This window comes from Leuciscus leuciscus (genome assembly GCF_965113295.1).
Source record: "Leuciscus leuciscus genome assembly, chromosome: 7".
Classification (NCBI taxonomy): domain Eukaryota; kingdom Metazoa; phylum Chordata; class Actinopteri; order Cypriniformes; family Leuciscidae; genus Leuciscus; species Leuciscus leuciscus.
Genome location: NC_138731.1, coordinates 40,276,045 through 40,771,044, shown reverse-complemented (window position 1 = coordinate 40,771,044; position 495,000 = coordinate 40,276,045). Strand labels below are relative to the sequence as shown.

At 38.5% G+C, this 495,000-nt stretch overlaps 4 protein-coding genes and 3 long non-coding RNA genes across 13 annotated transcripts in view; 2 read left to right on the top strand and 5 right to left on the bottom strand.

The window, feature by feature from the left end:
* LOC309502394 (legumain-like) overlaps positions 1–2,440 on the bottom strand; it is a 165,187-nt gene extending 162,747 nt beyond the window's left edge. Inside the window, exons 1-5 of one of the 3 annotated variants that reach the window (XM_082174802.1) lie at positions 2,332–2,440; positions 1,885–1,975; positions 1,664–1,761; positions 1,076–1,157; positions 881–951 (exon numbers count right to left, since the gene is read on the bottom strand). In XM_082174802.1, coding sequence (XP_082030928.1) covers positions 881–951; positions 1,076–1,157; positions 1,664–1,761; positions 1,885–1,975; positions 2,332–2,432 — 443 coding nt within the window. In that variant the 5' untranslated portion in view covers positions 2,433–2,440. Of the gene's footprint in view, positions 1–880; positions 952–1,075; positions 1,158–1,663; positions 1,762–1,884; positions 1,986–2,331 lie in introns of all 3 variants that reach the window. The other 2 variants (XM_082174803.1, XM_082174804.1) reach the window with 2 other exon arrangements.
* Positions 2,441–18,250: 15,810 nt separating this feature from the next.
* Positions 18,251–19,651, top strand: LOC309503094 (zinc finger BED domain-containing protein 5-like; the record flags this gene model as incomplete). The annotated part of the gene is made up of 1 exon (XM_082175782.1): positions 18,251–19,651. One exon carries the CDS (start codon positions 18,251–18,253, stop codon positions 19,649–19,651), a length of 1,401 nt encoding a protein of 466 aa, XP_082031908.1.
* A 17,791-nt stretch (positions 19,652–37,442) lies between these two features.
* LOC309502400 (legumain-like) lies at positions 37,443–42,368 on the bottom strand. The gene is made up of 11 exons (XM_082174813.1): positions 42,278–42,368; positions 41,815–41,905; positions 41,588–41,694; positions 41,025–41,109; positions 40,830–40,900; positions 39,870–39,963; positions 39,092–39,154; positions 38,356–38,422; positions 38,092–38,210; positions 37,887–37,991; positions 37,443–37,726 (listed from the first exon to the last, which is right to left on the bottom strand). The coding sequence occupies exons 2-11, from the start codon at positions 41,878–41,880 to the stop codon at positions 37,685–37,687; spliced, it is 819 nt and encodes a 272-aa protein (XP_082030939.1). The 5' UTR covers positions 41,881–41,905; positions 42,278–42,368; the 3' UTR covers positions 37,443–37,684.
* Positions 42,369–77,846: 35,478 nt separating this feature from the next.
* tns1b (tensin 1b) lies at positions 77,847–316,059 on the top strand. 5 transcript variants are annotated; one of them, XM_082174592.1, is made up of 33 exons: positions 77,847–78,252; positions 160,182–160,296; positions 176,045–176,082; positions 218,184–218,222; positions 231,842–231,883; positions 240,185–240,234; positions 245,098–245,269; positions 245,358–245,408; positions 245,500–245,622; positions 247,710–247,774; positions 248,152–248,235; positions 253,204–253,316; positions 254,523–254,583; positions 254,947–255,022; positions 257,388–257,517; positions 257,692–257,757; positions 257,872–257,988; positions 279,424–280,851; positions 286,267–286,451; positions 286,561–286,699; positions 291,752–291,847; positions 294,283–294,457; positions 295,272–296,323; positions 297,482–297,568; positions 298,417–298,545; positions 299,574–299,669; positions 303,850–303,927; positions 305,955–306,026; positions 307,018–307,044; positions 308,747–308,912; positions 309,195–309,263; positions 309,903–309,932; positions 312,230–316,059. In XM_082174592.1, the coding sequence occupies exons 1-33, from the start codon at positions 78,148–78,150 to the stop codon at positions 312,369–312,371; spliced, it is 5,418 nt and encodes a 1,805-aa protein (XP_082030718.1). In that variant the 5' UTR covers positions 77,847–78,147; the 3' UTR covers positions 312,372–316,059. The 5 variants fall into 5 exon arrangements, with proteins under 5 accessions (XP_082030718.1, XP_082030722.1, XP_082030719.1 ...); XM_082174593.1 differs by lacking the exon at positions 77,847–78,252 and adding an exon at positions 135,656–138,060; XM_082174596.1 differs by lacking the exon at positions 307,018–307,044.
* Positions 117,667–124,323, bottom strand: LOC309502432. The gene is made up of 2 exons (XR_014207273.1): positions 118,922–124,323; positions 117,667–118,873 (listed from the first exon to the last, which is right to left on the bottom strand). It is a non-coding gene; the product is annotated as an uncharacterized lncRNA (long non-coding RNA).
* Positions 187,796–189,889, bottom strand: LOC309502444. Its single transcript, XR_014207286.1, has 2 exons — positions 189,750–189,889; positions 187,796–189,641 (listed from the first exon to the last, which is right to left on the bottom strand). It is a non-coding gene; the product is annotated as an uncharacterized lncRNA (long non-coding RNA).
* Positions 316,060–357,690: 41,631 nt separating the features above from the next.
* Positions 357,691–358,402, bottom strand: LOC309502178. The gene is made up of 2 exons (XR_014207180.1): positions 358,042–358,402; positions 357,691–357,864 (listed from the first exon to the last, which is right to left on the bottom strand). It is a non-coding gene; the product is annotated as an uncharacterized lncRNA (long non-coding RNA).
* Positions 358,403–495,000: the final 136,598 nt, after the last annotated feature.

Below are 495,000 nucleotides of genomic sequence, written 5' to 3'. Positions count from 1 at the left end.
ATAACGTGAAACAATTGCTTTTTGACCAGTAGGTGGTGCGGTCACCTAATTCATAGAAATTGTGTATTTCGACAAACACATTGGCTGCGTCCGAAATCGCATACTCTCCTGAGTAGGTACTCTTGAATAAATTAATACTTCTTGACCGCTAAAAAAGTATGTTCTTTATAGTATGAGTGTGTGTAGTATGAATGTAATAATCCGTACATACCACATTTGCATTGTTGTCCTTATCACATGACAAGCTAGCGTCAGTTGTGTCACGTCACTGCCATTCATAAATCCCTCGGGTTAAGCGAGCAGCAAATGCTGGTTGGTCACATGATAATGACAACATGGCGAATGTAGTACATAAAGATTACATTCATACTATACACACTAATACTATATAAAACATAATTTTTTAGCAGTCATGAAATAATTACTTATTTAAAAAAAACGACTAAAAAGAGTATGTGATTTTGGACACAACCAGAATCTCGGCGGAAGAAGTAGGTCATCTGGGGACTTTTTGCCAACTCTTTTATGAGTTCTGTGAATTCAGACATGCTTCTTTTGTCACATACTGCTTTTTGCCTCTTTAGTACTGGCCATCTGTCCAGGGTGCTTTCCCCTGACTCTGGCCTAGGAAACTGGGAAAGGCTCCAGCCCTATGACTTAAGGTTGTATAAGGAATAGAGAGAGAGAGAGAGAGAGAGAGAGAGATCAGGAAGTATGTGATTTCAGATTCAAAGCTACATCTCTAAGCACCTGTGCTGCTTCCTCACATTCAGTGGTTGGCCCGTAATTAACTGCACAAAAGTGAAGGTATTAATAATATTAATGATTAATAACATGACATTGATATCACTGAAAGTTTCTTCTTTACAGACAAACAAACCTCTTTATGACTTTTTGTTTTGTGCTCGTATCCCCTCTAAGAGCAGCCAGGAAGTTCTCTGGGGTCACATCCTATAAGATCATAATTGTCATAATTAATCATTATTGTTGAAAGTTATAATTGTGCACAGATATGGGATAAAAACATCAAAACAAAACTAAACTTGTTACCATGTCAAAACAAAACAAATATTACCTCTCTAGTGTAGTCTTTCGGAACTCCTGAGTACACGTTTGAACCATCAACTACACTGACAATTTCTCCATCACTTGGGTTTCTGCAGGCAGTGAAGAAGGAAAGTGTTAAATGCGGTCAGCTCCAACAATCTTATCCACACTTTTCTGTGATGACGTGTTTCTAGAATTAGCAAAGATTTCTAGCAGATGCTGTTATGAGGGTGTTTGTAATGCATGTCTGAGGAAATGACGGTCGATTTGACATATTTCTCTCTTCTGTCTTCCGTAATCAATCTCTCTATTTTCTTCCTCTTTTGGAAAGTAATGCAAATGCTATGTTATCATGCATTAGTGATCATTTTCCCCTTTTGCTACTATTTTGCTTTTAACAAACCCCAGAAAAGTGCTCCTTTACGTTGTTCCCACTCTACTAATTAGCAGTATGTTTAGCACAGATGATTTAGCCTGGAAATCCAGACCTAAATCTAAAAGATTAACTCGCTGAGCAAATTCAACTTGTGCTCTCGCGAGAACTCTGGTTTACCAGGGTATGATTGAGATCCACTATGAAACACATGATACTCAAAAGCTTCGGCAAATTACTCACTCTGGATTGCGAGCGATGTCATCATACATCATCACCACAATCTGCTCATCAGGAATTCCATGTTTCTTAATTAACTGATAATGAAGGCACACATTGGCCTGAAACACAAATGACAAAGATGATTTCAGTTACTGTCATCATTTATAAACTGAGGCACATCACACCTTGGGGAATTTATGAGCAATATGTCTCAAAAATAATTAAAAAACTCAAACACAAACCTGGTGTTTGTAATTTTCCCAGTCCTTTGAGCCGGCGACAAGGAGAATCCAGTTTTTTCCAGACATTTCAAAAGCCTTTTCCAAGCAAAGTCTATTGAAATCTAAAATAATAATAATAAAACTAACAATTAAAAAACTAAATGAACATTTTTCTAATGCTTTTAATTGGCTAACATGCATTTTTTAATGGCTCATACATTTATGATGCGTTTTAAAAAACACAGAAAAGAACACAAGTAGGAGATATGTTATAAAGTTTAGGACGATATAACAAGAGTTCAGGTTTTAAACTGAAGTGCTGAATGTCAATCACTCGTCATGATGTTAAAAATACTGGTCAAAATTTTTCCTATTTTACCGAATTATCTACATAATTAATTACAGTTGCTAAAAGTGTTTATTGATTTAGATTATGTATGTAGATGATTGGATCATATGCCATCATACCTGTGTTGAGTATCAGGTGTTCCTGTGTGCCTGTCCTGTTGATCTCTGGTGGTTTTAGTCAGACAGCCTCTGTCTTTATATAGGCAGTTTATCCCTTTCATTTGAGACTCATGGGCGGAGAGTTTGTGCCGGTGGGAGTGTGTATTTCATATTTTGAAATAATTTTCATATTCACTTTAATTGATGGCAGTTGGTGACTTTGTGAAATATCTGAAACCGAGTTTTGAATTGGAATTAAGTTGATTTGTTTTTAAAATTTTGAGGTGGGACACTTGTTACAGTAACAGTTACATACAAGTAATCAAATTGGAATTTTTTTTATTTATTATTGAATTATTATTATTTATTGAATGTCATTTGCGCGAGTTGCTTCAGTAAAGATTTGTCAGAAATGAGAAATACACACAGCCACAATTTGAATTTGATTCCACAAAATCACAAGTTATATAGTTATTTTACACTTTTGGATTTTTTTTATAACTCAGTTACTTTAAAGAAAAAATCCTGTCCAGATGAAATATTTTCAAAATGTGCAAAAATTTGGTAATGTCTTAAATAAGCCTTTATGATTTTTTTTTTTTTTTACTTGCAAAATTGAAAGTATCAGAATTGTCAAAGTTTTAAGAATTGTCAAAGTTTGTTAAATCATCAAAATACACAACATGTTTGTTAGAGCCTATACCGACTAAGCTACCGAAGGAGATTCTTCCAGAAGTCATAAATTCACTCCTTAATATGATTAATTCATCATTGTCATTAGGATATGTCCCAAAAACTTTCAAGCTAACTGTTAAGCCTCTCATTAAAAACAACACAACTTTACCCTAGAAAATTTGTAAATTACAGACCGACCTCAAATCTCCCTTTTCAGTCAAAAATACTAGAAAATAAATTGTGTTTGTGAGATTTACAGATTTCAGAATTTAGACTGTATCATCGACTTCAGTTCAATGACATTAAAGGTACGTTTTGACAGACTTTCTCATGAAACGGAAAAGATTGTGAGATGAAAGTGTCAGATGAAACTAAGATAAACTCTTGTCCCACACAAATTCATGACGAATGAATCGCTTGTTTCAATCAGTTTTTTCGTCAAAATCCTATCTTGTTTCTTTGGTGATTTATTATGCAATTGACAGATTATGTCAAAATAGAATGCATTCAACGATTGTAAATGTGTGTGTGTGTGTGTGTACCTGGTAATCCCTACATTGTGAGGACCAAATGTCCCTACTGGGATAATAATACAAGGCATTTTTAACCTTGTGGGGACTTTTCTTTTGGTCCCCATTAGGAAAACAGCTTATAAATCATACTAAGTGAATTATTTTATTTATTTATTTATTTATTTATTTTGAAAATGCAGAAGGTTTCATGTGATTGGGTGAACATAAGTTTAGGGGTAGGGCATAAAAATACAGTTTGTACAGTATAACAGTCATTTTGTCTATGGAATAGAGGATAACACATTATATACAGTAAGTACTTACAAATTATCATATTCTTCAATCATTGTAACTGTAATTAACAAAATAATTCTTGTTTAATAATTATTTTGTTAATTATTAAACAATAATTATTTTGTTAATTACAGTTACAGTGATTGAAGAATTATTGTTTAAGAAGCTCTTATGTAAAGTTAGATAATGTTTTTTTATGCTTTAATTAACCATATAACTTAATAGAATCTAATGTTTACAGCTGAACTTATTTCCCCCATAATTTCCTTTTTTTGTATCCTACATTTAGGTAATAAAAGTAGAAGATTAATTAAATAATATTCCTTATAAGAAATGTCATGGGGAAAGAACAAATAAAGCATTTCCATTTTTCAACAGTTGAAAGCTGGGCATGATGTAATCCTTAATCAGACCAAAAACAAAATAAGTTTCAACATGTAAACCACAAAATGTACAAAATATATCAATTTCACAATAAAATCTGTTTAGAAGAAAATAATTGCAATAGTAATATTTAAAAGAGTTAAAATAAATGACTTTTTTAATTAAAGATTTATGAATTAAATATTTATAAATATTTAATTAAATATTTATTTCCACATTTAATTCCACATCAGACAATCACAGTCTTTCTAAAAACCAATAATGGAATAATCCAATATACTGTATTAGTGCTGGAGACTATGGGCCCTATTACACATCCGGCGCATTGCGGCATGTGGTTTTTGCTGTTTCAGCCCGATGTAGTTATCATTTTCACGTCCTGCGCCACGTTGTTTAAATAGCAAATGCATTTGCACCCTTTTGTGCGCCCATGGTCTGGTCTGAAAACGAGGTGTGTTCAGGCGCATTGGTGGCCCGTTGCTATTTTGAGGAACTGAAAAAGACTGCGCCATTGACCAACAAAAACCTGGTCCAAAGTCACAGTATTATTATTTTTTGTTATTTAAAGGGTGCATTAGTAATATACAGTGAATGTAGAGAAATCTAAGGACATTTAGATATTTTTATGAAGCATTTTAACCCAGATGGGACAGCATTTAGATTCAATTCCAAAAAGAGCAAGAAGGAGGCTGGCAGCACACTGAATTCAGCACAGACTACAGAAGTCTATCAAAACATTTTTTAATTTTTTTCTGGATTGCATAGTGCAAAAAGTGCAAAGTGAATTAAAACCAAATGAACAGGAGCAAACGTTTCAGCACATTGCTATCTTCAGTGCTCACTCTGCAACAAACATTCACCCTTTTGTAGGAAAATTAGCAATTAGGGGTCATCAGCCGAAATTAATTATCACAAGTACAGCTCTATCACAGGTGGAGCTCCAAGAGAGTCTGATAATTGGCATGCATGACAAAATATTACAGGTATTCAATTATAGCAACAACAAAAAAGGATTATAAAAACAATGCATATAAGACAAAAAATAAATAAAAATTAATAGATTACATTCCAAGAATGAAGCGTCTGTTTATATAAAATACATTTCATTTGCTTCTTTTAAAAAAAAAATTATTTTAATAAATTTGACCTTTATTCAGCTGCTCTTTATAATATGAAAATCAAACAATTAATTTAAAGGAAGTCCAGATATAATATTTTCAAAATAACCAAATTAACACTTGATTTTGTCTATAGTACTCGGTCAAATGATAATATCTTTAAACATAAACTAGTGTTTTTGATATTTTCTGTAGAGTTTTTTATTTTTTTTATGTAGCTTAACAAAAACATTACTACCAAGGTGAAAAAAAAAAAAAATGCAAAAAAACCCCCAATTCTTACAAAATGCATCACCATAAGGAGAGAACTTAATGGCTATGATTCAGTGACATTAAATATTCTTTCTTTTTTATTTTTGTGCTGTACTCCAGTCCAGTTTCTTTTGAAACATCTGTTCATACTTATTTTTAAAAGACAAGACAATTCCTGTTTTTTAATCTTTAAAAAAAATCAGTAACAGCAACATACATGTTTCAAAAGAAAATACCAGTGTGACATGCAGCAGTGATGAATGAATCACTCATTTGAAAACCTCTACATTTTCTTCAGAAACATAATTCCATGTTAGTGTTTTTTTTCTTTCTTTTTTTTTTCTCAAATTCTTGCCTTTCTTTGTTGATTTCTCAACAGATTATGTGGAAATGGAATGCAAATGTGGGAGTCAGAGGTGTGTGAACATGCAGGCAAGACAAAGATCATTTGAGCAACACATGTAACTGTATGTTATGTATGCCACACATATAGAAAGTGGTTATGTTTAACTTTGGGGATAGGCTTAATGTATTCGTAAACATTTTGATGAACTCTTAATACTAATGCAATTATTGTCCAATAATTATTAGGTTTAAAGCACTTAATTAATGTCATTTCCCAATTTTCATTGAGAACTTTTTACAGTCAATAAGTTGTTAACAAAGCATTTCCTAACTCTTTACATATGAGATAATTAAATGATAACACTTTAATTACATTGACAATGAATTTAAGAATTCACTATAGTCTATTAATGTATTAACTACAGTTTATAAACTATTAGTTAACTTTAAACTATTAGTTTGCAAATGATTTGTAAATACTTATAAAGTGTTTATACTATATATATATATATATATATATATATATATATATATATCCCTTAACCCTATCCCCAAAGCTAAACATAACCACTTAAATAAATAAATAAATAAATAAATAAATAAATAAATAAATAAATAAATAAATAAATAAATAAATAAATAAATAAATAAATAAATAAATAAATACTGTATGTTTTAGCGACTATGCAATTCTAAGTAAATGTACGTGTGTTTGAAAAAATACATACAAATACTCTTGAGATCACATTGTTAGAGTTAAGGTTAGGATACAAAGCATACAAAATATTATTTTATAAACACATGAGCATATTAAACAATCATTTGTTAATCATTTGAGAGGAAACAGTCAATGACTTTGTAAAGCATGAGATAATCAGAAATTAAAAGTGAATTTAATTTCAAAATGAACCCAGAATGTCCAAATCTGAAACCTTTCATCTTGTTACAGTTTCCCCCACTCGTAATGTAAATGAAGTTGCTTCTGCTGTAACAGCTGTGGTCTGTATGTTAATGAAGTTGAGGCACCCCCATTGTCTGAGAAGTTTCTCTGTGTCCCACACCCAATTAATCCTACAATTCAATCCTACAATTAATGACCATTTGCTCAGGATGTGATCAACCCTAATGGTACATAAAAAATATTTTATGACTTTCTTCTTCTCTAGGATAATTACGCCATTTTGGGAATGAGCTTATTATAAAATATACTTTGGAGTGGAATCTGAGTCGAGGCAGACTGCAATTTCTTACAGTCCCCCCTTTGATGCTCTTGGCCCAAAAGAAGCATCACATTCACTCCCTTTTCACGATTACACCTCCCTTCCCTATAGGGCAGGTGACCAGTGGCGGTGAAGCCTTAGGCTGTCCTCTTCTGGCCACTCAGATCTTACCCGTCATTGGGTCGACACCTCCTGCACACTGGTTACAGCTCCATCCAATTAGGCAGAATTATCATAGAGTCTCTCTTAAAATTTGAAACTATATGAAATATTTCTTGAGTTTGGAAGAAAGACATTCAAGAACCATCACAGTCAGCGCGAAACAACCTAAAGAGATCATGGAGGTATCTGCAATTTGACATTTAAACATAGAACACATAACAATGCATTTTGCAAATAATTAGGAAGATACAGAATACACATACTGTACAGCTGTTTAAAGGAGAACTCCGGGCAATTTTAACATTGAGCTAATTTTTGGGTAAATTTGGAGTGCTGTCAGTACAGAGAACAACGACAAAAATCGGTGTTGCCTACACCGTGTTAACCTCTTTTTAAAATTTGCACCCTGTTGACTTCAATGGGGCACGTTTTAAATCTGCTTTTAGCCTCTTAACATCCTTGATGTGTCATTACAAGTGCCCAGCCATGTGAGTGATTCCTTCAGAGTGAACACGGGTGAATCTGACTGCAGTAGATGTGAAAGATATGAATAAAAGTGATGTTAATTCAGCCAGCGCACATACCTGTATTTACTTCCTGTTTTCAGTCGAAGTCCACAGTAGTCGATTGTCGAGTCCACCACTGTTGCTTAGTTACCTATGATCACGCGCGTGAACTCGACAATCGACAGCTTTCTAAGGTATGGTTCGGGGAACACGCCTAGTAATGGTATACCTTTAGTTAAGTTAAGTAGCGCGCTAAGAAGAGACAACGTTATTGGGAAACCCAGCCCTGGCCTGTGGATGAAAAAGATACTTTGTAATTGTGTGTAGCCTACTGGACTAACATAATTGAAAATATGCTAGACTGTCTGTAAACCGTGCATTTTTGATGACCTGAAACTAGTACTAACAGTTTAGAAAAGCTTGAATATTACTGTAAAGCAAAGTTATGTGCAGATGGAATACTGAAAATATATACAAAATATACATTTGGTAAATTAATTTGTAATGTACAAATTAATTATTATTAATAATATTATTAATAATAAAATATATAAAATATATGTTTTTAAATATATATATTAAAAAAATTATTTTGTGGTTAGGACTAAGCATTTTGACAGTTTATCATTAGTAATACCAAAATAAATAAATCTGAAAAAGTTAAAAGATAGATAATATATAGATACATAATAGTTAAAGATAGATGATAAGTCACGAAGTTCATCCACAGGTTTTCTTGTTTTTCCAGATTTTTTCACAGAATACACCTCCCTTCCCTATATGGCAGGTGACCAGTGGCGGTGAAGCCTTAGGTTGTCCTCTTCTGGCCACTCGGGAATCTTACCCGTCATTGGGTCGACACCTCCTGCACACTGGTTACAGCTCCATCCAATCTGGCAGAATTATCATAGAGTCTCTCTTAAAATTTGAAACTATATGAAATGTTTCTTGAGTTTGGAAGAGAGACATTCAAGAACCATCACAGTCAGCGCAAAACAACCTAAAGAGATCATGGAGGTATCTGCAATTTGACATTTAAACATAGATAATGCATTTTGCAAATGATTAGGAAGATACAGAATACACATACAGCTGTTTTAAAGTGTATATCCCAACTTAAACCAGAATAGGCAATATCTAAGTCTCCATCATGCATTTGTTTTGCCAAAATCTTGTCTTTTTCTTCAAGGCCTTGTTCGGCTTTCACAATGTGGCTATCTTTCCTTTGCATCAATGATATTAGCATATTGTTTAGTTTTGATAACTCAAAAAAAATCTACAATCAATATAATACAATATAATGTGTGTGTGTGATGTGCATGTGTTTTTCATTGTGTCCATTTTCTCAGTGTGGGCATCTTTTATCCACATATGTGCAATCAGTACATATTTTCTGCATTCAAGTGTGTATATATTTGTCTCTGTCTAGTGTCATGTGCAGTGAGTCTGTGTGCATTTCTTGGTGTGTGAGTGTCCTTTGCCCACTTGTTTTCCATCTAGGTGGAAAGTCTGCTGTCTGTAGTCTCCGAAATGGTTTGATCTCCCCTTGTCTCTTTTTGCCATTGTCCGTTCTTTTTTCATTTGAACCATTAGTCCTTCTAGAAGAAGCAGTCACTGGTGGTGTTCGAGTCTGTGCCGTTCCATAAATCCCATGGTGGGTCTCAGGGTTTCGTGTAGTAACTGTTACAGTACCTCGCACTAAACCACACACTGTTTTTTTGTTGTTGTTTTGTTACAAAAAAAAGCTTACTCAACCACAGTTCTTCGGGCTGAAACAATATTTATTCAATTTAAACTCTGCTTCGGGTTATTGTTTTAAACTTCACAGTGCGTCAGACTCACTACACTATACCACAACAGTTGTATAGTGACCATGATTCTGTGACCACGACGCGTTAGGTCTATCCATTTACTTATTGCATTTAGATGGATTTGACTAAATTCCATTTAGAATGTCCTCAGAATTATAATTACAGTTTCAATTACATTGGAAACGCACAACTGCACAACTTGTTTGCTGGATTAAAAATTGACAAATGCATTAAACTGAACCACAAGTGATGCAAATGAAAAGTTTGATAGTAATAAGCATTATTGTATATAGTTAAAGTCGACATGAAATCAAAATTAACCCTATTTACTTTGTTAGCGCATATTACTAGTATTGTGGTGAACAATTAATCTGTGCAAGTTAATACAGAGAAATGTTTTTTTTTTGCCGTGGTAATCTTTAATCAAAATCTGAAAAGTTACTTCCGGTCTGGAATGGCATTCCTTCTCTGATGACGTCAGTTTGACGGCTTGGGTTGAAAACGCTTAACCACTCCCCTCAAACCGTTACTCTGCTATGAGCAGAGATGGAGAGGAGGAGCACTAAAGTAAAACCTCGCCCTCTATTCAATATTCCGTTTCACTTGGAAATACGTCTCAACACTGGAGAAAAGTCGTTTACAACTTCCGGTTCACGGGGACTTTAAACATTTATATCGATGAAACACTCATTTTGTGTAGATTTTGTTGTTGTTGTTTTAACCTTTATTTATTCAGGTAAACTGTTTGAGAACCACTTCTCGTTTACAAACATGACCTGGCCGGTGGATGAAAAAGATACTTTGTAATTGTGTGTAGCAGGGGTTCCCAAACTTTTCCATGACAAGGCCCCCCAAATACCACTAGGTTTTGGCAAAGGCCCCCCTTTTGCAGGATGTGTTATTGAACCCATCGACGATACTACAGCAAATGTAGAAATAAATAAATAAAACATCTAGGTGAACATCAGATTATGTGATGGTGTTTGATACCAGCCAATCAGACAGATTATAGAGATGCACCGATTACAGTTTTCTGCCGATTCCGATTTGTCATTAAGTTTGACCTGCCGATACAGATTTTAGCCATTCCGATTTCATTTTTTTCTAACCACTTTACAGCACACACAAATATTTATTTTCTATAGTATATATATATATATATATATATATATTATATAAAACACCACTTCTACCCAAACTGATTAATAAAAACAAGTTTAAATGGGTACATTTTCTATAAATAATTTTGAGTCTTCATTTTCTTTTCTGACATAGCTTACACCAGTTCTTGTTAAAATACATTAAACATGCAAATTATGTGCATTTTAGGTACTTTTTTTGTGAAATCATATTTATTTTGTCCATCAAAAGTGTGCTTTCACTTTAATTGAGCGTGAGCAGCGCTGCAAAAATAGACTCGGCACCGAAACCCTCAGCTTCACTACTGCTCACGCGACGCTCCTGCTTGACTCGCGGTGTGAATGCACTCATTGGGTCTCATTCATGAAACATTCGTAAATATACGAGTAAATATGTGAGTGATTTGCGCGTAAAGAGACTTTCCCGAAAACTCTTCTCCTGATTCACAAATACTTCGTAAACCTCAGATCTGATAGTGAAACGTGTGTGTTAATGAATTCCAATCAGTCGTAAATGGGACACGCGTGCACGCTCATTCTCAATTACCATAAATCCCGCCCATTAAATCCGACTGACAACTATATATGGGCATCATATTATGACACCAAACGAAGGATTTCAACATGTCTTCTCAAAAGCGGATAAAAAAGAACAATTTCTCAGATTCAGAAATTGAAGTTAATATCTGAAGTTCATTCAAAACGCAACATTTTATTTTCAAGCATACATAGTGGCGTATCAGGTCCTAAAAAAAAAGGAAGCTTGGCAGCATATTACAGATGCAGTTAATGGAGTTTCATCTGTTAATCGAACAGTCCCAGAAGTGAAAAGAAAATGGTTCGACATTAAGCTTGACTGCAAAAAACGAATTAGTTCACTTCGAAAAATCGTATTCACGATTACGGCCCCTGAACCGGTATATCCAGCAGCATCCCGCAGTGTTGCCTCTGCACAGAAGACGGCTTTAAGTCAGGAAGTGCTGGATAAGCAAGACAAAATTTATCAAGCTGTGCTGGCAATAAATGACACATTAAAATAAATAAATGTAAGAATACGAGAAATATGTGATGCTATTAAACATAAGAAATAAAGTTTACTGAAACTATTTTGTGCGCTTGCTTTTTAATGCATACATACATACTCTTAGAAACGTAGAATTAGTTCCTGTTGCTTTGCAATTGCAGCAAGAGGTATGTCTAAGTGTCGGATAGGCAACCTTGGAGGCACCATACCATGATCAGGTCTAATTATATCCTCTGGGTCTGGCAGACCATGTTCCATGGCAATGTTGTGTAGAACAGAGCAGGCCAATATTATTTTGCAAACCTTTTCTGGTCTGTATAACAGTGTACCACCTGATGTGTCCAAACACCGCCAGCGCCCCTTTAAGATACTGTTTGTGCCCAATAACTGACCGAGATTTTGCGTGTGCTTCATTGTATGCCATCTCCTACCGGCTTTGGGGATTTATCAATGGGGTCATAAGCCATGGTGTCAGGGGATAACCATTGTCACCTGAGTGTAGGGGAGGGGAGGGAAAGTGTCAAATATTGTGAATAAATAAAATTGTACATTCCAATTAGCCATCCGTCTGTAACTGCACCCCTGTCCAAACGTCTAGCAACTGAGCTGCTCCGAAGAATGAAACTATCACGAGAACCCCCTGGCCAGCGGGCCACTACATTAAGTAGTGCACATTTAGCGTCACAAATTAGTTGTGCATTGATGGAATGATAGTTTTTCCTATTCAGAAATGGAAATGCATCATGTGATGGCGCCTTGATGCGAATGTGTGTGCAATCAATTGCTCCCATTACGTTTGGCAGGTTTGCAATAGCAAAGAATCTTTGCTTCACCTCAAACTGATGAACAAGATTATAGGGGAATTTTATATATTGGGGCATTAGCCCTATTATGCAATCAAGAACATCTGGGATGATGCGACTCATGGATGACTGAGATATCCCTGACCTGTCTGCAATCTCCCGCTGGAATGTTTCTGTTGCCAAAAAACCAAGCATGGACAACACCTGCAAGTGTGCTGGAATGCTATGGGATCTTCTAGTTTGCCTTCTAAGATTGGCCTCCAACATATTGCATAAATGCAAAAGAACTGGTCTGGGTAGCCTGAAACGACTAATTAACCAGTCATCATTCTCGGCAAGTAAGTCTGCGCGGTCTCTGAAAATACGCCTTTTGCGCAGCGCTCTATCTGCCAAATCTAGTAAAAGCGCTATATCAGCCATCGTAAATGTTTCTTGTTATGCCTGATTTTGGCATTTTATAGGAAACAATTTCCGTAACAATTAAGGGGCTATTAGTTTGCCCAGCCCTATTGAAAGCAATTAATTATTTGATTAAAGTGTTACGTTTGCAGATGCTATTACTGGCTCTCATAGTAAAAGTAAAAAGAAAAAACGTATGTATTTACTATATAATATGTTTTCAAAATGCAGTGTAAATATGTACCCGATTAAGGTGAATTAAAATGCAGCCTTATTAATGAGCAAAACGTTCGGATGTTAAACGCACTATTTACACGTGGCTGGGAGCAGGTGTAGATTTCTTTCGTACCAACTAACATTTGGAAAATACGAACATTTTAATGAATCCGAAAATTTACGCCAGAACCCCTTTAAGGCCCGTACACACCGGGACGAATATCGGCGTGCGTTATTCGCCAGCGTTTTTCAACGCGTTTTTTGTGTTCACACCCAAGCGTTTTTCGCTGACGATGAGCCGAGTGAACATGCAAAATCATTCCCTGGCATTAGATGGCGCTTAATGTAAAACAGAAATACAATACCACTCCATAACAGTCTATACTCTGCAATACCACTCCATAACAGTTCTCTTTTAACAAGATTTTTGTAGTCGCTGTCGCGTTTGTCATATAGTTCTTTATGTTCCGACACCAACGAGACCAGCAGCTCTACATTCATCTTGCCTTGCATCTTCCTCGTCATTTCTTCCCGGCAGTGTCTGTCTATGGGCAGTGTAGACGCTACTTGGCGTATATCTTTTTCGCTGTTACGTATGTGTGCTGCTCGGCAAGACCGTTTTGTGTTTGAGCGCCCCCAAGTTGTGTTTTACTGTAACTTCAGAAGCTCCAGACACGTGAGCAAAAGCGGCAATCTCATTGGTCGGATAGTTTTTGACGCGGCGCGTCAAACCAAAAAAACGAACCCGAGGCGTTTAAAAAAAAATTACGCTTTTACGCGTGGCGTTTTTCGCGTCGGTGTGCACACTCACATTGGCGCCCTTTGTTTAGTCACGAGGCGTTAAACGTTGGCGAATATCGCGCGCGAAATTCATCCCGGTGTGTACGGGCCTTTACACACGATTTACACAAAAATTCGCGCTGCTCACGCGCCGCTCGCGCTTGCGGTCTGAAACGGCCATAATTCACAAGGTTTCCTACATGTGCGTTCCGTGTGCATGTGATGCTGAGGTTGCGCAATGTTAATCATGCGGCGCCCGAGTGCATTTGAACAGCATAAAATCGGCATATGTCAGACTGAAAATCACGTGAAAATCGGCCAATTTAAAGATTAGCATTAAAAGTATAATGTTCAGATAGGCTATGCAGCAAATTATTATAATGCTATTTCATAAAAAAGACTCATATTAACAACTATTTTTACGTTTTTTTTTTTACTTTTTCCTTTTCTTTTTTTCACCGCTATTATTTTTTACAACTTGCTGCGGCCCCCCTGGCGCCCCCTGGCGGCTTTGAAAACCCCGGGCCTACTGGACTAACATAATTGAAAATATGCTAGAATGTCTGTAAACCTCGCATTTTTGATGACCTGAAACTAGTACTAACAGTTTAGAAAAGCTTGAATATTACTGTAAAGCAAAGTTATGTGCAGATAGAATACTGAAAATATATACAAAATATACATTTGGTAAATTAATATGTAATGTACAAATTAATTATTATTAATAATATTATTAATAATAATATAAAATATATGTTTTTAAATATTTGAAGGAAAAAAAACAGCTTTTTTGAGATTTTAGATGATTCTTTTGTGGTTAGGAAACTAAGCATTTTGACCGTTTGTCATTAGTAATACCAAAACAAATAAATCTGAAAAAGTTAAAAGATAGATAATATATAGATAAATAATATATAAAGTTAAAGATAGATGATAAGTCATGAAGTTCATCCATAGGTTTTCTTGTATTTCCAGATTTTTGTCTTTGACATGTTAGTTTTCTCACTTCAAAATGAAAGGTATTTATGTGGGCTGCTTCAGTAAGTTTCATTGGAAATGAGTAGAAATCTGCAAAATTTGCCACAGTGCAGTGTCAACCAACACATGCACCTCCCAAGAAAAAAATGAAACTGCAGATAGATACTGAGATACTGAAAACAGCCGTTTTGATTGCACAAACTCACTAGTTTCAGTTACACAATTTGGAACTTTTTGTTCTGGGAACGTTTTGTCCCCATATCCGGTATATAAATATATTAAACATAACAATCAAACATAGCCCAAACACACAGTAAAGGGGGAAAATTAATAATAACAGCATCAAGTATGACAACACAAAATAAATACATATATCAACAATAAGAAATGGGGTCCGTATGTGATTTAAAATAAATAAAATCTGTTGAGGAGTGAATCAGGAGCTCCAAAGGAATAATCTTAAAAGTTTATGCCAGCCTTTTAGAGAGGGTGATTTATCCCTAATACAAGACATCAAAATATTTTTCCTAACAAGTAAAAAAAAATCATCTAGCATGTTTATTGGAGATTAATTTACACGGAAGACCTAGAAGTAACGATAACAGGTCCAAATCCAAGACAGAACCAACTATATGACTAACAACTATGTTAGTTTTCTACATCAGACCATCACAGTCATTCTAAAACAATAGTAATAGGAGACGATATCCCTTTAAAACAAAGCCCAAACACATTGATATTGTTATTAATTGGGTAAAGAGAAACAGATATGACTACAGAATAAACAAGATCCAGTGAATGTAGAGAGAGCTGAAGACGTTAATATTTTTATGAAGTATTTTAACCAAGATGAGACAGCATTCAAATACAGCGTAATCTTTAGGAGGGACTGGAATATTATATTACGAGAGAAATACAGTGCAGGTCAACAGAAGTCCATCATGGTTAAAACGTTCGCTCACCAAAATATATAATTAAAAATATATAGGAGACTCGGTTGTGATTCTCAAATATCTCTTAGTATCAACAGTGTCTCAGATGTTTCTCCTAAAATTCCTAAGGAGAAATAAAAGAAGGCACAACTGAGACATGAGAAAGCTCTGAGAAACCTAAATGCACTGAAGTGTGCTGCTGTCTTCAGTCACCTGTGAGTCTCTATGGGAGAACGTGTTAATATTAGCTGTGGAATTTATATTGTCCAGTCTGTCTGACAATAATAACCAACTAGAAAGTAAATTGTTTCTGTAACTTTCTTACAACACCTTGTAGCCACGACTGTGGCATGTTGTCACAAATGCTTGTTTTATTTATTTCTGGTTCAAACTCTTTCGTCATCCTATAATAACAAAATGATAAAATAATTAGAGAATTGATGTACACAAAAAAAATAAAAAAAAATAAAAAAAAATAATCTAAAATCTAAATAAAAGAAATATTGTTGGAGTACATTTTACTAGAAAATGCTTATTTCAGTCTTTCTACTTCAAAATGTAATGTGTAATTCAATGTGTTACTTGCTGTTTCTTTGTATTTAATTGTGAAATTTCCACACACACCAGATGTGGGCCGGATCTGGGCCGACACTATTGCTGTCTGGGAAGCGTTAAACTAAACACATTACACATTAAAAACAGAATGTGTACAGATGATACCACTACACAGTGAGACGAAGTGAGACGAAGTGAGAGAAACAAAGACAAAACTAAACATAAGTAGAAACTCTATTTTTGTAGAAACTCTGAAATTCGTTCTCATAATGATTCTCAATAATGGATTGAAAAATGAGTCACAGTTCTTTTCTGAATCTTGACTTTTCTAATAAAGGTTGAGAATTTACTGAAATACTGACTATAAAGTGGCAGCTAATGTTAGGAGACTGTCCTAAATACAGCAAATATCCCAAACTACATAGTATTCCACACAAATCAATTTTGTAAAAAATAAAAAATAAAAAAAAAGTCACAGCACACTCTAGTGTCAAACTTAGAACAACACACCGCTGTGACTATAGATGGTTTGCTTTGCCGCTGTCAATCAGAGAATTGTGGGTAAGATGAAGCAACTCACAGTGACAATTGGTTTATTCTTGCCTATTTATTGGGAAGATCTCATTAAAGCCAAAATGATATTTAGCGGCCCGACAACCATAAACACTGACCAGCTTGCTGATGGATTTTCGGTCAAATACAGGATATTTTCACTGTGTATAAAACACACAATGCCTACTTCAAATGATTATTCATATATGTAAATAATATGCACTACTTTAACAACAAAACAGCGATGTAGCTGTTGTGGAGAAAACTAATACAGAATAGCAGTCACAGTGACAGCAGCGATCAGTTACTGATCGCTGGTTGAAGTTTATGATCCATCCATCTCGGGAATCAAAATTATCTCTGTTTCCCAGTGGTCAATACAACTTGAGGGGGCATTCATGTCCAATTTTTAACTAGCACACTTGTATTTATGATCATTCTGATTGCACATTCACAAAAGAATCTTTGATAACCATCCTTTCTACAGAACACAGCATGTTTACTGTATGCAGTGTACAAATGCTCTGTATATGCACTGGTTGACCTACGACACAAGTGTAAAACTAGAACCAATGTGAATATTGCACAGAGGTGGAAAGAGTCCCTGAAAACCATGCTTGAGTAAATAGTACAGATACCTTACAGCAAAAACGACTCCTTTACAAGTTACAAGTCACCAATTCCAATACCACTTGAGTAAAAGTCTTAGAGTATCTGATTTTAACATTACTTAAGTCAGTGGTTCCCAAACTGGGGGGCGCGCCCCCTAGGGGGGGCGCGGAGGTATTGCAGGGGGGGCGCGGCACGGCTACGGCTTCCCGGGTTAGTTACAATGCTAGCATAACAGCATGGACAAGTTTGTGACAGCGCTCCCAGCTAAACGCAAACCAGATGATGAATCTTCACCAAATGTAGCAACTTCAAAAGCAAAGACAAGAAAATATGACGAGGCATATCTCGCACTCGGCTTCACCAGCACAACAGTGGGTAAGGAGGAAAGACCACAGTGTGTTGTGTGTCTAAAAATACTAGCTTGCGACAGTCTGAAGCCGAACAAATTAAAACGCCACTTGGAGACAACACATCCCGAGCACAAAGACAAGCCGGTGGAGTTCTTCAGAAAAAAACTCACACAGTGTCATGCACAGCAGAGTCGCTTTACTAAAGCAGCATCCCTGCCTGCAAATGCTCAACTCGCATCCTACAAAGTTGCCTACAGAGTTGCTCAGTGTAAAAAGCCACACACTATAGCCGAGGAATTAATACTTCCCTCTGCGATCGACATGGTCTCAACTATGATCGACGAAGCCACTGCCAGCAAGCTAAAGGCCATTCCTCTCTCAAACAATACTATCTCAAGGCGTATTTATGATATGTCAAAAGACATAGAAGAGCAGCTAAATGACAAGATACGGGACCGACGCTTTGCTCTGCAGATGGATGAGGCGACTGACAGTAATAAAGACTGCTTATTGATAACATACGTCAGATTCATTGATGCCGATGATTTGAGGGAGGATTTGCTTTTCTGCAAACAAGTGACGCGCAGAGCCACTGCAGACGAACTGTTTAAAATAATTGACACTTACTTGAGAGAGGCCGATCTGAAATGGGAGGACTGTGTGGGGATCTGCACAGACGGGGCTCAGGCCATGGCTGGGAGAAGAGGGGGGCTGCAAGCGCTCATCAAGCGCATCTCCCCTAACGTGCAGTGGACACACTGTATGATACACCGAGAGGCGCTGGCGTCTAAACAGCTGAGTCCCGACCTGCACGATGTTATGACGGATGTCATCACTACAGTGAACCACATTAAAACACGACCTGTCAAAGCACGTATTTTCTCTGCACTGTGTGAGGAAATGGGCTCCGACCACACAGCTGTTCTGTTTCACAGCGAGTCCCGATGGCTGTCACGTGGGAAGGTTTTATCCAGGGTCTTTGAACTGCGGGATGAGATCCGCATCTTTTTGGAGGAGGAGGAAAATGAACTTGCCCACAAGTTTAACAACAACAAGTTCCTCAAGAAACTTGCGTACCTCAGTGACATGTTTCAAAAACTCAATGAGCTAAATCTGCAGATGCAGGGCAGCAACACACACCTTCCACATCTGGCAGATAAAATCACATCATTCACAAGAAAGCTTGAGATGTGGGAGCAGCGAGTTACAGAGGGAAATATAGACTCGTTTGAGAACCTGAAGTCATTCATTGAGGTCAACAAGCTGCAGAACACAGTGATCCCATGCATGAAAGCTCACATCTCTGCCCTCCAAAAGCATTTCCAGAGGTACTTCCCAGTGCAGGATCCTACACAATATGACTGGATCCGAGACCCCTTCAGTGCAACACCACCTGCCGAATTCAGCACTACAGAGAATGAACAGTTCATTGATGTCACCTCTGATTCAACAATGAGGCTTGAGTTTAAGTCTAAGACACTAGCTGCATTTTGGATTGGAGTGGAGAAAGATTTCCCACTGCTAGGTAAAAGAGCTCTGGCCACACTCCTTCCATTTGCCACGTCTTACCTATGTGAGATAGGTTTTTCTGCTGTGGCCTCCATCAAGACTAAATACAGATCAAAGCTGGATATTGAAAATGAACTAAGAGTAGCAGTCTCACAGCTGCAACCCCGATTTGAGAAGATCTGCAGCATGAAGCAAGCCCACACCAGTCACTGAAAAGATGTGGACATTAAAGGTGCAGTTTTTGCAGAGTTAAATGTTCAGGATTTTGTTATTTTCTTCAGAGAGCTGGTAAAGTGTAAAAGGCCACTTTCATGCAGGAATGGAGTTTATAAGAAGATGTGTTGAAAGCCATGAACACCATTACATGGTAAAATTTTATGATACATGATGCAGTGTCACTTTTAACTAGATGTACCGCATCGCGGTACAAAATATGACCGCCGCTCAGGCCTGCACTGGCTTTCCACAAAAATAAATGACGTGGAGTAATTTGGCTGTATTGCGTGTTTATGTGTAACCCTTTTCTCAACTAATTTAAGTTAAAATTTCCCTAATCAAGAAAACCCTGGATTCCCGGCAGTTGAATGGTGAATTTGGCCGGTATTTTTCCTTTCAATGCAAATTAACGTAAAGTATTTTTCCCTATACCAATTACACAATACTTTTACTAAAATGATAAATTAAATAATTCTTATTTATAGTTTCCTAGAAATCAGTACCTTGTTAAATGAATAAACTTATCAAACTCCAAAGAAATACCAGAATACAAATGTTAAGGGAAAAAAAACTAACAAATATTTATTTTACATTAATGTAATAACCCCCTTTAAAAGAAAACAAAACAAGGAAACACCTTTTTTATATATGAAGACAGATAAACACTTATACCCAATGGTATGTAAATTACTTATTCTTTTTTTTGTAAATAAAATATGCAAAATCACCTGTTCAGTCTCAGAACTGTTCCTTGTCTCTTTTATGTTTGTTTTTACACTTGCATTTTTACCTTTTTCCTTTTCTACTTTAAAACACTGTCCTCAATCAGCAACATACAAGTGGACAAATTCAGAACCCTGTTAGATATAGGCTAAACACTTTTCTACTGAGACATGTAGAGCAATAAGGAAAATAAAAACAATATTTTGTTCAAAAACAATTAAACACTTGAAAAAAAAACCCCCCCACGATTCACAACATAAGTGTTTTTCCCTTTCAGTGTGAAAATCAGTTATGAGTCAGTGACGCAGTCAAATATACACGAGTCAGTGACGCAGTCAAATATACGGTCGTTCGTTATCGTTGGGGCCCAGTTCGTTGGTGCACATTTACGGCTCGGCTGACGAATTCAATGTACTCCCGCACATTTAACAGATCCGAAAAATGAGTTCACTTACGTCCATCCGACGAAAGAAGCAATGGGAAGTCACTTACGATACGAACAGTTTCACACAAGCAGTCCCGATAGCGATGAATGCAGTTGATCCACGTCCCACGACGACTAACCACACAATCTTTCCAGTCCTGGAAGAATTCCGAAGTCCACCACGAACGTCCAATAACTTCGACACAGTTATTGACCATGAATTTGAATGTCACTAGCTGTTAAGCCCTCATCACGCACATCTTGACTCAGCGCCATGACTCAAAGATCACGAAGAAGATGACAGAAATACAAAAATAAAACACTTCAAATATCAAAAACAAAAACCACACGTCGTTTCTCTACACTTTGGGCCTTATATTACACAGAATATATTAAGTCTCCAAAATGACGCACTTCTCACACAAGCAGCCAAATTGCGTCTTCTCATGCCATGTGCAATGCTCCTCCCCCTTCACGTAACTTAACGCAACGTGCGTCCGTAAACTTTCAACAATCTCAATGCTGATTGGTCAACATTAAAACACTTCAGTTCAACAGAACACCTCATTTGAGTAAAGGCAAACAGTACAAATGATAAAGAAACAAAGAATGTTGGTACATTTTGTTACATCACATTATCAAATAAACAAAAAACAAAATATCAAAAGTATATATTTTAATACTCTGCAATTTTCAAAATAAGGCGTATTTGTAAGGCATATTTTAAGGGGTCCCTACACACTCCCCCCACCAAAAGTCCAGTATGCCCCCATGCTGGTCATAGAAAACACCCACACCATCTAAGGAGTGACCATGTTTTTAGACAGGGCTAAGACTAATTGGTACAAGTGTGGGAATATTGTCACACACATTGCATAATGCATTCGCATTGCACCACCAAGCATGTGAACTTTTGTAGCCACTAGAAAAATACAAAGCATTGGTAGCTGCTACATTAACACTACATCGCTTTGATGCAACAATCTCAGTATGTGGCTCTCCTAATGTATCATATGTAAATCGGGTATTAAGCTTTCTCTCCCTACAGGATCTTCGTACTACAGGAGGTACCACATCTGACTGAACTTCAGTACCTTCACCACTAGTAGCTGGAGTCTGCATAGCATTATCATGACCTACAGCCATTACATCGTCAGTCACATCAACCCTTTCAACATCAGGCTCATGCTGAACAGCAGAAGTTTCACTTTGACATGGAGCTATAAGTGCTTCGGAACTACTATGAGAATCACAAGACTCTGAGCATTCTACATCTCGTACAGGGGTTTCAATCTGGATCTCTGCCATTGGAGGAATATCTGTCACATCCTCAACATAAAACCCAAACTCAGACTCTGAATCAGAAGAACGGCGTTCTCTTGGAACGGAATCAACTACAAGAGGAGAGTTTGCTAACTCAGCAGTTTTCCGCTTCTCCTTTGCTCTCCTACGCCTCAAAGCTCTAGGTGATGGAGTAGGCATGATGTCTGCCTGTGTATGTAGCCTGACTGCCTGTCCCAAAGGCAGGATATGATTTCGATGCAGGACTTTGACTGGCCCCTTACCATCAACAGGCTTCAAACGATACACAGGAATGCCAGAGAATTGACCCTCCACTACATAAGGATTAGCACTCCACCTGTCTGCAAGCTTTTGCTTTCCCTTTAGGCCAAGGTTTCGAATCAGAACTCTGTCTCCAGCATTCAGACTATGGTAACGGACTTTCTGATCATACCGCTCTTTGTTACTCTGATTCATCTTTTGAGCAGTAGCTTGAGCCAACTGATGAGCTGCCTGTAATTCCTGCTTCATTTTGGCCACATACTTCAAATATGACACAGGCGAGGTGTTGTCAGGGGAAACTCCAAAGCATACATCAACGGGTAATCGGGCCTCCCTGCCGAACATAAGAAAATATGGTGAGAAACCAGTGGCCTCGTTGACAGTACAATTGTATGCATGGACAAGATGAGCTATATGCTGACTCCATTGGCACTTCTGACTAGGCTCAAGGGTACCCAGCATGTCCAACAAGGTCCGGTTGAACCTCTCCGGCTGAGGATCACCTTGTGGGTGATAAGGTGAGGTTCTTGACTTCTTCACATTCAGCATTGTCAACATGTCAGACACCAACCGGCTCTCAAAATCCCTGCCCTGGTCTGAGTGTATTCGAGTTGGAAGGCCATAATGGATGAAATACTTTTCCCAAAGAGTCTTTGCCACAGTAGAAGCTTTTTGGTCCCTGGTGGGAAAGGCTTGCGCATAACGGGTGCAATGGTCCGTGACCACCAAAACATTACACACATTGCGAGAATCTGCTTCGATGGTAAGAAAATCAATGCATACAAGATCCATAGGCCCTGAACTCTGCATGTGGGACAAAGGAGCAGCTCTCTGAGGCAGCGTTTTCCTCTTTATGCAGCGGTCACATGTTTTACAGTAGGCCTCTACATCACGCTTCATGTGTGGCCAATAAAATCGGTCACGGACCAGACTGTAAGACTTATCAAAGCCTAGATGTCCTATTTCGTCATGCAAAGATTTCAACACCATGCTGTGGTACTGCTTGGGAAGAACAAGCTGTCGCTTTACTCTTTGGTCACTCAGCCTAATGGTTCTGTACAAGCAGCCATTATCTATTGACAACTTCTCCCATTCTCGTTTCAGCAACTTCATCTCAGGTTGATTTTGATGGACACTACTTGCAGGTTTCTTATGACAGACAGCTTCCCACACCTCTCCCAGGCATGCATCATTTCTTTGGGCAGCTTGGAGCTCACTTGGACTAAGCTCAGGTAAGTGATCAGCAACCAATGTAGTAGTTTGACAATAAGCCTTAGGAACAGCAGACATATGGGCCCCTATCTGTTGCACAACACATGGATAAGATACACAACCTGCTCTTCTCTCCACAGACATTTCCTGACAAAGAGCTCGGACACCCGCCGCTGGAATTTCCTGCCACTCATCATCAACATTTGGGTGAATATGTGGACGTCTGGACAAGGCATCAGCGTCGACGTTCTTTCGGCCTGGCCTGTATTTCAGACTGAAATTGTAGGTGGTGAGGGCTGACAGCCAACGATGACCAGTTGCATCAAGTTTTGCTGACTTCAGTATATAGGTTAGAGGGTTGTTGTCAGTTCTAACCTCAAACTGGACACCATAAAGATAGTCATGCAGTCGGTCCACAATTGCCCACTTCAGAGCTAGAAATTCCAGTTTGTGCGCAGGATAATTTCTCTCTGAAGGAGAAAGACTTCGACTGATGAAAGCAACCGGGCGGAGACCTTTGTCATGCTCCTGATACAACACTCCTCCAAGTCCATCCAGACTTGCGTCCACATGCAAGACGTAAGGCTTTTGTACATCAGCAAAGGCTAGCACTGGAGCTTGGGTCAGACAATTTTTGAGTATTTGGAAGGCAGTGTCACACTGAGCAGTCCATCGGGAGCCAAAAGGTTCAGAGAATTTGTAGCACGGCTTGGCATTACAAACAGGTGAGTTGTTATGTTTCTTTTTAGAGGATGGGTACCCCTGCAGCAGTTCATTTAGGGGCCGACACAACTTTGAGAAATCCTTCACGAAACGGCGGTAATATCCACAGAATCCCAAAAACGCTCGAAGCTCTGTCACTGTTTGTGGTTTGGGCCAGGATACCACAGCCTCGATCTTTGAAGGGTCAGTAGATATTCCATCCTGTGAAACGATATGTCCCACGTAGTTCACAGATGTCCTGCCGAATTGACACTTATCAAGGGAGATCTTCAACCCTTCATCCCTCAACCTATCCAAAACCTTCAACAGCCGCTGTTGGTGCTCTTCAAGAGTCCGCCCAAAAACAATTAGGTCATCTAAGTACACAAGCACCTCCAAGAAGTTCATGTCTCCTACTGTTCTCTCCATGACCCTCTGGAAACTGGCAGGTGCTCCACAGATACCCTGGGGCATACGCTCAAATTCATAAAAACCCAAAGGGCAGATGAATGCGGTCTTTTCCTTGTCGGGGTCACTCATTGGTATTTGATAATATCCACTTCTCAGATCTAAAACAGTAAACCACTTACTCCCAGCAAGACTGTGAAGAGCATCTTCAATTCGGGGTACGGTATATTGATCTGGTATGGTCCGTTGGTTGAGCGTCCGATAGTCCACACACATTCTGACCTTCCCTGACTTTTTACGCACCACTACAATGGGCGAAGCGTAGGGGCTTCGGGACTCTGAAATTATGCCAGCATTCTTAAGTTCTTGTAGATGCTGCCTCACATCCTCCCAATCAGCTGGGGCGAGACGTCTAGATCTTTCTCTGAAAGGACGCGAATCATTCAGCCTAATCTCATGCATGGTACTTTTTGCACAGCCCACGTCCCACTCATGAAGGGAAAACACTTCTTTTCTCTTCATCATCTCCTCACACAAACTCTGTTTTGCTTCTTCCGGCATCGGAGAATCTCCAAAATCAAAACATGTAGGTGACAAGTTACTTTGTTGTGACTGTCGGTTGGAGGAAAGTTGCGGCACCATGGTCACAGGAAATACATGAGCAAGAGGAGTTCCTCGCTTTATCCATACTTCTCTTGTAGACGTGTTCCTGACAGTCACCATGACCCGTCGGCTGGACACAATGGATGCAGAATGAACTTCAGGTCTCACTTGCAAGTCAACAGTAAAGGTATCATCAACTTCCGCTTTATCTACTAACAACAAAGGTTCTGTCATCCGACTGGGTAATTTAGGTAGACCTGGGAGTTGCATAACCTGACCTGGCTTCAAGACAACAGGGGAATTCTTCACAAACCAAACTGTTCCGTGTTTGTTTGGATCACCCTGACACACGTCTGTCTGCTGAATAGACTCAAATGCTTCTCGTATTACAGGATGCATAGTCAACACGTTCAGGAACTTCTCTCCAGCCTGTTCACGACAAGACTCAAGCAGCTTCCTCACTAAGCTAGTGTTGGTCCCAACCAAAATGGCTATCCCCTCTCTTTTCAAAGGGTCTGGACACACGATTGCGAGAGTGTCAACCACCTGGTGCACCCCAGCCACATTTTCAGTAAATTCAAGTCTGAGGGGTAAGTATCCATCATACGGATATTTATGCGAGCTAAGACCCCAGATCTCAAGATTTTCCACAGGTTGAAGAGGCAAGTGCTTCAGGTACGTGTCATAGAAACTCCGATACAATAGAGTGACCTGAGAGCCACTATCAAGAAGAGCTTTTGCGTAAATCCCTTCAATTTGAACAGGCACCTCAGAGACAGGCCCTACTAAACCTACAGGCAATTGTGGCTGGCCAACATCAAGCAGAAATGAAACATGAGTGGAACGTAGGTTATCTGGAACTCCGTGCCGTTCCGTCACTGAGCTCCACTGAAGTTTCCCTGTAAGCGGTGCATTTTCATCAGCTTCTGATTTACCTTCCTGAGATCCTCAGGTCCTTTGCACTCCCACTTCTTATGACCATCTTCACCACAGTTATAACAGAAGATAGCAGGCAGAGTTAACTTGGAAGTTTTGGGCTTGTAGGCACTGTCTTGGTTCATAGCTTCCTTTGTCTGACTGGGCATTTTCTGTGGGGCACGGTCAGAGGCAGGGGTCACAGTGGCCACGCTCAACAGTTGACTCACCTGAGTAGACAATTCTTTAACCTCCTTCTTCAGGCTTTGTAATTCAGGCGGCACAGGCACGTGGGGAGAGGCAACATTAGCAACAGAAGCTTTAACATTCTCTCGTGCAGCTACCCAGTGTTCTTCCTCTCGAACTTCCTTCATCAACTGTGAGAAAGAAGGGGGATCATGCAGAGTGTGAGTCATTCTCATTCGCAAAGCAACCATATCATTGGTCAGAGCCCCCTTAATCAGCTGCTCCATTCTGGCTCTATTTATACCGGCTGCCTCAATCCCACCCTTCAACAAGGCTCTGTGGAGAAGTTTATCTAGGCGGTACAAGAAAGCTGAAAGTTTCTCTCCACTTTCCTGGTAGGTATGGCGAAATCTGGCCATAAGGTCAGGCCCACTCTCAGTAGTTCCATATACAGTCTCAAGGGCAGCTAAGTACTCGTTTGCAGTCGCTGATGGGCTACTCACTTTAAGAAACCTGACAATATCAGCCGCGGGACCTCGCAAACTCTCAACGATGCGTTGCTTCTTTGCAGATTCGGTGCATTGCCATTCACTTATCATTTGAGCGGCCTGCTCCATCCAGACTTCATACTCTTCCTCACCTGGAGGGACAGGTTTCAACCCTGAGAACAATCTCAGTTTTCTGTAACTAGGACCATCACTAGACACCTGATTACACCGATCTACTAATTTGCCTATGGCATCAACTAGATCCACACTGATGTCAGATTTAGGAGGCTGGTTTTCCACAATCATGGCCTTCACTTCATCCATAGACTTGCCCTTCTGCTGTAACAAGGCTTGCAGCTTGAACTGGAAAGTATCACCTTCGGAGGCAGGACCATGGGCTACTAGACTACCCACTAAGTTCACACTCCAGGGTCCAGCTTCATTTTCTATACCTATCTCAGGAGGGATAACATCAGGATCTAGGTCAGCACTGGTCTCCACTAAAATAAACAACCATCTGCCAGTTACATCACCACGGCGACCACGTATTCTAGTGCGACCAAAAACTTTTACTGTGTTTAACACTTTCCCAATAGTGTCGTTACTGGCATCCAAAGGAACATTGCTCAAAACAATAGCACGCGAGACATCAACACTCTCTTCTCTGCTCCACTCGACAGTCTGCGACAGATCCATAATTTTGAAAGTAAATGCAAGTCACTAGTATTATGGCAAAAATTTAAAAAAATAGTTTTTCAGATCAGCTGTTACCGCTACACTAAATTCTAGAAGAAAATATAGACGCTGGTAAACAGGGAAAAAGAAAGAAAAAAAAATTATCCCAGCGGTGCCTCCAAAAATGTAACCCTTTTCTCAACTAATTTAAGTTAAAATTTCCCTAATCAAGAAAACCCTGGATTCCCGGCAGTTGAATGGTGAATTTGGCCGGTATTTTTCCTTTCAATGCAAATTAACGTAAAGTATTTTTCCCTATACCAATTACACAATACTTTTACTAAAATGATAAATTAAATAATTCTTATTTATAGTTTCCTAGAAATCAGTACCTTGTTAAATGAATAAACTTATCAAACTCCAAAGAAATACCAGAATACAAATGTTAAGGGAAAAAAAACTAACAAATATTTATTTTACATTAATGTAATAACCCCCTTTAAAAGAAAACAAAACAAGGAAACACCTTTTTTATATATGAAGACAGATAAACACTTATACCCAATGGTATGTAAATTACTTATTCTTTTTTTTGTAAATAAAATATGCAAAATCACCTGTTCAGTCTCAGAACTGTTCCTTGTCTCTTTTATGTTTGTTTTTACACTTGCATTTTTACCTTTTTCCTTTTCTACTTTAAAACACTGTCCTCAATCAGCAACATACAAGTGGACAAATTCAGAACCCTGTTAGATATAGGCTAAACACTTTTCTACTGAGACATGTAGAGCAATAAGGAAAATAAAAACAATATTTTGTTCAAAAACAATTAAACACTTGAAAAAAAAACCCCCCCACGATTCACAACATAAGTGTTTTTCCCTTTCAGTGTGAAAATCAGTTATGAGTCAGTGACGCAGTCAAATATACACGAGTCAGTGACGCAGTCAAACATACGGTCGTTCGTTATCGTTGGGGCCCAGTTCGTTGGTGCACATTTACGGCTCGGCTGACGAATTCAATGTACTCCCGCACATTTAACAGATCCGAAAAATGAGTTCACTTACGTCCATCCGACGAAAGAAGCAATGGGAAGTCACTTACGATACGAACAGTTTCACACAAGCAGTCCCGATAGCGATGAATGCAGTTGATCCACGTCCCACGACGACTAACCACACAATCTTTCCAGTCCTGGAAGAATTCCGAAGTCCACCACGAACGTCCAATAACTTCGACACAGTTATTGACCATGAATTTGAATGTCACTAGCTGTTAAGCCCTCATCACGCACATCTTGACTCAGCGCCATGACTCAAAGATCACGAAGAAGATGACAGAAATACAAAAATAAAACACTTCAAATATCAAAAACAAAATAAACCACACGTCGTTTCTCTACACTTTGGGCCTTATATTACACAGAATATATTAAGTCTCCAAAATGACGCACTTCTCACACAAGCAGCCAAATTGCGTCTTCTCATGCCATGTGCAATGCTCCTCCCCCTTCACGTAACTTAACGCAACGTGCGTCCGTAAACTTTCAACAATCTCAATGCTGATTGGTCAACATTAAAACACTTCAGTTCAACAGAACACCTCATTTGAGTAAAGGCAAACAGTACAAATGATAAAGAAACAAAGAATGTTGGTACATTTTGTTACATCACATTATCAAATAAACAAAATATCAAAAGTATATATTTTAATACTCTGCAATTTTCAAAATAAGGCGTATTTGTAAGGCATATTTTAAGGGGTCCCTACAATGTATATACCTAAAAAAAGTAATAGTATGTGCATGTCTGTCTGTGTGTGTGTGTGTGTGTGTGTGTGTGTGTGTGTGTGTGTGTGTGTGTGTGTGTGTGTGTGTGTGTGTATGTGTGTGTGTTTGTGTATGTGTGTGTCTGTGTGTGTGTGTGTGTGTGTCTGTGCGTGTATGTATGTGTGCGTACATGTGTGCGCGTGTGTGTTTGTGTGTGTGTGTCTGTGCATGTGGATTTGTATGTGTGTGTATGGGTGTGTGTCTGTGCGTGTGGATGTCAGTGTGTGTGCATGCTTGCGTTTGTTTGTATTCCTGCATGTGTGTGTGTGACAGTATCATCCTAAACCAGCAACCCTTCGCTCAACAGCACCATCTACAGGCCGATGAGTGTACAGTCACTAAATGTGCACATAAATGAATTTATTTTATACCCCCCCATGGATGAAATTCTACAAAACTTAGCAGAGGATACCCCCAGAGGTTGTCAAGTTAATCATACACATGAAATATGGTGCAGTTCTGAACATCTCCACTGAAGATAGGGGCGATTAAAGCAGAATAATATTGCATTTTCATTTTTTATGGGAGGGGCGCAAATCACAAATGAGTGATTATGGGCTAGGTTGATGTGGGCCCTTAAGAGCAACATACCATAAAAATTTCTTCATCCTCTGTGCCACGGTTCAGGTAGTTATTTAGGAAAAACAGATTTTTTTGGGTTTTGGGGGGGCCCAGCGCGGGGGGGGAGTGGCCCCCGGGGACCAAACGAAATTTTTCCGTAGAAGTCTAGTGGGGCTACATGCCCACCAAATTTCATGTTCCCCGGTGCTTCGGTGTCCCTGGTATCGTTGACGAAAAATGTACGGGGGCCCCAGCGCGGGGGGGGAAGTGGCCCCCGGGGACCAAACGAAATTTTTCCTTAGAAGTCTAGTGGGGCTACATGCCCACCAAATTTCATGTTCCCCCGTGTTTCGGTGTCCCTGGTATGGTTGACGAAAAATTTACGGGGGCCCCAGCGCGGGGGGGGGAAGTGGCCCCCGGGGACCAAATTAAATTTTTCCGTAAAAGTCTAGTAGACCAACATACCACAAAAATTTCTTCATCCTCGGTGCCACGGTTCAGGTAGTTATTTAGGAAAAACTGCATTTTTTTGGGTTTGGGGGGGCCCAGCGCGGGGGGGGAGTGGCCCCCGGGGACCAAACGAAATTTTTCCTTAGAAGTCTAGTGGGGCTACATGCCCACCAAATTTCATGTTCCCCGGTGTTTCGGTGTCCCTGGTATGGTTGACGAAAAATTTACGGGGGCCCCAGCGCGGGGGGGGGAAGTGGCCCCCGGGGACCAAATGAAATTTTCCGTAAAAGTCTAGTAGACCAACATACCACAAAAATTTCTTCATCCTCGGTGCCACGGTTCAGGTAGTTATTTAGGAAAAACTGCATTTTTTTGGGTTTGGGGGGGCCCAGCGCGGGGGGGGAGTGGCCCCCGGGGACCAAACGAAATTTTTCCTTAGAAGTCTAGTGGGGCTACATGCCCACCAAATTTCATGTTCCCCGGTGTTTCGGTGTCCCTGGTATGGTTGACGAAAAATTTACGGGGGCCCCAGCGCGGGGGGGGGAAGTGGCCCCCGGGGACCAAATGAAATTTTTCCGTAAAAGTCTAGTAGACCAACATACCACAAAAATTTCTTCATCCTCGGTGCCACGGTTCAGGTAGTTATTTAGGAAAAACTGCATTTTTTTGGGTTTGGGGGGGGCCCAGCGCGGGGGGGGGAGTGGCCCCCGGGGACCATACGAAATTTTTCCTTAGAAGTCTAGTGGGGCTACATGCCCACCAAATTTCATGTTCCCCGGTGTTTCGGTGTCCCTGGTATCGTTGACGAAAAATTTACAGGGGCCCCAGCGCGGGGGGGGAAGTGGCCCCCGCGGACCAAACGAAATTTTTCCGTAAAAGTCTAGTAGACCAACATACCATAAAAATTTCTTCATCCTCGGTGCTACGGTTCAGGTAGTTATTTAGGAAAAACTGCATTTTTTTGGGTTTGGGGGGGCCCAGCGCGGGGGGGGAGTGGCCCCCGGGGACCAAACGAAATTTTTCCTTAGAAGTCTAGTGGGGCTACATGCCCACCAAATTTCATGTTCCCCGGTGTTTCGGTGTCCCTGGTATCGTTGACGAAAAATTTAAGGGGGCCCCAGCGCGGGGGGGGGGAAGTGGCCCCCGGGGACCAAACGAAATTTTTCCGTAAAAGTCTAGTAGACCAACATACCATAAAAATTTCTTCATCCTCGGTGCCACGGTTCAGGTAGTTATTTAGGAAAAACTGCATTTTTTGGGGTTTGGGGGGGCCCAGCGCGGGGGGGGAGTGGCCCCCGGGGACCAAACGAAATTTTTCCTTAGAAGAAGTTGCCATTTTGTATGACTTACAATGTTAAGTAAAGTCCAGTGGAGTTTAGAAACAAAGGATTTGTATGTTTGTGTCAGTGTGGGGGGGCTCGAAAATATTCTTATCTTCAGAAAGGGGGGCCCTGCAGAAAAAGTTTGGGAACCACTGACTTAAGTAATTGATTTGTGAGGACAGCAATCAATCACATGTTTATTTCCTGTATCCATTGTGGTACTTTCTGGAGTTGTTGTACCTGTGGTCGTGCTTTCTGTTGTTGTGGTACTTTTCTACCAAGGCTGCTTAAATTCTCCGGCAGTCCCGGGTTCTCACTCACTTAAATTCTCACTCTTCCCGAAATTACGTTTAGGAACTTCACTTATAACAATAAACAATAGTATATTGGTACCATATTTTACTCTTTGACCAACAGAGGGCAGCCTCTTTCAGAAAGAATGACTCTTACAAGTGACTCGACATTTTAACACAATATAATAAAAATGTTGTCAATATAAAGAGCTTCCCAAATAAGCTAGCAAGGTTCACATCATTCAGAGATTTAGAGGCGGTCTAATTTAATATTTTTAATTACATGGACAAAATTACATGGACAGACGAATTATTTACATTTATGAAGTGATCTGAATCTGCATCGCTGAACTAATGGATGTTAATTGACTACAAAGCACTACACAAAACCAGCACCAAAAGTAGCATTAATGGTAAGTATAGTATTCAAGTCATTTGTATTTAGTCTATATTGATACACCGTTTACCATTTGAAACTATCATAGTTTGCCTACAGGCCTAGTATGTGAAGTGTAGGCTGACAAACAACACGCAAAATGGTGACTTTATTAATTCAACATTTTTGATAATTTTGCAGCAATAGTATAATAGTAGCCTACAGTACTACTGGTCCAAAAATTTGCAAACACATTACTATTTTTTTTTTTGTTGTTGTTGTTGAAAGAAGTCCCTTATGCTGATCCTGAAAATTCAGCTTTGCATCACAGAAATAAATGATAATTTAAAGTATAATAAATTGAAAACCAATTATTTTAAATTGTAATATTACAATATTACATTTTTTTTCTGCATTTTTGATCTTGAAACTTCTTTCAAAAACATTAAAAATAGTAATGTTTCCAAACTTTTGGCCTGTAGGCTACTGTATATATATATATATATTTCTGTATAATTAGTTTTGTGTGCAATGGTGCGCCAGAGGAACATCTCATTGGCTTGTTAGAACTCCAGCAGCTTGATGCAGATTACATCAATACTGTGCATACAGTGCTGATAATATAATGAGCCAGTGTTATGATGGAGCATCAGTGATGAGTCGGGTGCGAGGTGGTGTTCTGGCTTTATTACAACAAAGGTTGGGCAGGAATATCCCCTACATCCTCTGCTATAACCACCAGCTTCACCTCACTGTCATATATGCAATTAAAAGTGAACCTTGTGCCAAAAGATTCTTTTTCAGACATAATTTTGTCTCTCAGAGATACAGTTGCCTGTATGTTGGAAATCCGCTGGACAACTCATTATGAAGTCACGAAATATGCTGTGGATAATGAGGAAGTCATTCTTAACGTTCTTTTTAAGGTTTCCAATGATGACAATGCATTAGTTGACCTTGCAAAAGAAGCCGCCGGGCTTCTCTCTCAGCTGAAGCGACGCCATTTTTTTGTGAATTGGCAAATTTCAGGTATATCTTCTCGCCATTTTAAAACCAGCAAATGCCATCCTACAGTCTCAGCATGTTGATTTGTGCAGTGCAGCTGAAGTTGTGCAGGGATGTCTTGGAGCACTGAAAAATCTCAGAGAAAATGACAGTGAATCTCAGCAGTACTGTGCTGACATGTCTACTGTTGAGCCCTCACCTAAACGTCCAAGGACTGTGAATTCCTCCTATGGTGACTGTCATTTTTTCACCTTTAGGGCAAGAAGGGCAGTCAGGTTCTGAATGTGCCACTGAAGCTCTAAGACGACAGATCTGCAGACAAGTAAGGAGAGCTTCCTCCTTTTGATTCTAAACTGAAGTCAAATGGCACTGAGAATTGGGTAAGAGAGATGAAACCATGCTGATGACGTGGGTCTGGTTTGGAGTAGTGAGTTTGACGAGTAATTACACTCAAGGTTCTGTGGGGTGCGGACTGGATCGATCCCATTCCTAGAGCTTCCGAACAAATCTTTGTGGTGCGGACAGTGAACCTGAGGTTACCCCGTGAGTCAGTCCTACAGCTCCTCCTGTCCGATTTTAGGGGAAAATCGGGTTCATCGGAGACCTCCAATAGATTTCTTAGGCGTGCCAAAAGAACACCACAGACACAGTGAAATCTCAGAGTAAAACTGGGAGTTGTAAAGATTTGATACACTGGTGTTTTGCCAGATGAGAAGTTTATTTATGTATCATCTTTTTTACTCTTTCGTTTCATTTTATAATTGTATAATTTATCTCTTTTAATTCCTTTTATAACTGTTTTAATTTTTCTTGCTTTTTAATTCCTTTCTGTGTAAAGCACTTTGAATTGCCACAGTGTGTGAAATGTGCTATATAAATAAACTTGTCTTGCCTTACCTTGAACTTAAGGAGGTGAACGTGAATCAGGCAATGTTGTATTGTGTTGGCTGTACATCATACCATTTGGAAATGAAATGTTCGCTGAGTGGCGCTAAAAGGTTATGCTCTATCACGTTTGCAATACCTATACCGTAAATGTAATTGATAGTGTTACCAAAAGCAAATATGAGATAATTTTATTATGACTCATGTTTCACGCGTCTCTTACGCGAGTGCTCTGTATCACGAATGCAATTATGGTGCTTTCACGCCATGTCATAATTAAAGTAGTTACAAGATTTTATGTCCTCATAGTGCTCGAAATTACATTTAGTAAGCTGAACATTTTCCAAAAGCTCTTGTAGCCTACCACATGACCGCTGTAACACCTGCAGATTAATTTAAGTCGCTTTTCCACTGTATGGTACGGCTCTGCTTGCTTTATTTTAGCTCAGTTTGCTCATAGCCGTTGAAAAACATATCCATATTTAATGGCTCTGGGTTTTCTTTTCCACTGCAGTTTAGTAGTACCGCTTCAAAGTGGGTGGGATTATAGACTGATCGTTGTAGTTGCGCCAAATCCAATGACGCTGGTAGTGACACTTCTCTCTGCGGTGAACTGCAGTAGGAGTGGGCGGATCGATCCTGAAGTATCGATACTTTTGATACTGACGTGGTATCGAAAAGGATCGATCCTCACATAAAAATATCGATCCAAATGTGTGTGTGTTTTTTACCAGTATTTTTTATTAATTTAGCACGCAATTCAGTGCGTAAAATAAGCTTCTAAGTGGAAAAATAAGCGAATGTTAGCGAATAATTGTGTAGGATATAACTATTTCTCCTATTCATCTGGACACAAGTCGAAACCAATCAATCACAGAGAGCGTTCGATGCTGGTGCTTCGCTGAGCTCACAGACCCACAGTGCGTTTGGGAAACGAAGCCTTGCTTAGATGACAGAGAAACAATCAGGAGTTATTTTGCAATAAAAAAACTAAAAGTGTACATAACGGTTCAAAATGTTGATGTCAGTAAGATTTTTTAAATGAAATTAATATTTTTAGTCAACAAGGATCGATGCATTAAATTGATCAAAAGTGACAGGGCTTTACACTGTTAAAAAAAAATCTATTTCATATAAATGCTGTTCTTTCAACTTTGTTTATCAAATAATTCTGCGTAAAATGTATCATGGTTTCTACAAAAAAAGAATATAACTGTTTTCAACATTGATAATAATAAGAAATGTTTCTTGAGCACCAAATCAGCATATTAAAATGAATTCTCATCAGGAAGGATCATGAAGACTGGAGTAATGATGCTGAAAATTCAGCTTTGATCACAGGAATAAATTACAGTTTACTATGACATAGAAAACAGATAGCCTATCTTAAATTGTAATCATATTATTATTAATTAGAGAATTAAAAATCTTACAGACCCCAAACTTTTGAACAGTAAAGGCTTGTGTACAATAGTGCATTTACTATAATTAAGGTAGTTTGGTAAAAGTTACTAACTAATAATTGCCGGCGAGTTGAGAGCACAAATCACAAAATATTTAGTGGTCATGAAAGATATTCAGATTTAGCATATTAATGATGCGTTCACCTCATAAATCATGACACACTGCTCTAGCACAGGAAACTGCATGCAAGTTCAAGTGCATGCTTTTAAAATGAAAAAGTATTGGTATCAGTATCGGCGATACTGGACCTGTATTTGCTGAATATTTACTGAATTTTGCAGTATCGCCCAACCCTAATCTGCAGTGTTTATACGTCACACCTGAATGTCAGTACGGCTCGCTTGAACCTCAGCCGGGTGGTATCAGGTACTAGGTACTGTACACAATGGAAACTCCCCCAAAAGTGAGCTATACCGAGCTGTACCATGCAGTGGAAAAGCAGCATTAGGCATTAATAGTGTTGCCACATAAATGCATAATTCCCAATTCGAGGACTTGAAGATTTTAGAGTAGAATGTTACATGTCGTCATCTCGAAATTACGGCAATTACATGGTGTGAATGCAGCACAATGTATGAGCTACCAAGCAGGTTTACTATGTCAGAAAAAGCCATACATATGGAGCTGGTTATGTGATGCAAATATCAAAATCAACAGAGACTCAAAGTCACTTTGCAGTGTGAAGGTTTGAATAAGAGTCTGTGGTTTGGGTTGAATTGATTGCAGAAGTTTAATGCCTAATGCACAAACCTGAAGGTTTGAGAAGTATCAAATGTTTGGGCAATATCACTCATTTTTATATTATTGCTATTTCCACTACATTTAAGAAAAGAAAAATCAAAGCTTACTTATCCTATATTTAAACTTCTAATTTGCCTGTCTCGATATGATTGCATCTACCTCTGCTCTTAAATTACATTTGTCTAACTAATTTCAAGGATTTAAGCATAAGCCTTAAGGCTAAAAGGTCTTGAGGATTATGAGAAACAAATTCAATCAAACTTTTGACTAGTACTGTATCTCTTCTAAAGGATCATATTTGAGATAATTAATGTATGTCATACAGGTTATATCTGTTATGATATATTTATGACAAAATCAGTGTTGCTTTGTGGTTTATAACAGGTGTAAAAGACACAAATGTTGCCATGTTGTTGTTTAGAGCTCGTTTTTTGCAGGAATTCTGCTGTAATCAGGTTTTATAGATGTTCTAGTGGTGAACAGGTAATTTCAGCAACACAATCACTGTCAGTAAGACATTATGTATCAATAAACAGCATATTTAAAGTCACTTGTGCAAAAGTGAGCGTTTAAACACCACACATTTCAAATCCATGCATATAAATAACCATCCCAAATGTGTTCAGTGAAGTTCAGGTCAGTCCAATAAATCACTTCTATCTACATGTGCACTTTGTGTGATTTTCATGCATTATTTTTTTCTGCATCTGTGTGTAGTGAGTGAAACTTAAGCAAATTAGAAGGTGAAGTCTTCATCCTTTTGACGAACCATTTTTTCAGCCGTTTGCACCGTAAGGCAATGTAGAATTAAAGAAGCTGTCAAAACCATTCACATACATAAAATAACACACACAATCACTGGATTTTTAACCTTATTCCCAGTTTTATTGGGGTTTTTTTTGGTACAATATTTCACAATATTACTTTTTAGGCGCTATTTTTGATCAAACAAATGCAGCCTTGGTGAACATAAGAATATAAGAAAGAAGAACATAAGATGAAGAAAAAAAATAAACCCCAAACCAGAAACCTTTAAATGATAGTGTATGCTATTTTGCAATCAATTTAATTTTAATCTTAAAGCTATAAGTCTGAAACAAGAAACTAGTACAAAAGGTCATCGGGATACTCTTAATTACTCTGGTCATTTGCATGAGCCTCAGCTGGATGTTTTCTTGAACAAGGGTTGAACAGCTTGTAGGGAGTTCATTGTTGCAGAAATTCACTGAGGAGACAGTCAGCGTAATCCTACAGAAAGAAAGAAAAATGAACAGAAACCAATTTAGAAAAAAATACAACATTCATGGATCTTGTGAATATATACAGACATGTTCATATCCTGTTATATTCAAATAATGAAAATAATAACTTAAGTTATTATTGTATTACGTTTTGGAATTGATAATACCTTGTTCCCAAACTGGCAGGGGCAGGGGCCATCAGGATGTTGTTTAAGAAATTTTGGTTGTCTAGGCTTTATTTTGCCATTGAATGTTTCTGTTGTAAAGTCAGCCTGAGAATATAAAGACAAAATACACACATTTGTCATGTTTACTTTGTGGCTGTAATGAGATCAGAATGCAGTTTAAAGTTCACTGGCAGAAAACACATACCGTGTTAAGGTCCTTCAACCAAGCACTTGAGAATTGATCAGAGAGGTAGACGTCCCTCTCTTTATTGTAATCAGAGGGACAGAGTGGGACCTCTATTTGACATGAAGCCAACGCATAGACTGGGTGACAGATTCAGAACAGATCAGTTCAGATTTTTTTGGGGGAAAATAGATTATGGACACACAACTTTCAAATAAAAACTAGTGTGACTCTGGTTACAAATAAGGCAGGACCATTAGTTGTGGTTTTCATATAGCATCTTACCGTTTATATCATTGGGAAGATTTTTGAACATCCTTTCAGAGTAACTACTCTCCATGAATATCACCATCTGCAGCACATACACATGATGAGGAAATAGTGAGATATTTAAAAATACAGCCGACTCATTCCCTTTACTTAAGCAGTTTTATATCACTACAGGTTGTTGTTGCCCCTTTCAAAAGCTTGCAGTATCAGTTGTGAAAGTAGTAGGCCTCTAATGTGACTGTATAAGATGGACCTGCTAGAAATAGAATGATGCTAAAAAAACATTCATTTTTCATCATTATCAATGTTGAAAACCGTTGTGTAAATTTTTTTTTATTTAAAAAAAATTCTTTAATGAATAGAAAGTTCAAAATAATAGCATTTATTTTAAATAGAATCTTTTGTAACATTATAAATGTCTTTACTGTAACTTTTGATCAATTTAATTCATCCTTGAAAGTATTGCTTTCTTTTATTTCTTCCCCCCCCCCCCAAAATAAAATAAAATTATTACTGACCCCAAACTTTTGAACAGTAGTGTTTATGAACGCTTTTGAACGGTTTAATGTTACAAAAGCTTTCTATTTCACAGAAATGCTGTTCTTTTGAATTTTCTATTCATCAAAGAATCCTGAAATAAAAATGTAAAAAACTATTTTCAACATTGATGATGCAAAATGTTTCTTGAGCATTAAATCATATTAGAATGATTTAATATTAGAGAAATCATGTGAACATACTGAATACATACCTTTGAAAATTTTCTTTCAGCATGCATGATCTTGAGCGTTTCATTGAGAGCATCAGGAGAAAGCTGTCATAAAACACACTGAATTAATGGTCTAGAATAATGGTCAGCAGGTTTTCAGATTAAACACAACAGTTCCTATGTCCTTATCCGTGTATTTACATGCAAAATCTTGAAATGATCGTTTTTTTCACTGTAATTACATCACTGTAAAAAAATTCTAGCCTCTCCAAGTCAAAATTTTCTAGTGACTGATAACATCTAAAATTTTAAATTGGCCCAAGTGCAATTCTTGTTGCAATAGTCTGTTAACATTGGCTCAATGAGAAATGAGAAATAATACGTCAGACTAATTGAAAAATTTAGATGTAACCAGTCACTAGAAAATTTTGACTTGGGGATGTATTTTTTTTTTTTACAGTGTAGTTACACTTTTACAAATTTTTGGTTTCTGCTATAGATTAGTGTTATTATTATATTTTTTCCTGCCCATTTATTGTTTTACTGCAAAATTTTGGGTTCGCAGAATTTCTTTCCCATATGAATCCGTGCGATTGGGAGTTTTGCATGAGGGTTAAAATGCTCCCCATAGATTTTGCTCATATTCAAGTTGGTCGACAGAAAACTTGGTTTAAAAGTGAATTATTTGAGATCTGTGAGCTTCATACACTCTTGAGAGTAGAGAATTGGCATTTTTATATCATAATATTTTGGCTCATCATTATAAATGTACCGTATATCATGTCTATTCTGATAATATCTTGAATGTTTTTATACTTACTGCCTTCTCAGGAAACTGAAACGTGCCTTCTTGAAATTCTTCGTCTTCTTTTCCCAGACTGGACATGAAGACGTATATGTGGTCATCGGGTCCACTGCATTAAAGGAAAATAATAATGGTACTTCATTTTAGCTGCAAATTCACATTAGCTGCAAGCACAATTACAGGGCCAATCACTGAAGCGGCAGATCTGTTACAGTTCTTTCATTGTACAGAGCATCCCTGGTGATAATTGCAGAGTTGTTTCCAAAATCCACATGTAGAAATATTTATAACGTGAAACAATTGCTTTTTGACCAGTAGGTGGTGCGGTCACCTAATTCATTGAAAATTGTGTATTTTGACAAACACATTGGCTGCGTCCGAAATCGCATACTCTCCTGAGTAGGTACTTTTGAATAAATTAATACTTCTTGACCGCTAAAAAAGTATGTTCTTTATAGTATGAGTGTGTGTAGTATGAATGACTTTTTTTAGTGGTCGTGAAGTTATTACTTATTCAAAATAAGTACCCATTCAAGAGAGTATGCGATTTCGGGCGAAGCTAGTATCATGCCGGAAGAAGTAGGTAATCTGAGTACTTTTTGAGTTCTGTGAATTCAAACATACTTCTTTTGTCACATACTGCTTTTTGCCTCTTTAGTACTGGCCATCTGTCCAGGGTGCTTTCCCCTGACTCTGGCCTAGGAAACTGGGAAAGGCTCCAGCCCTATGACTTAAGGTCGTATAAGGAATATATATATATATATATATATATATATATATATATATATATTGGGAAGTATGTGATTTCAGATTCAAAGCTACATCTCGAAGCACCTGTGCTGCTTCCTCACATTCAGTGGTTGGCCCTTAATTAACTGCACAAAAGTGATGATATATTAATAATAATAATAAAACATTACATGACATTGATATCATTGAAAGGTTGACAGATTTCTTCTTTACAGACAAACAAACCTTTCTATGACTTTTTTGTTTGTGCTCTTATCCCCTCGAAGAGCAGCCAGGAAGTTCTCTGGGGTCACATCCTATAAGATCATAATTGTCATAATTAATCATTATTGTTGAAAGTTATAATTGTGCACAGATATAGAATAAAAACATCAAAATGAAACTAAAATTGTTACCATGTCAAAACAAAACAAATATTACCTCTTTAGTGTAGTCCTTTGGAACTCCTGAGTACACGTTTGACTCATCAACTACACTGAGAATGCTTCCTTCAAATTTTGAGTTGCTGCAGGCAGTGAAGAAAAGGAAAGTGTTAAATGTGGTCAGCTCCAACAATCTTATCCACACTTTTCTGTGATGACGTGTTTCTAGAATTATTCAATCTTGCAGAGTTTACTAGCAAATGCTGTTATGAGGGTGTTTGTAATGCATGTCTGAGGAAATTTGACATCTTTCTTTCTTGTCTTCCGTAATCAATCTATCTATTTTCTTACTCTTTTGGAAAGTCATGCAAATGCTATGGTATCATGCATTTTTAAAAATCTTTTCCCCCTTTTGTTATTGTGGCGAATGCAGAAAATCATTTACTGTATTGTCTTCCAGTCGTCCCTCTGTGAAAACCCTGTTTTGCTTTTAACAAACCCCAGAAATGCGGCTCGGTTACACTGTTGTTCCCGCACTACTGATTAGCAGTATGTTGAGCACAGATGTTTGAGATCAACTATGAAACACATGATACTCAAAAGCTTTGGCAAATTACTCACTTTGGATTGTGAGCGATGTCATCATACATCATCACCACAATCTGCTCATCAGGAATCGGCTCATCAGGATGATTCTTAAGTATCTGATATAAACCGCACACATTGGCCTGAAACACAAATGATAAAGATGATTTCAGTTACTGTCATCATTAATAAACTGAGGCACATCACACCTTGGGGAATTTAGCAATATGTCTTAAAAATAATGAAAAAACACAAACACAAACCTGGTGTCTGTAATTTGCCCAGCCCTTTGAGCCGGCAACAAGGAGAATCCAGTTTTTTCCAGGCATTTCTTGAGTCTTTTCAAAGCAAAGTCTATTGGAATCAAAAATAATAATAATACTAACAATTTAAAACTAAATGAACATTGTTCTAATACTTTTAATTGGGTAACATTCATTTTTTAACGGCTCATACATTTATGATGCGCTTTAAGAAACACAGAAAAGAACACAAGTAATGATATGTTATAAAGTTTAGGACGATATAACAAGAGTTCAGGTTTTAAACTTAAGTGTTGCTTTCTATTCATGAAGTGCTGAATGTCAATCACTCGTCATGATGTTAAAAATACTGCTGAAAAAATGTTTCTATATTACCCAATTATCTACATAATTAAATACAGTTGCTAAAAGTGTTTATTGATTTAGATTATGTATGTAGATGATTAATCATATGCCATCATACCTGTGTTGAGTGTCAGGTGTTCCTGTGTGCCTGTCCTGTTGATTTCTGGTGGTTTTAGTCAGACAGCCTCTGTCTTATATAGGCAGTTTATCTCTTTCATTTGAGACTCATGGGCGGAAAGTTTGTGCCGGTGGGAGTGTGTATTTCATATTTTGCAATAATTTTCATATTCTGCAATAATTTTCATATTCACTTTAATTGATGGCAGTTGGGGACTTTGTGAATCATCTGAAAAGAAATTGTTATTTAGAATTAAGTTGATTTGGTTTAAAGGTGGGAGGGAGGTGGGACACGTGTTACAGTAACAGTTACATACAAGTAATCAAATTGGAAATATGAAGCTCATCCACAGGTTTTCTCTTTTTTTTAATTATTGGATTATTATGTATTGAAAGTCATTTGCGCGAGTTGCTTCAGTAAACATTTGTCAGAAATGAGAAATACAAACAGCCACAATTTGATTCCTGAGAAACACAAGTTTTACAGTTATTTTACACTTTGGGATTTTTTTTATAACTCAGTTACTTTAAAGAAAAAAATCCTGTCCAGATGAAATATTTTCAAAATATGCAAAAATTTGGTAATGTCTTAAATAAGCTTATGATTTTTTTTTTTTTTACTTGCAAAATTGATAATATCAGAGAAAATGATAACCATGCAACCATCTACAGTATTGCTTCAGATATTGTGTCTGAGACCCCCTGAGGATCATCCTTCATTCTTTTCATTCTTTTCTATGGAGAGAAAGAATTGTCAAAGTTTGTTAAATTATCAAAATCAACATGTTTGTTAGAGCCTATACCGACTAAGCTTTAAAAGAGATGCTTCCAGAAGTCATAAATTCACTCCTTAATATTATTAATTCATATGTCCCAAAAACTTTCAAGCTAACTGTTAAGCCTCTCATTAAAAACAACACAACTTTACCCTAGAAAATTAGTTAATTATACAGGCCGACCTCAAATCTCCCTTTTCAGTCAAAAATACTAGAAAATAAATTGTTTGTGAGATTTCCAGTCAGAATTTAGACTGTATCATCGACTTCAGTTAAATGACATTAAAGGTACGTTTTGACAGACTTTCTCATGAAACGGAAAAGATTAAGACATGAATGGTGTCACATGAAACTGTCAGATGAAACTAAGATAAACTCTTGTCCCACACAAATTCATGACGAATTAATCACTTGTTTCAATCAGTTTTTTAGTCAAAATCTTATCTTTTTTCTTTGGTGATTTATTATGCACTTGACAGATTATGTCAAAATGAATGTATGAATGCATTCAACGATTGTAAATGTGTGTGTGTGTGTGTGCCTGGTAATCCATACATTGTGAGGACCAAATGTCCCCACTGGGATAATAATATAAAGCATTTTTAACCTTGTGGGGACTTTTCTTTTGGTCCCCATGAGGAAAACAACTTTATTTTTTTTATTTTTTTTATTTTTTTTTTAATGCAGAAGGTTTCATGTGATGGGTAAGTTTAGGGGTAGGGGATAAAAATACAGTTTGTACAGTATAACAGTCATTTTGTCTGAGGGTAACACTTTATATAAGTACTTACAGATAATCATATTAGTGAGTTCTTCAATCATTGTAACTGTAATTAACAAAATAATTATTGTTTAATAATTATTTTGTTAATTATTGAACAATAATTATTTTGTTAATTACAGTTACAATGATTGAATAATTATTGTTTGATAAGCTCTTATGTAAATTTAGATGTTTTTTATGCTTTAACTAATTAACCATATAACTCAATATAATCTAATGTTTACAGCTGAAATTATTTCCCCCATACTTTCCTTTTTTGTATCCTACATTTAGGTAATAAAAGTAGCAGATTAATTAAATAATATTTCTTATAACACATGTCATGGGGAAAGAACAAATAAAGCATTTCCATTTCTCAACAGTTGAAAGCTGGGCATGATGTAATCCTTAATCAGACCAAAAACAAAATAGGTTTCAACATGTAAACCACAAAATGTACAAAATATATCAATTTCACAATAAAATCTGTTTACAAGAAGGTGTTTGGTGTTTTAAGCCCCAAAGCCCATTGGGGGCTTAAAACACCGTTGAGCTTAGAAGAAAGTATCCTCCCTTCCTCCCTTCTCCGTAAGCTGGATGAGGAAGGACCGGGAGCTATCTGCGTGCCGGACTTAAGAAGCGCCTCGGACCTCGCTCTTCGTGCCACTAAGTCCGCTGCACAGGCTGCATCTGCGCTGCACACAATGGCCATACTGCAGATATTCCAGGCCGATCTTCTCCGTAAGCTGGATGAGGAAGGACCGGGAGCTATCTGCGTGCCGGACTTAAGAAGCGCCACGGACCTCGCTCTTCGTGCCACTAAGTCCGCTGCACAGGCCATAGGGCGGAGCATGGCCTCTCTCGCCGTAGCGGAGAGACATTTATGGCTGACGCTCTCTGAGATGTCGGAGTCTGAGCGCACCGCGTTCCTCGTCGCCCCCATTTCCTCTGCCGGCCTCTTTGGATCATCCGTCAAGGATTTCGCGGATAGATTCGCTGAGGTGCACCAAAACTTCTCGCTCGTTCAGTTCCAGAAAATGCGACTGTTCCAGTGTATTTTGCAGAAAACAAGCCGGTTCCACAGCCCGTTTGCCTGCACACAAACGCCGTTTTTACGGCGACCCAGATGAATCTCGTAAAGAGTGTAATTTCTGGTATTCCGGCCACGGCTGATGGTGTTATGAGTGTAGTAAAAATGCCCACAGCCCAGTGCTCATTCCTACACACAAGCACAGCCCGCCACACAGGGCTTGCACGCATAAAATCGACTCAGGTCGATCGTGCATTAAATGTAGTGAATGTGCCCACGACCCCAGTGCCCACAAACACTACACACGGCATGTCTCACGGTTTCTGTAAAAATGAAACCAAAACACATACAGTCAGCTCGAGCCGACGGTGTTTTCAGTGTAAATGTGCCTGCTGTCCTGTGCCCACATTCACTCACAGACATGACAAGCCCCACGGGGCTCACCCCGCTCGCTCTCTCTCAGCAAACTGCCATAAGAGAACCGAGCGCGGGCAGGCTGCCCGTTGTGATCAACGTGCCCCCCGCCTCGAACGCTGCAAGCACGGCGTCTATGTTACAGCACACCGATGCTCTCCGGTCGCCACCATCTCGCGGCCAGAGCCCAGATCTCATTCAACCCCTAGCTATTCATGCAAGTGCATGGGCAAAGCTTCCCGGGGTATCAGAATGGGTGCTGAACATTATAAAGCGAGGCTATTCGCTACAGTTCGCTCGTCGTCCCCGCCGTTACGCGGCACGAGTCGAAACCATGGTAAAAAAGGAAGTAGCACATCTACTTTGAGCCGAGATAGCGAAACTTTTGAGCAAAGGGGCCATAGAGCCTTTATCTCAAGCTCAGAGCGAAGGGGGTCTATACAGCAGATACTTTCTGGTACCGAAAAAAGACGGGGGTCTCAGACCCATTCTAGATCTAAGACAACTGAACAAAGCGCTTTTGAAACGCAGGTTCAGGATGCTCACAACCAGGAAAATCCTTGCGCAAATTCGCCAAGGGGACTGGTTTATGTCAATAGATCTGAAGGACGCGTATTTCCAAATACAAATAGCGTCACGTCACAGGCGATTTTTGAGATTTGCCTTCGAGGGCCAGGCGTATCAATACACAGTCCTGCCGTTTGGCCTGTCCCTAGCACCCCGTACATTTACAATGTGCATGGACGTGGCGCTGGCACCCCTGAAGTTTCGGGGGATGCGAGTTTTGAACTACTTGGACGATTGGCTGATTCTAGCTCGATCACACTCAGAGCTCATAGAACACAGGACCATATTACTCGAGCATTTCGAGAATCTAGGTCTCAAAGTCAATTGGGAAAACCTTCCGCTGCGGCACTATGGTCCCGCTCAGAAAATTTCTGAAAATGCTTGGTCTCATGGCCTCAGCATCATCAGTACTCCAGTTGGGTCTGCTTCGTATGCGCCCACTGCAGTTCTGGCTAAAAGCGCGAGTACCATGTCGAGCGTGGACCTCCGGTCTTTTTCGCCTCAAGGTCGATCAGAAATGCATTTCAGCTCTGAAACCTTGGAGAGCGACCGACTGGTACCGATCAGGTGTAAGCCTAGGGACTTCCTCGAGTGTGAAGGTGGTGTCCACGGACGCCTCCACCTCGGGATGGGGAGCGCTGCTCGAGGGCAGACCGTTCTTCGGCCAGTGGTCAGAACGGGAAAATCTCCTACACATAAACTGCCTGGAGATGTTGGCAGTCGACAACGCGCTGAGGCGTTTTTGTCCCCAGTTAAAAGGACACCACGTCTTGGTCCGTTCGGACAACATGTCAGTGGTGGCCTATATAAATCGCCAGGGAGGAATCAGATCCCGAAACCTTTACAGGCTGTCGGAGCGCCTCCTGGTCTGGGCTCAGCACAATCTGCGCTCGCTGAGAGCAGCGCACGTGCCGGGCCACCTGAATGTGGGACCAGACAGACTGTCCAGGAACAATGTTCCGACAGGAGAATGGTCTCTGCACCCGCAGACAGTCCAACTGCTGTGGAAGACATTCAGCAGAGCGAAAGTAGACCTGTTTGCGTCTCAAGAAAACGCTCACTGTCCGGAGTTTTTCTCCAAGAGCAGGGATGCGCTGGCCCACGTTTGGCCCCGCTGCCCGCTCTATGCTTTTCCCCCTGTCACGCTCCTGCCCCAGGTATTAGAGCGAATCAGGAAAAGCGGATGCTCAGTGCTACTTGTGGCTCCGTTCTGGAGAAACCAGGCTTGGTTCCCAGTTCTGATGCAGCTGTCAAGCACTGCCCCATGGCCGAAACCAGTGAGGAGGGACCTCCTCTCTCAGGCCGAGGGCTCGATCTGGCATCCTCGCCCAGAGCTTTGGTCCCTACATGTGTGGGCCATCAACGGGTACCCGCTAACCTCCCAGTGAGAGTGTTAAACACGATCACGCAGGCTAGGGCCCCGTCTACTAGACGGCTCTATTCCTCGAAGTGGTCTGTGTTCTCCAGCTGGTTCACAGCCCATGACATATCACCTCCCGACTGTGGGGTGATGGAGGTTCTCTCCTTCCTGCAAGAGCTACTGGATAAGGGCAGAACCCCATCCACGCTCAAGGTTTACGTGGCGGCCATAGCAGCGTTTACTGAACCGACACTTGGCCAGTCGCTTGGAAGGAACGATCTGGTCATCCGCTTCCTTAAGGGAGCTAAGAGACTGAATCCTCCCAGACCTCCCTCAGTTCCCATGTGGGACCTTTCTACGGTCTTGGAAGCCATGGAAGGTGCCCCATTCGAGCCAATCCATTTAATAGATATCAAACATTTGTCTTTCAAGACAGTGTTTCTTCTGGCTCTCGCTTCGGTAAAGCGCATAGGGGACTTGCAAGCGCTCTCTGTGAGCGCGACGTGTATGGAATTTGGGCCGAATGACTCGAAAGTCATACTCAAACCAAGGCACGGGTACGTTCCTAAATCCCTCAACACACCGTTTAGGGCACAGGTGATTTCCCTGTCGGCCCTGCCGGTCGCTAATGAGGAAAGAGACGCGAGCTTCCTTTGCCCGGTCAGGGCATTAAGGGCTTATGTGTCTCGCTCGACTGTCTTCAGACAGACAGAGCAGCTCTTTGTTTCGTTCAGCGGACGCTCTAAGGGACTGGCTGCGTCGAAACAGAGTCTATCCAGGTAGATAGTTGATGCTATAGCGCTGGCTTACACTTCCAAGGGCCTGCAGTGCCCGTTAGGTATCAGAGCGCACTCCACAAGAGGCATGGCCTCGTCGTGGGTTGGTCTAGTGGGATTGCCTTGCAAGATATATGTATGGCGGCAGGCTGGGCCTCCCCGTCTACATTCATAAGGTTTTATAACCTAGAGGTTCCCGCTTTAAAATAAATCAGTATTATCTGCCCCGAATAATACTGCGTATCTTGCCGTGCCTGCAACACGCTCTGGTTCGCTTCGGCGATGAAAAAGCAGATTCTATCAGCCTATCAAGCTGTATTTATAGGCCCAAGCCACGCCCGTTTCGGCAGGACGTGACGCAGTCGGCGCGAAGCGCCCCCATTGGATCTGACATCACGAAGGGCCTCTCTCGATAGGCTGCTGCAGTTGCCGCAGGGCAGCCAATAGGCTCGCGAGCTGTCTTGCCTATGTCTGCATGCTGCCGCAACGCGTTTTACATTAATTCAAAATTAAGGATAATTTTTGGCTTCAATATCTTGCGGAAAATAGATTTTCCCCTAGCGTAAGATATTACGCAGTACTCATTCCCTCTTCTACGTTTATCATGGTTAAAAAGTTCACTCATCAAAATATATCAAAAGCAATTCTCAAAAAATTACATTTTATATAAAATATACTTATTAATCCAGATAAAACACCTGTTTTGTGTAGTTTGTGTTTATAGATTACGTTCCAAAAAGAGCAAGAAGGAGGCTGGCAGCACACTGAATTCAGCACAGACAACAGAATCTATCAAAACAATTTTTTTTCTTTTCTGGATTGCATAGTGCAAAAAGTGCAAAGTGAATTAAAAACAAATGAACAGGAGCAAACGCTTCAGCACATTGTTATCTTCAGTGCTCACTCTGCAACAAACTTTGCAACACTCTGCAAAAATACTTTTGTAGGTAAATTCGCAATTAGGGGTCATCAGCCGAAATTAATTATCACAAGTACAGCTCTATCACAGGTGGAGCTCTAAGAGAGTCTGATAATTGGCATGCATGACAAAATATTACAGGTATTCAATTATAGCAACAACAAAAAAGGAGTATAAAAACAATGCATATAAGACAAAAAAAATAAAAAAATAATAGATTACATTCCAAGAAAGAATTACATTCCAGAGGTGTGCGAACTGTTTTTCAGGGAGAGGATAAAATACATTTCATTTGCTTCTTTAAAAAAAAATAATTTTAATAAATTTGACCTTTATTCAGCTGCTATTTATAATATGAAAATCAAACAATTAATTTAAAGGAAGTCCAGAATATAATATTTTCAAAATAACCAAATTAACACTTGATTTTGTCTAAAGTATTCAGTCAAATGATAATATCTTTAAACATTTGAAACTAGTGTTTTTGATATTTTCTGTAGAGTTTTTTTTTTTTTTTTATGTAACAAAAGAATTACCACCAAGGTAAAAAAAAAAAAAAAAAAAAAAAACTGCAAAAGAAAAACAAATCTTACAAAATGCATCAACATAAATAAGGAGAGAACTAAATGGCTTTGATTCAGTGACATTAAATGTACTTATTTTTTATTTAATTTTTTTGCTGTACTCCAGTACAGTTTCTTTTTTTTTTTTTATAGATTAAAAGACAAGACAATTCCTGTCTTTTAATCTTTAAAAAAATCAGTAACAGCAACATACATGTTCCAAAAGAAAATACCAGTGTGACATGCAGCAGTGATGAATGAATCACTCATTTGAAAACCTCTACATTTTCTTCAGAAACATAATTCCATGTTAGTGTTTTTTGTTTTGTTCTTTTTCTCAAATTCTTGCCTTTCTTTGTTGATTTCTCAACAGATTATGTGGAAATGGAATGCAAATGTGGGAGTCAGAGGTGTGCGAACATGCAGGCAAGACAAAGATCACTTGAGCAACACACGTAACTGTATGCTATATGTATACCACACATATAGAAATAATGTTTTCTTATACTGTGCAAACTGTATATTCTAATCCTAACTGATGTGTTTTATCAATGCAATCTACTAAGTATTTGTTTGTAATTCATATTGACAGCATAATGATTTTATGATTTTAATGAACTCTTAATACTAATGCAATTATTGTCCAATAATTGTTAGGTTTAAAGCACTTAATTACTGACATTTCCCAATTTTCATTGAGAACTTTTTACAGTCAATAAGTTGTTGACAAAGCATTTCCTAACTCTTTACATATGAGATAATTAAATGATAACACTTTAATTACAGTGACAATGAATGGAAAAACTCACTATAGTCTATTAATGTATTAACTACAGTTTATAAACTATTAATTAATTTTAAACTAATAGTTTGCAAATGATTTGTAAATACTTATAAAGTGTTGCCTTTTTTCATCCTTGGCACTATTTGCTCAAGCAAGTCTAAAAAGGAACTATTTCAGCATATTTTCAATTATGTTACTGTGTGTGTGTGTGTGTGTGTGTGTGTGTGTGTGTGTGTGTGTGTGTGTGTGTGTGTGTGTGTGTGTGTGTGTGTGTGTGTGTGTGTGTGTGTGTACCTACTTAACCATATTGGGGACAAATTTGTACCCAGAATTGAGCAAAACCTGACAAAATCTCCAAAAACTTCCTTTTGGGGACGTCCTTGTTTGTAAAACCAGTAAAAGAAGAAGAAGAAAGTAATTAAAGTTTTTTAGAATTGTAAAAATGCAGAAAGTTTTCTGTAATGGTTTAGGATGTGGGTTAAGAGTAAGTTATAAAATATATAACTATCTGTATATAAAGACAACAGAATTCTATGCAATGTACCCATTTAGATAGCTAAGCAAACGTGTATTTTTTGTTTGTTTGTATTTTTAGTCCCGATGAGGAAAAACATCTTATAAATCATACTAAGTGAGGTTTTCTGTGATTTTGCAGTTTTCTATGCAGAAGGTTTCCTGTGATGGCTAGGTTTAGGGGTAGGGGATAGAATATACAGTTTGTACAGTATAACAATCATTATGTTTATGGAATAGAGGGTAGCACTTTAATAATAATAAGTATACAATAATAAAGTACTTTCAAATCATGTACAAACTGTTTATTGTTAATTCATAATTCATATACTGTAGTCTCTACCTTGTCATATATATATCCCTTAACCCTATCCCCAAAGCTAAACATAACCACTTAAATAAATTAATAAATTAATAAATGAATGTAAAATACTGTATGTTTTGGCGACTATGCAATTCTAAGTAAATGTAGGTGTTTGAAAAAATATATACAAATACTCTTGAGATCACATTGTTAGAGTTAGGGTTAGGATACAAAGCATACAAAATATTATTTTATATACAAATGAGCATATTAAACAATAATCATTTGTAAATCATTTGAGAGGAAACAGTCAATGACTTTGTAAGCATGAGATAATCAGAAATTAAAAGTTAATTTAATTTCAAAATGAACCCAGAACATCCAAATCTCAAACCTTTCATCCTGTTACAGTTTACCACTCGTAATGTAAATGAAGTTGCTTCTGTTGTAACAGCTGTGGTCTGTATGTTAATGAGGTTGAGACACCCCATTGTCTGAGAAGGTTCTCGGTGTCCCACACCCATTCCATCCTACAATTAATGACCATTTGCTCAGGATGTGATCAACCCTAATGGTACATAAAAAATATTTTATGACTTTCTTCTTCTCTATGATAATTATGCCATTTTGGGAATGAGCTTATTATAAAATATACTTTGGAGTGGAATCTGAGTCGAGGCAGACTGCAATTTCTTACAGTCCCCCCTTTGATGCTCTTGGCCCAAAAGAAGCATCACATTCACTCCCTTTTCACAGATTACACCTCCCTTCCCTATAAGGCAGGTGACCAGTGGCGGTGAAGCCTTAGGCTGTCCTCTTCTGGCCACTCAGATCTTACCCGTCATTGGGTCGACACCTCCTGCACACTGGTTACAGCTCCATCCAATCAGGCAGAATTATCATAGAGTCTCTCTTAAAATGTGAAACTATATGAAATATTTCTTGAGTTTGGAATAGAGACATTCAAGAACCATCACAGTCAGCGCGAAACAACCTAAAGAGGTCATGGAGGTATCTGCAATTTGACATTTAAACATAGAACACATAACAATGCATTTGGCAAATAATTAGGAAGATACAGAATACACATACAGCTGTTTTAAAGTGTATATCCAAACTTAAACCAGAATAGGAAATATCTACTGTAAGTCTCCATCATGCATTTGTTTTGCCAAAATCTTGTCTTTTTCTTCAAGGCCTTGTTGGGCTTTCACAATGTGGCTATCTTTCCTTTGCATCAATTGATATTAGCATATTGTTTAGTTTTGATAACTCAAAAAAATCAGCAATCAATAGGCAATATAATGTGTGTGTGATGTGCATGTGCATGTGTTTTTTATTGTGTCCATTTTCTCAGTGTGGGCATATTTTATCCACATATGTACAATCAGTACATATTTTCTGCATTTTTGTCTCTGTCTCGTGTCATGTGCATTTCTTGGTGTGTGAGTGTCCTTTGCCCACTTGTTTTCTGTCTAGGTGGAAAGACTGCTGTCTGTAGTCTCTGAAATGGTTTGATCTCCCCTTGTTTCTTTTTGCCATTGTCCATTCTTTTTTGATTGGAACCATAAGTCCTTCTAGAAGAAGCAGTCACTGGTGTTGTTTGAGTCTGTGCCGCTCCATCAGTTCCATCAATCCCATGGTGGGTCTCAGGGCTTTGAATAGTATCTGTCACAGTACCTCGCACTAAACCACACAGCGTTGTTTTTTTTGTTACAAAAAAAAGCTTACTTAACGTCTCGGTTACGTATGTAACCCTCGTTCCCTGAGCATGGAACGGAGACGTTACGTCAGTGACGACGAATGGAGTTTCGCTTAGAAAGCCTATCACCTTCGAGTATATAAAAAAAGGCCAATGGCAAGAAAATGCCATGGGTCTGCGGAATTTGCATAGCGTAACTCCGCCCCACCTCGTGGGTATATAAGGAAGTACGCCGGCAACATGCAGATATGTCTTCGCTGAGGAGCTGAGACTGAACTCGGGCATTCCAGCGGTACAGCGGAAGTGGCAGGGAGACGTAACGTCTCCATTCCCTACTCAGGGAACGAGGGTTACATACGTAATCGAGATGTTCAATTTCATGGTCACTACGAGTTACATCAGTGACGACGAATGGGGTTCCCAGTCTAATCATGCCACCTCGGCTGTCTTCCAGTGCCCTGCGTAAGTCTGAGATCCCTGTTGTGAGACTAGCACGGACGAAGGACTCCTACTTAACACAGGAATACCAAGGTACACTGGGAAGCATATCTCAGCAGAAATATGCAATCAGTGCCAGCCCGGGGGGGGGGTTGGGGTGGGACTTAAGAATACACATATGACCCGGAGGGGTTGCATATGGAGTATCACTGGGGTGTCAAGCCGCAGATGGAATATTTCAACCTCAGGGGTGGCAAGGTGGCTTGCTGAGGGAAAGACACATGCTCAGAGAGGCTTACAGTGGAAATACACATGTGGGGGTCGCCCAGAGGGGGAACCATGCACATGGAGGCACCTAGCCAAGCGAGAAAGCTGCCGGTGGCATAACTGTGGTGTTGGCGTCAACAGCGCTGGAGGAACTCAGGGCCTGCGGGGAGGCTCACCTGAGGAAATATCGCACGTATCCCGTCCGTGGAGAGGAATGGCGAGCAAGCAGAATCTAGTACCGGCTCACACCTGAGCAGAATCTAGTACCGGCTGGATGAAGCGAGTACATGAGAAGAAACTGGCTCCACTCGGAGATTGTAGAATCTCGCGAATGTGTTAGGTGTCGCCCAGCCTGCAGCTCTGCAGATGTCTGTTAGCGAGGCACCATGCGCTAGAGCCCAAGAGGAGGCCAGACTCCGGGTGGAGTGGGCCTTCACACCAAGGGGGCACGGTCGACCTTGCTGCTGGTATGCCAAAGCAATGGCGTCCACTAACCAGTGTGACGACCTTTGCTTGGAGAGCGCCTTTCCCTTCAGCTTCCCACCATAACAGACAAAGAGCTGGTCTGAGGTCCTGAAACACTGCGTACTGTCTACGTAAGCACGGAGGGCGCGTACTGGACAGAGCAGTGCCAAGGCTGGGTCTACCTCCTCCAAGGGCAGCGCTTGCAGGTTCACCACCTGATCTCGAAAGGGAATGGTGGGAACCTTGGGCACATATCCAGGCTGGGGTCTCAGGATCACGTGAGAGTTAGCCGGCCCGAATTCCAGGCACGCTTTGTCAACCGAAAATGCCTGCAGGTCCCCTACCCTCTTGATGGAGGCCAATGCAACCAGGAGCGCTGTCTTAAATGACAGGAACTTAAGCTCCACTGATTGCAGAGGATTCAGTCTCCTCGCCCCTCTCAGGAACCTGATGATCAGGTCGTGCTTTCCCAGAAACTTACCTTCAACTGCATCGTGATGTGCGGCAATGGCGGCAACATACACTTTCAGGGTGGAGGGAGACAGCTTTCGCTCCAACCCTTCTTGCAGGAAGGAAATCACAACATTTTGTGGGGTCTTCACGACGGGAAGAACACCAGTTGACGAAGAGGTTCCACTTCAACACATAGGCATGTCTCGTGGACGATGCTCTAGCAGAAGTGATGGTAGCCACCACCGCTGGTGGTAGGGTACTCAAACCTGCCTCGTCCCGTCCAGGAGCCACACGTGGAGGTTCCAAAGATTGGGGCGAGGGTGCCACAGGGTGCCCCGTCCCTGAGAAAGGAGGTCCTTCCACAGAGGGATTGGCCAGGGAGGTGCTGTCGCGAGGATTACTAGTTCGGGGAACCAAGGTCCGGTTGTGCCAATACGGGGCAACCAAAATGACCTGCTTCTCATCCTCCCTGATCTTGCACAGGGTCTGTGCAAGAAGGCTCACTGGGGGAAACGCATACTTGCGGAGGCCCCGCGGCCAGCTGTGCACCAGTGCATCTGTGCCGAGCGTGCCCTCGGTCAGGGAATAAAACAGGTCGCAATGGGACGAGTCGTGGGAGGCAAACAGGTCTACCTGTGCGTCCCCGAACTGATCCCAAATCAGCTGAACCATCTGGGGATGGAGTCTTCATTCTCCAGGGAGAGGCCAAAACTGAGACAGCTCGTTGGCCGCATGGTTCAGGTCTCCCGAGATATAGATGGCTCGAAGCGACCTCAGATGCTTCTGACTCCATATGAGGAGGTGGCGGGCGAGTTGCGACATACGGCGGGAGCGTAGAACACATTGTCGGTTGATGTACGCTACTGTCGCGGTAATGTCTGATCGGACTAGTATTTGCTGACCCCTGAGCAACGCACGGAAGCGGTGCAGGGCGAGACGTACAGCCAGCAACTCGAGGCAATTGACATGCCAAAGAAGCTGGGGTTCTGTCCAGGAGCCAGCGGCAGCATGTCCATTGCACATGGCGCCCCAGCCCGTGGTGGAGGCATCTGTTGATACGACAACATGCCGAGAAACTTGTTCTAAGGGCACTCCGGCCCGTAGAAAACTGAGGTTCGTCCACGGGGTGAAGATCTGACGGCAGGTCGGAGTATTGGGCCTCGGAGCGAGCCATGTTGCCATGCCCACCTCGGGACTCGATCGCGAATCCAAAGCTAAAGCGGTCTCATATGAATCAATCGAAGCGGCGTTACTGCAGCTGCGAATGCCATATACCCCAGGAGCCTCTGAAATAGTTTCAGTGGAACCGCACTCTTGCCCTCGAATTGACGGAGGCAAGTCAGCAGTGACTGCGCACGCTCGCTTGTAAGCTGCGCGCACATGGCGACCAAGTCAATTTCCATACCACAACAACACCTGGAGAAAAGCTTGTCTCGAAGATCTCAGATTTGGCTTGTGGAGTGAAGTGAATACTTGGCTCCGAAGCGAAGACATATCTGCATGCTGCCTTCCTCATATACCCACGAGGTGGGGCGGAGTTACACTATGCAAATTCCGCAGACCCATGGCATTTTCTTGCCATTGGCTCGTTTTATATACTCGAAAGTGATAGGCTTTCTAAGCGAAACCCCATTCGTCGTCACTGACGTAACTCGTAGTGACCACGAAAGGGAACCACAGTTCTTCAGGCTGAAACAATATTTATTCTATTAAAAACTCTGCTTCGGGTTATTGTTTTAAACTTCACAGTGAGTCAGACTCACTACACTATACCACAACAGTTGTATAGTGACCACGATTCTGTGACCACGATGCGTTGGGTCTATCCATTTACTTAATGCATTTAGATGGATTTGACTAAATTCCATTTAGAATTTCCTCAGAATTATAATTACAGTTTCAATTACATTAGAAACGCACAACTGCACAACTTGTTTGCTGGATTAAAAATTGACAAATGTATTAAACTGAACCACAAGTGATGCAAATAAAAAGTTTGATAGTAATAAGCATTATTGTATATAATTAAAGTCGACATGAAATCAAAATTTACCCTATTTACTGTTAGCGCATATTACTAATATTGTGGTGAACAATTAATCCGTGCAAGTTAATACACAGAAAAAAAAAATATATTCTGTGGTAATCTTTAAACAAAATCTGAAAAGTTACTTCCGGTCTAGAATGGCGTTCCTTCTCTGATGACGTCAGTTTGACGGCTTGGGTTGAAAACGCTTAACCACTCCCCTCAAACCGTTACTCTGCTATGAGCAGAGATGGAGAGGAGGAGCACTAAAGTAAAACCTCGCCCTCTATTCAATATTCCGTTTCACTTGGAAATACGTCTCAACACTGGAGAAAAGTTGTTTACAACTTCCGGTTCACGGGGACTTTAAACATTTATATCGATGAAACACTAATTTTGTGTAGTTTTTGTTGTTGTTGTTTTAACCTTTATTTATCCAGGTAAACTGTTTGAGAACCACTTCTCGTTTACAAACATGACCTGGCCTGTGGATGAAAAAGATACTTTGTAATTGTGTGTAGCCCACTGGACTAACACATAATTAAAAATATGCTAGAATGTCTGTAAACCGTGCATTTTTGATGACCTGAAACTAGTACTAACAGTTTAGAAAAGCTTGAATATTACTGTAAAGCAAATGTGCAGATGGAATACTGAGAAATATATACAAAATATACGTTTGGTAAATTAATATGTAATGTACAAATTAATTATTATTAATAATATTATTAACAATAATATATATAACATATATGTTTTTAAATATTTGAAGAAAAAAAAAGAAGCTTTTTTGAGATTTTGGATGATTCTTTTTTGGTTAGGACTAAGCATTTTAACAGTTTGTCATTAGTAATACCAAAATAAATAAATCTGAAAAAGTTAAAAGATAGATAATATATAGATAAATAATATATCAAGTTAAAGATAGATGATAAGTCATGAAGTTCATCCATAGGTTTTCTTGTTTTTCCAGATTTTTTTCTTTGACATGTTATTTTTCTCACTTCAAAATGAAAGGTATTTATCTGGGCTGCTTCAGTGAAGTTTCATTGGAAATGAGTAGAAATCTGCAAAATTTGCCACAGTGCAGTGTCAACCAACACATGCACCTCCCAAGAAAAAAATGAAACTGCAGATAGATACTGAGATACTGAAAACAGCCGTTTTGATTGCACAAACTCACTATAGTTTCAGTTACACAATTTGGAACTTTTTGTTCTGGGAACGTTTTGTCCCCATATCCGGTATATAAATATATTAACATAACAATCAAACATAGCCCAACACACAGTAAAGGGGGGAAATTAATAATAACAGCATCAAGTATGACAACACAAAATAAATACATATATCAACAATAAGAAATGGGGTCCAAATGTGATGAGGAGTGAATCAGGAGCTCCAAATGAATAATCTTAAAAGTTTATGCCAGCCTTTTAGAGAGGGTGATTTATCCCTAATACAAGACATCAAAATATTTTTCCTAACAAGTAAAAAAAAATCATCTAGCATGTTTATTGGAGATTAATTTACACGGAATACCTAGAAGTAACGATAACAGGTCCAAATCCAAGACAGAACCAACTATGTGACTAACAACTATGTTAGTTTTTACATTTAATTCCACATCAGACCATCAATGTCATTCTAAAACAATAGTAATAATAATATAATACAATATATTAGTAGTGCTGGAGACGATATCCCTTTAAAACAAAGCCTAAACACATTGATTATTGTTCTAAATGGGGTAAAGAGAAACAGATCTTACTATAGAATAAACAAGATCCAGTGAATGTAGAGAGAGCTGAGGACATGTAAATATTTTTATGATGCATTTTTTCTAAGATGGGACAGCATTCAAATACAGCGTAATCTTTAGGAGTGACTGGAATGTTATATTACGAGAGAAATATGGAGCAGGTCGCAGAAGTCCATCATGGTTAAAACGTTTGCTCACCAAAATATAAAATTACTAAAGCAATTAAGCTCATGAGACTTAGTTGTGATTCTCAAATATCTCTCATCTTAGTATCAACAGTGTCTCAGATGTTTCTCCTAAAATTCCTAAGGAGAAATAAAAGAAGGCACAACTGAGACATGAGAAAACTCTGAGAAAAAGGAGTCCAAAATGAGAATGGACTTTGAGAACCATAGGATATTTCTTTATTGTCTTGCAGAGGTTGCTGTTCTTTTATTATTGTTGTTGTTTGCCATTGGGGTTTTCACCTTTAATGGACAGTATATTAGGAGGAGAGACAGAAAGCAATGGGAGAGGCGAGAAGGGAAGAGATCTCAACAACATCACACACACTGCTCAGATGTTTCTCCTTAGATAGAGAATCTGGTAGTCTCACATTTTTCTCTAAATATTCAGGAGATCTCAACAACCCTTAGTGAAAAATAAATATACTAAAATGTATTTGAAATACTTTTATGCTTAATATACTACAAATACATTTTCATATTTATGTAGTTAATATAAATACCCTGCAATTGTACTTTTGGTATACTGGGTTAAAGTCTGCTAATTTGGACCAACTAAATTTGTATGTACTTTAGTTATCCAGAAATAGTGCTGATGTCCAACTAAAGATATACTTAAGTATATTTCATTGTGCTAAAGTGTAACTAATGCAAGTATGCTGTAGGTACACTTTAAATATCTTGTTTTTGTATTACTTTAGTGAATTCCTAATACACTCCAATGCACCTTCGGTACACTTTTCCCATTAATGGTACTTTAATGGCCCGTTGCACTTTGAAATGTGGACTGCATCCCTTCAGGCTGTCAAAATATCATGAATTATTAAACACATTTAAACAATTATCCTGACCATAAAAAATTACACAGTTAAAATGTCAAATAAGTTCAGAAATGTTAACCGCATGAAAAATAACAATGTAAACTGTATTAAAATAATTGAAATTCATGCGTCACATTTAAATCCGCAGCGTCATTTAATTGTGTTTTACATCAGGAGTAGTTCTGCAGAACATGGAGAGTTGAAGCGCGCAGAGACAATCGGCAGAGAAATGTTACAGATGGTTTTATTCCATCCACACACACTGAAACTCAAGCAGTTCTGTTCAGTTCACAGTTCAGTTCACACTCTTCCACCAAACAACGGAACTGTCTGTGTTTTAGTGCACAAGAATAAAACTAATGTTATGCTGGTTAATGCAATTCCTTCCTGCAGCATTAATGAAAGATCATGATAGGTAAAAGGGAAAAACATTCTGCAGATTATATTTAATGTTGTGTCTACTGGCATTATTTCTTCAACAGCTTGTTTAACGCACTTTCATGTTCTATACAGTTTCGCGTTTATTTTCACGCACCGCTTACTAAGCCTGTATTGAGACATTTCTCTGCGTCTTTAAATCCATATAATTTGTGCTGTCATTGATGGAAAAATCTGTGATGCATGTCTGCATGGTGGCACAACTGGTAAGACGAGTGTGTTTGGCAGAGACCCAGGTTCTAATACAGTCCATTGGGTTTCCTACATTTCAGTGTACATATATCTGTTTCCATTGTTTCACTGATGTTGTCTAGATAAGTGAGTTACTGGTATACTGGGGGCGTCAGTAATGGCAAATTCTTAAGCTGTGCCATTATTTTTTAAAGATTACTTTATTGTATTTGAAGCACACAATAATGATGCCAAACACTCCAAGTTTACTTGGAATTCCATTTGAATGCGTTTTAAATTCACTAAAAGTAAAGGATAGTATAACCTCCGTTGTTATCAGTATAATATTAATGTATGTTCAACACTCTTACAGTGTAATTGAATTGCAATTGTAATGTCACCAAAATACATTTGAAGTTTATGCTGAGTAAATTTCGACATTTCAAAACTTAAATACAAGAGTAGCTATTTAAACTGCAAAGTATACTTGGAATAGTTCCACTTTAGCACAAACAAGTATGGGGACCAAATGCCCTTGATGGCAATACCGGGGAGACCGGGGACAGTTGCAACACTTTTTGCATTTCTCTCAGTTACTCAGAGACTATTTGGACTAGACCAACCAAATTTGTATATATTAAATTTGCATCTGTCTGCTAATTACCCATACCATTTAAAGATGATTATATATGACATATCGTTCACAGTATTTATTTGAATGGAAGAAGTCAGATGTTGCAACTAACCCCGACCCAGGGGACAGTTGCAACACAACCCAGGGACGGTTGCAACACGTTAAAAATATCTTAAATTTCATTAATTAACTTAAGCTTTTTGTCTCAATGAGCATAGAATTCTGAAAATATTAACTGTTTTAGGCCTACTATAATATTATAGTATTATTTATTTCAATAATATTATTGTAGCCTATAATTTATTTATTTTGTCATATTTATCAAATAACAGTTATTGAGTTTTGTTTGTTCATGTGTAACATAGGCCTACATAGATTCAGTGTGCAGGTGTTACAGATGCTATTCAATCTCTCCATATTTCAGTGTCAGACAGGAAGAATTGAGCAATTTGCAATGCAACAAACCTTTATTAAACATGCAATTTATAACATGTTGTCACATTCACCGTCTGTCATCGTCCTGTCTGCACTACAGTTCCCAGAATCCCCCTTGTTTCCACACCTGAACTCACTCCCTTCATTACCCGCCTGTTCGTCATCATCATCTGCATCACCTGTCTTGTGTTCATCTGTCTGTGTATTTAAGTTCCTTCTGTTCACTCATCACTTGTCGGTCAATGTTTATGTTAGGTTATCTATGTTCTGAGCACACGCTCCCTTTTTGTTTGTATTTGTTTATATTGAGAATTAAAATCTTGGAATTCATCATCTTCGTGTTCGTCTCCTACTTCATCTACCCTGCAGCCTGACAGATTGACCGACCACAATATGAGCTGGGAGCTCGCTGGACAGATCGCGGCTTTGGCTCGGGATAGCCGCGATCTGTTCCAATTCACCTGGGGGTTTGTCCCTCTTGCTGCCTCCTGCGCGCTGGATGACGAAATAATCAAGGCGTGTTACCGACTTGGGGCGAAGGAAGTCGACCCGAGGGAGCTTCCAGATCTCTCTGGTCAGGACTGGAGAGAGGCACTCTCCTGTTGTCTGGAGAGCTTCCTCTCGTGGCACGCCATGTCGCCGTCTGCACTTCACGCCAGTCCAGCCGAGCCTGCACTTCACGCCAGATCTGCCGAGACCAAGGCAGTAAGCGTCGTGCCCGCCGCGCCTGTGACTGACAGCGATCTTCCTCCTCTCATTGGCCCTGAGGAGCCAAAGCCTTCACCGCTGGTTCCGAGTCCAGTTCCGAGTCCAGCCGAGCCCGCACTTCACGTCAGATCTGCCGAAGACAAGGCAGTTCGCGTCATGCCCGCCGAGCCTGAGACAGTTGTTGGCCCAGAGAGGCCAGATCCAGTCCTGAGTCCTGTCCTGAGTCCTGTCCTGAGTCCAATTCCAAGTCTAGAAGAGCCAGAGCCAGTCGCCTGCCCGCCAGAGCCAGAGCCAGTCGCCTGCCCGCCAGAGCCAGAGCCAGTCGCCTGCCCGCCAGAGCCAGAGCCAGTCGCCTGCCCGCCAGAGCCAGAGCCAGTCGCCTGCCCGCCAGAGCCAGAGCCAGTCGCCTGCCCGCCAGAGCCAGAGCCAGTCGCCTGCCCGCCAGAGCCAGAGCCAGTCGCCTGCCCGCCAGAGCCAGAGCCAGTCGCCTGCCCGCCAGAGCCAGTCGCCTGCCCGCCAGAGCCAGTCGCCTGCCCGCCAGAGCCAGTCGCCTGCCCGCCAGAGCCAGTCGCCTGCCCGCCAGAGCCAGAGCCAGTCGCCTGCCCGCCAGAGCCAGAGCCAGAGCCAGTCGCCTGCCCGACAGAGACTTCTTCTCCGCTGGTCCCGTCCAGCACAGAGCCCTCCTCGCCGCTGGTTCCGTCCAGCTCAGAGCCCTCCTCGCCGCTGGTTCCGTCCAGCTCAGAGCCCTCTTCGCCGCTGGTTCCGCCCAGCTCAGAGCCCTCTTCGCCGCTGGTTCCGCCCAGCTCAGAGCCCTCTTCGCCGCTGGTTCCGCCCAGCTCAGAGCCCTCTTCGCCGCTGGTCCTGTCCAGCTCAGAACCTTCTTCGCCGCTGGTCCTGTCCAGCTCAGAGCCTTCTTCGCCGCTGGTCCTGTCCAGCTCAGAGCCCTCATCGCTGGATCTGCCCAGCACAAAGCCCTCATCGCTGGATCTGCCCAGCACAAAGCCCTCGCCGCTGGATCTGCCCAGCACAAAGCCCTCGCCGCTGGATCTGCCCAGCACTGAGCCCTCGTCGCTGGATCTGCCCAGCACTGAGCCCTCTTCGCTGGATCTGCCCAGCACCGAGCCCTCATCGCTGCCCTGCACCGAGCCCTCTCTGGTACCCGGGACTTTTCCCAAGTATTTTTTTGGGGGGGGCCATAGGGCTCCGTCCTGGCCACTCGAGGGGCCATGGCCACCTGAGGGGTCCTCACCACCATGGCCACCTGAAGGGTCTTCACCGCCGTGGCCACCTGAAGGGTCTTCTCCGCCGTGGCCACCTGAAGGGTCTTCTCCGCCATGGCCACCTGAAGGGTCTTCACCGCCGTGGCCACCTGAAGGGTCTTTTCCGCCTTGGCCACCCGAAGGGTCCGGACCGCCATGGCCACCCGAAGGGTCCTCACTGCCGTGGTCGCCTAAGGGGACATCACCGCCCTGGCCACCCGAAGGGTCCTCTCCGCCGTGGCCACCCGAAGGGTCCTCACCGCCGTGGCCGCCCGAGGGGTCGTCTCCGTCCTGGCCACGCCCACAGCCTGCTCCACCGTGACCACACCCACAGTCTGCTCCGCCCTGGAGGCTTCCTGCCTTGTCTCCCTTGCCTTGTCTTCCCCGTCAGCCTCCAGGGCGCCCACCCTCCCACCCCTTTGGTCTTTCTACGGCGCGAGGACGCGCCTACCGGGAGGGGGGAGTAATGTCACATTCACCGTCTGTCATCGTCCTGTCTGCACTACAGTTCCCAGAATCCCCCTTGTTTCCACACCTGAACTCACTCCCTTCATTACCCGCCTGTTCGTCATCATCATCTGCATCACCTGTCTTGTGTTCATCTGTCTGTGTATTTAAGTTCCTTCTGTTCACTCATCACTTGTCGGTCAATGTTTATGTTAGGTTATCTATGTTCTGAGCACACGCTCCCTTTTTGTTTGTATTTGTTTATATTGAGAATTAAAATCTTGGAATTCATCATCTTCGTGTTCGTCTCCTACTTCATCTACCCTGCAGCCTGACACATGTTGCAACCATCCCCGACCCTATCAGCCACGACTGAACATCATACGCCTGCTAGACACACTGACTTTGACACATGCTAACCATGTCACTTAGAAGTCACCAAAACAATAATTCAAACTAAGTAAGTTTTGATTAATTCATACAAAATGTCAGGACAGAATGACAAAAAATATATCTCATGAAAATGTTTACTTTCATACCTCCAAAACAAGTTTTGTTCAATAAATGCAGCAGCAGAGGTTGAATATGTCTACTGTCTTCTTGGTGGGGGGAGGGTCTAACTGTGCATGTGCAGTATGAGTGTCATCACTCTAGCTTGTTTCTGATTGGAGAAAAATGACATGTTGCAACCATCCCCATGTTGCAACTGTCCCCGGTCTCCCTAATTTTTTTTATCTTGTGGGGACATTTGTTTGGTCCCTATGAGAAAACAGCTTAAATCACACAAGGATCTTTTTATGAAACTGTAAAAATGCAGAAAGTTTCTGTGGTGGTTAGGGGATAGATTCAGTTTGTACAGTATAAAAATCATAATGTCTATGGAATGTCCCCACAAAACATGAAAGCCCAACATGTGTGTGTGTGGTCACGTGTGTGTGTGCGCGCGCGTGTGTGTGTGTACGTACTTAACCATGTTTTGGGGACAAATTTGTACCCAGAAGTAAGCAAACCCTGAAAAAATCTTCAAAAACCTCCCTTGGGGGACGTCCTTATTTGTAAAACTGGTATAAAAACAAAGCAATTGAAGTTTTATTAAAATTGTAAAAATGTAGAAAGATTTCTGTGATGGGTAGGTTTAGGGGTAAGTTTAGGGGTAGGGGACAGAATACAGTTTTTACAGTATAACAATCATTACATCTATGGAATGTCACATAATGATAGGAATACCACTGTGTTTGTTACTTATAAGGTCCAATATGTCCTCGCTATTCAATAATGTCCTCACTAATATGGGAAACCCATATAAATCTGTCGAATCACAAATCTAGTGTTTTGCACAGGTTTCTGTGAGGGTTATGTTTAGGTCGGATCGGATCGATTTTTGCACATGGGCTTCATGATCCTTGTGCCCTGTAGTTCACAGCAGTGATTTTACACATCACAAACATGGTTTTACTGATACCTGCAGAAACTGCTTAGGGAGTTTAGCTCTCCTCAGTTTCCTCAGGTAAAAGAGGTTTCCTCAGGTAAAAGAGGCGTTGCTGTGCCTAGATTTATGCCTAAAAAATAGGCATAAATCCAACTTACACATTTACCCAAATTTGTATACACCTGTTTAATCGAAGCTAATTTGGGTGGGTTTTGTCACAGTGTCTGGTTTGTGTTCCCTGGGTCACCACTAGATGTCCTCCTTCCCCACGGTGTCTGTCACATTCTCGAACTGCATTCCCCACAGTCCTTGTCTGTACCCATCACTGTCTCATTGCACTCAGCTGTTCCCCATCATCATTGCACTCAGCTGTTCCCCATTATCATTGTTAGTTCTGTTATATATACCCTGCCTGTTTAGTGTTTGTTACGGAGTCCTTGTTGTATTTTCACGCCACTTCCGAGTTCTGTTCTTGCCCGTTTGTCTTGTGCCTGTTTATGTTGGATTGATACTTTGGTTTTGACCCCTGCCTGGACTGGATTTGAGTAATGGATTTCTCTTAATAAATATACATACTGCACTTGGATCTTCTCTCTATTTCCTACGTGTGGATCGTGACAGGTTTCTCCCATCCCCATACAATGTCACTTCTCTGTCTTTTACGGCCCTGACGAGAACGTCGGTCTCCTCGGCTGTGAACCGCTCAGGGAATGGAATGTGAGATGTCGCTCTGATTGGTTTATATCATGTTACGCCCAAACCACACCTATGAATAATGTAGCTACTTCAGACCAACCCATTTTAGATTTGCGTCGGGCGCAAGAGTCATTTATCCCGCCGGTATAATAGCAACAGCGCCCAAGACCCGCCCACAAAGTTACTTGTGTTTCGCGCTTGATACTTGCGTTTCAGATCGTTAAAATAGGACCCTCAGGCTTATAAATCTAAATGCACTGAAATGTGCTGCTGTCTTCAGTCACCTGCGACTCTCTATGGGAGAACGTGTGTATATTAGCTGTGGAATTTCCTACATCAATATTGTCCAGTCTGTCTGACAATAATAACCAACTAAAAAAGTAAATTCTTGTTTCTGTAACTTTCTTACAACACATTGTAGCCACGACTCTGGCATGTTGTCACAAATGCTTGTTTTATTTATTTCTGGTTCAAACTCTTCCGTCATCCTATAAAAACAAAATGATAAAATAATTAGAGAATTGATGTACACTGACAAAAACAAAACATTTTTAGTACATTTTACTAGAAAATGCTATTTCACTGTAGATGGTTTGCTTTGCCGCCGTCAATCAGAGAATTGTGCGTAACATGAATTGACTCACAGTGACTTGATTTATTCTTGCCTATTTATTGTGAAGATCTTATTAAAGCCAAAATTATACTTAGCGCCCCATTCATTGACAACCATATAAACATTGACCAGCTTGCTGATGGATTTTTGGTCAAATACAGGCTATTTTCACTGTGTATAAAACACACAATACTTCAAATGATTATTCATATATGTAAATAATATGCACTACTTTAACAACAAGACATGGCGATGTAGCTGTTGTGGAGAAAACTAATATAGAATAGCAGTGACAGTGACAGCAGCGATCAGTTCAAGTTTAACTGATCGCTGGTTGAAGTTTATGACCCATCCATCTCGGGAATCAAAACGATGTTTCCCAGTGGTCAATACGACTTGAGAGGGCGTTGTCCAATAGGATACTTGTATTTATGATAATTCTGATTGCACGTGAAGGCAGCATATATTCACAAAAGTATATTTAATAACCATCCTTTCTACAGAACGCAGCATGTTTACTGTATGCAGTGTACAAATGCTCTGTATATGCACTGGTTGACCTACGACACAAGTGTAAAACTAGAACCAATGTGAATATTGTACAGAGGTGAAAAGAGTCCCTGAAAACCATACTTGAGTAAATAGTACAGATACCTTACAGCGAAAACGACTCCTTTATAAGTTACAAGTCACCAATTCCAATACCACTTGAGTAAAAGTCTTAGAGTATCTGATTTCTAACATTGCTTAAGTAATTGATTTGTGAGAACAGCAATCAATCAATTATTTGTTGTGGTACTTTCTGAAGTTGTTGTACCTGTGGTCGTACTTTGTTGTTGTGGTACTTTTGCACCAAGGCTGCTTAAATTCTCCGGCAGTTAATTGAAAGATCAGATGGGTTCACTCCTCCCGAAATTACATTTAGGATCTTCAGTTATATAACAATAAACAATTGGTAGCATATTTTACTCTTTGACCAACAGAGGGCAGCCTTTGATCATATTTAAATTTAAAGTGACTTTCAGAAAGAATCACTGACTCTTACAAGTGACTCGACATTTTAACACAATATAATACAAATGGTATCAATATAAATAATGAGAGCTTCCCATATAATCTAGCAAGGTTCACGTCATTCAGAGATTTAGAGGCGGTTTTTATGGAGGTACTTTGTGGTATTGATGGATGTACAGTCTTTAGAATTGGTATTGCACTCTTATAGTCATGACTCTCCTTATAAATCTAACTTAGAGCTGACATTTGTTTTGTGAAGGGAAAGCGATCCACAATATCCTGAAAACTGGATTTGTCCATTGTAACGCAGAATCCTGAATGACAGTTTACACTAAAAACACCTTTGACTTAACCCAATTATTATCCAGTGTTAATTAAAAGAAGAGACCACAGAAACCACATTTTCTCCATCTGAATAGCATTTGCTTTGTGGCTTAAGCACATTCCCGATGTCTTCTTGAAAGGACAGTTGTATATCCATAGAGCATGAGGCCCTCGCTATAACCGACTCCTTTGAACGGGCTGCCAAATGTCGGCTTTAAGTCAAATTCCTCACATCATTGCCGCCCCTGGCTTTTGCATTGGGATTAAAGGGATGATGGTTATTGCTGCAAAGCCCCTGGACTTTAAATGTCAGCTTTCTTAACACCAAACACAATTGTGTTTTAATGTCCACTCGTAACTTGAGCTTGACCTTTGACTGGCCAATGCCTGAATCTGTTTTTCTCTGATACTGCCTAAAAGCATTTTTCTTCCGTCTCCTCCGGGAAAAAAGTGAAGACCTAAGGGGGCGGTCCTGCAGACAATATTGCACATATGCATATACTGTATGTATGTGTGTATGTACTGTATATGAAATTTACTTTTTTGTCCCGGATAGGGAAATTTGTACTTGACTCCATAGCCGGCATTTCGCCAAAACCTCATACATTAAAAAATTACACAAAATATCCATACACATAGAAATAAATAGACTTCACTAATTCATGTTCAACAGTCTAATTAATACCAGTACAAAAGAGTTTTTAAACCTGTTCCGTTTATAACAGAGAGTTCTGTACCTTCTTCCAGATGATAGATGTAGAGTACATGAGATAGGTCACTTAAAATCCTTTTATCCTCATTTAATGTGCATTGCTCATTCAGAGTCTGAATACTAGGATAGTCGTTCAGTCCAATAATTTTTATCGAAGAAAATTATATATATATATATATATATATATATATATATATATATATATATATATATATATATATATATATATATGTTTCTGTTTCATATGTTTCTTATAAAATAACATTAACTGATGAGGAAACATGCTGGGATTTTCCCCAAGATGTGAAGTATTTCCTCCCCCAGATATCTATCTTAGAGACAAATTAAACTGAGATTGTGTTGAGTGTGTTTGCCCATAAACTATAAAACTGTTCACACAGCTTTTGATAATTTTGTAACATTTTGTAAATGTTATATTTTAGTATGTCTTGGTTTGACTTGGCTTCTCTCAGTCTGTTTTCCTTGTGCCTCACTGCATTTGGTGATCCGTCAAACAAGTTTCACATCCTTCCATCCATCCTTCCTTCCATCCATCCATCCATCCATCCATCCATCCATCCATCCATCCATCCATCCATCCATCCATCCATCCATCCATCCATCCATCCATCCATCCATCCATCCATCCATCCATCCATCCATCCATCCATCCATCCATCCATCCATCCATCCATCCATCCATCCATCCATCCAAAATGGTACAGTTTGAATCAAATTATGTGGCCAAACTGTTGTTTGTTTTTTATATGTCAGGCTTTTATGGCTCATATAGTATGATATAGTGTAAATCAATGCGAACTTTATAACAGACTACATACTTAAAATGCATATAAGTATTAGCTTTGACTCTATATCTCTTAGCCTTATGGTTAAAGCTCTGTAGTTTTAATTGTGGGGGGCATACAGTATAATGCAATGCAATACAATACAATGATGATTGAGAGCTCATTAAATAAACAAATAAAAGTTCCTCAAAAGCCTGATGGATCATATTTGTTACTCACATTTCAACATGGTTTTCTAATAATTATATATGGATACTCTAGTAAACCTAAATTGCTTCAATTCAGTAAGTGTTCATCTTGAAATATTACTAACAATATAAAAGTTAGTCTTACTCTTATTTTATAAGAATCGTCAAGGAGACATGTACCACAACCAGAAGGTGGACATTTTTAAAATTATACATTATAAAATTATAATTATAAAGGCTTTTTTAACTTAAAAAGTATGAACCTTCAGTCAGATGACATGTAGCAGACTGCATACAACCAGTTTTGATCATGTTGATAATTTAAAGACCTTAATTCACATATCAAATACGACACAGAAGGGTTTATAGGGTGTAGTATGTTTGCACAATGGGAAACTTATTTATTTTATTGTTTATTTTCATAGTCAGAACAGTGGTCACTGATATTACATGAATCCAATGGGGATATAAAATATATGTGACTGCTAAGCTGTGAAATGAGTTCAGTGTAATTCAGTCATCAGTTACAGGATGTTTTAATTCACATCTGTATCAAATGGCACCCTGGGAATGTTGGGCAGTCAGAGCGGTCGCCCCCCTCTCAGCACCTGCAGATTTAAGTGACCTAGGAAACCCAGACATGAAAGCAGCAGTGGCCCGACCCCGGATCTCTCTTCCACAGAGGCCTTTTTGTGGTCCTTTGGCCCCCAGGAGTTCTGGCGATGGGCATCGGCCGGGTATCTCCGAACCATTTCCCGCTTTCCTTGTTCCTTCTTAGATTACAGCTAAGAAGAAAGCTGAAGTGTGTTGGATTTGTGTAAGTCTTACAAGGATTATGCTTAAAGTATATATATATATATATATATATATATATATATAGTTGTAATCAAAATTATTCAACCCCCATTGCTAATCAGGTTTATTGGTAAAATTTACAGACTTACAGCTGTTTGCAATGAACAATATATATATATATATATATATATATATATATATATATATATATATATATATATATATATATATATATATATATATTTTTTTTTTTTTTTTAAATAGCTCGACACAAGAAATGTTTCAAGTGGTTTCCTCAAATTCAACTGAAAATGCTACTTTTAATGACTTCTGCAGTGTCAAAATTGTTCAACCCCTTCATGGCAAGCATCTTTAGTACTAGTACAACACCCTTTTGCTGTTATGACCTGTTGCAAACGAGATGTATAACCAGACACCAGCTTCTGGCAGTGTTTATGAGGAATCTAAGCCCATTCCTCATGAGCAATGGCCTCCACTTCAGTAATATTCTTTGGTTTGCGTGCTGAAACTGCCTTCTTCAAATCCCACCTGAGATTTTCAATGGTGACTGATGGCCACTGTGTAATCTTCCAGGACTTCTTCTGCAACCAAGCCTTGGTGGAATTTGAGGTATGCTTGGGATCATGGTCCTGTTGGAAGGTCCAATGACTCCCAAACTTCAGCTTCCTCTCTGACGGCATGATGTTTTCTCATACGATTCTCTAAGTATCTCTAGGAACATTTTGTGCCTTCGCTATCTTTTCTTCTATCTCTTCGCTATCTTATCTTCGCTGTTCCTTGTTTGTGAAGGGCAATGATATCTTCTCTTAACTTTTTGGACCATTCTTTTGACTTGGCACATCTGGTACAACTAATGAAGCCCTTGATTAGTTACATGAGGTGTGTGTGTGTGTGTGTGTGTGATATATTCTTTATTTATTTTATGATTTAAAGATTTTATGATTTAAAGAATCCTCTAAGAAAAAACAGTAAAAATAGTGCACAATATGCTGTGTTAACATGAAGGATTTTTCCATATTGATTTTTACCCATATTTTGAATTATGCATTGTATTGCTTTGTTTTAGGGTTAAAATAAATGTTCGTAAACTTGAAGGATAAGGTAAAGCAGGACTGCCATTGACGACTGGGAATATTTTAGGATTAGGAAATATATTAATGCTGGATGGCTCAGTTGACCAGTTTAATTTTATATTTTGTTTTATATATATATATATATATATATATTTATTTATTTTAAAGCAAACTATAATTTAGTTCAATATCTTGTCCTTATACACAATTTCATAACAATTATACATAATTATTAGATTGTTGTGCAATATTGTTCTAAAAGCACATTAAAAGCATGGTGGAAATAATTTGAATTGGTTTTATTGTTTTATTGCTTTTATTGTTCAAGAAAACATCTCAGATAGTAAGTCATGAGAGCGACGTAAAACGTTACTCAAACATCAGCTTAGCGCTACCTAAGTTTGGCATTGAAGCACAATGCCTCTCTTGTAGCCAGTCTACCCAAGGGATAGACTGCTTTTAAGCCCTATTGTTCTCTCAGGGCACATTATCGGATTATCCCGATTCCAAATTAAGGGGAAGAGTGAAGAGTATTGGAGCAATGCATTATGGGACATCATGTCAGTGTGCTGGAACACTTAGAGAGGAAAGAAGCCCAAGTCTATCAAGGCAGATGCCCAAATACATAACAGCCCCATTCCAAGGTGATGTAGGATTCCAGTGAACGGGATGGAAAAATGCAAGCTCTGTCTGCTCAAGACCCTAACACAAAACAAAACATGACGAGGCCTGTCATTCTCCACTGTTGTAGAATTACCATCTCTTGGAAAAGTCTGGCAAAAGAATGTACACAAAGATCAATGACAACAACTTCAATCCTGCCAGCCTAGCCTTCCCAAAACATGTCACAAGTAGAAATGAAAGGATTTTCCAAGCTTCATTTTCTCTCGTGGTGCAAAGAAATTGCCTGCAGGACCAACATACTGACTCCAAAGAGCCAACAATAACCACCTGACGTTTGACGGTGAAGGGCAAAGCTCATATTAGGTATTGTGGTCAGATAATGATTCCAGGGCCCTCTGAAATATGAGCAAGTTACATAACCTGTTCTTTTAGAATATAATAGAATAATTACAGCAAATTAATATCTCGTATGACTATCTTCAGTAATACAATATATATCACCTTTCTATATTCTTACATCTAATCATTGTGTTGTAACTTCAGATTTATGTTACAATTGCAGGTTGGTTCTTAGCAATATATATACTGCAGACTACACAGAACAATAACACTGAAAGAGCAGCATATCTCCACTGCAATCTTTTTAGGGAGCAGACCAAAAGATTCCTTTCAAGTTGTGGAATGTGAAGTTTCATCTACAGCACACCTTTATTGCTTTGAAAACAGCATAAACAGGTATGTTTTCTCTCTCTCTCTCTCTCTCTCTCTCTCTCTCTCTCTCTCTCTCTCTCTCTCTCTCTCTCTCTCTCACAATATTGGCCTATAAACACAGTATAGATACAGTCGGGAACATATCATAAAATGGGTGCGTGGTTTAGTGGGGAAAAACAAATACTGTAGTCCATAGTTACCCATTCTATGAAAAAAAAGACAAAAAAACATTGCAAAGTAACTGCTTTTTAAAATGATAATAATATAAAATTGTAAAAATAAAATCCACAACAGAGATCAAATAGTCAATAAAAGAAGATCATTGTGGATGCAAGAAATTCAGTGACAGTGCGGAAACATCTGTAACAGATGACTTTGCAGATTTTAAATAAAAAAAAAATTAAAAAAATAATATAAAATTAAGTACATTTCTTAATGACTCTTTTTTTTAATACCAGTTTTTGTGTATTATCGTCTAGTGTTATTTTATCCACAAAATCAATGAATTTTAAGTTTGAAATACTTTGCTAATGATGACCACCATACATATTAATAGACTGCACATCTCGTTCAAAAGTGTGTGGTCAGGAGGATTTTAATGATCTTGAAGGAAGTCTCTTTATAGGCTCACAAAGGCTGCATTTAAATCAATATGGTAAAACTGTAATATTGTGCAATATTGCAATTTAAAATAACAGTTTTTTTGTTTTGATATTTTTTTAAATGTAATTTATTCCTGTGATGCAAAGCTGAATTTTCAGCATCATTCTCCAGTCTTCAGTGTCACATGATCCTTCAGAAATCATTCTAATATGCTTATTTGGTGCTAAAAAAAAATTTGTAATAATATATATTTTTTTTAAACCATGACACCTTTTTACGGTTTCTTTGATTAATAGAAAGTACAAAAGAACAACATTTATTTGAAATAGATTTTTTTTTGTAACATAAATGTCTTACTGTCAATTTTGATCAATTTAATGTGTTCTTGCTAAATACATGTAAGAATAAAATAGAAGTGAGGTTCTACAGTTGTCTCTTATCATCAAGCTGCTGAATTGCTTATAGGTGTAAAAGAAAACAGCCACAATAACTATGGAAACAGGGTTTCCATGACTGCACACATTGGAAAGTGGGTTATGATGGGTTAAATGAATATGGATTGCTTATGGCTTATCTTTAAGGTCACATGCGGAAGTCCTGTGTTCGAAATGCTTGGTCATGTGTGTTTCAATCCTCAAAAACACAGTTATCTTAGGGTGTGCACTTCCTGTGAAATTGGAGCAAAATATCTTTAATACAAATGGAAGTTTTTCCTACATCATTAATGACTTGCTTCTCAGAGCATGCAGACGAAATGCAATAAACTCTGTCATGTTCTCTTGCGTTCGGATGCTGGTGTTTGGGAATGCAATCATGTGAGACACTTATGGAAGAGAATTAAACCAAATAATTTTTATTTCAGGCATTTCAGAATGATCAAACCAACATTTGAGATGCTGTGCAATGAAATTGGTCTGCTGGTTAGTCCAATCACTTCCTCTGTTGAGGCAGTGTCACATGTTTTTTTTTTGTTGCGCATTGATGGATTTATTGAGCAAATGTGTTTCCATCGTCGTTTATGCGCATCTTGGCGTTTCCATCCAGGTTTTTTTTTTATGCGATATACCAAAATGTGCATAAAAATAGGTGGATGGAAACATAGCTAATTACAATGCTAAAAACTGGAATAACACCCTAAAACAGAAGATAGGTATTTTCTGTCTTAGATAATCACATGAACAAATATGGGCCGTTGTGATTTCTCTCAATTATCCCAATGTCATTCCTCTCAGTTAAGAAGACTCATCTGACCGCCTGAGCTCAGCACTAATGATATCAGTGGTCAATGGAAAAAGGACAGAGACAAATTGGACTCAGTAATGGGTTGAAAGAGGTGCTTGACCTTGATCTCGACCTTGGCTATCGTGGCACTAATGTAGTTATCCTTCATTATGGTATGTTTTATCCCACCTCAACACTAATATGGTACATTTCCTTAAAAGTGCCAACAGTAGTAGAAAAACAAAACCCTTGTGAGCGGACTCAAAGCTAAAAGACATGAACTAAAAGACACAAAATCAAATTTTTTCCTTCTTTTTAACAGGTGTAAATTGATCTAAAAGCAGGACATATTACATGGTCTATGACTTGTTTGTGATGTATTTTATGAGGCTGGTTTGCTTCAGATGGATGGGTAAGCTTAGACATAACCAGGAAATTTGGTCTTGACATAGAGGTTGTAAACAGATTCATAAAATTTGGGCTTTGCTCCAAAGAAATCACCCTCTCCAAACCGTTATCTGCTGGCACTTCTATTTCAATCCACACAAACACTGAAACCCATCACATGCTCGTTTTGTAGATACATTGCATGCTTGCCTATTACTAAAAGGCTTTCAAATTCAGTCATGACCACACATTTTATTCACAAATTTAAACCCTCAAAAAATTAAGGCAGTATGTAGAGATATAGGAATCAAGATTTAAAAGAAGAAAAAATTAAGCAGAATTATTTGTGTTCATTACTATTAACATACAGAGCAAATAATGTAGTCCAATTCAAACAAACAGCTTGTGAACAGATTCTTTTTGACGAAACACAGGAATCACTCTCAAAGTGTAAATCAGTCTGATGACTCACTCATTAATCTTTAATGTTTACCTAAAAAAAAAAAAAAATCCAGTTTAGTGTTATTTCATGCCTTCAGAATTAAGTAAAAGACAAATCTGACTAACTTTAACAGTTTGGGGTTATTTTGATGGTCCACTTTAGATATTCTACTAACTCTAAGATACTTTGCAACTACATGTAAACTTATTCTACAAATCCAAACCCTAAAACCTAACCATTCTAACAGTCTATACAGTATACTTATACTCTTAGTTGATTTGTACAAAGTTCCTTATAGTTAGTAGAATGTCTAAAGTGGACCATTGAAATAAAGTGTAACCCTGTTTTGTTCCCACAGTCAAAACGAAAGCTCTTGCTGCAGAACCAAACAAACCAACTGAGCCGCTGGACAGAATACAAGCAAACTCTTGAGGAAGGAAGTCATTATTTAAGCTATGCCTTATCAGTCCATGCAATTCAGCCAGTCGACCTGAGCAAGCAAAGTCTAATATGACTGCACAAAATCAAGCACTAAAGCTGCTAGGAATAAATCGAGTATGTTTCCACTCACATGCACTTTATGGCCAAAAGCTTTTATCTGGTCCACTTTGCTTGCCGAATCAGTGATGTATTGATTCAGGGATTTAAATCGTCCATTAAGTGCGATTAAAAAAAGTGCTCTTTCTGCTGGTAAAGGCAGACCAGGAACGCATGTTTTTAATCATGACACTGTTTATCTCTTTTTGACCACTTGAGAAGCGACCAAGCTTTCTGCTATCCTATAAACAACAGAAAAGTCTTTAATTAACTCAGACAAGGCTGCGCTCTCCCTGCAAAATCCACTGTGTGCTTTGAACGTACTAGCCAAATATTGGTTATGATGTAATATGCACATATACTTAATATATTCATTTCCTAAATACAAAACAGACTCTTTAGATTTAATTAAATTCAGACACTGCGGGGAATCCAAAAATTACCCTATTTACTTTCTAAATGCACAATGCTGTCTTATTGTGAGTGATTCATCTGTGCTCGTCATTCCAAAAAGAAAGCAATTGAATAATGTCCTCCGCCTCTGAAATGACTGATTTTTGACTGATGTCACAATCTCTCTTCTCAAACCACCTGACTCAAACCACCTGACCTGACTTTTTTAGAGTACAATCAATCAGGTTTCAAAGTGCAAGTTTTTGAAAACAATACCATTATTGTCTCAGTGTAAACTACAAAAACATAAATTTGTGAAAACGGTGACGGTATGCGCATGCATATTACATGTTCAGTCTACAGGCACGTGTTTCTTTACAAAGTGACATTGCCAACTACTGGCTTGGAATGCATGATATACATTTTTTATTTTTTTTATTTTCCTGGGTCCGTATGAAAAGGGCGATCATTTTAACAATGTTGTCGCCTGTACTGAACTTTTCAAAAACACAAAGGAAAAATTGCGTCATAGTTTGAGTTGCGAGGTTTCTTTTGAATAACACAGATATGTGTATGTATACAGCTGGCTAATGAAAGGTCTGTAATTTTGGTATGTATAAAAGCATTTATTGTGTTTGAACTGGTTTTGAGGATGGCACTATTGGCATTGCTTTCACATTTCTGAGAGCGAAGAAAGGCTGTAAAAGAAAATGTGCGGAAAGCCCTTATATGGAGAAGGGTTGGGCATGTTTTATGCAAATTATCCTGGGTTCAGACTACATATCAACCCGATTTTGGCCCGATTTGTTTGACTTAAGGTGTTGTGGTTAGCATTAAGTTAACATGCCGCATCGGTAGTTTGTTTACGCTCTTGTTTCCGGAAGTCAGTCACTAGATCCGCCTTCTCTATGACATCACACGCATGGCAATTGGTCAGGAAGCAACGTGTAGTCTGGCATGGTTCTTGTCGACGTCACGACAAGAATTTAGAAGTCAAAAACGCATAATCTGAGTATCGTAACATACAAAAATATGTAGTCATTACTAACCTCAGGCATGCACTCGCTCATTTAGAACACTTCATATGCATTAACATTAGGGTTAATGCATTAAGGTTAAGAACAAATCCTTATGCTTACACGTGCTGTCAATTAGGTTACTTTTTTTTTTTTTTTTGTCAGAAGTTCTCCTGTGCGTAAAATAAGAAATATTCAATGCAAAGAGTAAAAAAAGACCCATTGTTTTTTTTGTTTTTTTTTTGCATAAAAACATGCAAAAACAAATGACTGAAAGCCTGAATTTTTGGGCCAAATCTAATTCGACAGCTCAAACTATAAATCATTATTGTACACTTACTGTAGTGACATTTTTATGTACTAGCTTAATAATTAATTTCTAACACAAGTAAAAACAAGAAATTTGATGCAGTGTATTTTTATAAATAGCTGTCCATGCAGCATTTGTTCGAGATATTCTGGCTGACAAACACAGGGTGTGAATGACACACATAACCCCATCACAAATGGCACATTAAGTAGGAATGCAAGCAGAAAATTCCCAGCCAAGATATTCTAGCCTCTGAACCTTTATTGTCGGGGTGGCAAATGAGAAGTATGACGGGATCAGTGACGGATCAGTAACTGCATGATCAGTAACTGCATGTACGGATTAAACACGTGTTGATTATATTGCTTTGATCTCGCCGCTTACAACTCTATTGACAACTAGAAAAGGAAAGTCCATAAAAGCAAGCTGCCATGTGGCCTTGACAAAGCATTGGCTGAAAGTTATAAATAGTTTGAAAAGCGTGAAATTTGAAAGGTATAACTTGAAGGTTTGAGAGACCGTACTAGTCACGATAGATAGATAGGTAGTGTACCTGCGCAGTTGTCTGCGCTATGCGACACATCACAAGAGCATTAGCCTGTGTTTGCATTGAACGCCAGTTGCGTTTCCTGCAGCTCTGGAGGCGTGTGCGCGTGGCGCGGAGTTACACATCACAGTTTTCAAACTTTTTTTCCCCTCAGACTCCAATCCTTCCTCTTTCTACTGCCTCACTGCGTCATTCTGAATGGGAGTTCTGTGGGCAAAAGGAACATCGTACGCGGAGGCACTAAAGACGCTAAAGGAATAACGCCTGCTGGATCTCTTTGGCTGAAATGCGCGCGAGTGTTTGTACCTGCCGTACTGACCTTCAGGAGGAATAGTCACGAGAACGCTCGCGTTGAATGGGTCGTAAGGACGCTCACCTGAACCTGTCTGGATGGGATGCACCGTGAGCTTCATCTGCTGTGAAGACGATTTTCTGCAGATGCCTTTGGATCAGCATGTGGAGAAAAAGAAAGAGGAAAAGAGGCTGTTATCTAAGGTAAGGCGCACATGGGTTAATGCAGGAACATTCTAGTCCATCGAAAGTTCTTGACGTTGTGCTGTGAACTTGACAGTGAAGCTATAAATGTATTGGTTGAGAATATATATATATTTTTAATTAACTTTTTTTCTCAGAAAGATAAATCTTGGTCTTACAGGTGTCGTATATTTTTAAATGTGTATTTATTTATTTAGCCTTTAACTAATAGAACATGCACAACAGTCAAGAGTTTGGATACACCTTATGTAGTCGCCGAACGAATCAAAACTATCTAATATTTTAGAAATACACATCTCTGGGCATTGTCTCAGCCATATTCCTGAGGTGCTAATTGTGCCGGGATGATTTTAATAATGATTGATGTAGATTCAAGGTATGCTTAGATTATAATTTTTTTTAAATGCATGTTTAACGTATTTATATTATATTATTCTGTCTTGTACATTAGCCTACTTAAAGCTACTTTTAGATTTAATGCTGATTTGATTTTCATAAGTATTGTTTAAAAATGTATTTAATTACCGTATTTATATACATTTATGACATTTTACATTTATTTATAAAGAATATTATATAATAAAATGCTCCATATTCAAGTCTAGCAAGCAAATACTGTCCCTTAATAAATAAATAAATAAATAAATAAATAAATAAATAAATAAATAAATAAATAAATAAATAAATCTTTGGTAAGGTCCAACCATTGTACAATTTGGAAATGCAGAATTTAGGCTATAAAACTCATTTAAAGCATTTATGCATACACCTTTAAAGATCAAAAGGTTTTTAAGATCATGAGAAACATACATTGTCAAGTTTGTCTAAATGTTTGAATGTTAAAGTGCTTAATGTGTTGACAGATTTTAGATTTGTATCAAAAACCCCACCTATACAGTTATGTATGAAAAACAAACCCAGGATCTCCTGTTCAGACCTCACAGGGTAAACACATCTCCTACATGACCAGACAGTGAGAAATCAGGGCAAATCCAAGACTAAGCTTAGACAATAGTGTTCTGTTCACATTTGGATCAATGAATGAGTTGCATCATTGCACAGTTTAATTACGGATGGAATCCAGATTGGAAATTTGTGCGTTCCTGCCACATGGGATCTATTTATAGAACTTTTGGTTTTATGTTGTCATTTCACATACTGACCACATTTACATGCACATCATCTTCATTGTTCAGATTGTTCTGAAATGCTTACAAGCTATTGGTTCATGTGTTTACATGACGCTTACTTACATAATCAAAACAGACTGAATTCTGATTAGTAATGGAATATTCGTGTGCATGTAAACACAGTCAGCTCTATTGAATTGCATGCTATATTTCAGGGAAAAGTTCACTATATGTACTGTATGTGCAACGATCAAAGACGTCTTACATGGGACTGTTCTGATGGGGTGGTCTGCTCTGGGTGGTGGGGTCAGATTTAGAAGGTCAGTCAGGGCGTTACTTGGGGCAGAAGGGTTGGAACAACAAGCCCCACATTGTTGCTTTGCTCTCAAAAAGGGACCAGAACTCTGGAAGGAATGTTGCTCCTATATCCCGATAGTCATCTTTCATTTTTGGTAACACTGTGACATGGGGTTCCACAAAGCTGGGCCACCCTGATATTTTGCATGTCTTTGTAAAGCTGACTTATTGCTTTTAATGAAGTAGTGGCAACAGGAATATGATTAGACACAAAGGTTCAAAGAGGACCTATTATGCTTGTTTACAATTTCAACTTTCTTTAGTGTGCTGTTGCTGTTTGCGCATGAAAAATGTCTGCTCCAAAGGGAGTTATTCCCTATATTAGTAAGCAACTCCTTGAAACGCCTTGATTGTAGACTTGATTGTCGAACGAACACGTCACAATATTCCTCATTTAAATAATTCCGCCCAAGGCATAAGCAAAAAAAATGCACAAGGCCAGGTTGAGTTGCGCTAGTAGTGTGTTAAAACTTGCAACTATGGTAAGGGGCGTGATATTTCTCAAACACACTCGAAGCGGTTGACCAATCACATCGCACTGGTCCAGCTGACCAATCAGAGCACATTGCGCTTTTCGGAAGGAGGGGCTTCATAGAGACAGGAACTAAACAGAGCGTTACTGACAGACTCGGAAAATAGGTGCTGCAATAATGTAAAATATGTTGAAAATAATGTGTTTTTTGAACATTCAAACATGAAAACCTATTCTACCAGACCCCAAAAACAAAATCAAGACTTTGTAAAAGGGTATAATAATGATCTAATAATCAGAATAAACTATTTTCTACCTAGTAGATAGTTATAATATAGTTGATTACCTTTCATCAGAGCAGTGGTTACTGGGTCTATTAGGGCTTCTGAATTATGCTTCTGTCATGTGAACTTTGCTGGGGTACAGCCAAAAACTCTGTTAGCAATTGCAGCCATCAGCAAATAAAGGCCAAATGTTCACTCAAAAATGAAATTCTGTCATTATTTGCTCATGTCATTCCAAAACTGTATGCTGTTGTTTTTTAGTTTTTTCTGTGGCAACACAGACATGTCTTTACATGGCTTTTTTCTACTACTTTTATGGTGTTTACTTGCTCGCAGACACAAGGGTGAATATGTAATGACAGAATTTTCATGTTTAGGTGAACTATTCCATTAATGTTGCATTACTTTGATGACGATGAACCTGTGGCATTCATTTCATGAGAGGAATGTGCATTTATTTTTAGAAGATTAATTTACTTTTTTAGTGAGACTAGAGATCTCTGCTACTGCAGGTTCAAATGCCTGTAAGAATGCAATAACATTCCATTATTTTAATAGCATGTCTTAATCAGTTTTTTTCCCATTAACATTTGGTTAAGATAGAACTTGATTCCCTGGGGGAAATCAATGTTGTTATTTTTAATATGATTTTAATAATATAAATGCTGAGCAGTGTGCAATAAGTACACATGAAAAGTACAAAAATATAGGCCTTGCATGCTTAATGCATTGGACTGCAGAAGGATGTGCAAATTAATAAATATGTGCATATGCTTTGAATGAGAAGATTATAGCTCAGAGGTGTAGATTTGAAATATAAGTAATAGTAAATATTTGAATACTGCACATACTTTCAACCATAAACATATTTAGATCATTCTGCCTTTGCCATGTCAGAAAGATCTTATCTAAGTGCACATTAAAACCGTTTTATTTTTTAGGGTGAAAAACAGGATTTTCTTTAAGCTTAACTTTTCATAATGGTCATACTCAAGTTTTAATTGTGAATGTTGGTTGCTCAACTTTTTTTGTATGCTTTTTTCAACCTGATCTTAGGGGAAAACTTATTTTTTGCTTTTATGAGGTAGCAATTTCATATGAATTTGAATTGTATGAAAATGTATGATTTACCTGAAAGTCCACCTCTACTCATAACCGCGTCACTGGGGCGTAAGCAGATTGAGAACATACTAAGTCACACGATTTAGCCAGCAATTTTCCAAAACGTAAAATAGTTATGAATTGACATGAGATTTTGTTGCCATTTTTTTTGTTCTGTCGATAAAGAATAGTGATAATGCTCGCTAGAATATGCAGGTTTATTGGGCGACAGGCTTAAACAATTTCCCATCATGCTGTGGGGCAGGACATGACTGATAAAATAGACACATGATTCATCATTTACACACCTAATGTACATAATTTGCTTGTTTTGTCAATTAGTGAAAAAGCAAAAAAGAAACACGAAATTGCCCAATGCATCCATTTCGTTTAAACCAAAATCACTTGAACGCATGCACGTCATGCCATGATTACAAATTCCAAGGAAGACTTCAAATAACATCACAATGTTTGTAATATTTTATAAGCCGCATTACTGCTGATATGATTGAAAATTCACACTGCAAGAAATTGAGAATGAGATTTGATTGACTGGTTGTTGTAGATCACAGCTCTGTTCCTAACTAACCAGCGGTGCCCAAATCTCTTAGGCTTCCTTTCATCCCTCCAGTGGGAATAAATCACACAGACAGATCTGTGGCGGGATTAGAGAGGGGTGGGGAAGGCCGTCAGGAGAAGGGAGGTGGAAATTCCAGGGATTTGGATGGGAGGGAGTGACAGTTACCTGCACCAGGTAGATCCATAGGGAAAAACTATGGGTTCATGTACTTGCTTATCAGACCACTTGTAAGAGCACAGCATGAGCACTGAACCTACTTTAGACGCCGTAATAGAGCACCGCTCCCTTAATGGGATTCACACCCCAAACTTCCTCTTTCAAACTTGTCAGAACAAAAATGTGGGATTTTATTAATTGTGGCCGTGATTTTACTGAGTTTATAAATCCTAGGGCTGATTTGGGGTTATGGAAAGATGCTTACCCTTAAATCATAAAATATACTTGTATTAGGAGGAAAGAAATTCCCAAGCACACATTGTGCATCTAAACATCTTTCCTATCTGCAGGAATGTATGCCTTGCAGTTGTGTGTTCTTTTCTGTGTTAAAGTGGCACTATGACTATGCAGAATTGCAAAAACAGTGACTGTTTTCAGACAAGTTTTTCAACACTGTAATGCAGTGATGTATTTTTGTAGGCCAACTTGGAATTTCCTCACTCTGGTTCCCTCTACAAAACCCCTGGATTTTTCCATAAGCTTTTGGATTATTGCAGAAAATAAGCTCTGTGACCAACAGAAGTTAATGGTTCTTACACGTTTTTTTCAGTAAGGTAATCTTTACAAATTAACACAACTTTTTTGAATTTTAAAGGCATTTAGCCAAAACCTCATTAAACACATAATCTGGGATGATGAAACTAAAAAAAAAAAATTAAAAAAAAAGCTAACTTATAACTTTTCACATTAGGACTCGTTCCTGCAACACTCTATATAGCATATACCCGGCCTAGTCAGGATTACAAATCTATTGCCACTAGTGGTGCTTTAAAAGAATGAGATTTCTAGCATTTTTCACTCACCCTCATGTCATTCCAAACCTGCATGATTGAATTTTTACTTGTGGCAACACAAGATAAAATGCACAATTACTGTAAGTCATCAATTACGTAAACACCTAATGTCATTTGCTCTTTATTTTGTTGCAGTAGCATGATAAAACATACTTTTTTGGCAGTAAGTGAAAAAGCAAAAAAACTAAACATATCCATCTTGTTTCAACTTAGACCAAAATAACCAATTTCAAGGAAGACGTGAGCTCTCAACCTTTTGTCCAAAAAGGACAAAGAAATATGGAAAATGTACCATTAAAAAGAAGTCTATGGCCTGTTTACACCTGGTATTAAGATGCGGGGTCTAAAACCTTTTGCGCTCGTTTACTTTCGACCATTTCCAGAGGTAGTCGAAAACTTGAATGTGTTCGAACAGCCACAAAAGACCGTCTACTCTCCGCCTACTGACCTAACGCGTAAACATTATGGGAAGCGCGCTGACGGGATTAAACTTTGTTGAATGAAGACCCAAGTTTGGACAAAAGAGACAGATTAAAACACCAGGCGTAAAACGTGAATGTGATCTTGTGTAAACTTGTGATCCGATTGACCAAAACACATCTTAATACCAGGTGTTAACAGGGCCTATTAGATTTTATTCTAAAGGCCCGTACACACCGGGACGAATTTCGCGCGCGATATTCGCCGACGTTTAACGCCTCGTGACTAAACAAAGGGCGCCAATGTGAGTGTGCACACCGACGCGAAAAACGCCACGCGTAAAAGCGTAATTTTTTTTTAAACGCCTCGGGTTCGTTTTTTTGGTTTGACGCGCCGCGTCAAAAACTATCCGACCAATGAGATTGGCGCTTTTGCTCACGTGTCTGGAGCTTCTGAAGTTACAGTAAAACACAACTTGGGGGCGCTCAAACACAAAACGGTCTTGCCGAGCACACATACATAACAGCGAAGAAGATATCCGCCAAGTAGCGTCTACACTGCCCATAGACAGACACTGCCGGGAAGAAGTAAAGACGAGGAAGATGCAAGGCAAGATGAATGTAGAGCTGCTGGTCTCGTTGGTGTCGGAACATAAAGAACTATATGACAAACGCGACAGCGACTACAAAAATCTTGATAAAAGAGAACTGTTATGGAGTGGTATTGCAGAGTATATACTGTATTGTATTTATGTTTTACATTAAGCGCCATCTAATGCCAGGGAATGAATTTGCATGTTCACTCGGCTCATCGTCAGCGAAAATCGCTTGGGTGTGAACACAAAAAACGCGTTGAAAAACGCTGGCGAATAACGTGCGCCGATATTCGTCGCGGTGTGTACGGGCCTTTAGTCTTCTGAAGTCATACAATGGCTTTGTGTGAGAATTTTTGGTCTATCACTGTCTGCAAAAGACCTGCATGAAGATTCTTTAGGATGACATGAGAGTAAACAAATATTCCATCATTCCAGTGTTAATGCAAATCTGTCATTTATTTCGCCACTATGGCCTATTTATTGTCCCACTGTATCTTCCTTACTGCATTTTGCATTACTTTTGCACTCTGTATATAGATTTTCTATTGTGTTATTCACTGTACGTTCTACGTTTGTTTATTTCCCGCATGTGTAACTCTGTGTTGTTGTTTTTGTCGCACTGCTTTGCTTTGTCTTGGCCAGGTCGCAGTTGTAAATGAGAACAACTGACCTACCTGGTTAAATAAAGGTAAAATAAAAAAATTATACATTTTTCATTTTTATTCCTTTTAATTATGCCTCTTTTTGAAACGGGGACTTGTTTTCAGAGTTCAGATGACACTTGGCAAGTGTTGTTGTTTTTATGCCCCATTCCCATCCCACTGGGATATTCTGGATGATCTGTCAGCGCCCAGCTGAAACACATTCCCTCCTGTCAGGGATTCAGCTCAATGTTTTGGTCTTATCTCAGCGCTCGCTCGCAGTATTCCTGTCCGACTGCCGCAGAGAACATCTAAAGGGCCGAGCTTCTCTCCCCAATAACGCCATTCAGCCATTCCACACACGGCTGCCTGGGCTTTTGTGCTATCGCAGAGCGATTGTGCAGGACACAAAAGGTTCCTGAGTGAAAAACATGGCCAGTCAGGTGTAGGAACATGTGCCAGTTAAAAAGTCATCTTCAGTTGTGCCTCACCCCTTTTTTTTTTTTTTTTTAATGGCACTCATCTCTAACTTTGTGGTCAATGTCATGTTTGTTTCTCCATGAATGCCTTCTTTTATTTTTAGACCCTTAGCCTCTAGCTACACATAGATTGAACAGGTCAAACTCTACCTGTCAGAGCGATCTCTCTGGGTGCGCACTGTACGGTTTTTGGCAGCTGAGGCAAATCTATAGGGATTGTAATAGATTTGTTGTCTTTGGGGAAAGTGTGCAGTCTTGGATCTCTCAGTGTACTGACTGATTAATTGGCTTTGCGATGGATCTTAGCAAGCGATGGAGTTTTTTAGGTCGCAGTCCCGCTCCTACACAGGCTGTCTAATCAAAAAACAATTAAAGAGGTTGGGGTGTTCGTGAGAAAGATAAGAGATTTGTTCAGTTCAAATTATTAGCTTGATCCTAGATTTTCTATATCACATGCAATTTAAACATTACATTATTATATATTACATTTCAGTATGAAAATTGCTCTGAGAATAAGCACAAATGACATACCTGAGATTTGTTTTGCCCATTTTTTTATTTACATTTTTGAAAATTCAATTGTTGTGTTCAGTCTTTCAACAACAACAACCAAAACAATCACATTTTCGATTTTTGATTAATTGATGCACATTTCCCTTACATATGAATATTTGCATATTTTGTAAGGTAAACTTTTTTTTCAAATATCATGTACTTTTTAAAGATTTTTTATATTTTTTTACATTGAACACACACACAATTTGATTTTATAATGTCTTAAATATATATAATATTATTTAATACATATTAAAATCAAAGACTAAATGTAATACTTTATGCCCAACAAAACATTGTATTATTCTTTTATTTATTTTTTGAAAACTCTACTCTTATTTTCTCTGTGTAAACGTCAAAAACACGAATTTTTGAAAACAGTGACGTCATGCGCATGCATGTTACGTGTTCAATCTACAGGCGTGTGTTTTTTTTACAAAGTGACATTGCCAACTACTGGCCTGGCAGCAGAATACAGCGTTTTTGTCGTTTTTGTGGATCTGTGCGAGTTGTCGGCTGTACACAATAAATGCAGAGGGGGGAGGCAAATCTTTTCATTTTTTAGTACATCGTTGTCGTGTAAACGTACCCTTAGATTACCTCATCTAACTCTCATTTAAAGTTGATCTTTAAAACATTAATTTAATAATGTTGTTAAATGTGAGCTTTAGCAAATTTACATTTGAAAATCCATTATCAATCTGTGCATCATAATGTTGTGATGCCAACATTCACTTGTAGCATTTAAACCAATTGATTTTTTGTATCATGGTTGAAGCTTTTGTATTGCTCTTTGTGTTGGATTGGCTTGTTCTTGCAGATTCATTGGTGGTAGATTTTCTAAAGGAAGTAAAAGAGATAGAAAGAAAGTCCTCCCGTTCTCAGCCCTCCCCCTCAGCGTTTGTGAAGCGTTGTTCTGAAGAACGAATGTTGTGTAACACCTGGGTTTGAGTCTTTTTGTGGACTAGCATGTCACGCTTGTTAAAGTTGAGAGGAAATAGAAGTGTAGCACAATGCCAGGCTTAGCATGAGGGGAAGAAGGATTTTTATTGCTTGCAGAGTATTGACATGGACAATCATTTTAACAAAGAGTCACTCGTCCAATACATGACAGGGTTTACAAAGTAAATATAACCCTCAAGGTAATGCACCAAACTTCAGAAATAGAAGTTATTTAAAATAATTAAAATCAGATTTATGAGAAAACATATTTAATTGTCTTTTAAACTCATAATCAACCAAGTTATTTTTATTTCAATGTATTTAGTGTCAGTTACTAATGAGAAGCACATATTGTAACATGCCTTGCATTTCTGAAAGCCAAATTTGATACTGGTCCTGTATCCGTTTGAAGTCCATGTAAAATATGATTTGCTTGTCGGATCACAAACTTTCCATTGTGACGGTGTTTTTTTTTGCCTGTTAGGGAGCAGAGAGCAGATAGGACGCAAGCCAACAAACTGTGAAATTTGTTCCATCATTTGAACAATTGCAGCCTAGTGGGTTTCATTCAGTTAGTTTATGTTCTAGATAGAATTAGATAAATTAGGCATGGTGCTATTGTGTTCCTCTCCAAACTTTACTATGCAAAATGGCTACATGAACTGTCTCAAGGTTAAGAATACGAAAAGTGATTTGGTGTTTTGCTAGCCATAGGTTATGCTCAGTATGCATTAATAAGATCTTAGTGAATGAATGTGCTGTGTATCTTACACACTTTATACTTCCAACTTTTCTTTAAAAATAATAATAAGTGAAAAAATGGGGTTTGGTTTTGACCATTCAAAAACATTAAATCAGGGGGTTTCAAACAGTTGACACACACACACACACACACACACACACACACACACACACACACACACACACACACACACACACACACACACACACACACACACACACACACACACACACACACACACACACACACACACACACACACACACACACACACACACACACACACACACACACACACACACACACACACACACACACACACACACACACACACACACACACACACACACAAACACAAATACAAATCATGGACATTCAGATATCATACAGATTTATGGTTTCGAATTTCTCACAGTTTTAGAGTAGAAAGTGTTTTGGAAAATATGTATTTCATATACAAATTTAAAATTTTATTTTTCATAACAATGAGTGTAAATTTTTTCAAGTGCACTTTTTTTCACTTCATAAATACTCTGCCAAGTGTCTTCTTTAAAAAGAGACCAAAATAAGTCTATGCTCCAAAGCATTACATATTTATGACTGTTTAAAATGGTCATTTCATTTTCAGGTCCATGCTCAAAAAGTGAATAAATGGATTATAATTACTGCATAAACATATTTCAGTACCATAAAATCCCCTAAAAATATAAAATAAAAAACATTAACAAACTAAAATATAGGACAATCATGTCATTAAAAAAAAAAAAAAAAATTAGGTCATTTTTGAACACAAGACATTTGACATTTGAAAACACTTCATTTCAAGATAGACATCATGGGAAGCGACGATAGAGTAGCTTTCTGTTCAGTGTGTCAGAAGTTGATTCAGTGACCGTTCCAACTGATTCAGTGAATCATTCCTCAGACTGATTAAGCTTTTAGTGTGATTCCTGTTCAGGTTTTTTTTGCGTGCAGCTTGTGACATTATTTTAGTGTCATTAAGATATTACGGTTTTATTACTATTTTGAATTGTTTTTTATAATTTTTTTTTTAATTCAAGTTTAAAAATTAAGTTTAAGTTTTAATTTTAAAATGTATAGTTTTAGTAATTATTTACATTTACATTTACATTTATTCATTTAGCTGACGCTTTTATCCAAAGCGACTTACAATTGCTATATATGTCAGAGGTCGCACGCCTCTGGAGCAACTAGGGGTTAAGTGTCTTGCTCAGGGACACATTGGTGTCTCACAGTGGATTCGAACCCGGGTCTCTCACACCAAAGGCATGTGTCTTATCCATTGCACCACCACCACCCCTATATATGCTAATAAAATATATATTAATTATATTTTAATAGTATATAATAGTAATTAAGTTTTAGTTTTTTTTTTTTTTTTCAAGTAATTTTTTCTTGCCATTTTTGTTTGCTGTACAAATAGAAATAGTCATATGTTAGTATGCTATTTTGAAGCGAGCCCATATTCTCTGAATCACTCCATTGAATGAAGTGTCACTTCCTATGCATTAGTGTTGGGACAACAGCACAGATCTGTTCGACACAGTACCGCCTGGTTTGCGTTGTGACAGACCGCCAGCAGGGTTTCCCCTCCCGCCTCCGCTCTGTAATTATCTGATAAGGTATGCGGTGCAGTGAAAGTTACCCACAATCCCTCCCCACATTCCAGTGTCCTGCTGGCCAGCAGAAAACAGTGTGTTCTCTGTGTAGAGTACCACTGACCTCTGCGCCACTCCCTCCATACTTTAATGAAAGTATCAATGCTTCAGGAACTATACCTGACCCCTAGCAGACCTCTCTGAACACATACGTATGTGGACTGACACTTTTTGTGTTTGGGCATACTTGCTTACCTGAGGTTATCTGTCCTACCGCATTAATATTTATTTAAAGTTAATATTACGTTTGAAAGGTCAAACTGTCTCTCTCTTTTCATTAGAAAACATTTCTGTGATCCAGGCAGTGTAAACATGAAACCCAGTGAGCTTCCTATAGATAGCATTTTTAGTCAATTCACCTTTATTTATATAGCGCTTTATACAATACTATTTGTCTTAAAGCAGCTTCACAGTAATAAACAGCAAAATATCAATCAATAATGCAAACTTCATCATGCAAAGTTCATCAAATACCCTTAGGTTGCCTTTAGTGGACACCTATTATGTTTCCAAGGCATATGTATATATATAGTTTTTTGGTTTGTTCTCTAAGTGTCATAAGTTGGACTTTTATTTTGACAACATTAGAAATTGAGAAATTTAGAATCGCTTATTCTCTGTTTTCATTACTTTACTGTCTTTGTTAAACAGTTCTGTCTAATAATAAAAATGCAAACGCTATAATAATCTTTCCATATGTCGTCATTTAGTGAATTTGCATTTATATAATTTAAACAAGTCTTTGAGGATCTAACAACTGTTTTGTCTTCTGGAGTATGTAGTAGCCTATTTCTGTCAGGACCACTATCGTCAAATACAATTGACAATTAGCATACAGTTTGGATTGGCGGTATGGTTCTGTTCTGGGCGAGAACTCCCTGCGCATCCATGCAGTCTAGCATGAATAAGAGCAGCAATAACCCCCCTTTGGGTAAACAGAACAGAACCAACATGAATGTTTGCAAATATATTTAATTCAAGATTTAAAAATACAACATATTTCGAGAATTTATTCTGATTCAAGGGGAATCAGAATGCCAAATCCTGACTGATGAGAGGAGGAGGGTAATCGCTCCTGAGAAACACGATAGCTGCTGATAATACTGAGGAGCTTATATATGTATACGGTGATAGGCGTCGTATTCCTATAGGTAGATGTGGATCAGCTGATGCGAGCTTGACTAACGTGACCTGCCAGAACTAACGCTACGCTTGATATAAAAATGTGTGTACCCTGTGTGATGGTCCATCAGTGCAAAGAATCCAAGATCGAGTGAGCAACTTTTAATCCTTGATTTCAAGGATGTTCAGTGTTGTTTCAGTTCAATAACTGTGTGAATTTCATAAATTATGGAATGGCTTGCTTAGTTGGGGACACTTGATGTTCAGCAGTATTGACTCGACTAGTAAGACTGAGTAAGAACTGAACTGAGCTTGATGATGACATCACTGTTTTCTGCAGCTGCTTTATAGCCTATTAAGCTGAATTGAACTCCATATTGAATTCCATATTTTGATGAACTTTTCACAGTTATTGAACCAAACTGAATCAACACTGAACTGATTTCAGCTGAATAATGACTGTTTTCTGTCCTTTTAGAGCTGTTTTACAGCAGATTTGAATTCTGTTTAACACTGTAAAGCTGCTATAGAAATAAAGGTGACTTGATTCGACTTGAATGAGTTCATTTCGGCTATAAAGCAGCTCTGCAGAGAACCGTGATGTTATCATCCAGCTCAGTTCCCCAACTAAGCAAGTAAGGTGACAGTGGCAAGGAACCCAAACTCCATCTTTGACAGAAATGTGAAAACATTGGTGAACGGGGCTGTTTATAATTTTTGTTTAGTATCTTGTTAGGACAAGGATCTTTAAGTGGAATTGGAAAAAATCCCTTACAACTCCCAGCCTTATATAGTTGTGAGAATCCCAAAGAAATATCGTGGTTACTATGGTGAGAAAAGACAACTTTTTATACTTTTATATGATAGAAAAAAAAAAAAGTTTACTTTCAGAATGACTGCTGAAGGTTGAATAGATTCCAGCCGAACCAATGCATTTCTTAAAGGGAAATTCTGATCCTCAATTTGTTAACATGTTTAACATGTTTCATTCTAGTTGCAAGTTCAAAAGTAGATAATAATAGGCATCTGATAGTGTTTGATTAAATAAGATCCTCTAAGGTTTAGCTGACTTTTAGATTACAGGATGACAAATATGTGCTAGAGTTACATGAGTTAGTGATGTTTAAGCTGCCAGTGGAGTGTAAGTGAAGGGAATGCCAACACAAAGGACTGTACGCTTCAGATTACTTCATTCCTTCGCTGAAGGCCTGTGTGAATGAGACCGATTTGAGGATATCGTTTTTCCAATTTCCCAATGTTCACGCTTGGCTTGAGCAGAATGAAATTATAGGTTGCTTGACGTCAAAATCTTGACAATCTGCTGAAAGCTGAGAAAGGGATTTGCACATTACCGATTTCATTCACTTGAGAAAAAAATCTAGGGTTGGTTGTCAATTGATTAAAACTTTTAATCAAATATTACGTTATTCTGGTCAATTACCCGATATTTGGTGAGAAAAGCCACCCAAATTAAGATCATTCAAAAGCATTAAACTGAGGGATTTCAAACTGAGGTTCGAGGACTCAATAAATAAGAATATTTTACAAATACTTTTTGATCACGTACTATTTTATTTAATTTATTTGTTTAATTATTAGCCATGAAAGCACCTAAAGTCTTTATTGACTTTAGAGTATTGTTTGAATATTGTCAATATATTTGCTTTATTTCTATATCATTGAACATCAATCTAGCACTTTTTTTTCTCTTTTTTTTCTTTTTTTTTTCTTTCTTTCTTTATTTTCTTTCTTTCTTTATTTTAGTCAATATGCTAAATTGAAAGCCCTAAAAACTTCATGTCGCAGTTCAGGTTGGGGTTTGCAAGACGATGCGGTGTGAGTGAGCCACTTCGAGCAGCAGAACTCTGGGATGGTCAGATATTTCTTTCAGAGTCTGGCTTTCAGGACATTACAGACCCACTGATGCAGAAACCCCTTCACAAAGACTCTGTCAACAGAAGATAATGGAGTACAAAAGACTTTAATACAGTCACTTAAAGCTACTTTAATGCAGCTCGGGCATCGCTTTGAGGATGAAATGACAGTCCACATGATCGATTAAGGGTTAAGGGCAACTGTATTTTTTTTCCCAGAGTTACGCTTGCATGCTCTCTTTGTGGGGGTATAACAAGGCTTGTCTGACTTAAACACCTCTTTTGGCTCAAGCCTGTTGCATGGAATGGACAGAATGTAGATTCTACGCAGTCGCTTCCGTCCAGCTCTGTCTTTTTGTCTGTTGATGAATGTGGCTTTTATTCTTGATGTTTGTTGACACTTTCCTAGTGGAGGGATTTTCTTGTAGGCTTTCTAATACTTGGCAAAGAGCTGAGTCAATCGCACTTGGCAACCAGGAACTCCTAGGATGTCCTGCTCGTCTGCTTTTGTGGATTCTCAAAGGCCTGTGGGGTGATGGACAGGGTGCAATGCTCTCATAAAGCTCATCACATTTAGACCGATATGCCACATTGCTGATGTTAGGGATCACCCAGTTCTAGAGCCTTCTTGTTCTTGAAGAGGAGACGACTGTTGAGTCATGAGGTAATTAGAGGGGTATGGCCATCCAGGTTGGTCTCGTGTGTTTTTTTTTTGTTTTTTTACTCTGGGAGAGGGTTGTTTTTCTCAGGGATCATACTATATCCCTTGGTCTGACATGCTGCATTTACTTTGAATACGCACAGGAAGAAAGTCCCACTTTTTTCTTTCCATTTCACGTTGTGTGAAATGTTGTAACAAGCCAAGGCAGATAATTTTATTTGACTTGCACGGACTGTTTTTAAAGGATAGGCTTGCAGACTTCCACATTCCGTAAAAGAGGAAAGTATGTATAGTGGAATTCTGAGTCCTAGTGGAGAAATACCAAGGAAGTGTGATAGAATCTTATTCAAAAGTTCTTAATTTTGACATTTCACATAACTGCGTTAAAATGCATATCGGAAGTGCAGAACAAGGCAAATTTTTTAGTTACTGTGTACCAAATTATTTATTTTTTATTTGTACATTTTTTATAATTTTTTACACAAATGAAGATATTTTTTATCAAATCTGAGAGCTTTCTGTCCCTCCATTGACAGTCTATACAACTGCTACTTTTAAGCCCCAGAAAGGTAATAAAGACATCATGAAAGTAATCCATGTGACTCCAGTGGTTTGTAAATAAAGTGGTCAATTATGTGTGTTTTTTTGCGCAAACAAAGTACTCATGTTGCTTTATAAAATTGAGGTTAAACCACTGGAGTCACATGGATTACTTTTATGATGTATTTACTACCTTTCTGAGGCTTGAAAGTGGTAGTTGCGTAGTTGTCAATGGAGGGGCAGAAAACGCTCAGACAGTCAACTATAGCCATTGACTTTCATAATAGGAAAAAAATACTATGGAAGTTAATGGCTACTGTAAACTGTCTGGTTACCAACATTCTTTAAAATATCTTCCTTTGTGTTCAATGAGGGAAGGAAACTCATACAGGTTTTGAACAAGTTGAGGTTAAATAAATAAATTTTTGGGTGAACTATCCCTTCCTTTAATGTTAGAGATTGTTTTTGTTTGCTAGCCACCATTTCTATCCCGCATGTAAATACTGGACTGATGATGTAAAACTCCTGACGAGTCTTCTTGCTTGTGTCCGTTTTTTAAATGCGTCTTGACTGCCGTACATTTTGACATTAATGACAACTGAGATCCTAGTGTGACATGGCTTGCAGCTGGCATCATATTCATACAGTCTGACAAGCAACAGTTGTAAATATGAATCTTACGGTGTGCTCACGGCTTTACACACTGCAGTTCATGAAGTGAGTCAGATGTTGATTCATTTGCTGCTCTGTCTGATTTAGTGAGTCAATTCAGTGAAGGATTCATCAGACTGATTCAAACCTGTCAAAGTGTTGTCCTTTTGAATGATTCATTAAAAGAACAGTCTCATTAAAGTAATTTGTTAAAGGTCCCATGACATGAAAATTTCACTTTATGAGGTTTTTTAACATTAATATGAGTTTCCCCAGCCTGCCTATGGTTCCCCAGTGGCTAGACATTTTGATAGGTGTAAACCAAGCCCTGGGTGTTTTTGAGAAAATGAAAGCTCAGACGGGCGAATCTAGAATCTTCCCTTTATGTCGTCATAAGGGGAAAGGTCACCTCCCCTTTCTCTTCTTTGCCCGCAAAGAGAATGTGGCCCGCCCATGAGAAAATGAGCTGCGCGAGCGCGATATTGTTTTTTCCTCGAGAGACATCATGGCTTGCAAACGAGTGAAGCTTGGCAGTTGCTCACTGTTTGGATGTACAAATGAACAGAAAAGTATTTTTTTAGTTCCTTCATCCGAGCCTCTGAAGAACCAGTGGGTTATGTGAATATTTGATGTGTAATTGTTCAAGTTCAGACAGATAATCTTTCTCTCAAAATCGTTCTGTTTATGCATCAGTAAATCAAGCCAGTGACTAAAATATCAACTTCACATCGTTTCTCTTGGTAGGATGAAAATAATCTTATTTAAACTGTGATTAAAATATATACAGAAAGCGATCAAAGAACAATCCCTTTCCAATCGCCCAAGCTGTCAATCACATGGGGCGAGTTTATCTGGACACTTGCCAAAACTCGTTATGAAATCAATGACGCTGTTACGCTGCACAACGAAGCTCTTACTGTACTTACCTCATGTTTGCATTGGGGAAATCATTATTGAGAGTGCAGAAACTGCGTTGCAAGGATAAGATCTTCATTCACGCGATCCAACAGGCTGTCATCTGCTCAATGCTCATCACTGCAACCTTTTATGTGATGGGAATAGATCTAAATACTTAAAAAACTTCTCACGATTAGTTAATCTCGGTAGCTGTAATAGTAAAAACGTATATTAGCTGTAAAAGTATTCGAGAGAGTTCCACATGTAATGCTAGCTATTTCATATGCAAGCATGTCAGCCAATCACAGCAGTGGGCGTTTACACTGAAGTCTCACAGGAGACACGCCCCTTCAAACAGAGTGTTCAAATCAGAGGCTAAAATCAGGCTAGGAAAAATGCCTTTTATTTCTAAATTATTAAAATTTTTGATCTTAAAAACATACTAACATTATAAGGGCACCCCAGGAAACATTATAAAATAATAAAATAATCCATGTCATGGGACCTTTAATGAATAGGACTACATTGGATGCACTGCATGTTTAGAAACTTGCACTAAACTTTGGGATTACCCAAACTGAATCAGGTTGCAGCACATGCAATGCAAAGGAAAAGCACAAGTGTGCCACACCTCTGTAATTAACACACATGTGTCATGTTGTCATCCTGATCTCTCTTTATAGAACGAACATGTTGCTCTGATTGTAACATGAGCTGGAGCGTCTATTTTCTCTGATAGCTGTGGGGAAATGTGTGAGGATATCTCAGATTCACATAGCAGCAATTGTTTAGTGAACAAAGCAATGCATTGTTCATTGGTCAGTTGTGAATCTCTAAGGTCATTGTAGTCTGTGTAATTATGTGCCTTGAGGAATTCAAAGTAGCCTGATGAGGCACGGAATAAGATCATGCTCTTTGTGTTTGTGCTGTACTTGCTGCAGGCTTTACTCTTCACAGAAGAACTTGTGTGAGTGTGGCCCTACTAGAAATGGGCATTCTGGTCATTTTGTCTACTTGAGTACTACAGATAAATCAACCATCCTTTTGTACTCTTTTTGTAATTGTACAAAAGCTTGGACTTTTGGGTTTGGAATGTATTTTTGTATAACTTGCTGCTTTCTTTTTCAGGGTCTCATGCTATGACTGTCTTGTTTCTAAGAGGGTGTATATTAAGGGTGTGTTCACACCTGGCATGTTTGGTTGGATTAAAATGAACCCTAGTGCGATTGCTCTGTTAGTGCGGTTTATTTGAATACGTGGGAATGCTGCCATCTGAACCCTGGTGTGCACCAAACAAGTGGACCGAGACTAGGGGTGTAACGATACATCGATATGGATCGATGCATCGATATAACGTCTAACGATACGATGCATCGATTCCACTCTTAAAATATCGATATACACCTTTATTTTGACACTCCACATTCTCACGTAACATCCTTCCGCCAAAGCGCACATTTTCGTTTACTCACCAACCGCCTGCCGGTGTGTCTTTATAACGTTAATCTCCTCATCTGAAATAGACGCCTGACAAGACTGACTAAACCCTAAGTTTTCTCACAAAAGCCGGTTGTCCGCTGTCAAGGCATCGCGAGTTCATGTTTTACAGAGCTGCAGAGACAAGCACTCGCACCCTTGTTGGTGAACGCGAGTCCGTTTTAGCTACTCAGCGCGCAGTATTCAGGTCAGATGTCACTTTGAAAAGACGCGCTGGCTAAGAGGAGTTTCGTCAAAGCTGACTAAGTGATCGAGGGTGGATAATTTCAATGAACTCGTGATATCTTCTTCAGGGCGTAAAAGGAAAATAAAACCGGAAACATTTTCACAGAACCTTACTAAAGCAGTTAGTTTAGTGGTGAGAGAAAAGCTCTCTGTACTGCGTGTACGTTATCACAACAACAAAGTCTGTCAGGCGTCTATGTCAGCTGAGGAGATTAACGTTACGAAGATTAACCGAGTGTTGTATTATTTATCATAGCAATTACTTGATTTTGTTTGACTCAGAGAAATGTAAATCTGCTCTGCAAAAAAACCCAAAAAACTTTTAACATATTAAAGCATACTTTCAATTAACTTTGATTTTGTAATTTACCTGTATTTTTTTAAGTTATTATTATTATTATTAATCAAAACAACCCAGCTGCAGTTTGATTGATATTACTTGGAATGCACAATAATAATAATAAAAAACATGATTTATGAAAATGAACAAGAACGGAGTACTTGCAAATGACCTCTTCTGTTGTAAATGTCCCAATTGGGAGAGGGTGTGCAATTTTCAAAGAGTTGAATTAAACATTCATGTTATATATTTTGGTTGCATTTGTGAGTTAATAAAAACGTAACTGGTTGTGTGAACATAATATCTAAATATCGATTAATCGATCGATATAGCCCTGAATCGAATCGAATCGAATCGTATCGTAGAATTTTTTGAAGTATCGGCAAATATCGTATCGCTGGCTGAGAGAATCGATATCGTATCGTATCGTGATGAACTGTCCGATTTACACCCCTAACCGAGACCCCTGAAAAGATGGGTCTTGATCCGCTTCCAAACGAACTCTGGTGCAGTTCGACTGAAATATGAATTCTGAAGCAAACCTGTTTTTTTTCTCTTCATAGTTGTGATGTTGCCCATCACATACATCAGAACCGCGTCTCCTCACAGCAGATCTTTGTTTGTGTGTGTGATGGAGAGATTCCTGCTGCTGTTTTGACTCCTTTACGCATTTTTTAAGCTCTTCACGAGTTCTCAATGGGTCAAAATACCATCATACAGTATTTCGGCTACCCACACACAGCGTTGTTTTGGATGTTCGGTAAGTTCCATACCAAAATATATGTAATCAAAGCCGACCAATCAGGTTGTGAACACATCCCTATGCCTTTAGGTCCGGTATCTTTAGGTTCGATGTTAAAATGCCAATGTGAACGCTAAGCAGACCAGGACTAAATGAAACCAAGTGAACCGAACTACAAGTGTGAACACACTAAAAGAACTATAGTATAGAAATGTTTGTCAGTAGTTAAGAGTTAAAAAAGAAAGTCAAGAAATTCAGTTTTTATAATCTATAATTAGTGTCACGTCAGAGTAGTATGTGCTCAACGTTCATATGAGTTCATACTTGAATTTTTGTAACACAGACCATCTGGAGATGATGTAGATATGATCTGTGAAGAAATCAATTGTTTTGATGCAGACATGTGCGTGGCTGTTGATGCCAGACAGACAAAGATTATTTGTGCTGTTTTATAGCACCTATTCAGGTGTGTTTTACACCTGTGTGCCTTTGATCTAACACTTCTATGATAAAAAGGGCTTATCAGACTATACGAGTATTCTGCTCACCCACCTCGCTGCTGAGATGACAAACTCAAGTCAGCAGCCAAAAGGTGGTGTGGCAGTGCCTTCTCATTCAGCAATTAATGTAGATCTCAATAAACATAAGCGTAATACAGATAATGCACACTGTGTGCGCTGTCAAGACAACAATCTGATTGGAAATGACCTTTCACTCAACTCTGGTCCTTTAGCTATGAAAGCCTGTTTCTGCCTAAGAGCAACAAATAAAATAGACGAAACCCAATTAAATGTAAGAAATTACATTTAATTTAATTTTGTTTTGTTTTATTTATCTGAAACAGACTTCCATATTTAATTATTTTCTTGTTGGCATCGTTGGATTTTATTTAATATTTTTTTTTTTTTTTTTTTTTATTCTGAAAAACACTTTCAGAGTATTTTTTCTTGTTGGCTCTGTTGGGTTGTTTAAAAAAAAAGAAAATGTCTCTATTCGAAAATTTCTCTATTTCTCTAGTTACTCTATTTGTCTATGTTTTTGAGGCTTACACCTATTTTGGAGCTTAAACAGCTGTTTTCCGTCTCATTAAGCAGACCTGAACATGTTAAGTAGGAATGTACTGATATGAACATTTTGGCAGATACCGATAACCGATAATTCTTTATATTTGGAAGAACCAAGCACTTCTACATAGATCAAACATATATAATACAGTAGCCTAGTGTGAACCAGTGTAAGATTCCTTAACATTTAAAATAAATGTTACACTCCTATGGCCAACTTTCTTTGTAAAAAAAAAAAAAGGAAAAGAAAATTCTATTGCCTTACAAAGAAACAAAACAATTCCTAAAAAATGCAAACAAGTAATTGGAAAACACATAAAGATTCAAAATGCATGTGCCATGGATCAATAAAATGGATAAATGAAATAGCCTATGCATAGACTGTAATTTTATTTTAATTCAGCCATATACTGTTGATGATAATAATATGAGAAAAATAAAAGTATTGAACTAAGTTACATGATAGTAATGTATAACTTGTTGATGCGCTCTTCCCGTAACTGCGTTGTACGTCAACTAAACCCAAAGAATTCACAACGTTTTATTACAATAGTGTTTTCATTATAATGTTATGTATATGACTGTCACAATCACAGTTATTAATATCGAGCATTGCTGTTTGAGCTGCATGTTTCGAAGCCAAAGATGGTCACAGGTAAATGCCACCATTTATGCTGTAACAGCGCGCTAAAACACGGGCGAACAAAGAATTCACAAACTTCCTTTACAATAGTGTTTTCAAAATTTTATTTAGCTAATATGACAGACTTGCAATGCACGTTGCACTTAACTGTATTTCCTTTTCGGAGTGATTCCAATCATATTTCAAGTAATTCAAAAGTGCACATCTGATGTGTCTCAGCTAAAGGAAATAATCCATTATTTATCAGCTTTAATATATCTGCTACATTTTCTTATCGGTCTGATAAACATTAAACATTAAAAATTAACATGTATTGGCTGAAATCGATATGGTGGCCGATATATCATGCATTCCTAATGTTAAGATTCATATCTGCATTTGTCTTTTCAATGTAATGTAATTGATATGTGAAAGGTAATTACATTTCCCTACCTATAGGCTAAAACTGTACTTTATAATTTCATGTAAGATTTGTAGGATTTGCTGTGTGATGAAGGTCAGATCGGTTGACAAACATATGAACAGAGCTATCATCGCTTGCTGTTATCTGTTCACTATCACTGAAGGTCACCGCCAGCCAGACGCTCATGTCTTTGACCCAAACGCGTGTGACTTCAGAGAGGGACTTCAGGTTTACAGCCGATGAGGCTTTTGCTTTTGTATGGCAACTGCAAATAAGACTGTCGGCTGTTTTAATAGAATCTGTCAAGCAGAAGAGGCCTGTGTATCCATCACCAGGACAGAGACTGCGAATGCTCAATATTGGAGGATTAAAACGCTGTATGAAGTGTCTGAGTAGCAGTACTGCAATTATAATCTTGAATGCTGGAGATCTACTTTGCTAATTTCAGTAAACCGTGTGCGGTGTAAAGTGCTTTCTTTGGTCTGAGAGGCCCATGGCATGTTTTCCATAGTGTGTTTAGTCATCTCCAGATGTACGGTTGTATAGTGTTTATCTGATGTCTAGAGACTTCAAAGTTCTTCTGCAATGAAGAAAAATAAACTGAGCTTCATTCCAGCCTTTTTGTGGTGCCACAGAAAGTCAAAACACCTCTTTCTCTCTTTCATCTTTTATTTATTTATTTTTATTCACGGGTGACGCTGTAACATTAGGGTCATTCCTACTATGCAATATATTTTATGTGCTCATCATATGTGATTTAATAAATTGGATAACATGTTCTTTGCACAATTTACAGATTTTAGTTCAATGTTTAACTTTTAAAAGATAATTACAGAAATCAGTAATTTCAGAATTTGATTTAGAAAATTAACTTAAGATCCTCATGTAAGTTACATGCTAGTCTTGCGTAGCCAGACCTTCAAACTAGCGGCAGATAGCAGCTTTCACTGGCCAAGGACCGCCCTTTATGACATCTGACTGACATGTAAAACAACCAATCACAGATTGTTTTGTTCAGAATCAAAAGTCGATATCCCTATAATACCAGTCCAGCTTGTAAAATTCTTGGACATATTTTAAAGAGTATATGCCGTGAAGTTCACACAGTCCATCCAGCGTTTAGTAGATCATAAGCGTTCGTCACAGCTGTTAACACGACGACTTTCTTTTTCCATGAGGGGGTTTGGCGTCACGACATTTTGTGTGCCTTGTGCATCGCCAACGGTCCGTGTCTGAGACTAGCTACATGCTAATGACTAACTTTATGTCCATTTTTTTAGGCTATTGTGTAAACAATCAAGTTTCAGAGTTCAACCGGTACTGCATAACAGGAATGACCCATACAAATTTTATTATATCTGTCAACCAAAAGCATTAACAATCAGGCATTAACAGGCTGTGGCGTTCCTCACTGTTGTTTCATTTTTGCAGGAACAAGGCTAAGAACTGCATCTTGTGTGTTTTAACACGCACGACTAGTTTGTGTGTGCTTGCCAGGCAGTAGCTGATGACACTGAGGTGAGGAGTGACTGAGAAGCAGGTGGTGAAAACTGATGATTATGGTTTTGTGTTCTGTGATCAGTGAATGACATCTGGCAGAAGTCACTCACTACACCTGACCACACAGTCAACATCACAGACCTGCAAGAGATATATATTTGATGTTTGTGTTTACATATGTATTGGAATCACTTCCACCTTATAGTGTCAGTAAAGCCTTTTTTAATGGTTGTTCTTAAGACAATAAGACATTAGTCACTGGCCACAAGGTGGAGGTATTGTTAAAACAAAGCACAATCACCATTGTTGTGGTCAAGCTGTTGATCAAGATTCCAGAGCCAGTGTGAGGGATTCCATTGAATGTCCCCGGATTGTATGGAATGACAGATCTTATTTCACAATATACATACTAATATATAGTAAATATACTAATATATATATATATATATATATATATATATATATATATATATATATATATATATATATATATATATTTAGTATATACTGATATACTAAAATACACTAATATATAGGCTACACATTTTATATAATTGTATTAATGAATCAAATAATTAATTAATAAAAATAATACATTCAAATAGACTAAATTGTACTAATATATATATACTGTATAATTCTTTATATATTTATACAATTTAATTATTTAATAAATAATTATTTATAATCATTTATTTATTATTTATATAATACTACTTCTACTTTTTATTATTATAACAATGTTTTTTATTACAATTTAAACGATAAATAAATGCTAATTAAATAATAATACTACTACTAAAAATAATTCCATCCATCCATCCATCCATCCATCCATCCATCCATCCATCCATCCATCCATCCATCCATCCATCCATCCATCCATCCATCCATCCATCCATCCATCCATCCATCCATCCATCCATCCATCCATCCATCCATCCATCCATCCATCCATCCATCCATCCTTCCTTCCTTCCTTCCTTCCTTCCTTCCTTCCTTCCTTCCTTCCTTCCTTCCTTCCTTCCTTCCTTCCTTCCTTCCTTCCTTCCTTCCTTCCTTCCTTCCTTCCTTCCTTCCTTCCATCCTTCCTTCCTTCCTTCCTTCCTTCCTTCCTTCCTTCCTTCCTTCCTTCCTTCCTTCCTTCCTTCCTTCCTTCCTTCCTTCCTTCCTTCCTTCCTTCCTTCCTTCCTTCCTTCCTTCCTTCCTTCCTTCCTTCCTTCCTTCCTTCCTTCCTTCCTTCCTTCCTTCCTTCCTTCCTTCCTTCCTTCCTTCCTTCCTTCCTTCCTTCCTTCCTTCCTTCCTTCCTTCCTTCCTTCCTTCCTTCCTTCCTTCCTTCCTTCCTTCCTTCCTTCCTTCCTTCCTTCCTTCCTTCCTTCCTTCCTTCCTTCCTTCTCCTCTGTGTGATGGTAATTGCTCACACAGATTTTCACAGGAGGGGCCGAAATATCTAATCCCCTAAAGAGTTAACACGCTCCACGGCCTCCCCTCCGTACCCATCTCATAGCTAACAAGACACGGCATCTTCACAGCCTCAAATGCCCCTCACCAAACAAACCTTTTTTATGTTTTGCTTTGGAAATGTTACTCTGCTTAAAGGTGAAGTCTGTGATTTCTGCTCTACTAGTTTCCCAAATACTTGTCTGCCATTGGTCAGACTATTGGAACAGCAAATTTGTGCAGGACATATTGGGGCTTCAATTATTTCTTTATTTTTGTAGCCAACAGGCTAAAGTTATGTCACATCTGAAAGATATGTAGTAAAAGCCACAAAACGTGATTACTTGATTGACATTTGGCTTGAAAACGTCATGTTGTATTTCTTTATTTGTACACATTTATTTTTCTTATAGGAGGCTGGCTGAAAAAATATACAGACAATTAGACTATTTATTCATTGTAAAGCTCCAATTTGTTTTATTTCATAAGGACTTTATTATAGGAGGTTCACTGAAAAAACATTCAACTTGAATCATTCGTTTGTTCATTCGTTCATTTATTAATCTAAAGCCACAAATCAATCTGTCTATCTGTCTGGTAACTGATGTATATAGTCATTATATTGGGGAGACTCCTCTTGAAATCTGAATAGAAGTGGACACAATACAGCAGATGCATAGTGCCTCAGCTGACCACTAGTGATTGCTTCACTGTTGTTTGGCTTGTTTGTTATGCGGTGTGATGGCGTCCCTCAGGAGCCAGTGTAGTGGCGTGTGGTCCTGCCCACATCACTTCCTGTCCAGTTACGAGGAGGAGGAGGACTGGGCCAGAGGTTACTATAGTTAGCTGCAGCAGGTTGTTTTGTTGTCTAGCTGGAACGTTTCCTGTGGTTGAGGACAGTGTGTTTCCTGTGCTGTGTGTGTGTGTGGATTTTCTCAAGGTGCTCACAGTCAGGACTCAGGTTCACATCTGACACATTCACAGCTGACCGGCACCGGGGAACAGTCTGTTCTGAGAGAGTGCTTCTATTTATACCCTCCTTCACAGGACTTTGTTGAATTCAAGGCTTGTCAGGCATGCGCACACCATCATACACACAAACATATTCCGTAGTTAAAGATGACGTGTGTGATTTCTGCACCACTAGTGCCACCAAACGAAATTGCAGTCAATTTTTTTCAGCAAATCTATCTGTCTGTCTGTCTTTCTGTCTGTCTTTCTGTCTATACGCTGATTTCACGCAGCCGTTATTTTGAAATCGAAAGCGAGGCTCCGGTGGGAAGAAAACCGGAAGTGTCGCCTTTAATCACAGGAGAGTCGTGAATGCGATGGCGTATTGTTGTGTTTAATGATGTTGTGTCAATTCTAAAAATGTACATACATTTCTTTCATACTTTAGAATATACAGTGAAATTCATTTATAAATATTTTTTTTTTATATATATAATTCAGAATGTAAAAAAAGAAGCAGGAATGAACTATATACATATCCTATATTGAATATTAACATCCAATAGTGTAAATCGCGGCAGCAGCTTCAGGTTGGTAATCCAAGGCATTGTTGTTTATCTTTACTTCCGGGGTTCTTCCCACCGGAGCCTCACTTTCGATTTCAAAATGGCGGCTGCGTGAAATCAGCGTATTGTAGTGGCAAACAATTAGGGCTGTACTGTCCCAGTCGATTAGTCGATTAATTGGTCGATACGTTCTGGTTCGACCAAAATTCTGATTGGTCGATTTTTTGCCGCGTTCATTTCATCAGTTTTGCCGCGTTTATTTCATCAGTTTTGCCGCGCTGAGGCGCGCTCATTTCATCAGGTGGAAAGCACTAACTGCTAATGGGGGTGTTTTCAGAGTTCCCTTGTTTCCATGTAACAGTCTTCAGAACACCCCCCTTGTTTTCACCTTTTTTGGATTAGCCCAACCCAAGAGAGAGCGATAACTATAGAACGTTTGATGCTGAATATTATTTATTTAATTGTGAGAGCGTTTAATAGTCAGTCCTCTTCTAACATGTCAACAACAAAGAAATCAACAGTGTGGCAGCATTTTGTTAAAATTGATAACAGGAAAAAGGTCGAATGCAAAGTTTGCAAGCAACAGTTTTCCACAGCTCGACGACAAACATGACATATCATCTAAAAGTGGTAAGCTCACTTGTCTGCGTTAGCTTGCCCTGTCTGTTTTGAGTATGCTATATGAACATATCAGAATTAGCATATTTCAATGTTTTAGTGTGATAACCTAACTTTTTTATTTTTTATTTGGAGCCTAATGCGCAATTACGCTGTGCTGTTGGTTGTGTTAGTTTTGAGCCTAGGATGCTTTATTTTTCAGTTATGCACTTTATTTCGTTTCTGCTCTTGATCTGGTTTGTTTAATAAATATTCTTTTTTTTATTAAAGTGGACGTGCCTTTTGTGTTTATTAAGAGTAAAAGCTTTAAGTTAAAGGGATAGTTCACTTTGAAATTTAATTTTGGTATGTCTTAGCTTACCTCAAGGGCATCCAAGATGTAGGTGTCTTTTTTTTCCGCAGTAGTTTCAATTTTTATATTTTTAGGTCAAACCGTTCTTGTCTGTCAGTCATATAATGCAGGTCGATGGTCACTGTCTCAAAGAGCATGCACAGAGTCCAAATTAAAACAATTCCCCATCGTCCAAATTAAACAATTCCCCAAAAAATAAAAAATACACTAGATGTCGCATTGGCTACGGTTTCGCAGTAGCCAATGCGACATCTAGTGTATATATCTATACCCGCCCGCGCTCTCAGATCATTTGGACACAGCTGTGTTCAAGAGGTAAAAACGATATAAATACTGTTCGTTTTCTCACACAAACCGCTCGTTTCGTGTCTTGGGCCATCAATGTGTACTTACGATGGGGAATTGTTTAATTTGGACGACGGGGAATTGTTTTAATTTGGACTCTGTGCATGCTCTTTGAGACAGTGACCATCGACCTGCATTATATGACTGACAGACAAGAACGGTTTGACCTAAAAATATCAAAATTGAAACTACTGCGGAAAAAAAGACACCTACATCTTGGATGCCCTTGAGGTAAGCTAAAACATACCAAAATTTAATTTCAAAGTGAACTATCCCTTTAATAGTCTATTCGTGTCTCAGCTGCGAAGCTGAGCTCATGTTCAGCCTCGCTCGGTGCGAGGACATGCACGGTGAAATGATAGTGTCTGACAGTTATAACTTATTTTTATAACATATGACAAAAATAATTGTCTAAATTATGTTGCATATTCCTCAACAGTTCTTGTGATGATATCACTAGTTGACAACATAGTACTATTTTCGGAAATCATAAGCTATGATATTGCGCAGGTGCACGTGATGCAACGCTGCCAGAGCCGACAGACTCGAGTGTCAGACTCATTTCAGTGCAAAATAATTAGGTCAAAAACTATGTAATATACTGCAAATAGCATACTCGTTTTTTATGTTTATTTATAATTCATTTAGGCGGACAACAAGGCTACCAAGTACTGCGCACAGTGCGCATCTAATTAATTTAACGTTTTTTTTTTTTTTTTTTTTTTTTTTGTCGATTTTTAGTCGAAAATTTCAGGACTTCAGTCGACCAAGATTTTCTTTGGTTGAGTACAGCCCTACAAACAATTTTCTAATACTGAATAAGAGACAAACATGTATCAATGTCTATCTATCTATCTATCTATCTATCTATCTATCTATCTATCTATCTATCTATCTATCTATCTATCTATCTATCTATCTATCTATCTATCTATCTATCTATCTATCTATCTATCTATCTTCAAAAAATTGTAAAACAATCATTGAGATTTTGGAAAAGTTAATAGAAATCCTACTGTATGGCTTTGTGTGAGGAAGAGACAGAAAGTCCCCCCCCCCCCCGGCAAAGCTTAGATTAAAAAATGGTGCATTGATGATGGTCACACCAGGATTGATGTCATTGACAGCTGCCAACTCAAATATGTGGAATGGAGAATGAAATTAGAGAGTTGCAGCGATGGGGAAGATTTGCGATAAATAATTACATTTATTTTGTTCCTCGCCCAAAGTTATCATACGACTTTTCACTGAGCATTCAGTCATCATGATTGGGAATCTGGGGGACTTTTCATCATTCTCTGGCAAACCATGAATCTAATAAGCTACAAAAAAAGTTTGTGGATGTAGCTTGAAAGCTTTAGCAATTAAAAACCATAAATCAATTTGTACAATAACAGTATGTTGGCTCATATAATGGCACATACTGTGTGTGTGTGTGTGTGTGTGTGTGTGTGCTGGCGCAGATGAATTTGACTCGTCGAGGCAGGAGCTTGATGTTCTCTCCTCAGGGCACCATGTCACACAGCTTTCGCCAAATGAAAACATGGTCAACGCTCAAGGGGACAGTAAATCTACCTCCTTTAATGGAGGACGTGTTCACAGAATGTCCTGTGACAAGTCTGCCCACAGACGTGTTATTTAATACCTGTCGGTGCATAGAAAAGAGCAGCCTCTCCCTTATATCTCACCTCTATCTGTCTTTCACACTTTAATTTAAACCTGAAAACAACAGGAGATGATGTTGAGGTGTTCAGGGCATTCATTAAAGTGCTCCCCCGCTGCTGGTTATGGGGTTGTGACCCGTCTGGCCTTTAAATTTCAAGTGACTCTCACCCCTGACACATTCACCCCGTGCTAATTCTGCTCATGGCAGTGAGGTTTGTAGAGCTAATGCATGCAGGCCCGGGCTCTGTGCTTAACCCCCTCCCACAGGCCAGCCTTTTGCCATTTTGATGCATGGGTACAGATTTATAGATGTACCACCTTGGTAACCATGGGAAACCGTGTTAAGTGGCTTGGCTTGAAAGGCATTGGCTTATCTACTTTACAGCAGTACTGACATACTGGAAAATGACCACTAGGGGTGCAAAAATAGAATTTTTTAATATATATATATATAAAAAGAAAAAAAAAAAAAAAATATATATATATATATATATATATATATATATATATACATGCATTTATTTGATCTAATAAATATATATATATATATATATATATATATATATATATATATATATATATATATATATATATATATATTTATATTTATTAGATCAAATAAATGCATGTGTACACACACACACACACACACACACACACACATATACACACACACACACACACACACACACACACACACACACACACACACACACACACACACTAGGGGTTGAACGACTTCAGATTTTTTTAAGTCGACTGTTATGACATCAAAGTCGAGTCGACGTTGACTAGTCACTCACGTCATTCATAAAAACACAAGAGATGGGACTGCTTTGCAACATGCCCCAATTTGCAATTTATTTGCAGAAAATGATACAGATGCTGACAGACAGTTCATAATATGTTGCAACTTAACGGTAACAATGCAACAATAACTCCCGTTTTAGTGCAAACATTTTTTTAGTGATGCATTATGTTGGCATAACAATGCCATTTATGCAAGATGGGCTGTAAGCCTACTCACTGTCACAGTCCTGCTCATTCACAGTTTTTACTTTTCGATCATGGTTTGCATGTTTAGTGAAGTTTCTAATTGACCGTTCGCAAAGACCCTCACCCTTTAGTTACTGTTGCTATGTCCGACACAGTGAAATATGCATCGCGGAGCAGAGAGGACACTGACAACGTGCTGACAGACAGGACAGAGCAGGGGCCTGTACCATGAAGCCGGTTTAGGTGGCTAGCCAGCTATGTTTCAGTTTAGTTTCCGCCAACCCTGGGTTTTAGGTACTATGAAAGTAGCTTGGCTTGAATCGGTGTTCGTTGCCATGGTATCTTACGCCGCACGGCTAACCTGCTCCGGGGCAGGTTATGTTCTGGATTCAAGATCTCAGACTGAAGTTTGACCAATCAGCTGAGAGCAAAGAAACATATAGGTGACATAACTTATTCCAATGTTGCAATGACTTCACCTTTTCTTCCAAATCCTGTGGACATCTCAGCGCAAATTGTTTGACGAGCACTTCGTAGAGAAAGAGTTTTTAGCCAGACAAAATCCCCTTGCCTTTCCTGATAGTACTTGTATGAAAGATACAGATTTTCCGCGGAAGGAATGTCTTATCTTTGCGAACTTCTTGAGCCGCACATAAAGAATTTAACACGTCGAATTCATGCACTTACTGTACCGCAAATATTGCGTTGCGTTTTTTTTTGTTGCAAGTGGTACATTCCTGCACGGTGGGTGACGCACAGAAGCTCGGGGAAAACACGGTTTGTCGAACCATTCGTAAGGTGGTCCTCGCTCTGCAGGAGTACATGAATAGTTTCATTAATAGTGTTCCCCGGACATTTATCGGCCATGTCCATAAAAGAGGGCTTTTATAAAATTGCCTTTAAGATATATTGATAGGGTGACATCACATGAACACATTTTATTTATTTATTTTTCAAAAAGCAAATTGCACAAATGTACTATACAATATAATACATGTTAAGAATTTTTTTAAATCTTTATTATTATTCTGTTAATCTTATGATAGGATTCCCTAGTTTCTTAGTAGTACAAATACGTTCTATATTTATGCAAAATGATGTATATATGTATGTGTAGCCTATGTGTAATATAGCCTATAGCCTATTTTTATAATATATAAAAAATGTGCATGTATCATTTTTTATATATTATAAAAATAGGCTATAGGCTATATTACACATATAGGCTACACATACATACATACATAATTTTACATAAATATAGAACGTATTTGTTTAACTTACACATTAACAATCAGCAATCTTTCTCCAACAGTCTTCTCTTGCTTTGGCAGCAGAGACCGTATTGTTTCGAGCTTGAAATACATATTTAAATTCATCGTAATTCTGAATGATTATCTCTTGCTCCTCCGCGGGAAAATATATCGCTCACGCTCTACCCGCGATTGGTTGTTCAGTGTCGACGTCACTCTTTTATGTGCACGCGCGCGTGGAGTAATCATAGCTTAAGGATCAAAGCCTGAGTTGACAGAGAAAGTTGATGAGCTGCATCATGGTACCAATAAAGCCTGATTGCATCGGTTTGGTTTTGTCAACTCAAAACTAATCCTGTAACCCCGAGTTTGTTCAGCTACCTTCATGGTACAGGCCCCTGGTTACTTTTAATATGTAAACAAAGTCTCAACTTTCATATTTGGTCATTTTATAAAGAAATGTAAACAATAAATACCGTTTTGTGGCTCTTTAATGTGTCGTGGCAGATCGCTGTAGAGCCTCTTAAAGCTGCTCGTGAACCGATCATCTCTTCCTTCTAGTTAATTTATAGCATCAAATAAACATGAATATACTTAAGAAGGAATGTTGTTTTAACTGCAGAAAGACGTCAGTACACACCGTTATTCAAGTTAAAATCCTCCAACGTTAATCTACTAACTCTCCTGACTGCTTTGTCGGACAGAAATGGCGGATTCGGCGGATTATGATTGGTCAGATCGCCTGTCAATCAAACTCCCTGCGAAGGGTAAATTTACTGCTGTCGAGAATGATTTGCATTCCTCACTTAACATTAGCGGATGCCTTTTCAGATGAGTGTGCATTGCACTAGTACTTTTGTTGTACTTCAGGACAGACTTACTTTCCAAGTCACATTTTTACAAGCTTCATCTTTAGTGAAGTATTTCCACACACTTGATGGTGACAATCATAGTGTCACATGATCAACGCGACTAGTCGACGTTAAGCTTAAAGCGTCACGGCATTGCATTAGGGTCGACTAGTCGACTAATCGACTAGTCGGTTCAACCCCTAACACACACACACACACACACACACACACACACACACACACACACACACACACACACACACACACACACACACACACACACACACACACACACACACACACACACACACACACACACACACACACACACACACACACATATATATGTGTGTATACACACACATACATACATACATACATACATACATACATGCATTTATTTGATCTAAATCTGCAAACTTTTTTTAATTTTTTATTTATTTAAAATAACTGTTTGATGCTCAAGAAACATTTATTATTTATATTACATTTATTATTATCAACGTTGATAACAATACCCCCCCCCCCCCCCCCCCTTAATAATAATACTTTTATACAGCAAGGATGCATTAAATTGATTAAAAAAAAAATAAGTAAAGACGTTTATAATGCTACAAAAGCTTTCTATTTCAGATAAATGCTGTTCTTTTGAACTCTCTATTCATCAAAGAATCCCAAAAAAAGTATGTTCACTAATTTTGGGGGAAAATATGCCGAATGAATTTAGACGTTAAAATGGATTAACTAGAGCAGAGAGTATCTCAGTTTTATTGAGTTGTGTTGTGACAGCAGCTAATTATATTTTACACACCTTGGCTTTTGACCTCGTAGAGTCAAACACACTGTGTTGATAAACTTGTAAATAAGGCCTCCTATTCTAATAATGTCGTGTCAGAGCCATGTGTGGGTGGCGGGGATGATCGTCTGGTCAGGCAAGCTTGGAAACTTCTGTAAATGATCAACATGGATGTTAAGAGTCTTCTCTTTAACTGTAGCCCTGTGCGAGGCACCGGTTAAACTTTGACCTCGGAAAAAGCGTGAAGGAAAGAAAAACAATGTCGGGCTCCTAGCACACTGCATGTTGTCCGACGATCGTATCCCCCCAGGAGAATCTCGCAGAAAAGTGTGTGCGAGAATGCATGTGTTTCCTTTCCATGGCTAACAATGCAGCTCAGGAAATATGTCAGAACAAAGGCCAGACATCCAGGCTCTTGTTCTCAGTGTGCACTGCTGAGGAGGGCTGGGATACACTCATAGGCAGAACCGTGAATCCAGTTCAGCTGTATGATAAAAGTGAGACTAGACTGGTTGACACCTGGAGGTTCTTCTTAGACTGACGGGACAGAAGGCTGTGCGATGTCCCTTACGGTGAGTTGCTTGTTGAACTCTCTATCTCTCCATATGGGCGACATGGAGCATTACAGACTTAAGACTAGTGAGAATTGATGACAGAATGTGTAAAAAAAGACGTTTACTTTATACATAATATACAGTGCTGTCCAAAAGTCTGAGACTTTATAAAAAATCTTGTTTTTTGTAATCCTGGAAATAAGCAAGAAAAGACATATTTAATAATCTGCACTATTTCTAAGTCGCTTATCTAAAACTGATCATGTTAAACTTTTTATACATATTATGAGATGTTCTTGCAGACTGGAGTAATAATGCTGAAAATTCACAGAAAGAAATTACACTTTAAAACAGAAAACATAAAATATTACTTGTTTCACTGTATTTTCTGGTCAAATTAATGCAGCTTTAGTGAGTGAAATGAAAATTGCTTTACAGGGTTCTTACGATCATGGAAAACATGGAAATGTCAGATTTGTATTTACTGCTTTTGCCATGGAAACAAATACAATCTTACATCATGGAAATGTTTAGAAAGTTCTAGAGTGATAATACATTTTCCTGGTTCTGCTCAGCTGTAAAATACTCCATTAGCTAGATATTGTTATTGTGTTGAAAAAAATGGACATATTTGATTTGTGAGTGAACAGTGTCATTTTTTTTTAATGAATTGGTCAAAACGATACACAGAATGGTCAAATTAATCTGAATCAAAGGTATTTCAAAAATCCATATGGAGAGTGTAGTAGAGAATGTATTTTTATTAGTGGCTTTAGACATTTGGACCCCTCTATATTTTCAGAGAATATAGATTTATTAAGGCTGATATAAGGACCGGAAATACATTTTGTTGTATTCTGATGTATATTATTAAGTGAAGTAGTGTATTAAAACTGAGTTTGAAATATGTTTTTTGACTAGGGTTGAAAAGTGGTAATGGTTCATGATGTGTTATTTCAGTATGACCCGTAACATTACAAAACGAAGGCAACGACTGTGATAATACTGATATTTAAATCACAGGCCCTCAAGCTGTGTTTTTCAGCTCTTGTCTTGTCTGATCTGAATCTGGGTTAGGAAAAACAAGATACAAAGTGTAACCAACACGGCTCCAAGTCCTGACATGTCAGTGAGGTTTGCTACAGGACAGGTAGAACAACAAACCAGTGACGATGTTCCTGTTTACTACTACAACCAATGCAGCACCTCTTACTGATTGCCACAGTCTGAGATCATTGTTTGTCTTTTTTTGCTGGAGGGCATGAGCGTTTCACAGTTTTCCTGTGCTGTCTAAATGCGTTTGTTTGTGAATGGGGTGACTCTGGTGTCAGCTTAAGATTGCCAAGTTACTCAAAATTGATTTCTGGCTGCTGCTAAGTGGGACAGGATTTTTCAAAACCATTCATGTTGAATTAATGGTGCCTCTAGGATAAAATAATGGGGTTTCCATTCCTTGTAAACTGATTTTGGTTTTGTTGTTGTTTTCTAGCACCTAGGCTTGAGCAAATCTACCCGCAGAAATGACATCATAATAATCGTGTTATTTAAAATGTAATTTTTTTTCAGTGCACTGCAAAATATTCTTCTAACAAATGTAAAGTAGAAGTAGTAAATGTAGAAGTAGCTTGGACAAAAAAGTTTTTAGTAGGAGTAGTCAAGATTACACTAAATGTTGCTAACAAAAGTTGCTTTATTGACCTTATTTACTCAAATCCCAACTTTCCAAATTGAGCCATCTAAACAATGTTTTGCAAGGTCCCAGTATGCATAGCACCTTGAAATAATAATGTGGTAACTATTATTAAGAAATGATCATTGCTTTACATTTTACTGGCTTAATTTATGCTGCTGTAGTTAGCTGTCATATAGTTTAGAGTTCCTATTTCTACTTAATTAAAATTGTTTGATCTCATTGTGTTTGACATTTTTATTGAGGTATCTGTGCATCGTAGTGCAAATCTGGAGTTTAATATATTTACCTATCGATGTAATATGTTTGCCAGTTTTAAGAGGCAAATAATGCCCATGTCATGTAGTGAGCATTGAAAATCAAACATAATAATAAAAGAACAAGGTTTGTAGCTCCTTGCATTGCTAAATGCTAAATAACCTTTAGTTACTTAAAGGAATTTCATGAGATTTTTCATGAGACTATTTTTTTTTAGTTTTCAAAAGTTGTTAGTTGACTTAACTTAAATTAACTGCATATAGGCTGACTAAGTCATTTTTATTTTACAGTGTAGGTTATACCAGAGCCCGTCTACGGAGAGCCTTGGCACTTCCTATTAGCCCCATTGTATCGATCTTGGTTGCAGTTCCATTAAAATTCCACTGGAGGTGATCGCGGGCGAGTGCAGATTGAATGGGAGTCTATGGGGCTAGACGGCTAAATTTGTCTCTTTCACCCGATTGCCGTTGAGAAATCTCCGATTTTATTGTAGGTTTTGCAAGTTCAACATGGGTTATAGGTCGAAAATTGAATGAACGAGTACTTATGTCCTTTCGATTTCTTACAGGTTGAGTTGTTGTTGCCCATAACACACTAGCATTCTGCTAATGAACGCTGATTGGTCAGTGAAGGACTGATTACGACCAGAGATACCGCTTGATGGCATCATGGAATCCGAAGCGGGACCAGAAACAAACAAAACAAAAACTCATCTAGCACGTGTATTTACCTGTGACAGCTGTGTTGTCGATGCCTCGAGAGAAAAGAAAGTGCAGAGCGCGAAAGCACCAAAGTGACTGAAGGATTGCCGTGAAGCAGTATCTCTGGTCGTGCGATGTGTATGACGTCATTGACATTTTAAAAGACTTTTTAAAGCAAATAAGTGACTCTTAAAAAAAAACACCCAGCAATGTGTAATTTCTTTGCATCTCCTTTCGAATACAACATTCAAATTACTAGACAAAAAATTATATCCTGAGAAAAGTGGAATTTGATGGGTATAGCGCCATAGACCTCTATTCATTCTGCACTCGCCTGCGAGCGCCCCCGCATGGACAGAGACGTGTTACTGCAGCCAGTCCAGAAACCGGAAGGAACCAGAGAGTGCCAATTCTCTTCCTATTAGACATTCTCTGGTTATACAGTAATATTTGATTATTACTGTAGTTTGGTGGATAAATGCACAGTTCTGTCATGGAACTCTTGATGGCGCTGGATGATAGGTCCTTAACTCAATCTGTTGCAATCACATCATTCTCTATTGGGCACAGCTGATTGGTTCCTGCTGTATCAGTAGCCAATGAGCTCGCTGTCAATTGCTGTAGCAGTCAGCGCACTTTCAGAAACCCTCCACCTTCCCCAGCTCCACCTGTATAGATCTGCTACGGGTAATTTGCTTATGCTATTTTGTACAGCAGCAACATGTCTTACTTGCTCACAGCAGCGTGTTGTATGTATTGGCAGTAGCAGCTGCAATAACCAACAGCATCAGCAGTATAGCAGATCTATTATGACAAGACCAGACATATAAACACTGTCATAACCATTACTATGTCAAACACTCAGAGTTGTCATGACAGAAATTAGTCATAATAATTGGTGTTTCACCAATTCTATACATTGTAATTGCTGTGCAGTTTGAAGGACAAGCAAACACCTTTTACATTGGGTGGAAGGAACTTTTTAACAACATTCCTGTCATTAGGACTCTTCCCCACATTGTCTGCTTAGTCCATTAACATCAGTTGCCACCACTCATGTTGGTTGGTCTGAGGAAATAAGCTGCCGATGTACAAGAGTTCACCAGCAAAGGTTAGAAGCACAGACCATAACAAAGAGTCAGATGACAGATCCATGAAAAGCTTGAGGGCTTTGACAGTGCTGGCATGGCTTTGGCACAACTGTTTTGATGTATCTTTATGGCTTTGTGTTGTGAATATCTCAAATTCCTGGTCACAGTTCCTGCAGGTCATTGAACCTGGGTCTATTTAACCCTCAGGATGGTCTTTATGAGCACTTCACACTATAGGAGCCCACAAGTGAAGCGTGTCTGCACAAGTGAGGCATGTCTCCTCGGTCGGGTCCTGCTGGAGGTTCTTCCTCTTAGTGACAGGCTTTATGGACTCAGACTGTGGATCAAAACAACAGCTTCTTCTACACAGTCACTGGATGGTGTTGCTGAGCTACTGGCCAAAACAGTGACCTTTGAAATTGCTCTTGGGAAAGAGGTGGTACGGCTTCTGTTTCCATATTGTGAGTCTTTAATGAGAAATGACGCAGAAATATTTTGGACCAACAATGATCCAATGCTCTTTTTTGTGTGGCTGGATCTCTCAAAAAGTTACTCAAAAATAAATTAAAAAGGCTGAATGATGAATTGGTTAAAGTCAAAATAAATATCCTATTACCAACACGAATACAGATTACAAAGATTTCCCCTATCCTTATCTGTCACTGAGCCTTATATTTGTTTCAGAACAGATATCTATTTGATTCATTCATAGAGTGGAGTATTACGAGTAATATATATATATATATATATATATATATATATATATATATATATATATATATATATATATATATATATATATATATATATATATATATATATATATATATTATTAGACAGTAGGTGTTTATTTTCTTCACTGTCTTGCTCTTTCTCTTGGACGCCTACACAGACACAGTATTCTATCTCATAATAGCTTTGATATGATATTTGTGTGTGTGATTCAAAGTCATCCATGGAGCAGGTTATAGTGGGACGGGCTCTTCCCTCCCTTTCTCGGCTTAATGCTTCAGTCACGGGCCAAAACTCTCAGCCTCTGGCAGTGCGGCACACTGCAATGTTCCAGCTAGGAGAGTAATGGGATTAGCTATCTCTTACATAAAATGCTCCCCTGGCAGCCCTGCATGCCCCTCGGCCATTCATCAATGTGGAAAGACACAGCAGTTATGAATACAGTGGAACCAGAATGCTCTAGAGAACAAACGCAGATCTCATTGCAGTGCAGTAAATGAGTTTAGAGCGCAAAAGATCGTTGTGTTTTCACAGGCATTACTGTATCGATGATCTTCAAACATTCTGATGGGAGTTCATTCTAATTTCAATAGGTATCTATTTTTGCCAAACATGATACTTTTTAAGAAATGTAAAGTTTGAAAATGTTTTAACACTCAGCAGCATTGGAAGTTAAATCGAGCTGTGGTGTCATCGTAATATTTTCATACTGAATTGATTGGCTCTTTTTTTTGTACACATATTTACATACTGAATTGGGATTTGGTCTTTTTTTCTCATATCACATCAACAGAACACAAAATGCATGCTGTGGAGATATTAAAATAGGCAGAAATGAGTGTGCGCCATTAAATATTCATTATTGACCTGAATGATTAAAGACGAATATTAATATCAGCTGATAATCACTATAGCCAATATATTTTGCTTCCCTGGTAAGGTGAATGTTATAACAATAAAGCAGTGTGTGTTTGAATTTATACCCCAAGTATGTTGTGCAAGGAATGGTCATCATCTTCTAACACCTCACAGATTCCCATGAGGAACAGCCAGACCTCACATAACAATGGATGGTGTTTGAATGAGGGATGAGAGAGTCCCTCAATGGCTTTTTACTGCTTCATTCCCTTTTTTCTTAATGGAGAGGATGTGCAAGCACAACCTTCATTAAATGCATAGATGATTACATAGCAGTCTGGGGGTCGAGCCTGCATGACCCCGGTATGCCCCTCTCTTTCAAGCATTGTCCCTGTGGGGGAATCCTCGGGAGCTGATTAGAAACATCCTCCATTAGAAGTAAGGACCACAACATGTCACAGCAGTGACCAAATCTGCTTTCAAAATGCTACATATACTGTATGTGGAATCAGATTAGCCTAATTAATTTTTTTTTATTAAAAAACAAAACAATTATACTACACATCACATACTTTGTGGAATCAGTGTAGCTTAATGTTTTGTTTTATTTTATATATATTCTATAATATATATGTGTATGTATATGTATAATATGGACGGGAAATGGTGCCTGGCATAGCTGAAGGTTCCTTCGTAAGGATGAATCTCCGTTAGGCTGTATGCTTGAGTTCCCACACTCCCTCTGATTAGCTTCTATTCAATAGCGGGCTTAAACAAGCACTTGTTCAGGTGGAGGAAGAGACCCCATGAGCCATCCTAGAGCTTTGATAAGACACTGGCACCAAATATCCTGAGTGAAGAGAGTTGAAGAGGATATTCTTCCCCGTTTTCCTCCTCTTTTGCCTTTTCTTTCCCTCCCTTTCCCCTCCTTTGTGCCGGTTCTTAAAGGCCCACACAGAAATGTTCAATTTCGAGACAAAGGGAGTCCAATTAAAGCTTCATTGTGGGGCTGGTGCGGCCCAGGATACTTTGGCTAATCCTGCTACCCCTCCTCCTATTTTCTTTTCTCCCTCTCTCTCAGTTTGAGAGTGTTCAGTTGTGATAAAATTATGTTTTGCCTCATGCCAGGCCTTTTTGGGATAATCGGCATTGGCTGATGATAACACGTCCAGGCCGAGTAACAGAAGTAGTAGTTCCCCCGTCCATGCGTTTCAAAAGCAATGAATAATGCACATGTTTCTAATGGGTTTTTTTTGTTGTTGTTTTTTTGGGTGAATTTTAAGTCAATATTGTGTAAAATAAGTGATATAATTGCTGTATCTCAATTTGTATTATGCAACAACAACAAAAAGTACATGCCAGTATTTTCAGTCTATTGACAGTATTAAATATATTTCTTAGTATTCATGTATTTGCTTTGAAACTTTTATTTTAGAATTATGTGCTATGGTATTTGTTAAGATTTAGAATTGGCTTTTATATTTTGTTAATTTTAATAATGCTTTTGTGAATTTGATTAGTTTCTGTTTTTCTTTAAATATTTTTATTTAGCTTTAATTTATTTTTATTTCAGTGTTAGTGATTTCAGTACTTCAACTTTATTTATTTTCAGTTTGTTGCCAAGGTAATAATTTTCATTTTTTAATTTGAAGTTTTTACAGTTTTTCTCAATTGCTAAAACACAATTTCTGAAACCTTGCTCCTTTTTCTGAAAACATTAAACACAAAACCTCATCTTCAAGCACTATTTACAAAACCTCTGAGTCCTCTTGCAAAATGAAACTTTCGCCTCAAAACAGCTTTTTACCTGTGTTCAAAATCAAACACTGCTCTCAAATCATAGACAAAGTGATCAAAATGATATACAATATCAAGCAGTCAGTAAACAATACACCAAAAAATAGAAAACACATTGTTCAAAACATATAGTTCTCGAAAGATATCTATGGATTGCTATTCTGTTTGTAGACTTACCCTTGACACCTTACTGTACCATCAAAAAGTTCAGGGAGAAGTACAAACAAAACAAATTTCATAGTTTTCCGTCATTGTCTTTTGATGAACGAAAACATGTTCTATCATAGTAGCTCAAAATTGATCAGAAATGACTACTCTGCTTTGCTCTTTTTCCTAGTACCCCTATTTTTACAGTCCTGTACCCTGCATCTCACAAACTTGTCCTTTGTCTCTGTGATTATTGTGACTCAGTTATTCTTGTTCTTTGTTGATATGAACCTGCAACCAGTCAAAATCTATTGAGCAGTCAGCACTGTTAACAAATGGAAAGCACAATGTTCAGGGCCATACAATTTGTTCATTGTACAGTATACAGCCTACAATGCACTGTACTACAGTATACAACACTAAAATCAAAGGAGTAAACATGTGATCAATGTGCTTCTTGTCTTTGGGCATCATTTGAAACAGGTTAAATCAATTTTGAGTGGCTGTGTTCAATCAATGGCATGCGTTTTCTATTTGTATTTGATTGTTGCCACTTGTGTTTACCAGTATGGATGACATGTGCAATAGAGTGCAGAATGTGTTTTGAGAATGTGTTTAGCGTTTTTCTGAGTGAGATCTGCAAATTGTGTTTTACCATGTGAAATGGTTTAAGGTATTCACAACAGACTGCACAATTAGCTTAATGAGTTCAGGCAACTGAGAACTTTATTCAGCCAATGGGTTTTAGTGTTTTAGCAATTGCGAAAAACTGTAATTTATTGTTATATTGTATTTCATTTTATCTCAGCCTAAATTGAATGGAATTCATATATTTAATATTTAATAAATGCAAAAATAAACCTCCTTTAGCATATGCTAAATTAATAAATGCGTTATAGTTCAAATAATTGTGATATTCATCAAGATTAATTTTATGTATAGTCTGCGACATTATTGGGAAATTATTGTTAATATTTATTTGATATATTATCTAGCCCTGTTATCCTTTCTACTCTCTTTTAAATAGTATCAGCCATTGAAAAGTCCTTATCAGTCTAATGCTAGCATTTAAGGACCATCAAGTATCCCGTTCCTACTTTTTTGTCTCACAAACGAGTGCGAATGTCAGCATTTTTTGCGTTCTGCTCATGCATATGTTCCTCTGAGCACATGCTCTGGGTTGCTAATGTCCTGTATTTTATGCATGGATGCAGGTTTTCAAGGGCAGCTCTTCTTTGGTAGAATCTGGATCCTTTGAATGAGAAATGTCTATTCATTAGTCAGACGCTTGTCATGTGTCTCCATTTGTAGACTGTTCAATCCTCTGAATGGCTTTAGGATCAATAGGAGGAGGTGAAAAGGGTAATTGATTTCATCGGTCACTGATGTAATGTTGAGGTTTGCAACTATTTGTATATGTAAAAACTGGTACAGAGGTGTATTAATGTGCAGAAAGTGATATTGCTTTGGTTTAATATTATTCTCACTGTAAATATACACTAAACTGTCAAGTTAAAGGAAACCTATAGATATGTCTATATAGAGAGTTTCAAATCAGTCACTCAACATATCATATGATGTCATGGTGGTTTGCCAGACCTCAACATTCTTTTACTGACATATAGTAGCTATGAGATACGAGAGAGAGTTAAAATTGAAAATGAACCTCCTTTTTGCTGTGCGCACAGAAAACGGGTCTGCGGAAGTTATTCTAGAGGGAGTTATTCATTTTCCACAGTGAATAGCATGTATGGGACTGAGTGTAGCACTGGCTCATGGTGCAGTATCTATAAAAAACATCAGCCGTAGGGCACACACACACACACACACACACACACACACACACACACACACACACACACACACACACACACACACACACACACACACACACACACACACACACACACACACACACACACACACACACACACACACACACACACACACACACACACACAATCTAATTTGATTAAGCACAGCCACTCTCACTGTTTTTCCCACAGCATGCTGAGCAAGCTTAACGGATGGATATTAAAGACCGTTCACATCCTTTACCTCTTGTCTTTGTTGTTCGATTTTAATTAAGCAACAAAAAATTGGGCTAGATTGCTATGAAAATGATATCTTTGGTTATGCATGAGGATGCAAATATCTTCCTTCAACCTGCAGTGCAGCATGGGACTGTGTAATAGTTCATCTGCTATTGCAGTTTTTTGGTCGCTGGGGTATTTTTGTTTTCATGTTTTCTGAGTAGTTTAAATGCAGGGTATGTGATTGATGGTTGTGAATTGATCATTCGTTCCACCACTTCCCAAAGGTGCTCAATTGGATTGAAATCTGGTAACTGTGGAGGCCATTCGAGTATAGTGAACTCATGGTCATGTTCAAGAAACTAGTTTGAGATGATTTGAGCTTTGTGGTATGACGTATTATCCTGCTGGAAGTTGACATCAGAAGATCATAAAGGGATGGACATGGTCAGCAACAATACTCAGGTAGGCTGTGGGGTTTAAAGTTTAAACAATGCTCAATTGGTACTAAGGTGCCCAAAGTGTGCCAAGAAAAAAATTCCCCCACACCATTACACAACCAGCAGCCTGAACCGTTAATACAAGGCAGGATTGATCCATGCATTCATGTCGTTTATACCAAATTCTGACCCTACCATCTGAATGTCGCTGCAAAAATTAAGACTCATCAGACCATGCAACATTTTTTTCAATCTTCAATTGTCCAATTTTGGTGAGCCTGTGTGAATTGTAGCCTCGGTTTTCTGTTCTTAGCTGACAAGAGTGTCACCGGTGTGATCTTCTTCAAGGTTCGACGTGTTGTTGGTTCAGAGATGCTCTTCTGCAGACCTCGGTTGTAACAAGTGGTAATTTGAGTTACTGTTGCCTTTCCATCAGCTTGAACCAGTCTGGCCATTCTCCTCTGACCTCTGACCTCCGACATCAACAAGGCATTTTCACCCTCAGAACTGCCGCTCACTGGATATTTTCTCTTTTTCAGACCATTCTCTGTAAATCCTAGAGATGATTATGCATGAAAATTTCTGACTAACAACCATGCCACGTTCAAAGTCACTTAAATCACCTTTCTTCTTCATTTCTGATGCTCAGTTTGAACTTCAGTAGATCATCTTGACCATGGCTGTGTGCGAAGTCACCGCATTCATCTAATTAATTTAAAACATCAAATATGTATTAATTATTGTAGAGTTTGTTGTACTGCCTTTAACTCATGATAATTTGAACATCATGCACAGTGCAGATGTGGGTTTGTTTATTAGCTCAGGAACAGCGTCAGGTAGATAAACCGCTCTCTTCAGGGGCCTGCCCTTTCCTTTTCACTATCCTAAACAATGACCTTAAAACAATGAAAACTAAGCACTGTGCCTCTCCTGACTTCCCAGAAAAACCCTGGTTTCGAGGAACAAACACGCTTCTAAGTTTTTTTTCCCCAGCTCAAACAGGAAGCTTCTCCGTTCCCCACCCAGCTGTCTCCTGCCTTTTCATGTCCGACACTATCAGAGCGCTTCTGTAGAAAACACGGGTCTTGTGTGTGTCATGCGATCGTGTGTTTGATGTCCTGAAGGCATTCAACACTTATCAGAGGAGATGGCAGCGTATCATTTCTCTTTCTGTAATGGAAGATAACGCAGCTGTCAAAACTGTATTTGTTCCAGTTTTTGGATGAAAGTGTGAAGTGTTCTCTGGAAAACAGGACACAGCAGAGACCCACCCAGGCCGAGGTTATGTATCCACACGTTTGCAGATTTCCCAGATTTTTTCTCTCCATCTCATTTCCCCCTCATAAAGCGAGCAGAGCCACATCCTCTATGATTTTATGAGTAATACACACAGACACTGAGCGAATGGTTGCATCTGATGGATATCTGTCCATTATTTTTGTGAGGAACTAATTTAATATGGACATCTGCAGGGAGTGCCATGGTTTGTGTTGAGATGGTGCACATTTTTAGGGGGTTAGGGATCGGTCTTAGCCATGTAAAACTGCTGAAAAATCCAGCCTTTTTTTTTTTTTTACCAGCCTAGGTCTGATAAACTAGTCTCTCCGCCTGCTCAAGCTGGTTAGGCTCATCTGTTTTACTAGTTTTGGGTTTTTGTGTACTTGTCACTGTTTGACTTGGCTGGGAAACCAGCTATGACTTGCAAACTACCTTAGGATGTTTTATTTAGTTTTTCTCTCCAGCAAGAAGTCTCTTTTTGTTCACCAAGACTGGATTTATTTGCTTGTATATAGAGCATTACAGTAAATATTATTACAATTTAAAAGTACTGTTTTCTATTTAAATGTATATTAAATGTAATTTATTCCTGTGATGCAAAGCTGACTTTTCAGCATCATTACTTCAATCTTCAGTGTCACATGATCCTTCAGAAATCATTCTAAAATGCTGATTTGCTGCTGAAGTAACATTTCTTGTTATTATCAAAATTGAAAACAGTTGTGCTGCTTCATATTTTTGTGGAAACCGTGATACATTTTTTTTTCTGGATTTTTTGATAAAAAAAAAAAAAAATGAAAAAAAAAAATATTTATTTGAAATAGAAATCCATTATAGCATTGAATGTCTGCAAAATTCACTGCAACATTGTGTCACTTTTGATCACTTTATTTAGTTTATGGCATGCATGTGAGGAAAAGTTGTTCCTAATCTACAACCATTTTCATGCATATCTGCAGCTTTTATTTGTGGCTTTTGTGCACTTTTTTTTTTATTTGATTTGTATGATTTGAGTATTTCCAGAAAAAGGGCTGCTGTGTGACATCCTAAATCAACAGTATCATCCCATTTTGTACAGTGTGCATATTGTGAAATGATACTGGCTGTGCTAGTCTGGCACAGAACCAGACTCGTCCTATCTCCCACAGCCAGTCCGGTCTGAAACCACCACTGAATTAGTCACAGTCCGCTCAGCATCCTACCCAAAAACTGTACCCCCTCCATTTTTCCCAGTGTTCTCAAAAAGAGACTATAAACTGAATCTGTTCTGTCTCAATAAAACAGGCATTCATGCAGAAGATTAAAGGTGTTTGATCGTAGGCACACGCCGTATCCACTTCCAGCTTTGTAATGGATGCATGCTGCATTTACCTGAGAGGAAATTGATACAGTGAACTATAGCAACATAAAAACCTCATACATGACTGATTTGTATGGGATTCTGTTGATTTCTTTAGTTTAAGCTAAAGACGGGCTACTAGTATAATAATAGTACTATTTAATTTCAAACATTTGTAAGTATATCTCAAATATGTTTTTGTCACAATACATTATTGGATTGCTGTTATCCAAAAGGTATTTTAGATCAGTGGACATTTATGATGCCTTAAATTCATACTTTAGCTTTGAATACTGATGTGATTGCTGTATTATGGGATGGTACATGTCCTCCGAGTTCTTCATTGGCCATATTTGTCATGTTGTAAAACTGAGGCATCAGCTGTTTCTCCTCAATTCTTCATCTGCTATAAAAACCCTGTGCTTGTTTTGACATTTCGATTTAAGATTCTATATATACTTTCTGCATTCATTCATTCATGGCTAATATTTCATCTACTGCTCTTTTAGTTCATATCGCTCTCTCCATGAGCATAATGTACCCGTCAGATGTTACTGCGGGTCTGTTGTGATTGTGAAATCTGTTATTCTTAATATTCCTAATGAGAGCGTTTACTCAGACAGGCAGAAACGTCCCACAGGGTCAAGAGCAAGCCCATTTTGCAATTTGTTAGAGCTAGTCAATCTTAATTATGCTTCTCCTTCCTGTCCTAACAGGATCTCCCTGGGGTGCTGTACTCCATTTCATCTGCTCATTTCTACATGCCATTTTCCATTGTACCCGTGGATGTGATGTTATGGCATCTTGAATCAAAGTGATGTGTCCGCTATAGGGCTGGGTGATATATGTATTCACAATACATTTAAATTTTGCTTAAAGAAAATTAAGCCCATTTTTCAAACCTTTAAGATTTTGCATTTTTGCACATTTTCCCCTGCAATTTTCATTACGGTAATGCAAAATCTCATCTTTCATTGCTGTACTGCAATACATATACTGTGTATGTATATTAAACACATAGTGTACATATATTATACATTTAAATTTTTACTAATATATTGACAAACGTTTTAATAGTGTCCCTGATGTAACTTCAGTACTAAAAAAACAAAAGTTCGTAAGTTCAATTCATTCTCATGAATCAGTTCAAACTTCAGATTCTAAACTCGTTTGAATCATCACCCCAAAATGTAGTAAATACAAGTAAAAATATATGTAGGTAAATATCGCTCTTTATTCTATTCTATTCTATTCTATTCTATTCTATTCTATTCTATTCTATTCTATTCTATTCTATTCTATTCTATTCTATTCTATTCTACTCTATTCTATTCTATTCTATTCTATTCTATTCTATTCTATTCTATTCTATTCTATTCTGTTCTATTTTGTTCTGTTCTGTTCTATTCTATTCTTTTATATTTATCCATTGGATTTACTGTGTTCTTTAGTTAATTCAATGGAATAGTTGTTAAAAGATGCATACAGTATGCTTTATTAGGCAGTGTTAGTGTTTGATTTGAATTATGCACATCACTTAAATCAGAAAGGGTCGGTTTGTCATTTGAGATTACCAGAAAGTTACCAGTCAGTTTTTATTTGTATTCAAGACTAGTGTTGTGGTAATTTTGGTCTTGGTGTTTCTCTGTCGGTGATGAACGCTGTGAACCCCTTCCCCCCCCCCCCCCCCCGGCTCCATTCCCCCTCCTCTCCGCTGCTTCTCATGGCTGGATGTGCACTGCAGCATCCAGAGAGTGAGAGGCAGCTCACGCTCCATCAGGGGTACACCGAATCTGAGTCTCAGAGAGAACTGAGCGAGTGAATGAAGAGGTACTGGTAGTTTCAATTTGGATTCGCAGGCTGGCTTCCTTTTATCCTCGCGACAGGAACATAATTGAATCGAGTGTGCTGGGATATTGTAGAAGGACGTTCAGGGTACGAGGTACGAACCAGCATGGCCCGTCTAAACTGGTGCTTCGCGGCTCTTCTCAACTGGGGGAAGTTCCTCTTCTTTTGCCTCTTTCCGCTTAAACTGTCCAGGACGGGGAAGGTAAACCCTTCTCATCAAGTACAGTTGCACGACCTCTTTTTAAACCATTGCTTTTCATGTTTACTGTTTTAGACTAGTTGGTGCATTTACGTGTTTGTTCTTGACCTGATGACACGGGGTAATCCACAGTGTCAATCACTAAGAGGATGCGTAGGCTTTTACAGCCACAACACTCTGCTTAAGTGAATGTCCTTTAATATCTGGAGGTTGTGGTACGTTTGAAATATTGCAGGTTGTAAAATGTCATCTCGAGCTCACCGTGTGCTTTTACGGCCACTCAATTGATTATCATAACAATGCACTGCTCGTGTGCATGACTAAATTGTTCCTATTTCGACAGTTAGCTTGTAGAGCTCCATAAAAGTAAATCCTATGCCACAAAGGCCTAATGCACTGATCCAAGTTTACATCTGTTTACATTCACTTTAGGTATAAATTAAACGTTTTATATAGGCTAATCGTCCCACATGCTCTTACTAAATTGATTTGTGTTGTACTATAAGTTGACTGCTAAAGTACTGCTAAGTAAATGGGTTCACTCTGCGCTGTCTGGTTGATTCAGGTAGAAATTGGTGTGCGGGTCAGTATGGTATACTGAAATATTTCACAGACAATTACAAAGAAATGGCAAGTAACATTCAATTAAATGAAATTTTTATAGTAGAAAGACTTGAAAATGTTTGTTTTTTTTAAAACACTCCAATAATATTTGTTTTATTTTTAAACTCTGAAAAATCTTTTTTACAGTGTATTTTCATCTCTCTTTTGGAGCATTTGGCTTCTCACATCTCAAAACAGGCTGAGTGACTATTTGGTTTATAATGCTTAATATTTGGTTAATAATGTTTAATATTTCATAGAAATAAATACATAGAATAGTATTTATACTTATTGCCTCAATATCAGTGGTTATATTAAGGAACTACTTTTTGTTTTGAGGGACTGTTTTGTCCCATGCTCCTGTATATGTGTCCTCTAATGAACTGTGAGAGGTGCTGCAACTTGTGTTTAGGCAATCGCTTCATTTCTGTCTGGGTCATCATAAAATGCAAACTCTATCGGGACTCTTCGATTCGCTACTTCGATTGTCTCAGAATAACCTCAGATTGTCTTTGATTGTTCGCACTCGATTGTCTCAGATTTGCATGCCGCTTTGCTCCTGTTAATGGTATAAAACCAACAAAGTGTCCAAAGATAGATCCGTTTTAAAGAAATGAATACTTATTTAAAAAAGGACACATTAAATTGATCAAATGTGACTGGACATACATGTGTAATATTACAAAAGATTTCTTCAAATAAATGCTGTTCTTTTGAACCTTCTGTTCATCAAAGACTCAAAGAAAATTTCCACTAAAATATGAAGCAGCACAACTGTTTTCAACATTGATGATAAGAAATGTTTCTTAAGCAGCAAATCAGCATATTAGAATGATTTCTGAAGGATCATGTGACACTGAAGACTGGAGTAATGATGCTGAAAATTCAGCTTTGATCACAGGAATAAATTATATTTTAAATATATTCAAAAACTGCTATTTTAAACTGTAATAATATTTCACAACGTTACTATTATTGAATTTTTATTTTATTTTTAATCAGATAAACACAGCCTTGGTGAGCATAAGAGACTTTTGAACGGCAGTGTTGTATTTTGCATGCAGTTCGATTTTCCTGCATTTTTTTTAAGTCGCTTTGAATAAATGAGTGTACCGAATGCATAAATGCAATGACATTTGCATTGCGTTATGAATGTGATATGAGACATTCAGAACTAGAAGTGTATTTTTTAGGCATTATTAATCTTCCTTTTCCTCTACAATCTTATCGTTGCGCCATGCGCCTTCATCTTCCCCATCCGTGTTGGCACGTTCGGACTCTGTCAAAAATGATGTTTTCTGGATGATAATCCATGCATGTCAAATGAGCATTTAGCATGGATAAAGAGCACTCGATATCTGCGGTGTACAGACCATTGTACCAATTCCACATTGGCTCAAGGCCTCCATACAACCACATGCTTATCATGGCTCACTGCAGAATGCTTCACAATGAAGGATTTTGGGACAGTGGTGAATTTTGGTGATATGGTCTGTTCTGCACTCTGAATATGAGACCAGGCTGCTTGGAGAAAGGCCAGAAACGTCTTTGTGCTTGTATCTGCTGGTCTGGCCACAAATCAAGCATCCACAGAGACACCAGACATGTGTAGAGAATGAGGGAGGCAAAAGAGACACGGACAAAAGGCTCAGATGTATTTACGATTGTTCATATAACAGCAGCGGATATTACCAGCCATTGTGACAATGAGGGGCTCTGAGGACGTGGTGAACACTGTTATTACACTTTTGACATAAAATCTGGTCTAGTTTGCAGCATATTCTAGCCAGAAATCCCTCTGTTAGGACTTTATTGACAGTTTTTTGCACTTCTCTGTGGTGCCAGTAGTGGCAGAAACATCATTTCAGATTTCTGCTTTAATTGTGCATAGATAGCTTGTAGTATTGTGCTGTCTCTATATATACACACACGCTGCCATGTGTCAATTAAGAAACAAAGTCAGTATGTCCTGCCCAGCCGTTGGTACATGGAGAGGGTTGGCGGACATAATGTGATCTTAGCAAGCATTTCTCTTTCACCCTAAAATCAATTTCAGGATATTGACATTTTGATTGCGGTCGTTGCTGTTTTCATCTGGCCTTTATCATTGGGCAAGATGAAGCACTTTTCCTGTCATTTGCCTAATGTCCTTTCTGCTCGTAAATTAAACGGCACTCACACACTTGGCAGAGGGAGACGAGTAGGTCATCTGAGATGGACGTAACGTCCTTAACACCATCTCTGATAGCAACCTTTATGCTAAATGCACACTGACCACATATCACACATATGACATAATCAGATAGATAGATAGATAGATATGTTTGTTTCACAATATTAGTGAGGACATTGCATAGAAAATATCATTAACCTGATATAAAATCAATGCAAGTCTATCACCTAAACCAACCTCTATACCTAAACCTACCATCACAGAAACATGTGCAAAACACTAGATTTAAATTAAAACTTTTAAAACCGATTTATAAAACAAATGCAAATGTCAGCAAAATGTCCTCAATAGTCGATTGTCATATCTCACTATATAAGAGAGGACATTTGGGGCTCACAAGTATAGCCAATCCTACACACACACTATTATAAGTGCGTAGAGATCTCACAAGTTTTTTTTTTGAATAGGGCACATGTTACAGCTTAATATGAACATGTATGGTCTTGTTTTCTCATTCTTTAAATCATTGTTCAGAGTGTATTGAGTTAAACATTTACTTACAATGTCAAAGAAAGGAGATCATCACTGTGGTATGAGTAATGTTATTAAGTCATGCGGCACTTTTCATTAGTACTAGCAGTGTATTAGATATCAGGTAATTATGTGAGCATGGAGTTCTCACAGTTACTGAGGATGAGATAACACACCCGTGAGCTTCTGATCAGGATCTGGCCCGGCGCTGGTTCCTTTCAAACTGTGCAAACATACAAGTTACATTAAAAGTTTGACAAGCAGAGAACCACAATGATGTGGGGGAAAAAAGACAGATTAAACTGCCTGGATTTCCTTGCCTGAGTTTTCAAGCAAGATAAGTTTGATAAGCGTAGGGTTTGTTCGTTTGCTTTGGCTCTCACAGCGGTGATATGTAATAGGTTAGAATGACATCAAACCACTGGAGGATTCAGACCCTCGTGTTTTTGCCGATAGTCATTGTGAGAGCAGAGATGTTTACACTTTTTGTGTTCTGCTGGGAGGGTGTGTGTGTGTGTGTGTGTGTGTATGTGCTAGTCCTTTCAGAAAGACCACTCAGGAAAACGTGCTGTTACACGTGAAGTCAGAGTGGGTGTATCTTCATTGTTTTCCACGAATGGAAGAGAGGAACAGATGCTGTGTTTGTGTGTGTGTGTGTGTGTGTGTGTGTGTGTTTGGGGAGCAAGTGTCCGTAAGAGAATATTCAACAATTGATGTCACTTAATTGCAAAACACAGTAATTGAAAACAAGTAATGTTTTCATTTAGCTCTCGATGATCATATCTTTCTTAAGCCTTTCTTAGTGTGATTTATTATAGTTTTTATATTATATCCTTTAAAATTGTTGCTTGTCAGACTGTACAAACATGATCCTCGCTGTAAGCCATGTCACACTGTAAGATGTCAGTTGTCTTAAATGTCAGACTGTACGGCAGTCAAGACGCGTTAAAAACGGACGCACGCAAGAAAACTTGTCCGGGGTTTTACATCATCAATCAATGACACGTTCGGTGATGTGAGCTGTGTTACACGCGGGATTGAAATCTCTACTGGATGTGGCATTTCTACTACCAGCCCTGCTCTCCTCCTTTCCTGTCCTCCCATACTTCCTTCCTTCCTCTGCTCCTTTAATCCTCATCCCTGTCCTCTAGCTAAAAAGCAATCGCTCCATCTCAGTCAGTACTGTCCCCAGTCTGTACTCGACCCCGTTTGACACAGACTATCCGGTCGGAGAGAACGAAAGAAAGAGAAAGCTTTATTTCCATAATGGAGGCAATACGAATAATGCTTGTGTTTTATCTGCAAGGGAAGACTTTGCTGAAGGTCGAAGCAATGTTGATGCTGTGTGTTCTTCAGGCTCCTCCTCCAGCGTCTGTCACTCAGTTCATCTTCAGCTCTGATGCTGTCTCTCAGACATGATTCAGTTTGTCTTTTGGTGTGACATTTGACACTTTTATCTTAGTTTAAGGGTATTTTCACACTAGAGCTTTTGGTTCTTTGGACGTCAGGGTTCAGTGCTTTGAGTTAAACTGGTTTTGCACTCATAAAGTGGTTAAAAAGATGTTTTGGATATTATTCTTACGTGGGCTGAAAGGAAGTGTGACGATGCTGATAATTTTTAGCAGTAACACTTTATTTTACAGTGTCACCGTTACATATGCAGCTACTATCGTAATAACTATAAATTATTCATAATTACATGCAACTAACCCCAAACCAAAGCCTAATCCTAACCCTATAGTAGTTGCTTAACTCAGTACTTACAGTAAATTAGAGTGTTACAAAGACACCTTAAAATAAAGTGTAAACTTTGCAGTAATTTAATTTAAAACTGCAGAAACTTTGAATTAGATTCTAATCAAATGCTGCTTACAGTCACTGCAAAGAGAACAAAAACATGACTTCATCAATACATACTCTACCGTTCATAAGTTTGCGGTCTGTATGGTTTTTGATGTTTGTGAAAGAAGTCTTTTCTGCTCACCACGGCTGCATTTATTTGATTAAAATACAGTAAAAACAGTAATATTTTGAAATATTATTACAGTTTAAAATGGCTGTTTTCTGTTTGAATATATTTTAAAAATGTAATTTATTCCTGTGATAGCTGAATTTTCAGCATCATTACTCCAGTCTTCAGTGTCACATGATCCTTCAGAAATCATTCTAATGTGATGATTTGCTGCTCAAGAAACATTATTATTATCAATGTTTAAAACAGTTAAAATTTTTGTCAAAACCATGATACATTTTTGATTCTCTGATGAATAGAATGTTCAGAAGAACAGCATTAATTTGAAATAGAAATCTTTTTTTTTAACATTATAAATGTTTTTACTGTCACTTTTGATGAGTTTAATCATGCATTCTCATACTGAAAAAAGCATTTAAAGTGTTAATAAAAATACAAATTAATTTATACTAATTTACAACGGAGAAAATGCATGTGATGATGCTATACATGTTAACTATTAAAAATATAGTTATTTTAATATAGCTATTACAATATGAGTGCCTCATTTTAAACCCTTTTTTAGAAAATGTTGTACCATTGAAGTTTTATTAAATTCTGTTTAAAACTAAAAACTTCCATTTGACTGTAAAGAGCAAAAGCTTGTTTTATAGTACAACTGACAGTAAACAGTTGCTAAGGTAGATGTGATGTCAGTAATGTGTTTGAGGTTTAGAGAATCGTCATCTGAGCTTGTTGTTCTCAGTTCTCATCATGGACACTAGGGGTCACTCTGGCAGCTCATTGGTCCATGACACAGAAATGTACAGAAGGCCTTCTTTTGCACTCGATACATAGGTTCCTATAATCACTTCTCCAGACTCATATACTGTGACGGAGTGTTTCCTCCCACCGCTCTTATCTGACTGTGTAAAGCTGTAAAGTGGCATGTTGACTGTGCTAATCTGTGTCTTTGTGTTGACCTCTTCTTCCCCTCAGTGACTTACAATCCAATGCAAACACACAACCTGAAGATATAGTGTGACGGATTTTTTTCTGATGTTTGTCGGAAATAATGATTGCAATAACAGTAGTAAAGAGATTTATTTGAAAGAAAATACCTGTTTGGTTGGTGCTTATTATATTAGCATATTACTTTAAGTCTATAGTGTATTTGGACCTTCTTTCTGTGCATTGTATTCAGTTTACACAGATTTAGAAAAGAATCAAATGCAAGTCACATAAAATAGACAACAACAAATGTGTCATTTTTGTTGATTTGGGCGTTTACATTTGCTGTGTGTGTGTGTGTGTGTGTGTGTTAGTTGTCCAAATGTGAGCAAAAATGAACATTTACAGTGACGGCAGAACACCTCACTGGCGTTTTCATGTGTTGTGTGAAGAAATGCTTTGACTTCTTGCAGCACGTTGTTGAAAAAGCATTTTTGGGTCACCATGTCTGCACCTTTAGGTAGTTTGAAGGTAGTTTGACTTTGAAGGTAGTTTATTTTTGGTCAGTGAGCTAACCCAGGAGGACATATTTGCATGTTTTACTTTGTGAAACTGCAAAAATGCCATGTAAACTATATTGCTCCTGGTCATACTCCCTACATATATTTGTGCTGGCACCTGTGGACTGTTGTGGGCAGCTTGAGTTACTCAGTTAGTTCTCATGTTTCTATTACGTTTGCCATTACAGTAAAGACTGCTATTTTCATTGTTTTGGCCTCAGATAGAGATGTTGTTTGCTTGTAAGAGCACTAGTGATGGCTTTGGGGTCTTGGAGGGCTGTGCTTTTATTCTGTACACTCTATGACTGTGTTCAAGTATTAGACTGCATGTTATGACTTGGCTTGGAAAATAAACAAGATCATTTTACCCAGGCACTAAGAAGGCCTTGACATCCCATATGCAGCCATATAAATATACTGTATGCATGTGTATATATAAACACAATTTATAATAACGTTGTAACAAGTTTTCATATTAAATATATTTTAAAATGTAATTTCTTTCTGTGATTGCAAAGATGTCTTCAGTGTCACATGATCCTTCAGAAATCATTCTAATATGCTGATTTGCTGCTCAAGAAACATGTATTATTATTATTATCAATGTTGAAAACAGTGTTGTTGCATGCAGTTAGTTTTACTGCAGTTAGCAGTAAGTTATTTTGTTTTAATTTCTGCTGAAATGTGTCACTTTGGCTTTCAGTGTCATAGGTTGTAATTGTAATAAAAACGATGTTTGTTTCATTTTTCATAAAAATCAACTGTTTTAACAGGGTGACACTGTAAAAGTGCCTTTTTTCAGAGGAATCCCCAAATATGTAATGGATGAAGTAAAAAAAAATAAAAAAAATAAAAATAAAAATTAAACCACTTTTCACGTAATTTGTTGAATCAGAATTTTTGCATTGATTCATACTGATTCCTGCAAATTAATTAAACTTAGCAATTGCAATTTTGAAATTTTCACTACTTAAGTTTGAAACGGAAACAATATTTAAGGTTTAATATCTGAAACTGAAAAGTCTTTATAAAAATGTATGGCTAAATAAAAACGCAAATAAAATCATAATTTTATTTACAATATTGCTGAATTTATATCATTAGCAGATCATTTGAAATGCATTGTGAATTTAATACCATCCAGCAGTAAGTTTCATTAGCTTCAGCTGTGTTCTTCAAGTTCCTTGCTTCTGTAAAGAAAGGCTCAGCTCTTCAAATCATCCCTTTTCTCCCCGTTTTGACCCCAATCTCCTTTAATGCGCTGCATCTGAGGCCGGATATTATTTCCTATATTGTATTGCTTCTCATCTGATTCATGTTCTCGAAATAGAGCAGAGTGAAAGCGCATCACGACCGTTCTGTGTGTGTATATTTAGCCGGTCTATTGACCAGAGCGGAACTCATAAAGGGATTGATCTGCTTGAAGAATAAAAGTGGATGCTTTCACAGCCTCAAGCTTTGAGGTGCTGTGGGGAACTGATGTTGTCTTGTGACAAAGCTAATCAAACTGCATGGGACTAATCCTGCACTTATTTCTGTCTTATCTTTTCTCTAGCCTGACTAAATCTCAGAGTCATTTGCTGGTGTAGAGACTTCTGTCAGACGCAGTGAACTGTAAGAATGAGACCTCAACGTTAAAGGCAATTAATGAATCGCATCTCGCTGCTGGCTGTGCATGATTCTTATACGGTCCATAAAAGTGGACATTTGTCTCATCAGCCTTTGCAAACCTTTCTTACATAGCTACGTTTTTGATTATCAGCAAAAACTCCGGTCCATTTCACAGTTTATTCTGTTTAAGGAGCACACTTAGACAAGAAAAGAAAAATGTAACCATGGTTCAGTGTAAGACTGGGAAGATACTTTGATTTATTGCTTGTGTAGATATATAATAATAAGTGTAGTGTCAGTTCTGGCAGGTCACGTTAGTCAAGCTCGCATCAGCTGATCCACATCTACCTATAGGAATACGACACCTATCACTGTATACATGTATAAGCTCCTTCAGTGTTATCAGCAGCGATCACGTTTCTCAGGAGCAAATTACCCTCCTCCCTCCCCAGTTCCTCTCGTCTTTTCAGGATTTGGCATTCTGGCATGGGATTTTGGCATTATTGCTGCTCTCCCTGCTCTTATTCATGCTAGGCTGCATGGATGCGCAGGGAGTTCTTGCCCAAAACAGAACCATACCGCCAATCCAAACTGTATGCTAATTGTCAATCATATTTGACGATAGTGGTCCTGACAGAACCACTGTAATTAGTTGTTTGACAACAATTAGTCGACCATTGTGACTAACTGATCAATCATACAACAAACTCCCAAGTCTACTCGTTATGTCTGTAATTCTAGATTTTGTAATAATAATAATAAAAATAATAATAATGTTGTTGTTATTATTATTATTATTAATAATAATAATAGTAATTATAATTATTGTTATATTTAATTATGTAATTTTATTTTATTTTGTCCATTATGTCGTACCTTGCACTATTTTATATACTTTTTTTTTTTTACCTTAATCTGTAATTTATTTTACAACTTTTTAAAATGCACCTTTAAATCCCTGCCTTTTTTTTTTTTTTTTTTTTTTTTACTCCATCTAGCTGTTTTTGAATTCAAGAATGTATCTAAATACTTAATCCCTTAATATTGATTAATCAACCAGTCACTCCAACCAACTAGTTGATTTTGAAAATGTTATTTGTTTTGTTTATCTATATGATTTTAGACCTAGAATATAAATAGTTCTGCTTGTGGATATCTAGTCTGCTTGCCACTGAGTGCCAAAACAATTTTCTGATTATCTTTCAAATATACCACTAACCTGGTACATTTTGGCAAATCCAGTGATTTTTGATCTTTCTCAAAAGCCATTTTCACTAAAAACATTGTTTTCAGGTTGTGTGTAGATAATAACCCTCATGCTGTGATTCACCTCTACCTTTTTTTAGCAAGAAATACTTTCTCATGAGAGTTTCTGAAGCTCAAAGATTCACCAGGCTATAAATCGACCATGTTTACAGGCATATTTGTGCACCCTGACTGCCTGAATTAGCTTGTCTGTGGCTAATGCAACCCCTAATTACAAATGTGTCCACCGTGTGCCATGATGGACAGGGTGAATGTCCGTGAAAGCAAACAAGACTGACCCCAGGAGAGGTTTCATCTCATCAGTGTGATGGAGGAAATGCCAAGGGATTACAGACATCATCCAGAGACACAGAGACACCCGCAGTGAGACCACCTTCCCCTCCAGTGGCCCACTGAAGGTCTGATGGGACAGTAATGAAGCTCTGAGCTCTGCTCTGCTCTGTTTGCTGTTTGGGTTGCTGTGTGTTTGATGGCCCAGAAAAGCAACACGCTCACTGATATCTGGGGCAGAGACATGTAGCCGTGACATTAAAGGAGATTTACAGACCCAGAGGAAAAATTCATTGCTCAGAGGCTTGTGGAGTTCTCAATCATGTGTTCATTCTCTTAAAATTCCTTAGGAGATATATAAAAAGACACATATGAGACTATAGTTGATGTGTAGTAAGAGTGCAGAGCTTTAAACATAAGGTATAGTATAGCTCAGATCATAGCTTGAAGAATTTGTTTAGAAGTAATTGAGTTTTGATTGTAGACTGTCTAATGCCTATCTTGTCTATTCTGAGCACAGTTTGAGACGTTGTTCAAACAATAGTGGAGATGCATGTGAAATTACTGCAAATCTGAGAAGATTAAGTCTCAATTTGCTCTCCATTTAATCTTATTATTTTCTAGGATAAACAATTGAGATATTATTTCATTTGTGACTTCTTAGGAACAGTGCTTTTTTTAAACTCGAGTCTTGCAATGATGTTTCATTTAAGTATTAACTTTGTCTCAGATGTACCGAACACAAACGAGACAATTGCTGGTATGCATTAAGAGTTTTGTGCTATTATATTAATATGGGTAGTCTTGGAAGAATCAGATGAGAAATGTTTGAGTTCATATTGAGATCTGCGACTCTTTCTTCTCAATTCTGAGAAAAGTTTGAGATGTCGAGTTTTCTTGTGAAGCTCTTAAGGAGACGCATTGCACAGTGAAATTGCTGCAAATCTTCAAGACAAACGTTTACTTTTAATCTCCATTAAGGAGAAACAATTGAGATATTTAATTTGTGATGTTTCATTCGTAGTTGCCCATAGATCCATTTTAATGCTCAGAAATGTCTCTTTCATAGCTCAGACAATTTGGCTTTGGAAGAGTTTATTGAGAGACTTTGCAAAGAGAAAATCAGTCCATTTACTTAGCCTACCTTTCATCTCCCTTTATAGGAGAAATAAAGAGTTCTCATTTGTGACATTTGGTTCATCGTGGCCCATTTTAATGCTCAAAGATTCCTCAGCTCAGCTTTATGTAGAACTAAGTCCATATTCAAATCTCAGTCTTTTGACTCTTGGCAATGTTGACGAGATCTCTTCTCTTATCTGAAACTCTGGAAACGTCACATTACGGAGACATATCTTGAGATACAGGTGACACAATTCAGGAGAAACAAATGAGACTTTCAGAGACCCTTCTTTCCTGTGGGTATATTTGCCTCCAGGATGAGATGAGAACGAGCGAGCACGCTTTGAGAAAATCTGCTCATGGGGGAGGTTAGAGAGGAAAGCAGGGGGTGGAAGATATGAATGAAAGTAAGACTGAAGAGTGAGACACGGAGAGAGGAGGGGCTAAAGCCGACAAGGAGAGCAGTGGGGAGAAATAAAGAGGCTCTCAGTCACCTCCCCCTCTCTCCTGTGAAGCCGAGCTATACATGACCCCAAAAAGAGAGAGAGAGAGAGAGAGAGAGAGAGATAGAGAGAGAGACGGAGGGAGGGCTCCTGGAATAAGAGAGTGGCGAGGAGGACAGCAGCTCAGTTGATGCAGCTCTACTCAGCGTGTCATGGATCTGTGGAGTGCTGTGGGACCAGCGTGTGGAATAGTTATGTGTCCTGTGCGAGATCCAGAGGAGAGGAAGCCTTCAGCGTGATTTCGTGATGCCCTCCGTGTCTCTCAGCTTGCCAGCCGCTCTGGCCGGCCGCGCACGCACCTGGGTCTGCCTGTCCTGCATGTTCTGGGTGAGCCGTGGGTCAGTCCACTTCACTGCATGGGGCAGGTGGGATTGGGGTAGAGAGGATTTTCCTGAATAATTCGATGAATTAGATCTGTGCTGGGGCAAAGGGCTGCTTGTTTCATTTTGTATGTCACATTTTAAGTGTTTTGGATGTGTTTTCTGGACGTTCACTATAGCCTGTTGCTCTAGGTTGTGTTTTTAAGGAAGTCAGAATGAACATTTTGTCATCATTTGTTCACCTCCTTGAAACTCTAAAAGAAAAAACCTGCCAGAATGGTTGTGGAAGAATGTCCAAGCTGCTCTTTTCAATGCGATGTCAGTGGATTCACACCACTCAGCTCCAAAAGTGACCGTACATGTCATTATTTTAAAGATGATCAGTGATTATCTCAGTCTGAGACATGGATGAGATCTCTCTTTTAGAGATTAAATGGAGTAAAGTGTCTTGTGTCCAGAGGAATAAGATACCAAAGAGACCATTACCAAGATACCAAAATCTGACATTTGAATATGAACCTAAATATTTCTCATCCAATTCTCATATTGATGTGATAAGCAGGTGACTTCATCAAAACTCTGTATTTGCTCTTCTTCATTTAACCTAGTTGTATTGGAGAAACAATTGAGAAATTACGGTAAGGAGATTTCACTTGTGACGTTTCTTTCTTTGGGATCCAGAGGAACATTTCAGAGATTAGAGATTGTTTATAGATCAGGTAATTTGGCTTTGGAAAAGTTTGTTGAGAAAAAGTTCATATTCAAATCTCAAGGCAAATCAGAGCACAGGTTAAGAAACAAAAGTTCAAGGCCATATTTTTTAACTCAAATATTTCTCATCCAATTCTCATTAATTTTATTTCTCTGTACTTCAATATATTTCAACAATTGTCTTATGTCTCCTAAAACTTTCATGATTTTTGTCCTTTTTGGAGCTTGATAAATTACCATTCACTTTCGTTGGATGGAAAAGAACAGCTCGGACTTTCCGATGATGACAACTTTTTTTTTGTTTTTTTTTTGGGTGAACTATTCCTTTAACTGTCACTTTTGCGATGGTTGTGTCCCCTCCTTTTTCTCTTTGGACATTCACACATTCTGACCTCTCTGGTCTCTTAATTAGCATTCCACTTTAGTGAATGGAGTGGAAAAGGATCCCAAATCCTCCTTAAAGCTCAGGCACTTTTTGAATATAGTGGGAGCCTTTCAGCCTTCCTTTCAGACTGTGGTTGTGCAGTCCTGCTGCACTGGCTCTGGTGGAATGGGCTTTACAGGGACGAGGACTCTGTCTACAGCTGTAGATGTCATCATACACGGCGAGAAGATGCGGGAAACAGGCGTTCGGAATGAAGCAGATGTGATTTATTTGATAGCAGCGTCCAAAACGAAATCCCTGGGCCCAAACTCTATACTTGGCATGGTTTGATTACCTGCTGTGGACAGATGACATTGTGAATGGAAAGAGACATGTACTTCTCTGAAAAGAAACCTGTCCTGATGTCAGCAGAGAGAGAAAAAAGTAAAAGAGCGGGCAACATCCAATACCTAAAAGCTCAGAATGCACTTCCTCCAAACTCTGAATTATAAATGACCTGTCTGAGACTTTTAGGACCAGCCGGGCTGGACAGTCTGTTGTTCGTAAATTTCTCTGAAAGTAGTTGAAAAAGGGCATTGAAGGTTTGATCGCGAAAAAAAAAAAAATTTGGTTACACTTTACTACAATAAGATTAAATATGTTAACATTAGTTAATGCATTAGGTATCATGACCTAACAATGAACAATTTTTTTTTTTTTTTTACAGCATTTAATAAAGTTAATTTAAAGTTAATTCATTAATTTACTTTTTCTATTAACCTAAATAAATGAATACACAATGTTTTATTTAAAGTGTATTTGATTTGAAAACATACTTTTGTTCATAATACGTTAATGTTATTTTATATAAATTGTATGTAAAATTTATCATGCAATAACTAATGAAACAAATTTAATCTTACTGTAAAGTGTTACCAAGATATTACAGTCAATGCTAAGAGCCATTCACACGTCGCAGCCCATTTTACTTCCGTAATATAATGTATTTCCAACTGAAACTGGATATTTAGTTAGAAAAGATGTAGGGCGTGACTTTTATCCATTGGTAATTGATTGGATAGTGAAAAGTGGCCGTTGCTAGTGTGGTATCACGTTGTCAGATGGAAGGCTGAAAAGACTGTTAGTGAAAGACTAAGGTTGGATGAACATGGGCTATTAAACCCTTAATGTTTTGCACTCAGGAAATATGCGTAAAGACCACTGAGACGAGGTGTTGCTTACACACAATCTCTGCCACTCAGCCAATGCAAATATTGACGCATCTTGAGCTGTCTGAGAGGTCAAAGAGCTTAGCGCAGTGATCAATGTCCATTAACACTCTAGATCAATCAACAGCAAACAAGTTGCCCTGTACAGTGTGGAAGTGGCTGTGGTGCGGTGCCCAATCTGGAACAATTCTGCTTTTTTTTTTTATTATTATTATTATTTTTATTTTTTTATAATTTTTTTTAATTAAAAACAATCTACTGGTTTGCAGAACCTTCAAGATAAATATTCAAAAATATTGGTCTATAAAATAAAGGTTCAGGTAAATATTCATTCTTGCCTGTGCATTACGCTCGTCTCTTGTAGGTCACCTTTGATTTTCTCTGACTAATGAGTCTGTGGTCTTTGAAGTCACTCGGCGTATGATTTACTCTTGCACCTCTCATCATTGTTGGCTTTTGAATTCCACTTTAATGACCTCATGCTCTACAAGCTCTTCATCCTTCTATCAAAGCTGCCTGTGAGGGGCCCCTATAATTTTGGCAAATTCAAAATTAGAACATCTGGTTTGCCTTCATAATGGATCAGCCACAGTTCTTCATGTACTTCTAGGCACGTGTCTTGTGCATGTTTTCTGGGTTTTTGTGTGCATTAGAATTGAGCAATAGAGTGCATACTGTGTGTGTATTAGTGATGATTTTGCAGGTAAATAATAATTATGCAACACTGACTGTCATTAGACAATTTTCCTGATCATTCCTTGTTTTGTGCGTTTCCTCAGTTTGCAAAAAAAGTTGGCACATGGATATTTCTTGACATGAGTCCGAAGATGATGGATACTAGAGTTTACATCTCATAATTATGGTAATTTTGATGAGATCTCAGTGCAGCATAAACTTCAGTATTAAAAACTGCTGTTGGATCGGTTCAGTTGAATCAATTGAATCAGTTCATAGAATCAATTCAAAACTCTTATTCAACAATTTGTTTAATTTATCACACTAAAATGCAGGTCTCTCTGTGTCATTTTTCATATATTTAAATGTTTTAGTAAAACTATATTTAGATGATATAGATGTTAATTTCTATGCATGTTTTATTGGTGCATACAATTTATTTATTTATCATTCTTGTGTTTATTAAGTGACAAACTATCTGAAATGCATTCTTTATTTTTAACTTTATTTTTGTTGTTTTTGCTCTAAACATTATGAATTCACTTAGGAATGAGTGGTTCTTCCTAAATCACCATTTTAAGACATTTCAGAGCAAATTCATAAATATTAAAATGTTGTTTATTTAAATTGTTTCACAAACACATTGAGAGGCATATAAAATGTTGTTATAAGGGCTGAAAAATGTCACTATATCTTTGTAGCAATATTGTGCAGTCCTTGTGTGTCATTGTACCGGAGCACCGTGTGGAAACTGAAACTGTAAGTGACAGTCCGGAGGGAGTTGTCCCCCTTTCCTCTGAGTACGTTAAAAGCCGTTTAACCTTCTCTGATGATTTATGATGCGAGTCCGACCCGTGTTCACTTCACCGGGCAGAGCTGCTCACTAATCCACTGCTGTCAATAGAGCTGGATTCTGGAATGTCTCCTGATCACCTCCCCTAGTTTTCTTATTAATATCTCACTGTGCCTCATTATTCTGTCATCCTCTCTGATTTTTCCCATGTCTCTCTTTCTCCCTTTCCCTTAATCCTCAGTCTTGCTGAGTTGCCAGTTTTGATTCTTCTCCATCTTTCAGCATCTGTCAGAGATAAAAGTCTTACTGCATGTTTTAAAGTCTTACGGATTTGATGGCTTGACGGCCTGCTCCCTCCTGGTTCAAAGCTTGATCGGTAAATGAACGGTCCACTCCATAGGTGGACCGTAGGTTTGTCATCTGAGAGGTAAATATTTGCTAGCTAAGGAGCTGTAGTAAGTCACCAAATGCCTCTTAGGCAGTTTTTGTAATTCATCAGAAACTCATTAATGTCTTGGCGGCATTTCTAGAGGGAGGCCTATCTGGGGAGTCATGTGGTTTTCATCATGTCAAACTTTACTTGATTATTCTTCATTGGCGTTCTTGTTTTGTCTCAGTAGGGGGCATTATTTGATGTGAGTTCACTTTGCAGTTCATAAGCAATGCGCAACCAGCATCTCAAATAAACAGGGCTGTTTCTTAGTCTTTGTGAGTGGAACCAAATGTTTGGTGGTTTTGATGGAAATTATCTCATTTTTCACTTCTCTGCCCATCAGACTATCATAAGGAAGAAACGCTGTATGCTTTCAAATATGAGAGGGATTCCCTTCATTCAATGATCACTTTAAGGAAGTAATTTTGATGTTTGGGTGGCAAGTTTTGGCAATTTGTTCTGAAATCACTTTGAAATGTATTTAAGATCTTAGCAGGAATTTTAAAAAGCAGAAATATCACTCATTTGGCACCAAAAACAGTTGCTGTTTGGATTTAAATAGGCAAATGCGTTTATGGATTGGATCATTATTACATTGATTGTTATGTTTCTATCATGTTATATGTTTGGCAACAGTTCTTATAACTCTAACTGATGGAGTGTGTAGCTTTTCATTTCTTTAACATCCATGTAGCAAGACAGATCATGGCCATATTCCAGGATTACACTGTCAAGATTCATCAGGCTCAAATTGTGAAAGAATGGTTGGTAGGAGCATGGAGAATCATTTTCACACATGAATTGGCACCTCTGAGTCCAGTCCTTAAATCCATTGAAAGTCTTTGGGATGTGCTGAAGGAGACTTTACAGAAAGCTGGACTATTGCATTGTCAATACAAGATCTTGACTTAAAATTGATGCACCTCTTGATGGAAATAACATTACAACATTTATTTCAGTCGGGCAGTGGGTCACATTCTGATTCAAAATAAAGTGGCAGTATGGATGGCTTGAAATAGGATGTATCAAATGCTCCCTTGAGAGTGTTCACTTCAAGTACTCTGTCTTTTGGAGTGAGTAGGGCCAATGGTTTTCATGTTCAAAATGCAATTTGCCCTGTCTCTGCACACTGTTGTATCTGAGCTTGTTTCTTTACTCTGTACACATGAGTTTGGTTATGTGAAAATGCAGACCCTAGTTCTCAATCTGTCCTTCACCACCATACATGACTGAAGCAGTGTGGTGTTTTTCTTGTCATTGAATGATATGCAGGACTAAGTGCTGTGGTTAGTCACACATCAGCATCACACCAGAGGCCTCTAGACGGAAGAGGTGGTTGAGCAGATGATGAGGTATTTAGCGGTGAGCTGCTCACAGAGACGAGAGAGAGAATGATACCTATACTTTGAGATTATTAAACCTGTTTGCAATCATGTAAACAGTGATAGGGTACCCAGACCACCTGACTGGACCTCCTACATGGACCTGTTAGGGGTCTTACAGATAACCGATCATGTTTTGCTCTTTTCTTTAGTTCAGACTGGTGAAGTCCGTGACCTGATTTTGAATCAAAGTGCCCCTATTTTGCTACTTTTGTTTTGGAGGTCTCCTACAATAGGATTACATGCAACCAAAAACACTTTAATTTTCTCATAATATACATTACAACACCACAACCTTTCTCACAGTTTATGAACCCGTTTGATAAAGGATTGTGGTCTCTCTAAAAGCACAGAATACAATGTCTTCTCGAAATGCAGAAAGCAAAAACCAAACTCTTCCAAGCCCTCAGCAACAACTACAGTGTTTGAGGCTGGGTCAAATAGATATTGTTTGCGGGCAGCCAATGAAAACCATCAGTTGACTGCAGTCTGCTTATGCAGTTTGCACCCTTGCACAATCCCATTGTCAACATCTTGATCACAATTGTTTCTTAATCAATTCAACTGTCTGAATTTTTTGTTCAGAATAACATACTAATGCACTTATCTTAATATTTCTGCAGTATGCAAATGTTCTGTATGCATAGTCCTGGTTGACCTAAAACATTTAACAACATTTTAATTCCATCAATCGTGACGTCAGGTGACAACAGTGTAGCATACTACTGTTTACAATGTGTATTAACGTAGTCCAAGTAGTTTTTCTAAAAATACTTTTGATTCTGTACACTTCATGCTGAACATATCCATATGCCAAAGTCTTGTGGCAGACTGTTTATATTTAACTTTATATAACCAACTCTATTTCAATTCTGGATTAGGAATATGTCTCTTATTTCAGGTTATGTCCCAGGAACCTTATTTTAGCTGCTGAAGAATGACCAAGTGTTGTCTCTTGTCGGCCTGTCCTATATTGGTTAATGTGATTCAGATTTTGTGACCTCGTTTCTATCTCGGGACATCTGTCTCTGTCCCACCAGGTGCTAGATTGCACTTAAAGGGACATTCACCCATAAATGGCACTTCTGATATCATCATTGATATTGATGTTGATCCAAACCTGTTTGCTGTTATTGTTTTTGATGGAAAATTTTTTTTTTTGAATATTTGTTTTGACACAACTATTGCTCCAAAAAAAAAAAAAAAAAAAAAAAGCCAAAAAGCACAATAAATGTAATCCACATAACTTGTGCATCGTATTCCAAGTCTTATTAAGTCATATGCTCTGTGTGACGAACAAACTGAAATTTAATCTGTTATTCACTGATAATTTGTATGGTTTGATTATTTCTTATGTGGTGCTTTCTTGTCCTTTTTGGAGTTTGACGTCCATACTCCTTTTGAGTTGAACAGGTAAAACAAACCACAATCACACAAAAAAACGAATAGCCAAAGTGGTTTGGAACGACATGAGGGAAAAGTTGAACTATTTATTGAAAGTTTGGCGGTCACATGAGTCTCTTATGAGGCTTTTGAACACTATGTGAAACCATGGACTAGAAGTCTCTGATTTATGGGCGATCGTCTACAACCCCATTGCTGGCAGAGATCTGGTGTTAGTTTCCTTATCATGCCTCTGAGGCCAGTGTGAATCATGGTAATTGGCACAATTTAATGTGGCATGCTGTACTTTCTACAGAGAGATGTAAATTACTGGCAGTGAACTCTGTTTCACTCTGTACAGACGTAGAAGAATGCTTCTCTTCTAATAGCCCTCATTTATTTTTCTGAATTGCACAATATGCGATATTTATTTTCATGAGGATACATGTCACCGAGGCCTGTGAAACAGAACTTTATTTGGTTTTGATAAATACAGGCTCTGATTGATGCACTGGTGGTCTTACGTGGTGATTTATATGCATCTCAAGTTTATTTTGCTGCCTTACATGGCTGTGATAAAGATATGATTCTTCAGCATGCTTTTGCCATAAAATACCATTTTTATTGGGTAATACAATTGGATGCAAGTTTCTGTTCTAATAATGTCTGTTTAGTCTTGAGACATTTTGCTCAAGTTTCTTTTTTTTTTACTTCTTCACAACTGTTTTTTACAATGTCTAAAATTAGAGCACGAAAAAAAAATACAATATAGTAATATTATTTACATATGTGTTTAATATTATTTACATTAACATTTTTAATTGAACATTTTACAGCATGTAAAGCATTTTTGAGTAATGCCGCATTACTTGATTTGAGGTATAAATTTGAGGCCATTTACAGTATGCATTCTTGAATTCAGTTTGCACCTTTTTTTATTTATTTTTGTGCCACATTTTTGGCTGTTGCTTTTTGTTTTAGCGTCTCGTGCCATGAGCATTATTTTAATACATGTTATTCACCATTAAATATTCACAATATATTTGGGATCTTCCTGCAAGTCTGCTCACGCTCACACATACAGTGTAAGCTGAGTTATTGTACAGTATGATGAATGGATATGATTTGTGACAGGTGTGAATGTCCATGACGAGGAATGACCAAGTGTTTTAGCAACAGCGTGTCATGCCATCACTCACTCCACGGCCTCTGCAAACACCAGCTTCAGGTTGAGGCATTTATAAAGGTACTTCACTCTAAATGTCAGATTAAGTGAGTAATTTCCTCTTCCGGATCCGCCTCTTTGAAATGCGTTTAGGTTAGATGGGGGATGAGAGAACAAAAGAGAGAAATTGGAATGCCTGAGGAGAAATTTCCCCTAAATGAAAAGCAGGTGACCATCACACAGCCAAGTAAGAGGTCACATTCTGACCCTTCCCCCCTCAGAGAAAGAAAGAGAGCGAGAAGAAATAGAGTGATGATGGAGTTGTTTTATTCATGACCCATCTAAACCATCTTGTGGTGGTTTGTGGCGAGATCACTCTTTTTTTGGCTTACCAAAATATCCCACCACTTATATTCTTACCAAGGCTGCATTTATTTGATGAAAAGTACACTCAAAGTGTGTCATATTATTTCATTTTAAAATAGCTCCTCTATTTGAATGTATTTTGAATAGTCATTCATTCCTGTGATGCAAAGCTGAATTACTCTAGTCTGAAGAGTCACATGATCATTTAGAAATCATTCTAATATGCTGCTTTGCTCCTCAAGAAACATTTCTTATCATCATCATATCATTATGTTGAAAATAGTTGTTTAAGATTTCTGTAAAAAAAAATCAGGTATCTTTGCTTAATAGAATGCTGAAAAGTACAGCATTTATTTGAAATAGAAATCTTTTGTAACATTATAAATGTATTTACTGTCATTTATGGTCAGTTTAATGCGTCCCTGCTGAATAAAAGTATTAAAAATTATACACTGTGGTCCAAAAGTTTTTAGACTTCTAGAGAACATTTCTTAATATTTGTTTTCCGTTTTAACACAATTTTGAACTTTCAGTTTCCAGATGATGCCTCCATGTAGAGTTCCATAAATGTGTCTGTAGGGCATCAAGTGAAACTGCAGCTCTTGTACTATGATTAAGTGTCTATTCTCAGAGTTCAGGAGGCAGTCGTTTGTCTGTGACTGTGAGATATTGTAAGAAGTGACAAATAAGTAGCTAGTATTCAGGGCTTGGCAGCCATGCGCAGCTGGTGAATGATGGGATATCAGCCCACTTTTAGGAGCTTTAGGTGATGCAGACTACCAGTGACGGCTGGGATTGTGATGCTCAAGATGGTTTGCAGTTATATATAGATTTTATATATACACGTGTGTGTGTATTTATACAGTGTGTTATACAGTGTGTGTGTATTATGTTTATATAAATATATAAATACATACAGTATATGTCATGAATGCATGAAATAATCTTAACTCATGTCATTATCAACGTTGACCTCGTTGACCATCGTTGTACAACTTTATGATTGACAGAAATTCCAATTTTGTTGGAAATTTTCTGTTGAATTCTGTGGCTGCAGATTCTGAGTGAGCCTATCAGGCCTAATGTATATAAAGCTCTCTATGGCATCATGGGATATCAGCATGCCGCTAGGGCTTTAGATGATGTAGACCTCCAGTGACTCTCAAGAAAGTTTGTATAATTTTTTTTCAAAACGTCATGAAATGAAGAACTTGAATTTGTGGTGTTTTCTGTGGCGATATCCCGTGTGGACATGCATATGTGTTTTGTTTTAAAAAGGCCTCATAGGGCCAGTTTTCTAAGTGGTTTGACAGGAAAATCTAAGAAATTCTTGGACTTTAAGACTGATGAGCAAGTAATAGTCATCCACTCTGTCATGTGTGTTTTTAGATGAGGAGCAGTGGGTGGTCATGGATATGTTAGTCGTATGTGAATGCAACATCAGGAAGAAAGAGTATAAAATGTTAATGAATACCCAGGACTGAAGGACAAGTTAGAAAGAATGTGACAAGTCGAGTGTAGCCGGTGTAGTTCCGGCAGTGATGGGGGCTCTGGGCTGTGACATCCCAACCGGAATAATAGCTTCAGCAGATCCCAGGAAAAATGACTTAATCTGGGTCCTGAACAGAGCGATCATAAGAACAGTTCCCAGGACTAGAGATTGACAGAGGAAGACCACCTGCAAACATGTGTAAAGAGGCTGAAATATATCATTTTTTCTCTCTATAGTGATTGACTGATATCAACCTGGCTGATGGATTTAACATTGAAATATGCTGGATTGTCTTATTTCAGAAGTGTCTGGCTTATGTCACTTCCAACATTGTTGTCAATGGATATAGTACACTTTTGAAAATTGTCTGTAATTTTTTGTATTTAAGTTATATTTTATATTACGTTCTATATATTGGTCACCCAGCTCTATACAGTAGATATTGGTATCGGCATCTACCATAAAAAAAAATTATAATAATAAAAAAAAAAATATATATATATATAAATATAATAATTTTGGCACTACTGGATCTCATGGAAGCTTGTTTCTGCCACAGAATAATAAAAAAAAAAAGGTAACTGTGACTTTTCATCTCGCAAATCTGAATTTATTTGTTTATATATATTGCATGCAAGATAAAAGTCGCAATTATCTTTTAAATTGTTTTATTCCATGGTGGAAACAAGCTTCCATATGATCTGGCACTGTAATAATTTATACTTATGAATTCTATAAAATATTTATTTTATTTTGTACTGTATATTAATATATGCAATATTTAAACAAATTGTGCTTTGAGGTTTGAGGTCAGCTGTGAGGTTTCTCTGAATAACGCAGATATACTCGTATGTACAGCTGGCTCAAGAGAGGTCTGTAATCTGGGTCTGTATAGAATGTTTATTGTGAGAACTGGTGAGAATGGCACACTTGTCATTGCTCGAGGATCGGGCGAGAGCGCGTCTGCAAACAGCGGCAAGTTTGACGAGAGTGACGAAAGGCTGTAAGAAAAGCATGTGCGGAAAGCCCTTATATGGTTTGGGCGTGTTTTATGCAAATGATGCCGCTCATTTCGAATACTCCAAATTCACTAACATCAGAACGATGTTAAGAACAAATTCATGTGCCGACGAACGTGTTGTGAATTAGGCGGAGATTTTTCGTGAGAAGTTCTCCTGTGCGCACAAATACGAAATAATCTACGCAATTATCAGTGAATGAGACCCATTCTTCTGACTATTAATAACTTTGCAACTACGTCAACTTATTCTACTAACCCAAATCTTAACACCCAACCATACTAACAGTTTAGTCTACTAATACTCTAATGAGAGTTAGTTGACATGTAGTAGCAAATTTACTTACTTAGTAGAATGTCTAAAGTGGACTATCAAAATAAAGTGTGGCCTAACATTTAAGCAACAATAGTAGAAACATCATAATTATAGCATTAGCAAAGTGAAACATATTTATCTGTGAAAGTTATTTTAAATGATTTGGCAGGTTACACGTGCTGTCTTGAAAGGTTTATACATTATCTCTAAGAATATATTATTCTATGGAGAAAATGAATGAGATTCTTCCTTCAGGAACCCTGTAGTGTAATGTAAAGGTTAGTCTGGGTCTCAGTCGGTGGAACTGTGCCAGCTGTCTGATGAGCTTTGACTAGATCGGTCTGTACTGAGATGGGAACTGGTTTCCGTCTGTCATCCTCACTACATCTCCTCTTCCTGAGGAGCCCCGGTGGGATAGACTGATCCCGGTCCACAACACTGGCCGGGGTAGACCAAGGGATTGGGGAGCAAATCCCTACACTATACAAACACACTCATCATAATAAATAAGTAAATGAGTGTCTGGCCTTGAGTACAGCTATTATAAACATTTAGGCATTGCTGATTTAGATTGCTTGGACTAGGGCAGATAGTGGTTAATTCGATCCAGATGGAAGGGGTTTTGTGCTACAGCGCCTTTGTGTGAGGTTTGTTTGAAATGCTTAAACAATTGCAACCATTTGACCCAGGATGTTTGGAAGAAAGTGAATTGTCCCTCAATCATCAGTCATTCATGTGTCTGCAGTTGGAGCGTAGGGTTTTGGAGAGAGATGGCAGCCAAAAACAGTCAGAAAATCCAACGTACAAGCACAGAGCAACTCAGAGTCTTCTGATTGGTCGAAAAATAGCATCCCACTGTCAGAAATACAGATGTTATACCTCGTGACACCAACAGTATTTCAGTGATGTAGGGATATTTTCCATGCGCTCTTCCATAAAAATCACTTAGGCGACATATTGATAATATATTGGTACCAAATCAGCTAACTGCCAATTCCTTCCTTACTTACTTACTTACTTACTTATTTACTTATTTATTTGTTTATTTATTTATTTAAAATAATATTTTATTTTAATTCATTGTTCTACTATATTATAATATATTATAAATATATTATAATATAATGTATAATATAATATATATCTAACAAACTTCCCAGATGCCTCATCCTCTATTTTAATAAGGACTTTTTTGTAAAATTTTGTAAAATTCAAAGAGCATAGTTTTTATTATAGCAGGTTTCAAAAGGAAAATGTATCCATATTTCATATATAAATATTATGATTTTGTCAAAATTCTTTTATAGCATACAAACTATTTATGTCATTTATTTAATTTATTTAATTAAAGAGTATATATTTATAATATTGTGATGAATAAAATCAATCATATAGTTATTTTAATTGTCATTATTTATGTATTAATGCAAAATAGTATTGTTTATAATATCAGTCATTCATTGGTAATCGGCCATAACATGAAAGTAATTTCAGTATCGTGCATTCCTGTCATTTAAATGATTTTGTTTGACAGTCTTTCCTCATTTTTATGGAGGAAGTTTACCTCAGTAATATGTTTGAGCTTTTTTCACTTAACAGACTTCACTCAAAAATGCTTTGTTTGACAAATATAACCTGTCTCCTGCGGCTGTTATGGCAGAACTTGATCGGACCCTTGGGCTCTCTCTTGTGCTTTGAATTCAACGAGTCATTGGTCTTCCTCTCAAATCAATGCCGCATCAGTTCTTGGTGTTCTTTTAATGCTTCTCTTGTCCTCAGATGCTCTGGGGGCTCCTCCTATGGTGCGCAAACCCCCTATGGTGCTCAGAATTTGGTTTCGAACCCTTTTTAAAGTGCAAGGAGAGGGAGACGTCCTCTGTGTGTTTGTGTGGATGTGGGGTCAAAAAGAGTGGAAGGAAAGGGAGGGGGCGAGGTCAAAGGTCAGACCCCCCTTGCTGAGAAATGTTTTTGTGAGCAGAAGAATTGCAGCGTTGTGAAAGAAAACATTGTGGTGGGATGGGTGGGGGTGGGTGTCCCAGAGAGGCCAGACCCTCTCAAACCCCAGTCAGGTACAGAAAGTAGGATGTTTCAAGGCGAGGGGAAGGCAGCAAGCAGGTTGGGTACTTCCAGGCAGTCTCGTGCCATGCCGTTGAGTTGAATGGGAAGGCCAACGGACTGATTTTCTCCAGGTATTATAGATCTTGAACAGACAGCAAGCTTGGTTGAGGTTGTGCCAGGGATGGCAGGTAGTTAGAAGGCGTCAAACACTGGTCACCGGGATTTTGCCAAGTAAGAAATGTTCCTGGATAAACAGATTTTGTTGATCCTGGAACAACATTCCTGTCTGAAAATGTGGTGCTAACCATATCCCTAGCCCTAAACCATCCCACAACTTACCCCTAAAATCAGAGGGAAATGATAGGTGAATAAGAATGGTGTAGAAGCTCCTAACGCTTGTTTTAAGCCTAAACTTGACATGCACTGTAAACATGTCTCTCATTTCTGATTGGTTGATTTAGAATGTTGTTCCAGGATCAACAAAGACGTTGATCCAGGAACACGTTGTACTTGGTGAAATCACGTTCACCGTCAAACACCAATGGAGAAGACAAATCTCCCCTCCCAATTCCAAATACTCCCAGCTCTCTACAAAAACTCCATGTTCCAAGATGTAATGTGAACAAGAAATATAATCACTGGAGAAAATCTAGAGAGTCAAATCACTGTTTTGGTTACATGTTCCAGAAATCAAAGGCTTTGTGTATGGTTCCTGACAGGACATGTCAAGAAACATCTCACTGTCATTGTATACTATTGTTGACATCCTAGTAATCAAACTCAGCGCTGCCTTTTCCAAATGACCTAATGATGTGAAAATAAGTTTGGCCAACAGTGTCCAAGCCATAAATCAGAGTTCAGGAGACCTGCTGGTAATGGACTGTACAAATGAGCCTGTTTGCCATGTTATTAGCAGTTCTTCATAAGATGCTTACCTTGTGCTGCACTGTTTGTGCTATATGGACATGAATGATATTGCTTTCTAAGCTATGGGCTTTGTTTTTTTTTACCAGCAAATAAAACATGGACAAACAAATCCCATAGATTTGCACTGAAGGATGAACCCAAGCCAAATGTAGGCTTTTTTTGAGAGACTTAGACCAGAAAGCAACCACCTAGAAAAGACCATAGCAACAACAACCCAAAACACCCCAGCCATGTTTTGGCATTAGGATATCATAGAAACATGGGTGTGGACTTTTTAGGCCAGTGGATGGCCGGATCCAACCATTTTATCCTGGCACTAATGGATTTATTGGGATGGGCTCTTCCGATATGTAGACAAACTCCAGCATTGTGTTGGCATGCTTTGCATGGATTTCTCATTTGTTCTTGCATTTTTTCCAGCTTCTTAGGTTCATTCACAGGTGAAGATGTTTTGTGTTTTTGCGTTTGTATGGTTCGAGGGAGTGATTGATGTATCAGGTAAACACAAGAGGGTGGATTTTAAGTGTTTGTGTGTGTGTTTAAAGGATTTATGAGGAGACTTTTGGGTGAGTGTATTTGTATAAGGTGATTTTTAAGGGTTACTGTGAGTGTATGTGTGGGTTTTGGTAGATTTATGCTAAGCCCCAGTGTTGAGCATAGTACGTTGAGGCAGATATATGGGAATGAGTAATGTTTAACGGGGCTAAATGATTGGAGAGGGAAAATGAAATAAGGCCACTTGGAGGTTTAGCCTTGGAGAGCTTTACTGAGCAAACAAAACACTGACTGTATCTGATATTACATACTTGTTCACTCATTCACTGTTCCCTACATAGGGGATGCCACAGAGTTTGATGTATCAGGACGGTGTGAAAGAAAAGGAGTGAGCAAATTCAGACAGTGTGAATACTGTACAAACATTCAATTTAAAGGCACAATATGTAATTTTTTGCCACTAGAGGTCGTTTATTCAAAACAGAGGTGTAGCTTGATGACGCCTTGATTTCGTGGAATCATGGGAGTTGTTGCCTTCACCTCTACAGCCGGTGGAGAATACGACGAGACTTGGGCAGAAATCATATTCATGGATGAACGGTAATGTATTAATGATTTATTAACGTTACGAAAGCCGTCGGAGCGGAACGAGGTCGCTGGAGCAATTGCTAATGAGAGACAAGCACGAGACACAGCTCGAGAGCAGTGGAGCTTTTATTATGCCACAGACAGCTTCCGCTTCTTCCGGTCATGCGTATGAGGGGGTTACGAGTGCGTTCGCTCGGCGGCTACTATATGAGACACTTGTTGCACTGCAGTGAGCTAGATCAATATTAGGCATGGCAAAAATGGTACTCGTGGTAAATCAAGAAAACGAGATTTAAACTAAAAGGCTAATTGTGTTGTGCTAATTTGGTGTGAAGAGATGACTCCAACTCCTGCGAGGTCTTCATATGACGCAAACTCTGAATCAACGTGCAACAATGTGAAATTTTCCATATATTGTAATCACAATGTTCACAACTCGTAATAATTACTTAAATCAATACATTGTTAGCTAACTGTGTGATTTGTATATACATTGTTGAAATACATAACTTGGACACAGTCACCTCTGATAACAGATCCCTGTAAATTGTAATATAGAAACATGTACTGTATTTTCTGTAAAGCTGCAAGGTGGCCAGTGCCACATACATTACGAATGTGTGTGTGCATTACAGACTGGCTTGCTGGGGCTCTGTGCTCCTGTTGTAGCATGCTGCTTTTAAGAGGACGTGTTTAAGTAACCACTGCTGTAATTTAACATCACTTAAGGGCAGATCTGAATACCCTGGAATGACTTCATTCAGAGAGTTAATTTACAGATTAAACACTAAGAGGATTGAAGGTGAATGGCTGTATTCACCACGCCTCACAGGACGCCTACAGACACTTTCCCATGCTGTTTGGCGGGGCTTCACGTGGAGAGACCAATGCTTTCCAACTGTACTAGGACATAAAACCTGACGCCTTAACGAATGACCCTACATCTGTTTAGTATCAGCCTTGATTTAGTCACACTTCAATACCATTCTTAAAACTATAGGAATCTCATTGCATTATATAACGTTGAATTGATTATACCAAAAGACTGTGTTTAAAATGTAATTTTACTACTACTCTTTTAAATCTGCAGTCTACTCGTTTTCTTACTTACTATTTGTGTAGTATTTAGTATAGATGACCACTGTATCCTACAATGCAAAGCACTCAACTTGTTTAACCTTCCATTTCTAGTTTGTTAAATGAACCTGAAAATTACATCAATTGTGCTTAACATAGTCAACTTCTAGCTACCATAATTTGTCTCTAGATGTCACTTGTTTTGACCATGCATCTAATTCAATGTCCAGGATTTATCTTTTTAAGTGTGACTTAAGTGTCCAAATACTTTTTCTCTCTCCTGATCAAAAAGAGTTTCTGATGGTAACACACCTCCTTCCCTGCCTCAGCGCTGATGGCCGTGTGCCCAGTCTGTGTCGTCGAGCTGAAAGGATGGAGAGAAAGTGAATGTGTGTCAGAGGGAGTGAGAAACAAACAGAAAGAAGCTTCTGGGCCTGGCATATGAAGCTTTCAGGAGCTAAATGAGGATGTATTAGCAGGCACATTGATACATATGGCTCAGTTAAAGATCTTGTATTACTTAATTTATTCTATGGACCACCTCTTCCTGTTTGTGTCCGGCCCCACTGCAGCACTGTGAGAATAGTGTTATCTTTCTCCTCCAGCTTTTCTAGGAAACGTCTTACCTTACGTCAAGTTCAAGGAAAGCTATCAAAGAGAATCACAGGTGGCTTTACAGCAGCGTCTCTCTCTCTCTCTCTCTCTCTCTCTCTCTCTCTCTCTCTCTCTCTCTCTCTCTCTCTTTCACACACACACACACACACACACACACACACGCACGCACGCGCACACCCCCATCTGGAATCATTGTTGTCCTGTAGGAACTGCATCTGAGACCAGGTGCTGCTGGTGCTTGTGGTGGTACAGTTTTGGGAAAAGTTTTCTGCATGAGAGTAGGACACACAATAAGTGACCGTGTCAACTAGGAACTATTTTACAGCTCTGATTTTACAGAGCTAGGTGTGTTCCTGGGTCAACATATATTTTGTTGGTTCTCGGACAACATTCCTGTGTGATTTTTTTTGTCCTAACCCTAACCCTATCCCTACCCCCAAACCTAACCCTACCCATAAGTTAGAATATATATGGGGATGATAAGGAGGGCATGATGGACATAGGCCAATGGGCAAATTGGGATTTTTAATGACCACAGAGAGTCAGGACCTCGGTTTAACATCTCATTCGAAGGACGGTACTCTTTGACAGTATAGTGTCCCCATCACTATACTGGGGCGTTAGAACCCACACAGACCACAGGGTGAGCGCCCCCTGCTGGCCTCACTAACACCTCTTCCAGCAGCAACCTAGTTTTCCCAGGAGTCTCCCATCCAGGTACTGACTAGGCTCAGCCCTGCTTAGCTTCAGTGGGAAACCAGTCTTGGGCTTACAGGGTGATATGGCTGCTGGGTACGTGGATGTGTGTGTTTACGCTGCTGTCTGGTGTCTACTCCACCCGCCCCACCTCTTCCTCTCATTTGGGGAGAGGCTGTATTGTCTGCTGTGTGGATTGGTTGTCTGAATGGGCCTGAGTGCCTTTCCCAGGGGCTTAGTGTCTCTGCGAGGGGGTTGTGTATACAGTTACGCAGGCCATGGGAGATGATGTGTGCCCTGCTCCGGGGGCTCGGCCTTTGTGCCAGTCTGAGAGAGTGAGATGGGCCATTTGAAAGGCTGGCAGTGATGGGATTGGGTAATTCGTAACCCCATCTGCTTCAAAAGACTGTGGAAGGTTAGCCAGCCCTCCCCATAATTCCTGCATCCCCAGCCACAACGTCCCTCAACAATAACCCATATCCCAGAAAGCCCACATTGTCCTGAAACAATTGCACAACAGCGGAGCCTGGTCATATTGTTTTGGGAGGGTATGTATACGTATGTATTTCGGAGTAAACAAGGGAGTATCAGGAGAGGAGTGTGTTATGTTTGTGTGCCAAGATTCTTTCTGTCAGTGTTTCTCAGTCTTATTCAGTTTAGCCTCCTGTAGCCGTGTGAATAAAAGCTCACGGGGTCCCGTCTCACTGTCAGGAACGCAGACGAGTCTCATTCTCCTCTCACACGAGCTCTGATTGAGACATTTTCCTGTCTGGTCTTTAGCGCTCTCTCTTGCTCTTTTTTTTATTTGTCCTGAGGCTCCCTCAGTATTCATTCTTGTGTGTGGTATGCTGAAAGAAAAAGAAGTGCAGGTATGCAATATTTGGAAATGTGAGAAAGTGTTTTGATTTCAAATGAATGGTTCACCCAAAGTGAATATTTTGGCAGTATTTAACCAGCCTTAAGTTGTTCCAAAATATTTTAATAAATGCATTCAAATGTTGGATCATATTTTACCATCATTGGCCATTGATCAGGGGAAGATTTTTAGTGAAGTGACAGATTTTGTGTGTGTAAATATTTACAGAATTTTGGTTGTGAGACCTGCTCAAACCAAGCATTATAAAGTTTAATGCTGTTAATATTGATACCAGTATAGATACTTCTATTAAATGGAAAGTTGCATTTCTGGGGAGCTGTTTAACATAAAAAATAAATAAATTATTAACATAACAGACTATCCAACTTGTATAATCAAATTAATCAAATTAAAAAAAATATAGAACATGATTATTTAGTATTATTATTATTATTATTATTATTACAACAAAAACATATGAATAATAATAATTTGTTTATTTATTTATTTAGTCATAATGAAGATGCATATTTCAATACTGCACTGCTCTGTCTGTTTGAATCTAGTGTTCAGATGAGTGGATGGAGAAATAGTTCCTGTCCTACACAAATATTTGCGAACGCAATTCATTTTTTTCTTTTTCATTTTTCATTTTGATCCTCTTCCAACATCAGTATCAGTCGTAAGTATTGATATTTCAAAATTGTATGGCTACAGAAGATTTGGCATATAGCAAACAATTCATACGGACTACTTTTATGGTGCTGAAGTTCTCCTTTTGTTTTCCACATAATTAATGGGAACATAATACAGGCTTAGAACAAACATGAGGGTGAGTAAATGATGACATAAATGTCATTTCTTTATTAGTTTCTTTAATTTCTGGCATTTCAAACTGAGCTGTACACATACGCAGGTGCCGGACTGCATGTACTGTATATGTCTGTATGTGAAGATTGTGATGGTATCATCCAGGATCTGTTAAAGACACACAGATCTCAGACTGGGGCTCCTATCCCCAGCATTGATTGTTTATGGCTAATTAGATTAGGCTAATCACATTAAGTTGGTGCCGAGGCTCGTCCTGATGGAGGAATAGAAATGAGACTGTGTCATTGTTGGCACGTAGCCGTCAATGTCACACTGTCCCGTGGAGTTTCATTCTGGTGAGGTCTGCACATAAAGCATCTTTGTCCAAATGAAATAAAACCTCAAGCACGATTCTAGCTTTGCTTTGCATTGTGGATCATAAAGACATGGTCATAATTTTACAGAATTAAGGTTAAATAATAGAGCCAGTTCAGATGCAGTATAGGCACAGACTCATGTTTACTGTGGTGTTTTTTTCCTGAACTAGTTTCAGGCTATAGATGCAGATGTTGACTTTGAGGGGGGTCTGTCGTATACAGTCATTTCTTCTATACAGTAGTTCCTCTGATACATTACATGCATTTTCACAGCATCTGGCGTTTGCTAAGCTCCTCCCTTTTAGTCACTGTTGCTCACTCTGACAAACTGTACAGAATGAAGACACTTGGGAGCTTGTTGTCTAAATGTCAGAAAACACTGCAGCACGAGTGCCAGCTGAAGTTCACTGTCTTCTCTGTGCTGCCCTGTCAGCATCACAATACATGAGACACGTGGCATATCAGATCCCTGCCAAGATAGACTGGCAGTCGAAGGGGAGCGCTGCCTACATGATCGTTCGTTCGTTCGTTCGTTCGTTCGTTCGTTCGTTCGTTCGTTCGTTCGTTCGTTCATTCATTCATTCATTCATTCATTCAAAGCATCACACCCATTTTTTTTCTGAAATTATTCATCCTATTCAACCCTATTTGATCTAAAACATGTTATGCATTTTATTTGATCTGATCCTTGGACTGTACCAGTGTTATATATCATTGATATACACTGTACGATTATATCTATCTATCTATCGATCTATCGATATATAGATATTTTATATATATATTTTCTGCTTTCATTTTAATTTAAAGTTTTAGTAATTTTGTTGTCTTTTTTTATATATTTTTTTATATCTATATTGTTTATATTTCAGTTTTAGTTATTTAGTACATCAAGTTAAACTAAATGAAAAAAAAAAAACTAGCTGAAATAAAATAAGTTTTTTTTTATTTTATTTTATTTTTTTTTATTTTTTTTTATTTTTTTTTATTTTATTTTATGTTTTATAATTTATTTTTATTTTTAATTAAATTAATTTAAATTTTTTAGAAAGTTAACTAATAAATCTGAAATGTACTGCTATTTTTCAATTTTGTTTTATAATTTATTGTAATTTAATTTAATTTAATTTTTTAGAAAGTTAACTATAATAAACCTGAAATGTATTGCTATTTTACAATTTTTTCTTGGTAACTTTTTCTTGGTAACATTTTAGATTGGTTTCTCTATGAATCCAGATACACAGCGTAACATTGATTATTTAACTTGTGCCATCAGTTTAAGGGTATTTACTCATCTTAGACATCACCATCATGCACATTATCAACAAATTCATTTGTTTCACTTTTTTACCACCCTCTTGTTTCATATCTCCTGCTTAACACTTAACACTTTCACTACATGAAATGCAGGCAGGAAAAAGAAACGTCAGACGTTGTTATGGATAATGACACCATGAAGGCCTAAAACGGGGCCGTTCAGGGGAGCACAGCTCAGATCCAAATGTGCAGTTCCAGCTTACATAACACACCTGCAGCGGCCCAAATCCTGTCCATGGCTCTCTTGTTTTTGGATGGCCCCTCTCTCCCCTCTCGCTCCTACTGAGGGTGAAGCACGGGGGCCTCAGTCATACCTAAACGCAGCTGCAACATTCCCAAATAAGGTTCTCTGTTTCATCGAGACGGTCTGGGTTAAATTTTCACTTTAGAGAAATAAGAACAAGGCGATCTCGACATTTTGTTTTTTCCTAGATAAGCTGATACTCTCATGCATGCGCACACTAAGAAAATAAATATACATGTAATTGACTGGATAAGATGAAGCACTAGGCGAAATAATGGTTATTGCTAGAAATATGTCAACTGTTAATGTTTTTGATATTTGGTATTCTGTTTTTAGCCTGGTATATTTTTTGATGATATGTACGGATATATATATGACATGATTTATTACATTACATTTGCGCTACTTTTTCTCATCTATATTCAGCATTTTGTTTTGTGTCATGACAGAACATATTTTTTATACATTGCAATGTTGTATGAAAACATAATCAGTTAAATGATGCTGTTTATTACTATGTATTGTTATATTGCTGCTTATCATTAAATATTATTCTTCCTTGTTTTAATGTAGTGAAAAACAGTGTGGAAACATGCCTTGATGATTTTTACAGTACTTCAATTCTTTCATTAGACCTAATTTTATTTGAAATGATGCTTCCTTTGATTGAAACATCACCCTTTATGCCTATTTTTTATTTTTTTCATCTCATTAATTGTCCTTGTTTCTCTCCCTCTGCAGCCTGAAGAGTTTGAAGCCGTCCACTCCCACACCTTCCGGCTGAAGACGTTCAAGAAGGGGAAGCACTGTGGCGTGTGCAAGCAGACTGTGAACAATGAGGGTCTCATCTGCAGAGGTCAGTCCAGGGGAGGGTGGACCGCCTGTGGGGTGTCTTGCACTAGGGACATCTGTCCGTCCCAGCATCTGATGAGAGTTAATGGAAAAAGGTCAAGATGTGTGTGAGGGTGTCAGCTGCTCCCAGTGACCAGTCAGTCACTTCCTCTAATGAAACGTAATCATTAACCCCATTAGGCCACTGAGGGAGAGTGTGTGGCGTTACAGGCAGCGATCTGCCACACAACGCCTGTTGGCCACTGGAGATGACATCATCGCCTGTGTGACTTTAGGCGCTGAACAGAGTGAAAGAGCCACACAAGTTTCCCATTAAGACTGGATGCTTGGGGCGGATATTCCGCGATTCACCTGTTTTGAGTCCCGTTGTGGTGAGGATTCGGCCAGAAAGGAATGTCAGACTCTATCAGGGGAAGTCTAGAAGTCAAAGCCTGGTTTATGTTTGAGGTTTATGCACTAACGTCTGGGTCTTCGCCATCATCAGGGCTGTTTCTAATCTAGAGCGGGCCTCTGTTAGCAAGTTAACATAATGACACTGCATTTTTGCAATTCATTTGCCTTAATTGTATTTATATGGCTGAATATTAGAATAAGGAAGATGGAATTTTTCAAATGTTATCAGAAAGTCATGATCAGAAATACAAATATCTAGTGCATATTGAAAATGTAAAATAACTAGTGATTTAGTAAAATAGTGACACTTTCCACATCAAAAAATAAATAAAAAAAATGCTAAAGTGTCTTATTGTCAGTATAGTAGTTCTCGGGCTCCTATGAAATATTTTTCAGAATCATTTCATTATTTTAATCATATGTTTCAATCGTTATCTCATTTGTCTTATATCTTATATGAATTACAATTTAACTGTAGATAGTTTAAAATATACTGCCAATGTCATTAAACCCTTTATTTTGATCACATAATTACAGGGCAAGATCTGGCAAATGCATATTTACATTTACATTTAGTCATTTAGCAGACGCTTTTGTCCAAAGCGACTTTCAAATTGGGACTAAATTAAGCAAGTCATCGTGAAGAGGCAAAAAACAACGCAAGAAGTGCTCAAAATACAAAGTTCAGGCATTATTCAGAGTGGCATAAGCCCGATAAGCGAGAATTTACAGGAAAATACTTTTTTTTTTACTTTATTTTTTTTATGAGGTTAAGTGCTCACGGAAGAGAAGAGTTTTCAGCTCTTTTTTGAATGTTGTCATGGATTCTGCATTCCGGATGAGGGTGGGGAGATCATTCCACCAGCATGGAACTGTGAATGAGAATGTTCTGGAAAGTGATTTTTTGGCTCTCTGTGATGGAACCACGAGACGTCGCTCGTTGACCGATCGAAGGCTTCTGGTAGGAATGTAGACTCGTAGGAGTGAGTAAAAGTAGGAGGGAGCTGAGCCTGTGACAGATCTGTAAGCAAGCGTCAATGCCTTGAACTTGATGCGAGCAGTGAGTGGTAGCCAGTGCAGAGAGATGAACAGAGGAGTGACGTGGGCCCTCTTGGGCTCGTTGAAGACAAGACGAGCTGCAGCATTCTGGATCATCTGTAGGGGTTTGGTCGCACATGATGGAAGTCCAGCCAGAAGAGCATTGCAGTAGTCAAGCCTAGTAATGACCAGGGCCTGGACGAGAAGTTGTGTTGCATGCTCAGTTAGGAAAGGCCTGATCTTCCTGATGTTGTGCAGTGCAAACCTGCATGATCGAGCTGTCTTTGAAATGTGATCTGTGAAGGTCAGCTGGTCATCAACTGTTACTCCAAGATTTCTGACCGACCTTGATGGGGTGATTGATGATGAGTCTAGCTGGATAGTTTATGTAACGGACAGGCAATGATAAATAAAATTTTATTTAATACATGAAATGTTGCAAAAGTAATCTAAATAACTTAATATAGACTCTGTCTAATATGTTAATTGTACATTTATTGTTCATATAATAATACCTCTTGAGATTCATATTATTTACAAATACCAACAGGGACCAATATGGATCTCATATAGATCCACCAAAATGGCCAAAAATGACCCTGGTTATCACATTGCGTTCAGCAGTGTCTTAATTTCTGTCAGTGTGAGCAAAAGTATTTATTTTTCCACAGACAGACGGGCATTTGTACTCCCTGTTTCGTAACATAGCCATTGATGAACCACGCAGTGCAGACTTTCTTCTGATGAATAGTTTGAGTTAGGTTCATATAGGGTCAACGCTCAACGGTAATGTGTTCAGGCTTGTATACTATAAAGGCAGTATTCGTCTGGTTTGCTGGGCTCTGGCAAACCAGGTCTCCATTTCTCCACTTCACCGCTTTATTATCATCTGTTACATAAAACCGAGCAGTGCCAGCAGAAACTCAAGTATCAAGAAAGAGATTTGCTGTTAAACTTTTGTCAGAGACGTCTGATGCTCTCCATCTGTAGAAATCTTCAGATTCACCTCCATAATAAGTCCTGCACAAGACATGGCATGTTTCAGGTTCAATAGACAATAAAGTTTAAATGATTTTAAAATAAAAAGAGACTTTAAGCAAGAGCAGCATTCTGGCAAAAGTTAAACTACTTACTGGTGCTGTACTGTAATAATAGTTGTATCTTAAGTAGTCCTTTAATGGGTAACTTTGTTTTTTATTATATTATATTTAATTTCATTTATTTATTCCTAATTAAAATATGTATAATAAAATGTAATTATTATGAAATAAATATAATTTCCTTACTCTTTTGCATTTTCCGTAGTTGAATGGTTGAAGACTGTAGTACTGTCCACTATATTGTTGTTTACAGATGTTTGTGTTTCTTGACTGTGACAGGTGATTTATTTACTTCCAGTCAATGTCACCAGTCAAAGTGAGCTTGTCCACTTTCGACCACTTCCAGAGGTAGTCAAAAACGGATTCGACTGGATTGCTTTCATAGTGTAAACGCACATGTGGTGGAATGAGTCAGAACAGACACAAAAGACAGTCTACACTCCGCCTACTGGCCTAATGCGGGAACATTATGGGAAGCGCTAGCCAGACGGGATTTAAACTTTGCCAGCTGGAGAGCCAAGTTTGGTTTGAAGACGAAAAACGTACCAAGCACAATGTTCTCTCATCATTCCTGATTTGTAACGAACACTCACAGCGTTCGGCTGGTCTTGCGGCTGTCAGAGCAGAAACGAAACTGATGCTCTCTGTGTGTTTTCCCGTCGCCTTTGGTGTGTTCATATGTAAATTGTTGGAGCTTATTTTGTCCATTAGATGGAAAGATCTGAAAAAAGCCCACACATTTACCCGCCTATAGGCCCTCCCCTCGAAGAAATCAGGACAGAAGGGGTTGAAAGTGGACAAAAGAGACAGATTAAGACAGCAGGTGTAAATGGGAATGTGTCTCTCTCATTTACTTTATTTTTTTAATTTTTTATTTATTCATTTATTTGACATGGACATTGCAATTAAACATAGTACAAAACAAGTTTGTAACTAATGCTATGCAAAAAGAGTTTATAGCTATTGCTAATTTTCAACTCCAGTCCATGGTTGGGCCTTTACACTACAACATTTTCTATTTCATCTTAAAAACATATCTACAGACACACCATATAAATCACTTACATACACAAACCAGCTATCTACAAATGGGTACATTCCTGTTTCGTTTTCATCCAAGACTTAACTCGAGAAGTGAACATTTTAAACTCAGTCATGGTTTTAAATTCAGTGGGTAATGAATTCCACAACTTTGCACTTTTATATGAAAAGTGCAAAGTGCACAAGTCAATCGGACTTGTGATCCGATTGACCAAAACTCATCTTATTACCAGGTGTAAACAGGGCCTTAGATTCTTGTGCAGATGATCTTGGTCAATGTTTTCCATTCAGTATGATAGATCTGTCATTGTCACGTGTCTCTGGGGAGTTTGTCCCATCTGAGTGGTATTGAGTCATTGAGTTAGAGACGGTTAAGACTATTAGCTGATTGTGTGAGCTGTTAAACAGCCACTTTCTCCAGTGCATGTCCATCACAACACAAAGGGGTGAGACCTCCTTAGTGAACTCTAATGGCTGTGGGCTTTGAGACGGAAAGGACAGGACAGAGGTTTATGGTCCTCTTTGTGGCTGGATTGGCACATGGTTGATGCTTTGCATAGCCGTCAAATGACTTGATGGCACAAATATGAAGTGATGCAATGCAACATCTTTACATTCATTAGTGATCTATTAGTGATGCATCGAAATCTCGTCAACCAAAAACATTGATTTCTCGTTTTTAATTAACAAGCTGTATTCAGTTGATGCATGAACAAAAATTGTATCGCAAAAAGTTTTATGCCTTGTTAAAGGAATAGTTCACCCAAAAAAGGAAATGATCCCATAATTTATTTTACTTTTATATTCACATATTTTCACTTTACCTTTTGTCTTCATTATTTAATGTGTTTGAATGAATATGTCATGATAAGTTTATATTTCAACAAAAAATTGGAATATAAACATAATAATCATATTATTATAAAGTTATATATAATACAATGTGCAACTTAAATGTTTCTTTACAACTCAGTTTTGATTTGAGTGTTTATTATTAAATAAAAGTGATTATTACCGGTAATTTATTATATATAAACTATATATATTTTAGTTTGGGTTTTCTTCTAAATGAAAGCTTTAATGTCAGTGCATCACTAACGCATACAGAATGTGTATATATTTTAACTGTCAGTGTGAATATCCCTTTAAAAGGCAGAAGATACTTCACTAATCCTTCAAGTCCATGTGCTCGTCTATGTGAGTATTATAAACTGATCACTTGACATGATCTTTTAGTAGATAATTTGTAATTGCCTTCATCTGAGCTGATATATATGAATTGTCCCTGTTTGAGTAAACTTTGTTTGAAAGGAACCATACCTGCACTTAAAAGCTTTAGGAAGATAAGCATCCTGCTATGATCCTAAATGAATGTAGTTTTAGCGCAGGCAGCTGTGTCCCATCTAATCGTAAATAAAGCGTTTACTCCGCAGCCCTGATCACAGTTGAGCACTTAACATTAGAAAAGCAGGTCAGAGTCAGACTGAATTCAGCTGCAAAATGAATATGGGTTGTCATTTTTAGTGCTTGAATTGATTGCATACATGTAGATTAGGCTTTTAAAGGCTTTGGATGTTTGATCTGTGATCTGTCAATCAATTTTTTACCAAAGGACATCCATCCATCCATCCATCCAATCGATCCCATCCATCCATCCATCCATCCATCCATCCACCCACCCACCCATCCACCCATCCACCCATCCACCCATCCACCCATCCATCCATCCATCCATCCATCCATCCATCCATCCATCCATCCATCCATCCATCCATCCATCCATCCATCCATCCATCCATCCATCCATCCATCCATCCATCCATCCATCCATCCATCCATCCATCCATCCATCCATCCATCCATCCATCCATCCATCCATCCATCCATCCATCCATCCATCCATCCATCCATCCATCCATCCATCCATCCATCCATCCATCCATCCATCCATCCATCCAGTTTTTTTGCTGTGACATTTCATACATGAACAATACCTTTTTGAATGAATCGTTGAATCAGTTATGAATTGATTCATTGCATTGAACTCACTCAAATGACTCTAACCAACTCTAACACCAGTCTCTCTTATGAGTCGTTTGACAAAAAAGTAAGTGAAATTGACTCTAACTAGTTTTGCCCTTTAGTTTTTAGTCTAAATGGACAAATCAAAAGCAGATAAAATTGATCATGATATTCACAATAATGTTAGCTGTGTGTTCATACAATAGCTGTATCTCCAGCATCATAGTTTGGCAAAGTAGAGCAGCAACTGGCTGGACAGAGTAGAGGACAGAACGCACCGTGCGTCCCCCTTTTCCAGCCCCTGCCCTGTAACGTGATCTCATCTGATTATTTTCATTCCAGCCGATCAGAGTGTTGGACGCGTTTCCCTGCGAGAGTGAAACCAGCCCGGCTGACTCTCTCATGACTCACTGTTGTTGCTCGTTTGCTTTTCAATGTCATCAATTGATATGGCGTGTCTTCGCGCCAGCATAAACACCTCCGGCGCAGAGCTGAGGTGACCCAGAGATATGAAACGGTGTCGAGGGGAAACATGCGCATAAAAATAGCCCTTTCTGCGGTTTCATTGGCATTCCATCTCTGCCTCTGGACATTGAGACTGTTTTCCTTTTTCAGAGAGAAATGCAAAATCTCTCCTGATCGCCCTCAAGGGTGCGGGCTGCTTTTGAAGAGACTGATGATGCGAGGATTTGTGTGTGAGTGTGTGTTTGCACTTGCATGTGTTTGCCATGTGTGCATACACAATCCAGCAGTCCAAGACCGTTTACACAAAGGACTCCATCCACCAAATAAGTGAACATATGTCTTTTAAAGGCGAAGTGTATGATTTCTGTGCCTCCTGTTGCATCGGTTATATTGGAATAGCATACTAACATAGTACTCTTACTGTTTCTTCCAGTATGAAATATGTGTTCGGGAACACTTTATTTTGATGGTCCCTTTTGAACATTCTGTTGACTATAAAGTATACTTTGCAACTACAACTACTCTGTCAACTAACAGCCATTAGAGTATTAGTAGACTGTCTGCTTAAAGGGATACTTCACCGATTAGCATTAAGCTTTGTATCAGTAGAAACCCGGTGGTATTTTCGAATGACCGTGCTTCCCTCCCTCATGTCCCCCTGAGACGAGAGATTTCTGTATTGTGTGTCTGGAAAAAAAAACTCAGATGACGCATAAATCGTCATTTAGCATCATCAGAGGCTTTTTTGCCCTGAGGCGAGAGACTCCAGCCAGTAGGAGGAGCTCGTTCCGCATGTGTTCAACCCGCCCATAGGGGGATCTCACGATAAAACGCCGTCTTTTGAGTTTCGAGTCAACTAGTAGCCTAGTTGTATCATTTGTTCCGATACTGCCCTCTGTAACCAGTAGGCGTGGCTTGGGAGTGTCCTCGTAGGGCAGCGAAGCAAGTGCATTCTGGGAGTTGTTGTCTTTCATCCACATGAGCCAAAAATACATTTTCTGGCTTTTCTCAGTCTAGAAGGCACCAACTTCTAAAATAATTTCATATTTCTACTACATAAATGACCCAATTGAAATACACATTCATATTTCCGGTGGTGAAATATCCCTTTAATATCTGCTATCTCTTTATTGTGATAGTCCTTCAACAGACATTTTACTGACTATAAGTATGTCAACTTATTCTACAACCCTAAACCTACCAATCAACTAAAACTCTACTAACACTCTAATGAGTTAGCATGTATTAAATAAAGTGAAACCATGTATTCCTTGCACATTACTAGAATTTTCTGTATGCAGAAAAGCCAGCCATGACGGTGCAGGATGATAGCGCCTTAACTCAATCTGCTTGCAGTCACATCATTCTCTATAGGGCACAGCTGATTGGTTCCTGCTGTATCAGCAGCCAATGAGCTTGCTGCTCAACCTTCAAATACATGGTTAGCATTTGCTGTAGCTGTAGTAGTAATTTGCAGTATCGCCACCTACTGGAATAACAATGTAACCTGCAAAAAGAGTGACAGAAAGAAAGATGCATGGACAAACACAGGCAAGTGAAGTGATGCAAACAGTGAAAGCCCCAGTGCTATTTGAATGTTTATCAGCACTTGACCAAGCAGATTTAAGAACCAGAGCTCACATCATTGTTTGAGTCAGTGTTGTTATGGCTGGGCCAGTCTTAAATAAATTGCAATTCGTTTTGACGATGCTGAAATGACACACTTTACCTTAAAAAAATAAAAAATAAATCCCACAGCATGTTTATCACGCACTGTTTACTTTTTCCCAGCCATCCGTCATTGCCATTGTGATTCATGTACACACACACATTACATAAGCACTCACTACAGCTCATTAGGGTTTCCTGAAGTTGCCACTCCTCTCTTGGAGCTGCATTAGTGAAATGAGATAAGCAGATTGATGAAGACGGCCGTTCATTTCTCCCTGCTGATAGACGAGCTCAGTGCTGAGTCTAACATCATTACTTTAATCAGCTAAAACTCCCAGTCTCAGCATGACCTTCTGTTTAGCATGCCAGTAAACACACTCAGGACTTCCTCCTTTTTGTGCTTATTTCAATCTTTTAGATTACTTCTGAGAATGTATTCATGAGAAACCTGCGCGTTTTCTTTGAAGCTTTTAGAAGCATGTCGAGACATTTGGTGTGAAATTGAAGGCAGCTCCCTCTAACATTAGCATTTCAGTATGAAGCCGCCTTTAATGGGATAATTAGATAATTGCATCATAACATCTGATGATCTACAAAGAAGGCAGACAGAAAGACACATCTTAATATAATTAACTAATTAGTCATTATTGACTTACTGTCTCTGTATATGGCTTGAGTAGGCAGATTTTCTTGGTTTCTGCCATTAATTTGAATTGGAGGGTCCATCACCCCAAAATCTTTTGAGGTTAAATGCACCAGTGCAATGCTGCCACCTTCTGGTGAGTTAAAGATTACTTTTTTAAATATATCCCTTATTATCCTTATTGGCTTTGATGAAAGATGTGATTATGATATGATGTGCATTAGAGTGATTTTGGTCAAAATAATAATAATAATTATTATTATTATTATTATTTTGGTTAGCTTAATTTGTGTTAATAGTGCATGCAGTCAAATTGCACATAATATGCACAATTAAAACTTAATTTACAAAGATTTATGGTTTGCTAAAATAGCGTTAACCATTCTCCCAATTTTTTTTTTTTTTGCTGTATGTGAAAAATACGTTTTTAGAGGATTAAAATCTTCATGGGTCATTACGGTTCAAAATTCAAATAAGGTCAGGAAATCACTTGAGTAGATCCAAGGATACTAATAAATGTGTTTTTATTTGCCTTGATTGGCTTTCAGTCAAAAGTCAGTATCTTAATCAAAAGATTTTTACATTTTAGTTGGGTATGATGCATTATTTTGCTCATTTTAAGGGATTAATTTGATGGACAGCATTATTTGTTTTGAAACAGACTGACCCTTATACTAAATTATGCAACAAATATATGAGAAAAGACTGTTTACAGTTACAGTATTTTGCTTCAGGATCTATTGTCCACAAGCTGTTTCTTTAGGCTATGTCTGTTTGCAGTATTTGTTTTTGCCACTAGGAGACAGTGCAAGAATATACTGTACATTATGAGCCTTTAAATTGAGCAGAGATCCTCTTTGTGTCATGTTTATGACGTTTGAAAATGAATGAAACTTCACACACTCTGAAGCGTGACCACTGTATGCTGTTCATTTCTTATATTCTTACATAAGCGCTGTGATCCACCAGAATGTGTGTTGAATTCAACAGCTGTTTCAACAAACGTGGCTGTGATTTATCCTGCGTTCCCAGGCCTGAGCGTGGCTTTCGGAAAGCCTGTTGATTCAGGACTGCAGTTCAGTTAAACTTGGAGAAAAGCTCGGAATCCACACCAGATGAGCATCAGAGGGAATTGTGGGAAGTAGTCCATACAGGATATTAAAGCTTAACAGCTCACAGGGGGTTTGTTTCTTAGTTAACACCTGAAATCACACTTTGAAGAGTGTTCGAAATGGACACAACAGGGTCACACTGATTGCAAAATAATATGTAGAGGTTAAATGGATGGATTCCATGATTTACAATTATTACTCACATTCTCACACAGACACATAGCATATCAATCTGTCTATCTGCCAATATTTTAACATTGTATAAAACGATTCCAAAATTAATAAAAAAATGTATCATTAATATATCAATTATATAATAAAATAAATAAATGAATTAATAATTTAATCAAAGAAATTATCATGAATTATATATATATATATATATTTTTTTTTTTACAAATTCATACAAAGTTGCCACCTCATAAGTTAGCAATGTTTTCTCACGAGGCCCGATTAGACATTTCCCGTATGTCTGTTGTCTGTGAAATGGATTGTGCTCCTCACATGACTGTCTGATACGTCACAGACACTGAGGCATGCGTTAAACACTCTTATCAATCATAATGCCAAAGTTTATTCAACTGGTCCCAGAATAGTGTGTCCAGTGCAGAAAACAGCTCACAGTTAATATTTACCCTGGTGATATATCCAGATGTCAGAATACTGTGGGATGTTCCATTCCACTTCTTATTATTTTATTTATTCATATTATTTCCATCTTAAGGGATAGTTCACACAAAATTAAAATCCGTCTTCATTTACTCACTCTCATGTCGTTCCAAATCTGTATGCCTTCTGAAAAAAAACAAAATGTTTTTTTTTTCTTTTTTTCTCCTTCTTTCAAATAATTTGGACCTAAAACAACATCGGATCCCTTTGACTTTCATTGTATGCAAAAAAAATGTTTTCTCTTGTTTCTTTGTCTCTCTAAAGTGTGCATAACACAAAAGAGTTATCTACAGAAGTATAGTAAAATCTCCAGGGTTTGGCATTCGTTCCGTTATACCACCGAGCCTAAGTGCTGATTGTGCCAAAACACTAAAGCCTCATTTGCCACTGCGGCACTCAGGGGAGCCATTGGGTTTGAGAGAATGACCGAAGCATGTTGAAGTGGACTGAATGTATGTGTGTGTACTTGTGTTTGAGGAAACTCGTGGTCCGGCTCTGTGATTGTGCTCTCTGTGTAACCCGGCACGGCCCAGCCCTTTGGGACCACTGCTCTTTACAAAAGGCCAGCATGGGAAATGCCAACCCCGCTCCTCCTCCTCTCTCTCTTTCTGAACATTCTTAAGTCCTTGTGTCAGATATTAAGCAGCCCCCTCCTAATCCTCTTTCTCTCCCTACATCTCTTTCACACACCCTCCACCTCTCTCTCCTTCTCTCTCTCTCTCTCTCTCTCTCTCTCTCTCTCTCTCTCTCTCTCTCTCTCTCTCTCTCTCTCTCTCTCTCTCTCTCTCTCTCTCCTGCCTCTCTACAGTGCCCTAGTGTTTATACTCTGAACATCTGAGTTCCTAACAAGGCAAACCCATGTACAGTACAGACCCCACCATGCACTTTCACACCCAATATGGTAGTCCTGATCTTTTATTCTGTGCACAGGGCTCATATGCACAGAAACGTGCTGGGCAGCCCGCATGGGGCACGATTGTGTGTCTGTTGTGAGAAAAAACAGGACTGACAGTAACAGATGAGGAAAAACAGTCGCACAGCGGTGAGGAAACTAGCGGAAATGCACAATAATTACAAAGAAACTGCATGTAGAAAACTGCTTGTATAATAATAACTCCAATAATCTTCGGTTTAATTCCAACTTTAAAAAACACATTAGTAGTGTGTATGACTGTTTAAAAGTAATAAGTATAGTATTTTATAGACACAGCTTAGAAAGTAGTGTATAGTACTGTTTGTGTACACTGTAACAAAAATACTGTTTCAGTATTCCAAAATTCAAGATTCAATCAACCTGGTATCTTGAAAGCATGACTTTGTTCTCTAGGTGGGCTGGTAGACTTTCTGACTCCCATATGATGTGTATCAGCCTGCCAATCAGATTGGAGCTAGTGATTTCAGGTAGATTTAGGCTATGTTTACACGTGGCCGGTTATTTTCATAAACGGACATTTCACCCTCTCCGTTTTCAGAAAAGTGTTCGTTTACACAAACCCGTGTATATGCCGTCAAGAGCATGCCAAACCTGTAGGTGGCAGTGTAACGAGAAGCTCAAGCCCATGTTAGCCAATCAGAATCCCGTAAATATAGGTCGCTTCTTTGACGCAGTGCAAGTTCTGTCGCATACTGTGACGTCGACTGCCTAAAACTCAGTTTTTCTCAGTTTACATGCAAACAGAGTTTTTCAAAATCTCCACTCTGGCCAGAGTTTTTAGAAAGAATCGTTTTCAGAGGCGAATTCTCCGTTTGCGTGTAAACGAGGGGCACAACCGAAGGGAAATGTCTCAGTTTTTCAAAATAACCATGTACGTGTAAACGGGGCCTTAGTCAGTTTTGTGTGCAGTATGCATCAGGTAGTCAGTGAATGGACTGTTCTGGCTGAAGGTGAGAGTGAGTCTTCAAAATATGATTCAGCTAAAGATATCCGAATGCTTTAGAACATCTGTGAAAAGTTAAGACACACACACACACTCTGTTACGAACTGCTCTGAGACAAGTAGGTTGAGGATCCAAATGCAGTTTATTAGAGTAATCCAAAATCAAGGCAAGGGTCATACACAGTCAGGCAGTCCATACAAACAAACAAATCCAGAGGGTAAGACAGGAACATGAAAACCAGGACACCGGCAGATATCAAGAACCAGGAACAAAGACAACAGTGGAAATGTTCAGAAATGCAGTGTAACAACATACAAAAGTTTGCAGTGAGTGATGGGGTGAACCAGGCTTTTATGGGGTGAGCTAAACAAGATAATGAGACACAGGTGAATGTGATAATGGGTGCAGATGAGTCCAGGCAGAGAATTATGGGAGATGTAGTTTGTGAGTGAAACATGATAGTCTGATCAGTGCCCTCAGGTGGCTCTCAAGGGCACTCCAGCTGATGACCGTTACACACACATATATAATTCTCTATATGCCATTTATTATATATTTATTTCATATGAATTATAAGATCTTGTACCCATGTGGAATCACTGTAAAGCACAGGCTCGTTTCACTTTATTTTACAGGCACAATTCTCTGGAGCAATCTGGGGTTAAGTGCTTTGCTCTCGATGATGGCAGCTCATGAATCACCTTTTTCTGGGGTATATGTTCCTGTAGCTCAACTATTAGAACATGGCGCTAGCAATGCCAAGGTTGTGGGTTTGATTTCCAGGGAACACATAACCTGACAAAGTGATGAATGCTCAACCTGTGAACCACTTTGAATAAAAAACCTTTTGGGACCTTTTGCATAACCAGCTCATATCTTCAACCATTAAGCCACACCAGAACGAAACTCTCATCAGTTCTTCAAACTGTCTCACATCCGACACACTCCCAAACAGGAGGATCACACGCGAATGAAAATATCCTGAAATGAAAAAAAAGTCAATAACTATGCGGACATGAAGCCAAAATACTATTTTTCTTACCACTCCTGAAAGGCTCCCATGCATAATTTTCCCCTATTGAGACATTCACTACTTTTCTCAAAGACTAAACCAATGAGTTAAGAAAATAAACACTGCAAATATAACGTATGCACAGAAATATGTGAAGCGAGACTGAAAGAAGGCCACATTACATAAGGTACAGTCCACTCCAGAATAAACACATATTTTTAAACTCTGCTTTGAAATTCTGGATTTTCCCAATGCCCTTTAGTTCACACTCTTAAAGGAATCATCTGAAACAGAGTGGATTTGTGAGTAGTATGAGCCTCCAGTCCAGTGTTTTTATACTATGACCTGGATTTCAGGACGAGGAGGAAGACTGAAACAGGCTACGTTCCATAGTTAGCTGCCTACGTAGGGAGTATTTTAAGCCATCATATGCACATTCCCACCACCAAGGCTGTTTCAAAAGGCAGACAGCATGATCGTACTGCTCAATATCTCATACAGTTTTGCTTATCAAATATGAATAATATAAATCAACACAAAAATACTGAGTAAGGTTTTTTTTGCTTTTGCTTATAGAATGACCTAAATATGTCGCTTAAAGAGGCTATATGCAACTTTTTCCCCAAAATAAACGTAACAATAGCCTTTTTATTTTACCATTTATGACTCAAACATCTCCTGATGAGCATACTGACACCTTGTCCGCTCACAGTGGGTGCACCTATAAGCCTGTATCCTATTTTTTCTATTTTCTGTCGGGTCGGATTTTCCCGCGCTGTCTGCGGATGTGACGTCAAGCGTGTTCATGTTAAACGTTTCAGATCACTCTGCCACCACCGCTAGTCAGCAAACAAACTTAGTTTCTCAAACAATATATGTATTTGACTGTTCTTACCTCTGTAAACATAATGTTGACTTCTTTGCAGCGGATGACTTGTGAAGTGTGCACGTACGAGAGCGAGCAGAAAGGAAGAGCAGTTCCGTTTTTTGGCCACAGGTGTCAGTCGCGAGTTTAAATTTCAGAAAATCGCATGTAGCCTCTTTAAGAACTCCAAGAAAATCTGCATTTTGTCTTGTTTTGCAGGATAAAATTAGTTTGAGAAGCAAAATTTTACTGAATTATATATGGATATGCATCAATAATGTTTGCTGGATTTAAATTTTAATTTAATCCTCACAAAATTTTGTTGATTTAAAAAAATTAATAAAATTGTTGTGCCTTGCAAGGAAAAATCAGATAACTGAAATATAGGGCAGTATAAAGCAAGGCAGCTCACTAGGTTTTGAAATAGTTTTAGCCACAAATATATAACAAGTTGCAGTTGTCTCTCTCTCTTTCTGCCGTTAGAGGAGTTTGGGAGATATTAGGTGTGGCTTTGGAAACATTTCATCACCTTAGTCACCAAAAAACGCTCGTTGTGTGAAGGCCCTCTGTTGCTGAGCTCCGCCCCTGTCCGAGGAATGGCAGGTCAGACGTGAGGAACAGAGTGGGCTCTGTGTAAGAAGAGCAGGGACGCTCGGCCCCTGTTTGCTGAAGTGTGCTGTATTTGTATGAGCAGGGAGATGGATTGGAATGGGCTCGAATAGGAGGTTCTTTATGTTCTCTGGGCCCCACAGACACTGATAATCTATAACACTATTTCGACTATTTTGATGATTTTGAAATTTGGAAGCTCTATTTTTTTTTTTTTTTTTATGTTTTTTTTTTTTCAGGTAGTTCTTGATAATTTGTGATTTATCAATTTTGGGCAATACAAACTAAATTCTTATAAGCTCCTGAGAAATAAAATGAAAAAACAAACCCCATCTAAAAAGAGCTTGCCAGTATTTTGTCTGATAAATTATCAAAGAGTGCAAATTTAGCAAGCTAAAGTCTAAATAACAGTAAATTATCATAAAATCTTACAATGCAATGCATTAACAGTTGTGAATGTACTACAATGTTTATAACAAAGATTTGCAGAAGAATAACTATTCTCATCCAGTGTTCTACACTGGTGGTCTATGACTCTGTCCAGAAATGATAATATAAACACTGAGGAAAAACTGGTCTTGGCAAACAGCTTTTGTTGTGTCGAGCAGCTTTACTTCAGTCATAGTCGTCTGAGGAATTTTCCTCCATTTTACATGAATTACAGATGATGTTAATGGAAAACCCATAATGATCAGTAATCTGAATGATCTCTGTATGATCTTGGGGGGAACATGTCCTCCTCAATGTCTACGGTGGTTACGGCCCTGCCTTTATTCAGTCTGATATGAAGGGTGCTGTGTAACATCAAGTGTCTAATAGTAAATGTTCAGAGTAAACAAGTTTTTGCAGTGCAAAAAGACGATTAAAAAGTTTAAAAGAAAATGTTTAAAAAAAGAAAACCGTAGGCTACTGGAAAAGTTGTATTTTATTTTATTTTATTATTATTTATTTTTTTTATGACAAAAAATGCCCCCACTGTGCATACATCCTAGTTTAGGCCCCTGAGTTATAGTAATCAAAACATATATAATAAAATATATTTATATATATTTTAAAATGTACTTATTTGTAAATGTACTTGTAAATTTTATTTATTTTATTTTATTTTATTTGACCTGAAAAAAGCCCCCAATGTGCTTACATTTAGAGTATTATTGTAAACAAAAAGTTTCTGAAATGTATAGTTGAATTTCTAAAATATAAACATGTTTTTTTTTTGTTTTTTTTTCTGCAGTTTGCCGGTTAGCCTGCCACAGGAAGTGTGAGGTCAAGGTAAGAAACAAGTCATATTAGACACCATACCAGTGTACAGTTTGTTTCTTTATTAACAGGTTATGCATAGACAATTAATGTCTATAACATTGGAATTGTGTTGTGAGAGACTTTTGCTATTCTGTCAGCCTTCAGAATTTCCCTAAATGGTCGTGTCTGCTTGTACAGGTTTGGCTCCTTTTATCAAATCCACCATCACATTTCTGTCTGGACGCCAAACAAATCTTATCACAGAGGACATTTTTTTCCTTGATAGTGGACAAGCCCCTCTGGTTGAGGAAGGGTATTGACATACTTGGGAATCTAAAAAAAAACATCTGCATGCTGTCCTAGGACATGTTTGACTTGGCCAACTCGTTCCTTGTTCAAGAATACCCTCCCCAAAATGTATCCCCTGACTTTTTCACTGATAATGCCGTTTTGAAGGGCGTTTTGAGAGTGAGAGTGTTTGAGATTAGAAAATAGGTGGGGATATTTTGTTCGGCTCTATTCCAAAACCTTTATTTTAATACTACGGGGAAGATGCCATCTAAGGCAGCATCCCAAACGTAAATGGAACCTCAACTGATTTTGAACACTCTACATTGGCAGAAACTCAGGTGACATGACTTAACTCTTTCTCTGCCAGTGTTTTTGAAAAAACCTACCAGTCAGTGCCAGCATTTTTGATAATCTTCTCAAAAGTTTCATGGCCCCCAGATTATTTTGTTGTATGAATATCTGAATATGCAATATATCAAAAGAAAGAACAGACCCTCAGCTTTTAAATAAAACAAAACAAAAAAGTTGTATTCTAGCTACATGGATTTCTTTTTTATCAACACTTGAATGTGGGTAAGTTAATAAAAAAACAAAACAATTTGAGCAAAAAGCTTAGAATTTTTTTACATTTTTTTTTAAGACTACATCTGGATTGGATTCAGAACGATGATCAAAATATAGATGGAGTAAATCGAGTCCATCAACAGTAGCTTGCACAGTCCTATACGCTGATTTCACGCAGACGTTATTTTGAAATCGAAACCGAGGCTCCAGTGGGAAGAAAACCGGAAGTGTCGCCTTTAATCACAGGAGAGTCGTGAATGCCATGGTGTATTGTTGTGTTTAATGTATAAAATGAGTTATTCTAAAACTGTACATGCGTTTCTTTCATACTTTAGACTATATATAGTGAAATTCATTTATAAATAAAATATTTTTTTTATATATAATTCAGAAAGTAAAAAAAGAAGCAGGAATGAACTATATACATATCCTATATTTGGTATTAACATCCAATAGTGTAAATCGCGGCAGCAGCTTCAGGTTGGTAGTCCAAGGCATTGTTGTTTATCTTTACTTCCGGGGTTCTTCCCACCGGAGCCTCACTTTCGATTTCAAAATGGCGGCTGCGTGAAATCAGCGTATAGCTTGTCCTGGGTCGACATCTCATTCAGTAAAGTTTGGCAGTTTTGATTTATATGCCGTTTAATATTGATGATCGTGTTATTTTACAAATGCATGCTTACATGCTTTCTCTTGTTTCTGCTTCTTTGTCTGTTTTTGATTCAGAGATTCAGTTCTCTTTAGAAGATGCCTAATAGCGCCCCCTACCCTATAACAGTGAAAACACGGAAAGCCGGAAATCTCTGTCAATGGCGGGGAAAGAGTTCAAATTGATTTCAAGAGAGTTTGGTGTTGTCATGTTGCTAAACTAACAATGTGACACTTTAATAATCTAGAAATACTAAAATATTGGGTAAAATTGGCACGGTTCATAAATTAATGTTTAGCTATGTTGTCTAGCTTTTGGAACAGCCTTGGTGTTTATGGCGCCTTAAAATGCTGACTACGTTGGCAGTTCACTAGATTTTGGAACAGAGCCGCCGATTAGTCCCCTCCATCATCTCTGAGCTCCATGTGGCAGCTATTATTGTGCATATTGGTGTGTGTGTCGGGCAACTAGCCCTACTAATGCTGTGCCACTTCTTGCACCAACAGGAAATTCCAGAGGTGTGAAGGGGTGCATGTTTTTAGAGGCCTGTTGAGTTTACTTAGCAGATCAGTGCACACTGGCATTCAGAAACACTTGAGATTTTTGCCGTGTGGTTTGTAGTAACTACAGGATGTCTGGGGATGTTGTTCTCTTGGAGACCATCAAGGAAAGAAAAAAAACAACAACAATCCAACGGGACGAGTCATTTTGTTTGATAGATTGCGTCTGATTGGGAGGACAGCTATGTCACCCAGAAGCTCCCTTGATTAAACTGCGATTGCGACTCCAGATCTGTTTAAAGACCTGTAACAACTTCCCTCGCCAGAATCACTGAGGAATTTCCGACCCCATGATCCAAGAATGGATGCAATTCGTTTCCTGCCATTAGATAAAAGATGAAAATAACGATGAATGATGCAGAGCTAGCCTTTGGATTCCTCCCGTTTTTTAAGTATTTATTACGGAAATGACTTTGAAGTCAGCGTGAAAGGCCGTTTGCATTGCAAAAAGAGAAAAAAATTATCAACTTGGATGTTTGTCATTTCAACTTAAATGACATTAAACTGACTTAAAAAAATGAGCTGAATCTTGAATAACTTGTAAAAAGTTGAAAACTACTTAACTTATTTTGAGTTAAAGAAATGTAAAAGCATATGTTGTCATAACTTATTGATCATATATTTTTTTTACAGTGTACATTTACTTACTATTGTACATTATGCATAATTGCAAGTAACTAATCCTAACCGTAAATAAATATATAGTAACTACATGCAGTTAATACTCATTACTTAGAGTAAGCACAATGTAACTACATCACCTTAAAATAAAGTGAACCACAATGTAAGCTAAAAAGGAATGTTGTAGAAGCAAAGCATGCTATTTTTTGATTAAACATTGTAAGTCATTGACAAATCGTTCCAGTAAGAACAGAATTGTGCATTATACAATTAATAGGCTCAATTTACAGTAGATTTCGTGTTGACTTTCCAATTCACTGAAATCCTGAAATCCAAGCAATTTATATAATTCAAGCCTTTGTCAGATGGACAGTTTCCACACCAACATAATTCCATAAATCTCCACATCCATATTTAGATAAGACGTGGCCGCTGCGTAACCTCTGCCACTAAAAACAAATGCTCAGACCATTTGCACTGGCCAGACTGGCTGACAACTGATTCTGGTCTGATGGAATAATGGAAGAAACGAGACAAATGACACATGAACACAAATATGACATTGCTAACGGACACAGGATAAAGAATCCTCCGACTGAAATACACACAGTTATCGGAATTTAGTCCAGAAAAGTTAATGTTTGGTTGCACTGCTAAAAAGTTATATCGGGAAGAGTTTTTTATTTATCTTTTTTGACTGGTTTTCCAGTAAAACATATCCAAAAACCCATCAAACAAGATACATTTACTTGAGAAAGAACAATGCTTGAAATATCAAGACTTATGCCTTTTGCCTTTTTTCCACTTATAAACTTTAAAATATCTGATAGTTGCGATAAGACATAATACATTCATATTGAAGATAATTCTCTGAAAACAAGTCTTACTATCTTATGCAGTGTTGCTTCTCAGGTTATTTTTAGATACTTTTATTGGTAAGTTAGACATTTTTTTGAAAGCGAGAGCTGGAACTCAAAACTTGAACAAAATTCAATTAAATCCAATGCAAATTCAATTGACATCCAATCAATTTATATAATTCAAGCCTTTGTCAGATGGACAGTTTCCACACCAACATGTTGTTCCATAAGTCTCTACATCCATATATAGATAAGACGTGGCCGCTGTGTAACCCCTGTCACTTTCACGGTTTGCAGTGTGTGTGTGTGTGTGTGTGTGTTCACTACTCACTGCTTCTAATGTGTGTGTACTAACTTGGATGGGTTAAAAAATGCAGAGAACAAATTCCGAGCATGGGTTACCATACTTGGTCTTCACATCACTTCACTTCAATAAGAGAAAGGCCCACATCATAAATGTGTCTTAGATAACAGAAGGTTGTGGAGGTCAGACAGCTCCAATCACAACAAATTCACCTCTTCTTTTCTCATTACTATTGCTCATTTCTGTCAACAGCGTAGCCTGGTTTCACGAGGGGTCGGAAATGACTGCAGCGGTTCACAGCGGGTTCATTGCGCACGGGCTTGGAACAGGTTTAAGCACGTCCGTGAAACTGGACTTGATTTGAATTCCAAAGGTTGGAAAATGAAGTGACAGTCTCTGGGTGATTGTAAATATAGGCAAGTGAGGTTAAGTGGGAGAGTAAATGAATCATTAGTCTCAAAGGCCGGCCATGAGCTGTAGAGAGCTAATGTGAGACGCCGACGGCGAGCACGTGTGCAGAGTGCCAGTGCATGTTGAGGAGGCCAATTATTGGAAATGCCAGAGGAAATCAGTGTGAATTAAAAGGTGTGAGAAAACATTTAGTCAAATACGTCAGATGCAGCTTCATTGCGTAGTCTGACATGTTTCATTCCTGTGTATAGTTAGTGTCACTAATGGGAATTGCAAAAATAATGACTATTGGTGGTGGGGATTGTGACTGTCACTAACAATTTTTTTTGAATCAGTTCATCAAATAGTTTTGTTCATTCATTAATTTAGTTTACCTTTTCTGTAGGTTCTTTTTTCTTTCTTTCTTTCAGTGAGCTTAATTGAATCAGGTCACTAAAACGATTTGTTTGATTTGTTTAGTGACCTTTTTTTTTTTTTTTTTTTTTTGCATGTTACGAGTGACTCATTAAACCATTCTCTCACCTAGATAGTGAGATGAATCTTTTAAATCGGTTCACTATTACAATTTGTTTATTGATTTGCTTAGTTACATGCTTAGTTCTGTTCTGCAGGTTTATGAATGAGTCATTAAATGAATCACTGGGATTTATTGAGAAAAAAATATTTATTCATTTATTCATTTAGTTACCTTTTCTGTAGGTTATTGTGTTATGAGTCAAATAAACCATTCCCTCAACTTTATTTAGTGGATCAAATATTTTGAAGGGGCGTATTTTTTTAATTAGGTCCAACTAATGAAATTCCTTCACAACCTGCTCGTATGCAGTTTGCTATTTCTACAGTCAATCTTTATAGGCAAGAAAGCAGTTGAGCAATTCAAACTTCTGTGAACAAAAAAATGTCATTGAATAGAAGTGAAAAAGAATGATTTGTTCACTTTAAAGATTCAAATAGGAAAAAGTATCAAAAAAAAAAACTATATACATCAGCTTTAACTTGGGCCCCAAAATGCTTGTTTTAGTTGGCAATGAGAAATATGATCGCAATGTGTTAGAAAAACTTCCTACTCAACCTATGGAGCCTACAGGCTGCAAATATCCTAGACTGCGGTGTACCGACTAGAAGATAAAGCCATTAGTCATTTTAGTCTATTGAGCAATACATCCGTATTTGGTAATATATGAAGGCTATAGAATGTCTGTGCTCTGATGTCGTTGTTTGTGTTCCAGCTGGTCTTTCCAGATTCTATGCATACTATATATAGAATCTGAAATGTCTTTCCCTCCTACTTTGAATACATCCATTGAACACACATGGCTAAATCATGGCTTCATGTTAGTAACATGTATATGGACACCAGAGCAGGCAGTAGAGTAAACGGTGGACTTCTACAGTCAGTTTTATCTTTCAGATCAGCTACTTTCATGGCAAAGCAGCATTTTGAAAAGAAGCTTACTGAGCATGTGTAACGGACATAGGCAACTAAGAGCTGTCTAGCGACTACAACTGGCGGCTGCGGTCTTTAGCGTCCTTGTAAGCGCACCCGCCTCCCATGCTGGAGAACCCGTTTCCAATCCTGCTGGGAGTGGGTCGAGTAGGACCGATTACACATGCTACACTTTAAAATTCTACAAATAATACAAAGGCTACATGGAGTACATTTTACAAGAAAATACTATTTCAGTCTCTCTACTTAAAAATTTCACATATAATTAAATGCACTACTGTTTCTTTGTAATTATTATTAGTTGACTTTATTCATTTCTACAGTTGCAAGAAAACATTTGTGAACCCTTTGTAATTACCTGGATTTTTGTATTGATTACTCATAAAATGTGGTTTGATCTTCATCGAACTCACTATCACTTACACACAATCTGACTAAACTAATGAGACTGAGATAGAGTACTAGAAAAAGTAATTGCACCCTTGAAATGAGCAACATGTGAGTCATTTTCCTTGCAACCGTAGCTACGTGAATCCTAACACAACACAAGATGCATTGGATGATAACTATCACCCCCATTGGGTTTTGAAGTTACCATCACATGAGCACTAAAATGATTCCATTGGCCAAGCATTTGTTTCTGCATTTGCACAGATAATGTTTTTGACTTGGGTTGTGGGCTAAGAACTGTGCTGGAAGGGAACAGCATGAGTAATGTTTAGGCCAGCTCCTGGGGAGTCAGTGTGAGAAAATGAACTAACTCTGACCAGCATAAATCACCTCTTTCTTAAACAGCTAAGTGCTCTTTTTCTTTCCCGCTTTTTAAAAACCATTTAAGATCATAGCACATTGTTAGTCCTGGCGGGACGCTCTGAAAACACAGTGTTGTCTTTTACGATGCTTCACCTCATTTCCTCAGCTCAATGTTTCTTGGTTTGAGCTGAAGGACTGACTGGCTGCTTGCAAGAGACTTATAACCTTACTGTGTTTATTTTTTCAGCCACTTGAGGAGTGCAATTTCGCTCCTGAATTGGTCAGATGGGCTGGAGCTGTGATAGGAGCCAATGGCTTCCTGGATTTGGCTGCTCGGGAGCATGTTTTTCCACCTCAAACGACTTTTAGTTCTCACTGTGCTGACCCAACTGAGCGTATAAAGATGTAAAGGTCTCAAATGAGGACAAATAGAGGAACTAAGTGTGGACAGAACAATGATGGGTCCTCTTCCAAGATCTGCATTCCCTGCTAGCCAAGAAGAACATTGGGTGACTCAGAGCTGGTCCGGGGTGTTTTCCCCTTTGAACAGGAAAAACGGCGCTCCACCCCGTCCGTTGAACGCTAGTGTGAAGCCCATATGGTTCCTGATTGAGCTGCACATGTGCTGGGATGGGTTTGTCTTGTTCAGATAGCAGGTGCATTGCCAGATTGGTTATTTGTGTCCTTGATATGTTTACACAAAGTGTTCTTCCCTTGATCTCAGCTATCCATTGTTCTGTGGCCTTCAGCTGAGGCATCCATTATTACAAAGCCAGTGATTCGACTTTTCAACATAATTAATTTCCTGAAAACAGAGCAGTTAGGAGTTTGCTTACCAGTGTAGGTTAAAATAAGCCACTTTCAAGTTACTGTGATATTATATTTTGGTGTCTAGATATGGCTTGCATCCATCTTTCGATGTCCTTTTTTTTATATAGCTAGGATTTGGGTGGGGTTCTGCATACTGTATACTTTATTAAGATCAATCTTAAAGGTGCTCTAAGCGATGTTGGGTGACGTCACTTCTTGTTGACGTTCGAAGTATTGTCAAACAAAACGGAGGCTAGCTCGACCCTCCCTCCTCCTCATCCCATCCCCTCCCCCTCCCTTCCGTGCTTCCTGAAACAGTCATGAGGCTTTTCTGATGTAAATTCGAGACTTTGCGCGTTCCTTCTCCTTTTCCCTCTTCTTTGCGATTTGTTTATGGGATTGTCGTCTCTTCTGTTAGTGTGTCAGCCATATCAAAATTCAAGAGAATATAATTCTAACGTTAGTCGTTGTCTAGGACATCTCTCCTCTAGCTAACTTCCCTCTTCCCTCACTCCTCCACTCCCCACACCCCCCTTCATGTGCATGCGCACTAACCCCCCAACCCCCACCCCCAAGTCAATCTTGGAGCACTGTTTGTTATGTTTCGTGGCCAAGGCTGGGCCAGTTTGTTTTTGTTGCCATTTGTGGAGCCTGGGCTGTCTACAGAGATCGCATTTTTTACAGTGTGTTCAGGGTACAGGCAGCTAGCGGATAGTGAGGAGATGTTTGCTGTATGTGACAAAAAAAATTTCAGCCTAAAAAAACGCGTGTCATCGCTTATAGCACCTTTAAGGAATTTAAGATTAAATTGTTCTCATTGATTTATGCCTAAATTGTACAATTGTCCGCAATGGCATGATAATATTTGCTTAGGGAATTGTGATTGGTATGCTTTCATTTATTTATTTAACTTAAATTATGACTGGTCTATTTAACCATGTAGTCATCTTTTATACCGCAAAGACCGTGTTGATTGCAAGCATTGGGTGACGTCACTTCTTGTTGACGTTCAAAGTATTGTCAAACAAAACGGAGGCTAGCTCGACCCTCTAGCTCGACCCTGTCTTAAGGACATGCATATTTAGGTCTGGCTAAATGTGTCATTTAGGAGTTTGTGTCTAAACTTATTGATGTCACTAGGGAATTTGAGTTGAATTATAGACCACACTCCATAGGAAGTTGACCTGGAATTTGAATTGAAATGAGAGGAAGAGAGAAATAAAATGTTCTTCCACCTTGGTCCACAAAAAATGAATTAATTTAATATGATGAAATATTTAAACTAAATAAAAATGTAGTTTAATATTAAACAAGTTATAAATACAAATCCATCTGTAAGACTATCTGTTCAAACCTGAACTCATAAAAAAAAAAAAAAAAAAAAAAAAAAAAAAACATTTTGGCAACATTCAGATCGTTTTTCCTTTTCAAATTAAAATTTACAGTCATGTACATTTATTTAAATTCCAATTTGAATTGCAATTCTGAATCCTGTCAAATTCAGTTCGGTCATGACAGCTCTCTGAGTGTTTGGCAAGGTAATGGATATAACATTGTTGATACTGTATGTTTGGTCTTGCTGCTGCTGCTGTTGGTTATTGCTGTAAGTATGGGACCTTTCCACTGCCAATACATACACAACACGCTGCTGTGAGCAAGTAAGACATGCTGCTGCTGTATGATATAGCATAAGCAAATTACCTGTAGCAGATCTATACAGGTGGAGCTGGGGAAGGTGAAGGGTTTCTGAAAGTGCTCTGGACTGCTAAGCTCATTGGCTACTGATACAGCAGGAACCAATCAGCTGTGCCCTATAGAGAATGACGGGATTGCACGCAGATTGAGTTAAGGACCTATCAGCCTGCGCCATCTAGAGTTTCATGACAGAACTGTGCATTTCAACCTCACAAATTTAAAATGCATTCTCAATTCAATTTTCAATGGTGCACAACCCTGGATGTACCTGGGCCAGTACTGTGTGTGGTTTATTTGTCTGTTTCTTTATATTTGCTTTGCATATGTGAGGAGGAGGGTCATATCTTGCATAACCAGACTGTTGGCATAAAGTTTGGTCCAGTTGACATTTATTTTGACCAAGCACTGTTTACTTGGAGAGGAAAGGTCTGCCTGATTGTCTGATTGAACAGGAAGCCCCAAATGACAAAGAATAATTATATATTTATGTATATATTATATTTATAATATTTAGTTTTAATAAATAATAGTGATTAGAGAGAATCCATAATCAGTAGAGTTTATCGGCTAAAAGTTAGTGTACAGTAAGTGCTTATGAAGTTTGAAGTCTGTTTGAGGTGTGGTTGACAGGAAGCATATGTGTTCTGGCTTCTGAGCAGCAGGATCTCCTGTACACACACTTTCCTCCCCATAAAAAAATGTACGGTACAATTGAAGCGGTTGTTTAGTACCAAAATATGCTATAATGCATTTGGAAGTGAAGGAATAGGACTTTTCATCTTCAGTTAACATTGTTCAACAGACTCCAGGTAAGGCACAAGCCAATGTGCAACAGTGATTTACTCGCACTCTCAAAGATGTGCAGTTCTAATTTATCACATTAAGTTTAATAATGATTAGATGATGATGATTCCTATGGAGTTCAGTGTTGGTATTTGTTTTCTGTATGGAAAATTCTATACCACCCACTCTCTTTATTTGGTGGTGACCCATTTTTACAGTGGCTTTGTTAATTCTGAACACATGCTGAGTATTTTCTAGCTGTGTTTTTTTATCTAGCTGCTATACAAGCCTGTGGCCATGCAGTAAGCTGAGGAGTGTCATGCCTCATTTGGATACGGTCCTGCAGCAAGCTTTACTTTAGAAGTGGTTTGCCGTTCTTTACCCCTATTCAGCTTATGCAGCTACAGCACAGGTCATTGCTTCATATGAGTTGCAAGCTGCTTTCTCCTAGCCTCACCCTGGCAGCGCCTTTCAGCAAAATTTCATATCCAATGGTCTGTCTCCCATTCTGGGGACTTTCTTCAGATAGACTAGTTTGTCATTAAGGAGGATTTATGTCTGGTATGTAATAGAGAAGTTTTGGGTGAACATGGGTGGGTGAAGTGGTTGTATAGCCCTGTGGGGTGCTGGCTAGACTGGGTTTGGCATGGAGATGAGCTTGGCAGGGTATAGCAACCATTATAACTATGAAGGACATGACCCCCACTTTTAGAAATGACTAAACTGAACCCCTCCACTTTTTGGAAGATAGTCATTATTTTTTAAAAGGTTTATTTTTCTTGAGTGCAGTCCAAAGGAAATCTACACTTGCATTTATGAAAAATGTGAGTGGTGTTTGCCGGTGCAAAACTCGCTGCTGCAATGCTAGCATGTATACTGGGGGGTTTCCAGGGTGTAACTATGCCGTTTCTAAGGTGTTCTACACTGAAATGTTGTTGCTAGGGTATTTTGGATAGTTACTTCTCTGCTCCCAGACGTAGAGGGCAGTGCTTAGGGTTTTTCCTCCCTAAGACTCCACTGTTTCCCTCTGTCCACCCTGAGTCCCTCTTCTCTGGCTCAGCTCCCAGTCTTTGATTCTTGTCGGTATTTCTCAGGTTTTGCACGTCCTCAGTCTCCTCCTGCTGAAAACAATGCTTTCACATGGGCTTCTTGCTTTTAGGGTGTGCCCATCGAATATAATTGAGCTGTTCACATCAGGGTCTCTTCTGAAGTTCAGATCCTGTACAACAACAAGCCTTTGTAACTCTAATTATGGAAGGTAAACAGTTTCGGAGCCTAACAGATTGTGAAGTCAGTGACAGATTGAAGCATTTGATGTTCAATACTGTTGAAGAGTGAGACGTCTCTTGAAGGAAGTGAACTCCCTTTGCTTTTTGGGACGGGACTATGATTTCCTGAGATTAATAGAGTAAATGGATCGAGATGGAAGCCAAGAGGTGATGATAGTTGTCATTCAGCAGAGGAGAGAGAATAATGATTCGAAGCATATGAACCCAGACTCCCGCATCTGCTCAGATGACTGATGTGATTATACTGCATGTTCAATCAATTTATAAGTCACAAGTCACACAGAGTATTTTTCATTGATAAAAAAAAACAACAGCTTTGTTTTCAATAAAGCAAGTCTGTTGCTCTGAATAGGACTGGCCAATTCTTTAATATTTACAATGTTTGTGATGAGTTTTCTTGCATTGTTACATTAAGAAACATATTGAATATCACAATGATTTTAATGCACTTTTTATTTGGCCATTAAGACCATATCATTAAACAAGGTTTGCAATCAAAAATGACATTAGTTTAAGTTCAATTAATTTGATTATTTTTCTTTATTTTAATGAACCAATTCAAAACTGAATCAATCATTACTCAGAAAGGCGGTTTTTTTATTTGTAATGTGTTCAAATGTTACTAAAAAGCAACATATTTTCTGAACAAATGCATAATGAAATATGTATTGAATTGAAATCATATCATGCTTTGCAAATTTAAAACTTTTTACCTACCATACCTGATTTTGTGAAGTATTATGTATTTCTTAGTGTACAGTCAGCACATACAGTATGACATGATCGCTTGGTATTTCTCTACAGTCACAGAGCTGACCTTTTGTTCCAGATGTTTTAAGCCGGTGCTTGACATTCGGCTCATTTCTGAGTTCATGAGGAGTTAGTCTCTCTCACACAGCGGGATCATTGACCCCAGGAGACACATTTTGTGATGTGAACACATGTACCTGACTTACTGACAAGAAACACCAGAGCTTGCATCATAGTATCAGATGTTAACTTATGAGCATGTCCAGATGGGATATGCAGGAATTTCTGTGGAGTGGATTGTTAAACGGAGCAGAGAGTATAGAGTCTTATTGATAGAGGAAAGCATAAAAAATCTGCCATAATATTTAATTTCAGCATAAAATGCCACTCACAACTTAATAGGATTCTGTAATGTGTAAAACAAACAGATTACAGAGTGAAAAAAGTCAATATTCAATGAATGGAAAAAAATAAGCTTGGTGGGATTTGGGGGCTTGGTGATGTCTACGTAATAGGAATGTTTGAATTCTGTGTGTGGTTTTACCTTCAAGAGAATGTGATATTACAGTGTTTCATCTCACTATCATCTATTATGTGTGCTATACGAACTTGAGACTTTATGTAGGGGTTATGATGGTACACAAGCTTTGACCCCAGCTTGTCATAGGACACGATGAATGAGATGTCTACATGGTGAAAGTGAATCTGTACGGATTACTTGGGGTTCTGTAGCTCTGATATTTGAGTAAAATGAGATTCAGGTTCTGAATTTTTTACAGGAATCATTTGCAGGGGCATTTATGAACACCAGGTCTTTGCATATCACTATTGCTTTGCTTCTCCATATGGCTTAATTTGGCTTAAACTGTTCTACATCAATGCTAGTTTTTGTGATTTTATTCCTTTATATACTTCTAGACTAGAAATCCATGCAGAATTAATGTTATGTTAAATGCTTATCATACCGCAGCTCATATCGATATACTGGTCTCAAATGATTTCATAATCTCAGTATGATTTAGTTTGAGTTCTGATCAGCTTGATACTTTTGAATTGAATTGAATTGTTCAGAGTTCTTTAGTAATAGAAATACTTTTCTTTTTTCATTTGTTGATACCTTTAATGCACACTTGAAGCACACTTGAGCTCTAGTCTAAAGTCAAACGCTCGTCGTTTGAGAGAACATGCAAAAAGGAGTTAAGCACACTGAAGGAGTTACACACTTCTGAACATCACTTGCACCCTGGAGGGCCATTTGTTCTGGTGAAGTGTTTTCGCATGGATTGTGTCTACAATCAGAGGCCGAAGAACAACCCAGGCTCACTGGAAATACGTGACTCTACATTTTTAGACTCTACATACAATTCACTCTAGTTTCCACCTAAAATGAACACTAGAGGCAATACGTTATTTATTTTCACACAAATTATGATTACATGGGCAGATTATCGATTAATAAAGACGTAGATTTTCACGTGGTTCCTTGCACAATACTGTGCTATCACCTCAAAACACCTTTACCATGTGCATGATTTGTAAACTAATATATTTTAACATTACATCACATATCCAGCTCCATATGTATGGCTTTTCTGATGTAGTAAAGTTGCACTTGGTACAGTATTGCACTTGCCAAACGGAGCACTAGGGTATTCAACAAAAGAGCTTCAATCCATGTAAAAACAAGGTAAAATTATGGTTTCTTCAGCAAATGTGTCTTTTATATCACATTTTCTTTCTTCAACACTATTGGTTGGGTTTAGTGTAGGTTGTACGTAATTTTCAAAAGCGATAGTGTTAACCTTTTAACATTTCATTTCCGAACTGCTGCGATATGTACTGTACATCAACCAATGTAATAAAATGTTGGCACAGTCATGTTTACCTGTTTCAGAGATAAATGAACGCACTTTTTAGCACCACTCACTGGGAATTTCACTTAAAAACTGCTGCGGATCATGCAACAAGAAGCTTGATATTATTTTTTGCAAAAATGTCGACACAGGCGTGTATTTGTCTTGAGCCTTAGTTGCTGAAAAGCTTGTCTATTTGGGATTTCTCTGTTAGATGATTACTCATCATTCATGATTTATGTGTTCCTCTTCCTACTAAATTTTCAGCATAGATACAGTTTGGAAAACAAACAGCAACACCCAAACTGGTTGACATGGAGTAATCAAGACAAGGTGGAAAATATGTAAACAGCAGGCCAAGTGAGTAACAGCATGAGCCATTAGTCCCTGGAGAAAGAGCAGAAGAGAAGAGAATACACATGCTGAAAACAGACAAATGATATTAGTTTTATTAGAAACAGACTCTATCATGACATTGGCATTGCCATGAGGGATATTAGAGTGTATTATGAGTTCCTCCGTTGGGTGGAGCTCAGTCAGACAACATATTGTTATTGAACAAACTGGAGTAAGATTGTTTTCAAAGTGACATTGCCAACTACTCGCCTGGCGTGCCTAATACAGCGTTTTTGCGAATCCGTGTGAACGGGGATTGTTTTGACAACATTGCTGTCTATATGCAAAACTTTTATGTTTTTTTGTACAACGTTGTCGTGTAAAAGTCAGCAGTCATGCACCAGTCATTTCTGTTGCAGGCCCACAGGAACAGCATTAAAGTTCCTGTCTGTTCTCCAAACCCAGAGTATTCTCTCTTACTGTAATTGTTGATTATTTTCATTGCTTGGCATTCGTTGGCTAGTCTGCGTCTCTAGGAACTCGATATGTGGACATAGTCATCACTCCGCCAGAGTGTGTGAGTCTGCATGTTTTTGATGAACGTATGTGTGTACATTGTTGATTCGAGCGGTGTTGGGTTCCTGCGGTGAGCCTGCCTATGAGTAGGCTTGATATTGCGTGACCTTATTGAATTGGTCTTCACGGATAAAACCGTCTGTTGAGAGTCATAAAAACAATTCCATTCCATGTATGGAGTCATTGTACAGTCAGTTTCACAATGCACATCCACTAACAATGCATTAAAGGAGTGGTTCACCCAAAAAATTATTCACACTCACGTTGTTCTAAACCCTTTATGACTTACTTTATTCTGTGCAACTTAAACTAAATGATGTCCATGAAACATTGAACTTTCATTGTACACTAACACATGTTTTGGCTAAAATAAAATAAATAAAATAATAATAATGCTACAGTTTGCACCAATCTTCAACATTTATTCTTCTTATCCAGTCTTATGCAAAGCATGCAAATCCACTACCCACTTTTTAAAGTTAAAAGAGTAAATTAACTCAAAAAGTTAAAATTTAAATTACACATATAATTATCAACATTATTATGTCACCATAACTTATTAAAATAATGTTTGCAAATTAAAATGTTTAATTGAATTGTAGTTGTGGAAACAACTGAATTATTATTTTTAGAATGTATGCTAATAAATGCTTTTAAAATGTCTTTAAAAAAGTCAAAAGGTTTAAAAATGTCAAGAAGTTGAGTGAATGATGACAGATTTATTTATTTATTTTGGGGGGTAAACTATCCCTTTAAATACAAGTGTGTTTGGTTAATCATAGCATCAACAACTTATGCACACACTGTAAAAATAACTACATGATCAATAAGTTATGAAAACATATTTTTACATTGTTTTAACTCATCAAACTAAGTGAAGCAATTTTCATCATTTTTTTATGTTATACAAGTTTCAACTCATTTTTTAAAAGTCAAGTTTAATGTAATCCAAGTTCATTGTACTTGTAATCAGCAACTTCTTCTTTTTTTTCTTTCTTTTTTTTTTTTTTTCTTACAGTGCAGTTCTTAAAATGTGCCGACTCCTCAGTTCTAATCTTCAGCATACAGTGGTGGCCAGAAGCGTGTCCGGTGGAGATATTTGTTTTTAATGACCACACAGGTTAAATGAAACCCTCACAATATAAGAACATATTTTATATGTGTAAATATAAAAAAAATGAGGGAAGAACAAAACACTAAACTTTAAGGCATTTATCTGACAAAATTATTTAGCAAAAAAAGGGAAACTAAAGCAACAGTTTAATTTTATTATGCACAAAAACAAAAACAAAACAAAGAAAAAGAGGTCAAAGAAAAGAGCACACATTGACTACGACATAATTTGTTATTAATATTCAGTTGGTTCTCTCTTGTTTTTGCATGTGTTCATAAATTATTTGTTTGACAGCCTGGTCGTATTGGAACAATTTGGCATGTTTCATTATCACAAATAAAACTATTAAATTAAATTAAATTCAACTTTATTCTGGACTCATGGTCCACTATAAATACAAAACAAACACACACACACACACACACACACACACACACACACACACACACACACACACACACACACACACACACACACACACACACACACACACACACACACACACACACACACACACACACACACACACACACCCCAAATAGAAAAAAAACAACAGTTTAAATAGGCTTTTTAAAAAGACAGCTGTACCAGTGCCTCCACAGCTTGGACTGGTAGCGGACTGCACTACATCTAATATTTGAAATAATTATTTCATTCTCTGATTAACTTTCGCAAAGTTGCTTGTAGAGTGTTAATTCGAGCTGTGACAAACATTTCACTCGCACTTGTCCATCTTGGTCGCTTAAAAAGCAGACCACAAGCATCATTGTAGGCCACCAGCAGCCTTTGCAGAATGGCTTTTTTATAGTCAGTCCAAAGATGGGCCGTGTACGGAAGATGTGCAATATGTCTTAAACAGAGTCATCTTAACACTGTCTGTACAGTGTCCAAACTTCCGTGCGAGAGTATTATTAACCTGGGCATACAAAGTTACACATTGTCTAAAAATGTCTTCATCATCAGACATGTCCTCTGTGAAGATATGCACAAGATACTTGAATTTCCTTGTGACATCAAGAACAACATTTGACAGAAAGAAGTCCGGAATTTTTATAAACTTGTCTTCCTTGGTCCTACAGACTCTTAGTTGCATTATACTGTATGTCATGTTCTAGACCATAAACTGAACAAATGTTGAGTAACTGCTGTAGCCCAGCAGAGCTCGGACTAAACACTACGAGATCATCTGCATACATCAGGTGATTCAGAACAAAATCCCCAGCCACACAACCAGTATTACACGCTCTGAGTTTGTCCAAATACAAGTTAAAAAGAACTGGGGACAAGATTTCCCCCTTGTCTCACCCCATTACTAACTTTGAATGGAGCAGCCACACTGTTCCCCCATTTGATCTGCATTGTTTGCTGTGCATACCAGTATGTTAACATACGTACTACATATTTGGGTAAACCTTTTTGGATTCATTTAATAAATACTTTTCTGTGGTTTACTCTATCGAATGCATCTAAGAAACACATACAAATGGAGGAGCTCTGTTTTTATATTTAGCAATTATCTCTTTAAGAGCATATATACACATGTCTGCGCCCAGCATAGCTTTAAATCCAAACTGGTCATCCGTAGATTTAACAAATTCTGAGATCCTGTCCAGCAGGATTATTTCCATATTTTTTGACACTATGCTGGCCAATGCCATTGGTCTGTAATTGTCAGAACTGCCAACTTTCCCAGTTTTGTCTTTGACCACAGGAACTTACAAGACAGTTAGCATTGAGTCAGGTAAAAAACATACAGGAAAAGCAGTAAAACAGATAGAAAGCTGTGGAGGCAACCTCGCGCCTGCAAACTTTAAATGCTCAGCAGCAACACCATCCAACCCACTAGCTTTATTATTAGACAATTTGCAAATTGCTTTAAAAACTGATGGGATTATATCTGTGCTGTCAACTTCACTTACAATTGACTCCAAGCATGACTATGCAAAATGATTACAGATACAGATTACAGACAAACTAAAACAGATTTATTTTTATTTTCTTTATAATATTTAAATAAAGGGCGAAGATGTCAATTTTCCTAAGCCTGTCATCACTTTCGGCCACTACTGTACGTGAGGATTGAGTGAGCTGTGTTCTATCAATCATTACCACCCCGCCGCTTAAAGAAAGCCTCAGGAATTCACAGTTTGTTGAATGTGCGCTCCATATGTGACTATGAACGTGCGGTGGGCTGCCTGTTCACACACCTGCCGCTCTGCAGGGCTCTGATTGGCCCCTGCCTCTCTGCAGGACTCTGATTGGCCCCTGCATGTTCCAGCAGGACGTTCCTCCTCGGAATCACGGGAATGTTCCAGTGTGCTGACTGGAAGAATGGTTCTTGTTTTTGGGACCACTTGGGCTCTTGTGTCATGCTCGACCTGGCATTTATTGTTCATTACACTAGTTGCAGACATTAAACACCATCCTGAGTGTTACTTATAGCCATAACAATGCTTATTACAGGCAGCACCAAGAGGATCATTAAAGATAATAAAATCCAGGACAGGAAATATGTCAGACTCATAACATGCCAACATCTAATAGGGGATTTTTGCAGGTCTGCGTTCTTTGTTTGTGTTTCTGTTGTTGTTCGTAATCAAAGATGCGTGTATAGTCTTCTGTTTTGATGAAGGTGTTAATGATCGTGTTTACTGTACATGCACATGATAATTTAGATTTAAATTAGAAATGCGATTATGTACGCATCATGTAAACGTGTTAACCTGATTGCTTGATTAAAACAATATTTCAGTTTCTAGAAATTCACATACTGTAAATCGCCTGGCATATGTCTATCAGAATTTTGTGTCATGTAAACATCTTATTAGGAAAACATATTGTTTATTTATATCGATGTATATCCAAACAAAGTAATTCTGAGTGCTAGTTGTGAAATGTCACAACATAATATCGTATATATTGGTAGTAGTTCACCACAAAGGTGGCGCCCTACGGTCTCGCAAGCAAGCGAAGTCCACATCAAGTGCTGCATTTGGGACATGGCCAATCTCTTGCTAGATGGGATAGTTGTGCTTTCCCTCTGCTCTTCTCCTCCTCTTTCGTCAGGCTTGTCATTAATGCTGGATTCTGCATCCCACATCTTACCAACATCTGGTACGAGATACTCCGAACAGACATCTCACTTTGAAGCTGACATCTTCTGTATAATTATTTTGATATAAGCAAACAAAACAGCTCATGTTTTCCAATAGGATGGTGTGCTGAATAAAAAGACCTTCAGTTGTTAGCTTTGTGGAAACCACCATCAGAAATGCTGATTAGATGGCATGAGTGCACATAGTCACGCCCCAACAAATGATTGTCTGTATTTTTAGGAGCACAAAGAGCTGTATTTTTCAGAATCAACCTGGAACATTATGATTCAAGTTGTTTCCACATGAAACAACAATTATTAGGCTTAAGAATGGAAAACCGGTTACTTATACACAGGAGTGCACATAACTGGTAAAAATAAACGATGTGTAGCAGAAAATGTGGAGCGAAGCGCTTTTGAGTACCAAGTACCAGGAACACGTTTACTTACTGGAGTAGATGTCTGGTAAGATAGCAATCATGATGATAAGTGTGTTCATTAATTACTAGGGGATCGCTGTTGATCCGTGATCTGTACGGACCAGGCCCCACGGTTCGGCACACGTGTGATTCACGGACCAGCTGCTAAGTTTAACCATACTAGAGTTAAAGTCTTTTATTTGGACAGGGTTTGTCTTTACAAATTTACACATTCAAACAAATTTAAACACGGAAGAAGAGGTGGAAATGGGGACTCGCACCAGAGAGAGAGAGAGAGAGAGAGAGAGAGAGAGAGAGAGAGAGACTGGTGGAGAGAGGTGGAGGGTGTGTGAAAGAGATGTAGAGAGAGAGAGAGAGAGAGAGAGAGAGAGAGAGACTGCGCCCGAAGACCAAATTGATTCCTGTTTCGCATTTACTTGCACTTGAACGGTCACACAGTTATGTCATAAGTGAACAGTTGAGAAAGAAACCGTATGTGTGTCAGTATATTCGGTGTGTGTATTAGGTCTTAAAGTGACAGCAGCCTAATATTGCTGCTGTTGTCTGTGTCATTAATGTTAATAAAAAAAATAAAATACAGCTTTAACAAAGATAAACCTATATTTAATTTATACAGTGAACAAATAGTGTTATAGTGAGGAGAGCAGTCAGTTTATTAAATTATTATATATTATATTATATTATATCATATCATATTCATAAATTTTTTTAATATGGTGTTCAGAATTTTTATTTATTTTTTGTGTGGGGGGGGGATACATTATTTGTATCAGTACACAACAATTTTTTGAATGGTCGTCAATAGAGAAAGATGCTGTTTGTCCACACGATGTATTTATGGAGTTATTGAACTACCTGAATGTAACCAGCCAAGCCCTGACCAGGGGGTAATGGCAGTTATGCATGTTGTTTCGGCTGTGACATCACTGCTCCCTGTGGTTGTGTGAGGCTGTTTGTCAGTGAAGGGAGAGAGGTGTGTAATCTGAACGGACCCCTCCGACTGGATTCAATAGAGAGCACATTGTGCCGTGCTTCTCGGAGTCTTCGTAGGAGCATGTTCACTCCAGTCCGACTTCAAAGAGAGAAACACTGAGAGACACGGCTGTTACGCTAATAGTTTGTGTGCCGTTCGTGAAAACAGATAATGTTATCTGCTCTCGTCATCAGAGCTCAGATAAACCTTTGATAAACCAATTTGTTGTGAATTTTTTTTTTAATAATTTCCATGTACATTGGATAATTACATTGCAAGGATGTTTTTTACGTCACTTTACATTGATTATGTGGTGTAGGGCTGCACAGTTAATTAAATTAAATTGTGGTTATTGCCTTATTAAACAACACAACTGTGTGATTGAATGTAGTAAATATATAGTCATAACTTAACATTTTTGTATAATCGTTCATTATTTATTTATTTATTTATTTATAAGTAAACCCAAGAAGTTTTTTTTTTTTACTTTGACTTTTTATTTTTTAAATTAATTTCAAACTAGTGTACTTTTTTGTTTATTTTTTTAATTTTTGTATTAGTTGTTTGAATGTTTTATTTATTTAATTGGATTTATTTTATATTTTATTTAATTTCCTTTTTTTTTTTTTTTATAATTTAATATAAAAAATAAACGAATCATCTCAATATTATTGTCTGACCCAATCAAACAGCCCTAATGTGGTGTTATCAGAAAGGAGAATCAGAAAGTTTGTATCCTGAGGGCAGAAGGTTACAGCCCTAAACCTGTCAGTATCTTCTCAGTAATTGCTTTGGTTCTGTCTGGTCTCAAACAGCCCTAAAGCCAGCGTTAAATTCCATGCTGTTAGTGATGCCTGTATGATCATTTGCCTGTTTTCCTCAGAAGTTTAAATGACCGTGTTTTTTTATTTATTTTTATGGCTATTTATCTCTAAGATTAAATTTAGAAAATCTCTCTTATCTATTTTGCGCTTCTGTCTAGCATTTATTTATATTGTTTTGATTTGCTGCTTTGCTAGGACTTGTATTTCCTTCAGGACCAGCTCTACAAATCTAGTGTTGTTGTGTTTTGTCTGAAATCCATCAGATTCGGGGCATCTTTCAGAAAAGCACAGACTGCTGGATGTAGCTCAAACACAGGCTGTTTTAAAGTGGATTAAAGTGTTTTGTTTTTCACAGCTCTTCACAGTTACACAGTTACTCACGTTTCTGAGGCTCTCCTCTACGTAACTCAGTTTGCCTTTGAGCTTGTCAACTCATGTTAAACCTGTAAACTGAGAACTTGATAACAGCTAGAGAAGGAGAGGACTGATGAAGAGGCTTTTTGTCTGTCAAAACCAAGTCCAACCCACAAAACCTGCTGGGAATTTCAGCTGGTTTTTTTGTCATTCTCCTTTTCTCAAATGTGATTGTCATTACTGTAAACTTTAAAGTAATTCTATACTGTGAACCCTTTTATTTATTTATTTGCATTGCAGTAATTTCAGTCTGGGTAATTATTACTATGAAACTAATGTCACAATGCCAAATATCTTAATGGTCCTTAAAATAACCAATTTTATTAAATAATTTTATTTTAGGGTATTTATCAGCCGTGAAATATTTAGCATTCATCTTTATTTCTTATTCTTATTCCATTGTGATCACGAATAACTGACTAAATATACAGTGTGTATATATATATATATATATATATATATATATATATATATATATATATATATATATATATATATATATATATATATATATATATATATATATATATATATTACACAGTACGGTGCAAAAGTCTTTGTCTATATAGATTAGAAATTTTGACAATATCATATGTAATTATCAACATATGATAAAGTTTATCCATGATAATCTGGTTGTCTGTCTCAAAATGGCAAAATATCATCTGATTAATTGGCCTGAACAATTCACAGTTCTATCACAAATTAAGTATTACATTTATTATTACATTTAAATAATATTATAATACAATTTAAAATGCTGCACACACGTACACACACACACACACACACACACACACACACACACACACACACACACACACACACACACACACACACACACACACACACACACACACACACACACACACACACACACACACACACACACACACACACACACACACACACACACACACACATATATATATGCACACTCTTTACAAAAAATACATAAATAAATCACCATATATAAACATTCTAACGTTGCCATTCCTGATGAAGTTATTGGCCAGCTGATGTGTAACTTTGTTTTATTTACTCACCAAAGCCATTTTTTTCCTTTCATTTGGCGCTTGACAAATGTTAATTTTGGACCTAATGTATATTTTTCTAAGTCCCCCCCCCCCTCTCTGTTCCATAAATGCTCACTTAGAGCAAAAGGGAGGGAGAGGGAGAAAGAGAGAGAGAGAGAGAGAGAGAGCAAGAGCAAAAAAGGGAGGGCAAAAAAGTGTGAGGGAAAGGAGAATGTCAGTAGCCTGCAGCTAGACTTGGCAGATTCCCGTGCCGTGCGCTCGTTGGGTTTGAAGGTGCTGCGTCTGGATCTGACCTGCTCTGGAAGTCCATAGCCATATATAGTGTGAATATCTTTTATGATCCTCTTTTTTTGGCTAGAGCGAACAGGGAATGTGAGTCAACATTTCAGCCTTTCTCAAGGAAGCCAAGAAAGCAGACGTGTCTGCGCACACATCTACACACACTCTTCTGCTGGCTGGATTACACTGTGTGTTTGAGAGAGGTGTGCTGCTCTGCCTGTGAGTCGGACCGGACGATCCCGTAAGACTCTCTGCTCAGAGGAGAATGCGGCGCTGGGGCTGACAGAAACACACACATACACACACACACACACACACACACACACACGCTGAGGATGGCCACCGCTGTGTATCAGGTAAGGAGATGGTGACACTGCTTGCTGGCGCTGAGAACGTTGCCAGATATGTTGGGAATTTTAACCTCATTTGCTCTCGCAGCTGCGCGTGTATTGCAGTTTGTTTGCTTGTTCTTTGTGAAAACAGAGCGTGTTCTCAGGCGTGTTTAAGGAAAAGCTCAGACTGCAAAACTTGTGTGTTCTGTTCTGTAGAAGTGAGATGAGAACTGTGAAGCTGCTCTTGTTTATTATTTCCCCAGTCAAACTGAAAAGCGTGGGACTGCTGTGGTGATGTTGAGAGATTTAACCACATTAAACACTGGCTTTGAATGTGACTCAATGCTTCACTGTGATTTTAAAAGGAATAGTTCACCTGCAAATTCAAATTCTGTTATTTATTCACCCTCATGTTGTTACAAACCTGTATGATATTCTTTCATGATGTTTTGGAGATCAGTTTGTAGCATCAAACTCCACAAAATGACAGAAAACACAGTTGAATTAGCAATAAAGTAGTGTATATGACTATATGTCAAGTCTTCTGAAGCCATCAATAGCTTTGTGTGTAGAGCAGAATTAAATTTAAGTTATTCACTGAAAACCTTCCCCGTCACTGTAGCTTTTAAATGTCATTTATCCTTCAAATGATGTAATGATGTCTTGTTTTATTGGCATCAGACTGAGCACAGTGCAAGATATTAAATCTGAATGTATACACAAGGTCTAGTGAGTAGCCTTCAAAAGTCTTTTTAGCCTTCAAAATTCGAATCGAAATGAGTTAATAATGACACTAACGTTGCGGCATTGAATCAACATTGAACAGACTTGAGTTGGATAATGACTCTATTGGACAGAGCTGCTTATAGCTGAATTGAACCTGTTTCAAGGCTGATTATCTTTTCAACATTGGCTAAGTTATTGAACTGAATCGAAACAACACTAATTGAGCTGAATAATGACGCTATTATCTTCTTGTATTCCTGAATTTGTTTTCCTAATTGATGAATTTTACAACATGAACACTGTGTTTTTCCTGTTTATTACTGTGAAGCGGCTTTGAAACAATCTGCATTGTAAAAAGCACCATATACATAAAGGTGACCAGTTAATTTAGCCTAATTGTTGGCTGTTTACGGTTGTCAAATGAAACTTGTCAAACTTGCTGCATTAATGTAGAATGTTCGCCTGTATCTGTATTTTAGAATTGCTTTGAACGTGGCTTGGATTTTCTGAACTTTCAGATTTAAATATTAATAGCTCAGTTTGTTGTCAGTGTTGTTTAAATGAGTCTCAGGTCTGGTGTTGGAGTCATTGTGGTCTCCCAGCGAGGACACTCTGCTTTGATCCGGGTCTCTGAGTGGCATGTTCTCAGAGCTTCTCTTTTTGCTGTAACAAATGCGGCTGACAGGATGACAAAGCTGCTGTTAAATGCTGAACAATAGCCGTCCCCCTGTGGCACAGACCAGCGCGGCGTGTGGCTTTCTATTGTGTAGATGCGCATCTCACCAGACCTGTCAAGAACAGGTCCTGGTCATATTTCACCCTAAAATAATTCAAACAAATATAGACATTTTCTGAAATAACATGCAGCCAAATTTTTATTTTATTTTATTTTATTTTATTTTATTTTATTTTATTTTATTTTATTTTATTTTATTTTATTTTATTTTATTTTATTTTATTTTTTATTTTATTTTTTTATATAAAAAAAAAATATATATATATATATATATATATATAATTTATGTATTTTAATAGATCTCACATTTTTATCGTGAGATTATTTTCTTAAAATTTTTTTTAATAAAAACATTTGTACACATTGCAGTAATGAGAATGTGAGTTATAAATATTTATAATCATCATTAAAATAAAACAGTACAGAAACTCTTAATGGTCTTAAAATGGTAATTGTCTTTATGCAAAATAAATATTTTTTTTCTCCTTTTGAACATAGGGTGAAATGTGACCTCTACATGTTTTAGTGAGATTCATTCTTGTTCAAACACAGATTTTTCTCCATTGACCAGACATAACCTGATGACCCTTAGGTCAAGACAGGCAGTTGTGACCTCAAATGTCAAACACCAGACTCTTTAGTGTTGGTTATTTATGATACGCCAACTCAACTCATTTGTTTATGACATCAACGGTTAGATAAACTTTGGCTTTTCAATGTTTGAAATACAGGTACATGTTATTACAAATTCTCAGTTGGCAAAACTCTGATGATAATCTAGTACTGAAAAGCGTTATTATGCCATCTGTGCACACCCACGCAACATTTATAGTTCTGTTTGTTCCCCTTTCGTCCATTGTACCTCAATCGTGGGAAAGAATGCACACTTTGTATTTTTGGCACGTTTGCAGATGCAATTTGAACTAATTTGGCTCAAATTGAGGGGAAAAAGAAATAATGCTGTTGTGAACACATTGAGTGTATTTATCATTATTTAGAGATAGCGAGAGGGGGAAATAGATGGTCTCATTTTCTCATGACTGCATCCCTCATAACAAATGTGTTTTATTCCCCATAATCCATTTGAGCTTTTGCATATTCTTCTCCTTTATCAGTCCCCAGAATGCTCCTTTTTGATAGCCAGAATGCTCTAAAGTGCATAACCCTTCAGTTAATAATTGGGAAGCTCTTGATGATCAGAAACCTACTGTACAGTATTTGATCTTCATGCAGCTCTCTGCAGATTTCTTTGCATGTACCGTAGTAAAACTATCAGCTGATTGAGCTTAAAAACCTGCGATGACTCCGATGTGAAAGAAGCAGGTTTGCTGTCACTCAACATGGCTAATTAATTTACCATTTCGTTAGTCCCCGACTAAGCTGTCTGATCGCTGCAAACCCCGTTTGAAGTTCATGGCTGTTTTTAAGAGAAAGTTACTATTTCTTCCAGTGAGAAATAAGACTTATTGGCAGGCCCACACTGAATCTGCATCAGGAAAACTCCACAGAAAGCTCTTCAGAACTGAAGCTCCCCTTATTCATAAAGTTATACATATCCTACTGTATGCCCTCTAAATGTATTGTTGTCTTATATGATTTTCAATTAAGTAAGTTGACTATGCTTACCAATAATGGTGCTTTATACTAGATTTTTGTTACACATTTTAATTAAAATCTTAGACCCCATACTTTTGTATGTGGAAGTGATCCATCTTAACTTGTTGAAGTGAACCACTATTTCTAATTACTAGTTAATTAATAAATAAATCACTTAGAGTTTCTACATTAGCTGTGGACAGACACATTCCTCACGCAATTAAAAAACAAAAATAATTGTGCCGTGTTTAACATTTCACAGAACTCTGCTTAGAAAATGCAAAAATAGCTGCCTGGGCCTAGTTATTGGTAAGTTTGGCTGTGTTCACACTTGAAAGGTTTGGTTCGATTAAAAATAACTATGGTGCGTATGCTCTGTAAGTGCGGCTCATTTGAATAAGTGTGCCACCCGAACCCTGGTGCGCACCAAACAAGCGGACCGAGACCCATCTTTTTTTTTGTGGTGCGGTTCAAATATGAACGCAACACGGAGCAAAGACATCTAAACAATCCAAAAACATGACGTGATGTTTCAAACATACCTGGTTCTTCTCAGGAGCTACATTGCCCATCACAGTTAAGTAAAGGTGTCGGAAACATCATCTCCTCGCAGCAGATCTTCGTTTGTGTGCAACCGAGGAGTTCCTGGAGCTGTTTTGACTCCTTTACACATTTTAAAATGTCTCCACGAGTTCTCAGCTGGTAAAAATCCGATCGAGAATACCGTTTAGCCCAGCACACAGCATTGTTCTGAATGCTCGGTAAGTCCTGTTGCAAGATATACGCCATAAAAGCCTTTTTTTTGTGTGTGTGTGTCTCTTCGTTCTAAGCAAACTAGCACTAAATGTGTTATTTTGTTTTTGGTCCAGATCATGAAAAACCCAAGAGAAATGAACTACAAGTGTGAACACACCCTTATGGCTGATTTTTTATAGTAATAATGGTTTTATATATTAACCAGACTTGCAAAAAATTAATAAAAATCTTTCTCTGCTTTGTCTACGTTTGATCTCCAGGTAATCATAGTCGAAAGAGATACTAGCAGCTTGGTTGAGCTCGGAGCAGTTTTCTCCAGCATTCCTCCTGTTGGCTTCAGCTGTGATTTAGAGGCTCCTCGAGCTCCTCTGTAACTGCAGTTTCAACATTTCCCGCTTACACATAGAGAGGCAGATGGGTTCAGATCCACAGCTCTCTAACACTGTCCGCTGTGGAATTCAATGTGATAAATGTGCGTTTAAAAAACGCACTGTTATTGAAGTTCAAGGATCATTTGATCTCATGGATGGAAGATGTATTTAGTGTCGCCTTGGATTCCACCAGATAAATAAATCAGCATCTCTGCCGTTAGAGAGTTTGGCCAGCCGTCGAACAATGAGATCAACACACGATCCTCAGCATTCCTCCTAGAAAAGCTGCATCCCATGTTCAAATATACCAGCGAAATTATGCAAAATGCATAAATGGAAATTACAGCGATGGAGGTAAATGACAGGAGAACTCGCTCGTAAATTTGAGAGTGTTTTTTGGAGTGCTGTTAAGCTTGTTTACATTCTTGTGCCATGTTTTAGCATCATACCTAGAGATCTTCACCACAAATTCATACCGTGACAAAACAAAACTTTTTTTCAGGATTGATGGAAATTGTTTTTTGTTTTTTAAAGAAGCTTTTTTCTTAGAATTTTTTGAAATCTTATCAAGGGCACTTATTTCCACATAACATACTATTTACAGTTTTTGTGACAACCCATCGTGTGAGGTTCTGCAGATGTTTGAGTTATGACCAGACTCATGTGGAATCTGCACTTGCAGAACTTTCTGCACAATTTAGTGTATTTGCTCAATCAAACATCATTACATTTGATTTATATTGACCATCCTGCGCTTTTAGATCAACCACAGATGTAGATATAGTAAAAAATGCCTGGGATTAACGCACACTATTGTTCAAAAGTTTGCTAACACGTATCAAAATAAATTAAAAGAAAACTAGCATTGGGTATTTGTTGCTTTTTCTTGTTATACCGAACTCATATCGAACCGTGACCCCAAAACCGGAGTACGTAGCAAACCATGACTTCTGTCTACTCTTACACCCCTAGTGTGAATATTTGTCATTTATAAATACAATTTTTACAACAACAAAAAAAAAAAAGTAAAAAAATCAATCACAGAGTACTGCATTCTCTCAGGCCCTTGTTTGTTTTGTCTGTTTATTATATATTTTGGCTAATTTGATTATATTTCATCTACATTTAAGAATCTATTGACATTAATTTTGCAGAATTCTGTAGATTTTGCCCCAAAATCTGGGCCTGATCATGCCTCTGTTATCCTACCATCACATACACCTAGTTACTTTTCCATTCCGCTTTACGATCCTCAGACAGATAGACTTTCCCGTAATCCTTGTTGACTGCCATGTTAAAAGAGCCACTGTTTTCGAACGGAACCAGAGCAAATGCATTCAAGATGTCCACATTCTCCAGGGTTGTTCAATTACAGTGCCAGCGAACATGAAATCTGACAAGATAGCCAAAATGTAACCAACATGGGGCTGTTTAGATTGGGGCCCAGCTTTTCACGAGGTCACAGCAAATTAGCAGCGATCTTTAAGAGGTTTTCAGGCATTAGCAAGTTGAAGTCTGTCTCCGCCAAATGGTTGGAGGCTGCGAAGGTTGGGAGGAGATGCTGACGGAGGCAGAAACAAGCGCCATGGCATTCCTGCGCGGAAGCCGAGGCTCTGGGACTGATTTAAGACCCCTGCAGCATCTTCTCAGCCTGCAGATTTAAACGGATGAATGCGTTGGCTCTGCGGAAACAAAGCTCCGCCGCTTGCTTGGGTTGTTTATCACTGCAGGTTGGCGGGTGGCACGTTCTGCACGCTGGGGCTGATGGAGCACCCGTCATGAAGATTGGGATCACACGAGTCGGAAAAAGTACACGGCCGGTTGCAACAAACCACTTAAGATAAGGAATCCCATCATAAATGAATAATCAGTAAGGGTTTTCCTAATCTGAGGAGTTCGTTGCAACCAGCTGCAGATGACAAAGATGTGTCAGAAAGACCGAAATCTTCACTTTAAATACAAATAAGTCAATTAGTATGTGACAATTCAGATGAATTGGGTTTTATTTGTGTTTGCAATGTTTCAAGTAGTAGTAACGGTCGCCGTGTCAACAAAACATATTAGTCGTTATAATGCCATTGGTCAGATATTACACACACACACACACACACACACACACACACACACACACACACACACACACACACACACACACACACACACACACACACACACACACACACACACACATATACACGTATATATTGTATAGGGTTAGGGATAGGAGTTGTATAGGAGTTGTCAGGGCAATCATCCACAGCCTCAAATATATCAGTCTGTCAAAACTGCACAAAAATTTGCGGTTTCATCACTTCAACAAAAGTAATACATTAGTGAAATGTAGTAAACTGTAAGCAGTTTCTGATGCCAAATGATTTGGCACCTGCTGTTACATTACTGATGTTGGCAATAAAAGGGTGTACAGTAATGGCATCTTTGGCTTGTATTCTGCTGCTCTAATGAATTGGCCGTTTGGAATGAGTTGGTGTGGTTGTGCGATGCATTAAGCAGGCATTCAGAGAGAAAGGACAGTGGTTGAGGGGCTCTCAGATGGATGGAGATCACTTTTCACAGCAGCTTTAGCAGAGTTGGCACACCGTAGACCTGCTAAGAGGCCCACAGGAAGTCACTTGGGGCAGAATTAGTTAAAACATCCTGCCTTTGGGCCACTTTCACACACTGGGGCTTCTATTCTGACTAAAAGAGGTCGCAGTGATTAAAAACTCAAAAGAAGTTATGAGGAACTATAATGTTCAGTGGCTATCATTTATTCACTTACTGAAGTTCCAGACCATGTGATATTAAACAGCATCGTTCAGACAAACCATAATTGCGTGCATTAACGGGACATTTTTGTCCTTGATAAAAACCAATAGGGTTTTTTGAAGGGACATTGGAAGCCACTAATAAGGAGTCGCATGGAATTTGCTCCACAGAGCTCTGCAGATTTATACATCTCTGACCCCATTCATGTTTGTTTATTAAATATTTTGGTTAATTAGTTAATACTTTCAGTTGATGATAAGAGTGTAGTACTCTGGCTCTCTGATTTCCATCGATTTTCTTCAAAAAGTCAGTCCAAAAAACATGATAAAAGTCTGCAGGTTCCGTGCGAGCCAAATGCCGCCTTGTTCATTCTGCAGTGAGCATTCAACTGATTCTAGATTGTGGTGTTTGTCTGATTGGAAATTCACAGAAGTCGGCAGCAGTTGACCACTGGATTTAGTGATCGAGGCAAATCAATCTGACCAAACCCCGTACGGATGAGGGTCTGTGGTGCGCGCAAGTACCAGTGTGGCAAGTTCAGCCAGAAATATGTCTGGATGGTGACTTAATGATTGCTGCATTTAAAAATTTCAGTGCAATCATGTGGCTCTTTTTCCTCACAAAAGCAGGGTTTTAAAAAACCCACCATCGCTGTTGGAGACACGGGATGGCAGGAAACATGGCCGCTCACGCTCCCGTTTGAGGCTTTTTTCAGCTTTGAGGTTCAGCTTTGTGGCTTGCATGGAGTATTGTCCCCAATAATTACTATAACATGCCAGTCCTCCAGTCTGATGTGTTTCTCTTCCTCATATCCTGCCAAGATTGTGATGTCACCGTGGACCAACTGACTTTAAACACACACACTTTCTGAGCACATAAGAATATCATATAATGACCAGAGTGGAATCAACTATGACAGATTGATATATTTTGCTAAAATTGTTGGCTAATGGTTATTTCATTTACTTGTTTTTGAGCAAATGCGTCAGATGGATGTTTTTGTCTGTAAAGCATTGAATGCATCATGTTTTTAAGTTTTAGAGATGTTCTGTTCCATTCAGTTGTGCTCTGTTCTGGTTTTAACAGATTGGCTTTTCGATGGTCCGCTTTAGACATTCCACAAACTATAAGTAACTTTGCAACTACATGTCAGCTAACTCTTATTAGAGTATTAGTAGACTGTTAGGTTAGGATTGCAGTTGTTAGGGTTCGGGTTAGTAGAGTAAGTTGGCATGAAGTTACTTATAGTTAGTAGAATGTCTAAATTGGACCATTGAAATAAAGTTTTACCGTAACATGTCCTGAATGTAATTTCAAGCTGATTTTGAAAACAATATTTTTTGAATAACATGTTAAAATGACAGCCTTATTTTTTATTTTTACTATTTGTGCAAATAACTTTTTTTATTGGTATTTGCACCAATATTTACTGAAGGGAACAGGGCAGCTGTTGACTGTATCATGCATTTTAACAGCTGCAGTAAACAAAACCGCTTCACAAGTCTAGTTTTTTATCTGTTCAAAAACAATCTGTCAACTTTTCACAGTGATTTGATTTACTACAGGTAAGGAGTGTTTTTCTGCTCAACGTGAAGCCATCACTACTTTACACTACTTCACACTAGCCTACATAGAGAAAAACTGAAGTAAAAATACACCATATATATATACACATATATATGAAAGACCCATTACACAGACTCCGACCACCTTAAACTTTAAAATCGCAACAAACAATTAAACAATCTTTATTGAAATTAGTTTTGGTAAAGAAAAATCACCCACATAATATAGTAAAATAAGTTTGAAAGTATTCAATTGAGTATATTTTTATGAAATATTAAACACTGCCATTTTATTCCAAGAATGTTAACAATGTAATTTCCACCAAAGAAAGTTATTAAATTCTATACATGTGGTGAACATTGAATTGTGGGCTGGAGCAGATCCATTCTTATCAGTCGTTCCGGTCGGGTTTAGAGATTGTGTATGTTCATGAGGAAATTCCAGCGGTGGAGAACCAGTGAGTTTGTTCCTCCCAGAGCCGTCGAACACGATGTGAAATATTTTGATGGTCGTACTGATGGGAAATGGAGGCGGGGTTCATGATCTTCAGGAGTATGTGGAGGTCTTATCAGGGCTCGGTCTCCCTGTGGAATGTTTATAGAAAGCAGGCCCGTTTCAGGGGTTGCTGGCACAGAGCTGATGTGGGCTTGTTTGCTTTTGCATTTGATTTATGGGCCGGGCAGCGAAATAAAGGCAGGAAACCCAGCACTCGGCCCCACCGTTCTGCTGATATGCAACATCACGCAGCACTGAACCCAGGGATAAAACCCAGGCAATTGCCAAAAAACAACCATAATTTAGTTTTTCATGACTATTTTGTAGCCTCTCTGAACTTTAGGACTTCTTTTGTTTTGCTGTTTTTAAGACTCAAAGGGTTTGCTCTTATTTTATTTATTAAGTTAATTTTTCAAGTAATGAGTCATATTCAATGAATAGTCAGTTTGGGCTGGGGAGATAGTTTTGAAATTTTGAAAGTTACAGCATATTTTCAATATTTATTAATTACTATCACATAATATGAGGTCTTTAAAGGGATAGTTCACTTTGAAATTAAATTGTGGTATGTTTTAGCTTACCTCAAGGGCATCCAAGATGTAGGTGTCTTTTTTTCCGCAGTAGTTTCAATTTTGATATTTTTAGGTCAAACCGTTCTTGTCTGTCAGTCATATAATGCAGGTCGATGGTCACTGTCTCAAAGAGCATGCACAGAGTCCAAATTAAAACAATTCCCCATCGTCCAAATTAAACAATTCCCCATCGTAAGTACACATTGATGGCCTAAGACACGAAACGAGCGGTTTGTGTGAGAAAACGAACAGTATTTATATCGTTTTTACCTCTTGTACACAGCCACGTCCAAGTGATCTGAGAGCACGGGCGGGTATAGATATATACACTAGATGTCGCCTTGGCTATGGTTTCGTTCCAATGAACTGCCGTAGCCAAGGCGACTTCTATTGTATATATCTAAGGGTTAAATGTGCCTTATAAAGTCCTCATTATACTATATATACTCTACTTTTCTCTACATTTCAGTCTAAATCTGTATGATTCATCAGTGCACATTATTCCAAAGAAAAACATATTTGTCTTCATATTCTTTCAACAAAATGTCAACTTGCTCTGCCTCTAAAATTTATTTCTTGTGACTTTCAATCCATGCCATCTAAATGGCTCTGTTCTGAGACTTTTTCTTCATCCAGTCAGTCCCTGTTGATATAATCAAGTTGCATTCTACTTTTTTTTTTAATGTGTCCGATTATAGAAGTAAAGTGAGTTGTGAAAGCCGTTTCATGTTGTCTGCATTTGTTTGAACTTAAAGTGGATTTACGGAAATAAACCTTGGCAAAATTGTGTAAAAACATTGCTTGCTTGCTTGATGAGTCCCTAAGTAACACCCTAATTGTAGTTTTTGGATCAGTTTTTTTGGATCAGTATCTGTGCGTGTAAGAGAGAAATACATCAATTTTAGTGTTTTGGTCGAGGCACGAGAGGTGAGGATAACTCATCTGGACAGCCGTCGTCTCCTAAGGTGGAATGACTCGGGACTCCTCCTCACCTGCTTGTAAACGAGAGTTTCTCTGGCCAATAACTCATCATATCTTGTGTGTTAAATGCAGATGGCTCTTGCCTGTTTCAACCTGCCGTGTTTCACTGATAGCAAACAACCAGCTCATTCTCTGGAAGGTCAACAATCCCAATTCATGCTAATATTGAGATCATGTTTTATGTGTGGCGTAGGTTAGGAATTATGTGGAGAAGTTTTCCTGACAGTGTTGTAAACTGCTTCTTACTGTTTTAGAGCAGGATTGAGTTTCAGAAATTGCCCTTAGTTATAAGTCTCTTGTGATTAAAGATTAACCTTTTGTTTTGGCTCAGTAGTCCTTGCATTTTGTTTTTCTTTTTTTGTTGAGGAAATGACTCCGCAATTTTTCCACTCTTCCATGGCATGGCAAAGCCGGTGAATTGTAAACAGACAATACGTTATGGCTTAATATTAGCTACTCTTGGTTGTGCTGTTGCTCGTCTGAAAATGTAAGTAAATAGTGTATGTATGCAAACTTAAAGTTAGCATGGTTAACTCTTTTTACTCGTTTTTTATAAACATCCTGGTCTTATCATGCATAATTCCTCAGTGCATGCTTTAAAAACAAAACAAAATAATTGTCAAAACTTGTCCTGAACCTCTGAAATGACATCCAGTCCAGCCTCTGCTTATATTTTCGCCGATGTAGTTATGCTCAGGTTTAAAAAAACTTTAGAAATGATCCTTAAATTATGTGGTGGTGATTATGATTATTTATAAAAAATCATTATACAGTAATCATCACCAAAGTTATAGAAATCCATTATGTCTTGAAAATTTGGTGTTAAAATGCATTTTACCACATCAAGCCTCCTTAGTCAAGCAAGTATCTCTTTCTTTCTGTGTTTCTTTGGTGCCAAATGCAAATATTCCATCATCTTGGATACACATGAAGGAGCTTGTGTTTTTGAGTTCAGCATGGTTGAGTGTGGTTTCCATACACCACAACTACAATTTAATTTCCTAAAACTTATTTTGGAGGAATAGTTCAGCCAAAAATGAAATTAGCATCATGAACAAATTGAATTTTGCTCTGTTCCTAATGGCATAGCAGACTAGGAATATAGTGTCCTTGATAGAACTAGCATTTTCATTTTAAACTATCCCTTTAACTCTTTCCCCGCCGTTGATGGAATTTTCCGTCATTTACGAGACAACGCTTCTCGGCTTTCCGTGTTTTTCCACGGATCTCCGTGTAAGTAGAGAATCTCAGAAAACACAGACAGAAACAAGTGATAAAAAGCATTGCTTGTGCGCGTTGTAGTCTTTGAAATAAAAGGCTTTTTTTCTCAGCTTTTTGTTCAAAATGTTGCTTTTTTCATAAAAAATTACCTACATTAAAGTGTTGATAAAAAAAGATTGCATGAAGCTAGAATTCTTTCATTCTATATATTGCAGGTTCAGAGAAAATGATCAACAATGTTGGCGATGGCTGGCACTTGTTTTTTTTCTCCAGCACTGAATGCAGCAGGTCTCGGTTTAATCTTGTTAACGCAAGCATGCGAGGAATGCAACAGCACAATTACCGCTCATTATGTAATATTCATTTGTACACTCCAGTGTTATCAACACACATCCACTCCCCTTTCTGTCTCGTTCCCTCGCTCGCTTTGTTTCTCTTTCTTTCTCTTTCTTTTTCGCACAAAAAGTGCACTGGCTTTGCATCACCGACATGCCAGCCAAGAAGTTTGGATAGTTTTTTTTGTGTGTGTGTGTGTGTGTGTGTGTGCAACCCCCCCCCCCCCCCCATCTCTTTTTTCTTTGTTATATTTCCAAAAGTTTGGAAACCATGGAACTTATATAACTATAAAAAAAAAAGTCAAAATTGCAAGATACATACTCACAATTATGGCTTTTTCCCCCTCAGAATTGTGAGATACAAACCTGCAATTGTGAGTTATAAAGTCTAAATTGCAAGTCATTTTGCTCTGTTTATTATTATTATTATCTATGCTAGTAATTTGTTTATTATTTTCTATACAGATTCAGTCCGCTGCGAAACTACCCCAATCATCCTAGAATGATTGATTCTTATCAAATAGAGCTATTCAAATCATCTGGTGAAATTGCAGGAAAACTAAATATCGCAATGTCAGTTTTTTCTTATATCTATTCTATTTTTTTTTAAAGTGTTGCGTACCATGATATCAAGCTGGAAAGATAAATTGATTGATGAATGGTGTGCTTTAATATTCACATTCGCAAAAAATGCAGCTTTGCTTAACATTAAGTTTAGTTTACAGGTAATGAGCGTTTGCGGGATAATGTGCCTAATTGCCTAACTAAAAATAATGTCACAATGCAAAACAATCTTGTATCATTCCATATGTTTTTATTGAATTCCTCAAGTTTTTTCTTTGCTTTTAGGGTAAATGCGATCAGGACACGTTGTTATTAGGTTTCAGGACATTCATCCAATAGCAGATTGTATTTCTTTCCTTGCAGGTGAATATTGTACCAACCTGTCATGTCAATGTTTGTCTTTGGTTTTTGGATAACCACAGGATGATTGTCAGGATTATTTTTAGTGTTGCGGTTGCCCACCAGTAGACCTGCGGTTATCACCTTTTGTATGTTCACCTGCACCCATGCTGTGGTTTAAGGCCTGGCATGAACCATTTACCAGAGGTTACGCTCGGGGTAGACCTCCTCAGGATGATTTACACGACTGAACCGTGATGTGAATACCAGCAACAACCCGCTTCTGTTGCCAACATGATGAATGCAGCTCTCAGGGTGCTTGTTTTTACACATGAGGGTCCAAGGGGTTGCATGTTCATCGGTTTCATTATGTGACGTGATGACGTCCCGTTAAAGAGTGTCATTGTTTGTTGTTTGTATCGTACTAATTATTACCAAACTCGTTTAAGCTGTCTTTTGACAGTTGAGCCATTTGTTTTCTTGTTTTCTTGCATTGAGACGGGCTCCTTCAGGATTTCTAGCCACTCTTAATGTCCTCGTCTGACCCGTGTCAAAGGATCGGGGTCAGTGCTTCCGTGTAGGACTGGGTGATAAAGCTTAAAAATAATATCCGAACAGTTTTCAGCCTTTGGATATATTTTGGCATTGTTTGTTATATACTTTGCTTTGAAAAGGCTTTTTTTTTTTTTTATTCAGTCATGAATGCTTTACATGCAGAAGCAATCACATCATTACCGCATATCACAAGCTGATTGGCCTCTGCTGATCCTGCAGCCAATGAGATTGCTTGCTCAACATTTAAATAGTCTGGTTCATTGTTTGTTGTAAACTAGTCCTGCAGTTCCTCTGAAACCCTCCACCTCCCCCAGCTCCACCTGCCTAGATCTGCTACAGGATCAACATCAATCGATATAGTCCAAATACATTAACATTGCTATATTCAATAACATGCTAAAAGTATTAAGATAGATTTCATGATATGTATAATGCCCTTGCCCTTGTCTAGCGATTTCTGAAGGATCATGTGACACTGAAGACTGGAGTAACAATGCTAAAAATTCAGCTTTGCATCACAGAAATAAATTATATTTTAAAGTATATTAAAATAGAAAACCATTATTTTAAACCGTAGTAATATTTCACCATATGACACTTTTTTTTCTGTATTTTTGATCAAATAAATGCAGGCTTGATGAACTGAAACGGATGGTTCAAATTGATTCGCATAGTCAAAGTTAAAAGTAAAATTCAATCTTTTTTAATTGTTATTATATTGTTTCATACTTTACTTTTTTTTGTTGTTATGTTTAATTTGATATCGCTAACAATATAATTGTAAATAAAAGTTGCCCTTCCAAAATGACCTTTGAAAGAGAAGTCACCAGGGCTCCGTTTCAAACATTCCAGGCATCTTCAGAGACATGAAGGCATGCTGGGTCGGGCCAGGTCTCAGCGCAGACACAAGGTGTTTGTTAGTTATGGATAGCAGGTGTACGGGCTGTCATCAGCAGGTGCCTGCAGGGTGAGTTACGCCAGGTGATGGAATCCGGTCTGGAGATAGGCCAGGCCACTGGAGAAAGGCTTAGAGCAGAGCTCTGAGACGGACTGAGATTAGGGAGGGATTTCCGTTTATCACTGAAGTATTATGGAGTGGTACAGTGGTCTTATTAGGACTGGCTGGAGATAAGGATGTGTATGGTTTCCATGCAAGATCGTGTAAATGTCTGTGCCAGGCCTGGACTGTCAGTAAATTGAGACCGGCTCTGAAAAATAGTTGATGTTAGAAGAATAAGATGGGACATATTTCAGCCTGACTCAGAGCACAACAATTATAATAATAAATGTGTAGTATTTATGTGTGAATGTATATATTTGGCCTATATAATTTCTTGGATAAACATCCACACACCAAAGTAATTCAATCCTCCATGGACTTATTATCCATTGAAAATTATGGATAATAAGTCCATAATTAAGTATGGACTTATTATAAAAATAAAAAAAACTGTAAATAAAAAAATTATTTACTGAGATTCACATTGAAAGTGACAGCAAAATACCAAAGTGTACTAACAAAAATGTGAGTGTGCACACAAAAGGTAAACGAAGAGCAAACGTTTCAGTCCAACTTCAACTATCTTCAGTGCTAAAAGCTTGAACATTAGTCAACAACATTTATACATGTCAGGGCACCAGAATGATTACCTAAATCAACTGGGTGGTTTATTATTATACAATGACCACCAACATAGGTAGAGTAGTCTTACAAACATGATCCAGCATCATAAAACAACCATGACAAAAGTACAGTATATGAAAATATTTTTCATATATATATTGGAGCAGAACTTTTTCATATGTTTTGCCAGTTAGCTATATAATTTCTTACAATTTATTTGCATTATTCATTCTTCAGTTTATATCATAACTCTTCTTTGTTTTACAACTTTAAAAGTTTTAAAGTCTCAATTTATATAAATTAATACATATAGGGCTACATGATATGTTGAAATTATAGAAATATTGTGATATGCATAACGCAACGGCTTGCGATAGCTGCATGATTTTAATACTCCAAAAGATTACAAAAAGCCCAGTTGTGTTTCGACTAAACAGTTGAGAAAGAAAGTGTGCATGGAACAGTATTGGATATGTGCAGCTCTTAAAGTGACAGCAGCCTAATAAACCTGCTTCCGTCTGTGTGCTTAATGTTCATCAAACAATGAAAGACAAAGACAAATTCATTCACTGCCCTTGACTGAATAACTTTAATAATAACTGTATAACTGAATAACTGTATAGCTTTAATAAGAATCAGTATATATTTAATTCATACTGTGTAAACTAAGTACTTTTATTTTTACTTTTGATTAAAGTATTAGTTTAATTCTAACTGTTGGTAAATAACCTTGATGTTGGTCTACCTGAAAAACTAAACCCCTCTAGTTTACACTGATGTTAAAATGACACTTTAAAGTTAGTCATCAATTTAAAAAAAAAAAAAATTTTAAGACTGGTCCTAACTTTTTAAAGTCAGTTACATAAGAAGGTAGATCGGTCTAATTTGAATCAGAAAAATAAGTCAAATTATTTCTTAACATAGTGGCTAAGTTTATGCAACTGGCCACAGTTTTTTCAATGTGACTTCAGACTGTAAGCTTTACTAATGTTTTAAAAGCAGTGGATCCATGTTTGTCTAACTTATCCAAAATAACTTATCCAGCTTGCTTAAATTTATTGTTTCACTCTTATCAGTCTTCCTGTTTACAGCGGTTGATCATTTGTTTTTAGAGTGCGTTTAGATATGCTGAGACCTGTAGTGAGAAAAAAACAAGAGCTTTTCAGTGTTTATGTGCTTTACAGCTCCACATCCACAGCTGGAATAACATCTTTTATCAAGAAGTCAAATCAAACAGAAGCACTAGTCATGCTTAACATCTCATGTCACTTATTAAGGAGAAAACTTCCTGTTCACATAATGAAAGCATGAGGCTGATCATTGTTACCATGTAAACAGTCACACAGACCTTTTGCATGACTATTTAGACTCTTTATTCTAGAATTAATCTCGGTTTTTACATTCCCTGAAGAAAATTTGAATGGAACGCACCAATGCATTATGTCTTTCCCCATGCTCTTAGTGTGTTGCTAGGGTGCTTTTTGTGAGTTAATATGCCATTGCTAAATATGAGCAATATTAATAATAATGCCTTCACAAACACCACCAATAACAAGACATGTGATCTTCAGGTGCAGGACACCTGTTAAACTATAAACTCAGTTAGTTAAGGCTCAGCACCGTTTTCATGAATACTTTATCAATGACAGGTCGAGGTCATTGATAAATGTGAAAGTGGCATTGGGAAACCTGATGTGCTCCGTCTGCATTAAGACGAGCAATTAAATGGAGCGAGCAAATTTAACACAAATGCCAGATGGTTGAAAATAACACACATATATTCAGCTGTCAAAACAAATGGTAAGAGCCGATGGCTTCCAGACCATGTCAAATTCCTCACTTTCATCTGAATCAAATTTTGCAAGACACGACTGAACTCTGAGAATTCATAAATAGCTGTACTTGGAATGGCACAAGTGAAATCTGACCCATGTTGCCTTGACTTGTATTTACCACATTTGTCCTCAACCAGTGAGAAATAAACCAGCGTTATGTTTGTGGGTTCCAAGCCACAGGCTTACCCGTGGTAAAATCACTGTAACGCACGGCCTCTTTTGGCTTATTGCCTTGCAACACTGCATCCCACAATGCAATGTGCTTGAGTTGACCTTCCAATTGTAGTGTGGTGAATGATCTGGTAATACTAGCCATGATATCTTCTCGACTTATTATTTGAGTTGAATACATTTTTACATGCACACACAAAAAAAGTCAAATTACCTTTAATGAATACATGATATTAATTTATTTAAAGAAATAACTTGACAGTATATGAAGCTAAAAAAACACCAAGTCATGCTTTGTGGAAAGAGTGAATTTATTCATAAATGTGTGTTTTTCATTTCTACTTAGAAATGAGTCTGATTTATATTTGCGTTGTCTTTTGTATTGACTCATTATTCATATTTGAATTGGAATGGTTTAGTCATAGACTGACTAGACAGCTGCCTGTGCTTTTAGACAGCTGTGGAGAAGGCTTCGTGTTTGTGCACAACTCCAGTTCCTCACGTCCAATTTTGCCTGGAATCAGTTTTTCTTAATGCTCTAGTAGAAGCAGAGCCAGAAATGATGGTCCGCCATCCTGTTTGCGAAGCACAGAGCTCATTTGTTCATGGGAGGCGGGATATTAGTTGTGGCAGTGGTCTGAGCAGCAATCCTATTATAATGGACTTCAGCAGATTGTGAGTTCCGACAAAGCAAATCACCTTTAAACATCAGTGACTTTCCAATCCTGTTTATGAAATGGTGAAAATGAGGTTAGCGCTCGCGTTGCCTGTGTTTGCCTGTTTCTTAAACATGAACCAGTGATATTTCAATCTGTTTGTGACTGATTGACAGACTTATTTTAGTATTATACTATAGTATAAATGTTTTGGATTAACTTTTATGTATATTATTTTCAGTTATTGTTTTATCTAAATTTTTCGGGGGTTTTTTGTACGTTTTTTGTGCTTGTAATTTTTTTGTTTTTTACACTTCTGTAGCTTTAATTCACTTTTATTTCAGTTTTACAAATATACGTATTTTAAACTTACAAAAATGTATTTGTTTATATAATTTTTTGTTTAATTTAATTTAATTATTTAAAAAATAAAAAGTATTTAAAAAATAAAAATCTGTAATAGCACTACTCATTGACATTTAGTTTAGTTGTTGACATAAATATTGTTGTTGAAATAAATAATTCGGGATTAGGAATGTCAATTGCCACAGAAAAGGATTTTGAATTGTCCATTAGTTGTTTTAAATTAATTGTGTCATTGTTACAAAATGATGAACTATTCGCCTTGGCAATTAACTGAAATAAATAAGATGAAGTACTAAAACATATATATATATATATAAGCTCACTGATGTATTTAAAATGTTAAAATAAAAACTAAATCAACATTTTAATCAAAATAATTAGTATGTTAATAATAATAAATTAAGATTGGGATGGAGCTGCATATAAACAGTGAGTTTCCCATGTCTGTTTTATGTTAAAATTGCCAGTGTTTTGTGGCCGTATGTTTGAAATCAAAATGTACTTTCTTCATAATTCACAATAATGTTCCTTACTGAGCACAATTCATCCGTGCATGTTTTTCCAAATGAAAGCGAAATGTTTATCTTAGTAACCTTTTATCCAAATAGAATAAGTTGCACCACCAGTGTCATGAATTCTTCTTTAGTGTCTGTTTTTCAATCCCCCACTTTTCACAACCCCAACAATTATAAAATAAAGCCAGTCCTGCATTTTTTTCTTGTTGAATGTCCCTTTTCCCTTGGAAATATGTCATATTACAGTAGTAAAATGTGTCAACATGTTATGTAGACTTTAAAGTCCCAGATTTTGGCCTGACGTGTGTGTTCTCTGTGTGTTGCAGGTATCCTCCTCCTGCGTTCCTGTCGCCAACTATGAACTGGTAAGAACTGCTGTGGTTGTTTTGATGACCCGTTTTTGATCGTTTCCTAGAACAGTCGTCTCTCGGAATCTGCTCTGTTAATCAGATTGATGATAAAGAGATATTTTTGCCTATTTTGGAGGCCAGAACGTATCATCCCACAACCATTAATATTTATAAGGAGGAAATAAAAGCTTGGGGTCTTCGGTTCAGATCTCTCCCAAGACCTAAATAAGCCAGGGGGGAATAACAAAGCATGAGCGATAGCATAGTGAACATTCCTTTTTTGGTTTGAATTGTGTTTTTGGTCTCCAAAAGATCTCTTTCCTCCTCCTCCTCCTCCTCCTATGTACGCCTGGTGCGCAAGGCAAGCCAGAGTCCATCATTACTCTACCCGCGTTCATGAAAAAAGTCTCTTGTTGTACACAGTGTCCTCACTATGGAACAGATAGTTTTACTTGTTTTACTTTAGAGGAAAGTTTGGCTTTCATGAGTTGGACAGGGTTTGATTAATTCTCTTTCTCGTTCCCTCAATCACTTCTCAGATGAAGTATGGCGTTGTAAAGCGAGCAGTGTGAATTCAGGTATGCAGGGTCGCTGTCGGCACACGCACCAAACACACACTTGAAATCAGACAAATGAAATGATGAACAAGTGAACTATATAAGCTGATGTTCTGAAGACAAGTGTGAAAACTGAGAGGCTGGAGGACAAAATACTGATTCCTGAGACATGGGACAAAACTTGCCACATGTCTGCAAAGATACAAGTTTTTGAACCAAGGAATTATGTTGAATATGTTAAACGTTCAGTTCTTCACTTTCCATTTTCTAAAATTTTTTTTTTTTTTTGCTATCACAAATATCAACACCATCAGATATTATCTGTACTGCCATGTCAATAATGTATCAAAAATATTGACAAATTGAGGGATTTCAAGCTAATTTTTAGCTCCATTTATTGAATCATCATCACCGGAAATCTGATGGTGCTGACAAAAGATTTATATTGAACATCCTTTAAAGATGCATATATTTCTACATTGAATTTAATATTATAATCTGTTAGTATATTATATATAATATTCAAATATAGAATTATTTATTTTAAACTATCTTTAATTTTATTTTTAATATTGTAGTATTATTAATATAATTAACATACATGTAAAAGAAATACATATATTTATATATTGTTTAATTATTATTTTAATTATTAATATTTATATTTCAATATATAAGCCATACAATTAAAAATATTGTGTTGTGGACAAGTTCAAGTTTAGTCATTTGAATCACTGCCATGTCTGTATATTTTTTATTAATTATTGTTTATTTATTTTAACTTTTAGAGAGAGAGAATATATAAATATTTATTATAAATATAATATGATTTTATGTATATTAGAATTAGGACAGGTTCAGGGTAAGATGTTTTTTGTTAATAATGTGTCCATTTTGATAAAATAATAAACATAAGAAGATTAGGTAACACTTTAGTTTAGGGTCTGATTCTCACTATTAACTTGTTGCTTATTAGCATGCATAATACTAATATATTGGCTGTTTATTAGTACTTATAAAGCACATAATGGCTTATTCTGCATGACCATATTCTGAATCCCTTAATCCACCAATACCTAAACTTAACAACTGCCTTACTAACTAATAATAAGCAGTAATTAGGAGTTTGATGCAAACATTGTAGTTAATAGTGAGAATTTGACCCTAATTTGAAGTGTGACTGAATGTTATATTGTGATCATCTTTAGATTAATATCAGAGTGTAAATGTTGACAGGTAAAATTGAGAGGTGTTTTGTATGAAGTGATTGAGTGTTTCAGTGAAGGCCTGTGGCAGCTGAACTTCACTAAAGTAGATCAAATAAACTGGGATCTTAAGGACAGCAGTGGCTGTATTTATAAAGGAAACTCAGAGCAGCTGGACTCAGATCAGTCCAGAGAGAAAGTGAAAATGAAGAATGTATGCTTATGTAAGGCTTAGACCTGCAGCATGAATATCTCAAACATGAATATTTAGTGTTTTTGTTTACCTAAAGTCTGTTGAGAAAAGCTTTGTAAATTCGTCCCTCAACACACACACACACACACACACACACACACACACACACACACACACACACACACACACACACACACACACACACACACACACACACACACACACACACACACACACACACACACACACACACACACACACACACACACACACACACACACACACACAGCCTTCAGCAAGGACAAAGCTGCTGAACTCTCTGTGTTTACAATGACGCAGCTCAGTGAAGCCAAAAACAACCCTGTTTAATGGCTTTCCAGTGAATTCAGGAATATTTCTGTGGTCGGACTGAATCTCGTAGACCTGCTTTCTCCTCGCTCCATGTTTGGTAAATTCTCCTCCACTAAATGAGTTGGCTGGCTGGTGGCTAGACCTGTGATCTGAGGCCGAATAACAACGATCAAATGTCAATATGAATGTACAATTTTGGATGAAAAGGTTCACTGTAGGTGTTATGATCTAAAAAAAAAACATAACTTCACATCATCAAGATAGCTAATGTGCCAGTCTAATGATTTTATCAATGATCTGGTGGTAATTTTGACAAAAAGCAAGTTTCTCACATTTTAAGTAATTTGTTGTTTTATGATCACTGTGACATGATATGTATTCATGTGCATAAGTACGGTTGCCGAGAGAGCTCAACACGCTGCAACTTGAGAAAACATCTTTATCAGTTTCACAACACACGTGTGCTCCAAACATAGCCTGGTTAAAACCAGACCATTCTCAGTAGTAACTGAGTTATGGTCTGGCAAAGCTTCATTAATAACTCATTTCCAAATGGGGCGTCACCAACGGACGTCGCTCAAATGCCTCTGGGCAATTGGATAGACCTAAAACCAATCAGAGCGATCGTCATCGTGTAAAGCCATATGCTGCGTCCCTAAGTTACACTACGCCATAAAAGTATGTACTCTTTTTGTAAAGAAAAGGTATTTACTTTTGAATGTGTAGCAAAAAAGTAGGCAAGCTTTGGGACATACTACTTCGTCATCTTTATCGGACGGATCTGTCGCGTACATCCTGTCACGTAAACGGCCCTGTCAATCATCTTGTCACAGTTAAAATCCTCTATTAAATCTCATTTAATTTCCTACCGTTTCGGAGAGAAATGTAGTAGCACGTTCATCTGCCAGTGGGTCTTTCATGGAGACTGTCCTCATGTGTTTGCAATTTGAATATAATAATGCATTTAAAAGTTGAGTGCGCTTCACCAACGGACGTCGCTCAAATGCCTCTGGGCGCAATTGGATAGACCTAAAACCAATCAGAGCGATCGTCATCGTGTAAAGCCCGCCTCAACGTTTCTGATTGGTGCCGCGATTTCGACGGATTAGAAATGGGCTTGAATGAGCTCTTTGCCAGACTACTTGCAGAGCAAATCTAAATTTGCCGGAAGTTGTCTGGGTTTTCCCAGGCTACTCAAAACACTCACAACACATTCAAATACAGAAACGCGCTGCAAATAACACAGAACACAATGGAAATGTTTCCAGGGGAACCAAATAAGAGACGAACCGGATGTGTACAGCCGATGTACGATCAACGGCTGTCCGAATTCACTCACTCGTTTCCATTCACTCCTGCAAGTGAAATGTATTAGTGGACTAACGAAGGGAAGAGTAAATGAGGGTTTAGGGGGCGATTTCAGATTCAGCCAACATAATTACCTCATTATTTTCACCTGGGATGTTCCCATGACAACGCAGCACAGCGTCCAACAGCTGTTCTTAGGACAGAAATGTCTTATTTTTGCTGTTAACATTTTTAGGTGAAACGTGTGACCTGCCAGTTGCATAATCGGGTCTTAGTCATAATTTTTTTCTTTTCTTTAAGACTGTTCATAACTTGATCAAATCAGCCTGCTAGTTGGTCATACTAGTTCTTAAGACACAGTCTTAACATAATGGCTTTGTTTATGCAACTGGCTGGTCATGTTTTTGTGAGATTCACTCATAAACTGACCGTGTCAGTACAAAAGTACAGAGATGCATTACGTTCCCTATCCAGGGTGATCTGCTGTGTTGTACTTTTTGATATGACGCGAGTGGACGTCCAGACACATACATTATGTTGGCGTTTTCTCAGTAACATGCCCTCTACATTGGTTGTATTTTGAAGACATGCTTCAGGCTTTCTCTCTCTCAGAGCTGTGTACAGTACCTTTCTCTAGAGCCATCTGGTCTGCGTCTGCTTCACCACAATGTGATATTGGCCATAATTGGCCATGAGAGGGTGAAACACATGCCGGGCCTCGGATGACATTAAGCAGACCCAGTGTTTCCAGGTCTTTCTGTGTATATTCTCAGTGCCCAGGCACTTTAAGGCTCTCTGCTTCGCGTCCTCTCTCGCTTTCTCAGCGCATACGATGCTTTATGCAGTACTTAGCATGTATTAGTCTGTTTTGTGGGGTCCTTCTCCTGTTGTGAGCGTTAACCCAGGGTCAGAGGTTTGCTTTGGGACGTTTCTGTTCGCAGGTTCTCACAGTTAAGAGTTGTTTAGCCGAATACCATCTTCGGAATTCTTTCCGTAGAACTCTCCCGGGATGGAGGGCAGGCACGGACCCTCCATTAGCATGATGTAAACAGAGTGCCACTGAAATGCACAACGTATGGTCTGTTTACATTTTCTCCATCTCTGCTGCATTGTGCCGGAAAAGTTGCAGGTGGCCACTCAAACCGTGAGAGAAAAGCAGCTGTCACTGATGTCATGTTCCTCAACTGCGCCATAATATCCATCATAACCCCCGGGTCAGATACACTGGAGACCTGCTCGACTTTCCCCTCCTAGTTGTCCATATTTTTTTTTTTTCAAAGGTTGTTGTTGTTTCAACCATGCCTGGACATTAACCAAACACATTTAAATCATACTGTAATTGACTCTGAGGTGCTGAACACAGGAACGAAACAACATGTCCTTTTTAGGTGTTCTGTGTGCCGCACTTCGACAGATATCTCCAGATCTTTGAGCCGAACAGCTGCTTGCCTCCTCAAACAACTAATTTCCACAGTTTATGAACCAAAACAGAGTTATTAGATACTCTGATATGATGAGGGGTTGTAAGGGAATCGACATTCTTTTGATGACCTATCCAAGCCCTCAAGCCCCTAAAAAATGAGCAGTCAACCATTTCAGGACTTCTCCATTTAAAAGGGGTCATATTTATACTTTTTTTATTTTTTATTATTATTTTGATGAACTAGTTATTTTAAAACAATTAATATACATATTGATTAAAAATTATTATATGTGACCATGGACCACAAAACCAGTCACATAAGTCACAATTTTGAAATTGAGATTTATACATCATCTGAAAGCCGAATAAATAAGCTTTCCATTGATGTATGGTTTGTTAGGATAGGACAATATGTGGCTGGGATACAACTATTTGAAAATCTGGAATCTGAGGGTGCAAACAAATCGAAACATTGAGAAAATCTCCTTTAACGTTGTCCATTTATGTTCGTGATTGTGCTGCATTCGCTCACAAAAATAAATGTTTTATATTTACAGTAGGAAAATATTACAAAATACCTTATTAAATATTAAATATTAAAGAAATATGATCTTTACTTAATATCCTAATGATTTTTGGCATTAAAGAAAAATCGATAATTTTGACCCATACAATGTATTGTTGGCTATTGCCACAAATATACCTGTGCAACTTGTGACTGGTTTTGTGGTCCAGGGTCACATATTATTACATTTTATGAATGAATTATTATTTATTTTATTATTATTTGTTTTCTTTTTTATGCAATATAATTTATAATTAAATAAAATCATAATTATAAAATCATTGTAAATTATAATACAATTTTAGAAAATGAATAATAATAATAATTTAGTCATTGTTTTTGCAACATTTTTTATAATATCAGTCAAAAAATGTGTGCACTGCAAACAGTCTTAATTTTTATTGATCATTTTCTATCAAATCTCTGATTAAACTGCCATTATTTGCAGCTGTGCCTTTAAGGTTTCTTTGACTTTTTTGTCTTTTTTTTTTTTTTGTCCTTCGGTAACATCCTCTTTGTAGAGTTACATCAAATGATGACAGATTTATTGAACAATTGGCACTGCTTTTTTAAACATGGAAACTGCAGAGCTGTAGGTGCTACACACAGCCAGAAAATGCACAGGTTGGACTGACTTTACCCCATTGTATTCTTATAGTTAGTTGTTGTTGCGCTAGTTCCTATGATCTCTTATCTTAAAGGGATAGTTCACCCCAAAATGAATATTTTGTCATTATTTACTCACCCTCATGCTGCTTCTGAGTTCCCGTAAAAGAAAGTCGTTGAGTAAATGATGACAGAATTGTCATTTTTGGATGACTATCCCTTTAAGTTTCTGAACACTCAGTAGGGGTTGTTGATGTGATAATGGTCGTGTTCAGATTTGTCTGGCTGGCTTAAGGAGCTTCTATATTTAATGAGCCTTTTTTGAAGGTTGAAGTTACAGTACACAAATAGTACATACTATACAGTAAATAGTATATTAAAGTTTTATCTATAAATTTAAACTACATTTAGATACCTCATGATATAACCCCTTTAAATCACCAGAGTTGTGCACTGTGCTGTTGGAACTAACATGCACTTCCCGTAGCCACCAATAGGTGGCAGCAGACAATATGCAGTGTGTACATTCACTTCTGGCTTCAAATGCCTCCTCCTCTTTGTGGTTTCCTTTTGTTTCCGTAGCCTTGCGCTGTGTTTGAGGACAGATCTGATCTACATCGTCGCAGTTCTGTAAGCAGTTCAACTACGTCAGTGACTAAATGTCTAAGCACTCTGAACATAGAACAGGCAGTTTTTCCCATCATTAGTTGGACAAGCACATGGTACATTTGACAAAATGCCTCTTTTAACTGTGCGGTTTAAGGAATTTTCATTGGGATATAAATCTGTGGCCCACATAAATGCACATGAAAGCTTTTAAAAATGCCTTTTATACCTGTTGCATACAAATTATGGTCTGAGGGGTGATTTAGGACAAATAGCTGCTGATCATCGGTATTCCAGGGGGGAAATGAAGGCACAGACTGAACTGCTCGCAGTGAAACATAAAACTACAACTTAACCCACATGAAGCCGAAATGAAACAGAAGCACACAGGGAGCCTTGTTCTAAATGCAGAGACTAGCAAAACAAAGGCAGAGTATTTCGGGATCCCAGAAGAAAGGCTGGAATACCACATTGGGAGGGAAGGAACCAGTCTCACCGAACTGACGTGGACACACCCTCAGCTCCGAAACTGAAGCGCTTTCGTAGATCTGCTCGCTGTGGGGACATTACTTAACAAACACTTATGCTGCTTTCCATCCAAAGTCAGAAGTGGGATATTCCTGGCTTCTGACCGTAAAGGAGTCATACTGTATGCCATGCTTGAAAATCCAGTTTTACTGTTTTGAAACATGGCCGATGGTTTTTAGCTGGACAAAGCTAATCAATAGCTGGTAAAGGTCACCAGGATTTTGCCATGTAAGACATGTTCCTGGATCAACGTATTTTGTTGATCCTGGAAAAACATTTCTGTCCGAAAACAGTCCTAACCCTATCCCAACCCCTAAACCTAACCCTACTCATAAGTTAATCCTTTACACACTCTATCCCATACACTGATGCAGAAGCACCTAACCCTGGTTGTGAGCCTAAACTTGACATAAACTGTAAACTTGTCCCTCAAATCTGATTGGAAGATTGGGATGTTGTTCCAGGATCAACACAGATGTTGATCCAGGAACATATCATACTTGGTTAAATTATGTTCACCAGCTGGGAAACCATCTTGGACCAGCAACAAACCAGCTACTAACATTCCAGCATATTTTTTTTTGGAACACAGTAGTTTAACTATCTAATGACCATCTTAGTATTGGTATTTTAGGACTGCAAAAGCGAATGCACTAAATAAATAGTATATTTAAAACTATTACATGTTTGATACATGCGAGTTGCAAAGTTGTATTATATAGCCTATACCATGTATCAAAATCTAAAATTAAGCCATTTTATTTTATTTTAATGTTATTTCATTTTATTTTCACAGATAGTTTTTCTTTTTCTTTCTGTTTGCTGCAGTCTATTTCGTTTGTTTGCATTTTAGTTTGTTAATGATAGCACTGCTGAATAAGAATAGATGTTTGAAAATCCAGCAGATCTTCTCAGATTTTCAAGAAACCAGCTAACATCTTTTAAAAACACAACTACCAGCCTAAGCTGGATTTTCCAAGAGGTTTGCAGGTTTTTGGCTTGCCATAAAACAAGTCTTCGATTGCAGAGTGTAAACTATGCTATGCAGTGCTAGCATTTGTTCTGCAGATGTCCATTCTTCAACAGAGAAGATGTTGAAAACATCACAACATTACACAGCAAATCTCTGCAAGTTCAAACAGCTTTTATGATGATGCAAAAACTAAGATTAATTGATTTACTTTATTTGCTTTAAATGTAAAGGTTTAATACTGTGCATATCTCTCTAGTTACTGCCATATTTTCGTATCGTCATACATCTGCATCATCTCTGCAGAATCTAAATTGGGGGTTTCTGCACATTTCCAAATGCAAAGTACATATTTTACACTATTTCCAGTAGTGGTAAATTCAGCCTTTTCCCAGTTGAATGCAGCATAGCATTATACCATTTTAAAAAGTAAACAAAAAATCTATTGTGATGATATAGAATCAGTGTAGCAGATGACACTCGTTTTGGAAATGTTGACCTGCCTGTGTAGATTTAGGATATAAATATATTAATTATAATGATAATAGTGCATTCATGGTTTCACATAAGTACCGTCTGAGTTTATTTTAGCTACATGTCATTTTAGAGGAGGCTCTGTTCACTCAATTTGTGCCTTCCTGCTAGGAAACTCCCTGTGCTTTTTTTTTTTTTTTTGCAGTATTTACTTAAGTGGGCTATAATTTGCGTTCTGTGAATTGGTTCAAGCGAATGGTATGATCATATGATGAGCCGTGTCAGTCTGGACCAAATTAAGTCAGTCACACATGCATTTCTCGGTCTTTTTGATCATCTTGAGCGCCCGTCGATACACAGATCTGCCCCTGTAATCCTGTCAGGCGGCCCTTGTTAGTCATGATCACTAAGACATGCTTCACTATTCTGTGGCTCATATACTAAGGGCTAGGAATTTTTCAAAACACAAAACCTTATTCAAACTTTGTCGCACAGCATCGCTTAAGAATGAGCTTCCTTTCAATTCATGAGTTGGAATTAGAATCGGCCACACTCACAGGAAGTGGAACTGGAATTAGAGGAAGTTGAATTTATTGAATTACAGTTCTGTTAAGAAAATGTGAGTGTTCTTGCATTCTGGTCCATTAATTAGTATATAGTATATAAAACGTATTAAAATAATAATAGAGGTGACATTTTAAACAGATATACATGTCATGAATTATGTGACTATTGTTCCTTTTTTGGCCATGTGAGGCCATGTGTTTTATGCAATTACATTTACATTTAGTCATTTAGCAGACGCTTTTACATTTATTCATTTGCTTTTATCCAAAGCGACTTACAAATTAGGACAAATTTAAGCGAGTCATCATAAAGAGGCAAAAAACAACAACAACACAAGAAGTGCTCAAAATACGATGTTTCAAAGGGAAAAACATAGTTATTATTTTTATTTTTATTTTTTTTATGAGGTTAAGTGCTCACGGAAGAGATGGGTTTTTAGCTGTCTTTTGAATGTTGTCAGGGATTCTGCATTCCGGATGAGGGTGGGGAGAGCGTTCCACCAGCATGGAACCTTGGACAGCATTATGCCTGTCACATGTTCTCATTATTGATTTGTTAGTTTCACCTGAACCTTGTTAAGCTGCCTGTTTTAAACCCCTGTCGTGTTGAGTTCTTTGCTCAGTCTTGAGGTGACACAGGTGTAGTCCTGTTGACTAAACCTGTCTGTGAGTTATTCTCAGAGTATTTTTTCCCTGTGATTGTTGCTTGATACTGACCTGTATCTGCCTGTTTCTTGGATTATGAGTTTGCCTCCTGCTTCTGGATTATTCACTGATTCTGACAGATATAGTGGACTTTTGCCCCGCTTTTCAAGTAAAGCCCTTGAACTGAGTTATTGTCTCTGTCTCTGCATTCTGAGTTGAAACACACCACCTTTTGGCACCGAGGTAGAGCTCACGCCTGCTACGCAGGAGACCCGGGTTCGATTCCCAGTCGGACTTAACATATATGTGTTTGTTTATCTATGAGGTGAATAAAACCTTTACATTTTAAAATGTGTGTCATCCATCCATCCATCCGTCCGTCCGTCCATCCATTCATCCAAAGTTGATTGCAAGAGCAACTCATGCAATTATTATGAAACTGGCCTCACCCGACGCACTCTGTACAGGACCGTTGTCCACTAAGCTCCAGTATGACTGATGGAGCTGAAAAAGATCAGTTCTTGTTAACATTTTAAGCAGCAGTCTAAACCACATAAGCCTGAAGGAAGCTGCTGAGCATGTTAGACCCGAGCACTGACTTTACTTTGGCAATAGTAGCCTGATGATTAAGAATCTTTGCCACTGATGTACAAAAATTGCAGATTTTATCCAAGATTGTGGTGACTCAGGATTTTGAGGGTTGCTCAATGCAAAATATTGCTCACCATCGTTACTATGGTGCAATACTCTTAACCCAATATCCTGGGAAACTGTCTCTGCAGTCAATACATAAACATACTGTAAGCCACGGTTATTGTAGTTTTGATTTTTTTACATTTTGAATTAGTCAATTATTTTATTCGATTTTTTTTTTTTACATTTTCTTCTCATTAGTTTTCACTTTATCATTGCTAGGTTTTTCAGTTTATTCACTTCCTTTTAGGTTTAGTATTTTTGGGCCGCCAAAGTTTGTGCACTAAATAGTACAATTTAAAAGTGTCTAACAGTGTTTAATTTTATATATATAAATATAACATTTCTATGTCTTTTGGTGTTTACTTTCATCTTTCTTTGATCCTTTAACCTTTTATTTTCAGAATCGACTGGAAGTGAATGTAAAAAGGAAAATATCTGAGAGTAAGATCATGTAAAAGTAAAAAAAAAAAAAGTTTAAAAAAAAGTATATATATATATATATATATATATATATATATATATATATATATATATATATATATATATATATATATATATATATATATATATATATATATATATATATTTCTCGACATAGAAAGCAGTAGAGGTGAAGAGTTTACAAAATACTGAGAGAAGTTGAAGCAAGATGAGAGAGAGCGTGCCACATTTTGCAAAATGTGCTAAGTTTTAACATTTGGAGCAGTGGAGAAGAACTAGACTCCCAGTGGCACCATTATCATGCGTCTGATCTGTTCTCAGCCAACCCGATCTTTTCATTGATATTCCAGCACACTCCCTGAGACTGAAACGAGATTGTTGTTGCTGAGGGGAGTTTATCCGTGAAATTATCTTACCTGTGAATTTGCATGCTGGCTTTAATTGTGTGTTGTTAAAATCTCTGCTTTCCATCAGATGTGGTTGTAAAAACTTCTGCAAGGAACTTCTTGGCAAAGGAGAGAGAGAGAGATAACAGAGATAGGCGATCTAGAACGGCTCAACGGGTTCTGTGTTGTTCCACCAGCAGTTGTACTGCATCTAGTGGACCGAAGTCTTTGTGTGACCAGTGAGGGCTATAATGGGTTTGGTGGTGGTCATGCTAGATGGACATAATGAGGCGCTCAAAAGCTCACAGAAATGTGATGTTGCCAAGCGCTCTCGCTCGGTGTGGAGGGAGCGGATGCGCTCTAGTTAGCGGTTGAGCCTCAGCTCTGGGAGGCCGTTTTGGGGGCTGCAGTAGTGCTAACTCTACAGCTGGGGTATAATTTCCCTCAATCTTTATTACTCTTGGAAGACAGACTTAGAGAGTGTTTTTTTCTCAGGAATTGAGACTGACATGTAGGGTCTCTTGCGGAATACAGAGATTTGATGATTCACATTACATCACTGACCACTCAGACCTCAATAGCCTGAGGTTTCGCCTTTCAGCAGAGGCTGTTTTGAATCTCCTTTAGGTTTTGGACAATTCCCTGGATGCATTTCACATCTTTTTTTTATTTATTTTTATGCATTATATAACAAAACACTGCTAATGCATATATATATATATATATATAAATATATAAATATATGTGTGTGTGTGTGTGTGTGTGTGTGTGTGTGTGTGTGTGTGTGTGTGTGTGTGTGTGTGTATATATATATATATATATATTCATGAGCAGTATATATATAATTTTAAATTTTAAAATGGTACATTTTATTTTAATTAATACGTTTTTATTTTTATTTAATAATTCTAATTATATATAATTTTTCTAAATAAAAATCAATTCATTATATTCGTTCATATATTGAAAAAAATATTATATTAGTTTATTTTATATATATATATATATATATATAAACAAAATAATATAGTATTTGTCTCAAAGTGCATCAAGCAAGGCTTCATCGACAAACTTTTCCTTTTAAGTCACCTTTTTAAGGTTTTCTTTAGGTTTTGAATGATTTGGATGCTGGTCACATCTTTTATACCCATTACATCTCCCGACTTATTCAACCGTGCCCTCGAGTTCAGTGGTAGTTTAAAGAACCACAGAGTTGCTGTTACTGGAAAAGTAAAGCAGCACATAGCGATCTCAGCACTATCTTATCCATGTCTTGCCATCTCTACATGGTGATTTCTTGTGTTCTTGTGCCATCTCAGACTTACATGGGTATTCTGAGGCTAGCCAGACTCAAGCTGGCCCATGAATGACATCATGGATTCCTGGGGGCCAGAGTCCTCATAAATAATTACCTTTCTCTGGCTCAGGGTTGACGGGTGAATAAACTGTGCTGCAGATCCTGCGCTAAACTTCTGTATATGGTCCTTCTCGGCCACTGGGCAGATTCCCCCCTCGTTCACAGTGACGCTGGAGCTATGTGCTCTTGTCTAAATATTTACCCAAGCTGTTTAGTGATGCACCTACACACTGGACCCATCCCATGTCTTCTCTTTTACTCGTTGTTTGATCTGTGTATGACAGAATTACCTTACCAAATAGTGTACACATTGCATTTACATTTATGCATTTGGCCAAGATGATTTTATCAATATATCAGTTAATGCATTCCCTGGGAATTGAACCAATGGCGTTGGTAGCACATATGCAATTTTTTTTTTTTGATTGTACATTGAGTTATGATTAGTTGAATTGCATTGAAATAAAATTGATAGAATTACAGGGATTTTTATTGCACTTTTTTTGGCTCTTAAGATTATTTGAATCATTAGTGAGTTGATTTGAATGCGTTAACATGTTTCTGTAAAATATATGTAGGGAACTAGGTAGATCAAAATCTTGCTGTTTATTACTATGCATCATTAGTGCATATAGAAAAAAGAATATTCACTCTTTATTCTGAATCTGGAGAATTTGTGGATTTCCTGAAGTCTTTCCAGTTGTTTATACTTGTCAGTGTCTTAACTGCTTTCTTTCTTCTGTTTTCTTTACCTCAGGCACCCAGCAATGACCTCCCGCTGAAACTTATAGAGACAACAGTGAGTATTTCAAGCCATGTTTGAATGTTGACATGTTTTCTTAACATCAGTATGGCCAATGGCATATTTTGTAGTTCACACTGCCTTCATCCACACACTTTTTCCTTTTCACTCACTTTCTTTAAAGTGAACATTGACAAGCGTGTTGGGTCAGTGTGAACATGATGGTGGTGTTTCCAACATTCTAAGTACAACAGCCAAATGTAGAATGTTTGAAGTGTTGCCGTTTGTTGGGTCAGTTTGAACACGGTGTAAAGTCATTACTGACAGCTTCAGAAATAACGGCTTTAAGGTATAAATATTTAGGTCTTTAGCTAACACTGTTGCTATGCAGCTTCTGTAGTCTAAACTTCTCCAGTCTAAACCTCACGGAGTGCTGAAGCTCAAATTATTGGTTGGATTAGCTAAACACAGCCTCGCTGGGACTATAATGACTGCCCAATGAATATGCTTTAGAGGGACAGTACACCCCCCCCCCCCCCCCCCCCCTCCAAAAAAAAACAAACTTGTATGATACTATTTATTCCAAAATAACACAACGCAAAATGTATTTCAGCTATCTTCCCATACAACAGCAGTTCAAAGTGACCACATCTGTTATTTCATGTTGCTTTTAACATCATACATGTTTGGAACGAGATGAGTAAATAATGACAAGATGTTCATTTTTGGGTGACTGTCCCTTTAACTGATTAGCAGAGGAAGAGATCTGAGTTGTATCTCAAGCATGTGTGTTCACTTGTGCCCCAGCCCCCCTCTCAGAAGCCCCTCCGTCCACCCCGTTCCTCATCCCCCTCATGCCTGGGTGAAGAACACTCACTCCAGACGCAGCTGTGGATGACTAACTGCCTTGATCCAAATAAAATTCAGACTTTCGTTTGGAGCCGTCCATATGAGCATGAGTATGCTCAGAGATTTAGGGACAGAGCAACAGACTCTTATAATCCCCCTGAAACATCATTAGATCGTTTTATTGATACAATATTGAGCTGGAGGGTAGCCAAAGGAAATGGCGAAAAAAGCAAAGCCCTACGTGTAACCAGGGGTGTAAGAACAATCTGAAAGTGGGTGGGGTGTTTTAAACCTCATCACCCAGTAGTCCAAAAGTCTGTGTTACCCAGAGTGAAATGACTGCCATGTTTTCGTTCATTCCACAGCCAGTTGGTAGAAGCTTATGACTTATTTTTTTTAAATCATTATTTCATGTGAATTGCAAAAATGGCTATTTTTTTTAACACCTCGACCAAGCAAAGAAAAACTCTTAATAATTATGAAAAAATTACTGTTCAATTATTATTCATTATTAAATTATAAACATGTAATACCACAATTAATTCATTCTTCATATGATTTAAAATGAAGAATTATTATGATATGGAATTGTTATATGAATTATTATCGAATGCCACTGGTTCTTGCTGAAGCTCAGATGTGATGCGTAACACGAGAATTAACCTCATTGGTTCTTGCTGAAGCTCAGACGTGATGCGTAACACGAGAATGAACCTCATTGGTTCTTGCTGAAGCTCAGATGTGATGCGTAACACGAGAATGAACCTCATTGGTTCTTGCTGAAGCTCAAACGTGATGCGTAACACGAGAATGAACCTCATTGGTTCTTGCTGAAGCTCAAACGTGATGCGTAACACGAGAATGAACCTCATTGGTTCTTGCTGAAGCTCAGACGTGATGCGTAACACGAGAATTAACCTCATTGGTTCTTGCTGAAGCTCAGATGTGATGCGTAACATGAGAATGAACCTCATTTGTTCTTGCTGAAGCTCAGACGTGATGCGTAACACGAGAATGAACCTCATTGGTTCTTGCTGAAGCTCAAACGTGATGCGTAACACGAGAATGAACCTCAGTGGTTCTTGCTGAAGCTCAGATCTGATGCGTAACATGAGAATGAACCTCATTGGTTCTTGCTGAAGCTCAAACGTGATGCGTAACACGAGAATAAACCTCATTGGTTCTTGCTGAAGCTCAGACGTGATGCGTAACACGAGAATGAACCTCATTGGTTCTTACACGTCAAGCAAACATGCTAGAGCTTCCATTTACCACAACTAATGTGTGAGTTGATGAATGTTAATGTGAATAAAAGCCTAAATTAAATCTGTTCATCACATAAAGCGATTGAGCCTCTTCAGAAAATTTGGACTAAATCGCTCAATTCATGTGGATTAGTTTTACGATCTCTTTATGAAATTTTTAAAGCGTCAAAGTAGTAGTTGCGATGCTGTCAATGGAGGGACAGAAAGCTCTCAGATTTCACCAAAAAATCTTCACTTGTGTTCGTAAGATCTTGCGGATTTGGGAAGACATGAGGGTGATCAATTAATGACAGAATTATATATTTTTTTGCTGAACTAACCCTTTAAAAATGATATGCTAGGGTTCTAATGACACAACAAGCCGACGTAAAAGAACTAGCGGCAATGAAAGCTGATTGTGTTGTCAACTCTCGTCGGCTGTGTCTCGGCCAAAACGTTACATTCTATCATTAGACTATATTCATCATTCAAAAAGGGAAACCGAAAGTAGGACTGCATATATGCAAACCATAAACAAAGCAGCGCTTGCTTACCATTCTGATCACTTTCCTCATTCCAGGCAGCTAATATTGTTATGAAAGTATTTGTGCATTAGAATGCTCAGGTAAAATATCAAATTAAAATGGCCTTCTGTCTGTGCAGTCTTGACATTTTCGCTCGCTTTCATCACTTTTGCTTTTATTACCGTGCAATGACTCATTCACTAAGCTGAACAGCCAATCAGTTTTCGATCTGCCGATTCATCATCCTCAATCGTCCAAAATATGGCCGACATTGTCCAGCTAGTGCCAACAGTGCGGAACACACCACAAAAACTGGGCCGGCCGATGCCGAAAGACAGGCCTTAATTTAAATTCAAACTGATTCCTCCAGGCTTCTTCAGCTTTAGTGCCCTGATGCCAAAAAGCTGTATATTGCTGTGAATTAAAATACGTTGAGCTTGTCATTTATCATGCTGCATTATTCTTGGCATTGTGCGTTTCTGTGAATAATCCAGAATATAGGTCTCTTGATGTTTGGAGCAGTGTATGTTTGCAGCTGTGTCAGGCATATTACTCATTCTTGAAGCATCATGGGAAACGTGCACCACCCTCACCTCAAGGGTCTCTCATGGTCAGTTAGTTGTGGTTATGCTGATGTCTTTGATTCTCAATAACAAACCCTTTGAATCTCAAAGTCATATTGTCATATGACTTCCTGTGTCATCTTTTTAGTTCAAGAGCTTGTTTTTTCAAGGAGAGCTCAATAACGTGCTTGTCTGTTTTTCTCTCATTTAGACCATAATTCTCCTGCTGAAGCAGTGATTGAGATAGATATATTTTGAAATTGGCTTGACTATAGTCATTGGATTTGCATATTATTCTTTCTGGCTCTGATTTGGATGAGTCGTATTATGAGGAATCATATTTTTTTTCTAAACTTTTGATATAAAGGCTTCATTGTACTATGAAAACACACTGTAACTTTCAGAACTCAAAATGTCCTCCATATTGTAAAAAGAGCATTTATTGAAGACTAAACCGCAAAGATGGTTTCTGATCTTCTTACGTCAAACCGATGAAGACGGTAGCGTACAGCCGCCCACATTTACACGTCAACAACACCTATTTAGTATTCAGAAATGTGGTCCATAAAGCCACAGCGCGGTAATATGGAGGAAGTGTAGATGCTATTATTTATAAACACTAGAACTTGCAAAAGTAAAATGTTTAAAGTTCATCAAATCCTATTTGTAATGTTTATTTTTAACGTAACTAATCATTTGGGTTAATTTAATATTCTATAAATACTATTTTACTGTTTATTAATATTTTGAATTAGCTTTAATTTTTATATTTCAGTTTTGGCCTGTTTCTTTACTGTGTTAATGTATTTCCTATTGAAACAGGAAGTGACAGCAGGACATATGAAAGGGCTTGTCACAGTTATGCTGGAAGCTTTATTTTGCTGATTTGCTATCTGCTGCTTTTACCCGCTGTCAGGTGATATTGGGGAGGGACATTCTCATTCTTTGGAGCATTTGATTGATTGCCCATTGGTGCAGGATGAGTCATCAATAAAAAATGAAAATATAAAATACTTGGCTAGATTTGCAATGTTAATAACTGTGGGAATGCATCATCACACTCTGTGAAAAAGGTCCATTTCACATACAAAGTGAAAGTTGACATAGAAGTCTTAAAGACATGGCTGCAAAATAACACAGCATGCTTCAGGGTCAGCGAGAGGATGGAAAATGAATCATGACTAAAAATTACAGTTATTTTTAGCATCCTAAGTGGACCTCAGGGATGAAAACTATGTAGAAGCAAAAAAAAAAAAAAAAGTACGATTTGACCTCTTTATATTCTTTATATACTACATTTATATTCTAGAGAAAGCGAGGTGATGGGCCATGGTTTCCTGGAGGTGACACAACTGTGAATTGTTGAAGTTGTGAAGTCAGAGTGATCATCTCCTCCAGTCAGCTGCTGAGTGTGTGACCCAGAGAGAGAGCAAAGGCTAGACGGAAGATCCAAACAAACGCGGGTGGCAGCAGCGCGCACACGCACAGCATGGGAAAGAGGGAGGGGAGAGGTGCCGAGGAACAAGGAGGGGCCGGAGAGGGAGGCGGGAGGGAACAAAACAAGGGAAAGAGTAACTCTGCAAGTGGGAGAAGGAAGAAAGCTGCGGTCCGCTTGAGTTTGACGCCAGGCATGTGGCATCTTCGGCACAGCGCAGAACCAAAATAGAGCCAGGAACGTGGGGCGCGCTTCGGGAAAAGGGGAATGCAAGTAGAAGGGAAGCGTTACTTCCCGACCATGAATCCCAGCGGCTCCCTACGGAGGCGCTTGTCCTCCTTGCGTGATGCGTGGAGGTGGAGTACGGGTTACCTGTTTAAGGTAGGCCTTCAGGTTTCCGCCTGACTTTGATTGTACGCTTTAAAAATGAAATGTTCCGAAAAGGGAGCTCCCACAGCGATGCAATAGAAGAACCATTTGGGGTTTTCAGTGAACAGTTCTTAAAATAACTTTTCCACTTTAAAGAACCTTTTGTGCCATGGAAAGGTTCCATGGATGTTTAAGGTTCTTCATGCCAATCAAAAGCCTTTATTTTTAAGAGTGTAGGTCTTTGTGCAGTGGCAACTATTTCCTCAAAGCTATCCCTCGCTTTCTTCCCTGAGCTCTCTGATTGTTCATTTGTCGGGCCCGCTCGAAAGCAGCGTTTCCAGCTGGTTTTGATCAAGCCTGGCTGAGACCCCGTCCAACCCCCCACCCACCCTTTCTTGGCCATCCTTCTGGGGGTCGCAATTATCGGCTGATTAAGGGAATGTTTTTGGAGCCGGGCACGGTGTGGCGAGAGATGGAAGGTGGACCCTGTGGATGGAGAGAGGGGGTTTGCAATGCCAAGGGTGTTTTACTCGAGTGTGTCGTAATGTCTTGCTCGGGCTATAAGTGAGCGACTTTGGCAATCTCTTTTAGTATGGCTTATTTGTGTTTTTTTTGCGCTTTATGAGCGTTCGTAATGGCCTGGCCCAGTAATCTATACACACAAAAGTGTGTTATACTACAAAATGTGTTAATGGTCTTTTACAGTCTGATCATTTGAAGCTTGTTTGGTCTCTAAGTACTATATGTGAAAACAATATTGTAGTAGATTTTTTTTGGATTCTTGGAAAAGAGGATTATTTAGGAAACTAATGCTGTGTGGGAACATTTTACTTAATGAATCCTCCTACACCTAGAAAAAAGGTGTAGGATTTGCTTTGAAAAAACTGTCACTGAGTTACAAATAATTTATTTAATTAATTACACATTGAGTTAAACGTGAAATTTTGAAGTAGAAAGACTGCGAAAAATAACAACGAAATATATATATATATATATATATATATATATATATATATATATATATATATATATATATATATACATATATACATATATATACACACACACACACACACAGTGTAAATAGGCACTTAAAGTTTTTTACTTTAAGACTTTTTATTTTTGGGTGAACTATCACTTTAAGTGCCTATTTACACTGTGTGTGTGTGTGTGTGTGTGTGTGTATGTATATATATATATATATATATATATATATATATATATATATATATAATATATATATACACACACACACACACACACACACACACACACACACAGACAGACACACACACACACACACACAGTGTAAATAGGCACTTAAAGTGATAGTTCACCCAAAAATAAAAAGTCTGTCATCATTTACTCACCATCATGTCATCATGACTTTCTTACTTCTGTGGAAAGAAGATATTTTGAAGAATGTTTAAACCGTTTTTGCACAATGAAAGTCAATAGGAAGTCACTGTTATTTTAGACCCCATTGTCTTTCATTGTATGAACAAAAACATAGACACCTTCTTAAAAACATCTTCTTTTTTTGTGTCCCACAGAAGAAACAAAAAGTCAAATAGGTTTTAAAGGCATGAGGGTGAGTAAATAATGACATAATTTTCATTTTTAGGTCTTTATTTAAGAGAATTAATTAATTACAATATACAGGGTTCCCACAGTCAATGTTTTGATTTCCAGACCTGGAAAAGGCATGGGAATCAGGTGATGTGTGTGTGTTTTTTTTTTTTTTTTTTTTTTTTTTTTTTTATGTGTTTCATTGGAGTTTTTTTTTTTTTTTTTTTTTTGGATGGATGGAGGGAGGGTTGTCTTGTCACATTGACATTGAATTTGGGGTGGGACTTTTTGAAAACCATATTTTGTTAACCAAATGGAATAGCAAATGGGTTTTGTTAGACAATATAATCCTGACAATTTCTATAGTAAATATTATAGTAACAACAATTCTAGTTATGCACTACATATGGCATCACTCATTAAGCAATGTCCCAGTTAAACCAGATTCAAACCTCAGTAAAATGTTATCTTTTTGAAGACATTTGAACTTGAAAATTTCCCATCATTTCACTTCCTTAAGTTATTCTGTACTATTCTAAGACTGCTACATATGGGAAACTGCATACACAGTCTATACAGTTTCTAGAAAAGGCCCCAGCACTGTGTATAATTATACGTTGGATTATGGGTTTTCTTAGTACGCATTGTTCCTTTTTAGCATGTCAGTCATACACTAGTCATTTAGACGGTGAGCATTAACCACGCATCTTCTCAAACGAGGCTTCTCTTACTTTTGTAAGATTCAGAGTGAGACCATTAACACTTTAACTTTTCTTTGTATCTAGATGTGATATTAAAGGTGAAGCGTGTATTTTTGTCCCTCTACCCAGCACCAAACCAAATTGCAAAAAATAGTGCAGAAATTACACACTTCACCTTTCAATGTCTCCGGTGTGAAATCCATATAATTTCGTTCCCTCACCTCACCTTACCTCACAGGCTGTCATTGCCTTTACAGTATATACAGCTGAGATGACATGTTCAATGTTAGGGACAGACCACACGCTCACATAAGCTCTCTTCAACCTGTATTAACACAGTTTTGCATATGGACTAACAAAAAGAAACTGTCCAAACAAATGGCCTTTTCATTGGTGTAATCAGCAGAACAGCCTAAGGTCGGGAGATGAAGAGTAACCTCTCATTTGGATAACTGGTTTACGGTCATTTTTAAACAGGAAATGGGCTAAAAACATCTGGAAACTGTCGTATTTGTGAGATCATTATTAGTCCGCTGTATCGGCCAGGCTGAATAATTGGACATTATTTGGTCATTTCGAGATTATCTGCATAAGCTGAACAGAATGTTCTCTGTGTGTTGTGTTGATTCCAAACTCTACCAATAGCTTTGTTTATGTATAGTATTTTTTTTACTAGATTTTTGAGCAAAAATGGCATAAACTTCATTTAGTACACCTTATCATTATATCAGCCATCTTAACATTTTTAGATTTGTAAACTTTATATTTGTACGAAATGTAAGATTAAAGTTTTTTTTTTAAATCTATTAACTTAGGCCTACATTGAAAAAAAAATTAGAAATCAAAACTGACAGCAAATATTTTCATGCACGGTCTCGTCTTGCATCTATTTAAGCATATTTGCATTTTCACGCTGCATAAATATAGTGTGTGTGTTGTGTTGTGTGTTCATACATAACCAACAGAAAACAGCAAATGGTTTAAAAAAAAATAAAAAAATTCGGTCTGATGTTTCCTACAGGAATCGTGGATCTAGTTCAGGCACTTGCTTTCCTCATCTAGATTTTTTTTTAATTCTAACTAACTAATTTTCTTTTCTTTTAGGGCTCAACCAAATCCTCCAAGAGCATGGAGTCTCGACACAGGCCATCCAGGTGAGAGATGTCTTTGTCTTCATCAGAAATCAGTTTAGTCAATATCTCATGTGTGCTGCTTTAGTGAAATCACAAGGGATGAAGCATTCCTCAATCCAGCTCCGTTTGACATCTGACTCTGCTTGGATCAGTCTCACATTCTTTATAGCAGTTTATGAGTGCAAAGAATAAACAAGTTTTAAAACATCTACACAATCTCCGGGGATAAGTTATGATGTCCTAAAAGGGCTTCTCTCCCACATATATTAGATTAATAATGGCACTTTTATCTTGAGTGATCGCTTGCTATAGATACTGGTAGCAAAGGAGACACTGCCCACCCATGGAAAAAACAAATCCCTGTTATCATAGTTATACGCATTCATTTCTATCAGAATTTTGTTTAATATATTCAACAGAATTGGCTATCTTATAAACAAAAACACTCTAGAAAGCACTCTAGGATGCAAACCAAAAGATAAGATTATTCAAAACAAATGAAAGATTAGTCTCCAATTATATAACACTTGAGTTGATCTCAGATCCATTCCGATGGTCTTATGTCTCTCAGCTGTTGGGTGTGTTCATGCCAGGCTGTGAGAAGATGCTTTGTGAAATACATCACTACAAATAGCTCCCATTTCAGCTACCAAGGGGAATTTTTACTCTTTATTTACATGGGCAGCTATTTTATTTGTCTCTTGTTTTGGGAAACTGTCCATTTGGGCACAACCTTAAAACGAGACCCTTTGAGAACCCTTTGGTTCTGCCAAAAAGAGCATTCCTGTTTTGTTTTTACGGCAAGGTATTTTTCAATGGTAGATGGAGTTTGTGTGGTACTGTAGTTTAACTTATTTTGGAGAATGAATTGCACCCGCTGATAAGACTGTTTTATTTGCATGCACTATCTGTGTTATTTTAGCTGCCATTTAACTGCAAAACAGTTAACAGTACAAACATGCCCGTAGAATATATGAAAGGCATTTGAGATCCAGGCACATGAATCAGCTCTTTTTCCCTCATTTGATCATCACTTGATGAAGAACTTATTCCATTCTAAGTTGAAAATGTGCTTAAACTTTTGTTTTCAATTCCACAAAACAAATAGTTCAAACAAAAGCCTTTTTTTAAGCACTGTTTCACTGCATTTAGAACCTGGTTAAGATGGATTATGGTTAGTAGATTGTTTAAAAGTGAATGAGTGCACAAACCTTATGGGCTTTCAAAAGGATTGTGTGAAAAGGGGGGAATCCTTAACATTAAAGGATTGTTCAGAAATTGTTACGCCTTGTATTTTCCACACATTGAGATCATCCAGAGAGATCTCTTGAGAGATGTGCAATGTTGTGTGTGTTTTGCCAGACAGTATGGCGCAAGTACAATGTTTATATGTCTTGTACCATTCACAATCATGTGTTATTTACATTTGTTTCTCTGAAATGCACTGAATGCGAATCGCTTTTCGATTAAAATCAGCCGTAGAGAGATTTACATGATTTACTGTAGCTGCAATGCCCAGAAAACATGACGAAATCCAGATTTTCCTTATGCATAGCTTCGTTGCTAAACAAGGGCAAAAAATGGGCCTCACCAACAGGTATCTTTCCAAAAGCTACACAGCCTGAGTTCAAACACTAACCGTAATCTACTAAAGTTTTGCATGCTCAATAGTGAGCTGTCTTACTGTCTGCTTCCTACATCACTAAAGCACACAGGAAGCAAACTCATGCTTGATTTCAATAGAACTTTGATAGCATTTTTTTTAAATGAATTGTGAAAAACTAACTATAAGAATGAAAATGACCATACATAAAACCCATTTATTCATTTTATGACCCCTTCAGTTTTTTTTCACATTTTGTTATGTTGCTGCCTTATGTTAAACTGGTTTAAATTACTTTTTTTTTCTCCTTCAAATTAATCTACAATATACACTAATCTACACATACCCCATGATGACAAGGCAAAAAACAGATTTGTGATTACATTGCAAATGTATATATATAAAAAAAGAAGAATAAATTATATTGCATAAGTATTCATACCCTTTTCTGGGACACTTGAATTCTTAGCTTGGGAGAATTCCAATTTCACTTCGATTGGAGTTAAACTGTGGCAAATTCAACTGAAGAGATATTCAATTCACCTCTCTATAAAAGGTCTAACAGCTAAAAATGCATATCAGAGCAAAAACCAAGCCATGAGGTCAGAGGAACTGTCCATAGAGCTCAGAGACAGGATTGTGTCGAGACACAGATCTGGGGAAGACTACAAAAAAATCTGCTGTATTGAAGGTTCACAGAAGCATGTAGCCTCCATAATCCTTAATAAAAGAAGATTGGAACAACCAGGACTCTTCCTAGAGCTGAACTGAGCAATCGTTTGAGAAGGGCCTTGGTTAGAGTGGTGATCAAGAAGCTGATGGTCACTCTGGTTGAGCTCCATGGTTATAAATGGTGATGAGAGAAACTAAAATAAGGGCAAACATCACTGCAGCACTCCAGCGATCTGGGCTTTATGGCAGAATGGCCAGACTCAAACCTCTCCTCAGTTGAAAACATGAAAACCCACTTGGAATTTGCAAAAATGTATCTAAAGGACTCTTTCAGACTGTGCAAAACAAGATTATCTGGTCTGATGAACCTCATTTACAAGCATCATGTCCATCCCAACAGTAAAGTGTGGTGGTGTGCATCAGCGTTTTTTTTTTTTTTTTTTTTGCGGCAGGGACTGTTGAACTTGCTCAATGCAGTAATATATAGAGATATCCTTAAAGGAACACCACCGTTTTTTGAAATAGGGCTTATTCACCTTCTTTCCCACATTTAGATAGGTGGGCAAATGCATTTTTGTCTTAGTGCATGCATTGTTTTAGTTTGACAGGGTCGGCGTGAGCTTAGCTCAGCATAATGAATGGAATCCTTTGTTGCCAGCTAGCATGTCCTGAATAAAAGTGATATAAAAAAAAAAAAAACCCTACCTAATTACTTATTGTGGCCTGCGTATTCACAACAAGTACAAATAGCGATGCAGATTAACACTAGGCGATTTCCTAGGCAGATATTGACTTATATATTAAGGACTATATTAGGGGGAAGCACAGGCGAAGCACTGCTACTTGGGCGTGATATCTCTGCGCCCAAGTAGCAGTGCTTCGCCTGTGCTTCCCCCTAATATAGTCCCAAGTCAAAATCTGCATAGGAAATCGCCTTGTGTTAATCTGCATCGCTATTTGTACTTGTTGTGAATACGCAGGCCACAAGAAGTAATTAGGTGGGGTTTTTTTTATATTGTATATCACTTTTACTCAGGACATGCTAGCTGGCAACAAAGGATTCCATTCATTATGCTAAGCTAAGCTAGCGCCAACCCTGTCAAACTAAAACAATGCATGCACTGAGACAAAAATGCATTTGCCCACCTATCTAAATGTAGGAAAGAAGGTGAATAAGCCCTATTTCAAAAAACGGTGGAGTGTTCCTTTAATGAAACCTGGTCCAGAGCATTCAGAAACTTGGACTGGGCAACAGGACAATGACCCTAAGCACATACTGTAGCTAAGACAATGCAAGAGTGGCTTATTTACGCTGTAGCTCATTTACACTTCGCTTTGCTTCGTAGACAAAGTCTGGCATGGCATAATTGAAAAGTGTCTGAAGTTTAAAATCATTGGTTACCCGTAAGCCAATCACATAACGTTTGGTTATGACGTGTATGCGCTGGCTCAGCCGCATCTAACTTCCACTGTAAACACATGTATGATGCGAAAACAAAACCATCGAGCAAAATACCGGAGTGAACATGGCTGTGAACGACTTTTGCAGATTATGTGAAGTAAATCTACGCATCCACGGTACAATCAGCGTCTACGTCACGGCTCTCAGCCCGCCCTCTGTTCGTTGATTGGCCGGCTGTTTTCAGGCCGGAGGAAAACTGATAGACAGGTCGCTATCTCAGACTGAGTACTGAAGCGAACTGAAATTGAGCGGAAGTACGAAGTCTGACGTAGTCAGGCTAGCAGATTGATGTGAATTAATTTAAATTAATTTAACATAAGGCAGCCACATAACAATATGTGAAAAAATTAAGGGGTTTGAATACTTTCGTAAGCCACTGTACTGCATATACCAGAATGCATTTTGACATGCTCAATGTATGAAAAAATATTGCATTCAATTGTGTGTGTGTATGTGTGTGCGTGTGTGTGCATGTGTGTATGTGTGTGTGTGATTCATTCTCTATGATATAGAACCCAATATTTTTTTCATATTTTTAACCAATTTTTTTTAAGCTAGTCACAATGCATTCTGGGATTCTCCAAAAAGAGAATTTTCAGTTTGGGAGCACACCAAAATGCTGCCTACTTAGGAAGCTTACTACAGTAGGTTTTGGAACGGAGCACTGGATTTAAAGATGGCCGTCTTCCTGCTGTACTTCTCTCTGATTGCCTTGAAATCCAGACCTGAGGAGAGAGTGAGGTCAGAGATGGGGGTCTGATTGTGGTTACATCCTTGGCAGACCTACGCCTCACCAGTGACCAAATTGTTTTCTTTTGTCTGCCCTGCTGCACACACGGAATGCAGGATATTTTCATATCTCGTTTGTTTATCTCTGCGATCAATCTTTCCCCACTATATTTTATTCAAACCATACTGAACATCAGATATGTGTTTAATAGACTGTTCAGCGCTGACATGTTTGAGGTGAGGCATTCTTCTGAAAAAACATGGTGATTTCATGATGCCTGTGAGACACAAGACTGTGCTTTAGTGAATGTTGTGAATTGCCTTTGTTGCGCACCGAAAAAAGCAAATGATTTGCTGTAGACATGCATTGTTATTGCTAATGTTCTCTTACCGTTATCTGGTCTTCTAATTTTTGCAGGAGTTTGAGTTTGATCCAGGCCATGGAGGAAAACTATGAGGTGGACCTGGTCTACATTACAGAACGCATCATTTCTGTGACCTTCCCCAGTAATGTAGAAGAACCGAGCTACAGCGCTAACATAAAGGAGGTGGCCACCATGCTACGCTCTAAACATGGTGACAACTACTTGGTGAGACATCAAAACTCAATAGCCTTGAGGGTTACACTTTATTTCGATTAGTCCACTTTAGACATTATTATTTATATTATTTTTACAGCTCTTTAACCTCAGTGAAAAGCGATATGATATCTCCAAGCTGAATCCCAAAGTAAGTAGAGTTTACTGTTTTATGTTATCTAATGTAGAGATGTTGGTTCCTTTTGGTCTTACTTATGCTGTTGTGTGTTTGTTTGCGCGAGGTGTTGGATTTTGGCTGGCCGGACCATCACGCTCCAGCTCTGGATAAGATCTGCAGCATCTGCAAAGCCATGGACACTTGGATGAATGCTGACAGTCACAATGTGGTGGTCTTACACAATAAGGTACTGTTTTAGTTGTTGCTCTCAGCATGTAATTAAAAAAACACAGTGAGCTGGATTTGAAGGCATTATAAATGCACTAATGATTTGAAGGCTCTTCCAAAGATATATGCAACAGGCAATGCCCATAATGCACTGTAACAAAATCTATTCAAGGTGTTTACCAATGCAAAAGAATTGCAGTTATTGATGTAATTGTAAATCTAGTAATCTAATGATTACGTATACACTGCCCGGTCAAAAAAATAAAAAGTTGCTTGCATTGTCAATACAAGATCTTGATCAAAAATTGATGCACCTCTTAATGGAAATAAATGTTGTGATGTTATTTCCATCAAGAGGTGCATACATTTTTTTATTCAAGATCTTGTATTGACAATGCAAGAGAACCGATCAATTAGGGTTAGAAGAACTGTTGCCAAACATATAACAGGCTTGAAATATAATGGCCTAATCACAGCAATAATGGTCCAATCATAGACTCTAAAGCATTTGTCTATTTAAATCCAAACAGCGATTTGGAATATATATATATATATTTTTTTTTTTTGGCCGGACAGTGTATGGGTGTGTGTGTGTGTGTGTGTGTGTGTCTATCATTTAATACTGATTTGAAAAGAAAAAATGAAATGTGTATTACTGTTTGTTACATGTTTTAATGCATATTAAAGTATTGTTTTGTTAGCTTAGCTTAATGCTTACTTGTTATTGATATCTATTGTGATTTGAGTCTCACAAGGTATCATGAGAGTTTTGATGCTCCTTCAATAGCCAGCAAGGAAGCTCAATAGGTTTTGAAACTGATGTTTGCATAGTAGTTTTCTCTCTGCACAGTAGGCCTATAGTTACTGTAAATAGTACCCATAGTGCTTTGTCAGTAGATGGCGTTCTCATGCTACTCCTAATAAACCTGGGGTGGTGTGCGCCCAAAGGTTATGGTGGTCTGAACAGTGAGATTTATGAAGCAATTGCAAAGTCTTTACATGAGAAAACATGACTGAATTTACTTGTAAAGTTAGTACTTCGCCATTGTTTTGAAAGCCTTTGCCTGACCCAGTCTTGAGGTTCAAGCTAATCTGTTTTCTTAAACAATTCATTTGAATTTACTCTTTCATCACCCTCTGATTTGGTTAAGTCACATTGCTGGTTACCACTTATAAACATTAGAATGATGACAATGCGTTTTGAAGTTAGATTGTAAAATGTTGTTTTTGAGGATAGCGGTATTGTTAAATGCCTCTCTAATGAAAGGGATTCTGTCTGTGAGTATAAACGTCAGAAACCAGCCTCTTGTGGAGTTTGTGGGTTATCTTCTACACCACTGGTTCTCAGTGAGTCGCAGGTCTATCCTGAAATGGTCTAGTGCACACGTTCAGAAATCCATTTCACTGTATTTACACTTGATTTCAAATACACCCGACTCTTTCCACACCCTCAAAGTGCATCTTACCCCTTACTATCCATAAAGCGCCTCATGAGAGCTTTCTCAGTGGCCTAAGAAGTGGAACACTGCCTAGAGAGGTTGTGATCTGGATTTATAAAGGGCCAGAAATGTCATAAACACAAATATGCTGCCTTTTTAACAAGAAACCATAAACATTGTATTGTTATGGCAACCTGTGTTGTTCTTCGTAACAGTGGAAAGACAAGGTGATGGCTTGATGGTGGAAATGTGCACTCATTCAGAAAGAGCACAACTGTGTTCAGAATGACTCAAACCATAGATGAAATACTTTGTTGTATTTCTGTCATGGACTTTGCTGTCATGGTTTTTTTGGGTCATTCATGCTGCTCTGATGTACCTTTTGTATTTATTAGTGTTTTGAATACATTTTAATTTTTCATATTTTCCATTTTCATTTTAGTAATTGTGTGTGTGTGAGTGCGCCTGTTTTCTTGACAGTATTTCCATGTTAGAATTTCACTATAATTAAATATAAACAAACTAATATGACTTCCATCAAAAAAAAAAAAAAAAAAAAAAAAAACGTGTGTTAAATATTCTAAATATTTAGATGTACAGTATATGATGTAGACATGAAATAATGTACTGCATTATTTGATAATCCCCTCTGCTTCTCTTCATGCAGGGAAACCGAGGTCGAACAGGGGTGGTTGTGGCTGCGTACATGCATTACAGCAACATATCGGCGAGGTAAGACATGCAGACTTCGTACTGTCTGTGTTTATTGAGTTAAAGATGCTCCTCTGAACACTTATTATGGAAAGACCTTAATCCCACATCACAAGACTGGCCACACGTTAGGTTAGGTAACACATGAGCGGGGGGGGGCGGCGGGAAAAACAACTGGCAAAACGCATCACTTTACAAAGGAGGATTTGTCTCAAGACTCAAATTAAGTGCTGATCAAATTCATCTCTAATGCAAAAAGTGCTATTTTTATGAACAGAAAGCTTCCAGTAAATTCAAGAAGCAGATTTAGATACGTTTACTGGAAAACTACACAAAGATGCTCATTAAGAATATGTGTTGGAGAAATTTCCCCAAACGTGTTTCCTGTGCCTCTGCAGTGCGGACCAGGCTCTGGACAGGTTTGCCATGAAGAGGTTTTATGAAGATAAAGTGCTTCCTGTGGGTCAGCCCTCCCAGAGAAGGTCAGTTGTGCATTGTTTTCCCCATCTGACCTCTTATCTTTGTGCTTTATGAGTTTGACCCTCATTGTGAGCATTCAGTTTCAGCCATTGTTCAAATTTATGATCTTCACCTCCAGATAACGGTGCCCCAATCATGCAAACGATGTTTGTGGAGTTTTGTTAGGTTAAGTTGGGTAATGTGTTGTTTACCTAACCATACCATATGGCAGTGTGGTGTGTCCTTAAAATGAGAAGGAAAAAAAATAAAATTACGTAATCTCTTTCTGAGGATCATATCTGATATTGCCCCATTACCGCCACTATCATTCTGTATAAGCAAATGACATATCTCTCACTACAACCAGGTCTCAGATCAGATGTGCTCAAACTATTGCTGCAGTTGCAATCCAATTCACTGTGATTGCTAATAGTGAAAAAATATGCTACCATTCAAAAGTTTGGGGTCAGCAAGATTTCGTTTTTAAAGAAATGAATACTTTTACAAGGGCGCAGTTTGATCGAAAGTGACAGTAAAGATTTAAAATACAGATTAAAATGCTGTATTTAAGAATCCTGAAAAACTATCACAATTTCCACAAAATTAAGCTGCATAAATGTTTTCAACATTGATAATAATAATGAGAAATGTTTCTTGAGCAGCAAATCAGCATATTAGAATGATTTCTGAAGGATCATGTGACACTGAAGACTGGAGTAATGATGCTGAAAATTCAGCTTTGCACCACAGATATAAATGACATATTAAAATAGGAAAACAATTGTTTTAAGTTGTAATAATGTTTCAAAATATTGCTGTTTTACTGTATTTTTGATCAAATAAATGCAGCCTGGGTGAGCAGAAGAGACTTATTTTAATAACTTTATACAATCTAACTCACCCCAAACTTTTGAATGGTGTGTTTGTATGCATATGTACACCAAATGCATCCTCATTTCTTAAATGCTTAAATCATCATAATCACATACCAGCTGTGGAAGATTTGTGTGTGTGAATTCCTACACTGCAAAAAAAAAAAAAGAAGCTTTTCTTACTTAGTATTTTTGTCTTGTTTCCAGTCCAAATATCAAAAAAAAATTCTTAAATCAAGATGCATTTACTAAAGTAGTAAAATGCCATAAGATATTAGGTGTTGTTTTCTGGGGAAATAAATCAAAATTAAGTGAGTTTTAGCTTAAAACAAGCAAAATTATCTGTCCACTGGGTAAGAAAAATAATCTTGTTTCTGTTTGAAACAAGAAAAAAAAAATTTCTTACCCCATGAACAGATAAGTTTGCTTGTTTTAAGCAAAAACTTCCCCCAGAAAACAAGACATAATATCTTATCTAATTTTACTTATCTAGTAAATGCATCTTGCTTTACAAATTTTTTGATATCTGGACTGGAAACCAGACAAACATACTAAGTAAGAAAAGCATTTTTTGCAGTGTATATGATTATTTTGCAAATATATTCTGAAGAGACAGTGGAAAGCCATGTTTGGGATGTCGGCCCTTTGGGTTATTATTTCCTGCGTTATAATTAAACAGAAGTGGTTGCCAGTTCTGCTACTTAGCTTTAAATGTACAGTGGAGCCCAAAAAATCAAGACTAAACTTGGTTGTTTTATTATTTTTAAACATTTATACTAGAGGTGGGCATAGATTAATTTTTTTAATCTAGATTAATCTAGAAATTAATCTAGATTAATCTAGATTAAAATGGCTCATTTGAATTCTGCCGAAGGCATTCAGAATATGTGTGCTACCCAAATAATGACTATAAAAGTAAGTCTTTGAGAACGGGTTTCTCAAGCCAGGTGGCGCATTAGACCAGGGGCTCATCTCCTGTTTCCAAAATGCATCACAAACTGCTTGAGAAAGCTGTTATACTCATAGACTGTAAAAGGTTACTACTGTACTGTTACCGTCCGTAGGCAACATTAGGTAGGCCTATGTTATTATCAACTACTATAGGCTATCAATTAGGGATGGGCGATATGGCCTAAAATCTATATTGTGATATACATTGCAGCCTCTTGCAATAACGATATACAGTATATTATAATAAAACCATTTCAGAACAGATTACACAGACCCATGCTAAACAACTGCTAAATGTATTTTTTTTTAAAGGGTGTATGTAGTTTTGAGAACATATATTGTGCAAAACTGTAAGTATACAACATAATTTTGCAGATAAATAAAATGTAAGTACACTAGCTGCAGAGACTTAAGTAAGGTCTAATGTTTATTATGGCTTGGAGCTTATGAAACCCCAAATTTAAAATTAAAATATTGTCTAAATGATGTCTTTTCAGTTAAAAAGAAACACAACAACGATTCTTAAAATTGAGATTATGTGCTACACCACTAAGATATATTGGAATGGGAATAATACGCGCGCGCTGGTATTCAGTGATATCATGTTTCGTTTTGAATTTGAGGTGGTAGAACGGATTAGTCGTGTGTTAACTTACCGAACTGTTACCCCACACACTCTGTATATAGTTTGCTGCTGCTCGTCTGATGGCTTAAACCCGAACCAAGTCCAAATAATGGATGTTGCACCGATCTTTTTCACCAGCTTTCACTTTCAGCCGTGTTTACTTAAGATGACGACGAATATGCGTTACAGCCGGGTTTACCTCGCGGCCGCGGGTAGATTGCGTCATCATAGCTTGTGTAGTATAGAGCCATCTCCCAACCCAACTTGGAGAATAGATTAACGGCGATATTTTTTTTATCGCGCGATAAGAGTCTCGCGTTAACGCAGCACGTTAACGCCGATAACGGCCCACCACTAATTTATACACAAGAATAGTTATGACTTGCATGAAAATCTATATTTCAGATACCTCATTGTTTCTAGGTCATTAATGAAAGGGCTCCTATTATGCGTTTTTTTAATTTTCAACTTTCTTTAGTGTGTAATGTTGCTGTTTGAGCATGAAGCTCTGCAAAGTCACTCCAAAGGGAGTTATTCTCTATATCAGTAAACACTGAAACACCTCGATTGTTTTCTTCCAGGAATACGTCACAATATTCCTCATTCCTGCCAAAGGCATACGCAAAAAGAAAGGGGGCGACGCCAGGTTGAGTTGCATTAGTAGTGTTTTGAAACTCATGGTTACGGTAAGGGGCGTGACATTTTACCAAGCAAGCTTGAAGCAGTTAACCAATCACAACACACTGGGCCAGCCGACCAATCACATTGCACTTTACGAAAGGAGTGGATAAACAGAGGAAACTAAACAGAGTGTTACTGAAAGACTAAGAAGAGAGGTGCTGCAACAATGTAAAATATGTGAAAAATTATGAATGATGAAAACCTATTCTAGTAGACCCCAAAAACAAAATCAAGACTTTGAAAAAGGGCATAATAGGTCTCATTTAAATAAGTAAAATGAGGGGTATTGATCATGTGACGTGAACAGATGTTCTTGCTGTTCTCTGGAACATCTCAAAATTATGCTGGAGAACATGAATTATAGGTTTTGGTCATGTCAGCTCCATTGCTTTCCAGCCTTTCACTCAGATTGCAATGGTGATTATATATTTTGCAACAAAAATTTTATATTACAGAAAATAATGTTTTTCCACTTGTAGTTTCAATGATTTTTGGACCCCAATTTACAGTTGCGCTGATAAACGTGTACATGCACTTTGTGCTGGAGCACATGCCTCTACACACACCCATTTATGCCTCATAAGGGAACACTTGGCCCTGGATGTGCTGCTTTTACAGAATCAAGCATTCCATCTGTATATGGAAGCACTGGCACTTCAGGCTTCATTAAAACTAGATTTCATTGGGGCACATACTTGTGCTCCCTTCATGGAAAATGGAAAAGCAGAGTCATGGTAAGAGCTTGCTCCAGGACGAAAGAAGAAGCTTGTGATTTCTGGAATAGAGGGGCCCTGGAACAACTGAATGTTCATGGGAAACCAGGCCTCGGGCGATCTGCCAGGGAGATGCAGAAACACTGGTCACTGTCCCTCTCCAGAGACACAACCTCAACGTTCAAGAAGAAAAATGCTTTTTCCTGTTTATAAAGCCTAACATCTGTGCTAAGGGTTCGGAAACACAGCAAAGCGCTCCTCAACTGCAGATGAATCCGTCTTATGACCCTAAATGGTGTTGTCAACAGTGTTTAGATAGTATGTTATGTAATACACACTCACATGAATATGTCTTTTGCTTGAAACCCGAGACTTTCACACACTCAGCAAGATTATACAACAGGTGCATCTGTGTTTCTTAAACGGATGGTTGTCACGATAAATTCAGTTGCAGATAGCAATGCCATTGAAATTTTATGATTCTCGATAAAAGTTTAATACCACAGCAAAAATTTGCATGATGTCCAATAGGTCCTTTATTTTAAAATGGCAAATTTACAAAATATTCAGTAAATATTAATTATTCTTATTTTTCTAGACATATTTCTTTCTTTTTTTTGTAAACATATACTGTATATAGTAAAATAAATACGGTTTAATTTGTTAACATTTAACTAATGGTAATTTTACTTTAAAATACTTTTTTTATTTTATTATTCAGTGTATGTAGAAATTAACGTTAACCAAGATTCATAAATGTTGCAAAAGTATTGTTAGGTCATGCATTAATGCAAATGCCTTAATCAACTAACTTAAGTATTACTATATATTTTTATGTAAGTTTAATATATGTAAGTTTTATATATAAAACATTTTAATATTTTGTGCACTGTATATTACAAAAAATACAAAAGTGATGAACTCAAACATGGCACTTTTAGGCTGCCATCATTCTGCTCTTTTTGATTCTTCATCTTTCTGATTACTGTAATTATTGTAAAGGATGTATTTTTTTTTTTTAATGGCTTGTCATAGAAGAACCAGTAGTTTTGACATCTCTAGCACACACTTGTTCATATCTTAGTCCTCCCCAGTTGTCTGTTGTTCCCTAGTTTTGTTTATTTCTGATAATCTTGTGTTTTGCTCTAGGTATGTGCAGTACTTCAGCGGTCTGCTCTCCGGTCACATCAAGATCAACAACAAGCCCCTGTTTCTGCACCACGTGATCATGCACGGGATCCCAAACTTCGAGTCCAAAGGAGGTGAGCCCAAACGCTCTGGCTGTGGGCCATCTGTCAGTGACTCCCGGAGGTGTTGAAGGCAGGTTTCTGGGGTCCGTCTCCAGTCCTGCTGTTTTTGACACCTTCCTGTCAGACTGACAACATGCTGCTCTATTACACACATCTCGGGTGATCCGATCACAAGAGGTCAGCGCTAAATACAGCTGTAGACGGGGTCCGGAATCTGATCACTGAAACCACAGTCGGGGCGTAGTCAGAGAAACATGTGACCACATCATATTTGTAGTATAATCAAATCCATCCTCTCCAGACAGTTATGTATGGCGTTCTCAAAATGATGGACCGTAAAGTTTTCTAAGTGGTCCGCTGATAAAAAATATATATATATATATATATATATATATGCAAAAAGCACCAACATCAAATTATTCGAATTGACAGATTATTGAACTACATATATATATATATATATATATATATATATATATATATATATATATATATATATATATATATATATATATATATATATATATATATAATATATACATATACATATATAACAGCAAACTATGATTATTTTAAAGGGATAGTTCACCCATTCTGTCATTTACTCCTCATCACAAAAAAATATATATTGTATGTAATTTACATGTTAGATAGAATATAAATAAATATATTTTCTATTGTTTATTTATTTAATTTTTAAAGTGCTTCATCACCAGTGAAATTTACATGATCAATTATTTATAAAGTAAAAAAATATTATTAGGAGTGTTAGTTATTTAATTTAAAGCTGTCCACCACCTGTCAAAGTTTGAGAACAATTGCTTGAAAAAATTGTCCAATAAAAACATTTAGAACAATATAAATGGAACGTCTTCGGTTTGAGTGATGTCAGCATGCAATAGAACAGAAGGTCAGCATTAATAAGTCATATATGTAGTCATGATATCTCAGACCCTCTCCTCAACAAAACCAGATCACAAGTAGTTTCAGGAGACACATTGGAGATAATAGTGGAAATACCCCAAAACATTCTATAAACATCATTGAAAGTCTTGCCTCTGCTGGTGATGGTATCATCTGGGACGCATGTTAATATAGTATAAACAGGGCCTGAGAGAGTTAGAGAGAGCTTTTCTGCTCCACGACGAAGACCTTTAGATATTCCACTTTTAGAGCTCTGCTAACATTTTGTTTTTGTTCTTTCTCATGGTTTCTCAGGTTGCCGCCCTTTCCTCAAGATCTACCAGGCTATGCAGCCCGTCTACACATCTGGGATCTAGTAAGAAACACCCCATGTTTTCCTACACGGTATTGCTCATGCTTCCCTGGCATGTAGCCCAGCCTTCAGGACGTCCAATCACAGGCGGCCCTCTGTGTCTGGGGGTTGGGGGCTTCTGAATCACACACACACGCATGTGCTTTTCCCATACATCACTGAACTCGGCCCCTGTAGCTTCCTCCATGCTCTCAGACTACAGCTTTGTAGTTACCAGTAGAGATGACCCTTTCAATTCAACACAAATAGAAATATGTCTTGCAAGCCATGCATTAGTCACTTTAATGTTTAGGCTCATGTTTGTGTTTTTTTTTTAATGTGAGGTTGTTTGTGGTTAACGGGTGTGTGTCTGACTGATGTTTGCAGTAACGTCCATGGAGACAGTCAGACCAGCATCTGCATCACCATCGAACCAGGCCTGCTCCTGAAAGGAGACATTCTGGTAAGAATGAATCGCACAAAACCTGTTAAAAACATGCCTTGGTCATTTGTCAAGCCTAATTTAAAAGAATCCTATTTTTTTTATATCAACAAAATTAAGCTTATTTTAAGTCGGAAAGATCTGACATTATTTCCATGACTGTTAAGATATATTAACATTAAAAATATTATATTATATTATATTATATTATATTATATTATATTATATTATATTATATTATATTATATTATATTATATTATATTATTAAAGTCTATTTTGGGAAAATAAACATCTGACATTATTTTCATAATTTTCATGACTATTAAGCAGTTTTCCCTCCAAAGGCTCATCATTATAAGGCATATTATATTATATTATATTATATTATATTATATTATATTATATTATATTATATTATATTATATTATATTATATTTGTTAAACATTGTTAAAATATCAATAATAATAATAATAAAATAATAATATAATACAATCTTAGATTTTCACTAATAGAGTTCATGTTCATTTCTAATTCCCAATTACTATGTAACAGTAATCATCACTGAGAATAATGGGAATCACAAAACAACTCAAAAGTAAAACAATTAGTAAAATATTCATAATTGTTGTGTGATTAATGCCACAATGCAAACAAATCTTATGGACCTATAATTGTCTCTATGTAAAATGTAATTTCATATCCTTTTTTTTTTTTTTTTTTTTTTTTTTTTGCTTTTGACTTGTGGGGTTAAATCTGGCACAGGTTTTTCCTCCATTTATGGGCATTTCTCAGAGCCACACACGCCAATAATAAAGCAGGATGTCTAGAGGCCCATCCATCAGACATTTATTCCTGATGAGAGACACTTTTCTCTGCATAGATTTTTTTTGTGCATTTAACCTCAGAAAGCTTTTTGGAAGAGAAAGCCAAAACGAGAGTGCTTTATCATAATGCTGTGCTCATAGAGGAGCACTCTCTCTGAAATCAATCAGAGCTGATCTCTAGAGGACTCTCGCCCGAACACGAACCACAACTGTAGCATTGAGCTTTGGCCAAAGCATATTATAGATCAATGTAGGTGTTAGCATGAAAAAAATATATATACTTCCCTTGAGTATCAAATGCAACTGAGATCATAAGTGAGAATACTTTGATTTTGCATTTCTTTTGATTATATTATCAGCATAATTTGAGTGAAATTTAAGGAAGAAATTAAAATGTAAAAGTGTCGCATTGCCGACATCATTTGTTTTTGTATTCTCAGATAAATGCTTTGTTTTTAAAAGCTTCATTTTGCTGATTGTGAATGACTGAGATGCGTTTTTTCCCGGAGCGGACCCCCCATGTGTGCGACTGAGTCTCTGCTGCAGTTTGGGAAAACCGCAGCATGCTTTGCCAGCCCCCATCTTCCTCAATTTGGTCGTGTTTGTTTTGTTTCACTCTTTCCGAACTGAAAAGCTGTACATTTTATGTCCATCTGCCCTAAGTTAAGTAGGTTAATTATAGTTATTTTGGGCAACAGAAAGAGGGATACAGTTTCCTCAGTGGCCAGTGAGGACATTTTTATGTCCTTGTCTGGGTTTTGGAGAGGCTCTGTTGTTTTACATACTTTCACTATACTGACATCTCTGGCTCTGATGCACCATGGGAAGGCGAGGCGACCAGCATCCAAAACCTCTCAAGCAATCTGTTCCAAGCCCATGAATAGAACTTTCTGTGCAGAATGTGCGTGTGTTGACGCAAGATTGCATTTGAATGATTTGCCATGCTCTTAAAGGAATGTTCTGGGTTCAATACAAGTTCAATACAACTTGTGCCATGTCGATTACCACAGAAAATAATTTCTGAACAAAGAAGCATAAATCGTGGTTGCAAGTTTAAGTGAAGCAAACTCCACTCACAGGAATTACACTGGCATTGCAAAACCAGAAAGAAAACAGTCCACCTAGAAAAGTGGTAAAAAACAATTTTGTTTATGCTTCAGACAACATGACAAAAATACCAGTCAATCCTCCAAAGCGTTGATACGCTTCTATGAAAGTCACTTCAAACACAATACACTGCAATACAATTAAACAATATTTATTTATTCATTTATTATTTATTTATTCATTAAATTTTAACTATAATTTATAATTGTATTTATTTATTAGATTTTAACTATTATTTATAATGTATTTATTAATAACTTATTTAGTTTGATAACTGAATAATTTATTAGATTTGAACTATTATTTATAAATAATTTACTTTATTTCTTACTTGGAGAAGTCAAAATAATTTTTTGTTGTAATTAAGATTACTCCCCTAACGCCGATTTCTTCTGCTGTTTTCAGTCTGTGTGTGTTTGACCTGTTATGTGTGTTTTCTCATGTCCTCCACAGCTCAAGTGCTATCACAAACGCTTCCGCAGCCCGTCCCGTGATGTCATATTCCGAGTGCAGTTTCACACCTGTGCTGTTCATGACCCGGGCATCGTCTTTGGCAAAGATGAGCTTGATGAAACATTTAAAGGTATGCTGGATTTGCTTTGGTTTGGTCTTGAATAGTCAGACTTTTGACTATGCTGTGCCATCTGAGACTGAGACTAGATTTGGTTGGTTTCATGTTTTTTTATTTATTTGTATTAAATCGGCTGTATTGATGACACTGCTTTGGTCATTCTATTTGTTTTTTTTTGTTTTTCAGATGACAGATTTCCTGAATATGGAAAAGTGGAATTTGTATTTTCTTTCGGTCCAGAAAAAATCCAAGGTAAGAATTCTATTTATTGTCGTTCATTTTCAGCTAATAAAGAATCACAGAAATACTGTAAATAGGGGCATATGCTGAGCCCCGAAGATTCTGACTGTAGATGTTCTGTCATAGGAATGGACCACCTTGAGAACGGGCCTAGTGTTTCTGTAGACTACAATACCCAAGAATCTCTGATTCGCTGGGATTCTTACGAGAACTTCAACCAGCGCTGTGAAGATTCCATGGAAGGTGAGTGAAACTTGTAGTCTCATTTTCAACGAATGAATGGAAATGATTAGATTTTCCCCACAGTGAAGCTAGAATGGTAGTAAAACAGTTCTATTTTTGCTTCAGACAAATTCAAATATACCAGTTTCACATTTCACATCTGTCTAATATTTTCCATCCATCCATCCATCATTTATAATTAATAACTTAATATTTATTTATATATGTATTTAGTTATTATTATTTTTTATTATTATTTATTGCAACAATTTTAGTGTTAATTGCTGTCAATTGACATTAACTTCACAAAGAAGCCACTCATAAAAATGTTTTTATTTTATTTTTTTATGAGTATATATTGCAACAGTGCCCACCCCTTTTTTCAGTGGAATGGGTTCTAGAAGTACATTTTCCATTTCCATAGGGATTCAAATAAAGTCTTGGTTAAAGCCTCATACAACCAGCTACAAACTTTGTCACTCGCAGCGCTTCATGGGAGTGGGCGGAGCTAAACAGCTCTTTTGGCTTGTGTTTGCTTGTTTTGAGTCTCTGATTGGTGGAATTTGATGTGCTGCATCATGGGTAATGTAGTTTTTTTCCACTGTTAAACAATTATTTTAAAAATAGGCTGAAATAATGCTGGCTTCAACATGAAGCAAATACCATCGATTAACGATGGTAGCTCATAGTAGGTCTGTTTTTAAAGGTTTGCAGGTTATCGTTAAAAATCTATTTCCCTATGGAGAAAGTGAATGGCGTTTTTTACTTCCGGAACCTGATTGTTGCACTCTATAGTATTGCTAGCTTAGCAATATTCTTAAACCAAACTCTGTTGAAATTAGTTGTGAGTCGAGTCTCCTGTGCGCTGTGCACAGATGTTGCAAGATCAGAGTACAAGGTTTCATGACATTTAAGATGCTTCCTTAGTCTGGTCACTCAGAGTTCACAGAGAGTCTGTGTCCGGGTCATCTGTCAGTCCATCAGTTCATCAGCATTCTGGCTGTATTAAAGTTTTGTGACAGAGCTGTTTGTGTACACGACTATGATAATCCGTGCGTGCGACAGGGACTGATTTAATCAGATGAGTTTGTAGTGCTGCTTTTTAACAAATCACAAGGTCGAGTAGAGTTCACACACACACACCGCAGTGTCACTGGAATTGTCCTCACACCCTTGTGGCCTAAGATACGAGCCTCCTTATTTTGACTTGTGGTGTGCTTATGCTCCTCAAACATGTGATTTGTTGTCCGATTTTGAGGCATCCTCATTTGGTGGGTCAGCTCTCTGGAGAGGGAAAGTCAAATCGAGGAATTCAAGGAGGATATGTATGGAATTCTGTCGAGGTTTGGAAGTATATGTTTTAGTTTAACATCCTGTTACGCTTTTTTTCTCTGCTTTATTTTTTACTTACTATTCGTTATAAAATGTTGTAGTGACAAATAATAAAGTCTTCTCCAACCATGCTTGGGTGAAATGGCAACTAGTCACACATAGCTAGACTTAAAGTGTTAGTTCACCCTAAAAATTAACATTCTGTCATTAATTACTTAATTAATTAATGAATTACCCTTGTGTCGTTCCAAACCTGTAAGACTTCCGTTCATCTTCAGAACACAAATGAAGATCTTTTTTTATAAAATCTGAGAGCTTTCTGACCCTCCATTGACAGCTATGCAACTACCACTTTGACACTTCAAAAAGTTCATAAAGAGATCATAAAACTAATCCATATTTAGTGGTTTAGTCCAAAATATTCTGAAAAGACTTGATCACTTTATATGGTTTATAGTAACCAACAGTGGTTACTATAAATCACATAAAGCGATCGAGTCTCTTCAGAAAATGTTGGATCCCCTAATGCTGTCAATATACCGTTGTTGAACCTGGAACTGTAATGGTGGTTCAAAAATGTAATGCTTTGAGCTATTTATATATTTATTTACATATTTATTTATTTTGCCATAGATAACACTGCATTGCAATGATTGCGTGAGTGGTTAGAAAGTAGGAGAATAAGTTCATCAGCACCAGTTACTCAGACTAAAAATGGTGATTTTTCAACTAGATCTTGCCGTGTATGTGTGTGTGTGCGTGTGTGTGTGCGTGTGTGTGCGTGTGTGCGTGTTATTCATCAAAGTACTGAGGGTGGTCTGGAGGCTGGTACAATCCCAGTATTGAATAGAGAACACACAGAGCCCAGTTTGCCTGTGGGAATTTGACCACAGTCACACCGCACTACCCTGCGTCCCAAGCCTCCATTTCCCTCATCGACTTCCAGTGGCCTTTTGTGAAATATTCCAGGCGTTGGCTGAGAATTGTGCAATTCATGCAGCGAGGAGACAGTTAGACCATTCCTGTCCGATCACAATGTCCAAAACAGCTACGACTATAAATTATTTTATCTTCGAAAACAAGAGTGTGTTTAGATTATTGCAATCCAAAAAATACTTTTAAAACTGTCGAGACTGTATCGTTGTGTTATTTTTAATATCCCTAGGGTCATATTTTAGGAGCTCCAGTCAGTTTAGCACACATTTAAATTCTACTCTGTTCTACGCTGAAGCCATTTGAGATGACAGGCTATAAAGGCTATAAAGTCTGCCAGCCTCTTGACCAGTCCTTTCTTTAAATAGGGGAGGCAGAAATAGGTTGCCACCTTTAAGAGGGGTGTAAACTAATCCAAATCTCTGGTCAGGAGGCAAGACCCCAAAGCCCCTCTAACTGCCCCCTGGCATCACCTGGCAGTGGTGCATTCCCCTTTATGAGATGCCACATGCTACATATACTATAAATACCATTCATAAGTTTGGGGTTGGTTAGATTTTTTAATGTTTTTAAAAGAAGACTATTGGAAGAAGGCTGCATTTATTCCCTCCAAAATACCCTAAAACAGTAATATTTTGAAAATGTTCTCACAATTCAGAATAACTGTTTTCTATTTGAATATATTTTAAAATGTAATGTATTCCTTTGTGGCAAAGCAAAATTTTCAGCATCATTCCTCCAGTCTTCAGTCTTCTGATCATTCAGAAATCACTCTAATATGCTGAGTTGCTGCTCAAGAAACATTTCTTATTATTATCAATGTTGAAAACAGTTGTGCTGCTTCATATTTATTTTATTTTTTTAAAACTGTGATACATTTTTTGGAAGCTTCCTTGAGAAAAAAACCCAAGAAAGTTATAATATCCTGATATGAAGTTTTGATCATACCGCCCACTTCTGCATGCTTGACAGAGACTGTCTTCAGTCAGTAGGACTGCTGAATGGAAAGGGCACATTTGCAAATGAATTTAGATGCCTATCACACAGTCAAACATCTCCATGGAGCGATTGCGACCAGAGGACCGACTCTAGAGACATGATAAGCAGCCAGACATTATGCCTTTGTGCTGGAGCTCATGCCAACACTGAAGGACTGGCTGACATTGTCAGAGGAGAGAATGACTGGTACTAATAGACCAAGAACAGAGAACTTGCGTCATGTTTAACAGTGTCATTCCTTTGCTGACTTTTTGCTGGATTATGCAGCTATTAATGTTTCTAACGCTAAATTCTAAAGTATTTTTTTAAAAACTAGATATTGAAGAAGATGAATACAGTTTGGATGTGCATTCCAGTATTTCCCAAAAATGTCCTGAAATGTCAAAATATTTGACCTAAAAAAAAATTTTTTTTTTTTTTACTATAGTACCATTTTTTAATGGCGCAGTGCTTCTGGGTTGTATGTCAGAATGTAGGCTCACTATTGGCCAGCATCACACTCATCGCACATATGACCAGCGTCGGCAAATAGTGAGCCTACGTTCTGACGTACGACCCAGAAGCGCTGCACTGTTACACTTCATCAACAGCTTAGGATAATGACATGGAAGAGAAGAGATGGTTGAATAAAGTAGTTATTTTTGGGGGGGGTTTGCGCACAAAAAGTATTCTTGTCACTTGATAAACTTAAGTTTGAGCCACTGTAGTCACTTGGACTATTTGAACAATGTCTTTACTAACTTTTCTGGGCTGGCAGATATCAATTACCTAGCAAAAGGAGTGAGCCAGCTCTCAGATTTCATCAAAAATATCTTAATTTGTGTTTCCGAAGATGAACGAAAGTCTTATGGGGTTGGAACAACATGAGGGTGAGTAATTACTGACAGAATTTTCATTTTTGGGTGAACTAACCCCTTTAAGCTTCAAAGTTACACTTGTGTGACTTTTGCACTATATTCCAAGTCTTCTGAAGTCATACAACATCATTTGTGTGGGACAGACCAAAAAAGAAGTTGTTATTCGCACAAATGATTTATGGGATTGCTGAAGTCAAACCCTGCGTGCCATGTCTTGAGTCGTCCTGCATCAATGCACACAAGTGCAAATGAGACATTTCACCCTGTTTCTCACACAAAGCTATTACTTGACTTCAGAAGATTTGTAATGTTTTGTGTGGATTACTTTTATGATCCTTTTATAGTGCTTTTTGGAGGTGGATATTAATGTACTTTTGTGTTTTCCATTGGAAAACGACACAAGTAATGGTTTCAGACTATTGTTTTTTTGGTGAACAACATTAATGCATCTTATATAGGCTACTAATAATCACAGCCATACAGTGTTTGTTCCCTCCAGTACTAAGTAAGTCGCTATCTATTGGACCGAGCGCCATAATTAGAGTAGACCAGCCCACAAATGAGAGGGCAGCATTTTAAGATAATAATGCTTTATCTCTTCTTGGATGTTAATGGCTCAGTAATTGATGTCTTATCGGCTTCATGCCTTGACCACAGATAGCACTTCTCTGTTTAACAGGAGCTGCTGGCAAGCTTAGAGCAAAACAAGGCCAATCTTTGTTGGTCCACTGATATTTGTACACATCAGAAACCACACACTAGCTGGCCGCAATGCTGGGCTGGGATCCATCAGAATAGTTTTCTGTGTCTTACTTTCAAAGCCAGGTTTACAAATCAGGCTGTCATAACAATTAGAATAATTTGCATTCATTGATTAAATATGTTCTGTCCATAAAAATTATATCTGATTTTGATAATGTGATGTATTTTTGAATGAAATGGAAAGTTGTGATTTATTTTTTCCCCCCATCTGTAATTAATGGGATTTTGAAAAGTGAGCAATGATATTTAAAAATATAAATAAAACATTCCCCCTTGCTCACATGTAATTATTATTGAGATTTTGATAATAAAATTTGAATTTGTCATGCCAACTGCTGAATGCAAACGGTGATTGAAATGGTTAAAACTTATTAGTCTTGTATAATATTAAATTATTATGCAAACAATTATTTTAACCGAAAATCTCAAGATTTTTAGTTTAAAATGTATATGAATTTAATATACAGATTATAATATATACACTGCCATTCAAGAGTTTGGGGTCGGTAAGATTTTGGAAGAAGTTTGAAAGAAGTTCACCAAGGCTGCGTTTATTTACTCAAATAATACAGTAAAAACAGTATTATTGTGAAATATTATTGCAATTTAAAATAACCATTTACTATTTAAATATGTTAAACCCCAATTTATTCCTGATGCAAAGCTGAATTTTCAGCATCATTACTCCAGTCTTCAGTGTCACATGATCCTTCAGAAATCATTGTAATATGCTGATTTACTGCTCTAAAAAAAAAAAAAAAAAAAAGAAAAAAAGTTCTTCTTATTATCAATATTGAAACCTGTTGTGCTGCTGCTTATGTTTTTGGAAACCGGGATTCGGTTTTATCAATAGACAGTTCAAAAGAACAGAATTTATTTGAAATTGAAATATTTTGTTTACTGTCACTTTTGATCAATTGAATGCATCCTTACTGAATAAAAGTGTTAATTTTTATATTATATATAAAACTTACTGACCCCAAACTTTTGAATGATAGTGTATATTATAATGTGTATATAGAATGTACATGTACGTTTTAACCCAACATCTTAATGTTGTTTAAAAAAGCCCATTAAGTCCATAAAGACATTAGAATTGGCATGTACTGTAACTGTCTGTGGTCTTGTGACTGTAAAAACAATCGCTGTGTCCATCAGTGTCGTTGAGGGTGTCTCTGACTCTTGGGGTTCGGGAGTCAGGAGGCAGCGCTGTGCTCTTGTTTACCGTGGCCTTCCCGTATTTGGCTAAGGCCCTGCCCACAGCATTTTTGGGATGGTTGAGTAAGAAAAGTGTGACGACGGGGAGATGGGATTGGAGAGGCGTTGACAGAAATGGTGTGTGAAAAAGAGCCAACTCCTCCAGCTTGGATACCAAAAAGCCTTTTTGTTATCAGTCACTGGAGGGAGAGTGACAGAGCGAAGAGTCTCTGTTCACTGCACACACATCAGACTGGACTGTCAGTCTTTTTTGGACCATTAAAGCCCAGAAGAGGTAGCAGAAGTGTTTGGAGAGGAATGTTGAAGCTTGACAGTAGATCTGATCTGCTCTGAGGTAAAGTTGTGTGAATGATTTGTCCTCTCACAACTTATTTTCTGACTTGTCAACCACAAATGGCATTACACTTTGGTTTGCTAGATGTTTATGGGTTAATCTTTGAATTGGGGAACAACTCTGTGATTATTATTTTTTTTTATTTTTTTTTATTTTTTAAACTTTTTTTTAAACTGTAATCTGGTTTTGTTGTGTTTAGGTGAAATTTATCAAATATTTGTCAGATACAATGATTTTGTCCCCCAACCAGTGGGACTGTTTGAAAATCTGAGATATCTTTAACTTTTTTACATGATTTCTTTATTTTTATTTTTAATATTTTTCCTTTTTTATTGTTTTCATAACTAAAAATGACAAAAAATAAATAATAACATATTTAAATTTTATGGTGATATTTTTATTTTATTTTATTATTTTATTTTATTTTAAATTGAGTTAATTGACTGCTAGCTTGACACAGGAACGCACACACACACACACACACATATCCGCTTCACACTAAAACTCACTTTACGGTTGATCAAGTCTTTGGTCAGATCTATATTTTAGTAAATGTGATACATGTTTTAATATAGATGAAGTATAGTTTGAAGAAGTTTTATTTTTTTAAGATCTGCCAATAAATAAAGAGTATATTTATATGCCAAAAGTATGATCACTCTCTCATTATTTTTGTTGAAGCATGATATGAAGTTTTCCTAGGCTGCAGAACTTCCAACAATTTAAATGTGTTTTCAAGGCTGAGAGTGCTAATATACTTAGTTTGAATGAATAGGAACCCAACAGGTTTTGAGCATGCATTTAGAAAAAAAAAAGCAGTTTTAAATGAATCTCACTGGCTGTGTTTAATTTCACCAACTCAGACTGTATTTTTTCTTTTCCCAAAGTTTTGCCGGCACAGCTGATTTCCTTATTATGAGACTAAGTGCGGTTAGTACATATTTAAGCTAAGCTCTTAAACAGAGCGTCTGCTACGGTTTCATCACAGTTGTTGCAGGATTGGTGTTTGAATTGTGTTTTGGAGTTCAGCTGTGCAAAGCTGAGCTTTATTATGGTCTGTTTGTGTGGCTGGCAGTCTAACTGTTACGTAATAAACGTGTCTACACATCAAGCTGGCTTCAATTAAAAACCTTCTTGCGATGGATGGCTGGGCCTCTCTATATTATGTGGCTAGAAACCAGTAGCTTTGCCAACAAAATGAGACGGTTAACCCTTTCAGCACGCTGTAGTTTAGTTCTCATCAGTGCGTTCACAGAGACACTGCACTGTCATCACAATGCTAGGCTTTTACTGTCACCATCTGTTAACACATGACACCAGAGGTGCACTTTTCGTGTTTCCCCTCTGAAGGATTTAACTACCTGAGGACTGTTTGCTCACGTGTGTGGTCATCCGGATGTTTTTGTCGTGTTGTTTTGATACAGTGGCAAAAGCCACGGCTCACTCACAGATAAGTTGGAATTGAAAATGATATGGAAATGTCGGTTGAAGATGATTCCTGATCATCACACACTGACAGGATTCTGCTGTGGAATAATGCTTTTTTCCTGGCCTTTTATTCTCATATTGATGGGGTTAGTAGATTGAGGACAGGAAATGATGCTGAGAAAAGAGGGATTGGGATCAGGAAATGCCAAACCTGAACTCCTGTCTCCTGCAGGTCTGGAGTAAAAAAATACTTTAAAATTCTCAGTAGCGATTTACTGTAAAATGTATTACTGTAAAATGATTTTGAATCAGAATAAATTACAAACATGATGTACTAACGCTTTACAATATAATTGTGTTATTAATAATAATATTATATCTAATTTAAAAGTATATTTTGCATTAACAAAATAAAAGCATACTATAAAGGTTTGTTACAAGTACTGGTATTTTACAATTAAACTGCCATTATTTTCATGATTATTAAGCTTTCCTTCTCATAATTTTTTTTTCTTCAAAATTTTTTTTTTATTTTTTTTATTTTTTTATAATATTATTATTGTGATCTGTAAAGCATACATTAAGCAGTATATTATACTTTAAATAATATATCATAATTTTTTTCACCGTACAGTAATACGATGATTTTTTACTCAGTCAGGGTCAGGAACCTTTTAAACAAAGATCCAGTTTTTTATTTTTGGTTAATGCATTTTACCATAAGAGCCACAGCAATAAATAAGTAAATAAATAAAAATGTATATAAATTGTATAACAATTTTCTTTTTAATAACATTTCAATGATAGTACATTTATTAGATCCATAGGCAACTAAAAGCAAACAAATATGCAACAAACAATAAATAAGTTGCAATATGGAATTATTTGTGCAGGGCTTTCACTGTGAGGTTGAGTTACCAACTGAGGAACATAAATCCCCTAAATGCTTTAGTTTCCTGACCGCTGCATTACAGTTATCAAAATTGCTGTTTGGTTGTCATGATAATAACATCACAATACAGCAAAATTAGATTTTATATTCTTTAGGCTAAATATAGCCTAATAGTGAACGATTAACTCTGAAAATGTTCTTGACAAGGTTTGTGAGATTTACCCAGAAACAAAGGAAACATTCTCTGCTACAGCTAGTTTACACACACACAGGGTGCAGGGGGTTGGGGATGGGTTCGGAGCGCCGAATTTGGCAGCACTTTATTTCAATGGCCCACTTTAGACATTCTACTAACTGTAAGTAACTTTGCAAGTAAATGTAAACTTATTCTACTAACCCTAACCCTAACAGTCTACTAATACTCTGAGAGTTAGTTGATATGTAGTTGCAAAGTTACTTATAGTTAGTAGAATATCTAAAGTGGACCCTGACTGACCAGGGCCTTTAGCATTGTCCTAATCGCACATTACAGTGCTCCTGTATACAAACATCTGATACCTTAGATCTGCTGTCATGAGATGTGTGCATGTTTCATCCCAGATCACAGGGGCAGATCAGTCTCCTGTATGCATACAGAATGTGTCCATATTATGTAAACAGACTTTAGATTTGTCCCTTCAGATCCCTGGAATTAAACTGCTTTGACTCCAAACTCATTGCACAATAGCAAATGTCAGATCTTATGAAAGGCCTGTGTGCACATCATGCCCAGAATGTTCCTGAATTGTTCGTCCAGTTTTACACAGAGACTCAGTTGTACAGCGTGTCTTCTGTAGGCTGTTTTGTCAGGCTGTGTTCAGGGCCTTCAGGAGGATTCACATATAGCCAATCATAACATCTCACCTTCGACCTTTGCCTTCACACCCACGACATGCCTGCAGCTGCTGTCCAGATCCCTCTCGTCGTCTGTGTTTGTCTTTAGATTTAACTACCGTGGAGAGGAGCACGAGGACTCGTTTAGCGGCCGATCAACAGTCCTCCTCCTCCTCTCCCCTACACTTTACAAGACAAGATTGTCCCGTTTCTCCTGCATTCTTGAGGCCTACGTGCATAGCTCAGCACGGGTTAGATATTCCCCCCTAAATAGCTCTCAGTGACCTGTGACAGATGGCGGTGGTGTTGATATTTACGAGACTGAGAGTCCAGTTATGTGCACCCGTCTTCTATTAACGCTGATTGAGAAACCTTTTGGGATTTCCTCACATAGTTACTGGTTTGATGGATACCTGGTCAGGGATCCATATGTAAACTTTTAATAGAGCCATGTTTCCACAAGGACATAACTGATGACATTACAGCATAACCTGCATATACAAGTTCTTATGAACAGGGTAAAATGGCAGATATGCTGCTCCATTTGCCTTGAATCGGTTAATCTTGAAGAGTTGGTCCTGCTGAATGTATTCAGATCATTTTAAAGTGGTCCTATTGTGCTTTTTTACATTTTCAACTTTCTTTAGTGTGTAATGTTGCTGTTTGAGCATGAAAAAAGCTCTGCAAAGTTACAAAGTCCACTCAAAAGGGAGTTATTCTCTATATCAGTGTCACTGTTTCTGAACTCCCCGAAACTTCTTGATTGTAGCCTTGAGTTTTCTTCTGGGAACATAATCCCTCATTTAAATAATTACCGTCCGAAGCATACGCAAGAAAAGGGCAACACCTGGTTGAGTTGCATTAGTAGTGTGTTGAAACTCGTAGTTACAGTAAGGGGTGTGACATTTCCCAAACACGCTCGAAGCGGTTGGCCAATCACAACACATTGGTCCAGCCGACCAATCAGAGCACACTGTGCTTTTCAGAAGGAGGGACTTCATAGACCTTATTCAGAGCAGCGCCATGACAGGAATGAAAGTGAGGCTGTAGAGTTCTCAACGGGCCTGAAAATTACAACCCGATCCGACCCGGCCCGTGGCTTTTAAAGCCCGGACTCGATGTAACCCGACACATCAACATGAATTATCTGCCCGAACCTGGCCCGCGGCCCGACGGCGCGTCGGGATTTTTTTTTCTCATACACGTATTATCATGACCAGCAGAGGCGAATTCAAATCAACCTTTAATGTTCACGCCTTTTAACAATACAAACAACTGAAACAATAAACTTTAAATATATAAATAGGCTGTAGTAGCGACGGTGAATTCACCTGCGGCAAGTTTACTTTTCACCAACTCCATCTTCTTCTCCAGGCTAAAGGCGTGCACGCAGCGGCGTCTGCCCCCGCCCCTCTCCATGATGCACGTTGCACGCAGCAGCCAGACTTTCTTTACGGTGAACAGCAGCGATGATTAATAAATGTTTTTTTTTTTTTACTGAGTGGAAAAGATTAAGCCCGAGGTCCGACCCGACCTGAGTCATTTGCTTATATTTTCGACCCGAAGTTTGTCGGGCTGACCCGACCCGTTGAGAACTCTAGATAGACTTGCCGTGTTTCCAATGGCATCCGCTGTAAAAAGCTGTATAAAGCTCCTAGATTTCTTACAATTTTCCACAGCTTTTATTGTCGGGAGTTTTTTGTCAACTGAAATTTCTTGGAAAGTTATTTTTCCAGTGTTTTTCGAGCAGAACAATCCAAAAAACATATTAAAGGGATAGTTCACTTTGAAATTAATTTTTGGTATGTTTTAGCTTACCTCAAGGGCATCCAAGATGTAGGTGTCTTTTTTTCCGCAGTAGTTTCAATTTTGATATTTTTAGGTCAAACCGTTCTTGTCTGTCAGTCAAATAATGCAGGTCTATGGTCACGGTCTCAAAACACAAGCACAGAGTCCAAATTAAAACAATTCCCCGTCGTCCAAATTAAACAATTCCCCATCGTAAGTACACATTGATGGCCTAAGACACGAAACGAGCGGTTTGTGTGAGAAAACGAACAGTATTTATATCGTTTTTACCTCTTATACGCAGACATGTCCGAGTGATCTGATCTGACGTGTACGCAGACTGGTGCATAGATATATACACTAGATGTCGCCTTAAAGACATTCGTTCCAATGAACTTCCGTAGACAAGGCGACATCTAGTGTGTATATATCTATGCACCAGTCTGCGTACACGTCAGATCAGATCACTCGGACATGGCTGCGTATAAGAGGTAAAAACGATATAAATACTGTTCGTTTTCTCACACAAACCGCTCGTTTCGTGTCTTAGGCCATCAATGTGTACTTACGATGGGGAATTGTTTAATTTGGACGACGGGGAATTGTTTTAATTTGGACTCTGTGCATGTGTTTTGAGATAATGACCATAGACCTGCATTATATGACTGACAGACAAGAACGGTTTGACCTAAAAATATCAAAATTGAAACTACTGCGGAAAAAAGACACCTACATCTTGGATGCCCTTGAGGTAAGCTAAAACATACCAAAAATTAATTTCAAAGTGAACTATCCCTTTAAATAACAGTACAGCACATTGAAGAGATGCATTTCTGTCCCTCACAGCCTCGCTTTCATTCCCATTAAAAACCAAAGATGGCACTGCTCTGAGTAAGGTCAATAGAAACAGAAAACTAAACATAGTGTTACTGACAGACTGGGATGAAAGGTGCTGGAACAATGTGAAAATAAGTATTAAAGCGTATAAGAGGTCCCCTTGAAATTATCTGGAATCTGATTGCAAATGTTATGACTGCTAATAACGGCTGCTGTTTGAGTTGAATGTTTCTCAATGTATTTTTTGTTTTCTGTGGGAGCTTTACAAATTATCCCCTAAACTTAATGAATTGTGTCATCAATTGCTGTAAAGGATCTGTACTCTATTCACATGCTTTATGAGTTAACTAAAGATATAGCCAATGATACATGAGATATTCTCATAGAAACAGGACTACATGTGAGCGGAACCACAACATGCAGAATCCTTCTGATTTTCAAAGCGCCTCATTTAGTTTTGATTCAGTAATTCATTGTTTTGGTTCTCCAGAGCTCTCTGAGGACTAATGATGAAGTGTGTGATGAGGAGCTGGTGTGTGCGGTCTGTGTGCGTAAGTGTGTGGAGCGGATAGCCCGGGCCAATTCCCAACCGCAGTCAGCCGCTACATGCCTATCAAAGAGCCGCCCTCGTTTCGCCCAGTCTGTTCCCAGCGCTTTGAGCAGGGCTTGATTGCTTTTCCTTAAAGGCAACGTAAGCGGTAACAAAATGTTACCCATCAATGGCCTCATGCTAGAGTCACGTGGAGAGCTGCGTGCACACAGCATGTCTTTCTCAGACTGGGATCGAGCAGGTGCACACATTCAAAACAGGGAAAACTGTTAACAGTTTTAACAGGAAAACAGCTAAACAGAAGTGTTTTGAGTCTGGATTTGAATGTGACCACTGTAGGAGCACATCTGATCTCTTCTGGAAGCTGGTTCCAGCTGTGGCTGCATAATAGCTAAAAGCCGACTCGCCATGCTTAGAGTGAACCCTTGGTATTTCTAGCTGATATGATCCTAATGATCTGAGTGATCTGTTGGGTTTATATTCAGTGAGCATATCTGCAATGTATTGAGGTCCTAGGCCATTGAGTGATTTATATACCAGTAGTAATACTTAAAAATCAATCCTAAATCTAACTGGGAGCCAGTGTAAAGACCTGAGGACTGGTGTGATATGTTCATATTTTCTGGTTCTGCTCAGAATCCTGGCGGCAGCGTTCTGTATGAGCTGCAACTGTCTAATGGTGTTTTTGGGAAGGCCAGTGAGGAGTCCATTACAATAATCCACCCTGCTGGTGATGAAAGCATGCACAAGTTTCTCTAAGTCTTGTCTGGAAACAAAGCATCTAATTCTTGCAATATTTTTCAGATGATAGTATGCTGATTTAGTTATTGCTTTGACATGACTACCTGAAACTTAAGGTTAAGTATTCTCCAAACAGTGCTTTTAAGGTTTTGTTCAGACTACATTCGATTCTATGGAAGGATTGCGACTTTTTATCTCGCAATTCAGACTTTATAACTCGCAATTGTGAATTTAGATCCTGCAATTCTTAGAGAAGAAGTCAGAATTGCGAGTTTATATTTCGTTTAAATACTTTTTTTTTTGCATTAGACTCAGAATTGTGAGATGTAAACTTGAAATTGCGAGGAAAAAAGTCAGACATCTGAGATAAAAGTTATTATTATTATTTTTTGTGGCAGAAACAAGCTTCCATTAAATTTTTATTTGGTTTTAAAATCCAGTTTTAAGACTGATTCTCTTTGTGAGTCAGTAATGAAATTACTCTCAAAATGACGGTACAAATTGCTTATGCTTTTCTATTTGTACATTGCTTGGGATAAAAGCGTCTGATATATTCATAAATGTAAATGCATAATTGAAACTGAATCTGTTTTCACCTTTCAAACCACAGTGGGATGTGGTTTGGAACAGGATTGTAAAAATGCAGCTTTTTGCTTCTCATATTGCAAACAACTCAAATGATTTGAAACAGGTAGTCCAAAAATCTGATTATTATTTTGATTCTTTTTTTGCTGACTGTCTGAACAAAGAGTGGTAGCTGCTTATGAGAATTTAGTTGGAGTAGATGTGATGAGGTTTCTTTCTTTCTTTTCACTGTTCTTTAATCACACAAGGCTTTCTCATCTCTGCCTTTATATAAGAGGACCATCAAAACCATTTTAATGCATATTTAATGTCCTGCACTTACCTTACACAGGCTCCATTAGCAGAGAGCTCTTGTGATGAGCGCCTGTGAAGTCAAACACAGCACTTTGTCTTCTTCTCAAGTGCTTACACAGTGTTTTCTGAGTAACCCTTGACCAAAGTTACAGTGACCGCACAATTCATCAAAACCTGAATCGCATTCATGCAGCTTTATTGGCATGGTACAAACATATCGGTATTATTAAAATAAATGTATTTTATTTTATTATTATAAAAACAGTAATATTTTTTAAATAATATTACAATTTTATTTGAATATATTTTAAAATACAATTTATTCCTGTGATGACGAAGCTGATTTTTCGGCATCATTACTCCAGTCCTCAGTGTCACATGATATAATCATAGTACAAATCATTATAATATGCTGATTTGATGCTCAAGAAACATTTATTATTATTATCATCAATGCTAAAAACAGTTGTGCTGCTTCATTTTTTGTGTGTGTGGAAACTGTACTTTTTTAAAGGATTTTTTGATGAATAAAAAGTTCAAAAGAATAGCATTTAATTGAAACACAAATCTTGTGTAACATTATACATTTCTTTACTGCCACTGTAATGCATCCTTCCTGAATAAAAAGTATTATTTTTTTTAATTTTTTTTTAAAACACTTAAGTGTATATACATGTGTATAACTTTATATTATGTATTTATTTCATTATATTTTTCTTATTTATTTTTAGTAATGCATTAGAATTTTTTTTATAATAGTTATGAACACGTATGCACACAATGAATTGTTTTGACAAACAAATAGTCAAGTTTATGGATTCTTTTAGTGAAGAAGCACCTCTAGATCTTTGAATCTAGAGAAAGCATTTAAGCATTCAATTTAATGGAACTAAACATCATGACAATAATTTGGTCCCAGTCATTTAGGCCTGTTGCTCAGTATTAAAGTTTTTTTTTTGGGGGGGGGGGTTTGATGTCGTTCATGTGCTAAATCAATCATTGAGGAGCTCTAAGGGTTTACAGCACTTAAATTGTCCAAACATAGCAATTGTTTAGAAAAAAAAACAGAATAATGTAAATGCAGATGAGCTCAGATGAATTAGACAGCTGTGGTGATCTAAACCACATTCGTTCACAAGAGTATGATTCAGTTGTGGGAGTGTTTTTGCGGCAGGTGTTAAAGCGATGATCACATCGTGTGTTTAGATTCACAGCAGTGGGTGTTTGTCATTACTGGATATCAGTCGTGTCACATTGTCAGGATTTCTGTTTGCTGACTGGTAGTCTGTTTCTGACCGACTTAGACAAACATATTCATTCATATCCTGCAGACGCACCATGTGAAGTTTGTACAGCCCTTCCGTGAACCTTTTTTTTCTCTTTCCTCTTGGTTTTATCTCATTCCATGTCCTTGAAAGCTCAGACTATCACTCACAAAGCAGCAATGTATGAAGTCGCAGAACTATTGATCTTTTTTTTTAAAACATTCAGCACATTTAGATAAAATAGATTTAGATAGATTTTAGATGAAATCATTAATGTAGACGATTAATGAACAGCTTGAACAAGGAAAAGATCTTAAACCCCTTCCCCATTCTGGTGATTTAACATGTTTATCACACAGATTTATTAAGGGACCTTGGTATTTCTGAAACTTTACCCTACCTTACTCTTTAAATGCTCCAAGTAAACAGTCCATGCTTTGCTACTTGAATCATCCATCACAAAAGATTGTCTGATTGTCCAATATGTCATGCTTGTATAAGTCTATTTTTTTAGTACTTTTTAGTACTTTTTATAAAAGAAATAGGCTACTTAAGACTGACTGACTGACTGACATACACACATACATACATACATACATACATACATACATACATACATACATACATACATACATACATACATACATACATACATACATACATATATACATACTGAGACTGCATTGACAATTTTCCGAAAACATCTCCCAGTACAGCGTCTTTTCCATCTCCAAGTGGCAAGAGGTCATTCTGGAAAAATGTGTGTGGGTGTGTATGTTAATATGTGATTTTTAAAAACATGCATTGTTTTGTTTTTCTTTTGTTTTTTTCTTGTCTACCACCATTATCAGTACCACCAGTTAAGAAAATTGTTTTATGCATTCTCCTTAAAGCAATCACTTGCAGCACCTTGAATGCATCAACCATTGACTAACCGGAGTAATGTGTAATGCAATATCTAGAAGGCCTGAATTTTGGACAGTGAGAGCCCTCGACTGTCTGTTTGAGAGGGTTATGTTCCATCTAGTAAGCTGCCTTGTTGCGTAGTGTCTACATAGACAGCTGTCGTCTTAGTGAAGTGACCACCTGGGTATTGCGGACTTCTTTGAATACTATAAATTGAAATTGACTACTATAGACTATGTAAATACTGATTTACATTAGTTAGAAAGTCTGTTTGCTGTGCCGTATGACACATAATAACATGCTTTAAAATTGGCTGTAAGCTTTGTGACCGGCTCTGTGACTGGCGCTCAATTTGTCCAGGTTTGAGTGATCCAAAATGTAGGGCAGGTGGTCACCGTACTTCTAGACCCCTTCATAACTGCAGGAACCTCATAAGAGACTGATTCAGAAGGCTCTACGTAGACAGCAACTTTCTGCATTACACAGTTGCACAGTTGATTTTGTTAGAATTTAGCATCGTGCAAAGATGAACTTTTAACTCTTATTTGTTTGGAATTGAATGGATAAAAGTATATTTTCTTAAAGTACATTTAATTTAATTTTATATATATATATATATATATATATTTTTTTTTTTTTATTAATATTGAATTATAATCTACATCTCTTGCTTGTTTGTTTGGCGAGTTTTTTTCATTATGAGATTGCCTTCACTGAAAAAGATGAATGCTGCTGTAGAATTTGGCCAGCATAAGGTTCTTAGAAGTGTCTGTTGGAACAATCTTTGTGTCATTCAAATGATGCCTTTAAATGTTGCCTATGTAGGCATCTCACTGGGTTTTGGAGCACAGCCAGGGAGTTAGTGAAGGATAACAAGCCTATCCGACAAAGAAAGCCCCAGTGATGTCACTCTAGTAGACACCAGACACACAGCTGGGCGAGGATAAATTCACACCCACCTTACTAGGGGTGTTGTACATCCAACGAGAAGGAAAGACTCATGTCATCTTTAGCAGAACAGTTTCAGTAGAACGGGAGGTGGAGAAAGAGGAGAAAGCTTTCTGATCCAGAACTACTCCCACAGCTCGCTAATGTTGAGCTGCTGGGGCTCGAGAGCAAGAAAACAGAGACACTTTTTAAAACTTTCTTCTTGGACACTTACAGAGTGCATTAAGGCAGGTAGGGGCATTTCCTTACTTTTCTTTTTGTGATTTTTGAGCTTTGAATAACTTCTAGAGCGCGTAAGCATGTGTTCACATCCTGCTATTTTTATGGGTGATGATTAGGGATAAACGCAAGCTGCTGATGATGTGATATCACCCATGTCTGCAAACAGGTGATAAAAAGCATGCCGAAATAGAAAGCGATTTCTTTTTCATGAAAGAGGCGTGTCTGATTCCACATTGAGATGCAGGACTCTAATGACAGCGACAGCGACAGCTCCTCTGATGTCAGTATTAAGTCATGAGGTGTTTTTGACGTGCAAATAAAACATGAGATCCGTTCGGCTCATCTGAGATGACACGGCTGAAGTTTTAACCTGCTGAGTGGTTTATACAAGGCTACTCTGTGGCTCAGGGTGGGGGTTATTTTGGAGTACTAGGGCGCTGGGAGATGTTTGAAACAGCTGGGGGATTGTTAGGGGAAACTCTGGGGAGAAAATTCATTTTTTCCATGCAATGCTGTTAAACTAAAATGTTGGCGCTAAGCCTGGTCACACAGAGGAAAAATAAAAATAGACATCTCAGTTTTGACTTTCAAATTCATTCCTACAATGTTTGGCTTTAAGGATGTCAAAATGTACTGTTGGTACTGTTGTACTTTGGTACCAAAGTAAAAAATAAAATATATTTTATTTTTGATACCTGTAATGTTACCAGTCTTTCTACAGTATTGAAACTGAATAATAGGTAGCTGCTTTTGAACATCCTTGTGTTAATATGCATAAATAATTTAAATATGTCTCTAATGCTCACCAAGGCTGCATGCATTTGATCAAAAATACAGCAAAAAGAAAAATCTAATATTATTTTGGTACATATGTATTGCAGTGTAAGTGTGTAATGTTTATCGTGCTGTTAATATAAATCAAATAATATTGACAAGAATTGCCACTAACTGTCGTACCATTTACTTGAATAAGTACTTGGAAAAGTATTCAATTAATTGAGAGATCATGTGTCATTATTTTAAATTAATTGTATTTTTATTGTTTGATTTTTTTTAATAATAGAATAATAGGTGTTGCTGATAAATGAAAATTGGTTTTGAAAATGGAATACTGCTGTTATCGTGACAGATTTATACTAAGCTGATATGAGGCATATGGATAGTTTTTCATCGGGTCAATAGACCAATTTACATTTGATGCGCAACAAACATCAAAGTTGGCAGCATTTGACAGACATCAGCTTGTGTACTCTCGTGTTTAACCTCCTCTCAAACCAGTAGGTCACATAGCTGCATGTGACATGGGGCCAAAGGTGATCATTGAATTTGTTGCAAGAAGACATCTACAACCTAAAGGTCAACAGGTCACTTGAGGTAACCCAGGATGTCTATTTTTAAGGAGCTTGAGGGAACTGTTAGTCTCAAACTGCATATTGCAGCCCTGGTTTAAAGCACCGGAAGTCATAGTTTATCAGGTTAGTGGCATCAGCTCTTTGGAATAATATTTTGAGGCGCTTAGTAGCAAGTAAACTAGATATCCACTGTGTATTTAACTTTGTTTTATGTCTGTGAAAATAATCTGGATTTTTTTAATAGAAAATAACTGGAAATGTGTCAATTTGGACAAGTGGAAATTTGTTATTTGTTGAAATATCAGCATTAAATTATCTTGAGTTCAAGGTTTGTAATGTGAAAGTAAATGTTAACCCTATTACCTTTCTGAAGATGTTTTCAATATCTCATTCTATATTCAATGCAATTTATTAATAATTAAGCACATTATTTGTTTGGTGGAATGTTTACAAATGTACAAAAATTTGACTTTTAAAAACACATCAAATTGGGAAAAGTATTTCATAGAGTGTATGCACTACTTTTAGAGGATAGCAATTCTGATTACAAAATGTATGCAGATTTGCAGATTACAGATTGATTTTGTTGTTGGTGTTTTCTATATAGCTGGTCATAGACCAATACTTCTGCATCATATGAGTTTTCCCCTGCTGCATGTATTGTGATATCATAATTTCAAATAAAACATCTCTAGATGGCACTTACAAATAAGGCAAGCTGCGGTTGGTCACTTGACATCGGTTGCTTGCTTCTCATCTCGTTTGAGCATTTGTGGGTCAAACTTTATGCCAAAACTCACAAGTCCGACTGTTCATGACTAGGGAGCCACAGTCTCTCGTCTTCAGCTATTAGTGCTCTAGAGTGTCAAAAAAACTGCACAGTAGAACCCAGAGTATTGTGCCCACTTTTCCCAGCTGTATTATCAGATTTGCGGCTCGACATATCCTGCATTAAGACACCATGGGAAACTCGGCGTGAGTGTTTCAGGCTGGTTTTATCTGAATGAATGACATTTTGTCACAGTCTGTGGTTTTGAGGCTGCCTCATTCTCCCAAGCACACTGAACAGAACACAGCTCTTTTTTTTTCTTCTTTTTTTCCTGGGATTGCAATGCATTGATGATATCAAAAGTCCATTGCAGAGTGAACTGTCAAACAGTGGCTTAGTGGTTTTGGAAAGTCAGAAAACAGTTACAGTCTGTTATTAAAATCCATGACCACAGGGAAACAAGACACTGATTATTAAGAGCCAAAGATACATTGACACACAGCCACCCCAAAATAGGTGTGTTATGTGTTTGTGTTAAGTGTCCGAGCATGTGTGTGTAAATGTGTGAGTATAGGAAATGATGCTACAATTCCAAGGAGACAGGAAATGGCTCCAATCTTGTATGTGGTGATTTTTCCACTGGTGAGTCACTGGCTTGGACTGGGAGCGTGGTTCCTCTCATGAGAGGCACAAACTGACTCCTTGCGCGAGGTGGAGCTGCCATTCCGAGCATGTGTAGATACACGTGCATGTTTTAGGAGAGAATCCTTTATATGAAGTTGCTTTGACATATTCTGAGTGCTCACTTCATTAACTGTTTACATGGTTTAAAACAATCAAGTATCTCAGTAGTCCACTACAAATAAGGGTTTGGCATAATTTTTCTCCAATAAAGACTACTTTTGGTGCCATTTAAGGGATGGTTCACCCAAAATGAAATTTCTGTCATCATTTACTCACTTTCATGTGTTTCCAAACCTGTATACATGTATTTCTTCTGTGCAAAACAAAAGCATATATTTAGAAAAATATCTCAATGTTTACTGTCCATAAAAAAAATTTATACAAATAAAAAAGTAAATATGGCCCAATACAACATTTGTTTTTTGGGATAACTTTAACTGAAACTGGCCAAGAGAATAGTAGTTCCCAGCATGCTTTGCATGGGACTTGATTGGGGTGAGTAAATGTTGAAATTTTGTGGAAAGATAAGAACAATGTTTTTTAAACTGCAGTTGTGTTTAATGTCCAGATATGTTGGGATTTAGAAAGCATTCTGTCATGTTGCTTTACCATTGTAGTGAAGAGTATAGCTTTTGCGATGTCCGAATACATAAAGAATGGGCTGAATGCTACTTTTTTTTTTACCATTTTAATGCATGCTTTTGCTAACTTCATTAGCTGGTTGGACCTAATAGTATAATTAAGTAATGTGACACATAAATGTACAAATTAACCTGATATAACTTGGTGTTCTTAGGCACATTGTGAAGTGGCTTATTGCTTTTATATCTATATATGAAATAGCTGAACTCATTAAAGCATTCCGTTTTTCTTTTTGTCTCCTACAGACGTTATTCACACAGAAGGTCCATTGGATGGTAGTCTCTACGCTAAGGTTCGGAAGAAAGAGTCTTTGGAGGGAGGGGTCACAACTAATGGTCTCCCAGCTGCAGTCGATCATGCTTTACCTGCTGTAGACCAGACTCTACCGCCAGTCGACCATGCCTTGTCTGTAAGCAGTGACTCGGGCAACTCCACTGCTTCCATCAAGACCGACCGCACAGATGAAGCCAGCCATCAGCCGGCCTTGGTGAGTCAGCCGTCCTCCCAGCCCCTAAGCCCAGAGGAAAAACAGGAGCTAGACCAGTTGCTCAGTGGTTTGGAAGCACCAATGCATCGGATAGGTTACCAAAGCAGCTCTGGCAGCGGAGGCGGAGGAGTCCTACACCTCGTCCCTGCCCAGGTTCATGTCAACGGACACAACAACATAGATAGAGAGACAGATATACTTGATGATGACCTGCCCAACAGCCAGGAAGGGAACAGTGTGGACAGTCTTGGAACCCTCTCGTCATTTGAGGGCAGAGCAACTCCAGCGGATCTATACTACCAGTCGGAGACGGTTATTAATGGACAAGATGCACCCTACTTGGACAAGGGTGTCCACGAGAAAATGCCAGAGCCCAGAGTTCACAGCTCCTCTTCTGTCCAGGAGCACTTGGGGGTCTCTAGTGGCTACACCAACCAGAATGGCAACATCTACCGATCTCAATCATTAGGGACAACTCCGACCATGCCCAAAGCTCCCACACGCACAATGAGCAGTAGGGATGCAGTGCAGAGGGGATTGAATGTGTGGCAACAATATGGTGTTCCTGAGGTCCCAGTCACAGATGGGGTCACCTTTAACCCTGTACTAGAATCCCACAGCCTTCCAGAGTTCCCTCCCATGGCATCTCAACAAGAAATTGAACAGTCCATTGAGGCCCTCAACATGCTGATGCTTGACCTTGACCCAGCACTTACTCAAGTCCCCAAGTCCCATAGTGCCCCATCTGGAGAAGGTGGTGTAGTCACCACCCAGCCGTCTTTCTCTCAAACCCAGGCACGGCCATCCTACCAGGCTGACGCAGCCATTCATGACCGTGGAGGGGCCACTTTGGCGGGATACCCAATGGCATTTCAACAGGTAGCCACAGAACCTCCACAACCCAATATGAACCAGCAGAGACCCACAGCCATATCCCAGCATGCTGCATTCCCTTCTGAGGCAGAAAGTCAGGCTCCCATGTCCAAGTCAACAGTGCCTTCCTCCACCTTTGAAGTTCTTCAGTTAAAACCCCTCAACATTTACCCCTCAAGTACCACATCCCAGTCCCCTGAGCCCCAGGAGACCCAGTTTAGCTACTCCACATCCTCATCCCCTCTGCCCAAAGACTCTGAACCAGAAGATACCAACTACAAATTGGATGGTCTTGTAGCTCACCGTGTAGCTGGTAAGAGCAACCTTTAAAATACCTCTTTTAACACTTTCAGAGTCTGTTTACTTGCTCAAAGATACAATAGTGATGTAACATTGATCAACCCATGGGCAGTAACCAGCCAAGATTTTGAACCATTAGGCTATATTACTCTTGCATTTTTTTATGTATACAAAATGCTAATTGAAACAATTTATCAAGGGAAATATATTAAAGGAAAACATTTCCATGCCTGTCTTGAGTGCATGAGTTGAGCTTGTCTTTTACACTCAAGGCGGTGCCTTTTTTGGTGGAGTTTCTTTGTTGGCGTTGACATAAGCACCATGAGATCACAAAGAAAGCTTTGTCCAAAGTGCTTCTGGCTTAAGACTCAATATCAGACCGCATTTCTATTTTGTGCCAAGCCAAAACTGAACATTTGTACATTACATCTGGAGAAGTGCCCAAACAACTGAGGGCTGTTATACGGCAGTGCACTTTTTTATGTTAACATTATCTGTTCAGCTTGAAAGTTTAAAAGATTTTCCTGGAAGCCTAGGTTTTTCCCTTGTGATGTTTTTAGAATAATGCCAGCACATTCGAGTTGTTTGTTGAACCAATCTTGTTTTGTTGCACGCTAAATTCACCATGACTTGTTTAGGTTTTTGCGATGTTGAGTTTAAATTACAGATGTATTACTAAGTCTATCACATACTGCTGATGGATCCTACAACCAAAAACATCATAAACAGCATATACACTTTCATCTAATCCTACATTTCTGTCAAAAAACATTAAGGAAAAACATATTGTTATTCGAATGAGGAACGATGCATTGACTCTGGGCTCACTGTTGCCGCCTAGTGGTTGTACAGTAGGTGTTACCGTGAATGTGCCGCCTTTATCTTTAATATCTTACAAAATGGATGTTTAAGAAGCATCAAACTGGCGTTGAAGGTCGCATGCAGGAAACCAAATTAAACCTGAAAGGAAACAACTTGGATAAGGCTCTCATGGACAAAACTAGTCAGCTCTGTTTCGGTTTTATTGCAGACCAATGCTTAGTAGTATTGTTGACTCAGCATAGATAAGTGTTCCAGTAATGGGAAGGACTGCAAGAGGATGAAGCTGCTCTCTTACTTTGTAACCTTCCCTTGAATCCTAGCTCTTGACACAAGCTCTTGCCACACTGTTTGAAGAGCTCTCAGTATCTAGTTTTGGGATTTGGTTATCAGACGTGTCACTATCTGGAATTAGGGAACACTTTGTCTGCATTTACCTTTCGCAGTGTGACCCCACAGATAGAGTTTGTTTATCTTACTTACTGCAGATAAAGGTGCATTAAGCAAGTCTCTGAGTTTTTGCAGAACTATGCCCCCTTCTGGCGACACGCGAAACTGCAACCAGAGTTGTGCACGCGGTTACGTGGAGTTTGCGTTGGGGTTTGGGATGAACTAGAAGCCGGTCTCTTTGAATCCATCTTCTACTTTTGCAAAAGTCGCTTGAGTTGTCTTCGCTGATGCGGATAATGGCGGCGAATACACAAACCTGCCAGACATAGCCAGGTGAGCGTGAACGCGCATGACGTCACGCCCAGTCGATTCCGTCCCGAATCCCTCTTATTTATTTTACTTTACAGGATTATAGAGACAATCTCAGTGATCAGAGAAGGGCTCATTCAGCCCATCAGGCAATTGTTTAAGCATGTATGGGTTAGAAAAACGGGTATTTTTAACATGAAAAGTTGCTTAATGCACCTTTAAGGCAAACACATACTACACGTTAGGACTGTGCAATAAAATTAATAATTTATTTGCAAGTGTTTTTTTTGTTTTTTTTTAGCTATGTTGCCTAGCTCCCTACCAATCGCCCATATTTGATTCAATATGCTAGCTTAACATGTGCCAATGTTTTCTCCTCTCATCCTCTTATGTTTATCCTGTTTGTGGAACACCCGTCCCATCATCACCTCCGCCTTCCTCCCCTTCACCTTCTTCCTTTACTTCCTGACATGGTCCATCATTCCTCCTCCTCCTCCTCTTCCTGGTGGTGTGCAGAGTACACTGCTCGTATCCGAGACATCAGTGACAGACAGAGCATTCCTGAGCTCGGCCACCGCCGCCGCTCTCTCTCCTTCAGCGGTTGGTCCTCTGATGCACTGTGCCTCCAACTAACATTAACTTATAACACCTCTGCATGTTGTGTGGTTGTGTGCTATATCTCGGTTCTCTCTCGCTTTCGCCCCCTATCTGTCCTTGCTCTTGTTTACTTCAGTGAGAGTACTTACTTTTATAAAACTGCAGTTAATAAAAAAAATTATACTGTATTTTATTTTATTATATTATGTATGTCTTTCTTTTGCGGAACATGTTAGATATTTGAAATATATTTTGAGGATTTTTTTGTTGTTGTTTGTTTCAGTTTTTTTCTTCTTCTTTCTTCTATGTAATGAAAGACCATTTACTTTAATTTGTCATGGTTTTATTGACAAAAACAGTTAAGACAATCATAGAAATATGTTTTGTCTTCCACAAAAAAAAACAAAAAAAAAAGAGCCATACAGGTTTGGACCAGAGTATAAGTAAATAATGACACAATATAACATTTTAGTTGAACTATCTACCAAAGGAATAAACTTTAGGAGGTAATAGTTATTAGAAAAAAATAAGTCCCTCTTCCTATTTGTCTTTTTTTTTTCTCTCTCTCTCTTTTTATTTCTCTCCTTACAGTGTTAACCCTCTTCCTTAACCACTAACCTGTGCTGGATTTTATTCACCTTGTTTGGGTGGAATAACGGTTAACAGTAAAAGCTTTAGTTTGCTCCTTTGTGCTAGGTGACCTCTACAAACAAATTGCATTTGTATTATGTGTCGAGTTAAAGTTACACTGTAGCAGGACAAAGGCCAGTCTGTCTGGATCAACTGAGCCCATGTCACAAGATCCAGTCTGCCAGACCTGGGGAACAATACCAAGGCGAGCAGACACTGGCTTCATTCAAGGACTCTTCTTTACCTCTGTTTTAGCATTTAGATGAAGGACAAAGGGTAATAAATCCTTCCTGAGTCTGGAGACCATTATACCATCCTTATCTGCCACTGGGGAGTAAACGTCTCGTACACTGACTGCCTTCGGTCCCGTTCGAGGGCCCATGCGGGTTGTGTTCGGTAGCCAGTTACCAGGATGAATGTTTGTCTTGGATTTCTCCTGAGTCTGATCCAACCCATTACAGATATAACAATGGCATTAACAACACTATGGAGAGAAAAAGAGCAGTATATCCTGCTTCTCTGTGTAGATATCTCATTCACCTCATGCTGAATCCATGAGGTTTAGAAAGGAGTAAGCTATGCCAGAAAAAGAATACACTTTTCTCTCATGGGTCTTTTATCTTATCATATTTTTTTTAATTTTTTTTATCTTAGAATACATTTATATTACTTTTTCATCTTATATTATTCATTTTAACCAAACTTAATTTAATATTTCACCAAAACATTTTTTGGTGACAGTTACAACAATGCAGTGAATCCGTTAATAAGATTCAACTATTTGTCGTAATCACTCAGAATGTACTCGTGATTTATTAAAGATATTAGGTAGGTACAGTAAATATTGCTGTTTATGTTGTTATATTGGTGCATATTAATGCAACTTAACTAGCCTTTTAGTGTATTTTACTTCTTTCATTAAACATTTTGAGTCTAATAGTGTTCGTTTGGTTTAAATGATGGCTTCTCTGATTGAAAAAAAAAAATCAGTTTCTCAGTTACAGCAGCTTGAATCCATTAAGACAGTGTGATCACTAAGGTAACAGCACAGTTTGCCATGCACAGCTGTAGATCTGGCGTACTACATCTGTTTTGCATGTTTCCTCTCCCGACCTTGTCTGAAGTGACACTCTGGGATATACACCATATGATATCCCAGCACATCCAAAGCGCTGGATTCATCGCTTCCTAGACCAGTCAGTTTTGGAATCTGCATGTTTGACATTGTCGTAGAAACCGCATGAATCTCATCCAAGCATGCAAATAGATTGCAGATGGAGTGTGAGCGTCCTCTTGAAGACCCTCCCTTTGTGACATCACTACTCTATTGTTCTGAAAGACTTGTTTTGTGGGCAGAACTCCAGAAGCGGTTTAAACGCAGCCTGGGTGTCAGAGCGTCTGGCTAACGTCATGTTTAAGAACAAGGATGGCCACTTGTCCAGAAGTGGAAGTGGTCAATCTCTCTCAAGTTGTTTCCCAGCGCACGTGAGGTTCTGATGGTCTGAGCTGTGGTCTGACCAAACCTATCAATCGTAGGCCGCGCTCAGGGAGCTAGTAAATATTTTGCTCAGCCGGTTGCCCGGTTTCCATGATATTCCACTCACTCCCACCAGAATGTATTAATGCTTTGCTCTGTCTCAAACGGAGTCCAGTTAAATGGGCTTAAAACTGTGTGTGACTGTACATACTTTTTCCTTATCTGTAAGTTGACAGTAAATTGTGAAATAGCTCTGCTTAAGCCTAGTGCACACCCCAGTACTGAAGAGAAATTTAAAGACTCACAATTTTTTTTTTTCTGTGTTGCTATGTGGTTGCTTTTCTGATTTGCTTTTTTCACATTCCTCTGTGGTTGCTAGCGTTTCGAGTGGTTTCTAGGAAGTTGTTAGGGTGTTTGGGATGGTTGGGAATATCAAAAGAGTCAAAACATTCTCCATGATGTTCAAATATCTTGATATGACTCCTTTAATGTAATTCTATGGAAAAGTAGCAGTAGCAGGTTTTTTAGGTATCATTCATGTTCATGTTTTCATTTCATCTTAGTAATTTCTATTTCCTATTTTCCCCTCCCTACAAGAGAAACACTAGCAACCCTCCAACACTAACTGCCTAGCAACCCACGCAAAGCATACTGGAGATTTTTTTTTTTTTTTATTAAAAAAATTTTAAGACAATAATAATAGTGATGTTTGTCATAGAAAGCAAGTTAAATTAATGAATTGAGATGCATTTCATCAGCTTTTAGTTACCAAACGTCTTCAGTTATCCATTTCTTTCCTACTAGAGAAGACTTACACAAATCCAGTTTTATTTACACCGTCATCTCTTTGTATGAAACAGAACGTGATGAAATAGGCTTGAGAGTTGCTTTGAGGCAGTTCCAAAGCTTTATCCAGAAGTACACCACTGAGTTTCTCTAATATTCCAGCTTTTTGTAATCTAGGCTGTTTGAATGAGAACATTGTTTGTAGCTCCAACAGGCTTTAATGTGGTGCGAATTGGACGTCAGTGCAGGTTTTGACAGAGAGTTAATTCTTCAGAGCTCATTGGCAGTTTTCCATGGATTTGTTCAAGGAGTATTTTGACATTTAGATATTTTTTTTTATTTGAAGTGTGATGAATGTTCTTCTGCAGGTGCTAATAGTTATCTGTTAGAGATGATGTCATGTATTTATTTTCTTGGCAGGAGTTCAGTTTGGTGAAATGTCACCAGACGAGGCTTCAGTTCCTGGACGGTACCGGACTACCAGTGAGGGCCTTTCCCAAGATGAGAGCCCAACCCGAGGAAGCTCGGTCCGCTCCCCCATTCGCTGCATCTCACCCGAGCTGGCCAATACGATTGCTCTGAACCCTGGGGGACGGCCCAAGGAGGTAGACCAACTGAATGGACATATTTACATTTTTCCCAGTATTAATCTCAGAAATAAATGTGGATATATTTGTATATGGATATGTGTCCACCTGTCCCTTCTTTCTCCAGAGACACATGCATAGCTACAGAGAAGCATTTGAGGAAATGGATGGGGGTCCCGTCAGCCCCCCTCCGTTCGTTGGTGGTGAGGTCCTACCCCAAACCCCTGCCTTCCCTGTCTCGCCACAAACCCCTTACTTCAACCTGAGTAAGTTTCCCTGTTGGAGGAGGAGGGCGCCATAGAGCTGTAAAATCACTTCCTCTGTCAATGCTTTAAAAGGGTCACAGCCATCACTGAATGTTGGTTCTGTTCATTTTGATATTAGTTCGAGAACATTAGAAATTCAAAGTGTAAACAGAACAAGAAGTCAAACTGTCATCCATTTGGATGTTATTTGTATTGTATAGTTTTTAGAGTATCACTTGCGGTTTATATAGTGGCAGTGTTTCTAAACCTAGTGAAGTGCCTACATAGGCAGCATCATAGGTGTGCTTTTAACACGAATGCTGTTCCAGAACATAGGCAGCATGATTATTAAAGATTATAAAAGTGTCGTCACATTTACCATTGCTGGGTGAAATACAGGCATTCCAATCAGAATCCTTCCAATTGGGAATTTTGTATAAGGGTACAAATGTTTACCAGGTAAATTTCACTCATGCTCAAGTTGATCATGCAAATTATGCGTGGTTTGAAAATTACTTCAGTGTGAGCAGTGCTTCATACATCTCTACGCCAATGATAATGGACAATGGACTTTTTTTTTTTTTTAAATGTGACCACACCTTAAGGCTGCATCACTTATAACCTTCACCGAGAAGATGCATTCAAACTGTGTCAATAATCCATCCAAGATTGTGGAGAATTCGGGATAAATGTTAATTACAAATATTAGTGACTGAAAGTATCGATAAAAATAGTTAAAACTGGGTTACCCATGATTTTTGTTTTTATTCTTATAATGTTTCACCATTAGCTTAGCAACATGCTAAGACAAAAAAAACTCTCAATTTAAATAAAATGTGAGTCACGTTTAACGTGCATAGCACTATTTGTATGATTTGCTGCCCATGTAGAGTGTTCCAATTGCTCACTTATTAGGGTTGGGATGCAGCTGCTTATTTAGGTGGTAGACAGCAAGAAAGCTCACTAGGTTTTGGAACAGAGCCACTGTGTTTCATAATTAGCACATCAGAATAGTGGTGGGTGTTTTGACTTTTTTCCATAAAAGAATCTTTTGGGCTAACATTACATTAACACACTGTCTATAAGCCAACGTGAGGTCTGGCAGCAGTTAAATCCAACCCTACCTCGGGGTGTTTGTGTGAGCCAGTAGATATCATTAACAGATGCTATAGTTCATTCACATGCTCTCAATGTTAAAGATGTGTGGCCTCCGTTTGAGTGATAACACACACTTTGTGTTGGCTCATAGACATGCATAAGTGCTCAGATCAGAAAGACCCCGCTCTCACTTGCTCCCCAGCAATTCCCAACGTCTGTGGGTCTGAGAAGTGTTTTTTGTCAGCAGTTTCTCTAGCCTCCTCAGTCATTGTATCTCAATCCAAGAACAAGCACATTTGCGCCTCAGGTTTCATGTTCAGATGGATTTCTCCAGTATAGTGATAGCTTTGGTTTTTATAACCTATTGCTTCATCTTCCCCTCCAGCATACTGTCCCTACAGGTTTAATATAATGTCTCTTGTAAAAGTCTGTAGCCTCTTTACAAGGTTAGATGCACACAATGTTAAGCAGCTCTGTTTTTCTTGGACTTTCACAGCATTTTTTCTCACCTGACACCTCATTTGAAATATATTCAAGTCATTTTCTTTAGCTGACATCTTACACCAAGGCCACTTCGCATTCGAAGCTCTTCAGACTAGTTCTGCTACCATGAGCACCTAGATGTGGCTTCAGAGAACAAAACAGAGCCTACAATAACACAAAACATAAGCAATCAAATCTTGTCCTTGTGTGTCCCAGGATATTTAATGGACATTAGGACTGAACAATATTTTCAATATTCATGATGTATTTGTGAGGTTTATTTGGCCATTTCAATAGATTTCATTAGAATAGTTTTGTAATCCCTCTTTGTCTAAACTTTTAAGTATGAGAATGAGACTTGGTATGTTGATGTTAGAATTGTTAAGTTTTAAGTTTAAAGAATCAATTCGAGCTCTCCCCATTGCATGTTTGTGTGTTAAAATATTTTAGTTAAGATATATGTATAGGTAACTATTGCTGTTTATAATATTTATATATAATTTTAACTTTAGTTGAAGAAAACATTATCTAGTAAGTTTGATTTAATTAAATCAATCATTTCAAACTTCAGACAATTTGAATTTGATTCAATTAATAGATTCATAACTCAGATTCAACAATCAAATCTGCATAGCATTTTTCATTTAGTAAAATGTTTTTTTAGTAAAAATACATGCCTTTTTATTTTATAATTAGATTTTTACTGTATTTTACTTTTTGACTTAAATATTTTAATGTATTTTCCAGTATTGACTGTTAAAATGGTTGAAATTATCCAAAATGATTGAGAGAAAAAAGTATATTTTTAAGTCATTTTAGAGAAAATACATAAATATCAAGATATACTGAACATCATCAAATGTCTGAAAAAAATCCCCCTAGTGAACATCCTCAGCATACTGTTATGAGGTTCATTCAGAAGATCAGCTCACGTTATGTGTAGAACTTTCTGAAGTGGTTCTGTTGGATTCCTGGGGAGCAGGCGACCCATAGGGGCTCTATTTCTGTTCGGAGATTGACAGACACTCACATGCTCCAATAGCCACTTTCTGGTAGCACGTTTCTGTGGCTCCCTCCTCCTGCAGAGAATGAGAGGCTGGAAAAGCTTCTCTACACATCCCCCCTCCCCTTCTCCTTGTGTCCAATGCTGAGGCACTTATTCTGCCAAACAAAGAATTGATTTGGATTCTTTGGTAAGTGGAGGATGCATGTGTGTCCACGATGATGTCAACTTGGCCCTGCCAAATCCCAAGCATATGCTCTGCCTTACCCAGAATGCATGTGGAGAGCAGCCTTGAAGAGCACACACTTACCCAAACACATCATGATCTTATCTGAAGTAGTCAATTCTAGATACAGGTGTAAACAGGACATTGTGATTCGATCACTCGGACCATAATCAGGCTACGTTCACACTGCCGAGCCTTAGCGCTCAATTCCGATTTATTGCTCGGATCCGTTTTTGTATTTTTTTTTAAATAGTTTTTTTTTTTTAAACGCGATATAAGAGCTCATGTTTTGCTTGTCACTATATAGAGCTGCCTGTCACTGTAATACTTATAACAAAGTTCGATGTCCTTCACTTGACTACCTTTCGAAAACGGTCTTGATAACATTCGGTTATGCAAATATTTGAAGGGACTCCCATGAGCACAGAATTGTGCCGAATGTTACTCTAGAGTGACGTAAAAGTGTAATGAATTCCGATATGTACCACATATGGAAGCGGCCAAAATCGGAATTGAAAAGATCAGATTCCATGTGGTTTGTGACATTCACATTGTCATGACAAAAAATAGATGAGCAAACAAGTCGGATTTGGGACACATTTACCTCTGCAGTCTGAACGTAGCCTCAGGGGACTGCCTGTTCACCTGTCAATCAACTATTGCAGCAAAACAAGACTTTTAAACTATGCAAGTGATCATGAATAAAACTTTTTTTTAAATGTAGGTACGATTTTTTTCCACTCAAAGCATCATATTTGGGGTTCAATGTATATTGCATTATGCATTCTGCTCTGACACATTTCAGAATGCAACAATACACAAAATTGAGTGAGTAGTTTATTTAATTTAAATTTTTTTTTTTTTTTTTTTACATTTTTGTTCTTTTTTAGAGACGTTTTTAAAACACAAAATCCTCCCTTTCTTCAAGTGTGCTGCTTTCCACAGCTCTGTGGTCACATCACCATTTATTTTCCCCATTTGTGTGTTCGCACCATTCTTTTTTTTGCTGAGCACCTTTGTTTATTCGTTGTTTTTGAGTCACTCGTCCTGTTGTTCGTAGCATTTGTTGTGTAGTGAGGTCCTGAATGTTTTCAATGTGACGTTTTGGAGATCTGTTCAGCTGAGGAGTATTCTGTCTGCATGATCTGTCTTGTTTTCGTTCTTATGACTGGGCATCGTTACAGCGAGTGTTAATCACATCGTTAACTCTTTTAAAGAGGCGCTTGCACGGCCTTGCCACAGAGCATGAGACATTAGCTCATTCCCCAGCCATGTCACATACTGAAATAGCCACCTCAGTCTGCTGTCTTTAAAAGCTCAGTGTGTACCACGGCAGTCTCTCAAAGGCTCTTGATCTGGAAGTTGGTCTCTTTGATAAGATTGTCGAAAGCTGATGCATTGAAGATGAAAGTGGTACACACAGATCTGTATTATAAGGTCTAAGGAACAGAAACATACTTTGTGCAAGTACGCAAATGCAGACATGAATGGTTGGCAAAAGCATCGCTGGCGTGACAAACCTCAGTACTCAAGGGGGGGATAGAGTTACCTTCAAATGTCTGTGCCATTAACCAGATGTGTGTTGTGTTTTTCAAGTAGCTAGTTAAAAACATAGCCAGACCAATATAGCACACCTTTGCAGCATTACATAATACAATATGAATCGCTGTCTGACACATTTCAGAACTAGAGCTGTTTAATTTAGTACAATTAATTATGCAAATGTTAATTTGTTTAAAATACACATTTAATCATCCCCTCTGATTTATAACAGTAAAGTCAACATAAAAAATAAAATAAAACGTTCATATGCTATTCTCATATGTGACCTGTCCAAATGAATTTTTAACTAAATTGGAAAATGGATAAAGAAAAACTATTTTATATATAATCACAACTAACATAAAAGTTTGTGTTTATACAATATTTGTGTGTGTATATATTATTATGTTTATACGTGTGTGTGTGTGTGTGTCACACAAACACATACATATATATGTACACACACATACATAAACAAACTTTTATGTTAGATGCAATTAATCACAATCGAATTGACAGCACTAATATATACTGTATATACATATGCAGGATGCGTTCTTGCATTCAAAAAGTGCGGAGTGCAGAAATACGTGAAATCAAGCTTGTCACGCTATAATCATTTGCATTGACGTACTTGCTTATAGAGTATGTTTTGTGCTGAAGGCTTTAGTTGATAACACTCTGAATAATACATTTCTTTCTGTTCTCTGTGTCGCTTTAGGTCGATCTCCTCCAGGATTGGCTAAAACACCGTTGTCCTTCCTGGGCCTGAAGCCCCACAATCCTGCTGAGATCCTGCTCCACCAGACGGGCTCAGGTGAGACTTTACACACACATACAGAAATGCACATGCAGACACTCGTCCAAGACTTGCTCCTTAAAGGGAGATCAAATGCATCTTGTGGGCCATATATCAAAATATCCTTTCAGTTCTCCCTCTCAAAGCGTTTCCCCTTCTCCTTTTCTCGTCTCTTGAGCCGTGAGCTCATACATCTTTAAATGGATTGCTGTTTTCTGTTCATATGTGGTTATATTGGGATCATTTTACTGTGCTCTGTCAACTTTTGAGTGTGTGTGCTGCCTTTTGCTTTTGTTTGAAAATTCAGTAAACAGCAATACTGTGAAATATTATTAGAATTTAAAACAATAAATAATAGTTTTCCTCTCTACATTTTAATATTCCTGTCATGCAAGGCTGAGTTTCCAGCATCATTAAGCCAGTCTTCAGTTCAGCATATATCATTCAAATATGCTGATGTGCTGCTCAATAACCTTTCTTATTATTATCAATGTTGAAAACAGTTGTGCTGTTTAATATTTGTGTGGAAACTGTGATACATTTTCTTCAGGATTATTTGATTAATATAAAGTACAAAAGAAAAGCATTTATTTGAAATTGAAACCTATAGTATTATAAATGTATTGACTGTCACTTTTGATCAGTTTAATGCATTCTTGTTGAATAAAAGTATTAATTTCTTTTAAAAATCTTTCTGACCCCCAACGTTTTGAACGGGAGTGTTTCTGTTAGGAGCAGAAAAGACATTCCCATCATTTTCAAGTGGAAATTGTCCATCCAAGATGGCGCAGTCTGGTTTAATTGAATAACAAATGGACTTGTACGTAATTGTATTCTTATTAGAGTATCATGTTTTTAGTTTAGCATCATGTTAACACCAAACTCAATCAAAATAATAAATAAAATAATGTTGTGTATTTCAGAGTTGCTATCAAAGTTGAGAGCTACAAACTGGTCAGTTATGAGGTTCCACTTCAGTTAGGATGTTCCCTTAGAAGGCTCCCTAGGCAGTAGACAACAAGTCTGCTGTTTTTGGAACAGAGCCCTTTTTAAACTGATTACCCGTTCTCTTTGTCCTAAGGATATATTTTAATGTTTAAAGAAATGATTACTTTTAATCTTGGTATTAGCAAGCTCAGCAAAAATATTATTTGATAAATTGTTTCTTTCAGTTCAAAGCAGTAATTTGTCATGTCTTCCGGGGTGAACCTGATGAAAACATGCCCACATTTCTTTTTCTTTATCATTTCTTATTTCTTTCCTTTGATTTTCGGGGTGATATATGACCCGGTCTTGCCTCGGCAGGTTTGGTGAGATTCATCCTGAGGCCAGCGGGCGTAAACTATGTAGTTTTTGGGTAACAGGATCCCATGGGGAGTTGCGGAGACTCTTTAGTTTAGAACAAGTTCTCATGCAGGGCTGATTTTAGCATCGTTCCTGAGGGAGTTAATTTGAGGCCTGCTAAAACAAGAGCAATACATACGGTAAACACGCTAACATTATTACGAGACGATGTGTCACAGGGGCTTCTTTGTCCTACTATAGTTAGGTTAAATGATGTCATGTGCGTATTGATGATAAGGCCTGTTACTTCTGGTATTTTAATGTCTACTGGGGCCTGCTGGTATTTGGAGCAGCAAAAACTGTGAATGAAGATTACATTGTTTTCTTTGGTTGCATTTCCCTCTTTTTGTTTTCTTAAAAGTAATAATTCACCCAAATGTGAAAATGCCCTCTTTGTTTTTTCACCATCATATCGGTACAACTGATTTCCTTCTGTAAATTACAAAAAGAGATAAAATGCACAAGTCATATGCCCCTTAAAAAAACAATTACCTTCCAATTTCCTGATATGGAAACCAAACAGATTGTGCTTTTGTGTTTACGGAAGATATTGATTTTGGTTTGGAATGGCATGTAGGTCAGTAAATAATGACAAAGTGTTCAACTATCAACTACCCCTTTAAAATAACGATTATCTACACTATTATACACTCTAGCAATTATTATATTCTCCACGTCTCTTTGAACTTCTAAAATATCTGTCTTATGATTTTATTCTTCTGCCGTCGGGAAAACAGAGAGTGAGGATGAGGAAGGTAAGAATATACCAGATTTAGAATTAGTGTTATTGTACATACAAACGACTTCACCTTTTTTGTTTTTTTGTGTCATCTTATACATATAACGGTCGTCTCCATTCACTCATCTCTCTCAAATCAGTTTATCATGTTGGTCAAGCAACATAAACCATGGTTCACCCTAATGAAGTTTCTTCATATATATATACACATTTATAAAAATAATATTGATTATCTAAACCTACTCATTTCCATCAATGGTCATTTAAAGCAACTAAAATGATCAAGTCATGTTTTGGACACTGATCTATCTGTTTTGACTCTTGTAATATGTTGTGCTCACTGGTATTTTTCCCTTTGTCTGTTTGCCAGAGCCTCGTAGCTATGTGGAGTCTGTGGCCAAAGCGGCAGCAGTGTCAGGTGGGCCGCCAGCATCGCCCGTGTCTCCAACATATGACAGTGACAGCTTAGCTCGTCCTGTCGGGCCTTCCCATGCCTACAACACTCCTCTGTCCTCCAGCAGCCCCATTCAGAGCCCAGACGCAGTGTAAGTGACCACCACCCGAGTGTTTATACAGTAGTAGTATTATTTATATACTTTCATAACATGTATTGATATATTTTTTATATTTTCATTTTAGTCATTTTGTTATGACTTTTTGTAATTTTTTTTATATATTTTTTTCTATTTAGCTTTAATTTTTATTTCATTTTCAGTTTGGGTAATTTTAGTTCTTAAACTTATTTCAGATAAAGTTTAAGTTTTTAATCTGATATTAATATTTTATTTTATTTCAATGACAAAAAAAAGAAAAAAATCATTTCAATTGTTTTAGTTTTAGTTAATAACAACACCGGTTTCATACTTCATACTTTTGAGTAGTGGTGTAAATGTGGTCCATTTTGCAGCTTATTTTGGTATCCAGAGACTGCTGAAATTTTAAAATTTTCATTCAACTCACTTATCATTAGGAGATATTTTTGAAATGTATATGCATTTTATATAAGTAGCCTGTTATATTGTTATAAAAAAAAATCTCATTAATTTACAGTATAAGCTATCAGAATTGCATCTTACTATTGACCATATGAAAAATCAGCAACAAATTGCATATTTTTGCTCAGTTTTGGCCTCTCAATAGTGTAAGCTCCATATTCTCAATATATCATATGAGCCATAAAAGCCTTATGTATCAAACATGATACTCAACAAGTCTTTTTATTTTTGTCGAACGATTGAATAAACTTCCATTTAAAAAAATAGACTATTATTTCATATATCAGGCTTTACAGGGTCAAGTGTAAAGGGGGCCATGCATATTTTATAATAATTCTAGTTCTCTTATTTTGTGGTCTTTCAGTGAAAGCACATTGGCCGATAGCGGGGTGGGAATGAATTCTTTGTCCCAGGCTACTGTCGACTCCGTCCTTCACTCCCAGCCTTCCGACAGAACATACCAAACACCCACACCCTCATACCCCTCCTCCAGCAGCATGTTGGGTAGCTGCATCACCCCCGATATCAGCCCGTCGCTGCCAGGGCCTGTGCAAAACAACATCACAACCATCCAGCCACTCACCGGTAGCCCTGGCACAAGACACCACACTGTCCTGCCCGACATAACGTCCGCTTACAACCTTCAGCACAGACTAGCCAATCAGGACGGCCCCGTTCTGGGCCAACAGCCGACCCCAGCCAACGGGCATCTGCCTGGAATGTCTGTTAGTCCCATGCAAGGAAGACACACCATGGTGAACCAGGGAACGCAGAGCAGCCCGATGCTGTCCAGACAGTATCCCATCCCCCACGGGACTCAGAGTAGTCCGATTCTCAACAGGCAGCCTATGGGACAAGCTGTCCAGAGCAGCCCGGTCCTCAACCGACAGGCGTCCCTCAACCAACCGATCATTCTGCCTAACCAAATCAGCCCGGTGTTGAGTAGACAGCCGTCCGTTACCCAGCCCAACCAGGGCAGCCCCGTCCTGAGCAGGCAATCCTCACTCACACATCCCAGTCAGGGCAGTCCCATTCTGGGACACCACACGTCCATACCGCAGGGTAGCCCCAGTCTGGACAGGCACCCGATGTACAGCGGCTACACCACCCCGGACGAGCGTCACGGAGCCCTGTCCCGCCAGAGCAGCTCCTCTGGATACCAGCCTCCATCCACACCTTCTTTCCCAGTCTCTCCGGCCGGATTCATAGAGGGAGTGGGATTCAGACAGGGCAGCCCTGCCCTCCAGCCTCAGCTCCCCGAGAAGAGACGCATGTCCAGCAGCGATCGCTCCAACGGCGGACTGTCCTACGGAACGCTCAACGGGAAGATGTCCTCGCCGGTGTCCAGTGGCGGCAGCACTCCAAGCGTTCATTTCTTCAACACGCTCCCTGATTTCTCCAAACTTAACATGTGTGGTAAGACTTTATGAAGATAAACTCCACTAGCTATCAGTTGAAATGGAATGCCATTTAATTTCGTTTCAGTTAACAATGCAAGAAGGTTGCATTGCCATTTGAATGTAAATAAGATAATATATATTAAAAAGTAATATTAAAAATTATTTTAATTCTACACAACTGCTGGTAGTGTAGTTTTTAATACATTGAATTGTCATTAAATACATTGACATTAAAGCCATCTATATAATTTAGTATTGTATTACATTGAATTTTGGATATTATTTATAATAAATATACAATACCGTTGAAACGTTTGGGGGAAGTAGGATATTTTTCTATAAGGAAATTAATATTTATTTATTTATTTAGCAAGGATGTGTTAAATTGATCAAAAGTGTCTGTAAAATCATTTTTAATGTTACAAAAGATTTCAATTAAATGCTGGTCTTTTGAACATTCTATTGAACATCCAAAAAATTATCACAGATTCCACCGAAAAAAAGAAAAAAGAAAAAAAGCAGCACAACTGTTTTCAAATTTGATGATGATCATAAATGTTTCTTGAGCATCAAATCATCATATTAGAATGATTTCTGAAGGATCATGTGACACTGAAGACTGGAGGAATGATGCTGGAAATTCAGCTTTGATCACAGAAATATATTACATTTTGAAATATATTACCCCAAACTATTAAATGTGTTGAATATTATAATAAATAAACTTTATGAACCATAGTGGAGATATGAAAAGCGGACTCAACATATTCAGATGTTAGAGCATTTCTCAATATATCAGAAGATGTGTAATAGCGCCCCCTACTCTATAACATTGAAAAAAATGAAAATTCCATCAATGGGGAAGCGTTGTGTCATAAATTAAAGAAAGTTCCATCAATGGCAGGGAAAGAATTAATTAGACAACAATGAATATTCCTGAAAATCTGTGCCCATAAATACTACAGATAAGTGCCCATAAAATATTATTGTGCTTATTATAGGTGTTGCTGTCGATAATTTAATAAGACACTGATGATCCTGAGAGTAATTTTAAACAGGTGTGTGTATTAGTGTAGTTTTGAAAGAGTAGTGCATTCATTAACTTATGCATACTAAACTAATATCTATTTACAGCTGATGGACTTCTAAATAAAGTGCATATTTCATTCTCCAGATGGAAGTCCTGAGACTAGGCTGAACGTGAAGTTTGTCCAGGACACGTCCAAATACTGGTATAAAGCAGATATCTCCAGAGACCAAGGTAAGGACGCAGTATATGTATGTTCCAGGGTTAATTTATCTATATTTAGACCCCCAAATGGAGGCTCATAACTCCCATAAACAGTAAAATATGTCTCACGCCACCCTATATGAGGTCAATCTCTGTTGGTCTCCACATCTGGTTCTCCTCTATGCTCTTATTGGATTAGATCATCTGTGTTGGAGACCTCTCTAAGCGCAAGCACATGCAGTGACATCACACAGCATTGGACATATGTGCTTAGTTAAATCCAGCGAACATCTGCATCTGTTGCTTCATTAACTTGTCTTAACGATAACGAATAAACCTCCTTAGCAAGGTTTTTTCCTTCACTCACTCCCTATCTCTGTGTGTTAAACTGCGGGGGACATTGCAGCAATTTGTTAACATATTATAGCCTTCACCTTCACATCTCCAACTTGTGAATTACAGTATAATGGGGTTGGGGGACTTCTGCTGAATGCATATTTAAAAATCAATCATGTCATAAATCAATAGTACATCAACTCATTGCATGTAGGGCATTTTAACAAAGCCTATGTCACTGTTTATGGACTGATTTTATTAATACTGTATTATTATATTGCATTATTAATGTAGCTGTTATTGTTAATACAGGTTTTTATTTAAAAAAGAGAGATTCATATAAAGTTTCTATTATCTGAAGAAGAAAAAATATTGTTACATGTCCAGTGCTTTGGACAAAATCTTCATATGTTCTGGTTATTATTGGGATTTTCACACACTAAACTGCACTTATATAGCCTTTTTGACAAGGATTTATTTTTTTCTTTACATATCTACTATGATATTCTATGGAGATCTAACCATTTCCTCCCTTGCTTTAGCGATCAACATGCTGAAAGATCAAGAGCCTGGAGCCTTTGTCATTCGGGACAGTCATTCATTCAGAGGGGCCTACGGCTTGGCCATGAAAGTTTCCTCACCACCTCCAACAGCGCAGCCTACAAAGAAAGGTATTTCATGCGCCTCCTCCAGGCATGTGGCTAATGCAGATAATAATTTGCCAAATGCATTCCAGACAGGAGATCTGACCCCTCCTGGATCATAATCCTGTTGTGTCCTCAGCAGACACACACACACACACAGCCACCCAACAACACACACTAAAACACATGCAGTTTCATGATGAAAACAAAAGTCAGTGGTTAACCTAGTTGTAAAACATCTAATCATTCCTTAACTCTGTATTTTTCAATACAGCTTTCTGAAATAGTTGATTGTGATTTGTCAGTCATCAAGCGTAGCCTCAGTTCTGGCAGGTCACGTCAAGCTCGCATCAGCTGACTCTCAGTTGATCCACGTCTACCTATAGGAATATGACGCCTATCACTGTGTGTGCATGTATAAAGCTCATTCAGTATTATCAGCAGCTATCGTGTTTCTCAGGAGCGAATTACCCTCCTCCATCCCCAGCTCCTCCTCTCCTCAGTCAGGATTTGGCTTTCTGATTACCCCTGAATCAGACTAAAATTCTCTAATTATGTTGTACATTAAAATTAATTAATGATATCTGCATACATTCATGTTGGTTCTGTTCTGTTTCCCCTGATGGGGGTTATTGCTGCTCTTATCCATGCTAGGCCTCATGGATGCGCAGGGAGTTCTTGCTCAGAACAGAACCATACTGCCAATCCTAACTGTATGCTAATTGTCAATCGTATTTGAAGTTAGTGGTCCTGACAGAAGTGACATTCTGTGGTCAAATATTTTTGTATAATGACAAAGTACATAATTGACCACTGTACCAGAAAACTGATTTCTTAAATTGCTGTGCTAGTTGTATGTCTCTTATACATGCTCTTTCTACTCATATAATTCCACATTTATTTATTTATTTATTTACATTAAGTAAATAAAATAAAATAAATGTATTTGCTTATGTTTATTATATTAAATAAATGGACATGAAGACATTTTTTTTAATATCATGACAAAATTATTGTATTGCAAATATATTATTTCTTATTTTTCATTATTGCAGCTGGAGACGTCACTAACGAGTTGGTGAGACATTTCCTAATTGAGACGAGTCCGAAGGGCGTGAGACTGAAGGGATGCCCTAACGAGCCATACTTTGGTAAATCAAACAATTTTCATTTTTGATGAAACAAAAGCTCTGTACTTAAAACTATTGAGCCGTTTTAGGTGTTAGCATGATGCTAACACATTAAAAACAAATAAAATGGCAATTCTTAATTAGATTAAAAGTTCACCTAAAAATGTGTTAGATATTTTGTAACCATTGGTTAAGGTTTCTTCAAGCATCTTGGAGACGTTTCCGCAGTTCTTCTGGATTTAGTCTGTCTCAGTTTTTTCTGTTTCTTCATGTAATCACAGACGGACTCGATGATGGTGAGATCAGATCATACCGGCTGTTGTCAGACTCCTTGTGCATACACAAATCTCACTGGATTATTACAATTAATGGCAAAAAGAATGTTTGGAAATGTAAACTGATGTTTTAACATGCAGTGATGGGAATAACGGCGTTATAAATAAACGGCGTTACTAACGGCGTTATTTTTTTCAGTAACGAGTAATCTAACTAATTACTGCTTCCTCCATTACAACGCCGTTACCGTTACTGTCAATAAAAATGCGGCGTTACTATAATTGAGCTCACTGAAGCGGTTTTCATCCGAGTAGGCTCTCTCTCAGTCTCAGCCATAGGAGCTGCAATGTTTTCTCTCTGGTGTGTGAGTGTTTATGAGGTGCGGGACTCGACAAAAGCGAGGCGAATGCCGCGAGCGTGCTCGACAGTGCGCGAGAGAGACCGAGTGTGTCCGAGAACGTGCTCGACAGTGCGCGAGAGAGACCGAGTGTGTCCGAGAACGCGCTCGACAGTGCGCGAGAGAGACCGAGTGTGTCCGAGAACGCGCTCGACAGTGCGCGACAGAGACCGAATGTGTCCGAGCATAAATACTTTATTTATAAATAAATTACACATATCAGCATTTGAATAATCTCTGTAGCATATTGGTATCATATGCAATGTTTAAATTAGTTTATATAACATAAACTCCAAAATAACCTGCAGGGAACGTTCAAACATATTTGTTTGACGGTTGTGAGCACGTGCAGCAAACACGACTAGAATTTGGCTAAAATAACCTCTGATGATGACGTTCTCTGTAGATTAGGAAAATAAACCCCCAAAATATTATATTGTATTATTATTATTTATGTTGATACATTGTTCAGTATTATATTGAGAGCACTTTTTGTTAAACTTACAATTGTGAGGAAGAAAATACTTCATACAGAATGTCTACCAGTTGTTAAGGTGTGTGAGTTTTATCATTATTTATTATATGCACTAGTGTATGTGTATGTATATTTTTATTAGGCTACTATTTATTTATTTTTGGTACATTTCTTAAGAAGCATAATTTATTTTTAGACTTAATTGTTGGCCAGTTGTGGTCTGTGCAATAAATATTAAAAGTTCTAAACCATCTATTGTTTTATTGTTGCACTATAGTAATGATAATATTTTAATATTTAAGTTAATAGGTGTCTCTCACATTGTCCCACAGCAACATTAAAATAGTGTAGATTAGTGTACAATGTTTTATAATAATAAGATGTTCTATTTAGTGTCAATTTCATTCATTTAACATTTCATATTGGGGGTATCCAAGAAATGTCTTATATTTAAACTTTTTTTTTTTTTTTTAAGTAACGCAATAGTTACTTTCCCTGGTAATTAGTTACTTTTGTAATGATGTAATTCAGTTACTAACGCAGTTACTTTTTGTGAGAAGTAACTAGTAACTATAACTAATTACTTTTTTTAAGTAACTTGCCCAACACTGTTAACATGCCTAAGACTTTTGCACAGTACTGTATATATTTCACAGGATTTTTGCCTATGTTGCTCCACATGGCTCAGAACATTGACACAAGAATGATTTGTTGAATGTTCACTAATGTGAAAGCGCAATCTGTCAAGCTTGTAGAACAAATGCGTGTGTGGTTTTTGCTCTTCAGTACAAGTTAACATGTGAATCCTTCCCTTTAAATCAAGCTGTCCGTGTAGCTTCCAGAAAGCTGTAGAACACATGTAGTCCAAACGACTGCATGGAACCAGCTGAAATTATTAAGTACATCTCAAAGACGGCCTCTCTCTAATTTACTGTCTGCTGACCACATTACATGGAGGCCTAGTCTGTTCAATGGACAGAGCTGTCTTCTCCAATATACCCTGTTCCACATCAAATAAGGAGATGTAAAAAAATCAGGGCTGGGCCGTTTGCATAAGAGCTCAAACATCCTGTTATGGTAACCATTGCGTTGCATGTTTATTATGAAAAGCAGAATAGACAAAGAAAAACTGTGTTGTGTGAGAACGAAAGCAGGTGTGGGTGAAATTTGGCAGGATTTCTGTGTTTTCGGGAATAACGCTCATGTTAATAAATGTACAATAGTATCTAAGCTCCACTCCTCCAGACGCTGGAAGTCTGCCAGGACGCCCACTGCTCACAGAAACTCTTCACCCCAAAAATGTCGTCATCATTTGTTCATCTTCATGTAATTTCAAATTAGTATGCTGTTATTTGTTCCTGTGGATACTAGGGGTGTAACGGTTCTCGGTAAAAAATCGAACCATACCGTTCTCCACCCATGGTTCGCCACACACTTGCACCGCTGTTCGACTTAAATCATCTTCATGTGAGCAGTCATTTACACCGTCATCCCCCGGGTGTTGATAGCGCACAAGTGCAGGAAAGACCTGAACATCACACAATGCTATCTGTGTTTAAAATAAACTAATTTAAGCACTCATCCAAAGCGCGCAACCAGAAAGCCGCCTCTCAAACAGCACGCAAATATTTATTTCTCTTTTCAAGTCTTGAGCTTAAACGGACAAAATCACACATAAATTATCAACATTGCCCGTCTTGGCAAGTATCCCTAGCAAACGTTGTCTGTTATGTCTTAAGTGAACTAAAACAGTCGAGAAAGACAACTTAAGTGTATCATTATCAGTGTACTGGATCCGTCCATTAGTCTTAAAGTGACAGCAGCCTAATATTCCTGCTGTATGTTAATCAAGCAGCAAAAGACAAGGAAATCACTCAATTCTCTTGACTGAATAGCTTTTGTAACTTTAATAATGATTAATCTTTATTTAATTTATACAGTGCAGTTTAAATGCATTGTTGTTTCACATTTGATTACTTTATTCAATTTCTATACTTGAAAGATACTGTACCTAAATAACCTGAAAATCACTGTTTATTTTATTTCTATCTTTGCTCTATTGTATTTATTTGTGCTGTTGCTTGAAGTTTGATAATGTTTTCTAATTTACTTAATCATCTGTGAGTAATAGAGTGAGTAATTTGAACCGTTACTCCCCTAGTAGATATAGAAAGGGAATTTCTGTAGAATCTTTCATCCTTTTCTCCTAAAAGGACAGAGAGCACCATAAGCATATCATAAAAGTAGTCCAAGCATCTTAAGCACTGCATTCAAAGTCTTCTGAAGTCATATGATAGCTTTTGACAAAACGATTTTGTGACTAAACATCATTGATGTCAAACATGACACAATGCTTTTACAGTGCCATATTTGATTTTCAATAAATAACTTTTTTTTTTACACAAAAATATGATATGGCTTCAGAAGACTTGAATTATCGTTCACAAGTCATATAGGCTAATTTTGTGGTGCTTTTTGTCTTTTTTTGAGCTTGACAGTATCTGTCCTCGTTCACTCCATGGAAAGAGGAAAAAATGTAAGGCGAGTAGCTGTTTAAGAGTGAACAAATTCTTGTAAGGGGCCTTAAAGTGGAATGAGTAAACAATCTTGATTTCCTGTTAGAGTTGATAAAATCTGATTGCTGAAGGAGGAGAGTTTAAAAGCTGATAACAACATTTAAAATTGGCCACAATGACTCCTTTCCACCATCAACCTGGACGTTTTTTGCTTCCGCAGCTTGGTAGCAATTTCTCATGCGCAGGAGGAAAGATTTTGCCCTAACAAAGCCCATCCAGAGTTAGTTTTCCCTAATATAGTAAAATATTTGAAGCAGGGGTTTAACAAAGAAAGACCACATGCCACTTGCTAGTATTCCTGTCCTTCCTATCCTCCTAACTTTCACTGCCTCAACTCTTCAGCAACATGGATTTACGGTTTGCCAGGCCTGGCATCAAAGTTTGACCTCTTCAGGGCAGTTGTAATGTAAAGTATGCTCTCCTCTGATTTCCGCTCGTAATTCTGACCCCAATTTTGTTTTCATCTTCTGTGTCCAGGCTGCCTGTCTGCACTGGTCTACCAGCACTCCATCACTCCACTGGCTCTACCCTGCAAACTAGTCATACCAACCAGAGGTGAGAAATCATATCTGTTTCTCTACACACACAGTGGGGTCCTGTAAGGTCTGAGACCCCTCTGAAAACATGGCATTTGTTTTTTCTTCAAATGCAGGGATGCACCGAAATTTTAGCTGCCGAAATTTATCGGCCGGAAATGCCATTTTCGTTTTTTGGCCGAAAGAGGTGAAAATATGAGCCGAAAATATATGCCACCCCGCCATGCGCCTCAGTGTTCAGCGCTCAGGTTTCACTCTCGACTTTGGATGTGGCTCAGTTGCTAACGGCCCATGCGAACGCTCAACTCATGTACCATGTGCCATGCATGTACCATGCTCATGTACCATCAACGGCCCATGCTTATCGGAACAGCAAAGTCTCGCTCAAATAACCCGCCAACATGAAATTTCTATGTAGTATTATACTTGTTTCTGTTTGTAATAGCCCTACTCTGAGTGTGGGATAGCCGTGCTGGGCAACTCTGGTAAAATGACGCTGCCGTCTTGTTCACTGATCCGCTCCTCGATACGCTCTGATAATAATAGCTTAGTAGGACAATACATTATTTAGGTAGTTGGTCAAAAATATATCTGTTGAATTTGATTCTGTTATGTAGAACTGAATAAAGAATAATGCATTTATTTGCAATATTAATGTATTTTCTGTTCAATTTTAGTGTTACTTTCATTTTATGCTTTTATTTTTTTAATTCTGTATCATTACAATTATTGAATTTCATTAAAAGGTCTAATATTAATACAAGTGTACAAAAAAAAGCTAATTTAAAATAAGAAATTATTTTAAAAAAGCAGTTTCGGTTTCGGTTTTTGGCCAGGTGCATCCAGAATTTTTGGTTTCAGCCCAGAATATTCATTCTTGGTGCATCCCTATTTAAAAGTGAAATCAATTTTAGGATTTTGAAAAATGGAAAACAATAAAAAATATATATATATTATTATTTTATTAAATTTTATTTCTAGGCCCCTAATCAAATTTGTGACATTAGCCATGTTTTGATGCAAGTTGAAAATGTAATTTACTGTTTTGTGAACAATAAGAATATAGACCAAGTCTGCAAATAAAGCAGCATTTTCATTCCATGATTCAAGAGAACTGAATTATCTCTTCTAGGAAAATCTAAATCAAAAATTATAATATTTTTTTTTCACTCCACAAGCTGCTGATGCTTTTTATGTATATCTGACACGTGACGTTCTATTTGGAGCACGTCCTCGGACTGGGAATTGTTGTTTTATGGGAACACTATCAATGCCTAAATGAATCAGGTGGTATAGAGCTTTTTACAAGCTGTACTTACGAGCTCTAAGAGGACATGAATGCTTTTTACAAGTTGAAATATCGTAATTACGGTAATTACAACATGGCGTGACCGCACCTAAAGTCACATTATTGTTTTACATCCACGTCTGGAAAATGGATTTGGTACATGTGTTTTTATCATGTGCATACTTCTCATGGGAGCGAATACGGTTTATATGCATATTTCAGATTTTTTAATGTGCATCTTGGTGATTTTAATCCAGCATTTTAATGTAATATCGCACAATTTGCATAAATATAAGAGCCTGATGCATCTGCACTCCTTTGTTCAAACATGTCTGTTTGAGCGCCGCTGTCATTAAAGCAAAAAGTACTATTTTCACTAGTAGTCTCAGACTTTTGGAGCCCACTGTATGAGTTTGTGTACATGTACTGTACATTCCCACTCATCATGACCTGACTTAGTTGCGCCCTCTTTCATGATGATGTATGTCCTGTTTGCCCAGGGTGAATAATCGTGAGTGTTTTCTGAGTTTTGCACTGTGGCGTGTTCAGCTGACTCCGTCCTCAGCCAACTGCTATATGCCATCCGGGTGTCAGGGGGCATGAAGCCACGGACCTGTTCAAACACAGAGTGAACGCATGTTTGCCAGGCGCTTTGATTCCTAGCCTAGCAAGAATTCCCACAGCAGAATGATGGATCGTAGCGCTCAACCTGACAGAATATGCACAGTCTAAACTCTGACCTCCTGTCATTTTTATAGATCCTCTGGAGGAATCACCTGAGATTGCAACACCTACTAACCCGGCGGCAGAGATGCTCAAACAGGGTGCAGGTGAGGATATTTACATCAATGTCTTATAGGGGTTGCACTGACTAGTATGCTCTAGTAATGCCATCCATGATGCTTTTAGCTTAATGTCGACTAGTCGTTGATCATGGCCTATAGAGGGCGCAACAGGATAAGAAATCTTTGAAGTCCACTTTTACGCTCCATTTCCAACAGTTAAAATGACAAATAAATGTGTACTCCGAGAGCACTCCAAAAGATTGATTATATCATTTGGATGCAATAATTAACATTATGCCTTAAATGCTAGTGATATAGCTAATGTCTATAATACTGATAGATATAATACATTGAATTTGCATGAATTATACATAAATGGAAACCTAGAGAATGTGAACTAATTTGTAAAAAGAAAAAGTTCATATTTTCTTGCTTCAACTACAGCGAGAAACTATATATTATTCATAGAGGTAATAGGTAATATAGGTTAGGTTACACTTTATTTTAAGCTATCATTGTTAGAGTGTGATTATTTAATTAAGTTTTGAGTAATATTAATTAACAACATGCACTTACTATAGGATTAGGGTTTGGTTGAGGGTTAATTGCATGTAATTATGCATAATTTACTGTTATTACTATTGTAAGTACATGTAACAAGGACCATGTAAAATAAAGTGTTACCGTAATATAAAATCTATAATGTCAATGAAAGTGATGCACTGAATCTGGAAAATTTGTTCAAAAACAGAATTAAATGCATTAATGTTCATTGTGTTTTGCACAACTTCATTCAGCAAAATCCCCTAAATAAGGTACAATCTCCTCAGGTTTTTAAGTGCTTAGCCTTCGAAAATGATCATTTATTGGTAGATGTGTATCTATTAGCAATTTTTATTCATCCTAGCTCTTTATTAATGCTCTCTTGATACATTCATTTTTTTCTATTAGTCCAAGCATTTTTACTTGTTTATTATCTGATATCAACTGCCATGTTCTTCTCCACCCTGGTGTCACTCCTGTGGAAATGATTTAGGGCAGAAGAGTTCATCTGACTCCCATGGTAAAGCCAGTGATGCTCTGCGTGTTTAATTCTTTGATTTATCTGTGTTGTCGTGTTTAACCTGACTTTGACTGCCGTGTCTAGAGAGAGCCGCACTCCTCTTTTACTGTCTGTGCATGTGATGATGGTTCAGACCTCCAGAAGCACCTTTACCTGTCTGCTAAAAACTGTTTGGCTGCTGCTGTTTGTCAAGGCCTCGATTGTATTTCAAGAACACCTTTCTGATTGAATATGGCATGTTCTTTCATGACTGATGTTAGATTAGTATGCATGGATCTACTGATAGATGATGCCAGTGGTTCTCAGTTTCTTTTCAGCTCCGGCTTTAAGACAAGGCCCAATCATACGCCAATCAATCATGAACGCTAATAAGTTGTTGCGATATTTTGGTAAAGTACATATTTCTATAGCAATGCAGATCAAGTTATTTTAATAAAGATAAACTGGTATTCAAACCATCATCTGCATTTGAAGACCGTGAAAAATCAATAATGACAACTGCAAATTTAAGAAAAAATACAAAGAATATTTTAAATGTATATGTTAAAAATAAAGCACTAATACTGATTTGCATCCTTCCCCTAAGAATGAAACACCTGATGCAATGTAAGAAAACACACAAATATGAGTAAAAAAAAAAAACCGTAGGGCCCTATTTTAACGATCTAAGCGCATGGTCTAAAGCACATGGAGCAAGTGCACTTAGGGCGAGTCCGAATCCACTTTTGCTAGTTTAACAACGGGAAACATGGTCGGTGCACCAGCACATGGTCTAAAAGGGTTGTCCCTATTCTCTTGAAGAGTAATGGGTGTGTTTTGGGCGTAACATGCAAAAAAACAAAAACAATCAGAGTCTCATCTCTCATTCCCTTTAAAAGCCAGTTGCGCTCGCACCATGGCGGATTCACTATTTACATGACGGAATTTGCAAGCGGAAAAACTGAACGCTTCTCCAGAGCGCAAACGGATCTGCTCGTGCACGAGGTTAAAGCGCGCAAGCTGACCATCTACGGGACAAAGTGTACGCGCGTTGGGCACCCGCCTATAGGCCCATATTATTAACGCGCTCTTTAAATAACAAAAGAAATATTGCACCATTGACTTTAGACCAGGTTTTTGTTGGTCTGTCTATTTCAGTTCCTCAAATTGTGCCTGAACACTCCTCGTTTTCAGACCAGCACGACCATGGGCGCACAAATGAGTGCAAATGCATTTACTATTTAAACAACGTGGCACAGAACGTGAAAATGATAACTACGTCACGGTGAAGCCAGCAAAAAAACACTTGTCACGCCTGGCGCTGCATTGTACCGGGTGTATGATAGGGCCCTAAAACCTTTAAGTGCTAAAACTAAAACTGAAATAAAAATATAGAAATCAAAAAAAAAAAAATTTATAAAAATGGCAAAAGCACATAAAACTTACTAAAATTAAAAATACATTTGAAAGCATTAAATAAAGGCTAATTCAAAATATTATTAAATACTGTAATAATATATTAATAATACCCACAAACCACAATTTGAGAACCACTGGATTATGCAAATGCAGAATATACTAATGATATGTGTGTGTATGTTTGTTGAGATCACAGTCTGTGTGAAGAGTTAGAGTTTATTTAAAGATGCATCTTGCTTGTAATTGAATTGTTTGCTAATGCCACATGGCTATTCATCAGCGCATGTTTCCCTGTGTTTCCCAGCATGTAATGTCCTGTACATAAACTCAGTGGACATGGAGTCTCTGACTGGACCTCAGGCCATCTCTAAAGCCATCTCAGAAACCCTGACAAGCAGTGCTGTCTCCTCAGCCATCGTTCACTTCAAAGTGTCTGCGCAGGGCATCACGCTCACTGACAACCACAGAAAGTGAGGGAACACTCTTTCCTTCTTCCATTCGTTCTTTTTTTCTTTCTTTTGTTTCATTCTCATTTCTTTCTTTCTTTTGTTTGTTCTTTCGTTCTTCCTTTCCTTCTTCCATTCGTTCTTTTTTCTTTCTTTTGTTTCTTTCTCATTTCTTTCTTTCTTTCTTTCTTTCTTTCTTTCTTTCTTTCTTTCTTTCTTTCTTTCTTTCTTTCTTTCTTTTTTTTCTCATTCAAAAGCCACATGTGAACATGTTTTAAAGGCACATACCTGTGCTTTCTTCCACAGGCTTTTCTTCAGGCGTCATTATCCCATCAGCACGGTCACGTTCTGCGACATTGATCCACAGGAGAGGAAGTAAGAAAACCCTGAAACATTAGCATTACTTTAGACACAAAAGTCAATGTCACCGCATTTATACATTGATCTGTGGATATGACAGGATCAGAACTATGTTTAAGTGTATTAGCTTTATTAGTGGTGCTTTTGCAGTATTTCTGTTGATGTTGCTCATTTTTCTAAAGCTAATTTAACCTTAAGCCCTAAGTTCTTTGTGCATCACATGCATATTATATGAATGTGATGTAATGACATTTTTCAACAAAAAAATATTAATACGCATAAAAACATATAGTAGGGGAAAGAATAGAGCAGAGATTTTTGTGAAAAACTATACAAAACTATACAATGTATACAGATGTATATATATATATATATAAATATATATATATTTATAATGTTCTTCAGGAAATGACAAAATCTAGTTTTTGGAATTATTATTGATTTGTTTATTTTCAAATTGTTACTCAAAACTCAAAAGAAAATGCTTTTAATGAGTGATTAATTTTATTGTATTGCCTTTTATCGTTTTTATCTCTTGTAAAGCATCTTTGCAAAAATGCTCTATAAATAAAATGTGTTACTATTATGTAGCTAATGCTTTAGTTGTCAAATCCCGAAGTTAAACATCTATAATCTGTTTCAATGTCATTCCAGGTGGAGCAAACCTGAGGGTGGCACTGCAAAGTAAGTACCAGCTATGATAACAAAGAACTTGATCTTTTGCAGCTTAGCAGACGTTGTTATCTGAAAGCAGTTTAGATATGCATCAGTGTCAAGTGCGGCTCCCCCTCCCTGGTGCATCATGGGATAAAATGCTTATGCTCAGGGTGTCATGATGAATGAGCGGGATTGTGCTGTTAACACAACCTGATGCTAGCCTGCTAACCCTCACACATGTGTGTCATGATGATTTACTCTCTGAGGCCACAGAACATACAGGATTTTTCGTTCGAAAAACTTTTATAAGTGACTATTATATATAACTATTATGAGTGCTATAAGTGATCCTCAGGGGTGAAGAAACGTATAATATGATCCTCTCACACACAATCTGAGCAGATCTCAGAACACAAGACACTTTACACTCCCAGAGCAATGAGGCATGTGACAGCCCTCACGGCTCGATCTGGGCAGAGTTTGAAAGAGATTGTTCTGGAACGGCTGTGTTATAAAGCGCTGTGCTGTTGATGCAGTAGGCAGATATGTTAGAGAGGAAGAATAGATCATTGGACTGGACTGAGGATGAAAGCACATGATCACGGCGAACATCATTCTGCTGTTGTGGTTCAGGAGATGAAGCTTGAATATAATACCACCACAGAAGGAACAATACTGCAGGGTTTATATGTTCAGCGGTAAAGCAGGGTTGTGCATTTCACAACATGTTCACTAATGTCACCATGTGTGCCAGAGCTCATATGTACAATACTGCTGTAAGAAATTATCAGCCATGTTTTTATGACCAGAGGTAGGGGTCTTATTACATTCTTATTACTGTACATGATTCCCACAAACGGAAAAATTTGGTGGAGAAACAGTTTTTATAATTTCTGGAATTCTGCTGTTTAACACAAAAAAATTAATAAATGAATGCAAATAATTCAGCATCCGTTCTCCAAATCAGAATAAGCTGTACATCTCAAGTTAAAAAATATGTAATTTAGCAAATATTATTATAAATATGCTTCCTTTAAATTCTACATTAATTCAGGGATTCAGTGTGTAAATATATTTATGATTACAAGTTTTAATTTTAGGTGTGATTAATCACAGAAATCTGTTATTTTTTTTATATTTCAGATTTAGATTCACAGCCTAATAATGTTCTAATTATATTCATTTTGGGGGGGGATAGTATGGAAGCTTGTTTCCGCCATGGAATAAAACCATTTAAAAGATAATTACAACTTTTTATTTCACAATTTATTTCGCCGCTAGAGTTCTTACTAGATCAAGAAAATATGATCATATAACACCGATTTTATCATCACTGCATTGGTTACCTATAAAGTTCCGTATTAATTATAAGGTATTGCTACTGACTTATAAAGCCCTAAACGGCTTAGCTCCAGTCTATTTAACGGATCTTTTATCACCCTATAATCCATCCCGCTCTTTAAGATCACTAAATTCAAGGCTTTTGGTCATACCTAGGATATCCAGAACCACCAAAGGAGGGAGAGCATTCTCACATTTGGCTCCAAAACTCTGGAATAGTCTTCCTGATACTGTTCGTTGCTCAGACTCGCTCTCCCAGTTTAAAACTAGATTAAAGTCGCATCTCTTCAGCCAGGCATTCATATAATCCTACAGTTCAAACTACAATCCGGCCTCTAGCTCATAAATGCCAGAGGAGAACTGGCCCCCGACTGAGCCTGGGTTCTCCCAAGGTTTTTTTTTTCTCCATTAGGTCACCTGATGGAGTTTTAGGACACCATTAGGTCACTTGATGAAGTTTTTCGGTTCCTTGCCACTGTTGCCTTTGGCTTGCTCAGTTGGGGATATTTTGGGGATATTTAATTTAATTTTATCAATCAATAAATTCCTCTTGAAACAAACTTTGTTGTATTATTTTAATTTAATACTGTGAAGCTGCTTTGATACAATCTGTATTGTGAAAAGCGCTATACAAATAAACTTGACTTGACTTGACTTGACAATTCTGACTTTTTTTCTCAGAACTGCAAGATATAAACTCGCAATATAAAGTCCAATTCTGAAGGAACAGACTGACTTTTTTCTCAGAATTATAAACTCACAATTCTGAAAAAGTCAGATTTGCGAGTTAATATCTCGCAGTTATGACTTTATAACACGTAATTCTTAGAAAAAAGTCTGAATTGTGAAATAAAAAGTCACAAATACCTTTTTAATTTTTTATTCTGGAGCGGAAACAAGCTTCCATAGGATAGTGACCTGGAAATGTTCTTTTTAGATTCACTCAAATACTGCATATTAAGAGGTTTTTTCTTTCTTCACAGGTTCTTTGGCTTTGTGGCCAGAAAGCAAGGCAGCACAACAGACAACGTCAGTCACCTGTTCGCTGAGATGGATCCCGATCAACCGGCCACAGCCATCGTCAACTTCGTCTCTAAAGTGATGATCAACTCTCAGAAGCGGTGAACTCTTCACACAGCGCTGCTTTCTGGAGGACTTCCATTCTGCTCTGTTTGATGTTTTTTAGTTTTTTTGACGTTTCTGTTTTTCGTTCTGTATGTTTGGGTGAGAGGCTGCGTGTACGTGTGGTTGTGAATGTGTGAGGAAGGGTTATTCGGACGGTAGTGAGGAAGAGGGACAGAGGAAGTGCACTGTGGGCGTAGAGGAGTGAAGGAGAGAGAGGAGGTGATCTTCATCTCACTCGCAGGGGACGTGGAAATGATCTCAGTGATTTTGTTGCTTGTTTTTTAGAAAAAAGGACAAGAAAAAGTACAAAAAAAAAAAAGGTTGATGAGGAAGCTGAAATCTGGGGCTGATGAACCAAAGATAAGAGAGCAGTCAGGACAAACCAATCATTATTCAAGCGTTCTTGTATATCTTGGTAAACCACAGCTGCTTCGTCAAAACTGTACATATGAACTCTTTTCCTTCTCAAAGCGGCTCCTGTTTTTCACGCTACAAGTGCAAGACCACTTCATATGCCAACTAAAAGCAATTTCCAGTCCACTCTGGATAAACTCAAAACCTTGTGGGGATTTTGAAGGTCCCTCGCATATAACAGACCTGGGAGAAGCTATAAGTGAGGACGGGTGAGACATCTTCACCCTCAAAGATGCTCCTCTGAGAGAACGTGGGATGCTGGAGTTGTTGATTCAGTAATTCAGCGTCTTCGTTCACCTCTGGTCCAGAAATATCCAGCAGCTAACTGATGTTTCTCTACTCGAAAGAGTGCAATACAATGGCACCTGATGTCAGATTTCCAGGTTCATTATTGAAGTCGGATATGAGACATTTCTACTGAAATTTTCTGTTGCCTGAAACTCAACTTTGCAGGTGTTTGACTGCGAAACAAAAAGTATAGCACCCAAATTGCATTATCTGTGCAATGCTGGCTGTTGTTTTGCATGTATAGTTGTCGAAAAAAACATTTTTATTTGCTTAAAAGTGAATGTTCATCATTGTCTGTGCACATCTATTTCAGTGCCGCCATGTTCGCATGACGTCATGCATACCGTCAAGTCACATGTATTTATATAGTGCTTTATACAATACAGATAGTTTCAAAGAAGCTTCACAGTAATAAACAGGAAAATAACAGAGTTCAGCTGTAAATTCAATTCAGTTCAATAACAATGTCTGTTGTAAAGTGAATTCAAAGGCAGCTGTACGGAAGACACTCCAGCTCAATTCAGATCAAGTTGTTCTTCTCTGGTTGAGTCAGTGCAGTCAAATATATAATGTTTCTGTATATTAATTGTCTTTAAGCCCCAACTGAGCAAGCCAAAGGCGACAGTGGCAGGAAATAAACCTTGGGAGAAACCAGGCTCACGAACAATGTGAGATTAGGATTCCTGGCTGTGTCGAAAAATCTGGACTGATATTATCCCAAATTCTGCATTCACCTTCTTCGCTTGGAGAAATATCTCTGAAATCACAGGAATAGATGGACGTCCGACTTCAAGTGCCATTCCGTTGCACTTTCCAAGTAGATAGCTGTAAACTGAGCTGAGTGAAGCAACACATAAGACAAATCAAGTGTCAGCATTCAGTTCCTGGTCTCCACTTGCTGAGCTCTCTTCTCTTCAGGTCTGAGTGTGTATCATTGTGTATCTGGCAGTAAGGTGTGAATCTGTCACTGAATCTCTATGCCTCGCTTAAAACACACTCACACTATCATTCTACCCCAAAGTAAGCTAAGTATATATAAAATACTTCAAAAAGTGATTTTACTGAATATTTATTGTATAATATTTTTTTTTGCGCTATGTTAACTCATTTACCCATAGATATATTGTATAGTCTACATAAAGATTAGCCTCCAAAAGAAATACTCTTTATTTTGACTAATATTTCAAAATCATGAGGTTTTGAGGAGCATTCTATTATATATGGTGTAAAGTGTATGTATTTGGAAAGCTTGTCATTATTGGATATTTTCTCACATCCTTTTTTTCTTTAGCTTTAGATCGACATAGGATTCAAAGTAGAACTCACTGTTGCTTTTGCATATATAAGAATTACATCCTAAAGTTCCTTCAGATAAAGTGAGTTGGCTGATGTGTTTACTGCAAGAGGCTTTGTGTAAAGAAAAGTAAGGAAGTGTCTTTATTTTTGTATTATTATTAATATTATTATTATTTTGGCGTCCTTTCCCTCCCAGTATTCAGCCCTCGGCGAAACCCACTTGTTTAGTCGCTCGCATTGATTCTCTCAGGCAGATTCCAGTATTTTGTTTCATACTGCCATCGTGAGGCGCTGTCAGGTATCGCCAGCCATATCTCCATCTATGCATCCTCTACAATTACCTTCGATTTACACACCAGTTCTGAATCCTTGCTAAATTTAGATTAAAAATAATACTGCAGTGTTTTAACTGTGACTTGAGGTGAAAATACCCATTGGCTTTTTAGTTTAAGCAGGATGTTCGACCCACGCCGCCCTGATAACTGTCCTATGTCTTCAAAACAATTATTGCTTCTTTTTTTTTTTTGTATGTAAATACTTCATTTTTGCCAAAGATTTTATTTCACGTTTATATGTTTGAGAACTGATCACTGTCTGGTGGTTTGCGGACGGCGGCTTATTGTTTTTGGCATGGCAGTCTGTTTTGACTCGATGCACATGCTATGACGGATATATATTCAACTGTGTTTGGTTGTCATGATTCCCTTTTGTTTAGCCTTAAAAAAAACTACTCCAAAAGAATGCAAAGCACTTAATGATCAGGAGCTGAAAAAATAGCAAAACATCAGATAAAAATGACTGCTTCAATTATAACAGCAACACCGTGTTTACACTGGAAGCTCCAGTCTACACTACAGTCAAAATACAAGCTTTCTTAAAATCCACTTTGCATGGCAAACATATTTTTGAGCATAATCATTAATTAAGTCCACTCTTACTAAGTTTACATACAAATGAATTTACAGTTTACACAGTTAATTTGTCATGTTTCATGAACGAGACACAATTTTAGCATTGAAACAAATGTGCACATTTGCTTAGATGGTTCAAATAAGCAGGCCATATACATCACAAACTGACTTTGATGTATAAGGACGATATTTAAATACATAATGAATTCAATTTAGAGCAATTAATTCACATGTATGAAATTTTCAAGTAAAAAAACCCAGCATAATTAAGTCACTGGAATACAGAAAGTGTCGAAAGTTGAGTTGGAAGCGGTCTACATTTGTCAAACTGGACGTGTCTGGTGTAGACATGGTGTAAGAGTGATTTCACACACTAGAATATGTATGTACTCGCTTTGCTTGCCTTTCTGGACATTTCATTCGGTGCATAGGCTCAGATAAACAACACGTTTGTTTTCCAATCATTTCCAAACCACACAGAAATAGTTTTTGCATTTTCCTGAAAATATCTAGGCAGTCACAAAAAAAGATCCTCCAAAAAAACCAGCTCCCTACTCCTCCATGTATTAGTCAGCAGTGTTGTATTATTATATATATATATTTTTATGTCCACTTGTTAACAGACTTAGAATGTGTGAATGAGCTACTATTGCTGTACAGAACCACGTTGTTTTATTTGCTTCAAGTTTTACAGCCTCATTGTATTGTTTTGGCAAAAAATATACATTAAAGAGCGATCCAAATCAGTTACATTAAAGTACACTGTTGCTAGAAAAAGAGTCCTGGTTTGTGCATTTCTTGATGCTTCAGCGCATGTGCATGAGGTGCAACGTTACACTGAACGGCTCTGAGTGAAAGGTATTTGCTTTTACTGATGTGACTGTCAGAGCACCCATCCCGTCGGAGACCAAGCCTCTTCTTCCAGAGTGCTCAGTCAGATACAGAGGAAAATAAACTCACACACAAAGAAACCTTGGTGGCTGGTCAGTGATTGGCAATGCATTACTTCTAACTCTCTCTTTCATAGCCAAATGAGCCTTCAGTTATGGATTAGGGTAAGCAATGCATGAAATACAGGCACAAAATTAATTTGATCTTATGTCATTACCCTGGCTATATGAAGAAACATGGGAATTTGGATGAGAATCTGTCCAGATGTATACAGAAGGGTCAAAAATGTAAGACTAGATTGAAAATCTGGGATGAATTATATATATGTATATATTACTTTTAAATTCATAATGTTGAAAGAAGTCTCTTATGCTCACCGAGACTACATTTATTTAATCAAAAAATGCAGTAAAAACAGTAATATTCTAAAATATTATTACAATTTAAAATAATTGTTTTCTATTACAATATATTTAAAAATGTAGTTTATACCTGTGATGTTAAAGCTGAATTTTCTGAATTGATCTTTACTCCAGTCTTCAGTGTCACATGATCCTTCAGAAATCATTATAATATTATGATTTGCTGTTTAAGAAGCAATTCTTCTTTTTCTTCTTCGTATTATTATTATCATCAATGTTTTTGCTGAATAAAGGGTTAGTTCACCCAAAAATGAAAATTCTGTCAGTAATTACTCACCCTCATGATGTTCCAACCCCATAAGGCTTTCGTTCATCTTCGGATCACAAATTAAGATATTTTTGATGAAATCTGAGGGCTGGATCACTCCTCCATAGGCTTCTAAGGGATCAAAACTTGCCAGCCCTGAAAAGTTAGTGAAGACATCGTTAAAATAGTCCAAGTGACTACAGTGGCTCAACCACAATTTTATCAAGCGACGAGAATACTTTTTGTGCGCAAAAAAAACTAAAAAAATCACGACTTTTATTCAACTATTCATTTTCGTCTGTGTGGGCCTGAATGAATTCACGTAGTGTAACAGCGCAGCGCTTCTGTGTTGTACCAGAGAATGTCTAATAAGGGGAGAAGTTTCACTCTCAGTAAACTTCCGGCTTCTGAACTAGTTGCAGTTCCACTCTGGTTCCATATGAGGGCGCTCACAGGACGAGTGCGGAATGAATGGAGGTCTATGGCGCTATCCGATTGTTAAGTCTGACGTCACGCGTGACGTTTTGGGTCCCAAGCGGTCCAGAAATAACAACGGTGGAACCTGTAAATTTATTTACGATCACGTCCTTCTTAGTGAGGCACCCTTGGCGGTCAAAAAGGGTTTAAATTCCTTTAACACCAACAGAGTGGTTAGTGTAGCTCATCACTCAGGTGGCATAATTAAGAGTAGAGTCCTCAATGAAAAAGAAGATTTACGAGGTTGAAGTGAGTTAGCTCGGGACACGAGACACAGCACTGCGGCATTGTAAAAACACTCAATAATAACCAAAACACCAGCGAAAGCGGTAGGTAGGTAGAGAGGACCTGGACTTTGGACCCGGAAAGAGTATTGGTTACGTCACGACTTAACAACCGAATAGCCATCAAAATCCACTTTTCTCAGGATATAATTTTCTGTCTAGTAATTTGAATGTTGTATTCGAAAGGGTATGCAAAGAAATTACATGTTGCTGGGTGTTAGATTTTTTAGAGTCACTTATTTGCTTTAAAATGTCAATGACGTCATACACATCGTACAACCAGAGATACTGCTTCACGGCAATCCTTCAGTCACTTTGGTGCTTTCGCGCTCTGCACTTTCTTTTCTCTCGAGGCGTCGACAACACAGCTGACACAGGTAAATACACGTGCTAGAAGAGTTTTTGGTTTGTTTGTTTCTGGTCACTCTTCGGATGCCATGATGCCATCAAGCGGTATCTCTGGTTGTAATCAGTCCTTCACTGACCAATCAGTGTTCATTAGCAGAATGCTAGCGTGTTATGGGCAACAACAACTCAACCTGTAAGAAATCGAAAGGACATAAGTACTCGTTCATTCAACTTTCGACCTATAACCCATGTTGAACTTGCAAAACCTACCTAATCAAATCTGAGATTTCTCAACGGCAATCGGGTGAAAGAGACAAATTTAGCCGTCTAGCTCCATAGACTCCCATTCATTTTGCACTCATGGGCGATCGCCCCCAGTGGAACTGTGGTGGAACTACAACCAAAATTCGGTACAATAGGACTTAAAGGGATAGTTCACTTTGAAATTAATTTTTGGTATGTTTTAGCTTACCTCAAGGGCATCCAAGATGTAGGTGTCTTTTTTTCCGCAGTAGTTTCAATTTTGATATTTTTAGGTCAAACCGTTCTTGTCTGTCAGTCATATAATGCAGGTCTATGGTCACTGTCTCAAAGAGCATGCACAGAGTCCAAATTAAAACAATTCCCCGTCGTCCAAATTAAACAATTCCCCATCGTAAGTACACATTGATGGCCTAAGACACGAAACGAGCGGTTTGTGTGAGAAAACGAACAGTATTTATATCGTTTTTACCTCTTATACACAGCCATGTCCGAGTGATCTGATCTGACGTGTACGCAGACTGGTGCATAGATATATACACACTAGATGTCGCCTTGTCTACGGCAGTTCATTGGAACGAATGTCTTTAAGGCGACATCAATTGTATATATCTATGCACCAGTCTGCGTACACGTCAGATCAGATCACTTCGACATAAATATAGATATAAATACTGTTCATTTTCTCACACAAACCGCTCGTTTCGTGTCTTAGGCCATCAATGTGTACTTACGATGGGGAATTGTTTAATTTGGACGAAGGGGAATTGTTTTAATTTGGACTCTGTGCATGCTCTTTGAGATAATGACCATCGACCTGCATTATATGACTGACAGACAAGAACGGTTTGACCTAAAAATATCAAAATTGAAACTACTGCGGAAAAAAAGACACCTACATCTTGGATGCCCTTGAGGTAAGCTAAAACATACCAAAAATTAATTTCAAAGTGAACTATCCCTTTAATAGGGAGTGGGCATGCTCTCCGTAGACGGGCTCTGGTTGTACGTCACACGCATCACACACATGACCAGCGTCAGCCAATAGTGAACCTAGGTGGTGACGTACAATACAGAAGCACTGCGCTGTTACACTACGTGAATTCATTCAGGCCCACACAGACGAAAATGTATAGTTGAATAAAAGTCGTGATTTTTGTTGTTTTTGGTGCACAAAAAGTATTCTCGTTGCTTGATAAACTTGTGGTTGAGCCACTGTCACCTGGACTATTTTAACAATGTCTTTAATAACTTTTCTGGGCTGGCAAGTTTCGATCCCTTAGAAGCCTATGGAGGAGTGATCCAGCCCTCAGATTTCATAAAAAATATCTTAATTTGTGTTCCGAATATGAACGAAAGTCTTACGGGGTTGGAACAACATGAGGTGTGGAAACAATGATACCATTCAAACATTTGTGGTAAGATAAAAAAAAAGACAGAAATGAATACTTTTATCAAAACTGACAGTTAAGACATTTATAATGTTACAAAAGATTTGTATTTAATAAATGCTTTAGTAAATTTAATAAATGAAAATAAATGCTGTTCATTGAACTTTCTATTCATCAAAGAATCCTGAAAAAAAGTATTAACATTCCACAAAAATGTTAAGTAGCACAACATTTTCAACACTGATAATAATAATAAGAAATTTGACCTGAGCAGCAAATCATCCTATTAGAAAGATTTCTGAAGAATCATGTGACACTGAAGACCGGAGTAATAATGCAAAAAATTCAGCTTTGCATCACAGGAATAAATTTAATTTTAAAATATATTAAGATAGAAAACAGTTCTTATAATTTGTAATAATATGTTGTATATTTTTGCTGTTTTACTGTATTTTTGAAGAAATAAATGCAGCCTTGGTTGAGCATAGGACACTTCTTTCAAAAACATTTTGACAGGTATCGAATCATATAAATGAGTGTCGTTATTCAACTCTTTGTACAGCCGGTCAGATGTAATTTTCGAGGAAAGTTTTATGATTATGCTGATCATTTTGAATGAAAACACCTTTTTTTCTTCTTTTTTTTTTTACACAGATTTAATAAATCCTAATAGATTAGAAAAATGCTGACTTTTGGACCCGACTGTAAACGCTCTGAACATCAGCAGCATGACGCACGTTTAGATCATCCAGAGAACAGATGTTTTTTGCAGCAGACTGCAGAGCCAATAGAGGAGACACGCATGTGTTGATTTTCATTTCTGAGGCGCATTTCTCTCGCTCTCACTAATTACATCTCTCCGCGAGAGAGGAGAAGATGGTGATGTCATTTGGGAGGTATGGAGTTATGTGTCGGATCAGTAAGCAGAAAGCCCTTTTCTCATTAGCTCTGTTCCAAGTTGGGTCACTCCTACTTTTTCACATTGCTAAAAGGTTACAAAAAACGTTGGCCCATTGTTTTGGGAGTGTCACTTGAAGCCCCAGTGGATTACTGAGCAAAACAATAGCGCTTACAGCATTACTCAGAGTTTCCACTGATCGGTTAGACAAAGCCCTTCGAGGTGACCTAAGACTATGTGTCTGTTATTGGTTAGAATCATCTTGTCCTGCCTATAACAGTCTCAGGGAATCAGTTTAACTAGTTCTTACATTGATTATAAAGGCAACGAGATGTCTACATAGGCATCATTTGCGGGTGGGACATGTCCCCTCGACTTTTTGCCAAAGTCGATTTTGTTCACACAAGTTTTTGACAGCCACTAAAAAAAAAAAAAAAAACATGCGGAGGGCTTAAAATGTCAAGAAAAGGCATCTACAATCCTTCATTTTTCATAATTTAATTAATAACGGTTACACTAAATATTGCACCAGTTAGCACCAACTAAATACAACTTGTCACACAAATATCAGGATTTAAAAACGATATATGGCTTAAGAGAGATTAAGAGATGAAGTAAACATAATACTTTCAATGGCTCTTAAAAGTAAAGGTTATTTATTGGCATCTAAGGTTCCATAAAGAACCTTTAACCTCCACACCTGGAACCTTTCCACTGCACAAAAGAGACTTACCTGTATAGTGGAAAAAGGTTCTTTAGATTGATAAAATGTTTTTGACATTAAGAAAAAAAAAATGGTTCTTTTAAGATCTGTTCACTGAAAGGTTCTTTGGGGAACAGAAAAATTATTCTTCTATGGCGTTGCTATGCAAACCCCACTTTCTCTTATTTTTAAGAGTGTTTACCCAATTAGATTAAATATGCCACTCTCATGAATGGAGTTAGGCACACAAATGACATTAAATCATTATCCAGAAGTTATGGTGATGTTGGTGGTGTACGGCTACAGTACATTGCGCTAGTATTCAAAGACCTAGCTGGCTCTACAAAAAACACACGCTGAGAACTGACGTTGAAATCTGATGATGTCCACATATTAGTACAAATTAAGCTTATACTAATCGTTCTTGATTCTAGCTGCGTTTTTTAGCGCAGCCCTTATGGGAAAGAAGTGTAGGCCTAAAATATATCATGATTTCACCAAGTAAAAAATATTCCTGGATCAACATATTTGTAGATCCTGCAGCAACATTTCAATCAACATATCAGATTTGAGGGACGCTTTTATAGTTTATGTCAAGGTTAGGCTAAGAACCAGGGTTATTCAACTATCGTATCCCTCTGATTTTAGAGATACATTATGGTCAGGTTTAGGTTTAGGAGTTTGGGATAGGGTTAGGACTATGTTTTCAAACAGGGTTGTTGTTCCAGGATCAATATGTTGATCAAGGAACATGTCTCACTTGGCAAAATCATGGTGACCGATCTGCACACACATTTAGGTTTCATCATGAATAGTTAAAGCATGGTCCCCACACCTTTTCATGACAAAATGATGCCAATGAATGTCCAGAATGTTTCATCTCTGCTAAAATGAGAGCAGACCACAAGGAGGCCGAATCATGTTAGAACGCTGCAATAACAGCAGCTCTCCATTTGATGTCAGTGTTGACCCTTCCTAAATCGAGATGCACTAGCATCTCTGGGTGTAAAGAGGAGATGCCGGCTTATCTGTCCTTTACAGAGTAACACTGTATTATTGATGCTGGTAGCGAGGCAGATAAGGCCCCAGAAGAATTTCAGACACTCTCTGTTAGTGCAAGTCTCGCTTTGGCAATCTCACTGATGTGTGACTCGAAGAGCTGTCCGCCCCCGACACCCAAACAATGGAGCCAGTTTAGTCCCACAGTTTATACACACCGTATCGCTCCAGGAAAACATCTCTGTTTGACGTTACGGCCAATGGAAAAGTACAACACGACATTTGAAGCGTGTGTGGGCCGAATTTTTTTTTTTTCTTCTGCAAATGTCATTGTGATTTTGGAAAGAGCTCTCGGCAGGGGGTCCAAATGACAAGACGGGAGGAATTAGACAGTCCATTTGAGGCCGAGGAGGGGATAACCCTCTAATCCGAGCGGGCTTTGTGCGCTAGGGAAGAAAATCTGAAAATCAATATTTCGTCTGGTTGCTGAGCAAAGTAATCTTTCTCAAGAACAGGTGTCCTATCGCCTGGCAAAGCTTCTTGTCCTTGCATCACACATCGAATGGTGGCAGCTTTGGGAGGGAGACGCCCTTTCATACCGAGGATTGGATGGCGCTCTCAAAGGAGCTGACCTGAAATCATACTCGATGCACTTGTGGATGGGTAAGCTGGCTCTCGTGAGGGTGAGTTTATGGTGAACTCGTTTGTTTGTCCATGTAATTTAAAAAAAAGTTTCTTGCTGAGGCGATAAATGTAATCTGACTCAAACTATCTCCTGGTTTTTCTAGGGATGGATTATGGACCTGGCCTGTGCCTCCAAAACTGGAAGTTCAAGGAAGTTGAAGACCAGTGCTGTGTCCCAATTCACCTACTTATACTGTATCCTAAAAGAATGTACTCTTTTGGTTAAAAAAAGAAGATACTTTTTTCAACATATTATCCTTTTGGTTACATTAATTCTAATCTCACATTCTGTTTAAGATTGGGAAGCAGGACCTTCGGTGTACATGGTGCATACACAGCTGCACAAAAGGAGTCTTTTTGACTTTGTTTTCCAGTAAAAATCCTTAAAGGGATAGTTCAGCCCAAATTTTTAATTCTGTCATCATTGACGGTAGCCACTGACTTCCATAGTAATTTTTTTCCTACTATGGAAGTCAATGGCTACAGTAAACTGTCTGGTTACCAGCATTCTTTAAAAGACCTTCTTTTGTGTTCAACAGAAGAAAGAAACTCATACAGGTTTGAGGGTGAATAAATTATGAGACAATTTTCGTTTTCGGGTGAACTATCCCTTTAAAACAAGAGCCACTTTACCATACAAGATTGCATCTTGATAAACATGTATATTCCATGAAAACAAGATGAAATATCTTATGTACATTGCACTTTTTTTCCCCAAAGTTGTAAATAAAACAAAACATATTGGAGTATGTTTTACAAGAAAATACAATTTAAGTTTTTCAACTTTAAAATTTCACAATTAATTCAATGTATTATTTGCCGTTTCTTTGTAATTGATTGTGAAATGTACTTGGAATTTCTAAATTCTGCACCAATTTTTTTTTAGCATAGTGTTTTAAGGATTTGAAGGTATTTTAACTGGAAAAGGCGGCATTTTTACTGTGCTGTCTGTTTGCTTACACTATCAGAAAATAGTTTGCCAAAAAAAAAAAAAAAAAAAAATACCTGGGGCAGTACTCTTAAAAGGACAACTTTGTACCCTTTTACCCCTAAAGGTGGATTTTAGCAGGTTAGAGTAGTAGTTTGTACCCTTAAGGTACTACTATGAATCTTTTAGTGGTAGATAAAGTACAAAGATGCCCCAGAGACAAGCTGCTGCATCCATAAAAGTAAAATTTGTGCACGTAAAAAAAAATGCATTTCAGACTTTTTGTAGAAAGTAGGAAAATTGTCTGCCACTAGGGGTGCTGTGGGGCCATGGCCTTGAAAGACTTGTGCCCAAAGAGCTCGTAGGACCATGATCTGGCCTTGCCAGCACCCCATCGAGGCAGCAAGGGCCAGAGCTTGCCTACTAAAAATACACGCTCCAGGATGTTATTGCTAAGCTGCACATGCGTGTCTGGCCAGCATTTTTCTGCCTTTGGGATGTTTCCTCTCTCTCTCTTCCCTCCATAAATTAAAGAGGTAAAATTCCTCAGTAACACATCGTAATAATGTTTTGCCTCTGACAGCATGTCCAGCATGATGTGTGTTTCCTAGTAAGACACTGCACAGAATGTGTTTATTACAGTGTGTGTGTGTTAAAGGAGTCTTGGGACATTCTATTGGCTCATAAAGTATTATCAAAGAGTTCCTGCCTTGGAGAACACACGCCACACCTTTCAGATCTCCAGCGGGATTTATTCTAGACAAGTACCAGTGTTGGTGACTTTGAAACTGCTAAAAGCTACAAGGTCATTTAAAACAGTTATGCAGTACAATATACACAACAGTTCTTTCTGGTTCTCAAATCTGATTGGCTGAGAGCCTTTTCCAGCCATGCAATATATTCCCCAAGTATCACTATCTTTTTACAGTTTGTATCATTCTGCTTGTGGCGACTGTCATGGCGGTCGAGCAAATCCACCATATTTAAAAAAAATACTATTGTTGTCAAGAAATGTAGTTTTAAGAGTTTTTTTAGGCCAGAATGTAATTATTTAGACCTAAAGCATATGACTTATATACATCCATTTTCGGAGATTGAGATCCAGGTCGTCAGCGGTCTTTCAGTGCTCATGTACCGGCAGAGAACAGCTTCATCTCGGCCAGTCCTTCGGGAATTTGCAGCTGGCTCTAATGTACAGTAGATAGTGGTTAAACATTATATATATATATATATATATATATATATATATATAATTCCAGGGTATATCAATCGGGCAAGATTTGGTCTTATAAACCTATTACTTGTTCCAGAGCAAACTGATTTTGTTTAAGGTTTTTATTTTAAATGAAGTTAAGTCAAATTAAGTTTCATAACTTTATAGTTAGGCTATATTTAACTTAAACTGCTTTTGTACATTTGACAGAATTGTTTGCGTGTGTTTATTTCCTATTGTCTTTTATAATGGCTATTGTTGTTCATTTAAATATTGTTGTTCAATAAATATTATTTTATAATATACCATTTGGTGTTGAGAAAGAATCCGTTAGTGATCGTGATATAGACTTCAGTGAAAGTTATTACGCCATTAGATGGCGGCAAAGACTGTCTTTATGAGTGAGCCAGAACAAGGAAGTTGTTTTAGCGCTGTCATGGGAAGAACAAAAACATATCACTTTCCTCAGCGGACATGGATATAATATTATGGACATCAAACTGAAGAATGAATGCTATATCAGATGCAGGTAATAGCCTACACTCGTTGAGTCGATCTCTCATACCATAAAACAATACTCTACATAATACAAGCTTCAATGAAGCGTCTCAATGTTCCTTTGTTACTAGTTCTTCTAAAGTGATGTTCTAGTAACAGAAGCTTGGGCTCAGCTGTTAAACTGCCAATTTTAGATTTGAATCCATGGCAGAAGGAATTAGTTCTGCACAAAAGAGGGTTTTTTTCAAGACACTCCGTTGTTCTTATTTATTTACTCACTTGTAGGTTACCGTCGAGCTGTTATATAAACGCAATATCACAGTCGTCAGTCAGGAGTGACGCTGTGATTAGTTTATCTATGGCACTCGGACTACCACAGCCGTGCTGATGTACAGCCATATCGCAATGCTAGTCATATTGCTCATGCCATGTAAATGCTGATTTGGTACTCACAAAACATTTCTAACTATTATATTGAAAAAAAGTTGTGCTGCTTAATTTTCGTGAAAACAATGATACATTTTTTTTTTTCATGGTTCCTTGATGAATAGAAAGTTCTAAAGAACAGCATTTATTTACAATAGAATTATTTTGCAACATTATAAATGTCTTTACTGTCACTTTTGATCAGTTTAATGCATCCTTGCTAAATTAAAGTATTCATTTCTTAATTACCCCCCCCCCCCCCCCCCAAAAAATAAAATAAAATAAAAATAAATCATAATATAAATGTTTGTTTGTTTTAATCTATTAAAAAATGTTGCCACCAAAACAGTTATTATAATAAATTAACATCAATTAAGTTGACAACATATTTTTTTTCTTTTTATTTAAGCTTAATACAACTTACGCAATTAGAATAAATGCTAATGTATATTTAAATTAAACATTAAACCTATTAACTTTCAAGTTAATACTTTGCAAAAAAAAAAAAAGAAAAAAAAGTCAAGTGTCCCAAACAAAGTTAGTAACGTCACTACTTTTAGATACTTGCTCCCCAACACTGCACTTTCTAGATGTTCATCCCCAACTTTACCCTCATATCAGCATGCAGTCCTGCCCTGTAACTATCCCTGGTGCCCTTATTAAGTTTGTACAGAGAGTTCTCTTCAGGCCTCTCATCTGGATAGAGCTTAACCTCCCCCGCCCTCCTTTTCTTTAGCTGTCAGGTCAAGTACGCACCCATATAAATAGCCTCCAAAGTAGGGGTCAGAGGTCAGGGCTGAGCCATGCCCAGAGGGGAGGGGGGCTGAATGTGGAACCCCAAGAGGGATCAGGTGTCTCCTCTTTACGGGCGAGGGGGGTGGGATATCACCTGAAAGATTGGTAAGGCGGGTGGGAACCATTAAGATAGAGAAAACACACCCGTCTCCCCCGACCCCTCCTTGGAGAATTCACTAAGACGGGCCACCATCCGGCTCCGTTTACCCAAACAGGTCAGGTGCTTATTCCGTTTCGTTTTACAGGCTGCTCAGCTGGGGCTCTTAGTGGAGATTGCAGTCAGCCCCCCGATAGCCTCCACACATTCACACGCCGAGCACTTACACTAATCTTTCAGGTGGTATCGCTCTCTCTGCATCTGTATTGTATGGGTGTGAGGCTCCCGTGCTTTGTCTTACCACAGGGGGCCCTTCTGCGCTAATGGTCCCTTGTTCATCAGCAGGGATCTGCGTCCACTGCAACAGATGGCACTGGGGTCGTCACGGGTCAGTGCGGGTCACGGCTGTTTGTGGTTGTTGTGACAGGGCTGGTGCTTTGTAACGTGCAGGTGGAGGACTGGAGGTGGACCGCTGGTCAGTCTCACATCAAATCATGCCTCCTTTTCCACAAGAACTTCAGCAGTCACTCACATACTGTATTCGAAATCTAGTGAGCTTCCTACCTAGATAGTATTTTAAGGCATCATAGGTGTACTTCCTGTACATGAAGGTAGGTCATTTTGCTGCCTTCTAAAATACATTGTGTGACCAAATTCTGAGGCAACATGGCAGTTTTGCTGTGAAGGCAATCCAAGAATGCACTGATTGAATATGCACATCTAAGGATATCCACAAGCAAGGCCATTTGTAAAATGAATGAGTCTGGCTTTCGTTGTCATTCGCTTTCAGTTATTTTTAGCTGAACGAAACAGCTCGTTATGCTGCTTGATATTGCAAACTGGTCGTAATTATAAACACTGGTCTGTAGTGCACTGCAAATTGTTTTACTGTTTTCTGCACTTTGTTATTCTTCTAGTTATTTCCCTATAATGACTAATAAATCTGAAGTTTAGCACATTCACAGAAAATAGCTTACTTTTGCTTTGCAAAATAAGGTGGATAAGGCAAGAAATTGTTTTAATTTTTACATTTATAATGTAAACAATTGTAAGATTGGGCAATTAGGTTCAATTTGATAACATTAGTTGATGCATTAGGGATCCTTAAATGATTATATATATATATATATATATATATATATATATATATATATATATATATAAAATATGTTTTTGCTGTAGAAATATTGTTCACTGTTATTCCATGACACCTAATGATTTAACTTATGATAACATATAGCTTTATTGAATGTTATTGTCAACTAACAAAAATATATTTATAACATATATAATTTACATTTTCTCGCCTTGTCCTTCATCTTAGATTTTATTATTTCTAAAATGTATTTTAATGTATCCAATCTCTATAGCTCTTTTAATTCTTAAAACATTTTTATAAAACATAGTTCAATTAATTTAAAATGGTTCCAAAGTTTGGGGTCAGTACTTTTTCTTTTTAAAGAAAAAGATCCATTTATTCAGCAAGGATGCATTACATCAAAAGTGACAGTAAAGACATTTATAATGTTAAAAATATTTATATTGTGATGTAAAACCAAACACCAGCTTCTTACAGCATTTCTGAGGAATCTAAGCCCATTCCTCATGAGCTAAGTTCAGCAATGTTCTTGGGTTTGTGTGCTGCAACAGCCTTCTTCAAATCCCACCAGAGATTGTCTACGGAGTTCAAGTCAGGTGACTGTGATGGCCACTGTAGAATCTTCCAGGACTTATTTTGCAACCAAGCCTTGGTGGAATTTGAGGAATGCTTGGGATCATTGTCCTATTGGAAGGTCCAATGACTCCCAAGCTTCAGCTTCCTCACTTACGGCATGATGCTTTCTCCTAGGATTTCCTGTTACTTCAATGAATCCATCTTGCCTTCCACACGCTGCAGGTTTCCAGTGTCAGAGGATACAAAGCAGCCCCAGAGCATCACCGAGCCCCACCATGCTTAACTGTAGGCAGTGTTCTTTTCAGTGTTCTCTTCATTCTTCTTTCTCCAGACATACCACTGATCCATAGGGCCGAAAAGGTCCAGTTTTGTCTCATCGTTCCACAAAACAGAATCCCAAAACTTCTGTGGCTTATTTTTGAGCAACTTGGAGCCAACTTTTCTTGTGCTTTTGGGTCAGTAGTGAGTAGATTAGTATAGTTCTGGCATGAGTAGTAGTAGTAGAGTTCTGGCATGCATTATTACGTACAAAAAGTGTGTCCCCGACATTACTGTGCAAACTGAAACCTCAGTGTCCGTTGCCACCAAGTCTTATTGCAGGTCTTTTGCAGTCCCTCAAGGGTTTTTCTGAACCTGCCTTCTCAGAAATCTGGTTTCAGCCGTTGATAGCTTCCTTTTTCTGTCTCGTTTCAGGTAGTGTAACCACTGTTCCTTTAACTTTGAATTTGTGAACTGTGCTTCCAATGGTGTCTCTAGGAACATTTAGTGCCTTCGCTATCATTTTGTATCCTGTTCTTTGTTTGTGAAGGGTGATGATATCTTCTCTTAACTTTTTGGACCATTATTTTGACTTATTTTTAACATGCAGTTAAAATGTGACACTCAAAAAACCTAGCCAGTTCTGATATTTCATGTGTTCAAGCACACCTGGTTCAACTAATGAAGCCCTTGATTGGTTGCATCAGATGTGCTTGAGACAACATCTGTTTTGCAGATTTGTGCTGTGCTGAGGGATCCTATTCAGGGGGTTGAATAATTTTGAGACTGCAGAAGTCATTAAAAGTTGCATTTTCAGTTGAATTTGGGTAAACCACTTGAAACATTTGTTGTGTCAAGCTATTTCAATTACTTTTGTTTGATTTGTTCATTGCAAACAGCCGAGAGTCTGTAAATGTTGCGAATAAACCTAATTTGCAATGGGGGTTGATTTTTTTTTTATTACAACTGTAATTGTGGTTTGTGGATTTGCTGCTATGTAAAGTGTTTTAAATCAGTCACTGAGGTTTCATCTCAGTTAAAGGCAGTTGTCTATGTAGGCAGTAAGAGAGCTACTTCCCTAAACATGTGCCTGTGTGGAAATTCCATCTCACACTCAATGTTTTTTAGTTATTTTTTTAGTGATTGACAAAAGACTTTCTCTATATTTATAATAAAAATTTGTTTTGCTATATTCTTTCCCAGAGACAACATTTTGAGAAAGGGCAGAACTGTCATAAGAATCTTGCCCATTTTTTAATTTTGCATCTGGGCTTGGCTTTGTATTCTCCACCCTCTGGAGCAACACATTAAACATCCAGGACAAGTACAGTAAACAGACCCATGTGCTTAAGAAACAGCATGAGTCTCGTGTCAGTCACTGCCCCGGGCCGATCCACAGGTGTTGGGTGTCCATTGGCAGAAGGGGGAGGGTGGGCAGGGCCCCTCATCATTAATCATTTTATAATAGCTGGATGGGTCAGGTGTCCATCTCAAAGATATATGTTTAGAGCTGACCAGTAGAGACAGCTTAGACTGAGTAGACTGTCTTTGCATGCATTCCATTTCAAAGGCAGTGTGTCAGTATGTTTTGGCTCAAATGCATGTGGTGCATGTTTAGAACAGTTGCATTGTCTGTCTCGACGTGCTGCAGAAGTGTTGGATTTATGCATTGCTCTGAAGTTATTTAGCAATCTATAGAGACCTATGATTCCCACAATGTGGAATATGTGGACTGAATCACTAATAAATCAAAGTAGGGCTTTAAAATTATTGAAATTCAAACCATAATATGGACTACCATCAGTAATTATTAAACTGCAAATTAAGCACTGGTCTCGGAGTGAATGTGTCAGTTTCATCTACTACGCATTCACAATAATACTTACAAATAATAATACGATTTATTTATTATTATTTGAGATTGAATTTAGATTATTTTAAGGAATATCAAAATCAGGTTATTTTGCACTTTATTTGACAAAGAATTTCATGAATTATCTATCTATCTATCTATCTATCTATCTATCTATCTATCTATCTATCTATCTATCTATCTACAGTATCTATCTATCTATCTATCTATCTATCTATCTATCTATCTATCTATCTATCTATCTATCTATCTATCTATCTTCTAATATTTTTCATCCATCCATCTGTAAACCCTCAAAACTTGTCAAGGCTTCAAGGCCGAACTTCATTGCGTGCCAGGCCAGTATTTAAAGTTTTTACCAGTCTTTCTATTTAAAAATAGTCACAGGGTATTAACTTGGAATTTCTGTGCATTTTTAATCTACTTCCTTACATTCAAATTTGGAATTGCAATTCTGCATCTTGTTTGTTACCTCAATTTTAATTCAGAAATTTAATTGGCATTTAAAAGGCATTTAATTCAATTCCGTTCTGAATGGTGTACACACTCTGACCTGGGCATATCAAATCTTACTGTCCTATCAGCAACATTCCATTTCAAAAGAACCTTGTCAGTTATATGTTATGGCTTAAATGTACATGGTTCACATACAGTACAGGACTGTTGTGTTATACAGCATGTCTGCAGTTGATTTATGCATTGCTCTAAAGTTTCATAGGTGGCTAATATCAGAACTGCATGCCTTCAGCGATTCTTTCCATGCCCAGGTGTTAATGCCCATTCCTAGATTGCAGTGACTCCTGGGGAACCATTCCTAATGCTCACTGTAGGTGAAGAGGACAGGATAGCCCATACTACCAGGGTACATTCAATGTCTGGAGAACCCTTATATTTGAACCCTCTCTGACCCTCATTGCCCCATTGCAGACTTCTCCAGCTTGTCCCAGAATACCCCAGTCCCTGAGAATACCATTCATCCTGCCTGAACCTATCACAACTTTCATCACGGCATTCTTTCCAGCGTCTGCAATGCCTGGAATGGGACGGGCCAGTGATTCTTTTACATGGGCGCAGGCTCTCGGCAGGGAACTCCCTGACACCAGAACCAGCTTGGGCCTCCTGAGAGTGAATGTGGAGGTAGAGTAGTTCTCTCCCAGACTACAACCTGACTGACCCGACACATATTGGCTATTGGACAAATTAATGAAAGACTAGTCTGCTCTTTACAGTGTACAAGAATACAAGAATGAGTTTCATATATCCTATATTATATATACATATACATATACATATACACACACTACATACTATATACCATATATAGTATAGTATATATTAGGGATGTAACTGTACTGTAATGCATTCATCTTGAACCATCACAGTACGGACGTCACAGTTCGGTGCATACAGTCAGACGACAAATACAGTCAGTCACAGGCGATCCACACTCCAATCCAGAAGGGGGTGTGAGTGGCAATGCAAGGCTGTTTGCTAACCGCCACAACAGGAAAAAGAGCAGAAGAAGAAGAGATGGTGTACGTACCAACCCAGCATGCGTTCACGAAATGCACGCAAGAGCTTGCTAGTAGCCTATACACTGAGTTCCGATAAATTTTTGTGACATGCTCCACAAGCTTCACGGAAAGAAAACCGGGACGACAGAAAGTGGCATCCTGTTTGGTTTCTTTACAAACAGGATATGCAGGAAAGGAAAACAGGAAAAACAACAACGATTTGTTTAAAAATAGACCCTTTACAGTTTCAAATGTCTTACTCTTATCTGTATGACTATAAATGATGTTGATAATGATAATGATTATGGGTAATGATAATTTAAGTTGTTTCTGCAGTTATAATGAGATAAAATCATTTGGCATTGTGCCGATATGTGTCGTGACTCGTGGAAGTCTCACTACTTCAATCCAGTGATGGAATGTGTGTGTCCTGGGAAGGCTGAGGTGCCGTTTCACTCATGGAACGGTGAAGTAGGCAGATGTAGATGCCACTTTTTCTCCTTCTCGCTCATCTTTCTGTGATTTCTTAAAAAGTGTAATATTGAACTTCGGCATCTAGGAGAAAAACTCAAAATGATGGAGGCATTCACATAAGCATTCTCTCTGGCCTGGTCTGCTTCTGTGTATGTTACCTTGTGTGAGAGAGTGTGTGTGTTCACTGATATCTCTGGGAAAACGCTCTTGCCCTGGCCGGATTTCTCCTCACAGATGCGGCTGCCTCGCAGGACTCTGGGATGGAGGGGCTTTGTGGTAATTGTGGTGATTCTTGTAAACAGACATACGGGTATAGAGTTCTTCCTCTCCTACAGTTGACTTCCTTCCCTGCCAGGGCCCTTTGCACGACAGAGTCACAGTCGCCTGTCTGGTTTACTTTCTTCAGACTTTTCCCACTGTAGATATGGCGCCACTGTTTGATATCTTGCTGCAGTCTGAGCAAGGACTAGACTGTTTGATCAAGGACTGTGCTGTCCTTTTTTTAGTTCATAATAAATAACAGAAGTGGCGTAACAACAGGTTATTATGTCACAATTGCAAAGCGTTCATTTATCCAGAGTTGGAACTGCTTTATCTAGACTTGTGTATAATGCATTGCTCTAAGATTGTGCACCATGCGGAACTGAATTGGGAATGACTGTTATATTGCAATTTAATTCATGAATTTAAGGTTTGTGGATGATGGATGGATGGATGGATGTGGTGCATATTCTTGGTCTTACAGCACATAATTTATCATTGCATGTCTTTCGAAAGAAAAATGGTTGGATCTTCATAATCTTTTATCAAAACTTAATAGAATATTCCGTGTGTGAAATAACTTCCTTTTTCGGCTGACATCATGAATTCCTTTTGACTTTTTCAACCCCTCCCCTCCAAATTTGGCACCATTCTGATACACAACACCCGTTTTCAGTACATTTTTATAGTTCATGATCAATCTGATGTATTTCATGTTGACTGAAAGCTCAGGATATTATTTTTGTTTAAAAATGTTGCTTTAGATGCTACGCATGCTTCTGTCAAACTTCTAATTAATTTTCATATAAGCGTGATGATGAAGCATGGCTCTGCATGAACTGGGCCTGACTGGCTGCGCTGGCATGCAGCTCTGCAGCGCTGTAAAAAAATGCGCTGATCATAGAGTGTTTCATTAATTTAACGAGCCCTCTTGCTACACTGAGGGAGCACTTCCAAAACCCCAGCTCTCCTGCATGGAGTATCGCATGACAGAAGCCGGCTCTGGGACGCCTATCTAAGGCAGCCGTGAGCTGTCAAGGTTGGTTTCGTGGGAAATCGCTTTCCCATGCAGTGCCATGTGAGTGCAGCGGCTTTACCAAAACAAACAGTCCAGCCCACAGATAAACCTAGCGGGATTGATACTGGCTCAGAGGACAGTGGGTCAGGGAGGATAATTTTTCCGTATAGGAAGCAAGTATATAATATTTGAGATAGCGAAGTAGGGAAACTCTGTCTTGGGTGACAGCATTAGAATGTGCAGCATGCGCTTCCGGGGCTGACAGGCAGTGGCAGGTGGAGCAATAGAACGGGGCAACACCTGCCCTCTTGCCTCATCAACACAAAGTAATGTTAGTCCCCCTTCCCGGAATCCCCTGGAATCGCTTCTTCCCGGTCCGCAGATGCAGCCCTGATGGTTGTGCACATTAACCTATGCAGCAGGTCAGAATTCACTCTCTGCTGCCCAGTCACGAACTATGGAGTCCCTAATGGGATATGGTGGGAAAAAAATGGGTGAAAAAAATATATTTCTATGCTTTTGCTCACAAAACTATTGCGTTCCACCTAAACTTTGCGTTCCCTCACAAAAGCACTGAAATAGGTGATAGTTTTCGCAAAACATTTGCCTTCGCTCGCAAATGCACTGCATTTCACAGAGAAAATGAGTGTTCCTGTGCAAAACATTTGCGTTCCACCAAGAAACTTTGCATTCGCTGAAATATAGATGTTTTCCCTCCCACATCATATTATTTTCAGCACAAAAGTTTTCAAAGTTTTCCAACGCAAAAGTTGTATGCATTATAAATATATTGAAATATAATTTCCCCCAGCATTTTTTTTTATTTTTATTTTTTTACCGTTACCATGTTCCTTTAGGGGCTCTGTGATAAATGGTGTTGCTGCATTAACTATTTCCCTGCCAGCATTTTTTTTTTTTAAGTTGCCATTCAGCGCCAGGATTTTTGATAATTTTCACAAAATTTTCTTGGAGCCCAGAATATTTTTTTAATGAATATGTAAACATTCAATATATCAAATAAAAGAACAAAGCCCCTGCTTTTAAACAAGAAAAAAATTATAATTATTCTAGCTTCATTTGTTCTTTTTTATCAATACTTGAACGTGTGTAAGTAAAAAAGACAACAACAACAACCTACAAACAAAGTCAAAGACTTTGTCAAGATCAGAATCAGAGCCATGATCAAACCGTAGATCGAGTTCATCAACACCCCCAAAGCTTGTATACCTCTTCGTGGGTCTAACACTTAATTTGGTAACGTTAGGCAGTTTTGATTTAAAGTGCCCCTGTTATGCTATTTTAAAGGTTCTTAATTTTGTTAGGTCTTCTACAACAGGTTTACATGCATCAAAGGTCAAAAAACATTTTCATTTTCTCATAATATACATTGCACATCACCACATATTTAAAGTCCAACTATTTGAAAGTCCTATTTACTTTTTTAGCGCATATTACTAGTCATGTGGTGAAAAATGTATCCGTGCAAGTTAATACACAGACAAAAATGGTTTGCCATCGTAATCTTTAATCAAAGTCTGAAAAGTTACTTCCGGTCTGGAATGGCGTTCCTTCTCTGATGATGTAGGTTTGACGGCTTGGGTTGGGAAACGCTTAACCACTCCCCTCAAACAGTTAGTCTGTTATGAGCAGAGATGGAGAGGAGGAGCGCTAGAATAAAACCCTGCGCTCTGTTCAATATTCCTTTTCACTGGGAAATACGTCACAACACTGGAGAAAAGTCGTTTGCAACTTCCGGTTCACGTGGACTTTAAATGATTCGGTCTCTCTAAATTCCTCCTTTCCGCGAGCTACTCTGCTCTGATTGGTCAATCGCTTACAGTGCTTGTTGGAAGCTAAATGCCCATTACTATAACTGAATTTCAGCTCAGGAGGCTTCCTCAGTCCTCAGCGATTGTAAACACTGTAAAGACAGTAACGATGATGTAGATTTTACCGCGTATCGATTGCGGTGCACATGCGGGAACTGTATCAATAACGATGCATACGTTAGCCGAGCACTAACGTGAATGACTGATGTAACATTTAATTTTGCAAAACAAATCTTGCTCCATCCTTTATCTTTACTCAAATTAGTAAGAACAACAGACAATCTGCATTATTGACAGAGTTTTAGGTAATAGTGGCCCACAGCTGATTTGCAAAACTATTTCAGTAAGACAGTAATAATGTGAGTTAGCCGGTTTGCCGGAAACGTACAAATAAAAAAGACAAAACTACGTATTTTGAACACCCGGTAGAAAATATACTGTATACATCAATATTTATTCATTCTTACAGGTTGTGATTCTGAGGAGCAAGCTGGTCCAAATAAACTGGGTACTGACCCATCTTTCAAAAGCATGCGTTTTGCGAATCCCGAGTTGAACTCTGAGAACGTGTTTGAGGGAGGGTCAAGTTCTTCGTGCATGGCAGACAACGTACAAAATAGTGCGGGCATTTTAGTGACGTAGAACGGTAATGCAGTGGGATTTGAATTACAAACGACTTGAGGCGGTTCAGAGTTGATTTTCTTTTGGGAGACAGTAACTTTATTTATTGTGCACCTTCGTCTTTTCAACTTTGTAGAACGTTTACATTCACAGACATCAATATTACACACTGCATGAAAGGGAATATTCGAAAAACCAGAATAGGGGCACTTTAAATTCTGTTGAATGTTTGATGATCACGTTAGCTAAACTGTGCGTAAGAAATCTTCTATCAGCTCCTTCTGGTATACGTAAATCTTTTTCTTTACTTGTTTTTGGATTCAGAGCTATACTCTTTCAGAAAATGCGTAATAGCGCCCCCTACCATATAACAGTAAAAGACATGGAAAGGCGGAAAAGTTTGTCAATTACGGGGAAGCATTGTGTCACAAATGATGGAAAATCAATGGCGGGGAAAGAGTTAATACTGGCACTGAAACTCTGGCATGGACAGGCCTGCTGGTGCCAAGGGCTTGTCAATAAGTCTCCGCTGACCTATTGATGCAGTGAGCCAGCATGTGGACTGCTGGGGTGGAAGTGGATGACTGTGGTATAGTCAGCGGTCTAGATGCTGGATGTCAATGCAGGACTGTGTTTCCTCTGGCTGGGCAGCAGGTTACTGTGGGCTGAGTAAGAGAGCGGTCAAGGACAGGGGAACTCAGCGGCCCAGAGAGACAGAGAGAGAGTCACGTAGTGGTTTAGAGAGGTGGGGGTTTGGGGTCAGCGAGGTGTGATTAGTGGTAGTACTGTGTTCTGTTGTCCTGTGCTTAAGCTCACCTGCCCCTTGACCTTGACCGTAGCCATCTCACCCCCAGCTGGCTGAGCAAATGCACGTGACACTGACTCTCACAGAGTGCTGCCACAGCTCTGGGCCTCTGGGGAAATGAACTTTGACCTTTGACCTTCACCACCCTGACATGACATGACATCCATTTATTATATTATATTATATTATATTATATTATATTATATTATATTATATATTATATTATATTATATTATATTATATATGTTATATTATATTATATATGTTATGTTATATTATATAATTTTTTATTATTAATCTATATTTTTATATAAATTAAATTAAATTGAACTGATTTTCTTTACATTATATTTATTTACTTTAAGGTATATTTAATTTTGCATTTGTATATTTTATATAAAAATATATATACTAATTTGATATACTATTTTATACAAATGATATTTTGTTACATTATTTGATACATTATTTTATTATCATAATTTTATTTATTATTGTATATATCCATCCATCCATCCAAACTATTCTCTGCTATAAGAAATGTTTAAACACCAGTTGAAGTGCAGTTAAATGACCAAGGAACCAAGTGTTTTAAGAAACTTTCTAGGCATACGTTTCAAGTGCTAGACAAGGTTAATTTGCTTTAAATATGTCACATACATTTAATGCCTTTGGGGGGAAAAATCGTTATTGATTTTCTTCCTGCTGGAATTTAAATTGTGAACAGATTCTGCCTTTCGCGCAGCGAGAATGACCCAATATCTGGAATCAGCTCCAGGAAATAAACTACATACAATCAGAACACCCATAATTAAAAGTATTACTCACGTTGAAGCATGCAATGAAGTATCAACACACCAGCTCTCTACAGCAAACCATACTGGCTGCTGTGCAGGCCAAGTCGGAAGTCTTCCAGGGGTCTTGTTCGTGTGTGTGTGTGTGTGTGTTTGTGTGTTCCCACAGATGAGCGTGAATCCATTTCTTTGTGTTTGTGGATTTGTGGGTTTGATTATCAATGCCGGAGAGTCTAAGAATGTGTATATATGTGTTATCAGGCAGGCATTTGTTTCAGCTGGCCTCGGGGCTGTACCATCTGCGAATGCCAACGGCTTTGCTGTGTTCCACCAACCTCGACTTGATTCTTGGCTGACCCCAGATAACTGGGGCTCACTTTTATGAATCTGACATGAGCAGCCATTCAAACGCAGGGTGCAGGAACGTGAGCATGCAAAAGGTTCTGTGAGGTTACACTTCTGACCTTCTCATAAACATGTCCAGTCTTGCTTTCCTGGGGAGGGGTGACCTCAAATCTTGTCATGTACTTTGCCAAAAAAACCCCGCAAGCTTCCTTGCCATTTGAATATTTTGTATGGCCTGGAGGCCTTTTTGAAGTCCAATGTGTCTCTGTCTATCATTTGTTTTTCCACACTTCCATATTTACTTAATAACAAAATGTTCAGTCATCATAGGTTGTCTGGCAAAAGAACAAATGATGATTTGAAATATATAGGGCATTTCTAAGTTGTGATGTAATTATTGGCATATGTAAGGATTGGCTTCATCCAATTATGCTTACTTTATACCAATCAAAGGTTTGTGTATATTAAAAAAATAATAATTTCTATTCAGCAAGGATGCATTAAATTGATCAAAAGTGAGAATACTTTTACATTTCTATTTTTACAGATTCAATTTCAAACAATTTCTGTTCTTTTAAACGTTCTGTTCATTAAAGAATCCTGAACAAATTGTACAGTGTTATGGTTTCCACGCAAATATTAAGCAGCACAACTGTTTTCAACATTGATAACAATAAGAAATGTTTCTAGAATGATTTTGAAGGATCATGTGACACTGAAGACGGGAGTAATGATGCTGAAAATTCAGCTTTGCATCTCAGGAATAAATTACATTTTAAAATATACTGTATTCAAATAAAATGCAATTATTTTACATTGTAATCATATTTCACAGTATGACTGTTTTTACTGTTATTTGAATCAAATAAATGCAGCCTCAGTGAGCATGAGAAACTTTTTTTTTAAAAAACAGAAAATCGTACTCACTCGTATCTCCAAAAACCAAACCATAATTTGAAGTGATATATTACTGATTATGTTCCAAAGGCTTAGTTCTCCCAATTTTTCCCCATCAGGCGTGAATTAACGGCAATTAGGAACTATATTTATAGAAGAGCAAAGTTTCCACGGCTTTCCAATCTGTAGACATTTGCTTGCAATTATGATGAGAAAGACTGGCCTCATTATTTCTTCCAGAATACATAATTTCTCATTTGCAGGAGAGTTAATATTTTTTCTTATTATGCAGTACGTCAAACACATATGAGCGGGCCGTGGAAATTATTAATCATTTTCCATATCGACTTGACAGTCTATATATACTAGATCACCCATATCCACATGAACCCAAGTAGCTAAAACAGCCTGCTTTCTCCAGGAATGGATTTTTATTATTTTTGCCATGGACACTCGATGGCTTATGGTAGCTGCACACGAGAATCCTACACCATATGTGTTGGGTGACGTGATGCGGCTTATGACACCGGGCCGTTTGGCTGTAATCAGTTAATACTCAATGGCATTCCATTCTCCAGTGGTCACTGCAGAGAAGCCCACCAGCCCACTGTCAAGCAGATGTTCTTTTCTTATGGCCCGTCTGACCGCCGTGTGTGTTTCATGGCAGGGCTGGTGAGGTTTTCTCATGCGTGGGGCATGTGTGTGTTTGTAGACCAGTCTGAAATGGGGCAGAAATAGTGTTAAAGAGGTGCTAAATAGCGGAAGAGAACAGAAAGATGGATGTTCTGGAGAATCGTGGCCATTGGACATAGGTTTGGGTGTAAAAGTTATTGGTTTGGTCTTATAAAAGATTGACTGCATAATGCATACTTGCGAACCGCAACTGTAGTCAGCTTAATTTGTGGGCAATAATTGGACAAAATGCTAAATGTCACCTTGTATACAATACAATATCTATTGTTAATGTTAACTGCTATATAAATAAATATATATATATAAATATATATATATATATATATATATATATATATATATATATATATATATATATATATACAGTATATACTGTATATACACACACACATTCACCTGAGGCCTTTAGATTATGGATACAAATTAAAGTAGTAATTAGGAAAATTAATCAAGCAAAAACATTGCCAAGAAAAGGAGAATTCTTACTGTTCTTGGCTAGATAATTTTAGCTGTAAATCATTAAACATGATTAAACATTAAGTCAAACTTAAACTTAATATTTATGCATCATATCTACTAATCATTAAGTGGAGACTTGGAAACAATAGTGTTTCCTAATCCTAATCCATCCTTCTAAAAACGTTCCAGTGGAAAAGCACATTTTGAAAACATGGCCTGTGTATTTTTTTTCCCCACATTTGCATCAGATTAATACGCCTTCAACCTTGATAGGTCAATAGAGTTATGAAATCAGCTGCATACCACAGGACAGCAGATTTCAGGTTATCTTCATAACCATCATTGCTTGATTCATTACCGTGACTGATCTTCAAATGTCTGGCTTGCCGTGCAGTAGCCCGATCGGGCCTCTAGTGGTGCATCTGTTGTTTTCCTCCTTTATTCATTTGTGTTATGAACTGCCGGGAGTCACATGAAAACAGAACAGAACCCGGGGTCCTCGACACTTGGATTCTGTTCAACACCAGTAAGTATTTTCAAAAGAGAAGTCAAGAGAAAATGACTTCGTTGTTGAGAGAATAAAGGACACTGTCTACCCAGGGCATGTGTTGTTAATCCAGCCTGGTCAGGCCTCGAGTTATTCATGTGCACCACAATTCTGAAGGGCTATTGATAGGAAAATCCCATAATTAAAGCTGCAGCATGGTGGTTACTGTAAAGTGCTAAGTGTATAATTACTGTTGGTTGACACATGTATTTACTACATTTAGCAGTTCTAAAAAAAAAAAGAAAAGAAAAAAAAAGACAGTTTTAAAGAAGTATCATGTTCACCAAGGTTGCATTTATTTGATTAAAAGGACAGCAAAAACGGTACTATTTTGTGAAATATTAATGCAATTAAAATTACAGTTTTTTATTGAAATCTATTTTAAAATGCTTAATTTTCAGCATCATTACTCCAGTCTTCAGTCACATGATCCTTCAGAAGTCATTCTAATATGCTGATTTTCTGCTCAAGAAACAATTATTATTATTATCATTATTATTATTATCAATGTTGAAAACAGTTGTGCTGCTTAATATTTTGTTGTGGAATTTGTGATGCAATTTAGTTTTCAAGATTCTATGTAGAAAGTTTAAATATAAATCTCTTGTAACATTATTAATGTCTTTACTGTCACTTTTGATTTAAATTTCATTCATTCTTCTAATATAGATTTATAAACTTAACGACCCCAAACTTTTGAACGGTTGTGTTTGCCATGGTGTTTATATTCAGTAGCTGTATGTATAAGGTGCAGTGTAAGAATGACAACTAGTGGTCCAAATAGGTACTGCAGTCGAATTCCAAATATGGGAGATCATCGTTTCTCCCATTTCTCAAAATGGAGGGCGCTCACACGGGTTGCCAGTTTGAGCACACGCAACAGAAACGAGTGCAATGGACAATGAAAATTGGCAAATTGGCAATGTGCAGTATCACAGACCAAAGCAATAACGAACATTTCAGCCTGGAAATGCACATATCAAGGTAAAATAACTGGCTGTAGAAGTGTTTTCAGAGAAACGAGTAAGTTTCCTCAATATATGGAAACCATTTTATGGTATTTTTATGCTAGTAGAGTGAAAAAGTTACATACAGCACCTTTAAGTGTTCAGGTCAAATCAAGTCACCTATTTATATAGCGCTTCATACAATACAGATTGTTTCAAAGCAGCTTTACAGTGATAACAGGAAAATGATGCCAGAAGGCAGTTCAGTGTTGTTCCCTTGTTCAATTCAGTTCCCGTGTAAAGGTCATCAATTATTAAATGAGTTCATTTCATCTATAACGCAGTTTTGCAAAAAAATATGTCATCATCCAGCTCATTTCAGTCAGATCAATAATATTGTTTGCATATCAAGTGTCCCCAACTAAACAAGGCAGAGGCGACAGTGGCAAGGAACCCAAACTTCATCAGGCTCCAAAAAACCTTGGGAGAAACCGGGCTCAGTCGTGGGGCCAGTTCTCCTCTGGCCAACGAACGTACATGGTGTGGTTATGATTCATGCTGCATCACAAGTCAGAATTGAGATTGGGATTGGTAGCATTCAAATATTTCCTTTTGCTTGAAGATTGGATTCATCATGCCGGTACGAAGCCAGAGCTGGCCACAGGTCTGTGCGGAGGTCTGGTTCTTGTGATCTGAGTGTCCCAGTGTTCTGAGTATTTTGGGCGTTGGGTATTCTGGCATTTGGGCATTCAGTGTAAGTCTATTTATCATCCGCAAAAATCCAATTGATTGTACAAGAAACAGCATACAGCTCCACAACAGGCCTCATGGTTTGAGGTTTCATTCATGTCCGTAGCACAAGCAGTGTGGGACGAGTTAGCAGTCAAAGTTCAGTTTAGTCAGGAAAATAAAGCGTATATAATAACATGCTGGATAGCGTCCCTTTGATCAAGTACATATGAATTGGGACTTCCATCTCCTATTGTATCAATAAAACACATAACTTGTGACTTAAGTATGCCATTGAAGTTGCATAACCATAAATATGTCTATGCTGATCACATTTATGCATGACTCACCATTCTGGATTATCAGAACAGAGGTCTTGTTAAGGTCCTTAGGAATTCATCAGGGACCAAATCTCCGTTTTCTAGTAGGAGCAGTCGATGAAGTTTGAACGGGTAAAGGTCTTATTACCTCAGAGACCCGGAGCAGGATGGATTTGAGCTTTGACAGATAACTCTTCCCACAGCATAGGTGTGGGCTTCAGACTGTTAACAAGAGCTCAGGACCCTGGACACTCAAACCTGTCACATTTGGATCCAGCAGCAGCGAATCGCTGCCAATTTTCGTCCAGCTTCTCAGGCAGTAGAGAAGAGGGAGACTGACCCCGGGTCCTCTCCGTCCGTCTCACATCATAACCTCAACACCACCCCATAGAGACACTGATCCTGGACGTCTGCGTTTAGAAAGGCATTTTGGTGATGCACAGCTGATCTTATATGATATATCGGTTCCCAGAAATCCTTTGTTTTTTCCCCTATCTTCCTGCAACTCTACTGCACTGAGTACATGTTCTGCATGTTTGCGGTGATGACCAAATGACCTTCCATTCAACTCGCTGTCTGATGCATTTTGAACACAAAACTGAGAAAAAAACCAAAAAAAATTCCGATTGAAATGTCCAATTCCATTGGTGGCACTTTACAGTAAGGTCTCATTTGTTAAAGGTGAAAATCAAGCTTTTAATGTTGTTTATGCTGTATGTCGATGTGGTGTTTTTAATATGCTTTAAAGGGGTCATGAACTGCACTGTTTTATCGTTTCATAACGTTTTCTGTTGTGCACTTATAATGTTAGTATGATTTTTACATAAAAAATGGTCATAATTTAGAAATAAAAGGCATTTTTCCTAGCCTGATTTTAGCCCTCTGATTTAAGGGTGTGTCTGTGTGAGACTTAAGTGTAAGGGCTCACTGGCATGAAGAATTTATTTTTCAATGAGAAATACATTTAAATATGTCATTTTGGTAATTAAAGATGAGTTTTAAGGGATACAATTATTGACTACAGGGGGACTTTAACAATGTTTAATACATTAACTAACATGAACTATAATGAAGAACATATTTTTACAATATTTATTAACCTTTGCTAATGTTAGTTAAAAACTTTCATGTTAGTTAACAGTAATATTAACAGACAACTTTTGAGCTAAAAAAATTATTAGTAATTGTTTAGGTTAAGATTAATAAATGCTGTTCAAGTATTGTTCATTGTTAGTTCATGTTGACTTATGTAGTTAACCAATGTCAGCATTCATGAAACATTGTACAGTATTGCCGTTCAAATCTGGAAAGATGGCTGAAAAGCCAAAATATATGATTATATGACTTGTTTTGAGATAATATATCTTAAATGTTCTAATGCCTCATTGGAAAGTGTGTTTTTAGAAACAACATGTTTCAGTAAAGCAAGAAAAAACATACTTAAAATAAATAAAAAATAAATTGCAGCATATTTATCTTTTTTTCATATATCATACTTTTTTCAAATACAACAAATGCGTTTTAAGGAAGGGTTAAGCACTGGATTTGCCAAAATATTTACAAGATATCAAGCGTAGCCTCAGTTCTGTCAGGTCACGTTAGTCAAGCTCGCATCAGCTGACTCTCAGCTGATCCACGTCTACCTATAGGAATACGACGTCTATCACTGTATACATGTATAAGCTCCTTCAGTATTATCAGCAGCTATCGCGTTTCTCAGGAGCGATACCCTCCTCCATCCCCAGCTCCTCCTCTTGTCAGTCAGTATGGCATAAATTCTCCAATTATGTTGTACTTTAATGGTGCCTTATGCAACTTGGAGCCACCTATAGGCAATTAGTTGAATTACACTGGTAACGGTTACTAACGGAGTTTGATTGACAGCTTTTCTTCCTAGTAGGCGGAGACACTTTTTGCTTGCAGGCTGCAGTCAGACAGACCATCAGAGTTACACAGCTGAGACGGTAGGGTAGAGATGGTGTGCAACCTATGCGAGCAATATCAAATATGCATTCCCCAGAGGTAAATTTTCATACTAGAATCAAAAGTTGAATGCTCTTCTCCAAATTTGGAAAACGTGACATTTTGAAATAGCGTTGTGATAATAATTGAATAACAAGATCGGAACGAGTTTGAATATCAAGCCAACATCAGCAAAAACAGCTCAACTAATCACGACGTCATCTGGACTATCCAGTACTGTACCAGGCATAGGGGATAAACAATATGCGTCTTTTGACCAACTTGCACAAGGCAAAATATAGCTAAAAATTCCGTGCAATTTATTACGTTTGGTCGACCAACCTGAACCCACAAAGCATATTTTTTACTTTCTCTTTTGCAGAGATCACAATGAATGTTTGCGAACATTAGGTTGTTACAATATTTTCCAGCAGCACATGGAATAAAGGAACGTCTGCTTGGACGTAATTTAGCTAGCTAACGTTTGCATAACGTTAGTTCTCATGTTGACCTACTCGCAGAAATAAATCCTACTCCTAAATCAATGTTATTTTTTTATTTTATTTAATAAAGTAGGATCAGCTAACAAGAACAAATAATTTCGATATCTAGCAAAATAACAATCTAGCAGCAGTGCATAGCTAGAGCACTCATTGACTAACGTTAGCTAACCTGATAAATGAGGTATTACATTACTGTACCTGTCCAATAGAAAATTGGCCAACTCTGCATCGCTCTTCAATCCAAATGCAAACTTCATCTGACGAACGCCAAACCCAGATTTACTCTGGTTTTACTCCGGGCTTTATCCGATGCTCTCTTTGCATTGCTATATTTTCTTTTCTTCTTTTTTTGGCAAGCTCCGTCGCTAGTAGGGCTTGCGTCCGCCATTACTTTAACAAAATATTGGGCGTGTTTGTAACTCTCAGTGTACCTGCCCTCAAAGCCTGTCATTGGCTATCACCTCACACACACCCTTACAAATGTACACGCCCCAAAACGTCCCGACTCCGATATATGCTGGCTACCAAGGCAGTGGGGGGAATGTCAGTTCTGACACTCTGCCAGATACTATGTTTTAACGTTAGCTGATGACATATAAGGGTTATTATTGGATATTTTATTATGGAACAAGTTGCATAAGGCACCTTTAAAATCTTGAATTAATGATATCTGCATACATTCATGTCGGTTCTGTTCTGTTTCCCCTAAAGGGGGGTTATTGCTGCTCTTATTCATGCTAGACTGCATGGATGTGCAGGGAGTTCTTGCCCAGAACGGAACCATACTGCCAATCCAAACTGTATGCTAATTGTCAATCGTATTTGACGGTAGTGGTCCTGACAGAAATTCTGTTTTGTTTGATGTACTAGAAATACACGAGAAGAACTACATATTCCACTTTGTATTTGCATTTTACTAATTAAAAATAAATGTCCCCAATAGAAATAATATACAAATATAACAATCAATTAAACAATATAACAATCTGACCTTTTAGCATAGCCAGTGTCACAAGTTCAATTACCTATTAAATTAGTGAATTAAAGTACTCTGGAATCTGAAATAATTTGCATTCATTTTATGCTATTGCATTTCTTTGTTTACATTTTTTTATTTTATTATATTTAAATTATATTTGTAGTTTTGGTATTTATATGTCTGTAAAATAATAAGTACCAACATACATGACAACTACAATAATTCATATGAGATGGCAAAATCATAATCATAATAAATTGTACAACTTGGCTTGTGCAAAAACATATTAAATATATGAATGCCATTTAATACAGATTATTCTGTTAAATTATGAATTCATGCCTTAAATCAAGCGCATGACTATCAAGACTAAAGCTGAAATGTTATGGTGAAATCTCATAAGCAGGCAGTTTGTACTGTACATGGGCTTTTTCTCCATCACTATGCTGATTGTGGGTTGTTAGACCACTGGCTTCCTGTGATCATAAAGCTCACAGCCATTATGGAAATTCCATTGAGCTCTTTTATGCGTGGTATCTGAGGGCTCACAGTGGGACCTGATGTAACATAGTTTTCTAGTGCGGGAAATGTGTTTCTATCTCACAATCACAATGCCTGGGTTTATTTCAACATGGAGGTCCACAATCTACAGTGTGATCAAATTTCCTTGCAAGTAAACTGGTGTCTCTGTGGTCACTGTCCATTGTTTCGCTTGGAATGGAAAACATCGTCATCAAAGCTGGCAGCTGCTGGTCGTACGTAATCGCTCGGATATTTGAGGTGTAGAGTGTGTAGTCTTTCAGTTGCTTTTAAATCTGTAATTGGATTAATTTGAACATCAAGGCAACCAGTGTCACAGATTGAAGGCGCCAGCATTGACTGTGGGAATTTTGCTGTGGGTATTCTTTTTTAGTCTGGTTTTCCAGGAACATACACATTTTAGAAGCAAGATTGTATGACATTTTAGAAAATTGGCAAATTGTTCTTTTCTTGTATAAAACCTCACTAACTTTTGTTAGCATAAACTTAATTTAAGATATATATATTCTCTAAAAACAAGTCTTAATTTCGCATGCAATTTTCTTTTTCCAAGACAATATAAATGCGTACAAATGTTTATGAATGTGTTGAGGTTTTATTTATAATAAACAAGACTAATTAAATGTTTAACACCATCACATTTGTTTAATGAAGTTAACAAATTTTCTTAATTTGACATTACAAATCACAACAGAGCAGAATGAAACAATTATAAAGACCGATCAGTAACTATTGCAACAACAAATCAGTAAGTGATTTAAAAGTAATGTTATACCATAACATTGATAGTGTTTCGCCTATATTTCATACTTGTTTAGCTTTGATAATTAAAATCAGACATACAAAGAGTGCTAATGACTTCTATTAGTTCCATCTGGAGTTCATTCATCAATAAATGTGTCATTAAAAAAGTTCTCAGACAAGTTTCGACATAATATACTGATTAATGAGAGTCTGGCTATGGGATTGTATGATTATTGAACCTGCACCTGTGACGTTTAAAAGGGTTTGTATTTTAAATGCTGTGGGGATTCAAAAATACAAAGTATGCACACACTTTATGCATGAATACAAATGAGATCAACCTAAATATGCAATGCATTTTTTTTAAAGAGGTCCTATTATGCATTTTTAACTTTATTTAGTCAGTAATGTTGCTGTTTGAGCATGAAAAAGGTCAGGAAAAAAAAGTTACAAAGCCCAAAGTCACCGCAAAGCAGGTTATTTATATCAGTAAGCATATTTTCTGAACTCCCTGAAATGCAGACTGATCTCATGAAATGGCGTATGTATGACACGCCAATTCGTATTTCCATTTTTGGCGTGTTATCAACACGCATAATCGATTTTCAGCGTGTTTATCAACGCCGGTGACTTAACGTTACATTACTGTATATATAAATAAATATGACCTACCCCAACCGCGTCCCTAAACCTACCCGTCACTGGGGTTAATACCATTTATGAGTGTTCCCCTACCATCCTAGGAAAAAAAATATTGCTCCCCAGATGTAGATATACATTTTGCTCAGTTTCGCTCGGACATTTAACGGCGTACACATACACGCGGAATCACTCTGACGTTTAACGGCGTAGACATACACGCGGAAGATGACGGTTCGTTTCGGCGTGGACATACACGCGGATAGCTCAAAATGCGTATAAATAACACGCCACTTGACTTGAAAGTGGCGTGTATGTTTACGCAAAGTCATGATGTCATGTTGTGAAATGCCTCGATTGTAATTTTGAGTTTTCCTTCGAAGTGGAACTTTGATGCTGTGTCATGCCGTTAGCACACAACGGGAATGCTCATGCCTTAAGCCAGTGTCTGAAGCACGTGCCTAAACACGCCAATCTGATTGGCCGAACATATGGACATGGTGACGTAGTGTAGCTTGTCATCCAGACCTATTAGTGACTCTGTTCTGGCCAACCCAAGTCTGGTTCTCAGATCTGGTGTCTCTCCTTGAAGGAGCTGCCCCTTCGGACTGACTTTCTATCTCAAGTGCAGAGGTCAATCTTTTACCCCTGACCAGAAACCTGGGAATCTTTGGGTCTGGCCCCTGAGAGGTACCAGCTCATAGATTCTGGTTTCTCAAATGAGGTTGTTGAGACAGTTTTTGAGTTCCAGAGCTCCGTCCACAAGACAACTGTATGCCCTAGAATGGTAGCTCTTTGTGTCATGGTGTGTGAACACCGCAGCTTGCACCCAGGGTTAGGGTTGGTACAGTGCTGGAGTTCCTCCAAGTGTTCCTCTTAGTCCTTCGAGTCAGCCTCGGAGAAGCTTCTGATTCTTGAAGTGGCTCTACTATTGGCATCACGTCGTTCAAAGAGTAGAAGATCTGCAGTTCCTGTCAGTAAGCCTCCTCCTGCTTAAACTGGGTACGGTCAAAGCTATTCTGCATTGGTTATAGATGCTATCGCTCTGTCCTATGAGGTGAGCAAAATAACTTTGCCTCTAAGAGTCATGGTCCACTCCACTATCAGTGTTTTTTTCCAAGGCTCTGTTAAGGGTGCACTCTTAGGCTATGTTCACACTTAGCGTCTTTTTTGACAAGAAAAAGTTGACAACGGCGTTTTTTTAGCAAAAAGAAAACGCTGGCAGCGTTCGGTTACAAATAGCAGCCGAGCGCGTCTTTTGTTGCTATAACTAACACGGCTGTTAACTGTAACACAGTCTCACCCCAAAACGTCATATACTGACGCGTCTTGACCATGCGTCAACATACGACGAAAGGGGTACCCCCATAACGTCCATATGTGACGATTCGGGTTATGGGTAGGTTTAGGTATGCGTTGGGTACCGCTAGGAGGCGCTGCTGGTGCGCTTCTGTCTGCGTCTCATATTGACGTTAAAGGGGTACCCTTTTCGTCGTATGTTGACGCATGGTCAAGACGCGTCAGTATATGACGTTTTGGGGTGAGACCGGGCAACAGTAGCCTAGTGCTGTGTGATGCAAAAAATGTCGAGAAAGAGAAAGTTGGCTCTTGCGTTGGCTTTTGAAGTTACCGGGGAGGAGAATGTCGGTTCACAAAGACGTTTGTGGGTGCACGACAGACAGTTGTTCTTGTTGTTATGGAAACGACAGGTCTCGCTACTCGCTTGTCATTGGTCAGCTGTCAAAAAGGCGCTTGACGTAGGGCGTTCTTTTCAGAAAAGTTGAACTTTTTTCAACTTAAAAAGACGCTCTGAGCTGCAGAAAAAGACGCCGGCGGTGGCGTCTAAAAAAGCGCTCAGGACTTTTTTGAAAAAATGGTTTACTCCATAGGGTTATAATGTAGAACAGACGCTGGCAGTTTGAAAAAAGACGCTAAGTGTGAACATAGCCTTACATGACACACCTGTGCATCATCTTCAGACAATTAGCTGACCCAATTCTGATTTTTTGCTCATATGTGACACAGATCGGATGTGTTCTATGACCGTGTAAACAGGAAAAAAAAACGCATGCATTCGAATATTTCAAGATCGTTCATATGTGGAAATAAATAAGATATAAATCAGATATGTGCCAATGCGACTGTCATGTAAACAGGCAGATTGGATTTTCTGAGGCATTAGGCTACGTCTCCGCGGTTTAATGACGAGAGCTACCTCGATGCACATCTGCAAAGGGACTGATGGCCCAACAAAATGTTGTGTCATCGTAGGAGAGGAATGTGGACAAACGTTGACACAACATATCAAAGGTTGGCTTGCTCATCCTAAAATTTCGGACACACTGCTCCTCGTTAAAGCCCACCACAATATGCCCCCACTAGTCCTGAGATCTCTTTCGCACACAATAACTGACGCATATGCGCAGCCTGTAATGATCAAAATCAAAATCACGGTGATGTTTGGCTAACTTCGCATTTATCTCAAAGCTATCATCAAGCATATTTCGCGTTCGTCCATCTGTGCAAGAATGTAACATGTAAACGGACGGTAAAAAGAACCGGATATAGGCAACAAATCAGAATTGGGCATCAAGACCTGCAGTGTAAAAGAGGCATTAGAATCTGATTATGTGCATTTCAGGGATCTTGGTGACATGCTACGCTACATTGCTACGCCCATACGTTCGGCCAATCAGATTGGCGTGTTTAGACACATGCTTCAGACACTGGCTCACACAGGAGCATTCCCATAGCATCAACACCATGATGCAGCGCAACTTGAGATGTTTTCTTCCGGGAACATACATGTCACAATATTCCTCATTTAAATAATTCCCACGAAGGCATATGCAAAAAGGGGGCGAAGCCTGGTTGAGTTGCATTAGAAGTGTGTTGAAACTCTTCGTTATGGTAAGGGGCGTGTGACATTTCCCAAACACGCTCGGAGGGGTTGACTAATCACAACACTGGTCCAGCTGATTGCATTTTTTGGAAGGAGGGGTTTCATAGAAACCGGAACTAAACAGAATAAGATGTTTTTTTTTTTTACATTCAAGCATAAAAAACCTATTCTAGTAGAACCCAAAAACAAAATCAAGACTTTAAAAAAGGCATTATAGGTCCACTTTAAAGTTTGGCCAAATCCTTTCTAAAAAGACCTTGTCAAATGTCCGTTATTTCAAATGGAATTATGTATAATGCATATTGAGTGTGTAGGGTTACTTAGTTACAGTAAATTGTCCCCTGAAGTTAGCTAAATCTGAAAACAGCTGCCTTTAGGGACATCTGGGAAAGTCTTCAATTAGAAAACCAAATTTTCAAAAAAAAATTATATATAAAAAAAATCTTTAAAAAAATCTTTTAAGGTTACAATTAGTCTGCAGTATTTATATATTTCATAAAACAATGCAGTCAAGGGAAAGATAATTGACAGATAATCATGTACTGTAAGCATAAGAAAGACTTTACTAAAGACTATAACTTTAACTCATCTGGTTTGTTCATTTACTTCTCAGTAGGTCACTAAAGAAAGGAGTGTCTAAGACAAGAAGTGAGAGCATAAATCCCAGTCTCCATAGCATTTATCAAGTGATCCATCGTGTTTTGCTGGATTAGATGTTAGGGCAGCATGTTTGTTTACTTTGGCCTGGTCGCCATGTTTGCTAGAGCAATCTGACCACAGCGCAATTGAACACCATCCAACCAGAACCACCGCGAGTAAAAACATAATTACAGTTGCTTTCATTTCAACCGAATCTGATCTCATGACCTTTCTCCAATTTCAGGTGGAATCTCAGTGTGTGATGCAACGGGTGGTCGTAATTCAGAGACTTATCAAGCCATGCAGTGATGTCAAAAGACACATAATGGATCTCGGGAAAAGAGGTAATTTAATGTGATACTTATTACCGCCGCATGTGTCCTGCATCCTTTACTCAAAGGCCCTGCTGAGGTCAATGGGCGCAAGTAAGCTCAAGACAAGCAAAGTCTAACCTAACTGTGACATTCAGTATATTCATTAATTTCCCTCTGAACTGTATTGAACACAGTGAATTACACCACACTGTAAGACATATTAACTGTTACAGAAGTTAATGTGTGTAATACATGGGTTTAATTTAGATATTATACAACTCACCAACAGTTAAGCTGCAAATAAGGTGAGGTAAACATTTATCACATGTTCCATTCACTCAAAATGCCCTTATAAAAGAGGAGTGACTCTCAGGAGTGAATAGGGCACAATTTTTCTTTTAGAATTATATTATAAATAGTATATAAATATTTATTAAAAAAATCAAACAAAATGTTAAATCTTCGTTTTATAATAAAGCAATAAATTGAGGTTCATTTTCATTTACTCAAAAGATATAAATAGTAATTTTGAAAATGTTAAAATGATACATTGTACATATGAGATGAAGACTCGAGTCACATCATAGCAGTGTGACATATAAATGAAAAAAAGAACAGTAATAATATTTTTGTCAAAAATATAAACATATGTAGTGAATATCACTGATTAATCTCATATATGACGTGTCTCAGTCAGTGTTGTTATTGTTTAATAAAAATATTAAAACAAATCTGTTATTCTTCATTAAAATAAAGCTGAAATAGAAACTAAAAAAAATTGAAATAACTTAAAAAAATCTAATTAAATTAAATGTTGCTAAAATTGCAAACTTAAATTGTTAATAAAGCTATATGTAGAAATATACAAATTAAAAAGTGATAATTTTTTTTTTTTTTTTTTTACAAAACCACATAAAATTACTTAAACTTGAAACTTGAGAACTAAAATTACTAATGAAAACTGAAAATATAACAATAAAATGCATACTATTAATATAATAGTTTAAAAATAACACTGGTCTCAGTTACCAAATATTAAACTGTTTGGTTTAGTTGCCATCAGTTTGTTTTGTGACTTCATTCAGGGAACAAAACCTTCAGTTAATTTTCTCTCCTTGAACTTCTCACTGGACTCTTGCTACCTACAAGACATATGAGAGCCAGCCTTGTGCTGTAAGAGATAGGCTCGTGCCACTCACCGAACAACAAAGCCATTGTGTGGTGTGCCAACCGGAGAGCACCTTTTCAAAGCACCAGCACTGAAAAAAAACACGGCATGTGTGACGACAGCCGGCCGTTATGAGCCGTGACATTACAGCCAGTGAAGGGTATGTTTGTGTCTGATAGGGAGCAGACGCGCTGTGGGAAGGGGTGATGCTCTTTGAGCATCGTAGAACATAATACAGTCAAAAGTCAAACTCATGGGTTCTTAGGTTACAGAAACTACCTGGCTGGAACGATATCTGGTACCTTACATGGCAATAAAGCCTCTGCTTGTTTTGATACATTCCTACTACATAATTTTCACAGTGCCGCCTCCACTTTGGAGGTGTCCATGTTGGCCGGGCAATTCCCTAATGGAAAAATTTCAACGGGAACCACCAGGTTAGCATCACATTATATATAGACAAAGAAAGTATGTTTCTGAATTTCTTCATAACATTTTGAGTACAATGTGAGAATTCAGCACAGGTGAAGTAAGCAATTGTATTTGGAATACCACACATAATGTCTCTATTGGCTGGAAAAATAAAATAAATGATAATTAAAACAAAGAACATTACAAATAAATTAAATATTTTTTGTTAGATTTGTGCATTGTGTCTGTGCATTTTGACACAAGTCAAGTCAAGTCAAGTTTATTTGTATAGCGCTTTTCACAATACAGATTGTATCAAAGCAGCTTCACAGTATTAAATTTAAATAATACAACAAAGTTTGTTTCAAGAGGAATTTATTGATTGATAAAATTAAATTAAATATCCCCAAAATATCCCCAACTGAGCAAGTCAAAGGCAACAGTGGCAAGGAACCGAAAAACTCCATCAAGTGACCTAATGGTGTCCTAAAACTCCATCAGGTGACCTAATGGAGGAAAAAAACCTTGGGAGAACCCAGGCTCAGTCGGGGGCCAGTTCTCCTCTGGCATTTATGAGCTAGAGGCCGGATTGTAGTTTGAACTGTGGGATTATATGAATGCCTGGCTGAAGAGATGCGACTTTAATCTAGTTTTAAACTGGGAGAGCGAGTCTGAGCAACGAACAGTATCAGGAAGACTATTCCAGAGTTTTGGAGCCAAATGTGAAAATGCTCTCCCTCCTTTGGTGGTTCTGGATATCCTAGGTATGACCAAAAGCCTTGAATTTAGTGATCTTAAAGAGCGCGATGGATTATAGGGCGATTGAAGATCCGTTAAATAGACTGGAGCTAAGCCGTTTAGGGCTTTATAAGTCAGTAGCAATACAACATGTATCTAAAATTTTACTGGGGATTTTAAAATGCATAAATAGCATAAATGCATACATTTTAAATTTAAAATGCATAAATTTTCTCCGCATAAATAGATATACATAAATGATGTATTAGATCTAGGCAGGTGGAGCTGGGGGAGGTGGATGATTTCAGAGGAACTCCGATAGTGTACTGTAGGACTAGCTTCTAGCAAACAATGAACCATACTATTTAAATTTTGAGCAAGTAATTTTATTGGCTGGAGGATCAGCAAAGGCCAATCAGCTTGTGTCATGTGGAAATGATGTGATTGCTTGTAGATTACATGTAACGGACCCATCAGCCTGCGCCCTCTACAGTTTCATGACTGAACTAGATCAATCTGTATTTTTTTGCAAAATATTAAAATAACTGTTTTCTACTTTAATATAGTTAATAATCATTCTAATATGCAGATTTGGTTCTAAAGAAAGATTTCCTATTGTCAACGAGGGCAAACGCTTAAAATAGGTGGAGACAAACATCCAGTGTTGTCCACATCAAGTGCATCATTTGGGACAGTGCCTGAGTTTGGGCCTTGGTCTGTTCCAGTCTACCAAGAACTTTGATTCTGTGGTATAGCATTAAATGAAAAACTAGAGCTGCACGTGCAGAACTTGCCTCACATTCAAGAGCCCCTGAAGACCTTTTCAAACACTGGGGCATTTCTCACACCCTCGCTGCTGCTGACCTCTGTCAATATATTCTCATTTTGAGTTTACTACAGAGCAGACACTTGTCTGAAACACCCACTTTATCTATAAAACAGAGTTATCCACAACATCTGCTTACTGTCGAAGCAAGAATTTGATTCATATGTTAACGGCCAATAATTCTTACACGCATCACGATTATTGTGTCTGTAACAGAAATGACGTTTTCCTCCATCAGGAGAGGCCACAGGGGTTCAGACTGTGTTTACTTGGCACATTCATGACCCCAGTCCGGCACAGCGCCATCTAATTTATCAATCACCCGCTCCAGAGTTGCTTAAACTTGGTTTTCAATGTTAACTTTCCCATTCCCTCAGCAATATTTAAAATTCTGATATAACATGGGTTTGCCTGATTTTCTAGGCCGCTTGTTTATTTGATATATCCAAGGCACTGCGTTTGGTAAATTTAAATGATAGGTTTTATTTTAACATCATGTGGGTTTATGTTCAGCTCTTGACTTGTATGATAAATGAAGTTAGACAAGGATCGTAAATTTAAGCGTCTTATGGTCAGCTTGTGAGTCGTTCATGAAAATGCGATGAGATCTTTGCCCGGTGCATTCTCAAAAAATGTTCTCCCTGGATAATGAATTTCATAACTCCCTAGTTCTCATGGTTAAAGATCAGCACAGCACAGCATGACAAAACTTCAGCTGTCTGAACTCTGGCTACTGATCGCTATATTAACACTCCTGCCTGTAACTTTCAAGTGGAGGAAGATCTTTGCTCTGAAAGTGCTGTTCTCATTATATAAAGGCCTATTTTGAAATATGAAACAGATGCCATGACATCTTTATCTGTTTTTATTATTACATTAAACATTATACATGTCGGTAAGTTGTACTATATCTTTCATACAGTCAAATGAAAAAGTCATCATAATCATAATACAAAATTTGCTGGGACGTCCACTCCTAGGAAGATTGGCAACTGCCTTGAATAATCTTCCTTACTGTAGAAGGATGGACTTCAGACTGTTTGGAAATGGCCTAAACTGAACATTGCTGATCTCTTTCCTCCTTGGCATTGTGTTAACACACACCTGAATGCTCTAGACCAGTGGTTCCCAAACTTTTTGAAAGCATGGCACCCCTTTGTAGTGTTTTTTTTTTTCCACGGCACCCTAACCCAATTAAACTAAACGAACATATGTTCATACATATATACAATTATATCCAGATGAGCAAACAACCAATTAAGCATAAACAGCAGCATGAATTTATTATGAATGCATTACATGCATTACAACAGACATGCCTCCATTTTGTTATTTGCAATACTATAATGTTCATTTGCACTGCTGACTGTTATTATAGTAACAACTGTTTACATATGCATCTTGCACTACTACCTTGACTGGAATATGCTCAATTTGCACTGCCGACTGTTTATTTACAGTACCGACTGTTTACATATACATTTGCAATACCGTACTTTAACTGTAATATGCAATTACTTTCCACTGCACTTTCACTCGGATAGCTTCTGTCCAAACTTTATTTGCACTACTTTAAATCCATTGTTATACTGCTCATTTTAGCCTAACTTATACATATATCTATTTGTAAAATTATGTTTATAGTAATAGCCATCTGTATGCTCACATTCTGTTTATAGTAACAGCCATCTGTATATATATTCATAGTACATATCTATCTGTAAAATTCTGTTTATAGTAATAGCCATCTGTATATTATATTCAGTACATATCTAGCTGTAAATTCTGTTCACAGTAATAGTTATCTGTATATTATATTCATAGGACAAATCTATCTGTAAATTTTTGTTTATAATAGTATTCAACTCTATATTTATTCAGTACATATCCATGTCCTGCACTATGGAACCACTGTATATCCTGCACTTGCTGCTATTGCACTTCTGGTTAGACCTAAATTGCATTTCGTTGCCTTGTACCTGTACTTGTGTAATGACAATAAAGTTGAATCTAATCTAAATCTAATCTAATCTAATAATATGAGGCGAAACAACCCCTTCAGATGAATCATCAGTCCATTAATAACTGGACACACGTCAACAGACTGATTTTAACCAATAAGGCTACTGTATGTGAGAATCATTGGAATAAAACAGATTTAAAGATACTTAACTCTTTAAATAATAATAAACAACTCCAAATATTTTTGCATATGTTGGTGTTTTGATATGATTTTAAAATCTGCTGTAAACAGGGTTAGCCTATTATAGTTTTGCATTTTTTTCATTAGTTTTTATTTTTATTTCGTTTTGACTTTTTGTTTTCAAATTCAGTTTAGTTTTAATTAGTTTTTAAAGTGGGTTTGCTAGTTTAGTTTATTTTTTATTTTTTGAAAATGCTTAGTTTTCGTTTAGTTTTTATTAGTTTTAGTGTTAGTTTTAGTCTTTTTTTTTTTTTTTTGGGGGGGGGGGGGGGGTTATTTGTCAGGGGCAAGATTCAAAAAGACATAATGACATAACATTATTTAATATTTGAATCACAGCTTATATAGTGTTTTGACATCGACAACCACAACCAAAAAGTGAATTTTTCCTCAAACTTGCGACTAGTTAACTTTCTAAAGGCGCAATCGCTTCTCGGGTCGACAATAACACACTGACAGAATTATATTCAGAATTTAAAATATTTTTATACCACTTTTTAATGTGTGATTGTGTAAAGGTGTTCACGAGATAGAGAGACCAACCTTTCGCGAACTTGCTTTCAACGTCGAACGAACACTCGTGTGCACGGAGGGGAGGAGCTGTGTGTTTGTTTGTGTGTGTGTGTGTGTGTGTGTGTGTGTGTGTGTGTGTGCGCGCGTGCGCATGTGAGAGAAGCATGAGTGACAGAGAGAGCAGGGAAAGGAAATGCAGCTGAACGAATACGCTGCGTGTTTTAAATAGCGTTTTTTCCCACCTAGTTTTCGTTTTTTTCGTTCGTTTTCGTTAACGATTATAACCTTGGCTGTAAAAGGTTATTATATGGTACGATAGTTATTTTAGGCTGTTTAAATTGGAAAATAAAGCTGAGATTCTGCGGCACCCCTAGCCAGTTGTCACGGCACCCACTTTGGGAACCACTGCTCTAGACCAGCAAACTGACAAAACTTCTTCTTTATAGAGTTGGTCACGCTTGCTGATGATCAATTAATCAAAGGTATTTGATTATAAGCGTGTGTCTGCTATACCCTCTTTATTCCTCTGAAAGCAGTAGCTTTGTCACACATGGTTCTCTTACGAGAGGTCTCTCGTACTTGCGTAAGATATCTTACGCTAGGGGAAAACCTCTTTTCCTCGAGATATTGAAGCCAAAAATGATCCTTAATTTTGCAATAATGTAAAACGCATTGCAGCAGCATGCAGACATGGGCGAGACAGCTCGCGCGCCCATTGGCGGCTCTGCGGCAACTGCACCAGCCTATCGATAGAGGCTCCTCATGACGTCAGAACCAATGAGGGCGCTTCGCGCCCATTACGTCATGTCCCGCCGAAATCGGGTGGGGCCAGGGCTATAAATACGGCCCAGAGAGGCTGGTTTGGTCAGTTTTTCATCTCTTCAGCGGGCCTTCGCATCGCTGGATCCTGAGAGGAAGCCGCGCCGTCTGAGTCAAGCACCCAGCGGGATTAGTGCATCTGAAGCTGCTGGTCGACATCTCGCCGCCTTCAGTCGCCGTTTCTGCTGACGCTTTCCGGCGTACATATCCTTTTCTCTTCTACTGTGTTTTGTGTATGTGTGTGTGTTCGCCGCCGCGACACACACTCTCATTGCACTAAAAGAGCCGGGCGTCTTTTTCAAGACGCCCCTTTCCCCCCCAACCCGCAAAGCTCGCCGGTGCGCCCGCTTGCCTTGCCTGCTTGGAGGATGATACCTGCTCTCCCTCTGTTCGAGCCGCGCAAACCGCGCCGTTCACAGGGGATGTCAGGAGCGGACGGTCACGGGGCTAGCTTTCTCTCTCCCTCTGTTCGAGCCGCGCAAAATGCGCCGTTCACAGGGGAGGCTGGAAGCGGACGGTCGGGGTTAGTTTTTCTTTACGTACAAGAAAGCTACCCTGCCTCTGCGCCCCATTCACGCGTCAATCACCAGCGAAAGGAGAAAATAGCGTTTTAGTCCCGCCGAGGCTGGACTGACCTGAAACTTCTCACACATTTCTCAGTTCCCTGACTGGAAATATAAATATTGCAGCGCCGGCAAGCAAACGCCGAAGAAAACATGTTGACGCTCTTATATGCTCGTGCATCTGAAAGCCTTTGTGTTCCCCCCGTGGCTCAGTGGCGGAATCTTTGGTTTTTCGCACGAGAGACCGGAGTTCGAATCTCGGTCTAACGGCAGATTAATTATGCCTCCAATGCTTCGCTCTGTCAGTTCCCTGAAAGGCGACTGCAGATGTGCATTTTGCAGCCAACGAGCGCGTTGTACAACCCACTCGCCTGCACCCAAACACCGTTTCTATGGTTCCCGTGCGTCACTGGCGAAAGGAGAAAAGAGTGTTAATGTCCCGCTGCGGCCGGGCCGAATTCTATTTCTCATTCCCCTCTGAAGTTCGGGCGACTGGAAATGTCATACTGCAGTGAGCGAGCCTGTTGTAATGCACGCACGCCTGCAAACAAACGCCAGCATGTTGACGCTCTCTGTTTCTATGGCAACTTCTCGCTCGTTCTGTTCCAGTAAATGCGACTGTTCCAGTGTATTCTGCAGTAAACAAGTCGGCGACACAGCCCGCTTGCCTGCACACAAACGCCGCTTTACGGCTACCCAGATCAATCCCATAGAGTGTATTTTCTGGTGTTCCGGCCACGGCCGATGGTGTTATGAGTGTAGACAAAATGCCCACTGCCTGCCCAGTGCTCATTCCTACACAGAAACACAGGTTTCTCTGATAATATTCGCGCTATATAAAAGCCTCTGTGTCTTCCCCTGTGGCCCAGTGGCAGATTCTCAGGTTTTTACGCGAGAGACCCGTGTTCGATCCCCGGGTCTACCGGCAAAAAAAAAAAAAAAATGTTTTTGCCGTCAATGCTCGCTCTGTCAGTTCCCTGAAAAGGCGACTGCAGATGTGTATTTTTGCAGCCAACGAGCGCGTTGTACAACCCGCTCGCCTGCACCCAAGCACCGTTTCTATGGTTTCCGTGCGTCACTACCTCCATTCTCACACATTTCTCTGGAAAATGTCAATATTGCAGTGGACGAGTCTATTGTAATACACGCACACCTGCAAACAAACGCCAGCGTGTTGACGCTCTCTGTTTCTATGGCAACTTCTCGCTCGTTCAGTTCCAGTAAATGCGACTGTTCCAGTGTATTCTGCAGTAAACAAGTCGGCGACACAGCCCGCTTGCCTGCACACAAACGCCGCTTTACGGCTACCCAGATAAATCCCATAGAGTGTATTTTCTGGTGTTCCAGCCACGGCCGATGGTGTTATGAGTGTAGACAAAATGCCCAGTGCTCATTCCTACACAGAAACACAGCCCGTCACACAGGGCTCGCGCACATGAAATCGACCCAGATCGATTGCGCATTAAATGTGGTAAATGTGCCCACTGCCCAGTGCCCACAAACACTACGTTCTGCATGTCTCAAGGTTTCTGTAAAACGAAACCAACATGCATTCGCTCTGCTCAGGCAGACAATGCTCTCAGTGTTGTAAATGTGCCCGCTATCCCACGCCCACATTCACACATAGACATGACAGGTCTTACGGGACTCGCCCAGCCCTCCCCCTCTCGATTGACCACCGCAGAGGAGTCGAGCGCGGGCAATCTGCCCGCTGTTATCAGCGCGCCCCCTACCTCAAATGTCATAAGCGCGACGCTTATGTTGCAGCACACTGAAGCCCCTCTGTCGCTGAGCTTCGCATTCAACCCCTAGCCATTCGTGCAAACGCATGGGCAAGGCTACCCGGGGTTTCGAAGTGGGTGCTAGACATTATAGAAAGAGGCTATTCGCTACAGTTCGGTCGACGCCCGCAACGCAAAGCGGCGCGAATCGATACTACGGTGAAAAAGGAAGTAGCACACCTACTTCGGGCCAAAATAGCGAAGTTAGGCTATGTTCACACTTAGCGTCTTTTTTCAAACTGCCAGCGTCTGTTCTACATTATAACCCTATGGAGTAAACCGTTTTTTCAAAAAAGTCCTGAGCGCTTTTTTAGACGCCACCGCCGGCGTCTTTTTCTGCAGCTCAGAGCGTCTTTTTAAGTTGAAAAAAGTTCAACTTTTCTGAAAAGAACGCCCTACGTCAAGCGCCTTTTTGACAGCTGACCAATGACAAGCGAGTAGCGAGACCTGTCGTTTCCATAACAACAAGAACAACTGTCTGTCGTGCACCCACAAACGTCTTTGTGAACCGACATTCTCCTCCCCGGTAACTTCAAAAGCCAACGCAATAGCCAACTTTCTCTTTCTCGACATTTTTTGCATCACACAGCACTAGGCTACTGTTGCAGCTCTTGTTATAGCAGCCCGGTCTCACCCCAAAACGTCATATACTTACGCGTCTTGACCATGCGTCAACATACGACGAAAAGGGTACCCCTTTAACGTCAATATGAGACGCAGACAGAAGCGCACCAGCAGCGCCTCCTAGCGGTACCCTAACGCATACCTAAACCTACCCATAACCCGAATCGTCACATATGGACGTTATGGGGGTACCCTTTTCGTCGTATGTTGACGCATGGTCAAGACGCGTCAGTATATGCGCCAGCCACAAAAGACGCGCTCGGCTGCTATTTGTAACCGAACGCTGCCAGCGTTTTTTTTTTGCTAAAAAAACGCCGTTGTCAACTTTTTCTTGTCAAAAAAGACGCTAAGTGTGAACATAGCCTTACTGAGCAAAGGGGCTATAGAACCCCTATCACAAGCTCAGAGCGAAGGGGGCATGTACAGCAGATATTTTCTGGTACCAAAAAAAAAAAAAAAAAAAAAAAAGACGGGGGTCTCAGACCCATTTTAGGTCTAAGACGACTAAACAAAGCACTTCTGAAACGACGGTTCAGAATGCTCACGACCAAGAAAATCCTCTCGCAAATTTGCCAAGGGGACTGGTTCATGTCGATAGATCTGAAAGACGCTTATTTTCAAATACAAATAGCGTCACGTCACAGGCGATTTTTGAGACTCGCCTTCGAGGGCCAGGCATATCAGTTCACAGTCCTGCCATTCGGCCTATCCCTGGCACCTCGCGTATTCACGATGTGCATGGATGCAGCGCTCGCACCCCTCAGGCTCCGAGGCATACGAGTGCTGAATTATTTGGACGATTGGCTGGTTCTAGCTCGATCACAGTCGGAGCTCATAGAACACAGGACCATATTACTCGATCACCTCGAGAATTTAGGTCTCACAGTCAATTGGGCAAAGAGTTCACTGTCTCCCAGTCAGAAAATATCTTTTCTGGGCACAGATCTGGACTCGCTGTCTATGACAGCACAGCTGTCACCACAGCGCAGACTAAGTATTCAGCGCATGACAGAGATTTTTCGCCACGGCACTTTAGTCCCGCTCAAAAAGTTTCAAAGGATGCTGGGTCTCATGGCTTCAGCATCCTCAGTGCTTCAGCTGGGTCTGCTTCGCATGCGCCCGCTGCAGTATTGGTTGAAAGCGCGCGCCGCGCAGAGCTTGGACCTCCGGTCTCGCGCGCCTCAAGGTCGATCAGAAATGCGTCGCAGCTCTGAAACCTTGGACAGTGACCGACTGGTACCGGTCAGGTGTAAGCCTGGGTACTTCCTCGAGTGTGAAGGTGGTGTCTACGGACGCCTCAACCTCGGGATGGGGAGCGCTGCTCGAGGGCAGACCGTTATTCGGCCAGTGGTCGGAACGGGAAAAGCTTCTGCATATAAACTGCCTGGAAATGATGGCAGTCGACAACGCGCTGAGGCGCTTTTGTCCCCAGATAAAAAGACACCACGTCTTGGTCCGTTCGGACAACATGTCAGTGGTAGCTTATATAAATCACCAAGGAGGTATCAGATCCAGAATCCTTCACAGGCTGACGGAACGCCTCCTGGTCTGGGCTCAGCACAACCTGCGCTCGCTCAGGGCAGCGCATGTGCCCGGCCATCTGAATGTGGGACCAGACAGACTGTCCAGAAACAATCTGCCGACAGGAGAATGGTCTTTACATCCACAGACAGTCAAAATGCTATGGAGGACATTTGGCAGAGCGGAAATAGACCTATTTGCGTCTCAAGAGAACGCTCATTGTCAGGAATTCTTCTCCAAGAGCAGGGATGCGCTGGCTCACGCTGGCCCCGCTGCCCGCTCTATGCGTTTCCCCCTGTCACGCTCCTACCCCAGGTGTTAGAGCGAATCAGGGAGAGCGGATGCCCAGTGCTACTCGTCGCCCCATTTTGGACAAACCAAGTCTGGTTTCCAGTCCTGATGCAGCTGACGAGTACCGCCCCGTGGCCGATACCGGTGAGGAGGGATCTCCTCTCGCAGGCGAACGGCTCGATCTGGCATCCTCGCCCGGAGCTTTGGTCCCTACATGTGTGGGCCATCAACGGGTACCCGTTAACCTCCCAGCGGGAGTGTTAAACACGATCACGCAGGCTAGAGCTCCATCTACGAGGCGGCTCTATTCCTCAAAATGGTCTGTGTTCACTAGCTGGTGTACAGCGAGTGGCACTTCACCCTCACACTGTGGGGTGCCGGAGGTTCTCTCCTTTTTACAAGAGCTTCTGGATAAGGGCAGAACCCCATCCACGCTCAAAGTTTATGTGGCGGCCATAGCAGCGTTCGCTGAACCACCGCTTGGCCAGTCATTAGGAAGGAACGATCTGGTCATTCGCTTCCTTAGAGGAGCTAAGAGGCTGAACCCTCCCAGACCACCCTCAGTTCCCGTTTGGGACCTTTCCACGGTTCTGGAAGCCATGAAAGGTGCCCCATTCGAGCCAATACAGTCAATAGACCTGAAACCCTTGTCTTTCAAAACAGTGTTTCTTCTGGCTCTCGCTTCAGTGAAGCGCATAGGGGATTTGCAAGCGCTCTCAGTGAGCACGACGTGTATGGAGTTTGGGCCGAATGACTCGAGAGTCATACTCAAACCAAAGCAAGGATATGTTCCTAAATCCCTCAACACACCGTTTAGGGCACAGGTTATCTCCCTGTCGGCCCTGCCGGTATCTGAGGAGGAAGGGGACGCAGGCTTCCTTTGCCCGGTCAGGGCGTTAAGAGCCTATGTGTCTCGCTCATCTGTTTTCAGACAGACGGAGCAGCTCTCTGTTTTGTTCAGTTGACGTTCTAAGGGACTAGCTGCGTCAAAACAGAGTCTATCCAGATGGATAGTTGATGCTATAGCGCTAGCTTACACATCCAAGGGCCTGCAATGCCCGATAGGTGTCAAAGCGCACTCCACAAGAGGCATGGCCTCGTCGTGGGCTTGGTCCAGTGGGATTGCCTTGCAAGATATCTGTATGGCGGCAGGCTGGGCCTCCCCGTCTACATTTATAAGGTTTTTATAACCTCGAGGTTCCCGCTTTGCAAGCTAGGTTGCTCTCGGTTTAATTTTTCAGTATTGCCCGCCCGATGCTATCGGCTCGGGATGCTGAAACTGCTAGAGCGTCGATCACTGATCGCCTATATACTTCTGTGGGCAGTACGTAAGTCCCCCATATTTACCAGTCCAGGCTGAGTTCGCCCTGGCTGTGTGGAACACTTGATATAATATGCTCTTATCAGAGCTCAATATTACAGGAATGATGCTATTCTAGCCCCTCTTCCCGGATTCTCTGTGAGTCCCTTGTGATTAGGCACTGTATGAGCCCCGGGCACCTGCCCTTGGGACTTTAGTGTTATGTCTCAAGCACGCACGGCGTTTTACATTGTGTTCCCCTAGCGTAAGATATCTTACGCAAGTACGAGAGACCTCTCGTAAGAGAACGTACTCGGTTACTAACGTAACCTCGGTTCTCTCTAGAAGAGGGAACGAGTACTTGCGTATCTTGCCGTGCATGCGTCATGTTCTGATTCGCTTCAGCGATGAAAAACTGACCAAACCAGCCTCTCTGGGCCGTATTTATAGCCCTGGCCCCACCCGATTTCGGCGGGACATGACGTAATGGGCGCGAAGCGCCCTCATTGGTTCTGACGTCATGAGGATTCTCTATCGATAGGCTGGTGCAGTTGCCGCAGAGCAGCCAATGGGCGCGCGAGCTGTCTCGCCCATGTCTGCATGCTGCTGCAATGCGTTTTACATTATTGCAAAATTAAGGATAATTTTTGGCTTCAATATCTCGAGGAAAAGAGGTTTTCCCCTAGCGTAAGATATCTTACGCAAGTACTCGTTCCCTCTTCTAGAGAGAACCGAGGTTACGTTAGTAACCGAGTACGTTTCTCCATTTTGGTCTAGTTTTTGTTAAATAAACCATGACGCGGTGTAATATATCATGTGTTGTTCATCTGAGGTTGTATGTAGGCTACCTAAATTTAAGACCTGCCAAGGATTAGATTATTTTTTTTAATTATGTCCTGGTACTTAAAACCATAGAATTCAAAAGGGTGTACTTTCTTTTTCACATGACTGTACCGGTTGATATTCATTCATGTTTTTTTTCATGCTATAACTTGTATTAGAGACAAAGAGGTGGCTTGTGCTCCACGCTAACGCTTGAATTAAGGCGCCACAGTGATCTGTCACGTCACATTTAAGAGTGTTTATAACACCCTTTATTGTTTGAATTTTTATGATAACATGGACAAAATTTGAAAGCTGAGCTTTGTTTCTTATCAGAAGTAACAAAGCACAAAGCTCTTTGCGATAACTGGATGCGAGGAAAGAATAACGTTTGGTGTAGGGAAAAACCACGAACCTGGAAACCCTGGTTTAAACTACTAGTGATTTATAGGGTCAAATAGAGCCTTAATGCATTATTGTCGCATAGACAGCCCTGAATTTAACACAAGAGATTTTCTTCACATACAGTATGAGTTGCAGTCTGACATGGTTTTCCACCCCTTTTTGATTTACAAGATATAATCGGCCCTGATAATTGGCTGTTTTTAAACTATGCCCTTTAGAGAAAATAATTGCTTTTATCGGCTGATACAGATTATTGGCTGATACATCTGTGCATCCCTAAAAAAATGCATATTAAGGTTTAAAGTTTCAGGTTTTTCTACAGTTTTGAAATGTACACACAACAATGAAAAAAGTGTTAGAAAAGCAAAGGAGTGTGCGAAATTCTGGATTTTTTAAAATTATTTTTTTACATAAACGTTTTTTGGCCTTTACCCAATAAAAGAACACTGTTTAAAGCTGCAGTCTGTCGTTTTTCCTCTTCGTCGCCATCTCTGTTTGAAATCTGCAATTGCAGTTATTCGCGGAATTATTAACTTTACGTGGGTTGTGCCTCGGCACGGCACAGCCCGGATGAATCCAATGTTTTGAGGAGAACGCACCGGTGTGGATACTGTCATTCGGAATCACAGATTCTACTTTTTGGAAGTATGACCAACATAAGAATTTTCACCAGAAAATGTCATCTGAACAAGTAAGTAACATCCACTTTTGTTCTGACCAACTAAGGGGAAAAAAGCATTGCAGTAAATCGCGCTGATTAAATCTAACGATCGCTTATCATATCACGTCAAACCGTGCAAATTATACTTTGTTCTCAAATTGTTAATGTTAACAACATCAACATTGATTGACTACATTTAATGCCCTTCCGATATGTATCCTTGTTTTCGCATGGGCCCGGTTGCAGTCTCTTTTTTTCTGTAGCCACTCCGAAGTCTTTTGCATTTTACTACGGGTGAATCTCCAGTTGTCACTGGTGATTGTCGTTTGAACCTTTCTGGATCCGCCATCAAATTGATAAGTTTAATTATATTAAGTGCTGTGAGAAAAGGCTATAAATCTCCACCTCCAACATCCTCACGCGCAATATAGCCTACTAGCCGAGACACCCTCTTTAAAATGTGACGTAATGACGCAAAGACATGCTTGAATTTCCTGCGGAAACCACCAGTACCACTGGAATTAAAAACATTATTTGAATCGAGCTAAGGCAAGCAGATAGTTTTGAACACTGGCTGGTTATGTACTTGCTCAAAAAATTATTTTGGATAATTTTTAACCCCAAAAAGTTGTGGACTGCAGCTTTAAGGCATTTAAATGACCTTCAATGATGGGTTATTTGGCATATTCGGCATAGGATGTGTTTAAAAGCACTCTATGTTAGTGTTTCCCAATCGTGTTCCTGGATGCTCCCCAACAGCACATACTGTATTGTGGATATCTTATAATCAAACACACCTGATTCAACTCATTAGACTGCTAGTAAAGTACACCAAGATCTTAAAAGGGTGTTTCTGATAAGGGAGACATCCAAAATGTGCAGTGTTAGGGGGCCTCCAGGAACAGGGTTGGGAAACACTGGATTACATGACGTACTGATCCAGAAATCCAGCCTGCGGCTGATCATAATTTATTGAAAACATTATGATAACAAATAAACTGTATAAAATAATTTAAGCAAATTTCAATAGCACATTGAGTGACAATGTTTCAACATTTAAGATCTCATTACACTGTGATTTAAGGAAGCAATCACTCATGTTGACTAACTGAAGTGCTCAATGGAACTTTTAATTTGAGCAAATGGCATTTCATTTGATAACATCATACTAATAAACTAAAACGTTAGCCAGATTGTAACACCTACTAACAGAATGAAAACTTTGTAATGACAAAGAAAATGTAAACAAGTCCGGGGACAAAAAACGGCCATGGCAAAAAGTGGTGTTTGACTTGACACCTATGTTAAGGGTGCAAAATGAACACTCTACAAGCACTAACTACGAGTTTCACAAGTTCGTTTGCCTAAATAATCTTTAAGCTATTAAGGTTAAAGATATTTGGCTTGCTGTCCGCAGTGGAGGAGCTCGAGGAAGCAGCTTCAACTCGAGCCTAGATATACCCCCCAGTGGGACTACTAATGCTTGGAAGATGAGTATGGTAGCAAGAGGCCTAAATTATGTTGGTGGAGTTGGGGAGGTGGAGGGATGCCAAAACAGCTGATGGCAGAGCAAGGTGAACAGCTGCTTATATGCTCCGCCAGTTAATTGAAAGATGGGTTCACTCCTCCCAAAATTATGTTTAGGAACTTCTCAAAAATTGACTTTGGCAAGTAAACACAACAAAATTCATCACCAGTTGATTTAAAACTACAATAAGTATATGAGGATATAATCTTTCCACCGGAACTCAATGTGGCAACATGTATAGCTATGGAACATTCCTTGCATTACCTACCAAAACTAAATTGGACCAAGGAAACAACATGTGCCTACATGTTTTTGTGGTTTTTACCAGATGCAGTGCTTGACAACATTATTCTATCAATATTGATATATAGTTTTTGTAAATATTTTGAATTCGATTTTATTTTTATGTAGGGCTGTCAAAATTAACGCTTTAAAGCATGCAATTTATTTTTATTTTTTTTATTTTTTACACATTAAAAATATAGCATCCATTTTTTTATGTCATCCTTTGGCTAGCGTTACATTATATGACCACGCTATTATTCATGTAAATGCTTTTAAACCATTCAAGCGCGATAAGACCCAAAATAAAACGCATTGCAGTACTGGTGTGCGTCTGTGAATCTCCTGTCTGTGTGACACACACACTCGTGCGTAAAAGTCGCATTAGACAGTGCTTGAATGGATAAAAAACACACACAATCAAGCAAAATGCCCTTTTTGTCGAGTATCCTAGCAAGCACAGTCTTAAATTAGTTAAATTAAGTCTTAAATGAACGTAAATAGTTGTGAGAAAATAGCCCACGTCATGTGCGTCAAATCTTAAAGTGACAGCAGCCTAATAGACCTGCTGCTGTCTGTCATTAAGGAGAATCAAAGAACAAAAGAAAAAGAGAAAATCACACACTGCTCTTGACTGAATAACTTTTGTAGTTTTAATAAGGATTGATCTATATTTAATTTATAATTTATGCAGTGAAGACTGTGAAGTGTTTGATAACTTTATTGAATTCATGTATATATCCTACCTGTTAGACCTACCTAAAAATCTTAAAAGCACTGTTTACAAGTTTACACAATGAAAACGTACTCGGTTACTAATGTAACCTCGGTTCTCTCTAGAAGAGGGAACGAGTACTTGCGTAAGTATCTTACGCTAGGGGAAAACCTCTTTTCCTCGAGATATTGAAGCCAAAAATTATCCTTAATTTTGCAATAATGTAAAACGCATTGCAGCAGCATGCAGACATGGGCGAGACAGCTCGCACGCCCGTTGGCTGCTCTGCGGCAACTGCACCAGCCTATCGATAGAGGCCCCTCATGACGTCAGAATCAATGAGGGTGCTTCGCGCCCATTACATCATGTCCCGCCGAAAGCGGGTGGGGCTAGGGCTATAAATACGGCCCAGAGAGGCTGGTTTGGTCAGTTTTTTCATCGCTGAAGCGAATCAGAACGTGACGCATGCACGGCAAGATACGCAAGTACTCGTTCCCTCTTCTAGAGAGAACCGAGGTTACGTTAGTAACACAGTGTAAAATGCCGTGCGTGCTTGAGACATAACACTAAAGTCCCAAGGGCAGGTGCCCGGGGCTCATACAGTGCCTAATCACAAGGGACTCACAGAGAATCCGGGAAGAGGGGCTAGAATAGCATCATTCCTGTAATATAGAGCTCTGATAAGAGCATATTATATCAAGTGTTCCACACAGCCAGGGCGAACTCGGCCTGGACTGATAAATATGGGGGACTTACGCACTGCCCACAGAAGTATACAGACGATCAGAGATCGACGCTCTAGCAGTTTCAGCATCCTGAGCCGATAGCATCGGGTTGGCAATACTGAAAAATTAAACCGAGAGCAACCTAGCTTGTAAAGCGGGAACCTCGAGGTTATAAAACCTTATAAATGTAGACGGGGAGGCCCAGCCTGCCGCCATACAGATATCTTTCAAGGCAATCCCACTGGACCAAGCCCACGACGAGGCCATGCCTCTTGTGGAGTGCGCTTTGACACCTATCGGGCATTGCAGGCCCTTGGATGTGTAAGCTAGCGCTATAGCATCAAATATCCATCTGGATAGACTCTGTTTTGATGCAGCTAGTCCCTTAGAACGTCCGCTGAACAAAACAAAGAGCTGCTCCGTCTGTCTGAAAACAGATGAGCGAGACACATAGGCTCTTAACGCCCTGACCGGGCAAAGGAAGCCTGCATCCCCTTCCTCTTCAGATACCGGCAGGGCCTACAGGGAGATAAGGGGTGGTAGTGGCGCAATGGATAAGACACATGCCTTTGGTGTGAGAGACCCGGGTTCGAATCCACTGTGAGACACCAATGTGTCCCTGAGCAAGACACTTAACCCCTAGTTGCTCCAGAGGCGTGCGACCTCTGACATATATAGCAATTGTAAGTCACTTTGGATAAAAGCATCAGCTAAATGAATAAATGTAAATGTAAATGTAACCCGTGCCCTAAACGGTGTATTGAGGGATTTAGGAACATATCCGTGCTTTGGTTTGAGAATGACTCTCGAGTCATTAGGCCCAAACTCCATACACGTCGCGCTCACTGAGAGCGCTTGCAAATCCCCTATGCACTTCACTGAAGCGAGAGCCAGAAGAAACACTGTTTTGAAAGACAAGAGTTTCAGGTCTATTGACTGTATTGGCTCGAATGGGGCACATTTCATGGCTTCCAGAACCGTGGAAAGGTCCCAAACGGGAACTGAGGGAGGTCTGGGAGGGTTCAGCCTCTTAGCTCCTCTAAGGAAGCGAATGACCAGATCGTTCCTCCCTAATGACTAGCCAAGCAGTGGTTCAGCGAACGCTGCTATGGCCGCCACATAAACTTTGAGCGTGGATGGGGTTCTGCCCTTATCCAGAAGCTCTTGTAAAAAGGAGAGAACCTCCGGCACCCCACAGCGTGAGGGTGAAGTCCCACTCGCTGTACACCAGCTAGTGAACACAGACCATTTTGAGGAATAGAGCCGCCTCGTAGATGGAGCTCTAGCCTGTGTGATCGTGTTTAACACTCCCGCTGGGAGGTTAACGGGTATCCGTTGATGGCCCACACATGTAGGGAGCAAAGCTCCGGGTAAGGATGCCAGATCGAGCCGTTTGCCTGCGAGAGGAGATCCCTCCTCACCGGTATCGGCCACGGGGCGGTACTCGTCAGCTGCATCAGGACTGGAAACCAGACTTGGTTTGTCCAAAAATGGGGCGACAAATAGCACCGGGCATCCGCTCTCCCTGATTCGCTCTAACACCTGGGGTAGGAGCGTGACAGGGGGAAACGCATAGAGCGGGCAGCGGGGCCAGACGTGAGCCAGCGCATCCCTGCTCTTGGAGAAAAATTCCTGACAATGAGCGTTCTCTTGAGACGCAAATAGGTCTATTTTCGCTCTGCCAAATGTCTTCCATAGCAGTTTGACTGTCTGTGGATGTAAAGACCATTCTCCTGCCGGAAGATAGTTTCTGGACAGTCTGTCTGGTCCCACATTCAGATGGCCGGGCACATGCGCTGCCCTGAGTGAGCGCAGATTGTGCTGAGCCCAGACCAGGAGGCGTTCCGTCAGCCTGTGAAGGATTCTGGATCTGATACCTCCTTGGTGATTTATATAAGCCACCACTGACATGTTGTCCGAACGGACCAAGACGTGGTGTCTTTTTATCTGGGGACAAAAAGTGCTTCAGCGCGTTGTCGACTGCCATCATTTCCAGGCAGTTTATATGCAGAAGCTTCTCCCGTTCCGACCACTGGCCGAATAACGGTCTGCCCTCGAGCAGCGCTCCCCATCCCGAGGTTGAGGCGTCCGTAGACACCACCTTCACACTCGAGGAAGTACCCAGGCTTACTCCTGACCGGTACCAGTCGGTCACTGTCCAAGGTTTCAGAGCTGCGACGCATTTCTGATCGACCTTGATGCGCGCGAGACCGGAGGTCCAAGCTCTGCGCGGCGCGCGCGCTTTCAACCAATACTGCAGCGGGCGCATGCGAAGCAGACCCAGCTGAAGCACTGAGGATGCTGAAGCCATGAGACCCAGCATCCTTTGAAACTTTTGAGCGGGACTAAAGCGCCGTGGCGAAAAATCTCTGTCATGCGCTGAATACGAGTCCAGATCTGTGCCCAGAAAAGATATTTTCTGACTGGGAGACAGCGAACTCTTCGCCCAATTGACTGTGAGACCTAAATTCTCGAGGTGATCGAGTAATATGGTCCTGTGTTCTATGAGCTCCGACTGTGATCGAGCTAGAACCAGCCAATCGTCCAAATAATTCAGCACTCGTATGCCTCGGAGCCTGAGGGGTGCGAGCGCTGCATCCATGCACATCGTGAATGCGCAAGGTGCCAGGGATAGGCCAAATGGCAGGACTGTGTACTGATATGCCTGACCCTCGAAGGCGAATCTCAAAAATCGCCTGTGACGTGACGCTATTTGTATTTGAAAATAAGCGTCTTTCAGATCTATCGACATGAACCAGTCCCCTTGGCAAATTTGCGAGAGGATTTTCTTGGTCGTGAGCATTCTGAACCGTCGTTTCAGAAGTGCTTTGTTTAGTCATCTTAGATCTAGAATGGGTCTGAGACCCCCGTCTTTTTTTTTTGGGTACCAGAAAATATCTGCTGTACATGCCCCCTTCGCTCTGAGCTTGTGATAAGGGTTCTATAGCCCCTTTGCTCAGTAACTTCGCTATTTCGGCTCGAAGTAGGTGTGCTACTTCCTTTTTCACCGTAGTATCGATTCGCGCCGCTTTGCGTTGAGGGCGTTGACCGAACTGTAGCGAATAGCCTCTTTCTATAATGTCTAGCACCCACTTCGAAATCCCGGGTAGCCTTGCCCATGCGTTTGCACGAATGGCTAGGGGTTGAATGCGAAGAGCGCTCTGGCCGCTCAGCGACAGAGGGGCTTCAGTGTGCTGCAACATAAGCGTCGCGCTTATGACATTTGAGGCAGGGGGCGCGCTGATAACAGCAGGCAGATTGCCCGCGCTCGACTCCTCTGCGGTGGTCAACCGAGAAGGGGAGGGCTGGGCGAGTCCCGTAAGACCTGTCATGTCTATGTGTGAATGTGGGCGTGGGATAGCGGGCACATTTACAACACTGAGAGCATCATTCGTTTTACAGAAACCTTGAGACATGCAGAACGTAGTGTTTGTGGGCACTGGGCACATTTACCACATTTAATGCGCAATCGATCTGGGTCGATTTCATGTGAGCGAGCCCTGTGTGACGGGCTGTGTTTCTGTGTAGGAATGAGCACTGGGCAGTGGGAATTTTGTCTACACTCATAACACCATCGGCCCTGGCCGGAACACCAGAAAATACACTCTTATGGGATTTATCTGGGTAGCCGTAAAAGCGGCGTTTGTGTGCAGGCAAGCGGGCTGTGTCGCCGACTTGTTTACTGCAGAATACACTGGAACAGTCGCATTTACTGGAACTGAACGAGCGAGAAGTTGCCATAGAAACAGAGAGCGTCAACATGCTGGCGTTTGTTTGCAGGCGTGCGTGTATTACAATAGGCTCGTCCACTGCAATATTGACATTTCCAGAGAAATGTGTGAGAATGGAGGTAGGTCCAGCCGCAGCTGGACTAGGAACACTCTTTTCTCCTTTCGCCAGTGACGCACGGAAACCATAGAAACGGTGCTTGGATGCAGGCGAGCGGGTTGTACAACGCGCTCGTTGGCTGCAAAAATACACATCTGCAGTCGCCTTTTCAGGGAACTGACAGAGCGAGCATTGACGGCATAATTTTATCTGCCGGTAGACCCGGGATCGAACACCGGTCTCTCGTGCGAAAAACCAAAGATTCCGCCACTGAGCCACAGGGGGGAACACAAAGGCTTTCTGATGCACGAGCATATAAGAGCGTCAACATGTTTTCTTCGCCGTTTGCTTGCAGGCGCTGCAATATTTATATTTCCAGTCGCCTGATCAGGGAACTGAGAAATGTGTGAGAAAATTCAGGTCAGTCCAGCTTCGGCGGGACTATAAACACTCTTTTCTCCTTTCACCGGTGAGTGACGCGTGAATGGGGCGCAGGGGCAGGGTAGCTTTCTTGTACGTAAAGAAAAAACTAACCCCGACCGTCCGCTTCCAGCCTCCCCTGTGAACGGCGCAGTTTGCGCGGCTCGAACAGAGGGAGAGAGAAAGCTAGCCCCGTGACCGTCCGCTCCTGACATCCCCTGTGAACGGCGCGGTTTGCGCGGCTCGAACAGAGGGAGAGCAGGTATCATCCTCCAAGCAGGCAAGGCAAGCGGGCGCACCGGCGAGCTTTGCGGGTTGGGGGGGGGGCGGAGGAGCAGTCTCGGAGAAGGATGCCAGGTGAGTCCGCAGAGTCACCATAGGCAGTAACTTGCTCACGGTGAGGGCAGTCGCCGTCAGCGAGCGCGAGAGCGAGAGCTGCGCGTCCTCAGGAAAGGGGCGTCTTGAAAAAGACGCCCGGCTCTTTTAGTGCAATGAGAGTGTGTGTCGCGGCGGCGAACACACACATACACAAAACACAGTAGCAGAGAAAAGGATATGTACGCCGGAAAGTGTGAGCAGGAACGGCGACTGAAGGCGGCGAGTTGTCGACCGGCAGCTTCAGATGCAGAACTAATCCCGCTGAGTGCTTGAATCAGACGGCGCGGCTTCCTCTCAGGATCCAGCGATGCGTAGGCTCGCTGAAGAGATGAAAAACTGACCAAACCAGCCTCTCTGGGCCATATTTATAGCCCTAGCCCCACCCGCTTTCGGCGGGACATGACGTAATGGGCGCGAAGCACCCTCATTGGTTCTGACGTCATGAGGGGCCTCTATCGATATGCTGGTGCAGTTGCCGCTGAGCAGCCAATGGGCGCGCGAGTTGTTTCGCCCATGTCTGCATGCTGCTGCAATGCGTTTTACATTATTGCAAAATTAAGGATAATTTTTGGCTTCAATATCTCGAGGAAAAGAGGTTTTCCCCTAGCGTAAGATACTTACGCAAGTACGAGAGAACCTCTCGTAAGAGAACAATAACTTTTTGTGCATTTTAACTGGATAATTAAAAATCTGAACTGGTCTGGGGTACGTTTCCCGAAAGCATCGTTAGCCAACTATGGTCGCAAGTTCCGTCGTTATCAGCATAGTTCAACGCTTTGGTGTTTCCCGAAACCATCGTTCCAACGAACGTTCGCAAACAGCATCGCAAACTTGTGTAGTTGGAACGACAGCTCTCAAGCTGTGGTTAGAAGCAGAGTTTCTAGTTTACATGAGATGTAGACTGAATAAATCCTTATCTTTAGCAAAATAAGCAAGCTGACATTCAGTACAACCCGTGTTATTTATTTAGAATACATACAAATGTAATTTACGTCTTTTAGTTTGTCAAGAGATTTAAAGCACCGTTTTTGAAGATTGCGCATGTGCGAACGTGCTCTACTATGTAAGAACGAGCCAAATATTGAGTCTGGTAATAAAGCAAAATAACTGAGAAAAATTAGAAATGGTCTTCAGATGCCATGTCTGTAAGTTATATGACAAAATCTAGCGTTAATACGATCTCAAACAGATTCATTAAAATAAGTTATTAGTCCACCAAGTGCGAGACGTCATAAACCAACGTGGTTGAACGATACTTTGCGACATACGGTTTCGGGAAACAGTCGTGACTAGCTAGTTGATTTCTCCAACGATGCATCATACTATGGTAGTTAAGCAGCGAGCTATATAGTTGTACGGGAAACGCACCCCTGATTGGGCCAATAGAAAAAAAATTTGCCCTGATACATTGAAGGGCACAGGTAAATAGCATTTATTACAATGAGTTTATGTGAAGATTGTTTTAAGTGAAGATTGTTTTAAGTTCACTTAAATTAAAAGTTGTTCTATTTTTTAAAGGTCTATTTGTTTGGGTCAAATATGCACAACCCCAGCTATTGGTTAATTTTTTTAATAAAATTTTATTTGGATTTTGTCCCAATATTTGTCCCATATTTGACCCCAAAATGGGTTGAAACAACACAGAATTTTAGAGTGTGGTACTTCAACTTTAACTGAACGAAAATGAGAAATGTTGCTGTTAACAATAATAACCTGGCTCTTGGGTGTATGAGAGCATTTAAGCATTTTAAAATCACTGGAGCTTAAATAAATGAATCGCAATGACTCACCACTCAAGATTACGTGATCACAAACAAAAGAGTCAATATTTTTACACTTTCCTAAACAGATTTGAGGAACACACTTTTCTTTGGAATGAGCCTCTTGATTAGCTGCTACACAAAACCAGATTGTCTAGATTGAAAACCCCTCATATACGATGTTGTTTGAGGTGTGTGAGAACCGTTGAATATCTCATGGTTTCATTTCTCTGCTCTTAAATGAAAATGAGAAGTCACACTGGCGCTGCTGCACAACTATTCTCCCTCTCCCAGAACAGTCACAGCCCGTTTGCCTGGATCAACCTAAAGTGCACCTACAGTAGTTCCTATATTTCTATTGGCCTGGCTGTTCCTAAGTTCCTATGTTTCTGTCGGCCTAGCCGGGGTACCACCGCGGCAGTTGAACCATTGCCGATTGTCATCAAAGACCTAGGAGCCTCAGTCATGGCACTGCCCGGAGTCCTTCTTCCTGTGTCTGGCTCTCTGTCTGCGGTACACGAGTGCACCGGTAGTCGCTCGGAAACGCCCAGTCGCAAGATTTACAGCCCTTGTTCAGGTGGCTCAACGGAGGCCTCGCTCCATCTGAACTTATTACCATTTGGTTTTGGTTTCCGCTCTCTGCCACTGTGCCACACCTACTTCATGTCTGAGTCAATGAGCGCAGTGTGGCTGAATGGTCGAGAACCCTTGAGTTTTCTCTCGCTTTTGGCCCTGATATTTTATTTCATTACTGCTCCTCATCCTTTTCTTGCTTTTTCCATGCATGCCATTGAGTGAAATGTTCATTTTTACATACTTGACTTTTGCCCAGAGATGAGGTTATGCCAACCCTGGACTCGCAGCTCAGTGGATGAACTACATCTGTGTTTTCAGTGCCGAGATTTCACATTGGACACAAATGGCAACCAGTATACAATACAATATATACAAAAGTTATCAAAGATGTTTTTAAAGGTGAAGTGTGTAATTGTTGTAACCCAAAATATTTAGTTTACATAGATTTAAAAATATAATTACCAATACATTTTCAATGCTATTAATTCCCTCACAATTCAAATATATATGTTCAACCTATATTTATGTACATTTAACATACTGCATGTACCAAATTGCATTTTAAGACTGGAAATGTATTTTCTTGCCCCATACATTTTGCAATATACTGTATGTATTTCGCAATATACTTTTGAAGGTTTAAACACAAAATATATTCAGTAAAAAAAAAAAAAAGTTTAAAAAAATTCCTTAAGTTTCACTTTTTACAATATAGATTTTAAATATGATTTGTTTTAATTTATTAAGTTTTTTTTCAGGATTTTCTCAAGAAAAATGACATGCTTCACTTGAATATTAAAACAATATACAAAATAATTTATTTATTTTAAATTTTTCTTCTGATATAAATTTTTAAGCTCGCCGCAGTCAATCATTTACCATATGAAATGCTATGTATTCAGCTCAATTAATTTTACAAACTAACATAGTTTGGCTCGGATTTCTTTTACGTAGTTTTGTTCTTAGATTTAAAGGATGAGAGCATGTCACATAACCTGTCCATATGGGATGAGCAGCCTTTAACGTAAACAACAAAAGATATGGGAAGCGTTTCTTCCTCCTTTATTAGAGTAGAAGCCTATTTATTTTCCTTTCAATTATTCCCCTCTTTTAATTTTCAGAGAAGAGCTGTTGTGTTGTGTTGCTGTCAAACAAAGCCTCCAGGCCCAAAACTAAAGCTGCTTTGTTCTTTCCCCCCTCACTGTCTCCATTTATTTCCACCATGTCCAATGACAATAAGTGGGACAAGGGACTATATGGAGACACTGATTAGGATGAAACATGTGGTAAAGCTCACCAGTCACTATCTGTTTAGGGAAGAACACCCTCAAACCCGCAATTATCCAGCTGGAGCTGCGACAGGCCCTATTATATCTTACCTGGGGCTGGATGCATGTGAAGAATTAATCAGACAAAGAAGAAGCTATCTGTATTTTTGGAAAGCCTTCATGTCTCTGGCTTTCCTCAGGCGTTGGTAATTAGGCAGGAGATGTGTGTTTCCCCAGTATTTAAAACACAAATATGTTGCTATTTAGTACTTCAACATAGTGGAATGTACACTGTATTACGCAATATGAGAACACAGGTAACATTTTACAATAAAACTCAATTCATTAACATTAGTCAACGCAGTATCATGAAACAATGAAAAGCAATTTCTAACTTCATTTACTAATCTAGGCAGGGCTATTATGATTAATAAAAAATGAATGAATGAATAATTAATTAATAGTAACTGAAATAAAATAGCTAGTTGTCAAAGCAACATTTCTCATCTTTGTTTAGTTAAACTCAAAGTTTAGTAGTAAAATAACAAAAACTAAATGAACTAAAATAAAAAATAAAAACTAAAAGTAATTATGTCTATTGTTATTTCACGTTAGCTATTGCATTAACGTTAATATTAATTAATTAATACATTAATATTGTAGGCTCATTTTGAAAAGTGTTGGGGGGAAAATGCAAAAATTCAATATGACCAAAAATGTGTATTAAGAAAGTACATACTGTATAGCATCAGTTTTCATTTATTGTTGACCTTAAGATCACCAGTCCAAATCTGCTTAATGAGTGTTTATTATTATTTATGAGTGTTTTATGTATTACTTCCATTCTCCCTGGCATGAGCCATGTCATTTTTTAGGTGTGAAATTCAATGATAAAACAAACTGAAAATGCTTATTGTGGTGAGGATTAGGAGAGAAAAAGCAATGGCTCGGCAACATTGGCCCTTAGCAATCATTCTAAATGTGGTTTTGACTATTTAAACCAGTGTCTTATGTCTTGGACAGCAGAGAGGCATATAACAGATGTGACTTCATGGGAATGAAACAGATCTTCTAGTTTGTTTCTCCTAGACAGCAATGAGATTAAATGGAGTAATCTCTAGAGTTTCAGAGAAGATCTCAAACGTGTTTTCTATTCTCACCCCTCCAAGCAGGATTCAGGAGCGCGGAGCACTGCGAGGCAGGAGCGCTAACAAGGGCGCTAAAGCCTCTAGTGTCAGTGCGTCTCTTGAGGCTAGGGGAGTGAGGTTTACTTGCACAGCTCTTACTAGCTGGCCTCTGTTACACTCACCCCCCTAAACCTCACTCCCATCTGGGTCGCGGCACCAATGTAACCCCTTAAGTTCTACTTGCAGCGCTCCGGACAAGATTCAAACCAGTGTTTTCACCTTGGGAGGCGGGAGCCCTAACAAGGACGCTAAAGACCGCAGCCTCTAGAGTCTAAGGGAGTGAGGTTTACTCACACAGCTAGCTGGCCTCTGTTGCACTCACCCCCCTAAACTTTACTCTCATCCGGGTCACGGCACCAATGTAACCCCTTCGGTCCTACTCGGACTGCTCCGAGTGGGATTCGAACCGGTGTTTCCAGCATGGAAGGTGGGAGCGCTAACAAGGCCGCAGCCTCTAGCATCAGTCGCTAGTATGCCTCTGGAGGCCAGGGGAGTGGGGTTTACTCACACAGCTCTTACTAGCTCCGTTACATCTGTAATCAAAATTCAGAGAAGGTTCTCAATATAAACTCAGTATACTTACCATAAACATTTTCTAAACCCACATTATCTGAGCTATGCTATCCTCATGTGTATGTCTATATTCTACAAGTGTCTCATTTATGTCAATTTAAGGAACTTGAACGCATGACTTCTATCCGAGATTCCAAAGTCCCCTGTGGTCAACATGGAATATGAAAGGAGGGTAAATAGTATGTTAAATCTAATGTGGCTAAACAGAGAAAAGCAAAGGAGGAGAACTCTGTATGGGTCTTTGACAGATTCAGATTGTGCTTTAACTGTATGTTGCCAACTTCGTCTTCTGAATTTTTCGCTTGAGTTGTCATAGGATTGAGGAGCTCAGGAGGTGCTTATTTGTGCTAATTAGTCTTCAGTGGTAGCAGCCTCTCATCTGCCAGCAAAGTCCCGGCCTAGCCTGTCCAGGCGGATTTGCCTGACAGATGGTAAAATCGTCCCCATCTTCCAGGACATTAACTCATTTTGGCTGAGTGTCTTGACAAAGGTGGAGCACCTAAGTGCCGTTCTTTGGCCCTCCTCTGAAGCACTGAATGGTGACCGGGTTAATCCCAACACTTCATCTCACGGCCTGCAACAAGTTGTCAGATCCCAGTCCCGGAGCGACAATGTCCTGTTAATGTATTTGCGGATTGGTGTTCTCTTTCCACTGAACACCAGCGCTGGATTCCTACAGTAGGAAGAACACATCATAGAAGCACCTCGTTTTAAAAGCTGGCTTGTGCATTTGCTAGTGGTTTCTGTTGAATCACAGTAGCGGTTTAATTGCATAGCAGATCTGGACTGTGGAATATCACACCTAAATGAATGGAACATCTTTCATCAGATGCATGCTGAACGAAAGGAGTTTATGTTTACAATATTCATAACATGCTGACCTTTACCAGACTCAGTGTGCGGATGGTACTGTCTGGGTGGGTGTGGGAGCCAGTTTTTCTTTTTTTCTTTCTTCCAACCACAGGAAAGTTTTAATCCAGGAGGAACTTTCTGAAAAGAGACAGGAAGGAATGTGTTAGAATTCCCATTGGACACTTTGTGCATGTAATATTTGCATGTATGTATGCAATTGCCGTGACCGTTTCTGCTTGTAGATGCCGCAACTACACAATTATGCAGTCCAAAAGCATCTTTCTACATGCCAACAATTCAGGTATATTAAAGAAAAACTGATTTATTTTTTTCTAAATTGTGCTTATTGTATTGATGCTGAATGGTGGGTGACATCATAAGAATGCACAAAAACTTAATTAATGACAATTCTGAGCTGTATTTTGAGCATTTTTATTTTGTCCATTTCATGCTTTTATGAGGCGTCAAATTAAAAAAAATGAATAAATAAAGCCATAAATAAATAAATAAAGCAAGCAAGCAAGCCACTTGCTAAACATCTGTACGGAGCCCCGCAAATGATGTGGAAAAAAAATATGTAAATAGTGGCCTTGAATAAAGAATTTGTTCCCACGACTTACTAACAAGTCAGCATGTCTCACTAATTTGTTCCCTCTTTTTAAGTAAATTGTGCGCACAATATAATAATTTGCTCCCTCGTTTTACCAAATCATTAGCCTGGGAAAACCCAGACAACTTCCGGCAAATTTAGACTTGCTCTGCAAGTAGTCTGGCAAAGAGCTCATTCAAGCCCATTTCTAATCCCTCGAAATCACGGCACCAATCAGAAACGTTGAGGCGGGCTTTACACGATGACGATCGCTCTGATTGGTTTTAGGTCTATCCAATTGCACCCAGAGGCATTTGAGCGACGTCCGTTGGTGAAGCGCGGCAACTTTTAAATGCATATTAAATTTTGTGGTGATGATTTAACTAAAATTAGGGAATGAATTAGTAAATCGTGGCCACAACTTACTAAAACGAGATAATTAATTATTCATTCTTGGCCACGATAGATGTATTTTTGTCTGTATGTCATGTACGGGGCTCTGTACATCCACCATAACATAATGAAATATTTATTGCTTGAAAAAAAAAAACATTCTGCAGGGGTCAGGCTTGGGGATCAATGGGATACACGTTGATTTGAGAAGCATAATCTAGTAACTAGTTAATGGAACATTCAGTATTTTTAATAAAGATTGTTTGAAATAAAGAGTTTGGTGGCTTTTAGTCCGTGTCTACTGTGGGTTACACTTTATTTTGATGGTCCACTTTGGAACTACATGTCAACTAACTCAGAGTATTAGTGGACTGTAGTAAACTGTAAAGTTAGGGTTTGGTTGACAAAGTTGACAAAAATCACTTAACAGTTAAACAATTAAAATTCACAGGCTTTTTCCCTAAGAAAACCAGAGAAAACTAAATATGTCTCATCATGCACTACATATATTTTTGTCCAGTCAAATGCTCTCTAGAATAAAAAATGTATCTAAACTGAAGCCTAATGGCTATTTGGAAAAAGGGCACGCTCTTCATTAGGTCCCACCCAGACTTCCAGTTCCAATAGAAAATATGTCAATACAGGAGAGAAAATATGGTCTTTAAAAAAGATAGCTCTCTGTTCTCAACCCACGTTTCAAAAACAAAATCACACATTTTCTTGCCATTCTAACTTTGATTTGGTTAGACAGATTCCATCATCATCATCACAAACAGAACCATGAAATATAGTTGCAAGCAGCAATTATCGGGGCCAAGCACAAAGAATGCACAATAAGTCATGCCAGCATGGCGGGGAGCATCAGACCCACTGCAACAAGAAGCAATTAACAACATTTTAAGATGATTTGAGTCAAAAATGACTGAAAAATCTTAAATACAGTCACTACTAATTTGATGTAATGGTTCAATAACGAAAGCCATAACTTTTTGTCGGCACATTCTGAAGATGATCTTACTCGAATTTGGTGAAAACCGGACAAACGGTCTAGGAAGAATTTGAATAAGTAGATTTTTAAAATAAAATCAAAATGGCGGACAGGAAGTTTGTCTGACTATGGCGCAATTGATATCTATGTTCTCAGCATGACCCAAGGAATCAATTAAGGTCAGTTTCATTACAATTTGCTAATTTAATCAAACTGAAATTGTTTGTAAATTTCAGTAAACCTTTGAACACAAGATGACACTGTCTCGAAACGTTTTGAGTATTCAGGGCATGGGACCGAAGACACATACCAAGTTTTGTAACAATGTGCCAATGCGTTCGTAAAATATAGCATTTAATGTCAAAATTCATAATTGCCGATGCCCAAAATGGCCGATATGGGAAAATTGGGTATCGTTCAACTCGGCATGCTGCACCAAATCTAAAGAGACCAGTTTTGTAAATTTGATGGCCAAACTGTTATAAGAAGTTATAAGCAAAAATGTTCATATCTCCTGACAACTAGGTGGCACTGCGCCAAAACTGTGCAGGTAGCCTCAGGTCATGCTTATCATAACACACACCAAGTTTGGTCAGAAAACGCTAAAGCATTGCAGAGATATAGCCTCACGTTAGTTTTGGAGTCCTCTTCATCAAATTCGTTTGCGCGTTATTCGAGAACAGTTCGATGAATCAACTTAAATTCCATAACGTTTTGGTCTGAAAATGATCTGGTTAAATTTTCGTAAAAATCGGAACAACGGCCTAGGAGGAGTTTGAAAAAGTAGGTTTTTCAGAAAATGTAAAATGGCAGAAATATTTTCATGACGTTATAGGGTGCAATCGAATCGTCTTGAGTCAAGGAATGAGAGGAACAAACATTTTATTTCTAGCCCTTACGGTTCAAATGTTAGTATAAACATCAGTGCAAATTTGGACAGTTGGTGGTACCGGAGATAAAGACTCCAAATTAGCTATGGTCACAGTTCAGACTGTCCTCTTTCTGTGTCAAGTCAAGTCAAGTCAAGTTTATTTGTATAGCGCTTTTCACAATACAGATTGTATCAAAGCAGCTTCACAGTATTAAATTAAAATAATACAACAAAGTTTGTTTCAAGAGGAATTTATTGATTGATAAAATTAAATTAAATATCCCCAAAATATCCCCAACTGAGCAAGCCAAAGGCAACATAACTGCCAAAGGCAACATAACTGTGTGCCAAATTTCATAACTTTCCTGCAAGCGATTCTATGGGCTGCCATAGACTCAAGAGCGGAAGAAGAAGAAGAAGAATAACTCCAACGGAAATAATAGGTGCTTGGTCCCTTAATACAATGTTCATACTGAAACAATGTCAACACAGTGTCAGGATTCCAATATCAAGGAAAAAAATTAACTTTGGAAAAACAACATGGGTTGTGAAGTGTGCAAGCATGTGTTAATGGAACAAAAAACGTACTAAAAATAATCACACCCCAAAACGCTTAAGTTCCCAACACGACCGGCCTGCTCAAAGTTTTACCGCAATTACACAAAATGACTCTATTTTCTCTCCATCTTCATAATTTCCAGTGAGGTTGTAATTCATCAGTTTGTGTCAGCATCAAACAGACCGGCAGGAAAGAGGGTAACGCCTCGTTCTATTTTAAGAACAAATTATTCCAGGTACACTTCCAAACTTTGCGCCAAACGTTTACCAAAAGTCCCGGCAGTGTACACCTGACATCAAGTCACAGCAACTTCTGGGCTGAAGTCAAAAACTCGGCAGGCACTGTGTGTAATCAAATTCAGCTTAAACGAAGGTGAATAGAGATCGGAATGTGAAGGGCTATAAATAAAGTTTTATGTCCTTCCAACATTAATAATGTCAATGGATAGTAATTACTAAAATAAAAAATAAATGACCTGTTAGACGTGCAATAAGGTCACTAAACTGCCGAGCAAACATGACTCACCCAGCTGCGTGTGGGGTCTCCGTTTCTGGGATGCCATATGAACACTCGTTTACTTGTTCAAAGGATCCATTTTTACATCGTCCTAATGGCTTCTGAGAGCTACGACTTGGAACCCATGCATTTGGGGTTTTCTTCTTCCAGTCCTTTTTAGGTTTTTTTTTTTGGTTTTGCCCTCTCCTTTGACACAGTTACAAAATGACTTTAGTTAAATAACTGTGCTTGGAAAAAAAATATATAATGCCTAATTTCTCATTAAAACTATTACAAAAAAACAAATCGAGTGATATGGTACACGTGTGTATTTAATGCCACAAAGAAAAGCAACATTCCACTTTTGGCTATGGTTTTTCTAAAATAATGATATAAATCTCAGAGTACAGCTGCAGGGGAAGAAGGCAGGCAGTGATGGATGATGCTGAGGCAGTTTTACAGTTGAGGCCGATTTCACACAAAAACAGCAAAGTTTTTCTCTATGGCAAACATCACTATTAATATTGTTCATGATATGAAAAAAAAAAAAAAAAAAAAACCTCTGTGTGCAATTTGTCTTGCACTGTTTGTGTTACAGACATGAATGATTCCTCAAACCAAGCGGCTTGCTGAGGAGAGGTGTGCTGTTATTTTTCTAAGAGATCAGACTTCTGATTTTCAACTAACGGATAATAAATTAGGTGAAAAAACATCCCTTAGACTTAAAGTAAATTAAAGGTGGTACCTAAGACACTGTAAAATATATTAAAATAGAAAACAGCTATTTTAAATTGTAATAATATTTCACAATATTAATGTTTTACTGTATTTTGATCAAATGAATGCAGCCTTGGTGAGCATAAGAGATTTCTTTCAAATACATCAAATGTATATTTGCACACAGTTTTTTTGATAGCAATATACAGTTTCAAATCACTACACTTAAATGTTTGCAGTAAACATCGAGGTGTTTTATTTTGTCTTGTCATGGCCAAATTAATTGACCTGGCTGTAATGCTTTCCCACTGCTGCTCAAGGAACTGCAATTTAATTTAAAGCTGGCATTTGTTGGTTTTGGTGCACGTGTTGCCAGCTCTGCTGCCACATCTCTCAGCCAGCTTTGGGAAATTTTGTCTTAGTCCAGCACAGGTGGTTCACATTTAGAGGTGAGGCTAAATATAGCATGCGAAAACACAATCCAGGTGGTTTTTCCAGTGAACAAAGCAGCTAATGCAGAGCCATGCGGCTACCCCCTCCCAGGGTTTGTTTAATGAACAGGATCTCTGGAGTATAGAGGAAAGATACAGAGCTGCCAGCTGGGCACAGACCGCTGATAATTCAAGTCTATTGGTCAGAAGCACAGAGGGCAGTAAATTACACCAATCAAGGCTTTTGGTTTCACTGTTGAGGAAGCTATTCTGAAACCGTACCTTCCCAGCTAGAAACCACTCATAATTTAAACTAGTTAAACTACATTCATGTTGCCCTTTTAAAACAGTAGCTACAATGAAGCTATTTAATGAGAACATGTCTTCTTTTTTTTAAAAACACAACAACTATTAGATGACAATTTATTTTGCAATAAAAGCAGCATTTATCTAGCACAAAAAATAATGAGGCTCTCAAAAGGAGTGCCATTATTAAACAGCATTTATAAAGCAATAAATACCAAGTTCTGTCATGAAACTCTATATGGCGCAGGCTGATGAGTCATTTAAATAGCTTTTTAACATTTAAATAGCTGCTTAGCATTCACTAAAGCAGTTAGCGACACCCTGTCAGAGTTCCTCTGAAACCCTCCACCTTCCCCAGCTCCACCTGTATCTGCTGTGGGTAATTTTGCATATGCTACTTCTTACATGCTCACAGCAGCGTAAAGGTGTAGATATTGGCAGTAGCAAGTCTCTGTACTTACCCTGCGGAAGCAGCATTAATCTACAACAACACCATAATCAACAGCAGAAGCAGTAGCAGACATATTCAGCCAAGACCAAATACATTAATATTGTCATATCCATTACCATGCTGGAAAATCTTCAGAGAGTTGTCATGATAGAAATATATTTACACAAAACAGAACCAATGAAACTATGGACAACAGCGATTTAGATAACTGATTATAGTGACGAACAGAAGCATTTAGCTAAATATTTTGCTACAAAAAAGACTAAAGGCCTGTTCACACCAAGGACAATAACTATAACGATAAAGTTAGAGTTCTAAAAATCATTCTGAATTTAAAATTATAGCAGAGTCCACACCACAACTATATTGATAATGGCACAGAGGAACGATATCCCTGGGATCGCTTTCAGAATGATTTTTTCCAGCTGATAAGCGATAAAAACATTTGACAGCCAATCAGAATCCAACCTGCTTTATAGAGCTTGCACATTTAAAGTGACAGACGGCAAAACTGCACAGCGAGCTTATGAACAGAACGATATTGTGTGCTGGTGTGGATGATAATATAGTTATTTTTACAGTTATCTTTCTAGTTATAATTCTTGGTATGAAAGGGCCTTAATGCTGAGTCTGAATATGCCTACTTTTACTGTATATAAAAAATTTATAAAAAAAAAACAGTATGTGAGCTGAGTAGTATGTCCGAAAACATAAAACTGTAGGCAAAAAGTACCCAGAAGACCTACTACTTCCAGTGAAGTGGGCATATGATGGACACTTTACCATCCCATGAGGCCATGGGAGAGGATTTATGAATGGAACTGAAGTGAGAAGTGAGGTCACATGGCAATGTCAGCATGGCGGATGTAGTACATCCGAATTTCATTCAAACTACACACATTCATATTATAAAGAACATTTTCTTAATTTTTTTTAACTGTCATGAAGTAAGTTTCAAACCAAATGTAGCACCTATTACAGTATGCGATTTCGGACGCAGTGCAAGTATATTTTTAATCGGTTGATTTACAAGAATGAACTGACTAAAATAAATCCTCAACTGCCCCTCAATGCTTAAAATGCATGCCATGCAATGTGACAAAAACAAGCAGTTTAGTGTTTTATCATGCTACAGTTAATTGTAAAAGGTAGCTTGTTACTATGAAAACAGCTGAGAAGTTAGTAGCATTGCTACTTTTAGACATTAGTCATTTTTATATTTTTAGTTATTAGTCAGTATAATTCATTCTAAAGTACCATATTAAAATATATTATATTCTAAGATATCATAAAATTGCATTTATACTTTGTGTAGAATCCAATAATATATTGCTACAATATATATATCTACAATAGATACAATGCTACAATACATTGCTCAGTATAAAAATACGTACAAATACATTTCAAAATCGTGGCCACAACAAGAGAAATGTTGATTCTAAATATAATTCTATGCATTCCATATCAAAAGTATCAATGAAATACTACACTATACCAAAAATAGCATCATTTTATTTTTACTTGAATTGAGCAATATTCTTAACTTCTGACATTCTGATGCTTGTTTTCTTTTCTTTTTTTCCTTCTTTTTTTGCTGAAATGTGTCTCATAATGAATTACAACGTGAATTATTAAAGCATGGTTCTTTTATGACATGCTCACAAAACAAGCCCAGGAATGCATTCATTTCTCTAGATTTACAAGTCAGGTGCCTTCAATGTTATTGGGACATGCATATCTCTACAGCATCGATATCCCTCAAATATTTGAATAGTTCTGTTATTCCTGGGAACTGCAGCACGAGACAAACGCTCCCAGTGAAACATGTTTTGGATAATTTAGCCGGCTGCTGCCTTTGGTCTGAGGAGACATTTCGGCAATGCCACAGTGGCCACAGAGGCCGTTCTGTTGGCTGCTCGCGAAGGAAGAGTCTTTGTGCCAGGCCACTCTGCCCACTTCCACCCTCCACCTCGTTCTTAAAACTAATCCTGCAGGCGGATCTTTCTCCATCACAGTCTGCAGCGATTCTTCCCCCACATTTCTAGGCTGGGCTAGTCTAACAGACACAGGGGTCTCTGAAAGGAACTTTTTAGGAATCTCCTTCTTTTTTTTTTTTGAGAATCTATGTCAGGATTTCATTTTATTGCAGGGTGCAGCCTTCTCCGTGTTGCCGTCTGGATTTCATGTCAACCACATGTTGGATCCACATCCAGACGGCTGAAAATACATCTCACATTTAAGGCACTGTTATTTTCCCCAAGCACTGTCCATGAAAGACAGATAGATTCTGATCGAATTGCAGTTTCACTAAATGATTGCCTTCCTCTACTGTATACCTTTCCACCCTCTTTTTTTTTACCTCCTAATTTCATTCAGGTGTGCTGAAGTCTCAGATATTAAAGAAATAGTTCACCCAAAATGAAAATTCTGTCATTATTTACTCACCCTCATGTTTTTACAAATCTGTATGCTGTTATCTTTCTCTGATAACAATGTAGAATATTTGAATAATATTCACATGGACAAATGGACTACACTGTAAAAAAAAAAAAAAAAACACACCATAAAAATATGCACGTGACGTCACCGTCAGCCAGAATGACTGCGGGTACGCCCACTGAGTGGCAAAAAGACAGAGCGATAGCATTTGTTTTCAGCTGGAATGCCGCGAAAAACACACAAAACACATCTAAAACGGGAAAGAGCTTTGCGATTGACTGTACAACTATTTGACAAGAAATCTGAGGTATATTTTTACAGAATGCCGAAAGCTACAGAACAGAGAAACAATGGATCGCTGCAATTCGTAGAAACAACTGATGATTTGCAGTTATTATTTTGTGTCAATATGCTGAATTTAGGGGTAAAATCATACCCTATATATTGTATTGTTATATATTGTATTGACAAATCATCCATTAAATATTTACCATCGTATACTCTGCATAATTCAATATTTTTAAATAAACACTGACAAAAAACTATACAAGTTTTAGTGCTGGACATATATAACATTGATAGAAGTGATCACCCAGATTCAGACCAACCTATATTGTATTTATATAAAGCGTTCATAGGCAAATTAGATTTATGTATTTCCCCAGCGTCAAAATCAGGCACATATAAATGTCAGGAAACACGATTCCTGGCTGCATGTCAATATCCATGGATCATTGGATCTTTGGTAAGTTGTAAGGAACACTATATTGAGTCAAACCTTTAGTTTGAAATGATAATCATTTGCTTTACTCGCGTTTTTCGCAGTTTCCCCTATTAAATGCAGTCATGCAGCAGCTCTTTTGCCACTCAGTCCGGCTGAAGGGGAGTGTTTTGGCGGAAAAGTGACGTCAATGCATACCCTCTAATATACCTGTGTATATATAGTATTTTTCTCTGTTCTGCAGGTACAAGATGTTCAGGGTCGGAAGGCTAAGCTAGGCCTGGTTGGGATGAAAAGTAGCGATTGAAATACAGATGGACACCTTAAGCTCTGTTAGTCATGCACAGCGAGCCTGTTAAGCACTTCTTTTGAGTCATATTATTTCTAAAACGAAAGTCCTGCTGGCTAGGTGATAAACAATGTGGATCTGTCAAAGCTATGCCCATTCAAACACTGAATAGCTTTTCAGCTGTCTGTCAACTTATATGATCCTCTTCTAAAACAAGGTGTGCATTTTAAAGGCATCATAGATTCTCATTCCTGTTTGTGGTTTAGGCAGACAAAGAGCCCTCAAATGGATGGGTATGTGGACTGGTGCATTTTTTTTAAAAGCTTCTCACTAATTTGCCACAATTAAAGTACACTAAAGTGTCTGTCACCTTCTTTTCAGAGACAGCGAATATCCAGACAGCCATAACAGCCAGACTCCTTTGTGATTTGCCCCACAGATTAAAATAACTGGGTGTTCACAACTTTACTGGAAACAAATAATTCAAGTATCCCTGAACAATGCCAAAAGCTTTAATTGGAACACATTGTCCGCAGTTGAGAACTTTGGAACAAAGGAGCTGTCTACATATCTGAGTCTGATGCTTTGCAGGATGAATCTCATGAATTTCAATCCGACAAAGGCACAAAAAGACAATATTATAAAACATCTGTCAGTTAGATGCTTATATGATGCGTCTTTCCATTCTCAAGGTTCTACATGACCTAGATTTCTGGAAAACCGAAGCAAAGAGTAGGGAAATGTTGTCAGATCTTGTAGAAATCACAGCACTTTTTGCGGTTAACGATAAAAAAGAAACTACTTGGATCTGACATTTCAGTAAGGTAAGTTTTTGTTTTAATTTCAGGGTATGTCTCTTGTCAAATGTTTCCTGTCTTCGGTGGTTTTCAGCTTAGACTCAGTCAGTCATTAACTGACAGCTCAATTTATCTCTTGTGAGATGATTCTTGTAAAGACAAGGATGAGAAATGAGAAGAAGCTCTACATGGCAGGCCTCTTTTGCATTACATTATCCTTTGCACCGAAATGGAGTCAATGCTTGGCCAGAGGATTTGCAAACTTGAATATTGGCCTGTGTTTCTTATGACTATAGCCAAGCGCATTCCCATTACCCTTCAAACTGCGCAAATTGAAATAGAAAATTGAAAATAAGTCAAATGGAAACATGTCAATTTCGCAAAAACTCCCATATATCACAAAAAAGTTTTCGTGCTCACATGAGGTGGTTTTTCAGGCAATTCAAAAAGGAATATTTCACATTTATAGGTCACTTTGCGTACGTAAAACTCAGTCATTCTTTAAAGATGACGCGGTATGTTTGGACAGAAGACGAGACAGAGTTCTTTATTAAACTCATAAAAGACAAAAGAATTACAGGAATATTGGATTCTAAACAAAGAAATGCCACAATTTATCAAGACCTTGAAGCAGATAGAAGAGAGAAACTCCCAGAAAAAACTCATATGTGCTTCTCCCAAGTATAAGGGGCTTTCCTTGCCATTTATCCTTGGATAACAAGCCTACGTCTCCTTCGATTAAAAATAATGGCTAGTGCGGTGACTCGGATATATACGTAAACATACCAACATCCATTGCCATCATTTTTAGAATGACGTATCACAAGAGGAAAAAAAAAAAGTATAAATAAAATAAACGAACATTTAGAAAATATCGCAAAAGTTTTGCGCAAATCTGAAATGGAAACGCAGCTTATGTCTCACACTCACAACACATTATAACGTGAATGCCTACAAAGAAAGCAAATCTTACACCGTGTGCCTAACTAAACGCGATGCGATACGAGACGTCATAAAATCAATCGAAAATCATAGCCATAGCAAATGGGTGGGATCTCTCTGCAAGCGTGCTGCACTCGCAATGAAATAGATAAGTACATAATCTAATTAATACATTTTGGATCACTTTAACATTATTAAAAAGCACTGAAGCAATCTTTTTCATGCAATACATTTGTTTGTTCACATAGAGTTCACAGTATGAACGTTCTTGTTTTCTTTTCAAGATCCGAGGTTAAATAGGCCTATACATTGTCGCTTTCAGTATGGCTATAAAAGTCACACTAAATGATATTCAAAGTCACATTAAATGCTTTTAACATGAAATAAAGTACATAAAAAGGACCTGAGATTATTTTTGTCCTAATAATAGTTTCGTTCCAGTCGCAACGTATCAAAAATAGAATCCCCTGTTGCTCGATCGGGGTTTGAGGCGGCCAGTTAGGATTGGAGGGTGAGTTCTGGAGGCGGAGCATTGAAGAAAGGAGTGTGTTTGTTTGGGTTGATTTCAAATATCAACAATGTTCAGCAACGACTTTGAGAAATGACATACTGCACCTTTAAGCTAAGTCCCAGACTAAAATGCATGTTGAGCTGGTTTAACTGAAAGGAACTTCCACTAAATATGCCAGTGCCCAGAGGTGTAAAGTCCAGGGGTCAGAAAGTAAAAGTCCTGCCATATGTTTATTCCACCCATGAACTCAGCCAGCTGATTTCACTAATTAGTTTTATCTCCTGGCTGAAAAACTGTGCTAATTAGCAAATCCAGGTGATTGGAACAAAATACCGAGGGGGACTTTTACTTTCTGAACCTGTACTTTATACCTCTGCCATTGCCATTGTTTTGTCTCATACACACCAGTAATGTTTTTTTTTTTTTTTTAGGGCATGTTTATAAAAGCTACTTAAATGCCCTAATTGTACTAAGGCTTAATCCTGGCTTAGTCTAAGCCCTTTCTGTGAAACCGGGCCTAAATGTAGGCCTACTTACTTTGGACTAATGGGTATTGCTTCAAAACATTTGACAGGACTCACAGCACAGCTTGCACGACTGAACAGCAATGTGTTTATTTCTTATACATAGTTCCCACATGACGTCACAACATACGGGCATTTGCCGACCCGGCGCCATTTCTGAGGGCAGAACACAACATTCTTACAATGCAGAACATGAGAAGAAGAAGCTGAAACGGAAATTTTGTGATTAAAAAGTGAAAATGGTCATCTCCTGCTGGGTCAATGGATGTTCAAATCGTGCCGGAGGTTCAGTTAAATTTGGATTTTACAGTATACCCGTCATTAGACTTCATGAATGTGAGATGACTAACGTTAAGCGTCAGAACAATACATACCTACTTCGTTCTTGGCGCATTTATTTTTTACTGCTTCAGACAGATAGCTTCGTTTGGAAGATATATATCGATATCAAGATGCAAGTCATTATACAGTATGTCACACTAAATGATGTCCGAGTCCAAACCAGTTATTAAATAAATATAAATCCATTAGGTATTAGAAAAAGAAATGTCCTCATGACTCCATTTAAGTGTGTAATCACTAAGTTTTTTATATTCATAAAAAACATGTTTACATTACGTAGTGTTATGCTACGTGTTATATAATCTTAAATAAGCAAGGGGGCCCTTGGTGGTTCGGGGGCCCTATGCAGGCCCTGCGTAGTTTGCGTATAGGGAGGACCGGCACTGCCACATGCTGTTTGTCTCTGGGATATGTTAACAAATCGAGGATGTCATAGGAACATGACCCTTTTGTTTGTCCTGTTTATTGGACATCTGTTCCCACAGTTAATTTGCGAGCAGGACAGAGGGAGATAAGCTAAGGAGGTCTATTCCACCTGGAAAAAGCTATCCATCAGCATTCCCATTCATCACAATAGCAGTTGGCATCTGTGCTCAGGCTTTTTGAGCCAATCATCAGAGCCGCAGGATGTCATGACAATACTGACCCAAAACTTTCAAATTATGCTGAGCTGTGATGTGAAAGGCAGAAGGTAAAAACAAATATAAATCCATTTAATGACATTAAATGAAATCAAAAGGGGTAACACTTTATAATAACTGCACGCTATTAATCATTAGTTAAGCATTAGTAAACAGTTAATTCATCATTTATAAAGCATTAATATACATTAATAAGCAGTTTATAAATACTGTTATAAATGCTGTATTCTTGATTTATAAGCATGTCTATAATGTGTTTAATAATTGTATTTTCTTAATTTATTAATGATCACTTTATCATTTTTAAATGAAGTATTGCATTATTTACAAACCGGTTATTTAGGAGTTGTCAGTGGCTAATAAGATCACTTAGAAAGTGTAAGTAAATGTAGTAGATTCAGGTAGTTATAAAGCATTTAGTAGTGGTCAGTTAACTATGTTTGTGAGCTAATCTAAAGTGAGGACTAGTTATGCTTTGTAAAGCATTTATAAAGGAGATTTAAAGACTCAGTTTTCTTCTAAACAGAAAAAGTAAACAAATACAACACAGCGATACAGAACATAACAATATTAACAGCCTTTAAATCTTCTTTATAAACGCTTTACAAAGCATAACTAGTCCTCACTTTAGATTAGCTCACAAACATAGTGAACTGACCACTACTAAATGCTTTATAACTACCCGAATTAACCCTGAATTACAGTAGAAATACATGTTAATAAACCATTTATTAACACACTAAGTAACTATTACTATATGTCTGAATAATAATATGTATTTAAACAGTTTATTAATAATTTACTTACACTTTCTAAGTGATCTTATGAACCACTGACAACTCCTAAATAACCGGTTTGTAAATAATGAAATACTTCATTTAGAAATGATAAATTGATCATTAATTAAGTATGAAAACACAATTATTAAACACATTATAGATATGCTTATAAATTAAGAATACTGCATTTATAACTGTATTTATAAACTGCTTGTTAATGTCTATTAATGCTTTATAAATGATGAATTAACTGTTTACTAATGCTTAACTAATGATTAATAGCGTGCAGTTATTATAAAGTGTTACCCAAATTTCAGTTTCAGCACATCTGAAATTTACACTCTTTCTCTTCAGAGAAAATTAACCAAACATATTTAGTGTCCCAAGAATGGCCTACATATTGATTAATTTATTCTACAGTAGCTTTTCTATATGTAATAATAATATATGATATACACTAAAAAATCCTGGGTTGTTTCAACCCAAATTTTGGTCAAATATGGACAAACCAAGCCTTACATTTTTAACCCAACGGTTGGGTTTGTCCATATTTGTGAATACAATCCTGTGAAAACAACCCTGCATTTTTTAGAGTGCACATCCATCTATCTATCTATCTATCTATCTATCTATCTATCTATCTATCTATCTATCTATCTATCTATCTATCTATCTATCTATCTATCTATCTATCTATCTATCTATCTATCTATCTATCTATATAATCACATCATGATCTTACTATCGAAATTACTTTTGAGTTCGTCTAAAGAACGAACAGCCTGTGACCTATTGTGCTCAGACACAACTGACTCCATGACAGCCAGCTTAAGAAAATGTGAAGGTCTTCTCCAGTGATCCAGACAGAGAAAAAGGTAAATCTTGTAAGCCATTGCAGAGCGGCTCATAAGAACCCGGGGCATTTATTGCATTTGACAGTAATTATGTTGACACTGTCAGTGCCTGGTGGCATGGCACCAACAAGAGCCAGCCCTTAGAGTGGTTTGGCTGATCACCTTGCAAGTAGTCCAAAACCCTCTACTGTGTTTACATCCATTTCACTGTGCAGCATGTGTGGCCTTTGCGAAGCTTTGAGCCCACCACTCCACAATGAGCCACAGTCCTGCTGGAAATTAACGCGTCAGTCTGAAAATACCCAGCCCCGGTCGCCAACCTTTAATAAGGCTCTAACAGGTCTCACTCAGTGTGTCCTGGCCCAGCAGTGCTCTCTGACTGTGGCCGCTGCCTACGCTCTGTGGTGGATGGGCTGTCTGCATTTGGGACGAATCCTACAGCTCATTATCGGCTCTCACTTCATGCAGGTGAAGCTTTACACGGAGTCCTAACCGACAACTTTACAGCAAAAAGGCATTTGCCTGCCCACACCACAAGCAAAAATGACAAACGATACAACACAATCACAGCCAACTAGAACAAAGTTTAGGGTTATGATTATTATAATATTTTTTTTATGTTTATGAAAGTCTCTTGTGCTCACATATTTAGTTGATCAAAAATACGGTAATATTGTGAAACTTTTGTTCTAATTTAATATATGTTTTAAAATGTAATTTACCCTTTGATAGCAACTCCAGATAAGTCTTTAGTGTTATATGCTATATATATCCAGACAAGTCTTCAGAAATCATTCTAATATGCTAATTTGGTGGTCCAAAAACATTTCTTATTGTTATCTATGTTAAAAACAGCTTCTTAATATTTTTGTAGAAACAGTGATACATTTTTCCACGATTTTTTGATGAATAAAAAGCTAAAAAAAGAATAAAAAGCTGAAAAGCATTTATTTGAAATAGAAACTTTCTGTAACATTATAAATGTCTTCACTGTCACCTTAGGTGAATTTAAATTAAGAAAAATATTATTAGAAATAATAAAAAAAAAACTTCCTGACCCCAAACCCCATACCATTACTTTATATATCTAAACAAATGTCATTATTTTCAATCAAACCCTATTTTAAATTAAGTTTGTTAGGTTTTAAAATATGAAGCAATACTGCAGATATGTCTTGGACACATTCTAGTTGTCAAACTTTGTGCAAAATGTTTATTGTTCATATGATGAACTACACCAGTGGTTATTCTTCTGGACACCTGTATGAACTTGATGGGAACTGCATGACTTCATGCCTCCATGAAAAATAATCTCAAGACCAATTTGTTAAAAAATTGTTTAAAAAGTTTTTAACATCTAATTCAGTGAAATTGCATATTGCATGTGCTGGTCCATTTCCACTCTCTCCTTGTACTTTCCTGGCAATTCCCAACTGTCAAATATTCTTGATCATTTAAATAAGGTCATCATTTTTAGATTTGTTCTTTTTTCTTTTTTTGCTATATGAATGTGCAGGTCTGAGTTCACCAGATTTCATCTATGTCCTTGCGTCAACTCATTCCCACATAAAGTGCGTAGGCAGTAGGCACCCTTAAAGAGAAAAGCGGGCCACCAGTTGAAGACACTGCTGTCGCTATAAAACAAGCCAAAGTCTTCTGGAGCCAACTCTAACAAATCCTTTCTGGACTTTTCATAGTCCTTTTAACTTTCAATTCTTTCTTTTGCTGGTCTGATACACACCGTGGCACCACAATTAGACAATGGAATGCCACACAAGTAGAGATGCATCACTTTTTTCTTTCTATCTCATTCTGATCTGCACAAAGCACTCCATCAAGTATTTAACCTTTCGGTTTAATTACTGGAGCCTATTTCTGCTGACTTTCTGGGCTTTAACTACCGACGTCATTCGCTAACTGCCCCGGGCTGCAATACTCTATATTTAACAAGTGTCATACAGGCCAACACACAGAGAGAGTGAGATATAGGAACATGTAGCGTCATGCAGAGGCACATGGTGGCTAGATGCTTGTTGCACGTCTTTAGGACAGAGTTATTTTGCCTTACAAACTTGCTGACTGAGCTCAAATCCCCAGAACACTCCGGAGGGTTTTCAGGGTCTCACTTTCAGGCGCGTTTGATGCTCTAACAAATGATCATCTTAGGTGTTGCAATTAGTTTACCAGACATATATTTTAAATGAGCAGGCAGGAAACATTTGCATAATAAATGAGATTGATTACGTGGCCGTGACGCAGTCAGCTTGGTCCAGTTCCCGCTGTGAAATCGACCATGCCCGGATCATTGAGCGTCTAGCCACGTGACTGGAGGGAAACGAGTTTGAGTCCACCTCCATTTCTCATGCCGCGTGTTCAGATCCTCCTAAAGGTCTGTTTGCTGAGCTGTTCTGCTTCCAGTAACTCTGCTAGTGTTGCTGGAGCTCCCAGAAGCGATACCTCATCGCGAGCCAACATGATTAATCGCAGCCTAATGAAGAGGCAGAGACTTCAGACGTAAACTGTAGGACGCCCCACTGGCAGTGCTCATTAAACCAGAGATGCTGATCAATGTGCCGGGGTGGCTTTGTCTTGGCAGGGATGAATCTGAGTCACTGCTAAGTCACTCTTCTGCGCAGCATGGGCAGAAGTGGTAGCGACGTGGTGATGTTTCAGATGGAGCCTTCTCAATTTTCCCTCTGCGTTTCAAGTGCGCTTGACAGAACGTCTAGGCAACTTCTGTTTTCTTTAAGATAACAACTGTCAGAAGGGACTAATTAGGGAAGGGACAGACACGGCGAGGCCTTTTCCTGCGTATGCCTGCTGACTCAGAAAAAAAGTCTGGCTCTTTTGCTCCCTGAACTCTGAGCTTGTTTCCTGCTGAGCATTTCTCTATCGCCACACCCGACTTACTCCATCTCTGATTCGAGGAGCAGTTCACCCATAAATGAAAATTCTTTCCTCATCCTCATTCCAGCCCTCTATTCTTTTCTTTTTGCACAATGAAAAAGGCAGAGTTTGAGACAAACACTGGGGCCAAATATTGTACAAGGTTTAGACACAGTATTAGAATCATCAAGTGAGAGAAATTGCACCGGATTTTTTATGTTTGTCTAGATGCACAACAAAAAGTATGTTTTTTGCTTGTTAAATAACTTTTTATACAAATAATTAAAAAACGTGATACGGAGTGCTGTCAACTCCAGTCAGGCCAGTGTTTAAAAAATAGTGGTGAGCTTTTTAAGATAATTATGGTACACTGCAAAAAAGATGACACCTTAATAACTTTTTAGTTTCGAGAAAAAGACATTTCATCAAGTATTTTACTTGAAGCAACACAGCATTAAGATATTAAGACATGCTTTCTTAGATTGTATTCTGTTTTGTCTAACTGCACCAACATATTTTGTTCACTTGTTTTTAACTCATACTTTAAAAAAGTATGAATTCTTTAAAAAACATTCACTAAAAAAGTCTTTATATATTATGTATTGTTGTTTCTCAAGTACATTTATCTTGTTGTAAGGCTTTAACTGAAAAATTAGACAAAAATGTGAAAAATTATGCCACAGATAAAGGCGTCCTTCTGAAAAATAAATACATCTTTGTCTATGTACATTTCATGATTATGTCTGCTTTTGTTTAAAGGTTAACTAAACCCCTGGTCAGAGCCTGACTCCAGCCACTGGCAATATTTGAAAAATGCTGGAAAAGTGGGCAGAGCCCAGTGGAGAGGGGGCGTGCATCTGAGACGCGTCTCTCGTGGTTAGCTGGTACCCTCTGACGTCACCGGCCACCATAACTTCCAATAGGAAAACTCAACTGCAGTAGCCACCGTTCAACCTGAAGAGGGCAGCACTCAGACGTTTTTACACCATATATTGTAGAATTAAAACACTATAAACCCAAATGTCAAAAAAAATTACTTGAATCAATGAACAGCATTAATAAAGCCCCAGTCTTACAGATCATTAACTAAAAAAAGTTGTTTTAAGGTTTAGTTACCCTTTGGTGAGTTAATGATGACAATGTAAATTTTTGACTGAACTATTACTGTAATTCACCTCAGGCACGTTCTCGGAGCATTTGTCTCCCTCAGTCAGCAAAGTCAGTCCAGTACCCTTTCTTGCATTTGATGTGGTTGCACTATTTGGGGAGAACTAGCAGGAAACTCATGTCTACGTACCACACACACATATGTGAATGTCCTGTGTTTAGTCTTTGAGCTGGTCGCCAGCAGGGCCTGGATGTATTAAAACCATGAGAGGGCAGTGGGCTGTGACATGAGGTCCAACTCCGTCCACACAACCCTTGGGTTCCCACTGATGACTTATATATATGTTGATCAATTGTGCCATTATTCAGTCCATTATTATTGGTAGGACTTTACAATAAGGTTAAATTTGTTTACATTATCTAATGCACTAGATAACATGAAATAGTGAACCTATTTTTTACAGAATTTATTAGTCTTGTTTAATGTAATTTTTCAATACATTACCATTAAAAAGTGTCGGTAAGATTTTATATTATGTTTTAAAGAAGTTTCACCAAGAGTGCTTTTATTTAATAAGAAATAAAAGTAAAAACAGTAATATTGTGAAATAAGATTATAATTTAAAAATAACGGTATTATATTTTAATACATTTTAAAATGTAATTTATTCCTGCGATGGCAAAACTGAATTTTCAGTGTCAAATGATCCTTCAGTAATCACTAATTTGGTGCTCAAGAAACATTTCTTATTATCATCAATGTCAAAAACAGTTGTGCTGCTTAATATCTTTATGGGAACCATTATACCGTTTTTTTTTGTTTGTTTTTTAGACACTTTGATATAGAAACACTTTATTTTAAGGTGACATAGTTACATTGTGCTTACTCAGATAAGTACTGAGTAATATTAATTAACTACATGTACTTACTATAGAGTTACGATTAGGGTTAGTTACTTGTAATTATACATAATGTTATTACTATAGTAAGTACATAATGTGTAACTATGTCACCTTAAATAAAAGTGTCACCGAAAGTCCAAAAGAACAGCATGTATTTGGAACAGAAATATTTGTTTTGTAACAGTTTCAAGTCTTTACTGACACTTTTGATCGATTTAATGCATCCTTACTTTATTTTGATGGTCCCTTTAATACAGTTTTTTTTTTTTTTTGTAATTTATAAATTAACATTAACTTAGATAAATAAATTCTGTAAAAAAGCATTGATTTTGTGTGTATCTGTGATGTGATTTTTTTTGCCACATCACACAGCTCTAGCTCCCATAGACCACGAGAAAGCGCCTCAAAACGATCTGCAGCTCAGCAGGGAGGAATCACTGTGAATCTCCCACGCAGTCTGAACATTTCTCTTGACTGACTTGTTTTAAAAGAAGACTGGATAAGCGGATAGCAGATGTCCACTCTCTGCATGATGGGAATGTAAAAACCACATCACTCCTTCACTCCAGTTCATCTCATCAGTGAGACAAGAGAACAGTAGCTTTGGCCACAGGTTATCAAACAAGTCAAAACAGATAACCTCTAGCATTGAAGTTTATCAGCAATACACCTCTTAAAATGACAGAACATGACCTAATGTTGATCCAAACACACACAAAAAAGAATCAGTCCTGACGACAGGGTCAACAAAACGATTCCTTCGCGCTGTTTATTTAGAGTTGCCACCCTGATAATGGGCTGTCAGAGTCGTTATATAAAATATGAGCTAGGAAAGTATTTTAGGAATTAAACAAAGCTGCAGAATGTAGGGCTGAGAAGTCCGAGGCACAACTGTCTGTGTTTAATGACTGGGTTTTAGCCTGTTATTTGTGGGAATTATTAATCACAGTAACGAGAGGAAGGAATGTTAAGTGAAGTGAGGGTGGAGACAGATTAATCTCTTGTGGTTAATTGTGTTGACTTTTCTAAACACTCGCTGAAGTTTGACATGCAACCTGCACTTCCAAAAATGTAGCGCTCGCTCCAGCAAACTGTTTCCGAGTGACAAATGAAGGGGTATTAGAACCCAATACATCACCGTGAAAGGTCACCGTGGAACTGTTGAGCGTGTCCGTCACTCAAACACCGGGTCAACACTATGTCAATGTGTCTACTTCTGCACTGGGGGAAATAAGAACAAATATTTGCTGTTCTTATGAACATTGTGGAATTAGTCCCACGCAATATCATGCAACTTTGACTTTACCCAACTTCAAATTTACACAATTATTTAAACTGACAAACATTACAATGTCTATGGAACAAAGAGTTGTACATATTCTAGCAGTAGCCTACCGTATGCATGCTCAGAGCGGTTCTTATGGAAGCTTGTTTCTGCCATGTAACAAAACAATTTAAAAGAAAATTGCGACTTTTTATCTCGCAATTCGCAATTCCGAGTTAAAAATTCAGAATTGTGTGAAATAAAGTCGCATGTTAAAGTCAGAATTGAGAGATTCTGAGAAAAAAAGTCAGAATTGTGAGTTTATATCTCACAATTCTGACTTTATAACACACAATTGCAACTTTATATCATGCAATTCTGACTTTATAACTCACAATTTGGAGTTTATATCTCACAATTCGGAGAAAAAATGTCTGAATTGTGAGATAAAAAGTCGTAATTACCTTCTTTTTTTAAAATGTATTCTATGCCACAACTTTGGACTCACACATACGTTAATAAGCATGCTATCTTATTACAATAAGCATGTTATCCCAACACATATTGCTGAACATCACTGCTGACATATTAAGGGTTTGTGAGTACCCATCCATTGCCATCACTCTTAAAGGAACACTCCACCGTTTTTTGAAATAGGGCTTATTCACTTTCTTTCCTACATTTAGATAGGTGGGCAAATGCATTTTTGTCTCAGTGCATGCATTGTTTTAGTTTGACAGGGTCGGCGCTAGCTTAGCTTAGCACAATGAATGGAATCCTTTGTTGCCAGCTAGCATGTCCTGAGTAAAAGTGATATAAAAAAATGTAAAAACCCACCTAATTACTTCTTGTGGCCTGCGTATTCACAACAAGTACAAATAGTGATGCAGATTGACACTAGGCGATTTCCTAGGCAGATATTGACTTATATATTAAGGACTATATTAGGGGGAAGCACAGGCGAAGCACTGCTACTTGGGCGTGATATCTCTGCGCCCAAGTAGCAGTGCTTCACCTGTGCTTCCCCCTAATATAGTCCCAAGTCAATATCTGCATAGGAAATCGTCTAGTGTTAATCTGCATCACTATTTGTACTTGTTGTGAATATGCAGGCCACAAGAAGTAATTAGGTGGGTTTTTAATTTTTTTTATATCACTTTTACTCAGGACATGCTAGCTGGCAACAAAGGATTCCATTCATTATGCTAAGCTAAGCTAGCGCCGACACTGTCAAACTAAAACAATGCATGCACTGAGACAAAAATGCATTTGCCCACCTATCTAAATGTAGGAAAGAAGGTGAATAAGCCCTATTTCAAAAAACGGTGGAGTGTTCCTTTAAGGCGGCCGCACACCGGACGCGCAGCTCAGCGCCGCGTCGCGCCACGTCGCGCCACGTCGCGCCACGTCTAGGACAACTCTCATCTGAAAATCCGATAACATCAGCAATTTTCTGATTTCTGTAAATAAATATAAAACTAAATGTATATTGCAGCACAGGTGAAGTCCGTATATACATTAACTACGATTTGAGACACATAAATGTACATTTAATATAAAACTATGTAAATGGCGCTCTGTGGCGCGGCAGGACTTTGAACACGTTCCTGAGCCGCCGCGGACAGACACCGAAAGGCGCCGCCGGTGTGTGTACTCTCATAGAGAATAATGTGTTCGAATTTAAAAGACGTGGCGCTGCGCGGCGCGCCGCCGAGCTGCGCGTCCGGTGTGCGACCCCCTTTAGTGTACTGTAATGTGGTGATGCAAAATGCTCTTATTTCATAATGATGCTTTTGTGTGTAAGAACCCTCATACATCTTACAGATATTATATAAACTATGCAACTATATGTAAATATAAACTATTCTATAGGCTAATATACTACTTGTATTAACTTTATATTGTATAGGCCTACTTTATTTATTTAGAATATTGCAAAGCTAAACACATTCGTTGCGTCAAAAAAATATCTTTGCCATGACATTTCGACTTTTTTCAACTTTTCCTCTTGAATCTCTCTTTGTCAAATAGCCCTGAATTTCAGCATGTTCAAGATAAACGATTTCACAACTCTATCAAATAATGAATGCAACCTGAATGTAATGCTTTGACAAAGAGCTCCATTGCACATTCAGGATGATTGATTCCCAACCATTTCATCTCCAAGGGTGTGTCTCGTACATTTCTGAGGATATTGCCTCCTAGTGCTAGTTTGTGTTTCCCTGGTTACCCAGTCTCCAAGGTAACAGGTGCTTGGAAAAAGGCAAAATAAGAACCTCTCCTCTGCTGGAATGCAGCCTTGAGCAAGAGAGCAATTGTTGGCAAAAAAGCATTGTGGGGTTTGCATCCCAGGTCTTTACAAGATGTGAAGAGAGGCTCTTCACAAACATTTCGAATGACTTGCGCTGGGGAAAAATAATGACAGATGAATGATGAATGTTTTTCTTTTTTACTGCTTCAAGGCAAAAGCAACTGGATGGAACATTCACTGGTCACGTACACGTTGAAAAGTTTTAAGAGCAACCATAAATAAGGGTGTGAATCCTCTAAATTATAATTGGTATGTTCAGAATACAGGAGTCTCTCCCAAAATTGTATTGGTTGATATAGTGATAACCATATACGCTATGTGGCAGTGGCAGTAAACAATTAGTCTTTTTTTTACCAGACCAGAGTAACATTTGGGATTGGAGACATATTATTATGGAGGACTAAGAGTGGTAGTAAAAAAACAAAAAAATATTAGTAGTAAAATATTATTATTTCATTTTTTTTTAAATAATGATAATAATAATTAGTATGATTATTTTGTTAATAGTAATGGTAAACTGGCAAATCATTTTTAAAGGCAATATTTAATTTGCTTTTTGTAATTTATTTGCCAAGTGACAATTGTATTATCTGCAGTGTGTACGGCCAATACATTTGGTGGGATTGCATAACTATACAGTATTTTGCTTCGTAATAAACAAAACCTGCCTTGCATGTGTTGCTTCTGGTTAAAACAATTTCTTGTTCTTACAAACTTTATGACAATGCACGGTGGGAGCTCTGACATTTCGTATATTGCAATGACAAAGTTCTTGTAAAAAAAAAAAAGGAACTAGGTATTTTCTGTAAAAAAACGGTCTCTATGGAATCTTCAGTAAACATGGCAAAACTAGCATTCCAGTCATAACTGGACAGGGCTGAGGCTGTGTGGGAACACAACGCTGTTATATAGCTAGGATCTATCATTTTTATAGCATCATTAATACAAGTTCTTAGGAGGGCTATAAGTATAAGAGGAACCTCAGGGATGTATGACTTGAATCAGAGAGGGGTTCAGCCTTATTTAGAAGTGTTGTGATTGGTGTAGGGGAGAATGAGGCTCATTGAGGAGCTCAAAAAGTGTTGCTGGATTCGGAATAGAACACCTGCATACTACTGACCATCTTACTATTTGGGCCATTTAATAAAGCTGAAATACTAAGAACAGGATAGTAAGCTATTCTGAATTTAGTTATTGGGTCAACGTGATTTTGACATGTTCCTGGATCAGCATCTTTAGTTGAACCTGGTAAAACATTCCTGTCCAAAAAAACACAGTCTTAACCCTATACCCCTAAAATTAACCCTACCCATAAGTTACCCATAAAATCAGAGGGAAATGATCGGTAGATAAGAATGTAGAAGCCCCTAACACTTGTTGTAAGCCTAAACTTGACATTAACTATAAACTTTTCTCTCAAATCTGATTGGTTGATTGGAATGTTATTCCAGGATCAACATGGATGTTTATCCAGGAACATGTTCTACTTGGTGAACTCACATTCACCCTGTTTTTGGACTTGAAATAATCACATGTTGGAAAGCAAAGATGGGGAAAAAAGTTTCTAAGCTGCACCACAATGCTAGGGTTGCCAGGGCGTCGCTATGTGGTTGCTGGGGCATTGCTAGGAACATACTTAATGGGTGGTTGGAGGTCTTTCCTTGTGGTGCAATTCTCTAATTGGCATAGCACGAGGAGTGAGGAAGCTTCCAGAGGAGCTATGAGCGAGGATGCACAGGTGTATCTTATCCGGAAGTCTTTCTTGTCGAAAACCTGATGCATGTATAAATTCACATCTGTCACAATCATTTTATGTTTTACCTTTTTTGTTTAAATAAACAATACATCTTACATATTTCAACTGGGCATCTTGCTTTATTATTATAGCTATATTATGAATTTATTAAATAACCACACTTCAACTACAGTACGTATGGGCAGATCCCTTGAGCGCAGCTCGACTGATCAAGAATATTCCAATATAAAAATAAGATTTCCTTCGATTCCTCCATCCTCATTCTTGTGCATCCTCGAAAGGAAGCGAGGATGCACAAATTAGGAATGAGAAACATTCCCTGTCTGGTCCACATTGCAGCTTTTTTTTTTTTTTTTTTTTTTGCCAGTCACCGCCAGGATTTGTGATAATTTTCACAACAATTTCATGGCCCCGAGAATATTTTGTTTTATGAATATCTGAAAGTGCAAAATATAAAAAGAAAGAACAGAGCTTCTGATTTAAAACAACAACAAAACATTTTTTATTCTAGCTTCAACACTTGAATTTGGGTAAGTTTCATAAAAAAGCAACATTTTGAACAAAAAGCTGAGAAAATCAAGTCTACAACGTGCAGAAGCAATGCTTTTATCGCTTGTTTCTACTCCTTTTTTCCTGTGTTTTGATCCAGAGATTCAGTGCTCTTTCAGAAGTTGCACAATAGCGGCCCCTACCATATAACAGTGGAAAGCCGGAAAATTCAGTCAATAGGGCAGAAGCGTTGTCTCATAAATTATCGAAACTTCAGTCAATGGCAGGTAAAGAGTAAAAAGGAAATAATACTCAACAAACAGTTTTAAAGAAAACACCTGAAAAATCTAAAACTGTATACAGATTCTGTAATCAGAAGTTCTGTCCGTCCAACAGTAATAAGTACAGAATATTTCACAGACATTACTTAAAAAAATAAAGCGTTCTGAGACATGTTCAAGCTCAAACGAGTTACATGATACGGTTTAATACATATTAAACAGGGTTAAGGATTTGTTCAGAATTTTCCCACATCAAGTGTTTCTTGAAACGACACGACTAAGAGAGATGCTAAGATCAGAGAAATAAAACCTGGCAAGCCGCTATGGAAAAAAAGAGCATGCTGTTTCAAGTTCTTCACGGGATACAGAGGATATCAAGTGAGAAATGGAGGGAAAAGCTCTGAGATTGTAAAAAGACCAAATGTTCTCTATATGACACATCTGGAGGGTCCACGGGCCAAGTTCAATCTGCTCTATGCTGAGTTTTTGGCCCTAGTCAGGGTGTCTTACAGGGTGGGGCCATAATTTGCTTTGCTGTCCCCTTTGTCAAAGGAGATGGACTAAATTATCATAAAATTTTATTGGAGAAAAGATCCTCGCCTCACAACCAAACATAATAGCTGGTCGGAATCAAGTACAGCTGACCTCACTGTGGGGAACACGGTCCCTAGTGAAGTGTTTTTTGGAGACGGCTGGTTTGTGTTGGAAAAGAGGTGTCGCTGAACAACTGTAGGGGGTTCAGAACATTCTCCACCATGAAATGAATTACTGCAGATCACAGGCTTTGGATAGGCCTACGGTCAAAAGATTTCTTTTCCCCTTTATTAAAAACTTCCTCGCTTAACTTGCTGAATCTTGTCATAATATTGCATAACATCCATGTCTGCCATACTGTATTTATGGAGTTATATTTGGAGTCTTTGTTTGGATTGGTGCTGAATTTAAACTTAGAGGGATAGTTTGAATTAAAAGTCTACTATTATTTACTCACCCTCGTCATTGCATTTGCAAACCTATATGACTTATTTTCTTCTCCTGAACACAAAAGGATATATTTAGTCACTCTTTTGCAGTTGCAATAAATGTGGACTGGAGCTTTCAAGCTTCAAAAAAGATATAAATGCACCATAAAAGCATCAAAACAGAAGTCTATATGACTTGTACACTATATTCCAAGTCATCTGAAGTCATAGGGATGCGTTAGGAACAGACATTGTTTATGCTCTTAATTCCTTGATAATTATCATCTGCAGTGAGCTACTAACTGCATTGAACAGAGCTGTGTTTCCCAAAAGCATTGTGAGCTAAGTTGATCATAGAGACTATTGGAGGCAATGGTTCTATGATCTGCTTAGGTTTTTGAAAAACGCAACCCTGATCATTGAGATGAACTCAAAAACCGGATCATTTAGGCCCTATTTACAACTGGTATTAAGATGTGTTTTGGTCGATTGGATCACAAGTAGACAACATTCCCACATTCTGGTGTTTTAATCCGTCTCTTTTGTCCACCTTTGACCACTTCTATCCTGATTTATTCGAGAGGAGGCTCTATGTGTGGGTAAATGTATGGGCTTTTTCAGATCTTTCAGTCTAAAGGATGAAATAAGCTTATGCTATTTACAGTATAAACGTGAAAGGAGAAAACATTAGTTTCTGCTCTGACAGCCGCAAGACCATACCGAACGCAGTAAATGTGTGTTAGAAATCAGGAATGATGAGAGAATGATTGTGCTTGGTACGTTTTTCATCTTCAAACCAAACTTGGGTCTTCAGTCGGCAAAGTTTAAATCCTGTCTAGCTAGTGCGCTTCCCATAATGTTACGCATTTGGTCAGTAGACGGAGAGAAAGCAGCCTTTTGTGGCTGTTCGGACTCATTCGACCACATGAGCATTTACACTATGAAAGCAATCCGGTCAAATGCGTTTTCGACTACCTCTGGAAGTGGTCGAAAGTGGACAAGTGCAAAACGTTTTAGACTCCGTTTACGCCTGTATTTAGCGTCGTCCACTTTGACGATCAAAACGCATTTTAATGCCAGGTGTAAGCAGGGCCTTAGATTCATGAACAAATAATTCATACTGTTTTCTGAACTGGCTAAAACGATTAGCTTAATTAATAAGATACATTTTTTTCTAATAAATGCATTAAAGTGATGTTTAAGACTTTTTACATTTCTTACACTTAAATTTCAGATGGCTTTGAATACTATAGTGCAAAAGTCAAATGAACTACTTGTTTGATGCTTTTTTAAAAGCTTTAAATACACCCAGTCCTCATTTTCATAAATATTCACCTAAAAATTCATCTTTTGCTATCATGAAAGTCATACAGGATTCGAACAACATAACTATTTCTTCAAGTCCTTAAAATTCCAATACAAAGTCTTTATTTATGTATATGTCTCTGTGGTTACAGATATTACCTGTGAGTTAGAATAAGAGACTTTGGTTACCTGTCCATACAGACATTATTCAATCCTACAGGACAGTTTGAAAGACACACTTGTTAGTAAATACATTCGTCAGTCCCAAACACCGACTATGTGAACGTAGCCGACGTGTGAGAGTGTGAACCACAGCAGATCCTCTCCAAACGCGTGTTCACAGGCCCGTGTTCCCAGGTGACTGCAGGGAAACTGCACAAGGATGTTGGAATTCCATCAGAGCACAGCATTAGAGCTTTTTTCCTTTTTCTAAGTAAACAAGTGACTTTGTCCTTGGTTAGATGTTTGTGTATGTCGCTTAGAAACATGCTATTCAAAACAAAATTCTGTAATCTTTAGGGATGCAAAGCTTGAAAAAAAAAGCGTCTGATAGCAGGAAATTAGAAATAGAAATGTTTACACAATGATGAGAGAGTGTACTTACAATGATAATGATCAACAGATATTCATTCAAAGTTACAGAAATACAAAATCTAATGTCTAACACCGTATGATTACGAGACTCAGAGCTGCTGTCAATGCCAACCAAGAATGTAAGTTATTAAAGTAATTGCATGCAGCCCTATGGACCTCAAGATAACATAAAAGCAAGCTAATTTTCTTATATTAAAAGTTAGATGCAGAGCTATTTTTAAAGCAGTAATGTTTTTCACACATGCATGCAGTTAAGATTAATTATTAGTACCAGGCAAGGTTATAAATAAGGGTCAGTCGGTTTCAACAGACCCCTTAAATTAAGAAAACTCTTAGTGATAATTCCCTTACAATTATAAGGAGTTTGTTGCAACCAGGCCCAGAATTTTATCATTGGATATCTAAATGTCCCTAAGTATTTACAGCTACGAGTGATAAATATGGTGTATGAAATCATGAAATATTAAAGCTAGAGTGTGCAATTTATGTGCCAAACTGAATTGCTAAATTAATCCGTTTTTTAAACAGGTTTCTAAAACACGGATAATCCCACCTCATAGTCACACCATTGGTTTAGTAAATATTGCTATCTCAGGCTAGCCTGTATAATTTTTTCAATAACCTATTATATCACATGCCAATAAATAGCGTTTTGTTTGTAGATATTAGCTTAATACATATATGCCGTCATCTACAAGGAGACCTTTTTGAATGGAACGAAATGAATGGAGAAAATGACTGAATAAAGGCCAGTTCACACCAAGAACAATAACTCTAAAGATAACTATATTACTGTAGCATTCACACCAAAGCAAGATAACGGTCTCTTTATTATAAGCACATGCTGCAGTTAAATCATATTCCACTTTAAATGCTTGAGCTCTAAATCCACCTAAAATTGGGTGGATTATGATTGGCTATCTATGTTTTTATCGTTTATCAGCTGGACATTTTTTTTATTGTTCCCTTGTGCTGTTATCATAGTTTTGTTATGACAGCTCTCTGAGTGTTTGGCAAGGTAATGGATATAACATTGTTGATACTGTATGTTTGGTCTTGCTGCTGCTGTTGGTTATTGCTGTAAGTATGGGACCTTTCCACTGCCAATACATACAACACGCTGCTGTGAGCAAGTAAGACATGTTGCTGCTGTACAAAATAGCATAAGCAAATTACCCGTAGCAGATCTATACAGGTGGAGCTGGGGAAGGTGAAGGGTTTCTGAAAGTGCGCTGACTGCTACAGCAAATGATGACCAAGTATTTGAAGGTTGAGCAGCGAGCTCATTGGCTACGGATACAGCAGGAACCAATCAGCTGTGCCCTATAGAGAATGACGGGATTGCAAGCAGATTGAGTTAAGGACATATCAGCCTGCGCCATCTAGAGTTTCACGACAGAACTTTGTATTTGTGGTGTGGCCTTTTCTATTTTCAGAGAATTAGAATGATTATTAAAACCTTAATAGTTATCGTTATCGTAGGTGCCGATTTATGTTTTTGCGGATGGGTGCCCACACTCTTGGCCGGTTCTTTCCATGAGTGTTATCGAGAGTCGCTCTCTCACTGATATACCTGATGCAGGATTTAACAAATAGGCTGCTCCATTCGATTTTTATATCGGCTGCTCAATTCGAATTTTATATTGAAAGACACTTACAGTATGTTCAATAAACAGATTAATGCATTTAACGCAATAAATTAATAAATAATACAATTGCTTACTCACTGCTCACATTAGTGCCGGATTCAGACTGCACAATATCCGCATGATTTTGGCACGATCTGTTTGGCATAAGGTGTTGTGGTGATTCGTAAAAGACAATGGGCGTCGGGAAGCAATATTCGATCTTTTTTATCTGGTATAGGGTGTAATAGTGGATGATAAGATAAGACCGAAGATAATTTCGGTCCTCCACGATGGGTTCCATCCCATCTGTGACGTTGACCAATAGGAGCACAGAAGCTCTTGCGGACACAGCTTTCAAACATGGTGAAACAAAAAAGAGACAATAGTATTGGTGCTGCTAGGTTGAATTATGCAATGGAGGAAAGTTTCGTGGAGCAATGGTAGCAATACTTTATTGCCTTTAATAGCCTTTATGATGTTTCCTCGAGTGACTACCACGACAGAGTGAAAAAAAGATAAATGCTGGCGAACGATAGCCGGTGAGTACTGGAATTAACATTACACGCTGCTTCGGTAGCCATTGTTTGTTTATGCTCTTGTTTCACATCGCTAAAGACGGCAAGCGATGATTGGTCAGGAAGTAACGTGTAGTCTGGCATGTTTCTTGTACACGACAAGAATTTAGGAATCAAAATTGCATAGTCTGACACAGTGACTATAATAACAGACAAAAATATTGTGTAGTCTGAACCCGGCATAAAATTTACAGAAATAAAAAGATTTTTGTAAATCTAATTAATTCTAATTAATTTACCTCATCAGGACAAATCTGTTCTGACTTGTGCAATATAAAGGTTTTTTTTTGTTTTTTTTTCTCTGTCCAAAGGAAAACTTGCCTTTCCAGAATTATACTGGCAGATCCAAAAATCCTCATATTTCATAATGATATTCCTCCATTATTTTCCCTTTCCCATCCATATAGTTTGTCTCACCAGCTAAATCTGTCCTGTTTCTTCCTCTGTTCATGACGGTACACTCACGTCCTGCCTGGCTTGAGCCGCGTTTAGGATTATGAGCAGTCAGTCATAAACCTCTGGGTTCATCTGACAGCGAGCTGCTATTTAGTTACATTTACTGACAGAGACTCTTATTGATCCATTTAATATCTGGACGTCTGTCAAATTCTCAGCCCACGTCTCTCTGGTCATGTCACGCCCCTCTTTCATATGTATATTTAGGTAAGTAATTAAATATATTGCAGGGTTGAGATGAAAAGGCCTAGAGTCAGTCCAAGCCAGCAGTTTTTGCATGAGAGCTCTGTGAATCTGGCACAGAGGACCGTGAAAGGAAGGGCTGTCCAATATTCGCTCTGCCGAAGGAATTTTTCCTTGTAGAAGGTGTAGCTGTCTTTTTTTTTCTTTTCTATGAACTTAGTATGTAATACATGAAAGGGCCATGATGAATTAGGGAAAGTCTACCACACCACTCCCAAAAAGAACAGACGCCAGGTTTTTGCTTTTTTCCTTTTCTTTTTTGACAATCACTATAAATCTGAATCTTCTTGTAAAGTAAAGTGCATCTTTCAGGCTCGGAGCATATTACACCGAACAATTATGAATCTCAGTGCTATTAAAAGAGCTGGGGGGTTACAATTAATTCAGCACAGTAGTAATAACTCAAAACATAATGTTAAGTTATACTTTGATGAGTGATGGCCGAGTCAACAGTGAGTTACAAAGTGTGAGGTCTGGCAGTGATTCTGAGAGCAGGGGAAAATATGAGCTAGCATGTTTGCCATCCTGTATGGATTTTGAACAAATATGCTGTAATTGTTGATGTAAGCAGAGCATAAACAGAAAGAGGTATAGCCATAATAACCGGCCAAGAACGTTTGCTTATAAGCTTTGTCATAGTTTTCTCCAGAGCTTGACTGCTGGAAATATCAGAAGCAAACCATGCAAGCCAAAACTGCTCTTTCTAAACGCTAAATGCTGAAGAGGCACATTAGGGGCACATTAGGGTATATATATATATATATATATATATATATATATATATATATATATATATATATTTACACGGCTCTTAAATTTTATTACATATGTTGAAATAATGCTGCGCTTCAATATAAACGACATTAACACTTTAAGACCAACTATTCCACGTCATTGATTTTGTGTGTTTTTTGGTGACCTAGGGCATGAATTAATAATCACACAATAAATACATACATGCATACACAGGAGGTTGTGCATTTTTAAGTTAGGCATGATATGAAGCGGAAATATGATAAGACATAATTAATAATAATAATAATAATTATAATTATAAATTAAATTAGTAAAATATTAGATAAATAAAAATACATCATTCATTATTAAATGCCAATTAAATAATTATTTATAAATAATTCGTCCAAATAATTTCGGTAACTTTAAACTGTTTACAGTAGAAACATTATTTATAAAATATTTCACACATTAACAAAACAAACATAGCTCATAACATCATAATTTAGAATTATATCTATCTGTTTTATAATACTGATTTACTACCATTGGAAAAACAGCTGATACTGTGAACCGTCCACCCATTTGACATGCTTAAGTAAGATTATAATGATTGCATTTATTATTATTATTATTTATATATTATATATATTACTTTGGTTCCCATAGCTGGTGGAGCATGTTGCTAACAACTGCGCAGTTGTGGGAGTGATTATCTATATATGAACACAAATAATGATAATGTGTATGTTAAATCATGTCGCTTTGGAGGGTCTGCCAAGTCATTCAAATAGTAGTAAATATACTTTATCAACTACATTCTCGGTTTTAAGTTGGTGCGATGTACTTATTTATTCTTTGAAGTGAGTACGGGAACCGGTGCAGTCTGAGGTGAAAATCTAAACCCAGAACAGTTTGTGCCGTGAGATGAATGAGAGGGGTGTTTCTGTGAGTGCTTCCAAAACCCCTCTGGCTGAAGGCCACCTGTTCTGTTCTCCTCCACGTGTTGATGGAGGGATCCCTTGCACTGGATCCGCATGATACCACACAACTCGCTCCGTCTGCATTGCATTTGATTCACAAGTTATCACAGTGCTCGCAAGGTAGCGCTTTATTGATATTCCCCAGACATTAGGTCAGGGTTTTAGGTCACTTAAGTTTTAAACTACTGCCTGAAGCACTCGATGTACAGACTAAAATCAAACTTTGTTGTGAGCTACCCGTTTTTGGCTTTTTAGTCATTTAAAATTAAGATTAAAGTTTGAAAATAAACCATTAGCTACCATAACCATGATTCAGGATGAGTAATGTGAAAGTTTAATACTCACATTAGTCAAAGTTTAGTACTTAGGGTTAGATGTTTAAAAACCTAAGCCTAATCATGAACAATAGTAGAGACATTTGCCTCAATTTAGAAACTTTTCTTACATGCATAATCATCTATAACCAGGTTTTCTTTGCAAAGATGATGTTGCATTGTGTGTTGATGACTTGCTGAGTGTCATGACAATGGCAAACATTTCAGAAGTTATCAAAAGAATTTCGATTTTTCAATAATAGATATGAGTCAATGAAAATTTTGAGTGTCACCCAGTTCAACTAATTAACCTATCTACTGTGGACTTTGGCCCTGTCCCAAATGGCACCCTAAGCACTCGCGGTCTTACTCTGAGTCCGCACTTTCGTGACGTAACGCCGCTTTGACTGTCGGGAAGAAGTCTGCTGCGGAGCTCGCAACAGTGCGGGCTCTGCAAAAGTGCGCATCGAGGGGGCAAATCGACCACATAGAGACCTAAAATGACAAATGGGACACCCTACGGTCTTGCGGACTTAACGGACATGCGCACATGGCATCGAGGGGGCAAATCGACCGCATAGAGACCTAAAATGACAAATGGGACACCCTACGGTCTTGCGGACTTAACGGACATGCGCACATGGCAGCCATTGTAAGTCCACAAGACCGAAAGTGCATATGAAGTGTGCCATTTGGGACAGGGCCTTTCTAAAGATGCACACTGAATTGTCAAATTACACCTATAGGGGGTAATGCGACATTTTATTTTACATTTTAAAATCAACTCTGTTCTTTTAATCCCTTGTAAGCACTGATATATGCTTTAGGAAATGCAAATGTCATTTCTTATTGGCAAATCATTTATTTTTCAATTGTAATAGTTAAACTGCTTAGAGTTTTCTGTCAATCTTTCAACCAACTAAAATATGACTTTGATGTCATATAGTTTTAAATCAAACATTCAACTGCACAGCTAACCTTATATATTTGTGAATGCTATTAGTTCCTAAAAATGTCCTTTGTCATAATAAATAAATGTAAAGCACAACCACTCATGGGTTATTGTTTTTACAAAACAATAGCAACTGCAATATGATAAAAAACACCAATGTTCAATAAAAAATAATATACAATAGGGGTGTAACAATATATCGTGTCACAATATATCGCAATACAAAAATGCAACAATATGTATCGTGGATAGTGACAATGGTTCACCCCAAATAAAAATTAGAGTTACTATATTATATTATTATAATAAACTACTATGTGTAATGTTGAATATAATGTATAATAATGCAATGGGGGAATATTTGTGGGTCCTGATAATGCCAAATGTCTTATGTTGTTACCAGTAAAAAGTGGCCTACATTATTTTAAATAAATACACTTTTTAAGCTAAACACTGACTCACCTGCCATAGAAACTGGTACAAATCCAGCGCTTTCCTGTTCGGTCTCCAAACCTGTTTTCCTTGGAGTGCCATTAATAGACTCATGGCTTGGCAAAGAAGGACCCAGTAGACAAACTCTTTGTGCCAGACACGTTTAGATTTGATGAGGATTGAGCTAAGTGAAGTGTGTTAAAAGTTTCCCTCCAGGTGTTATTTAGCTTGATAAGAGCAGTCCAGCTTCACAACCTGCCAGGAAAGGGGGTGGTGGTGGGGGTGTTGGGTTGGTGGGGGGGTTTGGCTCTAACATACAATAATAAAAAAGAAGAACAAATCAGTAATGTGGTAAATGTGCTTCTCATTATGCAACAAGCATGTTTCATAAAAAGGAGAAGAAAAACAGTTTTAACTGGAAAGGACACCTGTTTTAAATCTCTGATTAAGGAAGCAGAAAGATCTGGAAATGTAGAGTGAGATGGAACCGGCCTCAACCCCATCCTACCCTTGTTTACTTCTGACGAATGCGATTTATCACAGCCACATAGCCAAAAAGGAGCGATATGACTAATGTGACCAGAGTGATAAATTGAGCAAATGAAAGATCATAATCAACATCAAGTGCTCAAGAGAGCGCTTCTGTGCTCCCAACACTCCCCAAAAGAATCTGCTCCCTCGCTGGTAAACCACAGATGCATGCTTTCAATCATACTCATCAAAACCAATAGTGATTTAGTTAAAGGAATAGTCCGCCCGAAATTCTGATATCATTTACTCACCCTCATGCTGTTGCTTACTCATAAGCTTTTCTTTTCCCATACAACAACAGTTTATAGTGACCACCAGTGTGCACCACTTAGAATTTAATTAGAAATGTATTTTAGTTTACAAATTAATTCCTGAATTTTAACTGATGAAGCAATGAAGCAGGATTGAGAATTGCAATTTGAATTTGAATGTTATAGGAATTCCAAATTGATATCAATTAAAATTGAATGATATTCATATGACTGTCATTTTAACAACATGTTGGTGTGGCAAAGCCTTGTTTGAAAGTTTTTGAAGAAAAAGAAAGTCTTTACGTTTTAAGATTTATAGGCCTTGTGGATATATACAGTGGAATGAATGCTCGAACGACAGACAGACAGACAGACCATAGATGGATGGATGGATGGATGGATGGATGGATGGATGGATGGATGGATGGATGGATGGATGGATGGATGGATGGATGGATGGATGGATGGATGGATGGATGGATGGATGGATGGATGGATGGATGGATGGATGGATGGATGGATGGATGGATGGATGGATGGATGGATGGATGGATGGATGGATGGATGGATGGATGGACACATTTATGCATTTATTCTACGAGGAGCAAAATGACCTAGTCATATCAGATTGCATTTCAACCGTTGCATTGATTATACATAGGCAGTACGCCTCATTGTTTGTGTTTGCAGTGCAGTGTGTCGAAGATCAGATCAAACTTCGCTGAGGGGTCCAATAACTCTTATCTGCGTCTGTGCACAGCTTACATTATGGAAACAAAAACATTCCCCAACAGGATAAGCTGATTCTGACTCTCAGATGGCCCTCGTTCAAGAGAAAAGTGTTTCATGTGTTTCCTTTGAATGGCATCACATTAACCATTAAAAATGACATAAACCGAAGCACTTTAACTCTTGGCTGGCCCCAAAAGTGTCCCCACCTCTTGTTCTGATAATACAACACCACCCAGAGAAGTATTTTCACACTGCTTGACTTCAGTCAGGACGAGCAACTCCCTTCCTAATGGACTGGGAGTGACGGCACCCTGAGAAGATCAGCATGATGCCTGGGCAGGATGTGGGCAGCTGTCGGACAAAAGATGAAGTGCACAGTAACCACAAACCCACAGTGTTCTCACCGTTTGGGGCCGGTCGAGAGTAGGATATCCCATTGAGAGTTCTGCGTGTCCCTGAGACCACCTTATGTTCAGTAGGAGGGCATGTCTGACGCCCTTCTAATAAAACAACACTGGTACTTTTTTGGATGTTTTTTTTTATTCTTTTTTTTTTTTTACTTTGGAGCATTTTGTACACCTCAAACAGCAGACCTAAAGATGCCTGTGAAAGTCAAAATATTTTTGAGTTTGAATGCTTTCCCCATGACTTGCATGTTTGTTTATATGTGTATATATATAAATAATTGTAATTATTTATAATTATTTAAAGAGGTGATTTGAGGGGAAATATGACCTGGTTGCCATTTCAAGTTCATAAATTTTTTTTTTTTTAAATGAGGTTATAAAATGAAGGAGATTGGTTTAATCAACAGAAACTTATGTTATATTATGTTATCTGAATCACATAAATTATCTAAGTTGATTTGACAAAAAAAATGAACATTTCTATCATCAAGGGCACAGACTTTCTTAAGAAGTGCATTTCACAAAAACTCTACCAAGGCTGTTACAATATAATATCTGAAGAGGTATCAAATGACCCTGACAGGAATTTAAAAGCGAGAAGGTTAATGGAATGGCAGCGTCTTTTTTAGAAAGCCAGCTTATGGCTGAAAAAACAGTATATGGGTAGGATGAAAGAACGAGGTGAAGACATGGTGTCATTAGCAAACAGCGCATCTTTTCCCCTCCTTGTATTGATTTAATCTTCACATATACACAGCTGTTGTCAAGGAATTTGGGCGACACAAAACATGAGAGCTGATGTATGACAAGCATGGGCCCACCCTGTAAGAAGTACACGGTGAGATGGTGTGGGGTAAATGGATTATCGTTGCTGGCTCTCAGATTTCAGACATTGCCAGCAGACAGAGGCATCACTGAATAAATAGCCAATTTTAGGAGAGCTAGCAATAGCAAGTTATCTTTGAAAGCATAAGATCCAACCATCCCTTCAGAGCGTCTCCAAAGCCATGCCTCCTCCAAAACACATGAAGGCGTACACAGGGAGCAAACAGAAGTGTCACGAGAGACAGTGTTAAACTACCTCATGTCTCAAAGGACATAACATTACAATAATAATGAACATAAACAACTTAATATCAACTTCTTGTTTACTAAACTTGTTTAAAATCAATATCACATTTGTTATCATGATAATTGGAGGAAAACTGCACTCTTGTGATATTTATTGCTAAATGATATAAATTAAGACTAAATCACGCAGTGAAAGCATGCACTCTAACCCCTTATTTACACTGCACACGTCTGCGGCGCGTTAAGCCAGTCGCTTTCGTTTCTGAAATGCTCCTGGTGTGAGCTGGCACGGCGTGGAGCCTTGTTTAAGCCTTGTTTACTCTCTACACATGAACTCCAGCATTGAGAACATTGTTTGTGTACACAGAGTTTACTAAAAAGAAAGATTTTGAAAAACTCACTGTATCTGTGTCCGCCGGCATTTTGTCAGTCAAAAATAGTCGATCTCCGAATGCAACCTAACAGGGAGGAAAGTAAAGATGGAAAGCTCCTAAAGCTTAGTTCCATATAAATTCACGGATAATTTGTTGTTTTGTCGTTAGTGAAAATCAATATTGACCTTGTATTTGAAAAAGGATCCTCATATAAGAAACAATACTAAAATTCAGAGTCAGTTCATTCACATTCAGAGATCGATTATTTTTGACTGACAAAATGCCGGCGGACACACAGCCACAGTGAGTTGTTCAAAATCTTTCTTTTTAGTAAACTCTGTGTACAATGTTCTCAATGCTCGAGTTCATGTGTAGAGCCCCTGGTGGTACTTCGAGCAAAGTTTCATGTTGTGTCGAGCCTTCTTAGCGTTTTAAAAATAGCGATTTTTGATGCTATCATAGCACTCCCATTCAAAAGGCAATTTGACCGAAAACGAAAATACAGTCAAACTTAAAAGTGCCGTTTACATTCTAATTATGCTTTTAAACGAAAGTTTGCCTCGGGTAGATTAACAAAAAGACCCTAGCTTGCATTGTGGCAAGAGCTACCCTTTAACCGACCCAGCCGGAGATCACCGTGAGAACCAGCCAATTGACGGCAAAACGGTAACGTTAGACCAAACACGGTGCTGATACCCAGCAAACACAGAACGTTGGCACAACGTTCCCAACCTTCAAACAACGTTTTAACAACATGGCCAAAAGGTTGCTATAACTACGTTGTGTGGTGAAGGTTGTTACAGCGTTGTCACAATGTTGACATTAAATCATCGTTCAGGGCCATTGCTTAAGGTTGTGCATATAGGGTGTCTGGACAACCACTGGACAACATTTGAAGAGTTCAGATGCAAAAGCCTCTAAATGCCATGTGAAATTTTCTTATAGAATGATCATTTTTATCAAGCTTGTATATTTAAGTTCAGTAATTTCACTTAAATGATAATTAATAGATAATCTTCATTGCCATTTAAGTGAAATTATTGATTTTAAGTATACGAGCTTGATAAAAATGATCATTCTATAAGAAAATTTCAAATGGCATTTAGAGGCTTTTGCATCTGAACTCTTCATATGTAGCCTACTCATCACTGCCCTGAAAGGCGAAAATCAGCATTTTAAATTTCAACTGACCGTTGGGCCGTCTCATTCTTCATCAAGCAAGGATACGTGAGAATTGTAATTTACCTCAGCTAAATAAGATACTCAATTATTCAAACACAACCTATAACTTCCTTGTCTAATGTGACATTTATTTGAACATATTCTGGTCAGGTATGACAAATATTTAACTTTATGCCAAAAGTATGAATCCAAAATGACTCCAAAATGACATGATGATGAGTAATTGATTTCAGCACTCATTGAACAGGCAGCGACGCGTAGCCTACTTGTTGCACGTTAATGTTTTTTTACTTTTTTGGGGGAAACACACAGAGAAAAAAAAAAGTTTGTAACTGCTCGCACACCTGTTTATTTTTTCCTTTGATTTGTCGTCTCATTCGTTTCTTTGCCAGATTTTCGCATGTTTGCTCATGCTAGTTAACGTTAGTCCACTCCCTGTATAATATGTTTTTTTCTCACAAATGTATGACTTTTGGAAGTGCAATTTGATTACCATATGCAGTTTTAATAAAGTTGAATTAGCTAACCTTTTATGTCATTTTTACTCTTCAAAGTGTACACTTGCTGGTGTTGATTATAATGAATTTACTGTTAGGCCCATAAATAATAATAAGGATAAACAATATTTAAAAAGTATATCATTATCTAACATATGACTAATTAAAAATTAACCACAAAACATAACATGCTAAATGGGGGATATCTATATCTAGCATAAAAAAATTAATTGTCAGAACGCCGTCTCTTAGTTGCTGAATGTCGTGCAACAACGTTACTACAGCCCTGTCACGTCTTACAATTCTACGTTGTTACAATGTTGCGAGCACATAGACAGCGACGTTGCCACAGCAGAAACGCAACGTGCCACAGACGTTTCCACAACGTAAATGTGTTTGCTGGGTATCCGCCCTGTGTAACTGAATTGGCTAGATGTAGTTAGCTATTTCCAGAGATAAGCGCTTATAGTTGTAAAACCATAAGCCAAATTCGTTTCAGTTTAAATATCAGCTACTAAATAAGTTTAAAAAAATAAAAACAATAGTCGCTATGGAACAGCGGTAGCTATAGTGCACCAGTGTTCGCTCCACCGGGTAAGGAGTGTAGTCCATGCAAGTTACCACTTGCACTCTCTTACTTATTCAGCTCACTTCCAACCACTTGACTCCATTCTAATACATTTTTCATCTAATCAATTCCTGATGGATAACTGCAAGTCCACCCTACATTTTTTCACATTAAAATCCAGTTTCATACTTGAACATATGTCAGATTATGGAAGTGGCATCATTTAATCAACTTAAAGACAGATTTAAATGTTGTCAAACATCGGCAAATGATGAAAGATGTCATGTTTACAGACAAACCCTTTGGCGAATTTGGCAAATTGACTTGTTGCTTCAATTACCGTATGATATGAGGCCTTTCCCAGTTCATTTGAATGTCACAGTGGTTTGCCATGTTTTCCAGACTCATATCTAGGAGGAGGGCAAGTATTTTCTTAAGGACTATCAGTCTTTTGAAGCTGTGGAGAAACAATGCATGAGTTTGCATAGTTAAAGAAAGCCAAACACCAAAACAAACCCCGTCTCAAGTATCCAGGCTGGACAAATTGTACACAAAGAGAGCGAGATGAGGCAGGCGCTGAATGTCACGTTCAGCACTTGAAACGCATACTGTTTATTTAACATTTGCACTAGAGTCTTTTGTATGCCGCTTGACGGTGTTTGTTAACCCAAGAGCTTGGCTGTGGCTGTGTAACAGTTGAGAACAGCCAACATTTCCTGGAAAGGGGATGAAGTGACATGATGTCGAACCTCTTGTAATCTCACATTTGTTATGATGGCTTCGGATGAAACCATCTTGATCTGACAGGAAGTCTATACTTTCAGTTGGTAAATGGAGCTGTTAAAATCCTCCCTTCGTTCCATCCAAAAAACGTTCATCACCTCATGAGTAAATATAACAAAGAAAAAAAAAATGCTAAGTTCCATAATCACTCTGACAACATGGAAAATAAACAGGGGTTCTTCAGTGGAAGATTTTAAGGGCTTTTTGAGATGGAATGCCAATTCCTTGTGTTATTTTGTCTGTTCTGTTATGCCTTCCTGCACTTTCATGTAAAAAAAAAAAAAACGGTTAAAGACAGTCATATATCTCAGAACACCATATCAATCACCACAACACCCCAGAAACTGCATAGTAACCCCTTAGCAACTACACAGAACATCTTAATAATCACATAGCAACACCCCAGACACATCCTAGCAACTTGAAGGCTTTTAAAACTCTAAACAAACCAACATTCAAGATTTTTGACAAACTCTGTGTTAGAATTTCTTAGTTTATTTTAATTATCCATCCTTACATAAAAATTCTAATTGCAATTCTACATCTTTAAAAAGCTCTCAATTTAATTCAGATTTTCACACAATCCTGGTTTACGGTTTATGAATTCCCTGGGATTCCTCGGGAATCAAAACTTTGACCCTGGCGTTGCTAAAACCAAATGTTGCAGTCAAATAAAAATTTGTTAAAACTAAATATTTTGAAAATTTGGTCTTAATTTTCAATCAACCATTGGTGGTGGTTGAGGAGATTCCCCCTTCTATGTAAAGCGCTTTGAGTGCTGAGAAAAGCGCTATATAAATGTAATGAATTATTATTATTATTATTATTAATAATTGTCAAAATAGCATGCAAAAAGGCAACACCAATTTAAATAAAATGTGAATATTCCAGAGTCATGTCGCATACCACGTCAGTCTAAGAATCACTAATCTAAGACTCTTTAAGAACATGCACTGCATCCTTACCCAGCATTCTGTTCCGAGGCAGAGCAAGAAGCCATCCAAATGTCAGCCCCCGGCCTGGGATTCCACCCTGACCATGCCTTTCCATTCCAGGCAAGTTTAGCATTTGGAAAAGGAAGACTCTCTTCTCTATTTTCTCTCCTCCCGCCAGATGTGCTGTCATTGCTGTCCAAATGTTGCTTGTCTCAAGGCCCTGCTTATTATAAAACGTCATGTAAATCAGAGTGGTACAGATGGAGCAGGATGGGGGGGGGGGGGGGGGGGAACCTAATTCATGTCCAGTTGTGCTTCTGCTCAAATCTTGATAAGCTCCGCCGGTTTAAGGGGTCTTTCATTTTGGGCCTGTTCCGGGGAAGTAGGTTTGCTGCTCACAGCTGACATCTATATAGCGAAAAACAAAAAACAAAAACGACATCTTACTTCTGGCTGTCCCACTCGTCTGGACGAGATATATATATATATATATATATATATATATACACATATATATATATATATATATATACAGTATATATATATATATACAGTATATATATATATATATATATATATATATATATATATATATATATATATATATATATATATATATATATATATATATGACAGGGCTAGATAGGATTGCTCCATTATTTCTGCGCCCATCATTCACCAGTCTCCTTTTAATGCTCTGCTGAAGCCCATTCTTTTGCTACGGGGCCTCGACAGCTAGGGAGAAGGGCAAGAAAACCAGTGCATCTGTTGGAGGTTTAGGACTCTGAGCAGGCGGTATTGTTTGGGATGAATGCTCTCTTGATTTATGCTTGTTCTTCTCTTGGGTGCATCCAGGCTGTCTGATCCCTAGAATACTTCGGTTTCTTCTCAGAGTCGCTGGACTCTCCATGGCTCTGACTAATCTAATTTCTGATGCCATGACTCTGACTCATCTTTGAAGGCCCAAGAACTGAATCGGACGCTTCTTTTCAATGGGCCAAACCTTCCCAGATGGGATCCTCTGGCCGGGGTTACAGTTCACAGGTCTGTTGGTAGAATTGGCCAAATAATATCAAGATCACAGGCAACAATGCATTTCATGAATATAATGCCAAAACAATTTTTTCTTGTGGGAATTCAGCTAAGCAGGTGCATTTTCTCTCACACATGGGAGTAAGGAAACTTCATGTTAAATGCTTTTTTTATTTACAACATCCTGAAATGTTAAGGAAATGGCAACAAGCCATGTTTTTATCACATGCTACACTTTGACAAGAGAAAGATTAATGCGCATTTGGAGAGATTTGCCAAGAAATTTACACTCATGCATTTTCATTTGTAAAACTTGGTCATGCCAAAACTCAGACTGGAGCTGATACAAGCCCGTAACCTACCGTGATCAGGACGCAGCACATCCAGAATGTAATAAAGGCCCCTGTTTTCATTTTCAGGCCATCGGCCCACAACCACATAGTGGTATAATCTCATGGTCGATAGCAATGACCGCTGTAAGACACAGTGGAAAGCCATCCAAACCAAACTTGAAAGAAAACACCATTCCCAAAGTGATCTGAGGAGTAATATGTCCTCTTAAAATAAACGTTTGGGGAAATAACCTTTTCGTATCCCCCTTTTGTTCTGCCAAACATTATTGGCTCTGTTGCTGGTTTCTTTCTTATTCTCTCGTTCACTCACTCTCATCGGTTTGACCCTCACTTATGGGCTCCCGCCGGGATACACCGTGGTGACGTCACTGTGTGAAGAGAACGCGCTGCATGCAATAGGAAGTCACTCCCAGGATTCCAGGCCACAGTCGGGCCAGCACGTGATGTCAGCCTCTGACATATCGGAGCATTTCAAAGCACTAACTTGTCTTTGGGAAAAGAACAGAGGTGTGGGTAGGGCTTGCTTTGTTAACCTTCTCTTGAACTCAACTCCAGTTACTCAACGCTCAGTCCTACCAAAGCAGCGGGTAGCTGACCAATGCCATATCATAGTTTCAGTTTTGAAAGGCCTTGTCGAAATGGTCTGGGATGGTTCAGCCCTGAAATATATAGAAAAATCATATATGTCATATATGATCATATAATCATATAATCATACGACAAAACTGCAGCACACACTTATAATAAACAGAATTATAATCTGTTGGTTCGGACGCTAATATAGTTATCATTATAAGTGTTATATATGAGTGTTTCCATCCATTTCTCTTCGTAATAATAGAATGCATATTTACATAGTTATTTCCATACTTTAAATCCCAAATGATTGAATTAGTTAAATCTGATTAAGAGCAACAAGGATCATCTAACACCCACTGAACCTTACCATAGGCCACGTATGTCTTGATGTTTTAAATTTAAAGCATGAGCTGTCTAACTGGAAATACACATATACACACACACACTTAACTATTATGACTTCTCTTTTGACACCAACTACAGGGTAAAAATGTACAACATTAAACTTCACATTTATCTTGTGACCCTGGTGAAAAGACCAACATGAATGAGTGCTGATGTTTCCATCAGGTTTCTTAAAGGGATAGCTCCCCCCAAAATCAAAATGTGGTCATAATTTACTCACCTTCATGTCATTCTTTCTTTCTTTCTTTCTTTCTTTCTTTCTTTCTTTCTTTCTTTCTTTCTTTCTTTCTTTCTTTCTTTCTTTCTTTCTTTCTTTCTTTCTTTCTTTCTGTGTTAATGCTAATGGAGTTTATGAGGACTAGCGCTGTTAAACTCAAAATCGACAAAAAAGCACCATAAAAGTGGTCCATATGATTGTACTATGTTCTTCTGAAACCATGCTATAGCATTGTGTGAAGAACAGACACAAATCTTGATATCCATGGTAGCTCTCAAATTAGACGAGTCGCATCAGGTTCAACATCAACATGATTTGTCCGCTGGTGGACATATTTGATTTGAGAGCCACAGTGAAATGAGTTAGGATAACTATTAATTAAAATCAACTCGATCAACTACTTCCTTTCACTACCAAAAATGAATTTAGCACCAGCACTAGTCAGCACAAACTAGTTTGGGCTAGCATGCCGATTCAAGATGATCTATGCTGGCCCTTTTCAGTAGGAACAGGTCTTCTTTTGTTTAAAACATGTTTTCAACAAAATTATATACCAAGAGATTACCTTTGATTTATAGTCCTAGACCAATTTCAGTAGGTTTAGTTGTTTGTTCCAAAAAATGTCTAAGCTCACCATCTTGACTGATTTGAACATAATGGAAGGAAGGATTAAAAATCAAAATTGGAACAAATTCTTGGCTACACTTTGCTTTCACAATGCATCATAGTAATCAAGACTGACTCTTGACTTATATGGATTAAGTTCAGGGGATTATCAGTGCATTCTGAAACACCACCACCCGTCTGAAAATGGGTGTTAACTACACAAATACAACCTCAATAGTTCAAAGCCAGAACACATGTTTCCTTTATTTCTTCTCTTTTTTTCCTCTTGACTTTCTCAGCTTCTCCATTTCTCTGTTCATTTAAGTGGCTTCCTAACCAGATGTCCATTCAGTGTCTCAGGCCAAATCGTATGTGTCAGGCGAACAACAGAAAGTGTGTGCTCCAAATGTCCTCGAAGGATAACCATTGTGCTGCTGGAATGCATAATCCAAACACACCCCTGTGACACTGAGTTCAGCTCCCTGTCTTCATATTAGACGGATCCTGTCTGTGACCCTGGCGAAATCCATTTGACATCAGTGGGAATGCCTTCATGACTTTTTCTGACTCCTGTCCCCACGTTACACAGACAGAGAAGAGGCCTAAAACTTAGTTTTAGTGTGTGAGCCAGTATTGCAATTTGTTTTTCTTCAGCGACTTTGTGAAATGACAAGTTCACTCAAAAATGAAAACTGTCGTTCTTTACTCACATTCATGTTATTCCAAACTTGTAAAACTTTTTTTTCTCCTGTACAACACAGATAAAATGTGAACACACTAGTTGCTGTTAGGCTTCAAAAAGAATGCAAAACCACCATAAAAGTATCATAAAAGTGGTCCATACAACTCATGCACTATATTCACAATTTTCTGAAGCTAAATGATAGCTTTAATTGAGGAATAAACCAAAAATGTAACCTTTGTTATTCACTGATTTACTGATTCACTGTCACTGAACTTGAACCAAATTAGTCTGATTCGTGAATCATTCAGATTGATTCATTGATTGATTCAACCGATTCACTGAAATTACAAAAGAATGAATGATTCACTCTTTGAAGGCAATACATAAATATCAAGACATATAAAACAATGTCAGATTTTGTCAGAAAATATTTTTTATATATATATTTAAAACTTGTGGTCAGTAAGATTTAATAAAATTTAAAAGTGACAACGTAATTGAGAATGTTATAAAAAAAATCGAATTTAAATAAAATTCAAAGAACCCTGGAAATTGTTTTATCAGTTTCCACAAAAATACAAAGCAGCACAAATGTTTTCAGCATTGATATTAAAACGTACTCGGTTACTAACGTAACCTCGGTTCTCTCTAGAGAGGGAACGAGTACTGCGTAAGTCTTACGCTAGGGGAAAATTTCTTTTCCGCGAGATACTGAAGCCAAAAATGTATCCTTAATTTTTGAAATAATGTAAAACGCGTTGCGGCAGCATGCAGACACAGGCGAGACGGCTCGCGCGCCTATTGGCTGCCCTGCGGCAACTGCAGCAGCCTATCGATAAGGCCTTCTCGTGACGTCAGCTCCAATGGGGGCGCTTCTCGCCCAATACGTCACGTCCCGCCGAAACGGGCGTGGCCTTGGGCTATAAACATAGCTTCGAGAGGCTAGCTAACTGGTTTTTTTATCGCCGGAGCGAACCAGAGCATGTGCAGGCACGGCAAGATACGCAGTACTCGTTCCCTCTCTAGAGAGAACCAAGGTTACGTTAGTAACCGAGTACGTTCTCTTACGAGAGGTTCTCTCGTACTGCGTAAGTCTTACGCTAGGGGAACACAGTGTAAAACGCCGTGCATGCTAAGATCCAGCACCAAAGTCCCAAGGGCAAGTGCCCGGGCTCATATAGTACATGATCATAAGGAACTCACAGAGAGTCCAGGAAAGAGTGGCTAGAATAGCATCATTCCTGTAATAAATAGCATCCTATAAGGAGCAATTATATTGATAGTGTTTCACACAGCCAGAGCGAAAACTCGGCCTGGTCTGATGAATATAGTGGGTCTTACACACTGCGATCGATCAGCGAGCGTTTGCTCAAGCAGATTCAGTATTCTGGGCCGAAAGCATCGGGGCAGACAGTACCGAATTATTAGACATAAAACAGCTTAGCCTGCAAAGCGGGAACCTCTAGGTTATAAAACCTAGGGGAGGCCCAGCCTGCCGCCATACAGATATCTTGCAAGGCAATCCCACTGGACCAAGCCCACGACGAGGCCATGCCTCTTGTGGAGTGCGCTCTGACACCTAACGGGCACTGCAAGCCCTTAGAGGCGTAAGCCAGCGCTATAGCATCGACTATCCATCTGGATAGGCTTTGTTTCGACACGGCAAGTCCCTTAGAACGTCCGTTGAATGAGACAAAGAGCTGCTCTGTCTGTCTGAAGACAGACGAGCGAGACACATAAGCCCTTAATGCCCTGACAGGGCAAAGGAAGCTGGCGTCCTTTTCCTCGTTAGAGACCGGCAGGGCAGACAGGGAAATTAGGAGTGTTCCCGTGCCTCGATTTGAGTATGATTGTCGAGTCATTAGGCCCAAACTCCATACATGTCGCGCTCACTGAGAGCGCTTGCAAGCCCCTATACGCTTTACTGAAGCGAGAGCCAGAAGAAACACTGTCTTGAAAGACAGGTGTTTGATATCCGTTGATTGGATCGGCTCGAAAGGGGCACCCTTCATGGCCTCCAAGACCGTAGAAAGGTCCCACATGGGAACTGAGGGAGGTCTGGGAGGATTTAACCTCTTAGCTCCTCTAAGGAAGCGAATGACCAGATCGTTCCTTCCAAGTGACTGGCCAAGCGTTGGTTTAGAAAACGCTGCTATAGCCGCCACGTAAACTTTGAGCGTGGATGGGGCTCTGCCCTCATCCAGTAGCTCTTGTAGGAAGGAGAGAACCTCCGTCACCCCACAATTTGGGGGTGAAAAGCCACGTGCTGTGCACCAGCTAGAGAACACAGACCATTTTGTGGAATAGAGACGTCTCGTAGAGGGGGCTCTAGCCTGCATGATCGTGTTTAACACTCCCTCCGGGAGGTCAGCGGGTACCCGTTGATGGCCCACGCATGTAGGGACCAAAGCTCCGGGCGAGGATGCCAGATCGAGCCCCTGGCCTGAGAGAGGAGGTCCCTCCTCACTGGTATCGGCCATGGGGCAGCGCTCGTCAGAACTGGGAACCAAGCCTGGTTCTTCCAGAACGGAGCCACTAGTAGCACTGAGCATCCGTTTTCCCTGATCCGCTCTAACACCTGAGGTAGGAGCGCGACGGGGGGGGAAAGCATAGAGCGGGCAGCTGGGCCAACGTGGGCCAGCGCATCCCTGCTCTTGGAGAAAAACTCCGGACAGTGAGCGTTTTCTTGAGACGCAAAAAGGTCTATTTCCGCTCTGCCGAATGTCTCCCACAGCAGTTGGACTGTCTGCAGGTGTAGAGACCATTCCCCTGCTAGAACATTGTTCCTGGACGGTCTGTCTGGTCCCACATTCAGGTGGCCAGGCACGTGCGCTGCTCTCAGCGAGCGCAGATTGTGCTGAGCCCAGACCAGGAGGCGTTCCGTCAGCCTGTAAAGGTTTTGGGACCTGATCCCTCCCTGGCGATTTATGTAGGCCACCACTGACATGTTGTCCGAACGGACCAAGAAGTGGTGTCCTGTTATCTGGGGACAAAAGCGCCTCAGCGCGTTGTCGACTGCCATCATTTCCAAGCAGTTTATGTGCAGAAGCTTTTCTCGTTCTGACCACTGGCCGAAGAACGGTCTGCCCTCGAGCAGCGCTCCCCATCCCGAGGTGGGGGCGTCCGTAGACACCACCTTCACACTCGAGGAAGTCCCCAGGCTTACATCTGACTGGTACCAGTTGATCGCTCTCCAAGGTTTCAGAACTGAGACGCATTTCTGATCGACCTTGAGGCGAAAAAGACCGGAAGTCCACGCTCGGCGCGGTACTTGCGCTTTTAGCCAGAACTGCAGTGGGCGCATGCGAAGCAGACCCAGCTGAAGCACTGCTGATGCTGAGGCCATGAGACCCAGCATCCTTTGAAACTTTTTGAGCGGGACTATATCGCCGCGGCGGAAGGTTTCCGTCATGCGCTGAATATCCAGTCTGCGCTGCGGCGATAGCTGAGCTGTCATAGACTGCGAGTCCAGTTCTGTGCCCAGAAAAGATATTCTCTGACTGGGAGACAGTGAACTTTTCGCCCAATTGACTTTGAGACCCAGATTCTCGAGATGCTCGAGTAATAAGGTCCTGTGTTCTATGAGCTCTGAGTGTGACTGAGCTAGAACCAGCCAATCGTCCAAGTAGTTCAAAACTCGCATTCCCCAAAGTTTCAGGGAAGCGAGGGCGGCGTCCATGCACATCGTGAATGTACGGGGTGCTAGGGACAGGCCAAACGGTAGGACTGTGTATTGATATGCCTGGCCCTCGAAGGCGGATCTCAAAAATCGCCTGTGACGTGATGCTATTTGTATTTGGAAATATGCGTCCCTCAGATCTATTGACACAAACCAGTCCCCTTGGCGAATTTGCGAGAGGATTTTCCTGGTCGTGAGCATTCTGAACCGGCGTTTTGAAAGCGCTTTGTTCAGCTGTCTTAGATCTAGAATGGGTCTGAGACCCCCGTCTTTTTTCGGTACCAGAAAATATCTGCTATATAGACCCCCTTCGCTCTGAGCTTGAGATAAAGGCTCTATGGCCCCTTTGCTCAACAGTTTCGCAATTTCGGCTCGAAGTAGATGTGCTACTTCCTTTTCTACCGTGGTTTCGATTTGCGCCGCGCAACGGCGGGGGCGTCGAGCGAACTGTAGCGAATAGCCTCTTTCTATAATGTTCAGCACCCATTCTGATACCCCGGGAAGCTTTGCCCACGCATTTGCATGAATAGCTAGGGGTTGAATGAGAACTGGGCTCTGGCCGTGACATAGTGGCGGCCGGAGAGCTTCGGTATGCTGTAACATAGACACTGCGCTTGCAGCGTTCGAGGCGGGGGGCGCGCTGATAACAGCTGGCAGCCTGCCCGTCCTCGACTCTCTTACGGCGGGTAGCTGAGAGAGAGTGAGCGGGGGGGAACCCGTGGGGCTCGTCATGTCTGTGAGTGAATGTGGGCGCGGGACAGCGAGCACATTTACACTGAAAACACCGTCGGCCTGAGCTGACTGTATGTGTGTCTTAAAGGGGGATGGTCCTTCGGCTCGACACATAAAAACTCACCCCGGTTAAAAATAGGACACAGTTTCTTATATATATATATATATACACACACACACACACACACACATATATATATATATACGCGCCTATTGGCTGCCCTGCGGCAACTGCAGCAGCCTATCGATAAGGCCTTCTCGTGACGTCAGCTCCAATGGGGAGCTCACGCGGAGGGAGGCGGCGGCCAGCAGAGCGAGAGCGCCATGGAGAATGGTAGCGGATAGCCAGATAGTGTCATCTTGTCTTGTGACGGCGTTTGATTGCAGGCGTGCACGTATTAAAACAGGCTCGTTTACTGCAATATTGATATTTCCAGTCGCCTGAACTTAGGAGGGAACTGAGAAAAGTGTGAGAAATGGAGGTTGGTCCAGCCTCAGCGGGACTAAAACAGTCTTTTCTCCTTACGCGCGAATAGCCTCGAACTGTGACGCGCGAACTGAGCGCGGGGAAACTCTCCTATGACGTAAAGAGAGTTGCCACGTGACCGTCCGCATCTGACATCCCATGTGAGCGGCGCAGTTTGCGCGGCTCGAACAGAGGGAGAGGGGCGACCATTCAGCAGCTGTAATCCTCCATAAACGCGGCTTCTTCGTCGTCATCTATGACGGAAGCGGCGGCAGACGGCGGCCACTGTCCGTCAATGAGAGACTCGAGCGAAGCAGGTGGCGAAGCTGGCGGGCGAACCGGCGAGCTTTTGCGGGTTGGAGGAGGTTCCGGGACCCGCTGAGTACGGCGCTTTACGGCGCGGCACCGCAGCGGGCAGAGGTGCAGTCTCGACGAAAGAAGCCAGGCGAGTCCTCAGAGTCACCACGGACATCAGCTCGCAGTGAGGGCAGCCGCTGTCGGCGAGCGCGAGAGCTGCATGTTTCTCACCCAGGCAGGAAACGCGATGAGATGGCGGTCCCCGTCGCTGAGTGGGGCTCGGCACGAGCCACAGGAAGGGGCATCTTGAAAAAGACGCCCAGCTCTTTTAGTGCAATGAGAGTGTGTGTCGCGGCGGCGAACACACACACACAAAACAAAATAGAGGAGAAAAGGATATAACTGAAGGCGGCGCGGCCAGCGGCTTCAGATGCAATGACTCGTCCCGCTGAAAAGGCTTTTTCTGACGGCGCGGCTTCTTTCTCTCAGGATCCAGCGATGCGTGAGCTCAGCTGAAGAGATAAAAAACCAGTTAGCTAGCCTCTCGAAGCTATGTTTATAGCCCAAGGCCACGCCCGTTTCGGCGGGACGTGACGTATTGGGCGCGAAGCGCCCCCATTGGAGCTGACGTCACGAGAAGGCCTTATCGATAGGCTGCTGCAGTTGCCGCAGGGCAGCCAATAGGCGCGTATATATATATATATGTGTGTGTGTGTGTGTGTGTGTGTGTATATATATATATATAAGAAACTGTGTCCTATTTTTAACCGGGGTGAATTTTTATGTGTCGAGCCGAAGGACCACCTTTAAGGCCCTGAATGACTTCCATGTGCGCTGTGTACCATGACAACATATGCATTGCCTGCAAGAGCACTTTGAAGTAAAGTTTCAATAGATGGAACTTGAATCAGAAGAGCAGTTTGACATGTCATTGTTTGGCTATTATTCGGACACATTTAGTCACAAAAACACACACACACACACACACACACAACACAGATGTTAGTGTAAAATATATTATGAGTATGAGTTAAAGCTGGGCGGTAAAGTATAACAATTGTAAATAGATTTTAGGAGTGGCAGCCGAAAAAGTTTTGAAGTGGGGCACCGACTGACAGGCTGTGTGGCATTAGATGGCAATTGCTTAGCTCATGAATATTAATTAGGTCACACTGATATTGCTAGGAGACCTTACAGGAGCATCATTCACATAGCTCAATGAATATTCATGAGACACACCTTTGCCATAGTATAATTAGTTAATTTGGGATCTGTGAACTTTTTAAGGTTTTCATGCACCAAACCAACTTCTCATACATTTTTTATATCAGGACAGAATTAATAAATTACCAAGCAACATTGGAAACACATGCTATTAACTATATTTTACATTTAAAGATTCATGGACGTGGTTGATCAATACAATATATGAATACATTTGAAAAATCATTTAAAGATTCATGGACGTGGTTAATCAATAAAATATATGAATACATTTGAAAAAATAATGAGTAATAAATCATGTGAAGGCACTAGACACAATTAATATATGTCAACAAAATGTAATCTCAAGGAAGTGTAAGCATATACATCAAAATGTTTTTAATATCACAAAAAAACTAATTCAAGTTTATCTAAACTTTTGACTAGTGTTTATTTGATAAAATATAATTAGTATTGTTTTTTTTTATAAATACCACAGACATATACCGTATATTCTAACTTACAACTCAAATATGTATTGATTTGGAGATCACTTCTATAATTAACAAATATTGGAATATCAGTCAACCAAATTCACTTGATGCAAGCTATATGCCTTTACTGAAATTAAACAATTGGTCTCTAAATGTATTATATATATTTCCTATATAAGATGTACAAAATTAATTATTCATTTCAACCAATATTAACCTTATAGCGTTTATATAACTTGTGTAATTAGCATAATCTTCTTCTGTTCTCTTGAAGTGTTTTTTTTTTCTCCTCTTGGCTTTTTGTTTGCTTCAAAGAGTCATTGATTATCTGTCTGATGCAGTGGTACAGGCCTGACTGATCGGCTCATGACCAGTGTGTTCTCTCTCAATGTCTGTAGGGACAACGTTAGTCCCTGAGATCAGTCAGCTTTCACTGCCTATAACTCCAGCACATCCCCCTTTTTATGGATTAAAGTAAAGGAGCAGTCACATCAGACTGTGAGCATGCAACATTACTTCAGACCCAATAACAAATAGAGCTTCTCTTAATAACAATTAATCATGGAACAAATAATGTTGTGTAAAGCATGTGTCCATGGAATTGCATCCCTGTTTCTTTGCTCTAATTTCCCATAATGCATCAGGGCTTTTCCCCTTAGAGAAAGTGAAACACAAAGAGATGAGGAAGTGAATCCCACACAAACTGACCTTTCATTCCGCATGAAGAGCTGCTGGTGATCCGGTCTGTCGTGGCTGAGAAGATTCAGATGCTGCTGAAATTTGAGTGATGGAGGTCAACTGAATAGGTTGCTGTTTTTAAAATATTGTAATCTAAAAACTCTAGAGGAGACACATTTGAGATCACTGGGGTCTTTGTTCATGGCTCATAAGGCCCAATGAGTTTTCAGTTGTTTCTTGAACTTCTCAGATATTTCTCCTAACTTTCCTTTGGAGAAATAAAAATGGACACAAATGAGTCAATAGCTTACATATGAGCAAAGAGCAATACAATGAATGAACTTCTGAGTATCAAGATTTCTTACTTTTGACTGTAGACCCTGGTATCTTGACAAACCTGAGCACAGTTGGAGACATTGAGATCTGAGAACCATCTGAGAAGCAGGAGACTTAAAACATTGCATTGCTTGTTCATGGATTATGAGACTTAATGGAGCTCTAAGATATATTTAATTGGCTTTGTCTAAGATGTTTCTCCTAAAATTCCTTTGGATATGAAAATACACAAATGAGTCAATAACTACATATAGAGCTGTAAAATAAATAAGAATTAGCATTAAGATTCTAAGGCTAATTTTGCTGTGGAGGACACACAAATTATAAAGTGTTACATCAAGTTATAGCTACATCAAGCTATAACCTCATCTTGGTTTTGTCTGCTGTAAAATTTAACAATCCATGCAGATATTGGATATGTGTTCCATATATTAAGAAGTTAATCAATTCCCTGAACAAAGGAAATTTTCTCTCCACCTAAAAAGGTTTTGATCACTTAAATGTAACCGGAAACGTGTGACACCACGTCCACTGACACCTCAAGTGCCAGATAATGTGTTTGATTAAGTTACTCCACAAATAGAAGGTCAGCTAAGAATAGAAACTCTCACGTTAGAAAGGTTCAGGTTAACCTTTCTACAATTTTAATGAACTTATCACTTTGCATGACATTCTATATTCATTCCTTTAACGAACAGTTGAAATAGACACGACACACAAACATACAGTCAAGTCATGTGCCTTATATTTATTGCATATTATATTTATCTAATGACTTATCTCACAATATGATTTGTCGTATTTCTTGTGACTTATCTCACAAAGTGATTTGACTTCTTATTTTAAACTATCTCATAAATAACAATTTATGCTTCACACGGAGTTGAAAACCGGCTTTTACAGTTTAGCAATACTCTAATAAAATGATGTGCATGTGCATCCACACACAAACACACACTTTAATAATTAAATAATTGTTATAATATAAAAATATAAAAATTATTATTTATTTTTTTAGCAAGGATTATCATTTATAATGTGATAAAAGATTTATTTAAACAATATATCACGGTTTCCACAAAAATATTAATCAGCACATCTGTTTTCTACATTGATAATTATATAAATATGTTTCAAGCACCAAATCAGCATATTACAGTGATTTCTGATGGATCATGTTACACTGAAGACTGGAGTAAGGTTGCTGAAAATTCACAGGGACACATAAATAATTGCATGTAGGAAAAACTGGCTGTAAGAGGGGATGGAGATTGTAAATAAGTGAGAGTTTTAAATAGACATCAGCTGAGGATTGGTTTGGCACTAAATCCTGGGAATGGCTGTGTCCATGTTGCACGGCCGCCCGCAGTGGGAAGAGATCCTGGCGTGTGTTTGGCTGAGTCAGGCTTCCAGCTCAAAGACGCAGGGTTACGAGCTCAGGTGTGGCCCATTACCCTCCATCTGGAGGCCATAACATTGTGCTCTTGTCCCAGCAGGGGCGGGGCACCGAGGCCCAAATACTTAAAGCCTAAATTAGCATGAGGACCGTATACTGCAGGTCCTCTCACGATCCTGTCACCAATTAGGCAGCCAGAATTTTATACTGTCCTCGGTCTGTGTGTAACCATTTCTGCTTTTTAACAGCCCTTATGAAGCTATATTTGCTTCTGGTATGATTACTCAGCCCTCGGCAGTCTGAATCCTGACGAGCATTTGGTTATGGTGTGATTTTGACTGTAAGAGTCTTTTCAAATCTTTTATTCACACTGCAAACTGAAAGCTGATCGACAGTGTAGGCAATATTCAGTTTATCTACATTGGTTGCTTCGCCACACAATGCTAAGAGTCATTCAACAATTGTTAGCGGTTTCCGTGGGAAGAGAGGATGGGAAACTAGCAATATTGCTTTTTTTCTCGCGTATATCATGACATCTCGCCACAGTGAACTCGTGAGGTGCATGAAAGAACGCATTACATTTTACACGTTCAAGTATATACAGTGTTCAGAAGTGCTGACTTGTTCACTCATTCGGAGCATACTCTTCTTTATGGGTAATTTATAAACCAAACACAGGCAGGATATTTAACTAAAGTAAAGTCATTTAAAAAATGTGTATAGTGTGATTGAATTGTCATTAAAGTGAACTAATCAGCCATAAGTAAAACACTGTCATTTACAGAAATGCAATATATACATGTGAGTTTTATTTTTTGATGCCTATTATTTATGTTTTCTACCCTTAAAAAGAACTTAATGCATGTATAAGAAACAAATGATCAATAATGACTATATATTTTAGCCCTTGTAACTGATGAAGGAACATGTTCTGTTGTATTTATTTTTATAAAAGCAACAAGTTACCCAAGACTGAACAATTAATCTAAATCACTGTAATACACAATCTCTCATGGCTTATTGCTCTGTTAAAGACAATTCTACATTTGAAGAAACATGAGGCTTTTTTTGTGCACACATTGAGCTTTTTTAATTTTATTTTGGAATGTGGACTTTAAATCTCATGTTTCTTTAAATTTAGAACTGATCTAGAGTGCAGATTCTATATTATTCATAATTTACCCATTTTTGAATCAACAAACCAGACAGTTGTTATTTTTTCTTCTTTATTAAATAACCATAATGGTCGAATAACTCATAATGATTGAAGGGAACTTTGTACTTGGATAAAGTATTTCTGAACAGTTATGTAAACTAACAGCCTCCAAGGCTGAAAATAAAACGAGGGTGAAATTCAGGGTTCTGGGAAACAGTTACACTGGTTGAAATCTAACCAGACATAAATATGCTTAAGCAACAATGGACAAGTTTGGAAACCTGATGCCCCTTAAGTTGCTGATGCCCCAGTGCACACGTTCACACCCACACGCAAGTGTCATTCTGTTCCGACATCTTTTTCAGGTGAGTGCACAAGAGCTATGGTGTTAGTCTAGACAAAATGTACCAGGTGGAAATACTTCAGTCGGCTTTAGCTCCGAGACACATCTAGCCTCCTCCCAGCCACAGCCTTTTTGTGATCAAACCTTAAATTCCTGCGAGTTGACTAAAAAGAACTTGGCAAAATGCATTCCACTTAAACCAGTGTTCCACAAACAGTATTCCTGAGCCAATATTCCAGACATCATCACCTGCTAGAAGTCGAACCCAGCTGTGCCAAACACACTGACATAGCATGCAACAATATCCTGCTGTTTAAAGAGGTCATAATCATACAATTTTTAATATGATGTGGTTTAATGATCATTTCCCACCATCTCTCTGACCCTTAGAATTAAGCTAGCATCTTTAATACTCGATGTAAATTTGCAATGAGGTCCTGTGCTTCGCTGCACTTATTCCCAAGCTTAAGGTCAATGAAAATTTGATTCCTCATAACATGACCCCTTTAAATCAAGAAAACATGTTGCAGAAAGATTATGGAGAGAGAGAGAGAGAGAGAGAGAGAGAGAGAGAGAGAGAGAGAGAGAGAGAGAGAGAGAGAGAGAGAGAGAGAGAGAGAGAGAGAGAGAGAGAGAAAGAGAGAGAAAGAGAGAGAGAGAGAGAGAGAGAGAGAGCACTGTTAGTGTCTGATTGATTTGGGAAAGGTGTTATCTATATAATCGCTTAGGACTGGAGGCATACATGTTTTTAGAGGATGGTCAAAATATGAACAGTATGTTCCAATCACCTGATAGTGATAGAGCCCTGAGAAGTGTGAAAGGCACCGCAAACAACAGAGAGAACAAGATCACGTCAGTACAAAACACCAAAGAAAAAAGACAAGGAGGAATACAAAGTTTAGCTAAAATAATTGTACTTATATATATATTAAACATTTCTATAGGGTTGCATAAACAATTACATAAATATATACAATTATATTGGTATAATTTATTTATATTAAAAGAATTTTTGCCATGCTTGCAAAGTCATGGAAATGTATAGATTAAATATACATGGTTCTCGACATTCAAAAATAAGCAAAGTGTGTCAGAATTAAGAGAATTTATACAGTACAACATACAGAACTTATAAAGTATACAGTATGTGAACCAATTTACAGTAGCTATATTCCCTAACGAGTGTGTAGGGAGAAGTGAATTCTACATAGAGACCTTGTAAAAACCCACAAAGACGGTGGCAGCAAAAGTTGACAGAGTTGTGGGTTATTTCAACTATAGGTTGTGCCACGAGAAAGCAGAACCTGATTTCATCTCTCTGATATATTCCAGACAGAAAGTTGTGTGTTTGTGCTGTGCCTGTTCACCCAGGACAGTGTTTAAAATGAATTACATAACACCCTGACAGTGCTTTATAATGAAATGTCAACCCATATTCAAATGAAAAGAGCTATTATTCAAGAAAAAAAAAAAGTGTTTTGGATTTTAGCACCCTGGATTCCTAACTGTCTGGTGCACTGTTGTTTTTCTCAATCCCCTTTTAAATGAGTGACAGAAAAAGGCTTTCATGTATGCCACACCTTGTTAAATTCTCCAGAACCCAAGTATTTTATAAGCAGACTCCACGTCCATATACATGACTTAACGTAATTTATAGGACCAGTGGCACTTGAATGCTACCCCACGTCAGCGTGGTGGCGTTGGTGGCTGACAGCACATGGGTCTGTGCCAGACCTGAACGCAGCACGAGGAAAAGAAAGCTGCGGCGTGCACGCTCTCTTTCAGTCGCAGGGATTACACGCGAAGACGCCGCTGCTCTGGAATAATGACACAGCGGCGAAGGAGTCTGCCAGCTCTGTGGTCGTGCAAAAAGTAGTGATATAAATATCCAGGGTGATGATTACCCCAGTGTGCTGGCCTATAGATAGGGTTTGATGATAAGGGAAAGTGCAGACCAGTGGGGATGCACTCTTACGAGGACCATATTATCAGTGTAGACACAAAGGCAGTCTAAAATAGCTAAAAAAAATGATCTGAAAGACACCCTGAAATTAACATCTCAGACTCAGTTCTAAAATGTAGTGAGCTGCCTATAGATGTCAATTTCCTGACATTATGGCTTTGTGTTGTGGTGTCTAACTATATATGAGTATAATATACTAAACTAAATACAATCTCGTAATGCACTGCAACAAATCTATTCAAGATGGTGGACGAAATGAACATGAACATATGTGTAGTAACATGATAATGGCATGCATAAAGAGTGCTATACACATTGTGAATGATATATTGGGTCATTTATGAGGTTGGATTTATTCAACTTATTAGGGTTTGGAGCAGAGCTTCAGTGTCAGTTAACATTAGTGCCTAAAAGGCTAAAAAGAGAGAAATACGACACGGCCTAATGCATTGATTTTGTCAAACTAAAATCTTCTTGTCAAGTTGTCTAGCTCTAATGGTGCTTCTTGGAAAAAAAGTGTTATAGAATGCAACTATAATTCTATAACTCTATAATTTTTTAAGAAAAAATCATACTTCATAACATAATAAACCTATTTAGCAAACATTTGCTGAGACAGGGATGTCACACTGTAAATCATCCTCTCTGCTGGCAATTATGCAACTGAAAATCAAACATTAGCCTTAGATTGTCTATCTGCCACAGATTGGTTGGTTGGATTTTTTTTTGGTTTCACTTTATTTTGATGGTCCCTTTAACACATTATGTTGACTATAAGTAACGTTGCACCTACATGTGTACTAATTAGAGTAGACATGTATTTAGAATAGACATATTGTTAGAAGAGTAATAGTAGACTGGTAGGGTTAGAATAAGTTGACATGTAGTTGCAAAGTTACCAATAGTATCGAGTCGAGTCGAAGTGCTCCCAAGTGCTATTCCGCCATACATTATAGTTATCCTTTTTACCCGCTTAGAAAAGCGCCACGTTTTATTTTGTGTCACCATACTTTGTCGTGTAACTACTCGTGTAACTGTATTTAAAGGGACTGTGTGTAGGAATTTCTCCCATCTAGTGGTGAAATTGTATTTTGCATTCAAACGAATAATGCTCTCCAGCGCCTCACTTTTTCAAATGCGCGTTGCATCTACGGTTGCCGTTATGTACCAAAAAGCTATGACAGGATATCTTATAATAGCACTTCGAGTTTTTTAATCGGGTGAACAGGTTTGTTATTTAAAACAAACTGAAACTTGAAACAACGATAAAAAGAATGTTACAGTTATCAGTTACTGACTGTGAAAAACATTAACTATTGTAATTAGTAGTAATGCCGCCTTTACTCGTTATATTTTTTGAAGTACGTGCATTGTTAGATATCATCATCATCAGAGCCTTCTCTAACGTTCCTTTACTCAATAGCTGCTATTCATCAAAGAGCCTGTTTAACTTTTAACTATAAATGTTCGACTGTCTATATAATAAAGTACACAATCAAGCAATGAAAAAAAGCTTGTAATTAAGACCGTAACATTGATTTACCTGTCGAGAAGAAAGCAGGCAACTTCAGCGTCTCTTTTGAAAGCTTTCTCCTGCATTAGCTATCCCGACATTAACCCTTGTTTTTGTAATCTCCGGTCACGTTTCCTTTTACGGTCTGTTTTGGACTTTTTCGACGACAAGGACTCCTTATCCTGTGACTCAGCATGTATGAATGAACGGTGTATAAATAATCGTGCAGTGTGCATCCTTTTAAACTTGCCGCGGCAGTGACAAGCGCCTCTCACTGCTCTGCTCCTCCGCTTCTGCTGGCTTCAGTCACGTGACGCTGGTTCTGAACGAAAACGCGTTGTGGAAACGCGTTGGCCTAGTACTTTTTGTCCCTCTCTGCTATTATAGTTTTTCAAGATGGCGGAACTACATGGAAGCCTCCGTGGACCTACCCGTCCCATGTATATTAAGATAATAAATTCTTCGTTTACGAGGATTAGTCTGATCATTGGCATAGGTATTTGTACACCATTGAGGGCATATTTATGAATAAAAATATTGATTTTAGATAATAAAATACCTAAAAAGCTACACATAGTCCCTTTAAATAGGGAAAACGTGGAGGTGTTTGGTCGCTTCTAGCTTCATCTCTGTTTGGTCCCTAATGAATGAACTGGGCTAAGCTAAGTGCTATCAAAGTGTCGCCGCGCGCCAGAGCGATTGAGTGCACGCACTGAGATGAGAGAGGTATGTATCAACTCGTCTTAGTTAAGGGAATAACATAGTTTAATATGAAAAAACGGTGGAGTGTTCCTTTAAGCAGACAGTCTACTAATACTCTAATGAGAGTATGTTGACGTGTAGATGCAAAGTTTTTTTTTTTACAATCAACAATTCTAAGCATAAACAAAAAACATACACACACACAATAGGATTTTCCATTGGCTTTTTTTTCTTCCAGGAAATAAGCTCCAAGTCCGACAAAAGTTTATGATTCTTACAAGTTTTCTTCATCAAGATAATATTTACAAATTAACAGAACCTTTGTTGATTGCATCTAGGCTTTAAAATTCATAAAGTAAAAAAGTTGGAATAGTTTGCAAGGCCTACAAAAATACTCAAATTTCTTTCTTTATACATGCCTCATATTCTGAACATCCAGCAATGGAATGTCTCACCTGTGACCTTGAAATAATTGCAGCACAATTATGACTTCTGCACTCGTAAGTATAACTTCCCAGGAGGCAGCAATACAGCAAAGTTAATGGATAGAGAACATTGTGTAACGAGGCATCAGGTCAATCCCAACTGAGCCTGAACCTGGAAGTCAGTACTTTTCCAGAAAATACAATCCTGGCTCATTTGCACAAAAGCTACACACCACTGATTAAGGAAACCACACACTCTGTGACATACACTCTAGCTGCCATATTTTGGTCATGGCAAAATCTATCTTTAGCATTGTTTGTTAAAATAAGGCCAATGTGTTGAAGTGCTGCTTATTTTATTTTGTCCTCAACTCGTCCCCTCAAGGCTGTTGATTTTAACGGCACATAGTTTAGCACTAGAGTAAGGTCACAGGACAGAATTCCAGTAAGAGCTGAGAGAAACGAGAAAAAAGGTTCCGCTGGATAATGTGTATGGGATTCACTACGGTAAGTCGCAGAAATCCGTGTTGGAAGAAAACAGAGGTTCGCTGGATCAAGAATGATGTAACCGAGATAATATGAACAAAGAGAATAAGTGACTCATATTTTTGAGAATTTATCAAAAAAGATCATCCACAAACAGCTGCAGTAAAACAGATTTGTATGGTTTGAACGGCATCAGTCCGGTTCATGAAAGAATCATTCAGAACAGTTTTGTGAACTGATTAATTTAAAAGATCTTATTCAAAATAATAATTCATTCACAAATCAAATAGAACTTTATCTCTCATGACCATGCCAAGGGGAATTAAGGTGGAGGTTAAGATTTTCAGTGAATAATGACTTTATCATTTCTGTCTGTTCCTCATACTAACCTATTGTATGATTTCAGAAAACTTGGAATATAGTGCACAAGTCATATGGGACATTTATGATACTATGATGGTTTTGTTTCCTTTATGAAGCTTGAAAGCTTTAGTCTTCTTTCACTATAATTACATGGAATAGAGTATGGGGAAAAAACAATCTTTTTGTCTTTCTTTTTTTAATTTATGCTCTGCAGAAGTCATATGTTTTGGAACAGCATGAGGGTGAATAAGGGCCCGTCCACACGGAGACGCGTTTCGCTGTATACGTATAAATGTTTTATCGTATTGGCGTTTCGTCCACACGGATCCGGCGTTTTCGGAGACTGAAACCGCTATTTTTTGAAACCGGGTCCCAAGGTGGATAAATCTGAAAACGCCGCCCTTGCGTTTTCGTGTGTACGGCCAATCCGTACATTTTGTGAAACGATGATGTCATCATCACACCAAGCGTCAACTAGTCAGACACCGTTAAGTCACAGCAACTACATTTATGGTTTTTCATATTGTTCAACAAAGTTCTTGATTAAAAAAGAAAAAAGAAAAAAAGAAGCTACTGTGCCTAATATTATTGTTGTATACAGCGCGCAAGGTTTATGCGCGAGCTCCAAGTCTTCTTCTCCGTTTTTAGTGTATGTCTGTGGCAGAATTACAGCGCCACATACTGGTCTAGCATGTATACTACATCGTTTTGAGTCGGTTACAGTGGTTTCGTGTGTACGGAGATATTTCTTGAGACGACGCCGTGATTACGGAAATTTTTTTTTGAACGGGGAAAAAAAATATCGGATAGGGAAAGCTCTGGCTTCGTGTGGATGTGGCCTAAATGATGACAAAATATCCATTTCAAAGTCAACTTTTCCTATAAACTATTTGAAGGCTTATTTCAAATTTTCAACATGATGCACTGAAATTAAGATGAGATCTCAAACTGATCTGAAAGCAATTGTTGAAACTGGTCTGGACATTTTCCCATCATAAAGTTATTTTTCCCCAGCCTAGCCAGCCAGTCGTTCAGCCTGACATGATGCAACCTGCATTATTATTACTTTGCATCACTATGTTACTGAAACGCATGCCATCATTTTGGCATTAACGAGATTGGTACGGTCAATAAATAAATATATGGATAACGGTTGGACTGAGAAGTTTCCTGGAGAGCAGATGTGGAGCGACAGATGCTATGTGGCTCTTTTAGCACACTACATGTTCAGCCAGTAAAATATGTGCCTGCTGAAAACACTCCACAGTAAATCAACTCCTGAGAAGCTAAAATGCATTTATTTAATAAAGAGCGCTCATGGTACATTAGAGCGATTGTATGCAACGGCCATAAATCATCCAACGTGGCCCTTTGTAGCTCATAACCTATTTCAGGAGGTATGACATCACGGCGTTTCCATTTACTGCATAAGCTGAGCAATAAACTGCAGGCAATAAAGTGACACAGAATGCAACTTCTTGTAGTACAAATCCTTGAGCTGCCACAAAGTTGAATGTATCATGCAAAATTCTCAAAATGAAGCATTCAGAGCCGATTTGGCATTCCTACTGTTTTACTGAAAATGCTGAGAAATCTATCTATGTACGTACGAAATCCCCTGGTAAGTTCTTATATTTTAGATGACCGTTCTAATGTTGGGTAGCTGGGTGGACGCTGGAGGCAGGTCTGCTCTTTGCAGCATACTGTGCACTATTTCATGATTAGAGACCTTTGTTCTTAGAGGATAAGGTCATGTTAAGAGGATTAGTCTGCTATGTCTGCTATGTCTATCACTGATACATACCACACTGTACTCAATATTGAGTGTTATATAAGACCTAGGAACCAGAGCCTGAATATAGTACATAAATATATATATATATATATATATATATATATATATATATATATATATATATATATATATATATATATATATATATATATATATTGTAAGTATATAGTATACTCACCACTTTATTAGATACACCTGTTCAACTGCTCATTTACACAAACATCTAGTCAGCCAATCACATGGCAGCAACTCAATGTATTTAGGCATATTGACGTGGTCAAGATAATCTGCTGAAGTTCAAACTGAGCATCTGAATGGGGATGAATGGTGATTTAAGTAACTTACAACATGACATGGTTGTTGGTGTTAGACTGGCTGGTCAGAGTATTTCAGAAACTGCTGATTTACTGCGATTATTTTTAAAGAGAATGGTGCGAAAAGAGAAAATATCCAGTGAGCGGCAGTTCTGTGGGCGAAAATGTTTTGTTGATGTCAGAGGTCAGAGGAGAATGGCCAGACTGGTTCAAGCTGATGGAAAGGCAACAGTAACTCAAATAACCACTTGTTACAACCGAGGTCTGCAGAAGAGCATCTCTGAATGAACAACACATCAAACCTTGAAGACGATGGGCTACAGCAGCAGAAGATCACACCGGTGACAATCCTGTCAGCTGAGAACAGCAAACTGAGGCTACAATTCACACAGGCTCACCAAAACTGGCCTGATGAGCCTTGATTTCGGCTGCCACATTCAGATGGTAAGTTCAGAATTTGGCGTAAACAACATGAATGCATGGATCAATTCTGCCTTCTGTCAACGGTTCAATCTGCTGGTGGATGTGTAGTGGTGTGAGGGGTATTTTCTTGGCACACTTAGTACCAATTAAGCATTGTGTAAATGCTGCAGCCTACATGAGTATTGTTGTTGACCATCTTCATTATGACCACATTGTTCCCATCTTCTGATGGCTACTTCCAGCAGGATGACGTGCCATGTCACAAAGCTCAAATCATCTAAAAATTTGTTTATTGAAAATGTCACAGTCACCAGATCTCAATTCAACAGAGCACCTTTGAGATGTGGAAGAATGGGAGATTTGCATCATATACATATATAGCCAGCCAGCCAGACAGATAAAAGCTATATTTTAAATTATTGGAAAGTCCAAACTTGACTGGTTGTGTACATCATAAAACCAACATTTTAAAACAAAAGCACTGTATAATGAATCATAAGGGGAAATATCATGAAAACTAAACTTACTAATGAACTATTAAATGTAACACTTACAAGGACAGGGAACCTTCTGAAATGACATTTCTATTTTTGGCCTCTACACAGTTTGCTTTTTGCCCATCTTCCCTTCTAAGATGAACAGATTGGGTGTCGCATCGCTGGCTTTCTCGGCAGGTTTTATTACTCTTTGGACACCTGAGACAAAAATTTCATTGGACCATTATGACTCACCAGGGCTAAAAACAGTACTAATCTGATAATTATCTCACCCTATTGCGTGGTCATTCTTGACACAGACATCTAAATCCACAGCGGACGCCCTTGGGAAAGGTGAATGACACCCTGATTGGTGACACCAGCACTTGGCATCCGCAGCTCCGGACTAAGAACGTACTGGCATGAATTCAGTGCTCCTTTCTTCTCCCCAGAGTGTAATTTGCCAATTCCTTACAAGCCATGTTATCCGCCTGGCGGTCTTTGCTTACGGACAGGAAAGCCCAGAGACGGCTGCTGCGGATACAGAGAGACTCATCTCAGTCTGATCTGAGTGACATATAGCAAAGAACAAAGCACCCAGACTGCAGTCAAAAAAATGTGTGAGAAACAGACAAAAGTTTAAGTCATTATTCGAATGCTTGTTTCGCAATCAATGCTATTAGACACAATTGATGCCAATTGGCATTCGGGCGGGTATAGATATATACAATAGAAGTCGCCTTGGCTACGGCAGTTCATTGGAACGAAACCGTAGCCAATGCGACATCTAGTGTATATATCTATACCCACCCGCGCTCTCAGATCACTTGGACGTGGCTGTGTACAAGAGGTAAAAATGATATAAATACTGTTCGTTTTCTCACACAAACCGCTCGTTTCGTGTCTTGGGCCATCAATGTGTACTTACGATGGGGAATTGTTTAATTTGGACGATGGGGAATTGTTTTAATTTGGACTCTGTGCATGCTCTTTGAGACAGTGACCATCGACCTGCATTATATGACTGACAGACAAGAACGGTTTGACCTAAAAATATCAAAATTGAAACTATTGCGGAAAAAAAGTCCCCTTTTTCCCTGCGGAAAAAACTATCCCTTTAAGCTCTTAAATCTTAGATTTCTTATAACTTTTAATATGAGTTTTAAATATGTATGTATATTTATACTAGTATTATATATACTTAAGTATGGATTCCTTTAAAAAAGGAAAACATATAGACAAATGAGGTAATGATTGTTATACAGTAAGAGTACAGAACTGTAAGATAAACATTTGTCAATGAATTTTGCCAAGAGTAAATTATCAGAGCTATACTGTCCATGTTAGAGTTCATATTGACGATGCATTTTAGTAGCGTGCCACAGATTTAGACAATGTTGAGATCTCTTCTGAAACACAAGAGGTGACATGAAAGAAGGAAATCATCTCCATTTGCTCTCTAAGAGAATCAATTGAGAAAGATTTTTCTTTCCTATGGGAGGATGTGCACTGGCAGGCATACTGTGGAATGCTCATATGTTTAACATGGTGGTTAGAAATTACTGATGAATTTGAGTGGAGCGGAAATGATAACTGAGCTTGTTGGTTTGGGTTCTCGGGTCAGGAAAACATCCAAATAAGAGAAGAAAAATGAAAGTGAGATGGATGGAGAGGGGGCTAGAGAACAAGATTAGCACTCTTTTTATCCCAGCACCAGTAAAGCAGGCTCATAATGTGGCCTTAATCAGAATCCCAAATATCCTGGGATAATGGCTAAGCAAATCGTTCCCAGGCACGCCTGCTACGTTTAGGGAAGACAGGGATCCGAGGGGTAAATAATCCGATTTTGCTTCTATTATCTTCGTGATGCAGTGGAAAGACGGAGGCCTTTGAGATGCCATGTCTTTTTGTCACGACCTTTTGTACGTACTACGCAGCCTGTAGACTCGGCTTTAGATGCATCCTGCTTCCAAGAGTTTACTGGCAGAGCCACAGAGCCTCAAATAAGCCCGATGCTTACACATCCTACCCCTGTTTTCCATTTTCTCCCATTTTCCCCAGTGTTTATGGGGCTGGACTGTTCTGGATCAGATATTGTGGACAGTTCTCCAGTTTTGACGCTAAAGTTCATGAAAAACACAGAAAGAAAGCATAGTTTAACTTTTTTTAACTGTGTAAGATAAAGAAAATAATATTAGTAAAGTTCAGGATCCTATCTTAGCTTGGTTCAGAATACTCTTCTACTTTATGCAGTGTGTGTCTGTGTTTTCAGTGTCTTCAACTTTAAGCCTCTGCCAGATCCCTCCACAAAGGCAAATTGTTTATCTGGAATGTCGTGGAGCGTATGTTCAGACTTCAGACGCACTCATTATTCGTTTTTCTCTGTGTTGACATGCTGGGATATAAAGTGGCATAGTTGATTCTGTGCCCTAAATATCTCTAGGAATACCAATTGACTCAAAGCGAGGCACCTGAGTTTCCCAGTCTTACAGGTATGCAATGCTATTTGGGCGAACAGTGGGAGAAAAGCCTTATAAATCTCTGAGACATGAGAAGCATAGCTCTCACAACACTGATCATTGTCTTCACTGATGTGATAAAGATCGCTCTGGGCAAAGTTATTGTGAGTTATTGTGGAATTCACAAGACAATCTTTGGGCAGCGGATTCAAGAGTACGTTGTCAGTTCATCTGTTATCATCTGAAAGAGATGTATTGTTTTTAAAACATAACTGCTTATTTATACAACAGTAAGTTGCGGTCCTCTAATTTTATTGGCCAAGAGTGCTGGTTTGTATCAATCTGCTTGTATATCTTTGGGGTTCCAGACCAGGCTGTCCATCTGTGTATTAGTGTTGGGGACACAAAACGTGAGTGAGTCACGGAAACATTTACTCAAACAATTTGTGCAAAAAACACTAATTCATTCTGAAACGAAACAAGTGACTGTCTTAATGAGCGAGTCATCAACTTATTTACTCAACCGATTTGTTCAAGAACACCAATTCATTTAGTAACGAAACATGAGTGAGTCACTGAATCATTCATTAAACCAATGTGTTTAAAAAATACTGATTCATTTAGGAATGCTAGCAATCATGATGGTAACGGATGTCCAGTGCCTGCGACCATCCACCAAACCCATGTACAACACATTAGATGGTATATGACATATATGCCACAATTAAAAATTATAAATGTGTGATGTGCTGGCAAAATGACAGGTCAAAAGCAGAATTTACTACTGATCACAGAGCCGTGCTTCACTGACAAGCTGCACATAAAAAAAGAGAAAATAAAATCGCAGCCTTTGCCAAATCGTGTGTGGTTTAATTTCGATATATAACAGTTTCACCCCTCTTTATTTGGCTTTTTCTGAAACTCAGACATAGCTCTATATTACATGCGTGTGTCTGGGTGAATGAACAGAGGAATAAGCTGACATCAGTGTTGCATGTCTTCAATTTTGTGCCAACTGCCAAATGAAAGCATGAAATGAGGTCTAATACTCACCCTGACCCCAATCTGAGTTTCCAAGGACAGAGTTTCAGTCTCTTCTCACACCCTGCATCTCTGAGCTGGTAAATTCAGTCTGCTGCCTGCTGCTACATTGACCTTATGACCTTCTGAGTCATAAGGCCTTCCAGCTGCTACTGGCTTCCATTTCAGTGCCCTGTGGACCTCAGATCCATTTACACCTGCTGCAACCCACTGCATCTGCGGACTTCTCTGTTTACACACATACACTCATACGCATGCTACATGTAGAAGCAGACACATACAAACACACAGGCTTTGGAATTGTTGCTGTTTCCAGAATAGTTTCTTCTACAATTGGTTTACCATTTAAAATAGCTGAAAAACCTATACTATACTATTTAATTGCACTGTTCCCATTGTGACAACTTGCCCCCATATACTGCAACAACATGCTTGTCACAAATGATCAAGAGGTGTTAGATGTAGTACACTAACATTCAACAGTTTGGTGTCAGTAAGATTTTTCAAATCTAAAAAATCATGCTTTTTTACATGAGATCTCAAAGTTAGTGAATGTGCATGAACAACAAATTTAGCTCAAACTATCTTGGAAAAATATTCCTTTGGTTTAATGTTTTAAAATAAGCAGAATGACATTTGAAATGAAAATGGGTTTGCCCTGTTATTTGCTCAGTACATAATATTATGGAGTGCCATTGGGGACTACAACAATTTGTAAGGGCTCTCCAACCTCGGTGACATCCGCACATTTTCTAGTCAATTGATTTCAGAGTAATAACACACTTGGCCCAAAGAGTAAAAAAAGCACTAGGTAAATTCCTTCTTACACATGACAAATGTGTTTCCTATTAAATGGGAGTCAAACGCCAAGCAAAAAAGCATACAGATGATTCAAATAAACCCGGTGTTGGTTCCAAGATGATATTTAATGTCCTTTGGCAGGGGCAGGGAAGAAATATGATTATATTGTAATAGAATGTCTGATTCACAGACCCCAACAAAACAGAGCAAAGGTTTTGTGTGAGAATGCAGAAGAAAGAGTTTAGGGATCTTCCACAAGGCCTTGGGGAAGCTGAACAACTCGACAGACACACATCACGCTGTGTTGCCTCGAGTATACTTGAGAACAACACACAGGCAGAACCGCTGACCTGGGAACGTAGCAAATGACAAATGAATCAACAACCACAAATGTCTAAATGCATCATTGTATCGGTCCCTGAGTGGGACGAGAAATTCTGCGTTTTGGCTCCGCATGAGTCGCATCAGTTCTTTTGATGGATAATGAGGACCTGGTCTGTCAGTGATGTCACTCACGCTGACAGGGATGCTAACGGTGATGACCCCACTCAAAAGACTAGTTTATAGACAAGCATACATTTCTATGCAGCTCCAGTCGAACTGTAACTGGGTGTCTAAAACTAACTAGAAAAACATTGTCATTGTCAACAGTGCCATTACATGGAAAATTCACCCCAAAATGTTTGCTTGCTTGTTTTTGCATCCTTTTTAAACCTTGAAAGCTCCAGTTCACATTCAAGCAGGTCAAAAGAAGAAAAGTACATTATTCAAAAAGGTTCTTTTCATGCTCCATGGAAGGAAGAAAATCTCAGGTTGGAATGAGATTATATATTCTGTATATAAGATTTATCATTATTAGTATTACTATTATTATTGGGTGACATAATACTTTAAAGAATATAAACTTTCCCGCCTAAATTTCACATCCCATATACTAACCATTATTTTGTAATGCGGAGGTAAGCTATTTTCTGTGAATGTGCGAAGGAAAGTGTCACAAATGCAGAGGATTGAGCGGCTGTTTCACAAATGTTTGAAAGTGGGTATCATCTCCATGTAAACTACAAAAACATAACATAACAGGTTTAGAAAGACATGACCTGACAAACAACATGGGAAACACAAAGGCTTCTGCCAAGTAAGACTTTTTCCTGGATCAAAATATTTTGTTTGTTTGTCCAGAATTTTTGTCATAACCCTATCCCCACCCCTTCCCCTAAACCTAACCTTATCCATAAGCTATCCCTAAACTCAGAGGGAAATTATGGTAAATAACATGTAGAAGCACCTAACCCTGGCTGTAAGCCTAAACTTGACATTTCTCATTAAATTATCATTGAAAAAGACAGAATAAAACGAGCAATACTATCCAAAATAATTTTATAGCTCTCTAGTCTTCTGTCAACAGTTGTCTCATTTTTGCATATTTTCATTTTGCCAAAGGATTTTTAGCAATTAAATTTTCCTCTGTGTGGGTCACTCCACCTTACTTATTACCGGGAAAATTAATCTTTGGGCTGAGAGAGGGAGGGAAGGGGAGAAGATGACGTGTTTTTTGATCATCCTACACACCCGTACAATTTAGTCACATGTGGGTCGTTTGCTCTGATCCATAGAGCGGCACCGATGTGGTTTCCTTCCTCTTACTGTAAAGGTCATTTACAGGTGCACTTCCTTTGTCTCATTGAAATAACATATGAATAATGACTGTTCAATACAGTCAGGGATGAATCACTGGTCATGTAGGGGAAAAAAATAGGGATCTCTTTGATATTTGCAGTGATTTCCGTTATGCAGCAACAAGCTTAAATGGAACAAGATGGTTATTATAGTTCACTAAAACAAACTAAAACCATAAAAAACTTGAAATAAATAAATGTTAACTGAAATAAAATATAATATAAAAACTTCAACTTATTTTATTTCAGTTAGTTGCCAAGACAACATTTCTTGTAAATGTAAGTAAAATTATAATCAAAACGGAATATATAAAAACAAAAGTATACAAATATGTTACAAAAGTAACATTGAGAGTTTGAGAGATTATATACAGCTAGAAGCGGTCTTTCTCAGAAGCTACATTTTAGAAAATAAATAAATAAATACTTCTTAAAAGCCAATTGATTTCTAGGAGAAACATTTGAGATATTAAAGAGAATTCAAAATGAGTCAGATTCTGGCCATGCAATGCTGCTTACTTTACATCTGATCTTAGCAGCAGCCACATCGTCACAGAGGACTGTGGATCTGCTATTGGAAATAGATGTGAAAACAGAGTGTAACCTTTCATCTTTACACAGGCTTTATAAGAGTATCGAAGGGGTGTTTCCAATAACAAATCCACAATGCTGGGTTCAGTGCAAGGTCACAGCATCGCACAGACCACAGTTAGAGGAGCTTTACGGTTTCCTAGTGTTCCCTGAGAATATGAGACAGGAAACAGGCGAGCGAGAGAGACAGAGAGGCAGAGACAGATCCAAAGTCAGCCTGAGATAGGCTCTCCTCAGACCGCAAAGTGCTGGAAAGAGATAACTGTCTCTACTCTGTCTGTTTAGCAACAGAGATCAGCAGTTCGCCGAGTTCAAATATCACGGATGGAATGCATAAAGTTAATTAGCATGTACTTTTAAGTGTCTGAAACAGGGCCGTAACCACCATATACAGTGCACTGAGAAATGGCCAATAATTAGAAATGGCCAAATGTCTGCCTCAGTTGTCTAACAGCATTCATCAATGTCAAAAGGACAAATCAAAGAAGGCGGGCCTTACTGTTCACATAAGACAAGTGCGAATTCAAACGCAATGCGTTTAGTTTTAATGGTGAAAGAGTGTCGTAAGTAGCTAAACATTTAATATTTAACAACTGTATTCAATACAAATCTTAAACGACCCACAGTTGAATACAGTAATGCATACTACTGAACTTTATCAAGTTTGGGCGTTTTGAATTGAAAATATGGTATTGTGTAGCCTACATGATTCATAATGTGACATGACAAGATTTTTTTTTTTTTTTACATATTAGACATAAGAATAAGATTGCATGAGTGAATATTTTTTAATAAAATATATTTAGCAAATAGTTTACTTCATATCTAGAATTAGATCTATAGGTCTACATTCTTTTTTTTTTCTGCATTAGTTCATGGTAGTGAACAGTCCTAACAGTCTACTAATACTCTAATGAGAGTTAGTTGACATATAGTAGTTGCAAAGTTACTTATAGTTTGAAGAATGTCTAAAGTGGACCATCAAAATAAAGTAACCAAACTTCAAGCTGACGTCCTTGTGTAAACTAACTCTCAGCCACATGCTGAACAATGGCTAACTTTAGCACTTTATTTCCATCCTGCTAATTTTCCTGCCATTGTGTAAATAATCAAGTTATAATTAAAAAAAGGTTTATGTGTCTGAGCTTGACCAGAATATATTTCTGAACGTCTTGTGTGCCCTTTTATAGAAACACTTCCTTAAACATATTCATTTTTCTTTAGGTTTTCGCATGTGAGAGAGAGTGAGCTACTATCAAGTGCACGCCATCTGCAGATGGCCACGAATTGTGGGAGAACCATGACCATTACATCACTGGGTATGAAGTTACCCTTTAATTGCTTTTACCGCTAACCAAGCAAACTATACTGTATATACATATCTCTGTGTCTCTGCTTCTATACCCTTCCACAGAGCTGTGAAAGAAGATGTCTGTTTGGGTTCCACAAATGGGTTGCTCCTATGACTCGACCCCTATGGAGGTAAATGAACGCCTCTGAGTCGCTAGTGAAGGGATCCGGGAGAGATTGCTTCCAATCACGTCCCGCATCACCCGCATGGCTCCTGAGATTCGGCTCGGGGTGAAATTAAATGGCCGGTGTCATAAAGCCACCAAACAATGGAGCCATTGAGCCACTGGAGTTTCCTTCAAGCAAATGCAAACACGATACTTCTGATTCAGCACTTTCGCCTCAATGTGCTCCATTCTTGCTCTTCTCCCACTGCGGTCGCCTCCTCAAAAGAGTAAATCACCCTCCATCACGCTCAAACACGGCCATTGTGTCGTATTTTACTCGTGATGGTGCTGCTAAAAGTACCAGATTTAAAACAGAGGAATGGAGGAGCTTGAAAAACTGAAACTGATTTGAAGGTCAGCAACAAACTTACTGCTAAAATATCATCAATAACATTTTAGTGCAAAGGCCAAATATTTATGCCACATTTTTCCCATTTATAGGCTAGCTTACTGTTATCTGAAGAGCCGTTTGCAATGCTGCATCTTTAAGAAATGAATTACTTTTATTCAGCAAGGATGTAAATAAAACAAACAAAAAATAATAAAAAAATAAAAATAAAAAGACCAGCAAAGATATTTATAATGAAAAGATTTCCATTACAAATAAATAAATGCTGTTCTTTTGAACTTTATATTCATAAAAAATTGCACAATGGTTTCCACAACAATATTAAGCAGCAAATATCCATTGCTTTCAACATTGATAATAAGAAATGAGCACAAAATCAGCATATTAGAAAGATTTCTAGACATATGATCATGTGACACTGAAGACTGGCGTAATGATGCTGAAAAGAAATCAGCTTTCAATTCATTTAGAAAACAGTTATTTTAAATTGTAATAATATTTAAACATATTTATACTGTATTTATAATGAAATATATTTAGCCTTGGTACACTTGGACATTTATAAATAAATAACAACATTACAACATTCCCATTCAGCATGTTGTTGTAACATCTTTTAAATAGATTTTTTTGACTGTATTACCAAAAGTCAATGACATTTTTGCACAAAACTGGCCAAAAATCTGGACATGACTTAACACAAAAAATTGGGATTGGTAATGTAAAAAAAAAAAATATATATATATATATATATATATATATATATATATATATATATATATATATATATATATATATATATATATATATATATATATATATATATTATTTTTTTTTTTTTTTTTTTTTTTTTTTTCATTGGCTTTTGGTAATACAGTAAAAAAAAACTATTTAAAAGATGTTGCAACAACATGCTGAATGGGAATGTTGTCAGGATAGGTTTCTCTAGGTATATTAGACCTTCTTAGTCTTGGTATACCGATTGAATTACAATTGACCAAAGAGCCGCCCCCTTTAGTTCCTGTTCTATGTCCGACAAGCCACGCTGCTCTCACGCAGTGAAAAATACATCGCGGAGCAGAGAGGACACTGACAACGCGCTGACAGACCAGGTTACTTTTGATGTTAAACAAAGTCTCAACTTTCAAATTTGGTCATTTTTTAACAAAATTTAAACAATAAATACCGTTTTGTGGCTCTTTAATGTGTCTGACAGATCGCTGTAGAGCCTCAGTTAAAGCTGCTCGTGAACCGATCATCTCTTCTTTCTAGTGATTTATAGCATCAAATAAACATGAATGAGCATAAGAAGGAACGTTGTTTTAACCGCAGAAAGACATCAGTACACACCGTTTTTCAAGTTCAAATCCTCCAACGTTAATCTACTAACTCTCTGCTTTGTCGGACAAAAATGGCGGATGGTGGATTAAGATTGGTCAGATTGCCTGTCAATCAAACTCCCTGCGAAGGGTCAATTGAGGACACTGTTTAATGTGGAACTGATTAGCCAGTTGTTCACCTGGTGCTGATCTATGTGAATTTGGGGAAAAAAGTGAAAGATTCTTCACAGCAAGATCACACCTCCTAACAGTTGACAGATTTACCTCCCTAAGTCTGTAAACGTGCATTTCTATAAGACATTTGTTCGCTGAGGAGTCTGCCAAGCCCTTTGATAGATAACCCACCCGTACAAGCAGTAAACCATATGAGTGGTTAGAAAAAAGGCTTGTATTGTGTTGCAATCCTTTCAGCTTAGATATATTACTGCACTGGATAGGACATTACTTGCTTAATATATTTCAGCATGGTAACCTCATAATTCAATCCCAAAGCACAACACATACTGCACATGCTGTTTGAAATGCAAGCCAGTCATTTGTTATTCTCTTAAAGTAGAGAATGTCTACTTTTTAATAATATCTAGTGTCATTTTTTACAATAATAACTTTCTCTGGGTCAAGATGCTTTAGAAAATAGACACAAAAGTGCATAAAAACCAAACACAATACATGCAACAGACACAATGCAACAAATGTTTTAAGTTTAGAAAATAGCACAATAGCAAATGTTTTCTTATTTAAATGTGCAGAAAAATACTTTTTTTAAATACTTTGAAAAACTCATTGTCACACAAATTTTCAAGTAAAGCCAAATATGCCATTCTCAAAACCAGTTGAAACCAGACAATTAACCCCTTTGGTTGATTAACCCCCACAAATAACCCCGCTTCGCATCGGGGTCCTCATCCCCCTATTGGGGGTTATTTTGAGAGAACCACCGGCTGGATGTACATTATCCCGCTTATTACACGGCTACTTGCCACATAAGTAAATAATTAGACACTAAATATTGATCCGAGTTGAAATATTATATTTGGTCTTTAAATGCAAAGCTTACACGGAGAGAGCAGTTGCAGCGCGGCAAGTTCAAACTAAACGGACATTTAAAAGGATGATTCGGAGTAAAATCAACCTAGGGTCCTTTGCATCATTGCCTCGAGCCAAACACCCCCACAAAAGCCTTTTTTTCCTTGGTCTAACATTATTAAAGTTAGAGCTTATTTAGAGATATCAGCCGAATGGCTTAGTGCAGGGGCTAATGGATCCTAAGTTCTCGTAAATTACCCCACTGATAATGCCCAGAATGGTACCAAACTTCTAGTCTGGGTTTCCCCATGTTGCCTTGCGCGCAGCACGATTTTATTCACGCTGCTAGGCAGCCTGGACACCATGGACCAGATTTTCCCCTCAAAAAGGGAACCAATCACAGAACGGGGAGGGAGCAGCAAGACGATGACGACGTCTATGCGACACACCGAAGCAGTTTGCTTATATCTATGGATCCAACATGGCATCAGACGCGAAGTTACCTTTCGATGCAGCCTTAGATAGTGTTCTAAGTAGTTTAGAACGCAAGTTTATTTCGTCTTCTTCCTCGTCGAATTTCTGTCGCTCTACATACGTCATCTGGTATAATTGAAACGATTGGCTATGAGCTACGTACAGGCACATTTGATAGACATTCGCAGCGCCCAATAAACGGCTCTGGGCATTCGTAAACCACGCCTCAAATACAAGAAAATGAACATGTGGTTCCCAGACCACGTCTCAATGAGACCAGGTCTGACATTAGCCAGGCTACTAAAACTTCTACAGTAGTACAAATAGGTTATGTACTCATAAAATGAGGCATTGGAAAGTTTGCAAGTACATCAGGAGTTTATTTAAATAACACTTGCCTGACACCTCATGCTACTGCTAACCGGGACACCGACGTCACTTCACTGAGTTGAGAAAAGCATGTAAAAGTCCTGACAGAAAGCGATGCATAAGGATGTAGTGTAATGACGCCCAGTTCCAGGAATGCACTAATATTTTGTTGGTAGTACCAGTTTGCAACAATTATTAGTTAGCACTAAGTTGTCAACACTTCGGAAAAAAATAATAATTAGTCGTTACAATACATCCTTATGCATCGCTTTCTGCCAGGACTTTTACGTGCTTTTCCCAAATCACAGAAGTGACCGCGACGTTCGGGTTAGCAGTAGCATGAGCTGTCAGGCAAGTGCTATTTAAATAAACTCCTGATGCACTTACAAACTTTCCTATGCCTCATTTTATGAGTACAGAACCTATTTGTACTACTGAAGTTTGGTACCATTCTGGGCATTATTAGTGGGGTAATTTACAAGATACATCCTTGGATCCGTTAGCACCTGCACTAAGCTATCCGGCTGATTTCTCTAAATAAGCTCTAACTTTAATGATGTTCGACCAAGGGAGAAAAGGCTTCTGGGGGGTGTTTGGCTCGAGGTCATGGTGCAAAGGACCCTAGGTTGATTTTACTCCGAACCATCCCTTTAAGAGATACGGTATACAGTCATTCATATCACTTATTACACAGCATTTTGCCACATAAATAATTATGGGGATAATATATATTGATTTCAGATTAAACTGTTTTAAAATCGTACCTGTTTGTATCTCATTATACAAATCTCAATAGTCACAAAATGGCAGCAGCTGCGTTTGTGTGAAACAAGAGAGAGCGAGTCCATGATACTGGATGGCAAAATTGAATAACTGTACACAAAATATTGATTCGACTGAGTTTTAATATTTTATTAGCTCATCAAACACAAAACTTCCACGAAGAAAAAACATTCCTAGCAGGCGCATGGCACTGCTGACTTCAGTGACCAGGATGAGCCTGCGTTATCTGTTTTGAGCGGTTGCTATCTGGCAAACACATACCGCTGGATGGCGCTATTGAACAATCAGAATCAAGTATTCCACAGAGCCGTGTAATAACACTAGTTAATGCATTAACTAACATTAATTAACATATGAGCAATACATCTGATATAGTATGTATTAATCTTTGTTAACGTTAGTTATTGAAAATACAACTGTTAATTGTTAGTTTGTGTAAGCTCAATATATATATAAAAAATTGTTTGTTTTTAATAATGTATTAGTGAATGTGGAAATTAACATTAACTATTTTTTTTTTCTTTTAAATGTTGTTAATGTTAATAATTAATTAATGTTGTTAACTAATGTTATCATAGGCCTAGACTGGAGAATACCAGATCAACCTAACGCACATCGTTTCATTTCATTTTATTTATTTTTATTCTGAAATAACTAACATAAATAAGTGGGATCATCTAGTTATTAAATGAATTAATTAATTTAATTAATTTAATTATAATAATAATAATAAATAAAAATAATAAAATAAATAAACACCTTAATAATAATAATAATAATAATAATAATTATTATTATTATTATTATTATTATTATTAGTAGTAGTAGTAGTAGTAGTAGTAGTAGTAGTAGTATAAATTGAACTAAAATTGAAATTGGACACACCATATTCTTCAACATTTCCAGCAGAGTATACAGGTTGGATGTGTGTTGTATTTATACACAAGTGTTGGAAACATCTGTATCTAACATCTACGATCTGGGTCTATAAACAGATGGTTTTCTGGTGAACACTTGTCCAGATGTCTATCATATGTTTGCCCTGTACTTGCAACAAGAGCAACCTGATTTCCAGCCTTTCTCTGTTGAGTCTCCAGACCATAGCTCCAACTTTCTTTTTTTTTTACCCCCTTTTTGGATTTTCCATGTAAATTTGCAGCTCAAAAGGAAATGGATGTAGCATGTGCTGAAGAGTGGCATTGCTGTCATCAGTCACTTGCTCTACTGTCATCCAGAGAACGTGAGGCTGCAGGTCCTTATGAAGAAATAAATAAAAACTCTTGCTCCCTGAACTCTTCATCCACAAATAACTTGTAAACAGGATTTATTTCAAACTAAACATATCCCTGAGGAGCTTTGCTTCTGGATACAGCGAATTGTCTCTGTGGCCAGACAGGAAACTTTTGAAGCTTTGGGAAAGTCCATGGCTATGGCTAACTGACAGTGATTGACTCCATGCTATAATCCTTCAAGTTCTAAAAGAAGAACTGAACAACATGCAATTCCCATTTCTGGACCAAATTTTGGAGTTTAAGTTTCCTTAAAAACACACCGAACGTCCCACAATTTGAAAAGCAGAGGCTGAAGTTGAGGATCACTACAGCGTGTCAGCTGGACAGGCAGACCTACAGATTTGTAGTGCCAACTGATCGGTTCCAGCGTCTGAACCCTACAATTACGTGTCATTCTGCACTTAGAAGCACAGTCTGTTTATTTACACACTTATCAAACCGTCGCATACCATGGAAAGGTCATTCAGATCTTTAATTAGGGATGCTGCTTTTGTCCAAACAACTAATTGATGAGAGTCCACTTATGTAAACAAGACGTCCGCTTATCATACATATCATATGGTACCATTAATTTGCTGGTTACTTTGCAAACATAACCCTGGAAGGTTCAGCCAAATGTATGTCAAAAAAAATAAAAAATAAATAAATCACATCAGTCGCTAATTCCGCAAAACTTTATTTTTAGAAAATACAACAGAAGTTAAAAACATTAAAAAGGATAAGGTTAAAAATAATCCCAGTTCAGACCAATTGACCCAGTCTGAATAGATTCATTGCAAAGAACATCCTCAAAATAACAATTTACTCACAAATAAGACTTCATGCTTTACAGGCAGAGCATTATAGCCTATGAAATATTTTAGAGCAGAGCATAACTAGGAAAGTGTACATTCATTAATACATTTCCAGGCTAGGAAAACACAATTGTGAAATTTTATATTTACATGTAAGAAGCTTGAATATAGTATAGGACAGAATATATTAGTAAAAGTAGCATTAAGTAAAAATTGACATGACATTGTTGGTGCAAATCAAAAACATTACTAAAGTGTACACCCCACTTATTCCTTTTTTGTTTTTCAGGTTTATGAAACAAAGCAACAGCCAAGACTTTATGATTAAAGTTGGGTCAATCCTGCACCTGTCCATGTCCAGGTCTGACCTTTGACCCGACCTCTGACCCTGTTGTGTGCTGTCTGCAACCTTACGGTATTATTTTGCAGCAAATGTTGTGAAAGCGCAACACAGTCCCGCTTTGTCTATTGTGTGGGCGTGCGTTTCCTTGAAAATGGGTTTGAACTGTTTAACTCTAAGTTACAAAGCCAGTATTCATTGCAGTTACCTGACCACAACTTCCTTGTACTGATAGAACAATTAAACAAGTGGATTTTGGTCACATTCCATCCTTGAAATCAATGAAAAGAAAATTTTTCATCTTCCTGCCTCACTATTTATATATAAATCACTTTGGGATGAAATGTTACAGTGGAGACACTATATAAAGAAGAACATTCTCCAAGAACCTTGGAGATGATTGTCCTAAATGTAATTCCAAAAAATCCCAGACTAAATGGTCATTTATAGCAAGGAGTGCCAGGGAGCCTATGCGAATACCCACTTCCTCGTCTTGTAAATGTCAGGTTAATCCATTTCCTGTTTCTGCTCACTTTTACAGGGGTTATTAAAATATTATTAGGCCTGTCCATAAAATAAACTCAAGAAAAAAAAAAAAAAAAAAAAAAAAAAAAACTGCATTTTTTTCCCTGCCCATTTATCATTTTGCTTGCTGTCCAACAGAGGCACAAAACATTGAGGATAGAGGACATACAGAAAATCTAGACATAACACTCTGTTTCGCGTTCTGTTTTACATAATATAGATGTTCCACAACACAAACATAATACAATTTAAAATAAGTCCACTGATCAAACACTCTTCATAGTCAAATACAAATATTTCCACAATATGAGTTGGATGAGAGATGGATGGATGGCAACAACAAACAAAACATGTTTGTTTTTGATTATCGTCTGCATCGTGGTTACTACAGTATGTGGTGACATTGCAGTTCCTCATCATGAGCGTTTATTAATTGCTTGAGTTTTAAAGCCATATCAGTTTAAACTGATATGTTGTTTTGATGAGCAAACATATCCGAAGTGTGCACACATAAAGCCAGTTGTCACAAAGTTCTCTTTTCGCATCTTATTGCACTTAAACTAATACACACAAAGTTCACATAAACACAGTCGGTTATGTCTGTGAATGTAAACAGCTGGGGAAGATATCGCATGTGTATGTTAGATCTGTGTATTAAAGTGGCAGCAGTTGAATGTACAGTACTTGCTGCCCTATGCTGATAATGTGAATCAAACAACAAAAGAAAAATCACTCACTGCTCGTGACCGAGTAACTTTAGTAGCTTTAACAAGAATGCATTACTTGAATGCTGCTGTTAAATGCTCTAGCAAAGAGATAAACATGGCGGACAGTGTACAGCTCACTCAGGGGAGGAGCTAAGCTAATAGAGCCGATTCCGTCACCAGTCGTGGGCAGTTACATTGTGATCTCACAATCTATAGCATTCCTGAATGGCTCATTTTGAGACACTGTATTTGATTCATGGGGAAGTATTGGATGGATTTTTACTACAATATGGTGGTTGTGTACACATAAATTGTGACACAAAATAATGTTCAAAACAACATAAAAGTGAATTTTGCCATAATAGGTCCCCTTTAAGAGATATAATATAATATACCAGCCCACTTGAACTACCAGCATCTGCTTTGTGATAAAGTGTACTGGAAACCACCATAATAATACAGGTGGTAAATCAGAATCAGAGTTCAGAACAATTTGATTATATGTGTCACATAGATACTTTTGGGAATGTCCTTTTACCATTTTTCATTGTAAATTACAAAGTAATTCATAGCTTTTGCAAAAACCATAAATTCAAAAGTATTTTACAGTAAAATTACACAATGCGATATTAAAGCATATGCAGTTTTTCACCATATGCAGTTCTTACAGCAGAATTTTTCTGTAAAAGTTTTCCGTGTATTGATTAAATAAGAGGCTCTTGTGTCAGCTGCGTTCACCTCTAAAGCAGATGAGCACCACATGGCAGGCTCATTGCCTCATTGCCCTGTGTGTGTGTGTGACTATCCTATGTGTTTGTCCTCTTTTTTTTTCGTTTCTCTCTTTCTCATTATGTTTCATTATGTTTTTATTATGCCCAAGGATGTTTCTTCTACATTCACAGAAACGTTTCTTGACCCGAGGATTTAATTACGTTAGTTCCTTCACTCTCAAATTACAGGGTCGTGCCACGTCACCTTGTATAATCTCAAGATTTTTTTCTTGAGGGTCACTTACATGCAACAGGCGGCAGTGAACTCATTGATTGTTTACACACACAGTTTTTCGCTGATTAAATTCAGTCTGATTGCAGATTCTAAATGTTCTGTTTATACGTACCTTAAACATTGCAGTCTGCAAAGAAAAGAAAAAAAGAAAAAAAACATATGTTTACATGCGCATTACATGCAAGAGGAATTAAACAGAAAAGTAATCTGTAATCATTCCGTATTGACTCCACTTTGGGTTCCCCATTTCAGGCCAATTCAAATTTTGGGTAAAATAATATTTTATATTTAACATTATAATAATTACTGTAACTATTTTGTATTAACGCTTCACCATAATGAATGGATTATAATTATCCACCATATTCCACCACCTTGGATGTGGGTTTTTTTTGTGTGGGTTTTTTTAACTAATCATCACAGTGTATTATTTATTTGACTTCTGCACAAAGGATACATTTGGCCAAAACACACTCTTTTGATAAAACTAAATCATGCTGTCTATTATTTGGAGCAGCCACAGCAGCACCTATGATGCCTTAAGCAGCTCACTAAGTTTATTTGCTTGGTATTTACTTCTCAGCACAGGTGCTTTTGGCAAAATTAGGCAGCTGAGAAAACACAGACGGTGGCAACTGGTCATTTAAAATGCTAGCCTGATTATGTTCCCTTTCTGCACCTGGAGTTCTCCCTGCTCCAGTGCCAGCTCAGTCATTGGCTGCATCCGAAAGCTAAGGCAGCTGCCTAACAGACAATAACTTTGCAAGCAGCATTTGCGCGCATAGGTGAATGAAACATAGGTTTCTGGACAGAGATAATGGGAGATACGAGGGTCCATGGCTCTACCATTCGTAATGGCCAGCTTGGATCACGTGTGCCTTCATAACCAATCAGATTACAGCCTTGACGTCATAGAATTTAGTTCAGAGTTGTGCAACAGTCAATCATTGTTTGCGGATAGTATAGAAATGAATGAGAAGTAATCTGAATCTGTCGCGCAATTGTCTGTGACTTATGTTATTAAACAGCTTCTTTTCTTTTTTTTTGCTGTCAACTCAAAAAAAATCAATCAATCCAAAATGAATATTTAAGAGAAAACATGTTGAATATTAGCCGATAGGCTGGCGATTCATTAAAGGAGAACTCCGGTGAATTTTTAAGTTAATCTTGATCGTTTTACCTTTGTGAGTACTGTCTATAGAAAAAAAAAACGAACCGGATTGGTGCTTGCAACGCGGAGCTGTTACAGCTAATGCCCAGAGCTCCCATTCAGCTAAAACGGCAGTTATGGGGGCATAAACCTAAAGAGTGTCTTTGTGCCTCTTAACAAACACAAAATGCAATTAAAATGTCTGTCCAACATGAACAGGGCCCTTACATGACAGATCATTCATTCACAGAACCGCAATTCCTACTTGACCGATCTAATTCCTACAAGAAACGCAATTCAAATTTCAACCGTCTTTTTGCGAGTTGTGGTAAACAGCGCATTTCTGCCGTTCATTCATTCACACAGAAACGCGATTTACTTGAGAATGAAAAAAAACTTACTACAGTATTCCATCCGTTGCTCCTCGAAATACCAGCACTTCTGAGGTACGTTTTCCATTAGTATTATTCCTCACAGCGCTGCGAGACAGTGTAGACAAGTAATGATCTGAATAAACTTGATGTGTTTTCTCGAGCTGATATGTGGGCGTTCACAGTTTGTATGGGATCATCTCAGTCATTTGCGTTTGAATAGCGCACGCTCTCCGTGGACGGGGCCGATTATAACGTAATGAGCTGAGATGAGCTCGACTGGAATCGCTCTCTTTTAATACAGATTTCACAAGATGAGAATATTTGTTTTTTATATAAATTACTTCATTTAAAAGAAGATAATTCAAGCTTCATGCCTGTGTGTCTGTATGCCTGTTTGACTGAGTATTCGCTGAGTTATTGTTCATTTTCGGACGCGTTTCAGAATGGACTTCACTGGCAGAGAGAAGGCAGAACTCGCTTCGTGTTTATTTTTCTTTATTTGGCAAAAAGCACAACACTTTGTTTTTATTGTGAGTATACACAAAAATAATACACATTTAACAGAATCGATTGATGTATGAAACTCCTATGGAAAGTCAACAGAGTATTTATGAGTTTCTTTTACACTGATAAAAAAAAAGCGAGCTGGTATCGCCGGCGATACCGCCGACCTCAGGGGGTTACCATGAAAATTTGGTGAAAATAATCAAAAATGTTGGCTGTGGCTGGCAACTTTATAAATTTTTTTTTGGCTTTGCTTAAAAGTTACTGGCAGGTGAGTTTGAGGCTGAGAACCCCTGCCCTACAAGATTTCTCTATATGAAGTGCCTGACAGAACCCTTTAAGGTTAACTTTTTCTTCGAAGAGTGTGTGCCATTACTATTTGAGTTTATTTTTATGTCTTCTAAGATATTTAAGAAGAAACAGCTGAGACAAAATTGATAGCTAAATGAACATTTCGTGAAATGAAAGCTGTGAAATGGCAACCGTTAAGCACAAACAGTTTCCTCTGGGCGCTTTGTGACGTGTCAACAGAGGGAGTAGTGCTCTTTAAAAAGCTATAAAGAGCTTTGGGGGTTGGAAAGTAGAAAGAGAGGTCAAGGGTTTTCCTCCAACCCACTATGACGCTACACTGCAGGGAAGGTAACTCACGTGTACACATGGTATTCCCATGCATGCGACAATATGCAACTTCAATAAACTGGTATGACATTAACATTTTTTCCATTTGCAGTAGCAGCAGAAAGCAATTATGTAGGTCAGCGACATTAACGCAAGTTTGTGCTGAGCTGTTAAATCAATTCAGCAGCAACCACTACCAATGAACTCATTGTCAAGAGAACTAAAAAGACTCCATGATTCAATGAAGAGGCCTGTTACATTAAACCCTCTGGACATTGTGATCATAACAAAACTCTGGTACAATACCTTCAGTCACAACCTGTCGAAGTCTTCTCCGCCCAATGAACTCACTTGCCTTCAGTGAAACGCACAAAATAAACATTAGTGACGTTACAGCTGTATGGGCACTGTTGATGACATACAAAAGATTCTGTTCAAATATGAGACTTAAGAGAGATTTGCAGACTTTTGACAAACGTAAAAAAGGAAAGGGCAAAGCTATGCAGAACTGCACTTGTCAAACAACACCTGCAGTCTGCACCTCGCATGTTTGCACACGTACTGCAGAAAAGTCAGGACTCAGCAAACATTTAGTAAACACAAATAGGCTGTGCAAGTCGTGCTAATCTATCTAAAAGACTCACTAATTCATTGGAAAGGATGCAAACAGTTACTTATCCTTTAAGTATCCTTATTCTTTTTTTTATTGGTTTCATACACAACCGTTCAGATATTTGGGGCCTCTAACAATGTTTTAATGTTTTTGAAAGAAGTCAAAAATACAGTAATATTGTGAAATATTATTACCATTTAAAACAACTGTTTTATATTATAGTATATTTTTAACATGTAATGCATATTCCTGTGATGGCAAAGCATATTTCTGTGATTTAGCATCATTACTCCAGTCTTCATTCACATGATCCTTCAGAAATCAATATAATATGCTGATTTGCTGCTCAAGAAACATTTATTATTATCAATTTTGTGAATTTTGCTTCATATTTTTGTAGAAATCGTGATGCATTTTTTCATTACACTTTGATGAATATAAAGTAAAAAAACTGCATTTATTTGAAATATAAATTTTTTCTAACATTATAAATGTCATTTTTCTATCAATTTAATTCAATGCATCCTTGCTTAATAAATTTTTTTTTATAAAAAATCATACTGACCCCAACTTTTTAATGATAGCGTACATTTACACGTTTCTGTTTGGGGACTTCCAGACTTTTTTTTTTTTGTTTGTTTTTTTATAGGGAATATTTTTGGCCATCAATAAATATTTCTAAAGCATAGATAATGTTAGCATTTGAATTATTTGCATTTATTCATGTTTCTTATCTGGGGTTTCTGAGACCCCAAACATTTTTGGTTTGATGCATGTTTTAACCAGTTCTTACAATATTAGAAAAAGCATCATAGTCTTAACCTGCTACTTCAATGTTAAGTGTATTAAAAAGGTTTCACAGACCCTAAACAAAACATGAGGGTTAAACTACTCAATTTGATGTATTACACAAGCATGCATCATCCCCGAAGGGTAAACGATATGTTTTGTGTCACCAAACACATAAGCCGGCTGTAAATTCTCCTGGCGTACGTGACAAATGCGGTTTCTGATTTCTGGCACGTAACGCAATATTGTTTTAGTGGGATCTCAGCTCCTACAGGTAAGGCAGCACGCAGCACGCAGCACAACATGCTCAACAAGTGATGAGACTGGGCATCCAGCCAAGCTTTATCTGGCAGCAAATGGGAGCCTGACACATGCCGATAGCATGCTACACGACAAGACTGACGTCTGCAACAACATGCTCAACAGCACCTCGACGTGTAAAGGATAAATGTGAACCTCTCAATCTCCCTCTTAGTTAAAAGGCCTGTAGATCATGGTTTACAACATCCAGCAATGAAACTTGCAACTAATGCTAATGGGTAAAGTCTTGAATTTATGTCATTCATGGCAGTGTCAATGTCGAAGCTCAAATAAAAATATTTGTTTTATTCTTGCACTCTTTAGAATAGATGTTACTTTGAATCCTTCACTTTTATTTACATGATCCTGAACTAATATTAAATAGGTTTGTTTGTGGGTAGGTTATGTATCTAATGCTGGCGTGTGACATTCTGATCTTCAAGCAAAAAGAGCTGCATGCAAAATGTTTGAATAATATCAATCCACAAATCTGATTTATTTGCCTAGAGGAGAACTGAGCTTGGTTTCTCCGAAGGAGTTTTTCTCCATTTTGTTCACCTGATGGAGATTGGGTTATGCCACTGTAGCCTTTGGCTTGTTTAGTTGGGGTTTGAAACGTACTATTCAGTAAAATTATCGATTTGATAGTGCACTGACACTATCAGATGAGAACAAAGCTTGAACTGAACTGAGCTGGATGATGACTCTTGTTTTCTGTAGAGCTGCTTTATACATTAATTTAATTTGTTTCATAATTTACATTTTGCAACTTCGACACTGTTATTGAACTGAATTGAATCAACACCAAACTGACTCGAGCTGAATAACGACATTGTTGTGTTCTGTAGAGCTGGTTATTGGTGAATTCATAATTGATGAAATTTATACTGTTATTGAACTTAACTGAATCAACAGGAAACTAACTTGAGCTGAATATTGACACTATTGTCTTTTTAGAATTTTAAAATCTGTATTGCATAAACTGCTATATAGATAAAGTTGACTTGACGTGACTACTAACAAAGTCAGTTATATAACTGTTCGTGGAAACAATGGAACTGTGAGCCATGAATAAGGGAAATATAATACTGAGTAACTGTGAGACAAAGTGCTTCAGGTTGTTCAAACTATCTGAAAACTCTTCGTCAGCACTCGTTTCTAATGACATTCTCACTCTGGGAAGCCCTTTCATAGCTGTGGTAGTTGGCAGGATAAAGAATCCTCTGAGCCATAAACTATCATTTATGATACCCTCCACAGAAACCTGAGCTCTGAAAACTCATAAAGTTTAAAAAAATTCCCCTACAGACAAACATATCTGCAATGAGGATGGAAGAACAGTCAACGCAGTCGCAAAAACTGAGGAGGGCATTTTCAGAAAGTATCATTAAATTCTCAGGTGAGCAGAAGGGGTGGGGGGTGGGGGGTTAGAGAAAAGTTACCTGTCTCCAGTAAACTCTAAGGAACACTTGAAGTGCCTGCAAGCAAAATATGACTCGCTGAAGACAGTCTCCCATTCTTACACGTATGTAACCCTAGTTCCCTGAAGTGATCTGACGAATTGGGATCTCGCTTGAGAGCCCAATCACCTTCAAATGTAAACAAAATGAGCCAATGCACATTGGTGTGCGAGATTTGCATCTCACACTCCACCCCGCAGCACGGGTATAAATACGGTAAGCGGATGCAATGCACATCCAGGTTTTCGCTGAGGAGCCGAGGCCGTGTCCCTGCCGCTGAGCGGTGATACATTAATTGTGGCGACGGGATGTAACATCTCTGTTCCCTCCTACATACGAAAACTATAAAATCTGACAAACGTGTCAGGTGTCGCCCGGCCCGCAGCTCAACATATATCTGTCAACGAAGCACCGTGCGCCAGCGCCCAGGAGGAAGCAACACTTCTGATAGAGTGCGCTCTTAACCCGAGGGGGCACAACACACCTAGGGTCTGGCACGCCAAGACAATGCCATCCTCTATCCAGTGGGACATCCTCTGCTTGGAGACAGCCTTTCCCTTCTGCTGGCCTCCATAACAAACAAGGAGCTGGTCTGAGGTTCTGAGGTTCTGAAGTTCTGCGTACAGGTGGTGTCCACGTACAGGTGCAAGGCGCGGACAGGACAGAGCAAAGCTAGGGCTGGGTCTGCCTCCTGCAGGGGCAGCGCTTGAAGGTTCACCACCTGGTCCCTGAAAGGAATGGTGGGAACCTTGGGCACTTATCCGGGCCAGGGTCTCAGGATAAAGTGAGAGTTGGCCGGTCCGAATTCCAGGCTTGTTTCGAATTTCCGAAAATGCTTGCAGGTCCTGTACCCTCTTGATAGAAGCCAGCTCAGTCAGGAGCACTGTCTTCATTGACAGAATTTTCAGCTCAATTGACTGCAGCGGTTCGAAGTGTAATGCCGTAAGCACCGATGAGAGATCCCAAGAGGGTATGTGGTGAGGGCGAGGAGGATTTAGCCTTCTCGCACCCCTCAGGAACCTGATTATCAGGTCATGCTTCCCTAGATATTTACCATCTACTGGATCATGATGTGCGGAAATCGCAACAACATATACTTTCAGGGTGGACGGAGACAGCCTATGCTCCAGTCCTTCATGCAGGAAGGACAGCACAGTTCTGATCTGTCATTTCCGGAGGTCTTCCCGTTGAGAAGAACACCACTCAATGAACAGGTTCCACTTCAGGGCGTAAGCGCGCCTCATGTCTAACATCGCCTGGGGAAGATCACCTAAGTCCTCTGCGTCCTGTCTAGAGACCATACGTGGAGAATCCAGAGGTTTGCACACGGGTGCCATAGGGTGCCCCGTCTCTGAGAAAGCAGGTCCTTCCTCAGAGGAATGCACCAGGGAGGGGCTGTCACGAGGACAGTAAGGGGCAACTAGCAACTGTCCGGAGAGAAAAATAGGTCTACCTGTGCGGGTGCGAAGCGTCTCCAGATCAGCTGGACCGCCTGGGGATAGAGTCTCCACTCTCCCGGAAGCATAGGCTGTCGTGAGAGCTCGTCGGCTGCACAATTGAGCTTGCCCGATATATGAATGGCAGATGACACAATAATGGAATGAAAAAAAAATGAAAATGAAAAATTATTTTTATCGTCAATAAGAATAATCAAATTTGGAACCATAGTGATTGGAGTCGGCAATTGTAATAATTTTTATCATGACAACCACAGAAAAACATTATGCACACGTTTGTTATTAAACATATTATAAGTATTATTTTATGCACTTCTGTGCAGCAGCTTAATCATTAAGCAAATATAAGCTGACATGTAAACATGTCTTTAAACAAACCACAATGAAACAAAACAGATTTCTACTATCGCGGTCACATTCAAACCATGCTCAATTTTTAAACAACCGTTGCCATACATTAATTGTTATTTGTCAAACTTACGATAATGTGTTTCAGTAATATATTTTTACATTAATACAAATGGACAGTGGTAACATAAATTTCGCCTCTTCAGGACAAATCGTTCAATAGCTCATGCACCTGCTATAAAAACAAACTTGTGATTGGCTCTTTTACCTGTAAGGTGGGACTTCCATTTCCACATCTGCCATATTGAGCTTTGCAATGACCGGAAATGGAAGCTCATGTGAAGAAGTTTTGCATTTTGCTGTGTTCCAAAGTTAAAGTTTGTTGACCTCTGACCAACGAATTTGTATCACATGAAGACGTGATCAATATAAGATGTATCATGGCATAACATCTAAGTTAAACACAAACTAAGGGTATGTTTACATGACAACGATGTACTAAAAACACAAAAGTGTTTCCTTTTTTTTCGTGTACAGACGACAAATGTTGTCAAAATGTTGATCCCCGTTCACACAGATCCGTGAAAATGACTAAAAATGCTGTATTATGCTGCCAGGCCAGTAGTTGGTAATGTTACTTTGTAAAGAAACACTTTGCCCCTATATAGACTGAACACGTAATACGCATGCGCATGACATCGCAGTTTTCACAAATTCACATTTGTGTTGTTGCATGGCAAGGATAACAGTATCACTTTCAAACTTTGAAACTCGTGTGTTTTCACTTCAGGCCCCCAAAACGCTGTTGTCGTGTAAATTAACGGCCAAAATGAATGGCCAAAACGCACAAAAAAAGTTTCTGTTTTTAGTTGAAAACGGTGGTGTGTAAACGGCCCCTAAATCGTGACCTCTGATCGCAAACTTTAAAGCTGCAGGTTTGTAGCATCACAGGAAAGTAGATATATATTTTTTATATGTTGGATTTATTATTATTTTTATATGTAAAACATTGGATTTTAGGATTTCCAGGACGTTAGGATTTCCACTATTTATATTCATATTCACTATTCAAGTATGCCTCTGTCATGTACCACAATGCTACATGCTAAACTCAATATCATTTCATAATCAGACCAGTAAAACCACATCATCATACAAAGCAACTAATCTTCTAACATTCGGACTTCTAACAAAAACACAAAGCTCTCACTGACTAGAAACAGGTCTTTCTTCATTTTCTTAGAAATCAACTGTTTTCTAGCAGAAGAAACAAATCTGTATGTCAGCACTTTACCACTCACAATAAATCCCACTTGACAGCACAAAACATAGCGAGTAGGGTTATATTGATGAAATATGAGAAACATGACAAAGCGTCAAAGAGATCCAAACACTGAGGTATTAGCATATAGCACTGAGGGGCATGATATACGTGTCTCCTCTCAGCAACCCAAAGGGCCTGTGGCCACCTCATTGGAGGGTATAAATAGAAATGCCTGTGGTATATGGGCTATTTCTTTTTTTTTTGGCGGTCATGCAGAACCACTTTTTAGCTCAAGAACATACCTGGCCTATCACAGCTGCTAATAGTGTGGTAAACATCTGTCTGGCAAGAGAATAAAGGACATTGTTTTGCTTGTTTTTCTTTCAGTTTTTGTTCACGACTATCTCTCTTCTACTGAAAGAGTCTCAGAGGAAAAGAGATAACTATGAACTTATTCACCATAAGAGTTAAAAGTAGAACCAGCATGTTGAGAAATGATAATGACCCACCTGCTGGTATTGCTGTTTCTTGAAGTTTGCTACCTCATGTTTTGCTAATCTTTTATGGCATCTTCAAGTGATCATTCTACAGTCCAGTGCAGATCTGTCAAATCTATTATTGGCAGCCATGGAGAAAGGATATCTGTGTATTTTGGCCAAGGCCATCCTTCTTAAGGGCAGCATATTAATAGATGGCAAATGGATGAAGTTTTTAGCAGTCACAAGTTATTCAAACATTTGAACCAAATACACATGGCAGGTGAAATCAGAGGGATGGACATGCTCAACCTAGAGAGCATATGATTGGCCAAAAATCAGTTTACTGCATGATGAGTCATCAATACTTTTGGTCTATTTTCCTGGAAGAGGGAGTCTGTAAACTGTTTAATAATAATAATAATAATAATAATAATATAATATATATAATAATACTAATAATATATAATATGGTAGGGTTGTAACTTAGCATATATGCTAAGCTAACAGGCTAATCAATAAAAAGTATGCTATGATGCCTGGCTAATCGACTAAGAGTATGCTAAGATCACATGCTAATCAGTTAATGTCATCATATGCTAACATGTTATTTGTTTTAACAGTGTGTGAAGCTAGTAGACTAACTGCTTAGCTTGAAGCTAAATAAAAACAAAATACTGCTAAATGTATTGTTAGTGTCCCAGCCAAGATCTGATTGGCTGTTTATGTTGCAAAGCATCATGGAAATGTACTTTTTGGGTCGCAGCTGCTGCAAAAGAAGTATGTCAGAATTCACAGTACTCATAAAAGAGTAGGCAAAAAGTACCCGGATGACCTACTTCTTCCGGCGAGATTCTGGAGTGTACGATGGACATTTTACTATCCCATGAGGCCATGGGAGAGGATTTGTGAATGGCAGTGACGCGACACAACTGACGTTGGTAAGTCACGTGTTAATGGCAACATGGCGAATGTAGTGCTTCAGATTACATTCACACTTCACACATTCATAGTCATACTATATAGAACCCACTTTTTTACACAAAGTAATTACTTATTCAAAATAAGTACCTACTCAAGAGAGTTTGCAATGTCAGACGCAGCCACCCTCTTTTAGAAGTGTGGTGCATTTAATTGGGCATTGTTGTGCTGCATGTGTTAATTATAATCTATAATGTATATATATGACTGTGTGTGTGTTTGTGTGGATGGAATCACACTGAGAGGAGGTGGATGGTCACTCAAGATTGCTCTTTAACGGGCCTGTCACAGACAAAACTGGGACAAACACAACCAAAAGCTGGTTAGTGTACATCAACGCATCAACGTTGCTCAGAAGTTAGCAGCGATAAATGTGAGACTCTGCTGAATACACATTTTACAAACTGATCATGAACATATAGTGGAATACTTCTCAAAATAAAACATACATTAAATAAATAAAATATAAATCATTGTCTCTGTTCTCATTTCTCATCAATTCACATAAATACAGAGAAACTATAAACTTAAGTAACCATCATTTTACATATTTTTGTATAATTGAAAACCAGAAAGAGAAGAACGCCGACCTAAAATGGCGCAGTTACACAGTTCATCATGTGCGATCATCATTAATGCTAACACTCAAATCGGATAATATAATTTTACACAGAACATGACAAATCACAAACACAACCAAAAGCTGGTTAGTGTACATCAATGCATTAACGTTGCTCAGAAGCCTTAAATGAAATAAACAAATATTCGGAGTTCACAAGCAGGTTAACACACACACATTTTATCATCACAAATAACACATATTTGACTCTACTGACAGAACTAGGAACTGACAGACAAATTAAGTAAACTTGTGTGTAGTAGGCTATAAAAGTCCAACCTTGCACTTGAAAACAATCTAAACTCCATTTTATTGACACAGTGCTTACTGATGTGACTTACCAGCAGTGAGAGATGTGAGACTCTGTGAGAGAGTGATGACGTAGCTCCGCCCGCAATATCACACACGCAAATGCGAGTGACAGCCAATGTCTAGTTTTCCCAATTAATGCATGAATTTAACAACATTATTTAAACTCCATTACATATAAAGGTCTAGAACCACTAGGCTAGAGAATCCATTATCATTTTAAAGTCATGTCTTGCTTTGCACCTGGTCAGGTGTAGTGCTGTTAAGGAGCTCATTGAGTTTTTCTTGTGATTTAAATGAAGTGAGTCTGTGGTGTGTTTGACATGTCTGCTTAAAAGCACAAGAAGGATTTATTTTATCAAAGTACAGTGGCATATAATTTGGAGAACTGTTGTTGAAATGGGAAGCTGGTGTTTTATAAATACTTTCAAGATGCTGAAAGATTATTGAAATTGGCTTCTGACTGGAGTACACACACTTTTGACCGGTTGCAGTCAACAGCGCATAGTTTTATTATTATTTTCGTGTGACGCCGCTGTAACTCATGAGAGTGTGTGTGTGTGTGTGTTGTAGCACTGTAGGAAAATTCTGTAATTTGCTGTATAAACACCCAAGAAAAACAGTTTCCACTGAGATTTTGGTATGAAATGCATCTCGCAGGACTGATTTGAATGACTGAAGGGGTCATGGAGCACAACCGGCACAACAGGGATGCACATGGACCACTTTTTGCTCTGAAATCTTTCTGCGCTTGAGAGAGCAAAACATGACAGTGTAACCCAGGCTTGATACACGTGATCCTGTTGATTGATGGCTCGTTTTCCCAATCCCACACAACACAATCAGTCAGACAGCAATTCCAAACATACTCTCTCCCTGTGTGTTCATTTGCCCACACTGCCATGACTTCATTGCAGCTTAGGGACAGTTGACCCTCCTTTTCTAACGTCAAGGTCACGTCCTGCCATCAGATGATCCTCACCCCGCCCCCCGCAATGGTAGGCCTGACCCGGGTCCTGCTCACTGGGTTCTTAGACGGAAACGCCAAAGATAGTAGATGCAATGGGGAACTGGATGATGGAAAGCTGTTGGAGAAAATGATTCGAATTCCCTCCCAAACCACCGAACAGATGGACATCTGGAGTTACGCAAATGTGCTGCATTGCCCTGGGAACTTGGCCTCCTGCCTAAAGAGCTGTTTCTAAAAGAGCCAGAGGGGACATCAGGCCTGCTCTGCGGCCTGGGGAAAGGGGATCACTGGGCCATAGGTCTTTCAGCTCCTCATAAAGTCACCCTGGGAGACCTGGCCATGCTGTCCAAACACAGTGGCCAAACACAGTTTGCTTGTGCTGTTCTCAGATCTGGATACACACAGTTCAAACACCCACCCAGGATGAAGCATGCTTGACATTGTGTGTGAGAGAGACTGTCAAAGCATACAAATATGACTGCTGGTTTTCCCAACTTTCACTGAGTGTCTTAAAGGTCTCATATCACAAGGAATCACAATTTACTTCAGTTCATAGTGCTATTAAAACATACTCTTATTTATTGTAAGTAAGTAAGTAAGTAAATTGTATTTATAAAGCACATTTCAACATAGCAGAGCTATCCAAAGTGCTGGACATAGTAATGAAAAAATTTAATAAATAAAAGCACAGTAATGTAAAACCAAACAAAACAAAATGTTAATGGAAGCGGCAAGGCGATTGTCCAGAGGCAATTGATTCCATAGACAGGGGGCGGCAACTGAGAAAGCTCTATCACCTTTAGTTTTTAAACAGTAGTGGAAAAGGGGTAATTTATGCAAAAAAAAGGCATTTATTGAAACTTACCTGCTAAAATGGCTCATTCTGAACTTTTATAACTCTCTGATATCAAATAGATGAATGTATTTGACCAGACAAACTTATGACTGCCCACACTGTGAGGTAATAGCTAGAGGTATACGTATAATATTATTCCTAACACCAGAACAACAAATGAAAGTTGAAATTTAACTTCTGATTTTTATTTGTAACAATATTCCTAATTATTTCATTCTTTTTGAGAGCGCCGAAGGGCACATGATGATAAAATAAAATAAAATTCAGATGGCAGGAAAAATATATTTCACTGGTTTGTGTTTGCTTGCAAAAACGTTGCACTCCCTGAGAAAACTTTGGATTCGCTCACAAAACTTTGGGTTCTCCTGCAATGGTGTTGCGTTATCCCAAAAAACTTTGCATAAGTTTGTCTGGTGAATCTGAAAGTTTGTAAGTGAATGCAAACGTTTCTTGAGGTATACGTTCGAATGCAAAAGTATTGACCTCCCATCTCATTCTTTTTTCCCCATTAACTTTTCCCTTCATGCAGGGGCTTCGTACATTCTAATCTTAATATCTCGTTTTAGTGCAGACTCTTTTGTGGTCTCTTTTTCTTGATCTCATTTCATATTGGAACATGGAAAGTCTTAAAGACACAGAAGGACAAAATAGGCCATAGCTATAATCTACTGAAAGAAAGAAATTAAGTATCATTTTCTACTGGACCTATCTAACCTCAGTGAAATAAGTAACATTTACTTGCGGGTTGGAGGACTGCAAATCCAATATATTTGGAACTTTACTGACACGTTTGTCTCCTTGGTAACCAGTACTTTTGATGCCAAAAATAATGAACCGTTTTTGTAAACACACACACACAGGACACGATAAATGTAGAAGTGGTTCACATCTATTCAAAAGGGGCAAGTTATAATAAAATATAAGAAAAAGATTAAATCTATTAGTTTTAATAAAAATCTGAACCTGGGACGTTAATGTCTTCTCATGATTTGGTGGTGCTTGTGCCTCCAAACCACCAGCTAGGCTACCGAAACAAAATGTACAAACTCCAATAATAACTAAACTTCCATCCCTCTTCCAGAGAACTATATCTATAGTCATTATAAATTGTCTGAAAGGAAGGGACAGCTGTCGATTTAAGATTAAGTATCTGTTCCAAACCAAATGAGCTGTTGTATTGTCCACAGCATACAGTAGGCTGCTTCTAAGGCAGTATCCAAACCAAAATGAAACCTCGTAAATCATAAATTTGAAGTGCACTAAATAGGCAGGAATTCCGTGCCTCATACAAATAGCTCTTCTTTCTTGATTCACAATAGATTTAAATAGAAATTGGTGTTTCTGCTACATGCCAATTTACTTTAATATGCATATAAAATATTTACCACAAATATTAGGTTTAAAAAGAAAATTTTTATTAGATTGCAGCTCTACATATTTTTTAAAATAATTTATAATCACACTTTTTCCTGCTTTTGTCTGTCAGCTCATTGCAATCCTTAATGGAATTGCCCTCTTCACAAAGCATAAATGCAATCCTTAGAATTTGGTTAATTGAATATACACTATTGCAATATCTTGTTGCCTATGTAGTCAGCTCACTAAGTTTAGGAACAGAGCCCAATCCCTTCAGTAAACAGCACTGTCTTGGACCTCTCTTCCATACTTCTTCTGTCATTGATTTAATTTTGGGTAAGCTCACATGCAGCTTGTCACGAACCAGCGCTCTGCGAAACTTTGATAAACTGCAGAGACCTAAATCTCCACGATGTTAACTAAAATGCCTGTCATGGGAAGCCAAAGTCATAAAGAGATTAGACAGATGTAGCACTCCAGTCTGTCTATTAATCTCACAGATGCAGAGCTGGAGTTCATATGATGGACTCTGCGCATATTCACTAAGGCCACCTTTAATGCAACGTCCGGGGTTTCATGACTAATTTGTCAGCGGTCTTGGACTAAAGTAGAACCAAATGCTGCAGCCAATCAAAACACCCCTGATGCGTTTCCCAAACACATGCGGAGGAAGCACTCTGAGTCGAGATACACGCTGGTTGCGTGGCCGGTGACGGCTGTTGTTGATGCTTGTTGCCTGGCAACTATCGAATATCTCAATCAGGCCAGTGTAAACTTGATTGACCTGAGGAGGCAAACACAACCTCCCTGAACCTGGTCTTATATAAACAAACTCCAAACTTAAAGCCATGGTCACACTCTGAAACTCCACTCCAAGAGGCCACTGCGGTCTGCGGTCTGAGACACTCCAAGCCTGTAAATATTTACCATTTCTTGTTAAAGTTTAGACCGGTGTTTTGGTAACTTCTTGGAGTCGTATTGCGTGTGATTGTATTGGATATGTTTGCTTTACTATGTTTCTCTCTCTATGTAATTATGATTGGTGCCAGTTGAGAAGGAGATGTGTGGCAGGAATGCTTCTGCTCTTGTAAGGCCCTTTCCTAGTCCTTGTAAGGTATTTGCTTTTATTCAATGTCTGAGCATGTGCTGTAAAATCAATGACCCTATTTACTCTTCAATGCATGTTCCTGGTCCATGATTCATCAGTGCAAGTTATTAAAAAAAAAGCTGATGTTACACTTTTCACTATCTAATAAATTCCCTATGGATAAAATCAGGTCTGGCTTACATTTATATAACAGAATACCTTGTTTATGTGTCAGATACACTGCAAAAGTTTGGGGTCGGTACGATTTTTAATGTTTTTGAAATAAGTCTCTTGCTCACCAAGGCTCCATTTATTTGATCAAACATACAATAACAAAAACAGTCATATTTTTAAATATTATTACAATGAAAAGTAACTATTGTCTATTTGGTATATATTCAAATGTAATTTATTCTGTGATGGTAAAGCTGAATTTTCAGCATCATTCCTCCAGTCTTCAGTGTCACATGATCCTTCAGAAATCATTCTATTTGCTCCTCAAGAAACATTTCTTATTAATATCAATGTTGAAAACAGATGTGCTGCTCATATTTTGAAACCGTGTAAACCGTGATATATGTTTAATGTTTATTTGATGAATAGGATGTTCAGCATGTATTTTAAATATAATTTATGTAAAAATATATACTGTATATAATACTGTAGCTTTGGAAACCGCCAAAGTCAACTAGAAGACCATGGTTTGATGGGAAGGCTATGTTCCAGATTTCCCGGTGAACATTAAATGTTTTATGAGTTACTCCAAATCTAAGGCTTAACCTTTTGCCCAACATATATTACTAAAAGCACAAACACAGAGTAAGAAAATTAATTTTTATCTTAAGGCCTACATGAGGTGGAGAGTTGAAACTGTCATCCTCCGTAGGTCGGTGATAAATGTATTTGGGTACACCTAGGAGTTCAAATAAGTCATAATCCGAGTCTGTGAGATTTGTGTGTTTGCTTAGAGCTATCATTAATAACAGCCTAAGAAAACAACGCTTGTACATACACACACACACTGCTTATCTATAGTCTGTGACTGTGACGTCATTGTCTGCCACTATAAAAATACTTGAAGGAACCTGCCCAGAATTCTTCACATTTTTAGCACAAATGCAGTCCAAGGCTAGACAGCAGAACTGAATGTACACAACACTGATGAAATTTGGCATGCATTACATACCATTGACAGTCTACAGGTGAAGTGTAGCTTTAAAACACTCACCCAGACCTGCAAAAAATACTAAGGTAACTGGGTGTTATTATTAAACACTATCTATCTATCTATCTATCTATCTATCTATCTATCTATCTATCTATCTATCTATCTATCATCCATCCATCCATCCATCCATCCATCCATCCATCCATCCATCCATCCATCCATCCATCCATCCATCCATCCATCCATCCATCCATCCATCCATCCATCCATCCATCCATCCATCCATCCATCCATCCATCCATCCATCCAGCCATCCATCCATCCATCCATCCATCCATCCATCCATCCATCCATGACAAATTTAACTCAAATTCAGTCATGAAATCAACGGTAGCCAATTCTTTAATTTTGCACAACCTTGATACCTCACAATTATGCTGATGGTAGCAAGCATTCACCGAAAGTAAGCAAAAACAACAGAAGTGTGATAAAAATCAAACCATGACAAATTTGAATCATTACATCCCAAGTTTCCAAGGTGCTTTTCTATGCAATCCCTCTCTGATCGCTCTTACAGGCCACTTTGGGAGTGAGAGAATTTGTTTTATGATATATAAGTGTTTGCACTTTGCCGGGTCAAGCGAATTACCTGGTGTTTTTCCCCTCGTGTACCCAAAGGACTTTACAACCTCTGTGCCAAGACAGACGAATATGTCAAGTATGAATTTGAAAGATGTCAAGAGGGGAAAATGTTTACAGATTTTAATTAATGTTTCTCATATTTTATTTACAAACTCCATAAATAAGCATCAAGGGTCCTCTTGAGAGTCACAGTGAGTTTGTCACTCTGATGGATGATCAGGACACAGGACTTCATAAATACAGACGAGAGTTTGTGTCATTAGGAAATGGTGCCATTGGGAAAGCAGCCCAGGATACACTTAAAGGTCGCTGAGATTTACACATGTGTCATCCAGACGGGTGGAGAGGAGACAACATGAGAGATGTGAAAGGAGAATGAGAAAAAGTCTCTGGCACGTAGAATGATTGCCGTCTTTTCCCTTCCATCTTGTTCTTTCTGTCACTCCTCTAAATGGGCATTAAATCACATAATTAACAGCAACAAATCAACTGGAAGTCATTTTGACCCAAACATCAAATGTGCGTGTTTTTCCTCTCTCTCAATTGCATTTGAAGTTTGAGTGTCTAGCGATGTGCAACAAGCACATGTATAACTTTATGCAAATGAGCAGTGTGATGTGGTGACTACCAATGGGATTGAAGACAGTGGCATTCATGTGATCCGTCTGATGTGAGATACCATGGAACAATGGAAGAAATTCATGTTACTGAGATGTCTGTTCTGTTTTGAAATTGTATTCGTTACATAATTGAAGAACCTCTCAGTTTAAAATAATAATATGCATGTAAAGCTATTCGGAAATTGACATTTCCAGCAAGTTTGATTCATCTATTAATACACTTTCATCTTGTTCATGATATTACGCATTATGCAATAATGCATTTAATACTTGAACGCTTTCTCCTTTCGAATGAATTTTTAGCATTAATAAAACAGATTCTTTGCCAAAGTAAAATATCTTATTTTATGATATTTATTTGAAAATATCATTGTGATCTGATGTCTGATTATGTAGTCTTTTCATCATTTGAAATATAAACATTACCAAGACTGGAATATATATATATATATATATATATATATATATATATATATATATATATATATTATTTATTGTTTTCCATATGTTACATTTTGTAAATTAAGTTTAACTATAGGCCTATTAACATAGAAAGGTGTGTTTATACTGAAACGAATGCCAATTACTTACAATTTGAAAATTTAAAATTTAAACCACAAACATTCAGAGAAAGAGCAGCCCAAGACTTTAGTGGATTTAGTGCGTGCTTTTCCTCTCTCTCAATTTGTTGTTGTCAGTCTTGATATATTTAGAACCTAATTGTTAGTTGACTATCATTAAAAAAATGTTAATTGCAACACAGTGCAGAGATATATAACCATAATAGGATGCTAAAACGTTGTCAGCAATCAAATATGTTATGAACACAGTCTCTGTGACTTCCAGGAATCCGCTTTGTGGTGTCAGACTGAGTTCAGGCTCAAATTAGGTGTTAGAACTTCCAAGACGATCCTGCACTGATCTTCAAACATGTTTCCTCCCCTCGGAAAACACGTGAGCTGCTATACATCTGAACCTGAGTGCAGGCGTCATCAGAGCGTGCACGTGACCGGTCAGGGACTGACCCTTTTGTGCCCTGCAGTAGTTTCTTCTCATGCTTTTCACACCCCTTTCCAAAAACTGGTGCTGGGACAGGGAAATAACTACAATTTAAGAGACAGGCGTGCACGTTGTGACACATTACACAACACTAAAGATCACTGTAGGCAATGTGGAGCAGAGATACGGTTAATTGTCAAACAACAAAGGCATTCGGCTGAGCTTTGACTGTGTCATTATATCCCTAAACACAACTTAGTCACGAAGCGGCGTGTAATTACCAGGTCTAATTATTTCTGACTGTAACATGACTCTGATCTCTATGCAAGAGATCAGAGGTGCGAAGAATGATGAAAATTGAAATTGGACATGATTCTTTGGAATATAAACTTGTGTCAGAGAGATGTAGAGATTTGCGCTCCATTTTCCACTCTATGAATATGGCACACGGAGCGTTCCCGCATGTGAAATGGAGTCATTTTGAGGTACTTTGCAATTCAAAAGCAATTTCTCCACTGGAATTCTTCCATAAACAGTGCTACCTCAGATGTTGTATGACATGATCTGTCATGAAATCCTCTCTAACGGAAAGGACGTGGCATGAAGAACAAAATGGAAATTTAGGGGTGGTCACACTTCATTATTTATATATATGAGTATATAAAATAAATCACTCAGAGGTCATCCTGGCAATGCTTGAGCAGATATTTTCAGTGTAGTTATTTAAGCACGAATGAGGAATGACTAAGATCTTAAAACTTTGGCAAGATTGCATTTCTATGATGTAAATACAAATATGTGAATTCAATGATGCAATCTGACAACAGTGTTATTTAAGTATTATTCATATACGATTATATTATTTATTTAAACTTTTTTCATGTTTTCATTAAAATATATTTTTTTGCTACTTATCTTTATTTCAGTTTTCATAATATCTGTCCTTTAACTTAAATGTATTTATTTCAGTTAGTTTCCAAGGCATTTCTGATTTTTGTTTAAGTTGATTAAGTTTCATGAAATATTATTATTATTATTCAGCTTTATTTCAATTTATTTCAATTACCGAAAATGAGTTTTAAAGGCCCACGTAATTTCGTTGACGTAATTTCCACTGAAACAGGAAGCTAAGGCGGGGCATATTGAATGGCCCCTCCCCTTTTTCAAATAGCCAATAGTGTTTAGTTTACCTCACAGACTGCAATTCGTACTTGACAGCACCATGGAAGTGAATCTGAGCGCTGATTATGCGTTGGATTCAATAGTAGAGGTGTGAATAAATTCTAGCCATTTCATTTCTTAACCAACGTACAGTTGGAAAATGAAATAAAACTCGAACATTTGAGCAACCGAACACACATCTCCAACCCATATTGCTCCGTGACGTGTCAACGGTCGCTATGGATAGGTGATATTTATAGCATAGGGGGCGGGACGCTTTAGATTCTAGAGAGCATTGGATTGGACAGAAGATGTGATGAGAAGCTGAAGTCTGGGGTGTTACGACCTCTCACAAATATATATTTGTTCTGAGAAAAGAGAGAATTCGTAACATTAAGAAGAACGAAAGAACGGCTGAATCACTGCAATGATTTATTTACTCACTCACAACGGACGTTACAACCACGAACATTTCATCCAGTAAATGGACCAAACAGTACGGACAACAGTTAACAAACATACAGCTACTAAAAGACAAATTGTTTGCTGGTTAGCCCACAAGATCCGAAGACACTCTCCTTTCTCCTCCTCGTTGGCGTTTTATACAAGTCACTTCCATCAGGCAAATCCCGAACAGGTGCGTCCACCTGGAGACAGAAAGAGCAAAGAGCGCGCGCGCACACGCTCAAAGAAATAGAGCGCGCGCACATGCCCAGAAAAACACCAAGACAAACAAGGGAGGGACAAAAACAAAGGAGAACAAACACAGATCGTAACACTCCCCCACCTAAAAAGAAAAAAAAAAAGAAACATACGTTTTCCTTTTTTTTTTTCTATAGAGGGGTCAAACATTCAAAGACAAACAAAAACACATGAGACTCTATCCTCGTGAAAGAGCATCTGCAACGATGTTATCACTACCCTTTTTATGCTTAATCTCTAAATTGTATTATTGGGCCAGTAAGGCCCAACGCATTAAGCGCTGGTTGTGGTTATACATACGTGACAGGAACACTAACGGATTGTGGTCAGTGTAAACTACCACAGGTAAAGAAGCAGCCCCAAGGTAGACATCAAAGTGTTGTAGCGCCGTTAACATCGCTAAGGTCTCTTTCTCTATGGTTGAATAGTTCAACTGAGGTCGAGTAAACTTAGTAGAGAAGTAAGACACAGGATGAGAAAATCCATCAGCACCCTCTTGCAGAAAGACAGCTCCGGTTCCCGTCGCACTCGCATCCACCTCCAGTGTAAACGGCCGGGACAGGTCAGGAGTTGACAGAACTGGAGCACTACAGAGAAGAGACTTAACACACATAAAAGCATGTTGACATGCGTCAGACCACATAAACTGTTTCTTAGGACTGCATAGAGCAGTCAAAGGTGCCACAATCATAGAGAAATTTTTACAGAAGCACCTGTAATAACCGGCCATTCCTAAGAATCGCCGCAATTCCCGCCGAGTCGTAGGAACAGGATACGACAAAATAGCAGAGATCTTAGCGTCAATTGGTCGAACCTTTCCTCGACCGACTTGCTTCCCGAGGTAAGTAACAGTTGCCTTTGCGAACTCACACTTCCTCAAATTAAGTGTGAGAGAAGCACTAGAAAGACGATTAAAAACGGTCTGTAATGTTGTCATATGCTCACCCCAAGTGGCAGAATAAATCACCACATCATCTAAGTACACATTACACTTATCAACATCTCTTAAAACTAACTCCATAAGACGTTCAAACGTCGCAGGCGCGTTACGCAAACCGAACGCCATTCGCGTATATTGAGCAAAACAATCTGGTGTCACAAATGCAGCAATATCAGACGCACGCGGAGTCAACAAGACTTGCCAGTATCCTTTTAAAAGATCTAACAAAAGTAGTTTTATGCATTAAAGCATACTCATCAGCCAGAATAGCTGCCTGTTGGACTGTAGTTACCTTTTGTTCATTCAAATAAAGAGCTGTACGTTCTGGGACTGAATTTTTGAACTCTTCAATAAGCACAAGCTCACGCAGAGATTCATAATCAGTAACCTTAGAGGCTTTAATCCACCTGTCAAATAATGTGCTATTTTCCCGAATGAATTCCACGTACGTTTGAGAAGCAGATTTTTTTGTCGTACGAAAACGTTGCCTATAGTGCTCGGGCACTAATTCGTACGCACGCAAGATGGCATTTTTTACGGCATCATACTGCACGCTCTCTTCTAAAGATAATGACGCGCACACCTCCTGTGCCTTCCCCGTGAGCTTACACTGCAGCATCAACGACCAGGATTCTTTAGGCCATTTCAAAGCCATAGCTATCCGCTCAAAAGCCTGAAAGTATGCTTCCACCTCTTTTTCTCTAAAAAGCGGCACTAATGCAATATTTTTCGTCACACTAAACGTAACTGCCGACGAAGAATCTAACACCGGGACAGGCGCCGAATTACCAGAGTCATTTTCAGCTGTTACAGAGTTGGCAGTACTGGAGTCTACAGGCGATCGATTTTCTAACACCGGTTCCTTTTGCTGTCTCAATTCTAACTCTCGCAACCGAATTTTAGTATCTGCCTCGATACGATACCTCTCCAATTGATGTTCTAATTCGTCTTTCCGCCTCTGAGCTCTATCTTGAGCCTCCAACTGCAATCGAGCAACACGCACGTTCACACGAGCCTGAGACATTGATGACATATCAGTAGAAATTGACAACGGTTCACATTTTGGCATAGACAACGGTGGACCTACCATACCGACATTCAATGGAGTGACAGGAGCAGGAGCTTCTGATGGTTCACCCTGCTGCGTTACTTCAGCGTCACCAGGTAACACCCCTTTTCCAATAAGACCAGCCAGCAAACAAGTTTTCAACTCTTTTTTAAGTAACACTCTAGAAACAGATATCTCATACTGTTGAGCAATAATATGCAAATCCTCTTTCCGACAGTTTCATTTCAACCCTCGGTTGTTTAATAAATTCGTTCAAATTAAACGTCGCCATTATCACAAAAAAAAAAGAATCAAGTAAGCATACTCCGGACCTCTCTACCTAGCCACAAAACTAACTACAACCTCTCTATTCTTCAGAGGGTTACCAGTTAAGAGATAAAATCTCTCCCCCGGAATACCTCCAAAAATAACAAACTAAAATAAAAAACTCAACATAATAAACAGTAATCCGATGGAAAGTCCGGCGCTAAGCACGGCCAGCTGGATCACTCTAAATAACCGGAGCAACTTACCCTAATCATACAACGCGATCTCTCTTCAAAATCCCGGACGAGCCCCCAATTTATGTTACGACCTCTCACAAATATATATTTGTTCTGAGAAAAGAGAGAATTCGTAACATAAAGAAGAACGAAAGAATGGCTGAATCACTGCAATGATTTATTTACTCACTCACAACGGACGTTACAACCACGAACATTTCATCCAGTAAATGGACCAAACAGTACGGACAACAGTTAACAAACATACAGCTACTAAAAGACAAATTGTTTGCTGGTTAGCCCACAAGATCCGAAGACGCTCTCCTCTCCACCGTTGGCGGTGCACTCAAAGTCATCTGTCAGTTGTGCAGTTACCCACAATCTCCTTAATGAAGATAAAACCCATCATGTCACTGATATGTGTTTTTTAAATCATGTGATCAAAGTGCTCGTTGCCGCTGCGATCAGTGGCGCGGATAAAGTGTTTTCTGGTGTGGCTCGCGCACACGCCGCACTTTCACTCGGACGCGCACTTCAATCCGTTCCGTTGTGGATAATAATGTTGCATTATCGAACGTTGTGTCGTCGTGGATATTGTAGTATTGTATTGCTAAATTCCCCGACCACTATGTCGGTCTGAGACAGCGAGACCTAGACAAGACCGAGAGGTCCGAGACCAAGACAAGACCAAGACCAAAGACCGTCAAGGCCGTGACAAGGCCGAGACCACGTAAAAGTGAGCCACTGAGCCGGTGGTGCCAGTTCCAGTCCCTGAGCCGTTGGTGCCAGTTCCAGTGCCTGAGTCGGTGGTGCCAGTTCCAGTGCCTGAGTCGGTGGTGCCAGTTCCTGTTCCTGAGTCGGTGGTGCCAGTTCCGGTGGTGCCAGTTCCAGTGCCTGAGTCGGTGGTGCCAGTTCCAGTGCCTGAGTCGATGGTGCCAGTTCCTGTTCCTGAGCCGGTGGTGCCAGTTCCTGTTCCTGAGTCGGTGTTGCCAGTTCCAGTTCCTGGGCCGGTGGTGTCTGTTCCTGGGCCGGTGGTGTCTGTTCCTGGGCCGGTGGTGTCTGTTCCTGAGCCGGTGCCTGTTCCCTGGCCGCCCGAGGGAAAGTCTCCGCCCTGGCCGCCCGAGGGAAAGTCTCCGCCCTGGCCGCCCGAGGGAAAGTCTCTTCCGCCCTGGCCGCCCGAGGGACAGTCTACTCCGCCCTGGCCGCCCGAGGGACAGTCTGCTCCGCCCTGGCCGCTCGAGGGACAGTCTGCTCCGCCCTGGCCGCCCGAGGGACAGTCTGCTCCGCCCTGGCCGCCCGAGGGACAGTCTGCTCCGCCCTGGCCGGTCGATGAACTGTCGTCTCCGCCCTGGTCACCCGATGGACTGTCGTCTCCGCCCTGGCCGCCCGATGGACTGTCTGCTCCGCCCTGGACTCCTGAACTTTGTGTGCCTCCTTGGCCTTCTGAACTGTCCATTCCCCTTGTCCCGCCCTGGTCTGTCCCTCCCGTCCCTCCCGTCCCGCCCTGGTCTGTCCCTCCCGTCCCGCCCTGGTCTTATGGAGCGTCTGGTAGCCGCTCCGTAGGGAGGGGGTAATGTCACATGCCTGTCCTGTCTTGTGCTGCACATGGGTGTTTTGTTATTTTGGGCCATGTGCTCCTGTCTATTGTCTAGCCCCTCCCATCTTGTTATCTGATTATTGGTTTATTTGTCCCACCTATCTGTCTCGTTACCCTCCTTGTTTGTTCCCCTATTTAGCCTCCCTGTGTTTGTAGTCCTGTGCTGGTTCGTTTGTCCGAGTTACCTGTTCCTGGTGTTTCCTTCCCACTGGCTATCTGTGTCTTGAGTTTTGTACTTTGTCTGTTAGTGTCTAATAAATCTCCTCTGCATTTGTATCCTCGTCTCTCGTTCACTGTTCCGTGACAAATATGTTCAACGTTAATAAAAGGTATCCAAGCAAAAAGTTCTCCAAGCAAAAAGTTCTCCACGCATTATCCTGCAGTTAATGAGAAATTGTAATTTATTGGCGCACTATATTGACTGCGTATTGAGACATGTAAAACTGTTGAGCTAGATTTTCAACCAATCAGCATCGAAAATGTAAGTAGGTCACAGCCGAAATCAAGCCAATATCACTACGCACATGTAAACATAGAGGAGGACGTAAGCAGCGCATCTTCATCTGATAGCGGCGATCAAGCTCGATTAACACCCGTAAAGTGTATTCTTCATGTCGGAAAAGATGGTGGGAAAGGTCCGCAGCCCTTTACTGAAGTCCGATGGGAAAAAATCAAGCATAGGAATGGCTCAAAACGTCGGACACTACGGAGCTAACGTTAGCTATTGCTAATAAACATGTTGCCCTCCTGGACAAACCGGTCTCTGATGTCCCAACAACTACGGGTTTCACCCGGCCTGCTATCAGCGTTTTATAGACGCTTGACTTGTGTGTATGTGTGTGATGGGTAGGTTTAGGGTTCGGGTTAGTGTGTGTGTGTGTGTGTGTGTGTGTGTGTGTGAGAGAGAGAGATAGGCCGCTGTCGGTAGCCTAAAAGAGGCCTAGAAATAGGGTTTCGTCCCACCAAGTGGGGCACTACCTACTTTTTTTAACATCAGAAATATATAGAGATTCCTTAGGAAAAAGTTCTCCACACACAACCTTGCAGTTTTTGATAAAAATTATGCTAAAGGTGCCCATTTAAAAAAAAAGGGAAAACAGGGAATTTTGCACTTTCAAACCTGTTTATCATATAAACCCAAAAATGCCGAATTACCACTTGAAGTACAAAATAAACCAGTTTGAAATGTGTGATACCTGAAGTTGCTATCTAGGGACAGTAAACATGATAAGATTATCAAGAAAACTTATAGGCCTACTGTAGCATTAACATCCCAATTACTTCTCATGATCCAATTCAAAGGTAATATTTAAGGTAGAATCTGAATAACAAATAGATTAAGTCAAAATATAATAACAGAGCTGCCAACTCTCACGCATTCACCGTGAGACTCACGCAATCGACACTTTTCACACGCTCTCACGCCACACATCCATTTTTTTCTCACGCACAGAAAAATCGCGAAGCAAAGAGGACATGGAGACCAACAGACTAGACAGAGCTGGTTAGTTATGATATGAAAAAAATCTCAGCTCTCAGATTCTGTCAATTTTTTTTTACGAAATTCAAACAATAAATACCGTTTTGGTGTTTGTAATTGATCCCTAGCGGCACGTGACCCGATCATCTCTACTAGCTAATAGTAAATAAACACGAATGAACAATGTTGAAAGAAACAGTACAACTTACCGAAATGTATATTCCTCATACATAATATCGATCAATCAATCAAACAAAGGGGTCAATAAAACAGCTGGAGAACAATTATGTCACATAACATTTACCTCAGGAAAGCCATTTAATGACCATAATATAGGCACGTTAGTTGGCTAGAAAAAGTATTTTGCTAAATATGTGTACTATATTACATATTTATTATATTTGTACTTATATCATTAAATAAAGTTGTTATTATAATAAAAAACGCATTATATTTAATCTGAGTTATTGTTTACCTTAAATAATACTACCAGCTGATAGGGCTGTATGGAAGCTTGTTTCCGCCACAGAATAAAACATTTTAAAAGATAATTGCGACTTTTTATCTCACAATTGGGAGTTTCCATCTCACAATTCTGACTTTATTTCTCAGAATTGCGAGATATACAGTCAGAATTGCGTGAAATAAAGTCGCAATTACGTGTTATAAAGTCAGAATTGCGAGATATAAAGTCAGAATTGCGTGATATAAAGTCGCAATTGCGTGTTATAAAGTCAGAATTGCGAGATATAAAGTCAGAATTGCGTGTTATAAAGTCAGAATTCGGACTTTTTTTCTCGCAATTGCGACTTTATATCACGCAATTCTGACTTTATAACACGCAATTGCGAGTTTATATCTCGCAATTCTGACATCTTTTCTCAGAATTGTGAGATATAAACTCACAATTGTGAGATATAAAGTCCAATTCTAAGGGGGAAAAAAGGGGATTTTTTTTTTTTTTTTTTTTTTTACTTCAGAATAGTTTATATCTCACAATTCTGACTTTTTTTTTCTCAGAATTCTGACTTTATATGTCGCAATTGCGACTTTATTTCTCAGAATTGCGACTTTATATCTCACAATTGCGACTTTATTTCTCAGAATTCTGACTTTATATCTCGCAATTCTGTCTTTATATCTCGCAATTGAGACTTTATTTCTCAGAATTGCGACTTTATTTCTCACAATTCTGACTTCATATCTCGCAATTCTGAGAAAAAATGTCACAATTCTGACTTGATATATCGCAATTGTGAGAAAAAAAGTCAGAATTGTGAGATAAAAAGTCACAATTATTATTATTTATTTATTATTCAGTGGCGGAAACAAGCTTCCATAGGGCTGTCTGTATGTAGCCTATGTATTTTTTTTTTTGTCTTGAGAAAAATTAACGCCTATCTTGTGTACCTAATATTTATTCAAATGAGTCAATATTAAATCAAATCACAAGAATTGAATTGAAATCGTGAAATTTGTTTCAAGAAATTTGTAAAAAAAAAAACTAAAAAAAACCCTAGCTTACCAGAAATTGTACCATATAAACATTGTAACATGTTGTCACTGAACTTAATACAATTCAGTTTAGTTACTAAAATGTTTTGACAATCACAATACACTTATTGTGATGCAAATTTTTTTTGCAAAAAAAAACACTTTTAAAAATAACACATTAAATGGTGAATTGTTAATTTGCATACACGAGCAGTAACTGCACTACATGTACATATTCACAGGAATGATTATTGTAAACAAGATTTAATTTTGATTTATTTATTTACCTACCCACCTCTCTCTCTCTCACACACACACACACACACACACACACACACACACACACACACTAACCCGACCCCTAAACCTACCCATCACACACATACACACAAGTCAAGCGTCTATAAAACGCTGATAGCAGGCCGGGTGAAACCCGTAGTTGTTGGGACATCAGAGACCGGTTTGTCCAGGAGGGCAACATGTTTATTAGCAATAGCTAACGTTAGCTCCGTAGTGTCTGACGTTTTGAGCCATTCCTATGCTTGATTTTTTCCCATCGGACTTCAGTAAAGGGCTGTGGACCTTTCCCACCATCTTTTCCGACATGAAGAATACACTTTACGGGTGTTAATCGAGCTTGATCGCCGCTATCAGATGAAGATGCGCTGCTTACGTCCTCCTCCATGTTTGCATGTGCGTAGTGATATTGGCTTGATTTCGGCTGTGACCTACTTACATTTTCGATGCTGATTGGTTGAAAATCCAGCTCAACAGTTTTACATGTCTCAATACGCAGTCAATATAGTGCGCCAATAAATTACAATTTCTCATTAACTGCAGGATAATGCGTGGAGAACTTTTTGCTTGGATACCTTTTATTAACGTTGAACATATTGAGCAAAAGAAAAATTAGTGCCCCGTTTGTCGGAACGAAACTGAACGATACAGCTCACGTACAGCGGCCTATTTGTAATGGTGACAACCATAGTGGATGTTATTGAGTGCACTTATTCAATCCCACATTGCACTGCAATAATGAGTGTACAATAATGAGCTGTCGCTCACTCCTTTTCATTCAATTCTTCAAGTGAACAGTATTAGTGGACTAATGTAGGGAATAGTGAATGAAGGTTTAGGGGGTGATTTCGGATTCAGCCATTGTCACGTGTGTACCTTACTTCTTCTCACCGCTGCTTCCTGATAGTTTAAGAGCACAATTACTTTGGATCACCCCCTATATTGTTTTAAACAATAGTACAACAGCAAATGTGTAAATGTATCGTCCATTTGGGGAGGAGCGTGCGCAGTCAGCGGAGGTTTGCAGTGCAGAGCCAGGGTAAAGTATGAACCAGGCTCAACACTGGCGTTGTTAGCGCTATTCGTTGCTGTGTGAATGACAGGAATGCCATGTCCTAAATGAGGGGCTCACAAAGTTCAAATGAAACCGCCATCTGATTGCGATTAGAGAGACATAAGATGAGCAACAGGACACTGGCTGACACTAGGGAAATCCCGGAGTGAAGACAGTCAACAATCAAAGACAGAGAAGAAGAATACGAGGAAGATAGGGCAGGAAAGCCCCTGAGGTCACGGGTAAGCCCAACAGCTTGGCAGCAACATCTATTGATGGTGGCGTCCAACCCTGGATGGTCCCGACCAGATCACTCCCACTGATGAATGTCATTGTCTCATGCTGTAATTAAAGCAATACGTAGGCTTGATTTCATATATACAGAGACTTGGTCCTCCATTGTGTTGATCCCTAGAAAAGAACAAATCACACATGAGATTTCACATTCACTCTTAAAAATAAAGGTTCTAAAAGGGGGGATTCACAGCAATCTATAGAATAACAATTTTGGGGTATGCACAGAGCCTTTAAGTCGTTAAAAGAACCATTTTTTTTATAGTGTGAAAAACATTTTATTAATCCATAAAACCTTTTTTCCACTATCAAGAACTTTTTGTGCACTGGGAAGAGTTCACGGATGTTAAAGGTTCTTCATGAAACCATAGACGCCAATAAAGAACCTTTATTTTTAAGAGTATATATTCATTAAGAGTATATTGTTTCTCACAGACAGCAATTAGATTGCATGAAGAGGAATTGGAGACTGATGCTTCTCAGACATTTCTTTTCAAAAGAGATCTCTACACATAGGGCTCATATCTCAAACTGTTCTCAGATTTGCAAGGAAACTAAAGTCTGTGATCAAAACTCAGAGATGTCAACATGAACTCAAACATTTCTCATCAAAATTGTTCCAAGATCAAACAGTCTGAACAGCTATCCACATTCAATTTATAGCTCTGAACTCTTATTGCATGTCAACAATTGTCTCATTTGTATTGATTTTAATGTCTCCTAAGAAAATGTAGGAGAAACATCTAAGACAAAAATCACTAGTTTAATGAAACTCACATGCAAAGACACAGAGTTGCGGCCTAGAGCATTCCAAATCACTTAATCAGTTTCATTTGAGTTAGGATGCTGCCTATGTTGGGCAAACGACAGCAAGCTCACTGGGTTTTGGAAAAGAGTCATTCTGTGTACTGAGAAAGCATTATCCACATGCAGGCTTTAGATTCCGGCTTCTCTACTAAAGTAATTCCTCAGTATTAGCAGTGCTTTGAAAGGAAACCTTTCCTCACCAGCCACAGACTGACGGCCACAGGAACGAAGAATCACCAGTAATTCACCAGTGAAAATCTGCGCTGTTCATCTAGCCATTTTTCTCATTAAACAGCAAAAATACCTAATTCACAGTGAGAAAAGGAATCTACATAAAATGTTCTCACTGTTCTTTTGATGTCAAGCAGTTGTTGCTTTCCACTATTAGGGAACACTTTGATGTACCATGACATTTTTTTTTTATTTCTAGACATTTATTTGATCAACAATACAGTAAAAAACTGTAATATTGTGTAATATTAAATTTTTAAACAAATGCTTTAATATATTTTAAAATGTTATTTAATCCTGTGATGACAAAAGTATTAAATCTTGATGACCCCGAACTTTTAAATGGTACCACGTGTTATATAAACTATTGTCTAACAAAACATTTATCTAGCATTAAAAGTAGATATAGTTTCAAGTGCATTACACAACTAACGATGACCAACATTGAACTGAACCAAACAGAAGTATTTATACACCATGGAAATTAGCTAATTAAATGACAACAGGTGAACAAAATAAATAATTAAACGAACTGAGAAATTCGGTCAACACAGACAAACTAAGAACAAAGAAAACTGATGACAACAAACCACATAGCAAAGGATATTTAGAAACAACCATGTTTAGAAAAATGCATAGAAAGAAAGAAAGAAAGAAAGAAAGAAAGAAAGAAAGAAAGAAAGAAAGAAAGAAAGAAAGTGAAAGAGAATGTTGTTGCGACATCTGTAATTAAGATTAAGTACCTCTCGTTATGAAACTGGAGTGGGCATAAAAAGCTGTGCATGTTTGCACATGCTTCACAAGATATCAGGGTGGCTTTTTTATTTAAAGTAACGCTTCAGGCCCAGAGCTTTAATGAGCTCTGTAATCTCAAAATCAAACACCGTCATCACTGCTAACGCCAAACTGCACACATATGCTCTGTTTGTTCCTCATAAAGCCTCCCCTGACATTTCTGCTAATGTTTTTGTCACAGATTCCTTTGAATGTGATGGAAGAGATGAGGCCACCGACCGTTTCAGAGAATACAGCAGGTATAAATTTTAATTATGGATGAAGTCATATTGCGTAGTCCAATAAAACACTCCGACTTTTCACTAATGTTATAGCATCATTTTATTTATGATACAATTTGTCCTATACAAAAAAATAGAAGAGAAAAGGTAGTGTAGGTTAAATCAAGTTGGATGAATATCAAAGGGCGCTTTTAGAG

Coding starts and splice junctions, on each gene's coding strand:
- LOC309502400 (XM_082174813.1), bottom strand. CDS start 41,880: ATGCCTGGAAAAAACTGGATTCTCCTTGTTGCCGGCTCAAAGGGCTGG. Junction 40,901..41,024: donor CAAAGGACTACACTAAAGAG/GTAATATTTGTT, acceptor ATGATCTTATAG/GATGTGACCCCAGAGAACTT. Junction 37,727..37,886: donor CCTGCCAGTTTGGGAACAAG/GTATTATCAATT, acceptor TTCTTTCTGTAG/GATTACGCTGACTGTCTCCT.
- tns1b (XM_082174592.1), top strand. CDS start 78,148: ATGGGATGCACCGTGAGCTTCATCTGCTGTGAAGACGATTTTCTGCAG. Junction 286,700..291,751: donor AACCCCTTACTTCAACCTGA/GTAAGTTTCCCT, acceptor GTGTCGCTTTAG/GTCGATCTCCTCCAGGATTG. Junction 296,324..297,481: donor CTCCAAACTTAACATGTGTG/GTAAGACTTTAT, acceptor TTCATTCTCCAG/ATGGAAGTCCTGAGACTAGG.